We start from the raw sequence: 576,716 nt of genomic DNA on the forward strand, positions 1-576,716 counted from the left end.
CACAGTGGCTGATTACATGGAGGATAATATGATAGATGAGCTAAATTGGTAACTCGAACATGGCAGATGGACTACCACGACAGTTCTGTGGACCTCCACATCAGCACCGTGAACAACCACGTCAGCATCGTAACGGTCAAACGATGAAAAATGTTGGTCATATGACCACATTGGGTTTGTTTTATGAGTTAGAGGGCTATATTGAGAGAGAGGAATAATACGAAATTCACATTAATTTTTTCCAAATGTACAAGGACCTCTAATGTATTTTTTCCAAATAAAAATAATATCAAATTAAAGAAAGAGTAACCCATAATCCAAATTACAACAATTTCATTACGGAACCCAAAATACTATACCGATGACCAACTATTCAAACTACATTGACCTAAACTCTTAAATTGCCTTTGAAGAGATCTTATTGTACATGAAATTAATAACAAGTATGTATTTATTGAAGTCGTGCAATGCATGTAAATGTTTGGGTGGTGCACCAACTTTTGGACATTTTTATGGTTAATATATAAAAATACAAGTTGTAGCACAATGTGCCACATGGCAATCATGTGCACGAAAGCATTGGTCCCATTCCCCAACTCAATCACTTTGGCTACAAATATTCTCTGGTTTCATGGCAAGCTTTGTAAAAATCATGTGAACCCTTTTCTTTTTTATTTTATTTTATTTAAATCTTTCTTAATATTGGGGAAACTTCCCTCATGCATGACGTTGTGTAAGCACAAAAAAGAGAGAAATTACTTGGTTTTTAATATAAATCCGAGATGTATCTAGTACTTAAATTATCAGTTTTGATTCGTTTTAGTATCTAAACTTTTAATTTTTTCAAAACTATACTTAACGTTTAGTTTTTGTTTCATTTCAGTACTCCACCGTTAAAAACTCAACGCATTTAGTACTTAATGATCCATTTTTTAGTACCTAAACTTTAAAAAAATTCAAAACTTAACGTTAAATTTTAAACAGATTACTAAAATGAAATAAAAACTAAGATTTAGGTATGATTTTGAAAAAACTAAAAGTTTAAGTATCAAAATAGACTAAAAACGATAGTTTAAATATTAAATGTGTAGTTTTCCTTTTTAATTAATTTGTACACGTACAATAAAAAGTTAATTTGAAACAAAAGGTTTTGATGGGAAAGGCTAGATTCAAAAGTAAAAGCATCTACGAATAGGAAGGACTCGTGTAATTACATTACTAAAATAAAAATATTTTATATTATTTTTAATATATATATATATTTATAATCAACTTTAAAATATTTTTATTATCTAATTAATAATTAATTATATATTTTATAATTAGAATTGCCCGTCTAGCTCAGTTGGTAGAGTGCAACGCTCTTAATCTTGTGGTCGTGGGATCGCGCCCCACCGTGGGCAATTCATAATTCTAACTGTCGGAGGTCTTTCACGGAAGCTGCTCTAAACTTGGCGTAGAGGCAGTTTACTACCTATCTCCCCATACCCCATTACATATGGGAATATGTGTTTGACATTTTTTTTATATATTTATAATTAATAATTTATGATAATTAATTTTTTTTTAAAAAAAATGTATGGATCTCAAATCCAAACAAAAAGAATAGTGTTTTAAAAAGTAGCCGTATAATTAGTGTTTTCTGGTCTTAGAATTAGGGTGTAAACTTGCATCTTTTTCATTATAAACAAAGCCTTTTGAGCACATTAAAGTGTTTTTTTAATGCAAAAAGTAGAACTATTATCTAAAGTGTTTTTTTGAATACATTAAAGTGTTTTTAAGTGATGTGGAATTAATTGGAACCATTGTCGTCTTGTCTTAATAATGGGACATCTTTTCATTACCAAACCAACTTCCTTAATTTCTTACTTTGATGTCCATGTCATAATTACCAATTGCGAAAGTTGTAATCCTTTCAACAATGTTTGTGTTAACATCAATATATATACCTCATGAATATTAGATGCAATTACATATTATACTTACAATGTAGGTTTAAGGGTTATATTTATTCTGTAGTAGACTTAATTTATCAATTTTGTCTTTATCGTATTTTCACATCAATTTAACCCTTAAAGCTGTTTAAGTGCATCATTCTAAATCTTACCTTAACTTAAAACCCTAAATTATAAATCTTAAGTTAGTGTTTAGAGTTTAAGATTTAGGGCTTAAAGGGTACGAGGTTATAGTTTAAGGTTTGGAGTTTATAATTTAGTGCTTGAAGTTAGGGGTAAGGTGTAGAATGATGCAATTGATAAACTTCGAGGACTAAATTAGTGTGAAAATACGATAGAAACGAAAGTGATAAATCGAGCCTATTATAGGGGCAAAAGTTACCCTTTTGGCTCTCTATTATTAAATTATGAGACACTATTTGTTAAGGTTTTTTAGGTAATAGATAATGTATATACCTTACAGACGTAATTGTTCGAACCTAGGTCATCTAGAGAGAATAACATCCCATTTTATCACTAAAACCAATTAACCAGCTTTCTAAAATTATATTTAAATATTAATTAAAATGAATTTTAAAATAATGCATCCGATTATGGTTTATATATATATATATATATATAAGAAAGTATATTTGAGTCATATTATGTATGAGTAATATACATAATTATTTTTAGTATAAATATCGGTATTCGATTTTTTGATTGACTAATCCGGATCAAATACTGTAGAGGTAAAGGCGACAATCCTAACCTAGTTTGCTCCATTCACAAACACCAAGATTTGAACTCCTAACCTTACTAAGTTATTTTGATTTAAGTTATGTTGAATTTTTATTTGTATAATTATATTTTTTATGATGATTTAGATTCATTATCTTTATAGTTGTTAATTAATATTAATCTAAAAAAATTTCAAGTAAAAAAATGTCAATTAATATGTTTATTATTTTTATGTGAATAGAAGTTATTATTTTTTTTAAAAAAAATCTGAAATGATTATGTATATTACCCTTAAAAATGCACGCATATGATTATATTTTATTGTAGTATGCTTTTAATTTTATAATATGTAATTTGATAGTAGCCTAGCCTTATATATTATAATTTTTTTTATTAATCTGGAGTAAGTATAAAACAATATATGTTTAAAGATAACTCTCAATATTTTGATATTAAATGTTTATACCCTTGACATTATGATGTTCGAATCCGGATATTAAAAAATATTCGTGTTTTTAAATAAACTGAGATTAGTAATTTTTGTTAAGTAATGATAAAAAAGACCCAACACTAATCAAACCACCTTAAGTGAAATGTCTGATCAATTAGAAACACTAGCAACTTTAAACTTTTGTGACCTTTGATGGTGTTTTGTTTGGGTTTGATGGAGACTGCTAAAGTTGACCTAAAATATTGTGTCAAATTGTTTAATAATATGATTGGGTGGATTTCCTCCTAACTATAATTCAATTAATTTCAATTATTGTATTCCAATTATGCTCTGCCCACCACACACTTTCACAATTATCAAGTGAATCATATTCTTTCTGTAACAAATTCAATTATTAGGAATATATACACAAGGTCTCATTATGATGACAACGAGTCGGGTTAAGGTTGGGTTTTTTGTTAATTTGATCTGACTTGAAAATATATACCTTTCACTGAAATCTGACTCGATCTAACCTAAAATATATATATATTTTCACTCGATTCTGACTAGATCCAAATTTTTTGAGTATAAATTCGACTCGGCCCGACCCGATATAAATTAAGAATTTAACTAAAATAATAATAATTTTTTTAAGAAAATTACATTATTATCCTCGAGTAGGAGTTTTTTCACCCTTCACCCGAACCCGACCCAACTCGACTCAAAATTTATTCTAAAAATATACAACCCAACTAAATCCGATCCAATCATATGAAACTCGTAGGATGCGGGTGAAATTGCCAACCCTAGGTCCAATACAAGTTTGCACATTATAAAATGATTTTACACATTGATGGGTAGATGATGGAGAACCATACCATTTTAAGTGGGAAATATTATAAAATTGTGTTAAGGTACATATTTTATTGGTAAACTACACATCTAGTATCTAACTATTACTTTTGTCATGTTTTGCTCATCGAACTATTATTATTATTTTCAAAATCATACTTAACGTCACGTTTTAGTTTCATTTTGGTCACACACAGTTAAAAAAGTAACAAAACTGCGAAGTGATATTTAAAAAAATCAAAGATGACGAGACATCACTGTTAAATTTTACAACAAATAACCAAAATGTAACGTTAAACATGATTTTGAAACAAAAAGTAGTTAGATAACCAAAATGAAATAAATGTGATAATTCAAGAACTATACATAATTTTATGTCATTATTTGCGTAACACCCTTAACCAAACCTTTACATGTTGTCAAGTTTTTTAATGTCACATTTGATCATAAACTTTACAAACTCTGGTGACACGAGTTACTCAAAATTATAAATAATTTATACAAAAATATGAAAAACACAAAATTTACAAAAAAAACGAAACTCCTTTATTTGAAAACCAATACATGAATAAAATATTTACAACACAACTCGAATAAAGTCGTAACCTCTATATGTCCAATTAAGTATTCATTATTGTACTCTGGTACTACTGTTAAGACTCCTTCAATGATATTGCTGTCCCATCGTGACCCTCGAAACTTATAACATACGAATAGAGAAACTCGAACACTAAACTAATAAACCCAGTGATACACATCTACTCTATTATATTTCATGAATTTCATATCCTACTATGAACTTATAGGCATTAATCACTTACTCCATAAGCTTTAACACTATCAACGTAGTTCGTTATATTTACCCGAGATCTATAATGTAATCTATCTCAAGACACATGATTACTTACTCAATTTTATCATGTTCGACATTCACAATATTCCTAAATTTATTATGCATTGGATATATTAATTACTCAATCTCGAATATACCTCTAGTTATGTGGTCAAAACGAAAAAAAATAAAAGTTTGGTGTCTAAAGTATAAATTTAGAAAAAGTTGAAGCCCTTAAATGGTTATTTTTCTAAAAGTTATTTTTAGTCCATAATTAGGGAATTTAACTATGATAAGTAATTTAAATATTTAAAATAATTATGACTTAAAGTATACACTTTTTTCTTTACACCTTAAAAGTTACTAATATAATTTGATGACCAATAAAATAATACGTAAAGTACACAAATAATCCCCGTTATATGATATTATTTTATTAAGTCATTACATTATTAAACGTTATAAGATAGTCATACGGCTATAAAATGTTACTTTGTTAAGTCCATTGACTATTAAAAGTTACAAAATAGTCATCCGACTATTCATTATGTTCAAAACTCGTCATTTTATATTAAAAAATTGATTGTTGTTTAAGCTGAAAATTAACATGATGATTGAGATATGATAGTCGTTTGTGATCATTTGATTAGATTTTATCATATCATAGTCAACATGTTAATGTTCAACTCATAATATCATCTATTTTTCAACGGAAAATGACGGGTTTGGAACATAATGAACAGTTGAGTGACCATTCTATAACTGTTAATAGTTTAAGGACTCAATAAAACACCAATCTATAGTCGGAGGATTATTTTGTAACGTTTAATAGTCAAAGAACTTAATAAAATGGTACCCTATAGCTGGGGCATCATTTCTATAATTTTCCATAAAATAATTAACCCTTATATTTATTTTCTATGTGCGGGTTTACGACTTCATTGCAAGACGCGTATGGAAAATTCCGTGTTCCAAAGGCAAAGTAAAATGTTTGACATTTGACTCATTAGTAGAAACTTGTACCAATTTTAATTTCAGGATTTGATTTTGATAATTAATGTATTAAATGTTAAACTTTATAATCAGCACGAGTGGTTGATCTTCTCGTGAAAAACAAAGCGTGCTAAACTTGGATCATAAATGCACGAACCAATTTATTTTAATTAATTTAATTTAGAGATTAAAGAAATCGTTATTATATTTAAAGGTGTTAAATTCAAGCATTAGTAGTTGTGATAGGGTGGTTGAACGTTTATCGTCAAATAATTAAGAATATTTAAATATATATTACATCAAATGATTTATGTGATAAAAAATTATTATTATCCTTTAATGATCTAAGTCTATACACTATAAATTTTAAGGGTATAAATATTTAATATCAAAAGCAATCATAAACATATTTTTTTTATTATATAGACAAAAAAAAAACCCACATCCTTTAAACTCTGGTTTCTCGGTCCAATCGTCACCAATATCAAGGATAGTACTCTCTTTCCTGTTTTACCCTTACCTTCCAGTTTTCATAATATTGTTATTATTTTATTAAGGTTTGAATTGCTATAGGCTATTAATTTTGTGGTCGTGTAAGGTTTTTAATTTTGTGGTTGTGAAATCAAGTTTTACTGAGGTTAATTTATAACGGATGTCTTTTACGGAAGTTGCTCTCAACCTGACGTTGGGGGTAACCTACTACCCTACTACCCTACTTTCCCCTTATTCTATTACAAATAAGAATAGGGTCAATTATTTTTTATTTTATTAAGGTTTAATTGTATTTTGATACGGATTGAGCAATCTTGATGATACAAAATATTGTTATTTTTAAGGTTTTAAATTCGAGTACTAGAAATATTATTTGTATGAACGTTCTATATGAAAATATTCTTTGAATATATACTATCTTGATCTCGAGTTTAAACACTATAAATATGAAGAGAATTAACTGTTTAATGTCAAATTATTAAAAATTATACTTAAACAAATATTATTTTATATTTAGTTAGATTAATAAAAAAACTGTGTATTTGTATATATTTTTTATATTCAATTTTCTGTTCCGTGTTGGTTTTGCTTCCCCAAGGAAGAGAGAGAGAGAGAGAGTTCAAAATGCTCCAAAAACGTTGTTAATGGATGCTTCGATCTATGCCACCTTCAGTTTCAAAGAAATCTCATAGAAAACAAGCCCAATCCCCATGTAAGCCAATTTTATATTCCTTCATTATATTATAATCCTATATCTTCGCTTTGCTTTGCTTTATTCTATCACCTTGCCTTCTTTCATTTCTTCAAGTGTAATCATAAGATCTTCAATTGTTTTTCAGTGTAGTTCTCATCTCTGTGTGCTGAAAGCTGTTTTATCCCTTGAATTTATTGCAGAAGTTTGGGTTTTGTTTTGTTTCTAAAAAAAGCTTTTATTTCTATATTAAAGATTGGATTTTCCCCCTTTTGAAAGGACTAGGTTCAATGGGTTTTGATTGGGATCCATGTTGGATCTCTTGGGGCTTTGTTTTTTGGGTATAGTTTATCAATTCTTTGTTTTATTTAACTAGTTTTGTTTTTTGTCAACTGATCTTGTGTTTTGTGTTTCTTGTTTTCTTCTATTTCTTCTCAGCCTTTTTCTTCTGGGGTTGCTTGTGTGGAAGGAATTTAGAATCTGCCACATTGCCTAGGGTTTTAAAAAGATCTATTTTTTTTTTGTTTGAGGAGAGTTTCATGGGTTGAACTCAAAGAATAATGGGTAGCTTAAGAGAAGACGAAGAATGTTCATTTTTTGATGCTCACGACCGCATTTCGACAATGCCTGGTTTAAATTCTTATTACACAGAGATACACCACTCAGATTCTGGTTTTCATAATACGTCTGTCAGTAGTTTCCAATATGATGTATGGATTAATAGCCCGCCGAGTGTCGAGGAACGGCGTAGTAAATTCTTGCATTGGATGAGATCGAGTTTAGATCGAGTTTCTCCGGAAAATTCAGTAGATGCACCTTGTGGTGGAGGGGAATTCGAAAGGGTAGTGGAAACTAGTGATGCCGTTTTGAGAACATCTGGCTTTGAAGAGGTGTTTTCTTCTAGCCGGTCTTCCATGTCTTGTTGGTCTAATGATAATTTTGATTTGTTTGGACAGTCGAGTTCAGGAGATAAATTTGTGTGCAGAGAAGGAAACGAGGGTGCTTTGTTTGATGTTGATGAAGTGCAACAGGTTGAGAAGGCTAGTGAGGGTTGGGAAATGAATGAAGAACAATTGGTAACCAACAAGAAATCCGAGAGCCCTTGTCTAAAATCACCCTCTATTCTACCAATTAGGGACAACGAAGTTGAGAAGCAGAATAAATTAGAGAGAACAGCAAAGAAAGTTAAAAACAGGTGGTTGAGTAGATTGCGTTCAATATCTTGTATGGTGGATACACAGGTTGAAGATAATCGATTGAGACTGGATGGAGATGATTCAATGTTGGGGACTAAGGTTCAGAGAGTTAAGGTCCACCAGAAAAGGAAGAAAACAAAGGAACTTTCCGCTCTCTATAAGGGACAAGATATCCAGGCCCATGAAGGTACAATTTTGACAATGAAGTTCAGTCCCAACGGGCAATACTTAGCGAGTGCTGGTGAAGATGGTGTTGTGAGAGTCTGGCAAGTGGTGGAAGATAAGAGATGCAATGACCTTGACATTCCAGAAATAGATCCTTCATGCATGTACTTCACAGTGAATCATCTTTCCGAGTTGAAACCCCTCTTTGTAGATAAGGAAAAAGCAGGAAATTTAAGGAGCATGAGAAAAACTTCTGATTCAGCATGTGTTATCTTCCCTCCCAAAGTTTTCCGGATATTGGAGAAACCATTACATGAGTTCCATGGGCATGATGGTGATATCCTGGATCTCTCGTGGTCAAAGAAAAATGTAAGTCAACTGATTTATGTCTATGTTTTTCATAATCACCACCAAATAAGAGAAGGAAGAAGAGAAACTTTTATCTATGATTCTCTTTTAATGTGTCTCACTTGTGTGTTCATGTTGCAGTGTCTGCTGTCTTCCTCTGTTGATAAAACCGTTCGTATGTGGCAAGTCGGATCTGACCATTGCCTAAGAGTGTTTGCTCATAGTAATTATGGTGCGCTTCTGGTTGATTCTCTCTCTGTCTGTGTGCGTGCATTATTTAACATGCAATTATCTAATTGAATTATTAGTTTGTCCGTTTTCGGAAATGTTCTTGTCCTTGCCACTGATAAAGGATTACCTCTCTTTTTATGCTGCAGTAACATGTGTTCAATTTAACCCTGTGGATGACAATTACTTCATTAGTGGTTCAATAGATGGAAAAGTGCGCATTTGGGCAATTTCTAGCTGCCAGGTTGTTGACTGGTGTGATGTAAGAGATATAGTTACAGCAGTTTGTTATCGTCCGGATGGACAGGTTTGTTGATTTTCTTGCACCTTTTTCCCTTAGGGGACTACCGGTTGAGGAGTTTTAAATTTGTTGTAAAACCTTTCCTTCTATTTTATCCAGGGAGGAATTGTTGGCTCAATGACAGGCAGCTGCCGGTTTTACAATGTGGCAGGTATACCTACATTGAAAGGGATTCATATTTATTCACAATGATATACATAGTTGGTAGGCCTGTCGACGATTACTTTTATTAAGAGGAGTACTTCGGTCTGTTTCTTAATCATGTCATAGAAAATATTTTTTTTGGTTGGCATAGGCTTAGAAACTTGTGTATCTCGTGAAGCTGCATTTATAGTTTGTTTGATTTGAAACAGACCAACGTTGTGTTGTTTTTTTCAGACAATCGTTTACAACTGGATGCTCATATATACTTAACTGGGAAGAAGAGGTCACCTTGCAGAAGGATAACTGGCTTGCAGGTAGTTATTCTTATCCCTGCTTTTGGTCACTTTAGTATACTTGACTCTTAATAGCTGAGATGTGCAGTTTTTGCTCATTATATATCATTCGATGCAGTTTTTGCTCATGTAATGTCATTCGATGCAGTTTTTACCACAAGATTCAAGCAAGGTAATGGTTACTTGTGCTGATTCTCAAGTCAGAATTCTTCAAGGACTCAATGTGATCTGCAAATACAAGGGTATAGTCATCTTGTTTTCTAATCATTTAACCGTATAATATCGGTTTGTTGCAACTCATCAAACCCGGAATTGTACACTTCAGTTTCTTACATTTATTAATTTTGAATCCGAAACACAATTTTTGTGTTCCTTAACTTTTAGTCTGCTCCAAATTCATGCCGTCTCTTTCTTACTCTGCAGGAGCATGTAACGGTGGTAACCAGGCATTCGCATCATTAACTCCTGATGGGAAGCATATTGTTTCAGCTTGTGAAGATGCAAATGTGTATGTATGGAATTGTGTTGACCAGGATGAACAATCACGTCCTCGTGCTAAAGATGTAAGATCTTTTGAGCGATTCTTTGCTAATGCATCCATTGCAATTCCATGGTGTGGCATGAAAAGTGAGAATGCTGAAAATGGAAGGCAATTTGAAGTATTGAATGAAAATTTACCCGATAACTTTCCATTTTCATCGCCATCGCATTTCTCTTTGAGCCATGAATACTATATAGAGTCTTTTCCCAAGGAATCTGCAACTTGGCCAGAGGAAACACTTCCTCCATCGACCGTGTCATCTTCGATGCATAAATCCCAGTACAAGTTTCTGAAATCTTCTTGCCAGAATACATTTAAATCCCATGCATGGGGTCTTGTTATGGTGACAGCTGGTTTGGATGGAAGAATTAGATCCTTCCTCAATTATGGTTTACCAGTACCCGTGTGACAATAAAGCCGGTTTCGCAGATACTTCATTGAGCTTGAATAGGCTGACAAGTGACCTCTAGATGTGAAAGCATCAACTGCCATGGCTTGCTCAGGGCAGCATGTTTGATGGTCACGCGCAGTTCAGATCGATTGTTGAGAATCTGTGGTTTCATGTCAGTAGTCTGCAACCAAATTTGGTTGCAACTAGTGGCTGTGTTGTATGGTTTACGACAATCTTTCTTGGAGCGAGTGACCAAGGTCAGTTTATCCGAATACCCTCCAAGTTAATTGTATGATTGGTTGATTTGTTATTACTAGACATATTTGCCTACCTGCCCTGGAATGGATTTCTCAAGTTGTTTTTGAGAGAAGGCAATAGAGATCTTATCACATATATCGGAGGTTTCCGTGGTTGGAGGGGCCTTGTCAACCGGCTTCTTTCACGTGTTAAACTGGAGTGGAGTTTAACCAGGACCATCTGTTGGCCGATTCGAACGATTGAATTCGTTTGTCCTTTATTCTGGGTCTGGCCTCATGGTCATGGAGTTGGAACTTACCCGGCTATATTTTCCTCGAAGCGAATCTCTGCCAACCATAGTGCTAGACTGCACCATTTTTGATGCATTGCAAAGCACATTGCCGACAATTCCTTTCACGGACCGCCGGTTCTGGGCCCATCTGCAGACTAATAGCCGTGATCGACAGATGAAAACACTAATATAGCTTCATCGAAACTCAATCTGCTAACACAATTCGTTGATATTTATACTAACACACCCAAAAGAGTTGTATGCAACATGTAATTAGATAAATTGAGTTCTTTAGTTAGTTGTTTTTTCTCCAATTCAATTGTTGTTGTTGGCACTTGGACATATCAATGTTATGTTGTTGATTTTGATGATTACTGTCATAACATTCCATTAATGATTTTCAACCTATACCTTACCACAATCGCATATGGCAGAATATTTAAACGAGATTATTTAAATGTTCATTATTAAATAATTTACTATAAATAGTATGTATTCTAAATATTCTTCATTTGACAATAAATGTTCAATTACTCCGTTGTAATAACTAGTGTTTGAACCTGACCTTTAAGAACAACAACGATTACTCCTTTAACTCGGTTGATTTGTGCATCGGCAGATCTAAAGTTAACAAAATCATTACCAACTCAAATGATAAAAAAAGACAGATCAATTGATATTATAACATAAAGAGGTACCATATTTAGGAGACAATTAGTACAAAACATTATTACTTGTCAAGCGACAAACTTAAGTGTGTTTGGCTTAGCTTTTAACCTATATTAATTAATTCCATTTTTTTATTTTCTTTTAAGTTTTTGGATTATTTAATTGAAATATTTTCTTTTGATATGCCAGATGAAATACTTAAAAATGTATTTTATTCATAAATTTTACTTATCTTTTATTGTTTATTACAAAAGAAAATTGAAACTCATAATATTTTATTTTACTGGTAAATGGATGTGTTTCTCTTGTAAATTAGAGAAAATAACCTCATTGACCAAAAATGTCTTATAATATACGATTTTAACCAACTTTTTTTGGATTTGCCAAAATGACCAACTAAATCGCAATGCGATCGATAAATCGCAACGCGAACTTGGACTATCGCAATTCGAATATGTAAATCGCAATGCGATAGTCGAAGTTCGCGTTGCGAATCTGGAAATTGATTTGCGATACCGGAGATCGCGTTGCGAATTATCGATCGCATTGCGATTTAGTTGATCATTTTGGCAAATCCAAAAAAAATTGGTTAAAATCGTATATTATAAGACATTTTTTGTCACTAAAGTTATTTTCTCTGTAAATTAATCTCATGTCTCACTTCTCAAATAAATAAAATAAAATAAATTTTGTAACGAGTGGTTAAGGCTTTTATTTTGATCCAAGTGACAGAGAAAAGAAAGAAGATAGTATTGAACTAAAGATAAAGCATATGATCTAGTGGGCACTAAGTCTCTTAAGCAAAGGTCAAAATTCGAATCATGACATATATGAATGGAATAAATTAGATTGAAAGAATTATCCTCGCATCTGAAATACCTTATCCGAATTAATCGATTAATAAATAAAAAATAGGTGGCTAGAAAAAAAAAAGCAAAGCACATCAGACAAAGCTAGAGAGTAATTAATTTGCTTTTAGAAAACATGTAAACAAAAGCTCCTACCGACAAAGAGACATGTGATATTCTCTAGTCTTTGTTTCATTAATGTTCCTCTCAAATATTAATCATGTTGTCTTCTGTTCCCTTTTAAGCACCTAGTTTGATCGATCAAATTATATTTAGGTTTGATTTATCTTTGATGTAATTATATTTAGGGTAAACTATGCATTTAGCACCTAAACTATCAACTTTGATACGTTTTAGTACCTAAACTTTCAATTTTTTTAAAACCATATCTAACGTTTAGTTTTTATTTCGTTTTAGTACCCCTGTTACAAACTTAAAGCGTTTAATACCTAAACTATTAGTTTTGACTCGTTTTAGTACCTAGACTTCCAATCTTTTCAAAACTTAACGTTAAATTTTTGAACTGGAATACTAAATGAAACAAAAACTAAAGTTTTTAACGGCGGAGTACTAAAATGAAATAAAAACTAAACTTTAAGTATGTTTTTGAAAAAGTTGAAAGTTTAGGTACTAAAACAGACTAAAATTGATAGTTTAGGTACTAAACACATAATTTACCTTATATTTATATATTTAAATATTTGTATCTTCGTATTAAGAATTAATTTACTATTATCTTAAAGCAATTTTTTTTAAAAAAAATTATTAATTTATGTTTATATTAATTTTTTATAGTATTATTAGATTTTACATTTAGTTAAAAATAAGGTAAAATTTATGGTGAGCTTAATTAATAATGAGCCGAGTCGAATCAAATAATAAAATTTTTAAACGAGCACAAATCAAATAAAATTTAATCGAACCTAAATTTAATTAATATGACCGAATTAAAAACCTTATAATTGACTATTCAAATAGTTTATCCTAGTTTTTTTTATCATAATTTTTAGAATAGAAAGTTAGCACAAATATGGATTTTGTGATTGTTAAGGTGAATCAGATCTAAAAATATTTTTAAGAATAAATTCATATATATTAATAATATAAAATTTTTATACGAGATAAATATAAATAATATCTCGTAATAGATACAATGTATAAAATTATATATAGAAAAATTCGTTAAATAATCTCCACAAAACAAAATCAGTTTTTTTCCAATACGGTAAAATATAATTATTTAGCCTAATAGGACATATTGTAGTTTATTTTGAGATCTACAGCTTTTGCTACAATGTAACTGAAACTCGTCACCTTGAGATGATGAATTCCGTTAGAAATAATTTTTAAATCGACGCATGAATGTTTAATTATTTTTTTGAAACTAGTCAAATCGAAATGATAAATTTCATTAAAATAATTTTTTTTTCAAAACCAGTCTAGTCTAGCCCAGGGCTGAAAATTAAAATAAAACCCAAAAAAGAAGCAGAGCAGCGGGCTTTGGCCTCATGTACTGCTTGTTCTATATATTTGGTCTAGAAAATATTTTTTTTATTTTTTTCTTTATTTTAAGAAATTAATTTTTATTTTTAATTTTTAAAAAAAATTAAAAATACTTCTAGTTAATATAAATAAAAAACTTAGTTTAGAAATAAAAATAATAAAGATATATTTGATATTTATCTTTTAAAATCGAGATAAAAATAGTTATTAAATAATTAAAATAAAATAAAATTATTAAAAAATTTTATCACATAAATTTTACATTGGAGTTATGTAAATATAAAATAATAAAACTGATAAAGAAATTTCATAATACAAAAAATATTGAATAAACTACGTGTTTCGTACTTAAACTATCAGTTTTGATTTGTTTTAGTATTTAAACTTTTAATTTTTTTTCAAAATAATACCTAACATTTACTTTTTGTTTCATTTTAGTATCTCGCCGTTAAAAAAGTTAACGCGTTTAGTACATAAACTATCAGTTTTGGTCCATTTTAGTACCTAAAATTTCAACAACAAAAAATCAAAACTTAAATATTAAGTTTTTAACGGAGTACTAAAATGAAATAAAAACAAAATGTTAGGTATGGTTTTAAAAAAATTAAAAGTTTAGATACTAAAATATACCAAACTTATTGGTTTAGGTACTAACACGTAGTTTACCCAAAATTATTTTAGTTTATAATAAGAATATAATATTAATACATATTAGACAACAATTAAATTAAAAAATACACAAAAAAATATTGATAAGAAAAACACCCAAAAGTGTCATTAAATTAAACATACGTTTAATGGTATTATGCCATCAAACTTTTGAAAAAAATAGTGTAGTCCTGAATTTCTTTTGCACTCAATGTGAGTGTGACTCGTAAATTGAGAAAAATATCAATCTAACCCTTTAACCGATGAAATCAAATATTAATTATCATGACGTTGACACGACAATTCACAAAGTTTATATGATAATGTATAATGTTGGTGTGATAGTTCATAACATTGTTATGGCAGTACACAATAAAAGATGATGTGATAAATAGGCTTAATTAATTTAGTGTTCGTTTGTTTCACGGAAAACATATTTCGACGTCACTTGTAGAGTATGATACAAATGCAATTAGGAGACATGTAGGTCACATTTTTTTTACTTTGAGTCTTAAACTTATATGATATTGTGTATGATTGAATTATGTTTTTAATATACGAATGATTTCTGAACTTGTACTTTTATTTATAAATTGTTTAACAAAAAAATTATTTTTCATGAATTTTTAACGTGTGCCGTTCTGGTGGTTCTAATGTAACATCTCAGATTAAAATGAGTCATTCGTATCTGTCCGATGATTTTACATTGTAGATTTAAACTAACATTTTTTAAGATAAGATTTTGTCTTCTCAAGTGTGCTTTCACAAATTTTAACTATCAGGTGCTTTTATGTGGATTTTATTTGTGTTTGGTATTATGCATTCGAGCATGTGAACGTGCACATGAGGATAATAAAAGAGATATAACTTTTGATATTGCTCACACTTCTGATATCTATGGCGTTCGGATCTAGGTCCTCAAGAAATAATATCAATTTCTTTATCACACCTTCGAAAGACAAGCTAGAAATGCAGTTCCAATTGGTTGGATAGTTATTCAAAGAAACATTGATTTATTGTCAAGTGTCAAACTTTAGGTATGCAAGGCTCAAAGTTTGCTAAGATAATGAAAGATAGCATTCAAAGTTTGCTATGATTCCCACAAGTACTATCCAAAGCTCAACTTAGTAGCTTTCATAGTAGAAAAAAGTAGTCATCTTTTTTTTTTTTTTGAATTTATCATCAGTATTCGATCAATTGACTGACTAATTCAGGTGAAATTTTGTAAAGTATCTTTACGAGGACAACTCTTCAAATACACTTTGCTCCATTCATAAATGTCAGAATCCAAACCCTTGATTTTATTTATAGAATCTAGTGTCTTATTCCATAACGAATAGAGTTTTCGACTTTTTTTTCCTTCTATGAACTCATCAAAATTAAATGAAAATCAGCCTTAGAGACAACTAATGAATAAATTACTCTCGTAGTCCTTCAGACTCTATTCTCAAGTCAAAAATACCCTTTTTTAATGGTTAAATAGGCTTCAACCCAAATCAAGACAAACCCAACTTAGCGCATGATTTCTTAATAGACACTTGGATTATCTAAAATCCACTCGAGTTTACCCGAAACTACTAACTTGAAAATCGGGATATTACACTTTATCACCTCAACCAACTTCCTACACATACACCCACTGAAAACGGGTTTCATAAAACAAATGGCTGAAAAGATCCCATGAGTTTTCTTCTGGCTTTTTCTTTGGTGATGAATCGTTCCATCCCTGTTGATTAGTGGTCGTACACTGCAATGAAAAACCAAATAATTGGATAATCGTAAAGAAAAGGGAGAGCAAGCATCCAACAAAAATGGCACATGCCACTTTGAGCAATAGAAGTGACATTATCACCTTGCCTTATTTTGTTCTCAAAATATCACAACCCAACAAACAAGTTCAATGCATGCTATGTTTTTCTCACTTTTATGCTTGAAACATTTTTTATTTACTTATCAAACTAATGGTTGGATGACAAAAAATGAAATTTGAAAGTTGAGTGGTAAAATCAAAAGTTTTAAAGTTAGTTGACCAAAATAGAAATATGAGGAAAGTTGTCTGACCAAAATAAAAACACAATAAAAATTAAAGGACTAAAACTAGAAAAATCTCATCGCTTTGATTCAGAAATTGATAAAATTAACAATAATCAAATATTACTAAACTTTTTATTTATCTCAAATCTTATATAAAGAATAATATACAAGAATTGTTGTTAAATAGTAGCATGAACCCAACGATCTCAGTAATTAAGTTGTTGTTCTCTCCCGAGTACTTTTGGAAAAATTGTGATAAATTTAAAACTTTGAGCCATATTTTCTAAGGGTAAAGATGGAGATTCGAATAATAAGTTTATTGATTAATATTCTACTCAATGAGACATTTACAACGGTATCTCATATGCTCATAACGGTTGAGTAATAAATGAGAAATTGATGCTCAAAGTAGGGTACATGTGAATTGTGTTGTGTAAATAAAATAAGAAAATCCATATCCCACACATTAGAGAGATAACAAACATGTGAATGGTTCATATACATCAACAAACTTACTAGGTATTGGATGATTTTGGTTGAGATTTTGTCTCGTGTGTAGGCTTAAGGGGTGCATATCCAAGCTTGTAGAACCCATTGGGTTGAGGTGTACAACATGGGCGACGTGAATTTTTGGATCAAGGGCCTATATATATCTTACCCACTATAAATTAAATATTTTCATTAATTGTGATGTATTTTTTGAATATTCTAAATTAAAAATGATATAATATGATTTGCGTTTAATTCAAATATTAATATGCTATATCTTGTAGTTCACAAATATATTCGATTTAATTCATTATTAATTGATTACTTCAGAATTTATTCGGATACTCATTAATGACCTTACTTTTTAGAATATATTATTTCAATTCTTCTTCCACATGAAACTCTATAAATACTATTTAAACCTATCAGGTTAAATACAACTCAAAACTCTTTCCTTCCTCTCTAGGTTTCGGTGATAGCCTCAGACAATATATATTTCGTGATTTCTGTAATTGTGCTATTGTACCGTGATCATCTTGTTGTTGTATCTTGGGAGACAAACGACCAAAGATCTCGAGCACCAATGAGTGACTGAAAATCTGTCCTAAAAAAGAATGTAGTATGATCTTATTTGTTGTAGATAACTTGAGATTATTGATGAAATTGGTCATTTTAAGTATACTCATTAGTCAATCACCTTGGTTTAAACAACATGATTGCCAACATATGGTCTCCCTAAAGATGATTAACTCAAGTTTTGAATATTAATTAGCAAATAAATTAGAGTTAGAATTAGGGGTTCAAGTTGTTGTGTTGTCCCCTACCTTCTCTTGATAGTGCTCTTTGTTAATGGGTGTAGCTAAAATTCAACACCCTAAAATGCTCTCTATTTGATTTCGTGTGTAGCCCACTATGACTTGTTTGTCCCCATCTTATTTGCCTTGGAATGTGCTGAAACTACTGTTAAGCACAGTGGTGTTTGGTACCACGGATAAAGAAATCCAGGATAAGAGATTCAATAGCCACTATAAATTAAACAATTGAAGAAAATAAAATTCAATTATATTTTGATGAAAACGATACATGAAATTTCTCCATTTTTAATAATAACTGGAGATGATAGATAAATTTGATTAGTAAAAATAAAAAATATTATTTAATCGCCTGAAAAAAATATGAAAATTTCAGCAACATTTCCCCTATAATTTTAGGTGGAGAAAAGAGCTGGGAAAAGTGGATTGACTTATGAATGGGTGATAGATGCATCCCCCATAGAGAAAAGGCCAATTGGCTTATATATAATGAGCCATGCAAAGGACTGTTTAGTGTTGCCCACTATCCACATTAATCAAAAGTTATGTACCATTAAATGTTTTGAGCAAATGGTATTGAATGGTCTCTTGTTCAACTAAGATCCCGGGTTTGATGCGCTAATCAAGCGATCTCGGTGGTAAAAGAATTATTATTTCTTGAAGTTCCGAGTTCGAGTACCAGGATGTCATGGGTAAAAAAGATCTTAGGTTTGATTTTTTTTAGAATATTTTATGTGATCTTTTTCGAGTCGATTATTATTTAAGTTATTATATTTATTGATATTTTCCTAAAATTATTGATACAAAACTAGTAATTTAAGATCACATACGAACCATGAAAGATTAAAAAAGCCTAACTAAAACTCGAACAAAAATAGATACAAAAAGATATGAATAACTATGAGCTCTCTACATAATATAAGAGACAATATTTAATCTTTTTTTTCTATCTTATTAAAATTATTCTTTATTGATTTTTCTATCAGATTTTGAATTTTATTTTTTATTATTTAAAATTTATTATCAATAAAAAATTAAACATTATATTTTAAAATCCTTGAATCAAATATTTTTTAACTTTATATTTTATAAAATTTAATTATTTAAAATAATCATGAATGGGAGTTAAAATAATTTTTTAAAATTTAATGTCAGGGTTTGATGGGCTAATCCAGCGATTTCCGTGGTAAATGAATTATTATTTCTTGAAGTCCGAGTTTGAGTACCAGGGATGCCATGGGTAAAAAAGATCTTAGGCTTGATTTTTTTAGAATATAAGAATATTAAATATTTGCCAAGAGAATTTTATTGTTTATGTGATCTTTTTCGAGTCGACTATTATTTAAATTATTATATTTATTGATATTTTCATAAAATTATTGATACAAAAACTAGTAATTTAAGACCACATACGGACTAGAAAATATTAAAAACCCCAACTATAGATACAAAAAGATCTAAATAACTATGAGCTCTATACATAATATGGGAAAACATTTAATCTTTTTTTCTATCTATTAAAATTATTTTTATTGCTTTTTCTATCAAATTTTGAATTTTATTTTTTATTATTTAAAATTTATTATCAATAAAAACTAAACATTATATTTTAAAATCCTTGAATCAAATATTTTTTTAACTTTATATTTTATAAAATTTAATTATTTAAAATAATCATGAATGGAGTTAAAATAATTTTTAAATGACTCAAACTAAATTTCATGGACTCGAACTACATTTAAACCTAAAATGACCGTTTGAATTGAACCTAAATCAAACATAATTTAACTCTAAAATAATTTGACTTAAAATAATCCGACTCAAACCCGATTCGAATGAGCAAATTGTGACCTCTAGATTGTGGCCACCTTCAATTAAGTATAATATAATATGAATAAATAACCTTTGTTTGCGAAATGACAAACAGAGAAGTTGACTTAAGGAATTGTGGGGGAAAAGAAGTGGTAAGGCATCTCATGATGAATGATGATGCTGTGTTGGTATTGGGTGGGGGTTGGGTGTGAGCCATGGCAACAGCTACCAAACACATAATATAGATAAATATAAGATTTTAGATTAGAGGGATGAATTTGAATTTTTAAAATTTTAAGAAAGCGAATTTAAACTTATAAAATTCTATACGAGCGAAAATAATTTATTTTAGGAGATACTATCCTCACCACCCTTGCCATCCTCCCAACAACCACTCTTATAAAGCCACACCTTCCCCTCCCCTTCTCCCTCCCTCTTCCATCACTAACTCAAGTCTTTCACTTGATCATCACCTCCTCCACCCATGTCACCTCTTCGCTTCAACGCTTTTCTTCTACTCTCTTTGCTCTTCTTCCTCCCTCTCTCTCATGGTAATCAATACTCCGCTCACTGCAAATTCATTTTTCCTCGTATTGTACGACTAATTACGAAACGTTATCGTGATTAGTTGCGGTGAATATGAACAACCACAGCATTACATTGCACGTCTTATTTCAATCTCTTTACTGAACCGCTGATCAGAGCGATTGTTGTTGTTGGCAGGCCTAGTTGAAGGGTTTCAAGGTGGAATGCAGCGTAAATATCACTCACTTCATCAACAGGTATTATTCTTTTTCTTTCTAGAGCTTTGGGATTAACATATGCATGCAAAGATGCAGACAATGTACGTGTACCTGTATAAAACTACGTCATTGAATCATGAAATTTTATTATTAGATGAAAGGTGGGAATTATGAGAGGATCCAAATGAGTTCATCATCAAGAAAGCTGCTGACGGGTGCAATGCTGGATTATGACGATACAGGCGCTAATACTAAGCACGAACCAAGGAGAAAACCTGGGAAACCCTGATATATATGTCAAGTAAATTGCCTAGTGTCTACTAACCTCTCTTTTCAGAGGTTTTGATGATATCTTAGTATTAGAAAGGCGTGATATTATGGTGTTCTTGAATGAGGTCTTATCTAGAGCAGCAATAAATAAAATAATCATAGTAATATATTTTAATTAGTACAATCAAAAACCCTACTCAGAGGGTGTATTATAACTCTGTTGTTCTTAAACTATCGTGTCGTTGCGGTGTATCCCTGGCTATTGTTGCCTTTGCCTGCCATAATTATATATTGAGATTAAATAATCAAGTGTTGCTCTACTTGTTTTTATCTTCTATTTAATAAATCTACGATGAATATAAAATAGTATCCGTTTAAATAACATATGATAATAACGTTTATATGATTACTTTTTAAGTAAGGATATAAAATATACCAAAATTTATATATAAGAAAATGGATTACAAAAATAGATATTCAAGAAAACAAATTCAGTTTAATTATTTTCCTCTCCAACACATGTAATTAATCCACGGTTGATGTTGAAATTAGACCTTGGCCAGGCCGGGATCCATAGCATTCATAGCCCATAAGCATGTTTAAGTTTAGGGAAAATATAACTTTTGTTATTAATTTTGGTATTTTAGCATCTGTTTAAAGATAAATTTTAATCGTTTGACATTGAATGCTCGTACTCTTAACATTTATGGTATCTGATTAAAATTAAACTTGACGTTTAATTTTTGTACCCCGTTAAAAATTTAACGTTAAGTTTTAAACGCTAACGTTATTGCTATCTTAAGGATAAATGAGATCAAAGATTTTATTCCCAAGATACACAAAAATCCATTCCAACTCTTCCTCCCAACTCATTGAATCTTCGAGAAGGTTGCACATTTTACTAGAGCAGCCTCCCAAATATTAACTCCTCCAGGTCGAATTGAAGACCAAATCCATTGAACATTGATACCTTGAAGATTTGGTGCCGATGAATCCAAGCTGACCCGACAGTGGTGGTCGGTTCATTACGTTGAATTATAAGTGGCCCGACGTTAGACGCTGGGTGTCCAAAGTGAACTCGAGTTTGCAGATCAAATCCATGACCTTTGGCTTCATGTCTTTGAATTTGTTTGCAGATCAAATCTCTCCATCCAGATTTGTATTTCAAATGTGTCCAATCACTGTTTGAGCATTAGTACATTATTTCAAAAAATGGATCTAAAGTCGAATCCGTGCCTGTTTACTAGTTAAAGCAAGGATTAACACCGATATAAGTGTCCAAATTATACTAAAATTCTCAAATATGTGCCTAAATTATTTTTTGACTCATCCCGGTGCATAACGTTATAAATGTTATCACTTTATGTGTCTAACGTTATAAGCATTACCAGTTTAGATGCCTCGGCTATAATGACCGTTAAAAACGACTGTTAAAAGACATGTGTCACAATATTAGAATTTTAAATTTTTTATTTTTCTTAAAAAAAAAATTATTATTAAAAAAACATTTATGTTTCTTCTTCTTCCCCGCGTCCCACCCCACCCTCTTCATGGCTTTGCCATGGCTAAATGGATAAAGGCCAAACGACCAATTAAACGGCTGATCAAATGATCAGTTTTCACAGTAGGTTAAACGATTAACTATCACGATCGATTAAATGAATTTAAGGGATTGAGTATTTAGGATTGAAATTTAGGGATTTAAAATTTTTAGGTTTTGAGATAATATTAAGAATTATAACCGGTCAGTGGGTGGTCAGAGACGTATGAGAGGGTAAAAGGGCGGCCGAAGATAACTGACGATTAGAGTAAATGGGACTAAAATAAAATATTTTAAGAGTTTGGATTTTTTTGGTATTTTAGAAAAAAATAGAGTTTTTTCAAAAATAAAATATTTTTAAGTTTATTTTTAAATTTTTTTTAATTATCATATTGTAACATACGTCACCTAACAAGCTTTTTCAACGGCCATTATAGTCGAGGCATCTAAAGTGATTACGTTTGTAACGTTAGACACCAAAAATGATAATGTTTATAACATTTAGGTACCGGGATGAGTTAAAAAATAATTTTGACACCTATTAAGAATTTTGGTATAATTTTGACACTTATTTTGGTATTAAGCCTTAAAACAAATAAGGGTATTATCTGTTTAAAGATTCTTAATCATTTAATAATTAATATTCGCACTCTTGACATATGTAGTGCTCAAAACCACGACCTTAATAGACTACAATAATATCTTAACAACTAAAGCCACTTGATTCGTGCGTTAAAATCTAAATATTAAATAAGTTATTTTGATACTAAATATATATTAATTATAGCAAACATTTACCTAATAATATAATCTAAGGTAATTATGAGATAATTATCGCTCACCTTTCATTCTTATTCCCCTCAATATTCATCCAAAAAAGTGTACAACATATCATCTTTCTTTGATTTGCGCCGGCTAAAAAAGGCTTTCAGGAGTCTTTTACTTTTGCTGGGATATTGTTCGATGTCTTTGGCGTTGTCTTTATCGGATTCCCGATGCATGACAGCCGATTTCCGAGGCTCCGATGGACACTGACATTTCAAACCAACTTAAAGTTAGAATTTGTAGCTCGTAGACATCCTTAACAGAGTATGGATCGTTTTCGGCATTAATACATTGTTAAAGATGCATGGCAATGCTTCATTGTTATACTTTATATGAATGAAGCTATTTTACACTCACCCGTTGCCTTGCACCAGCCGAATTTGGAGTACTTGACCGGCTCTTTTTGGGGGTTGTTGCCCTGCTATCAGAGCCAAAACTCAAACGTGGAAATCGACGAGGTGATCCTGTTCGCTTCTCTGATTATATGTATAAACATCAATGGGCACGGACATGCATTCATCAGTAATAACCGAAGACGGTTTCAAGGAAACAAGATGGTAAAAGAGAAAGTATAGTATTGCAAAACAAAAATAAAACAGTTCAATCAGTATTATGACCTAGTTCTTTCTTCGGCATTGTTGCCGTAAAGGAAAATGTTGCAGATCGCTGTAGAGGCCGAGGAGAAGGTGACGGAGAACGTCCTTTTCTGCAGCAAACATTATGAGAATAGTTGATATTGATGCTCTAATTATACAACTTACTCTGGTTATTAATGCAATGCATCAGAAATGTAATGGTGATCTTTACCTGATTGAAGATGCTGAGGTTTCCTTGAAAGAAGATGGTGGCGGTCGGGTTTCCCTAATTCTAGCTCGAATCGCTTTAGAGGAATCATTAAAAGGATCGAGTTACATTGGAATCTTATCCAAAATATAAGATTATTCAAAAGGAGAGATAAAACAACCACCACTCCTAAACCGATGGCAGTTCTCTTCACCGTCTAGACTGCATCCTTGATATTTAGACCTGGTTTGGTTTGCACCGTGCAAGGTCTCTCCAACTGGGATTTAATCAAAGACATTGTGAATAGCCAAATATACTTCACCGGTAATCGCTACGAAATGGGAAAAAGATGGAGAGAAAAATGAGTAGAGACGAGTAATTGCCTGGCAAGATGTACCGCTTATGGTACTTCGGTGTTATAATCATGGAGGACTGTTGGGAAATTCCCTCACGGTCAATATATTTTTGGCAATTTTGCACTCTCTGCAGTTCAATACTCTGTAAGCATATTATGTTTACAGCATCGGTATGCGAAAGGCAAGAATCATAGTTGTCTCACCAAGAAATAAGAGCAATCGAACTTTACCTCTTCGACACAAGATACCTGAAGCTCTGTTCCAGAAACCTCATCAACCTTTTCTTCCATAAAATCGTTAACCTTGTATGTCACAGAACCAAGATGGTCTATGGTGTTCACGATAGCTTTTATGGCATAATCCTTTAATGTTTCTACCACTCTGCATATACAAGATCTTTCTTCGTAACCAAAAATAGGAGAAAATGGAAGTAATTAAACTCGAACAATGCTGGAAGAAATGAGCTACGATGAATTAGTGACTCACATCTGCTTATGGTCATCATTAGTGTAGGACAGCTCGAAATACTCGGCTGCTGAGTAGAGTTGTGTTCTCAGGTTTTTCAAATCCTGAAACAAAGAAACCCTGTGATAAAGCCATCAATATGAGGTATAAATGCACCATCTAGCAGCGCAGGGTGCCAAATCTGTGCGTATCGCACTAGACTCGACCGACAAAACCACCCAAATTAGGCAGTGATGTAACTTGAATGCTGCTGCAATCAATTTGGCCATCAAAATGCTAAGCATGCAATCTAGAACTGCTAAGATTCGACCAGGATATTGAAGAAAGGAATGTAAAAAAGGATTTCAACTTCAATGAAGATCCTATTCTTGCAAGCCTGAGAACTAGACAGGCAAAATATATCAAGAACTCGAATACCTCGAGACTATCAGAGAATAATAAGCTCTGCTGCGTAGAAACCTCTTCATAATAGGATTCTTCTCGAGACATCGGCATTGCAGCAAGGAGACCAGACCGAGTAAGCCCTAACCTGTATCAATCAAAACAACCAAATTTACTTCAAGCAAGAACAACAGTTCATCTAACATCAAACAAAAGAAAATAGAAACCATTTAGTAATTTTTTAAACTGAATACCTTGGAAAGAAACCGAAAACCCCATTAAATCTTGAGCATTTTAAAATAAAAGAAGCAGAACAAGAATGATCAACAACATTAGGTTACAACTACTAAGATAGCAAATTCAATACAAAAAACAAACAATAAAAGACAGACAGCAGTTTATGCAAGTTGCTGCAGTTCTGCCACTACCCAGAAATAAAAGGGAAAAAAAACACAAAAACACACAAAATCGACAGATAATAAACTAGAATACTCTATTTTGGTACATAGGAAAAAAGCCCATTTTGTCTGAATCTTCAGCAATACTCAAGTGCATTAAACATTTAAAAAGAAAAAGGAAAGAAAGCACCAAAAGCTGGAAATTTTCCATGCCCTTTCATTATTTTCATAGACAGCCAAAGCTAACCAAAATAGAAACTGAGTTCTAGGTAAGGTTCAAAAACATTTAAACTGACCTCCTCCTAGATAAGCTCCTTCTCTTATTTCCACTTCCAGTGCAGCTGAACCTGTAAAAACCGAGACCCACTTCCAGTTTAAGCTTCAAAAACCAGCCCACGTTAAATAGAGCCTACTAGACCACTACAGGAGCTAAATGATTGACGGTGACCTATATAGTTTGATGCTCAATTGTTTTTTGTTTAAACATTAAGAAAACGACAACATCAACCGGCGCTGGGAGCTGCAGAAATGGCAAAAACTTGCAGTCGTACTGGAGAAAGAGGAAGCAACTGGCAGCAAGTTTAATACTTACAGCACGTCTTGCAGTACTTGATTTTGCCAGCTCCTTCGGATGCCAATTCCAGTGGGACCGATTTCCTTTGGAGTAAGATTATTTTGTTTTTCTTTATCTGTTCTAATGGGGTCCCATTATGAACCAGAATCACATGACCCGACAAGGTTTCATCACTTCTTTAACCGAAATCTTAATCCACTTTTGCCCAGGGGTTTAATGCTTGAACAGGCTTAACTGTTTCATTAGGGGAACTATTGTCCATTTAAATGTTTCTATCAAATCATCGGTTGTTAATTGTAAATTGATAATTAATAAAATTAACATAATTATATATTTATCTTTTAATATTTATATATTATATCAATTAAGTTGTTATTTTAATTTAATTAAGTAAATTTAATTTTTTAATTCGGTATCACGTATCATATATGATTGGAGGATTTATTTAATTAGTTTTAATTAAATAAATTTTATTAAATAAATTTTCTCACCAATCAGGTGATGATACGTGTCACTACTTGTATAAAAGAAAAATATATTAGAAAAAAGAAGTGAACTTAAAAAATTCAAACTAATTATCCTTGAGTACTTCGGTATGCCTCTGTCACCAAGCCATTTATTTAAATCATGAAAGGATATTGTATGCACTATAAATAATTATAACAGTGCCTAATATTTTATTGGACAATTTTTTTATATAATATGTTTAAGATTATTTCTCCTACACATATATATTTAGATATATATTAAATTATAATTAATGTAAGACTTAAAAATAAAAAAAATTAATATTTTTATTTAAATTATTTTTATAATTATTTTTAAATAATAATATATAAATTATATTAAAAATAAAAATATATTAAAATTATTTAGAAAATTCAAATCACAAAGTAAAAATAATTTAATTTAAAAATAAAAAATATTAAAATTATTTTTATGTCTTACATTAACTATAGTTAATATATATATATATATATATAATATAATATATTTATTAGATTTGTTTTAATAATTTAATATATATATATATATATATGTGTCAAATAATCTCAAACACAATGTATAAAAAAATTATGCGATTAAAAACCAAATAAAGGCTTGGCCTAGTGGTAAAGTTATGCCCCCAAGCTCACTTCTCTATTCTAACATGTTTTCCCTGTTCACATGTGGTGACACGTGTCACCACCTGATTGGTAGAAATTTTTATCTATTTAAAATATTAAAATTAATTAAATTAACCCTCTAATCATATAGTGCCATGTGACACCTCTAGATTGGAGGGTTAAATTTATTTAATTGAATTAAAATAGAGACTAAATTGATAAAATATGTAAATAGTAAGGACCAAATATATAATTATGTTAATTTTATTAACTGCCACGTCACTACCTATGTTAAAAATTAACGGTCAATGGCTTGATTGAAGTATTTAAATTGTTGGATGGTCTAATTGACCGAATCGAAACTTTAATGGTCAAAATAAAAAGAGCAATAGTTTAGTGGTCACTCGTGTATGTTACCCTATTTTGTATCAAATAGTATTACTAATAAAAAAATAGATTTTTGAGTCAATTAGGATATACCTGAGTTGAATAGCTCATGAACAACTTCAATTCGATTTAGTTAAAACTGAATTAATGCTTACTTTGAGTTAATTCAATTCGAATTTGATTTGATATCTCAGCGAATCAAGCCTAGTAAAGTCCAACTCACTCGATAAATTCTTGAACAACTCGTTAATTTGATTTAACGTTTTTCTAGATGATATTTACCTTATTTTCAAGATTGATTATATATGATTAAACTTTTGTTTTTCAATAATGATGGTAATATGATTAAACTTGTAGACTTTAAATATTTACCTCTAGATTAGAGGTGACATGTGGCACCTCTGCACTAAATAAAATTGTGGACGTATAATTTTTTAGCAAAAAACATCTTAGGCTAGAACAGAAATGCATGTAGGAATATTTGTAGACAAAATTGTGAAGCTGTCCGTAACTTGTATTTTATTATTGTCGTGTCTAATTTGATCTATTTTTTATATCTCTTATTTGCTATGATTTTTATTATAATTTTTTTAAAAATTTGTTTAATTATATTTTTTTTCTTTTTTAACAAATTATTTGCAAACTTTGAAAATATCTTCCATAAATGAGCTGTCGGGATTGCCGGCAAAAGAATTTGGGAGTTTGGAACATTAACCAGTGTAATGGAAATGGGTAACGTACACAGATGGTCCCTGATTATGGGATATTACTTTATTAAGTTCTCCAATTATTAAAGATTACAAAATAGTCCTATAATTATAGAGAGTTGATTTGTTGAGTCCCTTGACTATTAAAAGTTATAAAATGGTCACCCAACTATTCATCATATTCCAAACTCGTCATTTTTTATTAAAAATTTGACGACAGTTTGCGCTATACACTAACTTGATGACTAATGTATGATAAAATCTAATCTCATAATATCAAACAACTATCATATCTCAGTTAGCATGTTAATGTTCAACTCAGATAGTTGTTATTTTTTAACGGAAAAGGATGAGTTTGGAACATAATGAATAGTCGAGTGACCATTTTGTAACTTTTAATAGTCAAGGAACTCAACAAAGCAACTCCCTATAGTTGAGGGATTATTCTATAACTTTTAATAGTCAACGAATTCAATAAAGCATTATTTTTTATAAGTGGGAGACCGTAGGGATGACAATTTAACCCGAATTTGACAAATTTTGACCCGATACGACCTGATAGGTAAGATTTTTTTTAAAAAAAAATCTTGTTTGGGTCAAGTCAAATTTTTCAAGGGGTGAGTCGAATCGGGTTCGGGTGGAGGGTGGAAAAATTTCAACCCGACCCGACTCGAGGATAATAAATGTAATTTCCTTAAAATATTTATTGTTTTTAATTAAATCTTTAATTTATAACGGGCCGGGTCGAATTTATACTCTAAAGAATCGAGTCGAAATCGGATGGAGGATATATATATATATATATTACGGATTCGGTCAAATGGGATGTTGAATATAAATTTTCAGATCGAGTCAAGTTCGAATGAATGATACTTATTTTTGGATTGGGTCAGGTTGTTCAAAAACCCAACTCGTTGATATCCCTAACCACTTGTGTACTTTACCCACTAGAAATTTGATATTTCGTTTAAACCAATTAAATCAAGTGTAAACTACACATTTAATAATTAAATTATCACTTTTACTCTATTTTGATATTTAAATTTTTTTTATAATTAATTATAGTTTAAGTTTTAATTTGACACTATTAAAAAACTTTACATAATTATTTATATGATATTTTTTTTTAATTTTTTAATAATAATGTGGCATTGTGTTATAGTGACAAGTCAGCTTCACCATTTAATTTTCAACAGAAAAATGCCAAAATAAAATCTAAAGTAAACATTGGTTATAATTTTTTTTTAAATTCCTCAATCTTTCGATACTCACACCCCTAGCTTACATGGTGGTTGCTTAGTATTAAAACTCTTTATTTGATTGAATCGATATCTCGAGAACCTCAGTTGGAAAAAGGTGTTACTTTTAGGCTTCATATGTAGGGATGGCAAAAAAACCCGAATTCGACGGGGAAAATCGAAAATCGAATTAAACAGGGATGGGGAAAAACCGTTTATGTTAAATGGGGACGAGTTTGGTAATCCCCGCATGATTACCCGATTACCCGACCCGATAAATATTAAAAATAATTATATATATATAATATTAATCAATTTAATTTAAATTAAAAAATATATATAATATTTATATATTTAATTTAAATATATATACCCGGCCCGATACCCGTTTAAATAACCGTTTATGCTAAACGGGGATACCCGTTTCCCAGCGGTTTTCCCCGGTTATCCGATGGGGATCCCTGTTTAAATCTTAGTGGTTTTTTAAGCGGGGACGAGTATGGATTTTTTAAACGGGGACGGAGACGGAGGGACCAATACCCGGCCCATTGCCATTCCTATACATATGCTGCAGTAAATTGTTGTATTAACTCCTATATACAAACTGGATTATTCAAGAAACAGACCAAATTGTATAGCAGTTCTTATTTGAGCTTTTCACCTTGCTAATATCATTACAACCTTCTAAAATGTATCATTCCTTCACAAGCCAACGTCCCTTCAAGATCTCCAATGATTCTAGCTATTCGAACCTCAAGACCCCTTTGAACTTCCTGAAACAACGATTTCATATTATCGGAGAATCGCTTCATGTCGAAACTGGCCGTCTGCTCTAGCTCCACCCCTGTAAACCCTGAGCCTATTTTGGTTTGAATTTCCATCAACTTCTGACCCGTTGCAACCATGTATCTCTGCAAATGGAATGTCTCCTCTAGGAAATGCTCCAGTGTTCTGGTTTCCCCTTTGCTTTTTGCACTGCTGCAATCTCCTTGACTCGAGTCCGGATCGTTTTCGTGCTGAAAAATTGTTATTGACATAATGATAAGAAATTAACAACGGGAAAGCATTGAAATATGCATGCAAAGAAGTTGCAGATCACTGGTGAAAACCATTGATGATCATGGCTTACCATTCGCTTACAAAGATCATCGGTCTTCCCTTGAAGGGACTGGTAGCGGCTCACTTGTTTGTTAAGAAGAGATATCAACATTAGAAAGGCTTTCATCCCTTTGTCATCCCCCTCCATGCCCTCTATAGTTTCTTTCTTTCCATTTAACCTCTCAAGCATAAGAAGTTGCTGTTTCAACCTTTTGATCTTGTAAGAAACTCCAAGCGCTCGAAGATCCATTCTCCATGGGTTGTTTTTGGTTTTATCACCCTCAGAGTGTGAAACCGATACAGATTTATCTCCGGACTCGACCACCAATGAACCATTAGTTTCTTCTTGAGGTTCTCTTTCTTCTTCAAACTTCTTTTCAGGTGATTGAACGATCAATCTGATGTTTTTGGACTCGTTGCAAGATGGGATTACCTCTTCTTTATGTAGCGAAGTTCTTTTCGATTCTTGCTGCTCCTCAGTTGGTTTTTTCTTTATGATCTTGACTGTGGGCCAAAAGGAATCATGTGTTAGAGCTAGATCATGCAGAGATAAATTTAACATGTCACCCTTTTGACAGCTCGGAGGCTTTAATTGTGATGCAAACTGGTCCTTCAAGGAATCTAATTCTTCCTCCCTCTCCAACAGCAAGGCCTCCAATTTCATGTTGTCTTGTCTGAGCTGAGACACATCCTGGTTCAGTGCTTCAACATGGGACTGCAACCGTTCGGATTCGAGTTCCATGCTCAGCATCCGCCATCGAAATCCCTCTAGCTTCTCGTCTTTCAGTCTCATTTGTTCTGCAAATGCATCCAGCTCCAAATGATGCCTTTTCTCAATCACATTTGCATACTTTTCTGCCTCTGCTTGAACCCAACATTCCAGCCTTTTAAAATCAGCTGTCACCACTATTTTCAAATACAAACACACAAAATATCAAAAATCGATTGCAGAAATGATCAAATCTTAAACATGATAAGTTTTGCATTTGACTGGACTACATGAAAGACATTACAGCTACTACCAGTTCATCTGCAATGCATGCTAAGAAGAGAATAACAGGGAAATTGTTGACAGTTCTCACCAAAATCCTCGGTCCCTTGTGGAGATTGACAGTCTGTGAGAGGATAAAAGACTTCCGAATCGATTTTAAGTTCGGGAACATCCAATTTTGAACTGGCTTGAGCTTGGTTATGGAACATTCCCTTCAACGAATGTCTGTCGTGCCTCGTCTCGGAGACGGCTTTCCACCTTTCTGTTTCCAGTTCAGCTTGCTTCTTCTTTGCCTTTGATACTTTAACCTCTTTCAAAAGCAATTGTTTCTCAGCTGTATCTAGCTTTGATTTCCTCAACATTGCAGACAAGATCTTATCCTTTTGCTCCAAATCCTTGCGCATTTTCGTGATTTCCATCGACAGTTTTTGTGCCAACATCACCGATTCCTCCTTCTGTTCCACCACCGCATCAAGCTCCATCTTTGTATCCTCAACTTGTCTAAAGGCTCGCCCCATCTCTGCTTCAAGTTGCCTTTGATTCGAAACAATCTCAATGAAGGCAGTTTTGTGTTTCCAAAGCTCAGTGGAATGCTCCTGAGCTTCACGCTTTGATGATTCCCTCAACTCTTGAGCCACACTCTCAAACTTGATTGCCTTCTCTTCTAATTCCTTCACGTTCATCTCTATTTCTCCAATCATCCTGCTCTTCGACTCGACCGCTACCTCGGTTTCGTTCAATTTGTCATTCAAGCCTGCAATTTCTTCATTTTTCTTTTCCCCCAAGACTCTCAGATCATTTATAAGAGCTCCAATCTGCAACCTGAGCTTCTTTCTCTCAATCAACCACCCTTGCTCTTGTGATGAAAAGATGCTGACAACTTTTTCATTTGCTTTAGCATCTTCATGTCTCATTTGCTTCAACTCCTCAATCTCTTTCTCTGCAATCTGGAGCTTCTGGAGAAGTTGAGCCTTTGCCACATCAGCTTCTTCTTCTCTTTGGATTCTCCATAGAAGCAACCCCAAGAGGTGAGCACTTCCTTGAAGCATTTTATCACGAAACTCACACCATTTCTCGTCCCCCTCTTCGGATCCTATGAGGAATCTGAGAGCAAAAACGGCACAAGAAACACCAAAATACATTGGATACAAGCTGTCACTTTTGTCTTCAGAGATGATCAGATAAGAACCAGAGATTCTCTTCTCATCCATCGCCTGTTACAAGAAAATTGAAAAGAAACTCAATCCCAAATGTATTCGGTGTGATCTAATTGAGCTAGTAAAAACAATTGAGCTCAAAAGGCATTACAATAATGGAGGAACAACAATACCCTACATAGTGAGCTGCAAAAAGAAAACCTTATAAAAACCGGTACAATCCATGAGAAAAAAATGTGAAACTTACACGAACAAAAAGGCTGAATTGCTACAAGTCGTCCATGGAAGATCTTTTTAATGGAAAATCAACCATTATAAACCATCAGGGAATACCTAAAAGCATGAGCTTCTTACAAGTCTGCAAATCAGATAAAAAGAAAAAGGTGCAAACTTTGACAGAAACGAAGTTTTTTTTTTTTTGGAATTGTTTTCAGTGATAAACCCACCTGTTTCCCATCAACTAGATTCCCGGGTGTTCGCCATCATTGCTAAACAAGGAGGTGAAGAAGAAGAATAATGAAAAATAGTTTATTATCTGCAGAGTGTCTCTTCTTTCTTTATTATCAACTGCTATCCATTGAATTAATAAGAATTGATCTATGCAGGGGGACGATTCAATCTGAAATCTGAATTTTTTAGATTATTTATTTATTTTTATTATGATAGTATTTATTTTGAAATTTTTTATATCCATTCTGAAATCTGAATTTTCTTCGATTAGTTACTTATTTACGGATTGTTAGAGTTTGTTATGGTTTGTTATTAGCTTGTTATTAGTTGTTATTAGTTTGTTATAGTTGTTGGTTACTTGGGCTATATAAGCCACACTTATATTAGATTGTAGGTAGAGTACTTTCTTCAATGATCAATAAAATTTTCATTCTGTCATCTCTCTATCTTTAAGTTTCCTCCTCCTTCATTTGAGCTTTCATCATTCTCAGCCTCCATGGCAGCATTCTCACATGGTATCATTCGCTGAAAGGTCCTGCTTGTGGTGTGAACTCTCATTACTGCTGTGCTCGATGTTCATCCTTGTTCCATGTTGTGTGTGTTGACGAAGAACTCTATATGTGCGATTCAACCAGGTGACTCATAAATCAAGTTCCGACTGTTTCTAATTTTTGATTGCAAGCATTTTATCTCTGGCAATCAGTTAGCCTTTGAGCAAATAGTGAAAAAAAAAATCGTTCAGTTGTGTTTTCTTGCGTGTTTTGCTCCTTTTTCTTCTGGATCTGATCGGTTGCATTTGGTTGTTGGCTTAAGCTTCTTTGGTTCGTCTTGTTTTGGTTTGGTTCATAATTTTGCCTCCATACTGTTTGTTAGATTGCCTGTTAGAGTGCTCTTGTTTTAAGATGACACATGGAGTTCAATTTACTCACAGGCCTGATGTAAACTCAACTATTATTGCTTCTACCTCTTATCTGATTCATCCTCTTCCTAAAGCTGATACTGTCAAGTTATCAGAGAGCACGTATGTTATCTGGAAACACCAAGTGAAATTGATAATTGATGGTTATGGGTTACTCGGTTATATTTCAGATCTAATATCTCATGGTTGTTGTTTCATCGGTCGTCTACCTTTGCTGGTTTGTTTTGCGGTTCGGTTTTAATCCTTATTGATCGAAACTGTTTTTCTGTTTACTGAACAAGGTCAGAGTCTCACTCACTGCTATGGCAACAGAATGGTTTTCAATGGAGTTTGTTGCAGATTTTCGTTTTGCTTTAGATGCTGTTTTAGTTAATATTTGGTTGCTTTGGTTCACTACTACTCATGTTATTGGTTCGTATTGTGATTTTTGCTGCTACAAATTGTTGATGGTTTGATTCTAAGGTGACCATTGAGTGGTTCAGTTGGTGCATCTACTGTTTTGCTGGTTATGCATTTTTCCGTTCGGTTCTCCAATCGTACAGCAGCTTTAAGGTGTTCATAGAGTAATCGTTCATCACTTGTTACTTCTTCTCCAAAGTTTGACATGGAACTTTGAGGCTTAACAGCTAAGTTACCATAGAAGAAAATCTCTGGGGAGGGTTAAGAGTTTAACAGCCTTGCCTTCCTTAACCAGACAAAATAGGATGTTTTCTTGCCCAAGAGAGGCTTCAGATTGCATTCGGGAGCTCGTAGCTTAACCGCCTTGCTTCCAACAAAAAGAAAGTCCCAATAAGTGAAGAGGAAGAACAGTGAAGATGAAAAAAAAAAAACTCTTGAAAAGAAGAAGAAAAGCCGAGGAAAGTTGAAGAAAGAAGATGTTCGGTAAATTGTTCATCGAGACGGCAAGACGGTTGAATTCCAGCTTATTAAGTTTGCACTCTTTGTTTGATCAACTTTCTAATAGCAAGTTTATTTTGAAGAAAATTAAAAGGTGGAAAAGTAGAGTGAATGTTAGAGTTTGTTATGGTTTGTTATTAGCTTGTTATTAGTTGTTATTAGTTTGTTATAGTTGTTGGTTACTTGGGCTATATAAGCCACACTTATATTAGATTGTAGGTAGAGTACTTTCTTCAATGATCAATAAAATTTTCATTCTGTCATCTCTCTATCTTTAAGTTTCCTCCTCCTTCATTTGAGCTTTCATCATTCTCAGCCTCCATGGCAGCATTCTCACACGGATGATACTCACACTAAAATTTTATTTATATCTATCATTTAAAAGTTTTACGTTGTTAACGTATTATGGTTATCCTGAAAAATATTTTTAGATTTGCCCTTCGATCTATGAGTAATTTTTAAACAAATTATCAGTGATTACATGTAGAATAGTATAGAGTTTCCTTGGGCTAAAAGTCATAAACACTTCCAAATGTGTATTGTAGTTCCATTTGGGACCATATGATAAATTTATAAAAATATGAGCCATATAAGTTTGCTTGGCTAGACCACATTATCAACTCATTAATACAGCCTGCAAAATGTTAAGCAAACCAAAAAAATATTCAACAATACATTCGACACTCGTACCCCATGAAAACAAAATTCGGTTCGGTTGGAATTTAACATCTAGAACAAAAAAAAAGTCAGATTTATGTTATTAGTTATTTATGGGGAGAAAATTACATCAGAGGTCCTATACTTTTAAAAAAAATAATGTGGTTATCGTATTATTTTTCTCTCAATGTGGTCCTTCAACTCAAAAAAACTTAATGTGACACTTTGACCAACTTTTTTTTTATCGTCGACCATTATAGTACTGACGTGACAGTCCACGGTGGTTGATAATGTGACAGATAACATGAAGGATGAGTTAAATTGGTAACTCAAACATAACAGATGGACTGCCACGTCAGCATCGTAGACCGTCACGTCAGCACCGTAGACCATCACGTTAGCACCGTAGACTAGGGCTGTAAATGAGACGAAACAGATCGCGAGCTACTCGAGATCGACTCGGTCAAGGCTCGGTAAATACTCGGATCGAATGGACTCGACTCGAATTCTTAACGAGCCGAAACGAGCTACTTGATACTCGACTCGAAAAGCTCGTGAGCAGCTCAAAAATATAATATATTAAGATTTTATTTTTTTAAAAATAAATTATTAATAATATTACATTTATGTGTTGATTTAAAAAAAATACAATAAGACTTTCATGTATTTAAGGTTCAGGTTCGAGTTTGAGGATTCGATCTTGTTAAGTTTAAGATTTTTTTTTTATTTCGAGCCTTTTTGAGTGCTCACGAGCTTCAGTTCAGGATTTCGAGTTCGAGTCTTAAAAATTTTAAGCTCGCGAGTTTTCGAGTCGAGTCGAGCTCAGCAATACTCGAGCTCGACTCAGCACGTTTACACCCCTACCGTAGACTATCACGTCAACACTGTGAACTGCCATGTCAACACTATAATGGTCAACGACGAAAAACATAGGTTAAAGGGTCACATTGGACTTATTTTGTGAGTTAAAAAGTCACATTGAACTTATTTTCTGAGTTGGAGGATCACATTGAGAGAAACAATAATACGAGGGTTGTATTGATTTTTTTAAAAGTACATAGACCTTTATGTCTTTTTTCCATATATATATATATATATAGTTTGAACTTAAAGGCTAGAATCAAACAATCTCAATAGTAAAAGAATTATTGTTATTCCTTGATGTCTTATATTTGATCACTAAGAATATTAGGGGTGTGAACGTTCAATATCAAATAGTTGAGACTTATATTTAAACATATATTATCTTATACTTATCTTATAATAATAAAAAAATTGAACTTATAGTAATTAATTATATAAAAGCATATGAATTTTTTTTCTCTTACATTACTTTTATTATACCTTGTTTTTTTAATGAAAACTCAACTTTTATTTAAAAATAATAATTAATTATATCATAATCATAGGCACCTAATGTTTTTAGAGTAAATTACTCATTTATGACCTACACTATCCATTTTGATCTATTTTAGTATCTAAATTTTTAAAATTTCAAAATCATTCCTAAAATTTAATTTTTGTTTCATTTTAATACCGTTGTTAAAAACTTAACATATTTAGTACCTAAACTATCAATTTTAGTCCATTTTAGCACCTAAATTTTTATTTTTATTTTCAAAATTTAACATTAAGTTTTTAACAGTGATACTAAAATGAAACAAAAACTAAACGTTAGATATGATTTTGAAGAAATCGAAAGTTTAGATACTTAAATAAACTAGAACCGATAGTTTAGATATTAAACGGATAGTGTACCCTGAAATTTAATACTTGCGAAAGCTCCTAGTTGGCAAAAATTGGTGGTGAAGAGCATTATGGGGTAACACAGAGAAGGAAGTGAATGAAGCTGTTGAGGAAAAGATATGCATATCCATTGTATTTAATATGTCCATCCTTTTCTTTTTATTATTTTTCTCACAGGAAATATATATAAAAATATAACCCCTCCCCCAAGTAGTTAAAAATTTATTTGATTATACAGGAAGCAATCAAACGAAAAGAAAAGTAAGTATAATTAATTATTTTTTGGTATAATTTGGATCACTGCAGAGATAAGAGCGACTCTCACAACCCAATTTTTTCTTACAATTATTAAGATTTAAACCCTGATATTGCTTAAGGAATCTAGTGTGTGATCTCATTAAACCAACTTGTTGTTGGTATATTAATTTTTTATAGGCAAAAGGGTAACTTTTGTTCCTGTAATAGTCCCAATTTATCACTTTGGCCCCTATCGTGTTTTCGCATCAATTTAGCCCTCGAAATTTCTCAATCGCATCATTATATACCCTACCCTAACTTAAAACCCTAAATTATAAAGCCTAAACCCTAAATCACAACTTCACAACTTCTAAACTATAAGCCATAACTTAGAGTCTATGATATAAAGTTTTAAATTAGGGTATGATATATAATGATGCAATTGAGTAACTTTGAGAGTTAAATTGATGCGAAAATATGATAGAGACGAAAGTGATAAATTAGGTCTACTACAAGAGCAAAGGTGATTAAAAATAAATGACATTGAATTTTATTTTCGACGATGTTCAGATTCAGGTAAGCTGAATTGAGTATTGACCGGTAGAAGTGTGCAAAAAGACCATACCCGATGATCTGATTTATTTTTTGATTTTAGGATAATTCGGATCGAATATTCAAATTTTTTGGATAATCAGATCAGATACGGATCGGATAAATTTAAATTATCCAAAAAAATGAGTTTTTAGATTTTAGATACCATGTAGCCCAATAAATGAATAATCCACTGACCCATTAAAGCTCTAACACAATAAAAATTTGGATATTTATTTATTTATTTATTGTGTATGAGTAATTAAATATATATAAAAATATATTAGAAATATTGAATAAGTTATATTAAATCACAAAATTTTAAATTAATTGTTTTGTCAAATTAAATTTTAAATTCGGATATCCGATCCCAATTTTTTTAAATAAGATACGAATCACTATTTTAGGTATCTGAAATTTTCAGATGGAATCCAATATTCGAATTTACACACTTATGTTGACCATTAGGTTGCTAAAAATCAATTTATACAATTTTAGTCAATTATTCTTTGCTTACTTCATATCAATAAATTAACAATACTTAATAATTTATATAAATAATTAATTGTAATTTTTTAAAATCGTTATTAAAAGTAAATAAAAAAATCATTTTTATATTTACTTTTAAAATATAAAGAATGACAACCTAAGTCTTTAATTCCTGTTTATTACATGATCTTTTATCTAACGATATCAGATTCTTAAGTAAATTTATACTAATAATGAACTAAAATATGGACCCACTTGTCAAAAACGACGTGTACTAATTTGATGAATTAGTACATTCAATAATTGAGGCAATTAAGAGCTGGGCTTTCCATCCCATTCACATGAGTTTAACAGCGATCACGGTATCAGATTTGATGTTAGTTGTTTATCATTAAATTTTTTTAATTTTAAATAAAAATAATTATGTTTTCGTAGTATGTTTATCATCATTGTGATACATTTTTCGTTTTTTTTCAATCGTTTGGTCGTTCTTTCATTTATGTTTTCTTAAAGTTGAATTTATCGACGTCACGACTGATCAAGATGACGCTTATTTGAAATCTTATTGATGTTTATTACTATGGATCTTTGGATTAAATTTGGATGCGTAATTTTACGTTTGTGGATAATTACTCACGACGCTTGACTCTGATTTACGTTTCTCGATAGTATTTCAATAGCTTAATTATATTTTGTGATTCGTTTGTCGACACAATCAAATTTATTCGTATATATTTTTTTTCGAGTTTTATGATTGAGTTTCTGACATTTTCCATGTAATAGAATCCTTGAAGTTGCAACTATTGTGTTACGAGGATATAAAAGAGCGAAACAAAAAGTAGAGTTGAGTGTGCAAAGACAGAAGCTTGCAGTTTAGATTTAAGACAAGAAAAAGAGAAGAATGGGTTCTGGGACCAAACAGAGAATAATGGAAAAGAGGGATTGAGAAATGGGGCAGCTCTGCACATGTTTCCATGTCTTATGACCTGGGTTGTAGGCTCACCCTCCAAAGAATTTTTCATCTTTCCTTGTCCTTTCAACTTCATGTGACAATCAGTTGTTCGAATCGGGTTGGATCGGATCAAAGTCGGGTCATATCGATCTAGGTCACTTTGGGTTGAATCTATATTCGGTTAAAATTTAGTTGAATCTAATTTGGATTTAGTTTGGGTTTAGAGTAAGTTAGGTCAGTTCAATATCGGATCGAATTAATTTTGGGTCTTATCAATAGCGGGTTGGTTGATTTTTTGTTCTAATCATTATCATATCAATTTATTTATGGGTCAAGTAAACCTTTGATTTTTGGATCAATTCAGGTTGAGTTGGATATGAATATGATCAATTATATAATTGTAGATATATTATTGTGAAAAAACACGATTTTTGTTTTTAACTCTTATCATTTACGTTCAATTTTATTTAAATTCAATCATGATTTAGCTATGTTAATTAACTTGAACCTGATCTATAAGATGTGTTAGAGTTTATAACTCTTTTTTCATATTGATCTGGTCTACGAAATTTACGATGTGATTTATTTGATGAAAAGTAAAAATTTTAATTATAAATTTTATTATTAATTAAATTCTCAACTAGATTTATGATGTTAATTATAAATATAATATTTTTTAAATAATAGACAAAATGGTATTGAGATGACTGTACTTTTTTAAAAATAATATCTCTGAATTATTTTTGTATATAATGTGATCTTTCAATTTAAAAAATAAATCAAATGTGGTTTTTGATTAATAGTTTTGTCATTGACTGTTATGGTACTGATGTATTAATTTATAGTGTTGAAGTGATAATTCACAATGTTAATTGATAGTCCATAATGATTGATGATATGATAGAAGACATGACAAATAAATTTTATGGTCTTCGGATGAGGACATGTTCGAGTGTAAATTCGGTTGACGATAACATCGGTCAAAGCGACAACTGATGTGGATATAATATTGAGATTGGAGTTTTCAAAATTTTAGATTTTTTAATAAAATATTTTTATTTTTTAATCTTTTAAAATTATCAAATTATCAAAAATATGACATGTGTAATTTTATTTATTGTTTTAAAAAATTGTGTTTTCCAATTTACCCTCGAGATTTCTGAAAATTCAATAATCTTCTTCACCCATTACAATTCAAGGGTTTTCTAATTTCTTGTATTTCTTCGAAGAGTGGTTAGTATAAATTCTAGGGTTTTTCGATTGAGTCACCATGGGTGAATTCAAAGTGGAGGAAATGTCGTTGGCAGCTTTGTTCGAACAAGCTCGTAAGATCCATCTTACGGTCATGGAGTCTGGTGCTGATCAGGTACGGCTCCTCATGCTTTACTCATTGTTTCTTCAACGCTTTCCCAATGAAAAAAAAAATATGAATTTCATTTGTCCCGCAGGATCTTGTGAAGAAAGGATGCGAAGTGCTTGGGAAGTGCGAAGATATGATCAACAAGCTAGGGCTTTTCTCATCCAATGAGACCAAGATGACATCAGCACCACCAATCTTAAGTACATCCTGGTAATCATCAATAATGTCATCTCCTCTTTCTTTTGATAAATTTTACCTGTAATTTAAGTAGTATTTTAGGTAGGTTCTAACTGCTGTACCCTTCAGGTGCCATTTATCTTGCAGAGCTGACCGAAAAGATTGCACAGGATGCAAGGATACCAGTTCTCAAGATTTCACAGGCGAAATTGAAGGTAAAGTTTAGTTGATTAGTTCATAGCTCACTTTGGGAGTTTAGCATTGGAGATGATATTTTACAAAAAGTTCCTTCGTAACTACTTTTTTATTCTGTTGAAACTTGTAATCTATCTTTTTTGTTATGTCATTGGATCTTAAAGTGTGGTGTCTTTTAGAATTCATTTCATTTTGTGAGGCGATGGAACTTGTACCACAGGAAGAATTGGAAGCTTCTGCACAAAGTGCTTCAAATTCTTTTGCTGATCGAAGAGCCTTGAAGGTAGTATATATATTTTTGCTAACAGCACGAAATTTGGTATCATTGGATGCATTCTTGATAGTTCTAGTTGAATGGGATGCTGTTTGCTGTGCTTGCACTTTTGTGCCTGTATTCAGATTGCTCGCTTTAGACGCCAAAGAGCTGCAGAAGCAAAGCTGACAGAAATAAAGGAGCAGAAGGACTGAAGGAGCGACGCGGGCGTTCAACAAAAGCAGCGGCCTTATCCACTCCTGTTGAGGTTGGAGAGGATGAACAGCTGGATGATGATGGGGAAGAGGAAAGAGAGGTTAGTATCTACATGAAACACCTTTTAAACTACTTTAGATGTGATGTATTATTAAGACTTCCCTATTAGATGTCAAACTTGATAGTATCTTATAAAAATCTGTAAATTCATGGAACTTAGGGAAGGTTTTCATGGTGCACAAGGAATCTGTGGCAATTTTATTATTTATTTAACAAAAGTAGCATGTAGGAAAGCTTTAGTTGAGGCTGTTATCTAAGCAGTTTCTTCTGGATTTTTTTTGTTGATCTAGATCTTGTGCTTGTGCTCATGAAACCAGGCAAGATGGTCTTTTTTTTTTGATAAAAAGGGAGGCCTCATTAAAAACCCCCTTCATAACCGTCAAGCAACATAGTACAGTAAGATGGTATTGCATAAGAACCAAGTACAGTAAGAACACATTACCAACCAAAAAAAAAACCCACGGTAAGATGGTCTTATTAGGGCCCTTAAATAATAAGGCTTACCCTGAAACTTTTAAACTCTATCCCTTGTGTTGTAGTTTTATCATAAGTGATTTCCTGCTACAGTTGATTAGTTCTGGGTGACCGATATCCAGCAATTTTAAATGTTATGTGAGGTTATACCTGACTAAATTATGATTGGAAACATTTTCCTTGAGTTTTTATTTTTATATGATGCTAAAACTGTTGGCTTTTTCCTTTTTAATGAACTCTGAGGCAAGATTTATCTATGAAATATTACTAGGACTGCTTCTGAATTACACTTTACAACTAGCATGGACTTTTAAAGTCTATTGCTGGTACTGTAAATTTGGTTATTTTGTTGTCAGAATAACTGTAGTAAGTTGACTAAGCTCTGAAACTGAGATGACATACCTGATGCTTATTATTGAAGTATTAGCTGTACTTCTTTGTTTGACAAAACTTTCTGGTATATCTTAAAGAATAACATTTTCCTTGTGCAGGCCGGCTTACTACTATCTCGTGTGGCTATCTGTAAGGTTAGCCTTGCATTACATTTCAATAATCTGCCATGTAAAGCTTTAATCTTTTTTCTATCTTAGCAATAACTTCATTGCATGCTACTACAATTGAAGGCTTTTGATCTGCTTGAAATGCTGAAGAAGGAAGAAATGCTTTCTGCGATAAAGGAGAAACAGCTAAAGGTATTAATCTGTGTAAATGAACTAAAGCTCAACTGTTGTACTCGCTACTAGTTCTTTTTTTCCTGAAAATGCGTCTGCCTTCTGAACCTTTGGTTATGAGTTGTGTTGAAAGTTTCCACTACAAGAAGATTTAAAACTTGAGTAAACTACGTGAAGATTGACGCTATGCACCCCAATTAGATGTAAAACATTACTCAAATTAATACTTTATGATGTTAAGCCTAAGAAAAACATCTAAACATAGAATGCCAAGATTGATATGTTCAGCCCAGTTTGGATATTGGTACTCAACTTTTGTGATAAATCATTAAACATTCACCCCTGTTAAGTTCTCATAGCCTTAAGTTCATGCTTAGGGCTGCTACATGGTAACTGACCATTAACAATGGAGCAAATTGGAAATTCTTCAATAAATTTTCAGAAATCTCTAACTAGATTCATCTGAAACATGGCATTGTTGTTCAACCTATAAACATTACAAGATCTTTCTTAATCTTTTCATTGCCTTTCTGCCTAACCATGACTTGTTACAACCTATGTCTAATTGGTGGAATGCTCAATTTCTTGTGCATTGCTTCGGCCAATTCAGTAATAGCCACTTTCTGGTGGCTTGTGCTGGAAAATATAATAGTTTTCTTTTGCTGGAAAATATAATAGTTTTTCTTTTTTAAGTTTCAGAAAGTAAATAGTTTCATGTAAAGGAATCATCAAATTGCTTTATATTTCTACTCAAATTTTGACAGGATTTTCAATGAACCAGTTTTCATCTTCCTTGCATTCAGGAAGGGGAAAAGGAATTTTCTGAGGCCATCCTTGATGATCGCACTAAGAAAGCAGAGGCATCGTGATGCTGCAGCTCGTGCGATATACACAACCTGCAGCACCTATCACATGTGCTACATTTGCTCAAGATGTTATAGAAGGAAGGGCAAATGTTTCGCAAGCACATGACCACAAACACCAGCCGATGATCTTTGGACCACAAAGTCTTATAGGCGGAAGCCTAACAAGTGAGAGGGAAAGGATGGCAGCACGTGTTTTCCAACCTGCTTATAGGTAAATCCCTGTCCTGAAATACTATTTTGGAGCACAATGATCTTTTATTGTCAGAGATGGAAAGAGAGATTTGAGCATCAAATTGTTTTCATTTTGCCAAGTTATGCCAACATATACATGTGATATCGGCAACATGGTGATTCTAGTTATTTATGAGGAGAAATAGTGTTTTTTATTTATTTATTGTTTTCAACCGGTAATCAAATGATCTTGTAGGATGCCAACGATGAGTATCGAGGAAGCTGGTTTGAGGGAGATGGAAATGATGAATAAGTGGCAGGAGAGGAATGCAAAAATGTTTGAAGAAGCCAACTCAGCATGGTACAAGGACAAACCAAAGATGGGACCAAATGAAGATAATGAAGATGATGATGATGCCCAAGAGAAGGCAAGAGCATGGGATGACTGGAAAGATGATAATCCTCGAGGAGCAGGCAATAAAAAGCTTACCCATGTGGTTAAAAGTGATAAAGTAGTAGCTCTCATACCCTTATAACGTATTTGTTCAGACCTAACAAATAATGGTTTTAGGAACATTCTTAAATTCTTATAGATTTGTTTTTAAAGACTTTTGCCTTATATCTTATTTTTTTTTCTCTAAAGAACTTTATGTTTCTCAAGTCTACTAAAAAAATTGAACCATTCCCTAGAATTACCAACTATAATTGCATAAAAAAATTACTAACCGTAAGAATATACAGTTTTTTTTTCAAGCTCGGTTCATTTACACTCCTGATTAAAAGACCGGTGAGATTTCTCACCACGCTGCTGTCTTAGATAAGTTTCACGATAGCTCTTCTCAAAGGCCTTGCACACTGGGGCTGTATCCTTCTTCCACGACTCTCTCTCTAAACCTTTCAGTCACTTGGAGCTCTATCGCTTTGTCTTTCGCCTGTCAAATACCTCTTTTAGCATTATATCGCATCTGCTTAAACTCCGACTTGGTGACTGCCTGAAAACAATCGTATCATCCAATCTGCTCAAGAACTCGGGCCGGAAATATTGTTTCAGTTCTTCCCTCACCAGGCTCTTTATCCGTCAGTCACCCTTCTCGATCATACTGCTGCTTCCGACATTAGATGTCATATCAAAAGGGTTTCTTGAAATCAACGGTTGTTCCTTTGCTGTCTGTCAACCTTCCGTCCTCGAGTATGTGAAGCATCATGTTGAAGACGTCGGGATGGGCCTTCTAGATCTCATCGTGAAGTAGAACAGTGTGTGGTCGTCTTCTAGCAGCTCGGTTAGCTGACCGCCCTCGGTGTAACCAACATACCCCGGAGGGGAACCGATGAGCTTGGACACTGTGTGCCTCTCCATGAACTCACTCATATCGAGTCGAATCATGGCTTCTTCAGAGCCGATATAGTAAGCTGCAAGAGCCTTGGCTAGTTCGGACTTTCCTTCTCCAGTTGGTCCACAAAGATGAAAGCTAGCTATTGGTCGGTTAGGGTCTTGAGACCACAGGGGCACGTCGAATAGCACGGCTAATGGCAGTGACAGCTTCATCCTGACCGATGAACTATGAAGAGTCTCTTCCATCTTAAGAAGACGTTCGGATTCATCTGTCGATACTTTCTCGACAGGAATACCAGTCCACAGAGAGACCACATGCTGAATGTCCACTTCAGTTACAACAGGACCTCCATCCCAAGCCTTGTCTTTCATCTGGATTGCTGTGAGCTGCAACAAAAATATCCATCAAATCAACTTAGAAGGGCAAATAAGAGTCATCATGACTGGATATTAACAGAAGCACGCCTGTGAATGACGAAGGTGAACACGAGAACCGGCTTCATCGATAAAGTCAATTGCTTTGTCGGGTAGAAAACGGTGACTGAAATATACAGAAGCAAACGTGAGGACTAAACAAATTATGAAAATACTCTACGAAAATAAGACAAACACATGCCTAATGTACTGGTTTGACAGTCGTGCAGCAGAAATCAAGGCTCATCCCTGTAACGAAGCTTGTGGTGAATCTCATAACTGGCAAACCTTTCAAAATCTGTATAGTTTCATCAACAGATGGTTCAGTCACTTTGACTGGCTCGAATCTTCTTTCCAAATCTGGGTCTCTCAATATGCTTTCTGTATTCATCAAGTGCTGTAGCTCCAATACACTGCATGAATACAAAGTAGCACAGATACCAGATATTGGCTGCCTAAACATTAGGAAAGAGCAAGTTTACCTGCAATTCGCGTCTCGCAAGAGCTGGCTTTAAGATATTGGCAGCATCAATACACCTTCTGCAGCTCCTGCTCCAATTAAAGTGTGCATCTCATCAATAAACAGTATTATCTCATCACTCTGCTGGTTCCTCCATCAGCTTCTTCAATCTTTCCTCGAATTCTCCACGATGTTTTGTTCCGGCAACAAGGAGACCCATGCCAAGTGTATAACCTAATAAGAAAATAGCTGTAAATGTACACTTCTCACTTAAAAATACTATCATTATTTTTAAAGACATGACATGTATGCCCTTCTTCCCTCAATTGTATCAGGAATACGCTGAGCAAGACCTTCAGCAATTGCTGTTTTTCCAACACCAGGTCTCCATAAGACATGATTTGTTTTTGGTCCGTCTACCCAATATTTGGACAACACGTTCTTGGTCCTGCCTCCAACAACAGGGTATAGTTTGCCCTGAAATGGAAAGAAGGGACCTGCTTAGAAACAAGAACAAAATAGCTGGATGATAAAGCAGAAAAGAAATTCCTTCCCTCCTCAGCTAGCTTAGTCAAATTAGTTCCATAGTCCTCAAGTGTTGGCATCTTTGTGTTGCCACTTGTCCTCCGTAACACAACACTAACTTGGTTCCTTCACCAAGCATACAAATAACCTAGACAATCAAATGGATGGTTGACCCCATTAACAAAAATGTATGCATACATACATACATACATGCATGCATGCATGAGAAGATCAAGTCCGAATGCATTTCTTACCTGTGTGTGGATATTACTTGGGTCAGCACCTAAACTCTCAAAAAGGGCTGCTACTCCTTCACCTTCCCGAAGCAACCCAAGAAGAAGATGTTCTGATCCAATATAATTGTGACCTGAAAATTTCTTATCTTATATTATCTTAAAAAATTTAAATTTAAATAAAATAATATATATTATTGTATAAATATTAACTTAAATTTATAATGTTTTATATATTCTAACTTTAAAAATTATATTTTATTTTTATCATAACTTATAAATACATTTTATTTTAATTTAGAAAAAATATATTTATTTTTATTTAAATATTTTTTTCTTATTTTAATTTTAAAATATATTTTATTATCATCTTAACATTTAAAATATCACTGAATTTTAAGTGTTATATCATTTATATCACTGAACTTTCAATTTTATCAATCATAACACTCAATTTTAATTTTCATTTCAAATATATCACTAGGCGTTAAATCGTTAGCAGTTGGATCGAAACGACTTCGTTTTGGTAATATTATCATCGTGTAATTAACGATTTAATGGTTCAATGATATAATTTAAAGAAAATCAAGTTAAATGATACAAAGGATACAACAACTAAATTCCGTGGTATCCGATGTGGGTTACCGTATAAGAAATGGCAACAGAAAATGGAAAAGATGCCTCATTTTTATCAGCTCTGTTTAGATCAATAGACGCAAATTGGTTCTTTGGAATTCATTTTGAGAGAATCGGAGTTAGAATTCAAGAATAAAGAAAATGGGGTGGGGTTTATAGTTTTATGTTGTAAATTTCTTTGGAATTTTTGTCTATTTGCTTGAAATAAATAATTCTAGAATCTTAGATTTTCGGAGATCGACAGCGTGCATGAATGGAGTATGATAATATCGGGTGTGTCTCATCCATCGATAGAGTCGATGAGGATGGGATCCATCACCATAATCTGCATCATCCACACCCTCATCATGCCCACCATCAATTCTCTTCGCTAAAGCCTAACAACGACACCAGCGACACCAACAATGGGCCTACGACGATCACTCCGGCTATCGGCGTTCATGAATTGCTGGAATGCCCTGTTTGCACCAATCAATGTACCCACCGATTCATCAGGTCCGTCTCTCAATTCCATCATGTTTTATGTGTTGTTGCAGTCTAGGGTTTCGCCTTTTTCTTTTGATTTTGTTGAATTTGATTGTTCAATTGAATCGAATAGATCTGTGGCGTAATTGAATGGGTTTTCGTTTCTCTTGGTTGTTATGAAAGAAATTGATTTGTGACAGTTTCTTGGTTGGATTTTGAGTTAAAATTTTATTAATCCCATTTTTAGCCATTGTTACTTCAACTGGATTTAGCCATTATTGGGTTCATCTTGCAGATGATACATTTCGCCTTGAGAAGTATTGCATTAACAGTCTAGTACTCCAACTCTTAATGAACTTGATTCAAGTTTTCAGGGGGAAATTGGGATAGTATACGTTCCCTTGGAAACTTCATTAAAAAGGATAACCAGGATTAACTTTAGTTCCAATCAGAAGAGGTAATTGGTTGTTTTTTATTGACTAGTCATTCACTATAGAACTTTTAGGGTTGGTAATAGATTTGGAAGGTTGTATGTCAATTTTTTGTACTCTAGTCCAGCACTATGTTGATCTGAATCTTCATTTTTTCTTCAAGTACCCGTGATCAACACCCGAGTCCAACCCATAACCGGACATGGGTACATCAAAGACCTCCAAAATACATGAAAATCTACCCATTTCTGACACACACAGTTGCACGATGCTCACAGAAGTCCGAGTAAAATAGCTCTAGCAAAGAGGGACAAGAAATATTGGGGTAATTTGAGATATTATGTTTTTTTTCTTGCTTTTGTATATGATAATGTGTGCAGGAACCCTGAGATTTCTAAATATTTTTGTGATTATATAGAAAGGGTAGATGATATTAATAGATTGGAAGGGTATTCTGTATTAGTGAATAATGAAGGACAAGTTGCTCTCGTTAACAATATAGCTTTTTTGCAGTGCCACACACACACTTTGTTCTACCTGTAAAACAAGAGTGCACAACCGGTGTCCCACTTGCAGACAGGAACTTGGTGATATTAGATGTTTAGCATTGGAGAAGGTGGCAGAGTCACTTGAGTTTCCTTGCAAATACTACAATTTGGGATGCCCTGAAATATTTCCCTATTACAGCAAACTCAAACATGAGACAATTTGCAACTACAGACCATATAATTGCCCGTATGCCGGATCAGAGTGTTCTGTTGTTGGGGATGTTCCTTTCTTGGTTGCCCATCTGAGGGATGACCACAAAGTGGACATGCATACCGGCAGCACATTTAACCATCGCTACGTGAAATCCAACCCCCGTGAAGTAGAAAATGCTACTTGGATGCTAACAGTAAGTTTTATAATTTCTATATAGCATTTATTATTCTCCAAACTAGCTGACTACATCTCAGAACAATATGAAGTGCCCTGTGTTTCAGCCATGCCATACTTTTTTAGTTATTTTGACGATTGCTTGGCTTCTTCCTTTGTCAGGTCTTCCATTGCTTTGGTCAGTATTTCTGCCTTCACTTTGAAGCCTTTCTGCTGGGGATGGCCCCTGCCTACATGGCATTTCTTCGGTTCATGGGTGATGAGACAGAGGCTGGAAACTATAGCTACAGCCTTGAAGTTGGAGGAAATGGCAGGAAGCTTATATGGGAAGGTACCCCACGAAGCATCCGTGATAGTCATAGGAAAGTCCGGGACAGCCATGATGGTCTTATCATCCAACGTAACATGGCACTTTACTTCTCTGGTGGGGACAGAAAAGAGCTAAAGCTTCGGGTTACAGGAAGGGTATGGAAGGAACAACAAACACAGATGCCCATGTTTGCATACCAAACTTGTGTAGTTGAGAGAATTGATTTTTTTTTCCCCTCTTGATTTGTTTTGAATGCTTTCCCGTGTGTTCCTTCTCTGCCAGCCTTTCTTGGTTTGTTGTAATGATTGCAGTTTTTTCAGAAGACTTGAATTACTTTGCTTTAGCTTCCACTACTTATGTAAGTGATCAAAATCAATATTTTTTTTTTCAAAATTGGTGACCAAAATCAAACAGAATGAAAAGAAAGGGATTATCCGTATATTTTATCCAAAATATTAATAGGATCTCTAAATTTCTTAATCTTTTCAATGAATATTATTGTTGACTATTACAATAATATGCTTTTAGCTGATGTTTAACGGTGTTAATATGATAATTCACATTGATGATAATGAATAAGATGTATATAGAAGTAATTGATTCTTTTAGAAATTTGTGACGTAATTGAATATTTTAGAAAATTTGTGGGTCTAATTGATTTTTAAAGAAAATTTAAGTATTTATTTTTTAAATAAAAATAATTTTAATTTAACATATAAATTATTTAAATTCTACAAATTTACCTTAAATATTACTAAAATGAATTTCCAATTTTTGTCCCGGATCTCTTAACGCGCAAGAGTTGGCGCGTGGTTAAAGAAACAAAAGTGTACAAAATTTCCAAAGTTGAATGATTAATACAATCACCCTATACCTTGATTATTATATTAAAGAGTAAAGTACAAAAATGGTCTCTCGATTATAGAATCTTATTTTATTAAGTCTCTTAATTATTAAAAGTTATAAAATTATCACATGATTATTCATTGTGTTCTAAACTCATCATTTTCATTAAAAAAATGATGGTAGTTTGAGATGGACACTAACTTGTTGATTGAGATATGATAGTCATTTGATATTCTGAGTTCATATTATATCATATCTCAATTAGTAGGTTAACGTCGAACTCAAACAACTATAAATTTTTAAAAGAAATGACGAGTTTGAAACAATGAATAGTTGAGTGATCATTTTATAACTTTTAATAGTCAGAGACTTAAAAAAGCAACATCCTATATCGGGACCATTTTGTAACTTTTAATAGTCAGAGGACTTATAAAATAATATTCTATAGTCGAGGGACCATCATATTTAAAAAGAAAGGACGAGTTTGGAACATAATGAATAATCGGATGATCATTTTGTAACTTTTAATAGTCAGGACTTAAAAAACATTCTATAGTCGAAGAATCATTTTATAACTTTTAATAGTTAAAGGACTTAATAAAGTAATACTCTATAGTTGAGGGACCATTTGCATATTTTACCCTAGATTTAATTAATAGTGGATTACCGTCTTGACTTTTTTTTCTCCTCTTCAATCTTATCATTGAATGCACATTTCAATTTCTCCAGTACAATGCTCTTGCCAGAATAGATCTTTCGCTGCCAATTATAAAGCTCAACAAAAATCCCATCGATCCAACTATATTAATTTCTTCTTCTTCTTCTTATTGTAATTTAGGTGAAATTAAGTTGTATGGCCGATCAATTCCGCTTATTTTGCAGGTAATATTCTAACCTTATTCATTCTAGAGGGAAAAAGTTATATTTATTTCCATGTTGCTTTTGAATTTGAGTTTGTTTTATGCTTAAAAGTAAAAAAAAATGAAATTGATGTGACCCGTTTTATGCTTTTGATTTGGTTAGCTTGGGGGAAAATATAAAATACTAAATTCAATTTTCGGAGTGTTATTTGCAAAGTTTTAGCTGATTGAAAGGAGTTTTAGAATACTTGAACACAATTAGCTAAATTGTTGATTTTGAAGTAAAATAAAACTGAATAATATGGAGGAAACTTTACCTTTTGAGTTTGTGATGATGTTTTCAATTCATTTGTTAAATAGTTTGTTTTTATCTTTGGATAAAGATTCATACTCTTTTTTAATTTGAATCAATAGGAGTTCGTTTTGTAATGCATTCTGTTGACGGAAGTAAAGAAAAGAAGACAAATTTGAAAAGATCAAGATCATCATCCCTTTGTGATATGCCCACGACTGACAGCCCTGCTACACAAACTCCTGACCGTTGCAATGATGTTTTCTCTATTAAAGAGATAGTTCAATCACCATTACCGGCTATGTAGCACCTACTTCTATCAGTTTTAGTCCAGATGATAGTGCAATTGTTTATCTTTTTAGTCCTGAGCTTAATTTGAGTAGAAAAGTTTATTCTTTTGATCTCATTGCTGGCAAGCAAGATTTATTCTCTCTCCCCCGGATGGTGGACTTGACGAGAGTAATATATCACCAGAAGAGAAGTTGAGGAGGGAGAGGTCCAGAGAGCGTGGTCTGGGAGTTACACGTTATGAATGGGTGAAGACTATCTCCAAGAAGAAAACTATTATGGTGCCTTTACCTGTTGGGGTATGTGGAAGAATCTCATCTTTTACTTTTGAATTACTTTTAAGGATTATTTAGTCCATTCTTTTTCTATACGAGTTATTGTTGTTTACATACGACTTCTTCCAAAATCTTGAGCACTGTGACTTTCCATTTTTTATTTATCTTTGTTGATAAATTTTGGTCGTAATCTGAAATATGCTTAAAATACTACTGAATCTTGATCCAATGAGTGTATTTTCTTTAGCTATATCGCTCATCTGACAAAGTGATTGCCTTAAGATATTCTTTTGGATTTTGGGCCATTAGAGCTTGTTTCCAAGTGCAATAATATATTGATTAAGGTGAAGAAGTGTGTTCCTCAATCTGTGCTTAATTTGAATTGGTGGAGGTTTGTGTTGGTTGATCCTTTTCTTGATACTTCATTGACCACTATTTTCCAATATGCGATTTTACATGCTGGATTCTGATGTTAACATGATGCTAATTGCACCATTGCCATTAGAGTCCCACCACATAGATTCTTTCAAACATTTTCTTCAGTTCCTGATGCCCATTGTTTGTAGTGATACAACAAATTCACTGTTTTTACCACACCAACCTGCCTGCCTGCTTATCTTATCTTATCACTCACCTCATCCCTTTAACGCTTTCAGCTCTGTTTTCAGCTTTTCAATATTAGCTTCAGTTACTACTGACTAGTCCCATTTGTCTGAATATATATTAGCCAACTCTTGCATGCAAGTTGGGAATTTTGTTTCCCTGATATTTGTTCTCCTTCTATGGGCAGATTTATTTCCAGGATTTTTCTGGTTCAGAACCAGTGCTTAAGCTTCGAAGCACATCATCATCACCAATAATTGATCCACATCTTTCCCCAGATGGTTCCATGCTTTCTTACATAAAGATTATGAGCTACATGTCCTAAATCTTTTATACAACGAACAAAGACAATTAACCTATGGTGCCAATGGGAGCACAGTGGTAAGTTTTATGTTGCCGATATCTATATTGGGTAGAACATTTTAATCGTTACATCTATGGATGTTCAACAATTTTTCTTTTCTTTTCTCTCCTTTCAAACCCTATCTATGAAGGGAAAAGTGGTGGACGGGAATCTACAGGGCTTTCAGTTTCATAGCAATTTCGAACAAAGACAATTAACCTATGGTGCCAATGGGAGCACAGTGGTAAGTTTATGTTGCCGATATCTATATTGGGTAGAACATTTTAATCGTTACATCTATGGATGTTCAACAATTTTTCTTTTCTTTTCTCTCCTTTCAAACCCTATCTATGAAGGGAAAGTGGTGACGGGGAATCTACAGGCTTTCAGTTTCATAGCAATTTAGAACAAGATCTGCCAGTTTATTTGCAACATTATACAGCTTATAAATCATAGGGCAAATTTCCTGTTTTTCATAAATATTAGTGAATGAATAATGTCAAATGTGATAGGCTCTAACTATTTGATTTTACCTGGTTTTCAATATGCTGTGTGGTTTCGCAAATGAAGCAAGTTAGCTTTAACATTTTGACATTTCATTAGGTTTTTGCGCCATTGTCTTTGATATTACATTGTTTTTAATGAATTGCAGACTCATGGACTTGCAGAGTATATAGCTCAGGTGAGAACTTCTTCAATCTCCTTCCTTTTGTTATATATTTTTATAAATTGGTTGCTGATTTGTACGAGTTTGAAACTTATTTGTTACTGCTTTTGAGAGCAACTATAAGTTACAATTCTTTCAGAGGCATAGAACCAGTGCCATCAAGTAAAATGATGCCAAAATTCTTTTTTTCCCTCTTATCTCTCTATTCTTCATATAGATTTCTCTCCCTCATTTTTGGAATTTTCACTTATTGCAGGAGGAGGATAGAAAAACTGGGTATTGGTGGTCACTTGATGGCAAGTTCATTGCATTTACAGAAGTTGATTATTCTGAGATACCTCTTTTTAGAATTATGCACCAAGGTAAAAGCTCAGTTGGTCTAGAGGCACAGGAACCATGCATATCCTTTTGCAGGGGCTTCAAATGTCAAGGTTCGGCTTGGGGTGGTGTCCACCTCTGGTGGTCCTGTCAGCTGGATGGATCTTATCTGTGGGGGACCAAACTATGATGATGAATATTTGGCTAGAGTAAATTGGTTGCCTACAAATTTTCTTACAGTGCAAATATTAAATAGGTCTCATTCCAAACTAAAGATCCTTAGTTTGATATCAAGACGGCCAAAAAAATGTTGTGATGATCGAAGAACTAAAACCTTGGATTAATCTACATGATTGTTTTACACCTTTGGACAAAGGAGGTTTCATCTGGGCAAGTGAAAAAACAGGATTCAGACATCTTTATCTGCATGATGCTAATGGGCTTGCTTAGGACCCATTACAGAGGGTGATTGGATGGTTGAGCAAATTGCTGGTATAAATGAGGCTGCAGGGCTTGTGTATTTCACTGGAACTCTTGATGGACCTTTAGAATCGCACCGTGCTAAATTATGCCCAGATGAAAATTCACCGTGCAAGCTCCTGTCAGATTGACTAATGGCAGGGGAAAACATGTAGTTGTGCTTGATCATCACATGCGGCAATTTGTTGACATTTATGATTCACTTGATTTCCCCCTAGGGTTTATTTATGCAACTTGATTGACGGAAATGTAGTAATGTCTATTTATGAGCAACCGTCCATAGTTCCTGGGATTGAAAAACTTCAGCTTGAGCCTCCAGAGATAGTTGACATACAGGCAAACGATGGTACCAGACTATATGGGGCTTTATACAAGCCTGATGCAACAAGATTTGGACCACCGCCATACAAAACCTTGGTCAGTGTGTATGGTGGTCCTGGGTTCAGCTTGTGTACAATTCTTGGATAAATACAGTTGACATGCGCGATCAGTACTTGCGGAGCAAGGGCATTTAGTTTGGAAGGTTTGTATTTCCTGCGCATTTGTTCCCTTTAGAAAAGTTTAGTTCATGGCGTGCAATCATTCTAGTTTAGGTTAAATGACTGAGAATCATGTTCTGATCCTTCGACAAAATGAAAGGTCGGGGAGGGGACTAGTGATTTCTAAATTTCATTAAGCCATCATTTCTTTGGGACATTCAGCGTTTAGCTAGTGTGTATGATTTCTAATCGTTAGCAGTTTTCAGGCATCTTTTGAATCCATCCCTTTAATTCCTTACCTGAGATGTGCTCTTTGCAGTTAGATAATAGAGGATCCGCAAGACGTGGACTGAAGTTTGAAGGCTTTCTCAAAGGCAACATTGGCCGTGTTGATGCCGAGGATCAGCTCACTGGTGTTGAATGGCTAATTAAAAAGGGGCTGGCAAAGCCTGGCCATATCGGGTTGTACGGTTGGAGCTATGGTGGTTATCTCTCGGCCATGGTGTTGGCCAGGTTCCCTGATGTTTTCCAATGTGCCATCTCCGGTGCTCCCGTTACATCATGGGATGGCTACGACACATTTTACACTGAGAAGTACATGGGGTTCCCTTCCGAGGATGCTGAAAGCTACGAGTACGGCTCTGTGATGCACCATGTTAACAAGATGAGAGGAAAACTTCTGTTGGTCCATGGCATGATTGATGAGAATGTACATTTTAGGCACACGGCAAGGCTTGTTAATGCACTTGTGGCTTCCGGCAAACCATACGAGTTACTGATTTTTCCGGATGAACGCCATATGCCGCGTCGTCATAGGGACCGGATTTACATGGAAGAGAGGATATGGGAATTCTTTGAGAGGAGCTTGTGAGGTAAACTTCCATGTTTATACATCCTCTCTTCAAAAATAAATAGTACATTGGGAATCATTTCTCTTTCTAGTGATTTGGATAACCCTCTTTTTAATTTTTATCAACTTACAGGATCTGGGACGAATTTTCCATTGTGCTAAAATATTTTGTTTTCATTTCACTTGAACTTTTGGAATTCTTCTTTCTAGAGGAATGGGTTAAACTATAAGTATAGTCCTTTTGTTTTTGGTAGTTTTGTTTTGGTCACCAATTTTGAAAAGTTTAGTTTTGGTCACATGTATTTTCGGTTATGACATTTTGGTTTTTGGTTTGGAACGTTAACTTCTGTTAGATTATTTAATTAAAAATGGGATCAAATCCCTGTCCAATAAAAAAAGAGCAATTATTTAATTACAGATTTGCATTCCATTTCGTTGAAAGGTACAATACATGACCAAGCATGACTCTCAAGGCTATCATAGTTGCTCTGCAATTAAACCCAAAATGCACATATAGATATAATGTTTCACAAACAGGACTCCATGGAGCTCTAACGGATTCATGTACACTATGAGAGACGATCAGTTTATGTCTTCATGGTGAAGGGGAAGAAGAAGCCAATTACAATAACCCAGAGTTCCAACACCAATGTCAGCATTGTAACTTCTCTTCGTGTAGCGTTCTTAGAAGTAACTTCTAGAGGATCGTACTCGTGTAGTTCCAACAGACCGATAAAAGATTGATCCCACCACTGGTGAATTCCATGAGCAAGGTTGAAATTCAGAGAGTGGCGCAAATTGAGGAGAGAATACTACGGTGGTTTGAGCATGTCCTTAAGCGACAACCGTCGAATACAGTCAGGAGGGTAGAGTCGATTACAGTCGACGGTACCAGAAGAAGAGGACGACTAAGACGGAAGTGGGAAGACTGCTTGAGATCTGATTTGAAAGATTTAGCACTTACCGAAGACATGACCTCTGATAGAAAAGTATGAAGACTTAAGATCAGGGTAGCTGAATAATGTGAGTTACATCCATAAGATGTATCATCTCTGTCTTCTTTTAATGTTTTTGTAGAATTTTCATGACTTCTATTTTTTATACATTTCTGTCATTGAAATGTATGAAGGCTTAAAACTAGGGTAGCGGAGTAGTGTTGTCTTAGTTTATATTTTAACCCATTTGACTTTTTTCCTTCTCGTAGCTTGTTATCGTTGACTATTGTGTATCATTTCTCTTCATGTTTCCTCTTTTTAAATTTAGTCGGATCTTACTTTTCTGTATATATGCAGAGATTTTAACGCAATGATATATTTGCAGGGATTACTTCCCATTACAGATTGCGCATATGAATACTGCATATGAAGACTTTCAACTATGTATTTATGTATTGATCTATACATGCATTGCATTTGATCTTTATTTTTAATTTTCTGACTGTCGGAGGTCTTCCACGAAAGCTGCTCTCAACCTGGCGTTGGGGGCAACCTACTACCCTACCTCCCCTTACCCCATTGCATATGAGAATAGGATTTTGTTGTTGTTGTTGAATCAGATGCATTGGCTCTAAATCCCTTTTCTCCGAGCTTGAGAGTAGATTCCCTATAGAATTCTGTGTTGCAATCTTCTCAATCTTTCCGGCCATGATCTTCTCCACCGTCTTCCTATGTTCAAAATAGCCAATATACCCTGAGCATATAAGATCTGCAGGATTCACAAACAGGTACGGTTTCCAAGCAGAGAGCGAACTAAATGGATCATCTTTATCAGGCCTATGATGGCGACCTTTTACAGCGACAGCGAGTCCAGCTTTGACTACACTGCTTGTAAAGCGAATACCATGCTTCAGCTTTTCATTCTTGATTCCTTCTACAGGGGCAGACAAAAATGGGGGATTGAAAGAGGTAAGCTTCAACATTATAACCCATCTTAATCATATTTTTACCTATAAGCAATGAAATAGCTGATCCTAGTGAATGCCCGGCTAACCAAATTCTTGAACTTCCAGCAACCGCAAAGATACTCTCTACAGTCTGCATTGCTTGCTGAAAACGAGAGCTTTCATGAAGTCTATTACGGACGCACAGGAAATCCAACTTGAGATCACGAGACCTTGTGTTTGACTTAGTATAGTACCCGAAAGGCATAACATAATGTGGAGTACCCCGAAAGGCAATAATGTGGAGCATTTTGGGCTGAAATAGTGGGTTGAAGTGAGAAAAACTTGTTTCATAAATGGCACCAAAAATGGAGTTATCAACATCATCTACAAGAATAGACCAAGTGAAAATTGAAGAACTCCCACCAAGGTGGTGCCTGAGCTAGAGGGTCTTGGAGGTTCTGTTGGTGATCTCGTTCTAGAACGTACACTCCCTGAACCAAGCTCGCAGCAACAGATCTTCGATCATGAAAATTATTCCTACCAAAGTACAACAAATAAGCCCTTACATTTAGTATAAAAAAGAAACTAAAATGTTCTAACCAGAGAAAAGAAAAAGAAGATATCTTGAACATAACAATTCTTTTTCAGATGACACAATTAAAAACTAATAAAGGAAACTACAATGTTATCCAGCTGAAATTAGAATCATCTACTGTTCATACTATTTCATCATAATTTTCTCAATACGAGTTCAGGGTCATAAGAGACAAAGAAGTTTTAGCTTGTGATTAACCAAAATCAGACATCTTGTACTAGATTTATGGTATTTCCACTTCCTTCTTAGCATCCTTAGTCGGTAAAGATTCCGAAAATTCTCATTCATAGAACACTTATGAATTAAGATGCAATGCTATTTGAGACCCTTTTCCCCTACATATTAATCTCTTTAACAAACATGAGGTGTTTGATATTCCTACACTTCAGGTTTATGAATTGCCTTATTTCCCTGGCATATCTTGCAATGTTGCTCACTTGGGATGATTTTTTCCTGAATAGTCCGAGTTGATTATAATTTACATGATAGTATATATTCAGAATTTCATAGCCAATTGACAGTGCGCGTGCACACGCTGCAGGCACAACTGCTAGAACATGGAGTTTGTTACTGAAACTAATGAAAGAAAATGTGTTTACCAGTCAACTGAAGTGAGGTGTAATGGCCCTGAAAGGCAGAAAATTTGTCTGGAAGAGGTCGGCTTCTCGTTCTTTCTGTGTTTCGAGTCTTCCATATATCCTCAACAAAGGCAATGAATTGCTAAAATGTAGTACATCAAGATTCCCATTAATCATCAAATTAAGTGGCTCTATAAATGAATTGCAAAGGCATCATGCAACCAAAAAAAAAAAACTGTGATTGAATTGTTTTTCGAGTTCTTCCCCAAATCGAAAAAGAAAATGAAAGCTACAATCTTGATTTCCTTTGACAAGTTTCCGAGACCCCAACATCTGATTCCCTTTTGACAATTTTTTTCTGGGAAATTTCAAACAAAACCCCAGAAAAAGTGAAGCATACAAATGCAAACCAGCGAATCAACAAGACTGACTGATGATTCTTGGATCACATAGCTTAAAACACTTGAGAAATACATCAAGAGAGCATTGTTCCAACAGCTTACAGAAAAAAATAAAGAAATTAAAAGAAAAATCCGTTTACCTTAATGCGAGACTCAGAAATTTCACGTAATTTTCCCCTCTCCTCTTTTATTCCTTCAAGAGGAAACAAAAGGGAGAGAGTTGAACACAGCGGCCTTGGACAGAGTGGCATTAACAGACGCTGGATAAATAATAATACTATCCGAGAGTGTCTCTCTTTCTTCCCCTTCTATTATTATTTTAGGGGCTTAAAACAAAATATTATATGGTTTAGGGACTTATTTTGATTAGAAAATAGTTGAAATACTTAAAATTGATTACATATAATAGTTTAAGTACCTAATTTGACCAAAATAGTTTAAGTACCTAAAGAAAAAATAGCATAATTAAGTAATTATTTTAAGTTTAAGCCTATTATTATTTAGGGTAAAGTACACAAATGGTTCTTTGATCATAGGGTATTATTTTATTAAGTCTCTCGACTGTTAAAAATTATAAAATGGTCCTCCAACTTAAAGTGTTGCTTTGTTGAGTCCATTAACTATTAAAAGTTACAAAATGGTAATCTGACTATTTATTATGTTCCAAACTTGTCATTTTTCGTTAAAAATTGATAACATTTTGAGTTGAACATTAACATGCTGACTATGATATGATAAAATATGATCTCAGAATCTCAAACGACTATCATATTTCAGTTGTCATGTTAACGTCCAATCTAGTCAACCGTGAATTTTTTAACAAAAAAGACGAGTTTCGAACATAATGAATAGTTGGGTGGTTATTTTGTAATTTTTAATACTCAGGGGACTTGACAAAGAAACATTTTATAGTCAAGAGCCCATCTTGTAATTTTAATAGCGAGAAACTTAATAAAGCAATACTCTATAATTGGATACCATTTTGGCACTTTACCATTTATTACTATATCTCCATTTCATTAAAACATTAATGTATTATATAAAAATAATAATTAAACCATTTATTATTATACTATTGTTATATTAAATAATAATTTTTCTAATTTTACTGATATCACCTTTCTTATTTTGGGTACAAAAAGTTTGTTACTTTGTTCATAATATTTTTATTATAAAATATTATATATTTATATAATATTTTCAGTTGTATGCAGGCTCGTCCATTAGCAAATATAGCTTATGATATATTATGTGGCCTCAAAATTTGGGTACTACATTTTGAAAATTTTGTTAACTAAAAAAATTATTTTCCCTTATACGCAGCATTAAAAAATTCAGTAAATTTATATGTTTGAATTTCTTTATTTACAAGAAACAATCGTAATATGATAAATTTTAAAATTTTATAATGTCTTATTATAAAAATATGTCACATGCCTCGTTTTAAAAAGTAACACATGATTTCCACATCTTTTGAGACAGATCTAGTTTTGTATGTCATGAACCCTTAATAATGTAACTTTTTGGGTTACAGTATAAATGTTATTATTAATTTATCCATTATAGAGATAGATGGGGACAAATATATATACACTTTGATAAGATCTTCGGTTACAACTAACTTTTCGTATTTTAACGAGTTATATTTTAGAAGTATATTACACTCTATGAACACGTTAAATCATACTTTGTAGTTTACCTTAAAATTTATGCAAGTGTGCAATATAAACAAATATAACTTATCAGTTTTGTCTCGATTAATTTGGACCGGTTTGGATCGTATATATAGTTTTGGTGGGTTGAGTCTCTCAACGGAGATTTTTTTTGCAAACACAACAAAGACTTGAACTCAAGACTTACTTAAAAAATATCAAAATATTTATCGCTTAAACCAACATATTAATAAATAACTTGTCATTTTAATAAATAAAGTAAAATATAAAGAGATGGAGTGTTATTGAAGAATCGTGATAATATTAATTAGATGTATAATTACATTAGATAATGTGTTGATATAAGTAATTGTTGACCAAACCGCCCTATTTTCCAAACTTCAACCGTTGGTAGTAAATTAATAAATTTGATAACTAAATTTTATTTTTTCTTATTTCACTTACTGTGTTTTTATATATTTTTTTAATTTCTTACTAAACTTAATACATTAGATTTTTTGTCACCAGTCCTTTCTTCACTAACGATGTTATAAATAGGCTTTTATATAGATACAAAACGACGCCGTTTTGGAAAAAATTTCGTTCTTTTAAAACATCGTTTTAACGCCGATAACTATTTAACATCAGAGTGGCAAAAAAATCCAATGTATTAAGTTCAGTGAGAAATTAAAAACTTTTAAAGTCCGGGAAGCAAAATAAGAGAGACACTAAAGTTTAGTGATGAAATATATAATTTACCCTAAATGAATATATATTTGTGGGAGGCTTAGTCCGCTTTTAGGTGCCTAAATTATACCATAAATTTATTTTTAATGACTAAAGAATTTTTTGTTAAAAATAAGTGTTTAATATTTTTTCTGTTATATTTTTAAGTGCATATTATTTTTTAAAAAAATTAACTGTTACGTTTATAATTTTTTAAATAAAATATTATTTTAAAATATTTAAAAAAATATATAAATATAACACATATCAAATAATAATATAACTTAAAAAAGAAAAGCAAACACATTTTATATATCAGAATTCAATTTAAAGTATAATTTATACTCGTAAATTGTTATTCAGCCTTTGCGAGAAGAAGCTCCAGATTTGGACACGACTCGAAATAGGAAAGTTGGACAAAAGATCATGGACCGGTGTACGAGGTCCAAATATCACGCTTCACCTACGGCATCCAAACACGTGTCCTATCTCAACATTCCTTGTCGGGCGCAACACACATTTTTTTAACAACTCACGTCCGTCTAAAAAGCACGATAGAGATTCATTAGTAGGAATGATAAGCAGATATAATTTAAGTAAAATTTTTAATTTGAATACTTATATATAAATAAAATATATGTTAGGAAATTTTATTAAATTTAATGTCTGATATGCATCAATTCGAATTAATTGAGATAAAAATACAACTAAAATAAAATCAAAGCACCATACCGCCACGTAATACGATTTCTAGAGGATCACCGGTGGGCCCCACAACCGGTCCCGGAACCACTAACGGCCGGACCCAAAATCCACGTGTATCGAACAGAAATCGTAACCGTCCACGTCCATCCTTTGAAAATCCGAGTCCGTGGCACATAAATCCCCATGTGGCTACCATCCCTCCCGTCGGACGAAATCCAACGGCTCACTGTGGTACCTTAAAAAAAAAAAAAGCCCTTTAATTTGTATTCTCCAGTTGTTGTTTTATATCCCTCTCGATTTCATGCAAAAAGAAAATAAAAAATCTCCAATGAAGGAGAAAATACCGAAGCTTCACTGTACGTCGACCGAATATCCCCGGAAAATGGCGTCAGATCGCGGGGAACTCAGCCGGCTTACAGTCATCAGAACCAAGAATGCTCGCCGGAGAAGGTTGAAGTATACATGTGAGACGATGAAGAATATAATCATCACGGAGAACAAAAACAACGGCGATAAAGACGATGATGATCATCTTCATGGATCAAAACCAAGCAACGGTTTAATAGAAATATCGCTTTCATTGTCTTCTTCTCCGTCCAAGGTTGAAGCTTTAGCGTGCAGGCCGTCTCATGGGTCACTGTCGGTCATTGGTCGGAGATGCGAAATGGAAGATGCGGTGAAAGTGGAGTTAGGATTCATGGACAAAGGAGGGGAAAAGCTCGATTTTTATGGAGTTTACGACGGGCACGGGGGGTTCAGGGTGGCGGAGGAGTGTAAAGAAAGGCTGCATAAACTCTTGGCGGAGGAAATGGTGGAGGATAACGAGAAAGGGAGTGGGATTGATTGGGGAACAACGATGGAGAGATGCTTTGAGAAGATGGATGAAGAGGTGAATAAAGGGAGGCAGGCGGAGGAGATGGTGGGGTCAACGGCGGTTGTGGCGGTGGTTGGTGACGGGAGGTTGGTAGTGGCGAATTGCGGCGATTCCAGAGCTGTTTTGTCCAGGGGCGGCGTTGCTACGGCCTTGTCTTTTGATCACAAGGTAACAAATATACTAATTTAAGACTTTCAATTTCTCTTTGGCATTTTTATTTACAGTTATCTCTTTCTGCGCTTTGCTTATGCTTAATGATTATATTTATATACTATATGATGTTACTCTTCCCAAACTAGTATTAACATGAGAAATTCTATTGTGCGACAATCTTACTATATTATTAAAAAAAATACTATTGATTTTATTATTTTTTTAATACAATTGATAAAAATTTACCTAAAATATTATTATTTAAGATAAATAACTTATATTCAATTTTATATCACTTTAAATAAACCGATGTAGTATAATTCATCTAGTCGTTTAGTCTAATTTGGTGCAACATATTTGAAGTACGAATCAAGTTACTTTAGTGATTAAATGAATTATGTATTTTTAGAAGTTCTAGATTTTAACATAAAAGTTTGTAAGGTATTTGATCGTTCAATATCTAATAATTTATAATTTTTAGAACATATACTACTACTTGTAAACACTCTAAATTAATAATAATAAAAAATGGTCAGTTCATGTATCAAAAAAAAAATAAAAATATATATATATATATATATATATATATATATATATATAGATATATATAATCTTAGTTTAACTTTTAACATTCTAATTCAATTATGAAATAATATTATGTTTGATTTTAAATATGAATAAATTAGGATAAAGTACATAAATGATCCCTCGACTATATGATGTATTTTATTGAGTCTTTCGATTACTAAAATTAAATTGTTTCTAACTATAGAATGTGTTTTGACTCTCGACTATTAAAAGTTATAAAATAGTCACCTGATTCATTATGTTCTAAACTTGTCATTTTTCATTAAAAATAACGATAGTCTGAGTTGAATATTAATTTATTATTTGACATATGGTAGTCGTTTGAGATTTTGATATCAAATTTTATCATATCTCAAATAACAGATTAACATCTAGTTCATATTATCATCAATTTTTTAATGGAAAAAGACGAATTTGAAACATAAAGAATAGTCGGGTGATCATTTTGTAACTTTTAATAGTCAGGAGATTAAACAAAGTAACATCATATAATCGGGAGATCATTTTGTAACTTTTAATAGTCGAGGGACTTAACAAAACAACAACATATAATTAGAGGATCATTTGTATACTTAGCCTAATTGGCACACATGCTAATTAGTTCCACTTTGATACATTGAGATTTCTTCTTCTCCCTTTCTTTTCCTTCTTGTGCAAAGCCTGACAGAGCTGATGAGTTGGAGAGAGTTGAATCTGCTGGTGGAAGAGTTATAAATTGGAATGGATATCGAGTACTTGGGGTACTCGCAACTTCAAGATCCATAGGTAATTAATTCTCCTTTAGAATTTAAATTGGGGTTTCAGTCGCGTTGCATTTATCGTTATTTTGGATATAAAATACGCTACTACGGATATCTCAATCTTACAATAATGGTTTCGAACGACACCGCTATCGTTATAGTATTGTAGTATATATCACTGTTTAAATCCTTGTTCACGTACACATAAATAAATATAAAATTATTCCAATGGAGACTGAATTTTGAATGCAAGCAGGTGATCAGTACCTTAAACCGTTCGTGATATGCAGGCCGGAAGTAACCGTGCATGAGCTAACGAATCGTGACGAGTTCCTCATACTCGCTACCGACGGACTATGGGATGTCGTATCGAATGAGGTTGCCTGTCGAGTAATGAGGCACTGTCTCAACGGTCAAATAAGGAACAAATCATCGGCCAACGTCGCGGATCGAAATTGTGCCGCTGAAGCAACCGCGGTGTTGGTCGAGCTTGCAATATCTCGGGGTAGCAGGGACAACATTAGTGTGGTCGTGGTCCAGTTGAGAAAAACATAGCACACTGCCTCTTGTTTCTTATTCGTCCTGTTATCATAGATCGACTTTTCGGGTAATTTTAAGGAGTCGCAAGGACATGTGATTGACGATTTTATCTTTGAGAACTTAAATTTTATTTTCAATCTGCAATTACTGACCAAAAGATTTCATTTTTCGTGGTTTTTGTTTTTAACACGAAGGCCAATATTTGTAAATATTTCTACTGTCATAGATAAGCAAATATCTACTGTAAGGAGAAGAACTAAAATCAAATGAATTGTAATTTCATTTTATTATTAGAAGTTTTTTATTAAAAATAAAATTTAAAAAAAGAATTATATTTTTGGGTCAATATAACCGCTTAACTATTTTTTTAATTTTTTTTTGAATTAAAAAGAGAGCATTTAAACTACTGCATGAGACGATGGCAATGGGGGCTTCAGGGAAAACTCGAAGTATGTAGTTCGTGGCAGGTGGCATCTTGGCTATACAGTCAGCAACCATGTTGCCTTGACGGGGGTCCAGGTAAGCTCGGTCATCCAGTAACGGTTTCAAAGCGGAGAGATGGCTCAGACGATCGGGAGGTAGGCATTTGCAGCAGCAGGGTCATTAAGGAGGTGGATTGCTTGCAGATTGTCCGATTGAATCTGTAGAAATTCAAAGATGTGGTCCCGGACTACTTGCAGTCCATAATAGATTGCCCAAAGCTCAGCATGAGTGGGCGAGACTATGCCAATTAGTTTGCTGAGATGGGTGAGGCAGTTACCTTCCCTATTGCGGATTACTCCTCCTGCACAACTAAGACCAGCGTTTGTATCTACTGTGGCATCCGTATTCAAGCGCACCCACGCTGCAGGAGGCGGAGTCCACGTGATGGCAGTGCAACGTCGGGCTGAGGTAGCATCCGAGTATGGATTGGTGGCAGTAAGCGAGGCTCTGGCAGAGGACATCCTCCATCAGGAAACAATGGTTTGAAAAAAAAAAAGAGTTCATGCGTTTTCATATGTACCACAAGAGGAAGGGAAAACGAGAGCCCCACGAGAGTGTCATTTTTGGGGCCATCTCTTTGCATCCTATGTTTAATTGGATCCAGCCATGGAGATTCCAAGATAAGAAAGAATGAACCTGTGAGGGTAATAGCATTTGCCTCCAGAAGGTCAAAACTATTTGGCAGTCCTGAAGGACATGGATGGTTGACTCTAGATGGGCGTTGCCGAGAGGGCACAGCGAATTTGAAACCAATCCACGATGAACACGCTCAAGGATTGTCATGAGACAGTTCGGAAGGGTAATCCATAGGAAGACACGGATCCGTTGAGGAATTCGAAGACTCCAAATTCTCTTCCATATAAAGGATCAATATTCTCCCAGGCGTCGCCTGCCAAAAGGTTATAGGCAGTGCTGATCCTAAATTTGTAGATAACGTCCCATTTTCACACAACAGTCCTCATCGCCATCGTTAAACGTGGGAACAATGCCGAGGATATGCGGGACGATATTAGCTGGGAATAGGGTGCCGAGAGCCTCAATATCCCAGTTGTCATTAATATGAAGTAAACTGTCGAAACCAATATTGGGATTTTCAGCCTGGAGATGAAACGTGCAATCACGCAAAGGGCCAAGAGCAGAGAGCCATTCATCTTCTAACATATGCAGATGTCGACTATTGCCCGGGAGCCAGATCAATTGTTTGCGAAATTATTCCCAATAATGAGCCAATGCTCTCTGTCGTAACCGGTTTTCGTCCGGGCACGAAATATTTATTTGGCGGGAAAATTAATGTTAATAAATAATTTTGAAAATAATTTGGGAGTCGCCATCGGCCTTTTGGATCAGGTAGGTCGAATACCTAAAAATTATTTTTTTTTTTTAAAAAGAGTTTTAATAAAACATCAATTTAAAAAAATAAACTGATCTGCGTTTATAACCAAAAATTCGTTCTTTTTAGTAATAAAAAGGGATTCGTGGTCGGTTACGTTTAGGGAAGGATTAGCACCCCTACAACGCCCAAAATTGGTACTTTTTAATTATCAATTGTCTCTATTATTAAAATTTTAAAAAATTCAAAAATATATTTAATTTATTCTTTCAAAATTATAAAAAATATTATTTATTTAAAAATATCCGAAAAGAACTTCTAGGTGCCTTAAGACAGTTCTTTTCTTTGATATTGATAAGTATGAATTTAAATAATATTGTTTAATTTTTAATTTTAAAATATCAGAATAGAACATCCAGTTTTAAGACTGTCCTTTTCTCGATATGGAAAATAAATAAACATTGTTAATAAATATGTATATATTTATAAATAGTAAAACAATAATTAAAGTAATGATTGAAAATATATTAAAATAATAAAAATTAAGTTAAAACATAACTAAACAATGATTAAAAATAAATAAAATAATAAATGTAAAATTATGAACATACCTGAATCATCATAAATAAAATTACTAATAGTGTAATTAATCCTTAATTAATTAATCAGTGATTAAAATAAAATTTATCACAGTTTAAAGGCTCTATCTCGAATAAATAAAACTTTAAGTGCTAAAATGTAATTTAGCCTTATTTAATTAATCGGATTAAAATAACGTTAATAAAATTATAAGGTACTAAATCAGTTATTTACCCTAAATATATATAATAAACTGATAATGACTAAAATGTAATAAAATAAAATTGAATGATATGATTAAAAGAATTAAAACTTGCTTTTAATGACTAATTTGTAATGTTACAAACTAGGAGTGACTGCGGAAAGGGTTTACCCATGATGGAAATTACACAGATACCTCCTCCTTAAACGACGTCGCACGGATGAGGGTTTATAACCCTGAATGCCTGGCCCGAAGGGCCAAGCTTCTCATTTGCCTCATTTCTTTTTCTCAAGACGAGAGAACCAGAGTTCTCTCTGGTTTCTCTCTAGTTTCCCTCGCGGAGGGAAACCGGCGGCCATGGGCCACCGTATTCCGCCGCCGGCCACCGCCGCCGGCCACCGTAACGGTGGTCGGAATTCACAAAAATACCCCCAAAACGTAGATCTAAATGCCCTAAGACCGATTCGGTCTTTGTTTTCCATAAAAGACTCCTAATCGGAGTAAATCTACGAAAATACCTTCGGTATTTTCTGTTCTCCGGCGATGTTGTGCTTCCGACGGTGGTCAAGGCTCCAAGGGTAAGTTTCTTTTCTTCTTTCTTTGTTTTCTATTTTTTTTTGGTTGTTGGGTTGCTGTTCGTTTGTGTTCTTTTCCTCTCTGTTTTTTTTTCGTTCTGTTTTTTCGTCTCTGCGTCTGTGGCTGTCTCCTCTTCCTTCTTTCGCAGGTATGGTGGCTTTTATAGCCACCACAAGGTTCTGTTTGGACCGGTCCCGAGAGGGATGTCTAGGTGAGTCACCATAGCTATGCTGGTGACTCACCATGGAGCTCGATTTGGGCTGCCATCTGGTGTTCTGGAATCTACGGCGGCGAGGTGGCGTGGCAAAAGCAGCGTCGGCAGCGACTGGATGGACCATCTGGCAGTGGAGGCGTCGGCAGCAGCGTCTGGAAGCTGGAGAGGCAGCTTGAGCCCTCTGGAAGCGGCGGCTGGAGCTAGGGTTTGAAAACCCTAGCTGAAATCTTACATATTGTTTAGGGTTTCTGGTTGGCTGGACCGGTTCTGGTTGGCTTGTAACTGGGCGGTCCAGTTGTAATTATTTATTAAATAATATAATATAATAATAATAATATATAATTAATAATAATAATAATAATAATTATAATTATAATAAATAATATACTAATAATAATAATAATAATTTCAATAATAATAAATTTAAATGAAAAAATGATGTCTACAGCTGCCCCCTTTGCTCATCCTTGTGTTAACAAGAATAGAGCAAAGACGAAAAAGACAATAATTTTTCATTTGGCTTCTTTCGAGCAGGATGGAAATGTTTGAAAACATCATGCACTGAAGGACTTACAGATGACCCGAAGGTTTTGAAAACATTAAAAAGCTCCTGAAGGCTTTTTGGAAACATCATGCACTGAAGGACTTACAGATGACCCGAAGGATTTGAAAACATCAAAAAGCTCTCGAAGGTTTTTTGGAAACATCATGCACTGAAGGACTTACAGATGACCCGAAGGATTTGAAAACATTAAAAAGCTCCCGAAGGCTTTTTGGAAACATCATGCACTGAAGGACTTACAGATGACCCGAAGGATTTGAAAACATCAAAAAGCTCCCGAAGGATTTTTGGAAACATCATGCACTGAAGGACTTACAGATGACCTGAAGGATTTGAAAACATCAAAAAGCTCTCGAAGGCTTTTTGGAAACATCATGCACTGAAGGACTTACAGATGACCTGAAGGTTTTGAAAACATTAAAAAGCTCCTGAAGGCTTTTTGGAAACATCATGCACTGAAGGACTTACAGATGACCCGAAGGATTTGAAAACATCAAAAAGCTCTCGAAGGCTTTTTGGAAACATCATGCACTGAAGGACTTACAGATGACCCGAAGGTTTTGAAAACATTAAAAAGCTCCGAAGGCTTTTTGGGAACATCATGCACTGAAGGACTTACAGATGACCCGAAGGTTTTGAAAACATTAAAAAGCTCCCGAAGGATTTTTGGAAACATCATGCACTGAAGGACTTACAGATGACCTGAAGGATTTGAAAACATCAAAAAGCTCTCGAAGGCTTTTTGGAAACATCATGCACTGAAGGACTTACAGATGACCCGAAGGTTTTGAAAACATTAAAAAGCTCTCGAAGGCTTTTTGGAAACATCATGCACTGAAGGACTTACAGATGACCCGAAGGTTTTGAAAACATTAAAAAGCTCCCGAAGGCTTTTTGGGAACATCATGCACTGAAGGACTTACAGATGACCCGAAGGTTTTGAAAACATTAAAAAGCTCCCGAAGGCTTTTTGGAAACATCATGCACTGAAGGACTTACAGATGACCCGAAGGTTTTGAAAACATTAAAAAGCTCTCGAAGGCTTTTTGGAAACATCATGCACTGAAGGACTTACAGATGACCCGAAGGTTTTGAAAACATTAAAAAGCTCCCGAAGGCTTTTTTGGAAACATCATGCACTGAAGGACTTACAGATGTGAGAAATAGTTTACTAAGTAAGAAACTATGGAAATTGTTTTCTTACTATTCAACAATTTCATTTTCAGAAAGATTGAATGAGAAACTATGGAAATCGTTTTCTCATTATTTTCAAAATACATGTTGATTGGGTAACATGCCCCAATCTCAAGATAATACTCTTGTGGATTGCGTCCATCTTCTTCAGATGTTTGCGTGATTCCTGTATTTTTGGTTTTGGATACCTTCTTCTTGTCAGGTATTTTTTCCTTTCTTCGTTCTTCCGAAGATCTGTAAAACTCTGGATATCAATGTAGCAACTTATGCTATCAAGCTTGCATTTCTGCAGAACATCTGATCAACTTGTATTTACTGTCTTCTTGATTCATGAAGGTCTTAGAAGAAATGTTTCATTTGTGGAACTCTTGCTGTAGTCAGAACTATGACCTTGATGTCCCATTTTGTCTTGGATAAAACCAATTTTCTTTGCTTGGACTTGTGTAGAAATTCCATAAAGCTTTCATTTTTGAAAAGAGAATCTATCATCTTTAAAAAGAAAATTTGTCATCTCTGAAGTGAGAATCTATTATCTTTAAAAAGTGCAGATGTAGATATGCCTGACTCAACAGGGATTAATCAGGAGAATAGAGTCTGTTCTGATTTGACTCTTGAAACATATCACAAAGAGGATTTATTCCAATTCCTTTCATGTCTCCACATCTAATTGGATCTCGAACAAAACAACTCAAACCATATCATGTAAAGATGTTTAACAACAACCTACTATTTGATCTTAGTTGGCTCAACTAGTTTCTTGTTGTCAAAATTTTCAGCTTTCCTTGGAAAGGAATCTTCATTATATCTCACTTTTAATCTTGGGGTTGAAGAAGACAAACTTCATCTTGGATCAATAAATGGAAACCATATGATTCCAATATTGGTTCAGCACCATAATCACTGGTTCGTAAAACATTTGATAATACATTCATCTTTTCTTGTGGTTTCTGCTCAGATTTCTCAATCATGTAAGCTCTTTGCCTAATGTTCAAAGCTTTTGAATAACGTCACAAGACCACTTGAGAACAAAACTCAGTGGGGATTCAAGTGTAATGTTGGTACGACCAAAAAGTTGGTCAAATTCACAAAATATGCTGGTGTCGAATTGAATAGGAGACATTAACTGATCTTGATATCATCTCAGGCAAAGACAAATGTAATACTGATCACATTTTCTTCTATAATGACCTTTGTAGGAAGTAGAAACACATCAACTGTAAGATCAATGTACAGAAAGCTATCCGTGGAATTTTTGCAGCTGGGGATGAAATACAAATGATAAAACCAAAATAGATGAAAACTCAGTTCATCTTGGCTAGCAATGATGATCCCAAATAACAACGGGAATAACAGTAATATAAGTGAGAGTCGAGTCTCCCTTTTCAATGTCATCAAGGACGCAAAAACTGATGTGAAAAATAGCTTCATAATCTCAATAATATGGTTGAAACTATTTGCTAGGAATCTCAAAGAAATATTTTCAGTTATTACCGACACACAGAAGGCCAAATTCAATGCTGAGATCTTAAGGAACTGAACCCTGGATCGAGTAGTCTGCCTGAGGATCATCTTTATTTATGCAACCGTAATGTAGTTTATCAAAGAACACACTGTCATACGGTTAAGAATATTAGGTTTTTGAAAACATACTTGCTGAGTAACATTTGTTCAACAACATGATCATAATGTAACTGTCTGATGAACGAAGCAATTATGTATAGTCAGTTCGACTGTCACTGTTGCACCATTTTCATTCTTCATATCTTTCTGTCTCATAGGAAATATTTTTTCAAGTCAATGATCTTGACAGATGATGATGTGGGCCTTCAGCATGCCCCAACAATTGCTGATACGATCGTTCAAAAATGCATCAACAGTCCTAATTCTGATTGAAATGGGTTTTCAGCATGCCCCAATATTTGCTTCTTGTTAATCTGAGTCTTCAAAATACCCCACATGGATCTGTCTGAAGGAACCTTTAAAATGCCCCAACATTTGCAGATACAGATGCCAAAAGTATGTTCAACATTACTTCTTGTTGAGATGAGCCTCCAAGAATGCCCAAATATTCATATTGTTGTGAGCCTTCAAAATGCCCCAATATTCTATTTCTGGTGGAAATGAGTCCTCAATGTTCTACATGAAACATTTCTATCTGAAATGGGCTTTCGAGATGCCCCAATATTCTGCTTCTGATTTACTCTTAATGTTTGTTTGACTGGAATATCATGATCCTCATGAGGTCTAATTTGACAATACACTGTTGTAGGTACTTGTGGATTATTCGTGCCCTAAATCTGTTTATCCTGAATACTCCCATTCTGGTATCACTAAACAATAATTTGTCAAGTAACTGGAGAAATTCTCTTGATATTGTCACAAACTTAAGAAGTACTCAATCATTCTGACAGAAACGTCTGAGATATATATCTTCTGAATGAGGTGACCATTTTCTGTATCTGGAGGGATTTAGTCGGATATAGTAGTAAAAATAGCTTGGTAATCCGTTCCAGGCTGACATAGTGGTTTATCATCTTTCAGTGAAGGCCATCTTTGAAATATACTTTTCTGTGGGAGAGAAACCAATTTATGCAAACAGTAATCTGATGCAATGGCAAGACTATATATACAATGGTACAAGCTCATCAAAAATCCACACCCATGCAACATGTTGATCCTGATAACAACTCATCTGATTATGAAGCGATCTTTCAGGATGATTTCACAGATATTAATAGTTCTTATGGTAGAAGATAGGAAGCCATTATGCAATGATCCCAATTACAAGCAAAGGCGAAATTTGGGCTATGATTTGTGGAAAAGGAAGAAGCAGAGGAAGCTTGAAAAGAAGCTTCTTAATGAAGATGATCATGCAGTTCATCTTTCAATTCCAATGATCGGTTCTGGGTTCCTACCGAATCAGATCAGATAACTCAAAGAACACTTTCAGAAGATGCTATTGGGTCTCCTTATTTCTACTATGAGCAAATTCATCTTTTAAATCCAATGATTGGTTTTTTGGGTTCATACCAAACCAGATCAGATAACTCAAAGAACACTTCCAGAAGATGCTATTGAGTCTTCTTATTTCTACTATGAGCAAATTCATCTTTAAAATCCAATGATTGGTTTTTTGGGTTCATACCAAACCAGATCAGATAACTCAAAGAACACTTCCAGAAGATGCTATTAAGTCTTCTTATTTCTACTATGAGCACATGGAACTTGCTCCAGTTAATGTTTGGACTGGAATATCACAGTATTTATTCGATGTAGAGCCAGAATTTGTAGATTCGAAGCATTTTCATGCTACTACACTGAAAAGGGCTATATTCATAATTCTGCCAATTGAGAACAGATTTTCTCTTATTCTGCTTCCTCCATGTGCTGATGCTTTTCCATTGACAAAGAAATGATGGCCTTCATGTGATCCAAGAACAAAGTTGAACTGCTTACAAACATGTACAAGAAGTTCCAGATTGACAGAAAGGATCTGTAAGGCTCTTGAAGCTTTATGATGATGAGCTACCTTCGAGTGTCCAGAAGTATGTTCTTGATGAGTGCCGAAAATGGAATCTGGTATGGGTTGGAAGAAATAAAGTTGCTCCACTTGAACCTGATGAGGTGGAAATGCTTCTAGGTTTCCTTTGAAAACAGATGTGCAAGAACTGAATGATGATCGGTTGGAGCAATTGATGAGTAGATTTGTCGATTCGACCTTGTTGTCGGTGACATCCAGTGTAACAACCTTACTGGAAGAAATAAACATCATCAGGATGAAATAGAAGATTTTTGCTGGTGCATTTTTTTTTTTGCAATGACTGCCACAGTGACTGTCTCTTGGCTACTCCAAAATACACATTGTCATATCCCACTCTTCCCTAACCATGGAAAGGTTTAGTTGATGGTAAAACTGGTTATCTCAACTTTTGGAATCCTGTACGGCATACAAATGTAGAATTTGTTCCAATGTCTTATTCTGTGCCATAAGTCCTCAAATTCAAATTCAGCAATCTTCTGAAGGACATAATGGGTATCATCTTGACAAAGAAAGTGATTGGCATAGAAGAAGTATCAATGATAAATCAAGACTTGAGCCAACACCAGAGTGCAGGTAGTGACTTGTTCATGGCTTTATGATGTAATCTTCTAGAGAACATGATTTGATGGTTGGGGAAAATAATCTGTCTGGTGATGCTTATTGCCCTCAGCATGAGATAAACGATAATCTTTCTTGATGAGCTGCTAATAATGTCATAGGGGAGTGTCACAAGTTCAATTCTCCAGACTTTCTGGCTTCTTGGACCACTTGCCTTCAAAAATGTGAAGCGCTTCATTCTTCTGGCTTCGTTCATTCTTTTTCTACAACAGAAGTAGAATAAGCAACAATTGCTTTAAGGATCTTCCTCATTTGAGACTGTACTGTTTGAAAATGTTTTTTCTCCTTTCTTTATTGAAGAATGAAAGAATTTTGCAAAGTATTACCCCTTTCAGGTTCACAATATAATCGAATCATAAACAATGAGTTTAATGAATATCAAATAAATCAACTACACTTTTAAATCATTCAAAAATCATAGTCCTATGGCAAGTGTCAAAATTATTGAATGATTTGAGGTGTAGGTTGATTTTGGTAAAGTAGGTTCTTTCAAGTTGGTTCAGTATGTCGCTTCGGCTTACACTAACTTGAAAAAATGGTTGTTATGCTCATCTTGTAGAGATGCTTCTCGTTTCCAGAATCTCAGGAACGTTTTTGAGATGTGTGGTGCTTTATTAAGAGCTTAAGATCGTCTCTTATGTCGTTGTTGCACCATTCAATATTCGAGTCACCTTTTCAGGTTTTCAACTCGAATCCTCCTTTGGTTCTAAGATGTTATTTAAAAATTTATATCTTGAACCCTCCTTTTATCATTTTTCATATCATGCATTAAAGATTTTAAAAACCAATTTTTGCAAATAAAAATCAATCCTGAGAGGCGGAATGAATTCTGAAGATATTCTCTTTTACTTAGAAATCCATGTATGATTAAAATGGACTTTTCAGGTACGTAACGTAGGCCATGGCTTATGGTTACGAAAGAAATGGATAAAAAGGCCCAAATAAGTGTTTAAGGGTAATCAAACCAAGGATCAATTCATTCTGATGCCATCAATCTTGCTTTGCTTGACTCGGATATGCTTCGTTGGGGATTTTTCCATCATTTGGATCCCTCTAGACTGCCAAATTTTGGATTCGTTTCCAATTTCTCATATCTTCAGCATTTCTTGCTCTTCTTGTTTGTACTTGATCAACTTTGTAACTTGAGGCTCAATAAGTCACCCATCTTGATTCAATTTTCCTTCTTCTTTTTCCTTTTTGTTTTTTTTTTCTTTCTATTTTTTTCTTTGCTGGATGAGTATAATACTTCAACTGCTTTGAGCACCTCATTTTCCTTTTGCATTTTGGAGATTTTCCATTATTCTTGATTGGATTGATCTTCAAGCACTCTGTATTTGACATACTTTGTAATTCAAAACTTTCTTGACTTCATGGAAACTTGTCTTCGTAATAAAACTGTATTGACAATCTTCATTCTTGTGAGCAAATATCTTTCACCTTGCCCCCTAATGTGGAGGGTGATCCTTGGTTAGGGTTGAATTAGAAGAAACATTATTCAGGCTCAAATGGGGACAACAAAGGATATATATATATATATATATTAAAGGATAAATGAAACAATGCCGTTCATCATCTCATACACAGGAACTTTTGTAAAAAGAGGTATCCACAGGGGGATGAATATTCAAGATTAACTTTATTTACATGAAAAAATGTAATTAATGCATATATATTTATTTCAATCATCACTTTCCCCTTCTTCTTTGAATATGCCCTAATCACTCGAAATTATCATCAATGAGTTGGTACCTGATGCCTCATCTCGTCTCTTCTTGCAGTAAAATTCACGAATAGCTGAAGTTTGGTTCTTTTGAGGTCTTTTGGTTTATGATGGTTTTGTGTTTGGAAGGACAAATGTGTGACTTTTAAAGTCATGTATATGGTGGAAGGTAGTATCATCAATCAAACGACTCTACCCGAGAAGGTAAACATCTAGTGTTTGTGTCTCAAAAACAGGTAGAGACATTTCTTCAGAGTCTCAGATAAATGTAGTATCAGGATTTGGTTTTGGTAAAGGTCGAGTAATTGGTGTTGGATGGGATATTGAAGATATAATTTTATCACTTGCCAATAAATCTTAACTCTTGAAAAATTAAAAGAATATTTAATCTACTTGATACTCAATAATTTCAAGATTAAAACTTGATTCCTTGCTCATAACCTTAATAAGCAACACACATTTATTTATTGCACAAAAAGCGGAGAAAGGAACAAAAAACAAGTTCAAACAAGATGCTGAAAATAGAAAAGTACTATAGTGGTAGATAACACTTCCACTTATTTATACATCATCCTTCCTTTAATGTCGGTTGTGTAATAAGATCAGAGTCATTGTCTTTATTTGCCCCCCCATTTCTTGATCATTTTTTGTGTCAAGATTCTTTTGTCAACAAGAATCTCAATTTCTTTTAATAGTGGCCTACAATTGCCTGTAGAATGCCCGGATACCCCCAAGTGAAAATTACAAACTCTATCTTGATCATAGCTATGAGCAGAAGGGTTTGGTGTCACTTTAGTTGGTCTTGGTGTGATGTATTGACCTTTAACCAAATGAGGATACAATTCTGAAATAGAAGTTTGGAACACTTCCAAAGTTTTTCTTGATCGTATGACTTTATTTGGTCGATCTGAACAGTTACTTGCTCTTTTTCTTTTGCAGTTGCGGGGATTCTGGATGCGACATACATTCACATCATCAGCTTTCGCTTTTTGATTCCTCAGGCTCTTGGATGTGACTTTTGAGTTTTCTTCACTGATTACATTCTCAATTAAATCTCCATTTGTCACAAGATTCTCGAATTCCTTTGTCGGATTTGCCTGCATCAACTCGCAGAAAGGAGCGGGAAGGGAATTACGAAACATACGTGATATCTCTTCTTCTAACATGGGAGGTTGAACTTGTGCTGCCACTCCTCTCCATCTTAGGGCATATTCTTGAAATCTTTCATTGGTTTTCTTCTTTACTCTTCGAAGATCCATACGTGTTGGAGCTAAGCCTTTAACATATCGATATTGTCTCAAAAATGCATTAGCTAGATCTACCCATCTCTTGATCTGTTCTTGGGTCAACTGATTGTACCAGACTACTGTTGGGCCAAAAAGACTATCATGGAAAGAGTGAATTAATAGATCATCAGAACTCAAATATCCTTCCATTTTTCTACAAAACATTCTCAAATGGATTAAGGGACAACTGGTGCCATCATATTCTCAAAATCAGGCATTTTGAACTCATGGGGAATAATCAAATCTGGAACCAAGCTAAGCTCTCTTGCTTCTAATTCTTTGTGGGAAGTATCAACACATTTCATTTTTTTGATTGCTTCATCCATCTTTTTGAATCTTTCCTCATATTGCGAATAATGAACAAGGCTATTCTTTGGATTCAATTGGGATGCCCCAGAGGGTTTTATCATTTTCAACTCTTTAATCTGACAGCATGGTGATCTTTATCAATTATATCTTCTTTATCAGATGTCACATACTGGATAATTTGATTTGATCCATCTGGTACTGAATTTGATGTTTCTTTCCTTATATCCGGAGGTAACCCTGTCAATTGTTCTGGCCACTGATCTTGTAGTCCCTTATAAGATTGCTCCATTGTTTTCATGATGACAGTAAAGTAATATGAATGAATGACCTGGTTTTACTGTTACAAAACCTTTCATTAATTATTAACATGTTTTTATTTAATGTATATAACAGTAAATAAAAAAATGTAATGTAAATGCGAAAATGCATAAATTCCAAAAATAAAAATGCAAACTGTGCAATTCAAAGGCAAACATAAAAGTATGAATGCAAAAATGGAAATGCAAAGATGTAAAAAGTAAAAATAAGAATGTAAATGTATGTATGAAAAGGTATTACTCAAGAGTGATCATTTTAGAACAGATTTCATTGAACACAAAAGCTTCAGTACATCGAACAAAACTTTTACATGTAGGGGACAACTTTTAATCCTAACTTCAACAAAACTTTACATATAGGGAATAACTTTCCCATTTTCTTTTCTAAAACCAAGTTAGTTTATCAACTTATGGGCCATATTGCTTGTCTGGACTGCAGCTTCTTCCATGACATTCTGGGGTTCTTTCATCTCCTATGTCAATTCTTGGAGTTGATCATTTTCCTTTGTAAGAGAACATTTGTGTTAAAAAAATTTTTGAACAAGATCTTCATATATGTTGCAGCTCTTTTTCAGCTTGGTGACCCCTGTTATCCATTCTTCTGGGGTATTTCCTAGGCCAGCATTTTGAAAGGCTTGACTGACCTTCTGGAAGTCTTTACGTATGGTTTCCATTTTGGTGCTCAATTTATCGTTTTCAATCTTCAAATGACGTATTTGAGCTTCAAACCTCAGCAAATCTTCTCTCTCTGGGCGCCCCTACTGATATTCTTACCTTTGAAGACTTTTGGTATTAATCTAGCAGGACCCTTGGTTACCAAACTAGGTCGATCATTTACCATAAATTGTAAGGTTCCATGATCCAAAAGACTTTGGACTTGACGTTTGAAGGCAAGACAATTCTCGATGGTATGTCCTTGAGCTCCGGCATGATATTCACAGTGAACGTTGATGTCATACCAATTTGGATACGGAGGTGGGAACGGTTTATATAATATGGATCCACTTCTCGTGCTTCAAGTAGCTTTTCATATAACTCTTTATGATATAGGTATAGCATCAATATGAGAACCGCCTTTTGTCTTGGATTGAACCTGAGTTTTAGATATCGGGAGCATACTAAACTTCGATGATTTCTGATCACATGATTTCTCATCTCTAAGAGCTTTTACAGTGGTCACCATTTCTTTGGTATTTCCAGACGATTTGTGAATACGAATGATGATTGTCTGTAATTTCTCAAGTTGGTTAGGATCAGAATTCCCTTGCATATCTGAAATTGCAGATTATCTTTATTAAGCTTTCTCTCTTTTGTGCAGGAATCTCTTCTCTTTTGGTCAAAACAGATTCTTTCCATCATCTTGGACATCTGCTTTCTTATTTCTCGTATCTCCTTGATCTTTAATGGGCATAATTTTGGGTGTATAACTCTTCTCTATCTTCAGAGTTCCCTCAGGATGTCTTTCTTGGCCGTGTCATACTTTGTTCGATCATAAAACTTTTTGTCCATTTATGATTTCTAATTTGATGAACAGTCTTTTCAGTTAACACCTTTTGGTCATGATCATGCAATGCAAACAAAAGAAAATAATTTAAACAAATTAGAGCAAAAATATTACATGGGAAAATAAGAAAAAAATAAAATGGTTAATACCAACTAATTGAAATAAAAATTTATTATCATGGTATATAATAAATCCTAACCTCATGCTTTCTAGTTCCATGCTTTGTTTGGAAAAATTAACCTAATCGCGTGATTTCTAGTTCGCAGGCATTTATTCAGAAAAAATAATAATTAAAAGCTAAAGCTTATTTCTCCTTAGTGTATACCTAATGACAAAATTTCGGCATGGTTTCAGATTGGGAGAGTTTCTAGGTTATTATATGCAGGTTTTCAGTCCTAGGAGTAAAGGTACTCGAATTGTCCTTGTTAGTGCCCCCTTGGGTTGCTAACCCTCAATCCTAGTCTCTCATAGACTAAAGTGGATCGAGTTCAATTCGAGGGGATACATTTCTCTATGCCTGACACGAAGAATAAATTCTTACGAAGACATAGAGCATATGAACCCGAAAGTTACTTGCTAGGTCTGACACGGAGAATAAATTCTCACGAAGACGTCGCTTTCACTCCACTTAAAGGGACAACTCAATTATAGAGCTTTATGTAATGCAATGCAAGTGTTGTGTGTGAGGAGAAATGTTCAAACCTTTGACAGAAAATAAATACTGAAATAAACATAAATATATATAAAAATAAAAAATTTGAAAAGAACGAATTAAAAATTAAATATATGAACTTTTAATTTTTAATTAATAGAGACAATTTATAATTGATTTTTAAAAGTTTGACGGTCCCCAGCAGAGTCGCCAAGCTGTCGTAACCGGTTTTCGTCCGGGCACGAAATATTTATTTGGCGGGGAAATTAATGTTAATAAATAATTTTGAAAATAATTGGGAGTCGCCATCGGCCTTTTGGATCAGGTAGGTCGAATACCTAAAAATTATTTTTTTTTTAAAAAGAGTTTTAATAAAACATCAATTTAAAAAAATAAACTGATCTGCGTTTATAACCAAAAATTCGTTCTTTTAGTAATAAAAAGGGATTCGTGGTCGGTTACGTTTAGGGAAGGATTAGCACCCCTACAACGCCCAAAATTGGTACTTTTTAATTATCAATTGTCTCTATTATTAAAATTTTAAAAAATTCAAAAATATATTTAATTTATAATTCTATTCTTTCAAAATTATAAAAAATATTTATTTATTTAAAAATATCCGAAAAGAACTTCTAGGTGCCTTAAGACAGTTCTTTTCTTTGATATTGATAAGTATGAATTTAAATAATATTGTTTAATTTTTAATTTTAAAATATCAGAATAGAACATCCAGTTGTATTAAGACTGTCCTTTTCTTCGATATGGAAATAAATAAACATTGTTAAATAAATAATGTATATATTTATAATATAGTAAAACAATAATTAAAGTAATGATTGAAAATATATTAAAATAATAAAAATTAAGTTAAAACATAACTAAACAATGATTAAAAATAAATAAAATAATAATGTAAAATTATGAACATAACCTGAATCATCATAAATAAAATTACTAATAGTGTAATTAATCCTTAATTAATTAATCAGTGATTAAATAAATTTATCACAGTTTAAAGGCTCTATCTCGAATAAATAAAACTTTAAGTGCTAAAATGTAATTTAGCCTTATTTAATTAATCGGATTAAAATAAACGTTAATAAATTATAAGGTACTAAATCAGTTATTTACCCTAAATATATATATAAACTGATAATGACTAAAATGTAATAAAATAAAATTGAATGATATGATTAAAAGAATTAAAACTTGCTTTTAATGACTAATTTGTAATGTTACAAACTAGGAGTGACTGCGGAAAGGGTTTACCCATGATGGAAATTACACAGATACCCTCCTCCTTAAACGACGTCGCACGGATGAGGGTTTATAACCCTGAATGCCTGGCCCGAAGGGCCAAGCTTCTCATTTGCCTCATTTCTTTCTTTCTCAAGACGAGAGAACCAGAGTTCTCTCTGGTTTCTCTCTAGTTTCCCTCGCCGGAGGGAAACCGGCGACCATGGGCCACCGTATTCCGCCGCCGGCCACCGCCGTCGGCCACCGTAACGGTGGTCGGAATTCACAAAAAATACCCCCAAAACGTAGATCTAAATGCCCTAAGACTCCTAATCGGAGTAAATCTACGAAAATACCTTCGGTATTTTCTGTTCTCCGGCGATGTTTAGTGCTTCCGACGGTGGTCAAGGCTCCAAGGGTAAGTTTCTTTTCTTCTTTCTTGTTTTCTATTTTTTTTTCTGGTTGTTGGTTGCTGTTCGTTTGTGTTCTTTTCCTCTTGTTTTTTTTCGTTCTGTTTTTTTTTCGTTCTCTGCCGTCTGTGGCTGTCTCCTCTTCCTTCTTTCGCAGGTATGGTGGCTTTTATAGCCACCACGAGGTTCTGTTTGGACCGGTCCCGAGAGGGATGTCTAGGTGAGTCACCATAGCTATGCTGGTGACTCACCATGGAGCTCGATTTGGGCTGCCATCTGGTGTTCTGGAATCTACGGCGGCGAGGTGGCGTGGCAAAAGCAGCGTCGGCAGCGACTGGTTGGACCATCTGGCAGTGGAGGCGTCGGCAGCAGCGTCTGGAAGCTGGAGAGGCAGCTTGAGCCCTCTGGAAGCGGCGGCTGGGAGCTAGGGTTTGAAAACCCTAGCTGAAATCTTACATATTGTTTAGGGTTTCTGGTTGGCTGGACCGGTTCTGGTTGGCTTGTAACTGGGCCGGTCCAGTTGTAATTATTTATTAAAATAATAATAATATATAATAATAATAATATATAATATTAATAATAATAATAATAATAATAAATAATTATAATTATAATAATAATAATAATACTAATAATAATAATAATAATTTCAATAATAATAAATTTAAATGAAAAAAATGATGTCTACACTCTCCATAGTGGCGAGCAGGCAGGTCTGGCGATCGACATAGGACACAAGGTGTGCATGTGGTATTTTTGACGTAGGATTTTGATCCAAATAATCATTGGGACGAGAGATCAAAGCATGACATATTTTTCACATGAAGGTCGTGTTGTGTTCACATGTCCAAACCGCCTTTCCGTATCGGTTGGCAGAGAGTCGACCAGTTAACAAAAGAAATCTGGCGCCTCTCAGAGGAAGAGCCATAAATAAACTGTCGGATGATTTTATCGATCTCATTACAGATGCCAATTTGGAGGCAAGTAGTCTGCTTGAAATAAATCGGTATTGCCGCCAAAACTACTTTAGCAAGAGTGATCTTGCCTGCTAAGGAAAGCAATTTGGCAGACCACCTATTTAGCCTTTCTTTCATCTTATCCAGGATACAGTCAAAGTCAGAACAACGAAGTCTTGCATGAAAGACTAGCACCCTCAAATATTTCCCGAGCGACTCAACTTGCTGAAACCCCAGGAAAGAGCATATAGATTGCTTCAAATAAGGCTGTGTTTGGGGAGAATTAAATGCTTGTCTTTCTGGAGTCAACTTTGTGCCCCGAAGAAGCACCGAAGTCAGCTAAGGTGGAAGCAATAGGGCGAGCTTGGGTCGAGTCTGCTTTACTATAAATGATGAGATCATCTGCAAAAAAAATGTGAGACAGAGGTGTACCATTCCTTGCTAAAAAGAAAGACGACCAGGCGCCAGAAGTGACCAGGTTGTTTATCCGTTGTCCGGGGCGTTCCATGACAAGGACGAAGATGTACGGAGAAAGAGGATCACCCTGACGAATACCCTTTCCAGGTCGAAAGGAATCCGTAAAGGAGTCATTCCATTGAATCTGCATGATGGAAGAGGATACACAGTGCATAATATTCTAAATAAGGGAATTAGAGAGCCCAAAGTCCACAAGCGTGTCTCGGATGAAATCCCATTTCACTCTGTCAAAGGCCTTTTCAAGGTCGACCTAAATAGCCATCCACCCCTTCATTTTTTTTTTGGTTACGCGTGGAAAGAACAATATCCTGGTTAAGAATAATATTTTCTATGATCGATTGTCCGGAAATGAAACTTGTTTGAGTCAGTTGGAGGAGACAAGACATAATCTGCTTGAGTCTCCTCACAATGATTTTTGTGATTAGCTTGTACAAAACAAAGACTGATAGGGCAGAAGTCTGTCATCGATTGGGGAGAATCAATCTTCGGGATGAGAACAAGTGTGGTTTGAGAAAGAGAAGCTTCTATCATTTTGCAAAATCTTCATGGTAATTAAAAAAATCAGTATAATTATATATTTGATCCTCAATACTTGTATATTCGATTAATTTGGTTCTGATTTTAATTTTATTAATAAAATCATTCAATCAGGAAGTAACACGTGTCAGCATATAATCATGACCCATATCACGATTTTAATATATTTTATTTCTAAAACTAGTGGTCTGTATATTTAACAACTTAGTGCTTGTGAAATGGGAAGATTTAAATATATATAAAACAAAGATTTTGACTTGTCCATTCGTTTAGCTTGCGTGGCTGTGAATCCCTACGCATATATAAGTGACATCTGCAGTGCATTTAATTTAAGTATGTAAAATGAGTTATATAAGCATATTCTTTGTCACCAATACATTAAATATGGTTCAAATGTCTGATGATAATGCTTAGATGATAAATGTTTCGTGTTGCTTTTGCAATTGGTGTCGATAGTGCTGCTGGCGGTTGTCTCTTAAAGTTAAAGTTAAATTTAGGGTAAATTACACATTTAGTATCTAAACTATCAATTTTGGTTTGTTTTGGTACCTAAATTTTTAATTTTTTTTCAAAACCATGCTAACGTCTAGTTTTCATTTCACTTTAGTACCCTGCCGTTAAAAAACTTAACGCTTTAGTACCTAAACTATCAGTTTTAGCCCGTTTTAGTACCTAATCTTTCAATTTTTTTTTAAAACTTGATGTTAAATTTTGAGCAGAGTACTAAAATGAGATAAAAACAAAAGTTTTTAACGACATGTACTAAATTGAAACTAAACTTTAAGTATGTTTTGAAAAAAATTGAGAGTTTAAGTATTAAAATGAATTAAAACTGATAGTTTAGATACTAAACGCATAATGTTCCCTGAAATTTATTCTCTTATTGACATGCACAACTAACGACGTCGTATCCTAACAATACATTATAGGAACCAACTTTTATTGAGTGATGAGAAAAATGTGTATGAAGAAGAGCTATCTTCCTGAGCAGGGGAAATTGAACATTATGGTTTCTGATCATCCCTTAAGAGGCCTTGCTCTTCACCTCGACCCGTTGATAGTCTCGGTCGTTGTGAGTTCCGTCTGTTTCGATCTCTCCGGGAAGCTCTGTTCGAAATCCGATTTGCTCGGTTCTTCCTTGATTCCACTTTCCCTGTACTTGAAGTAGAGTCCAAGTTGTAGGACGCCTAAGGGGAGACCAACCAGATTTGGGGACTGCCATGTAATTCACAAGATTCAGTAAGAAACATGCTCTAGTGTTTAGTCCAATTGTGTCAATAGGTCATAAATTGCATGTACAAACCGCAAGAATGAGGTCATGGCTCAGTAGTCCATAAGCCAGCCAAAGCACACTTGCTAAGAAGGAGAAGAAGGATAAATAGAATGGCATGAACTCCACGCTCTTTGTCACTATCACTTGTTTCTGCAATAACAAACATGATAAATCCAATTACATTGTCGAATATACAGGACACTATCGCACGGTGGCCGGAGATGGCTTACCACAACCACGAGTGGAGCGGCATACATGGCCACGGATGCCACCAATCCAACCGTCCCGACGAAAAGTTTCCGACGACGATGGTCACGGAAAACGTAAGCCGAGATTATTGCAGTGGTGGAGCACAATATGATTACCACCGTTGCTATAACACCGGCTTTAACCTGCAGTCTACTCTTCAATCAACCCCATGCAGGCAAAACAGCTTGTAAAACACAAAAATCAGAGTTAAGAGAACTTGCCTTTGCTTTGGTTGGAGCAAACAAAAGATAGATGAAAACAAAGGATAACTCTAATACGATCCCTAAGCCATTGATGGTGACGACCGGGAAGTTCTCCCAACTATAACTCACAACCGGCGATCCATACAAAGTATAAATGAGGCAGTTCGACAAGGCAACAATGTACGGAATGCATGAGAATCCCTCGGTGCTTCTCTTCCTTATCACCCTTGAAAAAAGTCAAGCTGCAAAAAACAGTAGAAAAAAACAACAAACATTTGTTCATCATCACCAAATATATAAAAGTGAGCTATGAAAATGTGTCGAGTGTAATGGAACAATGGCATTACATTGGTGCTGCATAGAGCAACAAAGATGATGCATTGCCTGCAAGGAAAGCCATGCAGATTCTTGTTTATAACAGCTAAGATTTCTGCATAATATATAAAACACAGAAAATTAAATTGGGAAAAAAATTAGAAGAAACCTATGACTCCAACAGCCAAACGAAGTCTATCACCCATGATTTTGGCCTTGGACAAGAAACCAGTCCAAGGGAAAGGGCTTTAAACCAATTATATTGATTTAGTAAACTTGAGAGGATATAAATACAAGAGACAGGAATGATACAAAATTGATAGAAGAATAGCAAGTGCTGCCTACGACTTTTACACAAACTTGTGGATGCCAACATTAGCTTGCTGCCATATCTTCTGATTTTATTAACAATAAACAAGAAAAGCTTAATTGATTTGTTAGGTTTGATGTGATTTATTATAGAATGATTAACTTTCGATTTTATTGAGGTTTAATTATAAAATAAGTGACCAGGTTATACTATTTTTTTCAAATAAGTGTCCAATTTTTTTTTGAATCATTCAAGTGTCTAAGGCTACAAATGTTATCGTTTTAGGTGTCCGGGAGGTCACGGCCGTTTATAAATTATGTTAAGAGACATGTGTCACGTCATGGTAATTTTAAAAGCTTTTTTAAAAAATTATTATGTTTAAAAAACTTTATTTTTTTCCTAAAATCACATAAAGCCCTAAATCCCTAACCCTACCTCCCTTGTGGGCCATGGTTGTCATCATCGACGTCGTCTTTTCTATCTTACTAGTTGTTGTCGTCGTGCGCGTCGTTGGACCGCCTGAATGTCACGAATTTGGGTGTTTGAGTTCGTCGGAGACACGGTTTTGGATCATGATTTTGTCGTTTCCTTCATTGGAGATGCGACGTTAATGGTCGGGTTTGGCTTGTCGTAGGGTGGAGATTCTGATGGAGATTCGATCGACGTCAAACATCACAACAGATGTGGGCTTAGGGATTGAAATTAGAGTTATCAAAGTTAAGATTTTTTTAAAGTTTTTCAGAAGTTTTGGGTACTTTTAAATTTAAATACAAATTTTAAAATTACCAAAACATGACATGTGTCACATAACGGTAGAATTTAACGGTCAGTACAACTTGGACACCTAAAGTGATAAAGTGGCACCTAGATGATTCAAAAAAAGTTTGGATACTAATTTGGAAAATACGATATTTTACACACTTATTTTATAATTAATCATTTTATTGGCATGGGTAAGCCTCAATAACATTGAAAAAATCTTATATGAAAAAAAGAAAATAATTTGGTGATAGTTTGTATGCTTAATACTAAAATAAGTGCTAAAATTATACTGTTTTTTTTCAAATAGGGTTTTAAACTATTTTTTACCCATCCAGGTGTCTAATGTTACAAACGTTACTATTTTAGGTGTCTGGGCTGTGAACGACATTAATTTCCCTGTTAAGTGACACATGTCACACACAATATGGTGATTTTGAAATTTATTTTTTTAAAATATTATATTTATAAAAAACTCTAATTTCTCTTAAATTATAAAATAAACCCAAAATCCTTAAAATTCCTGAATCCTAACCTTAACCCACCGCCATCGACGTAGTCACTGTCATCCTCCTAGTCATATGCGACTTTAGTTGTTGCCGATTTGCTGTCGGAATCACGTGGGATCACAATTTTCATCATAGGATTCGTGGGATATAAAACGTCGATTTATCGTCGATCAATCACGATTTCAAAGGGGTTTTAGTCGCCGGGGTGAGGGAAGGTCGGGTGGAGCTTCGTTGATGGTAAAGGATGGCGGATGGCGGATGGCGTGAGTTTAGGGGTTAAAATGAAGGTTTTTAAAATTTTTGGATTTATTTTTCAGTTAACACTAATAGCAATTTTGCAATAATACTAGTATATTTCCAACAACAATAAGGTCAAAGCGGAAGCATATGTTTGTATGTTTTGCCCTGTTTTGAGTGGGGGATGTCACCAGCACTTCCATTATCCACTTGATATACTAATGTCCATTACCCTCTTTAATTTGGTGGGAAAATATCAATTATTATACTAATTTCCATTACCACTCTTATTTGGTAGTAAAATATAAATGGTTTCGCGGATTATAATATTCGATGTAATATATAATTGGATTAATATATTTTTTAAAATATATTTTATTTAGATTTTTAAATATTTTTAAGATCAATTTAAGTGTCTAATATTATCAATGTTATTGTTTAGATGTCTCGGCCATCATGGCCATTAAAAAAATTTGTTAATCTACATGTGTCACATTTATAAGATTTTATTTAAAATAAAAAAATTATAATTATAATTTTATAAAAACCCTAATTTTGCTCCCCTCTACCCACGGTTGTCGCCCTCCTTTGTCGTTGTTGCTCGCCCTTTGCCATCCCTTTGCTCGTCCTTAACCTTCAACGCGATAACAACCTCCGATGTAGGCAACAATCATCTGCGTTTATATTTTATTCATCTACATATTTATTTTTGGATAAAGTACAAAAATGGTCCCTTGACTATAAGATGTTACTTTATTGAGTCCCTCGACTATCAAAAGTTATAAAATGATTCCTTAATTATAAGGTATTGTTTCAAACTCGTCCATTTTAAAAAAAAAAATGATGATCGTATGAGTTGGACTTTAAGTTGCTGATTGAGATATGATAAAATTTGATCTCATAATCTTAAAGTGGGATGAGATTTTATCATATCTTATTGAACAAGTTAACTTTTAGCTCAGACAACCGTAAATTTTTTAACGAAAAACGACTAGTTGGAACATATGACTAGCCGGTGACCATTTTATAACTTTTAATAATCGTTGGACTCAACAAAGTAATACCATATAATCGAAAGATTATTTTATAATTTTTAATAATCTAGAAACTCAATAAAAAATTACTCTATAACATGGATTCAAATAACGGTTGCAATCGCGTTTTCGGTTGCATCGCATTTATTACGATTGTAGATATTGCGAGCTCTATTACGGGTATCATGATCATATAATAACGGTCGAGGAAAATACTACTACCGCTATATCACGGACGCTATTGTGATCCCAGACTGCTATTTAAATCCTTGATGTATAATTAAAGGACTATTTATATAGCGTAAAGTGGAATTAGTTTGATTGGCTGAACCACTTCAGTGAATAAATATTTTCTCTCCATTCATTAGAAATATGTATGGTGCACTGTAGACCGTAGTGTATCTGTTGAGATGACAGATTGAATATAGTAATTCAATATCATTCTACCAATTATTTTATAATATATATAAATAAAGAAGGAATCTTTATTTTTTCAATAAATATTTTTTATTTTTTATTTTTAGTCTTTTTCATATATATATCCTTTAGTTTTATATAGATTTAAGACCGTTGGATGAGTGAAAATAGATAACACATATTAATAGTAGGATATGTGAAGATATTCACTTAAAAAATAAGGAGTCAATCTGAATCATCTATTTTCACTCATTCAACGCTCTTAAATCTATGTAAAACTAAGAAGTTATATATATATATATATATGATCACTTATATTATGTAAAACTCTTTTAGTTTTACATCTTTTTAGGATCATTGGATTGAGGGAAATCAAAGGGTAAGATTAACTCCTTATTTATTAAAGTGATCATCTTCTAGTTTTATATTGTTAATCTCAACCTTTAATTTCTCTCATCCAATGATCCTAAATCTGTGTACAACTAAAAGAGTCTTACACAGATTTAAGACAGTTGGATCAACGAAAATAGATTACTGAAATTGACTCCTTATTTTTTTCTAGTAAATATCTTCACATTTCATACCTTTAATCTTAGTCATTTATTTTTATTCATCCAATGGTCTTAAAGTTGTGTTAAAACTAAAAGAGTTTTACATTGTGTAATATATATATATATAGGGTTATGATTCACTTACACCATGTAAAACTCTTTTTCTTTTTAAGACTGTTGGATAAGGGAAATCAAAGGTTGAAATTAACTCCTTGTTTTTTTTCCAGTGAATATATTTTCATCTTCTACTGTTAATCTCAGTCTTTAATTTCTCTCATTCAACGATCTTAAAAAAGTGCAAAATTAAAAGAGTTTTACTAAGTGTATCATTCCCTATATATATATATATTGATTAAGCCAGAACTAGGGAGCTTTAAAAGCTTAGGCTCAACAACACAGTTTGATGAGCCCATTCCAATTGGAAAAAGAAAAAGAAAACTATAATTCCTCCTAGAAATGGACATAATGCGAAACTGATTTTATCAGGTGGTCCAAACAAAAACAAAATAAAATTCCAAAACTTTGAATTCCTTGTTTTTGAAAAATTGAAGTGGTCCATTTTAAGCCTCATTAAGGCATTCATGCAAAATTTGGGTATGCTAGTGGGCAATCTTGTTTAAGATTGCATGCATGGGACCATTTTTTACTACTCAGCTATATTCTTTTATAGCTTATTTCTTTCAAAATGGATATTTGAAGTATCGATTTCTATGTTGGAGACAATATTCTAACATATGATTACCGCAAAATGGAGATATTGTTATTAACGTGCATGAAGGAAGATCCTGGCATAAGATTGCCGCATATGGAGATAATGTTATTTGCATGCGTGCATGAATATCCTCTCTTACCAACAATCAGTTGATCTAGTGGAATGAGGTGTTAGAGTCCTTAAGAAAGATCATGAGTTCGAATTTTAACGATTGCGAATGGAGTAAATTGAGTTAGGAGGGTTACTCTTGCCTCTACAATACCCGATCCAAATTAATCGATTAATATATCAGATACTAATGATTATACCCAAAGATCCTCTTTTTAAAAAATATAAAGTAAAACTAAAAGTGTCGATACTCTATTGATCATGAAAGTTAGTTTAAATTTTGTATTTATAATTAATTAGTCACATCATTAGGGCTTTTTATCCAAATCCCAATAAAAATTAATATCGAAAATACCCTCCACTTGAGATTATTTATCGGATTAACACCTTTTTGTGAAAAAAATGGGTAAAAAAATATGAAAGTTTTTTCTAAATATTATCCGAAAAGAATTATGTGTGCGATACGGGTCAAAGACATATATTTACATGAGTTGAGCGGTGGCAATGATGCATATGTATTCAGGGATGGACCTCACCTTAAATCTAAAAATTATCATATATTTTAGATTTTTATATGTATTTTCTATTGAAAATTTCTTTTCGGCCCTAAAATTTTATAAGTTATTCTATTCCTAAAATTTTAAAAGTTAGCCCCTAACATAAAATCCTACGTCCGTCCTATATGTATTAACATTATTTTTAATCACTTAATAAAAAAATATGTTTAAAATGTTATACTTAAACAAAACTTCATATCTATACAATGTGAGGTTTAAGAAGTTCATGGTTAAACATACAAACTTTTGAGTTGTCAAAAATAAATCCTGAATTTAATCAGACCCATGTCAATACAATAGTCAAAGATAATTTTTGATACCAAGACCCTGAGTATTTCATTAAAAAAATAACTGACAGAGTTTAGGATTTTTTTTCAAGTGGTTAAATATATGTTTAATCATGAGTTTCTCGAATCTTATATTGTTTATGTATATGATTTTTTTCAAGTGTTCAAATATAATTGTTTAAATATACATTAATTAGTGATTGAAGATAAGACCAATGCATGTGTGTCGTCATTGTCACCTAGCTTGTACAAATATGTGTCTTCAACATGTGTTGTGTGTGTTTATTCGTTTTAGATAAAATTCATATAATTTTTTTTATTTTTGTCCCTCTTTTTTTTCTTTTTTATCTCAATATTTACAAATTTTGACCGATTTCTGTCATATCATGAGAAGTCGCTTCCTACAAACTTTCTGAAAGCACTTTTCATATGACATATCTTTATCTACGTGGTACGAAAGAGTGTCAATTCAAAAATTAATCTGAGACGATTATTATTATTTTTTATAATTTTTATGATATTTGAGTAAAAAACAAACATTTTAGTTTGATGAAAAACACAACAGAATAATTTAGAAACTAGATTAGACAAGAATGCATAAATTAAATTAAAGAAATGGACAAGGTAAGTCCATACATGCAAACAATTAAGCTTCTAGACAACAAAATTACAAGGGTGTTATCCACTAGCTTATGCAATGCAAGTCATCATGATCGCCGATCTAAAATTACATTACTTCGTTAATAGAAATGAAGCTGGTAAATGCGTGTCATATATATATATATATATACATACATATAACTGACATGGCTTCCCATTCTCCATTTTTCTGAAAATTAAAAGTAGCAATAGTATGAGGAAGACTCTGCTGATTAGCTGAATGTTTGCTGGATTTGGTGTGCGAGTTCTTCTGCACTCAGTTGGCATTCAATTCCAATCTGTTTCATCCAAAACAAAGTTAAAGTTTCAGTAAATCTCAGTAAATTTAACAAGGTTAAACCAAAAATGGAAAAAGTAAATGCAAAGACGTATGGTCATATCATGAATGCCGCAAATGACTGCAAAGATACCCTAGTTTTCAGTGATCCATCGCGATTTTCAAGACTATGGTAACTGAACTTTTTACTGTTAGTACCGTTGGCTAGTACACCAACGCCAGTCTGCACCGATTCCTTTTGAATTATTAGGTTAAAATCATTGGTTTTCTTCTCTTAATTTTACTGTGGATTATTAACTCCTAATGCTCTTCTTCAATGATGAAAGGAATCATTCGAACCCAAACATGGCCTGGTTGAAGTGCAGTAAAGAAAAAACAACAAAATCAGGAAGCAGTAGCGACAAACACACAGTACTCAAACATGTACGCCCTAATATGGATTGAAAACGAAGTTACCAACTTTTAGAAAATGAAAATTTACTATACTAGAAGTAACCAGAAGTGGTAAAGTTTTACCTTGATGGTGAAGGAATTAAGAATGGTATCATCAGTGGTGTTAATGTTGACGCTGAGGATTTCCAGTGAGAGGTCTTCAACAGCTGATATTATCTTTACAGCCTGACCGGGAATCGGAGGAGATACCGTCTTAAGAATAAGATTGGGGCCTGAAAACTTCACTTCAACATCCGCGATGTGAGACTTTGAGTTTGCAACGAGCTCGTTAACGTTGTCTAAAGAGGAAGTTGAAGAAGAAGAAGGGGAGGGTTCGAAAGAAGAAGTGGCCATGCCCGGCAACCGTGGCTTGTAAGGGCTACCTGGCTGAGGGGTTCTTGGGCTAATCGGCAAGTTAAGCCGTGGACTTAAAGGTGGTTTCCGAGGGCTGAGAGGGTAGGGTCTTGGACTTGAAACTACCCTAGGGCTTAACACTTCGTTGATGACTTTTCTTTGTTTCTTGGCCTCGAGGGATTGAAGAACTTGCTGCAACTCGTTGATGTAATCCACAGCACCCCCGATTATCGATGCTTGATCACCCTAACAAAAGAAAAAAGGTTAAAATAATGAGACGTGAAATTGATGAAGACAAAGTTGGCTTACTCTTTTCACATAGAAGCAAGGCATCAACGATCTGAGCACCGATAAGTGCTCGTTCATTTGCTTCCTCCGATTGCGTTCAACCGTGATTTGAGACATTCTTTGTTGCCCATCTGGGTTTGTTTCCTCGGAAGAAGAAAGCTTCGGCTTCTTGCTTTTGGGTTCAAGCTCAGGCTCCGATGAGTTCTGGGTCACCAAAGTCGTAGTAGTCTCTTCACCATCTTTCGGGGGGCCAGCGGCGGTCGTTTCTTCCAACGGAGTGAAGTAAAAACTCTCGAAAAAAGCAAAGAGATCATCTCCACCGGGTCCAAATTCACCTTCTCCGAACAACTCGTATAAACTATCATCCATGTGAACGTGTTCCAAAGAAATACTCTTCTTCAACTATCAGAAAACAGTGGAAACAAGACGATGAAAAGACAACACTATCAGCGTCAAGAAATCTAATTCCAAACTGAGAAACAGTAATAACAAACTCGAAAAGAGAAAATAGGATAGGAGCCCGCGGCTTTGACAGTGATAACTGATAAATAAGCTCTATAAATTAATGCTCATAATGGAAATTAATTAGAATTTGTTTCATTTTTTTTCTGTGTCAATTGTATGGGCTACCCAAAATAATGTCTACATCAGTGTTGCTTGTCACATAAGCATTTATCCCATATTTTTCAATTTTACTAATCCAACTTGGACACCAATTGTAATGTTAATTGTCGACAATCGATATTTTTTATTGTCACTTTATATTTTATTTTTTGATTTTCAATAAGTCTACCTGTATGATATGTTTTCATTTGTCATTATGACACATTTTCTTGTCTTTTAGCACGTTTTAGGTCGTTTGGCCATTGTTTTCACTTATATTTTAAGTGTTGATGTGACATCGCCACGACTGATCAAGATGACACTTATCTATTATATTATTGATATTCTCTGCTTTGGACCCTCGAATTGAATTTGCGTTCATGGATAGTTTCTGATTTGCGATTTTTCGGTGGTCTTTTAGTCGCTTGATTCTCTTTTGTAGTTTGTTTACCCAAGTTTGTTTGTTTCTATCTTTGTTCAAATTTATTGGTTAGGTTTTAATCTTTCCTTGTATAGTCTTTATGTGATCTTAAGTTGCTAGTTTTGTTTCAATGATTATAAAAAATTTCCTAATTATATACTTAATTTACGATTATGATTTTAAATCTTTATTGTAATTGGGATATTTATTATTTTGAATAAAATTAAAAACTTTTATAAAAAAAATAAGAAGAAGAATAAATTGTAGACAAGAGTTTTAGGTGAGCTTTTATTTTTCATATTTTCCAAAATACTTTATAGTTTAAATCATGAAACAAAAATGATAAATTCTCGAGATTAATAGGATCTCAAACATCGATAACAATTGTGAGTTCACCTCAAAGCCGATTAATGAAGCTAGATAGTTTAAGCGTGAATCAACTTATTTTAGTGGTTAAAAGAATTATTATTATTCTTAGAGATCATGAGTTCGAACACCAGCAACTGTAGCAGGGTGATTGAACGTTTATTGTCAAATAATTAAGATTATTTATAATATATATTATTTTATAATCACCTTAGTTTAATAAAGAAAATATAACAAATTTAGTCTAAGCTTAGATGATGATGATGGTGAATTAAAAATAACTTTAATGATGGTAATATTTTAAAAAAAATTGAATAGAAGTCGTTAATTTTATTAGAAATATGAAATATTCACAATTGCAATAAATGGTTACGATCATAAACATAAATTAATTATATAATTATGATATTTTCCTATAATTATTAAAACAAAAATTAGTTATTTAAGATCACACAAGGACCATACAAGGAAAAAGTTAAAAAACCTATCCAAGAAACTTGAACAAAATATAGATATGGATAGATCTGTTCGCATCGACAAACAAACCCGTAAAGAAGATAAAGCTACTGAAAGGTCGTCGATAAATCGTAAATAACAACCGAGCGAAGTAAAAAAAAATATTCACGAACACAAATTACGTATCCAAATTCAATTTAAGGGTCAAAAATAGGAAATATCAACATGATAACAAATAAGCGACATCTTAATCACTCGTGGCGATTTCAAATCCAATTACAAGAGAAGATAAACTAAAATACCAGTCAAATGACCGAAAATATACCATAAAAATAGAGATAAACGTGTCATGAAAGCAGAGAAAATCGTGCCATAAAGATAAAACTCTAAAAATTTTAAAATTATTTAAAATTGTTCTTCTAATGATTTCTGTTCAATTAGACATCAAAGAGAAACAGCCTTGCTATTTGAGCTTTAAAAATTGAACACAAAGATAGAAGTTAGGTAAAAGAGTAGGGGATGCTTTGTTCATTTCATAGTGCAAGCCCCCCCATGAATAATATTTCAGAGAAACAGCCTTTATATTTGAAGTCTCTTCCTTACACATTGATTACTTAAGTAAGAGCCGTCATTCCCTGTTGATGACTTCCCTCACCTTTACGTTATCCTTCCTTCTTTTTAGGGGGCAAAAACACTCGCCTACGTTTCTTGTTTTTTTTATTCTGATGAAATACTATTCCAAACATATTGTTGGCTTACATTCAAATTTTTTTCACGAACTAAATTATTTCAGTAGTTAAAGAAATTATTGTTATTTCTAAGATTTGGGATTTGAGCACTAGTAACTACAGCAAGCAGGAATTGTTAGTTCGAGAGAATAAAATTAGGTCAAAAAGACAATAGAAGACCTTGTACTATTGAAAAAATCAATGTAACACTCGTATTATGTTTTTTTTCAATTTGACCCTTTAACTCAAAAAACAAACTTAATTTGCCCCTTTGACCAACGTGTCAATTCATAGTGGTGACATGGTGGTTCAAATGCTAACGTGACAGTCCATCTGTTTTGTTTGAGTTACCAATTTAGCATATCTGTCGTGTCATCTTTCACATTATCAATCATCGTGGACTACCACGTCGGCATCGTAGACTGTCACGTCAGTACAGTGAACTATCACGTCAACACCGTAACGATCAGCGACGAATAACATTGATCAAAAGATCACATTGAATTAATTTTATGAGTTGAAATATCACATAAAGAGAAAAAGTAAACATATAGATAATATATGATGATTTATTAAAGTATTTTTTTAAAGTACATATACATCAAATGTATTTTTAACTAAAATCAATGGCTAGTCTCATGGTTACATGTAGAAAATATATGACGATTTATTACAGCATTGAAAACACGACAAAGTGAACCTACGCGTAAACAAGACAAGACTTAATATATAGACAGACGGAGAGAGAGAGAGGCGTAAATGTGGACGAAGAGTAGTAGGCAAAGGTCTGCAAGTACTTTAGTTTCGGTAAGAGTTTAGGGTTTTTTAATAATTAAATGTCGGCTTAGAAAGTGCATGCACGGCATTTTCGTGCCTTCACTAATCTTCATTTTGATGTTCTTGTTTAATTTATTTGGTTTTTATTATTTTATTACAACTTTACTAATTAATTAATTAATTAATTTGTTATAAAAATTGGGGATGAGATTGAATTTGAGATGACAGTGCAGCCAACCAAGAGTGAGAAAGGGATTGAAGGAAAGTGGCAGAGCAGAGGCAGGAGAGTTATTGCATGCTCTCAGTGCGTTTCATTTAAGTTTTAGGGTAAAGTATGCAAATGGTCCATCGATTATAAGATATTATTTTATTAAGTCACTCGATTATTAAAAGTTATAAAACGTTCATTTGATTATAAGTTACTTTATTAAGTCCCTTGATTATTAAAAGTTATAAAACGATACATTGAATTAGTAATTTATTTGTTCGGTTTTGTATACATTTATTTTCCCTTGATGTTTATCCATCGTAATTATTACAGCATCCATCAATTTTTCTCATTTACCATTCTCAACAACCGCCCACCCTACTTCTTTCTCTTTCGATTTTAAAATAACAAGGGTTATATGCATGATGGATCATTTATATATGTGCGTTGTCCATTTATTTTTATTGATTTCGAAAAATATAATTTATGATCACTTTTATTTTTATTTAGTTAATATACGGTTACTACGAGTTAACTGTCATTAAATATTTTAGTACAATCACATATTTAATTCATGTTGTTTATATATTCTCTCAATTTAATCATACTTTTAATAAATTAAAATAAATGTTTTAGTTCTCAATGGGCTTTAGTGTGTTATCAAGCCGAATCATATTGTGAATCATACAAGTTCAAGCAATGGTTTGACAAGAGATCTTACCAAGTAATTCTATGCATCATTCAATGGATTGGTGAGCATTTAGAATGGGTATTGACGAGTACTTTGGTGTTTCCTTTTATTAGGAGTGATATTTGCAAGGTTAGGGTTTTATTTGTTGTGTGCTTCTGTAGGAGAGAATGTACTCTTTTTCTCCATTTAGGCGTAGGGAGGTTTTTGACGAGTCACTCTCCTTCGACTTTGCTTTATGATTATTTTAATAAAATTATATTTGTCAACAAAAAATTTTTAGTCCCGCAATTGAATGATCTCACGTGTCAATGATACCACGTGTTGTGTCACATGCCATCATTCATAATATGTTATATATATTAATTTTAAGAAATATTTTTATATTAACATATTAAATATATTTTATTATTAATTTAATTTAAAATTATTATAAATTAAAAAAAGTTAGTCCTCCTATCGCATGGTGACATGTGGTACTAATGACACATGGCATCATTCGATTGGAGGATCAAATTTATTTTAATTTATTAAAAGTATGACTAAATTGAGATAATATCTAAATAACAATGATCAAATGTTTGATTATACCAAAATACTAAATCATCTAATTGTCAACGACAATTAGCCCATGGTGATCACATCTTAATTAAATAAAAACAAAAGTGGTCATATATTATATTTTGAGCAAATAATGGAATAGTCTCCTTTGTTTTCAGTCTGGTCGATTTTGGTCACCAATTTAAAAATTAAGGGTGCATGGTCCCTAACGTTATCATTCATTCGATTTTAGTCCATAACTTTATCGATCCGTTCAATTTTAGTCCCTCGGCTGTTAATTCCCGTTAATTGATATATGTCGAACTATTATCATGTTGGGGATGCATAAGATGTCTTCAAATTCCATCTTTGGTGCCATGGACCAAAAGCTGATGCATCAAACTGGCTAGCCAATGGCATCAAATTAGCTGGTATATTCAATGTGAATTCAGCTTCGTTTCCCCTAATAACATGCATGCGCATATAGTTATTGCAAATGAAAACCCTATATATAATAATAAAAATGGAGGAATGTGGGACAAAATTCTAAATCAAAAGTTCCTTACAAAGTAAAATAAATAACATGGGGCCTCCCAACCTTAATTTACTTCCCTCTCTGCAACATCATTTACTGGCACCCACGAAATATGTGAGCATCGCATTACTCCACTTCTCTCTCTCTCTCTCCCCTTCATTTTCCTAGCCCTTTCCATGATAAATGGTGCATGCATGATGATATTATTCAGGGTGATCGTGTGGTCCAGATTGAAAAGGACAGGGTCCCACCAAGCCTTTTGATATCTTCATTTCAGATTCGCAGGTCCCGTCCTTTGATGTCATGTCCCCATCCCCGACCACCATAGCCGTTATTAAGGACCTCCAACTTATTGCTCATAGAGGAGATGAAGGTTAGAGCAAACTAATAAATTTATGTTAGAGCGTATAATACGAAACTTAAAAAGTTATATTAAAATTTCAAATGTTGTAAAATTAGATAACCAGAGAATATAAAAAAATACATAAATTATATAAAAATTTAGGGTAAAGTATGCAAATAGTCTCCTGACTATAAGGGTTTGCTTTATTAAGTCTATCGATTATTAAATGTTACAAAATGGTCCTTCGACTATAGAGTGTTATTTTGTTGAGTCCATCGACTATTAAAAGTACACAATGATCACCCAACTATTCAATATGTTCCAAACTCGTCTTTTTCCGTTTAAAATTTTGATGTCATTTTGATATAAGCATTAAGTTGCTGATTGTGATATGATAAAATATGATTATGAAATCTCAAACAACTACCATATTTCAATCATCATGTTAACGTTCAGCTCAGACGATCGTCCATTTTTTCAAATGAAAAATAATGAGTTTAGAACATAATGAATAGTTGAGTGACCATTTTATAATTTTTAATATTCGATGGCGCAACAAAACAACACTCTATAGTCAGAAGATCATTTTCGTAACTTTTAATAGTCGAGGGAATTAATAAAATAATATCCTATAGTCGAGGGACCATTTATATACTTTATCCAAAAAGTTAAGATATCCAGAAATACAATCGCACCCTAACATCCCTCGGTTCATCTCGTTGTAATCTACGGGATTTAATGATGACAGTGTTGTATCTACGTCGATTTCATGAATGCAGACGCAGACAATTTAACTCACTCCAAAAACGATCACATATATAATACTATATATGTAATGCAGTAATTATAAGCTTTGGGGAATTAAATGGCCTGTCTACCTAGTTACTAAGATTTTTTTTTACTGCATAAAGTGTTGGCGGTTGAGGTACTTGGAGGGGGTAAAGGAATGATTTTACCCATTTTCAAGTTGGGGGCAAAACTTTTCAAAGTTGAACAAACAAGTGCCATATTTCTTGTTTCTGGTGTCCTCAATTGTTGGCAGAACTTCAATGTAGGTACCAGTTTTGGGGAATGATGTTGTAAACCTTTTAATGAAGTAAACTTTAATGGTTATGTTCATCTACTTTAATATTTTCAGATCTAGCAATCCTTCTAGCAGCATTGTGTTAACCATGCATTGATAAGTAGGAGAACGAATTATTTCAAAGACATAAATTTTAAAATTAGGGTAAACTACGCATGTAGTGGTTAAACTTTTAGTTTTGGTCCGTTCTAATACATGGACTTGATTTTTTTCAGAACCATATTTGATGTTTAGTTTTTGTTTTATTTTAGTACTCACCGTTAAAAACTTAACACGTTTAGTACATAAACTATTAGTTTTGATCCGTTTTAGTACCTGAACTTTAAAAAAAATTCAAAACTTAAAGTTAAATTTTGAAACTATTGCAATTAAGTCTTTGCCCATCCCAAAGGTTTTTGGTATAGTTGTTTTTGGGAGTGTCAATTTTAAAATTAATGAAATTAAGTATTGACCTCAAATTTATATGATTTAATTATTTTTTTAAAACCTTGAATTTTAAAATTAGTAAAATTAAACACTTATTTTTTTATTTTTCATGGTTTAATTATTTTTTAAGACTATTTATTTTAAAGTTAAATAATTTGTCCCTTCATAATTCAATCTCGACTCCATTAATGTACAACATATTTGATGTGTATAAAATTTTAAAATCATAACAACATTAAATATTTGAAGGGAAATTTTATTTATTCATATTATATTAAACAACTCAATATATTAACCCTGAGACATTCGTAGTTAAAAAAAATTATAATTTTTGAACCCATTAAAAGACCTTAATGGTAAAATAAAATTTTATTTTCTTTAAAGATTCTGAATTTAAATAGTTATATATGTAGGGTATATGTAATTTCTCAATGATTTAGAAATATAAAATTGAACAGCTAGAAAACAAGTTTAAGAGTGTTATCTGGTTTGGCATGACACTAACTTTCTTGTACACAAAGGACAGTCAGTGATAGGGGCCTCCATCTTTTATTTCCAAGTGTTTTCTTCACCCACCCACCTCTCTCTCTCTCTCTCTCTCTCTCTCTCTCTCTGTGTGTGTGTGTGTATAAGTTTGCAATCTGATTTTAGGAAGTGGGGGCTATGCCATCATCTCTTTCCAACTAGGGAGATTTATGGGATTGAGATGGCTCCGAAACCACACACTCCCGAACAAAAAAAAACAAAAAACAAAAGCAAGAGATTACAGGGTTTGATGGTGACCAGTGAGATCGATTGGGGAAAGAGAAATCGATTAAGGCCCACTCTTGTTTCGAGAATGTCTCCAACACATGGGGCCTTAACTTGTGATTTAAGTAACATCAACTCTATTTGTTTCTTTTTTCCTTTGTTTAAATGTTCAATGTTTGTTGATTTGACTTTCGGCTGAGCCCAAAGATCGTCCATGTCTCTTTTATCCAGAAGGCCCTAATGAATACAAAGAGTTTCTCAGGTTGGCCCAGATATTTTTCAACATTCAAGTATCTTCACGAAATTGTTCGATGGAGGGACCAAGCACGAGGTGGTCATTCAAGCAGGAGGTTAACTCTGGTTGTTATCATCACAAGACAGGAATTCGAGATCATAAGAGTGAAGATGCCTCTATTATCCATTAATAACGTTGGAATACCTCTATCCTAAGAACGTTGTGATGACTATTAGGAGTAGAGTTGCCTCAGTCTCAAGCTTACGAATTATAGAATTTACTCATAGGATTAGGATGCCTCCGCCCTAGAAATAGGAGTCTCCCCATCGTGTCTTATTGAGTATCGATATTCATTTACTCTAGTGAGAGTATCATTGCTTTTGCCAAGATGAAGATGCCTCAGCTTAAGTTGTAGAGTTTTAGAGACGTGAATATACATCAACTCCAACAGTAGTGGGCAATTTATGCAGACTCTCTTGTAGTTCTTTCTTCAATTACTCAACTTTTGCTTTCATTTTGAATACCTTTTCAGGACCATTGCCATTGAATACCCCACGAATTAAACCCATGTCTTCATGAATGATGCATGCGAAAATGCTTAAATAAATGCAATGGATGCAAAAATGCATATATGCAAATGCAATGCAATTTGAAAAAGGTATTAATCCCAAAGATGAATATCACAAAAGAAGTTTCACTAGAGAAAAAAGTCTTCATTATCCAAGATAATCCAATCCATTTTCACAAACATACTCTTGCTTGTATGTTTGGTCTAAAGTAGGTCAATGCTTTATCTTGGAGCTTCGACCTTGAAAAATATGCCCCTCAAGTGTTCTATGACCTCTTAGACTTGTGTAGAAGCTTCATTCAAAATATGACCCATCTCGAATGATGCCCATGTGGTGTTGGAGTTGTGCTTCGTGTCTTGATGACAAAAAGTGGAACCTTTGTTTGCAATATTCTATAAATGCATCGTTGCTATGATCAAGTGATCACCTTTCAAATCTTGGCCATGTTGCTCTATCAGTCAACTTTGAAGTCTGATCTTCAAACATACTTCCTCCTAAGCTTCAATTAGACAACAGTGCATGTATGTGTATATGACTACTTTATGGATAAACTTTTTCTCCGTTTATAAAAAAATTTCAATTAGAGAGTTATTTGCAGATCAACACCTTCATGTTATGCTATGATGATTATGCAATGCAAAAAGGTACAAAAAATGACAAAAAGAAAATGAGAAAATTGAATTAGTACAGGTAAAATAACCAATAAAGATAAAAATATATTCAAAGATGAATGTAACACCTACCTGTCATGCTATCTACCCAAGCATGGTTTTATTAAAATAGAAATCCTACCCGGACATGTTTTCTACCCGACATGATTTACTCCATAAAATAATCCTAACAACATGGTATCTAGTTTACATGCTCTCGTTCGGAAAGAAATTTATTCTATGCAGTAAAGATTAAAGATGAATAGTTGCTCCTCCTTTGTGTACACCTATTAGGGTGACTACTATCGAACAAAATTTCGACATATCTCTACCTAAGGTGGCAATTCTATGGTTCATTATATGTATGGTTTTGGTTCTAAAGTAATAAAAGTACTCGAATTGTCCATGATGTTGGTGCCCTTGGGTTACCAAATCCTCAATCCTCATCCATTATAGACTCAAACTAATCGAGTTTAATTTGAGGAAGCACATTCCTTATGTCTACATGGAGGGCTACTCACGAAGATCAAAAGGGCATGTACTCCGAGAGTGATTCACTAGCTTGTGCAGAGGGCTACTCATGAATGCACTAGCGACTCACTTCCACTTAGTGGGATATAACTCGGGTATAGAGCTTATAACATGCAAATGCACGTGACGTATGCGAGGAGGAACTCACAAACCTTTTGACAAAAAGGAAAAAAAACAAGACCCATTTTTGAAAACCTTAACAAGTCTGAAAACATAAAATCAAACATTAGTACAACTATTTATAAGAGTAAAAAATGATGCACGGTTATAAAAATTAAAATTAAAAGGATCGTAACTTAAATAATGGTTTGAATTTGTAAAATTTCATCCACTTGGACAACATATAATCGAATAAGGCTTGTTTAATTTTAAAATAATTATGAGTTTATTTTGAAAATTTTGGTCATAATCACTTTTTAAATCAAATTAATTTTAAAATAATTATGAGTTTATTTTGAAAATTTTAGATTTTGGTTTAATTTTGAAGTTTAGAGTCGTCATCGACCTTTGGGTTAGGTGGGTCGAATATCTAAAATGTCCTTAAAAATAATTTTAAAGAAAAATCATTTTAAAGACAAAAAATTGTTTTTATGTTATTAGAAATTCATTTTTTATGAATCCGAGAGTCGTTATACGTGAGGAAGGGTAAGCACCCCACAACGCCCAATATTAGTACCATCGATTATATGTTGTCTAAGTAGTGGAATTTTACAAATTCAAATTAAAAATTTAAATTATGATCTTTTTATTTCTATAAATTTTTTAAAAAATTGAGTGGATCTCTTTTCGAAACATTTGAATCGATAAAAATGATTTAATTAACTTGATTTTATTAAAAAAAATGATGTTCTCTTACTATGTAAATTAACGAAAATTGAAATTCGGTCGCGTTGGACATAATGTCGTTAACCAATGGTACAAGACAACATTACTTTTAATTCTTTTGGGAAAACGAGAAAACAAATGCATGATTTATGAATGCATCAATAATAACATGCGTAAAATAGGTTAAATATTTGCATACAATAATATATTTTTTATTAAATATAAGTATTTGATACAATAAAAAAGTCCCCTTTTAGTTTTATATAAATACATATCTATTTAAAATATGTCAAAAAAAATAGCACTTACGCATATAAGTAAATAAAGTACTCTTATTAAACTGAGTAACTAAATAAACTATAATATATATATATATATATATATATATATATTAAAAAGAACCAAAATTAATAGTTTAGATTATATTTAAAATCTTAATTATAATATGAAAAATAAGTAAAGAGTCTGGGAATCAGAGACGGAGCGGCACCGACTCAGACTCACTAGCCGGCCATGACGGTAAATTACGCCTGCCCGTATGAAAAATAAAAGGAATGCCAGCATGGCATTTTTAGCTCCCGCACGTGATGCACAGTAAGCATCTATTTGCCACGTCACAATCGAATCCATTTAAATGGTAAAATTTTTGCGTAAACTATGCAAATGGTCTCTGACTATAGAGTATTATATTTTATTAAATTCTTCGGTTATTAAAAATTATAAAATGATTATCTGATTATAAAATATTATTTTTAGGCCCCTCGACTATTAAAAATTATAAAATGATCGTCTGACTATTTATTATTTTCTAAACTTGTCATTTTCTATTACAAAATTGATAGTTGTCTAAGTCGGACTTTAACATAATGACTGGGATACGATGGTATTTTGAGATTATGTGATCAGATTTTATCATATCACAATCAGTAGGTTAACTTTCAAATTATAATATCATCAATTTTTAATGAAAAAATACAGTTTAGAACATAATGAATTGTTATGTGACCTTTTTGTAAATTTTAATAGTTGAGGGACCATTTACGTACTTTATCAGAAGTTTTTTTCCTTCTAAAATTACAAAATAGAGTAGGAAAGTACTTTATCTAAAATTGACAGTTGTTTAAGTCGGACGTTAACATAATGAAATGGGATATGACTTTATCATATTAAAGTCAATACGTTAACGTTCAGATTAGAATATCGTCAATTTTTTAATTAAAAAAGATGAGTTTGGAATACAATAAATTGTTATGTGATCATTTTTAATTCTTAATAGTCGAGGTACCATTTGCGTACTTTACCCAAAGGTATTTTTCTCCAACAAAAATTGCAAAACAGAGTAGGAAAGTGCATAACAAAGGAAGGTTTTGATTTCTGAACGGCATACTTATTTTCAATTTATGAACAACACACTTAGCTCTCTGTTTATTTTTATCGGTGAGATTAAACAAATAAATTACATTAAAACAAAATAATTTCTAATACGTTTGGCCAATTCTTTAAACTTTCCGGGAAAATTTCCCACTTGCAACCGTTAAAATTGCTCTCATAAAGCTACAAGAGGATCTGAGAAAAATATATCCCCGATATCGTCAAAGTAATCGTCCACTTGAGAAATAGACGAAGACGACGATGAACAGCAGCCAAAATCTTGTGTTATATCGATTAACGCGTCGCTATAATTTTCACTCTCCGGCAACTCTGTTGCTGTGTGATCCAAAAACGATAACTCGGGAACCGAAACGTTGAAAAACTCGTCCAGGAAAGGGAAATCAAGCGGCAAATAATCTCCCGAATGATCGAACAAGTTCGTTTCAGTTTGCCACTCACATTTGATGGGAACCACCGGGGACGGTTTACTATCTTCTTCTTGGAATGGCTTTTCCGGTTCGGTTGCTGTTTCTTCAGTTGACTGGGTTCGAAAGTTAAGAACGGAAGTTGGAGAAGAAAGATTGTGAGACAACTCGTCCCCGGATTCATACCCAGAAGAAGCCACTTTAATATTTTCAGTCTTTTCGATGTTTTCCTTAACCGGCGGCGGGGTAACGAAGTTGGTCAAAGCATCAGGTCCCCGGAGTTTGATCGCCGCATTATCATAAACCATGGCGGCTTCTTCAGCGGTGTCGAATGTACCCAACCACACCCGTACACGTCGAGCAGGATCTCGAATCTCCGCCGCCCATTTACCCCAGGGTCTTTGCCGTACACCCCTGAACTTCTTACCGTTCCCGTTGGCCGAAGAAACCTTAAGCGGTCTACGACATCCGGTTGATACGTCGGCGGCGGCTGTCCTCTTACGACTTTTGCTGCTGAAAAGCGTGGTTTTGCAAGAGGCTTCGATGCTGATTTCGTTGACGTAGCACTTCACTCTCTGCCGGCCAAAGAATCCAGCTTCATCGTCGCTCGACACGTCGGTTGCATCGGGGTCGGTAACGGACACCCGTACGATTCTGGGACCATTAGGAGCGCTGCTGTTTGTAGGCTTTCGGAACATTTTCTTGACGCTTTTGTGCTCGGTGTACTTGATCGGACATAGGATAGTTGAGTCCATGTCGTCTTGTTGTTGTGGTCTCAGATTCTGTCCGTGCGCATTGAAAAAGGCTGAAGAACCGTGAATGAGAAGATTAAAACTTGAAGAGACAAGGCTGAATCAGAAATCTGCAAGAAAGGTGTGAAAGAAGGACTAAAGTTGTGTTAAAAGGAAGAGATATAAAGCTTAAGAGAGACTGAAACCCAGCAGAAAAGGAGAGCTTAGTTTAGTTGAGTCCAAAATTATGAATTTGAGGATTTATAGGATCTTCCCAATGGTCGGAATTAGAATAATGGCAAAGATGGTAATAATATATTGTAAGACCCATAAATATAATTAATGAGGAAAAAAGATATTTTGATTTAGTCAAAAAGGCATCATAGGTCACTCTACTTTTGGAAAGCAATTAGTGTAGCCCTTGTATTATTTTTTTTCCTAAGTGTAACCCTCTAATTCAGAAAATAAACTCAATGTGATCTTTTGACCAACGTTTTTCTATCGTTGACCATTACGATGTTGGCATGGTAGTTCATAGTGCTGACATGACAGTCCACGATGCTGATGTGGCAATCAATATGTCATGTTTGAATTATCAATTTAATTCATCTGTCACGCCATCCGTCACATTATCAACCAATGTGGACTATCACGTCAGTACAATGAACTACCACATCAACACCGTAATGGCCAACGACAAAACATATTGGTCAAAAGGTCACATTGGGTTTATTTTCTAAGTTGGAGGGTCACATTGAGAGAAAAAATAAAACGAGAGCCATATTATTATTTTTCAAAAGTACAGGGATCTCTGATGTATTTTTTCCTTTGGTTTATAATGATCGGGTATTAGCAGTACATCTCATTACAGCAAAGATTCCGGTGAGGAACAAGGCGCCGCATCCCGACGATGGCGTCCGATTTTGTGAAGTGGGTCCCTTGGGTGGACTTTGGTCCAATAGTACATCATGGAATGCTGCTGAATCAGATTGTCGAAGTACGTGAGGCCCAAGATACCGGGCTGCGCTGCTCGTCGGTCAAATTGTTTTATTAGCTTTGACCAGTCCCCTAATCTGGCACTTTAATTAGTGATTAATTCCACGTAATCAAGTTAATCACTTGAGGTTATGCTGGTAATTTTGCTCAAGACCTTTGTTGTCACTCGCTTGTCCTGGCGTCACTGGTTACTTTTGTGAATTTTTTTAAATAAATAAGGAAAAACTACTTCATATACAATTTAATTTCCGTTTATATTATTGAATTTTTAATTTTATCAATTATAACATTAAACTTTAATTTTATATTCAATTATATCATTTCACCGTAAAATCACTAATTAGACAATGATATGACTAAAAGTTGTTGACATGACATACCACACCAAAACAACGTTGTTTTGGAGTGATTGTTTTGATTTCTAAAACGACATCGTTTTAGACACTAAACTTTAGGGGTGTATTGATTTTGTCATTAAACTTTTAAATAATTTTCTTTTTAGCATTGTCATCGACAACCAAACACCACCCGTTATCAGTCATATTTCGCATCAAGATCGACACCAAAACATTCATATTTCACTCATATTTCTTCTCCTAGGATTTATTTTCTACGAAACTCGATGCCACTGAACTTTCAATTTTGTTAATCATAACATTGACTTTAGTTTTACGTTCAATTATCACTCTGTCATTAAGTCACTAACAAGACAATGATACGTCTAACAATTGATGATGTGGCATGCTGCACCAAAATGACATCGTTTTGGTGCATCTGTTCTAATGCTTAAAACAACATTGTTTTAGACACTAAACTTTAGGAGTGTATCGATTTTGCCATTGAATTTTGAACATTTCACTTTTTTGGCACTGCACTTTTCGATCATCGTTGATAGCCAATCACTACCCTTGGTCGATCGTCTTTCACGACAAAATTGGTAACAAAATGTTCGTATTTCACTCCTCATTCTTCTCATATGATTAGTTTTTTTTTCATGAAATCCACTCAAAATCGACGAACAAACAAAAAAATCTATCATTTTTTAGATATTTGGAGACTTTCTTAGATTTAAGGGATTTGATTTATCTGTTTGTAAAGTTGAACAGTAAAAAGTATAATTTCGAGAAGACAAACAACATACTAAAAAACTAACCTCATCAGGCAATCATTGAAAGTGATCGAAATATTAATACGTCGAACTTTTAAATATATTTATATCGAGTTTGAGTGGGTTTCATATAAAACTAATCATATGAGAAAAAAAGGAGTGAAATATGAAAATGTAGTGCTAAAAAAGGAATTGTTTAAAAGTTCAGTGGCAAAATCTATACATTCCTAAATTTTACTGTTTAAAACTCCACCGCCGAAACAACCGCACCAAAATGATGTCATCTTGGCATGGCCTGACATGTCAGCAATTGTTAGCCATGCCATCGTCTCGTTTCTAACTTAATGGTGGAGTGATATAATTGAATGTAAAGTTAAAATTCAGTGTTATAATTGACAATTAAAAATTCAGTGATATAAACCAGCTAACGAGAAAGGTTTAGCTGTATCTAAATTAGTTTTTCTTATTTTATCTTACCTCAAAAGATAACTTTTATAAAATTGTTACTATTTTTCTATGATTAATGAACTGTCCTTGTTAACATAATTTTCTTAAAATTTTAATTTAATATATTTTGATATATATATATATATATATATATATAATTCTTTCGAAATAATATAAATGTGTTTGTTAAAACTAGTCTTCATAGTTAGAATCGAGTGATGACTCAATAACCTGAATAGCGAGAATTTTTCTTAATTATTAATAATATACACATATTTTATAAATATATTATTCGAATCAGTTTTTTTAAAAAGAAAATATTTATGTAATATTTTGTTATATTAAAATAATAAATATTTTTTTGTTGAACTTATTGTTAGCTCTTCATTTAATAATTATTTAATTATTTTATTGATCTATCCCTATTTTAAACAATCAGATTAATTCTCTATATTAATAATATATGCTTGTGATAATCTAATCTATGTCTCGTTTATATTTTTATAATTATTTTATTCATTCAATTTTTATTCTTAATTATTTTAAAAAGAATAGCCTATTAATATAATTAATTTATTTTAAATTTTATATTTTTCTTAAATTTATAAATTTGTTTAATATTGTACTTTAATTTATATAATAAAATTAACCTTTATGTATTTGAAAATGTGAAATCATTTTGAAGTTTGAACTTGATTTATTTATTTGTAAAGTAATTACTTTTTAACGGCTAGAAGGAACGTGGCGGGATGCCTAGCACTCGCCGCCATCTTATAAAATGCTTTACCCACGTCTCTACCCTCGGTGTTACTCACACTAAATATTACACAATATTTTATTTAGTTGAGGGACTTAAAAATTAATATTTTATAATCGGAGATTATTTTGTAACACGTGTCACCTCTTGATTGTATAAAAAATATTTAAATAAATAAATTAAAATTAATTAATAAAATCATCCAATCATGTATTGCCACGTGTCATTAACGACACAAGCATATGCTAACACATCTCAGATCTGATTAAATGGTTAATTTATTAAATTAAATTTAAATTAAGAGCAAACGGATAGAATATATAAATATCAAAAATGAAATTATAACCATGTCAAGTTTTTAAATGCCACGCCAGTTTTTCTATCAACTATTAATGGTCAGTGTCTTGATTGATAATAATTAAATAGTTAGGTGTTCTAATTGGTAAAATTGAGAGATCAATGAAAAAACTAAAAGGCTTTAATAGTTAGGTGGTCTAATTGACAAAATTGAGAGATCAATGACAAAAGTAAAAGGGTCAAATAATTAGGTGGTCAAAGATATAATTCATCTTATTTTTTTATGCAAATAAAAACAAATAGTTTTATTAAAAAATTAAAATTACAATGAAAGTTTATAATCAAAACCGTAAACTAAACTTATAATTAAAACATTTTCTATAACTATGGACACAAGAAACTAGTTACGTGAGATTATAAGTACCATACAAGGAAAAAAATTAAAAATTCATCCAATAAACTCGAACAAAATATAGATACAAACAGATCTGAATACATCGGTAAACGAACTAAATAATGTATAATAATTTACTTTGGTGATAGTCATTTTGGTGTATATTATTTATAATTTAATTAGGGTAAAGTACACAAATGGTTCCCTGATTATAGGGTGCTGCTTTATTTAGTCATTTGACTATTAAAAGTTACAAAATAATCCTCTAACTATAGAATATTACTTTATTAAGTCCCTCAACTATTAAAAGTTATAAAATGGTCACCTGAATATTCATTATGTTTCAAACTCGTCATTTTTTGTTAAAAATTTGACAGTATTCTGAGCTGAATGTTAACATGATGACTGAGTTTGATAGTCGTTTGAGATTCTAGGATCAAATTTTATCATCACATTCAACATGTTAATGTTCATTTCAAAATACCGTTAAATTTTTAACAAAAAATGATGAGTTTGGAACATAATGAATAGTCAAATGATCATTTTGTAACTTTTAATAGTTAAGGGACCCAACAAAGTCAGAGGACTATTTTGTAACTTTTAATAGTTGAAGGACTTAATAAAGTAGTACTTTATAGTCAAGGGACCATTTATGTACTTTACCCTTGTAATTATGATTATAATCAGGGATAAACGTAAGATTTTATGTTGATCAAGGGTGGAGCTAGAAAATTTAATTTGGGGTGTCAAATTTAGAAAGGGTAAATTACATTATTAGTCACTTTCATTTAAGTTTTGTACATTTTTTCTCATTGAATTCAAAAAATAATAATATTTGATTATTTTTATTTTTATTTAATTAAGATGGTCACTGAGAACTAACTGTTGGTAGACCTTTAACAAATTGCTGACACGACATAGTAATTTTATAAAAAATATAAAAGGTAAATTACAAAAATGATCACTAATATTTGAGCAAGTTTTTGTTTTCTCCACTAAAGTTTTAAAAGTAACAAATTGATCAGTAAAACATCAAACAGATCATGGAACAATTATTTTATATCTAATTTACCCTAAAAATTTTCTAATTTTTCCATTTTCCCAATATTTATATATATACTTTTTAAATTTTAAAAATAAAACTTAGAAATTAATTTTTTGAACATGAAGCAATCTAATATTTTGAATTATAAACAAAAAAATAGAAAGATTTTTGCAATAAATTAGATATAAAATCATTGGTCAATGACCTATTTGATATTTTACTGACCAATTTGTTACTTTTGGAACTTTAATGAGGAAAATGAGAACTTACTCAAACATTATTGACTATTTATGTAGTTTACTCTTTTTAATTTTATAAATCCATTGTGCCACATTAACACTCCGTTAAAGATTTAACGACAATTAACTCTTAGGCTTCAGTGACTACATCTTAATTAAATAAAAACGAAAGTGATCAAATCTTAATTAAATAAAAACGAAAGTGACCAGATATTATGTTTTCTGAATTCATTAAGGAAAAGTGTACAAAATTTAAACGAAAGTAATCAATCATGTAGTTTATCCATTTTAAAATTTTTATTAATGATAAATTTATAAAATTTTGTAAAAATAAATACTTATAAAATTGTAGAGATGACAAAAATAATTTTTTAATAAAAATATGAAAAATATTTAAAATATATATAATATATATAATTATAAAATTTTCATGAATACAATCATTCATCCCTCTCGATCCATCGGTAATAATAATAATAATGATAATAATAATAATAATAATAATAATAATAATAATAATAATAATAATAATAATAATGTATCACAATATATAAAATTCTTGCATTGATTTTGTGACCAGGAAAATGATACTGTTTCCGTGTTCTTCTTGCAGACATTTTGAGTTTTGCCCATAACTCCTCTCCTAGTTTATATGATATCTTTGATCCTTCTCTAATTCTTTTATCTTTTAGTCCAATTAAAAAAGAAAAAAAATATCAAATATCATTAAACATAAATAATATTAAATAAACAAGAGACTTATAGAAGTTTATAAAATTTCAGAAAATTTAATTTTATTTATAAATATTCATTAATTGGGAAAAATTATATAAAACTTTGTTACTTTCTTTTTACCATATTGTATCATAATTAGTTGATAAATAATTTATTCATAAATTTCGTAGTTAAAAATCTCTTCAAGTAAATTCAGTGATTAAAATAATGGTATTTTTCTATAGAAATTTACGAGATGTATGTTGTTCATGGATAAAAAATTATAAATAGGGTAAATTATGCATATAGTCCCCTATGTTTTTGGTTTGACTGATTTTAGTCACCAATTTAAAAATTAAGGGGGAACGGTCTCTAATGTTATCGACCCGTTCGATTTTAGTCCCTAACATTATTGAGTTGTTCGATTTTAATCGCTCAGTCGTTAAATCCCGTTCGATTTTAGTCCCTCATCCATGTTAGGGAATTAAACAAAAGGGACTTAAAAAAATGGGTTAACGAAATTACTAGCCGAGGGACTAAAAACGAACAGATCGATAACTTCAGAGACCATTTTTTCTTAAGTTTTAAATTGATAAACAAAGTCGGTCAGACCCTAAACATAAAGGACTATACACATAGTTTACCCAAATAAATATGACCTCAAGGATTGAGAGAGCTTTTGGAGTGGATTGGCTTCAAACCGAAGCAACAATCAAACATCCCACACCGACGCTGCTGCATATAACAAATATAGCCGACCCTTTTCACGCATGCTCCTCTCTCTTTTCCTCAATAATGGCCATATGGTCCTCATCCATTGGAACATTCTTCACTAACTCTCGATATTTGCCACTTTGCTTATAAATTTCTTGGTTTACACGTTATAATTTTGTGTTTGCATATCTCTAATTTCTAATATTATACGTAATTACGCGAATCAAATTATTTTAGTAGTTAAAAGAATGATCGTCATTCTTAAAGGTTTCAGATTCTAACCCCAGAGACTTAACAATATTTGAGCGTTTATTGTCAATTGATTGATGATATGTGCGACATGTTACTACTGTATTGGTCAAACAAAAATATTATAAAATGATACGTGAATTGTCGGCTACAAGAGAAAAATGATGTAATTTGTTTTTAAAAGATATCATGTTAATGTCATTATTAAATTTTTAATTCCTGATGATCAAAATAAGAAAAAAATATTATTGATCATATTTTATCGAAAAAATTATTTTGATGACTAAAATAGAGAAAAATAATAAATTAAATGATAATAATGTAGTTTACTCTAAAATTATAAATCCCTACCACTAAATAACAACGGTATTGTCAAGTTATTATAATTATTTTAAAGTTTTGATTTAAATATCTCATGTTGTTTTATGTAGGGTATGGTAGCACTAATTTTTATGTTAGTTGTCGATCATCAACATTTTTATTGTTTTCTATTTTTTATCGTATTTTATTTTTTGTTTTTAATTTTTAATAATTATGTCTTTATGACACGTTTTCATATGTTTTTATGTCACATTTTCAATCGTTTGACCTTTGTTTTTCGTTAATCTTTTTTAAAGGTTGATTCGACACCACCACGACAGATCAAGTTTGTGTTTATCTGTTATCATGTTGATATTCCCTACTTTGGACCACTAGATTGAATTTAGATACTTGATTTACGTTCGTGGATAGTTTTTTCACGTCGTTCAACTCTGATTTGTATCTATCATTGTCCAAGTTTTTATTAGATTTTTTAATATTTACTTGTATGATTTTTATGCGATTTTAAGTTATTAGTTCTGTGTCAATAATTTTAAAAAATGTCCTAATTATACGATTATAATTTTAAATTTCCATTGTAATTCATTTTTGTGTGTGATAAAATTAGTATCTTCATGTTTTATGGATTATCAAAGACACAAAAATAAATAAAAAACTTGTTTACCTTGGAGTCTGGCCCTCCCCCGTCGAGCCACAAAAATCAATTAAATAAACAATAAGATATAAAGATATATGTAAAGAAGTACATCAAATTCGACAAATAACCCAAACTGGTTTTCGTTCGGTTTCTCTGTGTGTTTTTTTTTTTGTTATATCTGTTTGGTCTTTATTGCTGTGACGGGGTATGTGTGAATGAGCATCAACTCCAAGGCCTAGCTATTATATATCTTTCTTTTAAGGACAACTTTTGCTTTTAGTATCTAGACTATTAGTTTTATTCCATCTTGGTATCTAAATTTCTAATTTTTTTCAAAATCATACCTAATGGTTATTTTTTTTGTTTCATTTTAGTATCAATCGTTAAAAATTTAATGGACAAACTAACTGACCGCCACGTATACAGTCGTCGATCGTCGCATTTGTCGGCAAATGAAGCTCATACTTTCTAACCCGCACTTTTTCGACCCTTAAATGTGATATTGACCTCCGTTTCACCAAAAAATACATCAATCTCCTCAAATTGATGATGGACTCTTCGGCTTCTTCATCCTTTGATCTCCGTTGTCAACTATCTGATTGGCCTGAAATTGGACTATGTTGGTTGACTAGTCATTCTCTCGTGGTACAACGTTCGAATTGGTCATTCGTCTACCAGAGTTATATATATATATAACTTATAAACACAAAAGATAACTTAATTATGTTCATATAATCGAATTAACAAAGTCATTATACTTTTAATTTTATATACATATAATCCTTGCCAAAGATGTCATACACTTTTATATCATATATGTATGCATAATAAACATGATTCCATTAACATATTTTCATATCATTAACACTTAGACAAAATATTCTTCTTGTATTAATCGAGGTATACGGATTTTATATTTAAATATAATAAAAAAGTCATAAATTATTTGTATCAATACACATATCTGATCATATTTCGAATAGTCCTAAAGACTATTCGTAAAACATTGCACATCATATAATAAGCTAATATATGAAATGGAGCTTAACATTTGTGTGGAATATGATTAGATGTTTGTATTAACTATTGATGTGAATAATTTTCAATGTTTTCTAACTATATATATATTTTTACTAATATAGGGCAAGTACAAGGCAGTTTTTGTTCAAAAGTAACTCTCAACCATTTGACATTAAAAGCTTATACCCTTGGTATTCCGGGTTTGTGCTTCCTAACTATATTTAGAAGTACAATTGATCAATCTCGACTAATTTAGTAAAATTTTTGTATAAATGCTGATGAAATGAATATATGACAATGAAATTATGTTTATTATGCGTACACACATAATATAAAAGTGTATGATATCTTTAGTGATGGTATTATCGGTGGTTGAACATGTTTGATGAAATATAATCAATGGTTGAATTATATTTTAACATGTTTGAATAATATGGAAAAATAGCTTATCAGGTTAGAATTAGGCGAAATGAATTACATAATTTAAACCAAAATGTCAAAAAATATCAAATCAAGTCATTTCAAAAAAAATTAATACCAGAGAGTCAACGATCAACAACGACAGTCAACGATTAACACCAACAATCAATAAATTAGGTTAACGGTCAAGCCAAGTCGATTAACGGGTTGGGTCTGTCAATAGGTTAGATTAATGGGTTAACGAGTTTGGTTAACGGTCTGGTCTAATTCGATTCGATCATTAGTTTGGTTCAGTTGTATTAGGCTTAAGTTTTTGGGGTGATTACAATATAGTTTATGTTCTAAAGATTCTAAAATCATTTGACAATGAACTCTCAAATACCTCTTCTAACACTGATACTCGAATTCGGGACGTCAAAAGATAACAACTATTCATTTAACAATTGTGTGGAATAAGATTTTAAAACATTGCACATCATATAATAAGCTAATATATGAAATGGAGCTTAACAATTGTGTGGAATATGATTAGATTTTTGTATTAACTATTGATGTGAATAATTTACAATGTTTTCTATCTATATATATATATTTTTACTAATATGGGGCAAGTACAAGGCAGATTCTGTTCAAAAGTAACTCTCAACCATTTGACATTTAACACTTATACCCTTGGTATTCCTAGTGCTTGAAACCGGGACCTTAAGGAAATAACAACAATTCTTTTACTACCGAAGTCGCTTGGTTCGTGCTTCCTAACTATATTTAGAAGAAAAATTGATAAATCTCGACTAATTTAGTAAATTTTTTATATAAATACTGATGAAATGACTATATGACAATGAAATATGTTTATTATGTGTACGCACATAATACAAAAGTGTATGATATCTTTAGTGATGGTATTATCGGTGGTTGAACACGTTTGATGAAATATAATCAATGGTTGAATTATATTTTAACACGTTTGAATAATATGGAAAAATAGCTTATCAGGTTAGAATTAGATGAAATGAATTACATAATTTAAACCGAAAGGTAAAAAAATATCAAATCAAGTCATTTCAAAAAAAAAATTAATACCAGAGAGTCAACGATCAACACCAACAATCAATAAATTAGGTCAACGATCAAGCCAAGTCGATTAACGGGTTGGGTCATCCAATAGGTTAGATTAATGGGTTAACGAGTTTGGTCAATGATCTGGTCTAATTCGATTCGATCATTAGTTTGGTTCAGTTGTATTAGGCTTAAGTTTTCTGGGGTGATTACAATATAGTATATGTTCTAAAGGTTCTAAATCATTTGACAATAAATTCTCAAATACCTATGCTAACATTGATACTCGAATTCGGGACGTCAAAAGATAACAACTATTCATTTAACAATTAAGGTAACTTGCTTCGTGCAATTAGTCTCTAGATTTTAAATTGGCACCATTAGCAATAATATCATACTTGGTTAACTTTTGACTTGTTTGGTACATTTAACATTTTATGCTATTATGTCGCTTGATGATTTATGTACGTATATTCTTATTTTGATTATGTTTATCTCTTATATGTCTGATTTTTGTTGAACGTTGCATCACATTGAGTCTGTATATTTATGCATTTATGATTCTGCATGGGATCCTCTACGGAAGGCATAATCCTCATCCTGATTTTGCATGGGACTATGTTTCCCATCCTGACTCTGCATAAGATTATATATTCGTCCTGGTTCTGCATGAGATTGTATCCCGTTCTGATTTTGTATGGAATTATATCTTTATCCTAATTCTGCATGGGATTATATCCCAGTCTTGATTCTACATGGGATTGTATCCCCGTCCTAATTCTGTTTGAGATCCTCTTCGGAGGGCTAGATTCCCATCCTAATTTATGTATTATGAATTGGGTACCTCTTTGGAGGTAATGTCCCCACCCTGTATATCCACGGCGAAATGTATAGTTGTGTGTTATTGGCGCTGCACTCTGATGTATAAACCATGATGTTACTATTTACGAATTATTTGTGTTTTTATATATATATTTATATATATATGTTTACTGTGGAGGACACACTGAGCTTTGTAGCTCACTCTGTTTCTGCTTTTCTTTTTCCATATTATCCAGTTATAGGACAAGTTTAGCTATTGGAGACGTGATCTCGATTTCTTACTGTGTGAGGTTAATTATTTGTTTTCAACCTCTTTAACCGTGGCATGATTTTATTGCTTGTTTTATAATTAGTAAATGATTTTAAAAGGATATATTAAACAAATTTCGCTCGTAAACCATTTCTATGATCAATAAGGCTATCTTGATTCAGTTGTAACTCCTAGGCCGTCTAGGGATTACAAACTTCTTTCATATAACAAAAAACTCGTGGAGAATGTAGTATGACATACAAACATGTTCCAGATTATAATAGTTTTATCAGGCAGTTCATATGATATACACAAGGATATACAATAATACAAATTAAATAGATAATCTTATCAATTATACAATTTAAACAAATATTTAGTATGACTAGACACATGGTTAATTGTAAACAATTATTAGTCAACGGTCAAAGTGTGTCAATAGGTTAGATTAATGGGTTAACAAGTTTGATCAATGATCTGGTCCAATTCGATTCGATCATTAGTTTGGTTAAGTTGGATTAGGCTTAAATTTACTCGGTCTTTTAATGTTTTGGTTCAACTTATATGATTAAATTGTCAAATCAATCGATTTAATTAGTTAGTCTTTGGATTTTTTAAAGTAGTATGAAGTGATTACAAGGTAGCGTGTGTTTTAAAGATTTTAAATCATTTAACAATGAACTCTCAAACACCTCTTGCTAATACTGGTGCTCGAACCTGGAACCTCTAGAGACAACAACTATTACTTTAACAATTAAGATAGCTTGGTTCATGCAATTAGTCTCTAGATTTTAAATGGGCACCGTTAGCAATAATATCATACTTGGGTAGTTGAGTAACGTGTAATTAGTGGGTAAAATAGCCATCAATTTGTCTTTGAACTTGGACTTGTCTCATATTGAAAGTGACTATAGAGAAAAGCCTAGGAATGCAGTAAGCGTCCCCTAAATGAGCAAGCATTTTGTCTCGAGACACGACGACAGTTGACGACCGGCCTTGGCCCAGAAAGGTCCCACTGACACTCCACTGCTGCTGAGAAACCGGTGACCGGCGGCGATTACGCCTTCTCTACGACCAAAGAGAAGCACGTGCGGTTTGTCCTACAACCCCATGTGCAGATGATGTGGCCATTCATGGAATGTATACTTAATCAATATGAGCATTAGATATTAATGTTTCCTTCTTTTTTGTATGGGTAAATGAGTTGTACTAACTAAAACACCTCTTTGGTCTGAACTTTATTGGTTTGGAATCCGAAAATATCGCTCTGGAAATGAGAAGAAAAATCATAAAAGACCCAAAGTTCTAAAAGTTTGCAACTTTCTTTTAGCACCTCAATTTGAGGGATTTCGGTTTTGGTGGAGGAACATGCATGCTGCGTTGTTTTGTCTTCCCTTTTGAATTCTTATCCCACCATTTGATGTTATTTATGAGGTGGGATTTTAATTGGAGATTGATTAAATGATTATTTTTTATAAATTCCAAAAAAATGTCATCAGATGTTCGAATCTTAACGATTGTGAATGAAGCAAATTGTGTTGGGAGGGTTGTCTTTGCCTCTGCAGTACTCAATTCAGATTAGTCGATTAATAGATCAGATACCGGTAGTTATACCCATTAAAAAATATTTTGTCATTGTTTCTTTTTAGAAGCATTTCCATTCTTAATGTTTTATTCTAAGGTATAACATCTGATTTAATAGTCAATTTAGCCCCTTTTTTCGGGAATATTTTGGTCCCAATATTTTATTTAAGGTAAAAAGATCCATATTTTTGGAACGTTAATCGTTTAATGATTAACGATTTCCATCCACGTAGGGATTTTTTTTGTCTAAATAAAATATTGTACACAAAATACTAAAAATATATATACCAAAATGACTTTTGAATCGAATGTTACAGATATTTTTGTTTGTCATTAAATGATTCTATATTTGAAACTATGATGATAATATGATAGATAAAATGCACTCATAATTCAAACACGTAAACACTAATTGAAAAATTAATGATATCAAAATAATTTCTTAAAATTATATAACTAATGATTTTGTTCGGTTGTCCTTTCTATTTCAGTGCTTCATCCTAACTAATTTGAACCGATCAGTGTTACACAGTTGACTTTGATAGGTGAGTCTTTAAGCGAGAAATTTTTTGCAGACACTAGGACTTGAGATCTGTTTAAACGATATCAAGCTACTTGCTATTTGAACCAACTCGTTGGTTAACTAGTGAACTTTTTTTCTGGTTGCCCTTCCGATTTCAGGGCTTTACCCTGATTAATCCGAATCGACCCGTATCACACATCTGATTTTGGTTGATGAGTCTTCCAGTGAGAATTTTCTACAAACACAAAGAATCAAACTCGATACTGCTTAAACGAAATCAAGCTGGTTACTACGTAAACCATATTAAAAATAGATTTCACAATAGTAATCAAATCAGTCTTAATTACCGTCCAAGTATACATGATCTTTTATTTTATTCAGTACCACAAAACGATGTAAAAAATTAGAGTCCCTACGGCTACTAGTTTGCACGATTACTGTGCATGATTCAATGAAGCCAGTATTTATCCTGACACCAAATAAAAATTTGATGTTCAAAAGAGACAAATTCCATGGTATTAACTGAGAGTTGGTAATGGCTCCCATGAGACCTCTGTCATAAATTATGGAAAATGGATGTTTAAAGTGTATCTGCTAGTACATGAATTCTGCAGGCCATTAGGGAATAAACTAATAGATATATGATCAACAATGATATAAGCTATGATTAAGAAGTAAGCATGAAAGCTTCATAAGTGGAAACCTAATTAAAGGGCAAGTATAGGTGATTTGTAAAGTGGGAGTTGCCATTTTGTAGTTCTCAAAACAGTCAATGTTGTTTGTGTGTTTTGTCTTCGAGTGGAGACAACATTGAGCTCTTTCAAAACTGAGATTAGGTTTAGGGTTTTGTTGTTTTAATATGATTTCAACCTGATTTTCAGGGTCCACGCTCTATCCTCCACGATCCTGCATTCATCTTTTATTATTATTATTAGGCGTAATAATAAAATTACCACTGACGTTTGTACAAATGGTCACTTTGTCCCTTATTTTTTTGGAGCATTTTAGCCTCAACGTCTTATTTTAGGGTAAAATGTCATCCGGTTTGGTGAAAATTATTAGTTGACTAACTGTCAATGTTTCATACAGACGTGACAAATCCATCTGTGATCTCACTTCAACAAAAAAAATATTTTTAGAATAAACTATAATTATAATTAATTACATATACGCTTATAAAAAATATTTAAAAATATTTTTTAATGACGTGGAGACTTCGACAACATCAACTAATGATTTCCATTCACCTAAAGTATATTTTGGTCCAAAATAAAACGTTAGAACTAAAATATTCTAAAAACGATCGGAAAAAAACTATTTATAAAAACGTTGGAGGGCAATTTTATTATTATGCTTACTATTATTGCAAAGTTGATGGCCTAGTACATATAACTTTACATGGTTAAATAATTATTTAAAAAACGACACGGTTACTAAGTTCAATGATTTTCAATCATAGATTAATTAGATACATGAAATAAAAATAGTATGGACCTTTTAAGATATATTAGACGTTTAACTGATGAGGTGATATTTTTATGTATGTTTAATTGATGACGTACTATATATCACATCGTTAAAAAAAATTATGTGAAAATATCATGACAATAATATGTGTTGACCATAAGTAAACTAAAAATAGGGGGACAAAATGAGAATATTTGTTTTATTTTGGTTTCGATCTGTTTAGTACCTAAACTTTCAATATTTTTAAATTCATACTTAAAGTTTAGTTTTTGTTTCATTTTAGTACTCTATTCAAAATTTAAAGTTATTTTTTTTTAAAAATTAAAAGGTTATGTACTAAAATGGACAAAAACTGATGATTTAGGTACTAAACACGTTAAGTTTTTAACTGTAAGATACTAAAATGAAACAAAAACAAAATATTATGGTTTTGAAAAAATTGAAAGTTTAGGTACTGAAACGGATCAAAATTAATAGTTTAATTGCTAAAGGTGTAGTTTACCCTAATATTAATGAGAAATGCTTTAGTAGTGGGCATTAATTAAAGAATTGTATCTGCATCCGACGACTGATCCTATTGCATTAAGGCCTGACTTTCTGAACTTGAAATGCAGATTTTATAAATATTTTTTTGAAAGATGAATGATTTATATAAATATACAAGTTTATGAATATTACTTTTAACAATAGTAATTTAAATTTGATACGACTTTTGCTTGGCTTTGATCATCCCAAGCTATGTATATAAAATAGACGGGTGTTAAAGAAAGTACGAACCGAATAATTTCAATGGTAAAATATTTGTTATTATTCTTTGAGGTCTCAAGTTCGAACACCAGAAATTTCAGGAATATAAGTGTTTAATGTCAAATAGTTAAGAGTTATCTTTAAACAGATAAGATATTAAAAAAAGAGAGTTAAGGAAAGCGACTCTTGATGGATCAAATAGTCAGGCTTCATCAATGCCTGCACGTCAGAGACGACACGGAATTATATGTTAGTAGGATAAACTTGAATTTATAAAATTTCAAAGAATGAAAATATATTTTTAATTAAAAATATAAAAAAAAATTAAAATTCATAATAATTTTAAATTTTCATGAATAACGAATATTTCCATCCGTTTTCTCCATCCATCCATGGAATCACCGATATATTTGACTTTAATTAATGTTTGCAGTCTCTGGGTGAAACTCGAAATGACAACCAAGGAACCGAGTACCTTGGTATTTGCGAAGTCTCACGCTGAAATATTTATGTTTTGTCTGAAACATAACATAGTAATAACAATAAATTGCATTATATATAACCCTAGGGTTTGCATTTATTTGTTTGTATGTGGTCACAAATCAAGTGTCTTTTGTATCGTAATAAAGGAATAGCTATTATTCTTTAAAGATTCGGGTTCGAATACTATATACTTTTTGACGAAAAATTATAGTCGATAATTTTCGAATGTGTTTAAAATATTTTTGGAGAGAAATAGGTGACTTTGAAAAGAAGAGAGAGGAAATCCCAAAAAGGAATTTTTTTCCTCTCTGTATCTTAGAATTTATATATTGATTTTTAAAACTTTTTGACTAAATTATTATATGACAAACTATATCAATAATAAATTTAATAATAATCGTTAGTGAAATTAAAAAGAGCTGCAATTGTTCTAAAATCTTTAAAACATTAAAACATGGAGAAAAAATGGGCTTAGGAAAGAACGAACTTCTCAATGAATTACAATTAATTAAATGGAACATAAGAAGGCCCATTATAGTCTCCTTTCTCACGTCCATAGTACAAGTTTGGGTTGCATTCTTTGTTAAGAATTTAAGAGCGGAAAATAACTTAAAGCGATATCAATATTAAATAAGACATGCACAAGAAATAATATATAATCTTAATTAATAAACGTAGAGAACACGCCAATGAGTGTTGGTACAAGTAGTTGGGATTCAAGAATTTGAGTTTGTAAGAGCAATTTCTAATCCTACCACCGTCGCTCTTGGTGGACAATATGTAAATCTCAATTGAGTCTTAGGTATGCAGTGGCCCTAAACTGGGAGAGTCACCTTAACCTAAACTTTATTTGTACCAAAAATAATAATACACGTATACATGATATCACATGTATCTCAAAACTCAATATAAATACCAAATCCCGATATATATCCTAAACCACTATTCTAATATATCTACAACATGAACCCCAAAAATTGCAAAAAACCAAAAAGAATTACATCTCTTCAAAATATAAATATTTACTTTACTAAGTAAACCTAACTACCAAGTAACCTTTAATCACTAGAATTATAATAAAATTCAACTTAATCATCAATTATAATTTAAATTAAAATATAACCTACTTTTATTTCCAACATTCTTACCACTAAACACAAATAAATAAGAGGTCAAGATGACATTTCAAGTTAGATTTAGGAGGAATATTTAAGTTTCTATCCCAAAGACGAATACAAAATTTTATGTTGTCCTTTGATATACTTATAATCTATTAACAACACTCCAAGCTTTAGTGTAATTTTAGTTTTAGGCCAGGGATGGAACGAAGGGAGGGTAAGTGAGCACAATCGTCTCCTAAAATTTAAATTTATCATATATTTTATATTTATTTATTTTCTATTGAAAATGTATTTTCGTCCTTGAAATTTTATAAATTCGTACCTTCCTAAAATTTTAGAAATTCGTCTTCCCTATCATAAAATCATGTATCCGTTCCCAAATAAAAAACAATTAGAGAGTAGAAACATTTAATTATGCTAAAAAGCATCCCTCATAGTTCAAAAGGGCAAATAACTTCATGTGCAATATAGAATGAAACAAATAATCTAGAAAGAAACATCCACAAGGGCACATTCCGTAATCTGTTAAAAATATTAATCTAAAAATTAAAATAATAATAAGCAAATATTATTATTGAATTGAATGAATATAATTAAATACAAAACTAAAATAGAGAAATAAAATTATTTATTTGTATGTGAATAAAATCAGATAAACAGTCGGACAAACAGGTGAATGATTTTTTAGACATACATAAACATTTTTCTTAAGATAAATTTGTTATTTCCTCAGTTCTTTGAGTAACGATAAGCACAACAATTAAATGATTATAACAGCACAACAGTTAATAGTCGAACATAATTTTGTCTTTCATAGAAAAACGAATTTTGGAAGGAACCCATTTAAACCTTTCATTATGAAAATATGTTTACTTTACTGACGGTCCAGTAAACATAATGTTCTCAAACTGTCATATTATTTTTTGTTTTTGTAAACGATAACATATCTCACAAAAATATCTCACGTCGCAATCCACCCTTCGGGAAAAAAACTATTATTTGCAACAATTAGAGTTTTTGAAATGATTTTAAAATGAGAAGTATGGGGAATCGCAATTTGTTACTGAAACTAAGGATTATTTCTGCAAATTCGAGGTTGTTAGAACAAAAACTGCGATTAAGTAACTGAGTTGCAAACATGTATTTTCCTAGAGTGAGACATTGTGGTGAATTCTTTTTCATTTTCATACGAACACCGGCAGCATATGTTACATAAAACTAACGAATTTCGTGTCGGAACTGATGAACATGGTTGGTTCCCCTTGTTTGCTCGCTGAATTCCCTCCATCATTTTCACAAAGACAGACATTTTCGGTCTCTGCTCCGAAATCCTCGCGGCGCAACTCATCCCGATCTGTAGCATCTCCAACATTTCCTCGTCGATATTCGGATTCCGCAAAAGTTGTATGTCGGAAACTTCTGCAGTCCACTCTTCTCTAACTACAGAATGCACCCTGTTGGATCATAAACTTGATCCATTATGGGAGCCTAAACCCAAACCCAAACTAAATTGATGTCATTACTTACATCATTTAATTAAAGATGTCATTGCTTACATCATTTAATTAATGATGTCATTGCTTACATCAATTTAGTTAGGTGAGAGTTAGATATTTGTTGAATTTGTAATGGTTTAAATTAGTTTATTTGTGTGGTGTAGGATTGTTCTTGAGTAGTATAAATACCCCTTCCCATTTTAGTTTTAAGCATCAAGAAAAATTAAGAGCTTCTAAGTGAGTGAAGAAGCAAAGTCTTATAAGAGTGAGTTGTAGTTCTTGTTTTTGAGTGAGAGTACTCTTGTAATATTTGTTTGAGTTTCAATAAAAGTTGTTTGTGTGAGTGTTTTATTTCCAACAAAGTGGCATCAGAGCGAGTTGGAAAGATCGAAGGTCTCGACGAGAGGAATACGCCGCCGCCAGAATTTTCTCAATCTGAGTTCTGACGCACCGCCACGCACCGCCGGAAGACTGCTGCCAGAAAATCGAGTTGACTCACTGAATTGAGCCGATTCAGCCGAGTTGGAGCCCTTGACCGAGTTGTCCAAGTCCCTCCAAAGTTTTTTTTTCATCGTTCCGGATTCATCCGTGCAATCGGATTTTACAAAATCTCATTATATTGAGAGATATGGCAAATGGTATGGCACCATTCCAAGTTCCGACACTCAACAACAACAACTACGACAATTGGAGTATCAAAATGAAGGCACTTCTTGGATCACAAGATGTGTGGGATATCATAGAGAAAGGCTATAATGAGCCTGCGGATGATGATGTTTTTGGTACTCTTACACCAGATCAAAAGACAACTTTGAAGGATTCAAGAAAGAGAGACAAGAAGGCTCTCTACCTCATCTATCAAGCATTAGATGATGATGGTTTTGAAAAGATTTCAAGTGCAAGCTCTAGCAAGGAAGCGTGGGAGAAGCTGCAAACCTCTTATAAAGGATCCGAGCAAGTGAAGAAGGTTCGTCTCCAAACATTAAGAGGTGAATTCGAATCCTTAAACATGAAAGCATCTGAGTCTATTTCAGATTATTTCTCAAGAGTAGTAGCTGTTTCTAATCAATTAAAAAGAAATGGTGAAAAGTTAGACGATGTGAGGATAATAGAGAAGATACTCCGTTCGTTGGATCCCAAATTTGAGCACATCGTCGTGACGATTGAAGAAACTAAAGACTTGGAAGAAATGAAGATCGAACAGCTCCAAGGATCATTGCAAGCATACGAAGAGAAGCATAAAAAGAAGCATGAGTTTACTGAGCAACTCCTCAAGCTGCAACTCAAGGATATGCATGAGAGCCAACGCAATGATAGAAACCAACGTGGCCAAGGCAGAGGTAGAGGCCATGGACGAGGTGGAAGTCGAGGTCGTGGACGAGGCTGGATTTACAACAATAACAATTCCAACAACAACTATGAGAAAGGAGAAAGCTCAACACGAGGCCGTGGAAGAATTAATCCAAACTCAAAGTATGACAAATCTCAAATTCGATGTTATAATTGTCAAAATTTGGGCATTATGCTTCAGAATGTAGAGCTCCCAACAACAAAATTGAGGAGAAGGCCAATTACGTGGAGGAAAAGACAGATGGCAAAGAAACTCTTCTTCTAGCACGAAAGGAAACTGATGGTGGCCAAGCAAATTCCTGGTATCTTGACAGTGGTGCAAGCAATCACATGTGTGGAAGGAAAGACATGTTTGTGGAGCTAGACGAGTCAGTAAGTGGAAATGTTTCGTTTGGAGATGATTCCACAATAGCAGTGAAAGGGAGAGGTAACATTCTTATCCGTTTGAAAGATGGGAGACATCAATTTATTTCAAATGTCTACTATGTGCCCAATATGAAAAGTAACATTTTAAGTTTAGGGCAACTGGTAGAGAAAGGTTATGATATTCATATGAATAATTATAATCTTTCTATAAAAGATGATAAGAATAACTTCATTGCTAAAGTGCCGATGTCAAAGAATAGAATGTTCTTGATCAACATACAAAATGATGTTGCAAAGTGCCTGAAAGCTTGCTACAAAGATGCATCATGGCTTTGGCATCTTCGATTTGGGCATCTCAATTTTGGAGGTCTAGAGCTATTATCTAAGAAGGAGATGGTGAAAGGACTACCTCACATCAACCATCCTGACCAACTCTGTGAAGGGTGTCTAGTCGGGAAACAATTCAGGAAAAGCTTTCCAAAGGAGTCAGAGACAAGAGCTAAGAAGCCACTTGAGCTCATCCATACCGATGTGTGTGGACCGATCAAGCCAAGTTCTCTCGGTAACAATAACTATTTTCTTCTCTTTATTGATGATTTTTCAAGAAAAACCTGGGTATATTTCTTGAAACAGAAGTTAGAAGTTTTTGAAGTATTCAAGAAGTTCAAAGCAGCAGTGGAGAGAGAAAGCGGTAGAAAGATCAAAGCCATGAGATCCGATCGAGGTGGAGAATTTACTTCCAGGGAGTTTCAAGAGTTCTGTGAAGCAAATGGAATTCGTCGACCAATGACAGTTCCTAGATCCCCCCAGCAAAATGGTGTGGCAGAAAGAAAGAATAGAACAATCCTCGACATGGCACGAAGCATGCTCAAAAGCAAGAAACTACCCAAAGAATTTTGGGCGGAAGCAGTATCGTGTGCAGTCTACTTGTCAAATCGATCTCCAACAAGAAGTGTATGGGGAAAGACACCGCAAGAGGCATGGAGTGGAAGAAAGCCTGGCATTTCCCACTTGAGAACCTTTGGAAGTATAGCCCATGTTCACGTACCAGACGAGAGAAGAACGAAGCTTGATGATAAAAGCGAGAGTTTTATCTTCATCGGCTATGATGCTAATTCGAAGGGCTACAAGTTGTACAATCCAGACAATAAGAAGTTTGTGATTAGTCGAGATGTGGTCTTCAACGAAGAAGGAGAATGGGATTTTAACTCTCATACAGATGACTTCAATTTCTTTCCTCAGTTTGAAGAAGATGAGCAGACAATGAGGGAGCAACTAGATGAATCTCAACAAGAGCTTGTAACTCCACCCACTTCACCAACATCAACCACTCAAGGAGACTCATCACCTTCATCATCGTCAAGTGGGAGTCAAAGTGAAAGAGTTGTGCAACGCACAAGAAGCCTTAGAGATCTCTATGAGGTAACTGAACGACAAGATAATCTTACATTATTTTATCTGTTTGCTGATTGTGAACCAGTGAGCTTTCAAGAAGCGGTACAAGAAAAGAAATGGAGAGATGCGATGGACGAAGAAATCAAGGCCATCGAGAAGAATGACACATGGGAACTTACCTCACTTCCAAGGGACATAAGGCGATAGGTGTCAAATGGTGTACAAAACAAAGCAAAACGCCAAAGGAGAGATTGAAAGGCACAAGGCGAGACTAGTTGCTAAAGGCTATAGTCAAAAGGCTGGAATTGACTATGATGAGGTATTTGCTCCTGTTGCTCGATTGGAGACTATCAGACTAATCATTTCTTTGGCAGCTCAAAACAAGTGGAAGATACAACAGATGGATGTAAAGTCCGCCTTCCTAAATGGAGTTCTTGAAGAGGAACTTTACATTCAGCAACCATCAGGCTATGAAGTCAAAGGGCATGAAGACAAGGTGTTGAAGTTGAAGAAGGCTCTTTATGGGCTAAAACAAGCACCAAGGGCATGGAATAGCCGAATCGACAAGTACTTCCAAGAGAATGGCTTCAACAAATGTCCCTACGAGCATGCTCTATATATCAAGATCAAAGATGAAGATATTTTGATCGTGTGCCTCTACGTGGACGATTTGATCTTCACTGGAAGCAACCCAAGCATGTTTAATGAATTCAAGGATGTGATGATGAAAGAATTCGAGATGACAGACATGGGGCTCATGGCGTACTACCTTGGCATTGAAGTTAAGCAACAAAATGATGGAATTTCATTTCACAGGAAAGCTATGCAAAGGAGATACTGAAGAAGTTCAAGATGGAGAACTGTAAGCCAATAAGCACACCGGCAGAATACGGGATCAAGATGACCAAACATGAAGAAGGCGAAAGTGTAGATCCAACATTCTTCAAAAGTTTGGTAGGAAGTCTACGCTATCTAACTTGCACGAGACCCGATATTCTTCACGCAGTTGGATTGGTTAGTCGCTACATGGAATCCCCAACAACCACCCATTTTAAAGCCGCAAAGAGAATTCTTCGCTATCTGAAAGGTACAATTGACTTTGGCTTGTTCTATTCAGTTTCTAATGATTACAAGCTTGTTGGATATAGCGACAGTGATTGGGGTGGAGACATAGATAATCGAAGGAGCACTACTGGATTCGTATTTTTCATGGGAGATATTGCATTCACATGGATGTCAAGAAACAACCGATTGTCACATTATCCACTTGTGAAGCGGAATATGTTGCTGCTACCTCATGTGTTTGTCATGCAATTTGGCTTAGAAATCTATTGAAGGAGATTGGTTTGATACAAGAAGAGCCTACCAAGGTTTGTGTCGACAACAAGTCAGCCATTGCCTTAGCGAAGAATCCAGTATTCCATGATCGAAGCAAGCACATTGATATTCGCTACCACTATATAAGGGAGTGTGTTGAAAGAAAAGATGTGGAAGTTGAATATGTGAAGTCACAAGATCAAGTTGCTGATATTTTTACCAAGCCACTGACCAGCGAAGACTTCTTAAGATTAAGGAACCTACTAGGGGTCATGAGATCAAGTTTAAGGGAGGGTGTTGGATCATAAACTTGATCCATTATGGGAGCCTAAACCCAAACCCAAACTAAATTGATGTCATTACTTACATCATTTAATTAAAGATGTCATTGCTTACATCATTTAATTAATGATGTCATTGCTTACATCAATTTAGTTAGGTGAGAGTTAGATATTTGTTGAATTTGTAATGGTTTAAATTAGTTTTATTTGTGTGGTGTAGGATTGTTCTTGAGTAGTATAAATACCCCTTCCCATTTTAGTTTTAAGCATCAAGAAAAATTAAGAGCTTCTAAGTGAGTGAAGAAGCAAAGTCTTATAAGAGTGAGTTGTAGTTCTTGTTTTTTGAGTGAGAGTACTCTTGTAATATTTGTTTGAGTTTCAATAAAAGTTGTTTGTGTGAGTGTTTTATTTCCAACACACCCACCTCACCAGGTGAACAATCTCCTCTCCGCCGGTGGCATGTACCGGCGATTTTCCGGTTAAGAGCTCGAGTAACAAGACCCCGAAACTGTATACATCAGATGCTTGAGTTGCTCTCCTAGTGTCTGTTACTTCTGGTGCACGGTAACCCGATGCTCACATTGCAGATGGTGGCACCGGACTCATAACTGCTGCCAAATTGATATCTGAGACGCAACCATAGCCATCAGAGTTAAGGAAAACGTTGGATTCTTTTATGTTTCCATGGAAAAAATTTACGTTGTTTTGTGCGTGGATTTTAAGCTATGCCTTTTGCCGCACCGATGGCGATTCGAAGCCTAGTTTCCCAGTCCATAGGTCTCCGACCTTCACCTGTTTTACATGCGAGCAAAACAGATAATGTAGAAAGATTCAAGTGAGAGCTGAGCTTAAGACTGAAATCTAGCAATGCTTGTTTATCTCTAACCGGTTCAGCAACGATGAATGGGAAAATAGCCACCAGCAGGAAGATGAACAAGGGGTTAATTTTCTTGCCCATTCAACCAGAGAAAAAGATGGATTCTTTCTTTGAACTTTTCTGCAGATTATGGCCACATCTACAATGATCAATCAAATCAGAATCAGAAACGTAATCATTAAAGAATCTAGTACTGAGCATAAGCTGAATTTCCATAAAAGACACCGACTTAAATGCTTGAGTGTAAGCTGAATTTTGTCAAAAGCCGCACTTTAGGTGCGTTATGCTCCGTCTTTCTGTGACTTTTCTTTTTCCATTTCTTTCTGTTTGGTTACTGAGAAAAATTGTTGGAAACATAACAAGAAAAGGAATCTGCAATCCAATTTAGCAAATCTAATGGATCATAGTTAAGACCCAGATTAGCTTAACATTATGTTGCACCCGTTCACACTCAATGTCCAAACACGGCAACTCATTATTGATTCAGTCCAAGCCACCATATTTTCAAAACGCAAAATTCACTACGAATGATCAAAATTACAAACAATGAAAGCTTTCTCGGCCATCTTTCTCTTCATTTCTTGATAACCAAACTCATAATATTCATACACGAAAAGGAATAAGAACAACTAGTCGAAGAGTTTAACTTACTTTCAGAGAACCCAGAGTCCAAATCGAAAGAAACTCCCAAAAGATCAAAGATTTACGGGCTGTTCTTGCTAGAGAGAGCAGAATCAATGCAAGTCAACTCTTTAAAAAAAAGCATATGTTATATTTAGTATTTTTCTAGCGCATGACTCAGAACTTCCAATGTGACGAATTCATAAATATTTTTTTAAGTTAATCCTGCATAATAATGATAAAAGTTTTCGTATAAAGTAAACACAAATAAATATTTTTAAGTGAATCCATAAATATTTTTTAAGTGAATTGATGTCATTATTTGGGGTCGACAAAACATTATTCGTCGGTGTGTGGGTCGTGGTATGTGGTGACGATTTTGGTGTAGGAGGGGTTTTGGTTTTAAAGATAAGTTTAAGGTTTGTGAATTTGGGTACGTGGTTTGAGGTTAGTAGAGGTTGGTGAGATTCGGAGTTGAGTTGTTAAGGGTGATACAAATGGAGTTTAGGGTTTAGAAATTGTGAGTAGAAATTTTAATTATTTTCTTTCTATTTTTAAATATTATTTGACATTAAATATTAATAAGTTCACAATATCATAGTAAAAATGATAATAAAATAATTCATATCGTCAGAGAGTGACCAAAACAAAAGGAATTTAAAAGTTTAGTTGTTAAATTAAAAGTTTTTAAACTTTATCAACTAAAATAAGAGTATAATTTACCCTATAAAATGATATAGGATTAACTTATATTATATAAAACTCTTTAATTTTATATGAAAATATAGTCATTTGATGACTCTAAATGAATGATTAAGATTAAAATTTAATTATCAATTTTTTGTTAAAAAAATAGCACACAAATTTAATGAGTTACGCTCTGCCTAGATAATAGGGATGGCAACGGGGTCGGGTTAGAGTCGGTTTTTTAATCAAATCGACCCGACTTGAAAATATGTACCTGTTATCTAAACCCAACTCAGATAAAAAAATTTATAGTTTATATCCGACCCAATCCAACTCTTCCTGGTATAAATTAATGATTTAATTAAAATAATTATAATTTTTTAAGGAAAATACATTATTACCCTTGGGTCGGAGTTTTTTCACCCTCCACCTGAACCCGACCCGACCCGACTCGAATCCAAATTCTTTTTAAAAAATTCGACCTGATTGAAGGATTTGGTCGGAATCCGTCAGATGCTGGTGATCGAAAATAAAAATATTAAAACATTGACCGTTAAATTGATTGAATTTAGTTGTTTTTCGGGTAACGAACATCATATTCACATTCAGGAGGATGAAACGAGTTTGGTAAAATATGCGGTGATGATGAAAATTTTAAACATCAATCTACTGTTGGGAAATAAACCAAGTACAAGTAATTTCCCTATAACCAGATTAGTGAGAATGCAAAATAAAAGCGGAAAAATAATACCCGAAATTGATAACGGAGTTCAGCCAATTGTGCTTACGTCTCCGGACTGCTGCAGATCTTTTACTAAGAGATAAAATTTACAGGTGTTTACAAAACACTCACTACTCACAAGAAAGCTCTCTAGTATTAGGAGAAAGAAATGATTTTTGGGATGGTTTTGAAGCTAAATGAGCTACGGTATTTATAGTTGAAACTTAAGGACTTAATCTTGTAAATACCCTAAAATCTAGGGATTAATTGTGATTATCCCGTTATCATTTTTCAACAAACATCTACCAAACTTTAAAAAACTATTTTTCAAAGAAACATTTACAAAACTTTGAAAACCATTTTCAAAGAAACATTTACCAAACTTTGAAAACCATTTTTTCAAAGTTGGTTACCAAACTTGAAAACCATTTTAATACTTTCAACAATCTCTCACTTGAAGACTGATTTTAATCTGTCTTCACACCTCGATCAATGCAACAGCTTTTCTAGTCTTGTTACTCTAGCATGCCAACTGAAGTTGAACACAACTTCAGTTTGTCTGTAGTCACCGTCTTTGTCAACATATCTGCCGGATTTTGAGCTCCACTGATCTTTTCAAGTTTCAAAATCTCATCTTCTAGAGAAGACCGGATAAAATGATATCGCAATTGTATGTGCTTTGTCTTGGAATAAAAAGACGGATTCTTTGCTAGATGTATAGCACTTTGACTGCCGCAATACAAGACATTGTTTTCTTGTTTCTTGCCTAACTCTTCCAAGAAACTTTGGAGCCAAACCATCTCCTTGCTAGCTTCCGTAACAGCGACATATTCTGCTTCAGTTGTGGAGAGAGCAACTATCTTCAGTAGTTGAGAAACCCAACTCACTGCGGTTCCTCCTAGAGTATAGACATACCATGTAGTGCTCCTTCTGATGTCAACATTTCCGGCTAAGTCAGCATCTACATAGTCTGTCAGTATCGTATCTCCACCTTTGAAACAAAGTGTTTTGTTTGTGGTACCCCGCAGATATCTGAGGATCCATTTGACTACTTCCCAGTGTACCTTGTCCGGATTATTCATGTGCCTGCTAATAGCTCCCACTGCTTGAGCAATATCTGGTCTGGTACAAACCATGGCATACATCAGACTTCCAATTGCTGAGGCATACGGCACCTTCACCATATGTGAACGTTCTTCCTCCGTCTTTGGTGACTGTTCTTTGGAGAGTCTGAAATGAACACCTAAAGGTGTACTTACTGGTTTAGCATCTTGCATGTTGAACCTGGAAAGTACTTTGTTGATGTACTCAGCCTGTGATAATATCAAAGTCCCCGAATTTGTGTCTCTCTTGATCCTCATCCCAAGAATCTGCTTTGCAGCGCCCAGATCCTTCATAGCAAACTGATTTGACAATTTTTGCTTCAAGTTTATAATCTCTTGCATGTCTGAGCCTGCAACGAGCATGTCATCAACGTACAACAATAAAATAATGAAGCTATTATCGAACCTCTTGATGAAGCAACAATGATCTGCTTGGCATCTGGTAAAACCACTCCTACTCATGAAACTATCGAACTTCTTGTACCACTGTCTAGGAGCTTGTTTTAAACCATACAAGCTCTTCTTCAACCTGCATACCAGGTTTTTCTTGCCTACATCTATGAAGCCTTCTGGCTGCCTCATATAGATTTCTTCCTCCAAATCACCATGAAGGAAAGCTGTCTTTACATCTAACTGCTCAAGATGTAAATTCTCTGCAGCTACAATTTTCAACACCAGTCTGATTGTAGATAGCTTCACGACTGGAGAGAAAATTTCACTGTAATCAATACCTTCTTTTTGTTGAAAACCTTTGACAACCAATCTTGCTTTATAGCGTTTGCTCCCATCGTGCTCTTCTTTGATCCTGTAAATCCACTTGTTATGGAGCGCTTTCTTGCCTGGTGGTAATTCAGCTAATTCCCATGTCTGATTTGACATAAGCGAGTCCATCTCATCTTTCATGGAAGACTCCCACTTGACTGAATCCTCCACTTGCATTGCTTCATCATAGCACTCTGGTTCACCATTGTCAGTCAGCAACAAGTAGTGCAAAGAAGGAGAATACTGTTGGGTTGGTTTAGGAATTCTGGAGGAGCGTCTTAGTTCCGGTGTGCCTGGTTCTTCTTGAACTGCTTCAGGACTGATCTGAACATCATTTCCAGAAATCTCCTCAAACTCAGCAAATTCCTTTGTTTCAGCTTTGGTATTGGAGCTGCTTGATTCTACAGTAGACCTGTTTTTGTACATCACATTCTCATTGAAAATGACATCTCTGCTTCTAATGATCTTCCGATTTTCATAGTCACAAAACCGGTAACCGAACTCATCACCGCCGTAACCAACAAAGGCATATTTGTTGGACTTAGCATCAAGTTTACTTCTTTCAGCAGAGTCTATGTGTACATAAGAAATACAACCAAACACTCTTAAGTGTGAAAGGTTTATTTCTTTCTTGCTCCAAACTTTCTCTGGTATTCTGCCATCCAAAGGAACTGAGGGCCCACGGTTGATCAGGTAAGCTGCAATGTTAATAGCTTCAGCCCATAGAAATTTGGGCAATCCGGCATGTATCCTCATGCTTATGGCACGTTCATCCAGGGTTATGTTCATGCGCTCTGCTACGCCATTCTGCTGCGGTGTCATGGGAACTGTTGTCTCCATCTTGATCCCATTGTTTGCGCAAAAATCTCTGAATCTCCTATTTCTGTACTCTCCTCCATTGTCAGACCTCAACCGCTTGACTTTCATACCATTCTCATTTTCCACCATGGCCTTCCATTTTCTGAAGGTATCAAAGACTTCTGATTTTTTCTTCAGAAAATAAACTCACACCTTCCTTGTAGAATCATCGATTAAGGTGACATAATATAATGAGCCTGCAAGAGATGGAACTGGGGATGGTCCTCATACATCAGTATGAACCAATTTTAACCTTTCTGCCTTGGGTGTCTTGCCAATCTTTGCAAAACTGACTTTCTTTTGTTTTCCAAATATGCAATCCTCGCATAGTCCGACATCTACATTCTTTAGATCCGGCAGCTTCCCTTTTGACAGAAGTATCTTCATTCCTTTCTCGCTCATATGGCCAAGCCTTTGGTGCCATAGGTTTGATTTTCCATCAACATCTGCTACTGCAATGATATTCTCTAAATTTGAGGTTACATAGAGAGTACCAGTCTTCTTACCATGAGCAATGACGAGTGCTCCTTTGGTAATCTTCCATTCACAGCCTGAAAAGGTTGTACTGTATCCTTCTCCATCAAGTTGTCCTACAGAAATCAAATTTATTTTGAGACCAGGAATATGTCTCACTCCTGTCAGCTTCCAGGTGGTCTGGTTTGGCAGTTTTAGTCGGATGTCTCCTTTTCCGACGATCTTCAAGGTTTGATCATCAGCAAGATGAACCTTCCCAAAATCACCACTGACATAGTTCTCCATGATTTCTTGGCATGGCGTGGAGTGGAAAGATGCCCCTGAATCCAAAATCCATGATTCAATCGGACTGTTGACGCTTAAAATCATAGCATCACCTGCCTCCTCCGTTATGTTGGCAGATTCCTGTGCGCCGGTATTTTTCTTCGGTGCTCGGCAATCTCTTTTGAAGTGGCCCTTCTTGCCGCAATTATAACAGGTAAAATCTTTATTTCATGTTCTTGATTTTCCCCTTCTGGATTTCGATCTGCCACGATTTGAATTTCTTTCTGAAATTCTCCCTCTGGACTCCGTGTGCAAGGCTGAGGAGGTTGATACTTCACCCGATTCTCTCCGTCGAATTTCTTCGCTCAGTACCAGATCCCGAACATCGTTGAATTTTAATTTGCTGTTTCCCGACGAATTGCTGACTGCTGTAACAATAGCATTCCAACTGTCTGGTAAAGATGATAAGAGAATTAAAGCTTAAACTTCATCATCAAATTCAATTTCCACTGAACTCAACTGGGTTGTGATTGTGTTGAGTTCATTTAGGTGTTGTGCCACCGATGCCCCTTCTGTCATCCGCAAATTGAATAATCGCCTCATCAAATGAACTTTGTTTGAGGCCGATGGCTTCTCATACATACTGGAGAGAGTCGTCATAAGACCCGCCGTGGTCTTTTCCTTTGCTATGTTGAAAGCAACATTGCGGGATAACGTCAGTCGGATAACTCCGAGGGTTTGTCTGTCGAGAAGAGCCCAGTCTTCATTCTTCATGCCCTCTGGTTGTTTTCCTGAGAGGGGTTTATATAGATTTTTCTGGTATAGAAAATCTTTAATTTGCATCTTCCAAAATCCAAAGTCCGCACCATCGAACTTTTCAATTTTCATCTTCCCTTCGTCTGCAGCCATCGCTCCCACTCGAATCTGGCTTCGTTTGGATCGTTTCTGACAATTTTTGCAAACCGCCGTGTATTAGAACACCTCCGTCGACAAACTCGTATCGCCGACCGAATTTCACTATTTACGAAATTCACTATTCATGTAAATAGTAACCCAAATAGTAACCTCGCAAAAAATTGACAAAATTCAACCCAAAATCTCTGATACCAGTTGTTGAGAAATAAACCAAGTACAAGTAATTTCTCTATAACCAGATTAGTGAGAATGCAAAATAAAAGCGGAAAAATAATACCGGAAATTGATAACGGAGTTCAACCAATTGTGCTTACATCTCCGGACTGCTGCAGATCTTTTACTAAGAGAGAAAATTTACAGGTGTTTACAAAACACTCACTACTCACAAGAAAGCTCTCTAGTATTGGGAGAAAGAAATGATTTTTGGGATGGTTTTGAAGCTAAATGAGCTAGGGTATTTATAGTTGAAACTTAAGGACTTAATCTTGTAAATACCCTAAAACTTAGGGATTAATTGTGATTATCCCATTATCATTTTTCAACAAGCATCTACCAAACTTTGAAAAACTATTTTTCAAAAAAACATTTACCAAACTTTGAAAACCATTTTCAAAGAAACATTTACCAAACTTTGAAAATCATTTTTTCAAAGTTGGTTACCAAACTTGAAAACCATTTTAATACTTTCAACATCTACTTGATTGATCTTGAACTTATAGCCTTTGTTTTATCATAAATACAAGAACATATGTTTGCATAATATTAATGTATGACACTGTCTCATACATGCCTCAATTGACAAACTAATCAAGATCTTATATATATTTCCAGAAAAGGCCAGCAACCTTCATTTCTCTCTGCTTACATGGTCACTGGAACGAAAACTCCGAAATCGGATGTTCCTCACATGTATGGAGTGTTGAAGATTCGAAAAAACCGGATCGGAAACAACTCGGTAAAGGTCGAAAACTATGGCTGGTGATCACGGTGACCTAGCTAGGCATGAAGTTCTACTCTGATGTAGCTTCCGCGGTGGGAACTTTCAAGGCAGCTTCGATATCTTTGCTGTCAACACTTACAAATTTCAGGAAAGTTTCAATGTCTTTATTATTATCTAAGCTTCCATGTCTGCGGTTGAACCATTTCTTAATAGGTTTCGGTTTTCTGTCGCTAATGGCAATGGCTATGTCATTAGGGAAGAGGTCTCGTAGGACGAATGCGTGCAGTATAGTCGTTACGAGCAGTGCCGTTACTGTGAGTGTGGCAGCAATGGAGAGCATGACGGAAAGAGTTTGAGTTACGATATTTGTCACTGCACTTGAATATCTTATCGTCGCTATTGCCGCACCGGTCATCGGGAACGTATACGCCCACCAGGACAATGAAAACCTGTAAAAGGAAGTGGATTTTAGAACTCGGAGACTACCTAATAGAGCTGAACTATCAGTATATAGGGATGTAAACATACTTGAATCCTCGGAAAAAGTTAACCCGAACCGCCTGCAGCGAGTACAAGTTATAAGTCAAGTTAGATTAACAAGAAATGCCATGGAACTGTCATCATGTTGTTGCATAGTATTTAATATGAAAAGAGGTTGAACATACCAATGAGAAGTAAAGGAACAGGGCAATGAAGTATGCAATCCGAGATCCGTAATCGAACGAGCCTTGGATCGAGGCCCATGCCATTGAAGCAACACTAGGTGCTGCAACGAACAGAAAGAATACAGGATGGAGCTCTTTTGGGAGTGTTTCGTTTGTTGGAAGTCTCTGATAAAGAGTTACAAAAAGGACAGTGTAATGAGCCAGACCAACAGCAAAGAAGAAAATAGGCCCTTCTTTAAGCCCCATTGATGCGCCCAATAGTGCCCCTACGAAGTTCCCGACAATGGAGAGATGGTTGGAAGGATTAGCCACTTTCGAGAGCCTCCGTTGACCGCCCGACATCCACTGTCCATAGATCTTAAGCTCCAAACAGAAGATTGGTGTCATGAGAATGTACCATAGAGCTGCAGGTAATTTTGAAGTAACCGAAGGCGGCACTCCGAGAGCTAAAAACAGAAGAGCGATCCAAGGGGCGAAAAAGAAGTTGACACGGATCGGATGGAAATACTCTCGACGAACCGCTTCGAAGTAGATGATCACTTTGAGAAGGTAAATGGAAGCAACGATGGCTACTAGAGCGACCGATATGCACCATAGAACAAGATTTATAGCCAGGTTTATGTGAAGAAACTTTGTAGATGAAGCAATGGCCAGTGTTTTCCACATGATAGCTTGGCTGCTAACTCCCAGACAGATACCGAACGAAGAAATGGGATACCGAAGGAGAAATGGCCATGTTTTGTCATGTGGAAGTACAATCTCCTCGGAAGCCTGTTAAAAACAAACCATGTCATATTGTTCAAACTCCCAATTGAGTAGCATAAATTGACCCTATTACATTAGAAATGATCATCATACCTTGAGGGACTCCAGTTCAGGTCCTTCCAATGCATCGAAGTATCGGTCCACAGGCAAAGGCAAAGGCAAAGGCTCGGTATTCCCAAAATTTGGCGAGGAGTCGTCCTCTGACTCAATTTCGCATGGCCTTCCACGTAAATTCGATAGCTGCCTTTCGAGCCTCCCGGACCATGTTTTGAAAGAATCATATCTCTTGTCCTTGAGCTTTTTATTGCTAGGATGCTGATTAGTGTCTTTGATGGTAGCTGCCTCTCCCAAGATTGATCCCTTTGGCATCGGCTGAGACAGAAATTTGACTGTTTTTGCCTCTTTGTACTCACCAATACTCTCTGATGCCTTACAAGAATCCGGAACTCCAATCTCGAAAACCTTTGCTTCGCCACGGCCGCCGGCTGCTGTCGGAGAAGAGGGCATACTGATCGAAACAGAAACCGCCCTCTCATGACCACCGGTGGCTTGACAAACATTTATTGGGCCTGGGAATTTGTTTTCCACCTATAAACGCACAAAAAATATCTTCATTAAATTTCATTACCCAAATTCTCCTGCATGAACAAACCAAATTCGAACATAAATTCTTAAACTAAAGATGTAACTTACAGGGATGTTATCAAAGCCAGCCACTTGGTTTGATGAAATAAGTTGAAGAAGAGATGGAACAGCCTCAGGTTCAGGCTTATGATCCATTCTGGACTGAAAATAGCTCTGTCAGGGCCTTACTTATTTTCTTATTCCTCCCCATTAATCTCATAGTTGACTTAAATTCCTTTACACGAACGTAATCGTCTATGATATTAATATATTCAGTTTCTTAAACCTTACGAGTTATATCAGAAAAGCAAGCGTGTTCAACTCCATCAAGTTAGCATCACGAAACAAACAGATAAACCAAAATTCTAACCTCGAATAATGCCGATGCCGGTGCCGGAAACTCTTAAACAAAATGGGAAAAGGCAGCGAGAGAAAATAAGTTGCGTAGAACAGGGTGAGTTGCAGATGAACTCAGAAGAGTAGAATATATGTAGGAGAAATGAAATTCAATGCGGTCCAATAAGACACACTGAGAAGACCAACCAGCATACGTTTCCCATATATAAGCAGGGAGGAATATATAGAAAAAATAACTTCAGTGACAAAAAATGTCTTATAATATATGATTTTAATTAATTTTTTTAAATTTATCAAAATAACCAACTAAATTGTAATGCGATCGATAATTCGCAACGCGATCTCTGGTATCGTAAATCAGTTTCTAGATTCGTAACGCGAACTTCGACTATCGCATTGCGATTTACATATTCGCATTGCGATAGTCCAAGTTCGCGTTGCGATTTATTTCAAATTCGTTACGATAGTCGAAGTTCATATTACGATTTATTCTAAATTCGTTACGATTTATTCCAAATTCGTTAGGTTTGATTTTTATGATTATATTAACAATATTTTCAGTGTAAAACAGCTCATCTTTGCTGTAAGGAGAACTGGGGTTGAAAATTGTACAACTAAATCCGATGATGTTGTTTGTACTTGAAATGATAATTAATAATAAATAAAAATAAATAAAGCCGCAATATTTGAGAGGGACTCGATATTATTTTTGTTTAACCACAAGTTTATCCATCAAAATATATTATGAATCCATTTTATTTTATATTTTTTTGTAAACTAAAATATCTTTTAAAAAATTCAGGAATTACGTTAAACGTTCATCAAAACCTAGTTGATTCAGATGATAAGCAATTTAATATCGTTTAATAAGATCTTAAATTCGAATTCCTAAGTACGTAAAAAGTTTTTACTGAAAGACTCAATAACCAAAATTAAGTATGTGACATAAATTGATTCAAATTAATCAAAGTAAAATTCTGGGACAAGGAAGTAGGGGTGTTCAAATGGTTATTCGGTTACTCAACCAAAAAAAAAAATAGCCGAACCAAAGTTACGGTGACCAAATTAACTCAATTTTCTTATAATGTTTTAGTTAGATTAGTTTAAACTTAATAGATGTGATTTTTTTTATTTGGATTAAAATTTAATTAGGCCTTGATAATTTAATGAGCATAATTTGGTTACAAGATAATTGAATTTTAATTTCTAATAGATTTTAGCTTAAAATATATATTTAATAAATATGATATATATAGTATTTAACATTTTCCATAAATTGATTAATTAACCAATTTTCAACGGAATTAACCGTTAACCAAATATTGAAAAAATTAACCGTTCTCCAAACCGAATTAATTCGGTGTCATTGTTTTAATTAGATCAATTCGGTTAAAACCGAGAAGTGAACGCCCCGATCGAGAGGGAAACAGAAAAAGTTACAAGAAAGAGCTTAATTTGCATCAAATCTTCTTAAAAAGTATTTTGATTATATAAAATCTGGTAAAATTAATTATGTTTAAATGTTCAGAATCCTTCTTCAACCCAAAACTGAAAATCTGGTAAAATAGATGAAAAATTTATCACCACACAATCAAAGTTCAAATCTCGATAAGCTCAAGATGCCTATTGTCTAAATAATTTAAGGTAGAGGACATAAATGGTCCTCCGATTATATGACATTGTTTTATTGAGTCATTCGACTATTAAAAATTATAAAATGATTCCCTAATTATATGATGTTGTTTTGTTGAGTCTCTTAACCGTTAAAAAATTAATGACAGCCTGAGTTGGATGTTAATTTATTTTATGAGATATGATAGTCATTTAAGATTTTGAGATCATATTTTATTATATCTCATCTAGTCGATTAACATCCAGCTCATATTACCGTCAATTTTTTAACATAAAATGAAGAATTTGAAACATATTGAATAGTGTGGTGATTATTTTATAACTTTTAACGGTTAATGGACTAAAAAAACAACATCCTATAACCAGGAGATCATTTTATATCTTTTGAAAGTCAAATGCCTCAACAAAATAATAATTTATCGTCGGAACCATTTGTATGCGTTATCTTATAATTTAATAAATATTTAATATTTAAAAAAAATTAAATATTGAATATTTACCGATTTTGTTCTCATCATATTATATTTATGCTGATGCAATTAGTACCGTCAATTTGAAAACAAACATTTCGTTTAGTCAAAAGTCAACAGATGGTCCCCCATGGCTCTTTTTTGTGACCGATAATCACGTTTGCTTATCAAATTGAACTTTCCAAGCTCGTTCCACCCGGCTTCCCGACCCTTTTAAATTATCAAGTATAACACGAATCAAACGATCTCAATGATTGAAGGAATGAAAATTATTTCTAAAATTTTCAAATTCGAACACCAATAGAATTAATTTATGCGTGGTTGATTACGACCAATATATGTGATACGGCCAAATCAGAAGAGAGTAAAGAAATATAGTCTGATTTAAGATTAAGGAAGGACGCAATCAAAAATTTATAAAAATTTTAATATTTTTGATTGAACGTAATTTAACAACCTAATTAAAAACTAAAAATGTTACATTATTCTAAACATTTAGTAAAAGCGTCAAAAAGTGAAGAAAATCTAACAGCTTAATCGGACAACATTTGTTTTTGCAATGTCAGCATTTTGCAAAGCGGACATCTGATGTGAGCACGAAGACAGTGTTGTCTGTCGCCCCCCTTTGAGCTGAGTTGAAGGAATTAAGCCGGTAAGTCAATCGAGTTGAGTTAACTCTATTCGAAAAAGTTTAATTATGAGTTTAAATCGAATCGAAAGTTTATGAGTTTAAAATTATTGAACTCGAATTAAACTCGAAATCACAAATTAAAATTCAGCGCGAATTCGAAAAAGTTTTGAATTCGAAACATTCTCAGATTTTGCTTAATTGAAATTTGAACTATAACTTGAATTTAAATCTTAGTATATAAAAACCTTATATTACGTTTTTTTTAAAATGACATATAAATGTTAATATTACTAATTTAATATAAAATTTCAATATATTAATATATTATTTTTCGAATTACTTGCGAGTTTTTCGAGCCAGGTATCAAGTATAAGGATGGGCGGATTCCAACTCGACCTGACCTGATCTGGTCGGAATTTTTAAAGAAAATTTCAGGTTCGGGTCAGATTTGGTTCAAATTTAGGGTGAAAAAATCAACCTGACCTGACCCAAAAAATAAAAAAAAAATCTTATATATTTAGGGATAATTGTAAGAATACCCCTCTTTATATTATTTTTTAATTAAGTCTCTATTTATTAAATAAAATTAATAATTTTAATTTATTTCAGGTTGGATCGGAGTCGAGTTTTATCTCAAAAGTCGGGTTATGTGGGATTACTCTAAACTCGGGTCGGGTGGAGGTGTAAAATTTTTGAGAAGGTCGGGTTGGCCGAAAACCCGACCCAACCTGGCATATGCCCATCCCAAATTAAATAGCTTATTTCGGCTCGTTAAGAATTTGAGTCATGCTCAAGCTTAAATCGAGTATGTTTCAATTAAATATTAATTGAACTTTAATCAAATTAAATTCGAGTACATACGTACGATAAGTACAACAAGTTTTCAAAAACTCATGATAGGTGTACGATAGAATACGAAAATCGAGAAAAAAATTATTTATTAGATTTTGCACATTCACATCATTATAGTGGAAGAAAGTATTTAATCATTAAAATTTTATTAATAAATTAGCATTGATATAATAATAAAGAATTTTTATATAAACTAATGGTTGGAGTGTATTTTTTTTTTGTCTTTTCAGTTCTTAAGACTTCATCTTCATTAATCCGATCAACTTGGGTCGTATATTTGGTTTTTAGTGAGTGAGTCTTTCAGCGGAGATTTTCTGTATTCACAAAGACTCGAACTCAAAACATGCCTTAACGAAAACAAGCTGCTTACCGTTTGAACCAAGTCCATTAATATATCTCAAGTGTATGATTCTTATTTAGTGCTTTTAGTTATTTTATTTAATAATATATAAAAGTATGAGATTGAGATTACTGTCATAGAGAAACCCTTATTATAAGAATCAATTTATCATTATAATTTTCAATCGTTTGAATTGAAAGCTCACGTCTTTGATATTTTAAGCGTTTGAGCTCAGGGTCTCAAGGAATTACAAAATTCCTCTACTACTAAGATCATTCTGTTCATGCGTAAATACAAACGTTATAACAATCGTAATATCAATTCGATATATATGATACAAATAACAATATCAATAAGCATGCAATGACAATATCAATATTAAAACATACAAAAAGTAGTAAACAGCGGTAACAATAGGCGTGGAATATAGTTATCAGTAAACACGTACTAAGAGTTCAACTCCACGACATTATAATGTAGTATCTACTCATAATCTTATTTAGTCATTGACAACGTATACACACCTTGTAGATATAGCTGTTCGAACCCGAAATTTTAAAGAAGAACAACACTCCCTTTATCCATTGAGACCACTCAACGAATTCACATTTCTCTCTTCTTCAACATCCAGATTCTATAGAAACAAAGTCAGTAGTGTTCTCCATAAACTCGTAGTTTTATTCTTTACATAACTTACCAATGAAGTTAGTATGTATAAGCATTTGTACAAGTGTTCTTCATATGGCTTGTACCTTTGGATTGTTATATGAAAAAAAAAGTCCCCTCTCTTATTCCTATTTTTGGGAATCTCATTCATATTAATAACTTCTTATATTGTTAATATGTTTCTTATAAATTTAATAATACAGAGCTAGACGAGTCTACTATCGGAATTTATTTACGTTCTATTCGTGATCAATGTAACCAGTTCCTTAATTATATGGTGGTTTATATATGTCGGGAGACTAATAAAGTGGCTCATGTTTTAGCTAGGAGAGCTCTCTTGCATCATGTTACCTTTTTCTTTGATACTGATTATCCCGATTTCATTGAGGTTGATGTAACAAATGATATCGAAGATGAATATTAATACAATTAAAAAAATAAGAAATAAACTAATATAATTAAAAATAGGGAATAAAATTACTAATTTTAAACCATTACAAAGACAAAATTCCGGTGTCTTTCTTTATTTTTAATTTTTGGAAGACCTTTCAGGTCCATTGATATTAGAGCATGCTATAAATAGTTGAAGAGGGTCATACCATAGAACTAATGGCTTTAGTCTTTTAACTATCAAAATCCTTTAGAACCAACGTTGTATTCGGGCTAAAATCCTTACAGTTTGCTCAATTTATTCTCTTCTTTTCCATTTCTTCTCTCTCTTTTATTGTCTCTACATTTCGAAGTAGATGTTAAAAGAATCATAGTTTTCACATATATCATAGAATGTCATGATTTTGATCGGTTGAACAAAGGTGTATATCTGTTTTTTTTTGTTGAAAAAGAGAAAGAAGGTTGTTTTTTTTTAAAGTAAGTAATTATGGAACAAAAGGGGATAATATTGTCTGCTATAAGTGCTGGGGTTGGCGTTGGGGTAGGTCTCGGATTGGCTTCGAGCCCAACTGTGAGCAAAAGGGTTGGTTGGAATTTTGAAGACGATGATATTACAAGGGAGCAGATTGTGCAAGAACTAATGAGACAAGTTATTGATGGAAAGTTTAGCAAGGTCACCTTTGATGACTTCCCTTATTACCTTAGGTAGGGCATACAATGGGCCTTCTTTTTCCCACTTTTTTATATGGCATTTTCATTACATGTTTTGCATTAGGTTTTTCTTTCACATTCATGTAGATGTTTAGAAGATATTGAGAAATGAAGATCTGCTCTTTTGTTTTGTTTTTTTCATTGTTAAAATGACTACAATCGGTAATAGGATTTGGTTGCTATACTGCCATTGGTTGTTCTGTGTTTGATGTTGGTCCCCAATCAATTATGGAAGGTGGATATCAATTATTTATTAAACTAATGAATATTAAAAAGATTTTTTACGTTTAATTAAATGAATGAACACGAACAAATGACTTGTTCGTTCATTTATGTTTGTGAATATTCGATAATTCGTTCGTTTATGTTATTTATATTCATTCGTTTATGTTGTTTATATTCATTTGTTTAAATTTATTCACATATGTATTTCCTTTCATTTCACGATAGATTGAAAAAAATACCCTAAATCGTTTAAATTTATCTTCGTTTACTTTTGGGTTCATTTGCATTTGTTTGTGTTTGTTTATCATATGAATATGAACGAACGCGAACAAGTCACATTCCTTAACGAACGAACATGAACAAGAAATTATATTCGATTAGTTGTTCATGCTCGGTTAAAGTTAAACGAACGAACATGAACATACCCTCATTCATGCTCGTTCTTCATGTTCGTTCGGTTTGTTTGAAGTCAATTGTGTTGGTAGATTTCATTTTTTGTTCCTATCAAGGGTGTTGATTTTTTCCAACAATATCATAAAACTTTGGTAGATTGATACTATATTGATTCTTCAACATGATATTGTTTGGTGTTTGAACATGCCAACATTTATGTAATGATTTCAAGTTAGGGTAGACTACTTTTGGAAAATATTATATCTTGAACTCCATGAAAGTTGCAAGTTTTGCTTTGGCATCAAATTTGCACTTCCAATAGGTTGACTCAAGTGGTAAGTAGTTTGATCTCGCATAAGCAAGGTTTCATTTTCGAGTCTTGTGAGTGCAGAAAATCCCCAATGGGAAACCCACCCACAAAAACCAGGTGTACGACTCGGGCCGATCTAGATTAATTAGGGCAAACCCTGGAAATGGAGGGCAACTTCAATAATTTATCTATGCAAAAATTTACTGCTCCTTGTGTTGGTTAATGCAGTGAGAGAACTCGAGTGTTATTAACAAGTGCTGCATACATCCAACTAAAAAACAACGATGTTTCTCGGCATACACGAAACCTTTCCCCTGTCAGCAGAGCTATTTTGTTATCAGGACCTGCTGGTATGTCTATGGATTTGTTTCTTTAGTCTTCATGAATATGTTCACCTTTAAGAGTTAATTTTTAAGCTAATGGGTTGATTTTTTATCATGAGAAGAACTTTACCAGCAAATGCTTGCCAAGGCTTTGGCGCATTACTTTGAATCAAAACTACTGCTTTTGGACATTACTGATTTTTCTCTTAAGGTGTGAATGTGCACAACTTCTATTATCTTAAACTTAAAATCTCAACTGCGATAGTATGCTACTTACTCTTTTTGTGATCATCTTGCAACAGATGCAAAGCAAATATGGTTGTACCAAGAAAGAACCTGCACCTGTAAGTTCGATTTTTTCGTGTTCTTTTTACTAGTAACCACAGCCTAATTTAGTTTCATCTTTTGCAGTCCTTGAAGAGGTCTATTTCGGAGATGACTCTAGAGCGAGTGAACAACTTGTTTGGTTCCTTGCAACTCCTTTCCCCAAGAAAAGAAACAAGGGGTATTCTTTCAAAGTTTTGCTTATTTAGGTTCCGATTTTATGCGTCACTGCAACATGCTTCTATGTCATGTGTTTCATCAATAATTTTACAATTTTTTTTAGAAATTTATTTCTAATCAGTAATTTTCTTGCAGGCATGTCACCGCAACAGGGTAGTGCTATTGATCTCAATTCCAGGTATGGTACAGGGTAGAAGAATATGTGTTTAGCCTGCTGCTGCTGGTTACTGCTGGACCAGAGGTGAGGTACCAGTTATAACCTTTTCCCTAATACAGTGGCAGGCCTATGGAAGGTTCAGGCAAGCTTCCGAAACATCGTAGAAATGCCTCAACAGCATGTGATTTAAGTAGCATCTCTTCGAACCGTGCTCTCGTAAATTCAGGTTACCCTTCTATTTCTTCTTTATATCTTTCTGGAAAACCTTACGATTCGAATGATAAATTTACTATAGTCGGAGATGTCGAAAAAGATTAATCTCATTTGTTTCATTTTGGGGAGCCTTACTTGATAAGACCATTTGACATGCTGAAAACTTCTAGCTAATGTGAAGAATATTCATTTGACATTCAATTCTTGACACATGAGAACATGTGGAGGAAATCACTAACATTCTTTGATCTCTTTTGTTTCTTTTAGCTCCCCACAAGCGCACTAGCAGTTGGTGTTTCGATCAGAAACTTTTTCTGCAATCACTTTACAGGGTATGCCATAAATATTCTTTTGTGCATTTTATGTCAACCTCATAAGATCCATATGCTAATATGTTCTAATAAACTGTTTTTTAAGCCTAAGAATTGATTCAAGTAAATAGTTGTTGCTTGCATCTCTTTCGATTTACTTCCATAAGGTCATTTTCATTCTCCTGTAGGTATTGGCTTCAGTATCCAAAACCGGTCCCATTATCTTATACATCAGGGATGTTGAGAAGCTTATCCTCCAATCAGAGAACTTCTACAATCTGTTTCAAAAAATGTTAAACAAACTTTCCGGTCCGGTATTGATACTTGGTTCCAGGATGTTGGACCCTGAGGATGATTACAATGAGGTGGATGACAGGCTTGCAGTGTTATTTCCTTACAACGTTGAGATAAAACCTCCCGAAGACGAAACTCGTCTCCATAGCTGGAAAGTGAAACTTGAGGAGGACATGAAGATGCTCCAAATTCAAGATAACAGGAACCACATTGCTGAAGTACTAGCAGCAAATGACCTCGAATGTGACGATTTGAGTTCGATCTGTTCAGCAGACACAATAGTATTAAGTAATTATATTGAAGAAATTATTGTATCAGCAATCTCTTATCACTTGATGAACAGCAAGGATCCGGAATATCGGAATGGAAAGCTTGTTATATCTTCCAAAAGGTAGACATTATTCATTATATGATCTTGATACAAGTTCCTTTCACAACACACATATATATATATATATATATATTTAAATTCTCTAAGTAGCTCACCATTGGTGTTCTGGCCCTGGAGCAGCTTATCCCATGGACTCAATTTATTCCAAGAAGGAAAAGGTTGCGGGAAGGATACCTTAAAATTAGGGACAAATGCTGAATCGACCAAGGATGAAGAGGTTGTACGTGCAAAACCTGAACCGAAATCCGACACCACCGTCACTAAAATGAAAAATAAGATTGAGAAATCCAATCCTGCTATGAAAAAGGATGCCGAGAATCCGCCAAAACCAAAAGTAGCTGTAAGTTGATGTCCTTTGACGATTAACTAAAAACTGGAATGAATGTGACTTCAAGGATATAAACAATTAGTTAATGTCCATGCAGGAAGTTCCTCCTGATAATGAATTCGAAAAAAGAATAAGGCCAGAGGTTATTCCTCCGAATGAGATCGGCATGACATTTGCAGATATCGGTGCTCTGGATGAGACCAAAGAATCACTTCAGGAGTTGGTCATGCTTCCTCTACGAAGGCCCGATCTCTTCAACGGAGGGCTTCTGAAGCCATGTAGAGGTATACTACTCTTTGGACCTCCTGGTACAGGGAAAACAATGCTAGCAAAGGCCATTGCCAATGAAGCTGGAGCAAGTTTCATTAATGTATCAATGTCCACCATAACTTCAAAATGGTTTGGGGAAGACGAAAAGAATGTGAGAGCTTTATTCACACTAGCAGCAAAGGTTGCGCCGACCATAATTTTCGTGGACGAGGTTGATAGCATGCTGGGACAGAGGACTAGAGTTGGGGAGCACGAAGCTATGCGAAAAATTAAGAATGAGTTCATGGCTCATTGGGATGGCCTATTGACAAAATCCGGTGAGCGAATTCTCGTCCTTGCTGCAACCAACAGGCCATTCGATCTTGATGAGGCAATCATCAGGCGTTTTGAACGCAGGTATATCTCCATAACCATGTGATTTGCTAATTTTTTTAATCCTTTCAGCATCTGCAATTCAGGGACTCACTTGCTAACAAGGCAATATAACCGATCATCTTTATCTTTTCGTTTTACCAGAATTATGGTTGGCCTTCCATCGACAGAGAGCAGAGAAAAGATTTTGAGAACTCTACTTGCAAAAGAGAAAGTTGAAGATCTTGACTACAAGGAGCTTGCAACCATGACAGAAGGATATAGTGGAAGTGACCTCAAGGTTTGTATTTATATCATTAACATTTATCAGCAATTTGTGTTTATGAACTGAATGCATTAGCTACTCGAAACAGAACTTGTGCGTGATGGCAGCTTATCGACCCGTTAGGGAGTTGATTCAGCACGAGAGGTTGAAGGATCTGGTGACTACTTAACTTTTCTTCTAAAACTCCATCATTCTAACTCATAATTTTACTGTTAACAGTAGGTGCAGACAATGTACCTTACAATTCCTACTTTCAATAACTTTATAATCAGAAAAAAAGGAGAGAAGCTGGCCAGAGTTTCCAAGATGCTTTAGGGACAAAAGAGGAGAATATGAAGGAAGGAGCAATTACTTTGAGGCCTTTAAACATGGAAGATATGAGAGAAGCAAAGAATCAGGTAAATTCTAGTCATTTTGCCTTCAAACAACAAACTTTTAGAACCATACTCTATTATTTTCTGGGTAAACTACATCAGATACCACCAAACTTTAGGCAATGCATCGTTCATACCACCGAACTTTCAATTTTGCCAATTATAGCACTGAACTTTGATTTTTGTTTCAATTATACCACTAAACTGTTAAATCGTTAACGGCACGATGACTTCGCTGACGGCTGCCAACGTAGACACCTCACTAAACATGGAATTGGCATTTTATGCATAAAAGCTTGTTTCAAATACTGCAAATGTAGGTTGCTGCCAGCTTTGCTTCCGAAGGATCAGTAATGAGCGAGCTGAAGCAATGGAATGAGTTGTATGGAGAAGGAGGTTCAAGGAAGAAGCAATCGTTAACTTACTTCCTTTAGATTGATTAATAACTCTTGTATATCTTAACTAATTGGGCTCTATGACCTACGTTTAACTGGGTCTTTAAGTGATTATGTACACTAGAGTTCTATCTATATATACTCATCTATTGTAACAATGATATCTATCGATATATAAATATTTTACATGATAATCAGAGCACTGTAGAATTGTCCTACACAACTTTTTATTTTCTTCTCTCTTTATCGCATATTAGTTATTGCTTCGCCATCTGCCATCAACGATCTTAATGCACAAATTAACTTCTCAATCAAGCTTACGTCTGTCATGTGGAAGCTACACTCATTGGATTCATCTTAACAGGCTATATGGATGGAACAAACCAGCTCCGTTCTGATGTTGAGACCAAGACGACTAATCTTGAGTACCTTTTGTGGTATCGCCGAAGACCAAATCCTCACATTTGTGACGATACACTTCAACCTCTTATTTCATCTGCTGCCACTGCTAAATCTGTATGAGAAATGCTGGTCGCGAGTTGCGCCATATCATTTCTCTCAAATTAAAGTTGCTCGCAATTTGTGTGTTTCCAGATATATATCAGAATACGTAAAAGACATGCAAGTTATTGCATCAGATCTTGCATTAGCCAGTTGTTAGTTTCAAATACAGACTTGTTGATCTCTATCGTTAATCAATTAGGTGATGATTATAGACTCATAGTTGATGCCCTGTGTTCGTAACAAACCAACGACAATGCTGGAGTTATTTGAGATCTTAACTCTTTCTCGTGAGATTGATGAATCTTCGCTTCTAGTGGTAGCAAACAAGATGCAACAAGTTACGTTCGTGGTTATTCCACTGATAGCACCACTCATTGCTCTCAAGGGAAAAGTCTCATTTTCTGTTAAAAATTTAATAGTATTCTGAGCTGAATTTTTTAATTTTGTTGACTGTGATATGATCTTAGAATCTCAAACAATTATCATATCTCAATCATCATGTTAACGTTCAGTTTAGACAACCACAAATTTTTTAACAGAAAAGGATAAATTCGGAACAAAAATGAATAGTCAAGTGACCATTTTATAACTTTTAATAGTTAAGGGACTCAACAAAGCAACACTCTATAGTTGGAGGATCATTTTGTTACTTTTAATAGTCGAAGGACTTAATAAAGTAGTACCTTATAGTCGGGGGACCATTTGTGTACTTTACCCTTAAATATATAGCTAAATCTATTAAATGATATACCCAAATCCAATACGACTCGAGATCGACCTATTAGAATGTCACATGGGACCACCTGAGTGCCTAACCCAAAAAATTTTTTAAAACGTTTATAATATCATATAAAGACAGTTTGATAAAACGTAAAATCAAATATAAATAGTTTAATCCACTTCAATGAGCTCCCAAATAAATACATCAAAATAATATAGTTGAGTATTTGAAAATAAAGTTACAACTCAAGTACAAGAAGGTCTATGAATAATACATGCCCTCTAAGGAATAAGACTCAAGATGTACGTTGTAGCTCAAACTATCTTAAACGTTTGTTGTGCAATAGGCTCCTCGAATGGTCCTCTTAAAGACCTGCGCACTGAAACAAAATTCGAACGCTAAACTCGCTAACCTAGTGCCACACTAACAACTAAACCATACTAAAAGTGTTCATTAAATGCTCGTGCTATCGAGTGTAATAAAGAAAGTGAGTATACTAGTATATTGTACACTACTCTAGGGTATACATCATGGTGTGGTCGGAGGATTCCACATCTCGGGCCACACACCCCTTTAGCTTACCTAGGGTGAGATATAGATTTCTGCACTGGACACAACACCCGACTAACCTATCCATCGCAAGTGTTCGGGCTTCGTGCTCTAGTTAGTCACAAAGTGCATCGCGCACTTGCTTGAGGATATCCTGATATTCTATACCTCGAAATTATTTTCATCTACTAAAGTAACTCGGGTGTCCTGTTCGTTTCTCGAGCATTAACCAAGGCCAATTTTATGTCGTCCTAGTTGTTATTGTTTCTAGTTGTAATTGTATATTAACAAGGTTCTCACTTGTAGTTTTATTTGTTGGTGTTTTATTGTCATTGGGTCTCTCAATATTATTTCTAAATCCCTTGGGTTCCTTGCCCAATGATGTACAATGGTACTTGTACTCAACCCCTTAGTATCGGTACTGACTCTCAAGTATTGGTACTCTCCCTTGGGTATCAATACTTACACAGTGATTACGAGCTAAGAAAGAAGGGTAGTATTGATACTCCTGGACCAATATCGATACTCTCAAGCTAGGGTATCGATACCGAATTTTGCTTCGATGTTTTGAAAAATAGTTCGGTGTCAATACTCCCATGAGTATCGATATCAAAATGACCTACTGAAATCTGCTAAGTGTGCTTTGTATCTGACAAATGTCGTAATTGTCAAATAATTAATCTTTTTTCCTGGATAATTATACTAAAAATGCATAATAGGGAAGAAGGGTGTCGGTCCACAAGGATTCAAAATTTTCTAATTCTGATTTGATTTAATCTTGAACCAAGAAAGTTGTACAACAAATAATTAAAAAAAAATTTAAAATAATCAAGTAAACTAAATAAAATAAAATAAAAGTAACGAAAGCAATAAAAATAAGAAAAGTAAATTGTAAAAAAAAAATATGATGAGAGATAGCCTCCAACTTCGCTTTGTCTCAATCAGTCTCGATCACTAAAATAAGTTTTACTTCAGGTACTTGCCAATTACAATCTACAAGGCCCAACCCTTGTAACTTGCTCTTCTCGTTGATGAACTAATTTCCAAATTCAATCCTTGGAATTTAGCCCATATTTGGATTAATGTCGTCTATCAACTTTAACGCCAATGTTGGTTTAAAACTGGGAAAGCCTGTGCTCGGATTATGGTGTCTCAATGAGAATCGAATCCGATCTTGATTTCCCTTAGCGGACCATTGCTAAGTTTTCTTAGAGAATTGAACTTGCTACAAGTCAATTCTCCTTCTCAACTGTAAATCGCAACGTCCATCGAGCCAATGTGCACTCCTTGGATTGAAGATATCGAGATGTCTGAAGAAAGGTTGATTGCCTCTTTTTGTCTGCCAAAAATCCAGAAAGAAATCTGAAGGTATGAAGCGCCTTTACAATTTTCACGAGATTGGATTGAGTCGCAACTTAGCTAATTGCTAACGAAAAGTTTAGCCAAGCACGGTGAAACTAATGCTTGACGCGTGGAAGAAAGAGTAGATGAAATAGGAAAAAAACACTTATTAGAACGAAAGAATAAGCCAAAATCGGTTCTATATTGAATTTTGAACTTGTAAAGTACATCTTTCAAGCTTCACCCCGATGGGTGTGAGAAAACCTAACGAAAATAAAATACCTAAAGAAAATAAAATCCTTGGCAAACTGAAATCTTATTAATTAAATAATAAAATATAAAAAAATTGAATTTAATTACAATGTTTAATTCTTAAAGAATTTTGATTCGCTTTGCTTTTTCCTTTGATCTTGCTACTTGGATTATTTATTGCAGTTGGCACCCTACTTGGTCTCTGAATTTGAGTTGGCGCCAACTTCTCCAGATAAATGGGATAAATCTGATTTAATTCGTACTTTAATTGTTGTTTTCTGAAAAATAGAGTCATGAGCGAAATCTAACACAAATAACTCAAATTAGCACTATAAAAGGGAATAACACAATTTAATTAATAATAAATTATCAACCAAATAAACACTCATCAGTATCGATACTACACTATGAGTATCGAAATCTGACCAACAATATCAATACCCCTTGGATGAGTATCGATACTTCCCTTCCCAATTTAAGCTAACTGATGAACAATATCAATACCGTTCTTCCAGTACCGATATCCAAACCCATAAATGTCATGTTTGGGCACAAAAATAACTCCCTAATTTATCTCAAGTACCCTATTGATGTCCTCAAACATTCTTAAAGTCTTATGTATGAAAGGAGGGGTCATAATAGGTTTTACACATGCTAAAAACAACAAATGCTTGAATCTACCATGAATGCTCATTCATGCTTAACAACTCAATACTCACCAGCTAAATGCATTCCCATGACTCATAAATGGTATGAAAGTTTTGTGAATGTGCTACCTTAGTTTCCTAGCTGCTAGAAATATTCTCAAATCAACCAAGGATCAATTTCTCGTTTCCTTTAATCTTAGAGTTTTCTCCCCTCTTCTCTAATCAAAGTCAAGGTAAATGAGTTACTCATCAGAGGCTCAAAAGATTAGAAATATGATTTCAAATCTCTAAAAACATATTTAGAGTATTAAGGAAATCCAAAACCCACTTTAAACCCTCACATAAGACATTTCCATGATCAAAACTTATAATAGGAGGCTTGGATGAAGCTTGAGATGTTCAGATTTCGTTTCTTACCTTAAAAAGATCTTAAATGTGATTGAGAGTCTACAAGTTTCCACCTTTGCACTATGCTTGGAAGAGGAAAAACTATGAGAACGGATAAGATGAGGGTAGGGAACCAAAAAAAGCTAGAAATGAAGGGAAAAGGAGAGTGGATAAGCAAATTACATCATCATCATTAAAATAAATTCAGCCTTTGTTTGAAAATAGGGTAAAATTGTCCTTTTCATCCTTTCTTTTTCACTCAACTATTAAAACGCCTCCTTTTTCTAACGCTTGGAGCCTAACCAAAGCCCAAGTTCATCCTTAACTTGATCCAAGTTTCACATAGATCTAATGGGCTTGTCTAAATAATCTCGAGTTAGTCCGAAACTATTAATCCGAGATTTTGGGCATTACAATACCAATGGTTAAAAGTTTCAGATTCAAACATCTATGTTTGTAGTAGTATGTGTTATCTATCACAAAAGAAAAAAAGATTGTGAGCAATTACTCTAGACTATTAATATATATATATATATATATATATATATATATATATATATACTTAAACGATAATTATTAGCATTGGATTAAGTAATTTGTATTTTAGATTATGTTGTGGATTGAGAAATAAGGAGAAGAAATTATCGAAGAATATGGGATTTTAGAAGAAGAAGAAGGGAGATTACAGAAAAAGTATTCTCATTCATTCAATTCATAAAAGGAAATGTACTCCATATGAGGTATTATTTAGTTACAATTCGTACTGGTAAATCTAACACAGCCAGCTGGCAATTTTTTTATAACTGAATGCTTAACAAACTGATTCCTTTTTCTTTTGTATTTCAGGTACTGGGCCACTCAACTGGGCCGCTCCATCTCGCTCCAAACCTCCTTGGCCTGCCTCCACATCATCAGGTAAGTCAAATTCCCCTCGTGCTTTAATCTCTTTTCTGATTTCAATCCCCAGTTTACTCTTGTGAATCCCTAAACTCTCATCCTCCAAAATCCCTAACCCTCCTTTCTCCATTCCCAAATCATGTTCGTTCCTCTGTTCTTCATCTTCTTCTCCAACTATAACAATACCCGCCCCACAAGACGAGCCTTGTCCCCAAGGATCAAACAAAGGAAACTGGCCACGCAGAAACGAATAATCTTCCCAGGTATTGTTCGATTCATCCAAGTTTTCCCATTGAACCAAAAGCTGAGTGATTAGCTTTCCATTTCTATTTACGATACGTCTTCCCATAATTTTTAAGGGTTTAATCCGTAACTGACCATCATCGTTTATTGTAGGAGGATTTGTAGCAGTCACCGATGAATCTCCAATAAATCTCTTCAAAAGGCTTACGTGAAATACAAGATGGAGTCTCGAAGAATCAGGTAAGTCCAACCGATAAGCCACCTCACCTATTTTTTCAAGTATTTTGAATGGTCTATAATATTTGGATGCTAACTTGAGATTTTTTCGCAGGGCAATTGAAGATTGTTTATACGGCTGCAACTTCAGGTACACCAATTCTCCAATTTGAAAAACCCTTTTTGATATATTTTTATCAGCCTGCTGCTTCATTCTGTTACTGGCTACTTCTAATTGATGCTTGATCATTTGCCTTATATGCTCCATGTTAGACATAATTTCACTTACTGACTGAACTGTAGTATCTATTGGCCAAACCATAATAGGTGGTTTGTACCCATATAAAGCCATATAAAGCCTGAAAGGGAGTTAATTTTAAAACAGTATGGTAAGTGGTGTTGTACCACCATTCTGCCTGAGGTAGCCATTTAGCCCAATGTCTAGGCTGAAAAAAACAAATGCCCCTTAAATACTGCTCTAAACACTGATTGACTCTCTCTATTTGTCCATCCGTTTCTGGATGATAAGCAGTGATGAACAGTGTCCTTGTGCCTAATTGTTTCATCAATTCTTTCCAAAACAAACTAGTAAAGGTCTTATCTCTGTCAGAGATGGCCATTTTAGGTTGACCATGTAGTTTATAAACATTGTCTAGGTAGAGTTTAGCAACCTCTGCAGTAGAATAAGGATGAGCGAAGGACAAAAATGATTGTATTTGGTAAATTTATCCACAATTACCAAAATACAATTTTTCTTGAAGGATGTAGGCAAACCCTAAATGAAATCCATAGTAATTAATTCCCATGCTTGATTAGGAACAGGTAGGGGCTGTAGCAAACTAGGTTTTGTCACATGTTCCACCTTAGTTTGCTGACAAACTTCACAACACCTCACATAGGTAGCAACCATAGCTTTAAGATTTGGCCAATAAAAATTTGACCTAATCCTATAATATGTAGCATGTGCCCCAGAATGTCCACCCTTAGGAGAATCATGCAAAGTCTGTATAACTTTCAACCTAAGGCTTCCATTAGCTCTAATATAAACTCTCCCATCATATTTGAGAACAGCCTTAGCATATTTCCATTTATTGTCAGCAGTAGAATTAATAGTTAAAATGGAAATCCAATTTTGAGCTAGAGAATCATCCTTATAGCTTTACTCAATCTCTTGAACCCAAGTAGGCACCAAAATTGTCACCCCTATAGTCAAACAAGAAGCTTGATCCTCCCATGTTCTAGATAAAACATCAGCAACTACATTTGATTTCCCCTTTCTATACTGAATAGTGTAGTCTAAACCCAATAGCTTTGTCAACCCTTTCTTCTGGATGGTGGTAGTTAACTTCTGCTCTAAAAGATATTTCAAGGGCTCATGGTCAGTTTTAATAACAAATGGTATGCTTTCCAAATAATGTCTCCATTTAGAAACAACCAAGAGAATATCAAGATATTCTCTTTCATAAATAGACAGATCTGAGTGTGTATGACTTAAAGCTTTACTCAAATAGGCAATAGGTCTTCCCTATTGTGAAAGAACAACCCCTATACCCCCAGAGCTAGCATCTGTTTCCAGATAAAAAGTCTTAGAAAAATCTGGTAATGCCAAAACTGGAGCAGAGCACATAGATTTTTTAAGATCCTCAAAAGCAATATAAGCAGCAGAAGTCCATTGGAACCCATCATTTTTTAACATTTGTGTCAATGGTCTGCTAATAATGCCATAATTCTTAATAAATCTCTTGTAGTATCCTGTCAGGCCAAGAAATCCTCTAAGAGATTTAAGGGATTTAGGTTTAGGCCAAATATGCATTGTTTCCACCTTACTAGGGTCTGTAAACACCCCTGTAGCAGAGATAATATGGCCCATATACTCCACTTTAGCCTGTCCAAAAAAACATTTGGAGAGTTTTGCAAATAATTGATTCTTTTGCAAAACTTCCAATACTAACTGTAAATGTTCAACATGGTCTGTCATACTGCTGATGTACACCAATATATCATCAAAGAAAACCAAAACAAATTTTCTAAGGAAAGAATTAAACAAGTCATTCATAAGTGCCTGAAATGTAGCAGGAGCATTAGTAAGGCCAAAAGGCATCACCTTAAATTCATAATGGCCTTGATGTGTTCTAAATGCAGTCTTGTAAATATCTTATGGTTTAATTCTAATATGCCAATAACCTGACCTCAGATCAATTTTTGAAAAGTAAATTGCCCCATGTAGCTCATCCAATAAATCCTCCACTATAGGAATAGGAAATTTGTCCTTAATAGTCATACTATTAAGTTGTCTGTAATCCACACAAAACCTCCAAGTGCCATCCTTCTTTTTAATAAGAAGGCAGGGAGAGGCAAATGGGCTTCTGCTAGGTTGAATGATAGAAGAAGAAAGCATTGTAGTGATTTGTCTTTCAACCTCAGCCTTCTGATTGTGAGGAAATCTGTAAGGCCTTAAATTAACTGGGGTGGCAGTAGACTTAAGTGAAATGGCATGATCATGAGACCTCTGGGGAGGTAGCCCTTCAGGTTCTGCAAAAACTGAGTTGTATTTCTCCAAGATATGTTGAAGTTCCATAGGAATAGCAAAAGAACTTCCTGCCATAGTAAATAGGACAATATGCCCTATAATATCAGAATCCCCTGCACTCATTTTAAGTAATGTAGCCCCTGAAATTTATTGTAGTTCAGTTGAGGGCTACTGTCCCTGAATACAAATCTGCTGCCCTTCATGATTAAAACTTAAAGTCATATGATTGAAGTCCATTAATATTGGATTGAATAACTTCATCCAATCTACTCCTAAAACCATGTCACTCCCACCCAGTTTAAGCAGCCTAAAATCATGCAAAAAGTATGTCCCTGCATTTGCCACTCTACTTTATTGCCTGCATTTGCCACTCTACTTTATTTCATCTAGCAGTACTGAATAATTGTTGGCCATTAGCCACAGTAATAGCCAAAGGACAAGGAGTAGTAATCTGAATCCTAGCATCAGCTCATTTAGGAGTCAAAAAAACTATGTGTATGACCAATAGAGCCAGTAATAGCATTCATAGAGATTTCTAAAGTTTCCTTTTCTGTTTGTGGAGTCTGGTCTGAATCTGTAGGAAAAATTTCCACTGAAGGAGTATCCATTTCTTCCGTAATCATGTTCAATTGTCTATTTTTACATTGATGACCTGGAAGATACTTCTCACCACATTTAAAACAAAGATTATTTTGCCTTCTATGCTCCATAAGACTCTGTTTAGGATTTGCTACTGTTGTAGGTTTTGTATTAACTGGCAGTGTGTATGGTTTAGAAACAGTACTGGGGTTTGGGTAGGGTGGGACTTTAAAAGAAGGCCTCAACCTTCTGTTTTCAAACTCCACAGATAATTCATAGAGTTTAGTTTACTTACATGCTTCAAATAAATTCTTAGGATCTAGAGCCTTGACCCTATATTTAATATCATCTCTGAGTCCACTAACAAATAGTGTCACAAAAAATTCCTCAGTCAAAGTAGGATTCTGCAAAAGCATATGAGGTTGTAACTCCTCAAACTTCTCCTGATAATCCTCTACAGACCCTTTCTGAGTCAATTTAGTAAACTCTTCAACAATATCAGAAAAACATCTATCACTAAATCTATGACAAAGATCAGCTTCAAACTCATGCCATGTAACATGGTGTTTTTGCATAATATACCCATCAAACCATATCTCTGCCTTGCCTGTTAAGTACATAGTAGCTACCTCCACTCTCTGCTCAACAGGAACACCACAAATAGAAAAGTACTTATGGCATTTCTGAATCCACCCCCTCGGATTAACTCTTTCGAAAAAAGGCAGTTCAATTTTAGGTCTATGCCACATATTCCCTGTACTGCTAAATGAACCCTCTGGTTCCTTGTTTTCAGCTATCATTCCCATCATATTAGGTCTAGTGTTACTGTTTTCACCTATCAGATTTTCAGGCCTAGAACTGTTCTTAATGACCAAACAAGCATCATGTTTATCTTTCAAAATCCTAGGTTCATCCGTTTTATAAGTGAATCTTGATTTATCTTTCACTACAGTCTCTCCCCATCTTTAGAGTTATTAGGAGTTCGTACCTGTTCCCCAACAGGTTGTTCATTTTCATTTGTTCTGCATGTTAAGATCTTTAACGGTTCTTCAACATAGCCCTGATTAGTAGCCATCCTCGACTCCAATGCAGTAATTTTGTTTTCTTGCATTTCCCACCATTTAGGTGGACTCGTCTCGTCCTGTCCTTTCTTTACTAACGCTGTTAAATCTTCCATTTGCTTTTGCAGGCCTGAAAGATCGACTTCAGCCATGGACTGATTCTTCTTTGCCATGCTCAATATTTTGCCGGAACCGAGGCTCTCGATACCAATTTGTTGTGGATTGAGAAATAAGGAGAAGAAATTATCGAAGAATAGGGGATTTTAGAAGAAGAAGAAGGGAGATTACAGAAAAAGTATTCTCATTCATTCAATTCATAAAAGGAAATGTGCTCCACATGAGGTATTATTTAGTTACAATTCGTACTGGTAAATCTAACACAACCAACTGGTAATTTTTTATAATTGAATGCTTAACAAACTGATTCCTTTTCCTTTTGTATTTCAGGTACTGGGCCACTCATCTGAGCCGCTCCATCTCGCCCCAAACCTCCTTGGCCTACCTCCACATCATCAGGTAAGTCAAATTCCCCTCGTGCTTTAATCCCTTTTCTGATTTCAAACCCCAATCTACTCTCGTGAATCCCTAATCCCTCATCCTCCAAAATCCCTAACCCTCCTTTCTCCATTCCCAAATCATGTTCGTTCCTCCGTTCTTCATCTTCTTCTCCAACTATAACAGATTATTCATCACGAGTTTTCGATTGATGAAAGAATGATATTAGAGTTAGCAATTAAGCAAGTGTAAGGCAAATATAAATACTTTTCATACTTGAAGACATTTTCTTATACAGTCTAATTTTCATTGTCTTCTTTGTTGTTTATTATAATAGAAATCTATTGGAATTGGCTGAGTGTGCTTGCAAAGTTTGGTTTACCATTTATGAATTGAAATAAAGGCAAGTATATATTAATTTAATACGCATAACATGTTATCAGAAAAGTTTTATTAGAAATATTTAGTAATATAAAACTTCGATTAAGAGAGAGAGAATACAATGCACATTTACTCTTCTCATAACAGTATGCGATAAGATCCGAGTCTTTACAATTCAATCTTAAATAAAATCTTCAAATATTGAAGTAAACAATATGTTGGTGAATAGATATTTCAAATTATCATTTCAATAAATTCACTGAATATTTATATTATTATTCTTTCGGCAACCGTGATAGAGAAAACTTTATGAAAATATATTTTCTTCGACGTATTCTCTTTTCGATTGAGTTATATGTTTTGCATTATCTTCTTATAAGATGGTCGATATTTTATCAGATCGCATACCTTCTGAATGTGTTGGGTCAATAATCTTAGCCGAACACATTCTCGACTTGCCTCGTGTATATCAATTATTTCTACATGATTTATATAGACATCAAATAATATTTGAAGATCTAAAGATTACGATGATCTTATAACACTAAGGCAATACTTTTGGATCAACTAAGATATGTTGCTTCTAAACTAAGATAGAATGATTATGGACCAAGATATCATTATAAGAAAATGCACTTTTAGTAACAGTGCAGGTGGTTACTAAAAGCAATTTCTTGAATTTACATTGGTTTAAACTTTTTTATTCAATTAGATACCTCAACTAAATTATTTGATTCAATTTAACACCTAAACTTTATGATTCACATTGGTTTAAATAAGGGCTTTGTAACTATCAATTTGGAACAAAAAACTATGTTGTGAATTTAAAAAGTTAAATGCAAGTATCTTATTAGAGATTAAAAAGAAAATTCAACCATTTTATGAAGTCACCGATCTTGCATTGCATACTTCAAAGTTCCAACATAGACACAGGTGAAGTTCAATGTTTAAAGACCAACAACTGCATAAACCTCAATAGAAAACTTAAAAATACAAAGAAACTCATCAGACCTGTTGTGGCCTTGCTGGGAGCAGATTCCGACATTCGACGCGGAATACAGTCTCAGTACTCCCACTTCTTCATTTCCATACCATCTGGAGGACTTCCTTCGACCTTCTTTGCACCAACTTCTTTCCAGTTTGTTGAAAGCACTGTCCCATTTGATTCCACCTACAATATTCCCGTGGTAGATGAACTATTAATGCAACCATATTCTATCGATTAATTAATCCAATTACCAAAGTTACGCATTTATTCGAGGGACAAAATTAAACGATAAAATCTTACAAAAGATTTTTGCATGGCTCTCCTTGCATCCTCATCAGCACCCTGATAAATGTCCCGGAAAAACTTATTCAAAGCCGCGTCACCATCAAGTTTTTCATCTTTCTCCTGAAAGCCAGCCACAGAGAGTTGTGTGTTAATCATTGTATTCCACAACTTCCTCTAGGCAAGTTGTCCCAACAACACAATCAAAAGAAAGGGAAAAAAGTTAGCCTCATAATCGATGTACCTCCTTCTTTACTTGAGCTTCAATTTTATCCCAATCAACCCTCTTTGGTTTGGAGGATGGATACACCGGTCTTTGATTTGCAGTTACTGCAAAAAGTAGTTTATGACAAGAACCCCAAGTGCACAGTGAGAATAAACATTTATATTTCACACTACCATTACATATAGTTTCAAAACAGCAAAAACATACACACAGCATCATATAAATGCATAAAAGTGCGCAGGGAGAATTATCAAATCAGTACAGGATGTAAAATCAAGTCAGTACATGATGCAACATATTTCAACTTACCTGAAGATGGATTAACCCTTTGGGGAACAGCAACTTCCCTGCTGAATTCAAGGGATGCCCATTGAATTGGTTCAGCTTTCACCAGCCGAATCTCAATTTTGGTTGACAAAACATCATATCTGCACCTATCAGGTATTATCTGTTCAAACAGAGCAAAACACAACAGAAAAATGAGCATCTAAAGAAGAGATGCAATCACATAGTAAAAGATTCAGCAAAAGACTTGTTTATCACTACTAAACAGAAAACCAATCCACACTTCAGCATAATATTTTCAATATCAGCAGTATTATCTACAGAGTTCTAAGTTTGGACATTTGCCAAGAAATAAAATGCCAACCATATTTAACGTACCATTCTTACAAACCAGAATTGTAATAACATGAATTTCATGTAATACCTTTCCAAATAATCGAGGTTGGAAATGATACGCATCTTTACCAGGAACTTCAATGGCAACACTTAGCTGCAGACGCACAAAGAAAGATAGAATATCTTTAGCCTATATACTCATTAACATCTCAAGGACAGAAACACAAAAAAAGAATGGAGGGCAACCGGGAGACAGATGAGTTGGTATGCAACTTACGATTTGTTCACCATAATCTACTTTAACACATTCTCGCGGTATTCCCTTGGCAAATATTGTGACAACCACTTCCTCTGGTTTCTGATAAAATGAATGCTTCACTTCTTTGGCAGGTACAGCATTTGTTGCCATCTGAACAGGCACATCCTTCACTGGCTCGACTTCTTTTTGAGGTACGCCATTTGTTGCCACCTCTTTCAGCACCTGCTTTGGTAGCTCGACTTGTTCCTCTACACAAACGCACAAATTCATAAACAAGGAAGGCTCTTAAGACATCATAGGTAATTTTTAAATATATAGGAATTTTGGTGGCAAAACTCTTTCCTTCCTAAAAGTACTTATTAAAAGCTAAGTACCAGCAATGCGCTCTTCACATTCTTTGATCAACTTAGAAAATCTTGAATCTCCCGGCGCCAAAGCAGCACCACTCTCCAATGCAGCCTTAGCAGTTTGGTACTCCTCAAGCTTCATACATGCCGTACTGCAGACATTGTTTAAAATATTATTTACAGACCCAACATAATTGCCTCGGAAGCAATAAACAAGATAGGGAAAAGCTATGAACATGCAATTTAGCTATTTATAATAACTATAATTTTCTATAATAATCACCATCAGAAGAATTCAGGAATTCCTTCAGGCTTCAGCTACTATTTAATTTTCGTGCGATTAAAACAGTTAATTTTCGTGCAGATCGTGAAAGGAAATGAATAAAAAACAGCAACATCCATACTATTTATGTATAGACAACAAAAGCATTGGAAAAAAACGAAAGAATTCAGGAAAATCTACTGACGCTTTACGCAAGTAAGCTTTAGACATGGACGGATCCAACTCAATTGCTTTGTTTGCATCCGCGACAGCCTCTGCGAAAACGAAAATTACAAAAAAAAAATCACAATTAATCTTTTCAAAAATACATATAGTAAGATATAATGGGAAAAACAAAGGAGATACCAGGTAGGTTATTGAGTTTGATGTTGGCTTGAGCGCGGTCAGCGTAGAGTTCAGCGCTTTTAGGGTTGAGTTGAACTGCTTGAGAGTAAAGATCAAGCGCAACTTCGAAGTGATCGTCGATGAAGGCTTCTTTGGCTTTGGTTTCCAAATCAGACGCCATTGCAAGGGCAAAGCAAGAGAAGAGAAGAAGAAGAAACAGAAGAGTCTAGAAGAGAGACGAGAGAGGATTTTGATCTGCGAGAATTGTGAGAGAAGACAATTGACTTTATGTTTTGAGTCTGAGGTAAACTGATAAAATAAGTAGAGGATTAGATATTAAAATAGATTAAAATTGATAATTTAAAGTATTAAATAATTATTTTATTTAAAATTTAATTTAATTTTTAAGTTAATCGAATATTAATTAATATTTTAAGTAAATACTAAATTTTTAATATTATATGTTATGGTTACAATAATAATAATATATATATATATATATATATATATATATATATATATATATTATGTTTGCATAAGCATAAACTCTTGTACATATTATAAATAATGTTTTTTTAAATTAGGGTAAATTATCTTTAAAAGATTCGAATTTAAATAATTATATATGTAAAGTATATACAAATTATCATTAAGTTAAAAAATTGAATATTTATTATCTTATAATCATTGAGATTATTTAAAATAAAAAAATAAATTAATATTAATTAAAAAATTAAAAATGTTTTAAGTATATTTTTTTCATTTAAATTTATTATATGATTAAAATAATTTTATTATTTAAAAACAAATAAACCTTGAACGAAGTAGTAATGTGAACATTATCCTTAAACAAGTTTAATTCTCATTCTATGTAAATTTTGTGGATAAATTATAATTTTGGTCATTGGATTTTATCATTATATCTATTTTGGTTACCCAACTATAAAAGTTTCTAATTTTATTATCTAACTTTAGAATTTCATTCTTTTTGGTCATCCAACCGTTAATGTCTAACATCATTTAAAAAAATTTGGATAAATTTATGCAAAATGCCCTTGAACCTTTTCTTTCAAACCCATATTTTTGGACTCCCTTTGATTCACAAGTGCTAGAGTATTTTTATCCAAATTCAAATTACGGGGATATCAAGGAGAAGAAAAATGGCGATTCCAGGATGATCAGATATTGAAGATTACATATAGGATCAAGATAACGTCGACGCTTTGATTTGAGTTTTATCGATTTCGATAAAATTTTAAGGCAACCAAAATTAATAAGAAAGAAGGGAGTAAAAAGACTATTTTAGTACTGATTACATCGTAGATAATGATCTACTACGATCGAACAATGATGGAGAAGGATGTTGACCAATAAATAAAAATTAAATTCAAAGTTGGATAGTAAAATAATAATTTTTTTAAAGTTGGATGATCAAAAACATAAATACAATAACAATGAGTTGACTAAATGTATAATTTACCCTAAACTTTATCTATAATATATTTTGTACAAAGTTTCTTATATATAGTTATAGGTGTAATCTAATTATTATTTGTATAGGAATTATCTAATTATTATTTGTCCCCACGTAACGGTTTAACTATTTTTTTATTTAATTGCATCATATGTCCCCAAACTATCATTCTCATTTTAAATCGATCCTTAAATTTTTTTAATATTTCAATTTTATCCTTAAACTATGATTCTATTTCTAAATTAGTCCTTAAACTTTTAAACAATCTAATTTTATCCCTAAATTATGAACATCTTTCTAATTGACCCCCAAACTTCTAAATTTTCTAATTTCATCCCCAAATTCATCTAAATATGTAATTAGTTTCGGTCATAGTTTAACCTAAATTTTGTTTTTTTCTCAGACATATAATAATATAACTTGACCTAATAATTTTATTTACAAGGGATGTGAATAGTATATACATGTAGTTTGAGATAAAATTGGAATGTTAAAAAATTTTGAGGATCAATTTAGAATGAAGGTCATAGTTTGAGGATGAAATTGAAATGTTCAAAATGTTGAGGATTGATTTAAAATGATAGTCATAGTTTAAGGATGAAATTGGAATATTTAAAAATTTAGGGCTTAATTTAAAATCATACTTTAAGGATATGTGACACAATTAACTCTTTTTATATAAGAATTACCTCATTATTATTGAAGCATATGATTGGATCAAAACAATAGTTTTTTTTTTAAACCCACTTATATTTACTCTATTAATCAATTAATTTGAACAAATATTACTTATATTACCACTTTGTTTGAATCAACCCTTGTTGGTTCAAGTGGTAAGTAACTTAATATTTCTTAAGCAATGTCTCGAGTTCGAGTCATTGTGTATGCAGAAAATCTACGGAGAGACTCACCCATCAAAGATAGGTCTGCGACATGAGTCGATCCGAATCAGTCAAAAATAAAACCTTGAAACCGAGTAGACAACGAAAAAAATTTACCACTTTATTCGAATAATTTTTGGGCTTTCGTTGAGAACCCAATTCCTCTGGCGATGGGGCAAGTGTCTTGCATGCCTATCAAACTTGGAATTTGTTAATTTCCCTAGACATATTAAATTGTGATTATTAATGAATTATTTAAAATAAAAGATTTCAGATTTTATGTGATGTGAATCAAAATTTAGATGATAATTTTATAATTTTATATTATCGATTTAATGCGAATCAATGCATAATTTCATTAAAATAATTGATAAAAATGTATTTATTATTTATTAAAAAATAAATATATAATTATCTTCAAATTTCAACTCCATTTTTTATTAAATACAAAACTTCAATTCTTGTATATTCTAAGCTTCTAGGGAAGGCAAAGCTTAAAAAAGGTTTTAAACCTCCCTTTACCCTTTTTTTTATCTAATATTGCCCCACATTATTTATTAATCTTTATGATTTTTAAAAAAGTTTATAATTACTAATATTCCTTATTAATTAATTAATTTAGGAGCTCATCATGTTTTCAAACTCTCTTATTTTTTATCCTCCCAATAATATTAATTTTAAAATTTATATATCTATTAATATTATACATGTAATTTAAATCTAAAACTCATTTTTTTAGAAAATAAAATCTGACATACGATAATTCACAATGTGACATATAAATTAAGGGAAACTTTTGCCCTTGCAGTAGACTCAATTTATCACTTACGTCTTTATCGTATTTTCGACTCAATTTAGCTCTCGAAGTTACTCAATTGCATCATTCTATACCCTACCTCTAACTTAAAACTTTAAATTATAAACATAAACCATAACCCCATAACTTTTAAACCTTAAATCATAAACCCCAAATCATATCTTAAGATTTATAATTTAGAGTTTTAAGTTAATATTAGGATATAGAATGATACAATTATACAATTTTTAGGATTAAATTGATACCAAAATACGATAAGAACGAAAATAATAAATTAAGTCTATTACAGGAAATATGACCCTAAATCCTCTAAATCAAATACATAGAAGTATCATTGGTCTTGAAACAGAAAAAGTTTGGTCTGATCTATCGTATAGTTTCTTTATTTGAACCGATTTCTTATTCAATCAAATAAAGATAGGATAAACTATGCATTTAGTAATTAAACTATCAGTTTTAGTCCATTTTAGTGCTTAACTTTCAATTTTTTTCAAAACTATACATAACATTTACTTTTTATTTCATTTTAATATCCCGCCGTTAAAAACTTAACGCATTTAGTACCTAAACTATAAGTTTTAATCCGTTTTAATACCTAAACTTTTAAATTTTTTTCAAAACTCAACGTTAAATTTTGAATGAGGTACAAAAATGAAACAAAAAACTAAACAAAAACTAAAGTTTTTAATAGGGATGGACATGGGTTGGGTCGGGTCAGATTTTCGGTCCACCAAAGCCGACCCAAAAAATACACCCTTCCATCCGACCCCGGCCCAACTCAAAATAATATATCTATTAAAAAAATATTCAATAAAACTAGAGATTTAATTGAAAGAAAATAATATATAGAGTATTATTACAATTATCACTAAATATACAAGATAAAATTACAATATTTTTTTAGTCGAGTATTTTTCACCCTAAACCCGAACATAACTTAAAAAAAACCCAACCCGAACCCAAATTTTTTTAAAAAAAATCTAACACGATCGAGTCAGGTCAAAATCCATCAAGTTCGAGTCCTATGCCCATCCCTAGTTTTTTTAACGACGGGACTAAAATGAAATAAAAACTGAACTTTATGTATAACTTAAAAGAAATTAAAAGTTTAGATACTAAAACGGGCCAAAATCAATTTAAAACGGAAAGTGTAATTTACCCATAAAGATATAAAAAGATCGTTCCGGAAGATATACATTGATGATAAAATACCTTCTTTCTCAAGGAACCTTATTTGACAAAGCAAATATTTTCTTGTAAAGTTTACTTGTGTCTCAAGCCCCACAAAGAATGTAGGATGCCTATTTAAATGTTGTTAGTATCTAATACAACTTCCTTTGACTTATAAAATAAGACTCATCAACTCAAATTACTCATATCTTTTTGACCCGACTCGATCAAATACTCACCCCTAGCGATATCGACGGTCAACTCTTTTATAGCAAAGGTACAAAACAAAGCACATGATAGAGATACTATCATATCAAAGAACAATGCTCATTATTTTGTAGTACAAAAATGTATCCTGTGTAGTCTAATTTACTCTTGCAGATGACAGATTCGACCATCGGAATCCATTTACTATTGCAAATAATGTTTTTAATTCGAAATCAGATTTCGAAATGAACGAATTAAAAACTTACAGCATATTATAGAAACCAGAGAGATCTAACTTGTTATCCCTACCCTTATATCAAACTAATCTTAAATAAAACTAAAAGATGAGCCAAATACTGTCAAGAGTTGGTGCTGATCAGAACAATAACTTGACTTTTCACATTTACATTGCATGCTGAAGCTGAAGGTCAAAGGCAAGGGCAATAATTATACAGAGAAAGGGAATCGATTTCCAAAATTACACGCCATTTCAATAATACTAGTACTACCTTGATCGCCTACACCCCTTTACCTAATGTACTTGCATACACAGCTCCATGCGAATGCATCGTACCTACTCAGACGTACAAAACAAGGGGGAAAATGAATTGGTAACATCATAGATAACAAGGTTCTTTCAGTTGTTACCTCCTCGAACCCATCGTGCTGAGCCTGTCTTTGCCAACCCCGAAAAATAATCACCCACATTTGCAACGAATAGTGGATCTCTATCTTCAACTTCTACCTCATTAACATCACTATCAGTGCCATTTCCCTGATCTGTTTTCTCCAATTCTCGGGTTAGATCTTCCATAGTCTTCTTCAAACTAGATTTGCTCACCTGCCTGTCTCCTGTTGAGATCCCAACCATTGTAACCTTTGGAAGAAAGGGGTTGGATTCTAAGTTCTGCTTTTTGCATTCGTTTGATGCACTCTCCTCTCTGAAAGGACAAAAGAAGATGAATTTAACAGGTAAGATTAAAATAACGAAGACAGTTATATGAACAATAATTGTGGTGGCACCTTGCATCAGATATCTGTTTAGGTATCCGTCGTTTCAACCATGGAAACCGGAAATCTTGTCTCTGCCCATTCTCAGTTTTAAGATCATCGACTGATTTGATCTCTGAAGTGCCATTATCTGTTTCAGAATTGGAAAAGCATGTGGCTAACTCAGAGGCTCTTAGAAAAGAAGCAGCACTCCTGCAACAGGGAAAAAATTCCTTCAGAACTGCTTACTTTTGATGTAATTAGGAGGACAAGTTTACTGATCATGAAAATGAAATATAAGACCTGTTTACAATTGCAGAGCACATGAAAGATTGCAAATAATGCAATGCTTTGTTAACAGTAAAACTTTATTTAACCATGCAATGCTTTGTTAACAGTAAAACTTTATTTAACCATTCTAAAACCTCATCAAGGGACATGACTGGTTAATTTACTAAACAGTACATAAGTTCTATTTCGATGAAAATTTTTGGTTCAAGAAGTTAAGAAAAGCATACATCACTATTGTAAACACTTAACATCAATGAATGGAACTGATATATGGTTTACCTTCTCTCAAATGAATCAACCATATAAGGAAATTTTGGTTGAATGCCAGTGGCTCTCCGTAACCACCTATTGCCCAGGAGCACTTTGTCAACAGCATAGAGAAGTTGAATTTCAGCAGCCTTCGAAATGACACTTAGAGGTATGACAGGATGACCAACTTCATCCATAACTTCTTGAACCTGGGAGTTAAGGACAACACAGTCAAACAATTAACAACCCCATCATTACTGTTAAAAGAAAATAATGGACTAGGTGGATCCAACATTGTCTCCTATTTCTCTTGAAGGCCTATGTTGATGTTGGTTGTCCTTACGGTACTAATATGCAGTAGATTCTTTGACATCCATACAATTGAGTGGACAAAATAGATGAGAATCCCACATGATACCGGAAAATACTACTACAAATAAAGAAAAAAACTACATCTATTTCTCACAAGGCTCTAGAAATTGAAAATAGGGTAAAATTTGACTGAAAAGTGATAACAGTTTAACATTCCAGGATTTGACCCATCTCACAAAACACAATCTCTAAAATCCACTACATGGAGAATATTTCACAATGCAAATCTTAGGACTAGGAAGCCGCACCTCTGGAGGCTCCCACATGCCATCTCCAATTTCTTCAATCACTTCAGCTGCCAAATTATCATCAATTACATCCCGTCGACGTTGCATGTGGCGAGTTTGAATTAAAGCATCGAAGTGCTGATCAACAGAATCTTCAAGAATATTGTCCAGCATGTTTTTATCAAAGAAGTATGGAGTATACCTGATGAAAGGAACAGTGAGCTACACAAGCATCAAACTATACAAATTCCCATATGAGAAGCAGAGGGAACTCTGTGCAATAAAAATAAAAAACTTTTTGATTGACACAACAATGTGCAAAACACCATTTAATCCCATCTGTAGTAGCTATTGCAATATCCAAATTTTGAGCACCAAAAACAGGAACACCATCAACCTTTCTCCTTTCACCATTTTGTGGGATTGTCTTAAGAAGCTTGTTGGCTGCCTTTACCTGAGAGAGCAGAAAATGTCCTCTTAAAGAAAATGTCAATGTATCATAAAGGCCAAACTGAAATAAATTCGTACCTGTTTCTCATTAGGAACAAACTGAAATAAGTGAGGCTTTTCCTGGACAAGAATATAATGATAATATTAAAATTAGGTTTTGGAACAACACCAGAAAATGTAAAGCCAATACACGCACAATATGCAAAATCATATATTATACGGAAAAGACATGCAAAATCATACATTATAACAATCCACTCAACCAAAGCAATCCAATTCTTCAGGATGACTACATAAATAATGTTCCCTAATGTGCACCATATAAGGGTAAAACCTTCATAAATTTCCCACAGGATTATTCATTCGCCGGGACATTCTTATTTCACATTTTACATGTAGTAAAACTGTAAAAGTTTAAAATTAGACGGTACAGCAAGGAACAAAATGAGAAATCAGAAGAAAAATGGTTATTGCATACACTAAGATGCTGTAGAGAATGCTAAAGAAATACCGTATATGATTCAATAGCATCTATATTCATCTCATTTTTACTCCCACAACATTAATTTAAGTACTTACTTAATAATCAAGCAACATTTTGGATTCAATACACATGAAGATGCTTCAATTGAATTGGTTTAGCTTTACCTTGAAATGCTCATAAGCTAAATCAAGACGACAAGCACCCACGACTCCACTAGGAATATTAAGGTGTTTGACATAATTAACTAAGGAAAAAAAAGGTCCTGTTAGATTGCAATTTTTTTTCACTTCTTCCAACCAAAAGAAGCTTGGCTAAACTGATTACCAAAGCTAAGAAGCAAAAACCATACCTGCATCACCTAAATCCATGAAAAAACGAAAAACAGGGCCATTCCTTTCGCTCTTTGTAATGTTTGCAAATATCTTCTTAAGCCACTGCGGAGTTCTATACATCAATACAGACAAAAGACTTCAAATTATACGATAGAAAACCAATCTTTTATAAGCTTTTGCAGTACTAAATTCCTTTTTTTTAGATTTCTTTCCAATCCTATCAATTCTAAAACGAAGAGTGAATTTTAAAAATAGATGGATGAATTAAGGTAAAGAATAAAGACCTCTTAGAAATGAAGGGAATATCGAAGTGAGTTGAAACAGCCATAAGACCAGTGCCGGAGAGATCACACATGCTAAACACTTGGCCAACGAAGGCGGGGCCACCACTTTTTCCATTGGAAGTGACTCCCGAAACCCTGACTTTTGACGAGAAGCCGGGGCTGGACTCGGCCGAAGACACGCCCTTGATTGTGGACTTGGAAGAGACGGAGTCATGTTGAGTTGACTCGAAGGGCGAGGGAGTGAGGTGGAGCGGAGAGTCGGCTAACAGAAAAGGAGGAACGGAGATTTTGGAAGGTGGAAAGTACGGTGTCGTTTTGGGATTGGACATGACAGAGAAGATAGAGGCGGCGGTTGTGTTGAGGAATTTGGTAAGGCCGCAGTGGAGTTGGTGGTGCGGTGGCTCCGCCGGTGAGACCATCGTTTTGGTTTTGGCCGACTTTTCTATTCGTCGATTGGGTCGATAATATCGTTCAAATAGAGATAAAATAGAGCGCCTCCCCGACCTTTGTTAGTGGAACGATACAATTTGCAATTTTCGTTTTGGGTAAATTAAATAAATGATCACTAATATTTAATTGATATTTTTGGCTAAAATTTCAAAACTAACAATTTAAGTCACTAATGTTATCTATTTATAACAAACTGATCACTCGACATAAACAATCGTTTGCGTTAGTGACAACAAAGATGGACCAAACCTAGCCTGATATAACAATTCTTTTACTAACAAGATCGCTGGGTTCGTGCATTGATACAAAATATTATGACATGAGAAAGGGTTGTTCATCCTTACCATATAGCTTTGCTTAACTTGCTCCTGAGATCGAATATATCGCACTTAACTATCAAGGCCAAGGCTTACCGGATATAAATAAAACTATCAATCGATCAAGAAGTTATATGTTTAGCTTCAGCAGTGTATGTATTTGAACTTGCTTCAGCTTCCTCATGCTTTAAAATCGAATTTTTTCCTGTTTCCTTGTCCTCAACGACACCTTTCGCAACTACATCAAATTCCTGCAAACTCGAATTCTTTCTAGCTTCATTGTCTCCGATGACTGACTGCCGGAGGTATTCCACGAAAACTGCTCTCAATCCTGGCGTTGGGGGCAGCCTACTACCCTATCTCCCCTTACCCCATTGCATATGAGAATAGGATTTTGTTGTTGTTGTTGTTCATTGTCTCCGGTGACACCTTTGGCAAATTTATCATGTTCTTGTAGCTGCTTTACTTCATTTGAACTTGCTTCCACTTCCTCGTACTCTAAACTCGATTTGTCTTCAGTTTCCTTGTCCTCGGCGATGCCTTTGGCGGTTGTATCGAATTCCTGTAGCTGCTTTACTCGGATCTGACACGCTTTCCTTTGATGTACCGATATTCCCATTTTGGTGGTGGATATTTCTTCTTTAATTTGTCATACTTGTCCCACATGCCCAACTTCTGGAAGACATTTCCAACCATTGAAACAACTGATATACTCGGTTTGACACCAAGCTCTTCCATGTCAGCAAATACCTGTAAAAGTATCATGTTGGTTACGTTAGTAGGCGTGGAGAAGCTTAGAGCATCCATCACTCACTCATAGGGCAATTACTAAGGCTCTGCTTTTTTATCGTTTTTTTATCCTTTTTTTTATCTATAGATGATTTAAAGCCAAGCTGATTATCATTTTTTTATCGATAGATGATTTAAAACACGAGGAAATGAAGACTGCCGTGTATCGTATTCACAAAGAAAAGCACCGAAACAGGATGGTTAAAGATTTGAAGTTACTGGAGCACTGGAGTTTGCACCCTAAGGTGTTCCAATACCACATTATTTTCATTTTTCACAAAGCATCTCAACTCGGCTACATGGAGTTCCTAAGGGAATGGAAAACCGGACTTGAGTTCAGAATTTAATGCAGTAAATTGCTTACGAGAAATCAATGGAAGATAGAAGAAACGCCCAACCTACACATTCAAATTACGATAAAGAACATCATTGTAACAAGAGTCTCGAATGAGATGACAATACAATACCTCAAACATCTTCTCGTGCATGTCCTTGTGGTAATACATCGAAATCATTTTATCAAAGAAAATACACGGGGTGCCTTCTAAATTATCAGAAAACAGTTTGGCCCACAGCTATTCAGCCTCTTCCAGTCTCCCGTCCTCCGCTAAAGCATTCAGTAAGGTGAAATATGTTCCCATCGTTCTTCCTTGACCTTTGCTTAGCATCCACTTTATCACCTGCAAGTGCACTTCCCTAGACTTACCGCTTTCGAATGTAGAAAGCCGAAACCAAAGATAAAATTAAAGAGAAGTTAAAAAAACAAACTGAAATGAATGATGGTTACCTGAATTATTCTCTTCCACTCTTTTCATTCTGAAGAATCTTCAATGCTTTCTTCACTATAATTAGAGGGAACTCTAGTTCCCATGCGATAAAGGAGTCGACAGCCCCGTACACTTCTTCCTTGACATTTGATAATTGCTTTACCTAAACAAGCACAAGCAACAATAGATTACTACCATCTCAAGATTGCTATAAAACGAATTGAATTTACATCGATCGTTACACACACGAGTTTACTCTACCACGAAACTCAGCTTAACTCGATCAATCAAGAATCAGCTAACAACTAGGATATCTGTTCTGCTAACATTTGATTTGGAAAAGCAAAGAACTCACACAATCAACAAGCTTTACTGATTTTGAGACAGTCCCAATTCTCTTCTTCGATTTCCATTCTCGAGGATATCGAGGTCTTGGACCTTTAGCAGCGCATACCTGAAAATCATTGAATTTTAAAAGATTTCACAGTTCATACATCTTTCATGTAATACCGAAGGTTCAACTGAAAACATACCACGGTACTCCTAGGTCTCTGGGTTATTTTAACTGATTCCAATCTTTTAGTAATAAGTGGCAGAGCATATCTACAACAAAGCATCCTGGTATAATGCAAAACCAGAAAGAAAATGAAGAAATATTGATTAATTATGGTAGCACTATTGATCGTTAGCTAAAAAATTATTCCATCATTTTCTCAGCAACCAAACACGGTTACTCCAATGAGACGGAAACTGGCAGAGGCGTACCACCGGCTTGAGAGTTCGAGGGTTTAAGAGACAGCAGATTTCAATGTTGTAGTCCTGGGAGATGGCTTCAATGCCTTCGATATTGAAGATATTTTCCCCCCTTGCTCCGATTTTCTTTTTCTTCTGATTTTCTACTTGTCCAAACAAGGTGTCATCTAAGTTCATAGCTTATTTGTCTTCTCGGCAAAATCAGAGCAATAATGCTCTTAAAATAAATAGGGTAAACTATGCATTTAGTATTTAAACTATCAGTTTTAATCTGTTTTAGTATTTAAACTTTATTTTTTTCAAAACCATACCTAATGTTTAGTTTTTGTTTCATTTTAGTATCCGCCGTTGAAAACTTAATACTTTTAGTATCTAAACTATCAATTTTAATCCGTTTTAGTACCTAAACTTTTATTTTTTTTCAAAACTTAACGCTAATTTTTGAATGGGGTACTAAAATGAAACAAATACTAAACTTTAGGTATGTTTTGAAAAGAAATTGAAAGTTTAGGTATTAAATTAACCAAAACTGATAATTTAAGTACTAAACGTATAATTTACCCAAAAAATATTGAGAAATGGGTATGAGTTTTTTTCCGATTAATCAAAATTGATTATAAGTAGTAGTATTTGTTTTAAAAACTCCCAATCATTTGATAATGAACATTTAAATACTCTATAATTGTTGATCGGAGAAACCTTATCAGGAATCCTTATATGGCTCTTATTTTGGATTTTTTAGGAGGATTGAAAAAAATTCAAAAGACCAGAGATCAAATTTAAAATTAACAATTTTGTTAACGTGTCATGTTAACAATCTAACGGGAGTTATAATTCAAATAACCAGAATGTCATAACTCGAAAATGTAAGTGATCAAAATATCATAACTAGAAAACATAAGCGATCAAAACCAATATTTTCAAAACTTGTGGCCGAAACAGAACAGACCGAAAATAAAAAGGCACCATATATGTAGTTTACCCAAATACCAGATTAAATATACCTCATCTCCTCATTTGCTCTTCGAAGGAGAACGATCGCTTTGTGCATCAGCTATGGCCGTCCCATTCCCCGATGCTGCAAATTTCTACTCCTCCTCCGTACACCGTAACTCGCCTCTCTGTACTTCACCTTGCCGCTTTTACATTTTCGGAAGTCATGAAGTAGCTCAACTCAACTGAGTCGCAACGAACAACTCGATATGTTTAGCTTTTATTTAAGTTTTCTTGCATTTTCTTTACCGCCAAACAGAGACTTAATCATTTTTGTGTGTGTATGTTGTGCATTTTATTGTTTGTGTTGGTTCTCGTCCTACATGCAGCTCGGGGAGGTTACTGGTTGCCATGTCACCTATCGCCGGCTATTTCGCTGTGGCAGCTTTAGCGTAACTTGGTACTAAGTTTAATTCATCTTTTTCCTTTAAGTTTTTCCATCTCTCCTACTGAGCACACCAATGGAAAAAAGTTTTTTTTCTATCTCTCTACTTTTCTACTCCTTCAATTTTCCATCTTTTCGATTAGCTTTCCATCTTGCTAAGTGAACCTAAGAGTTGTTTGCAGGAATGCATTTGGAAGACTAAATAGGGCTTCCCTTTTGAGAAGGATAAAAAATAACATTCGAGCAACAACAGAGCATTTAGGTTCAGCATCTGATCCTGCAAAGCTGAATGGACGGCCCCGTTACCATCCGTTTGAGGAGATTGGTGAGTCTACGTCTAAAAATAGTGGTGATGCTACACTCACAGCTGCAGAAACCTCTAGGACGATCATTGAGGTATTGCATTCAGTGTTGTTTATGGAATCAGCTTCCATACAAACGACTTTAATGTGAATAACATGTTTGTTTATTGTATCCATGTTATTGTTGAAGAATAATTAGATACCTTTATGCATTTTGGTTTGGTCAACATTTGAAATATGTACTCTTATGCTTCTGGTTCCCGCTTTTCAGCCTGTTCGAACGGCTAATGTTGGCTGTAGTATGTCATTTTCAGGTGAATAGTAAAGCAACAGTAATGTTTTCGGGGATGTTTAATGGTGACGTTCATGAAAATATTATGTGGCCAGACTTGCCTTATGCAACTGATGAACATGGAAGTAAGTTGACTATTCCTATTTCAAGTATTTGAGCCTGACAGCCTCGGTTGGCAAATTGAAGTTGTTCTCTGATGCCTTACAGATGTATACCTGCAAGTGAAAAGTGATGAAGATATTTTGCAAAGTCTTACTGTAGAAAATAACTTTGTGGTATGCAACATTTTTCTTTCTGACAATTTTGCTAATGCATGACTTGCATGCATGTCTCAAGACGGTATTTAGATCTTGCATGCAGTTTCCACTTTTCCAATTTGACATTAGCGTTGTTTGTCCATGTAACCCGTTCATAATTGATTCTTGAGATATGTATTGCATGTTCTATTTAATATCCTTGATCTGACGTTTTAATGTCTGTTATCATTCTAACTTGCAAATGGGCCTCGTTTTGAATTGAGTTGCTGTCCAACATGAAAAAATGTTTTTAAACGAGTCTCCGTTTTTTTTACTGTGTCCTTAAAGCTTATTTAGTTCATATGATGCATCAAGTCATTGTAGGATTTGACACTACAGAAATCATGAAGGAAATCGAGTTATCAAGTCCATCAGAAGTTGATTTGGAATTGAGGAAATTGATGATGATATTGATATTGAAGATGAAGATGATGATGATGATGATGATGATGAAGATTATGATGAGGTTTGAACTATTCCCTTCTCCCTTTTCCTTCCAAATTAACTTATGCATGAATTTAGCTTTTCCTTTCAAATATTAATTTGTATTTTGTAGGAGTGGATTTCTGCTTTTGAAGATGAAGATGATCAAGATGATTCTGATGGGACTCTTGGAGACTGGGCGAAATTGGAGACAATGCGTTCATCTCATCCTATGTACTTTGCCAAAAGTTAAGCGAGGTAATGGCACTTTATTTTTAATGCTAAAAGCAAATTAGCCTGGAAACAGAGTTAGGAAGACAACTTTAAGTAAAATCCAAGTTCATAGCTATATAACATTTACTAACACGTATGAAGTTTAAGTGCCTTACCCCAAGGTTGCGTCCATATCTACAAGAAAAGATCTTTTCTGCATGGTGTGTTACAACTTACAACAATGTTTTCCCAATGGGTTACTCTTAATTTATGTTTTGCAGGTTGCATCAGATGATCCTATAGACTGGATGGAACAACCTTCGGATGGTTTAGCAATCCAAGGTCTTCTAAGGCCTGCCTTCACTGATGAACATTCTGAAATTCAGAAGCATATATCTATCAACCAGTCTTGTAGTTCTGATACAAGTTTGGCTGAGAGTTGAGGGAGACAAAGTAGAAGAGTTTGGCATAATTAATGGTCACGGAAATGAATCAGAATTACCAGGAGATAGTTTAACAACAGAATCAGAGAAAAAATGAAATCTCAACAAACAGGTCTTCACTTTACAAATTAGAGATGATCAAAATTCAGCTAATCACAGCTCATGGCCATCAGGTTTGTAAAAGGATTTCATTTTCAGGGGTTCTCATTCCTTTCTCCGGTAATTTTGGTTTTATTAACGTATGAGCATCTGCATTACGTGTGTGAGAGTTATTAGCAAAGGTTATGGTCTCATATTTCTCAGGTCGAATAGCCATGCTGGTAGTTGATGTGCATTGTATATCGCAGTAATCAAGATACATTCTTTTATAAATATATGATCATTCCTTGGAATGATTTAAGTGCTACTAAGTCCAGCATTTTGTCAAGATGGTATAAGTTACCCCCAACGATAGGTTGAGAGCAACTTCCGTAGAAGACCTCCGGCAATTATGAATTGCCCACAGTGGGACTCGATTCCACAACCACAAGGTTAAGAGCCTTGCGCTCTACCAACTGAGCTGGACATACAATTCGATCGATGATTATTTATATTCATAGTAATTTACTCTAAATAATATACAATTACAAATTGCAATTCAACGTTCACGAAAGACAATAATTAATCCAAAAATAAAATTGACCCAATCTGAACTCAATTCGTATCTTATAAAGATCCCACTTGAATTTTATATGCCAATGATGTGACCCGATCTAAACGAGATCTGCCTGAAGTCTATCTGAATCTGAATTAACTTGATCTTTAACTGCTCCAGACCTGAACTGTTTTGACATGAACTGACATCAATCCGAATTGAAAGTAACTCGACCTGAACCCGAACTAAATCTGATGTCAAATCAACCTGAAAATGACCTGACCTGATTTGATCTGACCCGACCTCATCTGAATTGAAGCATCAAATTAACCTGACTTGACATGTATCCGATTTTACCCAACTTGATAGGATCTGACTGAAATCTTAATGGTCACCTAATTTTCCATAAATGGAAAAGGCAGAATCACAAAACATCATGTAACTCTTACCCATTGCAAACCCTTAAAGTAGCTCATTTTTAGTTTAAAAAGCTGATAGGTTGGTTGAACCGATAAGTAGTTTGATATCGTTAAAGCAAGTCTCGAGTTCAAGTCTTTGTGTATGTAGAAAATCCCCGATAAAAGACTCACCCATCAAAATCAAATAACTGATGTGGGCCAATCCAGATTAATCAAGACGAAACTCTAGAATCGAGTTAGAGAAAAAAGCCATTGTTTTAATTATTTCTAGGTTTCCATATGCTCATTTGTTTGATTAAGAATCGAGTTAGAGAAAAAGCCATTGTTTTAATTATTTCTAGGTTTCCATATGCTCATTTGTTTTGATTAAGAATGTAAGGATGTGTCACATCATTACCTGAAATCATCCATATTTACCATAAGTTTATGGGTTAAGTGTTTTCACCTGTTCTCCCACCTGCTCCTCTCCACATCTATTTGGCATTTAGGATAACAATTAATAATCACACAAATAAAGTTCTTGTGGCGTCATTACCCACAAATTATGTAACAAATTAATGGCTCGAATGGCACAAATCATGTTTTGCTGACACCATTTATAAATGGCACACCCACTATGTTGGATCCAAAAAAAATGTATACCAACAGTACATGTAAACAAAAATAGTGATCAACGGGGTTGATTCAAGTGATAAGCAGTTTGATATCACTTAAGTAAAGTTTTAGGTTCGAATCCTTATGTATGTAGAAAATCCTTGCGGGAGACTCACCTATTAAAACTAGGTGTACGACCCGTATTGGTCCGGATTAGTCAGAACGAAATCTTGAAACTGGAGTCCATAAAAGAAACAAAACAAAAGTAGTGGCTTAAACACATAGGTGATTAATCAACTAAGTTTTATACTCGAATATTTTTTTTAAAAATAAATTCTTTTTAAATTTTAGTGATTGAATTGGTGACTAAATTTAGTAAGGACTTGTTTTAGTAATGGATTGTTTTTAGGTGATTTGTTTTTGTTTTGTTTTTTTTAATAAAATCACTTTTACATAGAATAGAGATCTCTATCGATCGGATTAGATCGAGATTCGATTTTGAAAATTTTCAAACCCGAGATCGGTCCCAACCATCTCACAGCAAATTATCAATTTGTAATAAATAATAATATGGCTTAAGGCTCCCTTTTGCTACGGTAGTAAATTCAATTTATCATTTTTTCTCCTATCATGTTTTCGCATCAATTTAGTCCTCAAAGTTGTTTAATTGCATGATTTTATACACTACACCTAACTTAAAACCTTGAATTATAAACTCTTAAGGTTTATGGTTTAGCTGTTATGAGTCATGGATGCAATTGAACAACTTCGAGGACTAAATTAATGCTGAAATACAATAGGGACGAAAGTGATAAATTGAGTCTACTACAGGGGCAAAAGTTTACCCTTTTACCTAATAATAATAATATAAGTTTATATATTAATTACATTTAAATACAAATATTTTACTTTATTTGACCTATTCCTCTTTTGATTAAGCTAAAGTGATTAGTAGCATCAATTCTAAATACTCTCAATCATTTGACAATAAACGTTCAATCACCATTGAAGTTGTTAATGTTTAAATCCGTAACCTCTAAAAATAATAACGATTTCTTTAACTACCGAGGTAAGATGGTTCGTGCTTATTCTCCAATAATATTTACTATTAGTAGTGTTACATTATTGTTATAAAATAATATTATAAAACCAAACGAAATAATGTTATCTTAAGATCTTACATTCCTTGAAAACTAAGTGTATGCTAATAATATTATATATATGACACCAATAAAAAATTTGTAAAAGAATATATATGGATCAGGATGATCAAGGAATAATGTTGCCCCCAAAATAATATTTATATATTTGAATCAATTGTTTGCTTCTTACACGGCTAAGGAAAGGCGTTACCGAAAATGTTAATGTTTTTTTAATATTTCCGCTAAAACGTTACCTAAAATATTATTTTTTTACTGGAAATGTTAATTTCGCTACCTAATTTCCGGTAGAAAAACCGGTAGAAAAAATAACATTTTGGATAGCTCCCAATATTAACATTTCTGGTAGAAAAAATAATGTTTTAGGTAGCGTTTTACCGAAAATATTAAAAAAATATTAATATTTCTGGTAGTATCTTTCTTTTGCCGTATATTAGTTCTGCAGTACCTAAGGCATCTCGGATTTAGAGGTGGCTTAATAGGTAAACTAATCTAATATTATTAATAAAAATGTAAGAATGTAATAATAATTAGGGTAGAGTACACAAATGGTCCCCACTATAGGATAATATTTTATTGAATCCTTTGATTATTAAAAGTTACAAAATGATCTCTCAACTATGAACTTTCTTTTTTGAGTCCCTCAACTATTAAAAGTTACAAAATAGTCACTCAACTATTCAATATATTCTAAACTCGTCATTTTTCATTAGAAATTTAACAGCTGACTGAGTTGAACGTTAACATGTTGACTGAGTTATGATAGTCATTTGAGATTATGAGATCATATTTTATCATATCTCAGTCAGCAAGTTAATGTACAACTCATATTGCAGTCAAAATTTTAACAAAAAATGACGAGTTTGGGGCATAATTAATAGTTGGGTGACCATTCTGTAACTTTTAATAGTCGAGGGACTAAACAAAGCAACTTTCTATAGTCGGGAGACCATTTTATGACTTTTAATAGCCAAGTGACTCAATAAAACATTATGCTATAGTCAGGGGACCGTTTGTATACTTTACCCTAATAATCATACATAATCCTACTTTTTGCCTAGGTTGGATGTGCACTTCTGGTGTTTCATTTCCGTCCATTTTTCATTCTTCAATGTATTCAATACCGCTGCTTTTTTGCAATATATATACTCTACATTAGGGTTCCAATTATCAGTTAAAGCAATCAGTACTTTCTTCTTCTCTTCGTCTTCTTCTGCCAACAGTCCGAGTTTGATCGATGGCAGCCAACGACGTGCCATGCTGCGAGTCAATGTTCTGGGTTTATCTGGTCGTGTGCGTGGTCCTTGTCTCCTTCGCCGGCCTCATGTCTGGCCTTACCTTGGGGCTCATGTCCCTCAGTCTTGTTGATCTTGAAGTTGTCATCAAGGCTGGCCAACCTCAAGATAGGAGGAATGCAGGTTCACTTTACCCACTCTTCTAATCACTTCTATTCATGGCTTTTTTACATAAATTGCTCATCTCTTTTCATGGCAGAGAAAATCCTACCAATAGTTAAGAATCAGCACCTACTCTTATGCACCCTCCTTATAGGCAATGCCCTTGCAATGGAGGTATATATCATATCTTTTTGTCTATACATTTGAATGAGACGAGAGATATCATAAGTTACTCGAGATCGACTCGACTAAAGCTCGATAAATACTCGACTCGAGTTCTTAACAAACCGAATTTATGACACTAATTTCTAAAATTTCTATGTACCTTAATACAAGGCTCTTCCGATCTTCCTGGATTCCCTTCTATCCGAGTGGTGCGCAATATTAATATCAGTTACTCTTATATTGGCATTTGGTGAGGTAAATCTTCCAATTTTTTGCATACAACTGTATCTTGAATTCGAGGGTCCGATCAGATCATATCGGGCCAAATAGAAGTCGATAAAAAATAAATGGTAAATTACGTATTTAGTCACCTAACTATTACTTTAGTTCTGTATTGATCACCCTACTATTCTTTTTCAAAATCATCACTAATGTTACATTTCGGTTTCATTTTGTCCACTTGTCGTAAAAAAATTAACGGTGATATTGACGTGTCACCAGAATGTAATGCCATGTAATCATTTTGATCACCTGTCGTTAGCGATGATTTTGAAAAAAAAAATAGTTTGGTGACCAAAATGAAACCAAAGTGATGGTTGAGTGAGTAAATATGGAATTTACCCAAATAAAATAATACCATCCAATAAGAGGTTTACACGATATGTTTAGGTTAAAAGTAAGGTATTGTTTTGATTAGATCATTCCTCAAGCTGTATGTTCTCGGTATGGACTGAGTGTTGGAGCAAAACTCTCCGTTTTAGTCCGGTTCATCGTGATAATCCTCTTCCCGGTAGCTTATCCGATCAGTAAGGTAATTTGGACTTTTAATCCCTTTTAGAAGATGAAAGTGATGAGGACTTTAGTGGAAAAAAAATAATGAATATTTGGTCCTTTCTTTGGTATTGTTGCAGCTCCTGGATTTGCTGCTGGGGAAAAGACATTCTGCTCTTCTTCGACGAGCTGAGCTCAAAACACTGGTTGACATGCTTGGAAATGAGGTCGGTAATGATTTCCAACTTTCCGTATATTAACCTTAAACTAATATCGCTATAAATCAACGATGGACCAAGGGTAAGGTATACAAATGGTTCTCCGACTAAAGGGTTGTTATTTTGTCAAATCTTTGACAATTACAGTTACAAAATGGTTACCCGATTATTCATATGTTTCGAATTCGTCTTTTTTATTGAAAAATTAGCGACCATTTGAGCTGGACGTTGACATGTCGACTTAGATATTATCAAATATGATCCAAAAATCGTTTGAGTTGTAATTTGTCGAGTCAATGCTTGAAACATTAGGTTATTGAGTTATTGCTTGAAAGAAGCAACAGTGTCGGTAGACATCATTGAAATATGATTTTATCATATCTTAATTAGCAGGTTAATGTCCACCTCAGATACTCGTCAATATTTAATAGAAATGATGAGTCTAGATCATATGAGTAGTTGAGTGATCATTTTGTAACTTTTAATGTTGTGGGATTCAACAGAACAACATCCTATAACCGAGGGTTCATTTTGTAATTTTTAATGGTAAAAGACTCAACACAATAACACCTTATAGTTAGAGGACTATTTGTGTACTTTACCCCGGATTAAGTTTGCATTCCTACTAGAAAATCATGCGTCTAAACTACCCAAACCAGTGCAAATGATATTCATGTCCAATTTTAGGCAGGGAAAGGTGGAGAACTAACCCATGATGAAACAACCATCATCTCTGGAGCACTGGACATGACACAGAAAACTGCTAAAGATGCCATGACACACCTGTGTGACATTTTTTCACTCGACATAGACTCTAAACTCGACGAGTATGTTCTTCTTCTATGTCTCACCTGGCTCCATGTCTCAATCTAAGTTTCACTCTCATCAAACATATGTTGTACAGGAAAACAATGGGGCTGATCATGAGAAAAGGCCACAGCCGTGTACCCATCTATTCAGGGGGACCGGCAAACATCATCGGGCTAATACTGGTGAAAAATCTGATCAAGTGCCGACCCGAAGACGAAACCCCGATAAGGAATCTTACTATTAGAAGCATCCCCAGGTTAGTTTTGAGTTGAGATGCAAATTTGATACGATTTTGAAGAGTAATAAGTGATTAAGTAATTGAATTGGTGTGACAGGGTTCATGATCGTTTACCTCTCTATGATGTATTGAATCTATTCCAGGAGGGGCACAGCCACATGGCTGTTGTTGTTAAGAGCAAGAATGATATAAAAGAGACCGCTGAAACCAAACTTCACTCCAATTCTAAAAGGACCAAGTCAAAGGCGAAAGGTATACTTGTTGTATTAACTTTTAGGGTACAGAACACAAATGGTCCCGAGCTATTAGAAGATACGAATTGAAGGCCGTCTGAGCTGAACATTAAACTGCTGATTGGGATATAATAAAATCATATTTTAATGATGTCTAGTGGCATTGTCGTTGCTTTTAAGCACTGACTCAAGAGCATAATGTAAACAGAGAGTCGATCTACAGAATACAACTCAATTTTGGAATCAGATTTTATCATATCCTAGCCAACGGGTTAACGTCCAGCTCAGAAGAACGTTGATTTTTTAATAAAAAATGATGAGCCTAAAACATATGAATAATTGTGACAATTTTGTAACTTTTAATAGTCGAAAGATTCAACAAAACAGCGTTTTATAGTTGAATAACCGTTTTGTAACTTTTAATAGTCGGATGACTATTAGATACATATGAGCCTATGAACTTATGATGACCAACCAAATTTTGAAATTTCAGGTACTAATCAGCGTCGTGAATATGATCGACATGAGCAACTTGGCATGGCTTCAAGCTCAGTTTCCCCAAATTCTGCCATAATTGATATCCAAAGTCCCACATCGAACAAGGAGGTTGGGAGCAAAATACATCCACGAATGAGGAAATGGGAACAAACCACTCTCTCCAATGAAGATTTGGAATCATTTTCAGCCTCAGATGAGGAGGTTCTTGGTATCATTACACTGGAGGATGTCATGGAAGAACTTTTGCAGGTTTTTTTTTCTAAGATAAACTACACATTTAATATCTAAACTATCAGTTCCGGTTCATTTTAGTAACTAAACTTTAAAAAAATTAAAATCATACCTAACATTTAGTATTTATTTCATTTTAGTACCTGTCATTAAAAGCTTAACACGCTTAGTACCTAAACTATCAATTTTGGTTTATTTTAATACCTAAACTTTCAATTTTTTCAAACATTAACGTTAAATTTTGAATGGGGTATTAAAATAAAACAAAAACTAAAGTTTAAGAATTAAAACAGATCAAAACTGATAGTTTAGATACTAAATGCGTAATTTACCCCTTTTTCTACTATTTCATTTCTGTTTCCCAATACAAATTCTTGTATTTAGGGTGCACCGAGGGGACTGCTAGGGCCGGGCGCTACCCAAAAATTGTTATATATTTTAGATTTTTTAATATTTTTATCGATAATATGTTTTCGTCTCTAGAATATTAGAAGTTCGTTCCCACTTAAAATTTTAAAAATTCGCTCCTAACATAAAATCTTTCGTCCGTCTATGCAGGAGGAAATATTAGATGAAACTGATGAGTATGTTGATGTTTACAACAGGTAAGTAGGCTTGTTTCATACTATTTCATCAACGTTGAATTCAATTCTCACGTTAAGGTATGTGTCTAGAATTACAATCAACATGCAACCTTCGCGAAGATCGCCATTAAGAGCAGCAACAGCGTCGTCCCAATTTCACTGGAGAAGTCCGATCTCTTCGACTCGGGGAAGTCCGGTTTCTTCGAAGCCTCATTCTCCGATATTCCGATCACCGAACTCGCCACGTGTTCAGTCGCCGCTGTCAATGCCAGCTCTGTGCTCTTCCCCCGGAAAATCGTACGAGAGGCTGAGGCATGGTTCTTAGGTCTCAATTCGATTTCAATCATAACAAAAGAAACATTTTGGGAACTAATAGCACATGGCTCCCTCTCTTGTGCTTTTCAGTAATGAGTGCACCTTCGGCTTAATGAATCCAATAAGTAGAATATTAAAATTATTCCAAGGCAAACAAATATGTTAGATTTTATTTTAGTTGGTATGGTTGTTGCTCTATTGAAGCTTGGTCTGAAATAACAACCATTAATGATCGAGGGGTCGATTTGTTATAAGACAAATTAAAGGTACATAGAGTAAAGATATGTTTTTTATGATTCTAGGATAAATATGAGACAATATGTGTTCAAAAATTCTCAGTAATCTAATAATAAATAATTGCACTGTCAAAGTTCATTCCATTTTTCGGGTGTATAAATTTTGGAGAATGTGCTAATCTCATAGGGACTATACGTCCATCGTAAAGATTACACACATCAAGTGAATTCATCTTTAAAGAAGCAAATCACCACGACATGATTTTGTTTCTATTTAATTTTCCCGTCAATGCTAACGTCTCATTTTGTAACAATCTATTTTCTAATACTTTAAAAGTGAATTCCATAAATGGTTGTAAAACACAGTCGAGTTCCAACTATTATTACTGCAAATAGAGGTTCAAACGAATACACGTCGAACAAATGATAGAAAATTCGTTATTCGATAGAGGATAGCAATGGAAAAAATCATATAACGATGATTTTAATGTTAATCATTAACTAACATGGTTTTTGGATTTCTCTACAATTTATATTTATTTTTAGGGTTAACTATACGATTGATCATTTTCGTTTATGTTTTGTTCATTTTTTCTGATTTCGAAATGCATAATATTTGGCCACTTATTTTATTTTTTAGATATATATTTTTTATTAATCTACGTATGTACAAGACAATATCTGTTCAACAATAACTCATTCTTTCAACATTGAACGCTCACACCCCTAGCACCCTAAATCCTTAAAGAACAATAATTCATTTACTACAGATATCACTTGATTCATGCATAAAAATTACTGATAATTTAAGCATCTACTCGACTAACCTTAACAAGATTGAAAAAACATAAAACCATAAAGTAAAACAATATATTTAAGTAAATTAATTTCTCTAACTATACAAGAATTTATTTCAGTTTAATGATTTAATATTGCTTTTAACTCTAACTTAACCTAAAACTTTTCAATTTCAATTTCAACCTAAAATAAAAACTACACGTTTAGTATCTAAACTATCAATTTTAATCTGTTTCAGTACATAAACTTTCAATTTTTGTTTCATTTTAGTACTCTCATTTAAAATTTAACCTTAAATATTGAAAAAAAATTCAAAGTTTAGGTACTAAACGCGTTAAGTTTTTAACGACATGTACTAAAATTAAACAAAAACTAAACGTTATGTATAATTTTGAAAAAAAAAAACAAAATTTAAGAACTAAAACGGACCAAAAGTAATATTTTAAGTACTAAACGCGTAATTTACCCGATAACAAATTGCTTAAGTTAGGCATGGGATGATTTGTCGAAAGACTTGGGCTCGCATACCAACTCTAATGCCATTGGTTTGTTTTCATCTAGCCATTAAATCGATCAAAATGAAACCAAAATATAACTTCAATGTCCATTCTACAAGTTGAATCCTTCATCAGTAACCCAGATTCTCGTCATTCACATGAACTCTTCCTATCCAACTTTAGTTTGGCCCTTGGAGAAGGTAACCAACTAACCAATCCCTAAGTTGGTAGAGATCGATGCATACGGAAAACATATCAAAATTAAGTTCTCCAACGAACAGGGGGGCCTAAATTACAGCAAGATTCACAAACTCTTTTACACAAAGCATAATCGAATAAACAAACAGCCATCCTCTGGGATGGAGACATAATTCTTGAGATTTGTATGAAAGCAAACTTACCACAACTAGAGTCGTAAATGCATAATCTAAAACTACGGAAGAAGTCGATGACAAAGCTAGTGCCTACTCTTTGATGATGATGAGAAAGGGTTATGTCGTAAAGTTCTCTAGTTGTCCAAACAAACAAAGAAAAATCGCACTCCGCTTTGAAGGCCATGAAAATACAGTGAGATCTAAAGCTCCTAGGTTTTAAAATGTTCATCATGTGAAACGGCTTCCATTATGCACGCAAGATCAGAAGTTCACAAACATGGAAGAGCTGTATTTGAATACCAAATGAAATCCATTGTAAACATTCATCGGCTAGAATTCGAACCATCCATAGGCCAAAGGATCAGATAAGAACAAGTTGTCATACTGAATTAGAGATTCACCAGATTTCGGTTCATCGACCCGATTCGAGAGATTGAACAATTAATGTGTCAAGTCAACAGGTAAAGAAAAAACTAAATCTTGAAACAAGAACAGCAAAATATTCAAACAAGCCCTTAGAATGCAACTGGGTAAACATCGTCTAGAAGCAACAACAAACACAAAACCTAAAACCAAACTCTACAATCTTAGCTATATACCAAAGAAAGTTGAAACCAATAACAATGCAAGAATTCGAAGGCAAAACTAACCTTTAATCGCTGTACATATAGCTCCTTAAAAAACTCCCTACCCTCCAAAGAAGGAGAAAAAGCCACGCTTTTTTGGCTCCTCCTCGACCATAACAGCCTTCATACTATCCTGCTCAACAAGCCTCCAAGCAGCTTGCTCGAACGCCAACCCGGCGAGGGTCGGCGGCTTATTCAGAACAAGCGGATACCCTCTGTTGGTGCTCCTAATCACCTCGGAATCCTCTGGAATTACCCCTAACAATGGCAGCCCCAGCATCTCTTGCACATCCAAAACTGACATCATCTGTTCACTATCATTTTGATATCCCTTATCCCATCGCATTCTAACAGCCCTGTCACTCTATCCGCGTCTCTTAAGCTAGTTATGTCAGGCGTCGTCACCAGAACCGCCTCATTCGCCGGAGTTATAGCCGTTATGAACCCTGCGTCGATCCCGCCGGACAGTCTATTAGTATGAAATCCGGAGACTTATCCTCACGTGCTTTGAGAGCGTCGACTAGCCAAACCAACGCTTTCCCGCCGAATCCGATGGGGAGTTTCGATCTGGGCTTGGAAATGCAAAGCAATTCGAAGTTGGACCAACGCTTGTCTCGAACCAATGCTTGGTCCAGCCGGCAATCACCGTTGAGCACCTCGACGACCGTGTAATTCACGCGATTCTCGAGACCAAGGAGGAGGTCTAGGTTACGTAGGCCAACATCAGCGTCAATGGCCACCACGAAGAATCCTAGACGGGCTAAGGAAAGTCCAACATTGGCAGTGGTAGTTGTTTTTCCAACGCCGCCTTTCCCGGACGTTATAACCACCACGCGCGGGGTCTCCCCCGCCAGCTCAGGCTTTCTGTTCCATTGAAGGACTGACGAAATGGGAGCGTGCCTTGATTTTTGGTAGGGTTTTGGGGGGTTTAGGGTCTGCGTGTTCAAAAGGGGTTGAAACGAAGGGTTGAGCAGAGTGGGATTAGGGTTCGAGGGGAAGAGTTGTAAAGAGAGCATTGCTTTTTAGGATTTTTGGAAGACGAAGACGGAGACGAACAACGAAATCATCTTATACGGTTGAGATCTACGATTACATCCGTCAAAAACGGGGGAAAACCTAATCGGACGGTTTTGATTTACCTGAGACAATTGGGCCTACTAAGAAAGTATAGAAATGATCCTCCAATTATATGACTTTATTTATTAAGTCTTCTAACTATTAAAATTTATAAAATGATTCTATAAATATAGGCATTGCTTTATTGATTCTTTCAACTATTAATAGTTACTTATCGGTCTTTCGGCTATAGGACATTACTTTGATAAGTTTCAAGACTATTAAAAGTTACAAAATGATCATTTAACTATGCATATGTTCCAAACTCATCCTTTTCTATTAAAAATTTATCGATTGTTTGAGTTGTACGTTAATATACTGATTGATATATGATAAAAATCAGATTTTAATGATGTATACTAACATTGTAGTTGCTTTCAAACATTAACTTGACGACATAATGTTTCAAGTACTAGTTCAACGGCATAATGTAAATAACGAGTTGATCCACAAAATACTGCTTAAATAATTTTGGGATCAAATTTCATTATATCTCAGTCAACATGTTAACCATTAGATCACACAATCGTTGATTTTTTAACGGAAATGGACGAGTTTAGAACATATGAATAGTCAGATGACAATTTTATAAATTTTAACTGTCAGATGACTCAACAAAACATTGCATATAATCGGGGATCATTTTGTAACTTTTAATAGTCAAAAGACTCGACAAAACATAATCCTATAGTCAATGGATCATTTGTGTATTTTACCCTAAATAATAAACTCTCAAATTCAAGTGGCAATAAGATTTAGGATAAATTACGAATTTTGTATCTAAACTATCAATTTTAGTCCATTTTAATACCTAGACTTTAATTTTCAAAATCATATCTAACGTTTAGTTTTTGTTTTAATTTTAGTACCTGTTAAAAACTTAATAGGTATGGATAAATTGCATCATCCATCACTCAACTATCTTCTCACTCCTATATTGGTTAATAAGGCTTAATTTTTTTTTATTTAATTACTTAGCTTTCAAATTGCTCCTAATTTAATCACTCTAACTTTCAAATTTATTTTTTTATTTTTAATTATATATCAATAAAATAATGATAAAAATGTCATATCACAAAAATTATTAATGAAATAAAAATTATTAATAAAACAAATTAGAGTGATTAAAATATAAACAATTTGAAAATTGAATAGTAAAATTGAAAATTCTTAAACTTTAATACCAAAATAAGAATAAAAGATAGTTAAATGATTATGTAATTTACCTATAAAAAATGCAATACTGAGGTTTTGAACAAAGAGATATTAAAACAAAACAAAAATTAAATGTTACCTATGGTTTTAAAAGAATTCAAAAATCAAATACTAAACGAATCAAAAACGGATAGTTTAAGTATTAAACTCAAGGATGACAATAGGTCAAGTTAGGATCGGGTTTTTGATCAACTCAACCCGACTCGAAACCTTTATATCCTACATCCACCCGACCCGACCTGGAAAATATATATCCTTCATCTGAATCCAACTTGATCCAATTTTTTAGAATATAAATCCAACCCAACCTGACCGGATATAAATTAAGAAATTAATTAAAAAGTAATAAAAATTTTTAAAAAATTACATTATTATCCTCGGATTAGTTCGGGTCAAAGTTTTTTCACACTCCACCCGACCCAAACACAATTTTTTTTAAAAAAAATCTAACCTAATCGGGTCAGAAACCATTACATGCGGGAGAAATTGCCATCCCTAACTAAACTTGTAAAGATTCAACTAACTAAAAGTTTTACCTGAGACACAATGCAGCATTTGTACAAGCTCAAGAGTTTGTTGAAAAGAACGTAAAAGGTAAAATAAAACACGCAATCAGAATGATTTTACAAAAGGCCCCCCGTATTATAGGGAAGTTTCAATATCACCTACACAAATGGCAATCTGTAGTTGGAACGAGGGTTTGCCCTAGCACAAGAGTTTTCTAATGGAACTTTTTCAGTACACGGGGCATGATAAAATTTCAGTTTGGGACAATAAATAAAACATCTTACATTTGATACACAATGCTTGCCATGAGTTCTGTCACCATGGTTGTCTGTGTCATATGAATTCCAGTCACATAGTTCTTTCCGAATCTTGGAAATTCTGTCGCGTTGTCTGTGTAGAATTCTGTTGCCGGTGTTGTGGAAAACCACTGCCATCCTGAGCTTCGATTTCAGAGCTGCTAGATGGTTTGGCACCAGTAGTGATGAGGTTTTTAAACCAAGCTGCTTGAAACCTGGGGCTTCCGCTGTTCGAGTTGCCGGGGCTATCATTACCACCATTAGAACTAGATGTAACACCCACGAGAAAACGATATGCCACTTTGCTAGCTGATACTATCTCTGTCTTGGCTTGTCTCAACTGCAACAATTAACAGCAATAATTTCATGCTCGTCAATACACGCACACATACAACAAAAAGACTACTGCAGTTGACAAACGCTTCTAGCTCACAATCAGAAGTTTCTCCACCTTTCCTATTTTTGCGGAGTTTTAAGGCAAACGCTTCCGCGCAAAGCCTTTGAAACAGACAATTGGTCCTTATAACAATTAAACACATCAAGAAAGACACACACTTAAGTGATTAATAGGACGACGACCAAAGTGATGAGAGAAATATATTCTCTTCTTAAAGTACACAAAAACTATGTTCCTCTAAATGTATGCATATGGTGGCATGCATTGCTTGTTTCCGAGAAAGTTAGAGATTTTCAGCTGATTTTGCAATCATTAACTAAAGAAGGGTCACTCACTCGCAAGGCAGTAGTTTCTGCTATTTCTATAGCAGCATCTCCAGCGTTAGCAAAACGGTTGACCCAACCTGATATAATTTGTAAGAACAAGCAAGATACTGTAAGTTGAAATAAAACCAACCAGGTGACACACACACTCTTAGAGATCACATTTTATCCGATCAAAATACAGCCAGATAAGGGCCAGCATAACAAGTGAATGTAGTATAATTGCCAATAGCTTCACAACCATACACTTGAGAATAAAGTAGGCCAAGCCGGAACCTAAATAGTTGATATTCAGGTTTATGTAAGTTGGATAGGCATAGGATAAAACTGAAGAAGAAAAACAGTAAGGTCATGGTTAGCACCCAAATTAACCGTTCCCATTAAGCACAACACTCCACCAATTTATGTCAAGGAAAAGGCCAGATCTAACTTGCATAAGGCAAGAAAATATCCTATTCCTCAAAAGTTCAACTAAAAGGCTATATCAAAGAATTTGACCATCTGAGAATGGGTGGAAAATCATAGGGATAAGCAAAGCATTAACCATCTGGGCTACCTACAGGTGTACACCCATCTACAGAGTACAACAAATCATAAGTTTACCTGGGAGCTTTTGGACACCAAGCCTTTCACAGAACTCATCACAGAAGTGATTACAATTTTTGGATAACAAGTCGTAGGAACTTCCAGGCCACTCTCTACTAAGCTCCTGCAAGATCTGGTTACCTTGAATTCTGAAAAGTTTGTTCTTCCAAGGACCATGGACTCACGATATGTGTACATCGGATTTTTTCCAGAAGGACAACTAAACACCCCAGACCCATGCTCACAGAAGCCATAAGACCATTCCTCTTCTCCATATACCTGCCAACAGGGCAAATTAAGTTATTAAACTGGGGAAGAACAGGCATCAATAAACTATAAGTTTTAAAAAAAAGTGAGAAGCTGAAAACCAAAATTTGTGCACCCATCTATAAGAAAACCTGACCACATAAACAGTCTGAAAATGTTCACTTTGGGGAACTAATATGTCAAAACGATATCTGTAAGATAGATATCTAAATACATACATGGGTATCCAATCCATGAATTATTGGTTTGGTTAAAGAAATTAGACTATAGAAAACAACAATGAAAAGGATAAGCCACGAGATTAATGACAAAAATGAGTCTAATTTGCCAGAAAGGGAGGTAAAGATGTCAGTACGCAAAACTGCAAGGTAGGGCTGTAAATGAGTCAAGTCGAGCTCGAGTATTACTGAGCTCAACTCGAGTCAAAAACTCTAAAATCGAGCTCGACTCGAAAACTCGAGAGCCTAAAATTTTCAAGCTCAACTCGAACTCGAAACCATGAATTGAAGCTAGTAAAAGTTCGGAAAAGCTCAAAATGAAAAAAAAATATTAAATTTAACTTGATTGAACCCTCAAACTTGAACCTTAAATTAATAATTTTTTTAAAATAAAATCTAATATATCATATTTTCGAGTTGCTCGCAACCTTTTCGAGCGAGTAATAAGTAACTTGTTTCGACTTGTTAAAAACCCGAGTCGAGCTTTGATCGAGTCGATCTCAAATAACTCATGATCTGTCTCGTCTCATTTACTGCCCTAACTGCAAGAATAAGTTAAACTGTCCTCTCCGTAAATCCAGGAATCTTCTATAAGTTCTTTCAAAAATAAAACTAGAACTGGAAACAAATAATCCACAAAAACTGAACATCTTGTAGCAAAATCATCTAGGGTACAAAAAGCCGCAGAAGTTTTTTTGTAAGTCATAGTCCTCTGTTCTGTAACACTTTGACCACTGCTGACGACACTGCTACTCTCTTAGATTTCATTAGATAAATTCGATAAACTAGAATGATAAAACCTTTACTCCACAGAGTTATCATCGATTTTTTTTTTCTTTATACCTTTCCTTTTTCAACTTCCCAGCTAACTACTCCTTTTAACCGAAACAAAGATTTAAAACATCATCTTCTTCAAAGATTTAAAAACTTCCCAGCAATACAAATGCAGCAACAAGAACGACGCATCTTGTTTCAAATCGGCGAAAATCATTCACGTGACTTAATTGAGCAGTTAAATCCTAGAAATTAAACACCGACCAAAAAGAACCCTAGATCTCATCCAAACACAATAGTAGAAACTGTAAAGGAAATGCAAAAGGTGGAAGAGGAGAAGGACCTGAACGGCGCTGTGGAAGATGCCGCCGAGGCCTATTCCGTCCTTAAAGATCTTGTTGATTTGGAGAATGGTGGTGTTGGTTTATCGGATCCCCATTGGTAACATCGTATATATGCAATCTCACCTCTGTCATCTTCAACTTCAACTCCGAAACCCTAAACACCTCCTCTCTGCTTCTACTCTTCCGGAAACCTGCTCTCCTCTTCTTTTTCACTTCCAAATCCAACGATTCGATTCCTTTCCCAAAGAAAAAACAAGAAAAAAGTCGAAGCCCTCGGTATTTCGAGCTTTGCTTTTGAGCACTCGCTTACGCAAACAGTAACGAGCAACACCTTTTTCCGCCTCGAATTTCTCAAATCCGAAATCTATTTATCAATATTAGATTTTCTTTTTTAAAATGTTTTTCAAAGTGTTTAAGAATTGGTAAAACGGCCTCATAGGTCCCTGTACTTTTCAAAGAAATCAATATGATCATTGTATCCATCTCAATAAATAAACTTAATATGACATTTTGATCAATATTTTTTATTATTGATCATTATTAGGGATGGGCATAGGATCCGAACCCGATGGTTTTCATGTCATTTGTCTTGTTATCAACCAAAGTGAACTATTACGTCAGCACCGTGAATTGTCATGTCAGCACCGTAACTTAAACATGAAAAATTGACTGTCACGTTAACACTGTGAATTGCCACATCAGACTGTAACGATGAACTATAAAAAACATTAGTCAAAAGATCACATTAAATTTGTTTTCTAAATTAAAAAAAAATAATACAAATGGCATATTATTTTTTTTTCTCAAAAGTACATGAAACTCTGATTAATTTTTGCCTTAAAATTTTGGATTGAAAACGAGGAGGATATGAAAAGGCCCTCGGAAGTTGGTGAAAATTACCGGAAGGGCCTGGTTGTTTTGTGAAATGATTCGGGTTGGATAAGATGCCCCACCCACGTCCTCACGTTATGCAATTATTGACTCTTACGCAATCCCGATATCTTTTTCTTTTTCATAAATTACTTTTACGCCCCCTCTCCTTTTTCTTACTTTACAATTTAAATGTGTTTAAATATATATATTTATAATACGAACTAAGTTACCTCGATAATTAAAGGATTTATGCTAATGAGGGTTGGTGTAAGTGGTTAAGATTTAGAAATTTAAGCTTGTAAGGTCAAGTTCGAATCCTACCACGTCACTCTTGGTGGACTATCTGTAAATTTCTATATAAATCTCAATTGAATATTAGGTATGTCATGGCCCTAGACTAGGAGAACCACCCTGACCTAAACTTTTATATACCCAAAAAATAATTAAAGGATTTATTAATATCGTTAGAGACTTCAGGTAGAAATGGATCGAGGGAGATTAGGTGAAGGTCGTCGCTCTCCTAAAAATCTAAAATTAAAAATTATTTGAATAGTTTCATTTTTTTACTTCATTAATAATATTATGCAATAGATAGATATTGCTGTAAAGAATTAACCGAATGAGGTATTTGGTTTGGCGACTAAGGTATTGCTCAATATTCAGATTCAAACCACCACAAATGCATTTCAACTTCAGATTATTTTCTGTCCACTGATAAACACCTCCCGAAGTGCGGGACGGAACCGAATCTGACGGGTTTCGACTCGGTAAATACAAATTTTTTTTTAAAAATTTCGAATTTAAGTCGGATTGAGTTTATTGTACAATAATTTCGGTTTTGGGTCGGAGTCAATTTGGGATACGAATACTTTTATTACATTATATAGATTAATTTATTTACAGAAATGGCACTACATATATAAATATCTAGGGCTTTGTTTATGTTTTCAAATCATCTCTACAACGTGGATTTTGCCGGAAGCTCTCCAAGAATTCTTTTTGTTCTTTTGTTTTTATTTTATTTTTATTTTGAAAATTTTCGATCTAAATTTCTTGTGAATATACATGTTTTCTTTATGAAAAAAATCATTTTTTATTATTCTTTATCTTTTTATTTAGTTTGTTTTCCTTTATTTTTCTCTGGTTTTTTTTTTCAGTTTTGAGGTTAAAATCTGATATCTTTTCTCATATATAAAAATTTATCCTTTTTTTTATTCAATAAGATGTTTAGTTGCTATATTGCCGATCAGTTGGTCTTCAAAAGTAAGAAGATGACCTAAACTATAAGTGATGTTGGCAACATTAGGGTTATTTTTAATCCCCCCTTGTTCATCGTCTTTTTTCAGTGTTTTTCTTTTTAATTTTCATTAATATTCGAGTAAGTTCGGGTGGATACATGTTTATATTTTATTTTCGAATTCGGAATCGGGTCGGATTAAATAAAATTAAATTCGGAATCGGGTTGGAGTCAAGTTACGATTTCCCTATGTTGGGTCGGAGTAGGAGCAGGCAAAAATCCAACTTGACCCGACCTATTACCATCCCTATGAACTGTATTCTTGGTACTCGAATCTAATTCTTTAAAGAATAATAATAATTATTTTATAATTGGTATGGTTTGATTCATGGCACAACCATATAAGTTACTCTCGTAAAAAACAAACTTTAAAAATTACAGATCAACTAACTTTAAAAATAACCGAGCAAGTACAACATTCTTGATGCACAACAATTTGACACCAAAGGACCATTATCATAAAAATGAAGTTTTAGGGTTGTTTTTTTCTATAGTATATCTAATATATCATTTTCGTTCTTATGGTGTTTCTACATTAATTTAATTTTTAAAGTTGTTTAATTACATCATCTTATACTGAAAAAACTAACTTAAAATCATAAATCCTAACCTAAAATCCTAAACCCCTAATCTCTAACCCCTAAACTCTTACCCCTAACCCCTAAATTATAACTTAAAACCCAAACTCCTAAATCTTAATTAAAACTTTAAAGTCAATGCCTTTATACAACAAAGGATGAAAGTGCATCTAACAAACTATTAAAACTTAAATAAGATATATACAAAAATGTATTATTATTTTGAATTATAAAAAAAAATTATTAACTCATTAAAAAAAAGAAATAATCTATTGGTAGGAATGTATCTATTTTACCCTATATGTCTTAGGTTTAATTTCTCTTATGTCATTCATTTTCAGTCACTGTTTTTTCAACGTCGATGTTCGCTTCTTCTTCTCTTTCGAAAATGGCATCAAAATATCCATTTTCACACTTAAATGGAACCCCGCTTCAGTGTTCGGAGCCCCCACCTTCAAATGCACGACTTTTCCGGCAACATATACATTTAATCTCATGGCGGAGCGCTTCATCTTCCCAACACTCCTCATTGTCATCCTCAAGGTTGCTACCCCTTAAAAGAACCCAAACTTTTCCCTCCCTAATCGGTTGGACCAATACCCTAATGCTATCCGACCCGTTACAGTCAAATCTCAATTGAGCTTGCCTCTCATTTCTCCCAACGACCAATGGAGAACCTGGACTGCTCTCTTTGCTACAGGTGCCTTCGGCATATGGTACTCTCTCTCTCTCTAACAAAGGAAGACAATCCTTATTAGTGAGCTTTCTAGTAACCAAAGGCACCCCAAGGTACCTCACAGGAAAGCAACCTCTCTTGAACTCAGCAGCCTCCTGAATCATCACCGCCTTATCCTCAACCAAACCACTAACAAAGAACTTAGTCTTGGCCACATTAAGCCTTAGACGAGCCATCTAATAAAACTGCTCCAAGACATTTAAGACCCCCAAGATAGCATTTAATGACCCATGACAAAAGATTAATAGCTTATCAGCAAAACATGGATGGGTTAAAGGAATTCTTTTACACTTTGGATGGAACCTAAATACTCCTTGATTTTTTAATCATTTTTAACTTTACATTTAATTATTTAAAATTATTGTCATAATACATATAAATTTTTAAAAATATCAATCAAAATATTAAATATATTTTTATAAAATTTAATTATTTAAAACAATCATGATCAAATTTTAAAAATTAATTATCAAAAAAGTCAATAAAGAATAACTTTAATGGATGAAGGATATAAATATTAAATATATTAAAAAATACTATTAAAAATAAGTATAAAAATTTTATGATTAAAAATACATTGATATTTTCTATGAAATGTTCAAAAACTATTTTAATATTTATTTATTTTTAATAAATTATGACATCATTTTATATATCTTGTGATATTTATTTTTAAATATTATATATTTTAAAAAATCTTAAAAGTGATCTTAATATTTTTAATTTAATAATTATATAAATATATATATTTTAAAATTTAATTTTTATATTTTTAAATATTTTCTTATAAATTAAATAAACCTTCAAACATTTGAAAAGAATCAATTAACCCCTATAACACATCATCATCATCATCCATGAACGATCATGTAAACATTGTAAACCTCACATCAATATCATAATAATCGACACAAATTTTCATTGTTCAAAGATTTATGTTAGTTTTTTCTCTGTCTAATGATCATACTAAAGATAAATAAATTCAAAGACTACATATTTATCTTTTCAAACGTTTGAGTAGCTTAAATTTTCACCATTTTACCTCCAATAATTTCTTAAACAACTTCTATAATGTGGAGCAGTAAAAAAATTCGATTAATCTAGGTAAGTATCAGATAGTATATTTTTAAAGATAACTCTTAACAATTCGACATTCGACTCTCACACTCCTGATATTTCTGCTCAAATCTAATACCTCAAAAAATAATAATATTTTTCTACCATCGATGTTACTCGGTTCGTGCAGATAACAAAAACTAGAGTATGCAAAAAATTCTTTCTTCCTCCTCTCGTACGTACTAGCAGTACTATCATTTACAGAGTTGAAGTCAAGTGTGTACTAACGAATGTGCTGTGCCTCTTCCTTATCATAAGAGTTCAAAAAAAATACAGTTGACTTTGTAGAATTTCGAATTATTTTATTTTGTCAAAAAGAAAAGTGTTATATCCAAAATAATTACGGATGAAAATATTCACATCCTATACTACTAGTGGGCGATGTAGATATGCATGCATGCTTCATGCTGTTTTTTTTTTAAAGTATTTTTCCCTTCCGGTTTTCAAGACTTTGTCTTGATTAAATTTGGATCAACCCGAGTTGTTGCACACCTGATTTTGGTGAGTGGATCTTCCAATGAAGATTTCTACATTCACAAGAACTTGAACTCGAAATATACTTAAACAAATCAAGTTGCTTACCACTTGAACCAATCTGTTGTTACTTTAGTTTTAGAATATATATACGTGTGTGTATAGCGACAAAACCAACAAGAAAGTTCATTCCTTTAGTAGAGAGCAGAAAGAGGATGAGCAGCAAAGTGAAAGCAATGGTGCGGGTGATTTTGCTACTGGTTTTCGTCGGGTGGTTGATGATTTGGGCTATGTTGCCTACAAAACTTTACAAAAACACATGGACACCCAATCTAGAAACCAAGCTCGGTTCTACTTACTTTGGTGGACAAGGTGAGATTTTTTTGTCTTTCTTCCTTATTTAAATCTTGTTTCTTCTTTTTTGTTGCTTTCCAGATTTCAGATTTATCCTGATAATCCGAACTAATTCATGTTGCACACTTGATTTTGGTGGATGACTCGAACCTGAGATTTTGCTTAAGCGATGCCACTTGAACGAACCTGTTGAATTTTGTTTGCATGGCGTTGCACCTTTCTTAATTCAACTCGTCACTTGAACTTCACCAGGGACAAACCTTTTGCTCTTCTCTTTCCCCGTCTGTTCATAGCTGCTTTTGGTAGCGCTTATCCATTTCCAAAACAAATCCAATTCCACACACTCTAATCACTCCAAAAGGTAGGGTTTGTTCTATATAACATATACATGTGTATATATATATATATATATATACATTATGAATTCATATGATTCATATTGTATGTCCGGCTTACACACAGAGCTGCCGCCTTGCTGAACGACCAGTGCTGGTACGGCTCCTGTCGGAATCGTTACGGCACTGGAGCTAACTTTCGTGGCCATGTTTGCTTCTCTCTTGATCTGGTCCCTTGCAAATTACTTATATGTCAGCTTTGGACAACTCCACATGCATAAAGAAGGCGAGAAAATGTATGTACGATGAAACTAATCCCATTGTTTATTTTAAAATGATTGCCTTTGAGATGCATGGTTGATGATAAAGTGTGGTTAATGGGGGCACAGATGGGAGGCTAAATTCCGAAGTGTATCTTTAAGGCTTGGGGTACATAGGGAACATATGTTGGGCATTCCTTTTCCCTGTAACAAGAGGCTCATCACTGTTGCCTCTAATTGGACTCACCTCAGAGTCGTGCATCAAGTACCACATTTGGCTTGGACATGTCTCTAACATCCTTTTTGCTGCTCATACCATTGGTTTCATTATCTACTGGGCCATCACTGATCAAATGGCTGAGGTATAATCTGCATCAACTCATTCTTTCTGAATTAATGATGTTTTTTAGTTAATTTTGAGATTTACCAAACAAATATGTAATCTTGTAGCTTGGTATGTAATTGTATGTAGATTCTGGAATGGAGCAAAACTTGGGTATCGAATGTAGCTGGAGTTATTGCAATTGTAATTGCAGTACCGATATGGGTGACAAGCTTGCCTCAGTTCAGACGAAACAAGTTTGAGCTTTTCTTCTACACCCACCATCTCTACCTCGTCTACATCATCTTCTACGTGCTGCATGTCGGCGATGCTTATTCTGATCCTTCCCGGTATCTTCCTTTCCGATCGATACTAAGATTCTTACAATCCCGACAACGAACCAGATTACTCTCTGCACGTGTCTTGCCATGCGGCGTTGTTGAACTCAACTTCTCCAAGACACCCGGGTTGTATTATAATCCGACCAGCATCTTGTATGTGAACGTGCCCGGAATTTCAAAGCTGCAGTGGCATCCTTTTACAGTGTCTTCCAATTGCAATATGGAGGACGATAAGGTCAGCGTGGTGATCAAAAACTCAAGGGTCTTGGTCTCACAAGCTTTACCAAGAGATGATCGGTTCGTCTTTGGATCATGTTCGAGTCTCGACTGAAGGACCCTATGGCCCTAATTCATCTCATTTCTCAGGTGATGAGTGGTTAGCTTTTGATCCAAACATCTGTGTACCAATCAGTTTGTCGTTTGTTGATTGATAAGTTCGATTGTGTAGGCATGAGTGTCTGGTTTGGTGTCCGGAGGCAGTGGCATGACTCCCTTTATCTCCATAATCAGAGAGGTGATTTCCAAAACCAGAAGCCAAATTTCAGGGTTCCACGAGTTGTGATCTGTGCCTTTAAGAACTCAGCAGACCTCGCAATGCTGGAGCTTCTGATTCCCATCTCGGGCACCTTCGCAATATCGCAGATTCGATTGCGATTCAAGCATACATTACTCGAGAGGAAGAACAGCCGATGACCAAACCCCAGAAATCTGTTCGAACAATATGGTTCAAGCCTGATCCCTCTGATTCACCCATTGCTGCAACACTTGGCCCCAACAATTGGCTATGGCTTGGGGCCATAATCTCAACATCATTCCTCATGTTCCTCCTTCTTTTAGGCATTGTCACCCGTTACTACATATACCCTATCGATCACAACACCGAGCAGATCTACCATTTCTCTTACAGAGCACTCTGGATATGTTTTCGTTTGTGTCTGCGTTTTCATTGTTTCTAGTGCAGCTTTCGTGTGGTGCAAGAAACGAAATACAAGCCAAGGGAACCGAATCCAGAACACTGAAGTAGCAACGCCAACAACATCATCACCGGGGGCGCCATGGTTTTCTTGTGCCGATGATCGAGAGCTCGAAAGCCTTCCCCATCAGCACCTCGCCCAAGCAACCGAGATTCGTTTCGGTTCAAGACCCGATTTCAAGAGTGAGCATCCTAACAGGACTACCATGTTGTATGATATTAGCAGTTGGGCTGATTGTTCATCTCGTTGTTGCAGAAATACTATTCGACTTAAAGGAATCGGATGTGGGAGTTCTTGCTTGTGGACCAAGGAAGATGCGGCACGATGTCGCCAAAATTTGTGCATCTGGGTTGGCTCCAAACCTGCACTTTGAGTCCATTAGCTTTACCTTATGATGAATCTGTGTATGTTACTTGCTCAAGGCCAGGGGTGGATTATGTAAAATATACAAATGGTCCTCCGGCCGTAAAGTATACAAATGGTCCCCAACTGTAGAGTGTTGTTTTGTTGAGTCCCTCGACTATTAAAGTTACAAAACTATTACCTGACTATTCATTATGTTCTAAACTCGTCATTTTCTATTAAAAAAATTGATGGTATTATGAGCTGAACGTTAACCTATTGAATGTATTATGATAAAATATGATCTATAATTTCAAACAATTATCGTATGTGAATGTCCAACTTAGACAATCGTTGATTTTTAACAGGAAATGATGAGTTTGAAACATAATAAATAGTCGAGTGATTTTTTTATAATTTTAATAGTTGAAGGACTCAACAATAATATTATAGTCAGAGAATTATTTTATAATTTTTAATAATTAAAATTTTAATAAAAATATTTTATAATCGGATGAACATTTTTTTATCGGTTTAGCTATTAAAATATCAAACTTGTCTCTCTTGGGGGGGGGGGGGAAACGATAACGTTGGAGTTTTGATACAGAAATTGATTCAAATATTGTTGAAGAAAACATGGAATTAATTGTCGGTACGTAAATGTGTAACGTGTGATGTGAGTAATGTAATATCTACCGTCCGTGAGTTTTTATATATTTTAATTCAAATTTAAAATAATTTCCTAGAATAGAGCATATATTTTCAAAATTCAGTTTTGGAATTAAAAATATAAATATTAGGTAAAAGAGTAGCTTTTGCTCTTGTAGTAGATCTAATTTATCAATTTCGTCCTTATCGTATTTTCGCATCAATTTAGCTATTGAAGTAACTCAATTGTATAATTCTATATCCTACCCCTAACTTAAAATCCTAAATCATAATTTCATAACTTCATAACCTTAAACCATAAAAATTAACATAGGGTTTATAATTTAGGATTTTAAGTTGGGATAGGATATAGAATGATCTAATTAAATAACTTTAAGGGCTAAATTGATATGAAAATACGATGGCGGCGAAAATGAAAAATTGAGTCTACTGCAAGGGCAAAGGTGACCCTTACCTAGATATTAAAAGGTTCATTTAATTCATAGAGTGGTTTTGGAATTAATCTGTTATGATTATTGATTCTTTTATTAAACGCTTTAGGTCAAATTTTCCAATAATTTATTATTTAAACCCATATAAATATCGTGTAAACCTACTGAGTTAAACTCAACTCGAAAACAATTCAAGGTAATTCTTTATGTCTTAAAAAATTGCGTAGCTGCAGACATCAACTCGTTTCCAATTGGTTATTCCGTCAAAAATCGAGTTTTTATTTCTCAACTATTCTTTTCAACTATTCAATAATTTGATTTTCAACTATTCAACACAAATAATTAAGGAAAAACCGAAGCTAATTTTAAAACGTTAATCTAGTTTGCATCGAGAGAGTTGCACCGGAATGAACCTGAACTCAGGCATTGACACGAGCAGAATTAGAAGTCAACTATTTGAATACAGATTTATTCCTTGTACAATAATGGACATATGATTTGTCTTGCATGTGCATTTATTCATGATAAAGGTCGCATAAGAGCACATCTTGCTCAGTTTAATATAATTTTGTTCTATGCAACATTCATAGTATATAAAAAGGGTGTAAAAATCGCATCAAAACAGGATTACAAGAGATTCAGGTTAATGTAATGATGGTGGTTAGATCAGCAATGAAGCTGTTTCTCGTGCTGCTCTTCCTTGGGTACATGGTGCTATGGTTCATGATGCCGACCAGATCGTATTTTCACATTGGTTGCCTGAAATCCGTTCCACACAAAATCGGACATACTTTGGACCACAAGGTATCAAACTACTTCATAATATTACAGTTTCACAATTCATCTCAAGTTTATTTTGTATGTGTATCTGTAGGTTCAACTATGCTGATATACACATTTCCCATCCTCTTCATTGCTGCAATGGGCTGTATTTACCTTCACTTGGGAAAGAAACACGGAGATGGAAACTTCGAAAGGTAAATCTATCGACATCGTCGGTATCCGATACTTCCTTTTTTGTATGGTGGAATAGTTTAATTAATAAGCTGCTGCTGATGGGAACAGAAGGGTCCAAACATCCAAGTTTACCAATTTGAAGCAACCGGTGCTGGTAAAAGGTCCTCTGGGTATCGTTTCATGGATGGAGCTGTCATTTTTAACCATGTTTGTCGTGCTTTTAGCTTGGTCCACCACTTCTTACTTGAATAATATGTTTGTACATATCGACCAAATGGCTTCAAAGAGTGGAATCCTAGTGTAAGAATCTCATTAATCCCTTGCCTAAGATCATTATATATATATATATATTAGTACTTTGGTGAAAGTTGACGTTCTTGCAGGTGGGAGGCTAAGTTGGAAATGTCTGGTTTGGCACTTGGGCTAGTAGGAAACATTTGCCTGTCTTTTCTCTTCTTCCCTGTGACCAGAGGGTCTTCGATTTTGCAGTTGATGGGGCTTACTTCAGAAGCAAGTATTAAGTATCATATTTGGGTTAGTCATATTGCAATGACCATTTTCACTTCTCATGGTTTATGTTATCTTATTTTCTGGGCCAAGACAGAGCAAATGACACAGGTACTTAAGTGGGATAGAATTGAAGTTTCAAATATGGCAGGAGAAATAGCTTTGGTCTCTGGATTAGTCATGTGGGTGACAAGCCTCCCTCGAATAAGGCGAAAAATGTTCGAGCTCTTCTACTACACTCATCATCTCTACACTCTCTTCGTTGTCTTCTTCGTCTTTCACGTCGGTTTCGCCTATTCTTGCATCGTGCTTCCTGGTTTCTACCTCTTCCTCGTCGATCGGTTTTTGCGATTCTTGCAATCCCAACAAAGGGTTGGCTTGGTTTCGGCTCGTGTTTTACCTTGTCGAACCGTTGAGTTGAACTTCTCCAAGAGCACAGGTACTGTCGAAACACGTTACTCCTATTTTTTATGTCGATATTGGTTAATCTTATTGTTTATTTTGGCAGAGCTGAGTTACACGCCAACAAGCATTCTTTTCGTGAATGTACCTGGAATTTCCAAGCTTCAATGGCATCCCTTTACAATTACCTCCAGTAGTAATATGGATTCTGACAAGCTGAGCATCGTCATCAAAAGCGAAGGAAGTTGGTCTTCTGAGTTGTATCAGAAGCTTTCAACACCTTCCTCAACGGATCGCGTCAAGGTGTCCGTAGAAGGGCCTTATGGACCTGTGTCGACACATTTTCTAAGGTACATGACCCCAAAACAAGATCTCTTCCCCTGCTTCTGCTATGATAAATATAGAACCCTTTGTGACATATGGAATATCCACCGCAGGCACGACACGCTGGTGATGTTGAGTGGCGGTAGTGGCATTACACCTTTCATATCAATTATTCGAGAGCTCATGTATAAGGCCAATAATGGCGGTGTCAAGATTCCACAGATCCTTCTTATATGTGCATTCAAGAAATCTGTTGATCTCACGATGTTGGAACTGATACTACCAGTTTCGGGCGCCACAATCGATATTTCCTGCTTGCAGTTACAGATTGAAGCCTATGTAACAAGAGAAAAGGTGCCTGCCGAAGAGAACCACAAGCCCTTAAAAACTATATGGTTCAAGCCTAATGCATTAGATGCACCAGTCTCTGCAATTTTAGGCGCCGATACCTGGCTCTGGCTCGGACTCATAATCTCATCATCCTTCGTCGTCTTCCTTCTTCTCATCGGCATTCTAACACAATACTATATATATCCAATCGACCATGGCACTAATGCAGTGTACGCTACCGCTGCAAGAGCTGGTTTTAACATGTTATTCATATGCCTTGCCATCGCAACAACCGCAACCACTACTCATCTTTGGAACAAGAAGCGGAATAGGAAGGGGATGAGACAAACTCAAAACGTCGATACTCCACCGACCACATCTCCGACGTGGTGTAACAACGGTGGCAACCGAGAACTAGAAAGCCTTCCGCACCAGTCTTTATTGCAAGCGACCAAGGTCCATTACGGTGAACGACCTGACTTGAAAAGTAAGTTATTATCATCCAACACGTGTATGACATCCAATGTTACGTGTATGTTAAGAAATCTAAATTTAGTTGAGTGTTGTTATTGGTAGGGATACTGTTTGAAACCAAGGGAAGCAGCGTGGGAGTTATAGTGAGTGGACCGAGGGAACTCCGACAAGAGGCGGCAGCCATCTGTGGTTCTGGATTAGCAGATAATCTGTATTTCGAGTCCATTAGCTTCACCTGGTGATAGGGACGGACATAAAATTTTATATTGAGTAACGAAATTAAACTTTTAAAATTTCAAGGTGCGAAGATAGATTTTTAATATAAAATACATAGAAAAAAATCTAAAATATTTGTTTTAGTTTGACCCCGCTAAAGCATTTGTTTTAATTTAATATTGGCTCTATCCCTTTTCTTACATAGTTTTTCTTCAAATATCGATATTGAATGTATTTCATACTTCAAATATGTCATTATTATGATCAAAACAATAACTCGAATGTTTTGATATTAATTTGTTAAAATACAGTAACAAGTATTTTTAGGGGAGAAACTATTTCGAAAAAATCACGAGGAGAAGAATAAATTTTTATTAATATTAAAAATAGAAAAATACAAGATAATTTTTAACGGGAAAAACTTTAATAATAAGTTCTATTAAAAAGATACAAAAAAATTGTTTGTAGTAATTTGTAGTGACAAACAAAGCCAAAGGCAACGAAAAACTTGGCTTGAGAAGCGGGCATCAATCCCAAAATCATCGCCTTGTGCCCGCCGCGAATGGAGACTTTGCCGCTGCTAAACAGAGCACCACCCCCGACCACCAACAGTTCTACGTTAACGTTGTCGGAGAACGGACACTATGCGCCGGTGAAGAGCTACAAGGAAGTGAAGTGGATGTTCTGGATAGAGACCTGACGATGTGGAAGATTGCAGGTCCTATTGCTTTCTTTCCAAATAATTTGTCAATACGGACTTCACTAATAAATTAGAGATTCAAAGAGCGGTCGAATAACGGTATAAAGTCTGTAATATCGTTGTCGCGACGACATTCGAGACTGTTACTGCAAAAAATAACAGTGTGGAAATCACTTATTGTTGACGAAAACGGGTAAAGAAAACGAAAGAACACGAGAACTTTACGAGGTTCGGCAATGTGCTTACGTCCTCGGTGCCTAGGCGGCGCTAGAAGTTTTATTCAATGATATTTTAGGTCTAGGTTACATCTCTATTTATAATAGAAAACCCTGGTACATAATTACAAAATTAACCCTGTACCGTACCGCGAGGGCTGTGCCCCCGCACCCCCAACCCACATAATTCGTAACCCCACAACGAGACTTTTTATGAGCCATACATAACAAATCTCCACCTTGGCGAATATCCTGCCCCTTGGAAACTTCAATATGGGTTGGGTTACCTTGCTTCTTTAACAACTCGAAACATTCAACAAGTCCAAGCAATGCTTGAACTTGTCTGTCGTAACTGGCTTGGTGAACATATCAGCGGCATTCTCATCAGTATGTACCTTCTGAAACACACCTCTCCAGATGCAACCAACTCTCTGATCTTGTGGAACCTTACATCAATATGTTTTAGTTCTAGCACGATCACCTGATTCTTAGCCAAGTGAATAGCACTTTGATTATCACAAAGCAACTGACTCCACCTTGTTGAACACCAACTCCTTCACTAAACCAGTAAGCCATAAGCTTCTTTTGCAGCTTCAGCCGCTGCCATGTACTCAGCTTCAGTTGTAGATAGAGCCACAATAGATTGAACAGACTTCCAACAAATAGGCCCTCCACCAAGAGTAAAGACATACCATGTCGTAGATCTTCTATTATCCAAGTCACCTGCATAGTCTGAATCCACATATCCTACAACCAAAGGATTATCCCGCTGACTCCAAAAACAATTCCATGTCCCACAGTACCCTTTAAGTACCAAAAGATCCACTTGACTGCTTCCCAATGTAGCTTACCAGGTTTACATGTACTTACAAACTTGACTAACAGCATGAGCTAAATCAGGACGAGTACATACCATCGCATACATCAAGCAGCCAACAACATTAGAATATGGAACCTTTGCCATATCTTCGCTTCCTTATCTGTCTTGGGGCACTGTTCTGATGAGAGCTTAAAGTGATTCGCCAATGGAGTGCTAACTGGTTTTGCGCTGCTCATCGCAAACCTTTCTAGCATTTTCTCAACATACCCCGTTTGAGATAGCCGCAGTTTCCTGAGTCTCTATCCCTGCAAATTTCCATTCCAAGAATTTCTTTGCAGCACCTAAATCTTTCATATCAAATTCCTGACTCAATAAATTTTTTCAAACCGATAACATCATCCTGTTCTTCGCAGCAATCAACATATCATCAACATACAGTAATAGAAAAATAAAGAACCATCATCAGGCTCTTAACATAGACCAACAATCATACTCACATCGGTTGTAGCCAATCTTGATCATATAGGAGTCAACCGTTTATACCACTGTCTCGGAGACTGTTTCAACCCGTACAAAGATTTCTTCTCAATCTGCAAACTAAATGCTCGTTTCCAGGTTGAGTGAAACCTTCAGGTTGCCGCATGTAGATCTGCTCCTCTAAATCACCATGCAAAAAAGCATTTTAACATCCATCTGCTCTAAATGCAAATCCCAACTAGCCACCAATGCAAGTACTGCTCGGATTGAAGTGTGCCTGACCACAGGAGAAAAGATTTCATCATAATCAACTCCTTTCTGCTGTGAAAAACCCTTCGCTACCAAACGAGCCTTGAACTTCTCCCCCTCTTTTTCTGTTACTACTGGTTCTTCTTATACACCCATTTGCAACCAATCGGCTTCTTACCCTCAGGAAGGGGAACTAACTCCCATGTGCGATTGTGATTCAAAGACTCCATCTCCTCAACCATGGCTGCCATCCACTTGTCGTTTTCCTGACTAGTAACGGCATCATGAAAAGTAATCGGATCATCACTGCTAACAATAAGTGCAAAAGATACCAAGTCTTCAAAACCCAATCTGTTCGGAGGCTTTATATTCGTCCGTCTCACCCTGTCTCTGGCGAGACTATAATCCTGCAAATCATCTGTAGTGGAACCACCAGAAGTCGGTTGAGAAGTTTCTGGTTTTCTCAACTGGAAACTGCTCGAAATCCACCACTGTCGTGTCTTGCTTCTGCTGCAACATGGATTGTTCATCAAAAACGACATCTCTACTAATCACAACTTTCTTCGCAACTGGATCCCAGAACTTGAATCCTTTGACACCTTTCTTGTAACCAGAAAAATGCACTCCTTCGATTTTGCATCAAGTTTGGATCTCTCATCAGCAGGTACATGCACATAAGCAGGACAACCAAAAATCCGTAAGTTATCAAAACTAACATCATGACCAGTCCATACCTCTTCTGCAACTTTCCCAGCCAGCGATGCCCTTGGCGATCTGTTGATAAGGTAACATGCCGTGTTAACAGCCTCAGCCCAGAAGTGTTTGGGAAGCCCCGCATTCAACCGCAAACATCTGGCTCTTTCATTCAACGACCTGTTCATTCGTTCCGTAACACCATTCGTTGTGGTGTCTTGCGCACTGTAAATGCCTCTGAATCCCATGCTCCTTACAGAATTGTAGGAACTGTGAATCTGTGTACTCCGTACCATTGTCAGACCGCAAAACACTTGATTTTTCGTCCTGTTTGGTTTTCTACCTCAGCTTTCCACAGCTTGAACTTCTCAAAAACTTCAGATTTCTGTTTCAAAAAATACACCCAAACTTTCCGTGAAAAATCATCATAAAAGTAACATAGTACCTAGATCCACCCAAAGACGATGTCGTGGAAGGCCCCCATACATCAGAATGCACATAATCAAGAATCCCTTTAGTTGTGTGCTTCGCAGTATTGAAACGGACTTTAGTCTGTTTACCAAGAACACAATACTTGCAAAAGTCGAGCTTACAGCTTTTGACACCATGCAACAAGTTTCTCTTGTGTAATTCTGCCATACCACGTTCACTAAGATGAGCAAGGCGCATATGCCACAATTTTGTCGTATCATCACAGGACTCAACAGAGTGAACTCCACCTGCAACGGTACTCCCTAACAATCTGTAGATATTCCCTGCAGTCATCTTGCCTTTCATCACAGTCAATGCTCCTTTAACAATCCGAATGGTTTCCCTATCCTCGTCAGCCTTAGGGATAAAACCATTCTTGTGCAAAGTGCCCAAGGAAATCAAATTCTTCTTCAAGTCTGGGATATGTCGAACACCACTCAACGTCCGAACGGAGCCATCGTGCATCTTAATTCTGACATCACCAATACCAACAATATTGCAACATCGATCATCACCCAAATAAACCGAATCAGAATTAACCGGCCTGTATATCGAAAACCATTCCCTATTTGGCGTGATGTGATAAGAACATCCAGAATCAAGAATCCAAGCATCCGTCAATTGTGTCGTTGAAATAGAAAGCATATCACCCTCACTGCAATCAGAAGTATCATCCTCGACCACGTTCACAGACTTGGATGAGCCATCACGCTTCTCATCGGTCTGCTTTTTCAACTTCGAACAGTCTCGCTTCATATGTCCCGCCTCCTTGCACTTGTAACAGTGAATCGTCTTCTTATCCCTGGATTTGGATCTGGAATTCCGCTTCCCGGACCCTGTCTTCTCTTACTTCCGTCCACGATCTCGATTACCCTTGACATATAAGCTATCGGCTTGAGAGCTTTCCCCTGCATTCTGCTTCCGCTGGTTGTGAGCCAACAAGGCTGCAGCAATCTCCTCAACGTTGATAGTCTCTTTCCCATATGTAAGAGTAGTCACCATGTGTTCGTAAGAGGAAGGCAACGAACACAACAGAATCATCGCTCTGTCTTCATCCTCAATTTTCACATCAAGCCGAGCCAGATCAGAAACGATTTGATTGAAGACATTCACGTGTTGCGCCAAATCGTGATCGTCCTGCATCTTCAGCCCATACAACCGCTGCTTCAGATACAGTTTTGTCGTTAAGGATTTGGACATAAACTGACTTTCCAACTTCCTCCAAATTTCGTCTGGATACGATAGATGCATGACGTGATACATGACCTCGTCCGCCAAGCATAATCGTATGGTTCCTGCCGCTCGCTGCTACAATTCTTCCCAATCTTCCTCATCCATCGACGCCGGCTTTGTAGGTCGCAAAGCCTTCAAGATCCCTTGCTGCGCCAATAGATCCTTCACCCTCGTTTGCCATAATCCGAAGTTACCCTGACCATCGAATTTCGCGACTTCGAATTTTGCTCCTGACATCTGATACCAATTGTTGACGAAAACGGGTAAAGAAAACGAAAGAACACGAGAATTTTACGAGGTTCGGCAATGTGCTTACGTCCTCGGTGCCTAGGCGGCGCTAGAAGTTTTATTCAATGATATTTTAGGTCTAGGTTACATCTCTATTTATAATAGAAAACCCTGGTACATAATTACAAAATTAACCTTGTACCGTACCGCGGGGGCTGCGCCCCCGCACCCCCAACCCACATAATTCGTAACCCCACAACGAGACTTTTTATGAGCCATACATAACACTTATCCTAAAAAATTGATTAAATAATTGCTCTTATATGTTAACCAAACGTGTAAAATGAGTACTATGGTAACAATTGAACAAAATTGTTATATGATATAAATTTATTTATTTTTTATTAAGATATAAATTTATTTAAATGGTGATGTATCACTTTAAAATATGACGAGATATATTAACAGGGTTTGGTTTAAATGGTAAGTAGTTTGATCTTGCTTAAGCAAGATTTCAAGTTCAAGTCTTTGTGTATGCAGAAAATTTCTGCTAGGAAACTCACCCACTAAAATTAGATGTGTGAATTGAATTGTCGATCTTTTATATTTTAATTTTTAATATGTCGAGTTTTATGACATGTTTGTATGTTTTATAGTATTTTTTTTGTCATTTGCAACGATTTTAATCTTTTCTATTGGTCATTTGATCATTCCTTTTGTTTAGTTTTCTCATCGTTGGATTTGACATCGTCTCTACTGATAAAGATGATATTTATCTATTATCATCGTGATCTTTCCTGCTTTTGACCATCAGATTGAATTAAGATACGTGATTTGTGTTCGGAGATAGTACGACGCTCGACTCCGATTTATGAATACCGACAGTCTTTCAATAGTTTTATCCTCCGCTGTGTTTCATCTGCCGATGCAATCAAATTTGTTTATATCGATCTTTTGTTCTAGCTCTTGGATGGGTTTTCAACATTTTCATTATATGGTCATTGTAGGATCTCAAGTAACTAGTTTCTTGTATAATGATTACAGAAAAATGCCCTAATCATGTGTTTACTTTTCGAACGTAGAGATGGACTCGTGTGTTAAGCTGGGGGATTAAAATTCAATATATGATATAGTTTATTAGTGTTATATAAAAAGGAATATTCCATTCATTTTCCATACTACATTAAAAAAAACATGTCTTTCTCTATCGGTGTGTTTTTAGGCTTAATGGTAAAATTGATCTTCTAAATTATATATTTTTGGCTTTTGGCTTAAGTATCATTTTTGTCCTTGTATTAGACTTAATTTATCATTTTCGTCCATATCGTATTTTCATATTAATTTAACCCTTAAACTTATTTAATTGTATCATTCTATACCCTACCTGAACTTAAAACCCTAAAATATATATTGAAGTCAAGATTTAAGATTTAAGGGTTATGGGTTTATGTTTTAAGGTTCGGAGGTTTACAATTTAGGGATAGGGTATAAAATGATACAATTGATAAACTTCGAGGGCTAAATTTATGCGAAAATACGATATGGGCGAAAATGATAAATTAAATCTATTACAGGGATAAAAGTTACCCTTTTGCCTATATTTTTTCTATTTAATTTTCGTTAGAAGGGATAGAACTATAATTTTCTTGGTTTATCAAAAAAATAACCAATAAAATATAAAACATTACACAATTTCTAAAAAATATATTCTAAAAAATAACTTTAAAAAAATACCTGAAAAAGCAATTTTCAGATCTTGACCATGGTACACAAATTGAGAGAAAAAAAGAGTAAATTACGCATTTAGTATTTAAACTATTAGTTTTGGTTCGTTTTAATACTTAAACTTTCAATTTTTAAAAAAATTATACATAACGTTTAGTTTTTGTTTTATTTTAGTACTCATCTTTAAAAACTTAACGTGTTTAGTACCTAAACTATCAATATTAGTTTGTTTTAGTACCTAAACTTTAAAAAAATAAAACTTGACGTTAAAATTTGAACATGGGTACTAAAATGAAATAAAACAAAACTCTAGGTGTGATTTTTAAAAAAATGAAAGCTTAAGGACTAATATTAATAGTTTAGGTACTAAGTATGTAATTTACCCAAAAATAAGATGACTATGCTTCATTTGATCGTCCCACCTTAATCCGTGTTCACCCCGCGTGTGCATGAATCTTGCCAGTTGCCACCTCCACTAGCATTAGGTTCTGGCACACATTTTAGGTGAAATTCTTCCATTAATATTTATTTTATATATAAATAACGGTAAAGCACACAAATTGTCCCTTGATTATAGGAAATTGCTTTCTTGAGCTCTTCGACTATTAAAAGTTACAAAATGATCCCCTGATTAGAGGATGTTGCTTTGTTAAGTCTCTAGACTATCAAAAGTTGCAAAATGACCACTTCGCTATTCATTATGTTTCATATTTGTTTTTTTTCGTTAAAAAATTAACCGCAGTCTACGCTGGATGGTAGTCCATTGTCTTAAATATGATAGTCGTTTGAGATTACGGGATCAAATTTTCTCATATGTCAGACATTATATTAACATTCAGCTTAGATTGTCGTCAATTTTTAACAGAAAATGATGAATTTAGAACATAATGAATAGCCAGATGATTATTTTATAAAGTTTAATAATCAAGGACTCGACAAAACAACATCATATATTCGAGAGATCATTTTATAACTTTTTATAGTCAATGAACTCAACAAATCGATACCCTATAGTCGAGAGATCATTGTATACTTTGCCCTATAAATTATGAATTTAACTTATATACTCTAATTTAATATTTTAAGATTTAATTCTTATATAAATAATAACTACTAAATTTTAAATTCAAATTTTGTTATTAATTTATATATTATGACTAAATTTATTTATATCTTTTAACTTGATAATTTAACTTTTTATATTTTAATTATATTATTTTAATCATAAATACAATTTATATTTTTAGAAGTATAAAAATAAAAATTACTAAATGAAAATATAAAATTAAATTTATAATTTACACATAATATAAAAAATAATGACAAATTTAACCTATATTTTAATCATCAAAGGTCATTTCACATTAATACAGCATGCAATACTCATTCATTCGTTCATAGGAGAAATGGACTATTTTAGGCATGAATATCACTTGATTTTTATATATATTACGACCATACAATTACATAAATTTTTAATTTCATTATTGTCATCAATAAACCTTAATACATAAGATTATTATTATTCTCTTTATTTCATTAAATTTACTATATTTTAATTTTTATTTGTCAGTTTTAATTATAAAATTTAAGTAATTAAGTATCTACAATAATTAAATTTAATATTTTGAATTAAAAAGGCTTAAAAATAAAACAAGTTCTCAAATTATAACGTTTTTCATGAACATGTGCCTAAACTATTTTTTGAATAATTTCAGTGTCTAACGTTACAAACGTTACAACTTTAGGTGTCCGGACCGTAAACGACGTTAATTTTTTTCATTAAGTGACACGTGTAATAATATGGTAATTTCGAAATTTATTTTTAAAAACATTAAAACATTATTATTTAATTTAAAAAATCCTTATTTCTCTTAAATTATAAAAAAAATCCCTAAAATCCTCAAATCTTAACCTTAACTTGCCGCCGTCGCCCTTTCCGGCCATGATCATCATTGTCGACATAGTCCTTGTCATCTTCCTAGTTATATGTCATTGTAGTTGTTGTCGATTGGTCATCGGAATCACGTGGAATCGTGATTTTCATTATTGGGTCCACAAGGTATAAAATGTCGATTCTCCATAGATTGGTCGTGATTTCATAGGGATTTTGGTCATCAGGGGGAGGTGAGGTCGGGTGGAGCTTCGTCAATGGCAAAGGGCGGTAGTCTGGGTTTAGGGGTTGATGAAGGTTTTCAAAGTTTTAGGGTTATTTCAAAATTTATGTTTTTCTTTCAAAAAAATATAGTTTTAATTTTTTTTTAAATTTTATATACATTTTTTAAATTACCAGATTGTGACACGTATCACTTAACGAAAAAACTTAATGTAGTTGACGGCCCGAACACCTAAAGTGGTAATGTTTGTATCATTAGACACTGAAAATTATTCAAAAAATAACTTAGTCACTTATTTTATATTTAAGCCTTAAAGGAATACTAACGGTGACATTTTATTAAAATAAAGAGTTAATTGCATCATATGCCTCTAAACTATACTCTCATTTTAAATTGATCCTTAAACTTTTAAATATTCTAATTTCATCCCCTAAATTATGACTTTCATTCTAAATTAGTTATTAAACTTTTAAACATTTCAATTACATCCATAACTATGACTCTCATTCTAAATTGGTCCACAAACTTCTAAATTTTCTAATTTTATCCCCAAATTCATCCAAATATGTAATTAGTTTCAACCATAGTTTAACCTAAATTTTATTTTTTTAAACATATAATAATATAACTTGGCTAACGATTTTATTAACAATTAATGTGATTAGTATACGCATATAGTTTGGGATGAAATTGGAATATTAAAAAAGTTTAGGGACTAATTTAGAATGAAGGTTATAATTTGAGGATGGAATTGAAATATTCAAAGTTTGAAGACTAATTTAGAATAATAGTCATAGGTCAAGGATAAAATTAAAATATTTAGAAGTTTAGGAACCAATTAAAAATAACAATCATAACTTGAAGACAAATTAACTCTGAAATAAAGGGAATATTAAGTAAAAAAGATAATTTTTAAGTTGAAAACAGCGTTGTTAATTATTTTAATTTTTCAGTTATAGATGGTTGAAAAAGAAAAGTATTGAATGATAAATGTAGGGTCAATGTTTGGTAATAAATGGTGTCACAATCACACATTAAAGGAACGCCAGGTCTGCCTTCCTTAGTCCCAACCTTTTTTTTAAAAGGGTAAATTACACTGTGCCACACTGAACTATACTCTATCTCCTATTTTCTTCACCCAACTTTCAATTTGATCACTGAACTTTACAATTGAATCATTTTGCTTACTCGACCGTTTTCTCTCTAACAGCTAACGATGTGAACTTTTTTTAATTATTGTTTAATATAAAATAATTAAAAATAAAATAAAAATAGAAGGTGGTCGGATGCCACTGTATACCACTGTCGACCTCTGTAGATGGTGGTCGTTTGGTCCTAAAATAGGATAGGTTGCTTCGCCTCGACACCTTGAGTCCGAATCCGACCTCATGCTCTGAAGTCCACGAATTTGAGATTGAAAGTGAGGAAAATGAAACGTTTCAATATAAATTCACTGGTTTTTGGACATTTTTCGGTGAAACAACCACAAGATTCAGATTCAGGGGTTGAGACGAACCGACCCATGAAATTTGAGACCGAACGACCAACATCTACTGTGGTCGACGGTGGCCAGAATAAAAATAATATGGTGGCCGAAAAAGAGAAAATGAAGAAGAGAAGAAAAAAGGGTAAATTACACCATGAGTCATTGAACTTTTATTTTTCTCACCAAAAAGACGTTGTTTTGGAGTATATTTGAGTTTTTCAAAACGACGTCGATTTGATGCATATGCCACATCAGAATGCCGTTAAGTAGTTAATGGCAGAGTGAGCAAAATGATTTAATTTGTAAAGTTTAGTTAGCAACATGATCAAATTGAAAGTTGGGCGAAGAAAATAGGAAAGAGAGTAAAGTTAAGTTAGGAAAGATATAATTTATCTTTTTTATAATTTAGTCCCACCCATTTCGATTAGTCCAAAATGCCCCATTTCCTTTTGGTTCTTAACTGAAAAAACCTTCCTTAGTAGTTAAGTCTGATCAAACCTATTTATACCCATCACCTTGTCCAAATCCAAAAATCAAACCGCTCTTCTTCTTCGTCTTCTTCGTCTTCTTCGTTTTCTCAGATTAATGGCCTCTCCCCGTGAAATTGAGGTCACCATCTACTCCGCCAAAGACCTCAAAAACGTGAACTGGCGGCACGGCCCCATCAGGCCCTACGCCGTCCTGTGGGTGGACCCCAAATACAAGTGTTCCTCCAAGGTCGACGAGGAGGGCGACACCTCTCCGTTCTGGGACGAGACTCTGCTCATCCCCCTCCCTCCTGCTCCCATCAACGACGACACCGCTCTATTCGTCGACGTCGTCCACGGCGGCTCCGAGGAGGACACCAAGCCTCTCATAGGCTCCGCTAAGATCAAGCTCCGGGAAGTCCTCGACAACGTCGGATTCGGTGTAAGCCTCGAGAAAACGCTCAAGCTGAAGCGTCCCTCCGGGAGGCCCCATGGAAAGGCCGACGTTAGGGTCTTAATCAGAGAGCCACGTTATCACGTTCCCGATCCTTACCGGGCACCTCCCTACGGGGTCCCACCACCGGCTTCAAGAGACTATCTGGCAGCCCCGCCGGCTTATGGCTACTCTTACCAGTACGCTCAGCCTCCCCCGCCGCAGAATCCTTACTACGCGGCCCCGGCTTCTGGGCAATACAGTTATAACGCTCAGCCGGCGTACGGTGAGGGGAGTGGGGGGGGCTACTACGGGTACGGGCAGGAGGAGAAGAAGAAGAGTAAGTTTGGGGGGATGGGGACTGGATTGGCTGTGGGTGCGGTTGCAGGGGCTTTGGGTGGACTGGCATTAGCGGAGGGTGTGGATGCGTTGGAGGATCATTTCGAAGACGAAGTGGCGGAGAAGGTTGAAGATGATATTGGATACGACGACGGCGGTGATGATTTCTAATCGTTGATGTCGACTGAATAATGCTTCCGGGAATATGGGATTATATTTATATTCCAATATCAATATTAAAAAGCATAAATTTGTCCGAAAATAATATCTTTCTTTTTTTAAGTCTTAAAAAAAAGTAAGAGTTTAAATTATAGTGATTATCTCTAATAAATATTTAAATTATATTTTAAATGATTTTGATATTTAATGTTATAAATATTATCACGATTGATGTTTAGACCGTCAAAAGTGTTAATTTCTCTATTAAGTGACAATGTTACAATCTGATAATTTAAAAAATTATTTAAAATTAAAAAGTTAAAATTATATATTTAAAAAACACATGCAAATTTTTTGAAATAACCTCAAAAGTTTGAAATTTTTTATTTTAACACTTAAACTCACTTCGACCTTTGCTGTTTATCTTCTTCAAAACTCCATCCGACATCACCTCCTCTCGTTGAACAAAACCCCAATGAAATTGTGACATATCAACGACGAATCGATGTTTTATACCCGTAAACTCTATGATGAAAATCGCAATCCTATTTGATTTTAACGGTTAATCAGCGACAACTACGATGAGATATGACTAGGAGGATGATAATGACTACGTCGATAATAGTGGCCATGGCCTGAAAGGACGACGACGTCGGGTTAAGGTTAAGATTTTAGGTTTATTTTATAATTTAAGAGAAATATTTTTAATATTTAAAAAAATAGATTTCAAAATCATCAAATTGTGACAATGTTACTTAACAGAAGAAATTAATATTATTAACGTCTGAGCACCTAAAATGATAACTTTTGTAACATTAGACACCAAAAGTATTCAAAAATAATTTAAACATATATTCGTGAAAATCGTTATTGTTTGTAAACTTATTTTATAAGTAAGCATTTTTTTAACTGCATTTAATGCTTATTCAAAACACTTTCTATTGAGAAACAACAACAATAAAACTTTATTCTCATATGCAATAGGGTAAGCAAAAGCTTTCTTTAAAAGTAAAGTTCGGAGCTCACTTTAGGTATGGCATAAAGCCCAAAGCTTAAGCTTCTTCTGGTCACTTTAAGTAGGGCTAAGCGTCCGTCCAATTAAAGTGGAGATTTTAAATTAGTTTAATTGATAAATTTTATTTTATTATTTCAACTTCTTTTATTTTTAGAAGCGTGTTCGGGTAGGTTCAGTCGAAAGCAATTAGACATAGCAAACTTGATCCGAACTCAATTATTTGAATTTATTTACATGACTCAATATCTAATATTAACTCGAATATGATGATCAAATTTGATTTGAAACCTGAACATACTCGACCCGAACTATTCCCGGTCCAGAATTTAGTTGACCCAATATGGATCTATATCCAATTTGACCCAAATCGAAAACAATCCGAACTGAAATTAACCAAAATTGAAAGCAACCCGACCCAAAAATAATTCGAACCAAAACTACTCAAACTGAATTTAACCTGAACCGAAAAGTAGCTTGAACTGGATTTAACCCGATCCGAAATTAATCTGAATCTAAAACAATCTCAACCGAAAATCTATATATACTTGATTACACTTATAACAAAATTAAGTCTAAAGGATAAGATTAACAAACAAGATAACATATTTTTACAATAATATATTAATAATTCTATATATACTTGATTAGACTCATAATCAATTCAATCCGAATTTACCTGATCCAAAGATTAACCCAAAAAATAATACGCGTCACTCATTAGATTTTTTTAACGGCGGTTACGGCTTGAGTACCTAAAGTGATAACGTTTGTAACGTTAGACACCTAGACGAATTGAAAAAAAATTGACACATATTTAGGAAAACGGTATAGTTTAGACACTTGTTTTATAATTAATTTTTAAAAATAGATTTTAGTTAAGTTTTATTTAAAAAATAAAATTAAAACCTAAATAATATGGTTAAATTCTAACTTCAATTTCATAGTGAAAATAAGTTTATGTTTGAAATTTAATCATACATGTACGAACTAAGTGACTTCAATAGTTAAGAGACTTGTTGATATCTCATGAGATCTCGTGTTCGAACACTGCATAAACTGAATATATCAATATATATATCAAATAATTGAGAGTCTTTGAATAGATATTATCTCAACAAAAATAAGACTACTAAAAGACTATTGACAAACATCAAATCAGAATCGAGCCAAGTGAATAAACTATTCACGAACGCGAATCGCATACCCAAATTCAATCCGATGGTCCAAAGCAGGAAAAATTAACACGATAACAAATAAGTGTCAATTTGATCGGTCGTGAAGATGTTAAATCCAACCCTGAGAAAATTATAAACTAAAACAACTATAGGGGAATAACAATGATAGGAATTATTGAAACATGATAATGGTTAGTTTTTCAGATGAGATGTTTTCTAGGAACCGGTCATAATTATACGATCGAAAAGACTGGTTCATACATCAGTTTCGTAGGCATTGAAAGTATGTACCTTTGGGCGTACACACAATGATAGAATTATTGAAAATAATAATGGTTAGTTTTTCAGATGAGATGTTTCCTAGGAACGGTCATAATTATACGATCGAAAAGACTGGTTCATACATCAGTTTCGTAGGCATTTAAAGTATTTACAAGGTTCGATTTTATGTTAGAGGGATCAACTTAAAATTCTTCTAAATTTTAGATGAGATAAAATTAGAGACAAAAATTTTAGGGGAGACTATCGTTTCCAATCGTCCCTTTGATTCATTCATGATTTAATTGGATATGTTTTCATAATTACTCAATTTTTTACTAGTTTAATTTTTTTATTAAGCTAAGGTGATTATAAAGTAGAATATATTATAAATATTCTCAATCATTTGACAATAAACGTTCAATCATCTATGTTGCAGTTGCTGGTTCTCGAACCAAGAACTTCTAGGAATAACAATTATTCCTTTAATCATTTATGTAATTTGGTTCGTGCTACTTCTAATTTTTTTTAAAAAAAAGGCATATGGGGTTCTTGTACTCTTGAAAAAAAACCAATATGACCCTCGTATTATTTTTCTCTCAACGTGGTCCTCCAATTCAGAAAATAAACTCAATGTAACACTTTAACCAATATTTTTTCGGCGTTGATCGTTATAATATTGATGTGACATTTCACGGTGCTGACGTGACAATCAACTATACTGACATAGGAGTCCAAGGTAACAGATTAATATGGCGGATGACATGACAGATTGGTAACTCAAACGAGACACATTGATTGATATGTCAGCACCATTAACCACCATGTCAGCACTGTAAAATGATACGTCAGTATTGTATCAATAAATAACAAAAACGTTGGTCAAATGAGCCATCGAATTTTTTAAAAGTATAAATACACATCATACCCTTTTGTCAAAAAAATTAGTCACGGTTAACTTGTATCATGTTAAGGAAACAGAAATAGAAATAGAGGTACAAATTTTGAGGTGGCGTTATCGTTGGCATTTATTTTAGCCATAATATCACGAAAGTGAGCTAACACATTTTTACCCAACTACTGCATCTAAAGCCGAACAGGCGGTTCGGCCAGCACATTAATGGACCTCAACTGCTTTCATCGTTCCTCATTAATGAAACCCTCCAACTACATCAAAGGTGTGTTTATAAGTATCTTCACAGTCTAACCTCTTCCTTCTACCTACAAAAAAGAAAAGAAAAGAAAATGGCAGCTGAAGCAGGGAAGAAGGAAGAAGAGATCATGTCGAAGGTGAAAATCACCACCAAAACCCACGTGAAGCCCGGGAAGATGATAGGGAGAAAAGAATGTCAACTGGTCACCTTTGATCTCCCATATCTGGCATTCTATTACAACCAGAAGCTGCTGTTTTACAAGTGTGGGGAGCTGGAAGAGAAGGTGGATAAACTCCGGGACGGGCTGAGGGTGGTTTTGGAGGAGTTTTATCAGCTGGGAGGAAAGCTTGGAAAAGATGAAGATGGGGTTTTCAGGGTGGACTACGACGACGATATGGACGGCGTCGAGGTGCTGGAAGCCGTCGCCGAAGGGATCGCCGTCGATGAGCTCGCTGCCGATGAAGGCACGAGCTCTCTCAAGGACTTGATACCCTACAATCGTGTCCCCAACTTGGAGGGCTTACACAGGCCTCTATTGTCTGTGCAGGTAAATATGTTACATTTAAACTTCTTGTTGGTTCATTAACTTGATACTGCTAGATCCTACATGCACATCAGAATTTGGCCTGCAATTTTCTTCGGATTGACTAATGAGTACTACACGTAATTAGCTCATTAATCATCACTTAACACTCCTACTAGTTTTATTTTAGTACTATTAAAAATTTAACGTTAAATTTAAAAAAAAAAATTAAAATTTTAAGTATTAAAACAGATCAAAACTAATAGTTCATGCACTAAAGATATTAAAATTTTAATGATTAAAATAAAATAAAAACTAAATTAAACATTAAATACGATTTTATCGAGTTAAAATTTAAATAATAAAACATACCAAAATTAATAATGTAAGTAAATAAATATAATAATTGAAGGTAGACCCTCATAAAAGGACTAACCGGTAGGTCTAATGCCGTGTGGTTTTTCATCCACCCAAAATTTATTTAATACTTTAGGAGTATTTTATTTTCATCATATAAAATTAAAGATAAAGTATATAAATAGTCAATGATTATATGGTGTTGTTTTGTTGAGTTATATAATTATTAAAAAGTTATAAAATAATAATTCGATTACTTGTATATTATAAACTCGTCCCTTTCTGTTAAAACATTGACAACCATTTAAGTTGGACGTTAACTTCGGATTGAAATATAATAAAATTATATTTTGATGATATTTATGGGTATCGTCGTTGCTTTCAAGAATTGACTCGACGACATAATTAGGGATGAACATGGGTTAGGCCATGTCAAGTTTTTAGTCAATCCGACCTAGCCCAAAAATATATACCATCTGCTCGAAACCCGACCGATCCTAGTTTAGGAGTGACGTCACCGATCCGGGTTTTTGAGGTAAAACTCGAATCTGATCCGAACTAAATAAATTTATAAAAATATTATTTTTATTTTAAAAAATAGAGATCTAATTGAAAAAATAATATATAGAAGATTATTATTGTAATTATCCCTAAATATATAAGATAAATTTACATTATTTTTCATGTCAGATCGGGTATTTTTCATCATAAATCCAAACCCAACTCGAATAAATTTTCTATAAAGTTCGATCCGGTTCGATCTAAACTTGATTTTTTAAACAAAAAATTGGATCCGATCAGGTCATAACTCGTCGGATTTGGATCATGTGCCCATCCCTAAACATAATATAATCAAAAATTTATTTTGTAATATTTAATAGTAGAAGATTCGATATAATTTGGGATATTTATATACTTTATCTTAACATTAGATAATTATAATCAAAATATTTTAAAAATACTATTTATCATTTGATTTAACCTTGAAAGGTTGTTCTATTTTTGTTCGGTTGTGCTCATAATTTCTTGTTATTGTCCAAACTCCGATAGTTAACGAAGTTGAAAGATGGATTGGCAATCGGGTGTGCGTTCAACCACGCCATCCTCGACGGAACCTCGACATGGCATTTCATGAGCACCTGGGCTCAAATCTGCAGCGGCTCCAACACGGTTGCCGTCCCACCGTTCCTCGACCGGACCAAAACCCGAAACACCCGTGTGAAACTCGATCTCTCGCTCCCTCCCAATCCACTCGCCACCGCCAACGGCGATGCCCGCCAGCTCAGGGAGAAACTCTTCCGGTTCCCCGAAGCCGCCATCGACAAGATCAAGTCCAAAGCTAACTCCAACCCACCGACCCCAGGCTCCAAACCATTCTCCACTTTCCAGTCTCTAGCCGTCCACATTTGGCAACATGTGACCCGAGCACGTAACCTTAAACCCGAAGACTACACGGTTTTCACAGTCTTCGCCGATTGTCGGAAAAGGGTTGACCCACCCATGCCGGAGAGTTACTTCGGCAACCTCATACAAGCCATCTTCACCGTCACAGCAGCCGGGTTACTCCTGGCCAACCCGATGGAATTCGGTGCATCGGTCATACAGAAAGCCATCGAAGCGCACGATGCCAAGGCCATCGAGGAACGTAACAAGGAGTGGGAAGCGGCTCCGAAGATCTTCGAGTTCAAAGACGCCGGCGTCAACTGCGTAGTGGTCGGCAGCTCGCCGAGGTTCAAGGTTTACGATGTGGACTTCGGGTGGGGAAAACCAGAAGGCGTGAGGAGCGGATCCAACAACAGGTTCGATGGGATGGTTTATTTGTATCAGGGGAAGAGCGGCGGGAGGAGCATTGATGTGGAGATCACCTTGGAAGCTGCTGCCATGGAGCAGCTGGAGAAAGATGACGACTTTCTCATGGAAGTCTAGCCTTTTTTTCCTTCTTCTTTAGCACGGATTGAGAGACAAATAAGGGTGCCATTTTCACATTTATTTTGATCATATCAAAAGCTTGGTCCATTAATGAGAATGAACTGATCTCCATGAATGTGAAAATCATTTACACCCTTCAATAATATCCGTGTGAAGACACAGTCGCTTTTGTTAGTGTGAGGTAAGGAGCTTAAGTTTGGATTGATTTGTGTCCTTAAACGACTTAATAGTTGATTTTAAGGTGAAATATCTACTGATTCAATTATTATTTTAGTTTCGTTTTCATCCTCGAATATTTGTTTTTCAAATAATTACCAACATTATGTTTTAGTTTCATTTTAATTTTCCATTGACTATTGATGATGATGTGATATTATCTTGAGTAAAGTATACAAATAGTTCATCGACTATATAATATTATTTTGCCGAGTCTCCCGACTATCAAAAGTTACAAAATGATCTCCAACTATAGGGTGTTGCTTTATTGAGTCCTTCGACTATTAAAAGTTACAAAATGATCATCTGACTATTCATTAAATTCCAAATTTGTGTTTTTCCGTAAGAAAAATCGACGACAGTCTGAGCTGCATGTTAATATGTTGTTTGACATATGATAAAATCTGATTTCGAAATCTCAAACGACTATCATATCTAAGACAACAGACTAACATCCAACACAGATTGTTGTTAATTTTTTTAACGAAAAAATATGAGTTTGAAACATAATGAATAGTTTGCTGACTTTTGCAACATTGAATAGTTGAGGGACTCATCAAAGTAACATCCTATAGTTGATGATCATTTTATAACTTTAATAATCGAGTGACTCAATAAATTAATATCCTATAACGGAGGGACCATTTGTGTAGTTACCCTATTATCTTACACTGAAACGACAATATCACCATTAATTTTTGAATGACATGTAAAAAAATAAAATCATTATATAACATTAAAAATTATTTTAAAAATAATAATTAAGTGACCAAAACATAACTCAAGTGATAATTAGATAATTAAATAGTTTACCCTTAATCATAACTTTGGATACAAGCTGGTTGGGATTTTTTCATTTAACAATGTTGCTGAAATGATTTAAAAGATTCAGGACAACATAAACATGTTATTTCCAAAATGGTACCAAAAAAGTTGACTTCAATGTTCATTACTTTTCAAGTTATAGTACCAAAAAAGTTGTCAAACCAATGAAAACATGATCAAATTATGTTGTACAATTACCCTAGCCGACTACGTACAGACAAAATCATTTGCAAAGAACTAATAATATACAGTCACTTAATCAAAATTTAGAAGAATCGTCAAGGAACAAAACGTGGTGTTCGCAGTACCTTCCTCTGAGGCTTCTGTAAGATAACTCGATCTTTCTATCCCCGTTACTGTGGTTTCATGTCTCGCTGTCGGGTTTCCGAGATGGAGGCATCGCACCAGCCATGGTTTCCTTGGGAGTAGCTGTTGACGACTTTGATACAAATAACATCACAGTGACAAAGAGAGGCAATGGACAGAAATTAGACAGAAAGATTAAAAAAAAACTGACCATCTTGATTTGGGGATCCTGGTTCTGTTTCTCCAGGAGAGGCGGTCTGGCCCTGCTGTTTCGAAGCTGAAGCTTTTAGCTGCTCCTCTGTGATCTTTAAGTACTCTTCACTAGTATACGCCTCGTTTACTGATTGTGTGACACCTGCAGTAAGGTGACGAATCGCATGCTTCTTTATATAACTTTGACATATACAAAGGTAATCGACCACTACGTCATAAACAGGAGTGAACACTAGTCTATATGGTAGGATTTACTGCATGTTTCAGGGTAAGAGATCCGGAAATAATGTATGAAGGATTGGAAACCATAAGACAAATTCAAGACATTAATAGCCTTGAATATAAGAATATGAAGCACTTACTCGGGTCAGCCTCGCTACCAGTTTCCTCGGCGCTGGTAACTGGTGAAGGGGTTGGAGGAGATTTACTTATATAGGGGCTGTTTCTATTCGGCGTGTTCTGTGTCGAACTTGGCATTTCGTCAAGACCAATCTCCCGTTCAAGGGTGCTCTTGAATTCCCTCGAGACTTCCTTCACAGAATATAAAATGGGAAGAATTTCAGAAGGGCAAAGCTATTGCATGGTAAAGATATAAGTAAAACCAAAGGGTTCAGCCCTTACCTGAAGTTCTTTAATTGTGGGTTGGAATGCTCGCAAAGTCTTTCCCAGATTCCTAGCAACCTGCAGTTTAATAGGCCATTTGAGATGTTGAAAGGATTTAACTTGAACAGAATATTATCCTAACTATACAAGGTTCTGTTTGATAGTTTGGTTATAATATTTAATAACTTGTTCTTGATTCCTCCAAAAATTTCTAAAAGGAATACATGGATAGTAAAAAAAAAAAACTGATAGTCAACAAAAAATGAATAAGTAGCTCGAATGTGACAACCGAAACATAATTATCTCATATAAAAGGAAAGTCGCAAAATTTGTAAACAAAAGGGCTGTCTATTTTTTATAACTTTTTACTTTTAATTATAAAAAATAAGTAGCAAAAGTAACAATAAAAATGCAGACTAAACAGCTACTGGCCACATCGTGCTAAACTCCGAGAATAATCATTTACAAAAGGCATCACAATACATAAGCATATATTCAACCCTTAGATTTGAACGACTTGAAGTCCAATGGATGAAATGTGACATACATCATACGATTACCAATTCTTATCACAATACATAAGTCTATATAATTCAATCCTCAGATTTGAACAACTCGAAGTCCAATGGATGAAATGTGACATACATCATACGATTACCAAATACCAATTCTTATCACAATACATAAGTCTATATAATTCAATCCTCAGATTTGAACAACTCGAAGTCCAATGGATGAAATGTGACATACAGCATATGATTACCAATTCTTATCACGATACGCAAGTAAATGTTCAACTCTTGTAAAGTCCCCACAAGTCAACTGAGATGCTTTTAGATATATCGAGCCATTTAGTAAAATTTCAAAGAGGGATCTCAAGTAAAGACTAAAGATCAGAATCACTAAAGACACCCGCATGCTCGTCGGGAAGGCATGAGCCGGACCTAACTCAGAAAGTATAACGGAACTTAGAGTTTGAAATAGGTTAACACAATGGTGTTTTCCTTGCCAGATAATGGGGAAGTCATTGGAGTAATGTAGTCAACAAAGATCGCCAACGGAATGCATTAGCTTAGATGAAAATGTTTTCACATAAGGGGCAAAAAGCCATTATCTTGTCAAAGAAGCACCAGATTAACTATGATAAAAGCAGCAGGCAGTAAATTTCTGTGTGTCGACAGAACAAAATACGATTTCATCTCAACAAAAAGGATTCACCAACTATCTTTTTATAAATATACCAATCACCCTTTAGAAAATTCTAACCATCTAATACTATATCTTTACCATCACTCACTGATTGTTGATTAACCAACTGGGGATTATTCATTACTTGAAGCATTGAATGGAGATTAATATTTGAAACTAGCTGCCATAAGGCCTATGTTTCCAAAGCTTATCACTTACCATAATCCAATACCCGCATGAAATTACAAAAATGGAACTGTATAAACACATAAATCTATATGAAGGGCACAAAAAGTAAGGAAAATCATCAAATATTACAAATCAAAAAAGGAGCAAGTGATGTAAAATGAGCATACCTCAGCCAAACCCTTGGGACCAAATACCAACAAAGCAACCACCCCAATAACCAGAGCCTCAGGAGCTCCAACCCCAAACAAAGATGCATGGACCACCTTTCCTTTACTTCTTCCCCTTCTTTCTGAAACACCCCCATTTCATTGGGAAAAAAGAAGATTTGAGGATCAAATAGAAAGAAGTTTAGAGAAAAAGCGTAGAGCTGAAAAGAGAAGATACCCAATTTAAGAGATTTTGGTGAGATTGAAATGCCCAGATGCTTTAGACCAGTCCATTGAGAGAAAATGGAAGGACCCAATTGAGGAAACCACGTGGAGAAACGGAAAGGCGAGGCTTTTCGATGTGAAAGCAAAGGAGACAAGCAGCAATTCGCCGACTTGGAGGTAGCAAAAGATGTGCATAAGGATGTTGAAAGTGAGATGGAGGACGCCATGGCCATGGACATGGAGATGAAAGAGGGTAACTCTACTTCTGAACTTAGATTTTTGGAAGCAAGGACATGGAGGGGGACCAAAAAGGTTATCTGGAATAGGGAGCTTACTTGATCCAAGCCAGATTCTAGCTAGTGGACCCTTAGTGGCTTGGCGGGTCGAGACCTCCGGCACTTTATGTTTGAGTTAACCCAAATACATGGGCTTGTTCGCAATGTTTACACCATGTACGGATAGATTGTTATAAAGCAAAGGAAATTATAGTTTTTTAAAACAAACTACACAAATGATCCCTTAATTATAGGGTATTATTTTATTAAGTCATTCGATTATTAAAAGTTATGAAATGATCTTTAGACTATTGAGTGTTGCTTTATCGAGTCCATTGACTATAAAAGTTACAAAATTGTCACTTGACTATTCATTATGTTTCAAACTCGTCATTTTCCATTAAAAAATTGGCGACATACTGAGTTGTACATTAACTTCATGACTAAGATATAATAAATTATTATCTCATAATCTCAAACAACTATCATATCTCAGTTAGCATATTAATGTCCAACTCAGATGGCCGATAATTTTTAACATAAAGATACGTGTTTGGAACATAATGAATAGTCAAGTGACTATTTTATAACTTTTAATAGTCGAGGGACTCAACAAAACAACCTCTATAGCCGAGGTACCATTTTGTAACTTTAAATTGTCAAGAGACTTAACAAAACAAGATCTTATAGTCAAAAGATCATTTGTGTACTTTACTCTTTTTAATTTTTTCCCATGGTTTCTTAAGAGTTTGATGCTCCTAAAACCTATTTATCCCCCCGCTCTTCTTTTTGTTGTTCTTAGAATACTGATGCAAGACATATTTTAAAGCACGCACGTAAACAACACTAGAAAAAGCCCTAGAAAACAAATATATTTGAAATTCCATAGCAATCATCTATCAAACCTAATAGAAATGAATCTTAAATTCATAAATACTAACTAGTATATTATCACTCAAACGAGGTGGTTTGTGCCGAGCACAATATAGACTCGATCAAGGACAAATCGAGAAGGTGTAGGTGGGCAGTCGTCTCTAAAAATTTCAAATTCTTATATATTTTAAATATTTTATTTGTATTTTCTATTGAAAATTTGTTTTCTTTCCCTAACATGAAATCACGTATTCATATGGAAGATACCAAGTAGACAGTGATTTGAAATTAGAGCATTTTAACTAACGATTTTCATTCATAGAGAGGTCTTTTTGCCTTAAAATAAACATTAAAAGCTAAAATACTAAAAAAAAGAATAAGAGTCAAAATCAATATTTCATCAAACGTTAAGGATTGTTGTTCATTTTATTGAAGATGCCTACTCTGAAATTTTATTTATGCTCACCCTATACGATTTTTTTGTTATTAATACATATGTGTCCACCCTAAAATATATTTCTGAATCTACCACTGATCTCTGATGCTCGAATTTAAGACCTCTAAGAATAATACTAGTATATTATCACTCAAGTGAGGTGGTTTGTGCCGAGCACAATATAGATTCAATTAGGGATAAATCGAGAAGGTGTAGCTGGGAACCTCCCCTGTAGTATATTATCACTCGATAAACATGTATTTGTATATATACTTTTGGATCCCAAAACTTTTGCGCAGCTTTAAAACCGAGTAAAAAGGATCCATGAAATTCATGTTTTCTTTTTCTCAGAAATAGAAGTGCTTACCGGGAGGAGAAGGATTGATGGAAAAGTTTGAGCTAGTGATGGAAAATTCCGAAGGGATCGCATGATCCAATGATTGAAATGAATCAACCGAAGATGATAACAATTCATCGGTAAATCTATGTCCACATGATATCAATGCGATCCCTTCGGAGCTCTCCACCTGCACCGAGAAAGTAATAAACTGGATTTTCTTTGCCGACGGTGATGAGTTTGGGTTTTCTTTATAGGAGAAGAAAAAGAGTTCAGCGCAGCTCTTTCCCTGACGTTACTCAACGCCACGCCCGTTATCGTACGTTCACGCATTTGGCGTGATGGGAAGTTAGGCTGCTTCAAATTTAATTTTTTTTAAAGGGAAAATTATATTATAATACCATGATTTTATCCCAACAATTCATAATACGTTGTTTAAGGGTTAATTGCGTTGATACCTTCTCATTGTTGCCGTGTTTTTACGTTTAGGTTACTTCTCTTCTATTTTATTTATTTATTTTATTCGAATTTATTGTACTAATCTTGCAATTTCCCCTTTTTTAATCACTAACATTTTAATTTTTATTCCAAAACATTAAATTCGATCTTACTGTAACCCGTCCCAAGGTATGACCCACATTATTGTGTAGGGGTGTAAAAGAGCTGAGTCTAGCTCGAGTATTGCTAAGCTCGACTATGGAGCTCGACTCGACTCGAAAACTTGCGAGCTTAAAATTTTCAAGCTTGACTCGAACTCGAAATCCTGAACTGAAGCTCGTGAGCAGCTCGAAAAGGCTCGAAATGAAAAAAAGATTCTTAAACTTAACTCGATTGAAGCCTCAAACTCGAACATGAACCTTAAATACATGAAATCTTACTGTTTTTTTTTTGAAAAAATCAATACATAAATATTATTATTATTATTAATTTATTTTTTTTAAATAAAATCTTAATATATTATATTTTCGAGCTGCTCACGAGCTTTTCGAGTCAAATATCGAGTAGCTCGTTAAGAACTCGAGTCGAGTCCATTCGATCCGAGTATTTATCGAGCCTTGATCGAGTCGATCTCGAATGGCTCGCGATCTGTCTCGTCTCATTTACAACTCTATTATTGTGGTCCAGGTAAAATTTAATTTTTAATCACTAAATATTGATTTCACTAATTTCTTAAATTTCATACCGAATTAATTTTACGACCTGACGATGACCCGTCCTGAGATACGACCCGTGTTATTTACGATCCAAATAAAATATTAAAACTTACCCCTAACTGTATTTATGAAAATTTACATTTTTTTCTATTTACATTCCATTTTTTTAATTTTCGGTAATTTTAATTTATGCTATTTAATTTCTAACATTTTAATTTTTTTTGTCAATTTGGTCTTTTGACGACAATTGTTTGTAAATTATTTCTTCTCAGCAATTCTTTGACTTTTTTATACTCTCATCAATACTTTACTCTAAAAATATATCATTAAAATATAATATTATAAATATATTTTATAATTTTAGATTGTATTTAATATATTAAATAAAATTATAATGTGAAAAGACTATAAAGAAATATATATATATATATATATTATTAGAGAAAACCAAAAAATTAGAATCAATCCTTTTCATAATACTATAAATAATTATAATAAAATTTATATAAAAACTCGAATAATTCGACTCGTCAACTCAAGATTTTTTAAATCAATGCTCATCCCTACCTCATATATATTTATACCACCTAAGCAAGTAGGCTTATGGCCTGCAGCAGCGGCCCCAAGTTTGTAGCCCAAACTTTAAAGAGTAAATGAAGTAAGAATAGGCCGGGGAAAAAACATTTGCCTATAAGGGCCCAACCAGGATCGAACCGGTGACCTCTGCAGTCAATTGCTCTACCACTGAGCTATGGACCCCTGTTGAACCTTCTTCTAAAACAAGCTTTTTAATAAATTATATAACCCGAATAAAACTCATCCCCTAGACTCACTTCCTTGATCTTGAAAGTAGTAGCGAAGGAAACCACTGTTTGTTTTGTTTCCCTCTTCCTCAGTCTAGTTCGCAAAAGTAACCACCCCCTTAAAAAGTGCGAGCGATGGCGACTCCGTCCGGCATCAAATACGCCGTCCATCTAATCACCACTCACTTCGGCGATCTCGTCGCCGTAAATAAACCTAAGTCTTTCTCTCTTCCGCATTCAGTTTATGCCTATAATTGTGTACATTTATTTATGAGTTTATATAAAAGTTTCTGATAACTAATGACGGTGGCAGTTTAAAGTTCGATTCTGTTTGCTTTTGTTTATTTACAGAAAGTCTGTGAGTGTCTTCTCCGGAGAGGACCGTTAACTCTCCAAGCCACAGTCCGGTTTACGGAGCTCACTTCTTCTCAAGTCAAGAACTGCCTACTTGTTTTGATTCAACACAATTGCGTTCAAGCTTTTGTTCTCGAACAATCTGGTTCTCTAATTCTTCTTCGTTTTTCATTTGTATATTTATGTTTCTGTTTGGCTGCTAAGAATGTGAGAAAAGTAGGGTTTAGGTTTAATCCCCCCTATCTGGATTAGTTGGCAATGGGATTGCAAATGGTTCTGAATCTCAAAATTGAATTGAATTTGGTAATATTCTGCCTTCGTTTATAATTTGTTTGTTTAAATTAATTTGCAATGGAATGTGCAGTTGAGCATGGAGATGCTGCAAAAGTTAACACTGAGTACATAGCATTGTTCGATAACATATTCCACCGGTGGCGATTTCCCAAATTCTTGACTATTGTCTCCCAGAATCTTGATAAACAAGTAAACTCTTCATTACTACTAAATACTAATATTGTTAAACTAAGACTAAAGCTCTGTTTAGTTGGCGCTTTTGCTATCTGTTCCTTTTTTCCCCTTTAAAAAATCATCGAAAACAAAAAGGAAAGGAATTTGAAAAGTAGAAAACCTAAGGCAAATATAAAAGGCATCAATCAAAGAGAGCCTAAATAAACATAGATTCTTTAAAACTTCATTATATTTTTTGATGTGTTTTTGTAGTGTATTGATCTGTTGGAGGCTTTGCTTCAGCACGGAAGGCTTACCCTCAAACAAATGTCTGATCGAGCAAAATCGAGTCAAAATGAAGGCAACTTTTTCAGAATTCCATGTTTACTTTCTATTTCTTCAATATATACTAAAGTTACTCTTTTGCTTGAAAGGAGTTAGGAATTGATTGGATACTGAGCTTGACCTAAGTGATTATTTAACCGTAATTCAATTTATTCATGTCCATTTAATATATTTTCATATTTTTTCTAGGAGATGATGTAATTTTGGATTCTGTCCAAGAAGCCATTATTAAGTTACTGAATGCTCGTTTTATTGAACGGTGCCCTGCTTCTGAACCAGTTCTCACTAACCCAACTAAACAAGAACTTAATGCAAGAAAGCGAGCAGCTAAATCTGGCAAGGTATCTATTGATTAACGTCAAATTAGTATGTTATTGCTTTTGTGCAAAAGTTGGGCTAGGCAAGTGGTTTTCTCTGGTGATAGAAACATCATTAGAGGATTGGTATTGGAAACGATGTCTATATGGTACAGTCCTACCCTTCAGGACTACTATTGAAGCATACTTAGGTAACACTAGTTCATAATCAAAATCAACTGTCTTGTTTCTGCATTCCTGAAATGTTTTGGCCCCTATATACTGGTATAATGCATCCTTAATTGGGTTTTTAGTGACTTCGGGTCAGCTAATTTCTGAGTAAAATATTCTGTTATGTTGATGTGGGTTTATGTAGAGCTGTTGTCACATGAACCAAGCAAGCGTAACAAGTATATATGATTCTTTTTCCATTAAAGCAGACTATTGTAGGCTTGCAGCCATTCATATTCTATTTAATGTGAATGGCCTCTTGATATCAACTTGTACCATCTAAATTTTATCCTGAATAAATGAGACTGAGGAGTATCTTCAATATATACTTTTAGATTCTTGAAGAACAAGAAACATTAGAGCAACGTGTTGTGGAAGCTGCTGCACCTCCTGAAGCACTAAGATTTTTGCTTCTAACACAAACTGAACCTGCTGCTGAAGGGAAGGGTGAGACCAGTTCCCCTACTGTGACACCTGGCGAGAAGGTTGGCTTAAGACATTTCATTTGATGTGATTCACTTATTTGTATGCTAATTTGAAATTTCCCCATCTTTTATAGCGCAAGCATGATGCTTTAGAGTCAGAATATGGGGCTACAGATGAGCAAGTAGTTCTTTGGCGTGCTAATTTCGAGGAATTTATTCGACGTCTTAGGCATAAGGTCAGTTTACCTTATGATTTGTCATTTGAATTATGCTTTTGAAGTTTTGATATGTCAAGAATATTTTAGTGTTTTTATCACTCGAGGGATGATAGGCTTCACGCTAATCATGTATAATCCTATTGTAAGTTATGAAGTTGTTCATGCTAATTATGTATAATCCTAGTGTAAGTTATGAAGTCGTGATAATAGGAATGGGCTAATGGTTGCCAGTACTAAGCATTGCATTTCGTATATGTAAATGAAATATATTGCTAGTACTATGTATAATCCTAGTGTAAGTTGTGCACAATCTCTAGGCTTGCATCGAGAACGTGAAGACGCGCCTGGATGATGGAGCTGTTACTGTCTTAAAAGCGATGCTCGAAGCAACTAGAAGCGCAGAGAAGAAGGTTAAAACAGAGAATTCAGGTCAGCTGATCTTCAATATGCTTGCTATTTATTTTTGAGCACCTACAATTATGTATTTATTTTGCTGCCAAATTAATATTCAGATATGTTTCTCTATTTCTATAATGCGAATATGGATCTAATACAGTATTACTGTATTAGTGCGAGGACTGGAGTTATTCTGTCATGTATAGAAATTATAACTTACAGATGAAATGCTTTAGTTTTCAGCTTTTTTTTTAATAAAAGTTGGTCTCATTAAAAAAAAACCCTTCATGCTTTTTAGAACACTGTCAAGTATCCAAAAAGTGGCGGAAGGAGAAAAAGAGTACCTCAGATTTTATTACCATCTTAAATCCATACAAGAAGTTGAAGTACAATATCGTCCTCTAAACTCTCCTAATAAGAGTAGGACCACATTCAAACATAGTTCAAAAAAGGCATCCTAATAATAAACAAATCCATAAAGAACAGACTCTTCTACCCTATTCCTTTTTTTTCTAGTTCGCCCGCTGTCGCGTTAACACTCCTCCTAACACAACGAAGTACGACTACCCTTTCCTTAACAATTTTTGCAATGCCTTTAACCAATTCCATAAAGGGTAGTGGACATAATATAGGATCTTTTATCCACCCTACTGCTATCCTGCTGTCGCTCTCCACAATCAACTTGTTCCTCTTGCTAACTTCCATGTCTAAGAATGTCAAGATGCCTTGTTTGTTGGCTAATAATTCTGCCAAAATAGGGGAACCTTGCCCAACAGCCTTAGAGAACGTAGCTAGACAGTGCCCGCTCTGATCCCTATATAAACCGCCAATACCCCCTCATTCCCAAGAGTTCTTCGTAGCTCCGTCCACATTTACCTTGATAAACCCAGGCGGTGGAAGAGACCAAATCTCAATTACCGTATTTTGGATTGCAGCTCCTATCACGTTGTCAGCCAGCAGAGGGTCACTGACCAAACTGTCGAAAGAGATGCTACCGAAGGATGGTATGCTTTAAACCATGACACTAAGCGATACTTTGTTAGGAAAAACAACACAACATCTATATGGCTGTTCTGAAAGATTATTTCATTCCTGGCTTTCCATATGGACCAACACACAGCAGACTGAATGAATTTCCAGATTTCACTTGATTTAGCCTTTATATCATTATGCCACGAAACAAGAAAAGAAGAGATATCACCTGGAAACACTGTTGAAATTCCCCAGAAGCTAATAATCCGATTCCATACTTCCCTGTGACCTTGCAGCTTAAAATAAGATGATAAACAGCCTCTATTTCCTGCTTGCATAACGAGCATAAGGAATCCGTAATTGCCCTTACACCTCGCTTCATTAATTCTGCTTTAACAGCAACTCTTCCATTTACCACCTGCCATAGAAAAACCTCCACCCTTGGAGGAGTGATTCCCATCCAAATATACCTACTCCATTCAATCTGGTTGGTTCTCATTTTGGCGAGGATGGCTCCCACTGACTTCACTGTGAACGAACCGTCCCCATTCCCTGACCAAGATAACCAATCTGTTTCTATGTCGCTTGATCTAAAGCTGCTCAGCTAAGCCCAAGACCGAAGGAGGATGAGATCTGATTTGGGGAAAAACTTCTTGGCCCAAGTCCTTTCCCCTGTTTAATGTAAAATCCACGTGACTTATTTGGCACAACCCTTCTACTTCATCAAGTATATCTTCCTCGATTTCCTCACTCTGGAAACTTCTCCGGCCGACACAATTTACTGAGCCTAATAATTCCCTATTTCGTGAAGTTTCCTCTGATTGTTCTTTAGACAGTACTGTTTTAGGATCTATAGTATGCCTCTGGTCCAAAGGACCGATCTGTTCGCAAAATCTCTGATCTCGGTACTGTTTCTTAATTGCTTTATTTATTCTCAACCTCTGATTGTTCTTTAGACAGTACTTTTAAAATTTATTGGACTTAACAGTTGAAGTTTAGTAGTTGGATCAGATTTTCTTGTTGTTCAGTGCTTTATTTTTCAGCTTTAAGAAACTACTAATACATCCACAGAGTTTTTAAATTAATCTGAATCATGTTGCTCTGACTTTTCATTTTCTTGTAGTACTCATGCTATAGAGCTTGGAAAAAATGAACATGTCTGTGCTGGACGCATGTCGTATCTTTCACCCGCACTTTATTCTAAGTAACATAGATCTTAATAATATGTGAAAAGAGGAGGTGCAAGATGCTTTGGCTCTATTGACTGAGCAATATATCTCAAAAGCCATATATAGCTATTTTGGCATAATTAGGAAAGGCAGTCAACTTAGTTCAACAGAAAAAGAATAAAAGAGTTATTCCCTTGGTTCATGCAACATTTCTTTTATTACCTCTTCTATTATTGATGATCTGCATTTGCAGTTCCACTCTCACTGAGTTCCATTTATGAAGAAGCGATAAAGAGCGAAGAAGGTCGCAATATAACCTTTGATCGCGTTAGAGCCTCCCTTATTCAGTTGAGTTGCCCTCCGTTTGTAATAGCAGCCAATGAGTCATATAGTATCGGTTTGTATGCCTTTTTTCTCATTCTATCTTTGTTTTGACTGATTAATTTGTTTTATATTTCTGGTGACCCATTGTTGTTTCTTTTTCAGATTTCAAGAAAATAATTGAACTGGCTCAGAATGAGGAGGTTTTTCTGATTGCAGTGTTGGTTAAAATAGTTGAGTTGCTCATGCTTCGTTCTGTTAACTGACAATTAACATATCTTATATTGCAGGTGGAGTCTATTGTGTTGAAAAGATATGGAAAAGATGCATATAGAATGTTCCGGTTACTGTCGAACAGCAGTCACCTACTTGAAACTGATAAGGTAACAATCCTCTACCAGAGATAATAAGTGCAGACTTTTGTCATGGCTATTCACTACACATGGCATCAGTTTTAAGAATGTTTCTGAAATTTTTGCTGCACTGGAACTTTTTCATTTTACGTTTTAGGGCTGTAAACAAGCTGAGCTTCAACAAATAGAACAAACCTATATTCATGTTTGTTCAACTTGCTTTACATCAGCATGTGTTTAGGGAAATTTATCAAGCTTGACTCATTTAAAATTGGATGTAAAAGCATTTTTTGTCCATTAACTTTAAACAAACATATTTGTGAACATATAATCAAATATGTTTGGTTGAGTTAAATGAAATTGTTTATGAACATACAATTGAATATATTCACAAAAAAGCATGTTCATGAACAAAAAACATCTATCAACAAATTTTAACATTATTAACTTACAATATACATATATTAGCAATAGCAAATTAGCAATTAAAAGTTGTATTCATAGAAGTCTAGATCTCTCGATTAAAGCCATATAAAAAGAAAATTAAGAAATCTTCATTACAACTGAGAGCATTCAAGTTCCAACTACTAAACTTCAAATTGTTAAGTCCAATAAAATTTAAAACACAAATCTTCACTTTTTTAGTTTCAGGGGAGCACTATCTCCATGTTTGCAGCCATACAAAAGTAGAGAAGTTTCTTCACCAAAAGCAAAATTTCCATATGACAATTTTGTTTCACCTAAAAAAGGTTGAGAATAAATAACCTTCAAATTTTGTCAAAGCTCAGAATAGAATTCGTTCTCTTCTTTACTCTATATAAAAACTTAATGTTGGATGAAAAACTCTATAAAATTTTAAATTAAATGAGAATTCCGTACTATTTTCTTGCCACTTACCACAAATGACCTGCAAGTCTTCTTATGATTGAAAAGACTTAAGTCTCTCAAAGTAAATTACCCAGCATGATAAAACCTGGTGTTTTTGTCTTCATTTGCAGAACTCCATACTGTTTTCTTCACTTAAGCTGTCATATATTATATTAAGTTACTTAAATATGCACTAGTCACTCACGTTCAGACAGATATGATTCAGTGCTCTAGAGATGACATCTGAATCCACACGAGGAAATAAGGGCTAAGTTTAAAATTGGCTCAAGTAGCCCGAACATTCTTCCAACACAATAAACTGGAACATTATTTTAAGGCTCCCTCCCATAATTTTGTTCTCTATTTGAGGTTTGGATTCATTCATTCAGCAACCCTCTGGTTATTTAAATTTCTACATGCAGACAACGAATATCAGTCTAGAAGCCACTCATATCTGTGTCTTTATCTTCCTTGGATACTGGCTGGTGTGGAGGCTATGGAGAGCTAAAGAGGAAGAAGAAAAGAAAAATGGAGTGATGGGTGGTCTGAAAGAGTGAAATGATTGTTGGTGCTGGTGGCTGGCTATTGACTGGGATGAGATGAGAGGCAACTAGTGATAGGAGTTTTGATTCAGAAGGGGGTAAAAAAAAATAAGGTTTCAGTTAGTATAGTGTAAAATGAAAATTCCTAAAAAGTATAAAATATTAATAAATATATCAATAAATAATGAAATGATAATAAAAAAACTTGTTATTACATCATAATCGAACAATAAATAGTTTTAAACAATAATTTAAATGAATCATAAACGAGTTTGTTTGTGAATGTAAATAAATGGAACATTCCTTGTTCAAGCCTTAAAATCTTGTTGAAAATTGTTATTTTAGCTTGAGAAATTAATATATACAAACACAATTCAAGTCTATTTCTATTATCCAAAAAAAGATTTGTCCATTCAACTGTTGAAAGCTTTTCTCAATTTTAACCCTTTCTGTTTCCTTATAGTTTCATGTTGTAGATTGCAGATGCCGCATTTGTTGAAAAGAAGGAGACGCCAAAAATCCTTTATAAACTGTGGAAGGATGATTATTTGCACATGGAGGTACAAGCCTTTTTTTTTTGCCCCCATGAGTAAACACATTAAATTAAGCATGTTTTCTGTCACCTCTCAACTCTTACCTCAAATTGTTTTAAAGTGATTATATTGGACCCAATTGAATTAATCCTGTTGTTTGAAGTAAATATTCCAGACTTATTCGTTTGAAATTTAACACTAATCAACAGGACAACTTGAAGTTAATTTCAAGTATGATAGTCTTTTATCAGAAGTTGGAATTGTTTGAAAATTCCTCAATTTAAAACAAAGTGAATTGGAATGCATCTTATAAATGATTGCAAACAACCGAATGAACAATTTTCAATTGGAAAACAACCTTTATCTGCTAGGTATGATATTTAAGCACTAATAGGATTGAAGCTATGATTTTCACAGATTGACGTTTATCTTGGACGTTCTTTTGGGTAATAAAGAAAGTTCATGTTTTAATTGTGGATCCGAAGGGTCATTACGTTATCGGTTGGTTATGTGCATTAGTAGTTGTGTTGGTCATCCTGGAAAAGGAGGAGAAAAGTAGTTTATCATATGCTTTTGCCATGTCAAGTAGACAATGGTTTAAACACTCTAATTTCGTTTATTATGACTCTGTTTCTCTCTCTCTGAAGAGATTACAAGTAACAGGAGCTAAAAGACTACAACAGTTCCTGTTGTGGAAAGTGAACAAGAATCTTATACGGGAGCATGTTCTAGATGAGATGTTCCATGCTGCCCTAAATTTGAGCCAACGAGTGGCGTTTGAATTGGAACAGGAACAGCAGGTTTGCTATGCACAAACTAATGATTTAGCATATTCTGCAGTTCATGAAATCTTCCATGTCTAGTTAAATTACCTTGCCATGGACTGTGTTTTCCAGCAAGAACAATTCAATACACCTCTCATACTAATAATATATCATGTGAATGTTCCAGCTTTTGAATATCCCGCGAGATAAACGTCTTAGCCGGCTAAGAAAAGTCCGGTTACTCTTGGAATCATCACAGATGAAGCTTGACGATGCTATCATGCTTTTCCATGACTTCTGAGGGAGCCATTTCATTGAGTAATGGAGGGATGTGCTGTTGGACGATTTATTTGTTTATTTCCTTCAATTTCAATGAACGAGCTCGTGGATATTTTAGATTGAGTCAGCTCGGCCGGTTCACGTTCTGCAATGGTTTATAAATATTACAGGACGCTCGTAATGCATGTCAAGTATCCACATTCAGCAGAGATCACAATGTATGGTTTGAAAAAAATAAGGGTAAATTATGCATTTAGTATCTAGGCTATCAGTTTTGGTCTGTTTTAATAACTAAACTTTCAATTTTTTTAAAATCATACTTAATGTTTAGTTTTGTTTCATGTTAGTAACCGTTATTAAAAATTTAACGCGTTTAGTAAAACCATCAGTTTTGGTCCGATTTAGTACTTAAACTTTCGTTTTTTTTTTCTTCCAAAACCTAGCATTAAGTTTTGAACGGGTATTAAAATTAAATTTTAGGTATAGTTTTGAAAAATAAAATAAAAGTTTAGGAATTAAAACTATTAAAATTAATAATTTAGATACTAAACGTATAATGTATCTAAAATTTAATTTTCTTTTTTATAATTTATTAATTTGATATTAAAATAATTGTTCAAACTAATGGAATATATTTTTGTTCTATAATGGCTTATTTTTTAGGTTTCGTATTGATAAGGAAGAACTCACAAGCAAGAATCTCATACTCGATCACATTTACTCCAATTGATTAAATATAATCTTTAATCAAATTAATCTTAAATAAGGATCTCATTATATAGTGAGTTTAGGTTTAGATTTCCCTCATCCATTTTCCCTATAGATATACAGTAAATACGACAAAAATTAGAATCAAATGCCTTGTACCCTAGCAACCCAGTTCATGTTAGTTCTGAAACAATACCGGACCATGTTACTTGGCCCGTTCCATCTCGGTCATTGATACCAGAACATCGAGCTCCTTTTCCGCAAAGTCCAGTCAGGAACTTGTTTCAGGCATCTAACTATGGAAGGAATAAACAGCTCCAGCCTAGAAATCAGGTCTTAAATTTAACTCCGCTTGGCATCTCAAATTTTCATGATGCAGACCGTAGTAGTGGCCGGCGTTCAAGAAATGGTGTTTCGTTCTCGTTATCGAGTTCGAATGGTTGGCTCCCTAGCATCCCTGGTAATGGTAATAATAGTTCCCAGTTTGAGCCTTATTAACAAACCAACATTGGAGTCAACACTAGACTACCTTTTATGAATGATACATGTGTTTTTGTTCCTTTTTTTTTGTGGGGGCTTGGATTAGGGATGACAAATGAGTGGGACGGGTGTAGATATCCTTTTTGCATCCTGTACCCACTTAATATTTTTATATCTATTACTCACGACGGTTAAAATTTTTAAATCGACACCCTTCAATGTGGGTATATTTTTAAATCCACTTCCACGTCCACTACACAACTAGATACTTATCACTCATCTTGTATCCTTCTATACCCGCTCATATTCGTTTGGTAGCAAACTCATAGATTACATAAATAACAAAAATATAAAACAAATTCATCCATTAAGAAGCATAATAAAATAAATGCTTGTATGATAAATAAGTATCTAAAGTATACTTTATTTTTCATTTAAGTACCTAGAGGTCTTTGTTTACAATAAATACCTAAAATTATCTTTTTAGTCAAAATAGGTACCTAAAGTATTTTATCTCAAAATAGGTGCCTAACTATTAAAAAAAATTCATCTGAGTTCTACAAAAGTTAGCATGTGGTATTAAATAAAGAATACTTTAGGTACTTGAATTGAAAAAATTGAATACTTTAAGTACCTATTTTGACCAAAAAAAACTTTAAGTGCCTATTTTGATAATATAAAAAGATAACTTTAAATACTTATTTTAACTAAAAAAATACTTTCAGTACTTAAATGAAAAAGATTGTATACTTCAAATATTTATTTGCTATATAAACCTAAAATAAGTCAAGGATTAATTCACTTTATACCCTAATATTAGGTTAAATTATAAGTCAAGTCCTATAAAATCTTAATATTTATAAAATAATCTTTGAAATTATACCTAAATTCATAATGGTCCAAAATTTATATGGTGGGTAATTAGTGGTTGGCAGATATGGGGCGGGTGGATGCGAGGCGAGCAGATGCGAAGCAAGTAAGGTCTTAAACCCATCATCTACCAACTACTCACGATGATTATGACTTTTTACCTCCTGACCCGCTCATTAACGACTAAAGTTATATCCATTCCCACTCTAATTGGTGATGATGCATTACAAAATTTACAAAATTATACTCGTTTGTCATCTCTAACTTAGGTAATGGTTGAATACATAGGCTTTTGTAATGCATAAACTTGACTTGAATCCAAACCTAAAATAATTCGATTCAAAATAATCCAACTCGAATCCTATCTAAATGAATCCATTCATCACCTCAAATTGAAATATAAATAAATTTTTTTGATTATTTTTAAAAGTCATGACTTGATCTAAATATTATATTTAATTATTTTAAAATTCAATTTATTTTAATATTTTATAATTATATTTAAATAAATATTAGAGTAAAATATACAAATGGTCCCTGATTATAGAATATTATTTTATTGAGTCTTCTGACTATTAAAATTTATAAAACGATCTCTCAATTATATGAAGTTGCTTTGATGAATTCATCTACTATTAAAAGTTACAAAATGATCACTCGATTATTCATTATGTTCTAAATTTGTCCTTTTTTGTTGAGTTAAATGTTAACATGTTGACTGAAATATGATAGTTGTTTGAGATTATGAGATCAAATTTTATCATATCTTAGTGAGCAGTTTAATATACATATCAGACTACAGTCAAATTTTTAACAAAAATGACGAATTTAGAACGTACTGAATAGTCAGATGATCATTTTATAACTTTTAATAGTAAAAAAACTCAACAAAACAACTTCAGATAATCAAAAAATTATTTCGTAACTTTTTTAATAGTTGGACGAACTTATAAAATAATATTTTATAGTCAGATACCCTAAATATTAATATATTATATAAATTTTTGTTCATTTTTATTCTGCGATCTGAAAATCTCTGAAATATCAAAGAGATGGCCTTTCTCCTTCGACAAAGCACTCTTGCGAGCCACTTCCGATCTTCTTCTCAGGTATAAAAGTATATGCTTTTTATGCGTGCATAGATCCTTGTTGCTTACTCGCTTGATTTGCTTACGATTCTATGAAATTTGTTAACCGATTAAAAGCAGAAGACAGTGGGTTCCATGTCTTTGCAAAATCGAGCATTTCATGTTGAGCTTGGGGATCGTGAGAAAGCTGTGAGTTTCCCCCTTTTCTGTATTTCTCTTCGGCTTCTTTTGCGTTTTTCCTCTTTTGATTTGCTTCTATAGCGTTTTAATGTACGATTTTTGGGTTTTATTGGTGCGATTTCATCTTTTTGAGTTGACCCATATCAATTGATGGAATTGTAGAGTGGAAGGATCCTCGTTTAAAAAGATTCTGAATGATGCTTGTTTTAATTCTTCTTGACCATGGGTTTAGGGTTTCTGTTTTTAGCTACAGAGTCATTAGATTAGATTCTTTTCATTCTTCTTGATAATGGGTTTCACTTTTTCTTTAGTTTTTTTATTTTAGTTACAGAGTCATTACGGTGAATAGAGAAATTTGCATTTGATTACTCATAATCTAATGATTCTAATTCTTCAATCAGTTTCCCTTTTTTATAGCTTGGTATGTATGTATGTTGTACCATGCTGATATGGTATATACCCTGTAGCTCTTGGCAGAGGACCCTTCGTTAAGACGATTTAAATCTTATAAGAAGAGTGTGTGGCGGCTGAAGAGAATCGGCGATGTTCTGACGATCGTTGTTGTGGCAGGTGAGGCTAATTTTTGCTATAAGTTGAATTGCTCATGAATATCACAAGAAGTTGGAACTGATTCTCTAGGATCCTAATTGGATGCTTTTAGAGATGCTCTAAATATGCGTCGAATGTTTATTTTGGTTTGAATTGATTTTTGGTAACTTTGGATATAAGACGTGATTGTAACCAGAAATGTTATTTATTCTGCAATTTTAGTCGGCATTCCGTCCTCACCTTGTCAATGGCTTGATCGTAGAATTGATTCCGTTAGCAATTGCTCTCTTCTGCCCTCCCTTACCCCTTCTTCAATGGGATTGTGAAATTATGAACCAAGTCACCATACCAAAAAAGCTTGTTGAATAATTTGATCGACTAGATGGTGTTGTTAAGATCAGAAAGAACTATAGTGTTGTTGTTTAAACAGTCGAACATCGATGATTAAACTTCTTGTATGATGGTGTCATGTTTGATTAATTTCAGGTTGTTGCTATGAGATTTATGTGAAGGCAGTACTGAGAGAAGAAGCTCGGGACAAGGCAAAGGCTGCTGGCGGAAAATAAACGAGACCGTGCGTGCTTTTGCTTCTGTGTCGAATAAAAAAGGTGTATCTCTTAGCATTTCATGTTGTTTTGGCTGCACTGTTTTAGCTTTTTAATAATTTTGGCTAAATGATGAATTAGCAAAATGGACATGTAACATTGTTCTTGTCTGTCAAATAAATATTTTTAGCGATGATTCCGAGTTGTAATCTTTCGAAAGTTGTATTATTTTTCATTTACTTTTAATCGGGCGATGATATCTTCATCTTCTCCGAGCAACCGGACACTCTTCAAGCTTGTCACTTCTTTAATGGAGATATGGAGTTTAAGAAAGGTGGTTCCTTTGAGCTGATGAAAGGTGGTTGAAGAAAGGGAGAAAAAGGCAAGGTGTTACAATTTTGGGTAAACAATACATTCAATATCTAAACTATCAGTTTTGGTCCGTTTTAATACTTAAACTTTCAATTCTTTCAAAATCATACTTAGCATCCAATTTTCATTTCAATATCTTGCCACTAAAAACTTAACGATTTTAGTATCTAAACTATCAAGTTTTGTCTATTTTAGTACTTAGACTTTCAATCTTTTCAAAATTTAACATTAAATTTTGAACGGATACTAAAATTAAACGAAAGTTAAAATTTTTAATGGCAGGTATTAAAATGAAATAAAAATTAAATTTAGGTATGATTTTGAAGAAGTTAAAAGTTTAAATATTAAAATGAATCGAAATTGATAGTTTAAGTACTATATGTATAATTTACCCTACAATCTTTGAAAGATGTTTAATAAACATAATAACTATACTCATAAGAAAATAGAACATCATCTAAAATTAAAATTGAATTGTTATGTTTTATCATTTACCGCATCTTAATTTGTATTCATTAGAAAAGTGTTGTAGCATGCTAAATTAATCAAAAGGTAATTTTTTTTATTTTGTTAAATTATTAATTAAAAATATTTAAAAAAATTATTAAAATGAAATTTTAATTATAATTGAGGAGTCAAAATAATTTTTTTTTATTAATTTAGCATGTTACAACATATTTTTAATGAATACTTATTTTGTAATAGAATCTAACCTTTAATATTTATTATACAACTTTTTAAATTTATGCATTAAAAAATATTTTAACATATTTTAATGTTTATTTATATATTTTATTCTCTAAAATTAATATTAAGATTCATGTAGGATTTTTCATAATTATAATAGTATTTGTAAAAACTTATGAAATGGTAGAATTTCCCATAATTATAAGGCTTAATATATTTTTAAGTGCTTAAATTATATCTCAAATTAACTTTTGGTGCTTAAATAATTATTTGTTAAAAATAGGTGCATAATATTTTTTTCGTTACATTTTTTGATGCATATTGTTAAAAAAGTTAAGTGAAGTGACACACGTCATGTTTATATATATATATATTTTTTATTTATTTTTAAATAAAATATTGTTCAAATATTTTTTTTTAAAAATATGAAGTTGACATGTGTCACTTAACCGTTTTCTTAACGATATGTACCTAAAATATTGTTCAAATTGACTTTTAGTGCCTAAATAATTTTTCGTTAAAAATAGATTCCTAATATTTTTTTCCCGTTACACTCTTAAGTGCTTATTGTTAAAAAAGTTAAGTGAAGTAACACCTGTCATATTTATATATATATATTTTTTTTTATTTTTTAAAAAATAAAATATTATTCAAATATATATATTTAAAAAAAATGAAAGTGACACGTATCACTTAACCGTTTTCTTAACGATATGTACCTAAAAGTGTGACAAAAAAATATTGAGCACTTATTTTTGACAAAAAATTCTTTAGACACAAAAAAAAATTAATTTGAGGTATAGTTTAGGCACTTAAAAGTGTATTAAGCCTCATTATAATAATATTTGTAAAAGAACACAAATGATCCCTCAACTATAGGATATTGCTTTATTGAGTCTCTTGACTATTAAAAGTTGTAAAATAATCATCTGATGATAAGGAGTTACTTTGTTGAGTCCCTCGACTATTGAAAATTACAAGATGATCACTTGACTATTCATTATGTTCGAAACTCGTCTTTTTTCGTTAAAAAAACAGTGCTCTTCTGAGTTTGACGTTAACATGCTGACTAAGATATGATAGTTGCTTGAGATTACGATATTATATTTTTTTCATATCTCAGTCAGCATGTTAATGTACAACTCAGAATGTCGATAAATTTTTAACGAAAAAATATGATTTCGGAACATAATGAATAATCGACTGACCATTTTATAACTTTTAACAGTCAATGGACTCAACAAAGCAACTCCTTATAGTCGGAGGACCATTTTGTAGTTTTTAATAGTTTGATGACTTAATAAAGTAGTATCATATAGTCAGGGGACTATTTATGTACTTTACCCTATTTGTAAAGACTAATTAAACTTATTGTGGAAAAATGGTTCAAGGATTAGGGTATAGAGTCTGTGGCTCCAAATCTTATTTAAGGCAGTAATTTCAATTTTCATATTCGGCGTTTTGGTAACTCTCTCTCTCTGTTTACACAGTTAACTTTCTTTCTTCCCAAGCAGGGTTCACAAGACTGTAACTGCTTCTCTTCTCCTTCTTTCCCAGAAATTCAGATCAAATCTTTGTTTTTCGACCAGAACTAAGCAAACCAACGAGCAGCTGTAGCTTTCTTGAGGTAATTTATCTTTGTCTCTCTTTTTTTTTTGCGTATCAGAATATATGATTATAGTCTTTCTTTAGACTGTGAGATGAAAGTCGGATCAACGTGGATCTTTTCTTTAATGGGCATGTAAAGATGGAGGATCTGGTTAAAATTGAGTGAACCCGAATTTCTTGCGAGTATCAAAGTTTGATTTTGTTCTTCTTTTCGTTTCACGGGTTGGTTCCTATTTTGGCGTCTTTGAACTGGAATTGTTAAATTTAGATCTTCTAGTAGAACTTAGAGTGAACAAGGTAGATAAGTTTCTTTGTAACAAAGGGCTCTATGCTGGCAATTGCATTGGAATTTGGTAATTTGGGGCATCAGTTTTCATATCGTGTGTTCCTATATGTAACCCCCTTAATGTTAGGCAGCGGGCTAAAGATGTGAATAGACAATAGCCGGAAAATAATAGTATGAAGAGTCTTGACAATGGTCATTAACTGGAAAAGATTGCGGAGGGTATCATTACGTTTGATGTTCGGTTATGGAGATTTCTTGGTGTTAGATTTTTAGATTTGCCCAAATGAGTCCAGTTGGTTGATAACCTCCTAAGTTTCGATGCTTCTGAAGCACACTATGGTTTGGACCTTAATTACTGTTAATGCATTATGCACCCGTGCTTGAATTTATGTGAATAAAACATATTCTAATATGTATATGTTCTGTTTTCGTATGTGAATAAAATGAGTTTCCATGATTTTAAACACTTCATTTTTCTCGACTTCCATGAGGATTATTGCTGTGTTAGCTGTTCTAGAGGACCAGATGTACATTTCTATCCACTAACGGTTTCTGTCATTACTCAACCTTCTATATGCACTATGTAGGTTTGGTGATTCTGTAGAAGTCCTTGGAGATAGTGGAAAACCTGGTGGAATGGAAGAAAGTGACCGTGTTGCAAGAAGATGGGAGGACCTAGACATTGATATCTTGGTGAAGATCTTCCAGTCTTTTGACATCTATCAGTTAACTTCAGGCATTGCTCAAGTCTGCAGTTCATGGCGTATGGCTTGTTGCGATCCTTTGCTTTGGAGAACACTGGATTTGTCAACGATGAAGTCAAATTTTATCAAAATTCCATTGGAGCCTTACGTATACGTGGATGCTCGTTCCGACAAGGCATTGACCCATTTGTTGAAGACATCTTTGAGTCTCAGCCAGGGAAACATAATGACCTTGATTTTTCACTTTAATCTATATGTGAGTGATGATCAGCTGACCTATACTGCTGAAAGGTAATTTTAGTGAATTTTATTTATTTATTTATAATCTTCTCTAGGTTCATACAGTGTTAACAATTTCGTCCGGCGTTCGCAGAGCCTCCTTTTTTTGGACTATATAAATCAGTCTTTTCAATTTTTATTTTTTATTATTATTTGGGGAGTTCTTGAAGGTTGTCATTACAATTTTTTCCTCATCATTATGCTATTCCGTTGCATGCAGCAATAGGTGATCTTGATTTTCTTACTGCAGGTGTCCACGGCTCCGACGACTTGTCATGCCGGCTTGGAACAGAATAAAGAAAACGGGAATATGCAAAGCTGTTCGCGTCTGGAAGGATCTTGAATCCCTAACAATGCCCAGCATAGCAAACCCTCCCTATCTCTTGGAAGAAATTGCCAATAACTGCAAGAATTTTATTGAACTCAAGGTGATGGGACCTTTCGACAACTTTTTTGCTGCCACGATAATAACGTATCTACCAAATATAAGGGTTTTGAGCCTCCGCTGCTCAATGCTTGTGAAGGATACTTTGATCTCCATATTGGATGAGTTGCGAAACCTAGAAGTGCTCAACATATCCCATTGCCTTCTCATCGAAATACCACCTCCTCCTGCTCCAAGACGAATTATGAGGGAGCTAGATCAGTCTATTCTTGATAAGGCATCTCGGTTACGCGAATTCCTAACGTGCATGAAAGATTCATGCATCATGTGTCAGCGGACTCGAAGTGACGAAGGGCTAATGAGGTGGTATAAGTACGAAGAAGGGTTATGGAAAGCTGATGAGGTGAGCTCACTTTGCCTTTGATTTGAGCCCTTGGAGTTTGTACTTACGAGGGTGAGATACGTACAACTTGATAAGCTCATTCTTGTACTTGTGATGGATAGTGTCCTATATCACCACTCTTATGTGGTTGGGTTGGAACCTTAGCTAGCTTCCTTTGGTTTGGTTAAATGTATTCCTTTTGTGCTGTAAACAAATAAGAGGTTGTTGAATGCATATGCTTGAAAAGTGTCTTTTATCGAACCAAGACCAACCCGAATTTTGGCTGGACCGAAAGCAAATCAAATTGAAACTGACCCGAATCAAAAGCAATCCAAATCGAAAACAACCCGAACTGAAAAATCTCAAATTGAAAGCAACCCAAATTTAATTTACCTATATTCGCTCCAAATCAAACTTTGATCCGATTTTAACCCGATAATTAAATCTAAGTGAACAAATAATTTATTTGTTTATTATCTATTTATAACAATTTGATAAATAGTAGAATGATTAATATTGTATTCTCATTTTATATTGTACTACTAGTTAACCACCACCTTTAATAATAATTTAACTCGATAATTGAATTTACGTGACCATTTTGATACTTTACCCTAAAAATATTCAAACAGAGTAATCCTAATTTTATTATTTACGAGACAATGTAGTAGTTTTAATTATATAAAATTATTTTTGTTATATTATTTTTATTACTCATGGTAATCTAATATAATATCATTAGCAATAATGATCTATTTTTATTAGGCAATCATCATTACAATTAAATCCAAACCCATCTCGAGGTATTAGATTCCTTAAGTAAGGTTTAAGAGTTCGAACCTTGGAGATTGCGAATGGAGCAAATTGGGTTGGGAGGGTCACCCTTGCCTCTGTAGTATCCGATCCAGATTAGTCAATCAATAGATCAGATACCGATGGTTATAAAAAAAATCCAAACCCATCTCACACCATTATAGTAATTAACTTAAACCACGTTACTATTTTATAATAAAGGTGCAAACGAATGAAGAAGAAAATTACAAAAATAAAGACAAATTTTGCAATGTTTATAATTTGGTCCTTTATAACTTGAATAGTTTAACAGATCAGTTATGAGTTGTGCATCTAAGAGGTCCAACAAGTCACTGTTTATATATATATATATATATATATTACAAATGTCAATTTAGGCATGAAGTCGAAGTACTTAACATGTTACTGAAAGGGCAGCTTTGATCCTCTCAACTTGGCCTGATAAGAGTTTGCTAACACTCTCAACTGATTCCACTGTTAGCTTCCCACCAGGACCCTTCACCAAAATTTGAAATCCAACTGTAAGTAAGCATCCACTACTTGTACACCGATCAGTCTCGTGTTCCGTCCAACATCGATCGGAGTTGCTTTGCGGCTCAGCACCATGACCACTAGGAAGAATTGCAAATCCTGATGGTAACATTATCACCTGCGACGAATCACTGCCCTTCATGACTGCACTAATTGAGGGTACATCCACAGGTGAATACACAATCAGTGCACCGGATGCATCACTCCATGTTTCCTGTAAAACTAGCGTGGCATTCTTAGTGAGATCGCTACTAAAGAGAGCGACACAGTCGCCTTCTCCTGGTCCCTTGGCAATATTGATTGTCAACTGCATTGATATGCCATTGGACAAAATGTCCCACTGACACCGCATCCGTGCGTCTTGCAAGAAATCGAACAGTCGTTGCTGAGATATCGGCATCCAAACCGAAGTAGAAGTGCTCAGAACAACCCCACATGGCTCACCAGGAAGATTTTCATTCTTCCTAACCATCACCCTTACATCTTCACCAACATTACCAACATTAAGCTCGTCCCATTTACGCGCACTTGAAGCACAAATTCCGGCAATGAAGTTATCTGTCATGCGTCGCGCAAGGTTTAACATGCTTTTTGTGCCAGCTGTAGTTATCCCTGGGCCAGAATGGCATGTATCATAAGAGGATTCTTTTACGTTATTTGAATGTTGAAGAATATGCTGTAAAAGAAAAAGAAAGAAACCTCTTTTGTTTTCACCATGGATGGCAGGGGACATTAGTTGTGCGATGCGGTAGCAATGTCTTCGGAGAGTGTCTATCCACCTCGGTGCACCAAAGCCGAAGCCTGAACTGAGTAATGGAAGCAAGAGATGGTGGATTGTACTCTCATCGTATTCCGAGTGTTCAACCCATGTAACCTGTCATTTAGAAACTTTAGAGCTCATACAGAAACATAAGAATTTGTTAGCTTCATTCATCTCAAATTTTGAGCAATTTACCTTGGTGTGCTTGTTGTCCATGTCTTGGATGATACATCCAGATGGAAGCCTCCTGCTGTTTGCAAACATTTGCGGATTCGCAGCGTTGCAAGAATCGATGGAAACATCCACAACCGCCCACACACCATCCGAATGCCGCTTGCAGAACCGGAGAAATGGAACTCGTCGAATAGGAACCAAAGGTGAAAGAACTTGAAATTCAGCATCCATCTGCAAGTATGATATTTCCTTAAGGACAAAGCTAATCAGAAAAAGAAGTACTAACAAAGATTGAAAGAAGAGGGAGATAAAATGATACCACTTGTAATGCATTGTCTCTGGTTCCATTGGTACCGCTCGATAGCACATCAACTGTCGCCGCTTCTGCAACCAGGCAGGGAAACATTTCCGCCCAACAATTCTGTTCATAAAACAGCAGAACAATGAACTTGTTAGCTTATGATATTAGTGATTCACTCACCATATGCAGCAACCAAAAGCACTATGTTTATCGGAAAGTTAGATTAACTGATGGCGTACCGCATCCATTAGCATCTCGACAAGGGCCGAGCTGGGAAGGGGAACTAGTCCTGTTTCCCTTGTAGCCTCAACTGGGGGATTAGGCATCTCAGCCATGTTAAGTAATTCATCCATACCTGCTACTGCAACATTTACCAAGGCTGACCTGTCATATGGTAATCGATAGGCACCACAAGGTTTTATCAATGGCATCGATACCCGATCATCAAGCTCGAATCCCATCGGCAATGTACTGCCTCCATTGTTACCGCCGCAATTGTTGCATATCCGCCTCGTTATCTTCTGCTTCAAGAAACCATTCTCTACTCGAAGCCTTTCGTTCTCTAGTTTAAGAATTGCATTTTCCTGGCGTCCGAATTGAATCTGGTTTAAACCCAAAAAACTTCATCATCACCAACGCCAAACTCAATCGTCAAAAAATTAAAACAAAGACCTAAACCGATTAAAAACTTGCCTTCAACTGGTTTCTCCTGTTTTGAAACCAAAATTTAACTTGCTTCTTCTCCAAGCCAACCCTCAAGCTAAGTTCCCTTGTTTGTTCTTCATCAGGGTGAGGGAAATCCTTGAAGAAACTGGACAACGAATTCAATGAAATAATAAACTTGAATTAGAAAAGGCAAGAAATAATAACACAAAGAAGGAAGCATACGATTCAAGCTCGTGTATCTGATACGGAGTGTGCCTATGAATCTTCTTCTTCTTAGGCGGTTCACCATTATCGGCTCGTGCACCTTTGAAACTCGCATTACTCTCGAATTCATCTTCGTTCATGATCCCGAACAAGTCTAAACCCGGATCGAAGTTCTCTTCAATTCCAATCAGATCAAGCCAACCATGATTATCCATTCTTCACTACACCAAAAAAAAATAGTTAACATCTTTTTCTCTCCTTCTTGCAGTGCAAGGAAGAAAAAACAAACCAAATACTTTCAAAACAAGAAAGCTAATACCTTGTAAATTTATAACTGTAGTCACGGCGAACAGCTCAGTGTTGTTCTTCTCTCTTTTGACAGTTGGGATTTGCAGACAGTCGAAGGAGAAAGCGTTTGCTAAGTTGATGATTGTATTATGTATTTATAGATTATCTAGTAGATTACTTTATCTTCAAGTAATATAATTATGTATTACTTTTCTATTAAATTTAAAAATAGAGACGTTGGTTATGTCTTATTTTTGGAAGCTGCATTAATTAATATGGTATATAAAAGAAAAGTATAATTATTAATACATCAATCAATAAAAATAATATATTTGGTGTAAATATTTTTCTTGAAATAGTAAATAAATAATCTTAATTTTATTTATAAATATTATCTTTTATATTTGACACATCATCTTGATTAGTGCCTTAAAAATATTAGGCAAAAAGGCACACGAGACCCCTAAATTTTTCACACAAAAAATAATGTAGCCATCATCCTATTTTTTGGATAAATGTGGTCCTCATCATATTTAATTAATATTATTTTAATCATATATTAATAAAATAATAATAATATATGTCACATCATACATAAATATTAATAAAATAAATTATGGTGATTAAAATATGAGTAATTCAAAAGTTGAGTGATTAAATTGAAAAGATTTAGCATTTGGTGACCAAAATAGAAGAGAGAAGATAGTTGAGTGATGAATGATATAATTTATCCAATTTATAACAGTAGGAATTAACGAAATCATTAGTCAACGTTGGTCAAAGGGTCACATTGTTTCTTTTTTCGAGTTGGAATGTCACATTGGTTTTTTTTTAAAATTCAGGGACATCGGGTGTTTTTTTGCCAAAATATTAATATTAATGGGTAAAGAACACAAATGGGCCCGACTATAAGATATTACTTTATTATGTCCCACGACTATTAAAAGTTACAAAATGATCACCTGACTATTCATTATATTCCAATTTCGTCCTTTTCTGTTAAAAATTTAAAAGTATGTTGAGTTGAACATTAATTTGCTAATTGTGATATGATAAAATATGATCCTAAAATCTCAAACAACTATCATATTTTAGTCATCATGTTAATGTCCAACTCAGACAACCGTCTATTTTTTAATGAAAAATGATGAGTTTGAAATATAATAAATAGTCAAGTGACTCAACAAACGCCACTATATAATTAGATGACTATTTTATAACTTTTAATAGTCAAGAGACTTAAAAAACAATATCATATAGTCAGGGACCATTTGTATACTTTACTCATTTTATGATTTTTTCCTAACATTTAATGCACTATGATCATTAAACTTATATGTCAAAAAATTGTAGTTATTTTTGAACAATTATTGTATTGTATTGTATTTAACTTTCAAACTACTCCTAATTTAATTATTCTAACTTTTAAATTTATTTTTTATTTTAATTATATATTAATAAAATAATAAAAAAATATCATGTCACGGAATTTTATTAATAAAATAAATTAGAGTGATTAAAACATGAGCAATTTGAAAATTCACTAGTTGAGTAGTTAAACTGAAAATTCTTAAACTTTAAAGACTGAAATTTGAGTGAGATGATAGTTAAGTGATGAATAATGTAATTTATTCATAAAAAATGTCACGCTGTTAAATTTTTAAGGGCGGGTACAAGAACAAATAAAAATCAAGCTTTATGTATGATTTTAAAAAATTAAAAGTTTAGGTATTACAATAAATTAAAATTTATAGTTTAGCTAATAAACTCATAATTTACCCGTTCTTTTAATGCTGCCGTTGGTGTTTCGGTGAGCTAAGTTTGTGTCCCCACGATCACATGACGATGCATGTCAAGCACCTATGTGTTGTCAGGGTAAGAAAAATGTTTTGCCACCCTCAAAAGTTTAATACGAAAGTTTCGTTATTGATACAAGTAAATAAATATTATCTTAAAGATTAAGAAATCATGATACGGAGTTTTAGAAAAGATGTTGATTTATTTTGAGAATTATCAGTAATCATCCCGAGTATTTATATAGATAATATACTATTAACTCTCTAATAAATGAACATTGTCTGGGTTTAGGTACTTATTTATATATTAAGACTAAAATATATAGAATTATATATAAATTACGAAGTAGGGTCAATGAATTGAAATTGAAAATAGAACTACGAACGGCAGGCCCTTCTACTATTTGTCTGTTTCTGAAATGGGCTTGATTGGAAGAAAATCTATTGAAAGAACCATCTCATAAAGGGTAAAGCACACAAATGGTCCCCGATTATAGAGTATTATTTTATTAGGTCTTTTAACTATTAAATTTTACAAAATATTCTTCCGATTATATAATGTTGCTTTATTTAGTACATTGACTATTAAAAGTTACAAAATAGTCACATGATTATTCATTATGTTCTAAACTCGTCATTTTTCGTTAAAAAATTGACGGTTGTCTAAACTGGACGATGATATGATGACTGAGATATGATAGCCGTTTGAGATTCTGGGATCAAGTTTTATCACATCACAGTCAGTAGATCAAAATTCAGCTGAGAATACCATCAATTTTTCAACAGAAAATGATGAGTTTGGAACATAACGAATAATCGGGTGTTCATTTGATAACTTTTGATAGTCGAATGACTTAAATAATCGGGACTATTTGTGTACTTAACCCATAATTAAACTACTCCATAAGCTAATGAACATGAATGAAAGTTCATGCAATATTATGAGATTTTACTCACTTCATTTCATTTTACATTATACCATATACAGATAAAGGGTGAGAATGGGGGGGAAACAAAACCCTGAAACTCAGTGGCTCCTCGTATAGAAATTGCAGAAAGCAAAACAAAATCTGAAACGGAAGAAAATTAGAAGACTAAGCCTATTTGGTTCCTAATCATCTGCAACTTTGTGAATTCAACAACCCATTGAAGTTGCTGCACTCGAACAAGGCCTTTGCTGTCATCTCCCTTTCGAATCTCCAAATGTAATTCAAACCCACTAGCAGCTCGGTAATGGCTGCTTCAGTCTTTTCTTTGTCTGCAAAGTAGAGACTTTGAAGATGAAGAACATTCGTTTTAGGCAACAAATTCTGGTGCTCAAAGCTCCTTTCACTTTGCCATTTGATCATGTTGTGTGCCAATGGCGATAGCCAACCCATGATGTTCCTCAAAGCTGCTCTCCATTCACCGGCAAGCACCGGATCACTGGCCGAGAACCCTACTCCTTTTAGTCTACCCCCAAGAGTCGATCGAATACTGCTAGGCAGCATCGAATAAAGATCGTCCCTCGAGTCGGGGCCGACGGAATGCAGCGACTTGATCATCTTCTCCATTACGATGATCAAATTCGCGTAGTGCAAAGCCAGCCCTGCGCCACCTAACGTACATGGAGGAGGCCTAAGAACCTTCGAGTTCGACTCGAAGAACCCGACTGTCTTTTTTGCTTCTTGCTTTGAACAACTCCTCGATGGGCCTGATACGATCGGATGAACGGTTGCCGAAGTTGATAGGCTTCGAGGTAACAAAGGCGGGTACTCGAAGCCGAAAACAAGCTTCATTCTTCCCAAAATTGTGAAAGTCGTTCTAACAAGCATGGGGACAACCTCGTCAAAGCTTTTGTTCCATAAAGATCTCTCTTTTAAGTACTTAATCTCTTGCTTTTGCCAGAAAAGTTTTTGCTGTAGATCAACGATCTTTTGCTCTTTTGTTGAAGATTCGTGTTCTTTAAATTGGAATGACTTTCTAAAACTGTTTTCGATTGTGGTTAACTCCACCATTTCTTTGTACAAAGTCACCGTAATGGTCACGTACTTGTCCATCTTCGTCTTCTTAGCTTCCATATCTCTGGAACTCAGAACCCATCCATGGCTATCGTGACCCGAGTTGGCGAACTCATCGAACCACCGATCGAAACACCGAAGATTTGGATCCCGGCACTTGCTGCTCATCCTGGAAATAGAATTTGATACCAGCCTGAGATTCTCAGCCATTTCAGCACACGCTAACCCCAACAGGAAAGACTCGTCGTTCGATACAATCTTGCGGATTCCTTCGAGAGACATGGATTCATGTCGAAGCCGAATCATGTTCTTGTCCGAAAGACAATTCCAAAGTTGCAGAAGCTTCGACATAAGTCCGGCGATTTCAAAGGACAAAACCCCGACAAAGTTGGGTTTTTTATGCTTTGAAGCCTTGGAATTGGATATGGTTTCCTTAACTTTAATCAACCAGGTTTCAAGGGCCATGGATTTCGTTTCTGGAAAAAATAATCAAGAAAGAAGAAGATGAATCCACCGGAAGAAATGAAAAAGAAAGGGTGGGTTAGTGGAGTGGAATAAAATTCTTTTGAAAAGGAGAAATGATTGAAGAGATATGAGGATGATGGTGGATGAAAGAAAGCTTGAGAATTTTGCAGATTTGAAGGTCGTGGGACGTTGAGCCTGGGGTTTTAAATAGGTTCGCAATTATGTTTTCGATCGGTCGTGTTTATCACATTTTAAACTAAGGATTAAATTATAAATTCTAAAAGTAAGAGATGTTAAATTAATATATTCTTTAAAATTATATTTTAAAAATTATTAAAAAAAATAAAGCAACCCCTCCCCTTCCCCGACCTTTCTGCTTCCTCTTCCTTCTCGCCCGATTTCATTGTCTTAAAAAGAAAAAAAAATATGCTTTTACTCTCAACTCCTCTTCTCCGACCTTTCATTTTTTGAAATAAAAAAAATTACAGTTAAAAATTAGAATTACGGTTGGAATAACGTTTATAGTGTCCCGTGATCGGCGCAATCCACCGTTAACCATTATATTACGGGCGCGACATACCGCTATTAGTGTGAATCCATTACCCACCACAAAAATTATAAAAATCGATTTCGGACGATAGCGCTACCGCAATATAAAAACCGCTATCGCGTTTTTGGTCCATAATTTAAAACCCTGATTGAGTTTGAAATCTTGATTGAGGCCATTGCCCATTATAGAAATAGCAAAACCATTACAAATAGTTTTATTTAGGGAAAAAACATTAGATGTCTCTATTTTTTTTAAATATATTGTGTCACTTGTATTATTTTTTTCTCTTAATGTGGTTCTCCAACTCAAAAAATAAATTTAATGTGACCTTTTGACCAACGTTTTTTGTCGTTGATCGTTACAATATTGGCGTGTCAGTTCACAATGATGACCTAACGGTCCACGGTGCTGACATGACAGTTCATATGCCATATTTGAAATATCAATTTACCCAATTTGTCATGTCATATGTCATGTTCATTTGCCACCCTATATTGTATCTCAACACTGTGGACTGTCACATCAACACCGTAACAGTCAAAGATTAAAAAACATTAGTCAAAGGGTCAAATTGAATTTACTTTCTGAATTGAAATGTCATATTAAAAGAAAAAATAATACGTGAAATACATTGATTATTTTTCAAAAGTACATGACCTCTTATGTAATTTTATCTTTTATTTATTTATTTATAATTAAATAAAATAAAATGAATGATGGTAAAAGGACAGTAAAAGAAAAGCATTTTGTGGTTTAATAATTTAATTTAATTAAGTCAAATGATACCCACTTGAGTAAAAGTATCTTCTTTCATTTTTCTTTCAACCTCTGAACCCTCACACTACTTTTCGGAAGTTATGAGGTGCGGTATTAAAAAAACGGTTAAAAAATGATGTGACCGGTTAAAATTTAAACCGATTATGTTATATCATTTAACCGGAACTATTATCAAGCACAATAATATATTAGGTACCGCTTATATAATGTAATAGGTAGCGCTTATATAATAAAATAGGTTAATTACTGGAAACATTATAAAGCACAATAACATATTAGGTAAAACTTATATAATATAATATGTAGCGTTTATATAATAAAATAGGTTAATTACTGGAAACATTATCAAGCACAATAACATATTAGGTAGCGCTTATATAAAGTAATAGGTAGTGCTTATATAATAAAATATGTTAATAATTTAATTTGTTATTACAATATATTAGGTAAACGCCTAAAATATTATCAAGAATAACATAACCGATTATTTACTGAAAACATTATCCAGTATAATAATGTAAACGGTAAAAAAAATAGGCGTTATCTATTACATTAAACTACCTACAAGATATGTTGAAAGTATCGATTCCATTTAAATAAGTATCGACACTTTTGGAATTACCAAGGATAACATAATCGATTATTTACTGGAAACATTATCAAGTATAATAATGTAAACGGTAAAAAAAATAGGCGCTACCTATTACATTAAACTACCTACCGGATATGTTGAAAGTGTCGATTCTATTTAAATAAGTATCGACACTTTTAGAATTTAAAAAAAATAGTAATAGCGCCTATAAAGTATTGATACTTTATAAAAATATATCGATACTTTACAATATAACAAGTAAAAATAAAACAAAATCAGTTTCATTATGACAAAGCCGATAAAATTTATCAGATTTGTTGAAGTGCTTGATAATGTTTACAGTAATTAACTTATTTTATTATATAAGCGCTACCTATTACATTATATAAGCGGTACCTATTACATTATATAAGCGGTACTTAATATGTTACTGTGCTTGAAAATGTTTCTAGTAATTAACCTATTTTATTATATAAGCGCTACCTATTACATTATATAAGCGCTACCTATTATATTATATAAGTGCTACCTATTACATCATATTTTTATCTGTTATATTGTAAAGTAGCGATCCTTTTTATAAAAAGGATCGATACTTTACAATATTACAGGTAAAAATATGACAAAATCAGTTTCATTATGATAAAACCGATAAAATTTACCTAATATGTTGAAAGTATAGATACTTTTTATAAAAATGTATCGATACTTTGTTGAAAGTTATATAATTTATGTTTCAAAAACTTTTAATAGTGTTTCATGTTTTCCACCTACAATATTAATTTAATAATTTCATTTACACAAAAAATTATTTGATTGTTTTGATATTTTATAAAATATTATTTAGAATTTAAATTTAAATTTAACAATTTTAACCAAAGATAATAATAAATATGTAAAATCTATGTTTATTATTTTTAATTTAATAATAATATATGTCGTAACATAAAAATAAACCATTAGACGTGTATAATTACTAAATTAATATCTTAAAACTCGCTAAAAAATAACATTAAATTAATGTTTTCCACAGTGAAATAAGTATTGACACTTATATATATGTATCGATACTTACCGATAACCAAAGTTTACCGGTTACCATCATATTTTCTACATAAAACATTATTAGTCTGTCAACATAATAGGAAGCGCTAAATCGAATTTATTAAATATCTTTTAATATATCCGATAATGCAATATATTAACCGTATATTAATCACCTTTCCTGAGACAACCCCCACTGCTCTTCCTCCCATCTTTTTTTTTCCTTACAATTTATGTCATTTTCTATAAACCAAATCAATTTTTTCTTTTTTTTATTTTATTTAGCCATTAGTGATATCATTTTTATTGTTGATTATCCATAGTTGATTGTCTTTTCTCTTTATTTTTTTAGTTTTTTAATAAAAATAATTTTATCTTTATGATATGTTTATTTCTACATTTGTTGTACGTTTTTCTTTGTCTTTTTAATAGTTTTCAGTTATTTGGTTGTTATTTCATTTATTTTTTTTCTCATATTTAAATTTGACATCATCACGAATGAACAAGGTGGCGTTATTTGTTATCACGTTGAACTTCTCTGCTTTGTACCATCAGATTAATGTGGATACGCGTTTTGCGTTCATGAATAGTTTTCTCACATCTCTTGCCTTTGATTTACGATTTACGAATTGTCGGTGGTCTTTCAATAGCTTCATCCCCTTTTGTAGTTAGTTTATCGATGCAGTCAAATTTGATCATATCTTTATTTTGTTTGAGTATTTTAGTTAGATTTTTTAATTTTTTCATTCTTTGGTCCTTGTGTGCTATAAGTGACTAATTTTGGGTCAATAGTCCTGGTTTTTTTCTCATATTTGTTTTTTAATAATTTCTAAATTTTAGTATTTATTTATTAGTAAGACGTAGTTGTAATGAAAAAAATTGAAAGTAATTATACTGCATGGTGGGTAAATAGGAGTATTTACTGTTCGGTTTTAACCAAATTAACCGATCGAATTGAATTAGTTTGGTTAATTCAGTCGGCCATCGAATTGTCCAGTCGTAAAACATTTAATTCTTTTTCAATATTCGATTAACGGTTAATTCTGTTCGAAATATATTTTTATATATATTAAATCTATTTTTATGCTCAAATTTATTAAGAATTATGATCCAAATATGTTTTAACCACACTAAATTCATTGAACATTCACACTCATAATATATATGATGCTCGAACTCAAATCCTTAAAAAATAGTAATAATTTATTTATTATGGAGGTCACTTGTTTCATTCATAACCAAATATTGTGGTCTTCAAAATCTATGAAGATCTTGGGAAGTTTCACGTGCGATAGTCTTAATATGTGGCTAAGGAAAGACATTACCGGTTTTGTTATTATTTTTTTAACATTTCCGATAAAAAATTACATAAAACATTATTATTTCTATCGGTTTTGTTATTATTGGGCGCTTTATCGATTTTGTTAATATATCTGGTAAAACGTTACCTAAACATTATTTTTTCTATTGATTTTGTTATTATTAGGCGCTTTACCGGAAATGTTAAAAAATATTAATGTTTTAAGTATAAATAATAATGTTTTAGGTATTTTTTTACCAAAAATGTTAAAAAAATAACAAAATCGATAACTTCTTTCCTTAGCAGTATATTAAGGCTGTTGCACAGTAGAACTCCCCGAAGATCTTAAGATCTACTGCGGTCATAACCATGAGACATGCATCATTTACTAATGGTTTAATGTCATGTTTGATGTACGTCATAATTTTACCACATAAATAACACATACCATATTATAATGATATTAGTTCTAAATTATAAGTTCAGTACCTCATTTATTATTTTAATTTTATTTGATCACCAAATTATTTTTTAAAATTATACATATCGTTATGTTTTAATTTCATTTTAGTAACTCGTTATTAAAAAATTAACAAAACTACTGACACATCATTATATAATAATGTCATGTCCTTATTGAAAAATAAAAAAAATCATGTCAACAATTTTGTTATTTTTTAAACGATGGATGGTTAAAATGAAACTAAAACATAATATTTGACATAATTTTGAGGAAAAATGGTTTTTTTATTAATCTGGGTAAATTATAAGGCAATATATGTTCAAAGATAACTCTCAACCATTTGACATTGAATGCTCACACCTCTTGCAGTCCTGGTGCTCAAACTCGGGACCTCAAGCAATAACAACAATTTATTTATCATTGAGGTTGCTCGGTTCGTGATGAGGAAAACAGTTAAATGAGCAAAATGAAACAACTGATAGTAGTGGTACTAGACATGTAGTTTACCCTAAATTATATGGTTTAATTCTACCTTGTTGTCTACATATACAACCAGTCATAAATGGCATATGTATGTTTTAAATCTAAATGCGCATCGTCAAACTTGAAGCTTTCTTCTTTGTTTCTTTATTATTTTGGTATTTTCAATTAGGCACAATGCCAAAAGTAGCCCCTAATATTTATCAAAAGAGTCATTTTGACCCATATTTTTTTGGAGCATTTTAGCCCATGCATTTCATTTTGAGGCAAAAAAAAAAACTCCCCCTACAGATGAAAACCATTAATTAGTTAAAACACGATTAACGCTTCAAAATATAAATATTTTTTAATATAAAATGAAACGTTGAGGGCTAAAATATTTCAGACAAAAAGAATAAGGAACAAAATTATTATTCTGTCAAATGTTACGAGTCTTTCTACCCTAAATTGAATTATTAGGGGCAAAACGCTTCAGAAAAAAAAAAAAAAAAGACACCAAATTGATTACAATGTTAAACATTACGGGCCTTTCTGTCCTAAAATAAAACAGTAGGGGTAAGAGCCATAAGGTTTGAAAACTTGTACAAGGTGTAAGCATGAAGAAGGTTGATGCAAACTTCCACTAATTGTGAAATGTGATGCCATCATTATACTTGGACATATACCTACCTATATATATTTAGTCTTCCACTTTCTTGTTCTATATGTGGTGAAGATCCAATGCTGATGAGTGGTGGGAAATCAGTTGCGGTGATGAATTGGAGTTGAATTAATTGAAAATGACCACCTAACTATGAGATTATGGTCGATATGATCATCATACATTTAATTTTATCAATATTATTATATAATTATTTAAGCGGTTTCAATCAAACAGTTTGTCGTTAAAAATTAACGGAAGTACTTATGCGGTAATTAATAAAATTAGTATAATTACACATTTGATCCATATTATTTCTGTATTCAATCAATTTAATCTTAATTTTAATTTAATTTAATAAATTAATCCCTCGATCAGGAGGTGAAGTTCATGCCTTAGGGATGACAATACGAGAGGCATCTCATTATAAACATGAGTCACATTCTATCCTCCGCGTGACATCACAATCCAAATTAAGGATGGATCATGGGACGTTTGGAAATAATCGTCTTTTAAAGATTTTAAATTATTATATATTGTAAATATTTTTTTATTGATAATATATTTATGTCTTTAAATTTATATAAATTCGTTCTCTTTTAAAATTTTAAAAATTTTATTTCCTCAACATAAAATTATGTGTACGTTCTCAGATCCAAATAACATCTATTATACCTCACATCTAAGGTTGTCCATAAGGGTGAGTAAAACTCAAGTCGAAAAACCGATCTTTTCTATTCGACTCGAAATGACTTTAGGTTGTAATTTCATAAACTCGACTTGACTCGAAAAATTTTCAAGTTCAAATCGAGTTGTAAAATACAAATCAAATAACTCAAAATTTTTAGTAATTAATGGATGAATTTTTAAGTTTGAGTCGAGTCCCTTAATTCTCTATAATATATATATATATATATATATATTGTCAAAAATCACACAAGAATGAATTATTATATATATGTATTGTATTTTTTATCAAAATCACATAGGAATGGATTGTTGTATATATTTATTATATATGATCATAAAAAAACCATTTAAATCGAAATCAAATAATATCTTAATATTGTAAATATTTATAATTAAATTTAAATAGAAACTTGAAAATTCGACTCGACTTGACTCAAAATTTTTTTAAGTCAACTCTAAGTTATAAAATAGGACTCGTCAACTCGAACAACTTAAAATTTTTTTACTCAACCCGATCGAATCCTGGCCCCTAGATGTCCGCACGAGGAGCAAGCACCCACCCCCGTGTGAAGTGTGAACATCCATCCAAATTGAGTCATCAACAAGAAGTGATGAAACAATATCAAAAGTCAGAATTATGGGATAGTGATACTTTCCTAAAAAATACTTTTTCCATCAAGTCAAACCCTGATGAAATGAGTGACAATATATATAGTATCATTATCATATTTGATGCCATCAAAACCAATGAAAATGTATTACTATATAATAGTATTTTCTCAATATATATATATAATAGTAGAGATGACTATCCAGCTCAATTGGTAGAGTACAAGGTTCTTAACTTTAAGGTTGTAGGATCGAGTCCCACGGAGGGTATTTCATAATTCGGAGGTCTTCTACGTAAGCTGCTCTCAACCTGGTGTTGGGGGCAACCTACTTTCTTACCTCCCCCTTACCCCATTACATATGAGAACAAGGGACAACCATTTTTTTATATATGTAATAGTAGTTGACTGAATGCAAGCCAATAAATATATATATATTAAACCAATGGATTAGTTCAAGTGATAAGCGGTTTGATATCACTTAAGTAGGTCTCGAGTTCGAGTCTTTGTATATGTAGAAAATTTCCACCAGGAGAGTCACCCACCAAAACTAGATATGTGTCGTGAGTTATATATAATGTATTAGAAGTATCATGGAAATAAAAATATAAATACTATTAAAGTTATATTTTTAATTTGATGAGGGTGAAGTTATAAGTAAAAACAATAATCGATTCTTAAACAGATATATAAAGGGATTATAGTTCCCAAGAAATAGATCATCTCGTATTTTCTCTTATTCCGTCAAAAAGTTGATACTCAAGATAACTATCTTCTTGAAAGATATCAACAAAGTAAATACACGAGGATTTCAACCTATCGATTAATTCATGTACGCTTCCGCATTCAATTTATTATTCTTGATTATTTGACCTAATTAAATCCCGATTTGATTTCATATTTATTATGGTTTAGTTTTATTAGGTTCAAACATAAAATTTACTATTTTTCCAACGTAGACTTTTTCTACACATAGTTCTTAAGTGTTTCGATCATAACTTGAGCTAGAGAACTCTGTGTTGGGGATATAATATATTGATTCCAAGGAAATTGATTATCAACACCATTTCGTAGTGATTTGAATACGTTGAATCTTTGAAGAGTTCGTTACGTGATTAGAGTTACTATCTGTTTTTCCGACTACAAACAACTGAACACCATAAATCTAATAGGTGTCTAAATGAAGATCATAGTTGGGTTTGAGAGTTGATTGCAATTGAAGAGGTTGAAATACCCTACGACGTCAAAAATTGGTAACTAAAACAAAAGATATATTATCTCTAAAGGCTACAAATACACATTTAATGGCACTTCTAATAATGTTGAATAATACAACACAAAGTCAGCAAAACACCTAAAAAGTAAACGAAAACTAATACAGCACAAAACAACAAGACCAAAAGTAAAAATATCGACAAAATCATGAAACAAAAAAAAAAAAACCAATAGCATCCTTCATCGTCAAACCACGCTAGAGAGTTGAGAAATATTTCAGGGTTAGTCAAAAATTGAAACCATATTAATTAATAAATCTCATTCAGGGATCAAATCAAAATAAATACGAAATTATAAGGTTTAATTATCGATCAATCTATGAAATAGGGACCTAACGGAAACTAATCTAAAAAATTAAGTCAACATTTACCAACTAATTTGAAACAAATGATTAAATTGGGGATGCTTCCGGAGACAACTAGTAACGATGGCTCTCCGCCCAAATCAAAAGGCACGAAGCGCCAATAGTAGACATAATCTATTTATTTTCATCAACAATTATTTAATTAGTCCGAGTGATTTCAAAATAATATTTATTCAAAATTTTCTTAATTAATTGATAACATATATATCATGAAGACGCAAGTACTCGAAGTTAAAACTTTTAATGAGAATAACATTCCCTTTTATTACCGAGACGACTTAATAAATTTAATTTTCAAAATCAAGATAAGAGCTAAAAGACAAAACCCAACAATTGAAAACTAGGTGGAGGGGTATAAACCCTATATCCACTTATTAGCCCTAAAAGCAAAAGGAAACGGGATCCTATCTAGGGGTGTTTAAATTTTCGAACTAATTCGGTTAACCGATCGAACCGAATTAGTTCGATCGGTTAACGGTTAATGATTTTTTAGATATTCGATTAACGGTTAATTTGATTTGAAATCAGTTAATTAACCGAATTAACCGAATTAAATATTTTTTTAATATTTTTCACCCTGTTGCCTCCCACTTCCTTTTCTAGATAATAGATATTCATAAATACATTATCCAATGGTGTCTGCTACTTTGCTTTTTGCAGAATATCCAAGGGACATTGCCCCCTACTTCCTAAAAATATACGCGAAACCCATAAAAATGAATTAACAAATATTATACTGGCCTAGAAATATTAACAAAGACTAACCGCTTTACCTCTTTTCCACAACACTGAGAAAATACAATAACATCTGCACCAAGACTCATGGTACTAGTCTTAAATCCGTTGCAATTTCCTCGGTTATAATTTTTTTCTGCCTTTTTGTGTAAGGTATGGGCATGAGATGGCAGGTGGAGTATGGTGTAGTGGAGCATGGGTGAGGCAGCACTGCCTTGATTTCTGCCTAAACTATTTTTTAATTAAAAAATATTAAATTCTAAAAAAATTCGGTTAATTCAAAAATTAACCGAATTAATCGAAATTTATTCGGTTCGGTTAATACTTTCATAAAAAATTCGTTTCGGTTAACGGTTAAAGAAAAAAAAAATCGATTAATTTGATTTGAGTATTTCGATTCGGTTCGATTCGGTTTTAACCGAATGAACACCCCTAATCCTATCAAATGGCGTGATAGATATTTGGGTCACTACTAACCGAGTCAATCCGAGTTCAACTTAAGTCAATCCGGGTTGGACCTAGGGATCCAAGAGATAGATGGAGTTATCTTTGATATTTTTAAATTTTTATGTACTTTAATTAATTTTTTATATTTTGTATCTTTATAATTCAATGTCTTAAATTTTCTATTAATAGTACCATTTGAAAAAAATAAAGCCCCCTTTGGACATTTCTATAATAATGAGATCATTTAATCAATTTTTTATCGCTCTTCTGGTTTTCAAGGCTTCGCCTTAATTAATCCGAACCGACCCACGTTGCACACCTGACTTTGACGGATGAATCTCCCAACAATAATTTTTTTTACATACACAAAAATCCAAACTCGAAACTTACTTAAACGATATCAAGTTACTTACCACTTGAATCAATCTTCCATCTATTTTATCAATACTTGTCCTATAATATTGCTTTTGACTAATGCAATCAATAGTGAAACCCAAGAAAACATGGGACAAACCTTTTTTTTGGGGGGGAGGGGGGGTAGTTCATGCATCATGATGTAAATGAGAACGGGCTTTAATCAAGAGCATTGTCCCACTTTTGCAGGACATTCCTTAAAAGAAAAATGATACCATTTGCACGTGTTTCATTATCATTGTAAGTACACCCACACGCGCATCAAGCCCAGGCCCAGCCTATCTGCAGCAGGGTTAACAAATGTTGTGAACAATGCAGTAAGTTCAGAAAATGTGTCATCTCCACCTGCACCTCCATTGATTAAAGGGTAAACTATACAGGTGGTTAAAACATATTATTTTCTTTTACTAAATGCTCAAATTCCAACTCTTTTTAAAAGAGGTGCTTAAAAACAACTATCAATATAATTTCCATCCACCAAGTCATTCATGGAAAAACTAAAGGTTACAACATTTGCAGTTTTTTCAGGAAAAAAAAAACAACAATGGGTACCTATCAATGTTAAACTTTGAACAATTAAGGAGGAAAACCCTCCTATGTTATCTGCCCCAAGAAGTATCGCGTAGTCGGTTCAAAGTTGGAACTTGCAGAAATCTTTTGACCTACTTGTAGTTCATAACAATATCCTCGTTAAGCTGCATGAAGGAAAACAAAACACAATAACATGTCAATGACAAAGACGTGACGTTATTGCTGATATAGAAGGTAAGCAACTTACGTATTTTTCAAGTTCTTTGGCTTTCTCATCATCAAAACCTAAAGTGGCCAAGATCTTGTGGCCTGCTGATTCTTTCTCTGACCAAATACCAAGAAGCAAGTAAGTTGTGGTTATTTCCCCACTTTCACCTGCACTCAGCACAATGATCTTAATTAGATATGGAGGTATAACAGTTGTAAGAGAATAAGATACCTCTTGTAAGGAATAACATAGAAGAAAACAAAAATACATTATTCAAAGCAGACTGCTCAAATTGTACCAAATGTCAAACATTTAGAGAATAGAAAGAAGGCACTGAAGAAATGGGGAAGTTGTCACCGGTAAAACATGAGCTCCTGTTGAGGAGTTACCATGGCAGATAGGATATTTTAGTTTTCACCATTTACTGCTTCATAATGTTTTAATATATGTACATCATGAACTTCAAAATTATAAGACGGCAACCAAGTCATACACATTGCTCAAAAGGATATATGAGTACAGTTGTCATCATTAAAATTTGATATTAAATCATACTTCGCTTTCTTTTGAAACTTGGATTCTACTCATGTCAGTCAGTAATAAACAAGAAGAATAGCTCTTTTTTCTAGATTGACAATTAATTATGCAACCTTAGTAACTTCCATAAAAAGGAACTGAAAAATTTTATTGCATCCTCATTTCTTCTGAAAATGTCAAAAACATTATCATGAATATCTGTCACCCATGGAATTCAAGATAAAAAATTTCACCTCCATATGCAAGTAGAAGTGACTAGTATTACATTCAATCAAATGAGATTTGTTGATTAATACTTGCGTATTACAAGTCAGTAATACTTCTTCTTTACTCAACTACCATTTAAACTTTTGTATAACATGATAAATATACCATATGAAGAATCGGAAAATATCTTTTACCTGACTTTAGCTTTTCATCAACAGCCCAATCAAGAGCCCTTTGAGCTTGTTCAGTTAGCGGAGGATGTTCAGGACTGAAAAAATACATATCTGACTTTCCAAGTAAGCTCACCGTTTCTTCTCGCACTTTGAAAAGTGTGATTCCATTAGCCCTTAAAAATTTTGCAGCTTGGCTTGTTCCTATACACGAAAAAGAGGAATTATAGGCATACAATGTAAACATTTGAAAAGTTTTCTAACATGATAGAGACTAGTCTAAAAGGGACACAGTATAACTTCATTTCATAAAGTGATAAAACCATATTTTAGGTTAACAAAAAAATATTTTTATTGTCCATATTAGCTTATTTTGGAATATATTTTCCCCTTCTCCCTGAATGGGAGTTTGGGGGGGGGGTTAGACAGCTTTAATCAGAACACTGAAGTTTGCATTACAAAGCAGAAGACCATGTATCCGAGGCATTGATATAACCTTCGTATTTATATAGAATTACAAGTTTCGGCTTCACGATGCATAAGTGAAAATACAAAAAAATAAATCAAAGATAAATGGAGTTGGGGTAGCAAAAAAACAAGAATGATTGTTTTATTTGTTTGTCACCATTGCCATTTGCTAAAATTATGCATTCACAAATACTAAATCAGCTTTCAAACTATGTAAATCCTGAAGGGAACCAATTACAAATAAGACTTCCATGCAATTATTGTCCATATTAGCTTATTTTGGAATATATTTTCCCCTTCTCCCTGAATGGGAGTTTGGGGGGGGGGGTTAGACAGCTTTAATCAGAACACTGAAGTTTACATTTCAAAGCAGAAGACCATGTATCCGAGGCATTGATATAACCTTCGTATTTATATAGAACTACAAGTTTCAACTTCACAATGCATAAGTGAAAATACAAAAAAAATAAATCAAATATAAATGGAGTTGGAGTAGCAACAAAAACAAGAATGATTGTTTTATTTGTTTGTCACCATTGCCATTTGCTAAAATTATGCATTCACAAAGACTAAATCAGCTTTCAAATTATGTAAATCCTGAAGGGAACCAATTACAAATAAGACTTCCATGCATTAACACTTCTTCACAACAATCCCCCAACAAGAAACATGTTTTCATTTAAGCCCACAATAAATATTTACATAATATTTTGTCAAGTGTGTTACATGATGCTGAAACAGCAAGTACTGAGCAAAATGGCAAAGAATATACTAACCCTCGACCAGAATTCCCATAAGAAGCGCTTCAGTCCCGGTATTTGGATACTTGAGCTTCCTTGCCTCCAATTCCGCCATTGCAAAGGACTTTATCGATCTCGACGACCATCTAACCACCACAATGACCCAATTTGAAAGAATTAATTACTAACAAAAACAGAACCTCAACCATCATATTAATATATATTATAGAGTTTATACGCTATAACATTCACATCCACAATACGTATCTCACTTTGGGGATTTCTCAGAAGGGGTCCTATCCGGTTTCCTGAAAAAAAACCCAGAAAATAAAAACCTCAATCACAATGAAGAAATCAAAATTACAGAAATCTGGGCTCAAACTTACGCAGTCGGGAGGCTAAGCGAGACGGTGGCAGTGGTGACCGAGAAATGGCGTTTAAAGACGAAACGGGTGGAGGGTTTAAGTAAAAGGTTTTTGCCATAAAGAGATGTCAAAGGAAGAGAGAGATGGCGTTTGGAGGGCTGGGAATGACAAGTGAAAATTGCAAAAGGAAGAGATGAGAGGTTATGGGTACCCATTAATTGAGATGGTTTTTTTCAGGAGAAATAGAAACAATTAGAAATTTATGGTGATGGGGTGGCTCAGAACATATCCATTCGCTCTCACTTTCACTTTGCCGTGGAAGTCGAAGTAGTGTTCGGATCTCCCTCTATAACAATTACAAGTCTGAAAACGAAGGGGAAGTGTTTTGAGGGCTTGGCGGGAGGATAATGTTGGTGATGGACCGTAAAATTGTTTATGGACTATTGAGTTTGGATCCAAACCAAATTAGGGTTTTTAAACAAGATGAATTTTAGCGAGGGAGGGTAATTTCTGATCGGATCATGTCAGATTTTTTAAAAAAATCAGATTTAAGTTATGTTGAGTTGGGTTGATTTTTTAAGGGGTGAAGTCAGATTGATTCGGGTTCAATCGTTCAGATGGAGAGTGAAAAAGCTCTTACCCAAGAATAATAATGTAATTTCCTTAAGAAAATTTAGTACTTTTTTAATTTAAATCCTTAATTATACTGGGTCGGATGTATGATATAAAAGTTTTGATTCGGGTCGGGTTCCTATGGAGGGTGTATATTTTCGGGTCGGGTCGGTTGACCAAAAATCCGACCCATTACCATCCCTAATTTTAGGATCAATTTGACATTGTTTTTAAAAAGTAAATTTTAAAAATGTCGTAGAAATGAACTTTTGAAAGTGTTGTTCAAAAGGGTAATTTTAATTTTAATTGTTTGATATTTTTGTTAAAAAATGAGTTTGAAAATATAAAATGTTGATCATAAACATTGTGTTATAAATTAAAAATATAGCATTTAAATTATATTTACACTTATATATGAATCATATCAATTTAAACTATAATAAGTTTAAACAAATTTTTATTATATATGAATTATATCAATTTAATTTATTATAAAAATATAATTATAATAAAAATATATTTTATATAAGTCACTATATAAATCATGAATTTTATTTATTTTTAAATAATTAAACTAAAGTATTTTTTAAGAATGTTAATATTAGATTATTAAAATCAAATGTAAATACATAATTGAGTAGAGTTCATGTATTAGTAAGGGTAAAAATATAAAATTGCCTCTAAACAATATGTTGGAATAAAAATATTAGAAATTTTAATTTTTGCGGTTGGTTTAAAAAATAATTAAATTTTAAATTTTGATAAAAATATAAACATTAATTACGTAACATTCTAAATTAATAAAAATATACTTTATTTCGTCCTTAAATCGTCGGAGGACAATTATGGTGGCCGGATCGTTCTCGAACTATGAAGTTCAATAACGTCGACGCATGTGGAATATCTACAGACAGAGGCGGACCCAAGACAAAAATTTAAGGGTTGCAAGAACCCCAAGGATGACACTTTTGAGGGGTGACACTTGTATTAAGGGTGACACTTGTGGAGGGGTTGCTTGGGATATCCCGGGCATCATGGAGGTCCGCCTCTGGATGAGGGATTGCCCGGGATACCCCAGGCACCATGAAGATCCGCCCCTGTCTACAGAGACGATTCTGTCAGCACTCGTTACACATCCCAATTACACCGGCCCGGCCATTGTACGTTCCTTTTCTCCTGATCATTACGAAGGTAGGGCTTGGAATACTAGTGGATCATGTACCGGAAAAGTGAAGCCACTCGGAACCGGTGAAATAGTAGAGAATGGGTTCACAAACGTAATGCACAATCAACAGGTGATGGGTTTCGAACGTGCTTCGAAGAAGGCAACAAACAAGTCCAAGTTGCGGATGATGGACATCACCCAAGTTTTCGAGTATCGGCACGACGGTCATCCAGGTCCCTACCGGAGTCCCGATCCGAACAAGATAACGAAGCGTGGGCGCGATGGGAAGCCTCCACCGCAAGATTGCTTGCACTGGAGCATGCCGGGTCCTGTTGATACCTGGAATGAATTTGTGCTTGAAGTTATAAGAAGAGACTATGAGGTCAACCAATAGCACGATTGTGCTTTTCGTTTTGTAATTGAATTATTGAACAGTGAGGGATAGCTAGTCATTTTGTTTATATTTTCATAATGTATTTTATATTAATATAATGTTATTTAATAAATTATTAAAAATATTATATAATCTGACCTTTGATTGTGGAAATATATTAGTATCAACAGGTAAATTTATGAAGTTATTCTTATGATACATATATTTCTAATAAATTAAATTTTAAATATTTAGTTAAAAATATTTAAAAAAATTATACAATTATATTTTACATTATCTTAATTTTATAAAATTTTACATTTGACATAATATTAATATAATACATTAAATAATATAAAACATATTTTTAGGTGCATGGCTGTAAATGATGTTAAAAGATACTTTTTTTATAAAATTTTATTTAAAAAAAACACTTAAAATGAAAATTTATTTTTTTTAAAACCTAATATTTCTGAAATTATATTAAAAAAATCAAAATCTTGAAAACCCCTAATTTCAATTCGTTATCGTTGTTGATTGCTACCAACACCATCAATCGATTGAAACTCTGATGGTATATGACTGTCTGAATCTCCACCAATCAAACTGCCATGTATCATGCGGTGATTGTTATAAAAATTTGACGATTGCAGTATGGAGAATCTTTTTCAGTCAATCGTGAAACCTTGTACTTACGTGGTTGTTGGGTATTTGGTCGATCGTGAAAATAAGAGGCTTCAGTCAGTGAGTGATTCTCCAGTCGAATAATGTTGGGTGTTTAATTGATTGATAATATTAGTGACGGTGATACTTTAATTAAATTAATAATGTTAGTACGAACCAAACGACCTTAGTTGTAAAAGAATTGTCGTTATTCCTTGAGATCTCGGGTTCGGACACAAAAAATGTCAGAAAAGTGAGCGTTCAATGTCAAATGATTAAGATTTATCTTTGAACATATATTATATTTGTACTTAACTCGGACTAATAAAAAATAATAATGATAACATTAGAAAATAAAATAACCGCTCTGTAGGTATCACGACAAGCAATAAATTAAACGTTGTGAATTTAACAAATCTGGAACGTTAGATTCCAGATACGTGGAAACAATCGAACAGTTGATGGCCATATATCCGGTACAAACAGGTGGAGCAGATCGCTGCATCCCCCTCACAGGATTTGAAATTCAAATCGATTCCCAAATCATTAAAAAAAAAAAATAAGCAGAGCCCCAACGGTCCTTTTCTCATAAACGCCTACACTCCCTCTCTCTTAGAACTCTTTTCTTTGTAAATCCAACTACGAACCTCAATTATCCCTTTATTTTTGCAAGAATTCTGCGTTTTTTAAAGCGAAACCTTCGATCTTTATAAGAAAAAAAGCATTCCAGTGGAAGAATTGTTAAGGGTCCTCTCCAAATCCACTTTTTTTTTTTAATTTTTTATATTACTTTTTTGTTGCTAAATTTGGATAACGAGAAAATGTAGAGAAAGGAACAAGGGGGAGGGGAGGAGCTCAGAGCTCAAAGCTTTTTGTTTCCTCTGTTGTTCTATTTTTCTTATGATAATAGGGATTCTTTTTCTTCTTTAGGCTGAGGTTATTTCTCATTATGAGTTTGTTTTTCCATGTTTGATTAGCCAAGATTTGTGCAACGAATCACGATTTACTTTTTTTTAAATTAATCATCGGTATCCGATCAATTGACTGATTAATTCAGATCAGATAATATATTAGTGGTCTTCCCAGCTTGGTTTGCTCCCTTCGCAAATATCATTGGCCTTGCTTAAGGATCTAGTGTGTCATGCCATTAGACCAATCGGTTGTTGGTCACGATTTACTCTCTTTTTCATTGGTCTTTTGTATTTACCTAAATTTGTGCGGTTGATTTCTTTTTTATGGTGAGATTTTGATGGGATTAGGGTTTTCTGATGGCCATTTTGTCTTTGCGGTAGTATTTATTTGTGATGAAATGCTGGTTTTAATTTCATTTTATATTTAGTTTAGAAGAACTTCTGGGAATTCAGTGTCTCGTGTACTGTATTTGCCCAAAATAGTGATGAATTTCAATGTCTAGAACAATCATTCTATTGAATTTGGATGCTACTGCAAATTGTTTTCCCAGTTTCCTTGTTCTCAGTCTTGATTCCAGCTAAAATTGATCTGAAAGACTGAACCATTTATATGCCATCTGGGATTTCTATGACTCTTTTTTCCTTCCATTTCGTGCTTTAAAGCGCCCATTGCTATAAATGCAACCGTTATTTGAATCCCTGATGGGTATAGCTTTGGGTATCTTCTGATTTCTGAAGATTTTGACTTTGGCAGGAATTCTTCAACATGTCTACTCCGAAAAATGATCCACTTATTCAGGTGGAAACAACATGTGGAACCCTTCTGTACGAACTTCAGGTATTGATGAATATTCCACAAAAAAGGCACCTTCAAACTGCCCAGTGTTGATTCTGATTCCTTGAAAAAAAATCAGATTATCTGGGATGAAGTCGGGGAGACAGATGCTGACCGTGATGAAATGCTGCTCGAGCTTGAAAGGGAGTGCCTGGAAGTATATAGAAGAAAGGTAGATCAGGCAAATCACTGCAGAGCTCAGCTGCGACGGACGATTGCTGATTCTGAAGCCGAGCTTGCCGCCATCTGCTCGGCAATGGGGGAAAGGCCAGTGCATATTAGGCAGGTCAGGAATGAAAGATGAAAAAGTTTCTTACTAGATTGAACTATTTACTTATGGTTAAACGTTTCTTTTTCAGTCTGATCAAAACGCTGGAAGCTTAAAGGAGGAGCTCAGCAAGATTCTTCCACAGTTGGAGGAAATGAAGAAAAGAAAGATCGAAAGAAGAAATCAATTTGTGGAAGTTTTAGAGCAAATACAAAAGATCACAAATGAGATTTATGGATCCTCCGTATCGATTTCTTCCAAAACCGTAGTGGATGAAACTGACTTATCCTTGAGGAAGCTTGAAGAGTTGCATAGACAGCTCCATGAACTTGAGAAAGAGAAGGTCAACTTCCCTTTCTTATGTCTTTATTTGAAATTATAAGCATTTTCTCACCAACTGATCCCTCTCTTGTGCAGAGTGATCGCCTGAAGCAGGTTCAGGATTACCTTAACACATTGAACTCACTCTGCTCTGTGCTGGGTATGGATTTCATGCTGACAGTTGATGAGATTCATCCTAGTTTAGGTGACCCCAAAGGGTTTACGAGTATCAGCGATGATACAATTGAGCAATTGGCAACATTGATAAAAAAGTTACTGGAAGTTAAGATACAGAGGATGGAGAGGGTAAAAATACTTGTTTTATTTTTTTTTTTGCATTTTGTACATTGCAACATTCTCCTTCCTCCCCACTTCCCCTTCTCTCAGCATGTAACAATGATTATTTGATGCTTGGCAGCTACAAGATCTTGCAACCACCATGTTAGAGTTATGGAATTTGATGGATACACCTATTGGGGAGCAACAGATGTTTCAGAATGTTACCCGTAATGTAGCTGCTTCAGAACATGAAATTATTGAACCCAACACTCTCTCCGTGGATTTCATAAACTATGTAAGTGATGTTTGTTCGAACTTGATCTTCTCTTTGTTCTATAGATTTCTGATGGTAGTAGGTGCTTTCTTCTAGACTAATTGTGAAGTAAATCCAATGTGTTGTGCAGGTTGAGGCGGAAGTTTCCCGGTTGGAACAGTTGAAGTCGAGCAAAATGAAAGAGCTGGTCCTAAAGAAGAGATTAGAGCTAGAGGAAATCTGTAGAAAGACTCACCTGCTTCCAGATTCAGATTGTGCAATAGAAGATGCCATCGAAGCTATCGAGTCTGGTACTTGACAACGATATTATGTTCATCATATTATCGGTTATATGATATCCCACTTTGCTCCCTTCTTCCTACTGACTGCCATCTTACCTATTTATATCCAGGGTTTGCTGATGCTGCCACCATACTAGAACAAATTGAACTTCAAATTGCCAAGGTCAAAGAGGAGGCCCTTAGCAGGAAAGAAATACTTGAAAAGGTGGAGAAATGGTTGACGGCATGTGATGAGGAGTGCTGGCTTGAGGAATACAACAGGGTGGGCGTTTTCGGCATCTCTTAAAGAGTAATCTTTTTCGTTCTTCTAGACTTGCTTAATTGTCTGTGATTCAACAGGATGAAAACCGATATAACGCGGGAAAAGGTGCTCATCTTACACTCAAGCGTGCTGAGAAAGCCCGTGCCCTGGTTAATAAACTTCCAGGTAAATGTTTTGCCTGTTTTGCTTAGAATCACTTACGCTGTGCTGAAGTTGTTTTATCATATTAAACCAGGAATGGTGGAGGCATTAGCTTCAAAGACCATGGCATGGGAGAAAGAGAGAGAGATCGAATTTTTGTATGATGGTGTGAGTACTCTATCGATATACACTAAGAACCTTTAGTTCCCATATATGCTTAAAACTTTTGGTATCAAACTGATCCTTGCACTCTACCCAGATTCGTCTCCTTTCTATGCTTGAAGAGTACACTATTTTACGAAAAGAGAAGGAGCAAGAACGGCGCAGGCTGCGGGTATGATACCAACCTTATTTCCCAAAGTGCATATGCAACCACTGGTTATGGAAGTGTTTCTTCACTAAATAGAGCTAATGTTGTTGTGAGCCATTATTGTTGTGCTCCAGGACCAGAAGAAACTTCAGGGACAGCTGATAGCAGAGCAAGAGGCACTCTATGGATCAAAGCCAAGCCCATCAAAACCTCAGAGTGTGAAAAAGGGTCCTAGGTATTCAACTGGAGGTGCTAGCAATAGAAGAGTTTCCTTGGGAGGAGCCATGATGACCACTCATAAGCCCGATTCACTTCACCCTGCAAAGGCTACTCCCAAAACGCGTCCTAGTAAGAAAAACGAGCGAATGCAAAATGACCATCTAAATCATCGGCATGATGACGCCACAGTCTTCTCAGCTAGTAAGTTTTCTGTCTCTGCATTTTTACATTTAAGGAACGACACAATTGCTTTCTATGTGATCATATGTTGAACCCTTTCACTAATTCTCAGTTAGGAGAGGCCTGGACATTGTTGACACTCCTGTACGAAAGCATTCTTCCACTCCCAGAGCCTCAAATGCTATCGAACCAGAGTCGCCGTTGTTAGCTCGAAAGCCATTCTCACCGATCACTTCTGCGGTCTCAGCGAAAAGCAATACAACAAACATGCTAGAAGTAGAAGACAATGGTGAAAAATCACACAAGATGCATCATCAGAATAATGATCTCCCATACGCTACCCCTTTGAAGACAATTCCTTTTGTGGATGAAGAAAATAGGACCCCGAAGGTGATGCCATTCCCTTGCACACCTTCGACAGTGTCGGTTCCGATGCAGACTGCCATGACGCCAGCAGCCACTCCTGCACCTATACCTTTCGCCATTACCAAGCCGGTCGAAGAGATTGAACAGTCCTTTGAGGAAAGAAGGCTTGCTTCTCTACTTTCTAAGACTCAAATTACAACATCTTATGCCCTTGTACGAGTGTGTGCGAGCTGAATGTGGACTAAACTGTTGCAAACGATTGTCGTGGCGAATGCTACCTTTTAGTTTTCTTATCAATATTCCCCCCCCCCAATCAGGATATTTTTATTCTACAAATCTCGTTCTCCTTATGAGCAATGGCGGATGTATGTACAACTCATGTACATCCTAAAATTTAAATTTTTTTACGTTAATTGTTTAATACAATAATATTTTTTTATATTTTTATTTATAAATATTTTAAAAAGAATAAACTATACCAATGGTCATTAATGTTTGACTATATTTTTGTTTTTTCCAATTAAAGTTTCAAAAATAACAAATTGGTCATTAATGTTATCGATTTGTAACAAAATGATCTTTAAGGTTATCGATTTGTAACAAAATAGTCACTCCACCGTCATCCTCGTTAAATTGATGACATAGATGTTAACTAAAATGTTAATATTTAGTTTCACCCCTAAACTACTACTAAAACACTAAATAAGTCTTTGAACAATGATTTTATATCTAATTTATCCTCAAAGACTCTAATTTTTATCTTTTTCAAACACCCCACCACATGTCCACATCTACTATATTTGAATCACCTTCCTTACAAAATGAAAACGACACTTAAACAAAATCTTGCCGTATGTTCCCCATCAAGATTTTTCTTCGCCAAGTTTTGAACCCGAACAACCATATAACTAACCGAGACGATCATTATCAAATTTAAAAAATAATCATGGGTTTTTCCATGTATAAAATAATAAATTATTACAAATTCCAATGAAATAAAAGAAAACCCTAGCTAAAAAACAAAGATTAATTCAATAATCGTATATTTAAGTGTGGGGAACTCCGACAGCCAAGCAACTTTGATGGGGAAGATACGGAGAGGGTTTGTTCAAGTATGATTTCCGTTTCGTAAGAAAAATGAAAAAAATGAAAATTAGAAAGCTTTTGAGATAAATTAAATATAAAATCATTGTGCAATGACTTATTTAGTGTTGTAGCACTAGTTTAGGGGTAAAACTAAACATTAACATTTTTGTTAACGTTGTCATATCATCAATTTAACGAGGATGACAGTGGAGTGACCATTTTGTTACAAATAGATAATGTTAATGACTATTTTGTTATAAATCGACAATGTTAATGACCAATTTATTACTTTTGAAACTTCAATGGAAAATAAAAAAACTTATTCAAACATTAATGACCATATATATGGTTTACCCTTTAAGAAATCTATTAGATCGAAAAAAACACCTCAATTGTATGATTACCCTGATTCTTTATGTTGATTTTTCTTATAATTGTTTTAAGCTTATTATATATTGGTAAATTACACCATTGACTACTCAACTATCTTATCACTCCTATTTTAGCCATTGAAGTTTAAATTTTTATCAATTTTATCACCTAACTTTGACCATTAATTTTTTAATCACTCTACTATTTTCTCTCTAACACTAAGATGACCAGACTTTTATTTTTTTTATTTCTGAAATAAGCTAAATTTCAATGAGGTTTAAAATTTCCCTTGAATAAAAACATAAACCTTTCATCTTAAAGATAACCCTTGTAAAATCAGACAAGAACCGAAGCAAACGCTACAATATAAAATATGATATTATCCTAAAGCTTAGAATCATTCAAGGGAAACACCCTTACAAAAAAGAAGAAGGGTACGTTTACTACATAAATTATCAGTTTTGGTTTCGTTTTAGTACTTAAACTTTTAAAATTTTTAAAACTATACCTAATATTTAGTTTTTGTTTCATTTTAATACCCCAATGTTAAAAACTTAAAGCATTTAGTGCCTAAATTATCAATTTTGATATGTTTTAGTACCTAAACTTTCAATTTTTTCCAAAACCTAACGTTAAATTTTAAATATGATACTAAAATGAAACAAAAATTAAACTTTAAGTATATTTTTAAAAAATTAAAAGTTAATGCTTTAAAACATATTAAAACTAATAATTTAAATACTAAAATCATAATTTACCCCAAAAAAAGAGCTTGGAATATGCTTCTGAAAGAGTAGAAATGGAAAGTCCCTCATGACAAAGACTTGTGAAAGCCAATAATGAATGAGAAATGATCACGTGCAGTAATTTTAATATACAGTTAAAATAGATGTTATTGGTTTTGTTATTATTTAAATAATAAAATCGGTAAAAAATTACCAGAAACATTATTATTTTTATCGGTTTTGTTATTATTGGATTTTTTACCGGTTTTGTTATTTTTTCTACCGATTTTGTTATTGTTGGACACTTTACCAAAAATATTTAAAAATGTTGATGTTTTAGGTAATTTTTTACCGGTTTTGTTATTTAAATAATAACAAAACCGATAAAGTCTTTTTTTAATTATATATTAAAGGTGTCGCACTGTAGAACTTCCTTGGAATGAATGGTTATAGATCTAAGTAAAAGACCAAGGATCCATTTTTTGTGACTCGTGCAACAAACAACAATAAGAAGAAAGAGACAATAAAATCGGATTTAACAAAATAATATTTTATAATCGAATATAATTTACGTATTTTGCAAAAAAATAATTTAAAGCCTCAAAGAACAAAATATAATTTTTTAAGCCGTGCTTGAAAAACAAATGTACAGTAAAAGATAGCAACAATCTAATACACACCAACTCTGTAATGGTAGAGATCACAGTTTAACCTAAAATTGATCGCGTTCAACTTGACCTGATTTGATTGGATCATATTTATAAAAAAAAATTGGTTGGATTGGGTCAAATTTTTTAAGAGAATGAGGGGGAATTGGGTGGAGGGTGAAAAAACTTCGACTCAATCCAACCCGAAGATAATAATGTAGTTTATTTAAAAAAATATTATTATTTAATTAATTTCTTATTTTATACTAGATCGAGTCGAATCGAATTGAATTTATACTCTAAAAATTTGACTCAGGTCGGAATCGAATATAAGATGTATATTTTATGGATCAGGTCGGATTGAAGATACATAATTTTGAATCATATTAGATTTAAGTAGATGATACATATTTTTTAAATCGGATAAGATTTAAGACCTACCAAGTAAAACATCAAAGGTGAAAACAATGTATCCAAAGAAACCCTAAACAAGAAAAAACATAAACAAGTGACTAGAGTAAAATTTATTTTATTAAATTAAGATAAATATAACACAATATATGTTTATAACTTCACGATAATGAACGTTCACATTCTTAACATCTATTATGTTAAAATCCGAACCTTAAAAATTAATAACGATTCATTTACTACAGAAGCGACTTAATTCATAGAGCTAGAGTAAAAACTTATTCTCCATTAATGTTAAAAAAATGTTCTCTAACACTGTAGCGAATATTAAAAGTTTTTTTAAAACGTTAAATAAATAAATCGTTTTTTCCCTCAAACGATGTCGATGTCTTCCTCCTCACCCTAATCTGCATGATATCCGAACCCTAACTTGTTTTCTTTTATACAAAATAATAGCTTCTTCGACCGAACAGCAAGTTTCCATGGACACGCGTCGTGTCTCACGTGCCGTCCCCAGAGTCCGCCAAGTCGGCTTCTTCACCCCCAACACGCCGGCGCAGCACCCTGTTCCTACACGCTCCCAATCAGGCCCTCCGACTTCCGATTCGCCGCCACTCTCTGGTTCTCCCGCCAGCAACTCCCTCTCTCCTGTCATGATTCCGCCGGCGCGTCACCTCTCCGACAACCTTGGCGGACGTACCGCCGCTCTCCCCGTTCCCAGACATGGAAACGCTGGAGACCATGCTATTGTCGGAAGCTACAACCCCTCGGAGTCTGTGTTGTGGTTGGAGTCACCGACTCGTAGTCGAATTGGAGATGAAGAGTTCTCGGAGGGGACGGACTGGTATCGGAGGAGTAATTCAGCGAAGTTCTCGTCAAGTTTGCCCAGCGGGGGTTTCAATTTGTCTCCAGTGAAGCAGCCGGGTAGTGTTGCTGCACTTGAAGCCAAGAATCCACTGCCTGGTAATATAATTTTTCTTTTAAATCCAATAAGTTTCAAAGTGTTTGGAATAAACGGGGTTTCCTAAAACAAAGTTTCATTGCAGAAAAAAGCGAAGCGCAAAAGGAGCAGGCATCAAATTCAAAACCCCTAAAAGCGAAAACAACGAAGGCTGAGAGGCGTGCCTTGCAGGAATCTCAACGGGCTGTTAAAGCTTCTTCTAAAGGTTCAAAACAGTATTTTCTTCGTTTTCATGCCTATGGGTAACTTTGAAGTAAATTGAACAAAATATCTAGTTTATCTGATTGTCCCTTTCATCCCAATGTAGGTTAATTTTAACATTTATTGGTAACATTTGAGAAAGCGATGGTGGATGTGGGAAACATTAGAGAGAGGATAGGGTATTTGAAAATAGATCTAAAGGGTGCAGTACAAATAAATAGGAAATAACATGTGACTCAAAGAAACATGCAAGCTATAATGCTCATACAATTAATAAATACTCTACTTATTTATCTAACTGTAATTATGTCTTAAAATAAAATGCCTTATTATTGTTATATATGATTATTATAGACAATTTTCTCTGCTACATGTTCTAACCAGTTGCAAACTTTCCCCCTTGCCTTAAAGTAAGAGGTTCCTAATCTCATTGAAAGAGAAATAGATATTACGAAGCGAGTTCATCATCAAAGTCAAACTTTATTTGTTTTCTAATCTAATGAGCGAAGTTTGAATAATTAGCAAGCAGCTCAGTTAGTGTTTCCTTAGCATTTGTTCAGGTTTGTTAACATAGGCAGTGTCTTTTCTGATTTTGATGAAACATGAGTTTTGCTACATTCCTTTCATCTTTAAATTTGTTCTGACCAATTGCACTCGGTTTTCTATTGGCATATAATTTGTTTGCTTTGCCCTTGGCACTGAAAGCTTTTAATTTTGATTTTATAGCTGAGGCAAATAAATCTAGTACACCTGGAGGAGCAGCTTCTTCTAAACCCATGAAGCAGCCACAACAAAAGAAAGATGGTCCTCCAGTTGCATCTTCAGTTGCCGCTTCTGAAAGAATAGGAGTTGATCGACCAGTAGAGAAAGAGAGGAAGAAAGATCTTCCTCCTCCACGAATGCAATTTGATGATGTTAGTCGTGTGGGTAAGGCTAAAAGGCGATCTGTATTGAATCAACCTGAAGCTAGGAATAGAGTTGAACTCTTTCGCCATCTGCCGCCACACAAAAATGGATCTCAGCTTCCTTATTTGGAATCAAAATTTTTTGAACTTCATGAAATGCATCCTGCTGTGTACAAGGTACTCTTAACTCTTAGTTAACAGTTGAGCTTATTCGGCTTCTTCCTATCTGACCAATTGTCTAAAGGGAAGTAATTGGAAGTCCCTTATGATAGTTGTTTCTGCAATTTAGCTGTGAATTTTATAATTTTGTATGTCAAGTCAGTTGAAAAAAATGAAAATAAAAGAGGGGTGGTGGGGTAGATGATTCCCCTTTCTTTAAAAAAGTGATGCATACTAAATATCCAGGAGAATGATAACCTCAAAAAGGCAAACTTACCATCGGGAATAGTACATCAACCCTTTATTTGTCAGCTTCATGAACTCCTTTGTTTCTTTTTTTTCTTTCTCGAAGTTTTAAAGGTTCTGTTATTTCAAATTCTGTAAATTTTGGTGTACCAGTTGGTGTGAGGATATATTGTGGGAAGTGTAATCAGAATGATGGAACATGTAATTATTGCATGGTGCATGAATTCCTCTGGTTTCTATTTATTTGGAAAGTTATATAACATATTTTTCCTATTTTTTGAGTTAATAACAGAGAAATGACTTCCTTACAAATCTTATGTTGCATGAAATTTTCAGGTTGGATTGCAGTATTTGACTGGAGATTTGTCAGGAGGAAATGCTCGTTGTATCGCAATGCTTCAGGCATTCCGGGAAGCTATCAGAGACTATTACACACCACCAGAAAAAACCCTCAACAGAGATTTAACTTCCAAAATTGGTGGTTTTGTTTCTTTTCTGATTGAATGCCGCCCACTTTCTATGAGCATGGGAAATGCAATTAGGTTTCTGAAGAGTCGTATTGCCAGGTTACCACTAACTCTCTCTGAATCAGAAGCAAAAGCAACCCTTTGTTCTGACATTGATCGTTTCATAAATGAGAAGATAGTTCTTGCTGATAAGGTAATAGTTAGGCATGCTGCTACAAAGATCAGAGACGGTGATGTTCTTCTGACATATGGATCATCATGTGTTGTTGAAATGATTCTTTTGTATGCCCATGAGCTTGGGAAACGGTTTCTCGTTGTGGTGGTAGACTCGCGTCCGATGCTTGAAGGCCAAAAGCTGCTACGAAGGCTGGTGGCAAAGGGCCTGAGTTGTACTTATACTCAATTAAATGCTATTTCTTATGTCATGCATGAAGTCACCCAAGTTTTTCTTGGGGCTTCCTCAATATTTTCTAATGGGACTGTATACTCAAGGGTTGGAACTGCATCTGTTGCTATGGTTGCTCATGCATTCGGTGTTCCAGTTTTGGTATGCTGTGAAGCATATAAATTTCATGAAAGGGTGCAGCTTGATTCAATCTGCTTTAATGAGCTAGGTATGTTGGTGTTTATACAAGTCAAAACTCTGTCCCTTTTCCAAAAAGAAAGGATAATTTTATTTTCCAAAAAGGGAAGGTTGGATCGTACTTTCGATCTCCTTTTTCTTCTAGGTATATCACATTCTCTTTAGTAGTAGAAAACTTAAGCCTTCCTTTTGGAGTACCTTGCAGGTGATCCAGATGCCATATCAAAGGTCGCAGGAAGAGTGGACCTAAATTATCTGGATAACTTGACTGATAAACAGAAGGAAAGCCTTCAACTTCTTAATTTAAAGTAAGCTTTTAGATCTCTTCTTCCAAAGAAAGTAACTATTTGATTTGATGTTGACTTCTAAATGACTGAATCTCTTACCTTGGTGCCAATGACAACAGATACGATGCCACTCCTTCTGATTACATCTCGGTGATTGTCACAGATTATGGCATGGTAAGTAGTATCAAAATATTTTCCTTCATATTAAGGTGTATTTGTCCCTTGAAATCCAAGGAATACCCAATTCCTCTGCATTTTCCCTGCGTTCATTGTTTATTCTTTGTTTACAATTTACCCTTCTTTCTTGGTAGGATTAATTGGCTTAGATGCTCAAGCTTGCTTGAGGTTAGTTGCATAAGCATATTTTGATTCATTATATTGTTCGTGGCTCAGATCCCTCCCACGAGTGTGCCTGTGATCGTGCGTGAGTATCGGAAGGAGTATTTGCTGATATAGAGTTGGTACTTGTTAAATTTTATGCAAAATGAAAGCTCTTCACGTAGAGTCAGAAAGGAATCCATTTTGGCGAAGACGGTACCATGATATATGTTATTGTAATCCCGTGGTAACTAGATCATTCTGTACATCAAAATCATAATTTTTGCCATTGTCGAATTAACTCGAATCTCAAAAGTCTTGTCTTAATAAATAGAAAGAGCTTTCACCTATTATACTAATTTCTGCGTTTCATAAAAAGAAAAACATCCACTGTATATGCATGGCTGATTGCGAGTTTGATATCTACAAGCTGTCACTTTTGTTTCAGTTTTATCTAGTTTTGATCACTGATTTTGGATAAGTTATATTTTGGTCCTTGAGTCGATAACTCTTAATATATTAAGAAATGATTTTCGCCCTCTCGTTAGTATTGATTTGTTCAAGAGGCATGGTGATTACAACATTATTATTGATGAAATTGGTGACATTGGATTTCATTTAGGCTCTTGTTGTGATTTTGACCGATTGGATGATGGGTTTTAAGGCTAAAAGAAGTTACCCTGATGTTATGGTGACGGCGGCTAATCTTTGGCATCACCAATGCTTCAAATTACGAGTTTTCCTTGAGGAGGTTGGAAAGTTCAGTGGTATCTTTTTTGGCCTTTTCACCTGAGTTCGGCACGAATAGGCCACTCACTAGTCCGGTCTATGTTAAGTCCCCCAACACAGTTTGTTTCGGCCGTGACAGGCAGGTGACGACGGTTTAATAGTGGTATAAAGGGAAAACTAATCAGCTTTTCACCCGAGTTCGGCACGAATGGGCCACTCACTAGTCCGATCTATGTTAGCCCCCCAACACAGTTTGTTTCGGCCGTGACAGGCAGGCGACGACGGTTTAATAGTGGTATAAAGGGAAAACTAATAGGCTTTTCACCCGAGTTCGGCACGAATGGGCCACTCACTAGTCCGGTCTATGTTAGCCCCCCCCCCCCCCCCGAGGGGTGTTTGTTTTGGCTGTGATAGGCAGGTGATGACGGTTTAATAGTTGGTGTAAAGGGAAAACTAATCGGAAGGGAGAGGAAAGCTTTGCTATGATAGCTTTAGGATGCCGGAGTAATTGCTAGTGGTGGCCACAATGAGCCGTGACAGTAGGAAAGAGGAAAGGACTAGTATTTTTTAGAAAGAAGACATGTACTATACTCTCTAAGTTCAATCTCTTTCATATTTTATTTACCGTTCTTTTAATTTTTTATATTTTCTCACTAAATTTTCGAATTGTTCTTATTTTGATAATTCTAAATTATTTTATTATTATTTTTGTATGACATGATATTTTTTAATTATTTAATTAAAATAGTTGAAAATATAAAATGAAAATAGAAGGTGGTCGGATGCTATTGTCGGCTATCGTCGACTGTATTAGATGGTGCTCATTCAGTCTTAAATTTCATGCGTTGTTTCGCCTAAACACCTTGAGTCTGAATCCAAACTTCATTTTGTTGGAACTTGTTCCGAAGTTCACGTATTAGAGATTGAAAGTGAGGAAGCAGAAATATTTCTGTCGAGATTCACGGGTTTTAGGATATTTTTTAGTTAAATAACAATTAGATTCGGAATCAGTGATCGAGATTAATTGACCCATGAAAGTCGAGACCAAACCGCCATCATCTATGACGATCGATGGTAGAATCTGACCCCTTATGTTTCTATTTTATATTAAATAATAATAAAATAATTCAAAATGATCAATGCATGAACAATTCTAAAGTTCGGTGAGTAAATTAAAAAAATTGAAAGTACGATAAGTATAATAGGAGAAAGAATATAGTTCAGTGAGGAATTATGTAATTTATCCATTAAATTAATATTTTATCTAAGATTCTGAATTTAAATTAGAAGTTAACTATATTTCATGTGCCAATGTCATCAAAACAAGAGTTGATAGATTAGTGATTAAAATATAATAAGTTAAAAATGTAAGTGGTTAGAATGTAATTTTTTCGAAGTTGGTGATCAAAAGTAGTTAGCTAACATAAAAGTGACTAAACTTATAATATATAGTAAGGTTAAGTATCATCTTTTGAACCACCATAACGAGGGTTCAGATTTTATTTGAGTTAATAAAGATAGAATAAAATAACTAATATTCTTATATTATTTTCCCTTAATTTTTCTAGTTTCTCTTATTTGTTGTGTGCTGTTCATACTTCTTTTTAATTTTGTTGATCGACGATGACATCGACCTTGATGTTAGTTGTCGATCTTCGATATATTTTATTGTCTTTTTAGTATTTTACATTGCATATTTTTTCTATTGTTTTTAATTTTTAATAAATTTGTCTTTATGACACGTTTTTATCTATTTTTATCGCATGTTTTTCTTTGTCTTTTAGCACGTTTCCGGTCGTTGTTTTTCAATTATATTTTTAAGGGTTGATTTGACATTATCACGACTGATCAAGATGATACTTATTTGCTATCATATTTATCTTCTCTACTTGGGCTCTCTGATTGGATTTGAATGCTTGATTTGCGTTTGTAGTTAGTTTTTTTTTTCACTTTGTTCGACTATGATTTGCGGTTTTGTCTGTGGTCTTTCAATAACTTGATTCCCTTTTGTGGTTCGTTTGCCGATACAATCAGATCTATTTGCTTGTTCGAGTTTTGGTTAGGTTTTTTAATCTTTTCTTGTATGGTCCTTATGTGATATTAAATTGCTAATTTTGTGTCAATGATATTAGAAAAATGTCTTGATTATATGCTTCATTTATGATTATTATTGCAAGCCTCCACTGTAATTTGTATATTTCCATTTTTAATAAAACTATTAACTTCTATATATAAAAAAAGAAGAAGGATAAACTACGAATTTTTGTATTTAAACATCAGTTTTGGTCTGTTTTAGTACTTAAACTTTCAATTTTTTTAAAAAAATTACACTCAATGTTTAGTTTTCATTTCATTTTAATATCTCGCCATTAAAAATTTAACGCATTTAGTAATATACTATCAATTTTGGTTTGTTTTAGTACCTAAACTTTTAATTTTTCCAAAACTTAATATTAAATTTTGAACGGGATACTTAAATAAAACAAAAACTAATTTTTAACGACGTGGTACTAAAATGAAACAAAAACTAAACTCTAGGTATAATTTTAAAAAAAAAATTAAAAGTTTATATACTAAACAAATTAAAACTGATAGTTTAAATATTAAATACATAATTTATCCAAAAAATAAAATAAAAACAATGGCATCCTATATTTAGGGTAATTTTACATAGAGTCAAGGCCCTTGCAGCGTACTCCGGTCAGCTTATCGGTTTCATCACCCTCTTCATTTTGGCTTCCATCTCATCATTCTCACCGGCCTCGCCGCCACTTCCGTCATTCTCGGGTTCATCTATTTCATGCCGTTGATTTTGGTTTCTAGCCCCGTGTGGTTCCCTATCGGCGCCGTGCTGTTAGTTACCATCGCCGGATTCTTGTCGGCTTGCAGCTTCGGAGCTGTTGCCGTGGCGCTGTTGTTATGGCCGTACCGTTACGCGAACGGCGGAGTCCAGTGCGGTTGACCAACGGAGAAAAAGGATAATAGATGAGAAATACAATCATCTAAGGAATATGGTACGAAAATTATTGCGTAATTAAATAGTGAATTTATGGAGGGTAAATTATGTATTTAGTATCTAAATTATCAGTTTTGGTATATTTTAACACATAAATTTTTATTTTTTAAAATCATACCTAAAATTTAATTTTTGTTTTGTTTTAGTATCCGTTCAAAATTTAATATTAAGTTTTAAAAAAAATTGAAAGTTTAGTTATTAAAACGAACTAAAACTGATAGTTTAGTTACTAAATGCGTTAAGTTTTAACATCGATATACTAAAATAAAATAAAACAAAATTAAACGTTAGATATGATTTTAAAAAATTAAATGTTTAGGTATTAAGTAGAACAAAACTGATAGTTTAGATACCAAGTAGAATAAAATTGATAGTTTAAGTTCTAAATACATAATTTACCCATTTATTCGAGTAGTTTTTCGTTTCTAAATATTTTGCTTATTTCCGGACGAGAAGTTTTCTTTTTATACTTTTGTTCCATTGTAAAAGTGAGGCAAATTTATGAATGATGGTAAGATTGAGTGATAAAAATACCAAATTTTTGTATTTTAATATGATATATAAAAGAAAGAGCTACTTATTGTAGTGTTAGGAGTGTAAATGAACAAACCCCTGTTTGAATCATTAAAACGAACTATTGGAGGGATTAAGAACGAAATTGAAACTTAGAATAAGTATAAAAGGGCTCAAATGACTCACCTTTAGCTATGACACTCGGAGAGGAATGGTGGGAAGGGAAAGATGGAGAATAATGAAATAAAGAGAAGAAGACGAAGAGATAAAAAGACTCATCTTTTCAACAATAGTAGAATCACATTATTGGTCTCTCATTATCTTCCTACTATTCAAAGATATTTTTTTATAAACAATTGGGCTTGATCTAAACCCGATCAAACCTACACTTGACCCAAAGACTTTAATTACGAACTCCATGAGGTTCACATACCTCTCGGGTTAACCCGAAATTAGTAGCCTGAAATTTGAGGTGTTTCATGTGTACACAACTATTTGAACTTAGGTCCCTAAAGGAAATGTTTTACCAGTAAGACCATTCAATTGATTCTGAGTGAATATTATATTTTATTAAGCTAATGTGGTTGCAAAGTAGTATATTTTTTAAATAATCTCAATCATTTGATAATGAACGTTCAATCACCGCTGCTGCAATAGGTAGTGCTCAAACCCGAGATCTATAGGAATAATAATCATTCCTTTAACCACTGAAATAATTTGGTTTGTGCGAATAAATATTATTTTTCTTTCATTAAACATGTTATATTTTCATATGGTATCTAATATGTAAGTCCTAAGAGTATATTGTATACAATATTCTATATATAATACAAAGATTAATGTATAAACAATAAATATTAAAAATTATTTTATTTGTATAACTTATTTTTATTTAACACATAGTGTATTATTTTTACTAAATTTAAAATATTAATTATACTTTTTTTTCTTCAATTAACTACATTCCATAATTAGATGGAACATAAAAATTTGTTCATTTCTTAATCAAATTAAATAAGGCCTAGTTTTTATTGTAATCTGAATCCAAAATATATATCATGTGTTTAAAATTTGATTCAAGAAAAATTTATCAAATAATTTTAATGATTAAAAGACAATATTATTATTCTAAAAAAGTTTTGGGTCTAAACAATTATATCCATAAGTGTCTTGTTATCAATAATTAAAAAAATATATCAAATATATATTATCTTATAATTACTATCTACTATTAAAAATAAAATTTTAATAGATTAATAGTAAAAAATGAGGATATATATACATGTATATAATCTCAATTTAAAAAATTTATAATGTAAGTGGATTTTGAGCTACCTACTTAAGGTTCAACAATTCTACCTCTTTAGTGTAAGTATCACGTTTCCCTTAGTTTATACTAAGGGTCCACCATGATTAAACATATACTAGGTCTCTAACTTCAGTATCATTGTACAATGCATCATTTTGCAACACATAATGATAGTACCCGGTATCACAAAAACATCAACTACAATCACATAACAAGTAAGCATTATGGTGTAGTTTATGGTCACGTTAGCATCACAGAACTCACATCACTATTTGCTTACGAAAGGTACATTTAGTAAGAGTTGGGTCACATAGCATCAACATTTCACAAGTACCCTAGGCGAGTTCATGTCACATAGCATTGCCACATTGCCAAGCTAGTCTACTCCTCTCGAGTACTCAAAACGTGTCTGGGTCACATAGCATCAATACAACGTCCAAATAACCTCTGAAGTGCTCTCACACTGACTTGGATATATTCAGATATTTCTCAAACAATTGGATTATCGTCACACACACTCAAGTAGCTCAAGTGTCCCCATCGTTTCCCGAGTGGCAAACAAAGGTGTAAGCCTTATGGAATCTTACCTCGTAAAGTTCTTATGGTTATCACACATATATCATTATTATCACGTGGTTATCTTGTCATTATTATCAATTAAAACACAAGTATCGCTTCCTCACTTAATACTATTTTGTTCGTTCTTTCTCCTATAACATTATGCAAGAGTTTAATAATATTTTACGGTTTTATACACTTAAGGCAATCATATTCGGGGACAGTTCATTGACAACGACTCCCTAGCCGTTCTCATCACACTTCCCAATGGTAGGGAAATTTACACATTATCAAGTATAGATGTTCACATAATACTCGATTTCCTCTATCACGCTAGTTACACAGTTCATCATCTCACTTGCTGGCACATTTTTCGAAACGATTATTTGTTCACGATTACTCAATACGTGTTTGATTGAAGATACTTGTAAGTATTTTGTCTAATGTGGTTATTTTGGTTGTAAGCTACTCTTAAGAGTGTTTTTAGACACAATTTGTCATTTAAGTCCCTCACGGACAAAGTCCCACCATTACGGGTCATCCTTAACTTCCACGGATCTTAACGAAGTCGAATATAACCATCTAATATGAGTAGTATTGATACCATACATGCAGTATCGATACTCTTTTGAGTATCGGTACCAAAGATGGCTATCGAATTTCAAAAATTACTACTGATATCCATATTGTTACCCTCGGTATCGATACCAGGGTTGTAATATCGATACCAATAAAATGCCAAAAATCATACCAATTCATCCAACATCGATATTGTTCATCCAATATCAATAATCTAACCCATAAAACCTAGAAATAAGATTGGGAAACACTCAAGAATCATTTCAAACACTTTAGTTTGGTCTCAAAATCAACTTCCAAGGTTTATGGGAGTTATTTAGGGTCATTTAGCACTATAAAAACACAAGCCTTACACCAAAAATATCATCTAAAGTAAGAATCAAGCAAACCCCCAAATATGCTCAAATACCCAAATTCCTAACAAGGCATCACATTTAGAAAATTTACAACGCAAAAAGTATTAGGAATACACTACCTTAGTCAACTAATCCCGTAATGAAACTCCTTTAGTTAGCTATCACTCTTATCTAAGACTTGGATGACAAACCCCCGCCTTTTCTTGCAAACAAAGAACCTATGACTTTGAATCATTAAAACGAAGTGCCAGAGGGATTAAGAACGAAATTGAAGCTTAGAATAAGTATAAAAGGGCACAAATAACTCACATTTAGCTATGACACTTGGAGAGGACATGTGAGAAGGGAAAGATGGAGAATAATGAAATAAAAAGAAGAAGACGAAGAGATAAAAAGACTCATCTTTTCAACAAGAGTAGAATCACACTATTGGTCTCTCATTATCTTCCTACTATTCAAGATAATTTTTTATAAACAATTGGGCTCGATCCAAACCCGATCAAACCTACACTTGACCCAATGATTTTAATTACGAACTCCCTGAGGTCCACATACCTCTCGGGTTAACCCGAAATTAGTAGCCTGAAATTTGAGGTGTTACATGTGTACACAACTATTTGAACTTGGGTCCTTAAAGGAAATGTTTTACCAGTAAGTCCGTTCAATTGATTCTGAGTGAATATTATATTTTATTAAGCTAATGTGGTTGCAAAGTAGTAAATTTTCTAAATAATCTCAATCATTTGACAATGAACGTTCAATCACCGCTGCTGCAATACCTAGTGCTCAAACCCGAGATCTATAGGAATAATAACTATTCCTTTAACCACTGAAATAATTTGGTTTGTGCGAATAAATATTACTTTTCTTTCATTAAACATGTTATATTTTCATATTGTATCTAATATGTAAGTCCTAAGAGTATATTGTATACAATATTCCATATATAATACAAAGATTAATGTATAAACAATAAATATTAAAAAATATTTTATTTGTATAACTTATTTTTATCTTAACACATAGTGTATTATTTTTACTAAATTTTAAAATATTAATTATGTTTTTTTTCTTCAATTAATTGCATTCCATAATTAGATGGAACATAAAACTTTATGCATTGTTTAGTCAAATTAAATAAGGCCTAATTTTTGCTGTAATCTAAATCCTAAATATATCATGTATTTAAAATTTGATTAAAGTAAAATTTATTAAATAATTTTAATGATTAAAAGACAATACTATTATTCTTAAAAGTTTTAGGTCTAAACAATTATATTTAAAAGCGTCATGTTATCAATAATTAAAAAAAATATCAAATATATATTATCTTATAATTAATATCTACTATTAAAAAGAAAATTGACTCAAGCAAGTCATTTTTATCTACACCTTCAACACAAGCAAGGAATATGGAATCATAAATTGAAGGGTAAACTATGTATTTAGTACTTGAACTATCAATTTTAATCAATTTTAGTATTTAAATTTTTATTTTTTTTCAAAACCATACCTAATGTTTAGTTTCTATTTTATTTTAATACCCGTCGTTAAAAACTTAATGCGTTTAGTACCTAAACTATAAATTTTGGTCCGTTTTAATGCCTAAACTTTCAAAAATTGTTTCAAAATTTAACGTTACATTTTGAACAAGATACTAAAATGAAACAAAAACTAAAGTTTTTAACGATAGGTACTAAAATAAAACAACAACTAAACAATTTAAGTACTAAAATAGATTAAAATTAATAGGTTAAATACTAAATGCGTAATTTATACTAAATTGAATTCATCATATGAATTCCGTCTATAAGAACCGAGGATAGTATTTTGGAGAGTGGAGAAGACGCGCCCCCTCTCCTGAAGGCCAAAACCCCGCCAAGTCCTTTCCCGCCATTAAAAAGGCGCTTAAATTTTAGGTTTTTATTTCAACAGATTCCGGAAAGGTATTAGTCTCGTTTATCTGAAGCTGAAAAGAAGCAGTTCCTCCCTTTGGGTTTTTTTTTTGGTGCGCTGTCTCAAAAATGGATGCAAATTTTGATGAACACAACAGTCTTCCAGAGCTGAAATTGGGTACCCAATCACTCTTTTTGATGAAAAAAGTTCTTTTATGCTTTTATTTGTTTCTCAAAAAGGAAATTCATGGTTGATTAAACTACTTCTTTTATTTTTTGTTTGGTTTACTGTTAACAGACGCTAAGCAGGCCCAAGGGTTTCTCTCATTCTTCAAAACTCTACCGAATGTAAGCCCTCTTTTCTTTCTCCATCTATTGGGAATTTAGATTATAAATTCTGGGTCTTCTTTTATTGCCTATTTATTTCTATAATGAAGCCAAACAAGAACGGGGAAAATTGGGGGGGGGGATGTTAATATCTAATATAGTTTGAAAAAAATTACTTAATTTGAACTATTTTCCTTTCCCTGATCACTTGTACTCTTCCTTTGCAGGATCCAAGAGCTGTTCGGTTTTTTGATCGCCGGGTTAGTTCAGGCTTTCAGTTCAATAAATAGACAGTCTTCACTTCAATTATTATTTTCTCTTAAATAATTGACTTAGAATTTGGTGCTTATTTTCTCCCATCATTAAGAAATGTCAGTTGCATTGTCTTTGAACTGAAATAATTTTATTTCTTAATATATAAAAAAATAAATGGAGATATGGAATGTAACTACTAGAGGTGTCTTAGAAGAAATTTGGTATGCACATAGCTGTTCTTGAGGAATTACATGTATGTAATATATGCTTATGTTACTGAAGTTTAGGGTGAAAATAATATTTTTCAACGAAGAATCCAACAACATAGGCCGTGTGGGAGATATATTTCAAATCTATTTAATCATGCCATACCATATTGCTATTTGCGATGCTCCATTCCTAATTACCCATTTTTATGTATGTACCTTTTCCCTTCTACTTGTCCATCTTTTCCGGCCTACACCATGTCCTATGCTGCCTGTATAACTGTACAAGCAGACATTATCGTGTTCTTAGAATTACATATATGTGTGTGTATTATTAGGTTTCTAAAACTTTTATTAATCCATTCTTTTATGTAATGCTAGTTTTTATTTATTTATTTATTTATCGTGTGCACCATATTTCCAAACAATCTTTTCTGAATATACAGGATTATTATACGGCTCATGGTGAAAATGCAACCTTTATTGCTAAGACATATTATCGTACTACTACTGCTCTCCGGCAACTCGGTAGTGGCTGTAATGGCCTTTCAAGTGTAAGTGTTAATAAAAATATGTTTGAAACAATCATCCGTGATCTTCTCTTGGAGAGAACAGACCACACTCTGGAGCTCTATGAAGGTAGTGGCTCCAATTGGAGGTTGGTGAAAAGTGCCAGCCCCGGGAATCTGAGCAGTTTTGAAGATGTTCTCTTTGCCAACAATGAGATGCAGGACACTCCTGTTGTTGTTGCATTGTTTCCTAGCTTCCATGAAAATGGTTGCACTGTTGGGTTTGGTTATGTTGATTTAACAAAGAGAATACTTGGTTTGGCTGAGTTTCTTGATGATAGTCACTTTACTAATGTGGAGTCAACTTTGGTTGCCCTTGGTTGCAAGGAGTGCCTTTTTCCCATGGAGATTGAAAAGTCCAGTGAATGTAAAAATCTCAATGATGCTTTGATCAGATGTGGTGTTATGGTAACTCAGAGAAAGAAAAGTGAGTTTAAAACTAGGGATCTGATGCAGGATCTTGGTAGGCTAGTCAAAGGCTCCATTGAACCAGTTCGAGACTTGATTTCTGGGTTTGAATTTGCACCTGCTGCTTTAGGAGCCTTACTATCCTATGCAGAATTACTAGCAGATGAAGGCAATTATGAAACTTATAGCATCTTGAGGTACAACCTGGGTAGCTACATGAGATTAGATTCTGCTGCAATGAAGGCGTTGAATGTCCTAGAAAGCAAAACTGATGCAAACAAAAATTTTAGTCTGTTTGGTCTTATGAATAGAACCTGTACTGCTGGGATGGGTAAGCGGTTGCTTCATATGTGGCTAAAACAGCCTTTGTTAGACATAAGCGAGATAAACTCGAGGCTTGATTTGGTGCAAGCATTTGTCGAGGATACCGATCTTCGTCAAGATTTGAGACAGCATCTAAGAAGAATTTCAGATATTGAACGACTTATGCGAAACATCAAAAGAAGAAGTGCTGGTTTGCAGCATATTGTAAAGCTTTATCAGGTGAGTTAAATCCCTAATATTTCACTATACCAGATATCTGCATATCCATTGTAAAAGCTACTGCAGAGGAACTGGCTCCTTAACAAGGGAATCATCTTCCATGCACCAAAAAAATGCTATTATTGTTGTCAGTGTTCTCCATCAACACTCCTTTGTTTCGTCTGTCATCTCTTTGGTAAAAGATCTGATCAGGACCAAAGTAACTAAGATTTTGCTGATTCATGTTTTATTAAATAGTTTTTACTATTTCTAATCATTACTTGCGCAATAGTTGTGCTTTAATTTAACTTTTTGTGTGCTCTTTTGACAGTAATTTTAGAATTATGCGGTTCAGTATGTTAAGAGTGTGTGTATTGTTTCTCTTATTTTCTTTATATTTTATTTGAAATTTTATCTTGTTTGCCTTGTTTCATGTTCTGGGTGCAGTCAAGTATAAGAATTCCCTACATTAAAAGTTCCCTGGAAAAATGTGAACAGTTTTCTTCCTTGATCAAGGAAAGGTATCTGGATCCTTTTGAGCTATTGACTGGTGATGATCATTTGAACAAGTTCATTGCTCTTGTTGAAACTTCTGTTGACCTAGATCAACTTGAAAATGGGGAATACTTGATTTCACCTAGCTATGATGATGGACTAGCTGCACTTAAAAGTGAACAGGAGTCACTAGAGCGCCAAATACACAATTTACATAAACAAACAGCTTTTGATCTTGATCTGCAAGTAGACAAAGCGTTAAAGTTAGATAAGGGCACACAGTTTGGACATGTTTTCAGAATTACAAAGAAAGAAGAGCCCAAAGTAAGGAAAAAGCTCTCCACCCAATTTATTGTCCTTGAAACCCGAAAGGATGGAGTGAAATTCACTAACACGAAGCTTAAGAAGTTGGGGGACCAATACCAAAAGGTACTTGAGGAGTATAAGAATTGTCAAAAAGAGCTAGTTAACCGAGTGGTTCAAACTACAGCAACTTTCTCTGAGGTATATATGCTCCTATCTATCTTTTTGCTTTTCTCTTTGTAGAACACTTACTAAGCTATGTTTCTTGGTGCAGGTGTTTGAGCCCTTAGCTGGGTTGCTCTCTGAATTGGATGTCTTACTTAGTTTTGCAGATTTAGCTTCGAGATGCCCTACCCCATACACAAGACCGGAAATTACTCCAGCTGTACATATTTCCTTGTTTCTTTTTTTCTCAGTTCTTGGATAGGCATTTCTATTTCTTGTTTCAGAAGGTCCATTCCTTTACATTATGGTTGTTTTAATGATATAACAGGATGTGGGGGATATTGTTTTGGAAGGAAGTAGACATCCTTGTGTGGAGGCTCAAGAGTGGGTTAATTTTATACCAAATGATTGTAGACTTGTGAGTATTACTGTGATAGTGTGATTCAGGGCTCAAAGCTTCTTCTGGTGTCTTCAAATAGAAGTGACTCATGCTTGCTTGTTAACTTTTCATGTGATACAGGTAAGAGGCAGGAGCTGGTTCCAGATCATCACTGGCCCTAATATGGGTGGGAAATCAACATTCATCCGCCAGGTGCTATTTTAATGATACAATTACATAGTTCTCATTCAATTTTATGTAATTAAATAACAAGTTACATTTTTCTCCATCATGTCGGATGTCACCCTTAGATACGATTATAAAAAACTTTGTTGCCTTGTATGATTTTGGTTGAATTTGCAGATTGGTGTTAACATTCTAATGGCACAAGTAGGCTGTTTTGTTCCTTGTGAGAAAGCTAGCATTTCTGTTCGAGATTGCATTTTTTCCCGTGTTGGTGCTGGTGACTGCCAAGTAAGTTACTTGGAACTTACATTTAAACTTGCAACTTTGAATAAACTTGCCATAACCAACTGAACCTGCTATGGCTTCTCTCGGTCAATGCTTCACTAGTATCATGTCTTTTTCAATTAAACTATGCTTTTCTGTCTCTACTGTTTCCTTCTAGAATTATTATTCCCATTGTAACTTGTAAGGTTTTTCTGCCGGAGCAATTGCAAAGACTAGAAGTTTAAGTGGAAAACTGCTTGCCTGTTCATTAGCATGTAACCTATGGACAGAAAACATTCACTTAATAACTAACATTAATGATTTTTGAGCATAGTGCCTGCAACTTGTAGTTGAGTTTTAGGTCTGGTGTGTGAGCAATTAATACATGCTTTATTTTTCTGCTTCATTTGAATGTTCTCAAAAATTGATACACTTGCTTTTGATTGTTCTCAAACATTAAAAATTGAATTTTAATTTGATTATCTCATCTTGATTCCATGTTGCTATAATCAATAAAGCAGGACTGTCTTCTGTCAGCAGATTGTGTTTCTTGTGATCCAAAAGGAAAAGGATGTAGGATGTATTTTCTTATCAATATCATGAACGCTAAACAATATTTGTCTGCGATGCAGCTACATGGAGTTTCTACCTTTATGCAAGAAATGCTCGAAACTGCATCAATATTGAAAGGTGCTACCGAGAAGTCATTGGTAATCATCGATGAATTGGGGCGAGGAACATCAACCTATGATGGATTTGGTTAGTATACTGCAAGTTTCCGTTTACAATGTTGATTTTTGTTGTGAATTGCATACTGTTGTCACAACAATTATCTCCATTTACGACTTTTTACCTATTTTACAGGTTTAGCATGGGCCATATGTGAGCATATTATTGAGGTGGTCAAAGCACCGACTTTGTTTGCTACCCACTTCCATGAATTGACTGCATTAGCACATGAAAGTGCCAATCATGAGTTGCAGAAAAAACAGATTGTTGGTGTGGCAAACTATCATGTCAGTGCTCACATTGACTCATCAAGCCACAGATTGACAATGCTGTACAAGGTGAGTTAACAGATTGGCTACTCATAAGGTCATTATGGGATCATAAATCACCATGTAGTTGTTAAATCGTTATTTTGTTCATTTATTAATTAGTCTGTCATATTGGACCTTTTTTTGCTGTACTCTCCATTTAATGAAAGATTACTACTCAACCTTGAATCCTTGACATATGATCAGGTTGAGCCAGGGGCATGTGATCAAAGTTTCGGTATTCATGTGGCAGAATTTGCCAATTTTCCTGAAAGTGTCGTTGCACTTGCAAGAGAAAAGGCTGCCGAACTGGAAGATTTCTCACCAACTTCAATGATTTCAGCTGATACTAAACCAGAGGTTTGGCTGTTTATTTTGTTGTAATGCTTGTCACAAGGCTATAATATATCTGCTTTCTGATTCTGGTCATGCAAAACTGTCTGTTTAGATGATTTCCTGCTTTGACTGTGGTCTATTATTATGTTATCGAATACCAGCTTCCATTTTCTTTTCTTTTGATCAACCAACTTCAGCTTCTGTTGTTGAATGCCTCCCCTTAATTAGTTAATAGCATTGATACTACTTACATCAATACAGTTGGTAGGACATAGGACTACTATTATAATGTGCCTTCGAGTGCACTGTCCTTCCATTTCAAATTTTATATGTTCATATACTGTCATGGTACAGCTAGAATATTCAAAAAGATATTCACTGTTGGTTGCTCCAAATGTCGAAAAAAATGACAGCAAATTCTACTCATAGCTTGCTGATGGAATCTGATTTCCTGGCAGAGTACATGGTAACCTAGAAGATAAGAAAATTATATTTACCCTAGTAGAGTTGGTCAGCATCTCTGGTAGCATTTCTCATTGCTTAAATGCATAAAATTAATAACACAGTAGACCAAGTCCAGACTGGTAATTAAGCCAATTGTTTTCCCATTGTAGCACATATTTTTTCGTATACGTGAATAGTTTAGCTCTTGTTCTAGAAATAGTTTCCTATCATCTGTAGGAAACTTGCCTATGCTTTTGAGAAAAAAAAAACTTTGACGCAGAGGAACCGAGACGTTTGATCTGGAAAACTAGTTGACTGGAATCTACTATTGGGTTATAAATCTAAATACTTATTGTATTGATTTACAGGGGGGTTCAAAAAGGAAGAGAGATTATGATACTGATGACATATCTAGAGGTGCTGCAGAGGCTTCCAAGTTTTTAAAGGAGTTTGCTGAGCTGCCATTGGAGACCATGGACCTGAAACAGGCTCTGCAACATGTAAGCAAGCTAAAGGATGACTTGCAAAAGAATGCGATGAACTGTGAGTGGCTACAACAATTCTTCTAGATTCTAGTTCAGTTAAAAGTTGCTTTTGTGTCCGATACTTCCTCCCCCATATTCGTTTTGTTGAATGGGAATTTTGATTGCAATGAAAGCAGCTGATAGCTTACCCTCTAGTCATTTTGTAATTTATTTTGTTTCCTGTTAGGCTTTTGGGTAGAGGTGATGGGGGGCCTCGTTGTATATGAAAGTTTCTTATCCATATTAGCATATTATGGGGTGGCCTCTATATATCAAACCCTGTGTTGTGCTGCCCTGAACTCGACTAGGGATGGTAATGGATACTGCGGATTTAAATATTTACAAATCTTATTTGCTTCTTTTTTAGATTTAATATTGTATGGTTGATTAATTAATCATAGAGGTGTACATGAACAGAGTGTTCGGTGAACTGTTTGTTAGCCGTTCGTATAACGTTCGTTCTTAAGTTAAATAAATGAGTATGAACAAATTTTTATGTTCATTTAATAAACAAATGAACACGAAAATAGGTGCGTTTGGTTTCTGTAAGTTAACGAACAAGCTCAATTATTGGTTTGTTTGTTAATGTTAATTAACAAGCTCATTTAATGGTATGTTTAATTTTTATATTTTAAATTTTGGTAAATGTAGGGACTAAATTGAATATATTATGAAATTTAGAGTTTAAATTATGAAGTTTAAAGAGTTTTAGAATTAGTGGTATAATTTTACCATTTTTAGCTTGCAAATGAACATGTTCGCAACAAATGTTAGACCAATGTGTTTGTGAGCGATAAACGAACGTGCTCGTGAGCGTTAAATTAACGTGTTCGTGAATGTTAAACGAACGAACACGAATACATTTAAAAATAAATAAATGAACAAGAATACAATATTAAAAGCTTAAACGAACATGAATATTTTTAAAAATAAACAAATATAAACAAACACAATCTTATTCGTTTAAACTTATTCGTTTAAACTCGATTCGTTTACACCCTATCGACAAATTCTATTTTAGAATTTAGACCGAGTATCGTTGAAAAGTGCAGCAAATATGCATTTGGTGAGACTATCAACATGTTGAGCAGCAAAAGATGCATGTCGAACAATAATTTTGTTCTGGATTCGTCCTCGCACCAAATGATAATCACTAGCAACGCACGTCTTTGAAAGATAGGATTTTGACACAAAATTGACTCAAGATATTAAAGTTCATAAGATTCGGATTCAGATTCGGATCGGATCTTGACACGGTCCATATCCGACCCACCTCCTATTAGGACTTGAACCCTTTTTTGGATTCAAATTTTGCTTTTCAATCAGATTTGAATCAATTTCTTTTCTTCATATCGGATTCAGATTAAATTGTTATCTCTAACATTTTCACCGTTGGAATTGACCGAAAATCAATCTGTTCATCGAAAACCCGACCCTTGTAGAAACTGTCATTTCTTAATGGTAATAACACTAATGAAAAAGAACTAAATGTTAAATAATTATAATGCAAGTTGTAAAAGTTTGATGATCAAAGTAAAAGTGTTAGGATCTATTTGCATTATGTAAAACTAATAAGTTTTACACCAATTTATAGCCATTAGATTTAAATAAATAAATGACTTAGATTTAATTAAAAATTATAACCCATAAATAAATCGCAATAAATTAGTGTAAAACTTATTAATTTTACATAGTCTAAGCGAATGATACCCCTATATATATATGTAAAATTTAAAAAGTTTTACACCTTTTTTAAGATCGTTGGATGATGAAAAATCAGATTAATAGTAGGAAAGAATAAGATATTTACAGAAAAAAATAAGAAGTTAATCTCAATATTTGATTTCTAAAAAGATTTTACCCTAGGTGTAAGTAGATTCTAACTCTCTCTCTCATAATGAATAAATACAAGGTATAAAATATATATTTAAAAATTATACCAAATAAAATAAAATATAATTTTTAAAAGAAAAGACTTGAACTAACAATCAGTTGGTCTAGTGAGATGAGGTACTAATTTCTTTAGCAAGGTCATGGGTTCGAACCTTAGCATTTGTAAATGGAGCAAACTAGGTTATGCCCTTTGGGAAGGTCTTCTCCACCTCTATAATACCCAATCTAAATTAGTCGGGTATAAATCAAATACCAATATTTAATTAAAAATAATAATCTTGACAAGTGGTGTTGGATATCTGAGTTGGTGTTAGATAACTGACAAATAAATAAATAAATAAATAAATAAATAAAAATTAAGTATTGAATTTGACTATATATTGGGTTCCATTAGTTAATTGTTAATAATTTTTTAAACTTCGATTTCAGTTAATTCAGTTTAAAATTGGTTAATTAACTGAAATTATTAAATATTTTATATATTATTTAGTTTTAGGGTATTTAAACTTCGATTTTAATCGAATTAACCGATTAAATTAACCGAATAAATAAAAAATATTTAATATATATTATTTATAAATTTCTTTCAATTTGGTTAACCGACCAATTAGCATAACTTAGTTCGGTTCGATTAATTTCTTTTAAAATATTCGGTTCTGTTAATGATTAAAATAAAAAAAATTGGTTAATAAAATTTGGATAATTCGATTTGATCGGTTAATCAAATTACTTGTTTGAACACCCTACTGGGATGATATTTAGTGTCTAGAAATAAAATGAAAATGAAAGCCATTTTTAGCAGATTGTGGAGGTCTGTGAAGATCCTTTGAATTCTACATTAGATATTTAAATGAAGAGAAGACAAAGAAGAAAATAGATATCGGTGGAGTTCAAACGATTTCATAAAAAAAGGGTAAACTACAAATTTAGTACTCTAATTATTATTTTTGTTCCATTTGGTCATTCAATTAATTTTTTCAAAATCATACCAAAGGTTTAGTTTTACTTTCATTGTAATCATCATCCGTTAAAAAAAATTAAATGCGATATTGATATGTCACCGTAAGATATTCTCATGTCATCATTAAAAAAAAGTGTCATGTCAATAATTCTGTTAATTTTTTAACAGCGAGTGATTAAAATGAAATCAAAGTGTAACATTAAATACGATTTTAAAACATACAAATGTTGCAGTTACTGATTTTAAAAAAAAATCACAAATTCTGTTAATTAGGTATTGATAATTTAATAAGTCTAGTGTGGTTAAAAATAATTGAGTCTTAATTCTTAATGAGTTTGAACTTAAAATATGTATTTAATATATATAATATATATAATATTTAATAAGTTTGATAAATTCAGTTAATTAACCGATTTTGAATAGAATTAACTGTTAACTGAATATTGAAAAAATATTAATCATTTTTTGACCAAACTAATTTAGTTCAGTCAGTTAATTCGGTTAAAACGAAAAATGAACACCCCTAATGTTAAGTATATCTTAAATAAATTATTATGTGAGTTTGTTAGAGGTCTAATAATGAAATTGTCACCATCTATAGATAGGGTTGTTTATTCGGTTAATTTGGTGGCCGAACCGACCGAACTACCATTAACCTAATTAATCGAACATTTTTTCTTTAACCGTTAACCGAACCAAACTTTTTTTTTGAAAATATTAACCGAACCGAATAAATTTCGGTTAATTCGGTTAATTTTCGAATTAACCGAAAAGTTTTAAAATTTTCTAATTTATATAAAAATTAAATATTTTATAATTAAAAAATAGATTATAATTAATTTAAATAATATATAATTATAAAATAAAAATTTTATATAATTTTTTTAATTAATTAATATTGATTTAGGTTTAAAAGTTATTGGATTTTAAATTATTAATTAGGTTTTAAATAGTTTGGGCTGAGCTCATATATTATATATAATATATTTAATATTTTTTAATTCAGAAAACAATTTACAATTAATTTAAATAATATATAATTATAAAATAAAAATTTTATAATAATTTTTTAATTAATTAATATTGATTTAAGTTTAAAAGTTATTGGATCTTAAATTATTAATTGGGTTTTAAATGGTTTGGGCTGAGCCCATATGTTATATTCTATTATAATTAATTGAGATGATTACAAAATCTTATCTTTTTCGTAACATTTATTTGGAGAAGAAATTAACAAGTCAGTTATACAATTTATTTATTTTATTAATCTGGGGTAAGTATAAGATAGTTATCTGTTGAAAGATAACTCTCAATTATTGATATTGAACGCTCACATCCCTGACATTCCTAGTGCTCGAACAAAGAATCTTAAAGAATAACAATAATTCTTTTACCACTGAACTCACTCGATTCATAATATCACCTCACCAAAATCAAGCGAAAAAGTCTTTTAAAAAATAAATAATTTTTATTGAAACATTTAATTCATTCATTTAATATATTTTAATTGCATTATTTTTAGGTACACACTACTAGTATGGGGACGATGACATCAAAGTTTCACTCTTAACTTTTGGAAAGTTATAATGGGACATCAATCAACAATGCAAAAGAATATTGACATTGCATATTGTATTATTATTGGGATTGTGTTTTTTTTTCATTTTTTATATAAGTTTAGGGTTAGAATCTAATTAAATAGCGGAAAATTAAAAAGTTTTACATCTTTTTTGATCGTTCGATGACGGGAAATCAAATACTTAGATTGACAGTAATAAATGAGAATATATTCATTGAGAATTAACAAGGAGTTAATCTCATTATTTGAGTTTCATTCGTCCAACGATCCTAAAAGGATGTAAACTAGGGATGAACCAAAGGGGGGAGCTCGACCCCTGAAATTTTAAAATTATTGTATATTTCTATACGTTTTCTATCGACAATCTATTTCGCCCCTTGAATTTTATAATTTCACGTTCGTTCCCTAACATCAAATCATGCATCCGCCTTTGTGTAAAACTAAAAGTTTTACCCTAAATGAAGTGGATCATAACCCTAATTTTACAATTAATTAACTTTATTTAATAATTTTAAAAAATTCACATAATTTAGTTTGAAAACAAATATATTTTTTAATTTTAAATACATATTAATTCTTACTTTAACTTTATTCCTCCTTTAAATTTCAAAGTTAAAATTTAAATTATTTTTTAATCTTATATTGCAGTTCTTCATTTAAATCAGAAGACGAATTATTTATAATTGTCGTAAATCAAAATTCAAATTATTTATAATCGTCATAATTCACTTATTCTCGTCATAAATATAAATTAAAGTTTTTTTTTATTGATATCCACATATTAAAATGTAGCATTCAGATCGGGTATTATAGCGGCAATAATAACTCTTACAACCCAGTATGTTCCATTTGCAATGGTTACGATTTAAACTCCTGACATTACTTAAAAAATCTAGTGCATCATCCTATTAGACTAACTGATTATTGGTATAATATTTATATGTTTAAAATTATTAAAGTTAATTTATATTATATTTTTAATGATGTAAGTTATAAAATTGTATATTTTTACTAGTCTATTAGAAAAATAAGAGGTGGATATTAGCTTGGAACAAGAAATGTAGAATCGGCCGCGTTTTGGAGAGAGAACAAGAGATTGTCAACTTTGGACCATTTCTCTCCTGCCCCCACGCTCTTACCTAGGCTGTGCGCCCTACTAACCCTACAAAATTTTATGTTAATAATTAGGGGTTCATTATTTAGTTTTAATCGAATTAATTAACCGAATCGAATTAATTTAGTTAATTCGATCGGAGAACGGTGTATATTTTTTTAATATTCGGTTAACGGTTAATTCAGTTCAAAAATCGATTAATTAACCGAATTAATCAAAATTATTAAATATTAAATATATTATATATATTAAATAAATATTTTAAGCTAAAACTCGTTGAAAATTAATACCCAATTATTTTTTAACCACACTGGACTCATTAAATTATTAATACCTAATTAAATTTTAATCCAAATATAAAAATAATTCTATTACATTCAAATTAATCTAATTAAAAAATATAAAAATTTTGATTAGTTCAATTAACTGACCGAAATGACCGAACTTTATTCGGTTTAGTTAATGTTTTCAAAAAAAAAAAGTTTAATTCAGTTAACTGATAAAGAAAAAAAGTTCGGTTAATTCGCTAATGGTAATTTAGTTCGGTCGGTGATCGAATTAACCGTTTGAACATCCCTATTAATAATAAAATTTTAAAATTTTAAAATGATACGAATTTATCAAATTATCAAACCATGAATGCTAGGGGTATGAGCCTGGGACGAAGCTAAAAAATTGATTTCGAGGTGTCAAATTTAAAAACTATGTGAACACTATGATTATTATTATTTTTGATTAAGTTATAAAGTGATTACAAATTAATATCTTTTCTAGATACTCTCGATTATTTGACAATAAACATTCAATCAAATCTAATGTACTTGCTGGTGCTTGAACCCGAAATCTCTAGGAATAACAACCATTCCTTTAACCATTAGATAATTTGATTCGTACAAATTCGATAATATTATTAAGATAAATATTTTTGGACATAGATATGAATATTTTTGTGGTATCCTTAGAGTTGACATTTTTTAGTAGATGGTACATAATAGTGTTACTAAAGACTTCTTGTAGCTATATATATATATATATATATATATATAATTGCATGGTATGTGTTGTGTACCATATAAATGTATAGTTTATACATACGAGCATGATGTCTTAAGTAAGGGTAAAGCACTTCTTTGATACATCATTCATTTTTATATTTCTGTTTTGGTCATCAAATTATTAATTTTTATAAAATCACAGTCAAAGTTATGTTTTGTTTTTGTTTTGGTATCTCGACATTAGGTTTAACTGTTAGTTTAACAAAAATAGTGACATGATATGATATAATGATAGTTTTAGTCCCAAAAACTTACACATTCTATCAAATTTATCTTAAATTAAAATAATACAATAAATGTTTAATATTTAAAAATAATATCAATTTGCTCCTCATTTTAATTTAAAATAATTATTAAATTAAATTATTATATATAAAATATTTAATTAAATAATTTATTTAAATAATTTAACAATTATTTAAAATTAAAATAAAGATCAAATTGATAGAATTTTTAAATATTTATTGAATTATTTCACATTTGGTACAATTTGGTAGAATGTGTAAATTTTGAAGACTAAAAATATTAGTATACCATGACAAAACATTATTTTTGTTAAATTAACTGTGAAAATTCATGAAGAGGCACTAAAACAGGAATAAAACGTAATATTAAGTATGGTTTTGCTAAAAATAATAGTTAGATGAACAAAATAAAAACACAAGAATGAACGGGATACTCTTAAAATATCTGTGTTACTTAACGTTTTTTAATGGTAGTCACCTAAAAGTGTAACGGAAAAAATATTAGGTATCTAGTTTTAACGAAAAATTCTTTAGACATCAAAAATCAATTTTAATTGTTGTATTTGTTTTCATATTAAACCCTATTTTCTAGAAAAAATGTGAAAATGCGCGCGTGGTGGTAGTGTTTTAAAAAGATTCTGTGGGACCTTTTCTCCCTTGATTTTGCCCCCTCTATGATTGAGAGAATTGAAAACGAAACTTTATTTTATTTTATTTTATATACGAACATGACAATTATGAATCACTTACAAATTGGTCCTTATCAATTTCATTTACATATATTTTTCGTTTTTTCCTCCCCTTAATTTATTCTATACGATATTCTCCCATACACCTTATCCTACGCTCTTCCCTTTGCTAATGCAACCAAGCTATTCGACATAGGAGAATACTTCTTCGAGCTCGAAATTCCGTGACCATTTCGGAAATTCCAAGAATATAGGGTAAAATTTGAATATTTGTAGAGCAATTTGGCATGGCAGCAAGTGTTGTCTGGAGCAGGGAAGAAGATAAGGCGTTCGAAAACGCGATCGCGATGCATTGGACGGAGGAGGAGGAACCCGAAGACCGGTGGGAGAAGATTTCTTCCATGGTTCCTAGTAGAAGTGTAGAGGAATTGAAGCAACACTATGAAATTCTAGTGGAGGATGTTACCGCAATAGAGGCTGGTCATGTGCCACTTCCTTGTTATAGAGGAGAGGAACTTTCCTCCTCTAGTAAAGATAATTTTCACGGAGTTCCGACCGCCGCTAATTCCGATAGGAGATCGAATCCCAGTTATAGAAACGGGTTTTCGGGGTTAACGGTTGATTCGAGTGGACACAGAGGGAAAGGGAGTTCGAGGTCGGACCAAGAACGAAGGAAAGGGATTCCATGGACCGAAGAAGAGCATAGGTATTCCCCTCTACTACTTTCAGTGTGTTTATTTGTTGGTACTAAATTGTGTTTGGTGCCCCTTGACATCTTTTTGTTGCATATTCAGGTTGTTTCTACTTGGTTTAGACAAGTTTGGGAAAGGAGATTGGAGGAGCATTTCGAGGAACTTCGTGATATCGAGAACTCCGACGCAGGTGGCTAGCCATGCCCAAAAGTACTTCATCCGGTTAAATTCGATGAACAGAGATCGACGGCGATCTAGCATCCACGACATCACAAGTGTCAACAATGGGGATACATCTCATCAAGCACCCATCACAGGCCAACAGGGTAACGCAAACACACCCGGCGGAGTAGCCCTGGGGCAATCGGTTAAGCACAGGGCTCAGCCGCATTTGCCCGGTTTAGGCATGTATGGAGCGCCGGTTGGACGTCCTATCGCCGCTCCGGGACATATGGGATCTTCCGTAGGAACTCCGGTTATGCTTCCTCCGGGTCACCATCCCCAATCCCCTTCTTACATTGTCCCTGTTGCTTATCCCATGGCCCCACCAACTATGCACCAATAAGTTTGGATTTCAATCATGAAGGGTAACATGACAAATTCTGTATTTTTTTGAACATGAAGTATGCAGAAGGAATAAAGTGGATAGATCATATCAGAGAACTCTTTTTCATTCTTCTTGTAGTGATCTATCGACATATGGGCTTTACAATCGATGGTGATGCACGAGAGTTTACTTTAACTATCGGAAGCAGGGATTTAAATTGTGGTTGATGTCGTGTTTTCGATTGCGTTGCATTAACTGCGATTACGGACATAACGGACACTATAATTACGGGTGTCATCGTCATATAATAACGGTTTCAGATAGCACCGGTATTGCTATATCGCAAGCGTTACTACGGTAGCGGGCATTATTATGGGGTATTTTAATGGGGAGCGAGGGTCATAATTGCTATTCGTAGATTGATATGTTCAATGGATATTCGTAGATTTTAATCTTTTGTTTTCATGAGAAGTTAGAAGAAGGAAGAGTGAAGAAATGGTTCTAGATTTTTTTCTCGATTTTGAACTAGATGTTTTATAATGACTCTTAATATCGATGTCAGACGTAGAATCATAATTGTTATTCGTAGATTGATATGTTCAATGGATACACTCCAACTAACAATAAATTTAACTTTGTAGGTCACGTAAATCTATTAGAGACCATTTCAAGATATCACTACTTACTGATCAGGTGTTTTACCTTGAATATACACGACCTACTTGTAAAATATGTATCCGTAGGTTATATTTATAAATGATAATTAAATTTGCTTACAATAATAACGAAAAAACTACAGAACTGAGTTTAACCTTGGATTTTGGAGTTTGTTGAAGCTGGCTGGGCGATGGAGGAAGGAGAATTCAACTGGTGACTATTAGCATAGATTTTAAATTGTGATTGCGTTTACTGTGATTGTGAATATAACAAGTGTTATCAGTAGCAGATCTAGAAATTTTTTGAGGGTGGGCACCCTAAGTAAAATGAACTACTAACATCAGGATATTCGGATTTCAGGGTGGGCACGAGCCCAGGGTTTCAAATCGCGGTCGCGGTCGCGTTTTCGGTTATTTCGGATTTACCGTGATTACGGCCGTCGCAAGTAACTTGGACGGCGGCGAAACCGCTATATCGCAGCCAAAATCGCGGTCGCGGACCGTTTTTTAAAACCCTGCACGTGCCCACCTTGACCAAAGCCTACATCCGCCACCGAGTGTTATTATGTTCACATTAATGCTGATCTCATCTCTTTGGATCCCTAATTTGTTGAAGTTGAACTTTCATGGCATCATTTCATTTCCTCGTCAGCCTCACTCCTTGTTTCTGGACGCGTTTATTCATTTTTTTATACAATTATAATACAAGAGAGGAGGCTGTGGACTATATTTTGCCATTACTTTGAATAGTAATACTCAACATGATGATAGACCTCAATCATTGTTTTTAAATCTAAATGACTAAAATTCAAACTTAAATTTAAGGGTAAATTATACAAATGGTCCCCCGACTATATGACGTTTTGTTGAGTCCTCTGATATTGAAAGTCACAAAATGGTCCCCTGACTATAAGACACTACTCTATTGATTTATAATGTATGCTAATAACAGAAAATGACGAGTTTTGAACATATGAATAGTCGGGTGAACGTTTTGTAACTTTTAATAGTCGGTAGACTTTTAAGAAAGCTGTCCCCTATATTTGAAAGACCATGTTGTAACTTTTAGTAGTCGGGGACTCAATGATACTTACAGTTAGAGAACCATTTGTGTACTTTATCTTAAATTTAAATACGGTAAATGAGCATACATGGTTTAACAAGAACTATTGCAGGTCAACTATAGTGTAGAACTTTAAATTGTGTTAATATTGATTGTATAAATATAATTTAATTGAAAACCCGTGGCCATCGACAGTCACAATATTAAAAGACCAAAAAAGCCCCCAAAACCAGCAGAAGTAGAGGTGATGGTTAAAGAAGATAGATAATGTGGTGGAGAACCATGTCTTAAGCTTAGGTTGTCGTCCATGTCACGGACAACAACCGTGTGTGTCGTGTGAACATCACGTGCACCGCCGGACCCTCTCTTCGTATCATAACCATACAGCCATGTCTTTCCCATGATTTACATTTGTGCATTGGATTCAACAAAAGCTCACCATATATCGGACCTCTTTGAGGACCCCATATATCATGTTTTGGAGTAATACAAATAGGGGTTAATTGTGGGGAGTGTACTATCTAGATTTAAGGGTGATTTGAATAGATAGTTGTCACTTAATAATTGGCGTAATCACAAAATTACCCCCTAAAGTTTGCATAAGTGGTTACTTTATCCCTATATATTTTTAATATTTTAGCCTCCATTGTTTCATTTTGGAGCAAAATGTCTCTTGGTTGAATGAAAATTGTTAGTTGACTAACTGTCAATGTCTCATAGGGACGTGGCAAGTCCATATGTGATGCCACTTCAGCAAAAAATAAAATTTAGAATAAACTATAATTATAATTAATTACATATACACTTATAAAAATATATTTTAAAATATTTTTTTTGATGATGTGACATCACACGTGAACCTTTCACATCAATAAGAAGCGTTGGCCATTAACGATTTCTATCCAGGGGGCATTTTGCTCCAAAATAAAACGTTAGAGACTAAAAGACAACGACTTCTATCACAACACAATAAATCACTCCATTTTATTATTGTTTACTAGTCAATGCTAACGTTATCATTTTGTAATAATATTATTTTCAAACACATTTATCTTAAAAAAACTTATTAATTAAAATGGGAATTAAAACAAAATCATGGATTTGTTAAACTAGGAAGGAAGGTTCAATTATATATGCATGAAAGTATACGAAGAGGGTGATTCAGGTGAAAAGTCCAAGCAAACAAGTTATGGTGGCCGAAGGATTTAGACACAATGTGAGGCTATAAATCATAAACTCTACAGGAGTGGTTTGTTTTGTGGTCTTCCGCTATCTAAAATTATAGTCCACTCGTGCCCTAATAAAGACATCTTGAGGACATAAATTGGTACTGTTGAAAAAGAGAGAGGCAAAAAGACCATCAGAGATCCTTTACTAGAAAAAAAGGACAATGTGTCCCTTGTATTATCTTCTTATTTTAATGTGATCTTCAAACTCAGAAAACAAACTCAATGTATCTCTTTGACCTACGTTTTCATTGACCGTTACGGTACTGACGTGTCAATTCACGGTGCTGATGTGGCAGTCCATCTGTCATGTTTGAGTTATCAATTTAGTTAATCTATCACGTCATCCACCATGTCATCAACCAACGTGGGTTGTTATATCAGCAACCAACGTGGACTGTTATGTCATCACCATAACGGTCAACGATGAAAACGTTGGTCAAATGGTCATATTAGGTTTATTTTTTGAATTGAAGGACCACATTGAGAGAAAAAAAATAACACGAGAGCCAAGAAAAAAATGTTTAAGTGGATAAGAAATTGGACCAAGGAAATGGCCCTAGACTTGTTTACACATGTCATAGAGATACGTGAGTGGGCGATTTTGTTTGGTTTCTAACACTTTCCACGAACTACGATTGTATTGCCTAGCATGGGACTAAAGTGGGGTGCAAAGTATTATTCTGTGACAATGTAATATTGTATTTTGATTTTGGTAAAGTATACAAATAGTTCCTCGACTATAGGGTATTATTTTATTAAGTTCTTCGACTATTAAAAGTTATAAAATAGTCATTTGATTATAGAATGTTGCTTTGTTAAGTTTCTCGACTATTAAAAATTTAAAAATGGTCACGCGATTATTTATTATGTTCCAAACTCGTTCTTTTTCGTTAAAAATTTGGCGGTTGTTTAAGTTGGACTTTACCATGATGCTGAGATATGATAGTCGTTTGAGATTCTAGTATTAGATTTTATCATATCACGATCAATATGACCATTTTGCAACTTTTAATAGTTGAGCATCTCAACAAAGTAACTCTCTATAGTCGGGGATCATTTTATAACTTTTAATAGTCAAGAAACTTAATAAAACAATAGCCTATAGTCAGGGACCATTTGTGTAATTTAACCTTTTAATTTTGAGATTGACTCCTTTCAATTTTTTTGAGATTAAACTTTCAAAAAAATATTATTCCGTGATAAAATATAAATAAATTTTCAATGAAAGAATTTAAGAATTTAAGGTAAATTATACCCATGAGTATTTAATTACGAGAGATTCTGTTTTGACTATCGATCTTTTAATTTGTCAATAAAATTATTTAACTATTTAAATATTACCAATCATACTACACACCTTTAAAATTTTATGGAGGAGTTGATGTGATAGTTAAAAAATTAGCATATTTGTATATTTATCCTCATTACTTACACATTCAATCAATCTGACCCTAATTTTAAATTAATTTAATAAATTTAATTATTCGATCAAGTAGTGACACATCAATAAATTCAATAAAATTAGTTTAAGGTTTCTATAATTCACATAGATATGTTGTAACTAGAAGGTGACATGTATCACTATTTGATTGGATAATTAAATTTTTTGAGCTAATTTATAATTAGTATATTACTTGCATCAATCGTGTAAATATACTAACTTTTAACCGTTAAATCAATTCCTTTGTCAAATGTCGATGACAAATGACTTGATTATTAACGTTTAAATAATTAAACGGTATAATTGACAAATTAAAAGATCGGTGGTCAAAATAGACCTCCTTATAACTAAATGGTCAGTAGTATAATTTATTAAAAAGTTTGAAGTTCAAACTTAAAAAGGAAAATCTTTTTTATTCAAAATTGTTACAATAGGTTAGAAATCGTTACGTGAACATGACGAGTTCTAATAATATGTATATATATATTATGGAATTCATTTATAAAATTCGTTATGTCCGTGTGACGAGTTCTAATAAAAGATTATATTTTATGGAATCCATTTATAGAACTCATTATATTCAGTGATGAGTTCTAATAAAAAAAATATTTTATAAAACTTGTTGTGTCCTATAACGAGTTCCAAATCATTGTGACAAATATCATAAATTTCTGAATAATTTTACCGTCTTGTACTTATCTCATATTAATAATAAAAAAGGGATACATGGTGCCTAGCTAGTACAAGTTTTAGGTTTTCCCTCTTCTCCATGCTTCATCTCCTCTTTGAGTCATAAGAATTTTGTTTTATGGTTGGAAACTTTTATCATTTTCTTTACTTGCTATCATCTTATTTCATTCAACTTCTTAGGACACTCATTCACATTATTGCTTCTTAGGACTTAAATTAAGGGCTTAGAGTGATGGGGTGATTTCTGAGCTTGAAATAGATATTTCTGGTTTTCAGTATCGATTTCGTTCTTATGATTTTGATATTGTATGAAACTAGAGTAAAAATCTGAATAAAATGTTCATGGACTACATCGATACCTATTCATGAGGTATTAATTTTGTTTTTTTTGGTTATCGATACTAAGATTTAGAAGCAGATGTCAATGTGTCAATTTAATATTGATATTATCTAAGAAAATCGATACCATAAGGATTGAGTATTTATATTGATTACCCAAAAAAAAACCCTAATTTTATCTCTAATTTGATTAAGGAGAAGAGATAATGAATTCATAAATAAAGAGGTAAGCCTAATATGAGGCCCAATAATAATAATTGACTAAAATAACTTTTAGAAGTATAAATTTACTAAAATAACTTTGAATGAGGAATATTTCGAAAAATACTCCTACATTTAAGTGATTAAAATTAAAGGTGTTTAATCGGTCGGTTTAGTTAACCAACCAAACTGAATACTCCTATATTTAAGTGATTAAAATTAGAGGTGTTTAATTGGCAGGTCTAGTTAACAGACCGAACTGAACTACTTAAAATTTATTAATTGAAATTCTTTTAACTATTAATCAATTTTTTTTAAAATTAACCGAACCTAACAAAGTTCGGTTAATCAAATTAATCAAAATATATAAATAATATATATTAAACATTTTTGTTTAATTTGATAGCTAATTAGGTTAAACCAAGTTTAAAAACACTTATAAGGTTAAGTAATATATAAATAATATATACAATATATTAAATATTTAACAATTTTAATTAATTTAATTAATTAACAGATAATCTAAATTTAAAAAACGTTATCCATGAATCGAATGAATATAAAATTAACCGAAAAAACTTCAATTTTGATCGATTAATTTGATTAAAGCCGAAATTTAAATACCCTAAGTAAAATGTGGGGGTTAAACGAATGGGATACGTAAGCTACCACTAGGGCTTAATAATGGGTCATAATAACCCTAAGTTTTAAGAATAATGAATTTTTTTAAAAGATAAAAAGTCTAAATTGCAAAATTTATAAAATGCCCTAAATTAAAATGGCAAGATTTTCCATGTGTGATTGAAAGAATATTAAACTCCTCATAATCTACAAATAGGGTTTGTTCAAGTGGTAAGCAGCTTGATTATGCTTAAGCAAGGTTTCAAGTTCGAGTCTTTATGTACGTAGAAAATGCTTGTTGAAAGATTCACCCACTAAAACCAGACATATGACGCCAATCGATTCAGATTAGTCAAGGCAAAATCTTGAAACCAGAAGGGTAACAAAAAAAAACTTCCTCATAACCTGAATATATACCCTTTATAAATATATGATGAAGCGTATTAAGACTAATGAACTACTACAATATTAATATGTGATTGCACAACATTTTAAGATACCAACGGAGTTGGTTCAAGTGGTATAACTATGATTTTAGGGATAAGTTGTACTCTAACTTCGGAGTTTATTCACTTCTCCCATTTTGATATTTGAATATTTTTAACCCATAATAATACTTAAACTTGTCTATTTTTTCATATTATTATTTAATAAAAAATAAACAAAATAAAATATCGGTGTGGACATAATAGAGTTCACTTATTAATTTGAAAAAGTCACACGTTCGAATATCATTCTGGACAACAAAGTAAAGTACCATTTATAAAGAAAGTGAACAATTTCAGGGTACCATTTATTGGGAAAGTGAACAATTTGAGGGACTAAAATATAACTTACCCAATAGTCTTATAGAAGTTTAAAATTTTATAATATTATAGAAATAATTATAAAATTAACATTTTAAATGATATTTTAACAAGATACTCTTCTTATTTTTATAATTGCATAATATGCATTTCATTTAACGTTACAAAAATTCATGCAACATTTTTCACTTTTAGAATATGCAATTAATCTTGTAAAATAACATAATACAAAACATCCTTGTGTTACACATGTACAGTATTGAAGTTTGTAAAATTAAAGATAAATTATAGATTTGGTAACTAAACTTACTCTCTCCCCTATTTCACTCACCGTACTTTATTTTTTTTTTTTAAATTTTCTAATTAAACTTAATACATCGAATTTTTTTTATCACTTAGTCGTTTTCTCGCTAATGACGTTATGAATGAGTTTTTATATAGATGTAAAACGATGTCATTTTGACGAAGATTTTTCTTTTTCTAAAAAACGGCATCGTTTTAACGCGTTAGCTAACAAAAAGGCCTAATGTATTAAATTCGGTGTGGAAATTGAAAACTTTTGAAGTTCAGTGAGCAGAAGAGGAGAGAGAGAGTAAAGTTTAGTGATGAAATTTGTAATTTTCCCTAAAATTAATTCCAATGCCATATTCTTCTCACAATAACAAAGTAAAAATGAAGTACTGGCAAGGGTAGTAGACCACACTAATGTCCATGAGGGAGGTTCAGGTTTTTTTCGACCACGAGGGGTTCTTCAGAGCCATGGCTGCATTTACCAAACATACATATAGTGTCACATAGTTTGAAAGGGAACCAGGCAGAGTTATCATAAAGATTAGGGCAGATTATCACCTGAGGTAGCTTAGAGCCGACATTCGGTATAGGCAAGTAAAGACCAGGATATGTAAACCGATCGTGTAGAAAAATGCAAATGTTCGAGCATACCTGAAATTGTAAAGGCGTCATTTCATTAGCAAATCAACGAACAATCTGAGTAAATAAGTACGAATACAATGATACGTGGAGGAGGGAATCGCTTCAGACCCCGTCATACACCAGTGACTGCAGTAATATAACTGCAGGCCAATAAATCATTGCTATCATGTATCTATGAACATAGAAATTCTGCATGTTCACCATATTTTAACCTGAACTACAGTATTGAAGTTTGTAAATTAAAGATAAATTATAGATTTGATAACTAAACTTACTCTCTCCCCTATTTCACTCACCGTACTTTATTTTTTTTTAATTTTCTAATTAAACTTAATACATCGAATTTTTTTTTATCACTTAGTCGTTTTCTCGCTAATGACGTCATGAATGAGTTTTTATATAGATGTAAAACGATGTCATTTTGACAAAGATTTTTCTTTTTCTAAAAAACGGCATCGTTTTAACGCGTTAGCTAACAAAAAGGCCTAATGTATTAAATTCGGTGTGGAAATTGAAAACTTTTGAAGTTCAGTGAGCAGAAGAGGGGAGAGAGAGTAAAGTTTAGTGATGAAATTTGTAATTTTCCCTAAAATTAATTCCAATGCCATATTCTTCTCACAATAACAAAGTAAAAATGAAGTACTGGCAAGGGTAGTAGACCACACTAATGTCCATGAGGGAGGTTCAGGTTTTTTTCGACCACGAGGGGTTCTTCAGAGCCATGGCTGCATTTACCAAACATACATATAGTGTCACATAGTTTGAAAGGGAACCAGACAGAGTTATCATATAGATTAGGGCAGATTATTACCTGAGGTAGCTTAGAGCCGACATTCGGTATAGGCAAGTAAAGACCAGGATATGTAAACCGATCGTGTAGAAAAATGCAAATGTTCGAGCATACCTGAAATTGTAAAGGCGTCATTTCATTAGCAAATCAACGAACAATCTGAGTAAATAAGTACGAATACAATGATACGTGGAGGAGGGAATCGCTTCAGACCCCGTCATACACCAGTGACTGCAGTAATATAACTGCAGGCCAATAAATCATTGCTATCATGTATCTATGAACATAGAAATTCTGCATGTTCACCATATTTAACCTGAACTAAGCTTCAAATAAAGTCAATGACCCTTACACAATCATCCTGCCTGAAATGACCCAAACCCCAAATCCAATTACCATATGGTTTGCAAAATAAAACGTGAAAAAAAGTTGAACCTACTGAAGAAACCAAAAAGAAAATTGAAGTGGAAAGAAGATTGAGCGTAAACCAAGCCCCGATCAGAATGCTAGACACCCCAAATCTACCAGCCTGATGACCACCTTTACATATGTGAATACAATCAATGGAACACACAATAAAGGGAACCAGAGTTCGTTCCAATACGCTGTATATGCAATTAGAAGATGAGACAAACCATACTTATTTCCTAGAAGGAAACGTCCGCTGCTGAGCGTGATTCTGTCTCGGAAGCCCAACTCCTTGTATCTTTGATCCCTCTCCTACGTAATAAACAAAAACGATTATTACATGATATCCAAACAACAGCATAATAGAAATTAACCAGAATTAAAAGATTCCCTGGATATAAATGCTAACTGGATTATTCAACTTTGTTCCCAATTAAAATCAGCTTTATAAGAACGATTCTTCTACATTATATTTGCCCGATAAACATAATTCCCATAGCAATCTAGAAGGGTTCTTATAAACATCTTATCTTAAATCTATCCTGATATTTTGTGGGAAAGAATACTTGAGCATTGTTCCAAAGAAACTAAAGTCATCTGATTATTAATAGCATGTATTATGGAACACATGACATGAACTTGTTGAGGATATGTGATCAAGAAAATTTAAGTTCATGGAAATCGTGTAAATACAAACAAGCAGCCAGCGGAACACCCGCTGAATCTTCTTTACTAAAATATTGTAAATTTGTAATGAAAGAAGAAAAAGGAGCTCCGCAGGCCTAAGTTGAAAAATCAAACTAGATCACTAGATATTTGCAAATCTAACAGAGCTATATATTCATGAATGGGGCTCAACCTTTTTGGAGAAAGCTGCAAAGGGATTAATATCATCCTCGTATATCTTCTTGTACTTGGATTCAACATCTGAGCTGAAACCACCTTCAAGATCCTCGGCGTACTGAAAAATTAACAAGAGCTCGGCTTCAAGATACTATAGGCACTTGATGAGAATTATGATATGTACTAAAACAACAAATACCTTCTTTGACCCTCTAGAAATTACTTTCTCCTGGTTATAATCCTGAACATAGCGAATCTTTCCATAAAGTTTAACATTATCAGCTTTTGTTTTCTCCAGTTCTGTTGTTAGCTCCCCTATCTTCTCCTTTAATTGCCTTATTTCCTATAAGATATGGAACATTCAGAAAATTTATTTTACATAAACCAAAATAAGCATATAGTAAAAATTCCATTGAATAAAAAATGAAAAATAATGCAACATGTGCAGAAAGGTAAACACCATACTTCTTCAGTTTCCCGCAATCGTGCCCTAAATCGATCACGCTGGTTGCATATCACCTTCAGCATTGAGCTTTGGTCTTGATCTGAGGAAACTTGTTTGTGTTCTGCATTCTGTTCCACAATAGGATTTGGATGAATAAATCATAACTCACTGTGAAAATTTAATCATTTCACTTGAAAAGCATTTCCTGTATTTACGGTCCATGATATCAAGAATTTAAAACTTAACATCACTAGTCAAAAACGTGATTCTTTCAACAATACTACCTCCATGCCCCTGCAGTCTCAACAGGTAAATCAACGCCTCTCAATGAATATGTGGGATATAGGACACTAAATTCTTCCTAACATATAACTGAAGAAAATCAGCAAGTGTTGCTGACACATACTTTACACGCATTGAAATTTCAGTTAAAAATTGGACAGTCTGATACCTTGACAGAGGATGCGTTATCTCGGTAACTATCCCTCGTTCCCCCCCCCCCCCACATATACAGAGAGAGATAGAGGTAAAAGATAAAGACATGAAATAAGGAAGCAAAGGATTAAGAACGAGTCTGATAAACTTCCATAAACCACATACACTTTGAGGATCAGGTTCTCTGGTAACTATAACTCAAGCTGGTAATAAAATCTATTTAAGCAATTAAACTTAGTCCAATACACATGGGAAAAATACAAAGACCAAATTTGTTAAGTCAAATTCCTATTTTCTTTGATACAGATCAAAATCTATTTTAGTGGTTACACAGTCTGGTAATTTATACCTCGGAAATTTCATACCCTCCACTCTCAGAAAGATCCCAATCATCAAAAAGAGTCCCTTTCCTTTCTTTGGAACTATAACCCTGCATTAAAGAAAGACAGATTGAGATGAAAATGAAAGGCTGCAGTATGCAGGACTTGCATAGTCTAAGAACTCTTACGTCGAGTCAAACATCATTAAGTGGAAGGAGCAACATAGAGAAACTGATAGTTTCAATCTCAGTGTAAGAGAATTCACATATATGCAGCAGCCAGTAAGTCATCTAAATGAAAATGTTGTAAGAAAATAATGAAGCTGGTCAAAACTAGCATTTTCAGAACATCGGAAGAAACTAGTCCAAACCTTCAATATATCATCTTCTAACTTCTGTATCAGCTTTTGTTGTTCATTAACCTTTTCTGCGAGTTCTACTATTTTTCCTTCAGCTGTTTCCAGCAGAGATGTTTTCTCAGAAAGTTTGACCTGAAAACCAGTGAAAGATACATGAACACAGCTAGTAAATGATTATTAAACCACATCAAAAGTATTAAAATCTGACTAAACTCCAAAATTTTCAGCGAGTATGATTTTTCAGCAAGTATGATAACCGCAGTTGTCCACAAGAAACTGACTTCTGTATAGTTTCATCTATACGATCTAAATACTATTCATATGCACTACCATCGGAGAAAAATGGGGAAAAAACCTAGGAAGCAAAGCACCAAAAAACAGTTCATACCTTCATCTGTGTGAGTTCATGTTCCATTTTCTTATTTTTATCAAGAAGAAGAGATTCCATTTTACTCATCTCTTCACCACTGGTAGCTGCTTCCCAATCTTCAGCCTCAATTGAATTATAACCCACTGCCTATTCGTGCAACAACGAGAGATATATTGAGAATCAAGCATGTAGAAACAAGAAAATACCAACATAATGTCAGTCACAGTATAGAACATGTGTAACTTCAATAAACTGGGAGCAACACGGACAAAATAGTTCTCTTTTTTCATTTTCCATGTAAAAGTTTAAAACATGATTAACAGACTTTGGATTGAAATAAAAGAACATAACAATTTGAGCATAAACTAAGCACCGACTAATCCTCCACATGCTTATCGATCCTTAATTTGCATTATATACCCTCTTTAACAGATTAACCACATGATACTAAAAAGGTTACAAGTCACCACAAAAAAGGTTGCTTAGAAGAAACATTAACTATTCCCACATGCTAAAAGCCATATACTTTTCAAAGAGTACATCAAATATGGTATTGATGGAAGGCTGCTTCCTTCTTGCTCAAAGAAGTTTCTGTAAGGCTAAAGGGAGGAGTAAAAAATCAAAAATCATATTAAATTGGAAAAGAAAAGCTAATGGCTACAAATTAAGAAGTTATTTGTATATAAAAGTGGAACAGTACATTTTGTTATTAAGAAGATTTAGGGCTTTAACTTTAAATCTTCAGAAATTATATTGCTTCATGTCTAAGAAATTGAAGCAAAAATAAAGTTAGCAAAAGCAACAACCAAGGGAATTCCTTATAATTCTTATATGATTGGAAGTTAGCATCATCAGTTATAGTACAATCAAAAGTAAGAGAATTAGTTAGCTAACAGAATTGGTAAATTCTATGTAAGAATCATCTTAACTTTAGAAAACTTGGTTGCATGAAATTCTTAAAATTCCCAGGCTAATGAAAAGTAATTAGCCCATATAAATAAGAAGCCATTGAAAGGATCATAGTACCTGCAAAATTTTCACTTTCTTGTGCAAATCATCAACCATTTTTTCTGTTGGCCTTGCTTGAAGTTCTTTCTTCAACTCCTCAAGAGCAACTTCCTAATTTGGATATAAGAAGAGGGAAAGGAAATATAAGGAGAAAAGAGCCATTTTACAAACAAAAAATTCATTTCAACAAATATAAAACCAATACAGAGACAAAAGAAGTGACACAAGAGAACATCAATTCTGATACGAATCCTATCTCCAACACATTGAATAAAGCACCATGGAAGAATTCTACAAGATCAGTGGAAGTTGATATAATCTTATAATTATGCTTTAATTAAACCATAATAATAAGAAACATGTTAAGTACCAAATCATAAAATTATTTGTAAATGAATAGAGTAGACATTTAAAGGGTAAATTGCACTTACACCCTACGTAGTTTTGTTCTTTAACATTTAACATTTTCATTCTGTCATTATAGGTAGTTACAGTCCTGAGTGTGAAGGAAAGAATTGATTACCATTGAACACCATATCAAGGAAATTTTTTTAATGAATAGACTGCAGGTTTTAAAGGGTAATATTGCACTTAAACCCCATGAGGTTATGTTCTTAACATTAAACACCCATGGTTTCATTCTGTTATCATAGGTAGTTACAGTGTTGGGGTTGAAACGGAACAAAATTATTCAAATGATGTCAAGTGCCAAGAGAAGTGCTACAGGGTGTTCTATAACTAAAGCGAAACCAAAGGGTATAATTTCCCAACTTTTACAGACTAGGACAAAAAAGTTACTATATATTGCCTGATAGGATGAATAAAGATAGTGATAGGGTTATGTACCTTTTCATTGAGAAATGCTTTCAACGTCTTGATCTCGTTGACATGTTGTACTCGTTCATTGGACAAGGTAGTTCCAATATTGTGAAGTTCCATATTCAGCTCCGAGATTATCTTTTCTTTGGCACTTAGGGAGTTTTCAAGGATTGTATTTGAATCTACATCACTGTGCCCAAGAAATGATCAATTGAGAAAATCCCATTGCAAATATAACATGGAAAATGTAAAAAATTGGATGAAGACATGGCAAAATAAACTATTATCTTTGTTCACATGCCACCTCCAGAACAAGTTTAGACCAGAGCATATAAGGCAATTATTATGTGAATCAGAGTCAAGAAAACAATTCTTGAAGAATTAATACTTCGTTAACATACAACATAATTATTTCACATTGAACTATGTTCAAAAAAGGAAACTTGACATTTTAAATTCCACGCACAATGTTTATAAAGCCAGCTGTCAAAGGTAAAGCACAGAAGGGGATTCAAGCATATAATGAACCGAAAAAAGGAAGAGGTGAGAAAGAAGTTGGAGGTATTGATATGTGCTTTGAGGAAAGTCAAAAAAGCTAGACCGGATCAAGCAACATAAGCTGAGAAATTAAAGAGTGGATGTCCTAGACCAAAAAGGTCTAGGAGGCCTCCTTTTGCCATCTGCATTGGCAATACTGCCTCTGAAACACAATGTCAATACAGCATGTTTGTGAATTTATGACAACCTACTACCTACAAATGCACAGAAATTCTGGTCCCAATAACAATATAAACTCCACACTTTTACATGACATGTAAAAACTTCGTAAAGTAAGAATTAAGAAATAAAATCAATTATCCAGTATCAGATATTAATGCCTAAAATTATTGACACAAGTACCTGTTTCATTCACTTCTTTGGCAAAATATACTAGATAAAAAGGATTGCACATTCTCAAGATAATGGCACTAGAGTACTTTACCTTCTCTTGTTTTCAGACTCTTCATTTGCTGACTGCAATTGTGAGCGAAGAAGCCCCTGCAGAACATCCAATTACCAATATTTTTTTTTTTTTGATAGGAAAGAAAGGCCTCGTTAAAACCCCCCTTCTTAACTAAGGACCTTATAGAAAGGTCATTAATCATAGGAAGGAGGGAAAGAGTGCCTTGGAACTTTTATAAATAATGAAAGTTACATAATAGTAAAAAATAACACTAAATTGCTTGACATAAGACTGAAACACTAAATTACCAATATGGAACATCAAACTGATATAAACCAATTAAACCAAAAAAATAATGCTTTCAAGCTCTTACCCTATGTTTGGGTTCAAGTCAATAATGGAAAAGTAAAGGAAAAAAATGTAAATGACTATATTTCTTTGTGGATATCTAAAATGTGTAAGGGAAAGGAAATGGAAGGATTGATCACTACCTTCATTTGGTTAAGCAGTAAAAAGGTGAGGAAATGATACATACTATTTTTCCCAATTATAAACTTTCAAACTAAAATCAAATTTTTACACATCACCTGAATAATTTTGAAATAAATAATTTTAAAAAATAAAGAAAAATTTAATTTAAAAATATCGTTTTATGATTAATACATAAAAAAAATTTGAATAAGTATTTTCATTTTCTTATAACTTTAGTGTTCAGTCATTTTCTTCATTTAAAAATTGTTTCTAAATCCAAAAAATACTTTATCATAAATTTTAAAAAATAATAGAAATTGATTTATTAATGAAGAAATTAATTTTTCATTTCGTTGGATAAAATTTAAAAGCATGGTCAATAATTAAATTAAATATTAAAAAAATTCTTTAGAAATAAAATATAATAAAGATATAAAAGTCATTTTATATTTTTAAAAATTCATAGATTTCCTTTCCTCTCAGTTTACCCCAAACCCAATTTGAAGTAACTAAAAAATAAGAGTTTGGTAGGAAGTGGAGGAAAGTTCAGAATCCTTTATTTTATTTTAATTGATATCCAAACAACGGAAAGGAAAGTTAATTTACCTTACTTTCCTTTCCTTTCCCTCACTTCCCCTCAATCCAAACATAGAATTAATATGCTGCAATGACTATGTCAACAGAATCAGCCACGGGAAATACTGGAATAATAATTGCAAGCATGATCTACTTGACATATTTATAAGTAGCACAGCACAGAAATTGAAGCATTTAGTTCCAAGTTGGACAAAGGCAATTGTGGCCCTTTATTTACAACTAGGTCTGTTGATAAGCCTATGCAACCACACCCCCCACTGCTCTCATATTGGCAAATCAAGATCTTAAACTGATGACATGATTATTGCATCAAAATAAGTTAATTATCATATTTTCAATTTACCTTCTCTCTCTCTATACTAAAAAGCCGTGTTTGGGCTCGCTCTACTTCATCCATTAAAAGGTTGACCTCAGACTGCTTTGCTGCCCGATCTTCCTCTGTATTGATAAAGATAGAGTAAGACAGAAGAAAGGCAGGTAGCAATAAGAGAAAACGTAACCAAAAAAGTCAAAATTTCTTTGATAATTAATGGAGTCAAATAACAGAATTGTAGAACAGAACAGTCAGGTCAGCCTATCACCTGACTGAGCACGAAATTCAAACAACTGGCTTTGTGCAAGTTCATGCAGTTTTTGCATATTTGATACACTTTCTTTAGCTTGCCGTAATTGATCTTGCAATGATTGCTCCCTGCATGAAGTAGAAAATTTATACATCAGCTAACGTAATAAGAGAAGTCATAGAACAGGTTCATTAAGAGAGCTATTTACACAGTACCATACCAGTGGACGTATCGTCCATGTTTGGTACTGATACATACTGGTACCAATGTTTTTCGGAATTTAAATGTAATTATGCAAAAAATAAAACTGTTAAAAAAATTGGTTTAGAATATTAAAATATTATACAAACCAGTACAGGCCCGTAAACACCAATTCAAGCCCAAATTCACCGAAACTGGCCAAAAGACAACGAATCTTTTGACCAGAACAGAACTTAAACTACTTCATACCGCTTTAAGACTGGTATGTCCGGTACAAGCCAATACCAGTATGGTACTAACTACCATGATTTACACACCCAACTATTGTTATTGAAATTCTGGTGCAATTTGCAGTTACATACTAATTACGGTGCATAAGCAAGGGTATGTCTCTGAAAATAGACAGGACTATCTAACAGCTAAACCACTAGGAGCAAAAGATACCTGTCTTTCAAGACTTCTAGTGTTTTCTGGTTCTCTTCAGCTAAACTGCGCTGCTTCATCTCCACAATTTCCTTCACTTTTTCCTCCATCTGAATGCACGACTCAGATTAACCATTCAGATGTATACTTCAAAGTAATTTAACTTTAACAGCAAAAAACTAAAGATTAGGGAAACTGTTGAGGGAAATTTTGAATGAGACAATACTGACATAACTGTGTGGATAAGAATTATGGAAACTTGCAGAATATTCCACAAGATTCTTATTCATGCATCTTAATTCACATTTAAAACTGAATATCAAAAGTTAATTATCCTATAATTATGATTATCATTATAATAACTTGCATTCACAACAGATAATTTGCACGGCAGTAGTTAGAAAATAATTGAACTTCTCAAAGAAAACTTAAGCACAATTGTCAGAGGTATATAATATGTTTCTAAATTCCCCTACAGTAGAAAAACCAAAAGACTCATGTTGACCCCTACAAACAAACAAACAATTAACCAACAACACATAGCATATCTGAAGCTCTGCTAATGCCAGCCTTAGTGAATCTATCAGCCGTCACTTTTTCTCCCCCGGAATAAGATTGATCTGCCAACAACTACCATGGATATAGACAACCACTCTTATCCAACCTTAAAGACTATTAGAGGCCAAACACTCGGGTGGCTTTAGTCTTGGGTTTGCTTCTTAGTATTCAAGAAAGTATGGGTCATTTGAAAACTCCATACAACATCTTTAAGTTAATTACATCCTTGGTCACATCAAAATTTAACTATGATCATTGGAGATTTGGCTACTTCTTTATTTCTTATTGTTTCATTCTCCTTATAGTTCACTTACTGATTAATTTGTTTTAGATTCAGCATGAGGCCAAATCTTGCACCATTAACATATGATAGTGTTTTTCACGCAGAATACATAGATGCTATAAACAATTATTAACCAGAATAAAGAAACCCCCCTCTTATCTTCTTTGTCCCTAGAAGAACAAATAAAAGGTAAAAGAGAAAAACATATAAAGATAAGAGATGCAATTAGATAAAGGAAAGCCCAATCCGATGAAAAATTTTCAAAGTAACAAAAAAATTCTAGATGCCACCAACTGGAATAAGGATGTAGTAAAGAAAACAAAAGAAATGAATCAGAGATTGGGGATTGGGGTAAATTTTAGATTTTATAAGAAATTCTGAGGAAAAGGTCATGTTTAAGACAACAAGCCAATGCTTTTTATGCATACAAAACTAGAGTCCACCAGCATTACTTCTAATTAATTAAGGAGTTAATGTTATATGTTTATTTAAGACTTTCATTTATTTAGTTATTTTCTGCATTTTTGGCTATGTTGTTGGAGTCACACTTTATCACATTGTCACTATCAAACATAAATATCCCCAATTCACAACACCAGTTCAAGACTATGCTAAAAGGGAAAAAAAGGAAAAACAAGGCACAACACTCCATTACTGAAAATAAATCATTATTAGAAAACAAAACACTATTAACCTGTTGCTCTAATTGACGATTCCGTTCTTCAAGTCTTCTTATTGTTGCCTGCTGATTTTTTAAGTGCATTGCTTCTGTTCTGAACTCTTCAAGTTCAACTTTCATCTTCCGGTTCTCAGATTTCAGTTCAGCAATTTTTAGATCTTGCTCCTGAAGGGAAATGTGAATCCAAAGAAACAAGCATACAGTACATGAAAAAAAAGCATAGAAAGAATACTTTTGCTAGGAAGGTGTGGAGCTACATTACAGAGGAGAGCAGAGGACGCCATATGTAATGATATGCTTTTTTTGTGAACACTTTTACAGTTTTTTATTAACATGTTATCAGAATGCATACTTTCATTTTAGGAATATAAAATTCTTTGCAGTTAATTTGAAGTGTTATGTTCCTAACATTTTCTCATTCAATTCAGTTGTTCTGTACGCTAATTGCTAGAAGCAGAGGTTTTACCCAAATTAAACAGCAGTTGAGTTCACAAGAAGCAGGATAATTGTTGTTGCAACATAAACATGAGGGATTGCAACCATAAACACTGTTGTTAGAGGCAACCCAAGTGAAATTGCTACTGACTCACATGCATATCAAGGCAAATATTATATGCACTAGCTTAAGATTTTGCATCATAAACAAGTTATTACAGTAACTCCTCTCAATAGTTTCTCTTTTCCCCTATAATGAAACAATATTTCTTATGTCAAAAAATCAGAAGTTTTCTGAGACCATTTGCATACAATTGCATAATTAATGTCACTAAAATACTACCCCCAAGATTGCTTTATTTGAATCCTAAAAAGTGTATAGTTATTGTTTGGTCCTTAGTGTACTACAATCTCACAAAAAGAAATCATTGGTTGACATTAAAGAAGTCCAATCAATTTAAAACAGAATTTAGGCAGAATGCAAATTTTAGAGGAATATCCTTCTCAGAAGTACAATATATCAGAGCTAATACTTACAGAAATTGAAGCAAGAGCGGGATAAGGATCAGGAGCCTCATAAAGCTTTTGGTAGATGTTCAGAAAAGCATTCTCACCAAATTTTGCTCTCTTGGTAAGATTATCAACTTCTTCTTGGTAACCCTTAAGTAACGAATTAAATGAACTTAATTTTTCCTCAGGTGAAGCTTTCTTGAAATCTGTTAAAGATGAGAAGCAATGACTAAGGCATTTCTCTACATATTGTATTCTGTTAAATAAAATGAAATATAAGAGCACATATTTTTCAACTAGTCTAACTTTCATAGTAAGAAACAACCAAAAGTAGGTTTTTCTGATTTTTTTTCTATAGATTATTAGATAGCATTTTTCTCTCAACCTTCTATTCTTACTTTGCTCAGAAACTGAACCAAAAATATGAAAAAAGATATTAGCAGTTTCGCCTTTGATAGGGATTTCTTTGATTAATAAAACGATCAAACACTTGAGGTTGTGTCACCCTTGTCTAGTTTTGACTAAATGTGCCCAGAAAAAAGAATGCCAACTCATCTATACAGACTATACTTGATATTCGAAAACATAGTATCTTGAGACTACCCTGCATCCTTGTAAAAGAAAACTGCAGAGTATTTATGATTACCGTACACACATGCCATACATGTAAGAGAAAGCAATACCTCTTGTACTCTCAGCAAGCTTCCGCCTATTTTTCTGGCTGTTTTCCTGATTTTCAGCTATTCTGAGTCCTTGTTCATCAAGCACAGTTTTCTCCTTTTCCAAATCAAAATCTGTGAATGGAAAAAACCAAAAGGAAATTAATACCCATCCCAAGAATAATTAGTTTCCTACTTGATTATCCTAACATAAAGTCATGTATACACTTTTCCAATATACATAGTACACTTTTTAAATTATAAATGGTTTAATAGAGCAACAAAAAAAGCAAGGCAATAGACATATAGTGAAATTAAAAATACCATAAATTGTAAAAACCACTAAGGAATCAAATATCACCAATCACTAATTATATATTAGCGTTTCTGATTGAACTAAATGGAATCCTCTCCTAATTTATTGTCTCATTTTTCTCTCCTATACTCAGAAAATGAGCAACAAAACAAACTAAAACCAGCAAATAATTTCAAAAAAAATGCAGTCCTCATTCGTTACAATCAAAATATCATTCCAACGAAAATCATTGAACTAAAACTGATCTAAAGCAGCCACAAAAATCGAAAGACTACCTCGCCAGAATCAAATCAACACTAGAGAAAAAATAAGTAAAAATAAGTTTAGTGAAGATAAAATTGATGATACCTTTCCAGAAATTGGAGACGACGGAGACAGGAGAAGAGGAAGGATTGGATTTGTCGCCGTCGGATCCACCTTGCGGAGCATCCATTTTGTGGAATTCGGATCTCGCCAAATGGAAGGGTTTTAGTTGGTTGAAAATGGATGCTTAGGATTTGAATCAGTTCCTATCTTCTTCCTAGTAGCGATGAGGATAGTAATATGTAAGATTTGTATGGGAAATTTCGGATGATCTGTAGATCTGTGAAAACCTTGAATTGAAATACTAAATCTGATCTTCCAAAATTAAAAGAAAATAAAACCAGACTAAAAGAAATTAATCAAATAGCTTTTTCTTACGTTCAAAACTTATATTTTCTGATTTCCGTTGGGTTGTTGTGGGTTCAACTTCAAGCTAAGCTAGATTTGGGTAAAGGCTTGGTTAGGCCCAGTCCGTTTTCAAATTGCATCCCCACATCTAGGGAAGGGCATACCCGATTTGATCAGATCGAGTTTTTTAAAGTTATGTTCGAGTCAGATCGGATTCGATTTTAGAATGAAAAATATTTGAGTCTGATGGACTCAAAAAATAATAATTTTACTTTATATATTTAGGGATAATTGCAATAGTATCTCTATATATTATTTTCATTCAATTAAATCTCTATTTTTATTGAATAAAAATAATATTTTTGAATATTTTGGGTCAGATCGGGTTCGGATTTTATCTCAAAAAATCGATTCGGGTTTGGGTCGGGTGGAAAGAATATATTTTTCAGGTATGGTTCGGATCGTGTGAAAAGTTTAAATTTTTTGGATTGGATCGGTTTGGGTGGACCGAAATCCGACCCAACCCAACCAGACCCATGCTTATCCCTAACCACATCACATAAATTTTAAGTTTGTATAGATTCATTTTTAAACCCCGAAAGACTCACCTACCAAAATCAAATATGTGAGACGAGTCAATTAATCAACTGTGCTAAGAATTGATCAAGTGGTTCCTATTGGCGAACTGTTCGAAAATGGTGTTCTTTGCAAAGTTGAAGAATTTGCACCGATAAGGAAGGCGCATCTACGGTCATTGGTTGAACCGGTAAAGAAGTCGGCGGCGGAGGGAGAGGCGGTGGACCTTTGCGGAAGGGTCGGCGAGCTTATTGAAGATACCATGTGTCAGATGATTCTCGGGAAAGCGAAGGATGATGGATTCAACTTGAAGCAGCTAATTGATCAAGCCATGCATCTCCATGGACTCTTCAATATTTCAGATTTTATTCCTTATCTTGCTCCACTTGACATTCAGGTTTGTCTTCTTCCTTCCCAAACAATGCACGGTGAATTCTCTGTGATCATGTGACGATGAATTAATTATCTTTTTGAATAGTTTGATTTAAACTTCTATACGTACATCCTCAGGGAATAGGACGAAGGCTTAAGAGGACGAGTAAGCTGCTTGACAAAGTGTCCGATAAAATAATCGATGAACATATGCAAGGGACCGATCCCGAGGGTCGAAAACCTCAAAATGATTTCGTTGATACGATGGTTTCCATGTTGAATTAATCGATGAACCCTCACGACGAAGATCAACCCTACATATTTGAAAGAAATAACGTCAAAGCTCTACTAATGGATATGATCGCAGCTTCATTTGATACTTCAGTTGTCGTCATAGTGTGGGCAAATTCTATTCGTCTCCGACAAGAGTGGGAGGCCGTGGTCGGAAGGAACAGACTTGTTGAAGAATCAGATGTATCGAAATTGTTGTATTTGGACATGGTTGTGAAAGAGAGTCTGAGGTTACATCCAGCTGGTCCGTTATTAGTCCCACACGAGTCCAGGGAAGATGTTATTGTCGATGGATATTTCATACCGAAGAAATCGAGAATCTTGGTAAATACTTGGTGATGTTATAAGGGTGCTCGCAAGGACATTAGGTGATCGACACGTGGTTGTTAGATGGGTGCACCACGTGTGTTTGGAAGTTTGCATGGATTTTGCAATCACGTCCCCGAAAGTTTGCACAAATTATATGTTCGTCTATATAGATGATCGCAGAGATGGAAGTTCGCTTATATGGAGGATTGCGTACATGTTGCAATATTCCAAACGGAAATAGTTTCTTCTTGTAATCACTACCACTGAACAAAGCTATACAACGTTTATGGGTAAAATACACGGCAGATCCTTGAAAAGGAATCAATTTGAACCCATCATTATATTGTTAAATGAATCAATTTAGTCCTTTATTACAAAAACAATACAACCAAGTCAAATTTTGATTGATTTAACTCACCAGATTGTTGCATATCTTTGTACTCTCACTTCATCAGCAGCTAGCTAGGGAATCATGAAATTTACTTCCTATACAGATAAACAACAGTCATCTGCATGCTGCGAGCTGGTTTTGATTGGATTCGAGGTTCCAAGAAGTGATCATCAATGGCTTCTCCTCCTGAATGATCTGTTCATTGTTGCTGCTGAATTCTTGTATTTCCAAAACCTCAACTCTCCGATTGGTCTTCTTCCTTATTTTAATGGCTATTTCTTGGGGTTTAAACCTCCCACAAACGCTCACCTTGCACTGCTTCATCTCTATCAAATGTGTATCCAGCTCTGCAATTTCATCACAAACATATACTATAATATATGAAGAAAAAAAATTAAAAGTTGAAGGGCTAAAAATGAAATAAGAATATTTGATCTGATCATCACCTTGGATTTCAAGAAGAGCTCTTCTTACTCTTCTGTAACAGCCGTTGCAGTCAATGTTGATCCTCATTACCATGCAGCAGAACTGGCCCATGCATGATGATTACCAGAAATATTATTTCAAATACAAATGGAGGTAGTTAACAAGAAATGAAAATGGAGCTTACCCTTTCTGTCATGAAGCCTGTAGAGGTGTTTGCTTAAGGATCCCAAGAATGGGGTGTTCTGAACAATTGAGAAAAGTTTACGTTAAAAGCCAGAAAAATAATGGCATTTGTTTTTTGGGATGAAAAGGAATAATGGTTTAGTTTAGGGTTAATTTATTGGAGAATTCTTTTTGAAATTATCGATTCGGTATTCAAGTTCAATTTCGAGTTGAAATTTGGAAATTGACCTTTCCGTTGTTTCTTTTTACATTTGACTAAGTATTTTGAAAATTTTATGATTTAGTCCCTAGTTTCATTATTCCTTCATTTTAAGACTATTATTTTTACCAAATTTGAACCACATGCTCCTAAATCATTATATAATACATATGTACTTTCAATTCCTATTTTTAATAACAATTTTTTTATTTTTCAAGTCCCTCAATTTTTCATAATTTCCCTACTTCTTCAATTCATCTTTTATTTTAAGTATGTTTTTACCAAATTTAAACCACATGCTCATATACCACTATAGAATAACTATGTAATTCAACTCTTGTTTTTTTACTAAAAATGCACTCTCTCTCTCTTTATTTAGTCCATTAACTTTGCATTTTACCCAATTTGATCTTTTGATTGCAATTGTTTACAAATTCTTTCTTCCAATCAAGTTCTTGACTCATTTATACTCTCATCAATATTTACCCTCAAAATACTTTCTTTAAAATATATTATTATGAATATATTTTATAATTTTATATTTTATTTGATATCATTATAATGTGAAAAGAATATATATATATATATGGTTAGAGAAAGTCGAAAATTTGTAATCAATCCTTGCCATAACACTATAAATAATTATAATCAAATTAGTACAGAAACTTGAATAACTCGACTCGAATAACTCGAAATTTTTAACTCAACTCGATCGAATGCTCACCCCTACTTAAATAGTTATGTGATCATATTACCAAAATTGAAAGTACACCACTCACATCAACACTAACCCCATAATTAAATGATCATTTGAGTAGTTTACCCTTAATCTAATTTAGTTTCTTATTCTCTTTCGAGCAGGAAAGCAGAACTTTTTTACTGTCTGCTCCAAAATAAATTAAAGAAGAAAGAAAAGTTGAAGAATAAATCTTTCTTTATCCTTTCGGATCAATTTAATATATATTTATTCGGCATAGACTTCTTTTCGTTCAACCAGAATAATTTAATGACTTATGAGCTGTTTGGAATTTAGCGTTACATGGCAGTTCATATCAACAAAGAAATCATTTTACACAGGCCTGTAAACAGACCGAACTAACACGAACGAGATATGTTCATGTTCGTTCGTTTAACTTTAACCTAACAAATGAACGAACAAGAACATAAATGAATACAAAATTTCTTGTTCGTATTTGTTCACTAAAGAATGTAGCATGTTCGTGTTCATTTATGTTCGTTCATTTAAATGATAAACGAACACAAATGAGCGAACATAAACGAACCTACAGAAGCATAACAAATGAACATAACTAACACAATAAATGAACGTAAACGAATGTAAACAACAATAATAACCACATAAAATTCATTATTCATTATTTTAACCTACAACTTTATAGTTAAAATTATTTAGATTTTAAATGGGTATGATTTATATTTCCTTTAATTGATTTGAGTTTAAAATTATTTGAGTTTTAAAATATTAATGATTGGATCTTAATATTTTAAATGAGTATGGAGATTGGACTGAATATAAACGAGCGGACATAAAAGAACATGCACGAACATAAATGAACGGACATAAACGAATATACACGGACATAAATGAACGAACATAAACGGACATAAATGTACTAACATAAATAAACGAACATAAATAAACGAACAGATTACCGAACGCTCACAAACGTAAATGAACGAACAAGACCTTTCTTCGTGTTCGTTCATTTAATTAAAAGAGCATAAAATCTTGTTCATATTCGTTCATTTAATAAATAAACGAACTTCCTGTCGAACGGTTTGCTAACGTTTGGTTCGTTTATAGGCATATTTTTACCTATATAAAATTAAGTCATTGAACTTTAGTTTTCGTATTGATTTTAGAATTTTTCTATATAATTTTTACTGAGAATTTGTTTTCATCTTTTAAAATTTTATAAGTTCGTCCCTTCGTAATACATTGCTTATATATTATTAATCATATTATCTGTAGTGTGGCTTCCATCTTCTGCTTTGGATAAATAAAGAGTTTTGATTGCATGAATCAATTTACCTTAGTAGTTAAAAGAACTATTGTTGTTACTAGAAGTCACAGGTTCGAGTACTATAGTAGGGTGATCAATCGTTCATTATTAAACATGTGAAAGTATTTAAAACAAATATTATTTTTATAATCACATTAGCTTAATAAAAAATAAAGAGTTATGGTTCAATTTTCCATTTTTTACAAAAGAAAAGTATATTTAAAAGTATATATGAAAATGTGTATGTATGGACCAATTGTTGTGAATAGCCTCAATAAATTTGATTCAGCTTTAGACCTTCTATTGGCTGCTTTGAGTTAATTCAGTGAAAAATGGATGTAGAAAAAAATTAGGATAAATTATGCTAGTACATAAACTATTAGTTTTGGTCTGTTTTAGTACTTAAACTTTCTATATTTATAAAACCATACCCAATGTTTAATTTTTGTTTCATTTTAGTTTCCCTTGCTGAAGTTTTGAAAATATATATAGCAAACACATACTTTAGAGAAATATTTAGCGGTAGGTATTAAAATAAAACAAAAATTATACTTTATGTATTTAAAAAAAATAGAAGTTTAAGTACTAAAACGGATCAAAACTGATAAACTAGGTACTAAACACATTATTTACCCTACCCAAAAAATTAAGCGATCGGTATGCAGATGAAATATTTAGGGCTTTAAAGATGTTTAAATACTATGAAGTCGTCGATAAATGAAATTGATTTTGATAAAGTGGTCGGCAGCCGACAATTTTATTTCAATTTTCGTTTTATATTTTTAAGATCAAATTAAAAGTAAATTAAATTATAAGAATAAAATAAAAAATTATAAAAAAATACTATAATAAAATAAAATAAAATAATAAATTTAAAGAAAATTCACTTAATGCTGATTTAAAAAATTCCCACTTTACTCCATTTACTTTAATTTTATTTTGAAAATACAAAAAGGAAATAAAATTGAAAATATAAATAAGGATTTTTCATAAAATAGCTCATTGGCCTAGCTCCATGACACTGAAAAATGTATCATTCACAGAAGCGACGAGACCTTGAAAGGTACTTTTTCAAGTGTCTATGTTCCATCTATCGGGAAAGGATCTTGGGTGCGATTATATCAACACTAATACATAGGATCCTATCAAAATTTCACAATTAAACCTGTTTGGACGAGAGTAATACTAAGATGGATAACCTCCTAAGAAGTCATTGTATTGCTTCCCTCGTTTATGTGAGGATTTTGGTGACATGAATAACAAGTCCTATGAAAAACACGATCACCTGTTAGTGAAAGGCTTTCTACGTTCAGTCAATCTACACATAATGAATCGATCCCTAAGGAACCCCCGAAAGGGCTGTTGGAAATTCAAAATTGACCTTTCGATTGTTTCTTTTTACATTTGAGGTCGATAATGTTGGTGAATTAGCTTAAGAAGGGGTCCAAAAAGAGGGATTCGAATCCTCGATAAACATGGCAATTCCAATGCTAGGTGTTGAACTGCTCGGCATCTCTCCTGTATAATCTAGTGATTATGACCCAAAAACAAACCGCGAGTGAATAGCGAATCATTCATATTCTTGCAGTAAAGGTACGCAGCGACGGCAGCGTATTACCTGTCGATTGACCAGTGCTTCACTTTGTTCCCCTAATAAAATGATTCCGGTAACTGTGGGATAAATTCATGATTCAAGATTTTCAAATGCATCACCATTTTCAATACGTTGAAAGAGTATCTATAAGGTTCAAAACAGTTGAAAACAAAATGAACACTCGATATTAGCAATCAAACAGGATATGCAACACTACAAACTCCTTCCGAAATGACAACTTATTTCATTTATCTGATGTACTGTTATGGACAGATTCGCCAAATTAAATCCAAGATTTTGGATGCTAACAAGAAAGTACAAAGAAAATGACATCAAGTTCAATCTTGTTAAAGAGTCTTACAGCGCAAGCAACAATAATAACAATGTCGGTGAAAAATTACTTCAATCTCACACTCCATTTGATGGCCACAGGAAGTTACCTGCAACGGTGAAGCATGATATTAATTTTATTTGTCCAAGTTCTTGAATTGTAACACAAACGTAGGTTTTGATCATAAATGCAAAATCCTGCGGTCATACCACGTAAAATAGGTAAAAATAGACGGAAATGTAAAAGATGATGAAAAAAAATTTCTTTCATGGCCATACTAAATGTACCAAAATGTGGATATACAACTGCCACAACAAGCTAACATGCAATACTGTTCTTTGTTTCATTTATTGCATGCTTTCATTTGCTCCAAAAATCTACGTTCATGTCACATTGTAGGATATCATATTAGACCAGATATTAGTATAAACCTCCGTACCACACATACTTAGATATCACTCTCCATCCTTGTTTTATCACATTATCGAACATCAAGGTACCAAAAAGATTCATTTAAAAAAATGGACAAACCATAAGCAAACGGACTAGTTTTTGACGTAATACCAAGAGAACCGTAATGATCTAGCAGTGACCAACGTGCAAAATAGCTTCACCTAGAAATCTACCTAACACTCCAAAAAAAAATCTATCTAACACACTTGATCAATGATTGTCCACTGAATGCAAGTTGAATCAGCACGTGAAGCTATATACCTTTGAATGCATTTACTTACAAAGAAATCTTAATTCAAGTTGAAATCACTTAAAGTATGTTTGCTTGGCTAAATAGAATAAAAGGGGAAATGCAATAGCTATTACAAGGATGTATGGGCATCACATAATTTGGTTAGCATAATGGAATTGAAGAGGAATCTAACAAAGATGTTTGGTTGATAAAATCATGTCAATGAATGTGCAAGGAATAAGCACAAGAAACCATTTTATAAAAATATCAATATTTTTTAATTATAAATTAATACTTTTTATATTTAACCACAAAATTATCATATGCATCACTAAAATTAGTATAATTTTATTTTCTCTCTTTTTTCCCTTTATTTTCAATTTCATTTTTCTTTACTCTTTTCCTTCTTCCATACAACACACAAGGCACCATCATCAGACAGTATCTTTGCACCACTCTGACAATTTTCTTCAAAGTTAAGATTCATAAATTGCTCAGCTCAAGCGAACTTGATATATTTTCTGCTCCTAATGCACACATCATTGCATATATAGCACATTCCAAATTGATTGGACAGTTATTACATCCATTAGATATGTTCCCACAGGACAGAAAAACCAAACCATAATTACAAGCTACTTTAAAAGGTAATAACAGAGTATTGCATGTTTTCAGCTCAACTGGTTCACTGGCCTTACAATCTTAAGCTAATAATGCCTATTGCAAGAAGATAATAGATTCCTAATCATCTGACACCCAACAGATTAGTTAAGATCAATTACACAAATCCTTAAGCTTCTGCTCAGCTTACCCCTGAAATAATTAATTAAATAGACCTCAAATATTAACGTTCAAGCAACTGAACAACAATGTTCCGAATCCTCATAAATGCAACTAAGAAAGATGCAAACAACTAAATTTTGATGATTTTGAAGAGTCTTCCTACCCGCTTAAAGCCTTAAATTATTCTTTTTCCACCCACTTCTGCTATATAATCTCATAGTTTTGTCCACCAAACTTTCTATAATTTCCTATCACAAGCACAATTGGAAACCTAATTTAGTTAAATTGTTTTAAACTTCTCTTTGTACAGATTCTGAAATTCATTCAATTAGTTTCACCAACAACATCAACAAGCAAAAATTAAATTATGTTGAAAAAAAAACGGTAAAATGGATTGTTTTAAAGAAAGAATAGATTACCCACTGTAACCGAATGAATCCATTCATTCTGACTCAATCTCTTCAACCTTCGGACCTAAATTCCCAAATCATGAACACAAATTAATACGGTTAGCCATTCTTTCCCGCAAATAATAGAAAAATCATATATCATACAATGCGAAAACATTGATCTTCTTTAGAATCGAGGAATCGAAGAGCAAGTAACAAAAATGACAGTTAATCGAGTTGAAAATATATAAACTAAAAGCTGTAAATGAATTTTAAAGAGAAGGAAGGGACCGTGGAGTGAAGGATGGCGTCCATCCTTGCCCCAACCGATGCCGCGGGTGGCGTCGAGGTACCGGCGGACGAGGTGGCGGCATTTCTGGAGATGGTTTACTCCTTCGATGCGGTAACACCACCTGACCTTGTCACGGAGGATCTTGGCTTTCTCAATGTCGATCCATTTCTCTCGAACGATGTGCTCCCTCATCTCCAGCATGGCCACCGGGTCTTTGTACGGATTGGCCGGATCGAAGTCATCCGGCGCCGTTTCTTCGAACTCTGCTACTCCCTTCTTCCTCACCATCTCGATTTCACTCGCCTCTTCTTTTTCCCTTTGCTTCGTTTCAACTTTATTGTTGATTTCGGCGTTTATGATTGGGCTTCTTTCATTCTCCAATTTTTTCAGACCCAATGGGTTTTAAGTTTGGTTAAACGAAGCATTAATACCTAAACTATCATATTTTAGTACTTAATTTTTTTTATTTTTTTAAAATTATACATAAAATTTAATTTTTGTTTTATTTTAATACCCATGTTAGAAATATAACGTTAAGTTTTGAAAAAATTGAAAGTTTATATACTAAAACAAACAAAAACTGATATTTTGCATACTAAACACGTTAAGTTTTTAATAGACACTAAAATAAAATAAAAACTAAAATTGAAGTATGCTTTTGAAAAAATTAAAAGTTTAAATATTAAAACAGAAAAAACAGATAATTTAGGTACTAAATGTGTCGTCTGCTCAAAATTTATATAAAATGTACATTCTAAAATTAAATGTTAATTATTTTTAAGAAAGAAGTGGTATTTTTAAGAGGTATTTAGAATGTTATTTTTTCCTAAAGGTTTTAGATTCGAACAACTGTGTTGTATATGTTATCAATAAGTTAAAAAAAATGTGAACGTATATTATTTTATAATCACCTCATACTATTCAATAAATAAATAATCATTTTAAAAAAATAATTGATTTAATTAGTTAAAAGGATGATTATTATCCGTTGAGACTAAAAAGTAACCAAGTTTACGATTACGAGAAGTTAGTATCTTACAAGTCAATGTTTTCTTTGATAAGTTTATGATTAAGTATTTGACGATATAAATATATATAATGTCTTAAGTTTTAGACTTATGCGAGAGAGAATTTGTTAAACATTCAAGAGCGAAAAAAAATAACTAAAGCGATATCAGAATAAAATAAGGCATTCACAAGAGACAAGATTTAACGTGTGTTTAGGACATGCCAAACAAACAAAAACTGATATTTTACATACTAAACACGTTAAGTTTTTAATAGACACTAAAATAAAATAAAAACAAAAATTTAAATATGCTTTTGAAAAAAATTAAGAGTTTAAATACTAAAACAGAAAAAACAGATAGTTTAAGTACTAAATGCGTCGTCTGCTCAAAATTTATATAAAATGTACATTCTAAAATTAAATGTTAATTATTTTTAAGAAAGAAGTGGTATTTTTAAGAGATATTGAGAAAGTTATTTTTTCCATAAAGGTTTTAGATTCGAACAACTTTGTTGTATATATTATCAATAAGTTAAAAAAATTGAACGTATATTATATTATAATCATCTCATACCATTCAATAAATAAATAATCATTTAAAAAATTAATTGATTTAATTGGTTAAAATGATGATTGTTATCCATTGACACTAGAAAGTAACTTAAGTTCTAGATGATGAATGATAAATCCATCACAAACCAAGTTTACGATTACGAGAAGTTAGTATCTTACAAGTCAATGTTTTAATTGATAAGTTTATGATCAAGTATTTGACGCTATAAATATAGATAATATCTTAACTTTTAGACTTATGCGAGAGAGAATTCGTTAGACATTTAAAAGCGAAAAAAATAACGAAAACGATATCAACATAAAATAAGACATACACAAGAGACAAGATTTAACGTGTTTAGGACATGCCTACCTCCACATGCGAGATGAAGAATAATCTACTATAAACATAGAGAACACGAAGAGTAAAAATACATGATATCATATGTATTCTAAAACTCGATATAGATACAAAAATTCGATATATCCCAAAACACTCTTTCAACATCTCTACAAAATCATCTCTGTAACATAAACCAAAAAATTTCAGAGATCTTAAATCAAATAACTGTAGGTGTATATATTATCAATAACTAGAAAAAATCTAAACATATGTTATATTGTAATTATTTTATATTATTCTAAAAAATATATTAATAATTACTTAAATATATGAGCATTCTATGTCCAAATTATAAATTATCGAAAAAAATCTAAATAACGATTATTTTATTAATTAAATTATAATTTTTTTATTAATTTAAATAAAAATAAAACCATATCTATTTAAATATAACTTTCAACCTTTTAAATATTGAACGTTTACGCCTATGGTACTTATACTATTTAAATCCGGATCTTGACAACTATTCTTTTACCACGAAGAGTACTTGATTTGTGCCTTAAAAAAAACTTTTCAGAACAACTTCTCAGTTCTAACAGGATAATGGAGTTGGTTGGCCAGACAGCCGAACTCCATCCTTGATGATGGTAACCATCTCAAGTCAATCCACAAAAGATGGGGGCATCAATGTCGGATCATGCACACGTGGCAAACACCCAAAGGAACCAAGTCAATCCATAATGGAGTTAGTTTCCTACTTTACCGGCTTTTTCTCCCTCCCCTTCGATATTATCAGAAATGGTTTCGAACTCAGTTTTCGAAAGAAAAAACAATTTATATATTTTAATGGCATAACCCCATGCTTTGCCAATTAACAAAGATTCAACCTTTGTTCAACGTGCACATCCCTTTCTAGCTTTGTCTTTGTCTTTGTCATGACTCCCCAGTTTTACTGTAATGCTTTCGTCATCTTTTTCAGTTCAAAGTTGTCCTTTTAGTTTTCACTATGAATCTGCAGATTGTTCATATTTTTCGCATTTTTTATGCTTCTTGTATTGTGTTAACAAATGTTGAATGATCATGTCTTAGTCTTTGGATGGTATAATGTTTAGTTTTGAATGTATATATATTGATATATACATATATATATAATATATATATGTATATGTGTGTGTGTGTGTGTGTATAAACATTCACTGTTCTTTTCCTCCTCTGCAGCCAAGAAACGTGAACTCGTGATTGAGTGGATAAACAGTATTCTTCCGGGCTTCAATTTAACAACAGAAGCATCTGATGAAGAATTGAGAGCTCGCTTGATTGATGGAACTGTTCTATGTAGAATCTTGAACACGATTAAGCCGAATTCTCTAAACGAGGTTGTTCGGAACTTATTTTAGATTCTTTTGATGGATTCTTAATATTAGTTTACAGAGTGTTTATGTGAAGGATGAATGTACATTCTTTTCCTCCAGGGAGGGTTTCTCGAAAATTCTTCGGTGTTGCAGTCGGAAAATGTTAAACGGTTTTCGGCCGCTATGGACGAGATGGGGATACCCAGGTTCGAGTTATCAGACCTAGAGAAGGTATCCCCTAACAGAAAACAGCAGACAGCAGTTTAATGAATATGTTTGATCTGTAAAATCAAACCTTATATTGGTGTTACATAGATACTTATTGCTTTAGTTTATCTGCTTCCTCGTCTATGAACATGGAAGAGTTTGAATGGCGTTCGATGATCGTACTCTTTTCCGTCGTCTTCAGGGATCTATGAAGACTGTCGTCAACTGCCTTTTAGCACTAAAGATACACTCCGTATCATCTGTAGATGACTTATCTGCCTTAAGTACTATTACTAAAGCTGAAAGCATCGACGGATATCCATCGTCCCCTGGCTCTCTCCCACCATTATTTGATGAAGAAATACGGAAGGCTTCCCCGGGATTAAAATACCAATGTGCCATGCACAATCCTACAATTTCAGGCATGTCTATCTGCCTCCTTGTTTGTGCTCACTGACATTGTATCTGGGATAATTCGAACGGTCCAGGTGCTTTCAATGGTAAAACTGTACATATATGTGCACAATTCATATATATCTAAATGTGCCTTCTGCAGAACCATCAGCCACAGTACTGCAGCATGATGGACACAAGTTCCATGACTTGTTTCAGTTGAAACAAGAGCGTTATGATGAGCTCCCCGTAACAGATATTCTAGAAATGATGGAATCAAACAATTTAGATGTAAGTGGGCAGCATTAATTATGTTTTACATTGTTGAATACCCCAGAAACTTGTTTCATATGGTGTATGTTTGATGTGTTCTCATATTTCCTGCCTGCAGAATGCCCCAACTCAATCACTTTTAAATGCTGTGTATGGTATTCTGGATGAAAGTGTCGAAACAAAGAAAGACGAAATGACTCATGTACGTATTTGGACTTAGTATTTTACATGAATGGATTTGCATACATGTTCAAACATATGGATATTATGTTTATTGCCTCAGCTTGTGGCTTGCCTACTGAGAAAGCTTGTGCAGGAGATCGGACGGCGCCTATCAACACAAGCAGATCACCTAAGAAGTGTAAATCCAATTCTATATTATCTTGCTTTAAGGACTTTATTCTCAGTTTCTCTTTATAGATTGTTATGTGGTATTGTGGCATGCAGCAAAACAATCTTTACAGGGCTCGTGAGGAAAAGCACCAATCGAGAATCAGAGAACTCGAGGCCGCCCTTGCATCTGCAACTCGTAAAGAGACTACGGTGCATAAACTAATGAATAAAAATCCACTAAAAGGCAGTTCCCTTGTGTCTGTAACCTCTGTATTTAATGAACTTATATGTTACCGCAGGTCACATACCAGGCTCAGCAGATAAGAAGTATAAGAAAAAAGAGCACTTCTTGGTTTTTAACTTCATCGGCCTTGAACTGCTTCCGTCCGACTCGCTCGCAGGCATAGTTTTGTAGATGTTAATTTACACATTATTAATCATTACTTAATGCAAAATCTTCATGTGGAGTCTTTACTTCCTGTGGATATCTAATCTCATGGACTATGAGTACCTTTCTCATAGAATTTTTGGTTCATTTACTTGCAGATTGTGAATTTGGAAATGGAAGAAAAACGGAAACTTGAGAAGCAAGAAATGATGAAGTTAGTGAAAGAAAATGAAAACTACATCCATGAAATCGCAGAACTGAAGCAACAAGTAGAAATTTCTGGAATGATGCACAAGTTTGGCTCCAGGGAAATGGAAGTACAGGCTAAGGCTGCAATTACAGTACTCCAGATGAGGATAAAAGATCTCGAGAGCCTCCTTGCCGATTCAAGAAACAAGGTGAAAGATATTGAGAGTCTCCTTTCTGATTCAAGGAACAAGGTGAAAGATCTCGAGAGCCTCCTTGCCGATTCAAGAAACAAGGTGAAAGATCTCGAAGCAAGTTTCGATTCGAAATGCCAGAGTTGGAGCATGAAAGAGAAGATCTACCAAAGCTCTATTGATTTTCAGTTAGAAGCAATGCAGGTATACATATTGGTTTCTTTCATTTGAAATTTGTTTCATTTGAAATTTGTTCTTCAACATCATTCATTTTACTAATTTGTGCAAGTATTCAGAATTTGAGGTCAACTTCCAAAGCCGTTAAGCAAGAAATAATGGAAACGAAGAAGAGTTATTCTTTCGAATTTAATCACTTAGGTGTGTTTGTTGTTGGAAAGTTTTTGTCAGCTTGTTTTGTTTGTGGTAGAAGTTGCTACAAGAACTCTCTCTTTCAGAATCAAAGCTCAAAGCATTAGCAGACGCGGCCGGGAACTATCATGAAGTTGTTGCTGAAAATCGAAAGCTTTTTAACGAACTGCAGGATTTGAAAGGTACCGATATAAGAAGCTTCTTGTTAATGGATTCTATGATTTTGTTTATCACCTCCTTTAATGTTTTTTTTTACAGGGAACATTAGAGTTTATTGTCGAATAAGGCCATTTCTGCCCGGAGAAACCGGAAAACAGCCGGTTATAGAAAATATCAGTGAACATGGGCAGTTGGTTATTGCAAATCCCTCCAGGCCAGGAAAAGACGGCCAACGCTTGTTTAAGTTCAATAAGGTCTTTGGTCCAAATGCTACCCAAGGTGCTATTGTTGGTTAATTCGGCCTATGTTGTTTGCGATATGAACTCGAATCTCTTTGTTTTGTGAAGCATTATGATGTCTGATATATAGAAATTCTTTTAAACAATGTCAGGGGATGTGTTCTCAGATATTCAACCTTTTGTTAGATCAGTAGTTGATGGATATAATGTCTGCATATTTGCCTACGGTCAAACCGGTTCCGGGAAAACCTATACAATGGTATGAATCCCTTTACTCTTAAGCATTACCAAGTTGAGCTAACATCTTTGAACAATCCCCACCAATTTTTCCTTTTGACATTTTCAGACTGGTCCTAATGGAGCCACTGAAGAGGAATGGGGCATTAATTATCAGGCTTTGAATCATCTCTTCAGAGTCTCTCAGAGTAGAAGACAGCACATTCTCTATGAAGTTGGGGTGCAAATGGTTGAAATATACAACGAACAAGTGCGCGATTTGTTATCGATCGACGGTTCTCCAAGGAAATATCCTTATTGTAAACAATATAGGCCTTATTAAATGAAAGTTTGAGTAATGTTCATGATTCAGTTATAGTTATATTTGGTTTCCTTAATCTGCACACGGTTGGGATTACAACTATCTATCAACCTAATGGGTTAGCTGTACCTGATGCTAGCATGCACCCTGTTCTGTCAACCTCGGATGTTCTGGATTTAATGGATACCGGATTCAAGAATCGGTCTGTTGGTGCTACCGCTCTAAATGCAAGAAGCAGTCGCTCTCACAGGTTTGTACATTCAATATTTTCGACCACATCTGAAAACCTCTGCAGTGACATAATTTAGAGTTATGGCTGCAGCATTGTCACCGTTCATGTTCGCGGGAATGATTTAAAGACTCGAGCTGTATTGTACGGTAATCTTCATTTGGTAGATCTAGCAGGCAGTGAAAGAGTAGATAGATCTGAGGTAACTGGAGATAGGCTTAAGGAAGCACAACATATAAACAAATCATTATCTTCCCTTGGAGACGTTATTTTCGCTCTCTCGAAAAAGAGTCCTCATGTGCCATACAGAAATAGCAAGCTCACTCAAATACTTCAAAGCTCTCTTGGTACCTCTTTCATCTTTATTCTTATACTACAGAAACCGTCTCCGGGTTCTGGAGTTAAAAAAATGTGCTCTAATCGCTCGGGGAACACTAATGGTTCATCTGATTTTTTGTATGGTACATAAGTTCCATTGTATTGTATGTTATAGGAGGCAAGGCAAAGACACTTATGCTAGTCCAGCTCAATCCCGAGGCCAGTTCGTATTACGAAACTATGGGTACTTTTGAAGTTTGCTGAACGAGTTTCCGGAGTCGAGCTAGGTGCTGCACGAAGTAGCAAAGAGGAGAAGGATAAAAGGGAGCTAATGGAGCAGGTTCTGTTTTTCCAAATACAAGCTCAATTGAGTCAGACATACTTGATGGAGAATTATGCATACTCATTGTTTCAGTTTCCTTGAAATGTTTATGAGAATCATGTCTAATAGGATACTGTACTATTACTCCATTCATATTATTGTGTTTCAAGTTTATCTGGCTCTTGCAGATTGTTTCTCTCAAAGACACTATAGTCGAAAAGGATGAGGTTATCAACCGATTGAAATCGCCTAAAGATGTAAAACCGCAGATACCGCAGCATCACCGGTGAGCAACAAGGAAAGGGATGATTAAGGTATGGTTCTTCCTCTATTCTATAGGTGGTTTTCCTCATGAAAGCTGAAAACTGTCAGAAGGTGGGAAAGGCTTAGGACATACTGAGAAAGCAGTTTCGGATCAAACCCGAAACCGGAGTGAACTAAGTGCTTGAACACAAGTTCTTGGTCACTTCTCTTGTGGTTCAATCCACTTCATAAACATAATATCATTGCATTTGCAACTGAAGTTTCATTCTATAAGTGACAACCAACTTTATTGGGTTTGCAGATAACATAACATTGATGTGGGGAAACCTTATTCCAGTGTTTTTCTTCGTTTTAGGGTACAAACTTCAAATACAAAATGATGTAAGCACTCTTTGATGCACAATTCTTTGATATATTCTTTTATTGTTGCATTTTGTTTTCAAGTTTAGACACCAAATGTGTTCTTTGGCTTGTTTACCCTAAAGCTCATATATGCGAAATTCTTGCTGGACCAAGGTAGCATCGAAGGAATGATTTATTAAAACCAGCACAAGCGCACTAGGAACAGACACAACAAAGCCTACAACATGCAAACCTTAGAGCTCTTTAGCTTAATTCTCATTTCCTATGGTGGATACAAAAATGAGTTCTTCTGTTGCTCCTTTGAGGCATTAGAAATAGTCTAAGCTCCACTTCGATGCCGAAGAAATGAAATACATTTGATTTCCATAGATGAAATCATTCACATGTTTTTTTTCCTGCAGATATTTTATTGCCAAAATTAGATGATGATGTGCATCATGATTTCCATAGCTATTCTTCTTACCTCTGAGTTCTCCTATTATACACTGTATAAAGTTTTTTTGCTTGAGATACAAGTATGTATTCTATAATACATTATATAAAGTTATTTTGCTTCAGATACAAGTATGTATATCAAGTATGTTAGTATCTGTGGTAATGAGAATCACATGTTCTCTTATATTTGTCACTCGATTATTTATTATGTTTCAAACTTATTATTTTTCGTTAAAAATTTGACGATTGTCTGAGTTATATGTTAACATACTGATTGGGATATGATAAAATATGATCTCATAATCTCAAACGACTATCATATCTCAATCATATGTTAACGTCCAACTCAGATGACCGCTAATTTTTAAATGGAAAAAGACTAGTTTAGAACATAATGAATAGTCAAGTGATCATTTTGTAACTTTTAATAGTCGAGGGACTCGACAAAGTAACTTCCTATAATTAAGGGACCATTTTGTAACTTTTAATTATCAAGACGCTCAATAAAGTATTATCCTATAACAAGGGAACATGTGTACTTTACCCAAATAAGGATCTAGACAGTACAACCTTCAATTCACATTTGTTTAAGATTGATTCACATTTGGGTGGAGAAATTTACCGACCATAGTAAATTCCAAACGAAGTAACAATTTTAGGGCAACTACTTGCTACCAATGCCCAACTAATGCAAAAAGATTGGTCACCATGCCTAGAAATTTACCCCTATTCAACCTCTTAAAGACGGGCCTATATGTCGTCAAACTTAAGAACAGTTTTACCTACAACATTTATGGGTAAAGTATAAAAATGATCCCTCGACTATACGATACTACCTTATTAAGTCCATCGACTATTAAAAGTTACAAAATGGTCACCCGACTATTCCATTATGTTCCAAACTCGTCATTTTCTGTTAAAAATTGGTGGTTGTCTAAGCTGGACGTTAACATGATGACTGAGATATGATAGTCGTTTGAGATTCTGGAATCAGATTTTATCATATCAGTTTCAGTAGGTTAACTCTCAACTCCGAACACCATAAGTTTTTTAATGAAAAATGATGAGTTTGAAACATAATGAATAGTCGGGTGACCATTTTGTAACTTTTAATAGTCGAGAGACTCAATAAAACAACACTCTACAGTCGAAGGATCATTTTGTAACTTTTAATAGTTGAGGGACTCAATAAATTGTACAAACCATTTATGTACTTAACCCTGTGAACATTTATTTACATATTAACAATTGAATTTTTAAAATCTTAAAAAAAGTTAAAAATTCAAAAATTACTTCGCATCCTTATATTATGTTTAAAAGTAAAGAGATATAAAATTTCAATTTACTTGAGAAATTAAATTAATTCCTGTGTAGATTCTGGTACATTTAACTTTTTATTTGTCATATAAGGTACATTTTTTCACCAAAAAACATATGCATTAAGTCACAATTGTTTAAGATCGATCCACATGAGGATATTTCTTTGTATTAATTAATGGAATATTTTTTAGTAAAAAATTATATTTGATATAATATATATAATTTACAATGCCTTATCATTGAAGTGAAACTTTATAGATCAATTTGAAACAAATTTTCAACATGTATTTTATATTGTAATTGTATGCAAATTTAAACATTTTTTTATATAATTATATTTTAAAAATAATACTATTTTTTAATATTCTTTGGCATTTTAAATAAATTTGATTAATGTTATAAAATGATTTAACAAAAGTCCATTTAATTTTACATATAAGTATTTGTTGAAAATTTAAGCCATTTCAACAAACCTTTTTTTTAAATATATATATATATATATATATATATATATATATATATATATATATATATATATAAATAATTGTTGATTGTTTAACTAGAGAAGCTTAGATATGGACAATTTAAATATATTTTTAAAGATGTCTCGTAATTTAGTTGAATTTTTAAGTTTAGGTCAAGGGTAGTTCTCAGTCCACGGTCGCATACCTAGGATTAGGGATGTCAATTTCACTCGTATCCGACAGGTCTTAACTTGATCTGACCCGATTGAGTCGAATTTTTTAAAAATAATTTGTGTTCAGGTGGAGGGTAAAAAAACTACGATCCGACCTAACCCGAGGATAATAATTTAATTTTTAAAAAAAATTATTATTATTTTAATTAAATCCTTAATTTGTATTGGGTCGGCTCGAAATCGGATTGAGGATATATATTTTTTGGGTTGAGTAGGGTTGACAAAAAACTCAACCCTAACCCGACCCATTGTCATCCCTACCTAAGACTCAATTGAGATTTACATATGAATTTATAGATTACTCACCAAAAGTGAAAATGGAAGGATTCAAACTTGGTCTTATAAGCTCAAATTCCTGAATTTCAATCACTTGTACCAACAATCGTTGGCCTCATCATTTAATTCATTAATAGTATATAAAATTGCATTTAAATTAGTGTATTAAATATTCATCATTGTACAAATCAAATTATATCAATGATTAAAGAAATGATTGTTATTCATAAAAAATCTCATATTCAAACACCAACGACTATAACATATGTGGTTGAGCGTTTATTTATTATTTTATAATTATCTTAATTTAATAAAAAAAATATCCATCCTTCTCTCGTATATTATTTCAAATAAAACAAAGTCTAGTTTATAAAATCAAACGTATATATATTAGGTTTCAATAATTATGACAATAACAAGAATATATTAAAGAATCTAACTTTGTAGAGACTGCATACACAGAGATATAATACTTTTAAATTTGTTTAACTAAAGGTTCATAAATTATTATTAAAAATATGATACTCTTATATATTTGAGAATAATTCTAATCATATTGTCATTTTAAAAAGGTTAGGCCTATTTAAAAAAAACCTTGTATTTGATTTAGTGGCCGATTCAAAAATATTTTTAGGATGAACACATGTATTAATAACAAAAAAATTCGTATGGAATGAACATAAATAAAATTTCAGAGTATGAGATGATTATACTATAAGATGGACACGTACCATCATGGATTCTACATACATTCGCCACTGATTTGATAGTGACAAATTATTATACTCTTATATAACAACTCTTAATTTTTTTTATTAATATGAGATGATTATCGGGTAGTATATGTTCGAAAGACTATCAATCATTTGACATCGAATACTTAAATACTCCTGTAAACGTTATGCTTGAACCCGAGACTTATAAGGATAACAGATGTCTTCAAATCACTGAGATCGTTTGATTCGTGCATCGTAATCTTTTATTCGAATAATAATAGAGGGAGCATGGAGTTGGTGTTTCTAGAAACAAAACTTGAAAAAGAAGAGGGAGAAAAGGTTGCGGTTAGGATTGACATTTGAGGTTTGAAGGCAAATGAGATGAAGAAAAGGTCTAAGCAGAAATTCTTCAACCATAGATACAGTCGTGCGGGTTGGTGATCCTTTTAACCACTCATTATTATTTATCTTTTTAACTAATAAAAATAGTTTTTAAAGCAGACATGGCTGTGTCTTTTGTCAAATATTCTATGTCATCCCCCCTATTCTTACCAAAAATATTTATTCATATTATTTTGGGTAAAATACATAAATGGTCCCCTGACTATGGAGTGTTGCTTTATCGAGTTCTCCGACTATTAAAAGTTATAAAATGGTTACTTAACTATTCATTGTATCTCAGACGACTATCATATCACGGTCATCAAGTTAACGTCTAACTCAAACTGCTATCAATTTTTAACGAAAAAATGACGAGTTTGGAACACAATGAATAGTCGAATGATCATTTTATAACTTTTAATAGTCGGGGACTAAAAAAGTAATGTCCTATAATTAAGGGATCATTTTGTAACTTTTAATATTAAGATGGTTAAGTAAAACAATACCCTATAGTCGAGGACCATTGCTATGCTTTACCCTATTTTTTTCTACATATATATTTACAATTAAATTATTTGATTATTAATAATATTTTTTTGAAATTATTAATAATAACTTTTGAGCATGGTTTTTTTTTCTTCAGTGTAATCATTTGTATTTGATCTATCGATCGATTTAGATAGCACCAAAATTTATATCTTTAATTTTATTTTACTTAAAAAATTTAACATTTTATTTTATGGAATCAACCTATAGTTGATGATTATTCACATATTTATGTTCACACATATATAATTTAAACATACTTTAAATAATTTTTATCTATAAATAAAAATTGGATAAATTAAATCATTTTTTAATCAGATAAATTAAATAATATTAAATACGCATGATATTTTTTCAGATGTCTAGAACATAAACCCTAAGGGGGTGTTTGGTTCAAGGATTGTGGAATTCCCATGGGATGAGAATCCCACATACTCATGTTTGGTTGGCTGGGAATCTCATTCCCGGTAATGTTTTATTACCAATAGTAGATTTTTTGGGGTATATTAACGAGAATGTCATTACCTCCCTTCCCTTAGGTATGTAACATTACCGGCGTTTGGACTAAAATGCCTTAAATTTTTATTTTATTTTTCAAAATATCATTTTCTGTCATTGAATAATAAAATTCTACGAAGGTTAATTACAAATTTATCCTTAAATTGTTTTAGATTTACAAAAAAAGTCTATAATTAAAATTTTATATGAAGTTCAGGGGTTAAATTTTTTTTACCCTTTCATTAAACCTTTTTTATATTTTTAATTTTGTAAAAAAACTATATAAATATTATGAATTTTAATTTTTTAAAGAAAATATATAAATATTTTACAATTTGTAATATTATACAAATATATAATAAGGATAATTTGGTCAAATATACATTCCAATAATCTTTTATTCCTTTAACCAAACACGTAATCTTACATTCCTGCTAAACCAACCAAACACAAAATACAACATTCCCAGTAATCTTATTCCCTTAAGGAAACTTAAAGTGGGAATATAAGCATGTGATAGTGATATTGATTAAGATATTAACATGCATTTGTCACTCATGGAGCACCAAGTAAATACATCATTTGCAATGATCATAAATATAATAAATTTGTTAACAAATTGACATGTAAAATAATAATAATAAACCCGAACACAAGGATGGACCGAGGGAGTGTTGGGGTGCGGTCACCCCCTAAAAATTTTAAGTTCCCTTGTATTTTAGGTTTTTTATTTATATTTTTTATTAATTATCTAATTTTACACCCTTAAAAATTTTATAACTCCGGAATTCCTAAATTTTTTAATATAACTTCTTATGCTTATACTTTTAACATAAATTCTTGCGTGAACACATAAGGGATTGATGATTATAACGCTAAGAACATGTTCCCATTGGAACTAAGATTTGGGTGGGTAGAAATGGGTAAAGGTGGTTGGGCAAGAATATCATACAAACATATAAAAAAAATCTCTAACCCTAGAGTGTATCAAAGACTCAATCTTTCCCACACATGGATGAATAGAGAGGCTGACGAGCACGTTGATCTCTCTTAAAATTTCAAATTCTCATATAATTTAAATAAATTTTATCTAACATAAAATCTTATGGCACAGAAATACACTTACACAAGCTCTCCGATCAGTCAATGCTACACATGCTCGGCATATTCAGTAATAAACTCAAAACCCTAGTGACTAATCAGCAAATACACTCATCTATATGTCTAAATGACCACTCACTGCACAGTAGCATTGGTGTAAATTTCAATACCAAGTATTCTTCTTGCAGCATGTTTTGTCAAAGTGGTAGCTGTAATTGTCATGATATAAATAATAATAAAAAGGAGGTTAGTCATGGCTGCTTCTTCTTCAAGAGGGAAGTTATAGAACATAAAGTACACGCTACCCATTCCCATTCCCAATCTCATTTCATTGATGTTATAAGCTTTCTGTTTATATCGTCATCTCCACTCTGGGTCTTGTTTTTGCTGTTTTGTGCATATAAAGCTTTGGTTTTTAGGGTTTTATAAAGAAGGGAAAGGAATGGAGAATCTGCCTCCAGGCTTCAGGTTCCATCCCTCAGATGAAGAACTCATCACTTACTACCTTTCCCGCAAGGTGTCCGATTTCAGCTTCACTTCCAAAGCTATTGTCGATGTTGATCTCAATAAATGTGAACCTTGGGATCTTCCGGGTATAGTTTTTCATAATTTGTTTCATGCAAATAAGCTTAATTATGTTGAAACTTGAAAGGAAAAGATTATTGTTAGTAAATTGATTAAATCTCGTTAAGATTATTTAGGTCAATTACGAGTACAAAACACTTTGTTTCCCACATGCATACAGTTTATGGTAGAGTTATATATTGCAGCCAGGGCTTCAATGGGGGAGAAAGAATGGTACTTTTTTAACTTGAGGGACCGGAAATACCCGACCGGGCTTCGAACGAACCGAGCCACGGAAGCGGGGTATTGGAAAACCACCGGCAGAGACAAGGAGATCTTCCGGGCAGGCGGCGTTCTTGTGGGGATGAAGAAAACCCTAGTTTTCTACAAGGGAAGAGCCCCCAGGGGTGAGAAAAGTAACTGGGTCATGCATGAATATAGGCTTGAAAACAAACACCCTTTCAAAGCCACAAAGGTAACTTTCTTTTTCCTTCCGATATAAATACGTCCACAACCGCAATTTAAATATCTTTGTATAACTCGATTCATCCATGGCATTTCTAATGTATAATCCTTGAATATTGGTGTTTTTTTAGGAGGAATGGGTGGTGTGTAGGGTATTCCGAAAGACTGCAGCAGTGAAGAAACCGCAGCCAAGTTCATCTTCTCAACCATCGCTTGGATCTCCATGTGATGCGAATTCAATGGTGAATGAGTTTGGGGACGTTGAGCTACCAAACTTGAACATCAATGCTAACCCATCGAGTGGTTTCAACGACATTCCGAATCACGGCTATAGTAATAATACTGTTAACCATGGTCATATGAACTCCATGAACTTAAACCTGGATTTCGGAGCAGCAAGCTTTCCATCGTCTCTCTCATGGCCTCCTAGCATTCTAAGCTCTAATCTCTCCATGAATTCCTTTCTGCTCAAGGCATTGCAGCTTAGGAATTATCAACCAAGAGATGTTGCATCCATGGATTATTCGATCCTGTCGTCGACACAAGGGATCAATAGTCCTCCTTTCGCCACAGAGTTAGCTTCTAATTTCCATGGGGCTTCTTCTTCTACCAAGGCTGTCGCTCCAATGCCTCAACAGCAGCAGCAGCAGCAGAAACAACAACAACAACAGGAGCAACCATTCAATATGGACTCCATGTGGTGAAAAGCTGTAAGCCAAATATATCCGAAAGTGTGAAAAAGCTAACACTTTGTCGATATTCCATGACATGAAAGGGTTGATTAAGATGAAAACAATCTCAGTGTTGCAATTAGCAGTTGTCGAGTTTCGATCTTATGTAGTACTAATCTATGTCCATAAATTCAAACTGATATAATAAGAAGTCTCGCTCTCTTTCTCTGTGCGTAGCAACTTAATATTGTTTTATTGCCTGCATGTCATACATAAATACATACATACATACATATGTGCTTTATATAATGCTGAAAGCTGCTACAATTGTGAATATAAAAACTTTTTGCAGTAGTTCTTTTTTTCTTTTGTCCATGTTGAAAATTTTGTTAATAAAGTTCCTTGTACTGTATGAGGATTAATATTGAATGCAGCTGTTAATATGTTAGATTCTATGTAGTGATCCAGTTTTGTGATGAACTAAGCTTTGTTGTTTATAGTTTCCTGATGAAAGAGGACTGAAATGATTGAAAGATCTATATATAGAGAGAGAGAGCCGGCAGCGGGGATTAGGGCTCTAAACGAGTCTAGTTGAGTTTGACTCGACTCGAAAACTCTAAAATAGAACGAGCCTAAAATTTTTAAACTCGACTTAAACTTGAAACATGAATTGAAGCTCAAAATAGCTCGAAATGAAAAAAAAATCTTAAACTTAACTCGACTAAAGCCTCAAACTCAAACTTTAAATAAATACATGAAAATCTTACATCATCTTTTTGAAAAAAATCAACACATAAATGTTAATATTATTAATAATTTATTTATTTTTAAAAATAAAATATTAATATATTATATTTTCAAGTTACTTGCGAGCTTTTCACGTTGAGTATTAAGTAGTTCTTTTCGACTCGTTCGAACTTGAGTATCTATCAAGTTTTGACTGAGTCGATCTCAAATAACTTACGATTTGTCTCGTTTTATTTACAGCCCTAGCATGGATAATATTTATAAATGGTAAATATACATTAATATTTAAGTATTTGAATCTGATTAGGAATTTATAAGTAGAAAATAAACAATACTATACCCACTTATAAAAGATCACACATGAGGTGAGTTATAATTTGGTTCAACTTTGCATGTATTTATGATGAGAAAAATAATATTCTACTATAAGCATAGAGATCATAATGGGTGTACATACATGATATTATATGTATTTACAATTCGATATTTATACCCAAATCAAAAGTATCCCAAATCGTTCTTCCAGTATCTCTACAAAAATCATCTCTACAACATAAAATCCAAAAATTGTCGAGATCACAAAAATATTACATCTCTTTAAAATAATTTTCTCTCACTATTCTAATGGTTAAAACATTCTCTCTATTTATAAAACTAAATACATAATCACTAATAATTTTTATTTCATAATGTTTTTTAAATAAATAAATTTAATTACCAAATAATCTACGATCAATAAAATTATAATAAAATTCAACTTAATTAATGATTATGATTTGTGTCAAAAATATAACAAATCTCTCTCCGACCCGAATTACTAATTGTAAAACTCATCTCTGTAACATTATATACAATGGTAAAAGTACATATATCATCATTACTTTACATACAGGAGCAGAAATCATGTACAGTTAAAACTAAACAAAAATAGCATACTATCACTTTCTCTTCTTATCTTCCTTCTCTAGTTCGAGTACCACTGGGGCTGCTGGGATGCTGAACCACCACTCTCTCAATCTCCTCATCCATCTTTCCGTGCTCACTTTCCTCGGCGGCGAGTATCTCGTAAATGTCTCAAGAAATATCAGTAGAAACATGTACTTTCCTGGCACTAAAGCCAGTATCAAAGCTGCAAACAGAAGCGTGGCCGCAAATTTCTCGCTTGCCTAGTAAATTAACATCATACCCAAGGTCAGGGAGACGGGAAATAAAAATCAGTCTAAGTCAGTTCTATGCGATAAACCGACGGATTCCAATATGGTGAAAAGGACGGAGTAGGACCTTTGGGAAAATGGACAGCAACAGAGCACGGAACTTGAGAAGAACTATGTTTCCATCTTGGATAAGCTGTTCGACTTGAGATATCGCGTTCTGAACAGCCAAAAGCTGCTCCATTGTGTTCATTGGTGGAGGTGCTATTATCTTAATTTCATCCACGGGCCTGCCTTGATTGAAAAGTCGCGTAAGAACCATAAAGATAGCCAAAAACAGTGTCATCAATGCAAAGGCATAAGCCAGCCATCCCCTGAAATGGACAACAAATGACATTCATTGAGATCATGCAAAGAGACTCTATAGTGCTATGGTAAAATGTTTTAGATCAAACATTTACAAAACTTGGCACTTAGATATCAGTAGAACTACTCCAGCTTAACTAGGGATTATTTATCTTCAGATAAACAAAAAAGTGCCATGTGGCGCATTTAGAATATGCGCATTCCAGGTGAAGGTGCATACCAAATGAACCTGATAGTTGACTGTCCCATTCTCCAATAGGTATACATGGAAATGCTAGGTTATGAACTTTTACCTAGTGGTAGAGCAGGGATTTACTTTTTTTCGGCTTAAGTTCGGTTTTCTTTCACACAAACCCTTCAATCATTTCTAACAAATCACCCCAACTCAGCAGAGTATATAAGCTAAGAAATCTAGGAATCAAATTACTTGTATCGACTTCTATACGTCATTGGAACTTCACCAACGTGTATCTACGGATTATTAACAAAAAAATGCCGGAGGAAGAAATCAATCATTAGCATTATGGAGAAAAGCATGCACTCCAAAAGGAGCAAGAATAATAAAACATGTCAGGAAACAAACAAGGAAATAAATACCAAAAATTTATTCTAAAAACATTGTACTTCATGTCCAAGACAATATTTTTGTCTGATTTTTCTATGAAGCATCTAGTCTAGGCTGCATCAACTTGACTCAAGATTCCCCTTAAAATTAAACATAAAAATAAAAAAATGGGCCAAAGTTGATGATTTTAAGCCTCAAACGGCATACATCCCAAAAGATAACATTTGGATGCTTACCCTAAATAAAATCTACACATATTCAGCGGTTAGGTTCTTAACAAAATGATGTCAATATCAGTTGGAATAACTAGGCATTATACCAGCAAAATGTATTCCATTTGCTACATGTTCTCACGGAACAATTAATAATAAAAATAATTGAACGATTTTATTCAATTTACCTTACCTGAAAATAATGAACGTGAAAAGCAAACAGAACATTAATGACTTTGGAGGATCATCCCAATATACCAAGGAAAGAAGCTGCTTCCCAACTTCTGTCACTGGAAATAGTAACTCCTGCAAGTAGAAAAGAGTGCAAAAAAAATGCAGTTCAAGTTATATCACTTTGCTATGCATTTATGACGTCCGCCCACTACACTTTACTTGGTACTCAAAATTCAATAAATAAGGAAAGTAAATCAAACTTATTATATTTAACAAACTTATTTGCAGTTATCTAATGAAAAGGAACAAGGTTTGACATTTTGTAAATTCTAAAGCAAATACCTTCATAACAGCTAAATTGGTGTCAATACCGTCTACTTTAGCCCCATCGACCGTTTCTTGTGCTTCCACCACCTTTTTATAGTTGTCATTAGATTCCTTAACTGCTCTCTCCAATAAGCTCATCTCACCCACAACTACTTCACCACCGAGAAGCCCATCCTCACTTGGACTACTGGAACTTGAACCAAACACAAAACCTAAGTTTGAAACCATTGCCAAGGCTGAGATTGAGTGCATGCCAGCTCCAGCCACTTTATTGCTAACCCATTCTAATTTCCTAGAAGTTGAGATTTTTGCAAGAGTCTCCAATATCAAATCTCCCCCAGGTAATTGATCACAAAGGTTAAACATGAGAAGAGACTCAAACTGAACAGAGTTTGAGGAACTTATTTCTTGAATGGCTTGCACACGTAAAATTCCAAGAATAGCTTTTGAAAGCGCATCATCCTTTTCAACTTCTTTTATATGGTACTTGTTTATAAATTTGTGAACATATAAAATTTCCCGGATTATTGCTAGCCAGTAATCACGCCGAGTGTGCCCTTTAAGCTCAGGAAACTCTATAACAACTGGTTCGGATCTAAAAGAGAAACACAGTAAACAATTGATCAATAAATTATATCCATGGACAAGAATTATGTCAAGATATAAAATGCGAGATTGTAACACCAAAAGATTACATCATCTATTGGACAGAGTTACAAGGAAAAAGTTAAATAAATCTGCACCGTGCCTTACAAGGAAATTGATTTGTACAACACTGCCTTGTCAAAAAGTCGAGTGCCCCATGGTCCAGTCAACTCAGGTTTAACAATTTGCTTTAGATCATTTGACAAATCATATCTTTTAGGTTTATCATAAGATACAACTTTAAGGGCTTCAAAGTACAATGCGTGATCAGTCAGTATTAGTCGACCTGCTAACATGCAAGAACAACCTCAGAGCAGGCAAATTGCCAAAAATAAAGCAGGATAATCAAAGAAAATGAGGGAAGGAAAAAAATATTGCTGCAGAAATAATTACCACCAATGAACAAAGGTATCAAATTCTATTAAATACAATGTTTGCTATCCAATCAACTTACCTGGCCATGTTGACACTCCAACATGTTCAAGAACTGGTTGAGTAGTGACTGTCCCATCCACCTCAAGTATCTTTTCTCCACTTGATGCTCGAACAGCAGACAGAAGGGAGGACTCCGTTTGGCTCTTCATCCTTTTTACCACTCTATAAAATAAATTTTAGAATACCATATTTAGATGTGCAAACCTACTAAACAAAGATCCTACCTACAAATTACCCCAAAACTACCGTGGACAAACTCAACACTAAAAACTGAAGAGAGGTGTAGTGAGCAACCGAATAAACAAGATGGTCAATAGATAATACAGGGTAAGAAAATTATACTATGGTTCTGAGAACTTTGCATATCATATAACTGACAAACTACTACCAATTGGTTTGGCTGAATTTTAGAATGGTATAGAGGCCAAGTCATGTTCATAGACCTATGTGTTTCAATTTTTTAATATCAGCATCACATGGAAAGGAAAATGATAAGGTTTTACAGCAAAATCCTAAATTTAAGGCTCGTTTTCAATTGATAAAATAAAAAAAAATAGTTAAGACAGCATAACAAGTATTATCAAGTACTATTTTTTTTTTTTGATAAGAATGACAGGCCTCCTTAAAAACCTCCTTCTTGATCAAAGAAGGAGGAAAAGAGTGCCTTAGAAACTTTATTACTCCTCCGAAATTACATAAGATTTAACGTAGACACCATACTGAAAAAACACAACAGAGTAAGCTACTCAACATAACCGAAAACCTAAACTCAAACGATAAAACGCACTGGAAACGACTAAACATCAACCAATTCCCATCTTTGCTAAACTATCAGCCTCCCCATTACACACCCTTGGAATCAGTCTAATAGAGTGCACCCTGTCCGTGATAAAAGATGAAATCTCTTTAACTAATGGGAGGATAAAAACTGGGGCCATAGCTGGTGTATGGACCCATTCCACAGCCGACTTACAGTCACTTTCCACAATCAACCTTCCAACCTTAACCCAACAAGAAGACATATAGATTTCAATGCCTCTCTTAATAGCCTTTAACTCAGCAACCGGCGGGGGACCCTGACCTACATTTTCTGAAAAAGTCAGAAGGGAGTTGCTATTCCAATCTCTCAAAATACCTCCTATACCTCCATTTGAGCCATCAAGTCTAACAGCTCCATCGACATTCATCTTCAAAAAATCCATAGGGGGTGGAATCCAGCGAGAAACCTGAAAATTGTAAATGTTGAGAGCTTTAATACCATCTGCAAGAGATGGATCACCAATCAGCACATCCTCCTGAATAGGACACTTAGGATACTTGGCTAGAAACCATTTAGATAACTTGAATCTAGCAATAAAAAACAGAGACATCCTATCCAAGGGGGAACCATCGAACACCATTGCATTCCTAGCTTTCCATATCGACCAAAATACTACTCCCGGGATAAATTTCCAAATCAACGATTTCCCCCTCAGCTCACCCCAAGAACATAGCAAAGAAGGTGGATCCTTTGGAAGGACTAAGGCTATTTCCCAATAGCTTGCTATCTTGTTCCAAAGTTCCCAAACAACATCACATGAAATAAATAAATGCTGAACTGATTCCACCTGTTTTTTACAAAACGGACATAAAATTTCATCCCCTAGCTGCAAACCTCTTTTCACCAACTCCTCTCTCACTGCCACTTTCTGATGAGCTAGCTGCCACAGGAAGACTTCAACACGAGGAGGAGATAAACCCTGCCACACCCCTTTTACCCATAAATCGGACTCCCCAGACACCTTGCCGAGTTCCTTTCTACAAGATTTCACTGAAAACAGTCCATCCCCACTTGCAGACCAAGAAAGAAAGTCTTCAACTGAATCAGTCAGTTTAAAGTCCTTCAGTTTTGTCATTAAATCCAGCCACTGATCCAACTCCCAGTCACACAAATTCCTCTGGTATCGATGTTCCACACCCAACCGTTCGAATCTGAACTTCCAAACTCAGCGACCATACCCCATTTATTTGTTGACAACGCATACATTCTAGGGAAAAGATATTTTAAAGGAGACTCATCAGCCCATGAATCCGTCCAAAATGCAATAGACTTTCCATTTCCCAGTTTCAACTTGGAGTTAGATCTGATACGTTCACCCTCCGAGTCGTTCTTCAAGAAATTGTTGGCAATCCCTCTCCAAATCCAAGAAGATTTGGGCGAAAAAACCTTACAAATAGACATGGAATTACTACTTACCTTGTGCCTGCAACATAAAACACTTTTCCACAAAGTATTTTTTTCATTGGCGAACTTCCACACCCATTTTCCCAAAAGAGCCCGATTAGATATGTTCACATCAAGAACACCAAGGCCACCACAATTTAGAGGCGTGCAGACTGATTTCCAATTAACCCAGTGTATCTTCCTTTTGTCCTCATTATCCCCCCATAGGAAACTGGCCATTAAAGAATTAAGCTTCTTACCAATTTTACAAGGCATTCTAAAAAGAGATAAGAAGAATATTGGTAGGGATGTTAACACCGACTTTAATAAAACTGTCCTGCCCGCCAATGAGAGACAATTAGCTTTCCAGCCGGCTAGTTTGGAACTAAAATTCTTGAAAACTGGATCCCATAAGGCTTCTGAGTTTTTCTTAGCACCTAGAGGAAGTCCCAAGTAATCTGTTGGAAGAGAATCAATAGAACAGCCCACCGAAGATGCCCATTCTGATAAAACTTCCTCTTCCACATTAATACCAAATAGCTTACTCTTAGCTAGATTAAGATGCAACCCTGTCATAACACTAAAAATCCTCAATACTCTCTTGACATTCTTAATCTGGGAGAGATGCTTGACAGAAGATGATCAAGTCATCTGCAAATTGTAGATGTGTCAATCGAACAGAATTTTCAGATTCCCCAATAACAAAGCCTTGAAACAGACCCCTGTCCACTGCTTTAGATATCATCAAATTAAGCAGCTCACCTACAATGTTAAACAGTAGCGGAGATAAACTGCACCCTTGCCTAAGTCCTTTGGCCATGTGGAACTCTTCCGATGGAGACCCGTTTACGAGAACTGAGATTGAAGCTGTTGAAATACACTGAGATATCCACGACAACCATCTCTTACCAAAACCCATCTCTGACATTATTCTAATTAAAATTGGCCATTCCACGGAATCATAAGCCCTACGAAAATCTACTTTGAAGGCAACCCCTTTTAACCCTTTTTTCCTCCAGTAATCAATCCCTTCGTTTGCTATAAAAGCACAATCCAGCAACTGTCTCCCTGGTATAAACGCAAACTGAGAGTGACTAATAATATCACCAACACAACAACTCAGTCTCTTCGAAAGAACTTTAGAAAGTATCTTGTATAAGCTGCCAACAAGGCTGATTGGTCTAAATTCCTCTACACTGTCCGGATTAAGCTTCTTCAGAATAAGTGTGATAAAAGCATGGTTTATACCGTGCTCCCATTTCCTTCCAAAATAGAAATCTTCAAAAAATTTCAACACGTGCTCCTTTAAAATCGGCCAGCAGTTTTTAAAGAAACCCATGGTGAAACCATCTGGTCCTGGAGCTTTAGAGCTGTCTGATGAAACTATAGCTTGCCAAATTTCCTGTTCTAAGAAGTGCTCTTCAAGCTTCTTAGACTGATCCCCTGATAGCTTAGCAAAATCCAGTAGTAAATCCTCCGTTTCCAATGTTGAATTGGAATTATAGGTTGCCTTGAAAAATTCTGAAATATGTACCTTTAATTGTTGAGGATCTGAAACCACACTCCCATTTATCTTCAAGCTTAAGATTTCATTTCTTTTGCTTCTGTTCAGAGCAGACAGATGAAAAAACCTTGTGTTCCTATCCCCCTCCTTGATCCATCTTGCCCTTGACTTCTGAAACCAGATGCTTTCTTCTGTCCTATACAACCTCCATAGATTTGTCCTACACAGCCTCAACTGATCCCACTCCTGCTTCGAAAGAATTCCACCTTGAGCTTTAAGATCCAATTCATTAATTTTCCTCTCTAAAACTTTACAGTAGAAACACATGATTGGACCAAAACAGACAATTCACAGAGTAAAGGCCCTTACCTTTCTAGTCCATTTAGGTACTTATCATAGATAGAGAAATGAAGTCGACCAGCTGTTGAGGATGTAAGAACATTGAAAAGATTTTCACAAATAACCACATTGGCAATGATTGGAACTGCTGGTGCTATTCGAGTGAAGGCTTCCACCCCAACTGAGAGATCATCATCTAACTGCAAGCAAAGACAAAATTATCATAAACAGTGTCAGCATCAAATCTAAGGTTTATTGGACGATAAATTGAACAAGAAAACCAATTAGCCAAGTGCATGAAGGCGGTTCAAATGTGTTAAAAAAAAATTACGTAACATGAGCTTGGATATGGGAGTCCAATCCGTAGATGTATCTAAAGCCAGTGTCATCGTTTCATTAAAGTTTTGGGCATCTGGAGTCATCTAAAAAGCGATGTAAATAGGATATAAATACAGGATATGTTATTCTAAAATGCCTTAAAAATATATTAGTACTATATAGTATAAATATCATATTAATCGAATTTGAATTTGGACTAAGCTAAGACAAATTGAAAGGAATAATCTGAGCATTAGCTCTTGGACAAACCCAAGACCACGGCATACGTTTTTCCCAAGCAAACTAACTTCAAACTTTAAAGAATGAAAGATGGAACTGTTAAATAATAATTAGGCTTGTAGCAACCTATAGTCAAATATAATGGTCACAAATTTACTCAGAAGACAATGAAAAAGTAAAACCTCCTCTCCATCTCTATTCTTAATAACTTTTTAGTGTAATTTTATGTTTAATTCGTGGTTAGGATTTTTTGGATCTAAGGAAATTAGGCTTCATACAAATGCAGGTCCTCTAGTAAGAGAACACTCCCATAGGCCGACAGTCTCAATCTCCTGCATCTCTAATCTTTGTTAGTATTTTGATCAGTGAATTAACTCCTGTGATGTAGCTGAGTCCATATGGTCAAATAGGGTTTCAACTTGCATTCCACACTCATACCTGTTTAATGAAATGTCAACAGATATGGTACCTTCCATGAAGCATGGAGACTTTTGCCTGGGAAGTGAGTGTCAAAGTGTTGGACATGTAACTTACATAAACTGGATATTGGCTTGCAGCTGCTGGGGCTTCACAAGCAACCATCATGTCAAATGTAAGACGTCGAAACTTTTTATCAGCCAGATGACCCATTACTTGAGTAGAAAGACCAAGAGCCCTGAAACAACAGTATTCCAAAAAATTCCTCGCTTTCTGTGACTTTATATAATCAGATGCCTCAGCATTGAAGCGTTCTAGAAGCTCATTTGAAGAGGTTCCCAGGATTCTGCATCATTATGTTTTTGTTATCCATAAGGAAACTATATAATAAAATCAAAATGCACTTTGCATTATTCTTAATTGCATCTAGATTGAATTAGAAGCAAATGAAAACCTAATTTAACAAAACAACTTCGAAACAGATTACAGAACAAGTTGCAAAAAGAATTCATGTACTTATAACACGAAGGCAGCAGTAGCAAAGTAGCAGCAAAAGAAACTTACTTTGAGCAGCGGCGCACAACGATATTTGCAACCTGAGAGAGCTCAGGTATCCAATTCCTTCCAGCAGATGGAGAGTTCTGCAGATCCTCAACTTCCTCTGCAAAGGAGCTTCGCTTGCTAAGTAACCATTTGAATGATCCTTCTCTTATCAAAGCTTCAAGCATACTTTTACTTTGGCTTGCCTCTGCAATTTCTAAGGTTCCCTTCAATTCATACCCACTGAAACGCAATCCACCGTGAGATATCTAAATCCCGTGTATAAGTTCAAACATCAAGATTTCATCAATAAAACTTTAAAGTTCATCCATTTTTCAATGCATCCAACTAGCATTAGCAAAACCTTATTTAAGATTCATATAAAACCTAGTAATACAATGTCCACCAATTTAGAATGGCAACCAAAATCTGCAAACAATCAAAGAGATAACCAGAACCAATGTATTGGATTCCATTGACAACCTAGTATATACTAACCAAAAATTGGGAAATAATAAAGAAAGCATTTACCTAAAGAAATTGTGAAGTCTCAAACCCGTGTACAACCCCAATCAAGTTCACAAGAATATGTTTGCTGATTCCTGGACTCAAAGAAAACCCATCTCAGATTACCTTATTTGAACAATTAGCCATCAACCCATTTCTACAAAAGAAGAAGAAGAAGAAGCAAGATTTATAAGATTACCTCACGAAACAAGAGTTCTGAAAAATCTTCTTTTTGACGAAAATTCATTATATTTTTTGTGGGTCTTTAATAAAAGAGGGGTAAAAGTGCAAAAGGGGAAGAAGAGGTGTGTTGTGTGAAATACAGAAGCTGGAAGTAGAGTTAAGAAACCTGTATAACCTTCTAAAGAAGAAGCTTAGCGTTGGTTCTGTTGTGCTGGACGGTGATCAGAACAGATCTAGCGTAGCAGGAGTAAAGACGTGGCTGGCTATACGATTTGCTACACTTATAATTTATTTCATCTTGGCCCTTCGTTTATTTTTCACAATTTAAAATTTGTTGCCTTTGAATTTGCATTATGCTTAATTTAATCCTTCATTTTGCATTTACAGACATTATTTATATTATAATATTATAATATCGTCTTTTTAATTGTGGTTGAGAATTTTGATCGGAATTTGAAGTTAGATTTTTTAATTTCTTTCAAGAGTAAAAAGAACAACACAAAGGATCACTTTTTCATTAAAAATCATTTTAATTTATTTAGAAGGCCAAACATCCATTAATGTCCCTTTTCACTTACAAAGGATAGAATACCATTACTATAAATCCAAAATGCAGCTAATTCTTCTTAGATTTTACTTGATCATCTTCCAAATGATCTTTATTTAGAAGGCCAAACATGGCTGCGGTACTCCCCAAGAGCCCACAATGGGAAAGTATTCCTGTATGATGCATAGTGTGACATATTATTCTTGAAGAAAGCTCCACCCAATCCCTGCAATTTTTCATGTAATCCAAAATTTACACACACACATACACACATATATATATATATATATATACACACAAATCATATGTAGTCTATGAAACATATAATAATTTTAAAATTTCAGGGGGCGACTGTTTTCATCCGTCCCCTTTGATCCATCCCTGACCTATGATGAGTGTGCTATATATGTATGGTTACCTGCTGGGGAAAACCACCGTTTGGCAGCTGAGAATTTATCAGCAATTTTGCAGCTCGATGCAGAGGTGTAGGATCTCGCTCAGCCTATTCAGAAGCATATTTGTATATGTATGGTGATTATGACAATCCACATAGTAATATAGGTGCATAGTTTCTTTGTTTATTTAGAATTGTAAAATCATTGAACAATCAAGTGACTTTAGTCAGGGTCGGGGTTAGGACGTTGGAGGCCATGTGCAAATTCTTAAAAAGAGGCCCTTAGTAAAAAAATTGCAAAGCTTGAATGCAATATATATAGGGAGATTGGTTATATTACTAACTCAAATTCTAACAGTGTGGGATAGGGAGATCATGAAGATGAGCTCATTTATCGTAAAGTGGAGTTAGACCCAAAAAAATGAGATTTTTATTGTAAAAATTCTAATTTTTTTTTACCCTTGCTATTCTGGGACCCTGTTCCGTCGCTCAAGTTGATCATGTCCTAGCCTCGCCTCTGACTTTAGTGGTTAAAAGGAATGTTGTTCTCTTTAAAAGTATCATGTTTGAACAGTTACATTTGCAGAGTGTACATATAGTCGATAGCTATTAGAGATTATGACCGATTACTATCTTGTATTATCTAAATTATTAAAAAAATGTAAAATTATTTATTGCATGTAAAGCATACCTGGCCACCGATAATTAAACCCATCAAAGCCTGTGCAGTATTTACCAGGAACGAGTCTTTTCCTTCTATGGGTACATATACCTTTTTATGAACAATAACAAGTACAAATAGAATCAAAATTTGTGTATGTAATGAATAGGCATAATGATAAAATTCCCCCTCAAAGTTTGTATAAAAGTTTATTTTGTTTTTTATTTCCTTTTTTTGAGTATTTTAGTCCCAACGTTTCGTTTTGGAGAAAAATATATTTTGATTGGATGAAAATTGTTAGTTAACTGATTGTCAATGTTTTATACGGACGTGACAAGTCCACGTGTACTTATAAAAATTAATTATATGTATATTTATAAAAAAATATATTTAAAAATAGTTTACATTTTTTTGATGGTGTGACATCGCACATAGACTTACCACATCAATAGGAAGCGTTTGGAGAGAAAACGCCACAAATTTTAACGATATAGCGGTGTTTACAAGTCAAACGCCACTAATTGATACTTTAGCGGCGTTTTTTTCAAACGCCGCAATAGGGTTATTTATAGTGGCGTTTTTATAACAAACGCTGCAATAAAGAATACTTTTGCGTCGTTTTTAGACAAACGCCACAATAAAGGATATTTTGCTCGTTGAAGCTAAAATACTCCAAAAAAAGGACAAGGGAAAAATTACTATTTGTGCAAACGTCGGGATAATTTTATTATTATACCTGATGAATAAAAGAATAAGGTATATTACATACAATTACCTTTCTGGAATTAGAAAGATAGCTCTCTCCCCAACCGCCATCTTCTCTTTGTGTTTTAAGCAAAAAATCAACCGCTTTACGAATAGCTAAGCAATTTTTGTAGTTCTTACCTGCAGCCTTAAGGCCTAATAGTGCAAACAATGTGCCATAAAAGAAGCAAAGTCCCCAATTTCCATACCTATGATGCATACGTGGAAATTATATATGCTTGTCATTGTGGTTAAAACCCACCAAATTAATGTTTTAAAAGAAAAAAAAAATCGTAAAGGAAGTGTTATTCTCCTTAAAGGTATTGAATTCGAGCAACTATGTCTACATGATGTGTATATTATTAATGATTAAGAAATATTATGAACAGATACTACTTCATAATTACCGCAAACTATTAAAAAAGGTAAAATATACAAACGGTCCATTGACTATAGAGAGATGCTTTATTGAGTCTCTTGACTATTAAAAGTTACAAAATGATCGCTTAATTATATGACATTGCTTTTTGAGTCTATCGACTGTTAAAAGTTACAAAATGGTCACTTGATTATTCATTGTGTTTGAAACACATCCTTTTTTTCATTAAAAATAATGGCAATTTGAGTTGGATGTTAATGGCTGAGATATGATAGTCGTTTGAGATTCTGGGATCAAATTTTATCATATCCCAGTTCACAGGTTAACGTCCAACTCAAACTGCCAATAATTTTTTAACCGAAAAGGGTGGGTTGGAACAAAATGAACAGTCAAATGATCATTTTGTAGCTTTTAATGATCAAGGGACTCAAAAAAGTAACATCCTATAACCGACGAACTATTCTGTAACATTTAATAGTCGATAGACTCAATAAAGCAATACCTTATAGTCGATAGATCATTTGTGTACTTTATCCTAAAAAATCATAAGGGCTTATTCATCCATTACCAAGAACCATCAAGGTATTGTACGTCTTCAAGGAACTTTGCAGCTTTTTTGATGCAATTGTCAATCTCTTTTGTTCTATGTTCTGGGTATAATTTCGTGGCGAGAGCTAGTGCTTGCATTACAGATGATGTGCACTCTACATGCCTAAATTTTACACAAAAACAAAGATCCTTCTCATAAATATAAAATTTAAGTTTTTCATTATATATATGGAATAATTAATGAGATTAATTAAAGAGAAAAAAATAAGAATCTTACTCATGTTCGACGATTACATCCTCAAGAAACTCGATTGGATTCAACCACTAAAAATAGTTTTAAGGTGAAAAAATGTTTCTATTTAATTCATGGCATAAAATGGAGTAGGGTTATTACCTCCCACCAAAAACTAGCTCCTGCAGGCTCCCAAGCTGGATAACCACCATTTTTACTCTGCAATAATTTATACGAGATTAGAGACGGAGTCGGGATTCAAACTCAAGACGGACAAAGTGTAATTAATCGTAAAAAAGTAAAAGGACAAAATCAAAATAAACTAAAATTTGGAATCCCGATTTAATATTTACCTGTAAAGATAAAAGCAAATGGACGGTATCAAACATATGCTCTTTTTCCATTTTCTTTCCCACCATCTCTGGTTTCATCATTGAAAGAAACAGGCAACACTGCACAACAATTAACACGTTGTTAAGCGATGGTTTTTGTTTCATAATCAAAATGTCTAGGTTTAATCAAAACGAAACAAAACTACCTTGAAAGCTTCTGCAGTACAATCAGAGACTTGCCATCCATGATCTCGATCAGAAAATGTCCATGATCCTTTAGAAATGTGCCTAAACATTCTTTTAAAGTCTCCCGGAGGGTTTTCCCTGACCTTCAAATTTCAACCAAAATCAAAGTAGTTAAGAGTCCCTATATATAGAGTTTACTGTTGTATGGTTTAGGGTTTAAGAAACCTGCGAGTTTTTGAGGAAGTCGTGCCCCTTCATTAAAGTAGGTCCAATTTCTTCAGATAAATTGCTGGCGAGCAAACCTTGGAGAAAGAAACTAGCATCCCAAACTTGACAACCAAAGCTCTGCATGGCGATATATAGAAAATATACATACTAGTTAGATGAGACAATAAGACAATAATTTACTATTAAAGTATTAATATTTTGGGTAAAGTACAAAAATGGTCACCCAACTATAGGGTATTTTTATTATGTCTCTCGACTAGTAATAGTTACAAAATGGTCTTTCAATTATAAAATATTGCTTTTTTAAGTCCTTTAACTATTAAAAGTTACAAAATGATCACTCAGTTTATGTTCCAAAGTCATCATTTTTCACTAAAAGATTGACGGTTATCTAAGTTAAACATTAACATGATGACTGAGATATGATAGTTTGATTGAGATTCTGGGATCAGATTTATCATATCATAGTCAGCATGTTAACGTTTAGTTCATAATACTGTTAATTTTTTAATGAAAAAGGATGAGTTTGGAGCATAATAAATAGTCAGATGATCATTTTGTAACTTTTAATAGCCGAGGGACTTAATAAAGCAACAATTTATAATCAGGGGACTATTTTGTAAGTTTTAATAGTCGAGGGACTTAATGAAGTAGTATCATATAGTCGAGGGATCATTTATATACTTTATCCTAATCTTGGCAATCGCAAATGGAGCAAATTGGGTTAGGAGGTTCGCCCTTGCCCCTGCAGTTCCCGATCCGGATTAGTCGATCAATAGATCGGATGATAGTTATAAAAAAAATCAACAAACCTGTATCTTCATTCCATCTTCTGCAACCCACAAAATGTCAAAAATCCTAGCAAGATGCTTCTTAAAATATATTCCATTTGGATCTTCTACCCAACAAGCAAGCATACATAAACTCTGCACCAATGCATTATAATCAAGTCACAGTATATAATATATTAACAAATAGGCAAAAAGGCATCAGAGGTCTATGAACTTTTGAAAAAAAAAATCAACGTGACTCTTGTATTCTTTTTTTCTTTCAATGTGACCCTCCAACTCAGAAAACAAACTCAATGTGGCACTGTGACCAATGTTTTTCATCGTTGACCATTACAGTACTAACGTGCTCGTTCACAATGCTGATGTGTCAATCCATATGCCATGTTTGAGTTACCAATTTAGCTTATCTATCATGTCATCCGTCACGTTAATCTACCACCCTAGGCTGCCATGTCAGCACCGTGAACTATCACTTCAACACTGTAACGATCAACAATGAAACGACGTTAGTCAAAGAGCCACATTGGGTTTATTTTCTGAGTTGGAGGACCACATTGGAAGAAAAATAATATGAGGATCACATTGATTTATTTTCAAAAGTACATAGACCTCTGATACCTTTTTGCCTAACAAATATTATTCAAAATTAATTCTAAAACCTTTTCCACACATCCAATGGTAATATAGCGGCTGCTTTCATCTTCATAATGAATGTGATCCATTGTTAATTTAAGAGCTTTTTCTCTCAACTTATTGAGGGGCCAACGATTGAGGAGAGGCTCTGCAAATGTGTAGAGACTATCCCAAAGCAATGTTTGAAGCAATGTATGAGGATAGTGGAGATCTTCCTGCATGCAACAGTATAAACATTTATTCATTCACATTTTCTCTAATCAACAAGATATATATTATGGCTATGAATTTACCTTTGCACATAAATGTCGCTTTTTACTCCAATTGATTTCATCATAAGGTTCAGTGTGGAGTTCTTCTCTTAACCGTGAAATGAGAGGTGTGATTGGACCCACAAATTGTCTTCCATACAGATAAGACATTGGCATGTAAACTAATCGACAATAACACAGCATCTTTCCTGCATTGCAATAACATTATCTGGTAAGTAATAACAAATTTGCAACAAATTTCATAGCCACACCGGTAGGAGTGGGTATTCGATCAAGTCGAGTTAAAAAATTTCGAGTTACTTGAGTTGACGAGTCGTATTTTACAATTCGAACTTAACTTGAAATTTTTTCGAATCGAGTGAAGTTCAAGAAATTCGAGTCGAGTTATTTGAGTTTCTATACTAATTGTAGTATAATTATTTATAGTATTATGGTAAGGATTGGTTCCAATTTTTTGACTTTCTCTAATCATATAAGATATATATTTCATATTCTTTTCACATATAATGTTATTTAATATATTAAATATAATCTAAAATTATAAAATATATTCACAATATTGTATTTTAAAGAAATCATTTTGAGGGTAAAATATTGATGAGAGTGTAAAGGAGTCAAGGAATTGATGGGAAGAAAGAATTTGCAAACAATTGTAGTAAAAAGATCAAATTGAGTAAAATGCAAAGTTAAGGGACTAAATAAAAAGAGAGAGTACATTTTTAGTAAAAAGATAAGAATTGAAGTTACATAGATATTCTATAGTGGTATATGAGCATGCGATTTAAATTTTATAAAAAACAGACTTCAAATAAATGATGAATCGAAGAAATAAGGAAATTATAAAATATTTGAGGGATTAAATTGAAAAATAAAAAAATTTGTTACCAAAAAGAGAATTTGAAATTAGATATATATTCTATGATGGTTTAAGAGCATGTGTTTCAAATTTGGTGAAAAAATGGATTTAAAATAAAAGAGGAATTGAAGGAATAATGAAGTCAGTGACTAAATTGTAAAATTATCAAAATATTTAATCAAATTTTTTATTTCTCAAGTAACTCGAAATTTCCAAATTTCAATTCGACTTGAACTCAAAACCCGAATTGATAATTCGAGTTGACACGAATAACTCGACTCAAATAACTCAAAATTAAAAAAAATCAATTTTTAAAATCGATCCGAGTTTTAATCACCTTTACACACCAGTACACGAAACAACCTGCAACTGATCATAAACACATAAACAATGCATACCTGGATGAACGGGAAAATAAGAAGGGAGCAGCCAAAACTCAGGTGGCATTGGATTGCAGCCAGACCATTCATAAATACCCATTATCTGCATTGAATAAATATATATATGAAACCATGTTTTGATGTGTAGAGATTAAGTTTGATGGTAAATAAAAAGAAACACCGCATACTGCAAGCCAAGTCTTTCCCCAAGAGGAAATGGACGTGACACCCCCTCGATCGAGAATCCATTTCCGGCCTCTCTCGCAAGCGTTATCGAGGCCACCATCGAGTTCCACTCCCAGTAAACGCATACAGATGTAATTGAGGGCCGTGCCGAACATTGAACTATGGCCCCCTATGTATAATCCCCAACCTCCATCCTTGTTCTGCATGATTTAAGATAAGATTGATCTTATTACAAATCGGAGAAAGCAATTGATTTTGGCTTTTCAAAGCTTTTTGGCTTTGCAGAATCCATGGCCACTACAAGAAACAACATTTTTAGTGACCATTTAATTGTAATATCGAAGAATTTCGTCACAGAAAGTAGGCTATTCGCGACGAAAATAATTTTCGTCACTTTTAAAATGAGTAATCGTGACTTACTTTTATTTGATCACTTTTAGGTAATAATTGTGATAATTTTAAAGTACATCACAAGTAACTGGTTTATTGTGACCAAAAAGTAAGTCGTCATTATCAAGTCACTAACTCTTATTTATTTTGGGGTTGTGCTTTTCTAGCAGTGGGATGTCATTTTGGGTGGTTATTTTTTCGGGTTATACTCATTTCATGTATTTAATGCTTTGGTTGTCCTCTCTTATTTATGTGGTACTCGTTTCTCTATTTAAGTTGGAGAGGTTTTTAATGAGGCTCATAAGTAGGATTTTATCATTTGATTAATAAATAAAATGATATTTTTCTAAATGTGAGGCTATTTCTTTCTAAATGTGTAGTGGGTCATCTGGATATTTCAAATCCTTCGAAGTATGTCGGCCATTATCTATTTTGTTTATGTGTTGATGTGGTGGTTTAAGCCTTTTAATGAGACGCAAATAAATTTAGGTGTATGATTAAAATCTTTTCAATGAAATCTTTTTTTATCGAATCGGAGAAAGATTCAATATTACTTTGGAATATGAAAATGTTCAAATTTGTTACCTGTTGACAGTAAATGTAACGGAGAATTTCTTTGCGATGCTCTGCAGTGAATATAGTATTGAGATGACCTGTGATATACATACACATTACCTGCATGCATTGCAAAATATTAGAGAGTTTCATGCCAGGGAACCAGGAGAGATGGATCGAGGGGTGCTAGGGTACGGCCGCACCTTCTTAGAATTTTTAATTTTTTTTTATATTTTACATTATCTAATTTCACACCTTTAAAATTTTATAACTCCGCACCTATATTCTGGTTGCAGACTGAAACTACATGAGGTAAACTATACGAACAAAAGATAAGGAAATAGAGCAGATACCACAGGAGGGGTAAAATACAATGGGCCAGATTGCTCGGAAGGCCAGTGGCCATGTTCTGATTGCAGAGCTGACACTAGGTGCACAGTTCTCTTTAGTGCTGCTGTTGTAGCTTCATATGTCACTTCCTCGCCATCCTCTATCTTTGGTTGGGGAATTGTTTGCTTCATCTTTTTCTCCCTTATAAACTGCATCCATTAGTGATAAACATAATTAATCATTTGACTAAATAAGCTAAGATAAAATTCAAATCAGTAATATTTCATTTTGTCGATGAAAGCAAATGGGTTGTGACGATCGTTGATAATTCACTCCCGATTTGGACGGAAAACAATCAGTGCAAGACGACCATTTACAGATAATTTTACGTGAGAATTAGGAAGAAAAAAATTTTAAAATGGGAGAGAAGGTGAGCAATGTATAGGTAAGAGCTAGGGGATGATCCCTTTTAGTCTTTCCTCCGGGTATACTTGACTATAAGGTGATACTTATGATGGTGATAAATGTCTATAAGTTGATTTAATCAAGATGATTAAAGTACCTGCAACTGCAAGAGGAGGTCAGAACTAGGCTGAACATTATGACGATTGTTGTAGAAGTTGGTACGAGCTTCTTCAACCTCAGCTCGCTCTTCAGCTGTGCCTGCATTTGGGTCGAACTCCCACGTTTGTCTTCCCAAATAGTTGTTTGTACTGAAAATGTAGGGATTATTCCCACCTTCCCCGACCTTAAGCCTCCACATTTTCTTTCCCACAAACTTTCCCTTAGTGCCCTTTATTTTCTTGGCTATTTGATGAAGAAAACCTCCACCTTATATAGACTTGACACCGACTATTCGCCATTAATCGAAGAATGGAACAGCTAGTCTTTTTTAAGAGAGAAAAAATAAGGGTAAAATACACAAATGGTCCACCATTATGTACTTTACCCCAAAAATAATACGTCGATCATAAGATAAGAGGGTAAACTACCTTATTTGCACGGTTAATGAGATTTAGGGATGGCAACGGGCCGGGTATTGGTCCCCTGTCCCCGTTTAAAAAACACATACTCGTCCCCGCTTAAAAAATCGCAGGGATTTAAACGGGGATCCCCATCGGGTAATCAAGGAAAACCGCGGGGAAACGGGTATCCCCGTTTAGCATAAACAATTATTTAAACAGGTATCGGGCCGGGTATATATATATTTAAATTAAATATATAAATATTATATATATTTTTTAATTTAAATTAAATTTATTAATATTATATATATATAATAATTATTATTTTTAATATTTATCGGGCCGGGTATCGGGCCGAATAATCGGGTAATCGGGGCGGGGATTACCAAACCCGTCCCCATTTATCATCCCCGAACCCGACCCGTTTAATTTAGTTTTCGATTTTTCCGTCGGGTTCGAGGTTTTCATTAGATTCTTGCCTTTTAATCTCATTTTACCCAATTTATAGACATTCTTTGTTTGTTCAATTTCATTAACATTTTTAGTTGTTTAACTCTTTATCATATTTGTTTATTTTATAACCTATTTTATTTTTATTATTATTACGTTTTCCTTTGCATTCAGTGAACAACTATCAACATCCTTTTTTGATTTCATTTACTTAAAAAAAAAGCAAGATGACATAAATCTTTCCATGCATCAAGTGTTGGCTCAAATGGTAAGCAGTTTTATGTCGTTTAAGCAATGTCTCAGGTTCGTGTTATTATGTATACATAAAATTCTTACTGGAAGACTTACGTACCGAAATCAGGTGCGTGATGTTGATCGATATGGATTAATCAGGACGAAACCTTAAAACCAGGAATACTAACCCAAAAAATTTATAGTTGAATTATTCATTCGTACATAGTGCAATATAATCAATGAAATCTAGTACAATATAATCAATGATGGTTTCATCTTTTGACTAATTTTTAAAAGTTTTTTTTTCAAGTCACCGCAAGACGGTTTCAGCATTATTCAACAATAATTATTGATTGAATGGTAAAAAAATTAATAATTAAGATTATTGTATAAAAATTTGATCATTAAATGTATAATTTTAGTTATTTTATTTAAAGATATATACATATAAAAAGATAAAACATCATTACAATCCTGTTAATTATGTAAAAGATGTTTTAATAATTTTCTAATTGGGTTAACATTTAATTAATTGGTTATACCAATTTAATCAGTTTGGTAACTCTTGAAAAGTGATAAAAAAATATGTAAAAAAATATATTTTAAAATTTAATTGTTTGAAATTAATGTTAAAAATGATTTTAAAAAGACATTATCTATTTTAGATATTACATTGTATATTAATATTATAATATTTGAATTACATTTACACTTATTAATAGTATGATATAAGAAATATATCAACTTAAATTACAATAAAAATATAAAATATATTTTATAATAACTCATTAACAATAATTTTATATATGAAATGTTTTATTAAAAAAATATGTTACCAATACTTTTCAATATATAGACTTAAATTATTACGAAATAATAATTTATATATTTGTTTGACAAAATATAATAATATATGTACTTAATGCATTTTTTAAAATTCTATCGATTTATATCCAGAAATTAATTTGAATAATAATGAAAATAATTAATAAATAATTTAAAAATCAATTAAAATTAAATAATTGGAGATGAAAGTATAATTCCACACAAAAAAAGACTTTACATAGCAATTGATTTTTTTTTGGAAGTGTTGAAAATGAAAAGAAACGACATATAACCAGAAACCATTAAAAAGCATCGCAATAAATGACGGAATGAGAAAGAAATTAATGAGTGTGGCCTCAATGAGTTATTACATGAGAAAATCAATCAGTTTTAATCAATAAAAAACTGTGTAAACAAACAATGAAAATGATTTTTGAGGTAAAAAGTCATCAACTCCCTACACTCTTTTCTTTTATAAAAAAGAATCAATATAATTATCGTATTAATTTTCTCTTAATGTGGACCTTCAACTTATAAAATAAGTTCAATGTGGCCATCTTGGTATGGACGTAGCAGTTCACGGTGTTGACATGGCGCTCTATAGTGTTGACATGGCAGTCCATGGTGTTTGATAACGCGAAGGATAACATGACAGATGAGCTAAATTGGTAACTCAAACATGGCAGATGGATTGTCACATTATTACAGTGGACTGTTACGTCAGCATCGTGAACTACCACTTTAACATCATAACAGTCAAACGATGAAAAACTTTGGTCAAAAGACCACATTGATTTTGTTTTCTGAATTGGAGTGCCTATTAAAAGAAAAAATAATGTAGGTCCACATTAGTTTATTTTCAAAACTACAGGTACCTCTTATGTTTTTTTAGTATTGAAATGGAAAGAAAAGTCTTAGTACTAGAAAGACAAAAGTTATGGGATAATGTTTCCCACTTTTTTAATTACCCCGATAATGCACCCTGTGAATTATTTCCTAGGATATGCCATTTTCTACAGTAAACCGTGAAGATGCTGTGTAATCACCGCGACATGTTGAAGACGACTGGATTTCTACGCGTCTGCGTCTTCAATCCACTAATGAAGATACGGTGTAATCCCTGCGTTTTGAGGGTGAAGACCCGGGGATTACCATGCGTCTTCAAGCATTTCCCTGCCCTTGCAAACAGCCTGCACCACTTCCACTTGTGCAACCTTCATGCATACAACATGGGTCCGTGAAGCCTGCGTCCGTGCAGCACAGCTGCCTGCAGCATGCCCGTGATGCACGTGAATAGGCATGCATGCAAAGTTGGCAGTATAAAGAAAAAATTGTAGAGAAATTATTGGTTTGGTTAGGTTAGGTTGGTGAGGGTTATAATATTATATTTTGGGGTGGAGATAGTTTGTTTACTTACCTGATGAAGGCATAAAATGATTTGTGTAGTTGAAATAGAAGAAAGAAAGTGGATGTTGAAGAAACCAGTGAAAGCAAACAAGTGGGATACCAAGCACATTTATTTAGTTGGTCATTATTGTTGTTTGGTGATCGATATATTCGTTCAAAATATAGGATTGTAAGTATTTTTTTAAAAATTTCTTTTATTGTTATTTCTTAATTTATATTTTTTATTCAAATTAATTTAGGTTAAATTTTTTTCTATAGATTCGTTGAAGTATGGCAACACAAAATAATATTTTGAGACTAGATAATCGACATATTTATTCTCATTTGGGAGCGTTGGTATTAGTATTTAATAATATTTTTTTTTTGAGAATGAGTTATTAAAAACAAATTTTTTTTATGATTAATTCAATGGATTAAAAAATTACAGGAAGACGAGCATGACCACCTTCGATTACGAATCAATGTTTGTGATGAGCCACATGATTTTATTATCTATAATTTGAAAGTATTTGAATTATATTACATTATAAATTAATAATATAATATTTGAATTATATTTACTCTTATTAATATTATGATATAAAAATATATCAACTTAAACTATAATAAAAATATAAAAATATTTTATAATAACTCATTAATAATAATTTTATATATGAAATGTTTTATTAAAAAATATGTTACCAATACTTTTTAATATATAGACTTAAAATTATTACGAAATAATAATTTATATATTTGTTTAAAATAATAATATATGTACTTAATGTATTTTTTTTAAAAATTCTATAGTTTTATATCTAGCAATTAATTTGAATAATAATGAAAACAATTAATAAATAATTTACATGTACGCGTATTAATTTAAAAATCAATTAAAATTAAATAATTGGAGATAAAAGTATAATTCCACAAAAAAAAAAACTTTACATAGCAATAAAAAATATTTTTTTTGGAAGTGTTGAAAATGGAAAGAAACGACATATAACCAGAAACCATTAAAAAGCATCGCAATAAATGACGGAATGAGAAAGAAATTAATGAGTGTGGCCTCAATGAGTTATTACATGAGAAAATCAATCAGTTTTAATCAATAAAAAACTGTGTAAACAAACAATGAAAATGATTTTTGAGGTAAAAAGTCATCAACTCCCTACACTCTTTTTTTATAAAAAAAATTCAATATAATTATCGTATTAATTTTCTTTAAATATGGACCTTCAACTCATAAAATAAGTTCAATGTGGCCGTCTTGGTATGGACGTAGCAGTTCACGGTGTTGACATGGCGGTCTATAGTGTTGACGTTGCAGTCCATGGTGTTTGATAACGCGAAGGATAACATGACATATGAGCTAAATTGATAATTCAAACATGCCAGATGGACTACCACATCATTACCGTGGACTGCTACGTCAACATCGTGAACTACCACGTCAACACCATAACGGTCAAACGATGAAAAACTTTAATCAAAGACCACATTAATTTTATTTTTTGAGTTAGAGGGCCTATTAAAAGAAAAAATAATGTAGGGCCGCATTAATTTTTTTCAAAGTGCAGACACCTCTTATGTTTTTTTTAGTATTGAAATGGAAAGAAAAGTCTTAGTACTAAAGGCAAAAGTTCTGTGATAAATATTTCCCAGCTTTTTAATTACCATGATAATGCATCCTGGGAATTATTTCCCAGGATAGGCCATTTTCTACAGTAAACTGTGAAGATGTCGTGTAATCGTCGCGACATGTTGAAGACGACTGGATTTTTACGCGTCTTCAATCCACCAACGAAGACGCAGTGTTAAAGAAACCAGTGAAAGCAAACAAATGGGATATCAAGCACGTTTATTTAGTTGACCATTATCGTTGTTTGGTGATAGGTATATTCGTTTAAAATATAGGATTGTCAGTATAATGTTTTTTATATTTCTTTTATTGTTATGCCTTAATTTATATTTTTTATTCAAATTAATTTAGGTTAAATTTTTTTTATAGATTTGTTGAAGTATGACAGCACAAAATAATCTTCTGAGACTAGATAATCGACATATTTCTTCTCATTTGGGATCGTTGGTATTAATATTTAATAATATTTTTTAGAATGAGTTATTAAAAACGAGAATTATTTTTATGATTAATTCAATGGGATATCAAGCACGTTTATTTAGTTGGCCATTATCGTTGTTTGGTGATCGGTAAATTCATTCAAAATATAGGATTGTAAGTATAATTTTTTTTTATATTTCTTCTTTTGTTTTGTCTTAATTTATATTTTTTATTCAAATTAATTTAGGTTAAATTTTTTCTATAGATTTGTTGAAGTATGACAACACAAAATAATCTTCTGAGACTAGATAATCAACATATTTATTCTCATTTTGAATCGTTGGTATTAGTATTTAATAATATTTTTTAGAATGAGTTATTAAAAAAGAGAATTATTTTTAGGGTAAAGTATAGTAATGGTCATTGAACTTTTCTAAAACTTTCATTTAGGTCCCTCAACTTTTAAAACTTACAATACAATCCTCCAACATTTAGTCTGTTTGCAATATGGTCCCCCGTCGTTACACCGCCGTTAGTACGTTTGTAATACGATCACTGAACTTTTCAGGTACTTGTATTTAGGTCTCCTAACTTTTAAAACTTGCAACACAATCCTCAATTTCATTCTAAATCCCAAATTTCTTTTCGATCTCGAATTTCTTTTTTCGCTCATCTCTTCTCATTTCCAGAGTAACTTTTCAGTTGGGGATGCATGGAAAATTCTAATCTAACTTTGAATTATGTGGAGGTGTTGACTTGATATAAGGGTCCATTGAGAGAAGACCCGACCAAGGGACTATCGGGACCATCAACGATTCAAGGTGTAATGTTAGATACAGATCATCTCAGGTGAAACATAGATGTTCGATGAAATGCTTGTGAGAAAAAATGGGGTTAGAAATGCACAGTTGATTAATACTACTAAGATAAACTAAATATCATTGTTGAAAGTCACCAACAAAGCTAGAATTATTTTGTATAAATGGCATATGATAATTTCTTCGTTTAATCCTTGTGGTTAAAGATTTTCCAATAGATTCCCAAACAAAGCATTCACCTCTCAGTCTCTTTCGCAACTTGAAAGGCATCACGACAGGGTCAAGTAGCTGCTCCAAATATACTACCATGTCATGATGTCTTTCGAGTTACGTGCATGCAGAATTGTCTTCTAAAGGTATAATTAAATAAAATTCAACTATAAATTTTCCAAAACATGTAAAAAAATCCAATTCATTCACGATATATCAGCCCCATAATCAACATGAACTTATTAAAAAGAATATGAGCTCACAGGATGCCGAAAACCATAAGTCGAATCAATATAATTCCCAGTAAACTAGTACCAACAATCTCTCAAATTGAGCCTTGCGATTTCACTATGTCGATACTCACAACCAATTCTCTGATTTAAAGAAAAATCAAACAAAAAGATAAAAAAAAAATTAGCCTATGACCCTCTTTCACTTCTATTCTGATGGACTGAATATCTTTCATGAGGAGTACTAAAAGTTTTGATTAACAAGAAAGAAAGAAATTAGATGGTTTTGGTTCAAAACTAACACTGAATATCCAGATCATTGACATGTAGTTCCAGAAACATAAAAATTTCAACAAAAAACACACAATGTGAGCTGAAAATGGGAAAGTGCAAAAGAGGAAAAGCTTACTTCCGGATAGCTCAAAAGATAAAATAAATACATTCTTGCAAGTGAGGGGAAAGGCTAAGAAATAAACGCAGTCGGTGTTGCGTTCCAGCAATTCTTCCTCCATTTTTTCTTTGTAAATAAAAAGCTGAAAGACAGAGCACTGCTTGGGTTTACAATTTTACATGGCGGAAAATTGAAGAACAAAAACCAAACGAGAGTGCATGTGAGCGAAAGAGACTAAGAGGTGAATGCGCTGTTTGGGATTTCATTATATTTGATCATCTATTGGAAAATCTTTAACCACAAGGATCAAAAGAAGAAATTATTATATGCCATTTATACAAAATAATTTCAGCTTTGTTGGTGACTTTCAACAATGATACTTAGTTAATCTTAGTAGTATTTATCAACTCTGCATTTCTAACCCCATTTTTTTCTCACAAGCATTTCATCGAACATCTATGCTTCACCTGAGATGACATGTATCTAACATTACACCTTGAATCATTGATGGTCCTGATAGTCCCTTGGTCGGGTTTTCTCTCAATGGACCCTTATTCAAGTCAACACCTCCACATAATTCAAAGTTAGATTAGAATTTCCCAAGCATCCCTAACTGAAAAGTTACGCTGGAAATGAGAAGAGAGGAGTAAAAAAGGAAATTTGAGATCGAAAAGGAATTTGGGGTTTAAAATGAAATTGATGACTATGTTGTAAGTTTTAAAAGTTGGGCGACCTAAATGCAAGCACCTAAAAATTTTAGTGACCAAATTGCAAACGTACTAACGGTAGTGTAACGACGGAGATCATATTACAAACAGACTAAATATTAGAGGACTGCATTGCAAGTTTTAAAAGTTGGGGGACCTAAATGAAAGCTTTAGAAAAGTTCAGTGACATTACTATACTTTACCCTTATTTTTATGATTAATTCAATCGATTAAAAAATTGCTAGAAGAAGAGTAGAAACACCTTTGATTACGAATCAATGTTTGTGATAAGACACACGATTTTATTATCCATAATTTGAAAGTATTTGAATTATATTACATTATAAATTAATAATATAGTATTTGAATTATATTTACACTTATTAATACTATGATATAAGAAATATATCAACTTAAACTATAATAAAAATATAAAATATTTTATAATAACTCATTAATAATACTTTTATATATGAAATATTTGATTAAAAAATATTTTATCAATACTTTTTAATATATAGACTTAAAATTATTATGAAATAGTAATTTATATATTTGTTTTGACAGAAAATAATAATATATGTACTTAATGTATTTTTTAAAATTCTATCGATTTATATCTAAGAATTAATTTGAATAATAAATAAAACAATTAATAAATAATTTACATGTACGCGTATTAATTTAAAAATCAATTAAAATTAAATAATTGGAAATAAAAGTATAATTCCACAAAAAACAAACACTTTACACAGCAATAAAGAAAAGATTTTTTTTGGAAGTGTTCAAATGAAAAGAAAAGACATATAACTAGAAACCATTAAAAAACATCGCAACAAATGTCGAATGAGAAAGAAATTAATGAGTGTGGCCTCGATGAGTTCTTACATGATAAAATCAATCAGTTTTAATCAATAAAAAACAAACAATGAAAATGATTTTTGGGGTAAAAAGTCATCAGGTCCTTATACTTTTTTTTTTAAATCAATATAATTATCGTATTAATTCCATGGTGTTTGATAACGCGAAGGATAGCATGACAGATAAGCTAAATTGGTAACTCAAACATGTCGGATGGACTGTCACATCATTACCGTGGACTGTTACGTCAGCAATATTGACGTTCTTGTATCGTAAGATGTGCAAGGCGTCATTAGGCACATATAATAAATTTACAGTAGAAATCGGTGGATGTCTGATTTGCTACAGTCGTGGGCTTGACACAGACTTCCATTTTTAACACCGATTAATCGAGTTGAGATTGAATTTCCTCTTGTCGAAAGGTAAAATTTTGATTTAAAATATTAGTACAATCGATGTACCGGAGGAAGAATAGGTACTTTACATTGACACTAGAATGAGTTGTATCTTATAGAAATACTACATGAGTCTATGGTCTCTCTCCACTTAACAAAGTTCGAGAGTTTTCCCATCATATGAAATCATATATTAAAGGAAAGCAAGGCAAGAAAATATTAAGTGTGCTTCATAAAAATATCAAATTCCAATGTTTAATATTAACGTAATTGAGATTTTACAAGATCTACACTATATATATACATGTAGCACTCCGAAAATCAGGTTTGTAGTTTTGGGTAAACGATTTAGGCCTAGATTGTTATGGTAGACCTTTATGAAACATTTGGGTTAAGTGTCGTGTAATACCCCAAACATCGGGTTAGTGACTGAAATGTAAGGATTTAAAATTTAGTGGTTAAATTTGATAAATTGAAAAGTTTATGAACTAATTTTTGGAAATTTGTGTCTAGGACTTATTAGAAAAGATAGAAGAGTGGAAGGGCATTATGGTCTTTTATCAAGAAATGAATTTAAAACTCATTTTTAAAGGATGTTTAACATGTGAGAATAAGAAAAGAGAAGATATTTCTGGAAGCCTGATTTTCTTCTTCTCTTCCCTGTGAACCTCCATGCTTAGGTGAGTTACTTTTCAAGTTGGGTTTTCTTTCGTTTTTGAGTTGGTTTTTAATCCTTGGGTGGTATAGAAGCTTAAGGAAGCTTAAAGAGGATTATAAGCTAAAGGATTGAGGAATTATTGGTAAATTAGTAAAATGGGTTTTTAAAGGAATTGATGAAATATTTAAGTAGTTAGAGGTTTTGAAAGGTATATTTGACTTTTCAAGGATCTGATTAAGGTATTTGAAGTATTAGAAAGGATTAATAACATGTTTGTATGATAGGTATGATTTTTAGTTTTAAGTATCCATGGAGAATTTTGGATGATTAAAGGGGATTAATGGGTATAAGTTGTGTGGGATAAGTGTTATTGAGTTTAAGGGCTTGAATAGAGTTAATGATAATAGATTTAAGTGAAGTTTGGGTAAAATTTGAAGTGAAATAAGTGAAATATAGGTAAGGGCGTCCGTACTGGAAGAACAGTACCAATACTATAAAGGTAAATTGAAGGAAAAAATGTATGAATCGGATGAACAATATCGTTACTGATTGAAGTAGTATCGATACTGATGTAGAGGTATCGATACTGATGTAGAGGTATCGATACCAAGGGTAAGGTTCGATACTGTAAATAGGGATGAAATTCCATAATGCCAAAATGGTATCGATACCGAAGTAGGTATCGACACCATAGAAGAGAAATATCGGTACTGTAGGAGGGGTATCGATACTATTCAGTCTGAAATTTAAATTAAGAGTTTTCATTTCGTTTATCTAAGTATTAATTGGTTATTCGTTAATGGGAATGCGGTATTGATATTGAACATGTCTATATGTAGATTTGGATCATAAGCATACGAAAAAATCGATATAGTACGAGATTAAATGAAAGAAAAAGGATTTCATTTAGGACTTTCGTGAGGCAAATGTGAGTGCAAATTATTGTTTTATATTAGATATAAGGACGGCTTGCGATAAGCCAACCTCGAAGGTTTTCGATCGAAAATTGTTTTATTTATTTTATTTACTTATGAATTAATTTTATGATGCTTTATATAAAGTGAAGTTTCAAAGTATTGTTTTGATTTTATTGGTATGTGAAAATGTTTATATGTGAATATGTTCTATATGAAAATATTCTATGTGAAAATGTGTTAAGTGAAAAATGTTCTTCGTGAAAATACCTTATGTGAATGTACTCTACGTGAATAAAACACACTTTGAATAATGAAATGAAAAATAGTTATATGGTTAAAGCCCAAGGTATATGTATGAGAATTAGAGGTATAGTTAGCATGCCAAGAGTCGAGGGTTCTACGTGGTCCTTCGGGACATATCTATGTGGCACTTCGGTGCAAATTCTACATGGCATTTCGGGGCAAATTTTATGAGCAGTGGTGACTGCATTTAGTGCACAACCTCAATGTACTCTGATACCTTGAGTTCTCAGTAATATGCGTTGGGCTAAAATAATAAAGTGATATAAATTGAATAATAACAGTATATGTATTTTCATGAAATGTATCCTGATTTCAATATGAAATGTTTTATGTGGATTGAATAAACAAGTGTTTTTAAATGGTTTATTATATTCATTATTGCCTCACTAAGTCAACGAGTTAGCGTGTGAGCGTTTTCATACGTAGGTTCTTAGAGATCGGATGAGCAAAGCTAGGAAATGACAACATACACCTGAAGAAGATCAGATCAGAATAATTTGAACAATAGGTTTCTTATCATTTTGTAATTTTGTTGGCATGTATCATAAGTTTTTAAATTATAACGCTCTAATCAGTTTTTGTAAACATACTATTTTACATTTATGTAAATTATCAAGTATTTATTATCATTGAGAGTTATGAATTTTCAATATTAACTTTGTTATAAGGGTTTCACCACTTAAATACAAGTAAAATTTTGAATTTTCCATGACTTTTCAAAGAGTAAAAGTTTTGAAAAGGCAATGTGATACCTCAGATTTGTATCCGGTCGGGTTCGGGTTGGAGGTGTTACATTTATTGATACCAGAGCTATGATTTAATTGATTTTAAGTTCAAAATGAAGCAAATTGTGATTTTAAAAGTGAACATGCCAACGAAAGTTTAAAAATTTCTGATATGATAGGATAAATTGTATGTTGTCTTTACTAATAGAATTAGTGATGGTATCTTAATAGATTTCGGACTGCGAGGGCTCCCTAAGTGAATCAGGAGATGGTCATGAGGGAAGTAGTAATTCACTTGCCCCTGCTAGGCAAGGTGGAGAATATGCGCACCAGGGAGTGCCTGTACAAAATCAGAGGATCTTTTTCCGGATATTAGACACGATTTTGACGCATTTCCAACCGTATGTTCCCTCAGCTCCTATGATGAATGTGGCAAAGGAGCTTAAGAGTCTAGGAGCCCCAAAATTTTGAGGAGAAGCTGAGAAAGGTCCTGTTGCTTTAGATATTTGGTTAAACGACGTTAAGATTATGTTGGAGGGTCTCCATTGTTCTGAAATGGAGAAATTGAATGGAGTAGTCTCATTACTATGAGGGCAAGCACGGATATGATGGACTAACATGACGATGAGACCTACTAGGGACCAGGTGAGATAGTCGTTCTTTCTGGAAGAGTTCAAGAACAAGTATATCGGTGATCAGTTCATCAGCCAAATGAAACAAGAATTCATGAATTTGAAGCAAGGGAATAGCATTGTGTATAAGTACGAGTAAAAGTTTAATAAGTTAAGCAGATTTGTAGCTAAATTGGTCCCAACAGAAGACTCATGTAATTGGTTTATAGAGGGTTTACGCCCTAGATTGAAATAGCCCTGTTAGCGCTGAATCTTTAAACTATTCAAGAAGTGGTGAATCGAGCTAAAGCCTTAGAGCGAGCTAAGAATGAAATGTATGAGGAGCAGAAAACTTAGTGGAACAAGAGAGCGAGTGCCTTGTCGAGTGCATCGCAATCGAAGAAAAGCCGAGGTTCGGGTTTTCGACCTCAATTTAGATCTGAATTAGCTGCATCCTCAGGTAGAGGATCAAATCCGGTAAAAGTTAAGCAGACTCAATCTATTGAATCAATAGCTGGAAGACCAAGTCAATGTCAGCATTGTAGAAAACATCATAGTGGCATATGTCGAATGGTCTCCGAAATATGTTTTAGATGTGGGGACACATGACATTTTATCCGGGATTGCCCATTGATGACCGGAGAGACTGTATAGTCTGAGAGATATGCTATTGTACCTCAGAGAGGGAGAGGACGATGTAGAGGAAGGAATTAATCTGAATCGACCAGTCAACTTGAAATACGCTGGACTGCTAGGGTTTACAACCTTAAGACTAATGAAGATCACGATGATTCGGAGATCGTACAGGTACTTTTCAGTTAATTGATAAACATGTTTTAGTTTTGATTGACCCGAGATCAACTTATTCTTATATTAGTACTAAATTGGTGAGAGAATTGAAAATTCAATTAGAAACTATAAGTAATGATATGATCGTGACTAACACGTTATGGCATAGTACTTAGGTGAATCAGTTGTGTCGAAGGTGTCCCATAAAGATTTAGAGAATTGCTGTTAATCTGATGGAATTACCATTTGATGAGTTTGAAATTATTCTAGGAATGGATTGGTTGTATTGTTACCATGCCAATGTCGATTGTCGATTGAAGCAAGTAGCTTTGATAAGTCTTGATGGATCAGAAGTAATTATGGTCAGTGAAAGATTTAATCCATTAACTAATGTGATATCGGTAATGTCGGCCAAGAAGCTAATGTTACAAGGATGTCTAGCTTTCATCGCTAATGTGATCGATACTCGAGTCAATAGAGAAAACTGAAGGACATTCCGACGGTTCGAGAATTTACAGACATATTTCCAGCTGAGTTACCGAGATTACCTCTAGATAGGGAGGTTGAATTTCAATTTGAGGTTATATCGGGAACAACACCAATTTTGATGGCTCCTTATCGAATGTCCCCTAAGGAACTGAGTGAGTTAAAAGCTCAATTGCAAGAGCTTTTGGATAAGGGATTCATCAGACCTAGTGTCACATTGGGGTGCTCCAGTGCTATTTGTAAAGAAGAAAGATTGTTCGATGCGCCTCTGTATTAATTATCAATAGCTCAACAAGGTGACCATAAAGAACAAATATCATCTCCCAAGAATCGATGATTTATTTGATCAACTCAAGGGAGTTTCGGTGTTCTGCAAGATTGATTTACGCTGGCTATCATCAGTTGAAGATTCAAGAAAAGGATATTTCAAAAACGGCTTTCAGGACTCGGTATGGCCATTACGAATTCGTAGTAATTCCGTTTGGGTTAACTATTGCACCGACATCGTTTATAGACCTCATGAATAGAGTATTTCAACCGTACCTCGATCAGTTCATGATTTTACTCATTGATGACATCTTGGTGTATTCAAAGACAAATGAGGAGCATGACGCCCATCTTCGAGTGATTCTTCAAACACTTCGAGACAAGAAACTTTATGCTAAATTGTCTAAGTGTGAATTTTGGTTACCTGAAGTGACATTTCTTAAACATGTGGTATCTGCAGAGGGGATTCGAGTGGATCCTCATAAGATTAAGGCTATAATGGATTGGGAAATTCCAAGAAATGTTTCTGAAGTATGAAATTTCTTGGGATTGGTTGGATATTATCGAAGGATTGTAAAGGACTTTTCGATGATTTCCTCCCCTTTGACAAAGCTATTAAGGAAAAATGTGCCATTTAATTGGACGAATAAATTCCAAGAGAGTTTTGAATCCTTAAAGAATGTACTAATGAAAACTCTAGTGCTAGTGCAACCATAATTGGGCAAGGACTATACAATTTATAGTGACGATTCCCATAATGTTCTGGGTTCACACGTAGGTTCTAAGAGATCGAAGGAGCAAAGCTAGGAAAGGACAACATACACCTGAAGAAGATTATATCAGAATAATTTGAACATTATGTTTCTTATCATTTTGTAATTTTGTTAGCATGTATTCTAAGTTTTTTAAACTATAATGCTCTGATCATGAGTTTTTGTAAACATACTATTTTACATTTATGTAAATTATCAAGTATTTATTTTCATTGTGAGTTATGAATTTCAATATTAACTTTGTTATAAGGGTTTCACCACTTAAATACAAGTAAAATTTTGAATTTTCCATGACTTTTCAAAGAGTAAAAGTTTTGAAAAGGCAATGTAACACATTGGATTCGTATCCGGGTCGGGTACAGGTTGAGAGTGTTATATGTCGTTTGTGTTGAGCTTGAGTTAAGCCTAAAAGATGATGAAAATAGTATTTTTAGATGAGGGACAATTGAGGGAGGACAAAAGAAGTAATTTACCCATGTTTTAAAAAGTCGGTATCCTTAATTGTGCATGTGTCACGCATGAGGAAGATGAGAACTCTCTTTATCTTCTTCCTTATCATCTTTTGGGCCCAATTCAAGCCTAAACCCAAACCACACTTAACACCAATATTTCATAAACGCATACCATAATACTTTAGGCCTAAATGATTTATCCGAAACTACTAACATGATTTTTGGGTGTTACTATATATCGTAATTCGAGTTTCAAGACTAAAGCAGTTTCGATGCATGTCATATTTGATTTATAAAAATATGCTGAATGATATTTTATTTTATAAAATCCTTAGGCTTTATAGTTCACAAAATTACTCAAAATCATTAAATTTCCTATATTTAGTTCATGCATGTCCCAAGAGTAGTTGGTGAAATGGGATTCAAAGAAGGAAGACTTTGATGGGCAAAAGAGTAACAAAAGTGGCTTTAAAAGGTTCATAAGTTCTTATCATAGATGTTGGAGAACCCACATGGCCATAATGCCAATGGTTAAGGTCCATCTCAAGCTGTCCTCCTTTTGCGCCCCTCTAATCTCTTGTATGCACTGCATCTACCCATTTTCCTTTTTTTTACTTTGCACTATAAAACAAAATATAACTAGAAATAAATAAATAAAAACTAAAAAATGTTCCTCTCCTCCAATCATCCACTTCATGAATTGGCAACATCCATTAGATTTCATGTATCCTTCTGTTTTGTGGGATCCAGTTATTTTGATTCATGTGTATTGGACAAATTGGCCATTGTTTCCATTGGCCCTGTAATTTACAAGAATCTGTTCCCTCTCCAATAGTAACCTCTATTTGCATCAAGCCCTTGGTAGGATTTTCTTTTTCTTAAAAATATCTTGTTCTTGATTATTTGTTGTGTTTAGGGCCATAAATGAGACGAGACAGATCGTGAGTTACTCGAACTCGACTCAATCAAAGCTCGGTCAACTCTCGAAACGAATGAACTCGACTCGAATTCTTAACAGCCCCAGTTGTGTTTTTGGTCCTACAGAGCGATGGAGCTAGCTAGCTAACTATTTTTCTTCCTGATCAAACAATGATACCCTACTGATTCTTTGCGTATAGAAGATATAATATAATAAAAGGAATATAAATATTTACATTTAAATATCTGTACTTTGGGTTCAAACCAGAAGATTTCAGAAGCATTGTGGGGTTGAAGAACGAGTTGAGGTGAAATCCCTTCAATAAAAGACAAAGGCAATCAACATGTTATGCTTGTTTCTTCTACGTTAAAAAATAAAGGTAATAAAAATGAAGGTAGAACTACAGCTCCTCAAGTGTTTATAATTTGAAAAAAAAGCTTTGATTGAATCAATATGGGATGCATGAAAACTCATGTCTGCTTCATTTGTCGGGTTTTTTGGTAATCAATTAACAATGGGGTTTTCCTAATTTTGTCATTAAACTTTTGTCTTAAATGAAAGTGAAGTCTAATCTGAAGGAACTGATTTGGATTAATTAACTTAAGTCCTTTTTCATGTTAAGTTTACTGTCTCAAAGTCCAATTTTCCTTTGTCTCTTTGTATATGCTGTCATTAATTTTGGACGATATGGCTCCACTGAGAAAAACTGTCGAATTTAGCAGTCAAGTTTCCATGTTAGTGATCTTAAATCAAAGGAAATTGACCAAAAGGAGACTTGAAGAAGAAGAAGAAGAAGCAAATGTATACAAATAGTGATGGAAAAGGAATTTGATTAATGCAATGTGACTGCCAATAAATTACAGGTATAAAGATTTCACTCATGCTAGTGGAGAACATTTTCCGACACTTTATGAACTTTCATAAGGTGTGGAAAAATATGGCATCTTCATCATGTGTTGTAAGGCAACATATATATTAGGTTAAGTCAAAGAGGCCCATGTTGATGATGATGAGTGGAAGCAAGCTAGCCCTCCAACATATCCTTCTCTCATCAATCTTTCCAACTCTTCTGTTTCCTGTGCCTTTTCCCTCTGAAATTATGTGATTGATACATTTCAGAACCATAAGATTTCAAAAGATCAAGAATGAAAGTAATAATCTTTTATAAAAACAACGCACCTGCATTCTCTCCATGGCATCTGACTCAGAGTTGAAGTCATAATATGTGCTTGCTGCTGTCAGCTTCATTGAAAGAAACTGTAACATTTACAAAAACTGGTTAATTAGGTTAGTGAATCTTATAGATTCATGCATACATATATACATATAGATTTTTATTGTTTATTGATTCGAATCTTTGTTTTCAGTTCACCTCAATCTGGTTCTGCAAGGACTGGACATAATTGATTATCGCATCTAAAGTTACTGCCATGCCCATGGTCTGCAAATTGTTCAACACAGTGAAAATTGGAAAAGTTCCTTGTTCCTGAAGGAAGAAAAGCGTTTAATTACCTTATAACACCCTGGAACAATATCCTGCAAGCATCTCAGTCTCTCGTTTATTTTCCCTCTTCTAACCTGATGATTGACGCAAAATTAATGCATTATTTCATTAGGTAAGTTTCTTTGAGAAAGATAATGAGTTATAATAAATAAGTACCCTTTCTGCCAAACTGTGACTATCTGTAGCTTGACCTCTTTTTGCCCTAACATGAACTACTTCTTTTGGTTTCTCCATCTCCTTCTCAGCACCTTTCGCTCTTTTCCCTCTACTCGAATTCTGCACAACGATCAAATCAAATCAAAGAATATACCAGTGCTTTGAACATATCATATGTGTACAGTACTGTACTTACATTTCTTCTCTTGTTTTCACTTTTACAAACCTGAGAAGATGACGAGTGATTCCCAGAACTGCCTTTGAATACATCAAATGCTTTTCTCTTCTTGCTTTCACGGAACTCGGTTTTAGCAGTGACAGTGGGATGAACAACTGAGACTGAGCTCTGCAAGTTTCCTCCTGGAATTGCCTGTGTTTGATTGCTGAAGAAGTTGTCCGGCAAGTACCTTTGGTAATTCAGGACTGAATTATCAATGAGAGATGGGTTTAGCTCGGTGAATTGGTTGAGTGATTCCATGGGAGGATCAATATCCAAGAAAGAAAATGAATGTTTTGAAACTATGCAAGTCTGATGTGAATTCAGCCATCAGAAATTATGGGGTATATATATATGTATGTAGGCTGGATAATGAGGAATGGGACTAGTATTTATGGTGTGGAGTCCAGATATGCACATATGTAAAAAGTTAGTTTTTGCTTTTTTAGGTATAATAATAAAAGTACATGAACGTTCACAGAAATGATAACTTTACTTTTTATCGTGACTTTTGGAATATTTTAAATTCTAAGGTATTATTTTAGAGTAAAATATCGTAGGGTCGAATAAAAATTATTAGTTGACTAACTGTTAATGTTTTATACATACGAGACAAGTTCATATGTAATGTTACTCCAGCAAGAAAAAGTTATTTATTGAATAAATTATAATTATAATTAATTACATATACACTTATAAATATATTTAAAAACATTTTTTATGACGTGGCATCTAGAGCTGAGTATATGGGCTAAGGCCCGCGGGCTACCCGTTTAACCCGCGACCCGTGCGGGTTTCGGGCCTTAAAAATTGAAGACCGTTTAAATTGCGGGCTTTTTAGCCCGGACCGTTAAACCCGCGGGTTTAATGGGTATAACCGCGAGCTACCCGTTAAACCCGCTAAAACCCGCTTAATTTAAAATTTATAAAATTTTAGAGAAAATAAACTTAAAAAATTTTATAGAAAAAGAAAATAAATTACTTATAAATATGATGTTACTTATAACTATTGTAGTTCTTAAATTTATTAGGGCGTTTGTTATAATTTTACCGTTGCTTGATATTTTTTTCATTTAAATATACATCATTATCATTTTGGTATTTAAAATTTTTTTTATTTAATTTTGACCTTTATTTTTTTCATGAAATATGTTATCCATTTTGTTCTTTAATTATAAAAAGTCACGTGATATTCTAATAATATATCACATGATACGTAATATTTGGACAAATTAATGACTTATATTTTATCAATTTTAGTATAATTGTATCTTTCAAAATTACTCTTATACTGTAAGTATTTTATTTTATATTTTCATATTATGTTTTAGTATTTCTCTAAAGTATCTATAAAATACAATTATTAAAAGAGAAAATCGCCTCAGTGACCAAAAAAAGTTATAATATACGATTTTAACCAATTTTTTTTGGATTTGCCAAAATGACCAACAAAATCGCAACGCGAAATAAAAATCGCAACGCGATCCCCAGAATCGCAAATCAGTTTCCAAAATCGCAACGCGATTCTTGAAAATCGCAATGCGATAGTACAATTCGCATTGCGATTTTCCAAATCGCAACGCGAATATGAAAATCGCAACGCGAACACATAAATCGCAACGCGTATCCGTAAATCGCAACGTGTATCCGTATATCGCAACGCGTATCCGTAAATCGCAATGCGTATCCGTATATCGCAACGCGTATCCGTAAATCGCAACGATAATCCGTAAATCGCAACGAGAATCTGTAAATCGCAACGATAATCCGTAAATCGCAACGAGAATCTGTAAATCGCAACGATAATCCGTAAATCGCAACGAGAATCTGTAAATCGCAACGATAATCCGTAAATCGCAACGAGAATCTGTAAATCACAACACTGAAATTTTGGGTATATAACTGAATCATAAACTAAATCCCTAAATCGCAACTCATTCCATCTCATCTATCACTCTCTCCGGCGACATCCGTTCCTATATCCAACGACATCCTTCCCAATCCGGCAACAGGTTTTAGTTTCGCAGCTCGTCTGTTTAGTAAATTAATTTAACCATGAAATCATCTAATGTTGATCATGTTTGGATAGATTTGTGTTTTGGAGGGTCATGGGATAATGTTCATGGTGTTTTACAATATATGCCTTACCCATGAATCTTCAACTAAATTGTCTTTACAAAAGTTAACTTATGAAACCTAATGCTACGTGTTTCAATAAATTGAATTTAGAGCCCCTAAGTGGATTTAGGCTATCTTATCAGAGAAATGGTAAAGTTTATTTGTTAACCGACAATGAAGATGTTGAACGATTCATTGCTTACATTAGTGTTTCACAAGATGATGTTACATTGTATGTTGTTGAACCTAGAAGTAGTATTGTTGGGTCAGTAGCGGGTAGTAATCAACTAAGTTTTTCTCAAAACCACAACCTTTCTCTAATCCAAATCCCAATCAACTTTCAGCACCAAATTCCGGTTTTCGTATTGACCATTTAGACGATGATGAGCCAACAGAAAAAATTGTGAGTACTAGTCAGTATTCGAAATTTGGTCTTGGTCAATATCCGGACTTTGATATTGGTCAATACACGGATTTTGATGATGTTTCAGAAGAAGAAACAGACCCTGCGTGTAATGATTTTGATATTGGTCAATACCCGAATTTGATGATGAAACAGCCGTTGCCGAAGAATGTATTGTTGATGATAATGAGGAGGAAGTTACGACTGTGAATGAACATGTTGAACATCCATTCTGTAATTCATATAATCCTGAAGAAGAAAAAAGAAGAAAAAATCCCCGAAGAAAAGAAAATGCCACGGGCGTATAACTGGAATATGCCAGAATTACTTCAGATACCGGAAGAAGAGTTGGTAAAGAAGCAGTGATTGTTACACAAAAGTTATTCGTATCAAGAAAGATGATTGTTTTGATACAAAGGAAGACTTGAAGATAGCTTTGTATATGAAATGTGTGGAAGATGGCTATCAACTAAAAGTTAACAAATCAAGCAAAGATCGTTTCGAAACAAGGTGTATGATTGACAAAAACTGTATGTGGCGAATGATTGCAAAGAGAATAAAAGATTGCGAATGTTTCAAGTTAGGACTTTTATTGATAAACATACATGTTCAAGAACCCAAGTTTTTCCTCACCATAGACAGGCAAACAAAAAAGGTGTTGGGTGGTTTTCTGGCTGAGTTAATGTTTTTGAATGGCAGGGTATATCGGGGACATGAAATTATGACTGACATGAATGCTCGGTTCAAGATTAGTATATCATATTCTCAAGCTTGGAGAGCCAAATGTTATGCCTTGGAATTGTTGAGGGGGTCGCCAGAAGCATCGTTTGCCCAACGCCGGCTTATTGTCACAATTTAAAGCTGAAAAATCCTGGGTCGGTAACTCATATCAAAACAGATAGAGATGGACGCTTTGAGTTGCTGTTTATCGCCCTTGGTGCTACGGTTAGTAAATCAATATAATTTTGTTGACTTTTGTTAGTTACATGCATTTCATTTAAATGATTATATTTCTTGTGTATATTATTTTGTAGATTCGTTCGTTTATTACTTGCATGCGCCCAGTTATTTAGTTGACGGAGCACATTTGAAAGGTCGATACCTTGGAGTAAACTTATAGCAGTAGCCATGGATGCTAACAATGGGATATTGCCAATAGCTTACGGGGTTGGCAAATCTGAAACCTCTGATTCATAGACATGGTTTATGGGGCATCTTAGGGATTGCATAGGTCCTATTAGCAATCTGACAATCATATCCGATAGGGTAAACTCAATTGACAACGCTGTTAGAAGGTGTTTCCCAGATGCTTTCATGGACTTTGTGGTGTTTCATTTGTATAGAAATCTAAAATCAAGGTCTGCTGGTATAAAAAAGCACAAATGGACATACTGGAAGGCTGTAAAAGCTTATCGGAAGTGGATTTCAATAAGCATATAAATTGTTTAAGACGTGTTTTGCCTCAGTGTGCTCAACACTAGAAGATGTCGGGTTTGAAAGATGGTCAAGAGTACATCAACTTGGAGCAAGTGTGCTCAAACACTAGAAGATGTCGGGTTTGAAGATGGTCAAGAGTACATCAACTTGGGCAAGATATGGTTTCATGACGTCTAATAGTGCAGAATCAATCAACGCTCTAAGTCGTCATTCCCGGAAATTACCATTACTATGTTAATGGAGTTTTTCGAGCCTCTATTCAACAGTGGTACTACAAGAAAAGAAACCATGCAGGTATTATTTCTTTGAATTCGTAACTTATCATATTTATTATTTTACTAAGTATTGTTTATTTAAATTTACAGGAACATTGGAACATCGTGTTACACCATGGACTGAAAAAAGATAACGAAACGTGTTGTGAAGTCAACGTCATGGAGAGTTGAACCATGTTCAAACACTTTGTTTCAAGTTCTGGATAATAACTTAAATGGGCTAGTCGATCTAAATGCAAAGACGTGTAGTTGTATGAAATGGCAAACATCTGGTTATCCGGTGGCCATTATAAAAGTTGCTCTTCATTTAAACCAAGATGATTCAAGCGCATACGCTATGGATTGCTACACTACAGAAGTTTATCGACAGACTTATGCCGAGATTGTCTACCCTATTCCCATCCTTCTGAGTGGGACATACCAGATGACTTACAAACAGTTTTGCCACCAGCCATGGACAGAAGGCTACCTGGCCGACCAAAAAGTCACGATCGTATACCGTCTAAGGGTGAAGAGAAGAAGAGATCGATATGTAGTCGGTGCAAGGAAAGTGGTCATACAAGGTTGACATGTGGATCACCAGTGCCATCAAATCATCTTTCCTCTACCAAATATGGATCCTCATCAAAATCACAATTGGCTTCACCTTTTGGGACTGTTAACTTAGGTGATTTTAAATGCAAACTGTATTATGTGGATTTTATGTGTGAACTTTTAACATTTTCAGTTGATTAATGACTCAGGCCAACCATTTTGACTTAACCAACTCTTGTTATTCAGTTGTTATCACTATTAGGCATGCATTTGACTATCGCAACACGGAAATTACAATCGCAACGAGAGAATCGCAATGCGAAATGAAAATCCCAACATGAAATCGCAATGCGGAAATGAAAATCGCAATGCGAAATGAAAATCGCAATGCGAAATGAAATCGCAACGAGAGAATCGCAATGCGAAATGAAAATCGCAATGCGAAATGAAATCGCAATGCGAATGAAAATCGAACGAGAGAATCGCAATGCGAAATTAAAATCGCATTGCGATTCCCGTTGCGATTTTCATTCCGCATTGCGATTTTCATTTCGCATTGCGATTCTCTCGTTGCGATTTTCATTTCGCATTGCGATTTTCATTTCGCATTGCGATAGTCAAACACAAAATCAACAAAATCAACCATTACATTTCAATCAATTAAACAAGCACAAATAAGAATTATATTTGCATCAATTACACAAATCAACTTTTACAAATCATCTTTTACAAATCAATTAAACAATCAAAAATAAGCATAATTCTTATTTCCGATCATCTACTATTGAATCAACTTTTACAAATCAATTAAACAATAAAAAAATAATCAATTAAACTATTGAATCAACTTTTGCAGCCATACATCATTTTCACGCAGTTCCTTCTGAGATTAACCTGCAGAAACCAAACATTGCTCAAACAACACTTTCTACACATCTAAAACCTACAAACAGCAAATTATTGAATTCTAGGTACTTACCAAACATTTTCAAACCAAAAGTATATAAACTTACCAATTGTTTATGGACATTTTTATAACGCGGATGCAGGTAGGCAGCGTCTCGTATATATCGATTTAGCCATAATGCCGAAACCACAAGCCTACTGCAGCTCTATCTCTATCGGTGGGAGTAGATACTTGATGCTTCCCGTCGTCAAACGCTCCAACGCCAAGCATACGAGAGGACCACAATCTCCTCTGGCTCCGCTCGTTTGTTGTGGCGCGTCTCGTCTCTAATAACTGTAATATTGAGCTTCTTTGGCTTCTTGTTTCCAGAACGAGTCCAATAATTGATCGCATCCAAGAATTTAGCCAAATGAGAGCTCCATCCCTTAATAACATCTCTTAAATCAGCCAATGATATGTAATTTATCATGCTGTCATACACTATTGTCTTAAGGGATGGGAGCTGAAGCTCGACGAGAATCCAATGTTTACGTTCCAAAACAGGGATAAACACCTGCAATCATAAGTAATAATTCATTCATTTGCGCACTTATTTCATAAAACCTTTAAACTCAATCTAAATAAATACTAACCTTATCGACCTCCCACCTGCAGGATAAAGTTTAGCTTGTCCATTGCCCAAATCAAATGATTCATCTCGTGCATTCTTCAAGTGAACGGCGTGAAAAGACGTCGGCATAATTGTATATCGTATATTTTATTTTCTTAAGTTTTCTTATTATTAGAAGACGTGTCACCCACGCATCGATATGCTGTTTTACAAAAAAAAGACATATATAGTGACTTACATAAATTTAAAAAAAAAATTAATCAAATTGAAATATAGAAAAATATAAGACTTACCCCCCATCGAATAGTCATTGTCTTCGACCCTAATAATACGCCCCACCAAGACCGATCAGCAACAAATAGATATCATCGGTGAGCTTGCATATGTCAGTGAAACACCCCTGGCTCTGCTCATGTAGATAAAAATCAACAACGGTCTTAGCCCAAAGGGTGTTATCCAGAATTGTGTCCGTAGTTGATCCCTCTCCTCTTCAGATACCGGTATGGTACTGGCCGGTAACTCATACGAGAGCCAACTTGAATCCATCATGTCCGGCACGTCAGAGGGTTCTCAAGAAGCCTACATATGACGCCATGTGAATCGGGCTCTTGAATGGTGGAGGGACCTCTTCAATGATGACAGGCCTCTTGAACGGTGGAGGGGACTCTCGAGGAATGATAGGGGGGCCTCTTCAACGATAGGAGTGGACTCTTGAGGGATGACAGGCGAGTCGGGCTTCTTATTGCGGTGTCTTCGCACTATTGGGGTGTACGGAGACTTAATAGCACGTGCACGCTGTCTGATGCGTGAACTCCGTCGTGCAAGCATAACCCGACGTAAAGCATCCACTCTATCGGGCCGCTAAATAATTAAATACAAAATCAGTAAATAAACAGACATGATATTTAAACAGTGAAACAAAGACAAATATGTTTCAAACTTGCATTGTATTCACCCAAGTCATTATTCTATCATAGTTCACAAAGCATCAGATAACAAAGAAAAATATGTTTCAAACTAATACCCTGAAGTTAGTATTTGTCTTTGTTTTGTCTATTGGTTGAAGTAATGTAATCCATTCAAGTTTCAATTTGCAGAAGAAGAAATAGTTTACTTTCGCAACACGAAACTTAAAATCGCAACGCGAAACCAAAATCGCAACGCGAAATGAAAATCGCAACGACAGAATCGCAATGCGAAATGAAAATCGCAACGAAAGAATCGCAACGCGAAATGAAAATCGCAATGCGATTTTGGTTTCGCGTTGCGATCTTGTCGTTGCGATTTTGGTTTCGCGTTGCGATTCTGTCGTTGCGATTTTCATTTCGCGTTGCGATTTTGGTTTCGCGTTGCGATTTTAAGTTTCGTGTGCGAAAGTAACTATTTCTTCTTCTGCAAATTGAAACTTGAATGGATTGCATTACTTCAACCAAAAGACAAAACAAAGACAAATACTATTTCACAGTGTTAAAGAATACACAGTTTAGCAGAATTGGCAGCAACCGAACAAATTTACTTTCAACCAAAAGACAAACAAAGACAAATACTATTTCACAGTGTTAAAGAATACACAGTTTAGCAGAATTGGCAGCAACCGAACAAATTACTTTCAACCAAAAGACAAAACAAAGACAAATACTATTTCACAGTGTTAAAGAATACACAGTTTAGCAGAATTGGCAGCAACCGAACAAATTTACTTTCAACCAAAAGACAAAACAAAGACAAATACTATTTCACAGTGTTAAAGAATACACAGTTTAGCAGAATTGGCAGCAACCGAACAAATTTACTTTCAACCAAAAGACAAAACAAAGACAATACTATTTCACAGTGTTAAAGAATACACAGTTTAGCAGAATTGGCAGCAACCGAACAAATTTACTTTCAACCAAAAGACAAAACAAAGACAAATACTATTTCACAGTGTTAAAGAATACACAGTTTAGCAGAATTGGCAGCAACCGAACAAATTTACTTTCAACCAAAAGACAAAACAAAGACAAATACTATTTCACAGTGTTAAAGAATACACAGTTTAGCAGAATTGGCAGCAACCGAATAAATTTACTAAGCAATCTAAGTGAAATGGCTAATCTAAGTGAAATTACGAGTAAATTTATCATTAAGTTAAATATGGAAAATCTTAAACTTACCTCGTTGCGTAGAGTATGAACCTCATTCTGCAACGATACTATCATCTCACGTAGAGCGGCAACCTCACCACGTAAAGTTGACACCTCCACACGCCATGCACCATCGTTATCGCGTAGAGTACCGATCTCCTCACGCAAGGCATTGACCTCATCACGTAACTCCCTTGACTCATCCCGTTGAGGTGGAGGTGGAGAACAGGGAGATAGGAGTCGTGGCATCTTTGCCGGTCGCCTATCATGAGGTGATGGTGGAGAAGAGGCTCGATGATGTGACGGGATAGGTGATGGCTCTCGTTCTAGAGGTGTATAGTCGGGTCGATCGGGTGATGGCTCTAGGTGAGGTGATGGCTCTCGAATTGGAGGAAGTGGATGCTGCTCATCATCCGTGCCATCAAAAAAACTCTGACTAGCTTGCCACCAATCAGTGGCAAGCTCTTCCTCCGTGGGTGTCAGTCTTTGTAATGGAATGTTGGCCTCTTAAAATATAAAAACTCAAACAAAGTTAAACGTCTACTATTAATAACTTGTTTATATATTATATAAAAGTATTTGTGTTAACTTACATTATTTATTGTCGCATATGGTATTAAGTCTTCCCAATCCAACAGAGTTTTCCTCTTCCAGGAAATAGCCCTGGGAATATCATTTGACGTTTTTATTGCATATGTACGCATGCTGGGGAAAGCCTCGAATATCCAAATCTACAAATAATATAATAACAAAATTAGTAATTGTTAAATAATTAATTATAATTTTAGAAACATTATATAGAAATTCTTACCTTAAAGGCCCAAACAAAGCCTGACAAAGTGTATTTGGACCCATCGCCCCGTAAACTTTTGCGGTCATCAAAGGCAGACGACAACTTAGTCCAGGTAGCTTTCCATATATACGAACCCCACGGAAACAGATTCCATGCATTCAGGTCCTCTACCAATATTATTAGCTCCCGATGAATAGGTTGTCTGGCCTCTCTGCCTAAAAAGCCGGCATACACAAGTAGTAGAAGGTATACTCGGACAACATCGACGTCATCCATCCGAGTGAAACCAGCTTTCTTATTAAACAATTTCTTCAGGTCGTCGACATGTAGGTTCGGCTTCTCCATTGACTCATCCGGAAAAAACCCGGGATAACCATGATGGGCGGGCGATATGACGAGTGTACCGGCCTACATCATCGTGTCCGAATCGTAGACAGTGATTAAGCAGAACTCCTTCCGCCCAAAACAAGTATACGCTGGTGGAAAATGAAACCATATCTCTTCCTCACCACGTTGTATACTGTCGGGTAGATTTGATGTCATGGTCTGAAGCCACAAATGGGTCAAATTAGCATCTCCACCCGGATGCTGTACTCTCAGCCATGGCCCGAAGCATGTTTCCTCAAACAATTGTCTTTGAGCAGGTGAAAGCTTCGAAGCAATTGTAGTGGCCAGGCTGACTTTATTTCTCAAGGTCAATTGAGCCGAAAAAATTTCTACAAAAACATAAACATACCAAGTTAGATATACCAAAAACTACACTGTGAAGATATACCAAAAACAATAAACATAAAAAGTAGTAGTTTATTCTTGAAACTAAAATTTGCAACACTGTTTTGTCTTTTGGTTGAAATGAAAATCGCAACGAGAGAATCGCAACGCGAAATGAAAATCGCAACTAGAGAATCGCAACGCGAAATGAAAATCGCAACGAGAGAATCGCAACGCGAAATGAAAATCGCAATGCGATTTTGGTTTCGCGTTGCGATTCTCTCGTTGCGATTTCATTTCGCGTTGCGATTCTCTCGTTGCGATTTTCATTTCTCTCGTTGCGACAGTCATTCTCTCGTTGCGATTTTCATTTATCTCGTTGCGACTCTTCTGCAAATTGAAACTTGAATGGATTGCATTACTTCAACCAAAAGACAGAACAAAGACAAAGACAAATACTAACTTGAAAATCGCAACGAGAGAATAGCAACGCGAAATGAAAATCGCAACGACAGAATCGTAACGCGAAATGAAATCTAAGTGAAATGGTTAATCTATTATTGAAATGACCAGTAAACTTATCATCAGTTTCAATATGAAAAACCTACAATAATGCAAACATTTCAAAATAAAAATAATTAAAAAAACTAACCCTCGGAGGTTAATTTTCCATTTCTGAATATTGTGAGGGATTTCTGACCGTGAATGGTTGTGAGGGATTTCGCCGGAGATGGGGACGGAAATCTTCGGAGATGGGGACGGATTTCTTCGCCGTAGAGAGTGAGAGATGGAGATGGGACTGAGTTGTGATTTTAGGTTTTAGGTTATGAGTTGCGATTACGGGATTTTGTCTTAATATTGGTTTTTGTAATTTGAAAATAAAATACGCGTAGCGATTATAATGGCGCTTTAAATATTGCGTTGCGATTTACGGATACGCGTTGCGATTTTATGTATTATCGTTGCGATTTACGGATACGCGTTGCGATATACGGATACACGTTGCGATTTACGGATACGCGTTGCGATTTATGTGTTCGCGTTGCGATTTTCATATTCGCGTTGCGATTTTGGAAAATCGCAATGCGAATTTGTACTATCGCATTGCGATTTTCAAGAATCGCGTTGCGATTTTGGAAACTGATTTGCGATTCTGGGGATCGCGTTGCGATTTTTATTTCGCGTTGCGATTTTGTTGGTCATTTTGGCAAATCCAAAAAAAAGTTGGTTAAAATCGTATATTATAACTTTTTTTTGGTCACTGAGGCGATTTTCTCTTATTAAAAACACCTGACAACTTTCTTGTTAGATTTGTATAATGTTTGACTTTGTTGAATTTTTATATTTGAATTTCTATTTTCAGACACTTCTGTGTATTCATATTATAGCCTTGAATAATCGTGTTTTATAAAAGTATAATGTGGTTATTGTTTTATTTGTTTTTCAATTTGGTGATATAAGTGAATATTGTTTTTTTAATTTGAGTTTAAGTAATTATATCATTATATATATATATATATATTAATGATTAAAAAATTAAAAAAATATTATTTTATAATCATTTCCAGCTATTTAAAATAAAATTTAAATATTATTTATTATTTTGACAGTGCTACCTTCATTTTCAAGTTGCTCGATCATTTTTAAAGGTGTAGTAAGTTAAAACATTATTTTTTATTGTATTTAAAGCATTTAAAATTATTTTTTATTAAACGGGCCGCGGGTAAGCCTGTTTAGCCCGCAGGTTAAATGGACGGGCCGCGGGCCTTAAAATTCAAAACCGTTTATGAATGCGGGCTTTTTAGCCCGCTCCGTTTAAGCCCGCACCGTCAAAACCCGCGGGCTAAACGGACGGGTAGCCCGTATACCCACCTCTAATGGCATCACACATGAACCTATCACATCAATAGAAAGTGTTGATCGTTAGTTATCTGATGATTTTCGTATACCCAGAAGACATTTTACTTTAAAATAAAACGTTAGAGACTAAAATGCTTAAAAAAAGATAGCGGACAAACTGAACTTCTAATTTTTTTTTTATTCTTGTTCATTTTTGATTATAATAATCAAATTAATTTAGCATGAGACAAATGGGTGGAACCACGGAGGGGTAAGGGGAACCTTGGTCCCGTTAATTATTTTTTTAATTCTTAATTAATAGCAAAATATATGTTTTCTAAAAAATAATTTTTGATCATGTCTCTTTAATTAAAAAAATGTATTTATAGAAAATAAAAAGATGTTTTAATTTTTACTATAATAAATTTCTAGTTATGCTCTTGAAAGACTGTATGAGAACGGGTTCAAACCGGGGACTTTTAATGTGTGAGACTAGCGTGATAACCAACTACACTACCCAGATAGATGAGATCATTTCTTCGACTATAGTTTACATTACTTTTTATTTTTAATTATCTTTATAAATCTTGTTAAGCAGAACAGTAAAACAATGTCCTATAGTAGGGACCATTTATGTAGTTTACCCTTATTTTAAAAATCCTAAGGTGGCGTTTGGTTCGCTGGAATGTTTTTGAGGGAATTGGAATCTGTGAAGGAATTGAAATCTGTCAGGAATTGGAATCCAATTCCATATTCTGTTTGGTTGGCAGGAAATTGAATTGAAATCCAATTCCATATTCTGTTTGGTTCGCATACATGTCAGATGAATTTGATTTCAGTAATGTAAAATGACAGGATTGTCATTCTTTTTTTTTTTTGCTTAATTTTAGTTTGTTTTATAAATTACATGTAGCAATATATTATAAAAATTTAAAAATATTAAAATTTAATTTTATTGATTGATTATTCATTTCAATAAATTATAAAAATCATGCAAATAAACATCATAAGTTAAAATCATCCCAATTAGGGATGGCCATGGGTCGAGTTGGGTTGGGTTTTTGGTCCACCCGATCCGAGAACAAGGGAACCTCCATCCGAGACCCGACCCGACCAAAATAAAGTTTCACCCGACCCGAATATATGAATTAGAAACCCGACCCAAAATAATAAAAAAAATATTTTTATTCAATAAAAACAGTGACTTAATTGAAAAAAATTATATATATAAGGGTATTATTGTAATTATTCCTAAATATATAAGGTAAAATTATATATTTTTTAGGTCGGGTCGGGTATTTTTCACCCTAAACCCGAACCCGACCCGACCCAAAATAATAAAAAATATTTTTATTCAATAAAAACAGTGACTTAATTGAAAAAAATTATATATAGATGAGTATTATTATAATTATTCCTAAATATATAAGGTAAAATTATATATATTTTCGGGTCTGGTCAGGTCGGGTATTTTTCACCCTAAACCCGAACCCGACCCGAATATCACACTTAAAAAAATCGACCCGACCCGACCAAAATAAAGTTTCACCCGACCCAACCCGAATATATGAATTAGAAACCCGAACCGACCCGAAATAATAAAAAAATGTTTTTATTCAATATATGAATAAGTTACCAAAAGATTGATGAGGGTAGTATGGTCAAATTTCAATTCCCTCTAACAAGGGAATTGAATTCCATCATAAAATGGATGTAATTCACTTTCCCTCATTTAATGGAAAGTTGAAGTCATGAGGATTCCAATTCCCTTTGAAAACTTGAACTAAACATGAGAAAGTGGTAGAATTGGATTCCAATTCCTCCTAATTCCTGCGAACCAAACGCCACCTAAATGTCTTTATCGTGGTTCACTAACGTTCACAACCATATACTCAAATTCATATTATTTCTTCAAGGATAACTTTTCAAGGAACATTGCTTCAATTTTGATAATCTTTTAATTTCTTAGACAGCTTAATCTTGTGAACTTCATCGTCAAGGACAATCCCATCGTACCCATCTACTCTTTGATGGTGTAAGAGACGAAGGTCTCACTACTTCCATCTGCAAATGGGAGAACGAAGCAGGGGAGAGCATATAGACAAGCATACAACATTTTGGGGGGAAAATGAGGATTTACAGTTTAGGGTATTAGGATTAAGAGTTTCTTGGGGATTGGTGTAACGACAGGTCGATCAATGGGTGGTCGGAAATGGATGAAGATCGACGACAAGTGAGTGGTTGACGATGACAATGGCAACAAGGACTACAACACACTTGCAAAGAATTGCTATTATGTTGCTAATAATGTGGATAGAAGTGGTGGACATGATGACAAGGAAACCATCAACTTGGCATCCACGTCAGCAGTTGGGGATTTCATGATGGATGGCGACTGCCACTTGGCCGAGAGCGATTGGGTTAGTGATGGTTTTGCAGATGGGATGTGGAGCATGGGGGAACTATGGGAACTAAGGAACTTCCATTGAAGGGGAACCTTAAATGTTTCTCTTGACAACTCGTCAATAATAGTGCATTTATTTGCTTTTAACTGGTTGATTATCTGAGTTTAATTGTGTAAAGTTTTAGGCTATATTATTTTAGGTTGAATTATTTCGAGTTTGGATTGTATACGATCTAGGTTGGATTTCAACTTGACATTTTGGGTTTAGATTTAGTTTGGGTGTATGATAAATTGGGTAAAGTGAAATATCAGATCGAGATAATATCAGATCAATTAACTTTAGGTTAGATCACACATGATATTAGTCGATTTTTTATTCGGGTCAAACTTTAAATATTGGAGTCAATATCATATCACACATCATCGTTTTTTCGATATTCACGTGATACACGACTCCTTTAACATTTATTCGCCTATGTTCACATTATTTTACTAATGTTCACCCACCTTGATGATTTAGCTTTTTTTTAATAGAAGCAATTAATTTTATTCAAAATAAGAAATATCCCAAATTACAATAAAGATTTACAATCGCAATCCTAAATTAAGCATATAATTAGGAAATTTTACTATAATCATTAAAACAAAACTAACAACTTAAGATCACATAAGGACCAAACAGAGAAAGATTAAAAATCTAACCAAGAAACTCGAACAAATATAAATACAAACAGAACTGATCGCATCGACAAACGAAACACAAAAGGGGACCAAGCTATTGAAAGACCACTGACAAACCATAAATCAAACTCAAGAGTGATATGAAAAGTTATCCACAAGCGCAAATCGGGTATCCACATCCAATCTGAGGGTCCAAAGCAGGAATGATCAACAATATATTAGGTAAGCGTCATCCTGATCAGTCGTGACGATGTCAAATCAACCCTTGGAAAAAGATAAATATAAAAAAATGACCAAATAACCGAAAACATACCAAAAATCAAAACGTTTCATAAAGGCAGATGAAAACATAACACACTGCATGCATATTTTCTTATGCCTTTATGCCACGTATTCTTTTGAATAACCAAGATAAATGAAAAAAACGACCAAATAACCGATATTCAACCCTTGGTATTGATATCACATGAAGAATATCAATACGCTCAAGATTAATATCGATGCTATAGGTATATTTTATCCATATTTCTTCACAAATTCATCTATTATTAATATTCCTATCAAGTATCGATATCTAAACTTAGAAATGTCTATTTCTATGCTTGGGAATCACTCTAAATCGTCTAAAACACTCTAGTTTAAACTCAAATCGATTTTTAAAGCTTAAGGGAGGTTTCGTGAGATCATTTAACACCACAAAAAATAAAAATACACCACCTTAATGCTGGAACCTCGAAATAAAACCTTTTTCTCAGCTACACTTATTTTCTTCCTTTCCTCAAGAATTTGGACACTCGTCAGACTTGTCACATCTTTGTTAGAGTTGCGAAGCTTAAATTAAACAATGATATAATTACACTTTTAATCATTCCTCGTATATTTTTTATGTAGAAATTCTTTTTTATGGTTAATTAGGCCTAATTTACATAAAATTAGGTCCGCATTCGGTCAGCGGTTTTAATTGTTAATTTTCTTAGGTTTATATATCTCTCGGGTCAATTCTCATGCATTGACTCAAAATTTTAAGACGTTACATCAATTTGTTTTAAAAATGATATATATTTAAAGATAAGTCTCAACTATTTTACATTTAACATTCAGATCGTTAACCTTCGGTATAGTAAAGTCCTTACTACCCAAATATATGCTAATTTTGAAAGCCCATCAGATAATGTAAATCCCAGCCCAGATTATGAACAATGATCTCCAAACTGAATCACATCCGTCCGTGTGTACAAGAGAAAATCGTGGCCATCGGCTGAAACTCCTAGGGTTCTTTATTGATCAACCAAATACTTGAACCAGAGCCTTTATCACTCTGTTGTCCCTCTAGTCTCTCTTTCGGCTTTCGCTCATCTTACAGGTACTTTCTTCATCTTCCAGTTTCATATCACCTGTTTAGTTGCCTTAAAGAAAAGAAAATGATGATTATGATGATTTTCTGTTACTCTGATTGTTGCAAGATGTACTAAGTTTCTGTGGTCTGTTTGTGTGCAACACTTTCAATCGTGATGATTTGCTTCTCTTATTGACTCGAATTTGTGTAGGGATGATATTTGATCCAATTTCTTTTTCAAACTGATGCTGTAATTGGACCTTTTTCGTTTGATTCTCAATCTGCTAAATTCATTTAATCTTCATATGCTTCCATCTGTGCAGATCTTGAAGATGTATACATCGAGGAAGAAGATACACAAAGATAGGGATGCTGAACCGACGGAATTCGAGGAGTCGGTTGCCCAGGTTTCGAACTGTTCTTACTTTTACTCAAAGGGTTCCTATAAATGTGTAGTCCTGGTATGATGTCATTACCTTTGCATTGTAACAGGCCTTCTTTGATTTGGAGAATACCAATCAAGATCTGAAAAGTGACCTTAAAGATCTCTACATTAATTCGGCTGTGTAAGAATGATAGATTGGGATGCAATACTTGTTATTTCACTTATGTATCTTCCCATCATTTAATTTTCATATAAATTTGTTTGCAAGCACAGCCAAATTGATGTTTCCGGGGCCCGGAAAGCTGTTGTTATCCATGTCCCGTATAGATTGAGGAAATCTTTCCGCAAGCTTCATGTTAAGCTTGTGAGGGAACTCGAAAAGAAGTTCAGCGGCAAGGTGAGGAAATGAATAAGTTACTCCATTCTCCTTCAAATTTGTTCCTTCTGTCTAATGAATCGATGAGAGAAAGAGCAGCTTGAGTGAAAATTTGAATTAGGTCTTCTAGTGTACAATTTATCAAGTGCATCCCCATTTAATACAAAATTTAGTTAACAAAAGTTGATTTCCATTTGTTGCATAAGATGCTTTCATTGTTGAATTATTCTTACCCAGAATCTATTTGTTAATTGGTTTAATTGATGCACTTGGTTTATGCGTATACGATAGGATGTGATTCTAATGGCCACCCGGAGGATATTGAGGCCTCCAAAGAAAGGTTCTGCAGTCCAGAGGCCACGCAGCCGCACGTTGACTGCTGTACATGAGGCAATGCTAGAGGATGTTGTTTTACCTGCCGAGATTGTTGGGAAGCGCACCAGATATGGAATTGATGGATCGAAGACAATGAAGGTACACCATTGTTGTAATTTAATTATTAGTACCAATACGAATTCTAGCATTGGGTTGTTAAATATCGATGAAAAAGCAGGTGATGATTAAAAGAATTGTGATACTGCGAGTAGGTGGTTAACTTTTTGTAGGTGTAATGTTTTATCATTCATTGTCTCGCTTCTTGGGCAGGTCTTTTTGGATCCAAAGGAACGGAACAACACCGAGTATAAGCTCAAGACGTTTTCTGCTGTTTACAGGAAGCTTGCTGGGAAGGATGTTGTGTTTGAATTCCCAGCAACGGAGTCATAGAGGAATCCTTTTGGAAGTGTTGTGACACATTATGACTTTGGTATCCCCCCTTTTTAGGATATTTAAAATTTTGACATTTAGTTAAGCAAAGTTGTATGGATTTATTTTCTCTATGATTTAGTTTGTGGTATGTGGAATGCATTTGCTGGCGTATGATTGTGAGTTCAAAGAGGTTTGTTTAAATAAACGAACATAAACATTCGGTTCATTTGCAGGTCAAGATTCATTGGTTGCACATTCTAGAGAAATGCTGTTTCCTGTTACCTACATCATCTGTTAATTAAATATTAGGGTAAATTATGTGTTTAGTATTTAAACTATTAATTTTGATATGTTTTAGTATTTAAACTTTTAATATTTTTAAAATCATACCTAAAGTTTAGTTTAGTTTTGTTTCATTTTAGTGTAAAAAAATTTAGTTTTTGTTTTGAATATACCCGTTCAAAATTTAATGTTACGTTTTGAAAAAATTGAAAGTTTATATATTAAAATGGATCAAAATTAATAGTTTAGGTAGTAAACATGTTAAGTTTTCAATGACGGGTGTTAAAATGAAATGAATACTGAGCATTAGGTATAGTTTTGAATAAATTTAAAGTTTAGGTATTAAAATGGATTGAAATTATAACTTAGATACTAAATGCGTATTTTACCCTAAATACTAATTCAGTAAAAAATGATTGAATTTTTTTTATAAAGGATAACAACTTTGCATGGGTAATTTAATTTGTTCATATTTGTATATATTATTAAAATAAAACAAAGGACGATGACATTTAGTTGATTTTGGGATTATGATTTTTTTTTTGGTTGAGTTAATGAACATAAATCATTTTAATTGTTAGTTCAAGACTTCATTTAATTTTTAAATAAAAAATTATTAAATTTATTCATAAAATTATTTTAGAAAATAATAACACCAAAAAAAAAAGTGAAATTATTAAATGATAAAATTTCAAAAATTCTTTGGGAAGGAATTCAATAATATTGAGATGAGTGCTTTGATTGGATTGAGAAGAATCTTTTTCATCCGAATTATTTTTCTAATGCTACTGAGTAGTTATTTGACTTAACTTCCTCATTTTAATTTTAAAAAAATAGGTAAAAAGATATCCGACGCTTTAAAAAAACAATCAATGTGGTCATCGAGTTATTTTTACACTTAAAGTGATCTTCAAATTTAGAAAATAAATTCAATGTGGCTATTTGATTTAGGTTTTCGTCTTTGATCGTTACGACATCGACATGCCACTTCAGGTACTGTTATGGTGATCCATGATTGTTGGTGACTTGGTTGATGACGCGACAAATGAGTTAAATTGATTTAGGTACTGTTACGATATTCGAATGTCTTCTAGCATATCATCCACCAATCTAACCCTGCCTCCAAACAATCTATTGTTCCTCTCCTTCCAGACGTTGTAAACATACCCAGCCAGCGCTAGCTTCAACACTCGCATAATAAGTGATTTACCTTTAAAACAGTGGTTAGCCCAAGCCAGCTCCCCATTCCAGCTGCTCGCACCTCTGTTGATACCGCATAGGGAGAGAACAACCTCCCATAAAGCTTTAGCCTGTCTACACTAAAAGAAAATATGATTTCTAGTTTCAGGCTCAATGTCATAGAGCAAGCACTTAACGCTTTCAATAGCTAATCCCATCCGCATAAGTCTAGCTCGAGTAGGGAGCCTATCCAAGACAGCCATCCATAGGATAAGACTGTGCTTTGGAATGCGACCAGGAAACTATACCAAACGGTGCCACAAGACTCTCGAAGCCGCAATGCGCATATCTTCCCAGACTTTCCTCATGCTAAGCTCTTTGTATGGATCAGCAAACAAGTGAGAAATGGCTGGTCTCAAATTTAATAAGCATTTAAAACTCCAGCTAGCATTAATAGGGGTGCTCATCTGCCAGAAGTCAGCCCCCTTGATCACGTAGGAATGGGTCCAAGCCACCCATAAGGATCCATCCTCGGCCAACAAATTTCTTATCAACTTCACTAAGCAAGCTTTGTTCTAGCCACCTAGATCAAAAACACCCAGGCCACCCTTAGATTTTAATAAACAGATCTGCCTCCAACTGACTCGGGCTCCCTTTGCAGACACATCAGCTCCTTTCCAGAAGAATTGAGAACAAAGTTGCTCGATTTTCTTTATCACCACTTGAGGAAGCATAACATGCCTACACCAATAATTTGCAATGCTGAATAAAATAGCGCGAATCAACTGCAACCTACCAGCAAAGCTTAGGTGTATGTTAACCCACAAATTCAATTTATCCCTTATCTTCTCAATGAGAGAGCGACAATTTTTTTATGTTAAGTTTAAGCGAATTTTATTTACCTTTATCATGTTATATTTACAAAAATTCCCTTCTTAATTATATAACTATATTTTATATTTTTTAAAATTATATAGTTTCATGATTTATATAAGTTTTAATTTTATAACTTTTAAATTCAATTTCTATAATAATTTATAATATTAATTTAATTTAATTTAATAAAATATTATTAAAATAGAATTACAAAGACACTTTGAGTTTAAGATGATTAGAGGTAAATATATAAAATAAAATTTGTACGGGATGAACGAGTTCATGTTTATATATATAAAAGTCAATAAAATTCAAGGTTAAAAATAATAATATATTTTTATTTTTTAAATCATTTAATTTTTATATTTATTCTTGAACATTTTTAAATTTAAAATATTTTTATTTTTTACTAAAAAAATTAAACAAGTCCTTGAACTTAAAAAAATCAATTTGACCATTGAATTCGACAAAAATGTAATTTAGTACATCTGCCATGTCATCAACCACGTCACCAGCCGCCATAGACCACCACATCAACACTGTAGACTATTATATTAACATCGTGAAATACCACCCCAACATCGTAACCATCGATGACGAAAATCGTGGTCAAATGATCACATTGAATTTATTTTCTAAGTTTAAAGACCACATTTAAGTATAAAAATAATTCAAAGAACACATTATTTTTTTTCAAAGTACAAACACGTCATATACCATTTTTGTCAAAAACTAATAATCATGCAGACAACACATCGACAGTCCAGATCGAATTATATCTGTACAACCCCCACTCTAAGGGAATCATATTTACAAGATCTCTTCATTAAAGGAACTATGTCAAGCTAAAGAAAACATGCATTAGATAGACGAATACAAAAATTATGGAAAGAATCAAGAGGATTGAGCACTAACCAAGTGATCTACTAGCCATAATTGTGTATGACTATTCATCTCTATAGAATGGACTTGTCTAGATGGGTTTGGAAAGGTCCAGCACGCCACTAAGGTACTTTTAGGCTGCTTGGTTTGTGTTTGGCTCGATCATGGGTTCATGGCCCGTAACATTCTCTTCCACTAAATTTGATGACGCCCTCGTCACTCGACTAGAATGGTACTAGTCTAACTTGGATCTAAATTGCTAAAGTCCCTCGTCTTGTTCTCAACTCCCCTCATGGTCGAGAAGTTTCTTCCATAAAAAACAAAATACTCATGTTTTGGGCGATGTCTTGTCGTCGAATAACTTTATCTACCTAGATCTCTCGAACCTCGTTCTCATAAGAGATCTTCACTTTGACTGGCACCCGATGAGACTTGCCTCGACTCGAATCCTCCTCATAATGGTGGTACGGTTTGTGCGAACTTGAATAAATCGGTCCAAATTCTCCCAGTGAACCGTGTGTCTCTGTCACTAATGAAGCTCTTTGGCACTTCCCAATACTTCACCATGGGTTTGAGGAAATGCCGAGATAGCTCCTCGATTGGACACACCTTGGACATTGGAATGAATGTCTCATACTTCGAAAATCTGTCACCCACAACCATTATGACGCTCGTATGATCTAAGTCGACTACAACGCATAGACGAGACCTCTGACAAACCCACATGATCTATGAGGACAAAATCAAAAAAATCTTACTATCATATCTGTTCAATTTAGTGACTTACGAGTAAACATAATGACCCTATACTTGACACCATCAGTTAAAGTCATTATAAATACTCAACAATGAATGAGGAAGGGATCATGTCCATTGCCTCCTCCTTCACCCTCATATTCCCCATGATGTCTTCATCTCTCTTATAGAAAAACATTAGTCAACGATTAATTTTTTTATTGATTGTGCTTTTTTTTTGTCTAAATAGAAGAAATAAACCGTTAATAATTTACCAGATAAATTTATCCTATCAAAATTTATAAATGTATACAATTTATATAAGGGTAACTTACACCAATCATCACTACACTTTACTCTCTCTCCTATTTCACTTATTATACTTTAAATTCATCCACTTTCCTCACCGAATTTAGTACAATTAGCATTTTTGGTCACTCAGCCGTTAAATATTTAACGACATTAAGACATCGTTTTCGAAAAGCAAAATTTTCACCAAAACGACGTCGTTTTGCATCTATATAACAATTCATTTATAACACCGTTTAGTGAGAAAACAACTGAGTGAACAAAAATGCTAATATTGTTAAATTTAGTGAGTAAATTGAACGGGTTTAAAGTACAAAGTAAAGTTCAGTGATAATTGGTGTAATTTATCCTTTTCATAAATAACCTGTATTGAGATCCGTCGGACAATCGGGTTTGACCCACTTGTATGAGTATCTATATCATTAAGTGGAAAAGATTGTTAAAAGAAAAAGCTTTAGGGGCACTCGCAATGGCCTACCTAAAGTATATACATAGGGATGGGCATGGGTCGGGTTGGGTCGGATTTTTGGTCCACCCGACCCGACCCGAGAACAAGAGAGTCTCCACCCGAGACCGACCCGACCCGACCAAAACAAGATTTCACCCGACCCGACCCGAATATATGACATAGAAACCAGATCCGACCCGAAATAATAATAAAAAATTATTTTTATTCAATAAAAATAGTGACTAAATTGAAAAAAAATATATATAGAGATGTATTATTGTAATTAGCCCTAAATATACAGGGTAAAATTATATTTTTTTGGGTCGGGTCGGTCGAATTTTCACTCTAAACCCGAACCCAACCCGAACACCACATAAAAAATCCGACCCGAACCCGATTTTTTTAGAAAAATCCAACCCGATCGGGTCGGAACCCGTCGGGTCGGGTTTAAATGCCCATCCCTATATATACTTCTAAGAAATGATGCAATTTGTGGACTTTTTGGTCCTTTTCCCTTTAAACATAATATTCTATTGTTTTTCCCAAACTTTCTTGTTTTTTTTATTACAAACGTAATCCAAGTTGGAATTGCACTAACAGTTAGATGGATATAAGAGGGCTTCGATATGCCGTTTTTACTATTTTTTTTTGTAATAAAGAGAATGATAAATTACGTGTTTAGTACCTAAACTATTAGTTTTGATCCGTGTTAATACATAAACTTTTAATTCTTTCAAAACCATAACTAACGTTTAGTTTTTGTTTCATTTTAGTATCCCGTCATTAAAAACTTAAAGGACGGGATAGATGGTCACCGCGTCTACAATCATCAATCGTCGCATTCGTCAGTCGATGAAACCTAAACTTTCCAGGTCGCACCTTTTCAACCCCTTTAACGTGATTCGACTTCTGATTCACTGGAAAATGCCTCAATCTCCCCAAATCGACGATGGACTCTTCGACTTCATCGTCCTCCAATCTCCATCGTCAATCGTTCGATGGGCTTGAAACTGGACTATGTTGGTCGACTCGTCATTCTCTCGTGGTCCACCATTCAGATTGGTCATCCTTCCATCAGAGTTATGGCCCATCAGTCCGTCCGTTAATTTTTTAATGACGTGGTATAAAAATGAAACAAAATTAAACATTCGGTATGGTTTTGAAAAAAAATTAGGTACTAAAAAAGACCAAAACTAATAATTTAAGCACTAAATACGTAATTTACTCCGAAGAGAAATGGTTGACATGTCAAAAAGCCATCACATGGAACAAATAACTAGGCTACTACGTGGTTGTTACCCTGCTGTTTCCACCAACATTCCAAGAACCTTCTTTTTATTACTATTAATATTACAAACTCTCCGTGTATTTAAACTCCCTCGCAACCTCGTTTCAAGACCATGACATGTTCCCAAACCCTAAACCCATTTTCTCTCTCTTCTGTTTCTTCCGTTATGATCCGTTAGTTTTGTTTTTTTTTTCTTTTTGGTCCTTCAATCTTTGAGAATTCACCTGGAAAATGGCGGCTAAACGGCTTCTTAGTGAATCTTGTTCCGACAAAGAAGAGCCAAACGAGAAACGGATGAGACCTAAACCTTCTTTTGCATCGTAATGTTTCAAATCCAATAGCCCTTTTGTGCAATTTTACCAATAATGTGCATCTCTTCTTTCATCAATACTGATCTTATTTCTCTGCCTATTAACAGAGTAATTGGGCAAGCTGTTATCATGAATTGCTTGTATACAGCCTTGGAACCTGTCCTTAGAAGAGTGGTATGCAAAAACTAAGCTTCATAATAAGGGCAATTTACATAATTCATTGTTTAGAATTATCATTTTATGCAATATAAACCAATACCTGAACCCTTATGAACGAGTTCTCAGGTGACGGAGGAAGTGGACCGCAGTCTTCGACACCGGCTCCGTTCCTTCAGCCGGTCTCCGTCGCTTCGAATTCAAGCAGCAGAACCGTCAACGCTTAAACTAATATTCGCCAAAGGCCTTTCCTTGCCCATCTTCACCGGAAGCAAGATCATGGATAAAGAAAGTAACCAGCTTCAAGTGGCTTTGGTAGATACTAGAGGCGACCAAATGGCTCCGGTGCTTCTCCCGAATCCGATTAAGGTCGATATAGTCGTTCTCGACGGTGACTTTCCGTCGGGGGAAGGTGACGATTGGACTAGTGAAGAATTCAACAGGAACATCGTGCGGGAGAGAACCGGGAAACGACCTTTACTTTCCGGAGAGTCAGCAGTGACCGTGAGGGATGGAAGTGCTTCGATCGGAGACATCGAATTTACCGATAACTCGAGCTGGATTCGGAGTCGGAAATTCAGAATCGGAGCCAAAGTAGCACAAGGGAGTTTCCAAGGTGTTCGCATTCGTGAAGCCATGACTGAAGCTTTTGTTGTCAAAGACCATCGCGGCGAACGTAAGTATTCATTCATTCTTCTATTTACTCATTATTTTTTTAGCAATAACTATGAGAAAAAGGTAATTTTTTTATGTGAAACTGCTGATTAAAACAGTTAAAAGTCATTTTCAGTCAACAAAGGACTGCACTATCTCTGCCTGAGAATTTGTCTTTTTTTTTATTTGTTTGTGGATTGAAGTGTACAAGAAACATCATCCACCAATGTTGGGGGATGAAGTTTGGCGCCTAGAAAAGATTGGAAAGGATGGAGCATTCCACAAAAAGCTTTCCTCTGAGGGCCTCCACACTGTCCAGGACTTCTTGAAACTGTCTGTTGTCGATCCGGCCAAGCTTCGAAGGGTCAGTATCTGTATCCGGATTTAAGATTTAGGGTTTATGGTTTTTTCTTCTATAAACAAGACCGAAATAATTCGTTTTCGATAATGTTGAACAGATTTTAGGGCCAGGGATGTCCGAGAAAATGTGGGATGTGACAATCAAGCACGCCAAAACATGTGTTATGGGCAACAAATACTATGTGTCTCGAGGCCCCAATTGCAGGATCTTCTTGAACCCCATTTGCCAACTCATGAAAGCTGAGATTAATGGGACTGCATATCCTATACAAAGCCTAACCAGCATTAACAGAGTATGTTCTATTAATTCCATCCCTAAAATTGTTTTCATGGCCGCAAGTGTTACTTACTCGTATGTTCATACAAGCTTATGTATGCCATCTGCAATTTGCAGGGATATCTTGAAAATTTGGTGAGACAAGCATATGTAAATTGGTCGTCCTTGGAAGAAGTAGAAGGAATTTCCAGTGAGGTTGGCCTGCTCACACAAGGTAATCAATTCCTTTTCAAACAGCTTTCATACCATTAAACTTGAGATCCTTTATTATTAAGGGTAAAGTACACAAATGGTCCCATGACTATATAACATTGCTTTATCGAGTCATTTGACTATTAAAAGTTACACAATAGTCCTCCAACTATAGGATATTACTTATTGAGTCCCCCAACTATTAAAAGTTACGAAATGGTCAACCGACTATTTATTATGTTTCGAATTCATCCTTTTCCATTAAAAAAATTGAGGGCTGTTTGAGCTGGACGTTAACATGCTAATTGGGATATTAAAGTTGTTTGAGATTCTAAGATCATATTGTGTTATATCACAATCAACATGTTAATGTCCAACTCAAATCACCATCAAGTTTTTAACGGAAAAGGACGAGTTTGGATCACAATGAATAAATAGGTGACCATTTTGTAACTTTTAATAGTCGGGAGACTAAAAAAATTTATTTTCGGAGCATCATTTTATAACTTTTAATAGTCGAGGGACTCAACAAAGCAACATCCTATAGTCAGAATACCATTTTGTAACTTTTTTTAGTTGAGGGACTCACCAATACATCATCTTATAGTCGGGACCATTAGTATTCATTACCCTATCATTGAAGGCCTTTTACCAATATTTATAAGAAATTTTTTGTGTACAGGTGAGGACCTGTTAGTTCAATATGCTAATCAACAAGATGTGATGGTGAGATCAATTCAACAAAATGTGTATTTGACAAATGGTCCGACTGAGGGATATACGCCAAATGGTAGCAATTGGCAAACAAGTCAAACTTATTTGAGCACACATAGTGAAAATGGGATCCGATTGAACATGTTGGAATCAAATGGGATCCGATTGAACATGTTGGAATCAAATCTCCGACATCCTTCATCACAGGAGGATAATGGTGAATTAAACAAGTCCATCAATGAGATGATGTGATATATCACCTTCAAGGGACAGCCGTTTAATCAATCACCCCTAATGTAGTTTGCCCTGCCCTACTTTTATTTGCAAGTATGCTTGTTGTACATAAATAATCAAAACAGAAGGGAAGAGACACAGTGAAATCTAGTTTTTTTTTCTCGTGCAATGCATGAGATTATTGTTTATGCATGTGACCAATCCATTCTATCATGAGTAGACATATGTACGTGGCTATGCTTTCATAATCAAATTATTCTTATTAAGGACCTGAACGCATCTTACATACAACTCGGCCACATCACTTGAATGTCTTCACTTATTTCACCAAAGAGACCCTTTAACCAAATCATTTTTTAGGCATCGGTAATTGTGTACGCAACTTCAATAGTCGACAAAACAACCATAATTTGTAAGGTAGCTTTCCAACTAGTGGCCCAACCTCCAATTGTGAAGATGTAACTTATGGGAGATCTTCTCTTATCAAAGTCTCTAGCAAACCGAGAATCAATGTATCTAATAACGGCCTTCCTTATTCTTATCGAGAATAATAACAGCTTGCCCTTATTATGAAGCTTAGTTTTTGCATACCACTCTTCTAAGGACAGGTTCCAAGGCTGTATACAAGCAATTCATGATAACAGCTTGCCCAATTACTCTGTTAATAGGCAGAGAAATAAGATCAGTATTGATGAAAGAAGAGACGCACATTATTGGTAAAATTGCACAAAAGGGCTATTGGATTTGAAACATTACGATGCAAAAGAAGGTTTAGGTCTCATCCGTTTCTCGTTTGGCTCTTCTTTGTCGGAACAAGATTCACTAAGAAGCCGTTTAGCCGCCATTTTCCAGGTGAATTCTCAAAGATTGAAGGACCAAAAAGAAAAACAAACGAAACTAAGGGATCATGCCGGAAGAAACATAAGAGAGAGAAAATGGGTTTAGGGTTTGGGAACATGTCATGGTCTTGAAACGAGGTTGCGATGGGTTTAAATACATGGAGAGTTTGTAATATTAATAAAAATAATAAAAAGAAGGTTCTTGGAACGTTGGTGGAAACAGCGGGGTAACAACCACGTAGTAGCCTAATTATTTGTTCCATGTGATGACTTTTTGACATGTCAACCGTTCCTCTTTATTACAAAAAAATTAGAAAAAACGACGTAAGGAAGCCCTTTCATGTCCTTCTAACGGTTAGTAAAATTCCAATTTGGATTAGGTTCACAATATAAAAAGAGATAAACTATACGGGTGGTCCCTTATTTTTTTTGTTCATCCAACTTTTGGTTATAATCTTTAAAAAAAAGCGGTTTCGATTCTCACATTATCGATCTGTTCAGTTTTAATTTCATGTAGCTCATAATCATAGGCCATAAACAGATGGCAGCTCATACCCATCAAAGTAGTTGCTTTGATTAACAAGTGATGGAAGAAGAAGAAGAAGAAAGACACGTGCATTTTTTTTTACTTTTTAATTGCCAACTCAAACTTTTGTTAATGATAGTTAATGTTTGAGGGTCTAAAACCGAGCAAACCGATAACGTAAAGAATCAAAATAGTTCCTTTTTTGAATTAGTGACTAAAATCAGATGAACCAGAAAATAAGGGATCAATAGTGTAGTTTAAAAGAAACTGATAAAACAATAGAATATTATGTTAAGAGAGAAAAGAGATAAAAAAAAAGTCCCCAAATTGCCTCATTTCTTAGAATTATTTACTTTAGGCAGGCCATTGGAGTTTCCCCAAATACTTTCTATTAAAAATATTTTTTTCTAATTTTCAAGTGGACAATCCTTTCAATTTAATGCTATGAATATTCATATAAGTGGGGCCGAACCCGATTGTCCAACTCAATGATCTTAAATTTATCATCACAACATAAACAAAACCTTAAAAAAATTAGATAAGTAAAATTATATTCATCCACAAAAAAAAACAGACAAACTGCTACAAATAACAGTACAAACAACTAATCAATCCTCATTCAATGCACAATTGCCTATTTACACCATCCAACTTGTTCATGCAACATCTATACAACTTAATCCTAACAACCTTATTTATTCTATTGACAATCGTATCAACCGAACGAATCAACCCTCTAAATTGTCTATTATTACGCTCTTCCCAAATGAAATACACAAAACCATCCAATCCAATTTAAGAATATGCACCAAAAGAGGCTTACCCTTTAGATTTGTTATCACCCAACAAAGAGAATCCTCCCAGCAAAATAGCTCATGCCTCAAACCACGAGAGTGCAAAACAACACCCCAAACCTCCATCGTATAAGAACAATTCGAAAATAGATGGTTTCGAGATTCCACCCCAATGTCATACAAGCCATACACATCATTAGTAACAATACCAAACTGAACAAGTCTATCCTTGGTAGGCAATCTATCAAGAACGGTCATCCAAGAAACTAAGGAAAACTTAAGAATATGAGTCGGAAACCAAATAAGGCGATGCCAACTAACCTTTTCCTTCTTATCACGAATATTCTCTCAAATCCACATTTCTTTAATGTGAGCCCAATTACCATTAGGATATAACAAACGTCTAGCCTCATCACGCAACTTTAACAATTTCCTAAGAATCCAACCAAAATGAGCCTTACACTCAACATTCCAAAAATCCACAGATTTGAAGCTATATTTATTAACCCAAGCAATCTAAAGTGAACCTTCTCCTGCAATAATATTTTTACAAGCAAAATGCAAGAAGCTATACTCCAAACAACAAGATTCTTTAGCCCCAAACCACCTTCAGATTTCAAGGAACATACCTGACTCTAACTCACCTGAGCACCTCTGGCCGAGACATCACTACCCTTCCAAAAGAACCGTATGCAAAGTCTCTCAATGTCCCTAATAACACCCTTAGGAAGAATGAGTTGCCTACTCCAATAATTAAAAATACTAAACAGAACAGCTTTAATAAGCTGCAAACGCCCACCAAAATTCAGTTTGCTATTATACCAGTGACTAAACTTCTCCTTAATCCTCACTAGAAAAACTGAGCAGCCCTTCCCAATAAGCTTTCTAGTCACCAAAGGCACACCAAGGTACTGACAGGGAGCTACCCCAACCGAAAACCAGTGACTCTCTGAATCTGCTCAAGCTCACCATCATACAAACTACAAGCAAAGAGCTCAGTTTTCAAAGCATTCAACCTAAGACCAAAAAGCTCATAAAACTTCTCCAAAGTACACAAAACCCGAAGAACAGCATCAAGAGAAGCATGACAAACACAAGCAGATCATCCACGAAGCAGAGACGAGTAAAAGAAATTCTCTTACACTTAGGATGAAACCTGAATACACCCTTCTTAGCAGCTACATCTAACAATGAAGAAAGAACATTCATAACCATAACAAATAGGTAAGGAGGCAATGGATCTCCTTTCCTAACCCCTATTAAACCTTTAAAATACCCCACCAAACTTCCATTCAAAGAAACAAAATACTTAGGAGTAGTAACACAAGCCCTAATCAAACCACAAAAACATCAGGAAGACCCATTGCCTCAAGAACAACCAACAAAAAATTCCAGTTTATGCCTTTTGCAAATCAATCTTTATAACACATCTAGGAGAAAGACTCTTCCTAGAATAGCCCCTAACAATCTCATGGGCAAGCAAAGTATTATCGACTATGTTCCTGTCTTTAACAAATATTGACTGACTAGCAGAGATCATACCAAGAAAGAAACAAGCTAGTCTAGTAACAAGAATTCTGGTAAGGTTTTATAAACCACTGAACAACAAGAAATTGGCCTAAATTCTTTAGCCATACAAGCATTCAAGGACTTAGGAACCAAAACAATTGTTGTAGCATTAAAAGCAGACAACAATGAGGGGAAAAATACCTCACAGTAGCCAAAAAGTCTTCCTTTACAATATCCCAAGCAACTTTGAAAAACCAAGAAGTATATCCATCAGGACCAGGGCTCTTATCCTTCCCTTGCCTAAACAAAGCCTCTTTGATTTCAATATCAATAACCACCTATTAAGCATCTCCCAAACTCCAACAGGTAAGGAGTAATTCAACAGAGACTTCAAGCACTCCACAGAACAACCTTTGACCAAAGGATCAATAATATCAATAAGGTTAGTGAAGAAATTCACCAACTCAGCAGCCATGCCATCAAAGAAATCAAAGTACTGCCCATTTTCATCTTTAATAACTTTAATAGTATTCCTCTTCTTATTAGATTCAACTTTCTGATGGAAGAATCTAGTATTCAAATCTCCCTATTACCTATAAAAATCTAATTCAACAACTTCTAAATCCACCAACTCTGCCTAAATTCTCTTCTCATCATCCAATCTCCTTTGATCAACATGAATGAGATTAAAAAGCTGAATATGTTCAAGCTCATCCCTCTTTCCAACCACTCGACCAGAGATATCATTACCCTCACAATGCTCTTGCCACGATTCTTTAACAATTCTCAAGAAATTCTCATTAGAAGTCAAAGAATAAGGGCCAAAGTGACTATTTAGTCAAACATTAATGGCTTTTTTGTCCTAAAATGAGACGTTAAGAGCCAAAATACTAAAAAAAAGGTCAAAATGATAATTTTGATAAACATTGAGGGCTATTTTTGACATTATGCATATCTATTAGTAGAGGTCCAACTTTTAAGTTTGTCATAGGGCCACAAAAATCTCATAAACAAGCTTGACAAGTGTGTTGTCAATAACTATTTTTTAACGTATATTATCTTATTATCACTGTATACAAAATAAACCAATGTAAGAGGTACGGATGCGCAATGAAATCGAGAAAATTAAAAAAATCGACCCGAACTAAAGTATGCAGTTCGGTTTGATTTGGATTTTTCATTTTACGGTTCAATTTAGAACTATAATTATGCAATTTGGTTTGGTTCAATTTTGATTTTTTATATGGAAATTGTTTGTCTCGAATCAAATCGAATTAAAAAAAGATAATAATTATCCATATCAAATTTATTTTGAATTTATTATAAGTCATTTAAATAAATAAAATTTTAAAACTAATAAGAAATTATGAATTTAAATTTATATAATTGGAGTCGATTTAAGTTTTAAATTTGCTTTCTTGGGATGTCGAGTTTGAAAAACAATGATTAGTCAAAAATCATAAAATTGAATCAAACGAATCGAACATCGTAGTTTTTATGTCATTCGGTTTCAATTTTAGTTTCAATTTTTAAAAACTCATAAAATACAATTTAATTTATATTTTATTAAAAGACCAAATCAAACCGAATCGAATACACCTCCTATAAGAGGGGTTGTCTCACCCAATCAAACGAAAGACTTGTCAAATTGTTCCACCAAACCAACCACCATCATTATTGTAAGTATGCAGATCTATTTATTCATACAAATTAATATGATCATCGTATTATTTTTCTTTTGACGTAGTCTTCTAATTCAGAAGATAAACTTAATGTGGTCATTTGACCAACATTTTTCGTTGTTGATTGTTACGGTGCTGATGTGACGGTCCACGGTGATTGACAACGTGACGAAAAACATGACAAATGGGCTAACTTGATAACTCAAACATGAAAGATGAACTGCCAGGTCAGCACCGTTAACTATCACGTCAACACCGTAATGATCAAACGACGAAAAACTTTGATCAAAAGATTACATTATGTTTATTTTCTGAGTTTCATCAAGAATTTTCGATATTGGGTAATCGAGTTTCAAGTAAACACGTGTTGGTGTTTGCGCATCTGAAACTAGAGCCAATGAAAAGGTTATATAAATTAAGAAGAAGCTATTGGGTTTGGTAAGCAAAGATTCACAAAGTGACGGGCATGCAAAGTAATATCAAATTAAATGCCCCAAGCCATTCCTTTCTTCTGCATTCCCACTATTCACTTGCTTTCCTCCCAAGCTTGGAACTTCGCCCCATGCATTTTCGTATATAACATCGCTCCACTTCAGCTGCCGATTCATACAAACATCCCATTCCATTTCACCATCAACAACTATATACGCATTCATCCATGCCGATATTCGAATCGTCATCGGACTCCGACAACGATGCCACCCCACAGGTAAAGCTCTTTGGACGTCAAAGGCCAATGGACGCCATTCTTGGAGGAGGCCAAGGTACTCTCTCTTCATATAATATATAAAATTCATGCAACATTTTGAGTCTGATTGGGAAAAAAACGAAAATTTTCAGTGGCTGATGTGCTGCTGTGGAGGAAGCCGAAGGTGTCGGCCGCTTTACTGTTGGGAGTGACGACGATTTGGTTCCTTTTCGAGGTGGTTGAGTACAATTTGGTCACCCTCCTCTGCCATATCTCCATCGCCACCATGCTTGTCGTCTTCATCTGGTGCATTTCTGCTGATTATATGGGATGGTACAATATACAATTACAACATTACGGTTACTTCTTTTATTTTCACCACCTGCATGCCTACATGGAAACCCTTGTTTTGTTGATTTGATTCACGATTTTTAATCCCCAGGAATCGTCCGAATATTCCCGAGTTGTTGTCAAATGAAACCGCCTTCTATGAAGTTGCTTCCGTCTTCCATTGGAAGTTCAATCAGTTCTTGAAAAATTTCCTCCACATTGCTGGTGGAAATGAGCCTGTCAACTTCTTCCTGGTACCACTACCATCAAAATCTCCATTTCTTTTTCCTGTTCCTCTACGCCCTTCAAGCTTTTAAACTCATGGTGATTTGCAGGTGATCATTTCTTTGTACATCACATCGGTGATCGGATCGTATTTCGACTTCGTGAATCTCCTCTTCATAGGTAAGAATCAGCATATCATGAGTGTTGATGATTTTAGAGCATAGAAGTGATTAGTATTTGTTGCATTGAATGAACTTGGAAGGGTTTGTGAGCATGGGAACGCTGCCGTATCTGTACAGTCGATACGAGAAGGAAGTCGACTATCATGCAGGACAAATGAGCAGAAAGGTGACCAAAATGTACAAGAGGTTTGATTCAAGAGTCCTTAACAAGATACCCAGGGGACCGGTGAAGGAGAAGAAGCACTCGTAAATTGTGTATTTGTTTCCATTGAAGAATGCACATGTGCATGTCCTTGTACATGTTTGATCGGTGATCTAATGAATAAAACAGATTTGCATTTACATAAGACTTGCAAAAACAGTGTGGTATCTTTAAACCAACACAAAGTGAGGGCTCAAATTGAGATGAAGAATTATTAGGAATTTATTAGCGGAAAAAAATGATATCAACATAAAATAAGACGGTATCTATACCAAAAAGAATAATAATCCATTATAATGTAGAGATTTTGAGTAGTATAAATACACGATATCTCATGTATCCTAAAATTCAGTATCTATACCGAAACTTGAAGTATCCCAAACCACTCTTTCAATATACATAATTTACTGATATTTATAACGTAAACTCTAAAAGTTATAGAGACTACAAAAGTATTAGATCTTTTTAAAATAATTCTCTATCATAATTCTAAAATCTGAGTCAAAATATTTGGTCACTAAAAAAACTAATCTCATAAAATTTCTTATTTAAAACATGTATTTACTTATTAAATAAGTTCAATGGTAAAGTACCTAAATGGTCCCTCGATTATAGAACATTATTTTGTTGAGTCCCTCGACTATAGAGTATTACTTTGTTGATCGTCTCTCGAATGTTAAAAGTTACAAAATAGTCCACCGATTATAGGACATTACTTTGTTAAGTATCTCAACTATTAAAAGTTACAAAATAATCACTCGACTATTCGTATGTTCCAAACTCGTCCTTTTTCGTTAAGAAATTAATAGTAGTCTGAGCTGGACGTTAACTCATTGATTGTAAAATAATGTCTTCAAAATGTTAGATGCAACTATGAAATATTTATGGCATAAATCTTCATATCAAAGGTGTGGAATAGGTAATTCATTGATTGTAAAGGATGTAATTCAGACTTTGGATTGTTGCTTTATTCTTCTTGTATTTGAATTTGAAGTGCAGTTCTTTGTACCTCTGCCGACTGCCAGCACCGCGTGCCTGCAACACGTTCAATACATTATTGGCATATACATAACTGCCCTGTTGTCATCATTGTACCACGGCACAGCAGCTAATCCAGCAACCCTAAGCATCCTGCTGAAAAATAAGAATATCAACAATATCCAACACAGTCCTCTTTGCAAGAAGAACCTAACAACTGATGTCTGTACACGTTGTAATACAGAAGAACATACAGTAATAGGAGGACTAAAGCAGCAGCCTTCAATCATACAAGTTTATTGCAGATTGCATACAAAATGGTCAATCTTTTGACAACTATAGCATCACAACGAATAAGAAGTTACCACTTGGAAATAGTGACCCAAATTGTTACTTCCACCCATGTCCACCTAAAAGAATATAAATATTTCATATCTTCAGTAAATCAAAGACTTGAGAATGTCATGCAAGCAGAGAAGTTGAAAAGCTAAAGAACAATCTTTTACATTGAATATTCAAATTGATAACATGTTTATTGATCAAGTCCAGTACAAAGGAAGGGAAATTAAAGAAACTTCGATGGTGTTTCAAGAGTGCACGCTTGGCAGTGATTGGGAACTCCTCTTTACAAAAAAAAGGGGATAAAGCTTTACCCATCCAGTTGAAGGGGCATCGCCCTGGCAAGAAGGGAAAAAATAGAAAGATCATAATAACACCTATTTGATAATATCAGGTGCAAACTGGATAGGTATATACTTCTCTCTTCTATCTCATTCATAAGCCTTTTCCCAATCATCTACAACCTCTAATGGCTCTGTTTCATTTAAACTCCTACCCAACAACCCAGCTGAATTTGAATTGGTAGCATTCGAATCCGTAGTTGACATGGATTGGACTCCAGCCAGCTTTGAAGGATCTTCAGATTGAACTGCTCCAGATGTTGAGTTTACACCCGTTTCAGAATCAAGAACACTCCAGCGGTTAATCGAAGCAGGAATTGGAGTATCCTTGTCTTTCCATGCAGAGCCTGGATTTGAAGTGCCACCAAGAGACTCATCACCACCCCATGAATGTTCCCCCCAACCAACCTCCTGCGTCACAGCCTTCTTCCACGGATTTGCCTTTAGTGCAGAACTCGGCCCTGTTCCTCCCCATGCATTATTAGGGGCTGATGCTCCACCACTGTGAACAAAGGTAGAAGCCCCTGTATAAATTGATCCATGATCCAATCTCCTCATCGCCGTTGCAGCTCGAGCAGGATCACTAAATACAGCCAATGCATTCTTGTCGTTCATCCAAACAAGTTCACACTCCCCGCCAAACCTCAACACCAATGCACTAATATCTGCTTCTCGGGGCAAATCCAGGAAAGAAACAACTAGCCTTGGATCCATATCCACAAGGGGATCAAAAACAGGAGGATGTACTGACCCACTACCGGTTGACCCTTTAACCCCAATGATACGAGCTGGTGGTTTAGATTTGGGAGTAGCATGAACCACAATAAAACGCTTGGGCTCCCAACCAGCAGCACTAATAGCAAGCTTCCATCTTTCTGCTATTATCCTGACAGCATCACTCTTATCCTTCAGCATTGGGCAGAACACATGAACTTTAAGGCCCGTCGTTGTTCCTCTGTTCTTGCCAAGTACCAAAAACTTGCATCTCTCCTCTACAGCTAGAACCCACTTGGGATCACGCCTGTATAGGTCAAAAATCAGCTCTGATGTAACCGAATTCTCACCAAAATGAAGAGAATCCAAGTTGGGGGGAGTTATATCAAAGGCATCTGCAAGAGCTCGTTTGCGCTCCAACTTAGCACATTCGTCATCACACATAAGCTTCCTTTGTCCAAGAGGAATCCGTTTGCCAGCTGATTCCACTGGTTGAAGGGGTACAGGCAATTTTTGGATAATAGAAGCTTTAAAAACTGTATCAGCATTGAAGCCACCAGCATCACAAGGAACAGTTGCACTTAGCCGGCCACACGAGCACGCGATTGTAACTCGAAAATCACACCTAACATCAGGACATGGTGCAGAGGGGTGGCAAGGTGCAGTACATGTATGCCTGCAGTCTTGCCGAGGTGCCCCACATGTCTGCCCACAGGAGGCCCTAAAACCTTGTTCAACTCCAGATGATGCATCACATGGCTCTGGGTGACACGTTCTCCCACATGCATGTAACCCACACTGCCTGGTCTTGCCGCAAAGTTTGTTGCATCTGATATCTTTTGATCCACAAGGAATATTCCTAAGAACAACATGTCCTCCAATGCATTCCTTTGCCACGAGAACAGAACAAGGTGGACAATCTCCAAAATGGCAGCTGTGAGAAGATGAATGACCACAAGCCTGCGGAACTGAGCATGGAAGTTGACACGAAGGCGGAGGTGTACCACATGGCAATGGAGGTGGTATTGAAGTTCTTCCACAAGCACATGTCAAATCAGTAAAGATTGTTTCCAAGCATGGAGGGCAGTGACCACTGTGACAAAAAGATTCACAAGAATGTTGCCCGCACCTCAGCTTCTTCCCACATGTCATTTGGCAAGAGTGTGGATCCTGACCGCCAGAGCCAAGATTATTGGAGTTTGAGGATGGACAGCATCGCTCGCTACACCGATGTCTACCACAATTCTTCTTACGACCACAAGGCTTATCGCACATGAATCTCTCATTTTCAAGTGTTGTTTTGTAACATTCCACCCTCCGAGAAGTTGATCCACAGAGGCATTTTTGGGTGACAAGAACCAGACAAGGTGGGCAACTACCAGCATGACAGGCTTGGTCACATCGGTGCACTTGACAAGGAAGGAACTTCGCACATATCTCCGAACAAGTTGGAATTGGGTCCAAACAACTTTGCCTTTGATCCTGCAAGCTTGTTTTCCCACAATAACAAGACCTGATCTTGCTTGGCATAAACTCACAATCCTCGCAAGGACCAGGATGACAAAGTTCAGCACAATAATGATTACCACATCTAAGCTTCTTTCCACACGTTGAATTACAAGAAAAAATGCCATCTTCTGCTTTCACTTCTCCCTTCACAACCATGTCGCCACAGATGACAACTTCAACTTTTTTTTTGCAGAAACAGGGGGCATTAATTAGAACTTTGCAAGGATCACAAGCTCCGATATGGCAAACCTGTTCACAATGATGACGACCACACTCGAGAAGTTTATCACACTGCTGACCACAAGTAAGAAACGACTTCCTATCAGGACATCTAGTTGTAATAACTTTCTTCCCACAAGGACACAAACTTGGCGGAGCAAATGCCTTACAAGGGGGACATGGACCTGGGTGACATTGCAAAACACAATTATGAGGACAAAGTTCATCCTTCATCACCCCAGATCCTAGTCCCAGCTCCTTCTCAAGCGGCTTTCCGCATGGCTCTCCACATGAATGTGGAGTCAAGTACAAATCAGGAGGAGGGTCATTCCTCTTCCCACAAAAGCAAACATACCGAATCTCTTTAGAGGATGTGAACTGCACAGACTGGCAGCCCGGGCAACGCCAATTAAAACCCTGATTCTTCTCGGTCACTAAATCAACAGAAGTGGGTGCCCTCGCCCATTTCTTAATACAATTGAGGTGAAAAATGGAGTAACAGCTCGAGCAAGACCATATGGTGCCCGACCTCTTTACCATATCACAACAAATCATACACTCGACGGTACTCTTTATAAGCTTATCCTGAATTTCCTGCAAAAGCTGCGGCAAATTAGGATCAAGCCCCTTCTTCACAGCAACAAAATTCGCACTCCTTTCCTTCTTCCCATCTCTCCTATGGTTGATGGGCTGCTTATCTCTAATTTCCTGCGCAAGCTGCGGAGAATTACAATCGATCTCCTTCCTCACCGCCACATGATTCTCAGCCCTTTCCTTTTCCCCATCTCCCCTATGGTTGGTAGGCCCACCAGTTAGTCTATATCTATCATCATTTCGAATTGAGGCCTGGTTGACATTAGATGTTGAATCAGAGGCTGCTGGTGAGCTGCTTTCAACAGTGGTGGTTGCAGATGAAGATCCTCTAGGAATCCATTCTTGACGAGTGCTCCGTGAAGTCGATCTTTTTCGGCCATGAAAGCTCATGATTTTGCAGCTAGACGTCGACGAACTTAACAAACCGGATCGAAATTTTGCGGATGAAGCAAAAGATCAAAGAAACTATAACACCACCAAGCCAAAAAGAAACATTTATCAATAACCCAACAAACCCTTGGTTCGAAATAACAAACAAAAGAACCAAACAAGTACTTGAAATTGAGTTTCAATTAAAAGAGAAAAAGCATCAGTCACTAATCCTTAAATCAATTAAAAACAAACAAACAAAACCCAAATCAGGAATCATGAACAGAACAGAAATGGAACGTACCTGATCAACAAAATAAAACCTTCCCCCTTTTTTTTCCTGTTTCCTGTTTCCTGTTCTACGTGTATAAAGTGTATCGTTTTAACAAGCGAGGGTCACCCTTTCTCAAAAATGAGAGAACCCCAAATGGAACAGAGGTAGAAAGTGAAGGGAGGAAAAGGGGTGAATATATATACGGAAGGATTGCCTTGGGGCTAAAGGAAATAGAGTAACGAGACACGTTAAGAGATGATTCATACGGCTGGCAAGTGGCAATAATGAAAACGGCGTGCGCGTCCTTGCTGCCCACTCAAGGGCTCGGACTCAGCCGCCTTTATCCGTTCAGCGAATCAGCATCGAGTCGGCCTGAGGCCTGACCTTCCTTCTAATCTGTTTCACCTGTCAAAACTTGGTCCAATCTGGGATTAAGATTATTTCTGTCTATCTGATTCTAATTCAACTCGATCCAATATAATTTGCACCCAAAATGGGGGCCTGAGATACTTGTCCAATTCGATTTGGATATGGCTCTTCTTCTAAGATTTGGATTTATTTATTTATTTATTGGGTTATCGATTTTAAAGATAGTAGTAGCCTTGTTTGAGGGTCGAGGGTTTAGAGATGCAAACGAGGATAACTTTATGGATTTTATATCGTACTCGTTTCAGTTGAGACGGAAATTGGCATAAATTTAGTAGGTTGTGGGTGTAGATGATAAAATTATACATCGTAAGTAGTAGGTAGATAATGGTTTGATACCTTATTCGTCCTGCGTCTGCGTCCACTAACTACCTACCATATAAATTTTGGATAATTATAAATTTAGGTATAATTTAACTAAATATTAGGGTATAAGTATTTTTAAAATTGATGATCGTTGTTTTCTTTATCTCAAATTTATAGGTGTAGACGGGTACAGAATGAGTGGTGGATATTCAATTAAGTAGTGGGTATGGGATGAATTTGAGCATATAACTGCATATGCAAGTGTGAATTTAAAAATTTTACTCAAATAAAAATTGAAAATCAATGGTCAAAACACTTGCATAATTTCAATAACAACTGTAGGGAAAAAAGAGATTTTAAAAAAATTTGAGACATACCGAATAAAAGTAGAGATTCGAATAAAAAATTATTATTTTATATTTTATTTCATGAGACTTTTATATCATTATATCATATGTTCAAAAAGATTGAGTGATGAACGAGAAATTATGTATTATTTTTGAAAAATAAAATTGATTTGAACTAAAAATAGGAAGGATAAAATAATCATAAATTTAAGATAACCCTATAATCATCCTACTAAGTAAATTATTGCTTTTGTATAAGATAATAGTACTCTTTATTATGTTTTTTTTAGAGAAGCTGTTAATTTTATTCAAAATAAAAATATATATTAAATTACAATAGAGATTTATAATTATAATCATAAATTAAATATATAATTAAGATAATTTTCTATAATCATTGAAACAAAACTAGCAACTTAATATCACATAAGGACCATATAAGGAAATATTAAAACCTGACTAAAAAACTCGAATAAAGATATATACAAACAAACATGATTGCATCGGCGAACGAACCACAAAAGGGAATCAAACTGCTGAAATACCACCGATAAACCGTAAATCAGACTCGAGCGACGTGAAAAAACTATCCACGAGTGCATAACGAGTACTCAAATCCAATCCGAATATCCAATCAGGAAAAATCAACAATATAACATGTAAGTATCATCTTAATCAGTCATAACCATATTAAATCAACTTTTAAAAAAAGATAAGTGGAAACAATTAAAATGTTCGCAGTAGAATTACCATCAAGCTGAATCATCATCAACAATTGATTAGCAGGCACTGTTAGAGGCAGCATGCAGTAGAGGGCTGTGAAGGTTGTATTCTTCAATACAAACTCTCTGCCTGGGAACATCAACATTGGCTAAATTTTGGGGACAAGAAATGCTTGAAACAATCAAAAGTTTCGAAAGCACTCACGATACTTGGCTAATAGATTCCACGTCACAAGCTTTCAACGTATCCTCGTTGAACGAACGGCGGTGAAGTCGGCGCGTGAAACTGCTCGTAGTGTCCAAGAAATATAGAAGAAACGACATCATGGAGCAGCACAGAAACATGGGTATGGGACCAAAGATCCAAAGCAATAGGGGGAATGATAAGTAGAAGGCTCGCAGTCCGAGTGACCAGCAATAACTTCCTCTGTTTAAGTTTCTTGCGACATACTCAACGTAACACCCCAACCCGTACCCGACTTGAATACGAGTTCGAGATGTCACATTGACACTTTCAAAACCTTTACTCTTGTAAAAGTACTGAACTTTTGAATTTATATTAAGAAAATACAGTCAAATATTATTCAATTGTGTGTTGTATAAAAATTTGAGAAAAACGTATTTATGAACGGTGAAATACGGTATGAACAGTAATACAGTAATCTGCTACAGTGATTTTTCGTAAATTGTACATAACACTCGTAAAACATTTAACAGTTCATTTCTTTGCATTCGTACTTATATATATATGTTTAACAGATTACAAAACTCGATCAGAGCATACTACCTAATTTGCCTACTTTATTTACATGCCAACCTATTTATCATAATAATACATACTGTGTAATTTACTTCTGATCTGGTCTTTGGGCAGAGATATGTTGTTACTTTGAACTTAGCTTTGATCCTTCTGCTTCTCAGTACCTACGTGTAAATCACTTACACGCTAAGTCATAGACTTAGTGAAGCAAAAACATAATAACAATAATGCATTTCTCATAAATATAAACATTCAATCTATGAATTCAATCGAGTCGCATATAATTCAGTATACATGATAACCTGAGATAATATAAATACATATATCGAACATTTCTCTACATACCATGGAACACATATACTACTTCACAACAAAACATACCTAGTCCATTTACTCTCTGTAAAGACCATGTATTAGCCCATGTATACTTTTGAGAACTCAAGATATGTGAGTACATTGAGGTTGTGCACCACTATGCTGTCACAACAGCTCGATCAATGTCCCGAAGGACCAGTCCATAGATTCCGAAGAACCTAGGTAAACAGTCCATATGTCCCGAAGAACATAGGTAAACAGTCCATATGTCCCGAAGAACATAGGTAAACAGTCCATATGTCCCGAAGAACATAGGTAAACAGTCCATATGTCCCGAAGAACATAGGTAAACAGTCCATATGTCCCGAAGAACATAGGTAAACAGTCCATATGTCCCGAAGAACATAGGTAACCCTCGACCCTTGGCATGCCAACTATACCCCTAGCTCTCATATCACATAACATGGGCATTATCATTTATGACCGTTCACATTACTTATTCATATTCTTACTCTTATAAACACATACCGTTTCTTTTCAGTCACGTATCACATATACGTGTAATCCTTGATCTCATAATCACATGTTCCTTCTCTTCTTATCACATACCAAATGTATGTGTAAACACATATCTAATATCATATGTTGCATTTTCATGTAAGCATGTAAATCATGTAACATATAAACATACATCCATTTCTATGTACTAATGCATACAGAGTAATCACATAACATTATATAAGTTACTTCTTACCATAGTAACTCTATCATTGACTCATCGCAAGCCAATGTTTGATCAATCACATAAGTACAATTTAAATTGCACTCACCTTAGCCTTGCTTTGATTCGATTATAATCCTTTGATTATTCCGGAACTTGTTTAGGCTCAATATCTACATAAATATATCATTTCAAAACAACTATCAGAAGCCTAAACTTTAAACTTGATGTTAATAACTTAAACCGGTTTAATAAATCGAATTCTGAATTTTCATTTAGGGGGGAATCGATACCCCCCCCAGGGGAATCGGTACCCCCTTAACATTCTGGAAATTTTTCGTTCAAGAAGGGGAATCGATTCCCATTCATAGGGTATCGGTTCCCTCTACCCAGAAATTGCATTCTAAGCTCGAAAATCATCAATTTTCAATTCAAACCTTCCTATTTTACCTCCCTTAATACTCCTAACTTTAATACACATACTTAAACTTATTTCTATTCCATAATCACTTCTTTAACTTCAAATATAGTCATTCCTATGTAATTACAAAAATTCTACTAGTTTTGCAACATGTTCAAATTCCTATTCTAACACTTCCTATCCCTTAATTAACTTGATTACAAGTCAAATTCACCTTTCAATTCTCAATATACACTTTATTTCAATATTTCATTCCAAAACTCCTAATCTTTAAATCCTCATAAACTCTTCATTTTGTTGTTTTAAAGCAAATTAATCCTTCCTTAATCTTACTTAGTATCTAATAATCAAAACTAAACTTAAATTTCAGCACATAATCAACTCAAGAGACAACTTACCTTTTGCTTGGCTTCACACGTGAAGAGAAAATGAAGAAGGAAAAGAGAGAAGAGATTTTTTTTCTGGAAAAATCTCCATCCTTATCCATATATATATATCATTTAATTATATTTTCAAGTCTAATGACCAATTTGCCCTTTAACTCTTTAGATAATTACAATAAACTTTTAGGAAATATTTCTGAACAAATCATTAAACTATTAAACTATTATACTTTAATCACCATATTATGAAATTTTACAATTTTGGTCACTTACCCGTATTTTGGGATGTTACAAATCTCCCCCCCTTAAGAAAATTCGTCCTCGAATTTTCATTACACCAGGAGATAAGATATTGTCTACACATCTCCAATGCATTTTACTTTAACCTTTCTTAAAATCCATATAATGTAACTCATTATATAGACAGTAACCTCTAGTCTCATCACTCCATACCAATAATCCATCTATAATGTAAATCACTGACGTACATATTCTTAAACTTTCCTATAACAATATTCTGCATCATTCGATCTTTTAATATTCTCCTTATAAGAATCATCCCCCTATACCTTATTTTATCAATGCAGCAAAGAAACTATTCTATTTCAGAACGATATAAATCCTCTAACATTATACTACTGGTTTATTTCCAATCTTACTTCAAACTCATTGAATAACAATTCATCAATTTAGTAAGAAATTAAATTCTCCGAATTATAATGGGACACTTTCAATATATCTTACTTATCCACACGCTGTACCCTAATATATATGTCACTGTCATATTACTATAAATAACTTCTAATTGAACTCTCAATTCTTTCACCAATTTACCACCAATATATATATAAACATGCAAGCCTAAATCAATCATTATCATAATGTATTTATTTCACACTAGAAAGATACCTGCTATTATCTCCGGATCATCAAAATCTTCATTGGTATTGATATTATACATTCGAGCAGTGGAGCGTATTTCTTGTTGAGTAGAAGATTCAGATTGGCTCCTACCTCTTCCTCTCCTTCTCCCTCTCCCAGGTATCATAACAGATCGTTCCGACTGTACTGGTTCTCCTTTCCCCAATGGGCAGTCTCTCACAAAATGTCCCATTTCACCACATCGGAAACAAGCTCCGGATTCTACCCTACATATTCCACCATGATATTTTCCACAAGTCTGACAATGTCTCTGTTGGGTTCTGTCCTCACCAAATCCTACTGATTGGGTCTGTCTAACTTTCCCCTGATTTGATTCTCTAACGGAGGATTCTACCCCTCCAGACCTTGCCTGAGACTGAGTACCAGAATCTCTACCCCTCTTGGGTGGTGCAGAACTCGATAAAGCCCCAGTTCTTTTAGATGATTGGGTTCTTTGATCCCCAAACCTTTCATTCTGAGCTCTCTCTAGAGCTTTAGCACGATTTACTATTTCTTGAAATGAGGACAAGTTCAATACTATTAACATTTCTTTCAACCTTGGGTGCAAGCCCTCTACAAACCACTCACACACATCCTTCTCTGTTGGAATCAACTCAGCCGCAAAACGACTTAACTTATTAAACTCGCACTCGTACTCATACACTGTGTGATTCATCTGTTTCAGATTCAAAAATTCTTGCTTCATTTGACGGATAAATTGGTCTCCTATATACTTATGCTTAAACTCTTCTAAGAACAAAGACCATGTCACTTGATCATTGGTCATTCTCAAAGTGACATTTGTCCACCAAATTCTCGCTTGCCCACGAAGCAAGGAGACCACTCCATCTAACTTCTCTACATTAGAACAGCGGAGTCCATCTAACATAATTTTTACATCATTAAGCCAAAGGTCCGCAGCAACAGGACCTTCTTCGGCTTCACCTTTAAACTCTGTAGCTCCTAAACCCTTCAACTCCTTTGCAACATTCATTCTTGGAGTTGAAGTATCAGGAGGTTGATAACGCGTCAATACCGCATCTAATGTTCTAAAGAACACATCTTGATCAGTTACAGGCACTCCAGAAGGTGTCTGTTCTTCACCTTGCCTGGCCAGGGCATGTGAATTACTACTCTCAGCGGGTCGATCATCTCCCGCTTGACTTCTATAACTATCATGTCCGGACATCTATTAAGAATAAACATATCGTTCTATTAGGAAAACAACATACTCATTACTATACCAGATCAGAAGTTTTCACTATTTTGTTGGCATGTATACATTATAAGACACCCTAGACTCTTGTTTATGCCGAGAATCGGCTAAACCGTAGCTCTGATACCATTAAATGTATCACCCCAACCCGTACCCGACTTGAATACGAGTCCGAGATGTCACATTGACACTTTCAAAACCTTTACTCTTGTAAAAGTACTGAACTTTTGAATTTATATTAAGAAAATACAGTCAAATATTATTCAATTGTGTGTTGTATAAAAATTTGAGAAAAACGTATTTATGAACGGTGAAATACGGTATGAACAGTAATACAGTAATCTGCTACAGTGATTTTTCGTAAATTGTACATAACACTCGTAAAACATTTAACAGTTCATTTCTTTGCATTCGTACTTATATATATATGTTTAACAGATTACAAAACTCGATCAGAGCATACTACCTAATTTGCCTACTTTATTTACATGCCAACCTATTTATCATAATAATACATACTGTGTAATTTACTTCTGATCTGGTCTTTGGGCAGAGATATGTTGTTACTTTGAACTTAGCTTTGATCCTTCTGCTTCTCAGTACCTACGTGTAAATCACTTACACGCTAAGTCATAGACTTAGTGAAGCAAAAACATAATAACAATAATGCATTTCTCATAAATATAAACATTCAATCTATGAATTCAATCGAGTCGCATATAATTCAGTATACATGATAACCTGAGATAATATAAATACATATATCGAACATTTCTCTACATACCATGGAACACATATACTACTTCACAACAAAACATACCTAGTCCATTTACTCTCTGTAAAGACCATGTATTAGCCCATGTATACTTTTGAGAACTCAAGGTATGTGAGTACATTGAGGTTGTGCACCACTATGCTGTCACAACAGCTCGATCAATGTCCCGAAGGACCAGTCCATAGATTCCGAAGAACCTAGGTAAACAGTCCATATGTCCCGAAGAACATAGGTAAACAGTCCATATGTCCCGAAGAACATAGGTAAACAGTCCATATGTCCCGAAGAACATAGGTAAACAGTCCATATGTCCCGAAGAACATAGGTAAACAGTCCATATGTCCCGAAGAACATAGGTAAACAGTCCATATGTCCCGAAGAACATAGGTAACCCTCGACCCTTGGCATGCCAACTATACCCCTAGCTCTCATATCACATAACATGGGCATTATCATTTATGACCGTTCACATTACTTATTCATATTCTTACTCTTATAAACACATACCGTTTCTTTTCAGTCACGTATCACATATACGTGTAATCCTTGATCTCATAATCACATGTTCCTTCTCTTCTTATCACATACCAAATGTATGTGTAAACACATATCTAATATCATATGTTGCATTTTCATGTAAGCATGTAAATCATGTAACATATAAACATACATCCATTTCTATGTACTAATGCATACAGAGTAATCACATAACATTATATAAGTTACTTCTTACCATAGTAACTCTATCATTGACTCATCGCAAGCCAATGTTTGATCAATCACATAAGTACAATTTAAATTGCACTCACCTTAGCCTTGCTTTGATTCGATTATAATCCTTTGATTATTCCGGAACTTGTTTAGGCTCAATATCTACATAAATATATCATTTCAAAACAACTATCAGAAGCCTAAACTTTAAACTTGATGTTAATAACTTAAACCGGTTTAATAAATCGAATTCTGAATTTTCATTTAGGGGGGAATCGATACCCCCCCAGGGGAATCGGTACCCCCTTAACATTCTGGAAATTTTTCGTTCAAGAAGGGGAATCGATTCCCATTCATAGGGTATCGGTTCCCTCTACCCAGAAATTGCATTCTAAGCTCGAAAATCATCAATTTTCAATTCAAACCTTCCTATTTTACCTCCCTTAATACTCCTAACTTTAATACACATACTTAAACTTATTTCTATTCCATAATCACTTCTTTAACTTCAAATATAGTCATTCCTATGTAATTACAAAAATTCTACTAGTTTTGCAACATGTTCAAATTCCTATTCTAACACTTCCTATCCCTTAATTAACTTGATTACAAGTCAAATTCACCTTTCAATTCTCAATATACACTTTATTTCAATATTTCATTCCAAAACTCCTAATCTTTAAATCCTCATAAACTCTTCATTTTGTTGTTTTAAAGCAAATTAATCCTTCCTTAATCTTACTTAGTATCTAATAATCAAAACTAAACTTAAATTTCAGCACATAATCAACTCAAGAGACAACTTACCTTTTGCTTGGCTTCACACGTGAAGAGAAAATGAAGAAGGAAAAGAGAGAAGAGATTTTTTTTCTGGAAAAATCTCCATCCTTATCCATATATATATCATTTAATTATATTTTCAAGTCTAATGACCAATTTGCCCTTTAACTCTTTAGATAATTACAATAAACTTTTAGAAAATATTTCTGAACAAATCATTAAACTATTATACTTTAATCACCATATTATGAAATTTTACAATTTTGGTCACTTACCCGTATTTTGGGATGTTACAGTCTCCGTATTGTCCACCGATGCAGGGAGAGTGATCAAGAAGCTCACATGGGCGTAGTATCTAATACACTGCACATTGCAAAGAAAGGCAACCAGGAAACACAGCAAGATGGAGAAATACTTGATTGCAGAGAGCAGTGGGGTCTTATTGCCAAAAACTATCTCCGAGGTCGAGTTGTCTGCGTCGCTGCTAACGAAAACACCAATCAGAGAACTAAGAGTGATAGATATCGTTGCCAAAAGTGTCGACGCCATTATGTTGTTGCGTATTGTTTGTACTGCCAGAACACCATTTTTCAAGGGATCCTGAAACATCAAAGAGAAGGTGCAAAATGCACTTGAGTCCCCTATGCCAGCATTTTGTTGTTGCAGACATTGAGTCCTACAACAATGTCTCTACATGATACATGTGAACAGAGAATATCCGACATAAAGCTCCAAGATGACAGACAAAATGTCTACAAAATGTTCTAAATATGCAGCATTTGATTATTGAAAAAGTTCGGACCAAAAATTGAAAGTTTTTGAAAAAAACTAAACATTAGGTACTAAAACAGTGGATGCTAAAATGAAATAAAAACTAAACATTATGTATGATTCTGAAAAAAAATTTGAAAGTTTAAGCACTAAAATGGACGAAAACATACCTAAGCTTTCAATTTTTTCAAAATATATCTAATGTTTAGTTTTTATTTTATTTTAGTACCAACTGTTAAAAACTTGCGTATTTAGTACCTAAACTCTAAACTATTAATTTTAGTATGTTTTACTACATAAACTTTTAACTTGTTTATCTAAAAGCAAGTGGCAAATATATATATATATATATATATACGAGAAGCATCAACTATCCAACTGAGCCTAATGAAATAGACCATAATGCAATCATTGGCTCATCAACTCTCACCAAATCTGGTGAACCAAATCAAAGGGCACTCAAAATAATCAACCAAAGAGAAGCAAATTCAGGGAGAACGAGTCAAATATTGAAGATTTGTATTTGTATGCAAAAGATCAGTCCAACTTGGTAAGTAAGATGCTTTTACTTCCAAAAGTCATAGAACATCTAAGAGTTGAGTCACAAGTCAAAGATCATCTAACTCCTACAATGGAATGCCATCCCCAACGGGTTTTAATCCCATAGGTGGATAAATTCCAAAACTTTGAAAAGAACCCATAACTCAAAACTATAAGCAGAAATCATGGGGATCAAAAAGGGCAGTGAGATGGAGAAAATGACTCACGGACATCATGCAGAAAACCCATTGGTGACGAGACTGGGCGTTTAAGCCGACGACAGTCTTTGAAGGATGCTTGATGATGGTAAAAAGAAGCCATACATGATAGAGAAGAAGAAGCAGCAGCCCCAATGGAACCAGTAGGTAGTCCAACTCGTCTTCTTCCATGAGATTTTTGAGTTCTTCTTCTTTCTTCTGTGTTAAATCTTTGAGCTTTGCAGATCCACAGAGAGTGAGACAGAAGAACAGATTTACCCAACCGATATTTGTTTCACTCAACAGCCCAATAAAATAAGTTCCCAACTCTAAATACATAAATATAACAATCTTCTTTCTGTGTAGGATTTGTAATATCCAACGAGTATGAACTTCAATTATTAGGATTTTTTTATGGAGCCGTTCATGTGCTCCTGATTTTGATAAGGGATAATGTCTTATATGCTTCCTTGTATTTTTTCTTTTATTCATTTTGATATCTTTATGCTTTATTATTATTTGTAGGGATGGTCAAAATACCCTAATTCGATTGGTTCCAATCCCATCCGACTCGATTCTATAAGGGTGGGTTTTCTTTGAAATTTCAAAGTTAGGAGCGAAGCGGGTTATGTGGTATATAATTTCGAGTGGGGCGAGGTTGGGTCTAAGATGAAAAAAATCGACATGATTCGGTCAAAGCTGATATATTATTAATTTATCATTATATATATAATATATTTAAGATTTTTTAATATTATTAAAAATATATTCTTTAATTATTCAAAATATAAAATATTATAAAATATTTTATTTTAATCATTTAAAATATAATAAATAATTATAAATATATTATTTTAAAATATTAATATATTCAGGTTGGGATCGAGATTTTAATATAAAAATCGGGGTGGGGCTAAAAAATGTTAAAATTTATCAGGACGAGACAAAGTCGGGTTTAAGTAATATACTTTCGATCGGGTCGGAGGCCAAAAACCTGTCCCGCCCCATTCCTATCCATAATTATTCGTTCTAAACATGATAATGAACACTTAAATACCCAGAAGATTATTAGTATTCTAACTTGGGACCTTAAAAAAATCAATCCCTTCGAAACTTAATTTGTGCTTGTCAAATACTATTTTAATTTTAAATATATTTTATTTTGCTACAATTTATTGGTAAATTATGCATTTAGTACCTAAAGTATCAGTTTTGATCCGTTTTAGTACTTAAATAATATTTTTTCAAAATCATATTTAACATTTAGTTTTGTTTCATTTTAATTCTCGTAATTAAAAATTTAATGTGTTTAATACCTAAACTATCATTTTTGATCTGTTTTAATACCTAATTTTTTTTCAAAACTTAATGTTAAGTTTTAAACATATACTTAAATGATAATTTAGATATTAAACTCATAGTTTAACCTAATTTATTCTACACCTGTTGATAGCTAGTGTCTAGTGACGACTTTTCCAACGTCACGAAAGCTACGTGACAAGTTCTTAAGAGCCATCACTTTGACAATTAATATATTTCGTTAAATATTTTTAAATTTAAGATAAATTATTATTTTTCACAATATTTCTCATTTTTTTTCTTGGTAAAGAAAGGTGGTTTCGTAAGAATAATATCATATCGAATGTTACATATTCGTTAAGGAAATTTAATTAAATTCAAAACTTTTATTTAAATTAATTTTAAAAATTGATATTAAAAAATCTGTAAATTATTTTAAAATAAAAATCTCTAAAACCAATATATATATATATATAATTTTCCATCTGTCTTTTTAGAAATGTTAAATGATTTTTTGCATCTTTAATAATTTTATAATTTTTTTTCAAAAGAATTAAACAAAATTGTATATTTATAAAGAATATATTATCAAACATATGTTTTAAACTTCTGATATTTTTTAGAATTTTTATATTTAATTTTTTTTATAAATTGTATGACTCTTGAATTTCTATAGCATTTTATTTTTTAAAATTTCTTAAGTGTTTTGATATGTGACAGTTTCCCATTAGCTCCTATTATTATTACTATATATTTAAATAGTTAACAGTAAGAGATTGAAGTGATAGACATAAAAAATATAAAAAATAAAATTAATCAAAAAAATAGTAAAATAATTAAAGTCAAACATTTATTATAATATAATAAAAATAGATCATATTTTAAATATATTTAAAAAATAAAACTTATTATTTAAAATTCTTACTTTATTTTGTAATTTTGTTTTCTGAAAGGTACTATTTTTTTTGGCTCATTAAAAAATTTTACTGTTCGAATCGACTCGTTATTCGTTAAACTCGTTAAAATTTTGCTCGAGTCATACTCGTTAAAAAATTTTTGTTACTCGACTCGTTACTCGTTAAACTTGTTAAAATTTTACTCGACTCGTGTTCGTTAAAAAAATTTGTTACCTGACTCGTTGCTCGTCACTCATTAAGTTCACCAAAATTTTTACCTTATTTTCTTAACTATAATTAAAATCTACTAATACTATATACAGTTTAATATAAACATAAATTAATAAATTTAACCAAAAAATATCAAAAGAATGTATGAAACAATTTCAAAGTTTAAACTCTAAAGTAGCAATCTACACATACATTAAAATAATAAATAGTGTTTGATTTTTTGGTATAGTAAAATATTAATTAATAATTTAGTATTTTTGTTGTTTATTATGAAATTAATAGATTAACAATTTATCCTATTTTTTATTATCTTTTAGTAAAATAATATTTTTTTAATTAAATGATTTTTTAAGATAACTACAAGAAAATTAAATAAAAAAAATTAGTGAGCTGCTCGTAAATTTATCTCAAATTAGACGATCAAATCAACTCATTAATACGATTTCTTTATCGGCATAGATATTTTTTTGATTAATATGGGGTAAGTATAAAGCTATATTTGTTTAAAGATAAACTCTCAACCTTTCGACATTAAACGCTCACATCCTGACATTTATGGTGTTAAAACTCGAATCTTCAATAAATAACAATAATTTCTTTACCACATAATCGACTTGGTTCATGTTATAAGCGTAAATATTAAACGAGTGACTATTTGCTTGACTTGTTGGTGTGTATATAAACTTCTAAATATGGTAGATCACAACCTTAACAAGACGTTTGAACTTCCTATTAATGAGCTATAAATAGTATGTTTATGTTTTATGTATTTTATGGAGCATGGTATAATAGTTGCGTACGGTAAATTTGTTCACGTAGAGAGGTGGAAAACAAAAATTCTCCGTATAAGACACTCATCATATTATTTTTTGATTTAAAATCATTATTCTCCGTATAACACCATACGACTTTAATTTTTTGGTGAAAGACTACCATATTGTAATACCCGGTTTTTGTCTGATTTAGTTTTTTTTCCCAAAACCCAAACATTTTTATTGAAGTTGATTTTGAAGGTCAAGACATCAACCGACTTGCAATAAATTTTAAAGCAAAATCCAAACATTTCTAGGGAATAATTTCTTCTTAAGATATGATCGGTTTTCAGTTCACATTCCAACACATTTTGAAACGCCTCAATCAGACGTCGGAAACTCAAGATATATTTATTTTAGCGAAAACCGTGCGGGTAGAAAATTAGGTATGGGCTCAATCCAATAATTTTAATTTATTCTGAATTTTTAATTATTTTAATGATTATTTGTGAATAAATTCATCTTTATACTTTCTTTTATTTATTGAGGATAAGTTAGGATCTTTTCATTATACTAATATTATTTTTCTTAATTAGTATATTTAATACTAATGAAAAGATTATAAGATTTTTTGTTTTTAGGGTTTTTGTGAGCCAAGACACTCTTATTTTGTAGTGGGGGAGGGTAACCGAAAAAATACGAGCAATAAAAGAAAATTTTTAACTAAAGGCAATTCATTTTCTTTATTTTTGTTCTTGTCACTTTGTTCAATTTTGGTATTGTTTTTACTTTCTTTTCTTTTCTTATTTTCTTTGAGAGGGAAACCGAGGAATAAGAAAAAAAGAGTTTTTAAACTAATATTTATATATTTAACCTTCCTTGAGATTTCTTAGTGAAAAGGAATAACCTTTTCATTTTTAATTTTTTATCTTTATTTTATTTTTATTGTTTCGATCGATCACGGTCTTAATTTTACTTAAAATTTCCGTGGAATTAGAGAATATCAAGGAATAAGGAATAAATGCTTTTAAATAATCTTCATAGATTTAGTCTTCTTTGATGTTTTTCAATGAAAATAAATGGTGGATCTTAAATGTTTTTAAAATTTATTTAGTTATTTATTTTGATATATTTTTTGGGTTTTATATTCAATTAGATGATTTGATGACCCAACTCGAATCTCTTTCGAGTCCACGTATTTTCATAGGAGATAATTTCTATCATAGTCCCCCTATTTTTTTTGAGAACTCAATCTAGTCCTTTTTTCTTAAATTATTTTTCAATTTAACTTTAGTTCATTTTAACCCTGTTTACAATTTGTTAGTTTTCATTTTATTTTATTTTTAATTATTTCTTAAATTGTCTTTAATATTTTCCCTTTAATTCTTTTATAATTTCCTTTTTAACTCATTTAGTTTTCGTCTAATGTTTTTCATTCCTAATTTGATTTACTGTTTCAATTTGCTTAATTTTCATAAATTCTTTCTTTTTTTAATTAAAATTCCTTCCCATTTAACGCTTTTTTTATTATTATTATTTGGTTTCTTTTTAACTCAACATTAAAAAAATATTTAATATGTTTTAAATCGGTTCTTCTTATTATTTTTATTTGTTTATTTATTATTTTGTACTTATTTTTTTCATGTACTTTAAATTTCACATTTCTTAATTATTTAATTTCAGTACTAATTTAACATGTTAGGTATGATTTACATTAATTTTTTATTTTGATATCCGTTACCTCTTGTCTCACTTTTGCATATTAGACCTAACTTGTTCTTATAATCGTAATTTATTTTATTTTTTAATAAAAAATCTTTAAAGGTGAATAATTTAGGTCGAATTTAATTTAAATTTTTATTTAAACTTTAAATTTTCACAACTAAGACAACTGGTAATCTTATGGTGCTGAAAGGGTAATTCGAGGGCGCTCATCGTTCCTTAATTGTAATCGACTCCCGAATTCGACAATTCTCTGATAAGATGCATATACGATAAACGGGTAAAACTTAGGTACCCGCATATATTTACCTATGTAGAAGCTCAAGAGCTCTTTGCAAAGTGGGTTTAAACCTATTGATGTCAAGGATGACATCCTGTTTGTCCAAATACACTTCCTTGAATTTCAACCAACCCTGTTTCGAAATGGACAATGGACTGTTGAAAACTTCGTGATCCACCGGGTATTGCTGTATCAGGCTACTCTCTTCTGTTTTAATCTTATAATCCAAGTACCTTATGTTCATGTCCTTGGACGGCTCTCCGAACGCCACTCTGGCCGGCCATTCGACCCCTCCGATCGGAATTATCTGGATCAAAACTGCATTCTCGGGCAGAAAAACCATGTTGGTTAAACCGGCTCCGTGCACTCCCATCATGACATCACATGAATTCACAATCTCTGCAAATCTTTGTATGTTCCCATTGGCCTCGGCTACCACTACTTGGTACCCCAAATCGCTTGCCATTCTAACGATCTCATCCGTATTCCTGAACGCCCTTGTTCGGTTTCTCGCGACGATGAGGAGCCGGGGTCTCGTCTTCACGTTATTGTCGTCGTCTATTTCGATCGCGGTGACCTTGTTTATGGAGTATGCACTTCTCAGGAACTGTCTGAAGTCTTTCATCGTGTAGGGCGATTTCAAAGGATCGATGCTCAGCTCTTGAGGGGCACGTTTGAGACCAACAACAACAGTTGTGAAGCAATGGACGTTTGCTTCATTATCGATGTCTATAACCTCGTAATTAGACAGCTTCTGCACTAAATTTCGGAACTTGTTGATCCACCATGGATTGCTGTTTGTAACAAGAAGCTTGACCTCTCCGTTGAACACTCGAGCCGTCGAATACAGCGGGATAATGATGTCTGTAAAGTCATGGAAATTGTTCCCTGAATATCCTCCGAGGGAGAAGAGGATGGCCGGAACATTGTGACTCTGATTACAACCGGGGATGGCAATACCATTGGCATCCACCACTGGTTTCACCAACCATTTCTTCACTCTTCTCATGGCGATTTCGTCTCCTTTTCGACAATAAGGTCCGATGAGAACGGAGCTGTTTTCTTCTTGGGATGAAGCAGAGACGAAAACAGTAGAGAACTTTGCATCAATCCTTATGTCTTCACCATGGATCTCGCAGATATCTGATCTTGTTTCTGATTTGCAGACTATATTCATTCTCGTCGGTACACCGTTACTCAAACCTCGAAAAACCAACGTCACCGATCAACAATCAACGATCAATGAACAATCAACTGTAATTGAATCGGAAAAGAAAGAAGGGATTTCGGAAACTCACCAACTGACGACGGAGGAGCGGCGGCGGAGTAGGGCCTGAAAACAAGACAGAAGCTCAATGCAATGAGCAAACAACCGAGAAACGCAGCGTATCCGAGTTTCCTTTGATCAGAACGACTAAAGCTTCTGGCGAAGAATGTGTCATACGTGATTTTCTCACCCATCTTTCTTGTTAACCGAACACAGGTCTCAATACAGCAATGTTATGCATAGGAAAGCTCCAACATTATGAATTTAAATCCCAACATTAGTTTAATTATTGAGAGTTGAAATGGACAACGAACGAAATTTATAAAAAAAAAAACATAAGTATTGTAATTAATAATGACTAGGGTAAAGTACACAAATAGTCCCTGACCATAGGATACTGCTCTATTAAGTCCATCGACTATTAAAAGTTACAAAATGGTCTTACGACTATAGAGTATTGTTTTGTTGAGTCCCTCGACCATCAAAAGTTACAAAATGGTCATCCGACTATTCATTATGTTTCAAACTCGTCTTTTTCCTTTAAAAAGTTGACGATATTCCGAGCTGAACTTAACAAGCCGACTATGATATGATAAAATATAATCCCAGAAACTCAAACGACTATGACATCCCAGTCGTCATGTTAACGTCTAGCTTAGACAACCGCCGATTTTTAATGGAAAATGACGAGTTTGGAACATAATGAATTGTCGGGTGACCATTTTTGTAACTTTTAATAGTCGAATGACTTAACAAAGCAATATTATATAGTCATAGAACCATATTATAACTTTTAATAATTAAGGGACTTAATAAAATAGTATCTTATAGTCGGGGACGATTTGTGTACTTAACCCTGGAGACTATTATATGGAAGGAGGTTGGGGAGGTCTTTTCTTGGAATTATTGCTCCCCAGTTATCTCTAGCTGTTAGGGTTTCTTTAAAAATATTTGTTGGGAGGGTTTGACAAAAATACATTTCGATGATTGGTTTGGCGATTTCTTTGCATATAATGAGATATTGGGAATATTATTATATATCATATGGGATTCACATTTGGGTGGTTTTGAATTTTAGTAACCAACTGAAAGTTGGTAGTGTATTTTTCTATTTAGAAAAGAAAAGAAAACATGGACTATATGCGATCTATTTTGTTGCATTGAAGAGGCATAGTGCCCAAAAAAAATAGCCCAACATTTATCAAAATGTTCATTTTGGTTCTTTTTCTTTCTTTAGAATATTTTAGCCCCTATATTTTACTTTGGGGTAAAATATCGCTCTATAAATGAAAGTCATCAATTAACATACGATTAAAGCTTCAAAATAGGGGCTTTTTTATTTTAAAATGAAATGTTGAGGGCTAAAAGGATTTAGGAAAAAAGAATGAGGACCAAAGTGATTATTCTATCAAACGTTAGGGATATTTTTGCCAAAAATATAACGTTGGGGACAAAATGCTCCAAAAAAATAAGAGGCAAAATGACTATTTTGATAAATGTTAGGAGCTATTGTTGGTTTTATGCCCATTAAAAACTAAGATAAATTACACGGTTAGTACTTGAACTACCTGCTTTTTGTTTGTTTTAGTATCTAGACTTTTAATTTTTTAAATCATACCTAAAGTTTAATATTTATTTCATTTTAGTATCCCATTCGAAATTTAACATTAAGTTTTGAAGAAAAAAATATGAAAGTTTAGGTACTAAAACGGACCAAAACTGATAGTTTAGGTACTAAACATGTTATGTTTTTAATGGTGGGTACTAATATAAAACAAAAACTAGATGTCATGTATTATTTTGAAAATTTAAAAATTTAAGTATTAAAACGGATCAAAACTGATAATTTACGTACTAAACGCGTAATTTACCCTAAAAACTATTATAATGGTTAGTCTCTAACCAGGATTAAACACATTTAATAAGTTCATGCAGCCTGCAGGTCACATTATAAAAATACAATAATTATATTTATTTTTAAAGGTTTTTAAATTATTTATTAGTTTAACAATTATTTTTAATATTTTAACTTTAACATCAATTCAATCGAAAAAATATTAAAAAATTTGTTCTTTATTTATTATAATTATTGTAGTGATACTCTTATTTTTTTCATATTTTTAATATAATATTTTAATAAAATACTTAAAAACTACCAATATAAGGATTAAACATTTAAACTTATGTTCAATGAAATTTGTATTTTAAATTATTTAACCCTCCACTTATAAGTAGGGATGGGCATAGGTTGGGTTGGGTCGAGTTTTTGGTCCACCCGACTCGACCCGAGAACAAGGAGTCCTCCACCCGAGACCCGACCGACCAAAACATGTTTTTACCCGACCCGAACCCAACCCGATATATAATTTTAAAACCCGACCCGAAATAATAAAAAATATTTTTATTCGATAAAAATAGTGACTTAATTGGAAAATATATATATATAGAGGGGTATTATTGTAATTATTCCTAAATATATAAAGTAAAATTATATTTTTTTTCGGGTCGGGTATTTTTATCCTAAACCCGAACTCAACCCAACCCGAACATCACATTTTAAAAAAACCGACCCGACCAGACCCGAACTCGATTTTTTTAAAAAAATACGACCCGATCGGATCAGATCTGGTCGGAACCCGTCAGGTTCGAGTCACATGCCCATCCCTACTTATAAGATCATTCTTGATTAAATTTCAATATATATATATATATTGAATAATTTCTTTTTTGGTACATGTATTTTTCTTTGGATTTTTGAAAATCATGTTTGATAGGTGGATTATATATGATAATATTAATACTATTTGATCTATTAAATCATCTGCAGTAAAATAATTTGGTATAAAATAAATTAATTAAATTTCAATTTTACTTTTTGGTCAAACCAAACTGGTAGGATGATCCATCGGCCAACTATTCTTATTAATTGATCAATTAATTAAGAGGAACCCAAAGACTTGGTGGTTTTGTAAGAATGGGACAGTTTAACAATGTCTCATTTTTCTTAGGAAAACCCACATATGTTAATATTAGAAGGGAATATTAATGACACTAGTTGATTTTGTTCAAATAATTTATTGTAATGAAATTAATGTATGTATCGTTACTAAAGATCAATAACGAAAAGATAGAATTATCGTTGATGATCAGGATTACGTTGTGTATGATACGATTATGTGTGACATTGACATTCATAATTACTTTATCGACGTAAAGACTTAAATTATCTTGTACATCCAAGTTCGAGAAAGGCTTGGATTCGGTTGACAGCCATTGTTGAAGAATACCCTTTAAGAGATTTCGTGAAAGTAAATAATATGTTCTAAAAGTGAAAAACTTATTTGTCGATATGAAAAATTGAATTTTTTTTTGGAATTCGAGTGTTTTATCAAATTTTGAATTTTGTTTCAAACTCTTTGTATTTTCAGAATTCGTGTCATGGTGAAGATCATTAGAGTTTTGGGGAATCAAAGGGATTTTGGGATATTATATGACAATGGGTAGACGTTGGGAGGTTTGTTCGTGAATTGTTTTTGATGTACTTAAAAGAGTGCATCTGGGATAAAACGCTAGATTCCTTAAGTAAGTTCAGATGTTCGAATTTTGATGTTTATGTATGAAGCACACTGAGTTGAAGTAATTGTTTCATAATGAATCTTTATAAAATCCGATCTAAACTTATCGATCAATTAATCGAATACCAATAATTAATTAAAAAAAGTTGTGCATCTAAGCACGTTGTGCTGTGTAGAATAAGACATCTTAACAATCTTTGTCTGCTTAGTCGGGGGATGCATGATGGGCCTTATTTGATACCTACACAAACACACACGTAGGCATACATATAGATTCTTGTCCCTTTATGAAGAATACACGGTTTCCATTTGAATTAATAATATAATAAAAAAGTAAACTTTTTCATGTTGAAAAGAAAATTAGGGTAAATTACACATTTAGCACCTAAATTATATGTTTTAATTCGTTTTAATATCCAAACTTTTAATTTTTTTAAAACCACATATAATGTTTAGTTTTTATATTCATATTCAGTGAATCACATTTTTCAACTTAAATTTAAGTTCGTAACTTTTAAAAATTGGAATAAGACATAACTAATAAGGTATCGATTTTAGGTGTGTAGAACGACCTAACCTTCTCCACGTGTAACCGATTCTCTAATCCAACTTTTCCATTATAACTTTAAAGACAAGCTCTTAAAATTGTGTTTTTAAAATGGATTTTCATATATATATATATATATATATATATATATATATATATATATATATATATATATATATATATATATATATGTATATGTATATATGAGGGCTGGTAAACATGGATCTGGGTGAAGTTGTTGGGCCTGGATGTTTCAGGTCTAATGAGCGTTGGATTTTTGTGTTCGATCTGAATGAAATTTGGTATAAACAAGTTTAGGGAAACTTAATTAGGGCCTATAAATAGGCTTAATTATAAAATAAGAGTCCAAACTATATCAATTTTTCTAAATAGGTGTCTAAACTTTTTTTCGAGTCATTCAAGTGTCTGACGTTACCATAAGAATTATTAGCACATCAAAGAACAAGCCACATAATAATGTGATTCTTTGACAAAGTTAAACAAGTGCTGTCTTTTATTTTTCTGGATGAAATAGCGTCAATAATACATGGGTAAATTACGCGTTTAGTACTTTAACTTCATCAATAATATATTCAGTGATGAAGCAACCGAAGTGCTTTTAACAATGTAGCTCTAAACCTCCCAACGTCAAGCTTCACATTCTGTTTATCCAAATACGTTGACCTTACTGCATCCCATCCCTTTTTATGAACTGATAGTGGGTCTTTAATGATCAAATTGTCCATATCATACTTACTCGTTAGAGTGCTCTCTTTTGCCCTTATTTTATACTCCAAGTACCTTAACTTCATATCCGTGGCAGGCTCTGCAAAGTCTTTTCTAGCCAACCCATCGATGAATCCTAAAGGAACTACTTGGATTACGATTGCGTTATCGGGGAGGAACACCATGTTTGTTAGTCCAGCTCCATGGATGCCCATCATCACATCACAAGAATTCACTGTTTGTGCAACACTGGCCAAGCTGGTCGAGAGATTAGGCTCTATTGTTGCTACATTGTACCCCAAGCTCATAGCCATTCTCTTTATTTTGTCGGTATTCGTTAACAATCGAGATCTTCTTCTGGTTATGATCAGCAGCCGAGGCCTTTTACCGGCAGCAGCCCGTGTCTTGATTACTTTTTGCCTCTTCAATGTGTAGGTTCTTCTCAAGAACTGCCTGAAGTCTTTCATTGATAGCTGGTCTTGGGACATGGATCGGTTGATACCAAGTTCCTTGTGATATTTAAGCCCGACGATCATCCTCGGGTAGCAATGTGTTTTCCCTTTTCGATCGATGTCGATAATGTCATATCGAGATAAATTTCGGAGTATTCTTTCGAACTTGGTAATCCACCAAGGCCTGTTATCTGTCACAAGGAACTGCACTTGTCCATTAAATTGTTTAGAAGTTAAGTACAGTGGGATCACAAGGTCACTGAAATCATGGAAATGGTTTCCCGAAAATCCGCCGAGTGAGAAAAGGATGGCCGGAACACTTTGAGTAACGTCGCAGTTAACGAATCCCCTCGAGGTTACCGACCAGCTCTTAACACGGTCCATGGCTGCTGCGTTTTCCTTCCTGACATAAGGCTTTACTGTCCAAGACATATTCCCTGCCACAATAGATATAGTGGAAGAGTTCCCCTGAACTTCAACGTCCCCATCGATATCGCAGTAATTCGATATCGGTTCGTAGTTGCACGGACTGCATATCGGCTCGGCTGATGAGCTCTCTCCAACTTCAAAATCAGACAAAAAAACAAGACGTCAGACATAGTTACAAACCACAAAATTGCTGACTGGAAATCGAACTTGAAGATGATAATGGGAGTTTGAGCATACCTAGTTTCTGCAAAGGACTTGTACGATCCTTGACCTTTGTAATTTGATATCCAGAAGCATCCATGGATGATTGAACATGCACTGCACCATGAAGTTACTGTAAAAAAATGTCGATTTCAAATAAAATCCGAAGAAGAAAACTTACAGAAATAAAACTTGAAGACGAAAGGAATGGCGAATAATGCCATGAACAAGCTTCCAAAGAGTGCTCCAAATGTTAACCTCTTCTCTTTAAAATTATGCATCTTGCTCACAACTCATCTCTTTGATATCAATTCCCTTCCTTTATACCAGTGCTTAAGCTTTTTAACATGCAGGTAATTGAAGAGACGGAATTGACGTAGAATGTTCAGTCCACAAAGGAAACAGTGAAATGGACAAGTGGAGATGATTGTGTAGACAGCAATCATTTCCTCTCATTGATGTTCAATTTGCTTTCCATGGAAGCTAAGTGCAGGCCATTCTAGTTTTCAACATTGAAAGCAACGAGCTAACTAAAGTTGTTAACAGCAATTTTAAATGATGCAATTAATGTGGTTAATGCTTTTTTACAAAACGAGATTAGTGTGTATTTATTTTGTTTAGGGGACGTGCATGAGAAGGGTTGGGTCGGGTTTTCGATCAACCCGACTCGACCCGAAAGTATATACACTCTGCTCGAAACTCGACTCGACCAGAGTTTAAGGGTGACTTCACCCGATCCGAACTATACCCGATTTTTTAGATAATACCCGAACCCAACCCGACCTTAAATAAATATATTTATAAAAAAATATTATTTTTATTCCGTAAAAATAAAGATCTAATTGAAAAATATAGAGAGATGATTATTATTGCAATAATCCTTAAATATATAAGGTAAATTTATATCATTTTTCGATTGATTTTTTTCACCTTAAACCCGAACTCAAATAAAAAAATCCAACCTGACCCGACCTAAACCTAAGTTTTATTTTAAAGCATTGACCTAGTCGGGTCAGATCAAATCGAAATCCATCAAATTTGGGCATAATGTCTTTAGGCCCATCAACCTTTTTGCTTTACTATTTTTCTTTTGATTAAATTCAAAGTATATATAGTATGTCATGTTATTGTTTTTCTCTTCGTAGATATGTCACGTCAGCAAGAAGCATTAATAATTAATTAACTACTTTCATTTAATTATAAGTATTTTGTCCAAAATAAAATGTTGGGATCAAAGTGTAATAAAAAAACAGAAGTTAAAAATTTTGAGGAGGTCCAATAAAACTTATTTTATTTATTTTCTTAAGTCCGCTTCTGAATTTTTGTCAATTTAATTTAAAGTCTAAGATTTTGAGAAATGATTAAAATACTCTTCAGGAATATTAGTTAGACTTTATCAAAATAATCTTAAAACTAAGACATTTGATTTGAAGAACCTGATTTGATTTCTAAGTACGATTAATTTATGTTGTCAGTACGAACCAATTTATTTCAATGGTTAGAATTTTTTTTGTTAGCTCAGCAACAAGTTATTTTCATTTTCGAAAGTAAACACCCCGACTGAGAGCCTCATTCAAAAACCCTAATTCTAGTGGGAAAAAGAGATTTGCATGTCGAATGGGTTAATGGTGATTTATCGGGATCTAGAATCGAAAAATTGCTTGTTATTCAGCAAAACAAAGATTCGACGTTGAAGATCATGGATTTTGGATTGAGTTCAGTGGATGAATTCAGGGATACAGTTATCGGGTTGTTTGGATCCATTGATTATGTTTTTCACCGAAGGCACTTTCTCAAGGGCAAATCACCATGAAGAATGAGATTCGATTATCGGGTTATTTGGATTCATTGATTTGTCTTATTGTTCCTTGTTCGATTTGACATTCTGCAATCTCAATCATTGGAAATTGAATTTTAGTTTGTATAACTAAGATTACCCAGCTTCATTTTATCTCTAGATGCCTACCCTCTCATTTTCCTCTGAACTCGTGGTGTTATTATTTGTAATTGGAAGTTGTAAATCTTTCATTATTCTTGAATTGTAGAATGCTTGAAAGAAGGCAAATGGAACAATGGGGTAGAGACGTCTAAAGAAGTAGCGGAAGATGAACAATAATGTGGTTGGAAAAAACTCTATTAAAAATGGATAAATTGAAATGTTGTCCCCAAACTAATTTGAATTTACAAAAAGACTCATAATCAGTAATTTATCTAAAGTGTAGGGCTTAAAATAAAAATTAAACAATTTTATTAACAGGTCACGTCATTAAAATAACGACATTCAACGTCTAAGAAATCAAAACTTAATAAAACGATAACGTAAGTGACCAAAAGTGTACAAATATAAAGGAAATTGCCCAAAACTTAATTCATATATTATATATGCGGAAATTATAAAATTTTAATTTTGTCTATTTATCGTACCACGTTAGCAAACCATTAAAGTTTTGACGGCGTTAACTTTCAGTGATCACATTTGAATTAAAACGATACGAAAGTGATCAAATCTTATATTTTTGAATTTAGTGAAAAATTATAGAAATCAAACGAAAATGACCATTTCTGTAGTTTACCCTAATTCCTTTGTTTAAGTTGTTCCGTTTGATCTTTGATTTACATTGGACACTTTTTAAGTATTTTAATGTATGTATTTGTGTTTGTATGACTTTTATGGTATTGTTTTAATATAATGTTTAAATTAGATAAATTTTATCAACTATGTTTATGATTATTAAGCTTTTTTGGATCAAAAAAGTTTAGGTAAGAGCCTCCCCATCTAGGTCAGGGCATACCTAATACTCAATTAGAATTTACAGATTGTATACCAAGAGTGACGATGTTAGATTCGAACTTGACCTTACAAGCTCAAATTTATGAATTTCAACCCTTGTATCAATGCGTATATGATTATTAAGCTGCATACACATTATTCACATTAATTCCCTAATTCGATTTGGCATAATGTCAAAATGAACTCCCAATGTTTATTTAAATAGTCATTTTAGGCCCTATTTTTTGGAACATATTAGTTCTGATATTTTATTTTAGGGTAAAAAAGACCCGTGGCATTTGACTAAATAATCATTTTGACTCTTATTCTTTTGTTTTGAACCATTTTAACCCTCAACATTTTATCTCCCGATTCATTCATTTCTCATATAATTATTGTTTTCTGAACAATTTTATCGTGTAATTATTAGTTGATTAAATAATATCCACATCAACATAAACGATATGCTAATAAAATAGCTCCCAAATTCTCAGTTTTAGTTATTATTGATGTTTATTGTCACGAATGATTAAGATCACGTTTATCTGATATCTTGTTGATCTTTCATGTTTTGGACTTCCGAGTGAATTTGGATATCGTTTTGTGTTCGTGGATAGCTTTTCACATCGCTCGAGTCTGATTTGCAATTTTGCCGGTGGTCTTTCAATAGCTCAACCCCCTTTTGTGATTCGTTTGCAGATGTAATCAGATTTATTTGTATCTATCTTTGTTCGAGTTTCTCGGTTAGATGCTTAATATTTCCTCGTACGATCCTTATGATTTTAAGTTGTTAGTTTTGTTTGAATTATTATAGGAAATTGTCTTAATTATGTGTTTAATTTACAATTCTGATTGTAAATCCTTGTTGTAATTCGAGACAGTTTTCTATTTTAAATAAAATTAGTGGATTCTGTTAAAAAATTATTAATGATGTTTAAGGTTTAATTTAATTAATATTCTTATTAATGAAACAACTTGAAAGATATAGGTGTAAACATATAATTTTCTTCAATTTATTTTATTAAGAATTTGTTGAATTACGCCTAAGTTATACTATTAAAAATATTATCAGCTAACGGCATAAACTACAAGTCTACAATTCATTATATTATTTATCCTTAATTTCATGTCAACGTCGTAAATTATTACATCAACATCATAATAATTAACGATTAATAAATTAATTTTTTAATTTAACAATCACATTGAGTACAGTATAAGTCTAATAACCATATTATTTTAAAAAGAACAATAAGAATACAACAATTTCAAGATTCATTGCCAAAATTTTATCTTTTATTAAAAAAAAATCTTAAAATAGATTCAACCAATAAACCCATAATTAATTTCAAATAAATAAATAGAGGTTTGAGGGTAAACTTTACCCCTATAGATTCAATTTATCATTTTCGTCTCTATTGTATTTTCGCATCAATTTAATCTTTAAATTGTTTAATTGCATGATTACGTACTTATAATTTAGAGTTTTAAGTTTGGGGTAGGGTTAGGGATGGGCATAGGTCAGGTTTTTGGTCCACCCGACCCGATCCGAGAACAAAGAGTCCTCCACCCGAGACCCGACCCGACCAAAACAAGTTTTCACCCAACCCAAACCCGATATATAACTTAAAAACCCGACTGACCCGACCCGAAATAATAAAAAAATATTTTTATTCAATAAAAACAGTGAATTAATTGGAAAAAAATAATATATAGAGAGATATTATTGTAATTATTCCTAAATATTTAAGGTAGAATTATATATATTTTTCGATTCGGGCCGGGTCGAGTATTTTTCACCCTAAACATGAACCCGATCCGACCATCACATAAAAGACCCGACCCGAACTTGTTTTTTTTAAAATCCGACCCGATAGGGTCGGAACCGTCGGGTTCAGGTTCCATGCCCATCCCTAGATAGGGTATATAATGATGTAATTGAACAACTTCGAGGGTTATATTGATGCGAGAATACGATAAGAACGAAAATAATAAATTGAATCTACTACATGGGCAAAAGTTACCTTTTGCCATAAATAAACCCATAACTTGTACAAACTTGACAATTTTGGACACGACATTCAGCTTCATAAAAGCAAACAAACAAACATGACATGAACAAACGAAGCTATCAAAATCAAAATATATTGATAATGATGTGTGTGAAAATAGCAAAGATAATATGAATAAACAGAACCATATCTAAATATGTACATTCAATGATGTAAACAACAATATGATAGTACCATTCGATGAGAAAAATCAACTGACCAAATAAGAGATGAGATTGAGTCGAGTTTAGATAAACCGGAACCATCTAAGCTGCAAATTCCTTTTTCTTTTCTCATTTAGTTATATGTAGACTGAAGAACAAGTTATATTCAAAATTCTTACCTTCTATGGGCTAATAATAATACAGAATTCATCAAAATGTTGAAGGAGTCACCTTTCGCTTCTTCCTTTACAGATTTTGCAAGGCAGAGGAAAATCCTCTGAAAGACAAATTCCTCGGCCTCGGTGGTAGCTGCTTCTTTGTTTTGTGTAGGGGGAAGACAATGATCAAATAAAACCCAGGTTGCAGATGGGAGGCCACCTGGGGTGGTTATTTAACTAAGAACCTCCAAAGGATTCGTCATTTCTTATTCATCGTACTGGAATTCAAGATCAAGTTTCCTCTTCAGATGCGACCTATCTGCACTGAATAAGAATAGTTAAAGAACCAACACAGTAACCTCACATTTTCTTCCAACTCCTCCCATTGTTTCTACTTTTTCCACCCAACCCTCTCCCTCTTTTCCCAGACTAGAAAATAGAATGTAAAGCAACTTTGACAAATTACATGTTCTTTGATAATTTTCTTTTAAAGATATTTAGAGAACTATGTAAATTTCGAACTCATCATCCAATCAATAGAAGTTCTCCTCAAAGTCGTAATTGTTTATTTCTAGATAAATTAAACTAGTTTAAAAATAAAATCAAGTTCTCTAGGACCCAAGGATCATCTAAAAAAAATTCACCCGTAAGTCATTTTATTATATATACACACATGCACATGCACAGGCTTGCAAAAACACCTAAACATATTGCACCTAAGTTTACTCAAGTGATTTCTTTACTTGTGCCAGAGGCAATATATGCTTCTAGGCTTTTAGCGCTTAGAGCAGGCTTGAAAACACTGACCCATCACCCTAAAAGAGACTCTCAGCATCGCATGATATCATTTTTTTTTAAGAAACCTTACAGCATCGCATGATATCTCTTGTGAAGGATGTCAATGGTGAAATTCTTCTCAAAATGTTTCGAATGTAAAGAGGGATACCAACGTTAGGGCTTTTCTTATACAAAATTTGTAGCAGAATTTTCAAACCCTTCCATTGAGCTCAACTTCTTTTATTCCATCTAGAAAGATCGTTAAGCACTTTGAGAAAGATTCACTACTACACAGTGGAAAGTGCTTGTACTTTATAAATTCACATGATTAGGAGCTTAAGGTGTTCTACAACTTCTTGAATTGCATAAGAACAAGAAAGAGCATACCCTAGATTAAGACTTAACTCTAGAGGCTTAATATAATTGCTTTAACCCATTTCAACAGGGCAACAGGCTGTCACTATTCTGTCCAAGACTACCGAAAATGATTCTATTTAATAGTATTCTTACCAGGTTTAATTTCCACACTCATGTTGAACATTTCAATCACTTAGAATGCTAACTATTATTAAATGATCATGCAATAGCTGTTACCTGTTAATTGTAGGTCTACTCTGAGGCTTTGCGCCAAAGATTGAAAAATCTACGGAAATTGCCACTTGTTCATTCTTTCCTGCAATGTCACCAGCTGCCTGTCCCACTTCACCAGCACGCTCAACGATCTTCTGCTCTTGGTTGGAATTACCTTCAAACCTCTCGGGACCTGCCATTAGTCTCCTTGATTTTCGTTGGGGAGAAAGGACAGTGGGACCATCCTGGGGATTAAAATCTGGTGCTCGCGACTTAGGAGCAGGCCTAGGGAGCTTAGCTGGATCTGTGGGTAGAGGTGCAGATGAAAAATACCTGAACAGAAAAAATATGAGAAAAAGAAACCACATTTGTCCTCATATTTCTAATTGACAGAATCTACATACCAGTGCTCTAATGCTTGTTGCACTGAAATCCTAGCTTTTGGGTCATAAGTAAACATTTTTGATAACAGATCTAAAGCATCACCACTGGCCATCGGAAACAATGAACGCAAAGGTGGTGCAGGAACAAATTGGTATTCTACATACTCAGGAAGGTATACCATATCTGGCCATTGGGAAGATGTTGGTGTACCAAAAGCTGCAAAGATCTTTCCTAATTGATCAATGTCACTTGTGCCCTATCAAATGTTAAATTTTGAATCAATGAAAATGCGAAAATATATAAGGTATCATACTTTATATAGATGAATATAGGTACAGAGCTTTGTACCAAAGAAATAACTCGCCAAAAAAATCACATGCATTAAAAACACTGAAGGAAGTTAGGTTCACCTGCAGAAATGGTCGTCGTAGGAGAAGTTCAGCAAATACACAGGCAACAGCCCAAACATCCACGGCAGAAGTATATTGTTTGGCACCAAAAAGTAACTCAGGAGCTCTGTACCATCGAGCAAAGACCTATTTATAGTTCCATAAAAATACAACTGCTCAAAGAGAGATACAATAGATGTTGAAATAACAATAAAGACGTGTTTCTAAATCAAAAGCTAATTACATAGAATGTGAAAAAACAAAAAAGGAACATAAAATTCATCAGGCAACACATTGTTGTTTGATGCATTGTTTGCATCTCTCCATGAAACCTTATATTTGCATGTTTTCTATAAAATACTAAACTAACTCATCAATGATAAATCAAAGATATCAAATTATGAATATATCACAGAATATCAATGGATATTTACTGGGAAAACAGCATGCATGTTTTGCGTACAAAACCAAGTGGATGCATAACTAATAAAGCCAAATGTACAAAACTGGTAACTAAAATCGGACACAAAAAGTTATAAACCCAGTTTCGAGACTTTTCCCACAGAAACATGATACTTAAAGGGAAAAGAAGCAGAGTTTCAGCTGCAAGGGTCAATTCTTCCTCAAAAGGTTAGCAAAGATATGCCACTAGGTAAGTTTATTCTTTGAAGAAAAGACTAATTTAATATTTTACTCAAAGCAACAATTAGTCAATGTAAAGATACAAAAAAACACACCTATTGGGAGCTATAAGCTTACCTGGTGAGTAAACCTGCGATCTGGACTCCCAAATACGCGTGCTAAACCAAAATCAGCAAGTTTAAGTTGTCCATTGGGTCCTATTAGCAAATTATTTGGCTTCATATCCCTGTAAAGCACAATTAAGAGTCAAGCAATTTAAGAAGCAGCAACCATTAAAGTAGAGGAAGAGCAGACAGAAATAAGACCTATGTAAAACCCATTTTCTGTGGCAAAAAGCAAGCCCTTTCAATGTCATTTGAAAGTAGGATTTGATGTCAGCTGGTGAGAGAAAAATATTCCGGTCTCGGATAACGGCTTCAAGGTCGGTCTCCATGAACTCAAACACAAGATGCAAGTTACCTTTGAGTGGGAATGCATCTGTTAACTCGATTATATTCGGATCTTTAAGCTCCTTAAGAAGTTTAATTTCTCTGAGTGCCGTAAAATTAACCCCTTCCTTCTGCTTCCCGAGACGAATTTTCTTAATTGCAACAGTCTGTCCCGTCTGCAATGAACCAACAAAAAGCAAATCCCATAACAGTCGATCAACAATTAATCTAGCAACCAGAGATGCTTAATGCTATTGTTTTCGCTACCTTCCCAAATGCTCAATTGGCTACCAAAAACAATTACTAACATTATAATCTTGTGCAACGCAAAGCATTCCAACTTCCAGCATTCTTCTTCAATTACTACATTCAATCAGATGCTTACAATCAGAAAAGAGGAAAAAGATTTCGAGAATTAGGGTTACCTTCGTATCAATGGCTTTGTACACAACACCGTAAGTACCTTCGCCAAGAACCTCGCGTTTCAGATACCTATCCGCCACTCTCTCCGACTGATCATTTTCTGCCATTTTTATTATATTTTCTTCAGTTAATCAAAAATTTGGTTTTCTCGTCTTCTGCAATTTCCCGTTTCTGATCTTACAACCAATTTTCAAACGCAGAAGCAAAGTGTGAAACTTTATGCATAACGTCTGGATATTGAACTCTAATTTATCAAAGAATAAATTATGCAAATAGTACCTCTATTATAAGCTACATCTTATTTAATTCACTTAAATATAAAAAAGTTACAAATTCATCCCAAGTTATCAAGAAATATACCACGACGGATCCAAAAATATTTTTCAGGGTAAGCACATATATACCGATAATAAAAAAATTATGAGAGATGCACGTCAGTAAAATGAACAACAAACATAAAAATATTTGAATTTCAAAGTATGTATGTTTCTACCCTAAAATATACATGCATCTATCAGTATGTGAGATTCGATAATATTGACATAATAACAAATTTAGACTTTAACTATATTACACACTATTATAAGTTGATTCTAATTTAAAAAAATTAAACACTCAACATCTAAACATTATACAAAAATTAATTGTAGAATATTGATCTCATTGGTTAAAGAGAATCTTTTTTTAGGGTAGGCACATATGTACTGATAGTAAAATCAAATATGTATGAGGTAGGTACCAATAGAATTTCAGGATTGACACATCAATAAAATAAATAAAAACATAAAAAAATAGGATTTCAGGGTGAGCACGCCCAACCTAATACATGCATCCGCCAGTGTGTGAGATTCAATAATATTAAATGACTATTCTTTTGAGAGAAATCGAGTTATAAGTTGATCATAATTTTAAAAATTTAACGTCACCATTTAAATATTATACCAAATTAATTATAGAATATATTAAGTGATTTCAATAATTAAAAAGATTGTTATTTTTCTTAAGTTCAAATGGATATATTTTATATAAGGTACGTGAATTATCAATAGCTAATTTTTTAAAACAAATATTATTTTTTTAAATTTTAAACTTATAAAACCTTATAATTTGCACAGCAAAATAAAAAATAAAAAAAATAAGATATAATACAACTACACTGTGATGTTCAAACATCTTAAGGGTGCGTTTGGTTCACAGAATGTAAGATTACCAGTGGGAATAAAAGATTACCAGGGAATAGATTACTGAGAATGTCGTATTTTGTGTTTGGTTGGTTTAGCAGGAATGTAAGATTATCGTGTTTGGTTAAAGGAATAAAAAATTATTAGAATGTATATTTGACCAAATTGTCCTTATTATATATTTGTTTTTTTTAACAAGTTGAAAAATTTTATATATTTTCTTTAAAAATTTAAATTCATAAAATTTATATATTTTTTTTACAAAATTGAAAATATAAAAAGGTTTAATGAAAGGGTAAAATTTTATTTTAACCTTGAACTTCATATAAAATTTTAATTATAGACTTTTTTATAAATTTAAAATAGTTTAAGGATAAATTTGTAATTTAACATTGTCGAATTTTTATTATTCAATAATAGAATAATGATATTTTTGAAAAAAAAAATTTAAGGGCATTTTAGTACAAATGCCGGTAATCCAACAATACCTAAGGAAAAAGAGGTAATGACATTCCCAGTAATATACCCCAAAAATCCTCTATTGATAATGTAAGATTACCGATAATGACATTCCGGCCAACCAAACGGGGGAATATGGATTTCATTCCCATGGGAATCTCACATTCCCCCAACTAAACACACTCTAAATTGTATTTTGAACCTCAAAAGTTTCATAGAAAAACACGGTACAAGGTTAACCATGGACGGTTTGGATTTCATGACTTACCTATAAAATTAGAAGTTTATTATCTAAATTATCATTTTTAGTTTATTTTAATATTTATTTTTTTTAACTTTTTAAAAAATCATACCTAAAATTTAACTTTTATTTCATTTTAGTACATCACCAACTTGACATTTTTTATCAATAAATTACGCCATTCATCACTCAATTATCTTCTCACTCATGTTTTGGTCATTGAAGTTTATTTTTTATTTTAATTATATATTAATAAAATAATAAAAATATCATGTCACAAATATTATTAAAAAATAAATTAGAGTGATTAAAACATAAAAAATTGAAAGTTGAGTACTTAAATTGAAAATTTTAAAACTTTATTGATCGAAATAAGAGTGAGAAGATAGTTAAGGGATGAATGATATAATTTACCCTAAAAATATCATATGCAGAAATTATGTTAAACTTTTTTAATGACAGATACTAAAATAAAACAATAACTAAACGTTAGATATGATTTTGAAAAATTGAAAATTTAAATAATAAAACGGATCAAAATTGATGATTTAGATACTAAATACGTATTACCCTAATTTCAAAGCAGATAACAAACGAAAAATGTAAAGCCCCTGCACTTCAATCTCGGGCTTTATTTAGCATCATTTCAATCAAATCACTAGATTACCAACATTATGCCCCAAAAAATACAAACTTGATTTTGAACCTCAAACCTGTCCCCATTGGGAGGGATCTTTGCATTGGTGCAGCTGCCAAATGTGAATTAAGAGCATAGACATGGTCTCTATGAGGCTGACATACTGGAATAGAGGAGAGTGAAGAAGAGCCCGACTTCTGGAACACTTTGTATGATTTGGATGAACAGGTTTTTGCTCGGTTCCTCGACCAAAGACGGACATATCTGTGCAATTCGTGGCAAAAGTCTAGCTAAAGGCATCCCATTCGTTAGACTGCTTCCTCCAGATCGAAAACCCTTCTCCACCAGCGCTTTCGTCACTGCTTTTAATGATAATTCAACAACGTTACCGAATTCAGCACTGCAACGCGAAAATGAACGAATTTCAAACTTTGACACCACATAAAGTTATCTGCACGAGATTAAGATTTGGCAGGCACACAGATAGTTCACAGATAACATTTATAATCAATTTTTGCTTTTCGAAGTCTAAATGACAACTATTCAACGTACTACAAGAAATAAGGGAAAAGCTGTCGGGTGCTAAAGCCTTTTTGAGACAGAATGGAGTTATGCAATTGACCACACCACCCCTTGTTCACTTCAAAGACTGTAAATAGCTAAACGAAAAACACAATAAAACGATATTTTCTGGGTCAATGTACTGATGATACCTTGAAATTACTTCTCGTGTCTCAACCATAAGTTGATCAAATTGTGTTAACTTGGGAGGATTTGTTTTATCACTGCTGGATGTTTTGGCAAGCTTGTGCAATCTTGGGTCCTCAGGCATCAAGCAGTCCACCCATTGATGAGGACTTCCCGTGCTAAGGAACATGTCAAGTATTTGCATGATAGTTTGATGAAGTATAGCAGTATTGAAGAAGTCCCTCAAATGCTTTCTGCAAGAAAGTAAAAAAATTTCAATTTCCAAGCCATGTGAGGGGACTTTAATGTTCACCCAATGTCCTTGATAATCAAAGATAACATTCGTGAAGCATTCAAGTTTATCGATTTCAGGGGAAAACAAGAAGTTTCATAGTGGTACTATCTTCTGAATCCTAAAGTATAAGCATATAGAGCTTGTATGTAAGCAGGGAATGTCATATCTAATTAAACCTTAGTGAAAAGGGTAATAAAAAGATATCTAATTACCCCTTCATGAAAAGGGTAATAAAATAAACTCAGGGAAGAGCACATAATCTGGCAAGCGTTGTACAATTCCGGAAATACGCTTTGAAGGACATTAGGTTTGGTCATTTACTTTTGGGAGTAGAAGCATCAAGCACGTCACACAAGTCATCGTCATTACTTTTTCAGTCCTTCAATGTGCTTTATGCCTCAGAAGTTTTTCTGTCACACAACCTACATTTAAAAACTTGTTCTATTTATTTTAGGCAAAAAGGCATCAAAGGTTCCTGTTCTTTCAGGAAAAAAATGATGTGGCCCTAGTATTATTATTTTTTCTCTTAATGTGGCCTTCCAACTCAGAAAACAAACCCAATGTGACCCTTTGATCAACATTTTTCCGTCGTTAACCGTTACGGTGCTGGCATGCAGTTCACGAAAACCAATTTGGGTTGCCTATATAAATACTTCTCTCATTTATGGCTATTGTTCTTTAGTAAAATATTTACATAACTAATCCTGCTCTAGCTTATTACTTATGGTAATGCTGATTCAAACAATAATAAACCAAAAAGAAAAGATAAGGAATTGGGGAACCACTTACGCTCTCAAAACTTCTGTTGCTGCTGTTTGCATACCGGAAATTAATTTTGGCAAGCCATGATTGGCAAGAAAGTCGGCACTTGCCAGAAATTTTTGCTGGTCATCCCTGTCAATGAGGTCAGCATCCTCCTGCACGAAAGGCACAAAGACCACATTCAGAGAATAAGATAATCAAAGGCAACTGAAAGATCATAAATAAGATTTAAAATACCAGGTGTAATGACAGTAATCAACAATGAGATCATTCAGTGATATTTCTTACCGATAAGATGATGGTTTAAACAATACAAAAGTAATGAACACTCAGAATCACATATCAAAAGAGGGGAAAAGAAGTGATGAGGCCAAGAGGGTCAAGTTGATTGCAAGCATAAATGGTTTAATATACAACAATCTCCATTAAGGCGGTAGCACATACAAGTACTATTTATTTATACGGTTGATAGTGGCTAGAAGACTCAACATCTAGTATGAATTGAAGTCCCATTACTATCTTGATATTTTAATAAACATTTCCAATAGGCTTAGATCCAGGATTATATAAAAGTTAGTTTCACAGTTTATCACCCAAATAACATCCAAACTAGATTTAGTAAACAATGACTACAAGTGCTGAATTCTTAATAAGAACTTCATGTATGAGGTTATTGACTAACTATAAATACATAAATGCACCATCCTCATCCCTTTTGATTTCATTTTCTTAGTTGATAGTTGTACCATTAATCTTGATGGACCAGTTTGGTGATTTCAGGCTTATGAAGAAAATATATAAGGTGAATAACAATAATAGTTTAGGTCAAGTAATATAACCTTCAACAACAAAAGTGCTCCGATATCAAACTTTATAAGAGGAATATAAAAAAAAATGGTTGTCCCTTGTTCCCATATGTAATGGGGTAAGGGGGAGGTAAGATAGTAGGTTGCTCCCAACACTAGGTTGTGAGCAGCTTCCGTAGGAGACCTCCAAATTTTAAAATGCCCTCCATGGACTCGATCCCACGACCTCAAGGTTAAGCGTATGTAAACAGCTGGTTTTCTATATGTCGACCAAAAAACCTCTTTTATCATACCAAAATTTAAAGATTAAAACCTAGAAGGGCGAGAAAAGCCATCAGAATCTTTCTACAAGCGATGGGCATGATTTAGATTTAAAAAGAACCCGAATTTACTTCTTCTCTTCCAAATCCCTGTATCTTTAACCACCACGTTGAGAGATTTTTCCAAAACCAACACAAGCAAGATGTGAATACATGACTGTGTATACCACAACTATTTGGCTTCCACTAACATTTTCAGCCAACAAGCTATCAGGGACAAAATGACTTGAAAAGCTACAAAGTCTAAACTCCAAAGTTGACATCACTATTTAGGGTTCAAACCATATGACACCCCTCCCTCAAATTTGAATGTAAACATTTTCCAAAATAGAAGCCCAAATCATGTATCATTCCACCTTAATAAACCAGCTTATTGAAAAATTGAAAAAGAGAATCATCAAAAGAAATCCTCAGTTTCTCAAACGATAGAGACAACAAATACGAAGTCAGGTGATATGCCAAATATCATTAAAAGTGAGAACAATAGACTTAATTATATTCAATTTCACCATATGAAGAGGGAAAATATGTAAGTTGATATGGTTTCAAAAATCATCTGCAGTTAACAAGTGATGAATTGAACATATCATCAGGCATTATGGATAAAAATGTAGAGCTCTTACAAGTAAATGAGAGCTTCCAAGACCACGTGCAGTATCAATGTATAAATGTCTTCCTAGAATGTTGACTTGTACTCTAATATATAAGCTAAGAATTGTTACTGCCCATACTGACACCACCATTCTTGTAAAACCTGGAAAAAAAACAAATCAGATATCAATTTGAAAGATTTGATATGGCTTAAGACCATGCAATTTATAAAAGAAAAAACAGAGCAGCAAAACGTTAAGGAAACAAAAGGCAACAAGCATCATACTTAAAATTTTGAGTCTCTCCCATAATCCAAGTTTCTCTGAAGAAGACAAGCTGTTGGGCTGATCCTTCCCTTTCATAAGTCTATCTGTAAGATGTGAAAGATTCAAATCTCATCTATACGACAACTTAAAAAGTGTATTGCATGAGGCAATGTCGTTGTATCAGCAATTCTTTGAATGTTCTCAAAATGGACTTGCATCCTGTCCACTTACAAAAATGAGAAAAATATAAGAACCAAAACAGTGATATATTCCGAAAAGATTGAGACGCTTTTGATCAGTCTTACTGGGCTTTAATGAATTCATCGTTTTCCCTCTCTCTAGCGAGTTCCCTTTCCAAATCAGTAAGCCTACGTTTGTGAGCATCACATAGCTTATACAACAAATACCCACTTCCTACAACACCTGCTGTAATCAAAACCTTCCTCCTATGCCTTCTCCAAATGTCCCTATATGCAAACAAAAATGTACTAATATATTAAAAAGCAATTCAAGCTCATAAGAAAATGGTAAAGAAATCTCGTAAACCCAATATTAAAACAGAAGCAAAGCAAAGCATGAAGAAGCAATTAAATGAAAAAATAGAAAAATAAGCAACAGACGCATACTAAGCATAGTATCAGCGAATGCAACTGACCCAGAAGCAAAGATCATGTAATTGAAGGACGAAACAAGCTATGTATCAGAAAACCCATAGATAAAATCGAATGAAACAAACAATTACTGACCTTAAATAGAGCATATTTGCTGCTATCGGCTATCGAAGCGACCCATTCATTTGGAACAAGTAAATATGTAAGGGTAAGAACCCAGAAAGAAAAAAAAACCCTACACCTCACTGGATATAAGGTAAACAAGGGTAATCTTCAAAGACTAAAGACGAAATATAAAAAAATATTATCGATGATGGGTGACGGAGAACGGCATGAATAGGGTACCCAGCCCCTTAAAATATAAGAAAAAAAATAAAATTATGGTTAATTCCAGGACGATGGTTGATTAGAGAAGAGGAATATTGTCAACAAAGCTCAGCCAAAACGTTTATTATTTTGATTTATGATGAAATGAAGGAACTTGGGGTTCCCAACTAATTAGAGGTGTAGCTGACCACTTTCAATAAATTCTCTTCATTTTAATAAAAAAGGATAAAGTACATATTTATACTTAAACTATCAGTTTTAGTTCGTTTTAGTATCTAAACTTAAAAAAATCAAAATCATCATATATAATGTTTAGTTTTTATTTTATTTTAGTACCCTATTCAAAATTCAACGTTCAGTTTTAAAAAAACTGAAATTTTAGGTACTAAAATGGACCAAAACTGGTAGTTTAGGTACTAAATACGTTAATTTTTTAACAATGGGTACTAAAATGAAATAAAAACTAAATGTTGGGTATGATTTTAAAAAAATTGAAAGCTTGGGTATTAAAATGACTAAAATTGATACTTTAGGTACTAAATGCATAATTAACCCTAAAAATATGTAATGAAAGAAATAAAAAATGTTAAGGCCTCTTGCATTTTGATTTTTTATATTTTTAAAATTTAGAATAAAATTATTATATTACTATTAGAAATTAAATTTATTATGTTAATTTTAAAATTTTTATGTATTGAGTTAACTGCATCATATGTCTTTAAATGATACTCATTTCAAATTGGTTGTTAGACTTTTGAATATTCTAATTTCATCCCAAGACTATGACTCTCATTCTAGATTAGTCCTTAAATTTTTTAACATTCTAATTTCATTCTTAAACTATAACCCTCTTTCTAAATTGGTCATAATACTTTTAAATATTCAAATTTTATCCCAAATACATGCAAATATGTAATTAAATTAGTTTCAACCATAATTCAACCTAATTTTTTCATACATATAATAATATAACTTTGCCTAACGAGTGTATTAACAAGATATGTGATTAGTATATACATATAGTTGGGGTGAATTTGGAATATTTAAAAAGTTTTAGGACTAATTTAGAATGATAGTTATAGTTTTAGAGATGAAATTGAAACTTTTTTTAAGTTTAGAGACCAACATAAAATGAATATCATATTTTGAGGACATATGATACAGTAAACACTTGCGTAATATTTGTGTTAGTCATTTAATGGTTGGTAAAAAAATTAAATTATTAATATTTATAATTTAATGACTATAGATAAATTTATTGAAAATTGGATAGTTATTGATGTAATTTAGCTCAAATGTATTTGGTCTATTTTAGGGTATAATCTAAATATATTAAATAGACATTAAATTTTTAATTAGTTTATGATGATTATAAGCTAATAATTGTTCATAAAATTTCTTAGTTTATTAAAATTGCATGCATATTCTGTAAATATAATTATTTGAATTAGAGATTTTTAAGAAAAATAACACTTTTTTTATTTGTGAGACTTATTAAAAAATATTTAAAAGTAGATATAATTTAAATTTAAATTAATAGATACATATAATCGTGTGTAATGTATTTTAATAAATAAATATTAAACCTTATTTTATTTATCATGTTGTCTTCCTTTAATGATATTTTAATTTCTATCATATCAAAAATGATTTGTTGTATGGGTTTATATATTTTGTAAATATTTTTTATTTTGATACAAATCCCAAATGTTTTAATTGATATTTTTTTTTATTAATAATTTAATTGTTATTATCATTAATATAATATATTAATAATGTAATTGATACAAATCCCAAATGTTTTGTAAATATTTTTTATTTTGATACAAATCCCAAATGTTTTAATTGATATTTTTTATTAATAATTTAATTGATATAAAAATATGTAATTAGACCTTTAATATATTTCTATTTATCGATGGAAACTTAATAATATAGGTATACCACATAAATCGTAATTAATGTTTGAGTAAATTTTTCATTGATATTTAAAAATAAAAAATGTGGTTGTTAACGTTATCAATTTATAACAAATCAATCACTTGGTGTTAACAACCGTAATTAGAAGTGATAAAATGCTGATATGACATGTTAATCTGGTTGACTTAGTATCGCCTCGCCACATGAGACTGAATATTTGACTCTCATATCGTGTTGATTGGTGTTTAACATGAATTATAAAAAATAACAATTTTTAACGGTTGTCACGGTTTGAAGATGATTCTTTTAGTGACTTCCCATAGAACTCATTCACCGTAACCCTTAACCTTAGAAATAATCACATGTATTGTTCAAGTAAAGTTTGGAGTAATCGTACCAAAGCGTCGTTAGTAACCTTGAAGACGAAAAGAGAAATCCAACGTCAAGTATCTCCAGCAACAGAATGAGGGTTTCGACGATGTACGCATGACATGTTAAAGAATTTGCCATAGAGGAGGACGATGAATTTTTAACGGTAAGCTTTTAGGAATTAATTCTAATGAATCACACAGAAGTGCACCTATGGTAATTGACAAAGGACACACCAACAATACTAACAACCAAGAACGTACACATAATTTTGTGTGTAGAACTAATATTTTGATATAGCAAATAAGGGCAAAAATGTTTTTGGACCAAAATGAATTTGTTCAAATATTGCAAAAATAAGTCAAAGTTTTTTAAGTTTTTAAAAGGTAAAATAGGCAATTTTGAGTCTGGTTTCGAAACCCACTTGTCCAACGGTCAAAATTTTAAAAGAAGGTTTCGAAACCCCTGCGCAAAATTGTAGATTTTTCAACTCCCAACGGCTCCAAATCATCCACAAAGACTAGAAACTGCTAGTAATTCACCAAAGACTAGAAACTGCTAGTAATTCATTCTTATTTTTCTTTCTCTTGTAAATAGTGTGTGTTTTAGTGAGGTTAATTTTGTAAACACCTTCGTTTTCAGGGGGTTTTTTGTTTACATCTCTTATCCTTTGTACAGGGGTTTTGGTTCTAGTTTAGCCTAGTGAAAAAGTAGGGAGTTGTAAAGGTTACTCTTGATCCTTGAAAAAGAAAGAACAAATTAGTGGATTTGTTGGAAAATCCTAAGTGAGTAGCTTAGGTAGTGGATGTAGACTTGGTTGATAAGTTGAACCACTATAAATCATTGTGCAGATTTTCTATCCTTCTTCTCTTTACTCCGTAAATTTCAAAAAGCCAATTCACCCTCTCTTGGCTCATTTTCGGTTGATCAAACGAGTTTCATAAATCCCAATAATTGGTATTAGAGTGTGACTCATTAGAAGGTCTAACAACCTTGAGACGGTCCTTGAAGAAGCTCTATAAATTTTTTAAGCAACCGAGAAGATGGCTTCCACCTCCTGCTCATTCTACATGGAAGACTCCCAACCGATCGACAAGCCTCCATACTGCAATGGAGCCAACTACCGTCATTGGAAGAAATTAATGAAGTTATTCATTCAATCCAATGATCTTGTTGCATGGGAGATGATCGAGAACGACTACTCTTCTCCAAAGAATAAGAGAAAGGAGTAGATTGCCCAAGAACGAAAGAAAGCTCAACAAAATGCTAAGGCCATTTACACATTGTTTTGTTCATTTGGTATCGATGTCTATGCAGAAGTTTATTCTTGTTTGAATGCCAATGAGCTTTGGAATAAGCTCGAAGAGATCCATGGAAAAAAGAAAGAAGAACCAACAAAGGTGGTGTGCTTAATGACTCTTCAATAGCCCAAGGTACCTTCTAACTCTAATGAATTCGATTCATATTATTTTGATGAGTGACAAGATGCATATGATGAATTATGTTTGTAGTTTGAGACCATGAACTCCAAATACAAAAAAATGATTTCAAAATTTAAAGTTGAAAACAATTTTCTTTTGAAAGCAAAAATAGACTTTGAAAATCAAAATTGAATTTTGAAAAAGGATTTAGAGCTTTCCAAAATGAAAATTGAAAATTTTGAAAATTTAAAAGTTAAGCTTGAATGCTTAACAAAAGAAAAAGAAATCATTTTAAATAATTCATCTAGTTTCATAATGGAAAAATGCTCACATTGTCATCATCACGATCATTTGGAACATACTTGTCCTTTAAAGAAATGAAAACATTTTAAAATTAGACAAGTATGGTTCCTAAGGGAACAAGGGGTATTGAAACTAACGTTCAAGGATCCAAAGCAATTTGGATACCAAAATCCAATTAATTGTCTCTTGTAGATGTGTGGGAGCAATGGTGAGGAAAGTGAAGATACTCAAATGTTCTAGCCACACTTGATATCCCCCTTCCCGAAGAGAGGGAAACCACTCCTTCTTCGTCCGCTCAAACGTACCTTTGCTCTAGCGGAATTCATATCCATACCGGGCTTTCTCTCTTCCCCCTCTCGGGGTTATAGTCCGTGCGTGCAGCCGTATACGAAAGCTTCCTAAGCCTTTTCTTTCTTCCTGAGACGCGCTTCGATGCGCTTGCTCTAGGTTCGCTCGTGCTTCTTTCGAATGGGTAACCTCTAAACTTATTTTGATTATCTTGCATAATTGGTTGCTCATTTAGTTTAAGCATACATGAATTTTGATTTTAAACAATTTTATGTTTTCTATCTCATGTATGTTAAAAAGTGTTGTGATGAACATTTTCTAAAGTTTTAATGATTTTTCATAAATATTTGTTCATCATAATTAATTTTGGTCAAAACAGGTTTTAATGCTTTTTTTTACAAATTTTAATTTTTGACATTAATTTAAATGTTTATGTATGTGATTTAGGGTCTGTTTGTTTTCAGGAAAACCAATTATGGGAATTGGTTTTCCATCAATTCTCGTGTTTGGTTCCCGTAAAAGCTTATGGTCAATGTAAAACCAATTACAGTCAACGTAAAATAAACTCCTTTTGCCCGTAAAACAACTTACCATGGAAAAATCGGGAATTCATTTTACAAACCTGCCTCCCATTTTTCTTTGCCTTTGATCTTCTTCATTCTCCGATCAACTATCACTATCTTCCTTCTCACCAACAACAAAATCAACAGATTTTTCCAGCAAAATCAAGGGAGGAGCTCTAGGATTCCAAGGTAATATTTCGAATCCCTAATGTTCTTCCTGCCCTTTTGCTTTTCTCTTTGATTTCCAAGGGTAAATCTCTTTAAAATGTACCAATCGCACTGCCATTTTCCCTCTGAATGTGGTGATAGTTTCCTGCTTATGAATTTTCTGTCTTTTTCGTTGTTTGCTGTCCATATGCTTTCCAGATTACCATTTAGGAGGTCGAACTCAACTTTTCCAGATTACCATTTCCATATTACCATTCGTCGGATTCTTCTCGCTCGCAAAGCGGAGTCCGGTTGTTATCGCCGACTTGTAAGTTCTGTGTTTATGTTAATTCTATTATGTTTATGGGTACGTTCAGTGCTGGTTGGGTCTTTTTTCCTATTCTTCAATGGCGGATTGAAAATCTCTAGTCATCGTAGTTGTGGTTTTGCTTTTGGCTGTTCAAAGTAAGTTCGATGTCTAGCTTTCATGGGCTTTGGCCATGGTAGCCGATTTATATAGTCTGACATGACAACTCTTGGAGATGTTTTTTTTCCTTTTTTACCAAGCCCTAGTTTTGCTGGTTTCATCTTGTGCTTGAACTGTAGTTTGTAACCTCTCTCAACAATGTAACGAGTTCCATAATTATTTTCCTTGATCACATCCCACAGACCAGTACAACCCCCTCCCCCCCCACAAAACAAAAACAAACCGAGTGATACAAGGTCCTACTGAGAACTAAAGCCAAAAACAATATGCAATATTGACTGTGATTGAGTTAAAGAAACAAGCATATCAACAGCTAAATACTAGCACTATGAGAACCAATGTCACATGATGGTAAAAAATAGTGTGATCTCATCAAACACCATTAAAATTTATAATAATTAGTAGCCACATAAAGAGAAATTAGAAAACGATAGGAAAACACCACAAACAATGAACATGGAGAAATAAGAAGACTCCACATAGACATTTCGAACAAGAGGATTAAAATACAGTCCATAATCTAAACATTCAATTGACCTGCTTCTTCCCCTGCTTCGAAGCCCCAATTGAGTGAGAACATCCTTAAGTTCTTTTAAAAGTATGCCAGCTAATCCTACAATAGGAATATTAAATAGAAATTAGCTCTCCATGAACAATTTCTTTTCGGAAAAAACAAAGACAGTGCAACGTGTTAGAATCAAGCATAACATGGTAGGAACTAACTGAAACACACACACACACACATATAATTACTAACTCTCGGCTTTTGATTTTGGTTTTATACTCTGACTAATAGAATAACACAATGTTAAGTGGCTTTTGAGTTTAGAACTAACGAGAACGATGTTCTTGTCATTTTGAATCACTGGATTTTATGCTAAGTTGATGTTATCAGGATTTTTCGCAAAAATTAATATTTTGTATTCTCAATTTGTTCTCATCGATTAATATTTCGTATTGTCAATTTGTTCTCATCGATTAATATTTCTGTTATATGACGTTCTTATCTTATTAATTGTAATATTTCTGATAGGTTATTCTTACTGGAGTCCACCTGCACATTTGGTTAAAATTTTCTCCATTACGAGGATCGATCATTAAACCTGGCATATCATTGATAAAAAAAGGGAAACAAGGTGCATTTTTCAATATATGATATATGACATAAATTCTTAATAGTATATCGACATAAATTACATCCACTTTAGCCTAGGTAAAAGCTTAAACGTAATATGAACTTTAGCTTTAGATTAACTAAATTATAATAAAACTATCATTTGGAACATTTAGGATGAGATAATGGAGATGTGAAACTGTTTTAAAAAAAAAAAAGGAATATAAGATCTTGTGATGTCCTGTATTTGGCATTAAAACTCATCAACTGACTACCCAAATCTAGATACAGCAATAACTGGTTTAATCTCTCATATTCTGACGTTCAAAAGATGATAGTGGAAATAAACATATAAGTTGAAATAGGTAAACTAAAGATATACATCCAAGGAGGAAAAAAAGCACTTCTATGAACTTACTTCTATGCTCAAGAGGCCATTAAGTCCATCTTCCAAAGATCCTAATAGGGATGCGTCCTGCAGGCCATACAGTAATAACCAATATAAAACAGGATGAACAAAATATTAGTAGCATATGTTATTTTTTGAACAAAGGAAAAACTTGAAACTACCAATAGGCGTGGTGATCCACAAACAATAAACCTCATATTAACATGTTCATCGTATATCTTTATGACATAAATTCTTAATAGTATATCGACATAAATTACATCCACTTTAGCTTAGGTAAAAGCTTAAACGTAATATGAACTTTAGCTTTAGGTAAAAGCTTAAACGTAATATGAACTTTAGCTTTAGGTAAAAGCTCATACGTAATATGAACTTTAGCTTTAGGTAAAAGCTTAATACTTATGAAATAAAATTGAGAAATAAAATTGAAAAATAAAATTGTTTAGAATTGAACTTATGAAATAGGATCTTTTATCAAGTTTTGACATGTAGTATATCAAGTTTATTCTGAAGATATCTTCAAGTTTCTAATCAAAATTTAATTAATTTGTTCAACTTTGTCTTAAAATTATTAAATATTCATAAAAATTGGACACATGTTGGAATATGAAGCGATTATTAGACATGTAGCCTAGATGAGTCCAACAATTGAAATTAGCCAAGTTTGAATGCAAGTTGCAGGATTGAATTCCACCCATATGGTGGTGCAATAATCGGCCCAACTTACAGTCGAATTAACCTTTGAGGTTTCTTTTAGTTACTCTTGGGTATCCTGCAGGTTGCACATAACTGATTTTGATTTTCCAGCTTGTTTTGAACAAATAAAAATATTATACATAATATTGAACATAATTCTATTCATAAAACAATTGTGGTTATAATTTATTATAAAGTTCACAAATTCATAAATATTATGTTCAATATTTTTTTGTAGATGGAACGTAATTCTATTCATAAAACAATAGTGGGAGTCGCTGTTTCAGCATTGGCTTTTGGGGCTCTTTGGATTCACAGACTAAAATTTAGAAAGCAAATAAGTCATGAACGTCACGTGAATCGAGATTGTGAAAGATAAAACTACATAGAAACATTTAATTTTATTTAGAACATTTTGTTCAGTATTTCTTTGTTACGTATGTTGGATATTGTTGTTTTTAGTTTGTTGGATATTGAAATTGAAAATGTTTTTAGATTGTTAGACATTGAATATATAATTTGTTGGATGTTGACATTATTATTTTAAAGTTTGTTATAAATGTTATGTTTTATGTTTTTTTGGACATTTACATATGCTTGGGAGTTGATTGCTTGGTGTCTTATGTATTAGGTGCTTGGTGTATATTTGAGGGTTGATATTGCAAACTGTTACATAATTGTTGGATAATTTATGTTTGTTAGTAGTCTAATTACTTACTTTTTATGATTATTAATGTAGAAATGAGCACATCAAAACATTTTAAGTGGACAAAACCAATGGAACGTCTATTTCTCGAAATACTTGCAGAGGAGACACAAAAAGGTAATAAGCCATCTAATACATTTAGAGAAGTTTCTATAAATCGAGTTGCTACAACTATTTCCGAAAAATTTCAAGTCCAATGTGCCACCAAACACGTGGAAAATCATTTGAGGACAATAAAAAATACATGGAAAACCATATGTACAATTCGTGAAGAAAGTGAATTAGGGTGGGACGAGAACCTGAGAATGATAACTTGCGACGAAGTGACATATGATGTTATAGTGACGGTAATCTTTATATACTTATTTTAATAAATGATATTTGAATTTTACTTTTTATGCTATCTGTGTATAATATTTAACAGGCACACCCAAAATATGGACCATATTTGAACAAAAAAATTGATTTTTATGATGAGATGGCTCTTGTTGTTGGTCAAGATATGACAACAGGGAGTTTTGCTAGAACCTTTGCTGATATAGAGTTGGATGATGTTAATGAAGGTTCAATGCCGTTAAATATCGACACTCAAGATATCGATGAGGAAAAAACAAAATTATCTTCATCTGGTACATCAAAACGCAAAAGGAAGAATGTCCAAGACAATGTCGAGGATGATCATATTAAATTGGTAAGTGAGAAACTTGGTGAGATTGCAGAAGCACTAAAAAAATTTACAGAGGATCAGACACCACATCTGTATGAAGAAGTTATGTCGATGGAGAAAGAAGGCTTTGATGACGAATTTCTTTGTGAGGTGTTTGATTTTTTGGCGAAAAATGAGTTGGAGGCCAAAGCTTTCTTAGAAAAAAAATCAAAACATAAGAAACTTTGGCTTCAAAAGTTTCCTCAAAGTTAGGATGTGAACTTTTAATGTGGAGTACTACTATTTATGACTTAGACAGTATTTAAACTTTAATGTGTTGTAGTACTATTATTAGACTTTAATCATATGTCGGTTTGATGTGTTGTAGCACTAATTATGAATTAGACAATATCTTTGTATTATTATGGTTGTATAATATCGTTATCTTAATGTTTGTAATCAAAATTTTCTCCATCATCTCTGTCACCTTTTCGAGCATTATGTCTCTATCGGATCCAATAGAAGTTTTTGCCTTTTGAAATTCATTGTTCCAAGCAGATTACTCAGACACCTCAAGCTTTCTATAAGCCAGTGCCAATGTACCACTAAAATTCAGGAACAAAATGACCATAAACAGAAAAAAGACAAGTTTTCCACCCAATTAAGATGACTCTTCATTTTACGTAAGTATTCTGTTGGCCAAATAAATATCCGACAGACGATATGTAGATCTCACTCTCCTCAATTTACCATGCGAGATACTTACAAATGTAGTATCTGCACTACTCCCTAAGTCCAAGTAATATATCAAATAGGAAAAGGAACCCAAGGTTTGATGCAGAAGACACAACAAAGATGTGTATCTTTACAACGAACCCTTTCTTTATACAGATGATGCAATAATGTCCAATTAGTCAGATGGTGACGTTGTTTGATTATATAATAAATCCTTATTTTCAAGCCTCACTTAAAGAAAAAGTTTTAAGTGATTTAGCATGACCGTATTGAAACTTTGAAGTTTATAACAACAAAACAGTGACATCTAAAATTTATGGCATTTCAATTTCATCTTCCAAAGGAAAAAGTAACAAATGCAACTCAATACATCATTCACTAATCACATTGCAGCTGGTATTATTTGCTAGATATTTAACTAATGAAATGGCAATAAAAACACAACCAAAATGATCCCTTACGGTGACGGCTGATAAAGCAATTAGCATGCTAATGACTTCAAAGATACATCACGGATTATAAAGAAGTAGATTCTACAGTGCTAAGGTACGCAATTGCCTTTTTGAGCCAATACAATTTTATAAAATAACTTAAAAAAATTAAAATGTAAATAACAAGAAAAATATAAAAATATATACATTTTTACAAAAAAAAACAGATTTCGTAAATTGTTTTCAGGAAAACTAACCAAATAGCTTAAAACATTTTACAATGCAGCATCCAAACAACGTAATTGGTTTTCTGGAATTGGTTTTCCAGAAAACCAATTACAACCAAACAAACAGACCCTTATTGTAAATGACATCTCTCTAACAATTGATATCAATTTTTTAAATGCGTAACATTTTTGGATAACTTTATACACATGCACTAAAATACAACAATTGGTATTGCATAAAGTATAATAGACTTGGATATTTTAAATTTCATGTGCTACTAACATGTTTTGGTAACAAGAAAAAAATGTATTGAAATTAGACATTTCATACTTCATTTTTTCATGTTTTGGAAAAAAAATATTTTGAATTTCATATTTTAATCCGTCCCCTAATATAAAATCATGTGTCCGTCATAATTCTGTGCTTCCAAGTTTTGAGCTGTAAACAAGATTTAAGCTGTCTAAGACTGATGTTTTTTTTTTTCATAAGACTGTGTAATTTAACATTTAATATTTTTTTGATCAACTCTTTCTATTGTTGACTTTATTGTTGCAACTACAATTAAATCACACGAGAAGCTTGAAATTACGCTTGAATACTTCACAGCTCGTTCTGCAAGTTTTGAACTTGCATGGCGTTTTGGTCGTGAGAGTACACGAGCTGCTGTTACAACTGACCGGTCTGGTCTTAGGCACATCGGTAAGCCTAATAGTAGTCTCGATCGTTCACGGTTGAGTGTTGCTGAACGTAAAAATCGAGCACCTCAACGGGATTTTGAGAATAAGAAGAAAAATTGAGTTGATTATTTTGTTCGTGTTGGTTCATTTTGACTTATTTTTCCGGTCGAGAAATGAATTCACCCTCACCTCACCAATTATTGATGGTAAGATATGGGTTGTGACGGCTGTGAACAATCTCCCTTTAAAGTTTAGACGAAGAGTCACATACGGTTGTTTTATGAAGAGTGGTGTGTAAGCAAAAGATAAATAATGTGAGTCCCAAAGAAAGAGAGTTCGAGATCCTCTCTTCAATCTTACATGAGAATTTATATACTTACTTTTAATGTTAATTTCAGACATAAGATCATGATAACTATATGTAGAGAGTTTAAGATCCTCTCCGAAGTCAAGTCTATTCATATCGAATATCTATCAAACTTTCACTAAATTAATTTCAAATAACTCAATCACAATCTATCTCTTCTCATTTACGTCCCTAATTAAAATGGTCATTAACAATTTATTCACAAAGTATATAGTAAAAAATGTCAACGTATGGTCACTACAGGTGACACAAGTTGATGTGGTCCTTACAGAAATGTCTCAGACACTTGGAGTTCGGGAGTCTCAATTTTAGAAATGAATAATGAATTAAACAATTTTTTAAAGCTGTGTTTTTGTGGTGATCCCAGATCTACTAACATGTGATTATACAAACCTAAACTACTATATAATCATATTTTATAGGTTAAAGTACATAAATGGTCCCTTAACTATAGGATATTATTTTATTGAATCCATTAATTATTAAAAGTTACAAAATGATTCATTGATTATAGGGAGTTACTTTGTTGAGTCTCTCGACTATTAACAGTTACAAAATGATCACTCGACTATTCATTATGTTCTAAATTCATCCTTTTCCGTTAAAATAATAATAATCATCTGAGTTAGAAGTTAACATGCTGACAGAGATATGATAGTCGTTTGAGATTATGAGATCAAATTTTATCATATATCGGTCAACATGTTAATGTACAGCTCAGACTACCGTCAAATTTCTAACATAAAATAACGGGTTTGGAACATAGTGAATAGTCAAGTGACTATTTTGCAACTTTTAGTAATTAATGGAATCAATAAAACAGCTCATTATAGTTAAAGGACTGTTTTATAAGTTTTAATAGTCGAAAGACTTAATAAAATAATATCCTATAATCATGAGACTATTTATGTACTTTACCCTATTATATATATATATATATATAAAGTAAAGACAAACACGATTTAGTTTTAAACATTGTTTTGAAAACTTGACCGGACCGGCCGGTTCAACCGGGAACCGCTGTCTGGTCCGATCCATTCTATCCCGGTTGAATCGGTTTTAGTGAACCGTAAGGAATCGTTCGAACCTGCTTTGAACTGTTGAACCGGACCAAACTGTAAACTGGTTCAACCTATTTTTTTTTTATTAAATGTTTTTTGTATTTTTATTTAATTTTTAAAATAATTATGATGTCGTCCGATTCTTATGACCGGTCTGATCGATTCGACCGGTTAAACCAATAAACCGATAGCACGAACCGATCCGGTTATGAAAACCATGATTTTAAACATGCATCATTAATTCATTCAAACAACGCAAACATTAATTAATCTACGATTATTAGCATAAAATTAGGAGTGTTAACGTGCAAAAACTAACCAAGTCAACAGGATTTGCAATGCATTCCGTTTTTGTTTCGAGTTAATTGCATTTTACATTCTCAATCTATGAACCTCATTTTCAATTGATCCCTAAATTTTTAAACATTATAATTTCATCCTTAAACTATGACTATCATTCTGAACTACTCCTCAAATGTTTGAACATTTTATTTTCATCCACAAACTATGATATTCATTCTAAATTGATCCCCAAAGTTTATGAATATTTCAATTTTATCATAAATTATACGTAAATACTAATCACCTCTCTTGTTAATAAAATCATTAGACCAAGTTATATAAAAATAAATTTTAGGTTAAACTATTGTTGAAATGGATTACATATTTAGACGACTTTAGGGATAAAAAAGGATGAAAATGGAAATAAAAACAAACATGAGGAGTTAATGGTAACCAAGCTAAAATTTTAATTTTCATTCGATACAACAAGTAGGGCAGTTTCATTAGAGATGTTGAAGAAATTATTTTTGGAAACAAGCAAAAAGTCGTAAAAGGCCATAAAGGACTAAAACTTACCTTGGACCCGAATCGTCGGAATCAATCATTCACCGTCACAATTCTTTCAATCCTACGGCTTAGATCCCTTGTCGCTATTCATCAACGAAGCACTCATCATCTTCTGGAACTCCTCGAAATTGACATTCCCATCGCCGTCGGAATCAACCGACTTGATCATCCGAGCACAATCATCGACCGAACTATTCATCCCCAGCCGATTCAGGACAAGATGCAACTCCTTCTTCGAGATCAGGCCGTTCTTGTCCTGATCGTACAGATCGAAGGCGTCGCGCATCTCCAAGGCGGCGGTGACTTCATCGGAAGCCGAGCGGCAGAGAGTGGAGAACTCGGAGAGATCGATGAGGCCGTCTTTGTCGGTGTCTATGTCTTCCAAGACACGTTTGAGCTCGTCCTCTGAGTAGCTGGATCCCATTGCTTTCAAGACGTCGCGGAGCTCGGAAACGGAGATCTTTCCGTCCTTGTTGGCGTCGAACTGGTTGAAGACCTTTTGGAGTTCGTCGTCAATGACGCGGGAGGATTTCGCGGTGGTGTTTGGAGTTGTCGACATGGTTGCTTAGAGAAGAACAAAAGGAAAGTGAAATATACTTTTGCGAGGAAAATCGGGAGGCCAAGGGGGAGTGTTGGCTTTATAAACACTGAAGGGGGAAACATGAGAACAATTAAATGTCACGGTAAACTACACACTTAATATTTAAACTATCAGTTTTTGTTCATTTTAGTACCTACATTTTTATCTTTTTTAAAATCATACCTTATGTTTAATTTTCATTTTATTTTAGTATCGGTCGTTAAAACTTTAACGTTTTAATAACTAAACTATCAATTTTGTTCTGTTTTAATACATAAACTTTTAATTTTTTCAAACTTAATATTAAAGTTTGAACGAGATACTAAAATGAAACAAAAACTAAAGTTTTTAACGACGAGTACTAAAATGAAAAGAAAAAAACTAAATTTTATATATGATTTAAAAAAATAAAAGTTTAAATATTAAAACGGACTAAAACTGATAATTTAGATACTAAACGTATAATTTATCCTAAATGCTAATACAAGCCCTTAACTTATGACTTTCCTCTACTATCGCTAAATTCAGTATTGTACAAGGAGACGTACGTACAAAATTATTTTTTTTTAAAAAATTGAGGTAAAATAACTATTTAGTTATATATTATTATTTTATTTTTATTTTGACCATTTAGTTATATTTTTCAAATTATATTTAATATTATATTATATTTTTATTTTTATCATTCATTATTATAAAGTTAACTATCATGCTAAGGTGACATGATTTGATATTTTTAAATTCCCACGGCATATATATTTTTTAATTAATTACTGATATTTAATTTATTGATTGATTAATCTAGATCGGGTACCGTAGAGGCGAGAGCGAACCTCCCAACCTAATTTTCTCCTTTTGTTAATGTTATGGTTTAAACCCATAATCTTATTTATAGGTTTCGAACTCGACTAACCACTAACTAGACATATTATTTGTGAATGTTTTATAAAAATTTATGTTTAAGTTATATTAAATTACCACCACATAAAACGATTTTGGATTAATATAGGATTCAGATCCAAAACCTTGGGCATGGTAACCACAAAAGTTAAAGAATTGATTAGGTATAATGCAAAAAAGTTATCCTAACGTTCGATTAAATAATCATTTTGACCTTTATTCTGTTTCGAAGTATTTTACTCCAATTTCGTCAAAGACAAACGATGAGAGGTAAACACATTGGGACTATATCCCTAGAGGCAATACGTAAACACAGTATGGATGATAATAACCTCCGAGACATTCAACTCCTTCATTTTTCTCCGGCACAGGGATACCCATTATGGCGTGTTGACCCGAAGGCATATGCTCGCGTACCCGAATCAATCACATCGTATAAACAAGATTTATATACAAGACCTCGGACGGATCCATGTGATCCACCAAGATAAAACCGAAGATTTGATAATTAGATTCGTTTAGCATGTTAGATTACGTATAGTCATTATTACCCTATGATTGACATTATCGGTTATGATCATTATAAATATATTTCAGCTACAACTGAGTAGAGGTGTTCAATCAGTCGATTCGGTTATCCGATAGAATCGGACTTTCAAATTTTCATTAACCGATTTTTTTTAGTTTTAACCAATAATAGAATCAATTTTTAAAAAAAATAAATAACCAAACTAAAAAAGTTCGGTTAATCGGCGAGTTTATCAAATTTAACCAAAATTTTAAATAATATATATTTAATATTTTTCAGCTAATTCGATTAATTTGACCAGTTAATTCACTCGATTAATTCAGTTAAAACCGAAATTTAAACACTCCTAAATCTATTAATATACAAATAATATATTAAATATTCAAAAAATTTGGTTAATTCGATTAATTAACCAATTTTGAACCGAATTAATCGATAACTGAACTTTGAAAAAAATATTGACCGTTAACCTACTGAACCTAAAAATTAACCGACTGATTAACCGAAAAAAGTCGTTTTGGTTGGTTTAATCGGTTAACTGAAATTTTAAACACCCAATGGATCATGAATCATCATATAACAGTTGATATTACACCAACTACGATTCTTTTCCAAATTAAAAAAAGTGAACCGTCAAATGCCAAAGTAACTCATTTATTCCCATTAACAATAATTAGTATCTAATTTTTTATAAATATTAAAATCGTTTTTATTTAGGTTAATAATATTAATTATATTTTTTGTATTATTTTTAATTTTAAAACGTCCACACAACTCTTGGAGTTTTGCCATATTTCCGGGGCCAAATAATGCTCCTAGCCCACCCCAAGCAAAATAAGAAGGTTCAATCAATTGTAGAAGTATGGTTTTCATAATCGGATTGGTTAGCGAATCGGCTGTGCTACCGATTTACTGATTCAACCAGTTAAATCGATCAGATCGGTCGTAAGAACCGGACGATGTCATAATTATTTAAAAAATTAAATAAAAATATCAAAAATATTTAATAAAAAAAAATAGGTTGAACTAGTTCACGGTCCGATCCGGTTCGAGCGGTCCAAAACCGATTCGAACGATTCCTTGCGGTTCACTAAAACTGATTGAACCAGGATAAAATGGACCGGATAAGACAACGATTACCGGTTAAACCGATCAATCCAATCCGATTTTCAAAACAGTGTGTAGAAGTCATTGTCGAAATATATCAATTTTTTCATGGTAATACTTAGAAAAAACTTTAATTGAAAACCAATAGAATGGTGTCACGTGTAAAATGATTTAATTTGTTTATCATAATTGTTAACTACGCATTTACTAACTAAACTTTTAAAATTTTCAAAATCATGACTAAAATTTAGCTTTCATTTCATTTTAGTACATTGTCATTAAATATTTAACGTGTTTAGTACTTAAACTATAAGTTTTGGTTCATTTTAGTACCTAAACTTTCGATTTTTTTCAAAACTTAACGTTAAACTTTGAACAGAGTACTAAAATGAAACAAAGGCTAAAATTTTAATTGGTACTAAAGTTTTTAATGGCAGGATACTAAAATGAAACAAAGACTAAAGGCAAAAGGGTAACTTTTGCCCCTATAGTATACCCAATTTATCACTTTCGCATCAATTTAACCCTCGAAGTTGCTCAATTGCATCATTATATATACTACCCTTAAGGTTTTAAGTTTGGGGTAAGGTATAAAATGATGCGATTGAATAACTTCGAGGGCTAAGTTGATGCGAAAATACGATAGAGGCGAAAATGATAAATTGAGTCTACTATAGGGATAATGGTGACCCTTAAGCCAAAACTAAACTTTAAGTATGTTTTTGAATTTTTTTTGAAAGTTTAAGTATTAAAATAGATAAAAACTTATAGTTTAGGTATTAAACTCGTAATTTACCCATTTGCTAAACGTGTTTAGTACTTAAACTATAAGTTTTGGTTCATTTTAGTACCTAAACTTTCGATTTTTTCAAAACTTAACGTTTAAACTTTGAACAAAGTAAATGAACAAAGGCTAAAATTTTAATTGGTACTAAAGTTTTTAATGGCAGGATACTAAAATGAAACAAAGACTAAAGGCAAAAGGGTAACTTTTGCCCCTATAGTATACCCAATTTATCACTTTCGCATCAATTTAACCCTCGAAGTTGCTCAATTGCATCATTATATATACTACCCTTAAGGTTTTAAGTTTGGGGTAAGGTATAAAATGATGCGATTGAATAACTTCGAGGGCTAAATTGATGCGAAAATACGATAGAGGCAAAATGAAAATTGAGTCTACTACAGGGATATGGTGACCCTTAAGCCAAACTAAACTTTAAGTATGTTTTTGAATTTTTTTTGAAAGCTTAAGTATTAAAATAGATAAAAACTTATAGTTTAGGTATTAAACTCGTAATTTACCCATTTTCTAAAATGTCTGATTCCTTATCGGATATGTTTCAGAAATATCAGGCTCCTTCTCGTCTTTCTCACATTTCTATGGCTCCAATTTTTCATTCGAAAAGCTTAATTATTACTTTCATTCATGTTCCAAAATTGATGAAAAAAAGGAGAAATCTTGGTTTAGCAGCCATGGTTTTCCAATTAACAAAAACGTGGAAGCTGACAGCAGCACTGACGACTGGCCATGGTTCCACTCTTTGCAGTAATTTGAACTCCATTTTTCCCTTCTTTTCCACTACACAAAATAGATGGCAGAATTTGGCTAATTTGTCTTTTGATCCCTCTTCTTCTTCTTCTTCTTCATCTTCTTCATCTTCTTCAAGCTCTTATTCGTCTAATTCTCCTTTGGCTGCTTACTCAAACAACAAAAAGTAGTACCAAATGCAAGAACAATGAGACATGCGCACAGAGATGACGAATTTGACAAAGAACTCGCACCCAAGATTTTGGAGCTTGAAGAAAATCACTCTTTTCTGCATAAACTTGTGTTTTACATCCAGAAGATCAGGAGTGTTCTCTTGCTCAATTCATCACCATTGTTTATGTATGTTCCAGCTCTCTCTTATGCTCCGGTTGCTAGAATTGTGCAATCCCTTTAATGGCATGAAGTTAAATTGTTCATTTGTTTGTAAGAGTTATACATGGTGTCCAAATATTGCAGCAAGTGATCTTCCAGTTTATAAAGCAGTTGAATCCATAATGGACCCTGCACCCTTCTCGGCGGTCCGGTTCGTGATGTCGGCCATCCCGTTCGTTCTTCGAGCCCGAGACGACGTTAAGATGGTGAAGACGGGGATCGAGTTGGGACTTTGGTCAGTTTGGGTTTCTTTGTTGAGGCAATTGGTCTACTTACAGCTGATGCTGGCCGTGCTTTTTATTTCTCTGTTTACGGCAAGTTGTTGAGTTTATAATACACATTATGACATAGGTGCAGTCATTGATGGTAGGATCAATTGAATTCCCATTGATTCAAACAGGTTATGGTGGTACCGATGCTCGATAGCATGTTGGGAGCTATAATACCTGCTCGTACTTGGTTCGGTATTCTCATGTCTGCACTCGGTGTCGCTATGCCCGAATCAGCGGTTCTCCGCAGAACGTAAGCGTTCGAACGTAAACGATACAGCCACAAAAGCATTAATATAACATCATTCTTCTTCATATGTACATACATATGTATCACCATATCTGATCCCTTTCAGATTAGAGACCTGCTAAGCTTTTTGAGTGCTATATTTTTCGGAATTACATGCTTCGAACCGAACATCTCTCGAGAACCACAAAGGAGGAGAACTTCCTGGCATTTCTTGGATATGAGGTTGTGTTGTTACCCGGTTTTCGACACTGTGGGTTTATATTCAAGGATGGGTTGATGGCAGCCAAGATATGGATACATCATCTTTGACATGGGAAATGTTATGGGATTGGATGATGGCCTTTCCATGGGTACCTGCCCTATACACAGGCATATGGTCAACCGGATTGTGCCAATGGATAGAGGTATTGTTTTCGATTTCTTCTATGTAGAAAATACATGCAAGTGCTATCATGGAACACCAAACATGATCTTTCTCGTTTCTCCGTGTAGATTGCTGCTATGCGTGAAGTGTCGGCAACAGAAACAGCCATCATCTACCCAATGGAGCCGGTATGGGCGCTGGTTTTGCATGGTTCCTCCTCTCGGCGAACGGTGGGGCACGACCGAATGGTCGGACTACTCTCGTGCTTGGTAAGGGATCTCGATGCTACAAACTTATGCTTATAAGTAACAAGCAACGAGAACATTATATGATGTAGGGGAAGCTTAATGGTGCAAATGTTGGGCACATCGGCCGCAAAAAGACCGATAGACGCGAAAAAGGAAATCCGAAAGGCAATCCGCGGCGGGTTTCCGAAATGGACAAAGGAAAACTGCAGAAGAAGCTGTCTACTTCACCAATTGTTGTGAGAACCAGAAAGGATGTGAGGGATCTGTTTTAAGTCATCCATGTCACAATTGCTGCCTTGTATAACTGTTCATAGATTATATGTTGCACATATAACATATTCGGATTATATGTTGATGACGCTATACAAACGATTTATAATAATTCACCAAACGCTATGTTCATTTACACTCCTATTAAAAAAACAAATGACTTACGCTCGGTTCATGAATATTAAAGGAGATTGATGGTGCAAATAAGCACATCTGTGCATCAATCAGTGTCCACTGATGCGTTCAGTAGCTCAAAAACGTGCTTATTAGTTTGGCATCTTCTTGCCAAAATGGAGATTTGGTGATATATTCTAGGGTAAATTGTGCATTTAGTATTTAATTCAGTTTTCGTTTATTTAGTATCTAATCTTTTAATTTTTCAAAACTATATCTAACATTTAGTTTTCATTTCATTTTGGGTACCCCCAAACTTAACATGTTTAGTACCTAAACAATTAATTTTGGTCCATTTTAGTACCCCAAACTTTCAATCTTTTCAAAACACAATGTTAAATTTTGAACGAGATACTAAAATGAAACAAAAACTAAAGTTTTTAACAGCAAGATACTAAAATGAAACAAAAACTAAACTTTAGGTATGATTTTGAAAAAAAATAAAAGTTTAGATGCTAAAATAGGCTTAAACTAATAGTTTAGGTACTAAACACGTAATTTACTCTATATTCTATTCACTAAACAAGTTGTGCTGTTGAATTACCTAAGTTGTACGTTCAATTTATCCCAAGTGTTCATTAGGAAACATTTAGACGGACCTTAATCAAAATATTCTTTAAGAAAGTGTCTATAACTGGAATAAATACCTATAATACTCATATTTTTTTTAAATATTTTAAATGATATTTAATTTATTAAATGATAATACATATCATAATTATACGTAAAAATAATACAATATATAAATATATATCGTACATTGTTAGAAAGAACCGTCTAAATCAGAATCAACTATACAAATATTTTTGACTTGACTAAACCTGATTTTCCTAAACTCGATTCGATTAAAAAGTTAATAAAACTTAAATGATAAAACGATACTCTACATCAACTAACTCGTTTTTTATTTAACTCGATCAAATATATCAACCCTACATATAACAAGTTATTTGAGTGGTTAGGATTAAAAGTTCTATTTTTAAGGTTATAAAATTTTATATTAAAATTTATATTTTAATATTTTTTTAAATATAATATATATTTTTTTATTAAGTTAAGGTGGTCATAAAGTAATTTTTGTTCTAAATACTCTCAAACATTTGATAATGAATATTTAATCACCCTACTACAATTACGGTACTCAAAGTCGTGACTTCTAAAAATAACAAACATTCTTTTAATCATTAAAATAATTTGATATGTGTTATAATGTGTTTTGGGAAACAAATTCACATGAGCTTCGTTATTGTCACGTGTTACAAGCTGAAAGTGTCACGTCAATTTTGAGGTTAAAAAATTAAACTAGTGAAACAAAAAAATAAATCATATCAAATTAGGAGAAAAACTATAATTAATTTAAAGACAGTTTAAACTAGACATTAATCTGCTTATTTGAATATATAAATTAATCTCACAATCCCAACGTTATATAGCTCATGATTCTGAATCAAATTTTACTATATTTTTATCATAGCATATTAACATCAACTCAAACAACCATCATTTTTTTAAACGAAAAGGAGTTTGAAAATATGAATAGTCAGATAACCATTTTTTTAATTTTTAATAATTAATGAACTCAAAAAGACAGGATAATATGAGTAATAACAATCTTTAAGATAGGTTAACACTCCCCGAGACTCGGGTCAAGGTGGGAGCTTAAATATAATGTACCAATTCAATTAAACTGAAACCCCACCAAGACTACTTACCAACCTCAGTTTTCTTTATAAACATTAAAAAAGAAAAAGATGTAATGTGACGAATGCATGTCATAATGATCACTCAGTAACTTTCAGATTCATATGTATCTTGATTTGATCTCCGATAACTATTTCACTGCAAATATAAAATCGTACCTAGAAAATTTCGACCATTTAGAGTATCAACCCAAGTTTCTGCTGCTTCATACAAGGCAGCACGCTCATCAGTTATGTTATATTTCTTCTTTAGATTCTTGGACACGAAATACATAGCTGCAGCTCCGGCATATTCGCTGTTATCTTCTCCATGAAACTGAAGTTACCTGCAGTTAAGAGGAAAGAACAACATGAATATGAAGATTAACAGCTGGAATCCAATGCTGGTACTGACTGAATGGAAAAGAACAAACTCAAGCATAAAACATAATCTATGGTCAAAAGGCAGCTGAAATCCTCAAAGATATAACTCTAAATTAAAAATGGGGACTACATCAAAGTAAATCATCAAAGTTAAAACAAATAAGAAGATGGCATAATCACATACTTTCATACGGATCAAATGCAAAGACAATTACATTATATATATCATCCAGTAAAAGTTGCCTGCTACGAACTCCGTGATCAGACTAGCATCAAAAGGAATGTAATAGGAAGAGTAGCTGGCCGTAATAATTGATGTTAGCTAGGAAATTCATAATTCATATTATTAACAATTTGTACAAAAGCAAATTTCTTGTGTGTTCATGAAGAAGAGTTCCAAACAGAAATTATTGTTTTATCTTATTAAAAATAAGTTTCAGAGAACAAATGATTAGAATGGAATTAAACATACTTATAGATATTACACTGGGCTCTAGCAGGGGTGAAATCACACTAGGTTGAGTACAGCAAGTAGAAAGCTCAGGCATTATTTTTAAAGTGTGTCTAGGAACACGTTTGTGGGCACATAAAAAAAGGCTTCTAGAGGCATAGGCGCAGAGGCACGAAAAGCTCACAGGCGCGTGCTTTGAAGCCTTGAGAATTTTGATATGTGAGTAATTTTATAAAAAAAACTCACGTGGGTTTTACCCCATCCAACACCCTCGCCCCGACTTATTCATTTGTTGAAGAGAGGAAAAACTCTATGCTTGAGGGCACTGCCAGCCCAGCAATATCAGAGGTTTCTAAGACCGCCGTCACACTGAACCATCAAGTACAACTGGAGCTCTATCAGCCGTCGGATACACCGTCCTCTTCACTCCTTTTTTTTCATCTTCGATCTCCACCTCTTCTGTCTCTTCTTTTTCATTTTCCATCTCTTCTCTTTGTTCTACTCTCCCCTTCTTTCCTTCGAACTCTCTTTTTTTTAAAAAAAAATTATCCCTTTTTGTTTCATTCACTTCTTCTTTAATGATAATTATTTCATTTCTCACTACAGTGTTATTTGTTTTGTCTATATTATTTGAATTTCAGCTTGTTGAAATAATGGATACAGGGTAAACTTCCACTAAAGAATCGAAACTTTAGATTCAGCAAAAAAATATGGAAAGCCATAACCTAGTAATAAAAATAATTTTGTGTTATTTTTGTGCAAAAGTTTATAAGGGATGAGCATTTCGAATGAAACAACACTTGATTGAAAGATTTAGGAATGTGACCAAATGTATTTTATTTTTTAATTTTTTTGATAGGAGTGACCAAATGAATTTTGATATGTGAGTAATTTTATAAAAAAAAACTCACGTGGGTTTTACCCCATCCAACACCCTCACCCCGATTTATTCATTTGTTGAAGAGAGGAAAAACTCTATGCTTGAGAGCACTGCCAGCCCAGCAATATCAGAGGTTTCTAAGACCACCGTCACACTGAACCATCAAGTACAACCGGAACTCTATCAGCGTCGGATAAACCGTCCTCTTCTCTCCATTTTTTTCATCTTCGATCTCCACCTCTTCTGTCTTCTTTTTCATTTTCCATCTCTTCTCTTTGTTCTACTCTCCCCTTCTTTCCTCTGAACTCTCTTTTAAAAAAAAAATCATCCCTTTTTGTTTCATTCACTTCTTATTTAATGATAATTACTTTATTTCTCACTACAGTGTTTTTTATTTTGTCTATATTATTTGAATTTCAGCTTGTTGAAATAGTGGATACAGGGTAAACTTCCACTAAAGAATCGAAACTTTAGATTCAGCAAAATATATGGAAGCCATAACCCAGTAATAAAAATAATTGTTATTTTTGTGGAAAAGTTTATAAGAGATGAGCATTTCGAATGAAACAACACTGGTTGAAAGATTTAGGAATGTGACCAAATGTATTGAGCATGTGAAGGAGGAAGTGAAGGCCTTTACGATAAAAAAGGTCGAGTTAAAGGCCTCAAATTTAATGTTATCCCAGAAATTTCTTAAGGTGTTGATGATTATGATGAAGAACTTGAAATATTGAACTCAAGTCAAAAGAAAGAGATACCTTTATCCAAAAAAACCAAGAGTCAAGCTCTTAAAGCTAATCCAAAAAAAGAGAGGGTGTGCATGCAGCTTATGATAAAAAAAAAAAACTACGAGATAGAACTTCTGGGTCAATTGTTAGGTTTTTATGATGTCATAATTGCATTCAATGCGACAACTTACCCTAACTTCAAGGAAATGAGTAAAGTATTAGACAATATGGTCCCGGTTTAAAACCACAAAGCATGCATGAGCTTTGTGTTCCTCTCCTTACGAAGGAAGTTGAGAACACCCAAAAAGTGATGGATGATCACAAAAGGATTGCTCGATTTTATTAGATGGATGGTGTGATTCGATTGCCCAAAAAATATTGTAAACTTTATTTTCAGCTCTCCAAAAGGCTACATGTTTATCATATCCATAAATGTTTGAATATTATCAAGAATGCCAACTTATTGTTTCAAGTATTTGATGACATAGTGGAGGAAATGAAAGAGAAAAATGTGATCCGAATGGTGACAAACAATGCATCTAATTATGTCAAACAATGCATCTAATTATGTCAAAGCCAATAAGAAATATGAGTTTCTTTCCTTTGTTTTTTTATTATTCAAATAACTTGATTATTGAAATGCTTTGAATTTAATTTGTTGTTTTGAAGAAAATTTACTATAGACTACGTCTTTATTAGATTTCATTTGCGGCACATTATATTGATCTTATGTTGTAAGGTATTAAAAAAAATTTCAAAAGTCAAGAATGCACTAAAGAATTACATATTCATGAATGACTATATATAGTTATATATCTCACTTGTGAACATGATGAAGAGGTTCACCAATCAAAGAAATGATGACTTCCTTTAGGAATGAACAATTTAAGGAAAATGATGACTTCCTTTAGGAATGAAATGAATTTAAGTGACCAAAGAAACCAAGGTAAGAAAATAGCATTCCACCTATTACAAGACACATTTTTGAAAAAAAACGAACCACTCCATTTAAGAAGTCATGGATAGGGTTACGGAGGCTATTTCTAAGAATTTTGCAACGAAAGAAAAGCACTAAAATAAGCTTTTGAATATATTTATAGAAGATTTGATTATCAACTTCATCGACCTTTGCAAGCAGCGGACTACTTTTTAAACTCGAACCTCAATTATGATAATGCTAAAAGGAATTTTTCACAGGAAAGCAACAGAAAATTTAATGGAATAACTTTTAATGATTTTTGAAACAAATTTAAATTATATTGTTAAAATTACAAAATTAAAGGCTCAATGGACATTTGGTAAATTAGTAAATCTATGCAATAGAGTTATTTGGTTACATTTTGTACATTAAAGTTATTTAAGTCCTTGAAGTTTTGTTTTAGATTAGTTTATAAATGCTTTAGATTAGTTTTATACATCTTTTGTGATTAAATGTTAACTTTTCTCTTTTTTCTTATTCCTTATATTATATATATAATATAGGTTTCAAATGATTCAACTCAAAATTGGAGGTATGCAGGTCTTCTAGGCTTTCATCAATAATTAATTTAAACTGAAATATTTACTTAATTTACTTTGTTTTGTTATTTTCTTTTATTTAGTCTTAGTTTATAAATTTTAATCTTTTGTTTGAATAGGATTAGGTTATTTTATTTAGTAATTAACAAACTTAGTATAATTTCTCATGTGAACGATTCTCCATTATATTACTTATTACTACTCTAATATCACCCATATCATGTAAAACACTGCAAACCTAGCACTCTTTTGTGAGGTTTGATTCACTTTAGGATCTTTTCAATCCATGGTAAACTAGACAGCATGGAAATTCAAGCTTCACAAAGAAGACTTCAGTTCAGATCTATGCTTAAAATGTATGGAGATTACATGAGAAGCTACTAGAGAACTAAGATTTCTAGTCGGGTTAGCTATCAATGGTGTGGCACAGGCATCAAAGCTGTTAGAGGCAACTAGTGGCAGTTAAAAATTTAGCAGCAATTAGTATCATCTGGCAAGAAAGCCGTTAATGGAAGTTATCTAGCTAACAGATTTCCTTGTATATAAAGCGTCCTAATCTGTGTTGAAGGATTATGAATGAAAATAGCTAAGTTCCTAGCTTTCTCTTTTACCTCTCAATTAGAAACTCCATTGAACCAGCAGGTTCAGAAGCAGTTCTCATCATCAGCTTCCCTGCCTTGCACTCATTAAATCTTTTATCACTTAACAACATACTAAAAAACATAGGCATGGTTTGAAGAATAAATGGACCTAGAATAACTAATACCAAAGGTCTTCTATCGATGTAAATTTTCTACTGTTTCACATCTTCGATTCCCAAAATGTTGACTATAACTGTATTTGAAGTTCATAATTGGAAATGGTAATTTTAATTATTTAAACTATTCAGAGGAAATTACCATTTCCTAGTTATTAAAAGCAAAACAGAATTGTTTCCAAAGCTTATTGACCTTTAAAATGTTGCAATTTTCTTAGAAAAGTACATAAGAATTCATGGCATTTCAGAAACATTTCAAGTAATGGAACATGCATAGAAGCTAGATAATTGATAATACTTATGATCCATAAATAGATAAATTACTTTCTAGCTACGAATTAAAGGACCTTCTATGTAAAACATGGTGGTTGAAGTACTTATTCCTAAGTTTAGGTGTAAATAGATCAATCATTGACTAAAATTAATTTGAAAGCTTGAAAGCAGCAAGGTTTGTAAATGGATGGAAGGGGGCTACATGTATATAACATAAAACTATGCGTTAATTACCATGGCTAGTGATGTAGTCAAAAGACTCAAGAGCCTCAGAAGTGTTGCGGTATATGTTTGGGGATAAGACAGCACCAAGTGGTTGTCAACCCCCTACATAAGGACATCCTAATTAGTGTTCCAAAGATGAAATACTTATTCTAAAAGCAGCTAAAGCAAAAGAAAGACGATGAATTGCACTAATGCAGCAATATGTATTAACCAAAGTGACATCAATTCATAGCAACTCAGACACAAGAAAAAATGGCACATGTATAGTTTGATACATCACATACTACCAGAAATATTTGCGTACCTAAACATCTTTGCTAAGCATAGATTTCATGTTAAATGCATGGGATTCAATTAAAAGGGCAATTAATATAATAGTTGTACAAATTATTCAGGTTTGTAAAAGGGTAAATAACGGATGTCAAATTCTAATCATTCAAGGCCAGGTATAAAAATTAAAAAAATAATAGGAATGCTAGGAGTAGGAGCAATCAACCAAATATTCAACAATAAAAAGGCCCATATCTCACATATTAGAGTTAAGACTTGAAACTTGTTATGAAACTAAATTTAGTGCACTGTGCACCGTATAGATTCCTCAATACTTTTTGCTTAGATAAAATGATTCTAATAAGAAATAAATAGGTTTTGGTACAAGTAGCAGGGGTTCAACCTTAGACCCGAATCGTCCTTAAGAAGGTAACAAATGCTAGATCAAGATTGGGTTCTTCAGAACTAAATAATATTGTAGTGATATTGTAAAATTGAAAATATACTACAATTAAAAGAAGACAGTCCGTACCTACGCCATTTGGTTTCTTCATCTTCATCAGCAACTGAAGTCTTTGTTTTTCCAGGAAGGATCTTTTCACCCAGTTGGTCAATTATAGCTGCACGTTCCACACGAAGGTTCAGTCAATCATTGCAACCAACAAGCTTAAATAAATTCAATAAAAAATTGGTTAGGTCCTTAGGGCTAATATAAAGTATCTGATGAAAACTATAAACTACAACAGTTTCGACAATAAGAACCTGACGAATCCACCAAACGTTGACCATCGATCATCAGTATAGGCACCTTCTTGTAATCAGACCACTTGATCTCTTTCTTACTAATGGGTTGACTTCCACCACCTTGTACGGTATATCATAGTAATCAAGAATGCTGAGAATCGATAAGAAATCAATAAATTATTAAGATTTTAATTAGTTGTTTCGAAACTTATGATATTGGCTTTTAAAAATCCTAAGTTGCTAAGAAAAAAAAAAAATCTAGTGGGAAAAACAATAGTTGATTAAAAACGAACAAGTGTCTACAATGCAAAAAAGATCTAATAAATTGTTTCATCAAAGGGGAAAATGCATTTGTTATGTTTTCAATTCTTAAAAGACTCGTCTCCATGGAGGGTAGATCTCGGCGCTTCTTGAATTTTTTGAGGAAACTTCCAGAGAGTTTTTCTTTTCTTTTTCCCCTTCTTACATAATGAGAGAGGATGGGTTTATGGCGATGGGGTTTTTGACTTTCCACGATTTGTAAATGATGAAATGGTAGTATAAATTACACCTTTAGTATTTAAACTATTAGTTTTAGTCTATTTAAGTACTTAAACTTTTACTTTTTTTAAAATTATATCTAAAGTTTAGCTTGTGCTTCATTTTAGTACTCGGCCATTAAAAAATTTAGTTTTATTTCATTTTAATACCCATTTAAAATTTAACGTTAACTTTTAAAAATTTAGATACTAAAACGGGTCAAACATGATAGTTTAGGTACTCAACGTGTTAAGTTTTTAATGACCGATACTAAAATGAATTGAAAACTAAATGTTAGACATGATTTTATAAAAATCGAAAGTTTAAGTATTAAAACGAATTAAAATTGATAGTTTGGATGCTAAATACATAGTTTACCTAAAAGGTTAAAAGGAAGAGAAAATCGCCTCAGTGACCAAAAATACCTTATAATATACGATTTTAACCAACTTTTTTTGGATTTGCCAAAATGACCAATAAAATCGCAACGCGATATCAAAATCGCAACGCGATTTAGAAATCGCAACGTTAAAAAGAAAATCGCAACGGTCAAAAGAAAATCGCAACGCGAGCTTCCAAGTTCGCAACGCGATTTAGAAGAAAATCGCAATGCGATTGATAGAATCGCAATGCGATTTATAGAATCGCAATGCGATTGAGAGAGTCGCAACGCGATTTAGAAGAAAATCGCAATGCGACTGAGAGAATCGCAATGCGACTGAGGAATCGCAATGCGACTGAGAGAATCGCATTGCGATTTATAGAATCGCAATGCGATTGAGAGATCGCAACGCGATTAGAAATCGCAACGTTAAAAGAAAATCGCAACGGTCAAAGAATAGGTAAAAAATTTTGTTTCTTAAGAATTTTCTCTAAAAAGATAGTTCCGCGCGGACGTGTCGAAGACACGTATTACCACGACCACGACCACGACCCGACCACGACACGACCACGACCACGACCCGACCCGAGACAGACGCGGCGGCGGCGGCGCGCGAGAGTTTCCCCTTGTCCTCTTTCACTCAACAAGGAAGTGCAAAATACAAGCCTTAATACCATTCTCAATAGTATTTCCAATACTATGTGGGATTGAGCATTACCAACACTTGTTCCAAATATCATTATTCTTCATAAGTTATCATCCATTACATATGAATTAGTCGTTTAATGACCAATATACCTCATTAATATATGGTATTGTTGAACAAAAGAATGATGATGATGATCTTATTAAAGACCATTTAATACGAAAGAATCCAATGCATAACCGATACCTTATTGTGAAACTAATTCACATAGAGGTTGTACGTGAAAAAAAAAATCTTTTACTTTATAGTAAATATCTATCTCAATAATTTTAATATAAAAAATATATTTTTTATTAATAATAATTATTTCATGTATTTATCAGTTATAATTTTAAATACTTATTAAATGAATTAATTTATATCGATAATTCATATTGTAATGGATGATAACTTATGAAGAATAATGATTGGGAACAAGTGTTGGTAATGCTCAATCCCACATAGTATTGGAAACACTATTGGGAATTATATTTAAGGCTTGTATTTTGCACTTCCTTGTTGAGTGAAAGAGGACAAGGGGGACTCTCGCGCGCCGCCGCCGCCCCGTCTCGTCTCGGTCGTGGTCGTGGTCGTGGTCGTGGTCGTGGTCGTGGTCGTGGTCGTGGTCGTGGTCGTGGTCGTGGTCGTGGTAATACGTGTCTTCGACACGTCCGCGCGGATACTATCTTTTTAGAGAAAATTCTTAAGAAACAAAATTTTTTTAACTATTCTTTTGACCGTTGCGATTTTATTTTCAACGTTGCGATTCTATAAATCGCATTGCGATTCTCTCAGTCGCATTGCGATTCTCTCAGTCGCATTGCGATTTTCTTCTAAATCGCGTTGCGACTCTCTCAATCGCATTGCGATTATATAAATCGCATTGCGATTCTATCAATCGCATTGCGATTTTCTTCTAAATCGCGTTGCGAACTTGGAAGCTCGCGTTGCGATTTTCTTTTGACCGTTGCGATTTTCTTTTTAACGTTGCGATTTTCTAAATCGCGTTGCGATTTTGATATCGCGTTGCGATTTTGATATCGCGTTGCGATTTTATTGGTCATTTTGGCAAATCCAAAAAAAGTTGGTTAAAATCGTATATTATAAGATATTTTTGGTCACTGAGGCGATTTTCTCTAAAAGGAAACACTATCTCTTTGTCGGTTTAAATACGTTAAGGTTCTTTTACTATTTTAAAATTATATTTTAAATCCTATGTTTTGTTTTTAAAGAATTAAGTCCTTATATTATTTTTATTTAAAAGTTTCAGTCTCACTCTTAGTTCATTATCTACTTTTATTATGAATTACTCACTTGAAAGTTATAAAAAGTTAAAATAATTTTTTATCAATTTAACCTTAATTTTTAAAAATAAATAAGAATATCATCATTAGTTAAACAATACAACTTATATTTATTTGTGTTTATAATTATAAGGTCAAATTAATTAAAAATAAATATAAATAAATATAATATTATTTTATCATTTTGATAGTTATAAGTCAACAATTAAAAATTAAATTTGAATCAAATTTTGTGAAAAATGAGACGGATGAGGTTGTCGCCTTTGTTGCAAAAGCTTATTGGATGCAAACAATTATAATAACGATATTTTTTTAATAGTATGTGTGATTATAAAGTAGTATCTCTTTAGAACTTTCTTAATCTATTGATAACATACATACACCCTTCATATGTGGTTGATCGAACCTAGAATCTCAAAGAAAATCATCATTCTCTTTTATCACTAAGACCACTTTATAAGTTTAAAACAATGAAATTACAATTAAAACGATAGAAATTTATCTAAAATTATTACAATTTAAAATGTATATGCAAAGTGCAAATAAAAAATTAACATTGTAAAATTATTTTTTATATATATTTTATTTTCTTCTTTGATTTGTTTAATCGATGGCGGTATCAATTTTGATACTGGTTGTCGACCGTCGATTGCTTTTTTTTTTAGTTTTTAGAAATAATTATGTCTTTATGACATGTTTATCTTTGTCTTTGTGGACAAAGTTTGTTTTGCATATAAAGTATGTTTTAACTTTTAAAATTACGAGAGACAATTATTTTGGAGAGATATAATCATTCTTGTGATCTCTGTAATTTTTAGGGTTTATGTTGCATAGATAATTTTGTACAGATGTTGGAAGAACATTTCTGACAAGTTGTATTAAAGCTATTGTTTTAGCTAGTAGCGTTTTTGAATAAATTTGTTGCTATGAATTTTATTAGTAATATTATAGACATAAGATCCATGGCATTTCTGACACTTGATCCAATGGTGTTTCCACGACTATTACATAAATGAAGTTATTGAACATCGGGTGATGATATTTCAATGCATATTTGACTTACGTAAAAATTAAGTTGTTAAAACTTAATAGAAAATTTTCATATGAATCTTGTTAAGAGAGATGCTACATATGGACTCAAATTTTAATTGACAATTGAGTTATATTTATTATAATTTTGTGATTGAAAAAACATGATTTTGATTTTATTTAGATAAAAAAAATCTTATTGAATAAAATGGTTGGTGACCGAATTTATTTTCTCAATAAATATAAAATATGTATTAACTTTGTAAAGAGATGCAATCATTTTTATGATCAGTGTAATGTTACATATTTATATTACCGAGACGGCTTTGTAAATATGTTAGAATAATATTTTTTGAATATTAAGTTTGGAGATATACATCGAGTTTTAAGATATATATCAAATTTTAGGATACATCACAATTGTGTACATGTATTTGTTATGATTTATACGTTCATTATTTATTATGTTGATCTCAACTTTTATATGTGATATATTTATGTTGATCTCGCATAGATTAATTTTTTATATAAATTATTAAGAAATTTAAAGTGAAAAATATAAAAGCTTGGTATTTAAAATTTAAAATATACTAAATTCTAAATTTGAAAACGTTAGATGAACATATAACGTATTTAAACTAAATATATAATTAAAAATTTAAAGGATAAATTACGAATTTAGTAATTTGATCGGTTTTAGTTTGTTTTAATACATAAATTATTAATTTTTTAAAATTATACTTAAAGTTTAGTTTTTGTTTCATTTTAATACTCTGCATTTAAAAACTTTAGTTTTTGTTTCATTTTAGTACTCTGCCTTTAAAAACTTTAGTTTTTGTTTCATTTTAGTACTCATTCAAAATTTAACATTAAGTTTAGAAAAATTGAACGTTTAGGTACTAAAACGGACAAAATTGATAGTTTAGGTGCTAAACACGTTAAGTTTTTAACGGCAGGTATGAACCAGAACTAAACTTAGATATAATTTTGAAAAAAAAAATTGAATGTTTAAGTATTAAAACGGATCAAAATTGATAGTTTATATACTAAATGCGTATACTAGGGTTGTAAATGAGATAAGACAAATCGCGAGCTACTCGAGATCGACTCGGTCAAAGCTCAATACTCGAGCTCGAGATCCACTCAAGTTCTTAATGAGCCGAAATGAACTACTTATTACTCAACTCGAAAAGATTGTGAGTAGCTCAAAAATATAATATATTAAGATTTTATTTATAAAAAAAATAAATTATTTGTAATATCAACATATATGTATTGATTTAAAAAAAATACAGTATAAGGTTTTCATATATTTAAAGTTTATGTTCAAGTTTGAGGTTTCAATCGAGTTAAGTTTAAGATATTTTTTTCATTTCGAGTTTTTACGAGCTTCAATTCATGATTTCGAGTTTAAATTAAACATAAAAATTTTAAGCTCGCGAGATTTTAAATCGAATTAAACTATATTTCAAAATTTTCAAATCAAATCGATCTCAGCAATAATCGAGTTCCGTTGGTTTACAGCCGTATGCTTAGTTTACCCAAATTTAAAATATGATGGAACCTTTCTTTTTATATATCTTTGATTCTGATAATATTTGTAAAAGAATAATATCTACGGTCCACATCTCACATGTGAGTTTTAAAGTTAAAACCAGGCCTCTCTCTTTCCTTTTCATTTCCTCATAATAAACATTTGGGAAAATCGCCTCAGTGACCAAAAATGCCTTATAATATATGATTTTAACCAACTTTTTTTGGATTTGCCAAAATGACCAACAAAATCGCAACGCGAAATAAAAATCGCAACGCGATCCCCATAATCGCAAATCAGTTTCCAAAATCGCAACGCGATTCTTGACAATCGCAATGCGATAGTACAAATTCGCATTGCGATTTTCCAGAATCGCAACGCGAATATGAAAATCGCAACGCGAACACATAAATCGCAACGCGTATCCGTAAATCGCAACGTGTATCCGTAAATCGCAACGCGTATCCGTAAATCGCAACGCGTATCCGTAAATCGCAATGCGTATCCGTATATCGCAACGCGTATCCGTAAATCGCAACGACAATACGTAAAATCGCAACGCGTATCCGTAAATCGCAACGCGATTTTTAAAGCGCCATTATAATCGCTACGCGTATTTTATTTTCAAATTACAAAAACGAATATTAAGACAAAATCCCGTAATCGCAACTCATAACCTAAAACCTAAAATCACAACTCAGTCCCATCTCCATCTCTCACTCTCTACGGCGAAATCCGTCCCCATCTCCGAAGATTTCCGTCCCCATCTCCGGCGAAATCCCTCACAACCATTCACGGTCAGAAATCCCTCACAATTCAGAAATGGAAAATCAACCTCCGAGGGTTAGTTTTTTTAATTATTTTATTTTGAAATTTTTGCATTATTGTAGGTTTTTCATATTGAAACTGATGATAAGTTTACTGGTCATTTCAATAATATATTAACCATTTCACTTAGATTTCATTTCGCGTTAATTCTCTCGTTGCGATTTTCATTTCGCGTTGCTATTCTCTCGTTGCGATTTTCAAGTTAGTATTTGTCTTTGTCTTTGTTCTGTCTTTTGGTTGAAGTAATGCAATCCATTCAAGTTTCAATTTGCAGAAGAGTCGCAACGAGATAAATGAAAACCGCAACGTGAAAATGACTATCTGCAACGAGAAAATGAAAATCGCAACGCGAAATGAAAATCGCAACGAGAGAATCGCAACGCGAAACCAAAATCGCATTGCGATTTTCATTTCGCGTTGCGATTCTCTCGTTGCGATTTTGCGATTCTCTCGTTGCGATTTTCATTTCGCGTTGCGATTTTCATTTCTCTCGTTGCGACAGTCCTTCTCTCGTTGCGATTTCCATTTCAACCAAAAGACAAAACAGTGTTGCAAATTTTAGTTTCAAGAATAAACTACTACTTTTATGTTTATTGTTTTTGGTATATCTTCACAGTGTAGTTTTTGGTATATCTAACTTGGTATGTTTATTGTTTTTGTAGAAATTTTTTTCGGCTTCATTGACATAAGGAATAAAGTTAGCCTACCACTACAATTGCTGCGAAGCTTTCACCTGCACAAAGACAATTGTTTGAGGAAACCTGCTTCGGGCCATGGCTGAGAGTACAACATCCGGTGTAGATGCTAATTTGACCCATTTGTGGCTTCAGACCATGACATCAAATCTACCCGACAGTATACAACGTGGTAGGAAGAGATATGGTTTCATTTTTCACCAGCGTATACTTGTTTTGGGCGGAAGGAGTTCTGCTTAATCACTGGTCTACGATTCGGACACGATGATGTAGGCCGGTACACTCGTCATATCGCCCGCCCATCATGGTTATCCCGAGTTTTTCCGATGAGTCATGGAGAAGCCGAACCTACACGTCGACGACTGAAGAAATTGTTTAATAAGAAAGCTGGTTTCACTCGGATAGATGACGTCGATGTTGTCCGAGTATGCCTTCTACTACTTGTGTATGCCGGCTTTTTAGCAGAGAGGCCAGACAACCTATTCCTCGGGAGCTAATAATATGGTAGAGGACCTGAATACATGGAATCTGTTTCCGTGGGGTTCGTATATATGGAAAGCTACCTGACTAAGTTGTCTACTGCCTTTGATGACCGCAAAAGTTTGCGTGGCGATGGGTCGAAATACACATTGTCAGGCTTTGTTTGGGCCTTTAAGGTAAGAATTTCTATATAATGTTCTAAAATTTAATTAATTATTTAACAATTACTAATTTTGTATTATATTGTTTGTAGATTTGGATATTCGAGGCTTTCCCCAGCATGCGTACATATGCAATAAAAACGTCAAATGATATCCCAGGGCTATTTCCTGGAAGAGGAAAAATCTGTTTGATTGGGAAACTTAATACCATATGCGACAATAAATAATGTAAGTTAACACAAATACTTTCATATAATATTAAACAAGTTATTAATAGTAGACGTTAACTTTGTTGAGTTTTTATATTGTTAGGAGGCCACATTCCATTACAAAGACTGACACTCACGGAGGAAGAGCTTTCCATGATTGGTGGCAAGCTAGTCAGAGTTTTTTTTGATGGCACGGATGATGAGCAGCATCCACTTCCTCCAATTCGAGAGCCATCACCTCACCCAGAGCCATCACCCGATCGACCCGACTATACCTCTAGAACGAGAGCCATCACCTATCCCGTCACATCATCGAGCCTCTTCTCCATCATCACCTCATGATAGGCGACCGGTAAAGAGGCCACGACATTTATCTCCTTGTTCTCCACCTCCACGGGATGAGTTACGTGATGAGGTCAATGCCTTGCGTGAGGAGATCGGTACTCTACGCTAACGATGGTGCATGGCGTGTGGAGGTGTCAACTTTACGTGGTGAGGTTGCCGCTCTACGTGAGATGATAGTATCGTTGCAGAATGAGGTTCATACTCTACGCAACGAGGTAAGTTTAAGATTTTCCATTTTAACTTAATGATAAATTACTCGTAATTTCACTTAGATTAGCCATTTCACTTAGATTGCTTAGTAAATTTATTCGGTTGCTGCCAATTCTCTAAACTGTGTATTCTTTAACACTGTGAAATAGTATTGTCTTTGTTTTGTCTTTTGGTTGAAAGTAAATTTGTTTCGGTTGCTGCCAATTCTGCTAAACTGTGTATTCTTTACACTGGAAATAGTATTTGTCTTTGTTTTGTCTTTTGGTTGAAAGTAAATTTGTTCGGTTGCTGCCAATTCTGCTAAACTGTGTATTCTTTAACACTGTGAAATAGTATTTGTCTTTGTTTTGTCTTTTGGTTGAAAGTAAATTTGTTCGGTTGCTGCCAATTCTGCTAAACTAATACCCTGAAGTCAGTATTTGTCTTTGTTTTGTCTATTTGTTGAAGTAATGCAATCCATTCAACTTTCAATTTGCGAAGAAGAAATAGTTTACTTTGCAACACGAAACTTAAAATCGCAACGAGAGAATCGCAACGCGAAATGAAAATCGCAACGACAGAATCGCACGCGAAACCAAAATCGCATTGCGATTTTTCATTTCGCGTTGCGATTCTCTCGTTGCGATTTTTATTTCGCATTGCGATTCTGTCGTTGCGATTTTCATTTCGCGTTGCGATTTTGGTTTCTCGTTGCGATTCTCATTTCGCGTTGCGATTTTAAGTTTCGTGTTGCGAAAGTAAAACATTCTTCTTCTGCAAATTGAAACTTGAATGGATTGCATTACTTCAACCAATAGACAAAAGAAAGACAAATATTAACTTCAGGGTATTAGTTTGAAACATATTTTCTTTGTTATCTGATGCATTTTGTGAACTATGATAGAATAATGACTTGGGTGAATACATGCAAGTTTGAAACATATTTGTCTTTGTTTTCACTGTTTAAATATCATCTGTTTTTATTACTGATTTTTTTATTTAATTATTTAGCGGCCCGATAGTGGATGCTTTACGTCGGGTTATGCTTGCACGACGATTCAGCATCAGACAGCACGTGCTATTAAGTCTCCGTACACCCCAATAGTGCGAAGACACCGCAAGAAGAAGCCCGACTCGCCTGTCACCCTCAAGATCCATTCCTATCGTTGAAGAGGCCCCCCCTATCATTCCTCGAGAGTCCCCTCCCACCGTTCAAGAGGCCACTGTCATCATTGAAGAGGTCCCTCCCACCATTCAAGAGCCCGATTCACATGGCGTCATATGTAGGCTTCTTGAGACCCTCTGACGTGCCGGACATGATGGATTCAAGTTGGCTCTCGTATGAGTTACCGGCCAGTACCACCGGTATCTGAAGAGGAGAGGAAACAACTACCGGACACAATTCGGTAACACCCTTTGGGCTAAGACCGCAGTTGATTTTTATCTATATGAGCGGAGCCAGGGGTGTTTCACTGACATATGCAAGCTCACCGATGATATCTATTTGTGCTTGATCGGTCTTGGTGGGGCGTATTATTAGGGGTCGAAGACAATGGCTATTTCGATGGGGGGTAAGTCTTATATTTTTCTTATATTTCAATTTGATAATTTTTTTTAAATTTATGTAAGTCACTAATATATGTCTTTTTTTGTAAAACAGCATATCGATGCGTGGGTGACACTCTTCTAATAATAAGAAAACTTAAGAAAAATAAAAATATACGATATACAATTATGCCGACGTCTTTTAACGCCGTTCACTTGAAGAATGCACGAGATGAATCATTTGATTTGGGCAATGGACAAGCTAAACTTTATCCTGCATGGTGGGAGGTCGATAAGGTTAGTATTTATTTTAGATTGAGTTTAAAGGTTTATGAAATAAGTGCGCAAAGATGAATTATTACTATGATTGCAGGTGTTTATCCCTGTTTGGAACGTAAACATTGGATTCTCGTCGAGCTTCAGCTCCATCCTTAAGACAATATGTATGACAGCATGATAAATACATATCATTGGCTGATTTAAGAGATATTATAGGGATGGAGCTCTCATTTGGCTAAATCTTGGATGCGATCAATTATGGACTCGTTCTGGAAACAAGAAGCAAAGAAGCTCAATATTACAGTTATTAGAGACGAGACCGCGCCACAACAAACGGGAGGAGCCAGAGGAGATTGTGGTCCTCTCGTATGCTTGGCGTGGAGCGTTTGACGACGGGAAGCACCAAGTATCTACCTCCCACCGATAGAGATAGAGCTGCAGTAGGCTTGTGGTTTCGGCATATATGGCTAAATCGATATATACGAGGACGCTGCCTACCTGCATCCGCGTTATAAAAATGTCCATAAACAATTGGTAAGTTTATAGACTTTTTGGTTTGAAAAGTTTGGTTAAGTACTAGAATTCAATAATTTGCTGTTTGTAGGTTTTAGATGTGTAGAAAGTGTTGTTTGAGCAAATGTTTGGTTTCTGCAGGTTAATCTCAGAAGTGAACTGCGTGAAAATGATGTATGGCTGCAAAAGTTGATTCAATAGTTTAATTGATTGTTTTTTGGATTGTTTAATTGATTTGTAAAAGTTGATTCAATAGTAGATGATGGAAATAAGAATTATTGCTTATTTTTGATTGTTTAATTGATTTGTAAAAGATGATTTGTAAAAGTTGATTTGTGTAATTGATGCGAACATAATTCTTATTTGTGCTTGTTTAATTGATTGAAATGTAATGGTTGATTTGTTGATTTCAATCTGCATTATGTTGAAGGCAAAAATGACTATCGCAATGCGAAATGAAAATCGCAATGCGAAATAAAAATCGCAACGAGAGAATCGCAATGCGGAAATGAAAATCGCAATGCGGAAATGAAAATCACAACGAGAGAATCGCAATGCGATTTTCATTTCGCATTGCGATTTTCATTTCCGCATTGTGATTCTCTCGTTGCGATTTTCATTTCGCATTGCGATTTTCATTTCGCATTGCGATTCTCTCGTTGCGATTTTCATTTCGCATTGCGATTTTCATTTCCGCATTGCGATTCTCTCGTTGCGATTTTCATTTCGCATTGCGATTTTCATTTCGCATTGCGATTTTCATTTCGCATTGCGATTTCATTTCGCATTGCGATTTCATGTTGGGATTTTCATTTCGCATTGCGATCTCTCGTTGCGATTGTAATTTCCGTGTTGCGATAGTCAAATGCATGCCTAATAAGTGATAACAACTGAATAACAAGAGTTGGTTAAGTCAAAATGGTTGGCCTGAGTCATTAATTCAACTGAAAATGTTAAAATTTCACACATAAAATCCACATAATACAACGTTTGCATTTAAAAAATCACCTAAGTTAACAGTCCCAAAAGGTGAAGCCAATTGTGATTGGGATTTTAAAGATGATTGCCTTTTGCTTGACACATATGAGCTTTGGATTTTGATGAGGATCCATATTTTGGTAGAGGAAAAGATGATTTTGATGGCACTGGTGATCCACATGTCAACCTTGTATGACCACTTTCCTTGCACCGACTACATGTCGATCTCTTCTTCTCTTCACCCTTAGACGGTATACGATCGTGACTTTTTGGTCGGCCAGGTAGCCTTCTGTCCATGGCTGGTGGCAAAACTGTTTGTAAGTCATCTGGTATGTCCCACTCAGAAGGATGTGGAATAGGGTAGACAATCTCGGATAAGTCTGTCGATAAACTTCTGTAGTGTAGCAATCCATAGCGTATGCGCTTGAATCATCTTGGTTTAAATGAAGAGCAACTTTTATAACATGGCCACACGGATAACAGATGTTTGCCATTTCATACAACTACACGTCTTTGCATTTAGATCGACTAGCCCATTTAAGTTATTATCCAGTACTTGAAACAAAGTGTTTGAACAGGGTTCAACTCTCCATGACGTTGACTTCACAACACGTTTCGTTATCTTTTTTTCAGTCCATGGTGTAACACGATGTTCCAATGTTCCTGTAAATTTAAATAAACATACTTAGTAAAATATATAAATATGATAAGTTACGAATTCAAAGAAATAATACCTGCATGGTTTCTTTTCTTAGTACCACTGTTGAATAGGCTCGAAAAAACTCCATTAACATAGTAATGGGTAATTTCGGGAATGACGACTTAGACATTGATTGATTCTGCACTATTAGACGTCATGAAACCATATCTTGCTCCAAGTTGATGTACTCTTGACCATCTTTCAAACCCGACATCTTCTAGTGTTTGAGCACACTGAGGCAAAACACGTCTTAAACAATTTATATGCTTATGAAATCCACTTCCCGATAAGCTTTTACAGCCTTCCAGTATGTCCATTTGTGCTTTTTTATACCAGCAGACCTTGATTTTAGATTTCTATAAATGAACACCACAAAGTCCATGAAAAGCATCTGGGAAACACCTTCTAACAGCGTTGTCAATTGAGTTTGCCCTATCGGATGATTGTCAGATTGCTAATAGGACCTATGCAATCCCTAAGATGCCCCAAACCATGTCCATGAATTAGAGGTTTCAGATTTGCCAACCCCGTAAGCTATTGGCAATATCCATTGTTAGCATCCATGGCTACTGCTAATAAGTTTACTCCAAGGTATCGACCTTTCAAATGTGCTCCGTCAACTATAATAACTGGGCGCATGCAAGTAATAAACGAACGAATCTACAAAATAATATACACAAGAAATATAATCATTTAAATGTGAAATGCATGTAACTAACAAAAATGAGTCAACAAAATTATATTGATTTACTAACCGTAGCACCAATGGCGATAAACAGCAACTCAAAGTGTCCATCTCTATCTGTTTTGATATGAGTTACCGACCCAGGATTTTTCAGCTTTAAATTGTGACAATAAGCCGGCAGTTGGGCAAACGATGCTTCTGGCGACCCCCTCACAATTCCAATGCATAACATTTGGCTCTCCAAGCTTGAGAATATGATACTAATCTTGAACCGAGCATTCATGTCAGTCATAATTTCATGTCCCCGATATCCTGCCATTCAAAAACATTAACTCAGCCAGAAAACCACCCAACACCTTTTTGTTTGCCTGTCTATGGTGAGGAAAAAACTTGGGTTCTTGAACATGTATGTTTATCAATAAAAGTCCTAACTTGAAACATTTCGCAATCTTTTATTTCTCTTTGCAATCATACGCCACGTACAGTTTTTGTCAATCATACACCTTGTTTCGAAACGATCTTTGCTTGATTTGTTAACTTTTAGTTGATAGCCATCTTCCACACATTTCGTATACAAAGCTATCTTCAAGTCTTCCTTTGTATCAAAACAATCATCTTTCTTGATACGAATAACTTTTGTGTAACAATTAACAGCTTTCTTTACCAACTCTTCTTCCGGTATCTGAAGTAATTCTGGCATATTCCAGTTATACGCCCGTGGCATTTTCTTTTCTTCGGGGACTTTTTCTTCTTCTTTTTCTTCTCAGGATTATATGAATTACAGAATGGATGTTCAACATGTTCATTCACAGTCGTAACTTCCTCCTCATTATCATCAACAATACATTCTTCGGCAACGGCTGTTTCATCATCAAAATTCGGGTATTGACCAATATCAAAATCATTACACGCAGTCTGTTTTTCTTCTTCTGAAACATCATCAAAATTCGTGTATGACCAATATCAAAGTCCGGATATTGACCAAGACCAAATTCGAATACTGACTAGTACTCACAATTTTTTCTGTTGGCTCATCATCGTCTAACTGGTCAATACGAAAAACCGAATTTGGTGCTGAAAGTTGATTGGGATTTGGATTAGAGAAAGGTTGTGGGTTTTGAGAAAAACTTAGTTGATTACTACCCGCTACTGACCCAACAATACTACTCTAGGTTCAACAACATACAATGTAACATCATCTGTGAAACACTAATGTAAGCAATGAATCGTTCAACATCTTCATTGTCGGTTAACAAATAAACTTTACCATTTCTCTGATAAGATAGCCTAAATCCACTTAGGGGCTCTAAATTCAATTTATTTGAAACACGTAGCATTAGAGTTTCATAAGTTAACTTTTGTAAAGACAATTTTAGTTGAAGATTCATGGGTAAAGGCATATATGTAAAACACCATGAACATTATCCCATGACCCTCCAAAACACAAATCTATCCAAACATGATCAACATTAGATGATTTCATGGTTGTAAATTAATTTACTAAACAGACGAGCTGCGAAACTAAAACCTGTTGCCGGATTGGGAAGGATGTCGTTGGATATAGGAACGGATGTCGCCGGAGAGAGTGATAGATGGAGATGGGAGTTGCGATTTAGGGATTTAGTTTATGATTTGCTGCTGTTGCGTAGTTATATACCCAAAATTTCAGTTTGTGATTTACAGATTCTCGTTGCGATTTACGGATTATCGTTGCGATTTACAGATTCTCGTTGCGATTACGGATTATCGTTGTGATTTACGGATACGCGTTGCGATATACGGATACGCATTGCGATTTACGGATACGCGTTGCTATTTACGGATACACGTTGCGGTTTTACGGATACGCGTTGCGATTTATGTGTTCGCGTTGCGATTTCATATTCGCGTTGCGATTCTTGAAAATCGCAATGCGAATTTGTACTATCGCATTGCGATTTTCAAGAATCGCGTTGCGATTTTGGAAATTGATTTGCGATTCTGGGGATCGCGTTGCGATTTTGTTGGTCATTTTGGCAAATCCAAAAAAAGTTGGTTAAAATCGTATATTATAAGGCATTTTTTATCACTGAGACGATTTTCTCTAAACATTTCCTTCTTTTTCCCATCCTCGTCTTTCCTTCTCTGCTCTTAGAAGCTAAGCATTGTGTTTCGAATGCTTCTGGGTGGTTTCAAGTACCGGAATCGGCCTTCAAATTTTCTATTCTGTTTTTGACTTGCATATTCATATCTTTTTTTTCCCAGCAGGAATTATGGAGAGATTTTTATGGGTTTGGGTTCAAAAATTGCTCCAATCAGAATGAAAGAAGAGGATTCTGATGGGTCTAAGGATTCAGGTATAGTTTTCTTTTGCTTTTTATTTTTTTATATATATTTGGTTATGGTTTTCCTTACTAATCGATAACAAAAGTGAATGTATTTCTGATTGAATATGTGGTAGAACCGTAGAAGTTAGTGTTTCTGATTGATACTTCACAGAATTTTCTCGGGTAGATTCTTTTCTTCCTTTTTCGAGTGACGACGTCGTTTAGATATACGAAACTGTTTAGTGGCATGTGAGTTGAGCTCCGTACATTCTGTTATAGTATTCTCAATTCGTTTTGAGTAGGCTAATCAGTTTCTTGATTTGCTCAATTTTCTCGGTAACCAATCGGGGGGGGGGGGTGGAGTAGGGAAAGTTCGCTCCAACAAGAAAACCCAGGAGCCTAACGTCGTTTTCGTTTGATTGGTGGAAAGAAAGGGAAAACTACCTATTTAATCATTCAGCTATCTTTGTAGTTCCGTTTTGGTCACCCAAGTATATTTTTTCAAATCATACTTAGGATTACATTTTGACTAAATGGTTTCATTTTGCTCCCTACTGTTAATTGCTGACGTGATATGTTTTTCATGATGATTTGATATTGATTTACGGTGATACATCAATATCACTGTTAATTTTTTTAACTACGGGTGATCAAAATAAAATGAAAATATAATTTTAAGTATGATTTTGAAAAAAAATTATAATTAGATGATCAAAACAGATCACATGAATAATTTGGTGACTGGTATAACCTTTGTAAGCACGAGGTACAACCACTTTACATCAGCACTAGGATATATAATAAAGTTAACAATAACTTGAACGGTTAAGAATGGCTGATTATTAGGATGTTAGATTTAATGCCTTACTATTTATTTATTTAGTTGCTTGGCTAATACATTAAAATTTAGTAGTTCAATAAGTTAAATGTGCCATGTTGAGTTGTCGGGATTCCTTTTTCTTAGACAAATTTTCTTCTTTTAACTTCAATTATAATTATTTTAAGATAGAATAACATGGGCGAGTACTATGTGAATAAATAATCCTCTGATCAATGACTTAGATAATTATTTATGTTACCCTAATATATTTTTTTATATGGGGTAAGTACAAGCAGTGTCGGTATCTGTTTAAACATAATTCTCAACCATTTGATATTGAACACTCACATCCCTGACATTTTTTGTGCTCGAATCTGGAAACTCAAAGAATAATAACAACCGAGATCAGTTGGTTCATGCTACCTTAATATACATACGTGTCTAATATGGGGTTGTTTAGCTTTTATTTATTATTTTTTATTTGGAAGGATAATACTTTTCTAGCTTATCTATTGTATGTGTAGGGTCAGACGTGAATATCTTGGAAAAAAGTTAATTAGTGTGGCTAATACAAGATTATTTTTAAATGTGTCATTTTGAAAGGTAGTGCCAAATGACATGTGCTTTGTACATTTTTCATGGGAATACTCAAAACGAGGCATTTGTTTATAATATGATAATATATATTCTAAAATTAATGGTTACTTATCACAGGGCATGTGCCAATCATATTATAATATGTATACTAAAAGTATGGTTCTCTTTTTGTATTTATATAAGAAATAATTCAAATAATCAACATGAATTGGATGCTTCATGGTAAGATGTATTTTGGTTTATGGCTATCTTGTATATTTGATGTACTTCCAATTTTTTTCTATTTTTTTTTATTAATTTGGAGTAAAACTTTGTACCTCCTTAAAGATAACTCTTTATTTTTGACTTTAAACGCTCATAATCCTTACATTTATAGTGCTCAAACCCGAATCCTAAAAAAATTACAATAATTTTTTTTATCATTTTTAAATATCAATAATGCTTTCTTCCCGATACTAATAGTCAGGACCTCATTCTTTTATAATATTTTTCTGAGCTTGTTCTACATTATTGTTACAAATAAAGATGTACATCTTTTCCAGTATGGTTTAAATATTTGGGTAAATTACAAATTTGGTAAATTGAGCTTTACTCCTATTTCATTTATTGTACTTTAAATCTTTTCAATTTTTTAACTGAACTTAATACATTGATTTTTTTGGTCACTCACTGTTTTCTCACTATCAACGTTATAAATGGGTTTTCGCATAGATGCAAAACAACATCATTTTGGTGAAGATTTTTTTTAAAAAAAAAAGCGTCGTTTTAACGCCATTGACTATTTAACGGCGGAGTGAAAAAAAAAACCGAATGTATTAAGTTCAGTGAGGAAATTGAAATTTTTAAAGTTCGGTGAGCAAAATATGAGAGAAGTTTAGTGATGAAATTTGTAATTTACCCTAAATATTTTTGTCTGGACCAACCATTCACATTGTGTTTTTTTTTTTAACTTTGGAGGTATCTAGAAATTATATACATGTGTCTATCTATTTTTCTTTTCTTGCTTCCTTTTAATTGAGTGATTCTCAACTCAATTCAGAGATATTTGTGGAACTAATCAGGCATGATATGATATTCCATTTCTTTTGGCTTTGCAGTATTATTAAGGGGTTCAACTATGCAGTTTCTTTCTCAAACAAGGTGTCTGCTGTTCCTCGGTTCCCGTCTTTCAAGGATGCAGCTCAAGATGATGGTCCAAGGAAGGCTGCTCACGATCCTATAATGTCATCTGGGTTTATGGCAATACCACCAGCAGATTCTAACCAGAAACCATTTTCTGGCATCACCAAGGTTTGTTACTTGCCATCATGAACTTGGTTTGTAATTTTTTGGGTAAATTACTCCTTTAGTTTCTAAACTATCAGTTTTGGTCTGTTTTAGTACTTAAACTTTCAATTTTTTTAAAATCATGCCTAAGTTTAGTTTTTGTTTTATTTTAGTACCCATTCAAAATTTAACGTTAAGTTTTGAACAAATTGAAAGTTTAGGTACTAAACGGGTCAAAACTGTTAGTTTAGGTACTAAACGCGTTAAGTTTTTTACGGCATGGTACTAAAATGAAATGAAAACTAAATGTTATGTATTGTTTTGAAAAATTGAAAATTTAGGTACTAAAATAGATCAAAACTGATAGTTTAGGTACTAAATGCGTGGTTTACTTTTTTTTCGAGAATTTTGATTTGATTTTAAGAGGATGTTTGAGATTTTATCAGGCCTATGTCTTGTAATACAGGTTTACTGAGGTTTTTTTCTCCTTCTATGACTTACAGAAACAAGGAGGAAACTAACGTTTCCACCTTGTGGCCTGCAACAATTTGATGGACACCAACCCCACAGTTCCCAGGAAGTTAGGATATTTCCAGTCTCCAGCCAGCCAAATCAAAAAATTGCAGTTTCTATGAGCACTCCTCTTCTCCAATCCCATCTAATTTCCATTGGACAGAATACAGTTTGTAACACGGAAAACCCACAACCTTTTGCCGGAGTCCCGATCATGGCCCCCGTATCTGTTGTTCCTCCATCAAGTTCTGTTATTGGTTCCACTGATCTAAGGTATCTAAACTACTATCATTTTGCTACATGTCACTTTTTGTGAACCTTGATTATATAAATGATGAAAGTATCAGCCAAATGGCTAGTTGGAATAATAAAGGTAAAGCTGAATTCATTTTTTAGGAATGGTACCAAATCTTCGGGGCACCATCTCAGTTGACTGTCTTTTATGCCGGTTCTGTATGCGTGTATGATGATGTGTCTCCTGAGAAGGTAACATATTGCTTCAGCCTGTGTGTTTTATATGCTTGACACCATAAACTTTAGGTGGTACTTAGTTCTTTGCTTCTGTATTCAGGCACAGGATATTATGCTATTGGCTGGAAATGGATCTTCTGCAGCTCAGAGTAAAACGACTCTTAAGACTCAAGCTCAGACATCTGTACCACGACCTTCTACTTCTGATGCATTTGTTGGCAACAATCACTGTACCATGGCACCATCGTCAAGCCTTCCGTGCCATATTTCTGTAACCTCCCATGTCTGTTTGTAGCCGGGTGGAGGATCTAGTGGCAGCAATGAACTAACAGCTGCCACAAGAATAGGAGCTGTACCATCTGCTAGTAACCAACCAGAGCCTCCAAAATTTGTTAATTCAGTAGGATCTGCTATGACAACTCTGATTCCAGCAGGTATTGCACTCCTGTTTTTTGTGTTGGATTCTCCGGTAGCTAGTATTTTTCTCCAGTAGCTGTGCTTTAAGTGTCCGAGTCTTAAGAGAATACTATTGTGTTCTTGTAGTTGCTGTGCCTCAAGCTCGTAAGCATCGTTGGCTCGATTTCTAGAGAAGCGCAAAGAAAGGTATTTTCAAGATTTTTTTCAATTTGTCACTCATTTGAATATTAGAAATACTACACGGTCCTTAACTCCATGAAGATTGTGGTACAGTCTAAATTTGAGCTTCTCACTCTTTATACAGGGTAACAAACACGTCACCATACAGCATGAGCAAGAAATCGCCCGAGTCCATGCCTCTTGGATCAGATGGTGCAAGTTTCAGTGACTTACGCCAGATCAATCCTCTTAATGCCACGCATTTGGACCGACTCGCTGCCATAGACGATGTAAGATGAATTTGTCTAAGTTTGTTTTTGTTGGTAGTTCTATAAGCACAATTCTTTGATGTCAAATTTTGGTTCAGTTCATATATATATAAATAATACAACATATATATATGTGTGTGTGTGTGTTTTCCAACTCCTTTGATCAGGAGTAATATTTTCTTCCGGTAACACTTGGGAATTGGTTTCCCACCATTGATGTGCACTGGACATTGAAATGCAACAAATTTCTGCCAGTAATGCAGACTGCTCATTTGATTTTGCAAGATGTTTGTAAAATAGCTGCTAAAATAAATTATCCTCCCCCCTTAATTTTCAATATATTTAGATTATTTGGATTATCTTTGCGATGCTAATCAACTGTTTAACTGTCCTCCTCCAGTTGATCCATTGCAATGAGTTAAGGGGCGTTTGGGAATGTTTATGGAAGTAATTTTGACCCAAAATTCCGTTTTAAACGTAGAAACATTACCAAACAACTTATCTTCAGCAAAAAATTCACGTTTGAAAAGTGATTATTGACTCAAACCAATAACTAGAAAAACTGTGATTTTGTGTTGGAAAAGCTCGTTTGAAGAAGCTAATTATAAGTTTAGAATAAGTGTTTTAACCAAATTTGCCTAAGTGAACAATGGTATGTCTAAAAGTGTCCAAAATGACAAATATGTAATTCTTGATTTAGAAGCAAACTTTTTTTTTTATTTATGTCGTATTTATAAGACAATACCTTTTTAATGATAGAGTAAACTACCCAGTTGATTACTTAACTATGTAATCCTTTTACTTTTGTCATCGATCTTTAAATTTTGTGTATCACCACTTAACTATTTATATATTTTTCTCAATTTGGACATAATTTAAATTTATTTTATTAAATTAATCATTCAATTAGGATTTGACATGTATCAGCATAAGAACACGACATGTATCGTTATGGATGATTTTGCTCTTGGGTGGAACCAAACTTGGGACTAAAGGTTGGATAAACAACCCCGAAACACTACTCCAAACATCCCCAATGGCTTATTTTTTACAACAAATTGTATTTATCCTTTTAAACCTTGATAATGGTAAAAGAAAATAGAAGTAAAAATAAATTAGAATTAAACATTTTAATATTTGATTCAAGTTAATCTATTTATAAATTAATTACTACTGATTATAAAAAAATACTTTTAAATATTTTACATCAAAATTATTAAAAATATTTTTAAATACTTTTAAATTTATTTGTTTTTTTAATAATTTTGATGTAAAGTATTTAAAAAAATATTTTTTATAATCAACATTAATTAATTTATTAATATATTAATTTGAATCAAATATTAAAAAAGTTTAATTTTAATTTATTTTTACTTCTATTTTCTTTTACCATTAGCTGACCTTGTTCCCATATGTAAGGGGTAAGGAGAGGTAGGATAGTAGGCTGGCCCCCAACGTTGTGGGCAGCTTCCGTGAGAGACCTCCAGCATTATGAATTGCCTATCTGGAAGCTGCTCTCAACCTGGTGTTGGGGGCAGCCTACTATCTTACCTCCCCCTTACCCCATACATATGGGAAAAAAGGGACAGCCATTTTTTTTTCTTTTACCATTATTAAGGTTTAAAAGGATAAATACAATTTGCTGTAAGAAATAAACTATTGGGGATGTTTGGTGCAGTGATTGGGGGTTGATAAACCAACCTTTGGTCCCAGGTTTGATTTCACCCAAGAGCAAAATCATCCCGTTTATTTTCTACCCACACGAGTCAATACATGATTGGGGGATATTTTTTTATTAATTTAAGTTTGTTTAATTAAATAATTTTTCTTTCAAATTAGGAGGAAACACATGCCAGATCCTGATTAAATGGTTAATTTATTAAAATAAAGTTAAATTATGACCATCTTTTAACTGCTACGCCAGAATTTTCGTCAAATATTAACGACTAGTGATTTGATTAAACAAATTAAATAGTTAAGTGGTGTAATTCACAAAATTTAAAGATCGGTGGCAAAAGTAATAGTGCTACATAGTTAAGTGGTCAACTGAGTAGTTTACCCTTAAATATAACTCTCTACTATTTGATATTGAACATTCACCTCATACCCTTAGCGTTATTAGTGCTCGAACTCATAATCTCAAAAATAACAACAGTTCTTTTACTACCGAAGTGTCTGGCTATCCGTTAAATAGCCCTACTTTGATTGTGTACTTTTATGATTTTGATGTTTCAATCATGTTTACGTATGACCCTTGACATTAGAAACAACTAGGAGTCAAATTGGTGGGCTAATTATGCATGTTCTAGCCCAAATTTGCATGAAACTATAGAAAGGGTTGATCCATCGATGCATTGGACTGATCCAATGACTATTGTGTTGAAAAAGATAATTCCCTTTGCACAAAGGATCGATTGCTCTGGATTCATTGAAACTTTAGAAATTACATTTTTAAGTCCTTAAAAGTTATTATATCCTTTGGCCTCTTTAATAACAATGTTTTACAAAATAGCCCCTAAAATTTTCTCTACATTTTGGTACGTGACAATTTAGATTTTTTTGTTGTCCTCTATTTTTAAAGTTTCGTCCTGAATAATCTGGATTAATTTGGGTCGTACATATGATTTTGGTTGGTGAATTTCACAGTAGAAATTTTATACATACACAAAAACTCGAACCTGAAACTTTGCTTAACCTTAGATTTAAAATAATTTAAACTCGCATAAAGATAAGGTGAAATACTTGAAATAGCGAGGACCGCAGAATACGTGGGCTAAAAAGATATTTGAATCCAAGAGTTATCTAAATACAAGGTGATGTTAAGATAATTCGAACTTCAAATGAATGTGAACCTTAAATAATTCAAATTCATGACAGTCCATTCCTCTTGACCCACCAATCTCTGATATTCTAAAGAGATGACAAATTGATAAGAAAGAGACCCTTGTCACTTTGTTGATGATAGTGCACATTTTTGTATTATTGGATCAAAAACCATTTGTGTTCAATCAGAGATATTAATTCAGGTTCGAGTCCTTGTGTATGTAGAAAACTCTTATTAAGAAATTCACACACCAAAATTAGTTATACGACATAAGTTGATCTGAATTAATCATGAGGAAGTAGGGATGGGCACGGGTCAGATTGAATTTTTGGTCCACCCGACCCGAAAATTATAAACCCTCCACCCGACCCGAAATATATATACATTCCACTCGACCCGGTCCAACACAAAATAATATATTTATTAAAAAATATTATTTTTATTCAATAAAAATAGGGATTTAATTGAAAGAAATAACATATGGAGGGATATCATTGCAATTATCCCTAAATATATAAGATAAAGTTGTAATTTTCGGGTCGGGTCGGGTATTTTCACCTTTAACCCGACCCGAACACAATCCTTAAAAAATATGACCCAATTCGACCCGAACCTATTTTTTTTTAAAAAATCCGATCAAATCGAATCGGGTCAAAACCTGACCCGAAATATATACAAATTCCACCCCGATTTTTGAGACAAAATCCGAACCCGACCCGATCCAACCCAAATAATATCTTTATTAAAAAAATCATTGCTATTCAATAAAAATATGGATTTAGATGAAGGAAAATAACATATAGAGGGGTATTATTACAATTATCCTAATATAAGGTAAAGTTATAATTTAGGTTCGGGTCGAGTATTTTTCACCATAAACCTGAATCCGTCCCGACCCAAACACAATATTAAAAAATCCGACCCAATCTAACCTGAACCTATTTTAAAAAAAGATATGATCCAATCAAATTAAATCTGATCAAAATCCGTCGAATTCGAGTCTCATGTCTACCCCTAACAGGAAGCCATGGAACTGGGATGGCAAAAAATATTAAAAATATCCTAATTCAAATCCACTCCTCGGAGAAAGACATATAAGACAACCCCATGTTGCTTAAACTAATGGATATGTCTTCTAATCACAAATTCTTGAAGGCTTTGGATGCCAACAAAAGTTTGGGCATAAAATGCATACATAATATCAATAAACTGAATAATTATTTTTAACTCCTTTTTTCTTGAATATTTTAATCATATCATTTCATTTAGAATAAATTATCACTAATTATAAAAAAATTTTTAATTAATTAACAATTAATGTTTATCAATAAAGTGATAAGCACATGTTGTGTACTCGAAACAAAGGCATGAAATATATTATATTATTATTTTAGACACACGAAATTTATCACGTCAATAATAAATATTAATTGTTAGTTAAATAACGTTTTATATTTTATTAGAGATTATGTTATCTTAAAATAAAATGTAAATTTTTTTAAAAATATTTAAGTAAATTATTAAATAAATTTTAATAGTGTAAATTATGCATTTAGTATCTAAACTAATGGTTTTAGTCCATTTTAGTACCTAAACTTGTAATTTTTTTTAAAATCATACCTAACATTTAGTTTTTGTTTCATTTTAGTATTTCGTTGTTAACTAACGACATTTTTATGGGTAAATTACTTTGTTCATCACTCAACTCTATTCACTCACTATTTTTGGTACTAAAGTTTAAATTTTTTAAATTTAACTACTCAACTTTCAAATTGCCATATTAATCACTTTAATTTATTTATTAATAATTTTGTGACATTAAATTTTTATTATTATTTTATTAATTTATAAATAAAATAATTTTTTAAGTTATAGCTATTAAATTAGGAGTGAATTGAAAGTTAATTAATTAAATTAAAAAAAATTAGTGACCAAAATAAGAGTGAGAAGAGATAGTTGAATGGCGAATGATGCAATTTACCCATAAAAAAGGTGTCATGTGCAAATCGCCTATTAAGTTTTTAAGAAGTACTGAAATGAAATAAAAATTAAATATTAGGTATAATTTCAAACAAATTGAAAGTTTAGGTACTAATATGGAATAAAACTCATAGTTTAGATACTAACCTTGTCATTTACCCATTTCAATAATATACCTAAATGAAAAAAGGTATAGGTAACATTAGGATCACCTTTTGAGAAATGTCAGTTCAGCTTGAACTTTATTTTCTGTGTTTATATCATTACTTGCATATGCTCTCCACAGACAGTTTGGTCCACGTCATCATCATCAAATTCACGCTCACCAGTACATTTTGTTAAATCTCATATCTGAATATTGTCGGTAAGAATAAAGTGATATCCGTAATAAAATAATTATTGTTATTTTTTGAGGAATTGATTTTGAATATTAATATATTATGGATAAATATTTGATATTAAAATATTAATAATTATCTTTAAATTAATAATACTTCGTATTTACTCTAGATTAATAAAGAAACGTCATCATTCCTCTCTAATGATTCTTATTTTTCAATTAATTGTGTGCAGTTTTCAAAGATTCTTTATTAAAATAGTTTCTTAAAATGAGGGTAAATTACGTATTTGGCCGCTCATGTATTATTTAATTTGTATTTTAGTCATTCGATTATTATTTCTTCAAAATCATATTGACATTACGTTTTAGTTCTATTTGGACCACTCATCTTTAAAAAATCAACAGTGATAATGATGTGTTACTGGTTATTTAATTTATATTTTATCTAATTATTTTTTTTTTAAATCATATTAATATTACATTTTAATTATATTCTGACCCCTCGTTGTTAAAAAATTAACACTTATAATAATGTGTCACCATAATATACTATCATACCAATATTGAAATAAATTAAAAAAAGTCACACAATTATCGCCGTTAATTTGTTAACAATTAATGACCAAAACAATACATATGGGAATGATTCTAAAGAAATAATAATTGAATGAAAAAAAAAACAAAATTTAAATATAGGTGAATGACGAAATATATAATTTACCCTTAAAACAAAGGGTAAACTACACATTTAATACATAAACTATCAATTTTGATTTGTTTTAGTACCTAAGCTTTCAATTTTTTCAAAACCATTCCTAACATTTAGTTTTTGTTTTATTTTAATGGGTTTTTTTAGTTTTTTTTCCCTCATTTTAGTAACCTACCGTTAAAAACTTAATACATTTAATACCTAAACTATTAATTTTGATATATTTTAGTACCTAAACTTTAAATTTTTTCAAAACTTAACTTTAAATTTGAATAGTGATACTAAAATGAAATAAAATCTAACTTTAGATATGATTTTTAAAAAATTGATAGTTTAGACACTAAAACATACCAAAACTGATAACTTAAGGACTAAAAAGCATAATTTACCCTAAAATAAAATAGTAAATGCCAGCCAAATTATGATTAAGCTAATGGAAAAAATTCCCATTTGTTAACAGACGTCAAATCACAGTAACCCTTTAAAGCAGCTAAAAGCCTGGTGTTGAACATAATAAAAAGCAGCAAAGGCAAAAGAACAAGTAATAATTACAACTACCGGTATCCACCCAACACGAACCAAATAGATCATATTTTTCCACCTCGAGTATAAATGAAAAAGAAAATACAATCCAACTGTCAAGGGGAAGAAGAAGAAGAAGATGACAATGGCCACCTACTATTAAAGGAATATGATACCGAGAGAGAGAGAGAGAGTCAAGCATACAACAAGGCCCAAGGCCACCAAACTTAACATGCTAATTGAACATTGAAAAGAAAAGAAGATGATGAAAGAGCTTTTGATAATTCCATTTACCACCCATCATCACACAAAATGGTGTGTGGTGGCCTTGTTCGTCGATCTTATCAGGCGGGCAGTGCGGTCAGATCGTCTCGCAGACTAGAACGACGGAGCTCCTCGATTCGGCTCCTCACTTGAGACATGGTGGGGCGCTTGTCGGGGTATTGTGCAGCACAATCCACGGCGAGTTGCAAGAGTTGGACCATTTCTTCCTCCCATTCTGATACCTGAGGAGCTCAAGATCAAACACCTCGGAAGTCCATTCCTCGCGAACAACGGACTGCACCCACCTCGGTAGGTCAATCCCTTCTTCGTTCAGAACCGAATGGGTGGGAGCTTTCCCGGTCAATAGCTCCAAAGCAACACGCCGAGCTATAAACATCAGCCTTTTGAGACACTTTGCTGGGGTCAGTCACCTCAGGTGCCCTGTACCGATCACTCTATTGGGACTGAAAGAAGGCCCTACAATGTTTGCCAAGCCAAAATCCGAGACTCGAGCTTCGTAGGATTTAGTGAGGAGGACATTCGACGATTTTATGTTTCCATGAGAAACATTAGGGCCTTGAGAGTGCAGGTATTCAATTCCACAGGCAGCTCCAAGAGCAAGTCCAGATCTTATGTCCCAGTTCAATGGAGTCCTTCCTGCTCCTTTATTCCCTGCATTCCAAAACATTAACAGTGTTGAAGCTAGACTCGACTCGAAACAACACTATTTAAAGGTGACGATTAAGGCATCCAAAACAAAATGGATCGTCAGTCAGATGATAATACTAAAATAATTCATTTTATGATTATTTTCACAATGGGACCAAACTATAAGCCAACTAATAACAGGATCGAAGTGGTCTCACCATGCAAAAGGGCAGATAAGCTTCCCATGGGCATGTAATCATAGACAAGAAGCTTCTCGTCTCGACTAAAATAGTAAGCTCTGAGAGGAATCAAATGTTGACGATCCATAGCTCCATCTCTTCAATCTTATCCTTAAATTCCCTCTCAGAAATCGTTACATCCTTTAGCCTCTTAACAGCCACTGCAGTTCCACCTTCTAACACTGCTTTATGCAGTTCCGAACGTTCCTTTGCCTAAAACCTCTGCAGAAGCTCTCACAAATCCTCCAAATCGAACACTCTCGTCCCATTCCCAAAGAAAAACCAACTTCTTTGCTCCGCTGCTGCTGTTTTCGGCGGCTTTGGCTCCTCCGCCACCCACCATTGCCGCTTCAGCGGCGGCGGCCACTGAATACGAATTCTCATTCCCATATCCGCTGTTCTCCATTTCAGATTTCTCCCCAGGAATTTCCATTTCTTGATTTTTAATCGAAGCGATGTCGATTGGACTCGATTTCTTGCTACTATTCTTTCTACATAAAATCATCAAACCATAACAATCAGTAGAAATCCCAGCACAGATCCGATAACGATACCTGCAATTGCACCCCCAGACAACTTGCTCTTCTTCTTCTCCTCCTTTTCCCCTGGTTTAGCCACACTCAATGGATTAGCTGGCTCACTTGCATTCCCAGGCGCATCAGTAGCAGTAACAGGGCAAGGCTCGTCAAGTGGCTTTCCACAAAGCAAATTCCCCAAATGCATCGGACCCGTACTTCTGTAACCCCTTGGGGATTGAGCCGTTCAACAAATTATTCGACACATTAAACTGAGAGAGATTCTTCAAAGAACTCAGATCAGGCACCGACCCAGAAAGGCTGTTGCTATCAAGAAGCAAAGTTCTTAACCTCGTCAAATCACTGAACCCAACAGGTATTTCCCAGAAAAATTATTCCCACCAAGATTCAGCCTCACCAAAGCATGAAGACCGAACAGAAAATCCGGTATCTCACCGGACAACCGGTTCCCCTGCAAGTAAAGGTTCCGGATCCGACAAAGAGAAAGATCCGAAGGGAGTTGTCCGGTTAACGAGTTGAGACGGAGACTGATGGTACGCAGCTGAGTCAATTCCCGAGAATGCCGGTGGGGATTTCGCCGGAGAGAGCAACACCGGGTAGTCTAAGCACCGTAACGCGGTCCAGCTCGCACTTAACCCCAGCCCAGGAGCAGGGACTCCGGTTGGAGATGTTCCAGAGGAGGGTTCGGCCTCCGACCGAGGAACGGAGCGCCAAAGGGCAGCTCTGTCGGTGACGAGATCCGGTTCGGCGAGCTGCAGCAAGAGTAAAGAAAGAATGGCAAAGAAGGAAAACTTAGTTGCCATTTTCGGACGCTGGTGAAGACGATGATAATGTGGGTGGGGTTTGAACTGAAACTGCTATTCTTCTTCTTTTCTGCCTTTAGATTGGATTAAGAGGCATTGAAAGAAGAAAGGAGAAGAGAAGAGCAGTGAGAGTGTTAATGAAAGAGCATTTTTTGTGTGCTGATAGGTAAAGAGTGGGTGAGGGTAGTGATGAATGAAGGCTAAAAAGAAAGCAGAGAGAAGGGGTAAACCCTAGCTGTCTCCACACTAAAAGTTACTAAAGTAAGCGTCAACCGGGTTTCCCCTGCTTTTATTTGTCTTTCTTTAATCTCTAGGTAAATTACGGCATTTAGTACTTAAATATCAATTTTGTCCAATTTAGTATTTAAATTTAATTTTTATAAACACATACCTAAAGTTTATTTTTTATTTCATTTAGTATCTCGTCGTTGAAAACTTAACACGTTTATACCTAAACTATCAATTTAGTCTACTTTAGTATCTAAACTTTCAATTTTATCAAAATTTAACGTTTTAGCACCCCAATTATTATTTTATTCTATCATGACTGTTCAACTATTTTTTCCTAAATCATTCATACATTTAGTTTTAATTTTATTTTAGTCACACATTCTTTAAAAATTAATGATGATGTTAATGTGTCATCATTAAAAAAATTAAAAAATATCATATCAATAATTTTATTATTTTTTTGAAAACTAAAATGTACCATTAAATATGATTTTAAAAAATAGATAACCGATCAAAATAGAAACAAAATAACAATTAAAGTATTAAATATATATTTTATCCTTATTATTATTATTATTGTTTGAGTAATCTTGAGTAAGTACAAGGCTTAGGCAATATATGTTCAAAGATAACTCTCAATCTTTCGACATTGAACGCTCACACCCCTTATTATTATTTTAAATACAATTGATTCTTATTTTCATTATTATAACACATTTTTATTTATCTTTTTTTTTATTTCTAATAACGTCCTATCAATGAAATGAAATATTCTTTTTCTTAAAAGTTTTAGGTTATAACAATTATATCTATAAAAAGGTGTATGTATCGTCAGTAGATAATAAATTAAATTTTTTAAAATAAATATTATCTTATAATTATTAAAAATATTAAAAAAAATATTTAAACACCTTCTCAAAAAAAACATTTTTTATTTTATTTTGTTTTTTTAAAAGCTTCTTCTCTCGGTGGCCTTTGGTGTCATCTGACGTCAATTATCTTTCCTCGATTTAATTATTCTTTTTTTATTTTTCTTTTGTCATTAATTATTTTTTGTGCAGAAGTTATAAAAAAGTGCGTAGAAGGGTCTTGGTTTTCTTTTATTAAATTATTCAAATTTCATCATTAAAATTTTTATTTTTTAAATAGACACTTATTATATAACATCAAAAAAACAAATTATAATTATATCTTATTTTATTCTAAAAATTTATATCATTATTTCCAATCCAGGGGTGGAAAATATATTAATATAATATAAAATATTATATTATATTATATTATAAAAATAACAGATAAATATAATTTAATAATTAATATTTTTATTAAAAATGATACTAAAATAATATATTAATATTAAATATATAAAATAATAATATTTTGAGTGCTTATGCTTTTGAAGTGAAAAATTTGTAAAATGACTTACGGAAAATTAGACCGTAAGTCATTTTTTAAAAAATGCAAAGGAAATTCAGTTGGCAAGGAAAATGAAATACATTGACTATCTGATTTTCACAATCAAACATTGAAAAATGAGGAAGACATTTTCCGAAAATCCAATTACAGGAAAACAAACAGATCCTAAAATTTTAACATTTTTAGTTAGGTTCTTTTAAATTTAATTTTATGAAATCTTAAAAATTTTAAATATTTTACTTAGACTATAACTTTTTTTAAAAATAAATTAAACCCTTTATTTTTTAAAAATTTTTGTTTAAGCCTCTAATTTTTAATTTTTAAAAGGGTAAACTACGCAATTGATCATTTTTATTTAATTTTCGTATATTTTTCCTCATTGAATTCAAAAAATATAATATTTGACCACTTTCATTTTTATTTAATCAAGATGTGGTTAGTGAGGGTTAATTGTCGTTAGGCCTTTAACAGATTGCTAACGTGACATAGTGGATATATAAAAATTAAAAAGTTAAATTACACAATGATCACTAATGCTTTAATAAATTTTTGTTTTCTCTGCTAATATTTCAAAAGTAATAAATTGGTCACAACTTTTAACTCCCCACGGTCGAATTTAGAGCTCGAATTATTAGCTTTGTAACATGTATAAATCAACAAACTATATTGAACAATTTATTTCTTCTTTGAATGAATTCCACTACTAAAAGCATAGCCAATCTTCGTTGATGCAACTTCCAACTTAAAACAAAGTGATTAATCATGTCCCCTTTTAAAAATAAACTTAATGAGTGCATGTTTAGAATATTTATATAAAACATTTGAAAAAATCATATATAAACAATGTGACATCTAGCTCAGTTGGTAGAGCGCAAGGCTCTTAACCTTGTGATCGTAGGATCGAGTCTCACTGAGGGCAATTTATAACGAAGGTTTTCCACGGAAGCTGCTCTCAACCTGACGTTGGGGCAGCCTACTACCCTACCTCCCCCTTACCCCATTACATATGAGAATATGATCAGCTAATTTTTATATAAACAATGTGAGGTTTGAGATTAAATTTGTTGATTTTGAGCTGTCAAAGGTAATTTTGAAATTTTTTCAAACTCATATCAATACGACAGTAAATCGTAAGGACATTTTTTGTCTAATGAAAGACTCGGGATCTGAAACTAAAAATTATTTTTGACTTTCATACTAAATTACTAATACGTCTAGTCAAGTTTAAAAAAAATACATTTAACAACTCAAATCAATAAGTTTTTTTCATGAGAATCTTAAATCACACTTGTTTATATATATATATATATGGGAAAGATCCAGTTCCACAATATAAAACTCTTTTAATTTTACACAGATTTAGGATCGTTGGATGAGTGAAAATAAATAGTCTCGATAAGTTTGCGAGCAGCTCGTTAATTTTTGTTTATAATTTTTTAGTAGTTATCTTAAAAAATTATTTTATTCAAAAAATTACTAATTTACTAATAGATAATAAAATATGATAAATGACTTATCTATTATTTTTAATAAAAATACTAAATTAATAATTGTTATTTTTAATAAAAATATGTATTTATGGATTATTATTTTGGAGTTTAGACTTTCAATTTGTTTCATAGTCTTTTGATATTTTTTGGGTTAAATTTATTAATTTATGTTTATATTAAACTCTATATAATATTAGTAGATTTTACCTGTAGATAAAAAAAAGTTAAATATTTTGGTGAGCTTAATAAGCAATGAGACGAGTAACGAGCTTAATGAGCAAGAGTTGAACAACAAGTTTTTTTAACGAGCACGAGTTGAACAATAATTTTTTTAACGAGCACCAGTTGAGCAACAATTTTTATTAACGAGCACGAATCGAACACTGTCCAACTCGCAATCGACTCGCTCCATAATTAATAGAGACCAACAAGAAAGAAAGGAAATGAGAGGTTTTAATTCAGCATGCACGGGATTAGATCTTGTTTATCAACTAACCCAGATTTTAGTTTTATTTCATAGGAAAAATTAGCTGTTATAGTTGGTTTGGTGGGAAATTTATTCTTCAAACTTTTTGAACCGTGTGGTCTATGCTTCCCTGGCGATAAAATAAGGGTAAATTATATGGATAGTCCTTCAGTTATAGGAACTTGCTAGTTGAGTCACTAAATTATTCACATTTAACTTCAATCTCATCTACACACATAAAGCAGTATAATAACCACCCAAATTTCCATATTCCAAAAAGAAAAAAAAGCTGAATTGGCTTCAAATTTAAGAATATAATGAAATAAATTAAGGGGGAAAGGTTGGCTGGTGGAGGGGATAAAAATGGATTAGTAGGGATTAGATTGATATGATATTGAAATGTTGAGGGAAATTTTTTAAAATTAAGATCAAATTAATTAATGTATAAATTTTAAGGGTTAAATTTGTTATAATGTTAATTTTAGGTAAAAGGCATCAGGCGACTCTATACTTTCAAAAAAAAAAAAACAATGTGACCCTCGTATTATTTTTATCTCAATGTGACTCTCCAACTTAGAAAATAAACCCAACATGACCTTTAACCAACATTTTTTTTTGTCGTTGACCGTTACAATGTTGATTTGGTAGTTCACAGTATTGATGTGGCAGTTCACGTGCTGATGTGGCAGTTCATGGTGCTGACGTGACAATCTATGATAGCAGATAAACGTGGTAAATGACATGACAAATTAACTAAATTGGTAACTCAGACATGACAGATGGACTACCACATCAGCGCTGTGGACTGCTACGTCTGCACTGTGAACTGACACGTCAGTACTATAATGGTTAACGACGAAAAACGTTGGTTAAAGGGTCATATTGGGTTTGTTTTATGAGTTGAAGGATCACATGAGAGAAAAAAATAATACGAGAATCACATTGTTTTTTTCAAAAGTATAAGGGCCTTTGATGCATTTTTGCCTTAATTTTGTTAACCATCGCAACTGTAATTTTTATAAATAATGGTTTGACCATTTTGTAACTTTTTAGAACTTGAGTGACCAATTTATAAATTTGTTATTATGTTGATTTTATTTACCATCGCAACAGTTTTTTTAAAAATTAATGATTAAGGACCATTTTGTAACTTTATATAACTTGAGTGACCAATTTATACTTTTTATAGTTGGGTACCATCTAAAAAGTATCCTGCCATCCAGCGACTAGCTACGTAGTTTACCCAAAATAAAATAAGATAATTAAGTTAAGATGCTCGGACAAAAAAGTAGATATCTGTATACAAATAGAGTTGCCGTTACTGGATATTGCATGTGGACAACAATATTATAGTATTTGGCTGTGATAAAACAAAATAATTATTATTTTTATACAACTTAAAGTCCACATCAATTAAATAAAGTGAAATTACTTACGGGACGGAGGTCGTCAACTTAAAAGTTATTAAAATTTTTAGGGTACGTAATTAGAAATAAAAATATAAAAAAAACTTTAAATATATCTAAATTTAAAATTTTTAGGGGGTGCGACACACCCCAGCATCCCCTTAGTCAATCCCTGATTACTTTTAAGTCTAGATTAAAATAATGTTAATTGTACGAATCAAACTATCCCAGTGATTAAAGAGACGATTGTTACTTTTAAAGATCTTAGGTTCGAGCACTGGCAATTGCATGGTATTTGAGCATTTATTATCAAATAATCGAGAGTCCCTAAAACAAATGCTACAACTTATAATCACATTAGGTTAATAAAAATAATATTTATTAAATATAGTGAATGTGTTTGCCTTTTAGTATTTAACTATTATTATTTTTAGTTTTAAATGAGTTATATTTGATAAATAATTATATTGTAAATTTTATTTTATAATTTATCTATTTTTATTTTTTATTAATCTGAAGTAAGTATAAGGCGGTAAATGTTCAAAGATAACTTCAACCTTTGACATTGAATGCTCACACCCCTAACATATGGTGCTCGAACTCGGATCCTAAAAAAATAACAATAATTCATTTACTACGAAATAATATTCTTATCTTAATAAGAGAATTATAATTAAATGGTAAATAATTGAAATATATTAGTTCTGTGATATTTTAATTTAAAAGAATTGTAATCATTTTAACTTAATTGAAAATTGATTGTGTAATTGCTGAAATTTCCTTTCATAAAATAAATTACTTTGATAGTTTTTATTGTAAAAATGTCACTTAATTTATCATATGATATACTATTTTATTCTAAAATATTTTCTTAAAATTACAATTATTTATGTTTTGAAAATTTTAAATTTAATATAGTTTTTAGAATATCACGTTATTTTTTATAAAAAATAAAGTGAATTATATATTTCATGAATTTAAAGTTTATAAATTAAAATTTATTACTTGATTGAATGATTAAAAATATTCATATATCTTATCTTATTTAAATTCAAATTTTGATATTTATTTTTGAAATATAACTATCTCTTCGATTATTAAAAATAAGTATACATCAAATTGGTTTGTTAGATATTAAAATAAAAATTTATAATTTTAAGAATTAAAATATGGTTTAATCATAAATAATAAGTTTAAAGTAAAAAATACTTAAATTACGTCTTGTTTTTAATTTAAACCCCAAATTATTCTTTTTGCCAAACTAAGTAGTTAAATTATTATAGGATAAATTATGAGTTTAGTATTTAAATTATTAGTTTTTTCTGTTTTAGTACCTACACTTTCATTTTTTTCAAAACTTAATGTAAAGTTTTTAACAAGAGTACTAAAATAAAACAAAAAACTAAAGGTTATGTATGATTTTAAAAAAATTAAAAGTTTAGGTACTAAAATGGACCAAAACTAATAATTTAGATACTAAACACATAATTTACTCATTATATATTTAATCATTTAAAATACAATAGTCGCGCCTGACCGTCTCTCCCGATCTCCTTCGTCGAGGACTTATGTTGCGAATCGAGCAAACGGAACAGCTAAATGGTAGACTCATGGTGTTCGTGCTTCTAAACTAGTTGTCTATGATCAAAATGGTAAGTGAGAGTGATGGATCCAAACTGATTTTTGTGTTGGACGCAATGGTAATGTATGTTGGGGGAGATAGTCACCTTGGACACTATGAAACTTTATGCAAAAAGGACGGAGATAAAATTATAAAATTTTAAAGGATGCAAGCTAAACATTTTATTTTAAAAGGATTAAAATTAAATAACTAAATTTTAGGAGGGGGCAAGTATTTAGTTTCCTATTTAGTAAAAGAGCTAAAAAGCTTAAATTATGTTATTAACGTTTGAGAGTGACTAAAAAGATTATTTGACCATTTAATCAAACCGGAGAGTAACTAGAACATAATAAAACAAAAGGGGTAAACTACTCCATATACCATTGAACTATGAGGTTTAGCATCGATTTTATTATTAAATTTTAGGGTCAATTACGTATGTAATACTTAAACTATTAGTCTTGATCCGTTTTAGTATATAAAATTTCAATTTTTTCAAAATTTTAGTACCCTTCAAAATTTAGTGTTATGTTTTGAAAAGATTGAAAATTTAGGTACTAAAACGGATTAAAACTGATAGTTTAGGTACTAAATACAAAATTTACCCTAAATTTTAAATTAATTTAATTCTTTTGAACCGGAAAGTAAAACAAATATAAAAAACAAAAGGGGTAAATTACTCCATATACCATTGAGCTTTGAGATTAGCATATATTTTAAATTAATTTAATTATAACACTAAAATTTAATTTAAGCTTCAATGTAAACATTGGGCTGATAAATTGTTAACATCATGATATGAGATTGTTTTTTTTTCCTTATGAATTTTAGTTTTTATCATTAAACTTTTAAATCTTTATTTTTAAGTATTAGATTTTTAGTTTACGTATCATTTTGGTTGTTATAGACAATCATCAACTCTTTCGATCACCTTTGTCGATCAATTTTCGCTTGTCATTGATCACTACTGATGACAAGATTAACATCAAACACGTTCATATTTCACTCATTTTTCTTCTTTTCGGATTGATTTTTCACGAAACCGATTCGATGTCAGTGAAAATTTATCTAAAAATCCGACTTTCTAATAGCGATCTCCTCTTACGGTCACTCGATGAATCTAGTATCAAGATATGTTATTTGTTTTCTCTAAAAAAAGCTTCTCACTATTTTAATTTTCAAACAAACATTCATAAACACTCAAATCAATAAAGCCCTCAAACCTAAAAAAGTATAGATTTTTTTGGGGCTTAATTTCACGAGTTTTAAATAGTTTTTTTTTGGAAAAATCTATATTAATAAAACAATAGCGAATGATGAAACGAGTTCATTGGTATTTAGAGTAATCGTAAAAGATGTTAAAAAAATTATAATTTCCATCTATGATTACCTGAAAAACTCTAATTTTGATGATGAAGATAGTGAGATAAAATAAAAAAAGTTATTTTTTAGAGTAAATTACGTATTTAGAACCTAAAACTATCAGTTTTGGTCCGTTTTAATACTTAAACTTTTATTTTTTAAAATCATACCTAATATTAGTTTTATTTCATTTTAGTACCCTATTGTTAAAAACTTAACGTGTTTAGTACTTAAACTATTAGTTTTGGCCCCTTTTCGTATTTAAATTTTCATTTTTTTCAAAACTTAATGTTAAATTTTGAAAGGGTACCGAAATAAAATAAAAACTAAATTTTAGATATGTTTTGAAAAAATAAAAATTCAAATACTGAAACAGATTAAAACTGATAATTTAGATAAAAAAAGTCACTACCCTTTTTTTTTAAGTGGAATTCAATATTCATGGACTACGAAATAATGAGGCCCAACTAAAAATAGGAATGTGAAAAGAGAGCAAAGCAGTGAAGTGCTAAAGGTAGATGATAAAATAAATATGATAAATTACGTGTTTAGTATCTAAGTTATTAATTTTGATATATTTTAGTACTTAAACTTTTATTTTTTTCAAAATCACATCTAATGTTTAATTTTTATTTCATTATAGTACCCGTTAAAAATTAATGTAAAATTTTGAAAAAATAAATGAAATTTTAGGTACTAAACTAGACCAAAATTGATAGTTTTAATATTAAACGCGTTAAATTTTTAACAAAGAGGTATTAAAATGAAACAATAATTAAACATTAAGTATGATTTTGAGAAAACTGAAAATTTAGGTATTAAATAGATAAATTTGATAGTTTAAATACTAAATACGTGATTTTTCCCAATAAAATAGAATTGAAAATAAATAGGGAACATCGAATTTTACTCATAAAAGAGGAGGAAGAGACACAGTCCGAGATCCCCAAATTGGCGAGTGTGACAGAAAAGCGAGTGGAGACGAAAGCAAAATAAACCCTAAATCCTCCAATCCCCTACGCGCCTTACCCCACTCGCCTTCGGTTTTCGCAGAATCATCACTCGCCCTCTTCTCATGCTATTTCACCTCTACTTCAGGTCTTTTCTTTTTCCAATTTCCCATTTTCCCAGCTATTTGCTTTCCAATCCTGCTTTCTCAATTTTACCTATTTCCTTCTCCCAAATGCCTTTTCTTTTTCATGGTGTTTTATATTGAAAACTATATACGATTGTAACTTGCCCGATTATCTTGTTGTATTGGTTCTGTTTTTGCCTGATGATTCTTCATTCATGGTTATTTGGTTCCCATCGATCATCAGCTTGTAGATGTTATATTATCTGTTGCCTGCCGGATCTTATTAGCTAATCTATGGAAACGGTTCTTAATTTTATTAAAATCGTAGCTTTTTTTAGCTCGTTTGGAATGTTGGTATTAGGGAAATGTTCTTCACATATTCAACTTACGGCTAAGGAATTTTGAAATGCCCATCATATATGTAGCTCTGGGTTTAGCTTATTTTAAATGTATGTATGTATGTGTTTAGGATTGGTCAAGAGTTAACGAGGACATGAACTAGTTTTTTTATATCTTTTTTATGTTGTCATGATGTCACCCTTCCACATTTTATTTTATTTTTTCAGGTTCTGGCAGGGAAACAATTGGTTGAAGTAAACAAGTTTCAATCATGGACATAGATCTTAGGTTACCTTCTGGCGAGCAGTGCAAGGAAGATGAAGATGCAAATGGAATTGATAATATGTTAGACGGTGATGAAACACTGCATAATGGAATGGTTCAGGTTGTAGGAGAGGATATACGTGCTGATGATGGTGTTGAGGAGATGCATTCTTCTGCTGTGGATATGGTGACCTTCAAGGAGGATACCAATCTTGAGCCACTTTCTGGCATGGAGTTCGAGTCACATGGGGAAGCATATTCTTTTTATCAAGAGTATGCTCGGTCTATGGGATTCAACACTGCTATACAAAATAGCCGACGTTCGAAAACATCAAGAGAATTTATTGATGCAAAGTTTGCTTGTTCTAGATACGGGACCAAAAGGGAGTATGAAAAATCCTTTAATCGCCAGCGTGCTAGACAAAGCAAGCAAGACCCTGAAAATGCAAATGCAACTGGTCGCCGGTCGTGTTCAAAGACAGACTGTAAAGCAAGTATGCATGTGAAGAGAAGGCCTGATGGAAAATGGGTTATACATAGTTTCTTGAAAGAACATAACCATGAACTTTTACCAGCCCAAGCTGTTGGTGAACAAACCAGAAGGATGTATGCTGCAATGGCTAGACAATTTGCTGAATATAAGAATGTTGTTGGTCTGAAGAATGATCCCAAAAATCCATTTGGTAAAGGTCGAAATTTGGCATTAGAAGCCGGAGATATTAATTTTTACTCGAATTTTTTACACACATGCAGAACATAAATTCAAACTTCTTTTATGCAGTAGACGTGGGAGAGGATCAGCGTCTGAAAAGTTTATTCTGGGTTGATTCAAAGAGTAGGCATGATTACAGTTATTTCTGTGATGCTGTGTCTTTTGATACCACTTATGTCACAAACAAATAAGATGCCTCTTGCACTTTTTATTGGAGTGAACCACCATTACCAGTGCATTCCACTTGGATGTGCATTGGTATCAGATGAGAGTGCCTCAACATACTCTTGGCTAATGCAGACATGGCTGAAAGCAATGGGTGGGCAATCTCCTAGAGCCCTAATAACCGACCAAGACAGAACTCTGAAATCAGTTGTTGCGGAAATCTTTCCAAATACTCATCATTGCTTCTTTCTGTGGCACATAATAGGAAAGGTTTCTGAAAATCTTGGTCATGTAATCAAACAGCATGGGAACTTTATGGCAAAATTTGAGAAATGCATCTACAGGTCATGGACAGATGAAGAGTTTGCCAACAGGTGGTGGAAAATTCTTGAAAGATTTGAACTCAAAGATGAATGGATGAAATTGTTGTATGAAGACTGCAAAATGTGGGTGCCAACCTATATAATGAATGTGCTGTTAGCTGGGATGTCTACGGTTCAGAGAAGTGAGAGTGTGAACTCATTCTTTGACAAGTATGTACATAAGAAGACCACAGTGCTAGATTTTTTGAAACATTATGAAGCAATTTTACAAGATAGGTATGAAGAGGAAGCCAAAGAAAATTCTGATTCATGGAGCAAAGTGCCTACATTAAAATCTCCATCACCTTTTGAGAAGAGTGTTGCAGGGGTATACTCACACATTATTCAAGAGGTTTCAAATCGAGGTTGTGGGTGCGATTGCTTGTCATCCGAAGCAAGAAATCATGATTCAACATGCAGCATTTTTAGAGTTCAAGATCTTGAAAAGAATCAGGATTTTATTGTTACTTTGAATGAGATGAAGGCAGAAGTTTCTTGCATATGCCGCTCATATGAATACAAAGGGTATCTCTGCAGGCATGCTATGGTAGTTCTCCAAATAAATGGCCACTCAGCCATCCCGTCTCAATATATTTTGAAACGATGGACGAAAGAGGCAAAGAGCAGGCATTTCATGGGAGAAGAATCTGAACAGGTGCAATCTAGGGCACATAGATACAATGATCTATTTCAACGAGCAATGAAGTTGATTGAGGAGGGTTCATTGTCTCAAGAGAGCTACTATACTGCATTCCGAAGCCTGGAAGAAGCTTTTGGGAACTGTTTGAGTGCAAATACTTCTAACAAGAGCCTTGCAGAAACTGTGGCATCCCCCACTCAGGGTATGATGTGTATTGAAGAAGACAATCCAAGCACAAGCACAGGCAAGACAAATAAGAAAAAGAACCCAACTAAGAAAAGAAAGGTTAGTTATACATTGCGTTTGTCATCTCGAGTATATTTTTGGCAGATTCTATCCCCGCTCTGTGCTTAGGGTACCTTTTTCTTGTACAGGGAAACACAGAGCAGGAGGTAATGACTGTTTCAGCAACAGATGGCTTGCAACAAATGGTTAGTTCTGTTTTATAAGTTAGCAGGCTAGTCGTAGATGTTTTAATGATTTATAACACTTGCACTAAATAATAGTATAACAATAAGAATTATTCTAACCTTTGCAATCAAGAATTTTTTTTCAGGCTTTTAGAATAAAGTTGGTCTGAATCTGTGAACATTTTTGCAGGATAAATTAAGCTCAAGATCAGTAGCCCTAGATGGTTACTTTGGTGCACAACCAAGTGTCCAAGGAATGGTAAGATCATTACAGTTGATTTCATTTATCCTTTATGTCAGTTGTATTCAGTTACATGTTTTATGCCTTTTCAGGTTCAGCTTAATTTAATGGCACCTCGTGATAATTATTATGGGAATCAACATACAATTCAGGGGCTGGTACTCTCATATTTTATAGTCGTAATGAGTCAATTAGGTAGTTTATTTATGCAAATAGTGCTGCATTAAGAGGACTAATTTTAATTTGGGATTTTGCATTCTTAGGGACAGTTGAACACCATAGCAACGAGCCATGATGGTTACTATGGCACTCAGCAAACCATGCCTGGGATGGTATAGAATCTCTTCGTGCAATAGTTTCTTTCTATTACTGAGTCCAAATGGTAACTTTGCGTATACTATGTGTTCTGTTCAACAGGGACCGATGGATTTCTTTCGATCTCCTAGTTTCTACGTTCGGGTGAGTCTTCCACGTAGTGCTAACATAACATGGTAAAATTTATTAAATTTTGTTTCAGGACTTTCTTACATACATGGTGTCCTCCCTGACAGGATGACCCTAATGTGAGAGTGACACAGCTACATGATGATGCATCAAGACACACATGACGGTGCTTTTCCCACGGTGGAGTGGTGTTTTAGGTAGGTTTGTTTTTAGGATAAATTACACATTTAGTACCTAAACTATTAGTTTTGATCTATTTTAGTACTTAAAACTTTCATTTTTTTCAAAACCATACCTAATGTTTAGTTTTTGTTTCATTTTAGTACCACACCGTTAAAAACTTAACGCGCTTAGTACCTAAACTATCAGTTTTGGTCTGTTTTAGTACCTAAACTTTCAATTTGTTTAAAAACTTAACGTTAATTTTAACAGGGTACTAAAATGAAATAAAAACTAAACATTATGTATGGTTTTGAAAATTTTGAAAGTTTAGATACTGAAACGGATCAAAATTTGATAGTTTAGGTACTAAATGTGTAATTTGCCCTTGTTTTATTATTCTAATATTTAGGCTTGGGTGCAAAAGGCCATTGAACTTTTTTAAAAATCAATTAAACCTCTTAATCCTCTAAATTTTTATTTTGCACCCAATTAAGTCTTTCAACCCAAAAAATTAATCAATGTGGTCATTTCACCAATGGAAACTGTCGTTGACCTTGTTGACGTGTCCATGGTGCTAACATGGCTATCAACATATGTTGATGTGGTAGTACATTTGGGAATGACGATTCGGTAGGACTTAGTTGCTTTTTTAAGAAATTTTTTGGGTTTAATTGATTTTTATAAAGTTTGAGAGTTTATTAATCTTTAAGCAAGAAGTTAAAATTAATATATTTTTAAAAATAAAAATATTAAAAAAAATTACTAAAACAAAAGTATTATGAAAAGTTTCAAAAAAATTAAACTAAATAAAGAAAATGATAAACCATTATTGTTCTTTGGACATATTTTTAGTGGAATTAATCTTTTATTTACCAATAACTTTTGAGGTTCTTCCATAGCAAAAAAAAAAAAACTTGATGGAATAGATTTTGCCCAAAAGTAATATTCATTAGTTTACAACAAAATTAGTTATAATAAAATTAATTTGTTTTCTTCCATTATATTATTTTATAAAATCTAATTCTGATTCGTTAAACATGATGGGTTTATCTTGTTACAAACTCCTCAATATTATCATCATTTTTAAATTACTAGAAAGAATTTGAAAGACATTGATAAATAAAGTAAAATTGATTTTGTTAAAAATACGTCCAAGGATGAAAGTGTTTAAATTTTTTGCTTTATAAATATTTTTAAATTTTGATTCTTTAAATAATTTATGATGTTATACTTTCTGATACATTTTAATTTTTTAATAGAATTTTTTTAAAATAATTTTTAAATATTTCAAATATATTATTTTAAATTTTTGCTTAAAGATTAAATAGGTCTTCAAATTTTCCGAAAAATCAATTAAGTCCTAAAATTTTCTAAAAAAACCAATTTAATCTCTTTGTCATATCATCATTCACACATGGATTGTCACGTTAGTATCGTGAACTCTCACTTCACCTCTGTAAAGGTCAATGATAGTTTCCGTCGGTCAAAGATTATTGATTAATTTGATGTTTACACCCTTGAGCAATTTATTTATTGATTGAATGATTTATGGGTTGAAGAAAACGTCATGCTTTGTAGGTGGAGGATGAATTGAACAAGGAAGATTGTTTTGAAGCTAAACTTGATTGTGAATAAAGGAAAATGTATGGTATTGGCTTATTATGGGATCATTGCTAGAAACAATAATGTCTCTTTTGGTGTATGTAAGATTTAAGATAGAAATCGAGAGTCATGTAAAGTCTGCTGTATTATATGTGATTGTTACCGTCTAAATAGGGTGCATTGAATACCACTTATAACTATGTTCATTCACATTATTATTGTTTATTAGGATTAACTACATGATTGATTACTTATATTGTATGTTTGTGTTTTGTCCACTTTTCCTCACTTATTTCAACACACATAATATATATGGTCACTTTAAGATATGATCACTTTCGTTTTATTTAATTAAAATGTGGTCGCCGTAGGTTATCTGTCGTTAACACTTAATAGATTAGGTGACGTGTTGTTTTGGTATAATCACACATTCGGTCTTGTTCTTTATATATTTCTTAATTTAGTCATACTTTTAATAAATTAAAATAAATTTCCTTCAATTGAATGATGTAATGTGTCATTGGTGTCACATGTCATGTCACGTATCACCGTTCGGTTGGAGGATATAGGTTTATTTTAAGTTAGATATATTTATTTTTCACCAATTAGAGGGTGACATGTGTCATCGTCTTGTTGAAAGAAAATAGAGCAAAGTAAACTGGGGCCAAAGGGATTCGAACCCGAGTCATCTGGTTAGTCCTTCAACAGAATGGTGACACATGACATCATTCGATTAGAGGATTAAATTTATTTTAATTTATTAAAAATAGGATTAAATTGGGAGAATATATAAATAACAGGGACTGAATGTGTGATTATATCAAAATATTTAACGGCAATTAACTCGTGGTAATCACATTTTAAATAAAAATGAAAGTGTCATTTGTTATATTTTTTGAAGTCAGTGAAGAAAAGTAGACAAGATACAAACATAAGTGATCAATCATGTAGTTAATTTCATTTATTATTATTATATGCCAATTGTCGAATATATATATATATATATATATATATATATATATATTACTATATAGATATTTATTAGTCATATAACTATAGAAGGGAAGCCATAATAGTCTCGGATTTGGCAACATTTTCTAGTTTGGTCTTAGGCTTAGATTTTGTCATTTAGATGATATTGTCATGAACACTAAAAAAAATATTTATTTTAATTTTTTAATAATGATAGGGCATAATTTTTTAAAATATTGCATTATCAAAATGATTAAATATTCAAGTTCATGGATTAAGTTGGAATTTGTAAGGTCTTGGAATTGATGTGAGTAGAACTAAGTGCATTGTATATAAGTAAATGACATACCCATAATTATTTTGTTCTTTCATATTTTCTTAGGTCATGAGTCTTTCTTTCCCTTCTCTTTAAGTCGGATTAGGATTAGATTTAAAATTTATAAAGAAAATGATGATACTTAATCCATTATTAATTAATATAATAGGATAGAATATTAAATCTCTTAAGGGGAACAAATTAAATTAGAAATATTTCATAGTGAACCTAAGTTATATTTAGATCAATTGTCTGTCCAACTCAGTTGGTTAGAGAGCAAGGCTCTTAACCTTGTGGTCGTGGGATCGAGTCTCACGGTGGGCAATTTATAATTCTAACTGCCGGAGGTCTCCCATGAAAGCTGCTCTCAACCTGGTGTTAGGGTAGCCTACTATCCTACCTTTCCCTTATCTCATTACACACGGGAATAGGGTCAGCTAATTGATTAATAAATAAAATATTACTAATTAAATGAATAAAATATAGTCTATCTCAAAACAATGACTTATTGATTAGATATCTTCATCTTGCTACGATAAGACCATGGTCTATAAGGTGTTTAATTAAACCTAACTCATTTTTTTGGGATTTGATTTTCATGAAGAGACAATGAAGCATATCAACCATTTAAAAAATTCAAACATATAGTTACCTCATCGGATAAAATCCGATCATTTTTTCTTTATTCTATTCTCGTTACACATCAATGAACAAAGAGGAATAGATGTGATATTCAATTATTGTTCGGGCCTCATTTGCAAGCCTGATTTATTTCATGTTATTTGACTTATATTTTATTTCATTTCTAAATACTATTTAAATAAATAACGATTTATTTATTTTTAAAATAAATACTTTATTTATCCGATTAAATTAACTAGTCAATTTTTTTAAGACTACAACACAACCGACAAAGTACCGAAAGGGTGCTGTGGAGGTGCTAATCTTTCTCCACACCTAATCGATTCTCGTATATGTTTTCTCTGGTAAGTTGATAGACTTTGTTATTTTAATTTTTTATTAAATTAAACATATTTTTCGAATGATCCAATCACATCTTAAAAAGGATTGTTGACGACTTTCTCATACTATGATTTAAACACATTTGAAGCGGGGCTTAACAGAGGATTCACATCCCCCTTTTTTGGGAACATTTCGACAAGTTATGTTTAAATGTTTTCTTAATCTATTGAAAAAGCACTCACTCGATAGATGTAACTGTTCAAACATAAATCCTCTAAAAAATAACATTTACCTTTACAATTGAGATCATTCAATAGGAAATAATATAAATTACAAATATTGTATTACTAACCTTTGGGCCTATGAGAGGCGCGTCCCCATCTTATTAGGTTTCCAAGGGATTGACATCATGGCCATGGCTAACACACACTGTTGGAGAGAGGAAAACAAACAAACGAAAAGTGACCAAAAAGAAGTTTAAAGTGGTAACATGTCAAACACTAGAAAGCATATTAAAGATACAACAAAAAAGCTTCCATGAAAGAAAAAAACACATGCTTTGCAAGGAAGGATCTTAAAAGGCCATATTATTATATCTTTCTCTTTTCCTTTTTCTTTTCCTTCTTAATATTGTCTAAACGGTTGATAATTATTTGTAGATTGACAGAGTAAATAGATATGACATTCAGAGAGTAGATTCAACTTATAGATCATGTAGACCTACTAGTAACTAGAGATGGGTACAAGACCCGAAACCGACGAGCTCTGATCCGATCAGACTCGATCGGGTCAGATTTAAAAAAACTGGATTCAGATCAAGTCGGGTCGAGACACCTAGCCCAAAAATAATGTAATTCACCTTATATATTTAGAGATAATTACAATAATAACCCTCTATGTATTATTTTTTTTATATATCCTTATGTTTATTCAATATCTTAAAAAATTGAGTCGAATTCGGGTCAGGTGAAGTCACCCTAAACTCGTGTCAGGTTGAGTTCGAGTGGATGATATACATTTTGGGTGGGATCGGGTTGACCAACGACCCGAACCAACCTATGTTCATCCTACCACTAATCATGTCAAAGCAATGTAACTGATCGAAAGATATAAAACTCTGAAAACTTTGATAGACGGATGAATGACGACATACGTGTAACCTACGAAAAGAAGTCCAACAAAAATACAACATCCAATACTCTAACATGGATTCAAAGTGTAATTTCCTAAAAATAAAGAAGCAACCTTGAACAAACCCTAATCCTAATCATAAATCGGGTGTCGGGGCCCCATGGTTTGGGAGCAGATTTTCGATCCACAGCACTGGGAAACCCTAACCCCGAAGATGAAATAGTGATGGGTCGAGGAACAAACCATGTGAGTGGGGAGACTTATCTTTAAATCCAAAAAGAGAAGTTTGCTGAACAATCACAAAGTCAAAGCATCAGATCCAAAACATCAAACCTCCTTTGCCTTTATAAAAGAATCAATTTGCAATCAAAGCCATTGTAGCCTTCATTTCACGTAACATGTAAAAATAAAACAAACAAATAAATCTAAATCATTAAAAGCAAGAGGGAACTCAAGGGGGCCTGTGGCATTTGGAATCACTCATCGAACCTACACCTTATAACATTTTATTGTATTGGACATTTGCATTGGGTTTGTCACATATTCCAAACCTCATAATTCTGGGTAGTTCCATTGTACGACAATTTAAGGGTAAATTATAGAAAAATCACTTTCGTCTGAGTTTTATAAACTTTTCCTCACTGAATTTAAAAGAACATAAGATTTAGTTTGATGGCCGATATCAAACTAAAGACATCCAACGTCTAAGTGACCAAAACTTAATAAAACGATAACGTAGGTGATCAAAACTTAATAAAACGATAACATGAGTGACCAAAAGTGTACAAATATGAAAGCAAAGTGACCAAAACTTAATCCATATATTATACGCGGAAATGATGCAATTTTATTTATATATTACCATACTATGTCAGCAAACCGTTAAAGATTTAACAACTGTTAACCTTAAGTAACTACGTCTTAATAAAAAAAACAAAAGTGACCAAATCTTAAGTTTTTTGAATTTAGCGAGGAAAAGTTTATAAAACTCAAACGAAAGTAATTATTTCTATAGTTTACCTACAATTTAATTAAGGTTACTTTAGGACGATTTTTAACTTAAACTGCTATCATATTCAACCTAAAAAAGTATACAACTTATATGTTTTCGGTTGCATTAGAAAAAAATATATAATGATGGGTTTAAGGTTAACGATGAAAAATTACGAAAAATGTATTATTTTCGATTTCAATCTAAATATTACTGTCAACCTAAAAGTTATACTTTTGATAAATTTTTTATTATAACTGATTTATTTTATTTTTGATTATAACTGATAATATTTATTTTTAACTTTATCTTATAAATTGTATTTATACTCTTCGATTCCATTCCTCTCAACTTTTTGTTCTTTAGATAATAAAATAATCAACTTCAATGCAGGGACATATATAACAGTTGTAACAGTGGTTGCTTCCGACCAAGTCGATAGAGTTTGAACTTGGTTTTTGATTTCCGTGCCACTAACATGCCGTTAATTTATGCACTATTTTCTCGGATGTAACCTCTTATATATCGTTAATTTATGCACCATTTACTCACATATAAGCTCCAATATATTATAATCATGGTCTCAGGCATGATGCTACCATGTAAGAGTCAGAGTGAGGATATAATAGGGTTGAGATGAATAATAAGCTTAAGCACTCAATTAGGTTAGTATTAGTAGTTGGAATTCAGGCTTGTAAGGTTAAGTTCGAATATTGTCACTGTCACTCTTAGTGGATAATTTCTGTAAATCCCGATGTAATCTTACGCATGCCCTGGACTGAGGGAGCCACCCCTGACCTAAATTTTTAACCAAAACAAAACGTTACTTAGATTCCTCAAGAATTATGTTATAGCATTTGAGAATGCTAGTTGGATGCTTGTTCTAATGTTATGTGACCTAGATCATCTAAATACTCTAGAGGAGTAGACCCGTTGGATGTAATTCTTGGTGCTTACGGCGAATATAATCATGGTATCTTATATTAATTTATTCGAGCATGATAATGTATTTTCTAGTCTCATTATCAATCAACCTAAGATATTACTCTCATTATATAGGAGGGCAAACTTACGATGATCAATCATATCTCACTACATTGATCGTGACATGTATCTTATATTAATTTATTCGAGCATGATAATGTATTTTCTAGTCTCATTATCAATCGGCCTAAGATATTGCTCTCATTATGTAGAAGGGGCAAACTTACGATGATCAACCACATCTCACTATATTGATCGTGACATGTCCACATCAATTATAATCTTTTGTATAGGGCCTAGATTTTTCTTTTTCTATTATCAATTAGAATTCTTTTAATTCTGTATATAGGATAAGAATCCCACATCCTATTATACTATATTTTAAAAAAAAAATTTAATAAAAAGATAATTCTAATTTTACTAAATAAGATAATAATTCAAATGAAGAAAAAAAAAGAAAAAAAATAAGAAGAAGAGCATAGGAAAGTGGATCAAAAGAAAGAACATATCCACGCCCCTTGTCTGATCGGTAGATATATTACTGTATTTCTATTATTTAGGTGGAAAAAAAACTATCATTCATCACTGGAAAAGACTTGGAAAGTTATTGAGAAAGGAGGGGGGGGGGGGGAACTACTTTTGCTCGGAAGCGACAAATTTATGCAATAACACGCTGGAATTTATGTCTGTCCCTTTTTTTTTATTTTTAGACAGGACATATAATTTATGTTAAAATGAATTAAATTTAAAGTGAATTTAAATTTCAGAGACTAAAATAAATTTTTAATAAAAAATACATAAAATTTTAAAATATATAAATTTTTAAAATTTTCAGGGAAACGGTTAACCCCACCATCTCTCATCCATGATTTTATCTCCATTAATTTGATACGAAGGAAATTGATTGTCTGCTGTCAAAGAAGTTTTAAGTATCAAGACTCTATAAGGGGGTTTAAGTGGTAAAATAAAATATTTTTATTTAAACGTTTTGAATTCAAGTAGTTACGGCTGATGTGTTTAGTGTTTATTAATTAGTTAAAAAAGATAAATTATTTATATAGTATCTAAACTATAGTTTTGGTCTATTTAAAATACTTAAATTTTTTATTTTTCAAAACTATATACGTATAGTTTCACTTAATTTAGTATCCCGTTGTAAAAACATAACGTGTTTAGTACATTAACTATCCGTTTTGGTAGTTTTAGTACATAAATTTTCAGTTTTTTTTTAAAACTTAACGTTAAATTTTGAAAGGGGTACTAAAATAAAATAAAAACTAAAGTTTTTAATGGTGGGGTACTAAAATGAAACAAAAATAAATTAAGGTATGATTTTGAAAAAAATTAAAAGTTTAGATAAAAAACAACTAAAACCGATAGTTTAGATATAACACATAATTTTTCCTAAAAAATATTAAATATTGTTTTGTAATCATCATTGTCTACTTGAAAACGTTACGTATTAATATAGTAAATTATGTTACACTGTTAGAGGTGGTAATCAGTCGAGTCTTTAGTTCATCCGAATCGATTAAGGATTAATTTCTTAATCTGCATCTGATCTTATCCGAATTTATAACATCTACTGTTAAATGAGTAAAAATAAATGGTTGAGATTGACTCATTAGTTTTTTAGTAAATATATTTATAATTCCTAATATAATCTCAGTCATCTTTTTCACTCATCCAACGATCCTCAATCTATATAAAACTAAAAGAATTTTACATTGTGTCATAAGATCCTATCCCTAATTTTTATTTTTATTAGATAAATAAAACCTAATTAAAAAAATCATATAAAAGATTATTTTTACAATTATTTTTTATTTAATAATGATTTTTAAATATAATAGATAATTATAATATATCGGATCGATTTTGATTTTTTTTACCTAAACTCAACCCGATTTAACGACCTAACATGAACTTTCAAAATAAAAGATTTAATTCAATCGAATTAGATCAAGTGGGAAACCCGTCAGACTCGGATGAACAGTTGCATATACATTTTGTAATGTGTTCATTGTGCAAAATGTCGACATATTTGAAATTATCCGCGAATAATGCAACTTAAATAAGAACAAATTATAAAGGAGGAGGAGATTGAGGGGAGGATGGCATCAAAATGACAAGCATGATGGACGTTTTGGCATAAGTTACAACATACTTCCAAGCCTAAACAATTATACTCCACACACCACAATTCACAATCACTGCCCCTTCCAGGGCCCTTCCGGACATCACCACATACATCATCACTCTCTATGATTAATATAGAGTTCGCAAACATGTCATTTGGATCAGGTTTGGGTCGGTTCATTTCGAGTCTATATTATATTCGGTTTAATTTTATTCGAGTCGAATTGGGTCAGGTTCAGATTTAATTCGGTGTATGGTAAATTGGGTCGTGTCGGGTCAATTTTCGGGTCAGATGACTATCAGATCGATTGTTTTTTGATTCGGAACAATATCATATCAGTTGCTTTTTGGGTCGTTTAATAGCTAATCGGTTAGATTTTGGGTTGGGTCAAATATAGGATCGGTTGATTTTCAATTTGGGTCAACCTTTGGATCAAATAAATTCAGATTAAATTGGTTATGAGTCTAATCAAGCATATATAAAATTATTGATATATTTTTATAAAAATATGTTTTCTTGTTGTTAATCTTATCATTTAGGCTTATTTTGGCTATAAGTCTAATCAAGTATATATTGATTTTTGGTTCGGATTATTTTCGGTTTGGGTTACTTTCAGATCGGGTTAAATTCAGAGGTTTCTTTTAGGTTCGAGTTAAATTCAGTTCGGTTGCTTTCAGTTCTAGTTATTTTTAATTAGGATTATTTTCTATTCGGGTTAAATTCGGTTCAAGTTTCCTTCGGTTCGGGTTGCTTTCGGTTTGGGTTATTTCAGTTCAGATTATTTTCAATTTGAGTTAATTTCAGTATGGGTTGTTTTTTATTCGAGTCAAATTGGATATGGATCCATAGTAATGTACCAAATCCCGGATTAGGAGTTTCGGACTTAACCATGAGAGCCTTGGAATAAATAATTTAGCTTATACGAGACTTTGGCCCAAATTTGAGAAGTTTTGGACTTGGTTTAAGCCCAATATGAGATAAAAAGGGTTCTTTTAATCTTAGCAAATAAGTGGAGAACCAAAAGAGCAATTAGACCCAAGTTTGAAATAAAAGTTGAATTCCCTTAATAGTTTGATGATTTCACGCCAGATTTTCCTTCCTCATTTTCACCACATTTCCTTATCTTCTTCATTCATTCTCTCCATTTCCTTTCCACTCCAAGACTTGAGCAAAGGTGGAAACTTTTAGTTCTTCAAGCATAGTCCAACAATTCTAAGGTAAGAATCTAAACCACCACTTTAAGAGCTTCAAATTAGGCCCCCAAACACAAGGGTTGAGCCTTTGTAGCCAAAGGTGGGTTCAGTGGGGGTTTAATGTTTTGGGGAGTTTCAGCCCAATTTTTGGATATATTTCAATTATAGGAAATGTTTTGATTCCTTTATAAATGTCGTAACCATTTTTTTGAAAAATAAATTTTTAGTATCAAATTTTATAAAATGATGGGAGTCGCCATCAACCTTTGGAATAGGTAGGTTGAATACCTAAAAATGCCTTTTAAAATAATTTATAAGTGTCGTAACCACCACTACTAATGGTGCTTTCCTGGAGGTGATGACGGTTGGTGTCTAACCCTAAAATTAGGGTTAGCCAAGAATTGAAATACAATAGGCCTAGGGTTTTTTGGTTTGGGCCTTGATTAAGTTTTGTAATTGGCCCAAATTTGGTTTGTATAATAGTAGTAGTAGTAGTAAGGGGTCGATAAATGGTGATCACAGTTGTCATTCTTTGCTCATTACGATAGAATTGGATGAGCAAAGAAATGAAACAACATTTTTTGACGCATCACTATTTGTTGAGCTACGAGTTTTCTCATTATGAACTCTTTGTTAGGAATGTCAATCCACCTCTCTCTATGATGGATAAGTCATGTTAAACAAGTTCTTCTCATTACAAACTCTCAACTGAAAATGTTGATCCACCACTTTCTGTGATGGACGAGCTAAGGTCGAACAAGTTCTTCTCATTATAAACTTGTTCTCTTGGGAATGCTGATATAACCCCTTATGTGATGGAATCGAGCAAATATTGAGCAAGTTCTTCTTCTTATGAACTTCTTCACTAGAGATGTTGATCCACCTCATTTGTGATAGACTTGAGCAAAAGATTGAACAAGTTCTTTCATTATGAACTTATTCACTGGAAATGTTGATCCACCTCCTTCTGTGATGGACGAGTCAAGGTTGAACAAACTATTCTCATTATGAGAGATGTTGATCCACCTCCTTCTGTGATAGACTCGAGCAAAGATTGAACAAGTTCTTCATTATGAACTTATTCACTGGAAATGTTGATCCACCTCCTTCTGTGATGGACGAGTCAAGGTTGAACAAACTATTCTCATTACGAACTTTTTCACTGGAAATGTTGACCCACCTCTTTCTGTGATGAAATTGAGCAAAAATTAAACAAGTTCTTCTCATTATGAACGTTTTTCATTGGAAATGTTGATATACCTCTTTTTGTGATGAAATCGAGCAAATGTTAAACAAGTTCTTCTTATTATGAACTTCTTCACTGGAAATGTTGATCCACCTCTTTCTGTAATGGAATCGAGAAAATGTTAAACAAGTTCTTCTCATTATGAACTTCTTCACTGGAAATGTTGATCCACCTCCTTTTGTGATGGATGAGTCAAGGTTGAACAAGTCCTTCTTATTATAAACTTCTTCTCCATCATCGGATGTGTTCTTCTCATTATGAACCCTTCCATTGAAATGTTTGGTGTATTTTCTCTTTGAAGAATTTTAAACCTACAAGATATTATCATATGTCATTGATATGAATTCAAAGTACCCGAAGGTAGTGACCCGAAAGTCACTAATTCTTTACTGAGATCCACTTCTTTCGACGATAAAAGGGTGGACTAAATATTGCTGAAATCCTCTTTTTTTGCACGAAGTCGTGAAATGAAGTCTTTATTGACATTTTTGAATTCCTGTCAAACACTCAAGACTTGATAAGAAAATGAATGTGTATGCTCCTATTTCGCAAATGCCTAAATATGTATACAAGATGTCATTTTATTGTTGTAAATTCTATTGTCTCGTGAATCTTTGCTTCTTTATCTTTTTCAATTCTTTATTTTTGTTGGGTCTTCATCTCGTGACTAATTATTCTTCTTTCCCCAAACAATGTTGCACTTTGGCATTCAATTTCGTTCCCTATTTTTGATTTGCCCCAAAATTTCATCTTTTCTTGTCTCAATTCCAAGCATGAGCTTCTATATCAGAGAAACATTTATCAATTCTCAAGATCTACTCCAGAGAGATTTTCTTGTTTGAAAATATTTTCTTCCCCCTTCTGCTTGTCAAAAGGTGAAAAGATTTGATGAGGAAGTTCTGAAAATGTTTTATGAAAGAATTTTAATTAATGATATAATTTTGAAAAAGTTTAATGATTTTTTTTTTTGGAAAATGGAGCCCTTACTTTGGGTTCACAATTAAAAAAAATTATATTATGAGAGTTCATTGAATATCAAAGGAATCAACTGCTCTTTTAATCATTCAAAAATTATAGCTTTTTGACTAGTGTTAAGATCAATGTTAATTTTAAGATAGGGTTAAGTCTAGAAAGAAAATTGTGTCTTGGGTTGGTTCTTTAGTCAAGATACGACATTTTCGCTTCTTTCATGTTCATTGATTTGATGAAGTAGCCATTATGTCCATATTTCGTAGATGTTCTTCGGTTCTCGGCTCTTGTTAACACTTTTGGGTTGCACAGTGCCTTATCATGAGATTTAAGACAACCTCTTTTGCAATAGCTACACAATTTTGTATATTCGAGCCACCATTTCAAGTTTTCAACTTGAATCCTCTTTTGGTTTCAAGACGTTACTTGAAATTTTAAGTTTTTTTTATTTTTCCCTATCATGCATTAAAGATTTTAGAAAATATTTTGTGAATAAAACTTTAATCCTAAGGGGCAAAATGAAATCAAGAGATAATCTCTTCTGCTTATAAATCCATGTATGTTTAGAAGAGACTTGTAGGCATGTAATGTAGGTCAGAGTTCATGGTTTTAAAATAATAGGATAAAGAGGCCCAAATAAGTGTTTAAGGGTGATCAATCCAAGGATCAATTAATTCTGATTTCTTCGATCTTGTTTTGTTCAATTTGAATCTGCTTGTAACTTGGCTTTTGTTTTCTTTATTTTTGGATCCCTTTAGATTGCCCTTTTTTTTTGGGGGGTTTTGCCCTAAAGTTCATCCCCACATTTCTATACCTTTGGTATTTCATGATCTTCTTGTGAATTGATTCTAGATCTTTGAACCAGTTGTACTTGATCAACCTTATTGTTTGAGGCTCGATGATTCATTTGACTTGAGGGACTCTTTGCACGTGCTTCTTTCCCTCTTTATTTAATGAGTTTAAGACTTCAATTGATTTGAGCACATTCTTGTCCTCTTTATTCCTTACAGTTGGAACTTTTTTCATTGTTCTCAATTATATTTGATCTTAGAACACATCATATATGGTCTACCTTAAGGTGCTTTATTATTTCTCACTTATTTCATAAGGGCTTGTCCTTGTAATAAAACCTGGATTGTCAGTCTTTACTCATGCGAGCATATGTCCTTCACCTTGCCCCCAGTGTGGAGGGTGATCCTTGGTTAGGGTTAAACCAGAAGAAAAATAATTCAAGTTCAAATGGGGACAACAAGGGATATATATTTTTCTCTTTTTGTGAAGGGATATTGAAAGAAAGTCATTCATCATTTCATACACGGAAGTCCTTGAATAAGAGGTATCCCCATGGGGATAGATTTTCAGGATTAATCATTTATTCGTATGAAAACAATGTAATTAATACATAATAATAGAATTATTTCCTTTATTTCTTGCTCTTCTTGCTCCTAGCGTACCCCAATTATTCAAGCTTATCTTCTTGGGATGCCCTAACTTGTTTCTCATATAGAAAAAATCTCGTGCAAGTGAACATCTTATACTCATTGTTTTTAGGTTTTATTGTGGTGGGAAAATGGGGTTTTTTTTGCGTCTGAGAAGATGAGGGTGTGACTTTATTGCCTCAAAGAGAGGTAAAAATATAAATTTGGGTGCCTCAAAGAGAGGTTGCATTATGAATTTGGTGCTTAAGAGAGAGGTAATGTTAAAATTTGGTGTTTGGTAGTGATCATGAATTATATACGGTAAAGAATCGAGTGATTGTATTTTGGCTTCAGACATGATACGAAAGGTCTAATTTTACCACATGTAAAAAATTTATAATTTTGAAAATTTAAAAGAATCTTTAATTCAAATGATATTCAAAGAACTACAAAATTAGAACATGTTTCATTGCTCATAACCTTAGAAGGTGATGTAAGTTCAATAATCAAACATTTTTACAAATACTAAAGTAAATAAAGAAAGAAATGACAAAAACAAGTTCAAATAAGATGATATACTTTGTATGCAAGTGAAACAAAGTTTTATGGTGAATGTAATGCCTTCTTCTTCACTCACATTAGAATTCCCCAATCAGATTTTGGACCTTGCGCTTCAGTGCCCCACAGTTCTTAGTTGTGTGCCATGTGCTTACTATGTGGTAGCTACACACTACATTAACATCATAGTTTTCAAGAAATGGGGGTTCCTTTGGTTTAGATTGCACTGGAGTCACCAGGATCCTTTGAACCAATATTGATAGCAGTTCCTTATATGTCATTGGGATCAAACTAATATGAGTTTTTTCTCGTATCATTACTATGATATCTGGTCCCATGATTAGCTGAATAAGATCCCATTGTATTGACCTCAACTCTTATCTTGACATCAACACTCTTATTGCCCCTATCTTACCATATTGGATAATTTTTTTATCATTTCCCCACATATAACGATATTAGAGAAATTCTTCGTGCCAGCTCCTATCATGTGATTGATATAAGGAGATTTTAACGTGTTGATGAATAAAATAGTGAATTCCCTTTTAGTTATCGATGGATGCACTTGGGATGCAACATACCTCCATTGTTGTGTGTACTGTCGAAAACTTTCATTATGTTTTATCTCCATATTTTGTAGTGTTGTTCGATTAGGGAACATATCAATCACGTGCTTATATTGGCTTAAGAAGGCCTAAGCTAAATCCTTCCAATAACATATTTGAGCACGATTTAGCTGCTTATACATTTAGAAGCGGGACCATTCAGATTATCTTGAAAATAGTGGATTAACAACTTATCATTCTTCAAGTGACTAACCATTTTCCTACAAAACATGGTGATATGAGGACAAAGGGCAGGTGGTTCCATCATACTTTTCAAATTCAGGAACTTTAAACTTTGGTGAGAGGATTAAATCGGTGACCAAGCTTAGCTCTCTGGCATCAAACCCATAGAAAGACTTAACCAGTTCCCTTGATTTTATCTTTGCCTTTAAATTTTTCAGTTGTAGGGAGAAGTCGTCTTCAACACTTTCCTTTTAAGATATTTTATTTAGATACGACGGGTTCTCAACAACAAAGAAAGTCGAAGGTCTAGATTCTTGATGCACCGGGGCAGGCATCGGAAGAGGTGTAGAGTTTAAGGGATGCGTAGGGTTTTCAATGGCACTCTTCCCAACGATAAAATGTTTCTTGAACATCTCTATCTCATTTAGCAAATCTAGTTAAGAGCTAGCAATATCATTATCAATTTTGGTCAATCGACCTCGTATATCTTCTTGCAATTCCTTTTGCTCTTTCTAAATTTTTTATAGTATGTCTTCCATTTCCCTGGTCATATTTTTTGTACTTTACGAGTGCGAAGTAGTCTTGCTACTAGTAAGGGCCAGGATCACTAAGATCAAAAACCTCATCTTATTTTTCGATGTTTTATTAATTGAATGAATATTATAATGCTTTAATAAATACAAGTGCATATAGATGCAAACACAAATATGAAAGGATGAGAATGCAAATGTAATTGTAAATACAAATTCAAACGATTTTGATCCTTATAATGAATATCATAGAAAAAATTCATTAGAGATCAAAGTCTTCACCATTCAAGATAATCCATTTTTACAGACATGCTTTTGCTTGGGCGCTTAGTCCAAAGTAAGTCTATGTTTCGGCTCAGATCTTCGTCCTTAAAAGTTATGTCCTTCAAAAGCTTTAGGACATCTTGGACTTACGTAGAGGCTTCATTTAAAACATGGCCTATCTCGGACGATGCTCTTGCGTTACCCTCAAATCTCAAATGTCATTCTATTGATAAACTCTGATGTTTGATTCTTCAAGCAAGCTTCCTCCTTGTTTTATTTGAATTTCTAGTAATCGGTACATGTCTGTATATGCGAATACTTGATTGAAAACTTCTTTTTCCCTTTGAAACATTTCCACTTAGACATTCAACTGTGGATCAACATCTTTACATTATGTAATGATGATGTAATTAAAAAAAGGTGAAGAATGACATAAAAATAAGAAATGTGTTAGTATGTATAAGATAATCGATAAATAATAAGATGTTATTTAGGGGTGAATATATCACCTAACCCATCATACTATCTACCCAACATGGTTTATTGAAATGGGTCTTACCCAAACATGATTTCCACCCTCATGCTTTATTTTTAGAAATCAATCTTAACCGCATGGTATCTAGTTCACATGCTTTTATTCAGAAATAAATTTATTCCATGAATTTAAAGCAAAGTGTAAAGGTTAGGAATCGTTCCTCTTTTGTGAACACCTATTATGTTACTTATTAACGAACATAGGTTCAGTATGGCTCTACTTAGGGTGACCAATCTATGGTTCACTATATGCATGGTTTCTGCTCTAGGGGAAGAGGTACTTGAATTTTCCTTGATGTTGGTGCCCCATTGGGATGCCAAACCCTAGATCCTTACCCATTACAAGTTTCAAACAGAAAGAGTTCAATTTGAGGAGATCCACTTCCATATACCCATACGAGGAAATAAATTCACATGAAGGTATAAGACGTGTATCCCATAGGTAAATAGCTATAGCTCATACGTGGAATAAATTCACCACGAAAGCATAGTGTTCACCCCTACTTAATTGGGACAGAGATCATGTATAGAGCTTATGTCATGTCACTGCACGTGATGTGTATGAGGAGGAACTCACAAACCTTTGAAGAAAATAAAACAAAGATATAATCACTTTCGATATGAAAATTTCAATGAAGCTGCAACAATGAAGTCAAACATCAATACAACTATTTACATTAAGAATAAATAATAAATTAATCAATGTTCAATGAAAAGGATCACAAGCTAATTTTATACTCGAATCCCCAATTTTCACCATAAAACAACGTATAAGCGACCAATGGCCTGAATCTCTTAAAAAATCCCCATAAGAGTAGCGAAGCTATCGTAACCACATTTTTGAAAAATAATTTTTTAGTATCAAATTTTATGAAATGATGGGAGTCACCATTGACCTTTAGAGTATGTAGCCCGAATGCCTAAAAACGTCTTCTAAAATAATTTTAAGAAAAATCATTTTAAATACAAAAATTGGGTCTGCGTGTTACCAGAAATTCATTTTTAAGGGCACGGGAGTCGGTTACGTGTGAGTAAGGATTAGCACCCCCACAACACCCAAAATTGGTACCTAATCGCTTATATGTTGTCCTTGCGTTGGATTTTAAAGATTTGAGTCAAAATTTAAAATGTGATCCTTTTATTAGACATTGATTAGTTTATCCCTTTTATCAAAGCGTGCTCGATCGCTTTCAAGTTCACTTTTCATTCGAATGTCATATTGAATTGTGCTACCTCTACAAGTTGCACTTATCACGCCCATTCTACAAAAGATGTTCTTGAAAATTGATACGAGTACAAAATATAAATATATTATCAAATAAAGTGAGTATTTTATAATAATTAAAAAGGTTAACTTTGAGATATATAAAACATATACATATATAAGAGTTTAAGGATTGACTTTTAAAGTACTAAAGTTTAGGGACTAGATCTAAAAATAAAGTACTAATTAAGGACTAAGTTAAAAAGGAATTAAAACTAAAGGATTTACCCTAAAAATATAAACTAATTAAAGAAAAGATTAAATTTAACACAATAAATTAAGAGCAATTCAAACAAATATAAAACCTATGAACATGCATTCAAACACGTAAATAAATAGAAAAAAACTAAACATGCTAAAATTAATAACACAAATTTAGCTAATAATTACAAAGTAAATTTAATAAACTAATTAGTACTAGGATTAATCAATGATACAATTAATTTAGGGATTAAAATAAAATTATGACATTAATTTAGGGATCTAATTCAAAGTAAATAAAAATAATATGATTATCAAATTAGAATCAGAAAAACAATGTGTTCAAAATTAAACTAATAAGGAAAATAGAGACCTAAAGACATAAATGGGAAACATGGGCGAACGAGAGGGATCTAAGCTCAATTTAACCTAAAATTCTAAATATACTGCATAACAAATAATAAATGGTAAATTTACACAATAAAGACATAAAATAAAAAACAAAAAACATGAGATCAGTGACTAAAGTGTAAAAACACGCTAAAGGTTCACGGGTACGAGAGTAGTTTTCTCTTTTCTAATCAGAGTAATTACAAAAGAAACAAAAGGGAAGAATTCACATAAAGGGCTAGTAATTTGGAATAAATTCAAAATTAAACATCATTTAGTGACTAGAATGAAAATAAATGACAAAATTAAAGGGATTTGAAAGAGATTTACCCTAAAAGTTTTTTAAGAATAAAACCTACCTCTTTTTTTTACCCTAAATACGTCTTCCTTCTTTTGTTTCTTCTCATAATCCGCAATCTCTCTATTTTTTTTCCAGAATCTAACGAAGGTTATCGTCGGCCACCGTGCTTGCTACTGTTGATTGTCGTCTCTTGTTGCGTTTCGAACCAAAATTTCATTGGCGCACTCATGTTGGTGCCTGGAAAATGGGTCCAACCTTGGTTTCATCGGAAAACGTCCTTAGCTTCACGAATTGGACGAAAACCATTCGATTTTCCCACTCTCTGGTCTCATTATCCGACTGTTAGATTGACTTGATCTCAGAATATGTTACTCCACTCAGTCATCTCTTTTTGTTGGCCGTTCGAATTCACGAACCGACCACCGGAGTTGTCACTATCAGGAAATCGATGGTAAGCTTCTCATTCTTTCTCTGTTTTCTTCCTTTTTTTTTCTTTTTTCCCCTCTAATTTCCCCCTGATTTTTCTCCTCCTAATTTGTTTGCATGTTTCCTTCTTCAAAACTGGTTTCTTGTTTGGTAAAAGAGTGACGAATGACAGAGGTAAGGTTAGGGGTAGACATATGGTAAGAGTTGTTGGTAGAGGCATGACTCTGAAATTTGGGGATTTACTTTTGATTTCTTCTGATTTTTAATATTATTTTAGTGTTGATTTGGTAGATTGGGTTGTTAATTTTTTATTTTGATTGGACTGGTTAAACAGTGGAATTACTAGTGAGTGATTGGTGGTGTGGCTTTTCGTCTCAACTTCTCGGTGGTGGGCAGTGGCGGCGGCACGACTACTGGTGGCTGCTTCCTAGAGGCGGCGATGGCTGGTGGCTAACCCTAATTTTAGTGTTAGCTAAGAATTATAATACAATGGGCCTAGGGCTTGGGTTAAGTTTTATAATTGGGCCCAAATTTAGGTTTGTAATAATAATAATAATAATAATAATAATAATAATAGTAAAGGGGTCGTAAAAATGGTGATCACAATAAGCTTTTAAATGAGTTAGTAACTCATTTACCTTTTTTTTTATTAATACAGGAGGTGGGAGAAGGCTCTAAGGTCAAAGAAAAAGAAAAGTTGCACATGAGGTGATTTGAAGAAGTTTCCAGCTATTAGGAAGTTAAGGTAACACATTCACAACTCATGGTAGATTATTTGTTTGATATTTTTAGCATGTTCTAAGCCTTCTTTATGACCCTTACAACTCACATAAGACTTTAATAACCCTTGGGAACCTCAATAGGGTTGTTAGAATAGCTTAAAGGGCCAACTTCGTGCTTAATTAAGGTATTTTGGGCCCGGGTATCGATACTGGAGGAACATTATTGACACTGTTATTTAGATACAAGAAAAAAGGGGTTTTGGGAAGGGAAATATCAATATCCCTTCATAGGTTATCGATACTAAAGACCTGGTATTGATACTCATAGGGAGGTATCAATACCATGTAAACTTAGCAAATTCTAGTAGCTAATTTTGGTATCGGTACTCGGTGAAGTATCGATCTCGATATCAATACTTCCCTTTGAAATTATACCTAATTTAACCTAGCAGTGTCGATACTCAAGGGTGAGAACCGTACCCACGTACATTTTCGGGTAAGAAGCCTAAGTGAATTAGGAGCCAAGATGAGGGACCCAAGAACACTAAGATATACTCGAATAAAACTCTAAGTGAGAACCACTAATTATGATTCAAGTACAACTAGAAACAATATCAAATAGGATGAAATAATACTAGCCTTGTTTGACACTCGAGAAAAACAGCCAGAACACCCGAGTTACTTTAGCGATTGACGATAGCTACGTAGTATAGATTGTCTGAATATCTATAGGTAGTGAACAAGGAACTTAAGAGTAACCATGGCACAAGCCCTCAACACTCACAAGGGGTGGGTTAGTTGGGTGTCGAATCCGATGCAATAATTCTATATTCACATCCCTCGTAGACAAAAGGGGTACGTGAGCTCTGAGATACAGAAATCCCTCAATCGTACCATGATGTCTACCCTAAAATAGCGTGAGAATGCGTGCATACTCACTTCTGTCGTCTTTATGTTAGAATGAGCATTTATGAACACATTTAGTATGACGTTGTTGTTAGTGTGGCACTGGGCTAGTGAGCTCAGCATTTGGAATTGTGTTTCCGTTCGCAGGTCTTTAGGTGGAGCACTCGAGGAGCTGCTCGCTTTGAAGATATTCCAAACATCCTAGCAATCACAGTACGTCTTGAGTCTATCTTCTTAGAGGGCATGCATAATTCATAGACTTTCTTGTACTTAAGTCGTAATTGATTTTAAATACTCGATTGTACTTTTGATATATTTATTTTGGGAGCTCCCTAGAACTGTAAACTTATATTCATTTCGTATGGTTTTCATGGTTTCTAAATGGTTGTTAATCATTATATTTTTGGATATTTTAAAAGAAAATTTTTGGGTTGTCGCTCATGTGGTCCCGTGTGACTTTCTAATTGGTCAACTGTGTGTCATATCGAATTAAGGTGTTACATCCATATTGGATTAGCTAAATTTTAGATATGGTATGGTTCGGGTCGGGTAAGGTTCAAGTTTTGGATCAAATTTGATCATCATGTTCGGTTTAATATCGGGTATTAGGTCAGGTAAATCGGTTTTAGGTCAAGTTTGTCAAGTCTATTAATATATACATTTATATTCAGGGATAAATATAGGATTTTATGTTAGAGGGTTAAACATGAACTTATAAAATTTCAAGGGACGAGAATTTGAACTTATAAAATTCTAGAAGATACAAACAAACTTTAATAAAATATATATAAATAAATTTAAAATATATGGTAATTTAAACTTTTAGTGGGGATCGTCCTTCCGTCCTTGCCTAGGTCAATCCCTGCTATATGTAGTTATTCACGCTTTAATTTCACTCGGCTCTTTTATGTTGGAATACCCTTATATATATTCACACATTAGTTTCACTTTAAATTTGTCTTTCTTTACTATAGATCGAATCTTAATTCGGCTAGTGTCATTATTGTTACAACATAACGTGAGTTTAAATTCATTTAAAAGTGTAGAATATTCGTCCGAACTAATTGGATTCCCTGATAAAAGAATTATTTTTATTCTTTAATAACTCAGATTCGAGCATTATAAATGTCAGGGGTGTGAGCGTTTTATGTCAAAAGGTTGAGAGTTATCTTTGAATAGATATTGTATTGTAATATCCCATTTTAATTAAAAAAATGTATGGAATATCCGAGCAAGTATATTTTTGGTCGGTTGGTCATGTTGCTCATCCTTCTTTTTCTTAGAATCTCTTTCCCTCACCCCTATAGTAAGATTATGATTAGATTTATAATTTATAGAAGATTGTGTAATATATTATCAAATTTTTTATTAAACTAAGGTGATTATAAAGTAGTATTTGTTATAAATACTCTTAATCATTTGACAATGAAAGTTCAATCACCATGATACAATCGCTAGTGCTCAAACTCGTGGCCTCTAGGAAGAGCAATGATTCATTTAATCACTTAGGTAAGTTGGTTCGTGCATTATATTATTAATTAATAAGTGATAAGAAATATTTTTAATAGTTTGACATGATTACAAGATAATATGTGTTCATAATATTTCTTAATCGTTAACGGCGCACGTACATTCTGCTTCGAACTTAAAATCTCAAAATAAAATAATATTTTTTAATCATTAAAATTATTTAATGGATTGAAACGATAATAAATCTCAATAGTCTAAAGATGGTATAAAAAATATACCACCTATTTTATGCAGAAATATTGGCAAACTAATATTGTAGTCTCCCTAAAGAATTTATGTCTAACCTTTCAACTTAATATTATTGAAAAATATGTATGAACCAATTAGATTCCGTAATAAAAGAATTGTTGTTATATTTGAGGATTCATGTTCGAGTACTATAGATGTTAGAGGTGTAAGCGTTTAATATTAAAAGATTGAGAGTTATCTTCGAACAAATATTTTCTTGTACTTACCTAGATTATTGAAAAAAATTGTTGAGAAATATAACCGCAAACTTGAATATAAACAAGAAAAGAATTTAATTATCTAAGTATTGCTCTCAAAATCAAGGGAAACGGTCATTGATCAGGTTCATTCCCAATTCAATCGTTAAAAATGATGTACATAATATATTTTATAGTAAACTATCAGTTTTGGTCTGTTTTAGTATCTAATTTTGTAATATTTTTTTTAAATCATACCTAATGTTTAGTTTTCATTTCATTTTAGTACCCCGCCGTTAAAAGCTTAACGCGTTTAATACATAAACTATCAGTTTTAGTCCATTTTGGTGCCTAAACTTTCAATTTTTTCAAAACTTAACGTTAAATTTTGAATTAGAGTACTAAAATGAAACACATACTAAAGTTTTTAACGACGGTGTACTAAAATGAAACAAAAACTAAACTTTAAGTATGATTTTAAAAAATTTAAAATTTTAAGTATTAAAATAGATCAAAACTAATAGTTTATATATTAAACGAGTAATCTATCTTATATTTTAAATATATATGAAGTGAATAAGCAATGCGAAAGATAATTTGGAAAAAAATCATTGGGCCCTCTAAACCCCAGCATTGCCAGCTTGAGAAACTAAAAGACAATCATACCATACAATTACAAGTGTAAACTTGGTCTTAATCTAATTAAGATAAATCAATCGTTTTCATTACTATACCCTCGAGGCCGACTTTACATTTTTTTTCTATTTGTTTATTTTTTAATCACTGATATTTAATTTATAGGATAAACGACGTATTTAGTATCTAAATTATTAGTTTTGATCCGTTTTAGTATCTAAATTTTTCATTTCATTTTAGTACACAATTGTTTAAAACCTAACACATTTAGTACCTAAAGTATCAGTTTTGGTTTGTTTTAGTACCTAAAATTTTAAACTTTTTCAAAACTTAACGTTAAATTCTGAACGGAGGTACTCAAATGAAACAAAAGCTAAAGTTTTTAACGACGATGTACTAAAATGAAACAAAAACTAAACTTTAGATATTGTTTCGAAAAAATTGAAAGTTTATTTATTAAAACGGACCATAAATTATAATTCAAATACTAAACGCGTAATTTATCCTAATTTATAATCTGAATCGTTTATTATAAAGATTGATAATATAATTGATCTTTTCAATTCAGTTTGTTCTACTTACGATATCAAGATTCAAACAGTTGGTTTTATTTTAATAAAATTAGAATTGAGACAATATTAACTCCGTTTATCATTAGGATAATAATTTTTTTGGTGTATTTATTATTAATTAAAGATAAAAATAAACTTTTAAATTAATAATTCATTATCCAATTCAATCAACTCTAATTACAAAATAATCTTTAGTTCGGCTCAAACAGATAACCCAAACCTTCTTTCCTTTCCTTTTTAATCAATTTGGTATGATCTTTAATTATTAATTTTTAGCCTTTTACCTAGGGTTGTTCATGGACTGTTCATCGTATCGTTTAGTCTAAACAGTCGGTTAACCATTACAACGATTATAAGATTTTTCTAACCGTAACATAATCATTAAGAAACGGTTAATCATTATTAATAGTTCAGTTACATGTTAGCTTGCTTCACCTATTACAATTATTTGTCAAAATATTTTCATAATTCATACTACAAAAAATGTATAACTTAACACATACTTACACTGATGTAAGTGAATTAAATAAAAAAGTGTAACACTTAACACATACTTACACCGATGTAAATAAATAAAATAAAAAAGTACAACACTTAACACATACTTACACGAATAAAATAAAAAAATATAGCACTTAACACATACCTACACCAGTGTAAGTATGTATATATCATAATATCTTAGTACCTGACAATAAACACATAATTATATTGATGTAATTATGTTTCTATATTTTCAAAGCATTAAAAATAATAAAAATATATATATTAAGTTATTTGTATATAAATTTTATTAAATATATATATAAATTATAAATAATATAGAAGTTATTTGTGTGAAAATATAATAAACTAAAAATATAATTATAAATTTAATTTATTAACAGTTAAAACTTTTATCAAAATTCGTAACCGTAACCTTAACTGTTAACTATATATTTAATATTAATCGAAATTGTTTAGTATTAATGGTTCAATTAATTAACCTATTAAATCGATTCTGAATTTTTTGAGCACCCTACTTTTGCCCAATCAATCATAATTCTATTTTATAATAATTTACTAATAATTATCCATACAAAGGTAAGGAGAACAACCCTTACAAGCAAATTAATTATAAGTTTAGCAAATTAAATAATGGATATACTTTTATGTTTTCCTAAACTAGTTTTCAACCACGTCACTTTCCACGTAATTTTATATGTTTCTATTTTAATTTCACATTAATATATTTTTATAATAAAATACTTTTTATTAATTGAGTGAGGTTTAGGGTAAAACTATACTACAATCTTTTTAACAAAGTTGTTTATCATATGATCGTAATTAGGGGTGTAAACGAGTCGAGCTCGAGTATTGCTGAGTTCGATTCGAAAACTTTGAAATGAAACTCGAATCGACTCGAAAACTCGTGAGCTTAAAATTTTTAAGTTCGACTCGAACTTGAAATCCTGAACTGAAGCTCGTGAGCAGCTCGAAAAGACTCGAAATGAAAAAAAAAAATCTTAAACTTAACTCGATTGAAGCCTCAAACTCAAATCGGAACCTTAAATACATAAAAATCTTACTGTATTTTTTTATTAAAAAATCAATACATAAATGTTAATATTATTAATATTTTTTTAAAAAAAAAATCTTAATATATTATATTTTCGAGCTGCTCACGTACTTTTCGAGTCGAATATCAAGTAGCTCGTTTCGGCTTGTTAAGAACTTAAGTCGAGCTCGAGCTCGAGTAAAGTCCATTCGATCCGAGTATTTATCGAGCCTTGATCGAGTCGATCTCTAGTAGATCGCAATATGTCTCGTCTCATTTACAACCCTAATTCATCGAATAATTATGTTCATCTTTTCAGGAGGATCTCGTTCGTGAATTTCCACACTTGTAGGGTAAAGGGAAGCCTTGTCACCAGTCGATTATTTTTTTAATATTAATTAATATAAAAAATATATACTTTTATAAAATAAATAAATAAAATTATCGAACCCTTCAATTAAAAAAATGATATTTATAGAAAATAAAAAATATTTTAAACCTATTATAATAAGTTTCTAATTATGCCTCTTGTTTACCCTATTTAATATTATTAAAAGAAAATTTAACTCCGGCAATAAAAAGAAAAGGTCTGAAAGACAGTTATAGGAAGAAAGGAGGTGAACAGCTTGCGTTTATATGGAAGTGAAGCCGGCAGTATTTTATATAAATGTTAATAGCGTAAATTATGTATTTAGTACCTCAACTATTACTTTTGATCTATTTTAGTATCTGTCGTTAAAAATTTAAAGTATTTAGTGCCTAAACTATTAGTTTTTATCCGTTTTATTACTTAAACTTCCATTTTTTTTTCAAAACTTAACGTTAAGTTTTTATCGGATACTAAAATGAAATAGAAATTAAACATTAAATATGATTTTAAAAAATTTGAAAGTTTAGGTACTAGCATGGACCAAAACTGATAGTTTAGGTACTAACATGGACCAAAACTGATAGTTTAGCTACCGAACGTGTAGTTTACCAATGTTAATATAATATAATTTAATAAGAATAAGGGTAAATTACTCGTTTAGTACCTAAAATATTACTTTTATTCCATTTTGGCACCCAAACTTTATTTTTAAATCATATATAACATTTAGTTTAGATTTCATATTAGTACCCTATCGTTAGAAACTTAACAGAATTGTTGATGTGATATTTTTTAACTTTTTTAATGACGACGTGATATTAATTTATGGTTTTTTTAACGACAGATACCAAAAATAAAACCTAAATTCATATATTAGGTATGATTTAAAAAAATAAAGTTTTGGCACCAGAATGGAACAAAAGTAATAATATAGGTATTATGTGTAGTTTACCCTAACAATAAATAGATAAAAACAGTGATTTACTGTTCTAGATTAATTATGAGAGGATTGTACCTTTGTGGGGGTGTTTATGAAATTGGACCATCCACCTTCCTTTCTCTCTCTCTCTCTCTCAGCGTGTGGGATCAACCTTCATGCATTTTCATTGGCTTGTGTTTTCTTACTCTTTACTTTTGAACTTGTTTTTATGGAGGTCGTGAGGGTTAAGCCTTGCAGACAGAAATAGATAATAAAAAAAAGCCTCATAAATAAACCAATACCAATCCATCTATTACCTTTCTTTCCTCATCTCGATATCTTCTTTTTTTTTCGAGTAAAGACTGTTCAACTTTGCAGAAAAGAGAGAAATATTGCTTTGGGTTTCATTAAAGTAGCAAGGAGAGAGGTTTTGGTGGATTAATAATTACTCATGTTGCCGAATAACTCTTCTTCCTGCTTAGACAATGGCACTGCTAATATCAATAAGAGGAAAAGAAGACCTGCAGGAACACCGGGTACGTATGTGATTGTGTGTGTATCATCATGAATTCATGTATGGTTTGATTTTTTTTTTATTGATTGTAATTTGAATGTGTTGTAGATCCGGATGCTGAAGTGGTTTCCCTGTCGCCTAAAACGCTGCTGGAATCGGATCGTTACGTTTGCGAGATCTGCAATCAAGGGTTCCAGAGGGACCAGAACCTGCAGATGCACAGGCGGCGGCACAAGGTTCCATGGAAGCTGCTGAAGAGAGAGACGCCGGTGGTGAGGAAGCGGGTGTTCGTTTGCCCCGAGCCGAGCTGCTTGCACCATGATCCCTGCCATGCTCTAGGCGATTTGGTGGGGATCAAGAAGCACTTCAGGAGAAAACACAGCAACCACAAGCAATGGGTGTGCGATAAATGTTCCAAGGGCTACGCTGTTCAATCTGATTACAAGGCTCATCTTAAAACCTGCGGCACCAGAGGCCATTCTTGTGATTGCGGCAGAGTTTTTTCAAGGTTTCTTTTTCTTTATTTTTTGGTTCTCGAAAAAACAATCAACAGTGTTTTGTTTTGGAACTATGCTAAAATTTTCTCGCTTTGTTGGTACATATTCTAAAGCAAAAAGAAGAAGAAGAAAAGGCCATGGTTACACATTGAATTCCTCTCTCAGCCTGGTCCCTTCTCTTTTGACTTCCCTTTGGCCTGATGAAATCATGAAAACCTTAATCCAGTATTCAATGAGCAGCACAGCTCAACACAATTCCCAAAACATCTCTTCTTTTAAGAGAAAATATCTTATTTCATGTGACTATATATATATATACCTTCTGAATGATATATGGATGGATTTCATGTTGTTTTATTTATATACTAATTCTCCTTTCTAACTTTGCAGAGTTGAGAGTTTTATTGAGCATCAAGATGCTTGCCATATGGGGTGTGTACTACGGCCAGAATCACAAGCGGTGCAGTTGGCTAGCTTGTCCCGGACAGCTTCAAGTCCCAGTCCATCAACTAATACACATTTCAGTACAGCTCCATGGCCTAGTTTGGTCTTACCAAAGACAAATGAACCCTGGTTGTTGAGCCCTACGAAAGACAATTCCCACAACAATTTGGAGCTTCAACTATTACCAATTTCAAATCCCAGTGAGGTGCCAAAGGATGACAATCATTCAACAAAGCTACAGCTCTCCATCAGCTCTCAATCAACTGCACTACAAGCAGCAGCACCCCAGCAGTTGAGACTGGCGATGGAGGAGAAAGCTTATGCCGAAGAGTCGAGACGAGAAGCGAAAAGGCAGATCGAGATAGCCGAGCAGGAGTTCTCAAAGGCTAAGAGAATCCGGCAACAAGCACGAACCGAGTTAGAAAAGGCTCAAACTTTAAAGGATCACGCAATAAAGCAAATCAACTCCACCATCCTTCAAATCACATGCCGTGCTTGTAAACAACAATTCCAAGCAAGAACACCTCCCGAGGAGAACTCCCTAGTCGCCAGCTACATTTCATCGGCTTTAACAGAAGGTGAAGTTGAAAACGATATTCAAACATAAAACCCATATCATCTTTCTTATCTCTACTGATATACAAAAAAAAAACACAAGTACTGTTGTTTTTGATCATCTGAAGTTTGGTTGGTTAGTGGAGAGTGTTGTATTCTACAATTTGTGTGATGTAATTTGTTCATTAATTTGATTAAAGTAATGGGAGTTATGTAGTGTTGGGTTTTATTCAGATGCATATAGTCACGGATTTCAGGACAAATTTATAAAATCTTCGGGTGTGAAAATAGATTACGAAATCTATCCTTGCAGATAACTAGGTTTTTTCCTACTGAACCATTACATTGACTGTATTGGTGTGTATGTGGAGAGAATGATTGTAGGTCAGAAAAATGGAGGTGGGCTTGCCCTTGCATTAAAGAATAGTACTGACAAAACGAGTAATATATGACCTAAAAACATTCATACAGAATCAGAACAAAATAAAAGCACGAGAGAGAGAAGGGATCTTTTTATTTTGCATGATGAAATGGTAAATGAAAAAACCGGCATGGTTTTCAGTGCCACAGTCGAAAGGGTTGATGACAGACTCACTCGTCGCTCTCGACGCTTCCAAACACACAGACGCAGACAAAACTCCATTCATTCACTCCCTCATTTCATGATTTCATCGGTAGGAAGAGACCACCCACTGCTTCTCGGCTCAGGGTTTGGAGAAAGAAAGAAAATAAAACCATGTCCCGTCGCTGTTATGTGCTCATCTTTCACCCTCGGAAACTAAAACTAATGGCGAACCGCATGGCTAAATAAAGCTGAACCTTTCTCTTTTCTTTTCCGATTATGTTAGTGGCAGTAGCAGCTTCTCTTTCTTTCTCCTTTTCTGACCGACTCATAATTGTTTCTCTCTGGCTTTTGGTACACAACAAATAACTGGATTGTATACGGTTCATTTTTTTTACTAGTGATGAGAAGACATTTTAGACAGCATGAATCACAGGCAGAGATAGGTTTCATTTTTCGTTTTTAACCAAATTAATTAGTCGAATTGAATTAGTTTATTTAATTCGGTTGAAAAATGATTAATATTAATTTTAATATTCGATTAAGGGTTACTTCAGGTCGAAATCAGATAATTAATGGAATTAACCAAAATTATTAAATATTAAATACATATTTTAAGTTCAAACTCATTAATAATTAACACCCAATTATTTTTTAATCATACTAGACTCATTAAATTATCAATGCCTAATTAAATTTTAACCCAAATAAAAAATATTTCTATTATATTTAAATTAATCTAATTAAAAATTATTTTAAAAAATCGGTTAATTCGGTTAACCGACCGAAATAACAAACTTTATTTGTTTTGGTTAATATTTTCAAAAAAAAGTTCGATTCGATTCGTATAACGGTTAAAAAAGTTCAGTTAATGGAAATTTGACTCGGTCGGTGGCCGAATTAACCGTTTGAACACCCCTAGACAGGGATAGACTTAGGCGGGGGCAGGTGGGGGAGGTCGCTCCTCCTAAAAGTTTAAAATTACCATATATTTTATGATTTTTTATATATATATTCTATTAAAAATATATTTCGTCTCTGTAGAATTTTATAATTTTAAGTTCACCCTCCCTAAAATTTTATAAGTTCAAATTTACGTACTAAACGTGTTAAATTTTAACGACGGGGTACTAAATTGAAACAAAAAAATAAACGTCAAGTATGATTTTGAAAAAATTAAAAGTTCAAATACTAAAACATACCAAAACCGATAAATTAGGTACTAACGTTAAGATTTTAATGACGAATATTAAATTGAAACAAAAATTAAACATTAGGTATGATTTTGAAAAAAAATAAATAAAAGTTTGGGTATTAAAACAGACCAAAACTGATAATTTATGTATAAAAACACATTGTTTACTCTAATATTTATTATACTACGATTATTTCTTATAGAATAAAAAAATTACAAACATATGAAATTTAAACAATATCACAAAATAACTCTATAATTGTAACATTTCATTTAAAAATGTCACCCTCTTAACACTTTTAAATACAAAATCGTAATATTACATTTAAAGAGTGAACCCCCAAATTTTAGGACTCTATAACGTGTCATATGTATACCAATATTTTTTAAATTCGTACTTTTTTTTAGTATAACCACTGATTTCCAATTTATTTAGATTAAATATTACAAAGGTAAGGGCGACCCTCTTAACTCAATTACTCCATTTACAATCGTCAAGATTCGAACCCTGACCTTACTTAAGAGATCTAGTATCTCATCCCACTAGATCTTATTGGTTAAAATTCGCACTTTAAACCTAAAATGTTAAGTACATGTTGGCTGGCTGGCTGGCTGCTCCACCCGTTTTCATTCCGATGACTGTTTAGGTCAGCTGTCTATATCGGAATTTAAAGTAAATTTAATTTATGTTCCCCATCCTCAGCCCACCAGACCATCATTCCTCTACTTATTGATCCACTTGGCCCAACAGAGAGGAGGTTTCCCGATATGCCCTATAGGGGTGTTAAAAAAATACTTGATTCAGTTGATTCGATCGATCGATTCGGTTAAAAATATTGAGTATTTTTAGTAAAAATAACTGATTTTTCAGGTCTGGTACCCAACCTGCTATCTTTTAGGGATTCTAGGTCGGGCCCGGGTGGCAAAATGTTGTTTAACCGGGTATCCGTCTATCCGATACTCAATTTATTATATATTTTTAATTTTAGATTAAATATTTATTCATAATTCTCGAATTATTTCACTATAACATTCTAAATTTAATTTCTTTAATTTTGTCACCATAACATTCTAAATTCTTTCGTAAATTCTTTCACATTAATATTCTAAATTATTTTTAAAAATATTTATTTTAACTTCAAAACATTTGAAATTTAATTAGATTTCTTTATTTTAATTTTTAATAAATTTTCTTTCAATTGAATTTTTAAAACTTTATGTGTGAATTATG

General features: G+C 33.5%; 44 protein-coding genes, 3 long non-coding RNA genes and 15 pseudogenes across 58 annotated transcripts; 30 read left to right on the forward strand and 32 right to left on the reverse strand.

The window, feature by feature from the left end:
- Positions 1–6,907: 6,907 nt before the first annotated feature.
- On the forward strand, positions 6,908–11,376 carry LOC120210629 (WD repeat-containing protein 44-like). The gene is made up of 8 exons (XM_039209332.1): positions 6,908–6,989; positions 7,407–8,698; positions 8,819–8,909; positions 9,055–9,212; positions 9,306–9,357; positions 9,585–9,664; positions 9,792–9,885; positions 10,067–11,376. Exons 2-8 carry the CDS (start codon positions 7,529–7,531, stop codon positions 10,591–10,593), a joined length of 2,172 nt encoding a protein of 723 aa, XP_039065263.1. The 5' UTR covers positions 6,908–6,989; positions 7,407–7,528; the 3' UTR covers positions 10,594–11,376.
- On the reverse strand, positions 7,055–33,342 carry LOC120210627 (neurofilament medium polypeptide-like). Of its 2 annotated transcripts, XM_039209329.1 has the most exons (7): positions 33,186–33,341; positions 31,873–32,995; positions 30,822–31,696; positions 30,354–30,708; positions 15,897–15,903; positions 12,002–12,005; positions 7,055–7,066 (listed from the first exon to the last, which is right to left on the reverse strand). In XM_039209329.1, exons 2-4 carry the CDS (start codon positions 32,990–32,992, stop codon positions 30,367–30,369), a joined length of 2,337 nt encoding a protein of 778 aa, XP_039065260.1. In that variant the 5' UTR covers positions 32,993–32,995; positions 33,186–33,341; the 3' UTR covers positions 7,055–7,066; positions 12,002–12,005; positions 15,897–15,903; positions 30,354–30,366. The 2 variants fall into 2 exon arrangements, with proteins under 2 accessions (XP_039065260.1, XP_039065262.1); XM_039209331.1 differs by lacking the exons at positions 7,055–7,066; positions 12,002–12,005; positions 15,897–15,903 and having other exon boundaries at positions 30,265–30,708; positions 33,186–33,342.
- LOC120210631 lies at positions 20,348–21,142 on the forward strand. Its single transcript, XM_039209335.1, has 3 exons — positions 20,348–20,470; positions 20,643–20,701; positions 20,817–21,142. The coding sequence occupies exons 1-3, from the start codon at positions 20,404–20,406 to the stop codon at positions 20,949–20,951; spliced, it is 261 nt and encodes an 86-aa protein (XP_039065266.1). The 5' UTR covers positions 20,348–20,403; the 3' UTR covers positions 20,952–21,142.
- On the reverse strand, positions 23,328–26,256 carry LOC120210630 (protein ABIL2-like). Of its 2 annotated transcripts, none has more exons than XM_039209333.1 (10): positions 25,977–26,256; positions 25,319–25,424; positions 24,923–25,005; positions 24,667–24,817; positions 24,464–24,563; positions 24,265–24,357; positions 24,105–24,177; positions 23,915–24,003; positions 23,655–23,773; positions 23,328–23,503 (listed from the first exon to the last, which is right to left on the reverse strand). In XM_039209333.1, the coding sequence occupies exons 2-10, from the start codon at positions 25,394–25,396 to the stop codon at positions 23,333–23,335; spliced, it is 957 nt and encodes a 318-aa protein (XP_039065264.1). In that variant the 5' UTR covers positions 25,397–25,424; positions 25,977–26,256; the 3' UTR covers positions 23,328–23,332. The 2 variants fall into 2 exon arrangements, with proteins under 2 accessions (XP_039065264.1, XP_039065265.1); XM_039209334.1 differs by having other exon boundaries at positions 25,319–25,430.
- A 7,664-nt stretch (positions 33,343–41,006) lies between the features above and the next one.
- Positions 41,007–44,934, forward strand: LOC120210632 (annotated as a pseudogene).
- Positions 44,935–45,132: 198 nt separating this feature from the next.
- Positions 45,133–47,416, reverse strand: LOC120210734 (annotated as a pseudogene).
- A 542-nt stretch (positions 47,417–47,958) lies between these two features.
- LOC120210633 lies at positions 47,959–50,231 on the forward strand (annotated as a pseudogene).
- A 1,777-nt stretch (positions 50,232–52,008) lies between these two features.
- Positions 52,009–55,915, forward strand: LOC120210634 (annotated as a pseudogene).
- A 1,922-nt stretch (positions 55,916–57,837) lies between these two features.
- LOC120210636 lies at positions 57,838–59,989 on the reverse strand (annotated as a pseudogene).
- A 3,154-nt stretch (positions 59,990–63,143) lies between these two features.
- Positions 63,144–65,798, forward strand: LOC120210635 (protein phosphatase 2C 51-like). The gene is made up of 3 exons (XM_039209336.1): positions 63,144–63,884; positions 65,117–65,222; positions 65,454–65,798. The coding sequence occupies exons 1-3, from the start codon at positions 63,144–63,146 to the stop codon at positions 65,750–65,752; spliced, it is 1,146 nt and encodes a 381-aa protein (XP_039065267.1). The 3' UTR covers positions 65,753–65,798.
- Positions 65,799–85,474: 19,676 nt separating this feature from the next.
- Positions 85,475–86,706, reverse strand: LOC120210586 (bidirectional sugar transporter SWEET3-like). Its single transcript, XM_039209287.1, is given in 7 exon segments — positions 85,475–85,655; positions 85,744–85,863; positions 85,944–86,105; positions 86,184–86,399; positions 86,401–86,407; positions 86,513–86,549; positions 86,650–86,706. Coding segments are annotated over 7 exon segments (753 nt in total). The 5' UTR covers positions 86,687–86,706; the 3' UTR covers positions 85,475–85,481.
- A 6,056-nt stretch (positions 86,707–92,762) lies between these two features.
- Positions 92,763–94,341, reverse strand: LOC120210735 (transcription factor SPEECHLESS-like). The gene is made up of 3 exons (XM_039209432.1): positions 93,994–94,341; positions 93,415–93,930; positions 92,763–92,899 (listed from the first exon to the last, which is right to left on the reverse strand). Exons 1-3 carry the CDS (start codon positions 94,339–94,341, stop codon positions 92,834–92,836), a joined length of 930 nt encoding a protein of 309 aa, XP_039065363.1. The 3' UTR covers positions 92,763–92,833.
- Positions 94,342–106,234: 11,893 nt separating this feature from the next.
- LOC120210593 (ethylene-responsive transcription factor CRF4-like) lies at positions 106,235–107,258 on the reverse strand. The gene has a single exon (XM_039209291.1). It carries the CDS (start codon positions 107,256–107,258, stop codon positions 106,254–106,256), a length of 1,005 nt encoding a protein of 334 aa, XP_039065222.1. The 3' UTR covers positions 106,235–106,253.
- A 31,675-nt stretch (positions 107,259–138,933) lies between these two features.
- LOC120210637 (S-type anion channel SLAH2-like) lies at positions 138,934–141,285 on the reverse strand. The gene is made up of 5 exons (XM_039209337.1): positions 141,199–141,285; positions 140,599–141,093; positions 139,741–140,511; positions 139,604–139,635; positions 138,934–139,524 (listed from the first exon to the last, which is right to left on the reverse strand). The coding sequence occupies exons 1-5, from the start codon at positions 141,283–141,285 to the stop codon at positions 139,146–139,148; spliced, it is 1,764 nt and encodes a 587-aa protein (XP_039065268.1). The 3' UTR covers positions 138,934–139,145.
- Positions 141,286–142,503: 1,218 nt separating this feature from the next.
- Positions 142,504–164,277, forward strand: LOC120210643. Its single transcript, XR_005524520.1, has 4 exons — positions 142,504–142,542; positions 145,381–145,387; positions 160,582–160,589; positions 164,174–164,277. It is a non-coding gene; the product is annotated as an uncharacterized LOC120210643 (long non-coding RNA).
- LOC120210640 lies at positions 146,229–175,166 on the reverse strand. 3 transcript variants are annotated; one of them, XM_039209339.1, is made up of 12 exons: positions 174,665–175,166; positions 174,398–174,492; positions 174,213–174,292; positions 173,643–173,684; positions 173,441–173,568; positions 173,136–173,316; positions 172,546–172,724; positions 172,009–172,188; positions 171,602–171,926; positions 164,109–164,117; positions 160,678–160,685; positions 146,229–146,239 (listed from the first exon to the last, which is right to left on the reverse strand). In XM_039209339.1, the coding sequence occupies exons 1-9, from the start codon at positions 175,081–175,083 to the stop codon at positions 171,623–171,625; spliced, it is 1,608 nt and encodes a 535-aa protein (XP_039065270.1). In that variant the 5' UTR covers positions 175,084–175,166; the 3' UTR covers positions 146,229–146,239; positions 160,678–160,685; positions 164,109–164,117; positions 171,602–171,622. The 3 variants fall into 3 exon arrangements, with proteins under 3 accessions (XP_039065270.1, XP_039065272.1, XP_039065271.1); XM_039209341.1 differs by having other exon boundaries at positions 174,398–174,556; positions 174,665–174,779; XM_039209340.1 differs by lacking the exons at positions 146,229–146,239; positions 160,678–160,685; positions 164,109–164,117 and having other exon boundaries at positions 171,359–171,926.
- On the forward strand, positions 146,812–152,365 carry LOC120210639. The gene is made up of 15 exons (XM_039209338.1): positions 146,812–147,172; positions 148,335–148,456; positions 148,552–148,640; positions 148,732–148,773; positions 148,841–148,934; positions 149,069–149,111; positions 149,216–149,316; positions 149,571–149,635; positions 149,803–150,299; positions 150,420–150,639; positions 150,725–151,293; positions 151,414–151,549; positions 151,623–151,691; positions 151,807–151,932; positions 152,229–152,365. Exons 1-15 carry the CDS (start codon positions 146,955–146,957, stop codon positions 152,340–152,342), a joined length of 2,505 nt encoding a protein of 834 aa, XP_039065269.1. The 5' UTR covers positions 146,812–146,954; the 3' UTR covers positions 152,343–152,365.
- Positions 164,080–166,651, reverse strand: LOC120210642 (protein SGT1 homolog). The gene is made up of 9 exons (XM_039209342.1): positions 166,458–166,651; positions 166,297–166,366; positions 165,857–165,981; positions 165,501–165,730; positions 165,312–165,377; positions 164,912–165,050; positions 164,621–164,706; positions 164,395–164,499; positions 164,080–164,277 (listed from the first exon to the last, which is right to left on the reverse strand). The coding sequence occupies exons 1-9, from the start codon at positions 166,615–166,617 to the stop codon at positions 164,170–164,172; spliced, it is 1,089 nt and encodes a 362-aa protein (XP_039065273.1). The 5' UTR covers positions 166,618–166,651; the 3' UTR covers positions 164,080–164,169.
- A 558-nt stretch (positions 175,167–175,724) lies between the features above and the next one.
- LOC120210641 lies at positions 175,725–177,909 on the reverse strand (annotated as a pseudogene).
- An 887-nt stretch (positions 177,910–178,796) lies between these two features.
- LOC120210736 lies at positions 178,797–181,211 on the forward strand (annotated as a pseudogene).
- A 3,920-nt stretch (positions 181,212–185,131) lies between these two features.
- Positions 185,132–189,589, forward strand: LOC120210576 (DUF21 domain-containing protein At5g52790-like). The gene is made up of 11 exons (XM_039209280.1): positions 185,132–185,312; positions 185,389–185,465; positions 185,628–185,711; positions 186,154–186,267; positions 186,368–186,454; positions 187,133–187,272; positions 187,350–187,511; positions 187,591–187,745; positions 188,220–188,473; positions 189,014–189,060; positions 189,130–189,589. Exons 1-11 carry the CDS (start codon positions 185,132–185,134, stop codon positions 189,362–189,364), a joined length of 1,536 nt encoding a protein of 511 aa, XP_039065211.1. The 3' UTR covers positions 189,365–189,589.
- Positions 189,590–191,886: 2,297 nt separating this feature from the next.
- On the reverse strand, positions 191,887–192,951 carry LOC120210644 (annotated as a pseudogene).
- Positions 192,952–194,820: 1,869 nt separating this feature from the next.
- On the reverse strand, positions 194,821–198,292 carry LOC120210645 (annotated as a pseudogene).
- A 4,914-nt stretch (positions 198,293–203,206) lies between these two features.
- LOC120210737 lies at positions 203,207–210,265 on the forward strand (annotated as a pseudogene).
- Positions 210,266–221,238: 10,973 nt separating this feature from the next.
- Positions 221,239–222,063, forward strand: LOC120210738 (protein SRC2-like). The gene has a single exon (XM_039209434.1). The coding sequence runs from the start codon at positions 221,239–221,241 to the stop codon at positions 222,061–222,063; it is 825 nt and encodes a 274-aa protein (XP_039065365.1).
- Positions 222,064–225,709: 3,646 nt separating this feature from the next.
- On the forward strand, positions 225,710–228,635 carry LOC120210647 (BAHD acyltransferase DCR-like). Its single transcript, XM_039209344.1, has 2 exons — positions 225,710–226,200; positions 227,584–228,635. The coding sequence occupies exons 1-2, from the start codon at positions 225,745–225,747 to the stop codon at positions 228,457–228,459; spliced, it is 1,332 nt and encodes a 443-aa protein (XP_039065275.1). The 5' UTR covers positions 225,710–225,744; the 3' UTR covers positions 228,460–228,635.
- A 1,021-nt stretch (positions 228,636–229,656) lies between these two features.
- LOC120210650 (sec-independent protein translocase protein TATB, chloroplastic-like) lies at positions 229,657–232,661 on the reverse strand. Of its 4 annotated transcripts, none has more exons than XM_039209348.1 (6): positions 232,387–232,661; positions 232,170–232,291; positions 230,644–230,703; positions 230,385–230,553; positions 230,021–230,254; positions 229,657–229,935 (listed from the first exon to the last, which is right to left on the reverse strand). In XM_039209348.1, exons 1-6 carry the CDS (start codon positions 232,610–232,612, stop codon positions 229,868–229,870), a joined length of 879 nt encoding a protein of 292 aa, XP_039065279.1. In that variant the 5' UTR covers positions 232,613–232,661; the 3' UTR covers positions 229,657–229,867. The 4 variants fall into 4 exon arrangements, with proteins under 4 accessions (XP_039065279.1, XP_039065277.1, XP_039065280.1 ...); XM_039209346.1 differs by having other exon boundaries at positions 229,657–229,932; positions 232,387–232,660; XM_039209349.1 differs by having other exon boundaries at positions 229,657–229,932; positions 230,021–230,164; positions 232,387–232,658.
- A 3,621-nt stretch (positions 232,662–236,282) lies between these two features.
- LOC120210646 lies at positions 236,283–244,995 on the forward strand. The gene is made up of 14 exons (XM_039209343.1): positions 236,283–236,455; positions 236,603–236,750; positions 236,970–237,088; positions 237,326–237,413; positions 237,587–237,738; positions 238,260–238,409; positions 238,484–238,585; positions 238,885–238,996; positions 241,358–241,501; positions 241,591–241,628; positions 241,716–241,808; positions 243,664–243,747; positions 244,368–244,520; positions 244,672–244,995. The coding sequence occupies exons 1-14, from the start codon at positions 236,387–236,389 to the stop codon at positions 244,783–244,785; spliced, it is 1,566 nt and encodes a 521-aa protein (XP_039065274.1). The 5' UTR covers positions 236,283–236,386; the 3' UTR covers positions 244,786–244,995.
- Positions 244,996–247,828: 2,833 nt separating this feature from the next.
- Positions 247,829–249,377, forward strand: LOC120210651 (succinate dehydrogenase subunit 7A, mitochondrial-like). Of its 2 annotated transcripts, none has more exons than XM_039209350.1 (4): positions 247,829–247,930; positions 248,030–248,098; positions 248,557–248,659; positions 249,125–249,377. In XM_039209350.1, exons 1-4 carry the CDS (start codon positions 247,874–247,876, stop codon positions 249,202–249,204), a joined length of 309 nt encoding a protein of 102 aa, XP_039065281.1. In that variant the 5' UTR covers positions 247,829–247,873; the 3' UTR covers positions 249,205–249,377. The 2 variants fall into 2 exon arrangements, with proteins under 2 accessions (XP_039065281.1, XP_039065282.1); XM_039209351.1 differs by having other exon boundaries at positions 248,033–248,098.
- A 2,334-nt stretch (positions 249,378–251,711) lies between these two features.
- Positions 251,712–254,147, forward strand: LOC120210649 (F-box/LRR-repeat protein At3g48880-like). Its single transcript, XM_039209345.1, has 3 exons — positions 251,712–251,869; positions 252,724–253,131; positions 253,370–254,147. The coding sequence occupies exons 2-3, from the start codon at positions 252,773–252,775 to the stop codon at positions 253,926–253,928; spliced, it is 918 nt and encodes a 305-aa protein (XP_039065276.1). The 5' UTR covers positions 251,712–251,869; positions 252,724–252,772; the 3' UTR covers positions 253,929–254,147.
- Positions 254,148–255,093: 946 nt separating this feature from the next.
- Positions 255,094–257,550, reverse strand: LOC120210739 (homeobox-leucine zipper protein HDG7-like). Its single transcript, XM_039209435.1, has 7 exons — positions 257,354–257,550; positions 257,159–257,276; positions 256,705–257,067; positions 256,484–256,585; positions 256,186–256,395; positions 255,930–256,104; positions 255,094–255,842 (listed from the first exon to the last, which is right to left on the reverse strand). Exons 1-7 carry the CDS (start codon positions 257,548–257,550, stop codon positions 255,094–255,096), a joined length of 1,914 nt encoding a protein of 637 aa, XP_039065366.1.
- A 2,984-nt stretch (positions 257,551–260,534) lies between these two features.
- On the reverse strand, positions 260,535–261,884 carry LOC120210740 (protein PSK SIMULATOR 1-like). Its single transcript, XM_039209436.1, has one exon. The coding sequence runs from the start codon at positions 261,882–261,884 to the stop codon at positions 260,535–260,537; it is 1,350 nt and encodes a 449-aa protein (XP_039065367.1).
- Positions 261,885–272,748: 10,864 nt separating this feature from the next.
- On the reverse strand, positions 272,749–275,802 carry LOC120210577 (ATP-dependent Clp protease ATP-binding subunit CLPT1, chloroplastic-like). The gene is made up of 6 exons (XM_039209281.1): positions 275,511–275,802; positions 275,397–275,432; positions 275,161–275,270; positions 273,941–274,120; positions 273,042–273,169; positions 272,749–272,958 (listed from the first exon to the last, which is right to left on the reverse strand). Exons 1-6 carry the CDS (start codon positions 275,702–275,704, stop codon positions 272,926–272,928), a joined length of 681 nt encoding a protein of 226 aa, XP_039065212.1. The 5' UTR covers positions 275,705–275,802; the 3' UTR covers positions 272,749–272,925.
- Positions 275,803–278,929: 3,127 nt separating this feature from the next.
- Positions 278,930–283,262, forward strand: LOC120210652 (65-kDa microtubule-associated protein 3-like). Its single transcript, XM_039209352.1, has 13 exons — positions 278,930–279,049; positions 279,968–280,051; positions 280,128–280,334; positions 280,408–280,659; positions 280,734–280,943; positions 281,056–281,211; positions 281,321–281,480; positions 281,582–281,733; positions 281,811–281,898; positions 281,969–282,042; positions 282,134–282,208; positions 282,319–282,604; positions 282,696–283,262. The coding sequence occupies exons 2-13, from the start codon at positions 279,980–279,982 to the stop codon at positions 283,181–283,183; spliced, it is 2,220 nt and encodes a 739-aa protein (XP_039065283.1). The 5' UTR covers positions 278,930–279,049; positions 279,968–279,979; the 3' UTR covers positions 283,184–283,262.
- Positions 283,263–286,579: 3,317 nt separating this feature from the next.
- LOC120210653 (translation initiation factor eIF-2B subunit delta-like) lies at positions 286,580–290,661 on the forward strand. Its single transcript, XM_039209353.1, has 7 exons — positions 286,580–287,153; positions 287,237–287,356; positions 288,079–288,434; positions 288,999–289,743; positions 289,918–290,020; positions 290,119–290,173; positions 290,393–290,661. The coding sequence occupies exons 1-7, from the start codon at positions 286,673–286,675 to the stop codon at positions 290,453–290,455; spliced, it is 1,923 nt and encodes a 640-aa protein (XP_039065284.1). The 5' UTR covers positions 286,580–286,672; the 3' UTR covers positions 290,456–290,661.
- Positions 290,662–299,192: 8,531 nt separating this feature from the next.
- LOC120210654 (DNA mismatch repair protein MSH2-like) lies at positions 299,193–306,008 on the forward strand. Its single transcript, XM_039209354.1, has 13 exons — positions 299,193–299,450; positions 299,571–299,620; positions 299,827–299,859; positions 300,507–301,580; positions 302,007–302,558; positions 302,632–302,742; positions 302,851–302,940; positions 303,043–303,114; positions 303,265–303,375; positions 303,984–304,110; positions 304,216–304,418; positions 304,596–304,748; positions 305,537–306,008. The coding sequence occupies exons 1-13, from the start codon at positions 299,402–299,404 to the stop codon at positions 305,735–305,737; spliced, it is 2,826 nt and encodes a 941-aa protein (XP_039065285.1). The 5' UTR covers positions 299,193–299,401; the 3' UTR covers positions 305,738–306,008.
- Positions 306,009–313,334: 7,326 nt separating this feature from the next.
- Positions 313,335–314,510, forward strand: LOC120210579 (transcription factor MYBS1-like). Its single transcript, XM_039209282.1, has 2 exons — positions 313,335–313,934; positions 314,023–314,510. Exons 1-2 carry the CDS (start codon positions 313,516–313,518, stop codon positions 314,483–314,485), a joined length of 882 nt encoding a protein of 293 aa, XP_039065213.1. The 5' UTR covers positions 313,335–313,515; the 3' UTR covers positions 314,486–314,510.
- Positions 314,511–322,246: 7,736 nt separating this feature from the next.
- Positions 322,247–322,642, reverse strand: LOC120210600. Its single transcript, XR_005524518.1, has 2 exons — positions 322,363–322,642; positions 322,247–322,276 (listed from the first exon to the last, which is right to left on the reverse strand). It is a non-coding gene; the product is annotated as an uncharacterized LOC120210600 (long non-coding RNA).
- Positions 322,643–323,023: 381 nt separating this feature from the next.
- Positions 323,024–335,500, reverse strand: LOC120210655 (protein CASP-like). The gene is made up of 19 exons (XM_039209355.1): positions 335,229–335,500; positions 334,589–334,699; positions 333,933–334,111; positions 332,976–333,125; positions 331,462–331,550; positions 330,835–330,944; positions 330,597–330,691; positions 329,225–329,280; positions 328,270–328,432; positions 327,442–327,534; positions 326,434–326,562; positions 326,058–326,177; positions 325,717–325,797; positions 324,953–325,060; positions 324,687–324,830; positions 324,504–324,605; positions 323,877–323,956; positions 323,258–323,350; positions 323,024–323,171 (listed from the first exon to the last, which is right to left on the reverse strand). The coding sequence occupies exons 1-19, from the start codon at positions 335,311–335,313 to the stop codon at positions 323,111–323,113; spliced, it is 2,049 nt and encodes a 682-aa protein (XP_039065286.1). The 5' UTR covers positions 335,314–335,500; the 3' UTR covers positions 323,024–323,110.
- A 1,885-nt stretch (positions 335,501–337,385) lies between these two features.
- On the reverse strand, positions 337,386–338,173 carry LOC120210657 (heavy metal-associated isoprenylated plant protein 36-like). Its single transcript, XM_039209356.1, has 3 exons — positions 338,081–338,173; positions 337,917–337,998; positions 337,386–337,817 (listed from the first exon to the last, which is right to left on the reverse strand). The coding sequence occupies exons 1-3, from the start codon at positions 338,090–338,092 to the stop codon at positions 337,585–337,587; spliced, it is 327 nt and encodes a 108-aa protein (XP_039065287.1). The 5' UTR covers positions 338,093–338,173; the 3' UTR covers positions 337,386–337,584.
- A 3,912-nt stretch (positions 338,174–342,085) lies between these two features.
- LOC120210658 (NADH dehydrogenase [ubiquinone] 1 beta subcomplex subunit 10-B-like) lies at positions 342,086–344,720 on the reverse strand. Of its 2 annotated transcripts, none has more exons than XM_039209357.1 (3): positions 344,376–344,720; positions 344,115–344,169; positions 342,086–342,336 (listed from the first exon to the last, which is right to left on the reverse strand). In XM_039209357.1, exons 1-2 carry the CDS (start codon positions 344,662–344,664, stop codon positions 344,138–344,140), a joined length of 321 nt encoding a protein of 106 aa, XP_039065288.1. In that variant the 5' UTR covers positions 344,665–344,720; the 3' UTR covers positions 342,086–342,336; positions 344,115–344,137. The 2 variants fall into 2 exon arrangements, with proteins under 2 accessions (XP_039065288.1, XP_039065289.1); XM_039209358.1 differs by lacking the exon at positions 342,086–342,336 and adding an exon at positions 343,887–344,008.
- A 2,495-nt stretch (positions 344,721–347,215) lies between these two features.
- On the forward strand, positions 347,216–352,089 carry LOC120210741 (annotated as a pseudogene).
- Positions 352,090–358,710: 6,621 nt separating this feature from the next.
- LOC120210661 (NAC domain-containing protein 100-like) lies at positions 358,711–360,225 on the forward strand. Its single transcript, XM_039209362.1, has 3 exons — positions 358,711–358,970; positions 359,148–359,416; positions 359,538–360,225. The coding sequence occupies exons 1-3, from the start codon at positions 358,820–358,822 to the stop codon at positions 360,108–360,110; spliced, it is 993 nt and encodes a 330-aa protein (XP_039065293.1). The 5' UTR covers positions 358,711–358,819; the 3' UTR covers positions 360,111–360,225.
- A 1,467-nt stretch (positions 360,226–361,692) lies between these two features.
- LOC120210660 lies at positions 361,693–370,878 on the reverse strand. Of its 2 annotated transcripts, none has more exons than XM_039209361.1 (10): positions 370,792–370,878; positions 370,285–370,503; positions 369,838–370,066; positions 368,776–368,945; positions 364,719–364,861; positions 364,373–364,550; positions 363,635–364,214; positions 363,312–363,424; positions 362,106–362,349; positions 361,693–361,990 (listed from the first exon to the last, which is right to left on the reverse strand). In XM_039209361.1, the coding sequence occupies exons 2-10, from the start codon at positions 370,446–370,448 to the stop codon at positions 361,763–361,765; spliced, it is 2,049 nt and encodes a 682-aa protein (XP_039065292.1). In that variant the 5' UTR covers positions 370,449–370,503; positions 370,792–370,878; the 3' UTR covers positions 361,693–361,762. The 2 variants fall into 2 exon arrangements, with proteins under 2 accessions (XP_039065292.1, XP_039065291.1); XM_039209360.1 differs by having other exon boundaries at positions 361,763–361,990; positions 370,285–370,518; positions 370,792–370,868.
- A 653-nt stretch (positions 370,879–371,531) lies between these two features.
- Positions 371,532–391,452, reverse strand: LOC120210659 (beta-amyrin synthase-like). Its single transcript, XM_039209359.1, has 20 exons — positions 391,445–391,452; positions 382,578–382,587; positions 380,158–380,378; positions 379,619–379,804; positions 379,296–379,385; positions 378,323–378,520; positions 378,153–378,237; positions 376,920–377,086; positions 376,653–376,841; positions 376,015–376,128; positions 375,200–375,319; positions 374,995–375,117; positions 374,810–374,908; positions 374,619–374,675; positions 374,502–374,548; positions 374,244–374,387; positions 373,328–373,505; positions 372,583–372,663; positions 371,916–371,999; positions 371,532–371,723 (listed from the first exon to the last, which is right to left on the reverse strand). Exons 3-20 carry the CDS (start codon positions 380,356–380,358, stop codon positions 371,610–371,612), a joined length of 2,277 nt encoding a protein of 758 aa, XP_039065290.1. The 5' UTR covers positions 380,359–380,378; positions 382,578–382,587; positions 391,445–391,452; the 3' UTR covers positions 371,532–371,609.
- A 5,547-nt stretch (positions 391,453–396,999) lies between these two features.
- On the reverse strand, positions 397,000–398,170 carry LOC120210742 (transcription factor BEE 3-like). The gene is made up of 6 exons (XM_039209437.1): positions 397,919–398,170; positions 397,693–397,812; positions 397,545–397,610; positions 397,405–397,473; positions 397,212–397,289; positions 397,000–397,123 (listed from the first exon to the last, which is right to left on the reverse strand). The coding sequence occupies exons 1-6, from the start codon at positions 398,168–398,170 to the stop codon at positions 397,013–397,015; spliced, it is 696 nt and encodes a 231-aa protein (XP_039065368.1). The 3' UTR covers positions 397,000–397,012.
- A 15,857-nt stretch (positions 398,171–414,027) lies between these two features.
- On the forward strand, positions 414,028–415,754 carry LOC120210665 (40S ribosomal protein S7-like). Its single transcript, XM_039209366.1, has 6 exons — positions 414,028–414,110; positions 414,407–414,490; positions 414,576–414,649; positions 414,742–414,865; positions 415,136–415,318; positions 415,490–415,754. The coding sequence occupies exons 2-6, from the start codon at positions 414,416–414,418 to the stop codon at positions 415,607–415,609; spliced, it is 576 nt and encodes a 191-aa protein (XP_039065297.1). The 5' UTR covers positions 414,028–414,110; positions 414,407–414,415; the 3' UTR covers positions 415,610–415,754.
- A 5,964-nt stretch (positions 415,755–421,718) lies between these two features.
- On the forward strand, positions 421,719–424,677 carry LOC120210663 (protein SAR DEFICIENT 1-like). Its single transcript, XM_039209364.1, has 7 exons — positions 421,719–421,910; positions 422,009–422,075; positions 422,187–422,733; positions 422,915–423,075; positions 423,170–423,364; positions 423,466–423,562; positions 424,223–424,677. Exons 1-7 carry the CDS (start codon positions 421,822–421,824, stop codon positions 424,504–424,506), a joined length of 1,440 nt encoding a protein of 479 aa, XP_039065295.1. The 5' UTR covers positions 421,719–421,821; the 3' UTR covers positions 424,507–424,677.
- Positions 424,678–430,400: 5,723 nt separating this feature from the next.
- LOC120210664 (reticulon-like protein B9) lies at positions 430,401–431,607 on the forward strand. Its single transcript, XM_039209365.1, has 5 exons — positions 430,401–430,602; positions 430,679–430,859; positions 430,969–431,110; positions 431,192–431,261; positions 431,344–431,607. The coding sequence occupies exons 1-5, from the start codon at positions 430,497–430,499 to the stop codon at positions 431,511–431,513; spliced, it is 669 nt and encodes a 222-aa protein (XP_039065296.1). The 5' UTR covers positions 430,401–430,496; the 3' UTR covers positions 431,514–431,607.
- A 1,315-nt stretch (positions 431,608–432,922) lies between these two features.
- LOC120210662 (NF-X1-type zinc finger protein NFXL1-like) lies at positions 432,923–436,941 on the reverse strand. The gene is made up of 2 exons (XM_039209363.1): positions 436,833–436,941; positions 432,923–436,624 (listed from the first exon to the last, which is right to left on the reverse strand). Exon 2 carries the CDS (start codon positions 436,547–436,549, stop codon positions 433,214–433,216), a length of 3,336 nt encoding a protein of 1,111 aa, XP_039065294.1. The 5' UTR covers positions 436,550–436,624; positions 436,833–436,941; the 3' UTR covers positions 432,923–433,213.
- A 1,719-nt stretch (positions 436,942–438,660) lies between these two features.
- On the reverse strand, positions 438,661–447,387 carry LOC120210744. Its single transcript, XM_039209438.1, has 4 exons — positions 447,145–447,387; positions 445,901–446,206; positions 438,809–439,059; positions 438,661–438,733 (listed from the first exon to the last, which is right to left on the reverse strand). The coding sequence occupies exons 1-4, from the start codon at positions 447,304–447,306 to the stop codon at positions 438,661–438,663; spliced, it is 792 nt and encodes a 263-aa protein (XP_039065369.1). The 5' UTR covers positions 447,307–447,387.
- A 4,897-nt stretch (positions 447,388–452,284) lies between these two features.
- Positions 452,285–453,824, reverse strand: LOC120210667 (alpha-1,3-arabinosyltransferase XAT2-like). The gene is made up of 2 exons (XM_039209367.1): positions 453,593–453,824; positions 452,285–453,497 (listed from the first exon to the last, which is right to left on the reverse strand). Exons 1-2 carry the CDS (start codon positions 453,753–453,755, stop codon positions 452,320–452,322), a joined length of 1,341 nt encoding a protein of 446 aa, XP_039065298.1. The 5' UTR covers positions 453,756–453,824; the 3' UTR covers positions 452,285–452,319.
- Positions 453,825–458,020: 4,196 nt separating this feature from the next.
- Positions 458,021–475,522, reverse strand: LOC120210669 (annotated as a pseudogene).
- LOC120210745 (alpha-1,3-arabinosyltransferase XAT2-like) lies at positions 458,277–459,772 on the reverse strand. The gene is made up of 3 exons (XM_039209439.1): positions 459,673–459,772; positions 459,528–459,608; positions 458,277–459,424 (listed from the first exon to the last, which is right to left on the reverse strand). The coding sequence occupies exons 1-3, from the start codon at positions 459,770–459,772 to the stop codon at positions 458,277–458,279; spliced, it is 1,329 nt and encodes a 442-aa protein (XP_039065370.1).
- LOC120210668 (cyclin-dependent kinase D-3-like) lies at positions 464,669–468,414 on the reverse strand. 2 transcript variants are annotated; one of them, XM_039209368.1, is made up of 7 exons: positions 468,250–468,414; positions 467,702–468,000; positions 467,514–467,622; positions 466,776–466,901; positions 466,386–466,621; positions 466,006–466,314; positions 464,669–464,958 (listed from the first exon to the last, which is right to left on the reverse strand). In XM_039209368.1, exons 1-7 carry the CDS (start codon positions 468,352–468,354, stop codon positions 464,901–464,903), a joined length of 1,242 nt encoding a protein of 413 aa, XP_039065299.1. In that variant the 5' UTR covers positions 468,355–468,414; the 3' UTR covers positions 464,669–464,900. The 2 variants fall into 2 exon arrangements, with proteins under 2 accessions (XP_039065299.1, XP_039065300.1); XM_039209369.1 differs by having other exon boundaries at positions 464,669–464,953; positions 468,250–468,413.
- Positions 475,523–484,154: 8,632 nt separating the features above from the next.
- LOC120210601 lies at positions 484,155–484,501 on the forward strand. Its single transcript, XR_005524519.1, has 2 exons — positions 484,155–484,200; positions 484,278–484,501. It is a non-coding gene; the product is annotated as an uncharacterized LOC120210601 (long non-coding RNA).
- Positions 484,502–488,723: 4,222 nt separating this feature from the next.
- Positions 488,724–504,288, reverse strand: LOC120210671 (probable calcium-binding protein CML27). Its single transcript, XM_039209372.1, has 2 exons — positions 504,274–504,288; positions 488,724–489,411 (listed from the first exon to the last, which is right to left on the reverse strand). The coding sequence occupies exon 2, from the start codon at positions 489,404–489,406 to the stop codon at positions 488,909–488,911; it is 498 nt and encodes a 165-aa protein (XP_039065303.1). The 5' UTR covers positions 489,407–489,411; positions 504,274–504,288; the 3' UTR covers positions 488,724–488,908.
- On the forward strand, positions 493,357–495,412 carry LOC120210670. The gene is made up of 4 exons (XM_039209371.1): positions 493,357–494,201; positions 494,288–494,409; positions 494,513–494,810; positions 494,899–495,412. The coding sequence occupies exons 1-3, from the start codon at positions 493,710–493,712 to the stop codon at positions 494,526–494,528; spliced, it is 630 nt and encodes a 209-aa protein (XP_039065302.1). The 5' UTR covers positions 493,357–493,709; the 3' UTR covers positions 494,529–494,810; positions 494,899–495,412.
- A 14,442-nt stretch (positions 504,289–518,730) lies between the features above and the next one.
- Positions 518,731–523,279, forward strand: LOC120210746 (annotated as a pseudogene).
- A 6,338-nt stretch (positions 523,280–529,617) lies between these two features.
- Positions 529,618–532,348, reverse strand: LOC120210672 (annotated as a pseudogene).
- Positions 532,349–541,657: 9,309 nt separating this feature from the next.
- On the forward strand, positions 541,658–546,676 carry LOC120210673 (annotated as a pseudogene).
- A 25,363-nt stretch (positions 546,677–572,039) lies between these two features.
- On the forward strand, positions 572,040–573,955 carry LOC120210674 (zinc finger protein SHOOT GRAVITROPISM 5-like). The gene is made up of 3 exons (XM_039209373.1): positions 572,040–572,254; positions 572,341–572,740; positions 573,120–573,955. Exons 1-3 carry the CDS (start codon positions 572,170–572,172, stop codon positions 573,778–573,780), a joined length of 1,146 nt encoding a protein of 381 aa, XP_039065304.1. The 5' UTR covers positions 572,040–572,169; the 3' UTR covers positions 573,781–573,955.
- The last annotated feature ends 2,761 nt before the right edge of the window (positions 573,956–576,716 follow it).

This window comes from Hibiscus syriacus, unplaced genomic scaffold (assembly GCF_006381635.1).
Source record: "Hibiscus syriacus cultivar Baekdansim isolate YM2019G1 unplaced genomic scaffold, ASM638163v2 tig00109926_pilon, whole genome shotgun sequence".
Classification (NCBI taxonomy): Eukaryota; Viridiplantae; Streptophyta; class Magnoliopsida; order Malvales; family Malvaceae; genus Hibiscus; species Hibiscus syriacus.

Coding starts and splice junctions, on each gene's coding strand:
- LOC120210629 (XM_039209332.1), top strand. CDS start 7,529: ATGGGTAGCTTAAGAGAAGACGAAGAATGTTCATTTTTTGATGCTCAC. Junction 8,699..8,818: donor TCTCGTGGTCAAAGAAAAAT/GTAAGTCAACTG, acceptor TTCATGTTGCAG/TGTCTGCTGTCTTCCTCTGT. Junction 9,358..9,584: donor CCGGTTTTACAATGTGGCAG/GTATACCTACAT, acceptor TGTTTTTTTCAG/ACAATCGTTTACAACTGGAT.
- LOC120210631 (XM_039209335.1), top strand. CDS start 20,404: ATGTCACCTCTTCGCTTCAACGCTTTTCTTCTACTCTCTTTGCTCTTC. Junction 20,471..20,642: donor CTTCCTCCCTCTCTCTCATG/GTAATCAATACT, acceptor TGTTGTTGGCAG/GCCTAGTTGAAGGGTTTCAA. Junction 20,702..20,816: donor ATCACTCACTTCATCAACAG/GTATTATTCTTT, acceptor TTTTATTATTAG/ATGAAAGGTGGGAATTATGA.
- LOC120210630 (XM_039209333.1), bottom strand. CDS start 25,396: ATGCCGATGTCTCGAGAAGAATCCTATTATGAAGAGGTTTCTACGCAG. Junction 24,358..24,463: donor TAAGCGGTACATCTTGCCAG/GCAATTACTCGT, acceptor ATTAAATCCCAG/TTGGAGAGACCTTGCACGGT. Junction 24,178..24,264: donor CTGCCATCGGTTTAGGAGTG/GTGGTTGTTTTA, acceptor ATTCCTCTAAAG/CGATTCGAGCTAGAATTAGG.
- LOC120210627 (XM_039209329.1), bottom strand. CDS start 32,992: ATGGATGAGAAGAGAATCTCTGGTTCTTATCTGATCATCTCTGAAGAC. Junction 31,697..31,872: donor ACAAGGGACCGAGGATTTTG/GTGAGAACTGTC, acceptor ATTTGAAAATAG/TGGTGACAGCTGATTTTAAA. Junction 30,709..30,821: donor ATGATCTTTGTAAGCGAATG/GTAAGCCATGAT, acceptor ACAATTTTTCAG/CACGAAAACGATCCGGACTC.
- LOC120210635 (XM_039209336.1), top strand. CDS start 63,144: ATGCAAAAAGAAAATAAAAAATCTCCAATGAAGGAGAAAATACCGAAG. Junction 63,885..65,116: donor CCTTGTCTTTTGATCACAAG/GTAACAAATATA, acceptor TCTTGTGCAAAG/CCTGACAGAGCTGATGAGTT. Junction 65,223..65,453: donor CGCAACTTCAAGATCCATAG/GTAATTAATTCT, acceptor GAATGCAAGCAG/GTGATCAGTACCTTAAACCG.
- LOC120210735 (XM_039209432.1), bottom strand. CDS start 94,341: ATGGATGATAGTTTATACGAGTTGTTCGGAGAAGGTGAATTTGGACCC. Junction 93,931..93,993: donor CTTGCTTCTATGTGAAAAGA/GTAAGCCAACTT, acceptor TTCTTTTGTTAG/GGTGATCAAGCATCGATAAT. Junction 92,900..93,414: donor TTAATTCCTTCACCATCAAG/GTAAAACTTTAC, acceptor TGGATGAAACAG/ATTGGAATTGAATGCCAACT.
- LOC120210593 (XM_039209291.1), bottom strand. CDS start 107,258: ATGGACTCAACTATCCTATGTCCGATCAAGTACACCGAGCACAAAAGC.
- LOC120210637 (XM_039209337.1), bottom strand. CDS start 141,285: ATGGATCATAAGCCTGAACCTGAGGCTGTTCCATCTCTTCTTCAACTT. Junction 140,512..140,598: donor CTGAACTGGAGTCCCTCAAG/GTATGATGATCA, acceptor TGTTTTTAACAG/GCTTCCGAGGAGATTGTACT. Junction 139,636..139,740: donor TGTTCCTTTACTTCTCATTG/GTATGTTCAACC, acceptor TACTCGCTGCAG/GCGGTTCGGGTTAACTTTTT.
- LOC120210639 (XM_039209338.1), top strand. CDS start 146,955: ATGGAACAAAAGGGGATAATATTGTCTGCTATAAGTGCTGGGGTTGGC. Junction 149,317..149,570: donor CCGTGCTCTCGTAAATTCAG/GTTACCCTTCTA, acceptor TGTTTCTTTTAG/CTCCCCACAAGCGCACTAGC. Junction 151,933..152,228: donor TGAGAGAAGCAAAGAATCAG/GTAAATTCTAGT, acceptor CTGCAAATGTAG/GTTGCTGCCAGCTTTGCTTC.
- LOC120210642 (XM_039209342.1), bottom strand. CDS start 166,617: ATGGCGTCTGATTTGGAAACCAAAGCCAAAGAAGCCTTCATCGACGAT. Junction 164,707..164,911: donor AAGGGTTAATCCATCTTCAG/GTAAGTTGAAAT, acceptor TACTTTTTGCAG/TAACTGCAAATCAAAGACCG. Junction 164,278..164,394: donor GAGCCATGCAAAAATCTTTT/GTAAGATTTTAT, acceptor GGAATATTGTAG/GTGGAATCAAATGGGACAGT.
- LOC120210640 (XM_039209339.1), bottom strand. CDS start 175,083: ATGGTCTCACCGGCGGAGCCACCGCACCACCAACTCCACTGCGGCCTT. Junction 172,725..173,135: donor GCATGTGGGAGCCTCCAGAG/GTGCGGCTTCCT, acceptor CTTAACTCCCAG/GTTCAAGAAGTTATGGATGA. Junction 172,189..172,545: donor GTTGATTCATTTGAGAGAAG/GTAAACCATATA, acceptor TCCCTGTTGCAG/GAGTGCTGCTTCTTTTCTAA.
- LOC120210576 (XM_039209280.1), top strand. CDS start 185,132: ATGGCAGCCAACGACGTGCCATGCTGCGAGTCAATGTTCTGGGTTTAT. Junction 186,268..186,367: donor TAGCTTATCCGATCAGTAAG/GTAATTTGGACT, acceptor GTATTGTTGCAG/CTCCTGGATTTGCTGCTGGG. Junction 187,746..188,219: donor GACCAAGTCAAAGGCGAAAG/GTATACTTGTTG, acceptor TTGAAATTTCAG/GTACTAATCAGCGTCGTGAA.
- LOC120210738 (XM_039209434.1), top strand. CDS start 221,239: ATGGCCTCTCCCCGTGAAATTGAGGTCACCATCTACTCCGCCAAAGAC.
- LOC120210647 (XM_039209344.1), top strand. CDS start 225,745: ATGGCAGCTGAAGCAGGGAAGAAGGAAGAAGAGATCATGTCGAAGGTG. Junction 226,201..227,583: donor GGCCTCTATTGTCTGTGCAG/GTAAATATGTTA, acceptor AAACTCCGATAG/TTAACGAAGTTGAAAGATGG.
- LOC120210650 (XM_039209348.1), bottom strand. CDS start 232,612: ATGTCCATGGCCATGGCGTCCTCCATCTCACTTTCAACATCCTTATGC. Junction 230,554..230,643: donor CCACAATTAAAGAACTTCAG/GTAAGGGCTGAA, acceptor TATTCTGTGAAG/GAAGTCTCGAGGGAATTCAA. Junction 230,255..230,384: donor TGGTAGCGAGGCTGACCCGA/GTAAGTGCTTCA, acceptor CATATAGACTAG/TGTTCACTCCTGTTTATGAC.
- LOC120210646 (XM_039209343.1), top strand. CDS start 236,387: ATGGCGACTCCGTCCGGCATCAAATACGCCGTCCATCTAATCACCACT. Junction 237,739..238,259: donor GAGCAGCTAAATCTGGCAAG/GTATCTATTGAT, acceptor ATATACTTTTAG/ATTCTTGAAGAACAAGAAAC. Junction 241,502..241,590: donor CAATGAGTCATATAGTATCG/GTTTGTATGCCT, acceptor TTTCTTTTTCAG/ATTTCAAGAAAATAATTGAA.
- LOC120210651 (XM_039209350.1), top strand. CDS start 247,874: ATGGCCTTTCTCCTTCGACAAAGCACTCTTGCGAGCCACTTCCGATCT. Junction 247,931..248,029: donor ACTTCCGATCTTCTTCTCAG/GTATAAAAGTAT, acceptor GATTAAAAGCAG/AAGACAGTGGGTTCCATGTC. Junction 248,660..249,124: donor GACGATCGTTGTTGTGGCAG/GTGAGGCTAATT, acceptor GATTAATTTCAG/GTTGTTGCTATGAGATTTAT.
- LOC120210649 (XM_039209345.1), top strand. CDS start 252,773: ATGGAAGAAAGTGACCGTGTTGCAAGAAGATGGGAGGACCTAGACATT. Junction 253,132..253,369: donor CTGACCTATACTGCTGAAAG/GTAATTTTAGTG, acceptor TTCTTACTGCAG/GTGTCCACGGCTCCGACGAC.
- LOC120210739 (XM_039209435.1), bottom strand. CDS start 257,550: ATGGATAATCATGGTTGGCTTGATCTGATTGGAATTGAAGAGAACTTC. Junction 256,105..256,185: donor TGGACAACAAGCACACCAAG/GTAAATTGCTCA, acceptor TCTAAATGACAG/GTTACATGGGTTGAACACTC. Junction 255,843..255,929: donor CCATGGTGAAAACAAAAGAG/GTTTCTTTCTTT, acceptor ATTCTGGCCCAG/GGATAACTACAGCTGGCACA.
- LOC120210740 (XM_039209436.1), bottom strand. CDS start 261,884: ATGGCCCTTGAAACCTGGTTGATTAAAGTTAAGGAAACCATATCCAAT.
- LOC120210577 (XM_039209281.1), bottom strand. CDS start 275,704: ATGGGTACCCATAACCTCTCATCTCTTCCTTTTGCAATTTTCACTTGT. Junction 274,121..275,160: donor TATGGGAATTCTGGTCGAGG/GTTAGTATATTC, acceptor TTTCGTGTATAG/GAACAAGCCAAGCTGCAAAA. Junction 273,170..273,940: donor TGATGAAAAGCTAAAGTCAG/GTAAAAGATATT, acceptor TGCTGAGTGCAG/GTGAAAGTGGGGAAATAACC.
- LOC120210652 (XM_039209352.1), top strand. CDS start 279,980: ATGTCTACTCCGAAAAATGATCCACTTATTCAGGTGGAAACAACATGT. Junction 280,660..280,733: donor ATGAACTTGAGAAAGAGAAG/GTCAACTTCCCT, acceptor TCTCTTGTGCAG/AGTGATCGCCTGAAGCAGGT. Junction 282,605..282,695: donor CGCCACAGTCTTCTCAGCTA/GTAAGTTTTCTG, acceptor ACTAATTCTCAG/TTAGGAGAGGCCTGGACATT.
- LOC120210653 (XM_039209353.1), top strand. CDS start 286,673: ATGGACACGCGTCGTGTCTCACGTGCCGTCCCCAGAGTCCGCCAAGTC. Junction 287,357..288,078: donor TGTTAAAGCTTCTTCTAAAG/GTTCAAAACAGT, acceptor TTGATTTTATAG/CTGAGGCAAATAAATCTAGT. Junction 289,744..289,917: donor AATCTGCTTTAATGAGCTAG/GTATGTTGGTGT, acceptor AGTACCTTGCAG/GTGATCCAGATGCCATATCA.
- LOC120210654 (XM_039209354.1), top strand. CDS start 299,402: ATGGATGCAAATTTTGATGAACACAACAGTCTTCCAGAGCTGAAATTG. Junction 301,581..302,006: donor ATATTGTAAAGCTTTATCAG/GTGAGTTAAATC, acceptor TTCTGGGTGCAG/TCAAGTATAAGAATTCCCTA. Junction 304,419..304,595: donor GATTGACAATGCTGTACAAG/GTGAGTTAACAG, acceptor ACATATGATCAG/GTTGAGCCAGGGGCATGTGA.
- LOC120210579 (XM_039209282.1), top strand. CDS start 313,516: ATGGCAGCAAGTGTTGTCTGGAGCAGGGAAGAAGATAAGGCGTTCGAA. Junction 313,935..314,022: donor TGGACCGAAGAAGAGCATAG/GTATTCCCCTCT, acceptor TTGCATATTCAG/GTTGTTTCTACTTGGTTTAG.
- LOC120210655 (XM_039209355.1), bottom strand. CDS start 335,313: ATGGATGCTCCGCAAGGTGGATCCGACGGCGACAAATCCAATCCTTCC. Junction 334,112..334,588: donor GCTTGCTGAGAGTACAAGAG/GTATTGCTTTCT, acceptor CATCTTTAACAG/ATTTCAAGAAAGCTTCACCT. Junction 330,692..330,834: donor TGAATTTCGTGCTCAGTCAG/GTGATAGGCTGA, acceptor TTATCAATACAG/AGGAAGATCGGGCAGCAAAG.
- LOC120210657 (XM_039209356.1), bottom strand. Junction 337,818..337,916: donor AGCTCTTCTTGAAATCCAAG/GTGATGATCAGA, acceptor ATGAAATTGCAG/AGCTGGATACACATTTGATA.
- LOC120210658 (XM_039209357.1), bottom strand. CDS start 344,664: ATGGTGAGGAAGAAGGGAGTAGCAGAGTTCGAAGAAACGGCGCCGGAT. Junction 344,170..344,375: donor ACGCCATCCTTCACTCCACG/GTCCCTTCCTTC, acceptor TTGGGAATTTAG/GTCCGAAGGTTGAAGAGATT.
- LOC120210661 (XM_039209362.1), top strand. CDS start 358,820: ATGGAGAATCTGCCTCCAGGCTTCAGGTTCCATCCCTCAGATGAAGAA. Junction 358,971..359,147: donor TGAACCTTGGGATCTTCCGG/GTATAGTTTTTC, acceptor TATATATTGCAG/CCAGGGCTTCAATGGGGGAG. Junction 359,417..359,537: donor ACCCTTTCAAAGCCACAAAG/GTAACTTTCTTT, acceptor GTGTTTTTTTAG/GAGGAATGGGTGGTGTGTAG.
- LOC120210660 (XM_039209361.1), bottom strand. CDS start 370,448: ATGCTTGAAGCTTTGATAAGAGAAGGATCATTCAAATGGTTACTTAGC. Junction 364,862..368,775: donor TACCTAAATGGACTAGAAAG/GTAAGGGCCTTT, acceptor TTTATTTTATAG/AGTGGTAAAAAGGATGAAGA. Junction 361,991..362,105: donor TGCTGTCCATTTTCCCAAAG/GTCCTACTCCGT, acceptor TTAATTTACTAG/GCAAGCGAGAAATTTGCGGC.
- LOC120210659 (XM_039209359.1), bottom strand. CDS start 380,358: ATGTGGAGGCTTAAGGTCGGGGAAGGTGGGAATAATCCCTACATTTTC. Junction 376,842..376,919: donor AGCGACATTTATGTGCAAAG/GTAAATTCATAG, acceptor TGTTGCATGCAG/GAAGATCTCCACTATCCTCA. Junction 375,118..375,199: donor ACTTCCTCAAAAACTCGCAG/GTTTCTTAAACC, acceptor TGAAATTTGAAG/GTCAGGGAAAACCCTCCGGG.
- LOC120210742 (XM_039209437.1), bottom strand. CDS start 398,170: ATGGAATCACTCAACCAATTCACCGAGCTAAACCCATCTCTCATTGAT. Junction 397,611..397,692: donor GTCACAGTTTGGCAGAAAGG/GTACTTATTTAT, acceptor GTCAATCATCAG/GTTAGAAGAGGGAAAATAAA. Junction 397,290..397,404: donor CCTTGCAGAACCAGATTGAG/GTGAACTGAAAA, acceptor TAAATGTTACAG/TTTCTTTCAATGAAGCTGAC.
- LOC120210665 (XM_039209366.1), top strand. CDS start 414,416: ATGTATACATCGAGGAAGAAGATACACAAAGATAGGGATGCTGAACCG. Junction 414,491..414,575: donor TCGAGGAGTCGGTTGCCCAG/GTTTCGAACTGT, acceptor GCATTGTAACAG/GCCTTCTTTGATTTGGAGAA. Junction 415,319..415,489: donor ATGGATCGAAGACAATGAAG/GTACACCATTGT, acceptor CTTCTTGGGCAG/GTCTTTTTGGATCCAAAGGA.
- LOC120210663 (XM_039209364.1), top strand. CDS start 421,822: ATGGCGGCTAAACGGCTTCTTAGTGAATCTTGTTCCGACAAAGAAGAG. Junction 421,911..422,008: donor CCTAAACCTTCTTTTGCATC/GTAATGTTTCAA, acceptor GCCTATTAACAG/AGTAATTGGGCAAGCTGTTA. Junction 423,076..423,169: donor ATCCGGCCAAGCTTCGAAGG/GTCAGTATCTGT, acceptor AATGTTGAACAG/ATTTTAGGGCCAGGGATGTC.
- LOC120210664 (XM_039209365.1), top strand. CDS start 430,497: ATGCCGATATTCGAATCGTCATCGGACTCCGACAACGATGCCACCCCA. Junction 431,111..431,191: donor AGCCTGTCAACTTCTTCCTG/GTACCACTACCA, acceptor GGTGATTTGCAG/GTGATCATTTCTTTGTACAT. Junction 431,262..431,343: donor CGTGAATCTCCTCTTCATAG/GTAAGAATCAGC, acceptor TGAACTTGGAAG/GGTTTGTGAGCATGGGAACG.
- LOC120210662 (XM_039209363.1), bottom strand. CDS start 436,549: ATGAGCTTTCATGGCCGAAAAAGATCGACTTCACGGAGCACTCGTCAA.
- LOC120210744 (XM_039209438.1), bottom strand. CDS start 447,306: ATGGAAGAAGACGAGTTGGACTACCTACTGGTTCCATTGGGGCTGCTG. Junction 446,207..447,144: donor GGGTTTTCTGCATGATGTCC/GTGAGTCATTTT, acceptor TTGATGTTTCAG/GATCCCTTGAAAAATGGTGT. Junction 438,734..438,808: donor GAATCTATTAGCCAAGTATC/GTGAGTGCTTTC, acceptor TGATGTTCCCAG/GCAGAGAGTTTGTATTGAAG.
- LOC120210667 (XM_039209367.1), bottom strand. CDS start 453,755: ATGGGTGAGAAAATCACGTATGACACATTCTTCGCCAGAAGCTTTAGT. Junction 453,498..453,592: donor CGCTCCTCCGTCGTCAGTTG/GTGAGTTTCCGA, acceptor TGGTTTTTCGAG/GTTTGAGTAACGGTGTACCG.
- LOC120210745 (XM_039209439.1), bottom strand. CDS start 459,772: ATGCATAATTTTAAAGAGAAGAGGTTAACATTTGGAGCACTCTTTGGA. Junction 459,609..459,672: donor CGTCTTCAAGTTTTATTTCT/GTAAGTTTTCTT, acceptor TTCATGGTGCAG/TGCATGTTCAATCATCCATG. Junction 459,425..459,527: donor AAGTCCTTTGCAGAAACTAG/GTATGCTCAAAC, acceptor CTGATTTTGAAG/TTGGAGAGAGCTCATCAGCC.
- LOC120210668 (XM_039209368.1), bottom strand. CDS start 468,354: ATGGCAGAAAATGATCAGTCGGAGAGAGTGGCGGATAGGTATCTGAAA. Junction 467,623..467,701: donor AGAAAATGGGTTTTACATAG/GTCTTATTTCTG, acceptor TGTGCTTTACAG/GGATATGAAGCCAAATAATT. Junction 464,959..466,005: donor AGTAGACCTACAATTAACAG/GTAACAGCTATT, acceptor ATTCTTATTCAG/TGCAGATAGGTCGCATCTGA.
- LOC120210671 (XM_039209372.1), bottom strand. CDS start 489,406: ATGTCGACAACTCCAAACACCACCGCGAAATCCTCCCGCGTCATTGAC.
- LOC120210670 (XM_039209371.1), top strand. CDS start 493,710: ATGCGCACAGAGATGACGAATTTGACAAAGAACTCGCACCCAAGATTT. Junction 494,202..494,287: donor TTTTTATTTCTCTGTTTACG/GCAAGTTGTTGA, acceptor TGATTCAAACAG/GTTATGGTGGTACCGATGCT.
- LOC120210674 (XM_039209373.1), top strand. CDS start 572,170: ATGTTGCCGAATAACTCTTCTTCCTGCTTAGACAATGGCACTGCTAAT. Junction 572,255..572,340: donor AAGACCTGCAGGAACACCGG/GTACGTATGTGA, acceptor AATGTGTTGTAG/ATCCGGATGCTGAAGTGGTT. Junction 572,741..573,119: donor TGCGGCAGAGTTTTTTCAAG/GTTTCTTTTTCT, acceptor CTAACTTTGCAG/AGTTGAGAGTTTTATTGAGC.